The 452,956-nt window shown below is 49.1% G+C and overlaps 3 protein-coding genes across 12 annotated transcripts; 2 read left to right on the plus strand and 1 right to left on the minus strand.

Moving 5' to 3' along the window:
- Positions 1-245: 245 nt before the first annotated feature.
- Positions 246-49,006, plus strand: DMAP1 (DNA methyltransferase 1 associated protein 1). 4 transcript variants are annotated; one of them, XM_068141578.1, is made up of 11 exons: positions 246-396; positions 653-809; positions 4,053-4,144; positions 4,744-4,939; positions 10,107-10,265; positions 12,246-12,413; positions 13,330-13,515; positions 16,915-16,986; positions 33,848-33,920; positions 35,876-36,159; positions 46,760-49,006. In XM_068141578.1, the coding sequence occupies exons 2-11, from the start codon at positions 708-710 to the stop codon at positions 46,838-46,840; spliced, it is 1,413 nt and encodes a 470-aa protein (XP_067997679.1). In that variant the 5' UTR covers positions 246-396; positions 653-707; the 3' UTR covers positions 46,841-49,006. The 4 variants fall into 4 exon arrangements, with proteins under 4 accessions (XP_067997679.1, XP_067997682.1, XP_067997681.1 ...); XM_068141581.1 differs by lacking the exon at positions 46,760-49,006 and adding an exon at positions 41,195-41,665; XM_068141580.1 differs by lacking the exon at positions 46,760-49,006 and adding an exon at positions 38,642-41,179.
- ERI3 (ERI1 exoribonuclease family member 3) lies at positions 43,382-186,612 on the minus strand. 2 transcript variants are annotated; one of them, XM_068141582.1, is made up of 8 exons: positions 186,530-186,612; positions 174,424-174,698; positions 157,333-157,449; positions 148,985-149,044; positions 146,672-146,763; positions 125,588-125,660; positions 81,288-81,387; positions 43,382-44,960 (listed from the first exon to the last, which is right to left on the minus strand). In XM_068141582.1, exons 2-8 carry the CDS (start codon positions 174,673-174,675, stop codon positions 44,878-44,880), a joined length of 777 nt encoding a protein of 258 aa, XP_067997683.1. In that variant the 5' UTR covers positions 174,676-174,698; positions 186,530-186,612; the 3' UTR covers positions 43,382-44,877. The 2 variants fall into 2 exon arrangements, with proteins under 2 accessions (XP_067997683.1, XP_067997684.1); XM_068141583.1 differs by lacking the exon at positions 186,530-186,612 and adding an exon at positions 186,504-186,519.
- Positions 186,613-217,106: 30,494 nt separating this feature from the next.
- On the plus strand, positions 217,107-451,640 carry RNF220 (ring finger protein 220). 6 transcript variants are annotated; one of them, XM_068141569.1, is made up of 15 exons: positions 217,109-217,835; positions 306,222-306,296; positions 357,212-357,341; positions 373,039-373,084; positions 383,730-383,825; positions 388,003-388,045; positions 396,225-396,268; positions 397,375-397,507; positions 415,528-415,624; positions 416,622-416,708; positions 419,112-419,167; positions 420,888-420,966; positions 437,659-437,767; positions 438,895-438,969; positions 448,420-451,640. In XM_068141569.1, the coding sequence occupies exons 1-15, from the start codon at positions 217,211-217,213 to the stop codon at positions 448,489-448,491; spliced, it is 1,767 nt and encodes a 588-aa protein (XP_067997670.1). In that variant the 5' UTR covers positions 217,109-217,210; the 3' UTR covers positions 448,492-451,640. The 6 variants fall into 6 exon arrangements, with proteins under 6 accessions (XP_067997669.1, XP_067997670.1, XP_067997667.1 ...); XM_068141566.1 differs by having other exon boundaries at positions 217,110-217,835; positions 396,225-396,346; XM_068141568.1 differs by lacking the exon at positions 438,895-438,969 and having other exon boundaries at positions 217,107-217,835; positions 396,225-396,346.
- Positions 451,641-452,956: the final 1,316 nt, after the last annotated feature.

Raw genomic sequence — 452,956 nt, forward strand, 5'->3', positions numbered from 1 at the left:
CCGGGAAGGAGGCGCGTCAGCCACGAGCGGGGCCGGGCGCTGCCGCCGAGCCGCTGCCGAGGCAGCTGCAGGGGTGCCGGGCCCGCTGCGGCCGCGACCTGCCGAGACCGGGAGGCGCGAACCCGCACTTGGCGTTCCTCACCAACACCCCCACCTCGGTACGGCCCCGAAAGGGCTCCGGGCACTTCCGGGCACGGCTTGGAGGGAGCGGAAATGGCGCTGCCCGGGCCGCTGTGTTAGTTGGACTGTCCCGGTGGCGGCGGAGCCGGCGCCGCTGCCTGAGCGCGGGAGTGGTTCGGTTGGGTCTTCTGTGGCCTCGCCGTGCCGCCTCGTCCTGGCTGTCTTCCCGCGGACTTTCCACAACTCCGCCGTGGGGCTCCGGGCCGCGGGTTCGGCGTACGTAGCCCCCGGAGCGGCTGGGTACAAGGCCGCGCTGCTGGGCCTGAGGGGGGATGGGGAGGCTGCTAAGAGTGTGTGTGTGTGTCCGTAGATACACGTCTGTGTGTGTATGTATATACGCATGTGCGTGTTTGTGTGCATATGTATATATATGTGTGTGTGTGTATACACGTGTGCGTGTATGTGTGTATGGGACAGCCCCCACAGGAGGTGCACGTTAACCCCGGTCCCCCGGGTTCCCTCCCTTCTCCAGAGCTGGAGTGGACTAAGAGGAGAGCGGCGGCGAAAGCCGGCAGGCAGGCAGAGAGATGGCGACGGGCGCGGATGTGCGGGACATCCTGGAACTGGGAGGAGTGGAGTCGGAGAACACGGGCACCATCAACAAAAAGGATATCATCAACTCGGATAAGGTGAGTGCATTGCTCTGAGGGTCTGCTGCTGCGTTGCTAGGCACTGCATGACCTCGTGTGTGGTATCTAGGGTGAATATCGCAAAAAAAAGAGGTGGCATAAAGCGTGTTCCCACCATAGTTTGTTTATTTTTGATCTTTGTAGGAGTATCTGGAAATGCCTGGAGTTCCCCACTGCAGGGTTCTGCTGTTTGTTCTGTGTTACAGCATCTGGGGTGGTGTTTAAGCTGGGGCTTTTTAAGTGGCGGTCTGGTGAACTGGGCTTCTGCCCGGGATATTTTCAGCTGCCTCTAAAATTCCCGTTTGGTATAGAAAGTATGAAGTGTGCCTAGTTCCCAAGCAGGTAGAAATAGTATAAGAGTCAGCTTTTAGGCTGACTTAATTGAAGAGTAAACGTTTTCAAACCATGGGAGCAGGCCCTGTGTGGGGAAGGTGTGTGGCTGGGGTTTGGGAGAGCTGGAGTGTGTTGCCTGTGGGAATGTGGACGAGTTGGTAAGCTCTGTTAAGGACATACTGCATCATGCTGTGCTCTGTGTGGTGGTATGCCACAGTATGTTGTTGCCTTCTGTACTTCAGTTTTGGGCAAGATCTTGGCTGTCCCATGCTTTGCAAGCTGTTGGGAAGGTTAGTTCATGAGTAGTTCTGAGATGTGAAGGTGCTTGGGGGAGATGAAATAATAGAATCATTTACATTGGAAAAGACCTTTAAGATCATCAAGTCCAACTGTTAAAACTGCCAAGTCTACCACTAAGCCGTGTTCCTCAGCACTGCATCTACATGTCTCTTAAAGACCTCCAGAGATGATGACTCAACCACATCCCTGAACAGCTCCTTCCAATGTGTGATAACCATTTTGGTGAAGACTTTTTTCCTGATGTCCAGTGTAGACTTTCCCTGGCATAACTTGAGGCCGTTTTCTCTTGTCCTGGCACTCGTTACTTGGGAGAAGATAGTGACCCCTACCTTCCTACAGCCTCATTTGAGGTAATTGGAGAGAGCAATAAGGTCTCCCCCAAGCTTCCTTTTCTCAAGGCTAAAACTGCTCTCCACATGACCTGATAGAATCCATTTCCCAGGAGCTCTCTGGCACAGAGATGGTCTGAATTGAAGTAAAGCCTTCCTTTGTATTTGTTTGCAACAAAACCCAATGAAACAAAACCCAAACCAAAGCAAACCACCATATTCCTGAAAGTACCTCCTGCCTTTGCCTCCACTGGAACATCTCTGAAGAGAAGCACAGGCATTCCACAACTGGACAGAATGTACAATTGCTGTAATGGAAAACTGATAAGCTTCAGTTACTTAAAGGCTTAAATCTGATTTTAACATTTATCAGCTGCATTGGGGGATAGTGTTTGTGGTGAGCAGCTTGTTGGCTGGATTCAGCCTGTGATGTTGCAACTGAATGTTTGGAGTTGCAGGTTCTTTGAGTTAAACGTGTTTGTCTGTTAGCTATCAGAGAGTGTACTGGTGTCTGTCTCTCCTTTTTGGAGCAGGGAATAAGATGGATTTCTCCTCAGATTTACTGTAATGGAAAAGGAGAGGCAGGAGAGGTGCAGTGTGAGGTTTTGAGAGGAGTGCAGGGCACCACTTGTGGCCATAAGTGAAACACCTGAATTTCTGCAAGGTACAGGAACTAAATCAAACCAGAGATACAAGCCATTATCACACAGAGAGAGCAAAATTGCTAATAACAGTCCAGCACTTGCTCAGGAAATAGATCTGTTCTCAATTAGAAAAGAACCAGATTGATGTCTTTAAATCACAAGAGAACCATGAAGTACTTTCCAGTCCATTAGTGACTGAGAGTGTTAAAATAAAAATTACTAGGCATAAAAACATTTAAATCAGCAGGACCATGTAATTTGTTCTGGACTCCTAAAAGAAGTGGCTGAGCTGATCTCTGGCCTGCTGATATTAACTTCTAATAAATCTGTGAGGGAATTCCACAAGCCTGTGTTCAAAGCAGGGTGTATGGTACCACGTGGGCCACCTCCTCGGGTGGCCTTACATTGCATCTGGACAAAGTGATGGACAAGCTGGCAGAAAGGTGTTTGATTAGGAGTGAAAAGGTATTAATACAATGAGTGTCTGCCATGAAGTTTTATGGGAAGCACTTGTAGTCCAAGCTGATAGATTATTGTTAATGGGGTTGTGAATTTGCTTGACAAAGGTGGCTGCATGGATTTAATACCGTTGATGATACAGTATTAGTTTTACTACTATGAAGGGTTCTGGTTTAAAAGTTGGCAGTGATATGGTAAATACATGCTTAACAGTAGTGATGTGGCTAGGAGCTTTGAAAGATGGTACAGTTAGGCTGAGTGCTCTGGGCTACTTGATAAACTTGGCCCACTTACATCAAGTGTACCTTGTTCATTTGGCTGTTCCTCTATCTACCTGAAACAAAAGCTGATTACTTTACAAGTTTATGTTTGTGATATGAGGTGGTCTGTGTCTTAGAAACCAACAATCTGGTAATGCTTGAGGGGCCAGATTGAGACATCACTGAATTCCTAGTATGAAGAAACTGTTAATAAAAAGATCCTTGCTGTATAAATGGGAGAGCAGAGGCAGGAATGGGGGTTCTCATGTCTTGTATATTGCTTTAGGGGCCAGATTGAGACATCACTGAATTCCTAGTATGAAGAAACTGTTAATAAAAATATCCTTGCTGTATAAATGGGAGAGCAGAGGCAGGAATGGGGGTTCTCATATCTTGTATGTTGTACTTTTGTAGGGGATACTGGTAGTTTTGACATAGGGCTGTGGCAAGGGTTTGATTAGAACTGGTGAGAGCTGAAATTGCTGCAGAACAAAGTGACAAAAACTAAGAAAGCAAGCAAAGAGATTTTTTATTGTCTTCTCTAAGAGGTAGAGAAGAATTCCTTCATTAAATACCTTCTAAATACATTTTAATACCTTCATGTGAGGATAATGCTTGCCTAGTGGAGGAAAAAAAAGCTTAGTGTATCAGCCCCTGAGCACTACAACCAGATGTTCAACTTGGAATGCAAGTGTGTGTTATCAGCAGCAGCAAGTGTCTGAGTACTGGTGAGTGCTATCACTGAAAGTAGACACACTTTGTCTGTCAGAGTCTTCCACCAAGACAGGCAATTTCCTGGAGAAACCCAAGGTGTCTGAAACCAGATAAAGGTGAAAGCCATCACAGGGCACCAGCTTACATGGTTTGATGTTCCCTCAGGGATTGCTGCTTTTTGAATCTAAAATTCTTTTGTTTCAGAAAAAATCCAAGAAATCTTCAGAGACACTGACATTTAAGAGACCAGAGGGAATGCACCGAGAAGTTTATGCACTCCTCTACTCTGACAAAAAGTAAGAGCTTGTGGGCATCTGTGCAGGCTGTGGGCTAGCCTGGGCTCCTGGTGGCAGGGCAGCATCCTCTTGAAACCAAGCTGGCAGTCTTGCTTCCTGGATTGATTCCCCATTGTGCTTTGCCCATGCCTGTGCCCTTCTCTCTTAGATAGTCGTGAACAGTGTCTGTCTTCTGAACTTTAGGGGTTTGCTCTGTGTAGAAGATTAATTAGCTACAAGCACAATAGCCCAGTGCAGACAAGGAAGTGTTCTTACCCATCTATATCTGGCTCTTCTAGTCACAACCAGGGCTAGCATCTACTTTATTTCTGCAAAAAGAGTGGTGCTGCAGCCTGTTATGTGTTGTGTCCTTGCTTCAGAGGTCTCTTGCATAGTTTGTTTTCCACATGGTTCTATCCAAGCCCATCCATGCTCTGTGTTCTGTCCTCCGATGCAGGAAGCATTGCAGTCTGGGAAGGGCAAAACCTGCAAGAAAGCTTCAACTCAGATTTTCCCACCCTAAACATTGTGGTGACAGATCCCACTCAGTCTGAAATCTCTTTGGCTTTGTCCTTGGTTGCTTTTTGCTTCTTGTCAGCCAGTGTTTTTCTCTACCACAGGGATGCACCCCCTCTGCTGCCAAGTGATACAACTCAGGGTTATCGAACAGTCAAAGCAAAACTGGGGTCCAAGAAAGTCCGGCCCTGGAAGTGGATGCCTTTCACCAATCCAGCAAGAAAGGATGGAGCAATGTTCTACCACTGGAGGAGAGCAGCAGAGGAAGGGAAGGACTACCCTTTTGCCAGGTTCAATAAAGTAAGTGGGAGCACTTTCAAGCAAAAGCATATAAATAGCATCTGGAAAACACCCTCTGGCCAGCTTCTTGAATGCCCAGACAGGAAGTTCTTTCTTTCAACAGGAGAAGGCTGAGTTAGGTTTGGCAATTGCATTTTAAATTGCAACATTACTGCCTTGTGACCAAAGACTCTGATGCCTCCAAAGCATTCAAGCTAAGTGGGCTCAGTATGTGGTCAGAGCTTGCTGGAGACCTCTGCATTTCAGGTGTGCAGCCATTGATTTGGTAAGGAGGCACTCTGCCATCCACCCGAGTTTCTAACCAATATCCTTCCGCTGATTACAGGCTCTGGGTAGTAAAAGACACTCAGTTCTCACCGAGACATTAAAGTCACAAGCCTTGTTATTTCGCCCAGTATGAAAAAAATTGCTTGAGCTTTGTGGCCAAAGAGCTGGCTTGCAGCCTCTTGGCCACATTCCAGCCCAGATGCCGAATTACACTGCGTTCCCTCTGAAATTGCTCCTGCGGTATCGGCGTGGGGCAGTACCCTGTTCTCTGCGTCTCATGTTAAATTGTCACAATATGTTGTTGTAATCTCCTGCTGTCTTTTGTCCCAGATGTACCTGCTTTGAGTGGCTGGGGCTTTCATGTGTATGCACAAAGCAAACTACATCAAGATTTATACTTCAAAGTCAGGATCTCTTAAGTCAGGAAGGAGCAGAGTTAGGGTGCCTCCGTAATGTAATTTAACCCCCTTCATGATGCAAATCTGAATGAAGGGGGGAAAAAGAACATCAGTGCTAACATGATTCCTCAAAAGCTCTGCTTGCTTGCAGCTGTGCACAACATTTTAAGTTTGTAACCCAGAGAGCACCAGCTCTAACAAAGCCCTGGCTTCCTGCAGAGTTAAGTGGTTGGCTGACCTTATGTATTAGAAGGCTCAGGTTCTGACTGATGCTTTTCTTCTTGCGGGGACATTGGTAAGAGCCTCCTGTGGTATCTCTTCTCTGATGTCTAGGGTGGAAGTCTGAAGCATGACTCATTTTGTCAAGGTACCTACCTAGCTGTCTGAGTGAAACTTTTGGAGTGTAATTTTCTCTAAGGCTCTACTGCTCTTGCAGTTTTTGGCTGAGTTCAACCAAGTTTATCAGAGGAGGCCATGCATGGCTGTTGTAATTATATGATTCTCGTTTCCCTAACTTTATCGTGTACCATGAATTGACAGACAGAAGGGCCTTCAGCAGGGCTGCAACCTTGAGATTAGTGGTACAGATCTCTGCCATCTGCACATGCACAATTACATAATATGAGGAGCAAGCTTGTGGATGCATGGTTGAGAAGGTGGAAGGCACTGATGAGGAGTTTTACAGATCTTTGCTCTGCCAGAGGAATTTTATTTACTCTTCCAGACTCTTCTCTGGGTTCCTTCTCACGTACTTGATGCTTCTGCCTGAATCTCTTGCTTTCCTTGGCATGAATCCATTTTCTTGTGTAGCTGTGCTGTCAGTCAGTCAAACTCTATCCTGCCTCATACGTCACCGCCCGGTTGTTTTCCTTCTCTTTGTACTTCCAGTCTCCAAACCAAATCCCTTCTCTTCATTGTGAGATCCAAAAAGTAAACTTAGGTTTCACAGTGTACACCGAGCCTTGATCCGGGCTGTGAAATAGGAGTATCCAAGTAGCTTCACTGGTGTCAGAGCAAAGGTCTCTCTCAGCTGATATTCTGTTTCTGGCTACCATTAGTAAAGGCTTAGAGAAAGAGCATGAGAATGGGGCAAATACAGAGCATTTTGTCCTAGCTTTTTGTGGTCTTTGGCTTAAGGATTTCTTAACTTGAAATTTGTCTTTAATAACTCGTGCTAGGTACCTTCAGGGCAGAAAGCTGCTTTGTGAATATCCCATGGTAATGAGTTCTTCAGGTTAATTTTGTGTGCCGTGCCAAAGTGCTTTCTGCTGTTCATTTTAAGCTGCTGCCTTGGGGTTTCTTTTGGTGCCTCTGAGATCTTGTGTTACATGATGTATTAAACTGTCCTTACTGTGTACTGTGTTTTCATAGTTTCATTCAGGGTTGGAAGGGACCACAAGGATCATCTAGTTCCAACCTCCCTGCCATGGGCAGGGACACCCCACACTACATCAGGCTGGCCAGAGCCTCATCCAGCCTGCTCTTAAACACCCCCAGGGACGGGGCCTCGACCACCTCCCTGGACAATACATTCCAGGGTTTCACCACTCTCATGGTGAAGAACCTCCTCCTCACATCTAGCCTGAATCTCCCCACCTCCAGCTTCATTCCATTCCCCCTAGTCCTATCACTACCTGAGATCCTGAGAAGTCCTTCCCCAGCCTTCTTGTAGGCCCCCTTCAGATACTGGAAGGCCACAATGAGGTCACCTGGGAGCCTTCTCTTCTGCAGACTGAACAGCCCCAACTCCTTCAGTCTGTCCTCATAGGGGAGGTGCTCCAGCCCTCTGCTCATCCTCGTGGCCCTTTTTTTTCCATAATTGACAGTCATCTGCTCTTCTGTCTCACCCTTGTTCTACCATTTCTTTTCAAATGGTGGGCTAGGAGTGGTTGTTTCACTTGTGGAAGCGTGATGTGTTTGTACACTGGCTGTGTTTCTCTTTATTTCTGTGATAATTTTTACTGTTCAGTTTGCCTTCACCCCTACTGGGTGTTGTGCTGATGTGTTCACAGAATTGTCTCACAGCTCCAGGATCTTTCCTGAGCAGTTTCAGCTAATTTAATGCCCATCATTGTGTGAGTTTATAGTGTGAAATGCAGGACTGAGAGGAATTTTCTGGGCCATTGAATCTTCTTCTTGGCTCTTTCAGGTGCTGTACCATCCAGTCCCTTTCATAAACTGATCAAGTTCCTTTTGAAAAGCACTTGGATTTTCCTGCTCCCATGCTTTCTTGGAAAGTTGTTCCAGACTGTCTCTGCTGCATTTCTCATTTCCAGGTTAAATTTTCCGTGTCAAATTGGCATTTATTTGCAAGCCAATTTTTTTTGTCCTTATTTCAGTTGTTCTTTTCTTCCTGTGGGTATCCCTTTCATGCCATCCAGCATACTTGAAGCCTGCAGTCAGATTCCCTTCCAGACATCCTTTGCTAGGCTCCTTTCTCTCGCAGTCTGCTCTGGGAAGACAAGCTCCCCATCCCATTACTCACCCCTCGTTGCTCTTGTTCTCATTTCAGTTCATCTTTCCTGAGCAGGGGTCAGTACAGCTGTAGTTGGTATTCCTGCCAAGATCTTGTACAACTGAAATGCTGCCAGGTTCTGCTGGAAATCCCTCTCTGGGGATCATATTTGCATTTTCTTGGCTATGTTGTATTTGAACTTATAGCCATCCTGTGGCTGGCTCAAACTTTCTGTCTGACAAGTTTCCACCTTCTCACTTCTCAGCAGTTGTCCCCTGAGCATCCTGGGGCTAAGGAAGCGTTCTGGGGACTGCTCTTTGCTCTTGTCCTAATCTCTTCTTTGATCACTCATCTGCCACCTACCCTTCAATCTGCTGTGGAGGGTCCTGCTGGTTCTTTTCATCTGTGTATGCTACTCTGGGATTTTTTTCTTTCCATGATGTACACAGGACATCCTATGTAGAATATCTAGTAGACTGGCTTTCTCCTGGCAGAAGTGGTACTTGAAGATTGAGATGCAGTGTAGCCCCATGAGATTTGCTTAGCTTCTAAATCTAAGTGATGAAAGAAGGGCAGCAGGACCTAAAGAGGCTGTTATTTGGAGGCTCAGAAGTGCTCCTCCTAGCTGTATGGAGTTGATGAGGATGACTTTTCTGGTGTAGTACTCAGGAAGGCATAGAAGTGTGGAAGCAAGTGGACTGCTTGCATGCACACCATGTTTTGTTGTAGAGGCAGGATCTCCCCAGGCTGAGCAAAGTTCCACTGCAGGAGTGGTGGAAAAGGGTAAGAGGAAAGCACGGGGTTGTTTACCCTTTTGCTTTACCATGTGCTAGGACTTCCCCTAGTACACTGAGTGTTTTTACTGTTCCTTTAGTGCCCATGTGACACTTAGGTTCTGGATGGAACCTTTGCAGTGCAGTTCCAAGCTGGGGCCAGAGGCGAAGGTTTGGCCTTTTGGGCACCTGAGACAGTCAGAGTTGGGCTGTTGTTTGGCCCTGTAGCTCTGCTGGAGAAAGGGTGGATGAGGAAGGGAGGGACAAAGTTGTTTGCTGAGTTTGTGGCCCTCAGTTGTACAGCACCCAGCCTTTCATATCTTCATGACACTGTCTGCACCAAACATGAAAGAAGTGGCTTGTGTATCAAAGCAGAAGGTGTGCAAAGGCTAGGAGCTACCACTCCTTGTCTTTCCCGTTCTTCCTGTACAAGTCAGTGTGTCCCACCCCGAGTAAAGAGTCTACTGTCAGACCAGTTTTTGTCAAGGTATTGGTGCTGCTATTTGTGAGGAGTGCAAGGAGGCTGGCTGAACCCTGGTTTCATTGTCATGTTAGCCTGATAATTTTGATACTTGTAGTCAGGATGTGAGTTGCCAACCTCTGCCTGTGTCAGCCACCTTGAGCACAAGCCCTATGAGGAGAGGCTAAGGGAGCTGGGATTGTTTAGCCTGGAGAAGAGCAGGCTAAGCACAGATCTTATTGCTGTCTACAACTACCTGAAAGGTGGTTGTAGCCAGGAAGGGGTTGGTCTCTTCTCCCAGGCAACCAGCACCAGAACAAGGGGATACCGTCTCAAGCTGTGCCAGGGGAGGTTTAGACTCGAGGTGAGGAGAAAGTTCTTCACCGAGCGAGTTGTTCGTCATTGGAATGTGCTGCCCAGGGAGGTGGTGGAGTCACCGTCCCTGGAGGTGTTCAAGAGGAGATTGGACGTGGCACTTGGTGCCATGGTCTAGTCATGAGGTCTGTGGTGACAGGTTGGACTCGATGATCCTCGAGGTCTCTTCCAACCTTGGTGATACTGTGATACCTGAAGAAGTGCAGCAGTTCCTAGTAGACTCCCCAAAATGTCATGTTTGTGCTTCTGAGTTTATGCACTATTTATTCCTTATCGAGTCTTTTTCCTGCTCATCACATATCCTAGCAGAACCCTTTGCTCAGGGCCCTGGCAGCCCCCTGCTCCTGGTCTTAGCTGAAGTATCTTTGCCCACGCCAGCTGGCAGCGAGACGGGCGGTGCTGCAAGAGGCCTACCGCGTTTTTCTTTTCTTCTGCACAGACAGTGCAAGTCCCTGTCTACTCAGAGCAGGAGTACCAGATGTATCTCCATGATGATGCCTGGACCAAAGCTGAGACAGACCACCTCTTTGACCTGGCTCGGCGCTTCGATTTGCGCTTCGTGGTGATTCATGACCGCTACGATCACCAGCAGTTCAAGGTGAGTCCCAGGGGCCCCGGCGCTGCTAGCCACCTGCCGCTGTGGCGCGTGCAGGGCCTGCCGCACCGCAAAGACCAAATTACCCTTTGTATCAACTTCATTAGGGGAAAATAATGAATTATTGGCAGCAAGGAATATTGAATTTCCAGCACAGGGCATTGCTGCTTGCTTTGTTTGTAATTAAATCCGCTTTGACTTGTGCTCATTCCTTGTTGTGCTTCGTTAGAAGGTTTGTTTCTGCCAGGAGAGGAACTCGTTGTTCCTTGTGACTTGGATAGGGGCTGAATTAACAAGGTGGGAATTAGGAAAGTAGAGTTATCTTTATTTTCCCCCCCAAAACCCCACCCCCAAATTAGGCATAAAAACTTACTAAAGTATTTACAGGTTCTGTTTGGTTGTGAATTCTGCCAGGATGCTTATGGGCAACTTTAGCACAATTTAGGGAATTCAGAAAATGGAGAAGGCTAAGCCACGAAACAGCTTCACCCCACTTGTAATCAGAGGCAAGAGAGGAGCCTTAGGGAAAGCCGATGAGAACACCAGGTTGTACTCACCAGGCCGGAGCAGGAATTTGGTGACGGTCCCTAGGTATTGTCAGTGGCAGGCCCCAGGAGCTGCGGGCTTTGTGATCCAATGTGTGGATAATGCAGCACGATCCAAAGGAAAAGGACCCGCCAGAATCAAAGTGTCCATGGACATGGCTGCCACGAGGCAAAACTCGTGAGCAGCAGCACTGCAAGAAAGCTGCAGGTTTCACAGCAGGCAGGGAGCAGGACCTCAGGCAGGCAGGGCCTAGGGAGAAGCTGGCTCCAAGTGGAGCGAGCAAGATGAAGGTGGGAGCCGGAGCCAGAGCAGGAGTGAGATGATGGCGAGAGCTCCTGTCGCTTTCTGGTCACTCTATTTAAGGCATTTCTAGACAATGTGTCCAAGGCCAATGTATGATGGGCGTGAAGCACCCCACTTAATCATAGCTCCCAAAGCTATGGAGAAGGAACCTCAGCCCTGATGGCAATTTTGCACCTTGGAAGGCAATTTCATGCCTTTGACTTTCCCCATTCAAACTTCTGCTGATGGAGGTGAGGGAAGGGGTTTTGGAACACACCGTAACACCTTGAAGATGAGGCAACTGGGGAGTTTGTTTAGCTGAGTGGAAGAGATGTCCTGTGTTCCAGTCTAGGCCCAGGGAGAGGGATCTGCTAATGGTCCTTGGGAACTGAATTTCCCTGGTGCTGCTCCTGACTTGTCCTGACTGGTCTAACCTGGTGCAAGGTTTCTGTCATCTCAGCTGTGAAGTAGGGACCATCAGTGGTCTGAAGAAGTAGCCCTGGTGTTGTCATTGTAAATCTCCTGTAACTGCTGGTTCCATACTTCCTGGTGACAGGGAGGAATGATGTGACTCCTACATAACAGCTCTAAATGCTGGAGTGTTTTGTTGCCCTCTGCAATCTTCACCTGAAGAGCCTGTAGCAAAGTGAAATAACAAGACTCTGCCCAGCTGGGCAGCCCAAACACCTTTGGTGCTGGAGTAAGAGAACAGCTCTGGCTCCATGTAATGGTGGGTGATGAATTGTTGCAGCTGATACCTTCTTGGTTATGACTTGAATGGCCATTGTCTGGAGTAGCTCAGGAGAAGCCTCCCATGAGCTTGTCACAGTTTCCTGTTTGCAGATTGTCTTCTTTTGGGACAACTGTCCTTGCATCCTTTTATTTGGAAGTGCTTCACTGCTGTATTGTCTCTAACCCTTGACTGTATTGTTGAACCCTCTGGTGTGTGTTTTAAAACAGTAGCTATGAACCCATGACAGTTAGTTCACACTCTTCATTGCAAAACTCCTTCCCTATGATTCCACTGGGACTGGCAAGGCTCCCTGTTAGTCTTCCTCTTGGGCACTGTGGAACATCCCTCAGCCAGTGGTTCTTAGCTGACTCCTGCACAAGTGTTTACTTGGTTCTTCCCTATTCCTGTGATATCTTCTGTAGAAAAGATCAGTGGAGGACCTGAAGGAGCGATACTACCACATCTGTGCCAAACTGGCTAACATTCGTGCAGCTCCAGGAACAGACCTGAAAATCCCAGTCTTTGATGCTGGCCATGAGAGGCGAAGGAAGGAGCAGCTGGAAAGGCTGTACAATAGGACACCAGAGCAGGTAACTCGTGGAAGAGAGCATCACTGCTCCAGAAGGTTTTGCTAAGTTGGATCTGTAGGTGGATGAAGCAGACCAGAGGATGGGAAAGGGAAAGAAAGAATGGGTAAGAAAAGAGCACCACCTAAGCACTGCTTTTGTTGTGGAGTTCATGTCATTTTAAGGGATATGAAAGGACAGTAACTGAGAAGTCTCATTATACAGGAGAGAGGGCTGGATGAGCAGCAGAGTTATGGTCTCTGGTAACTGTCAATACCTTTTCTGTGGCACTTAATGTACTAGTCCTCTGAATAGAAAAAAAATCTAAGATCAATTTCCTTATGAGTTCCTGAGTTCCACGGGGAGAGAATTATTTCCTTTAGAGTAAAAATCTTGTCAGAAGACATCAAAGACTGTAAATCTGCATGCTTAATTCTCCTCCTCTTCTCTGTGTAATGGTCCCAGGGTTTAGAGGTTAAGAAACTGTGTGTTCCTTAAAGACTGGGGGAGGGCATCCTTTTCTCTTAGTAGTTCTCTCTAAGTTCCTAAGTTCTGCTTGTCTGTCCCCCATTGGCAGGGGTTCTGATAGGCATAGCTGGTCTGGGTTCCACATGTCTGGGGAGGGGAGCCAGCTTTTCACCACGCTGCATTTGCACCTACAGTGTATTTGAAGATTTTGCCCTTCTGTTTGTGCTCTTTTGTCTGGAGATGGGATTAATCATTTATGGATGCCTCTGAAGGGTGCATCTGTAGTGTTGTGATGCAGCACCTGCCAGTCTGTAGAGTGGCGTTGCCGTGGATGGGGGTAAGGCTATGGAACAAGGCAGCCGAAAGTCATTCCCCGGCTGACCCAGAGCAGAGCTGTTATCGGTAGATGGCCCTCTTGCCTTGCTAGGCCTCTTCTGCCGGTCTGATTGGCTTTACGTGCTCTGGTCTGCAGGTGGCAGAAGAAGAATACCTCATCCAGGAGCTCCGCAAAATCGAAACCAGGAAGAAAGAGAGAGAGAAGAGAACCCAAGACCTGCAGAAGCTCATCACAGCCGCTGACACCACCACTGAGCAGAGACGTGCTGAGCGCAAGGCTCCCAAGAAGAAGCTGCCACAGAAGAAGGAGACAGAAAAGCCTGTAAACATTTATCTGGTTATTTTTTTTCCTTTCCTGTCTTTTTTTTTTCTTCTCCTGCTTGTGCTGTGTCTGGGTGATGTGTTTCCTACTGGGATCAGGCTCTCAGTTCTTCTGGAGGAAGTATCTGCTGGATGCCTTATGTGGATGCTTTTCTGGAAGGCAGACTAGTCTAAGGCAGCCATTGCCAGAGTCCTCTGGTGTGCTGCCTGCTTCTCTCCCATTTGAAAACTGCTGGTGTAAGGCCTGTTTCCCTTTCCCTGCCTGAGCAATCAGATGAAGTGGTGCTGGCTGTTCATGAGTCATGGCAGGGAGAAACATCCATCTCCTTGCTTCTCCCGAGTGTATTGTGGTACTGCTCTGCAGGATTGTCCAACAAATGTCTTTCACCTGCCTTTTGAAAAAATTATTTTGTTATTATTCTAGTCCAGATTTCAGTTTCCCACTCCTGGGTCTCACCAGCATCTCCACAAGCTCAGTACATGCCCCCTCTCCTGATCCTCTACTATGATGAGAGCAACCCTGCTGAGGGACTCAAGAAGCTATTGCTTCTTATTTCTTCCTGAGCTGAGCTTAAGTCTAAGGAGCCCAGAACACAGGTTTCAATTCACATTTGATGTTACCTCAATTTACCTTTCTGGAAAGAGGACAATGTGGACTGAACTAAATTGAGCATCTTCAGTAGGAAAGGGCTGTTAAAAAATCTCAGATGGTTCCAGTGAGCCCCTCAGAACTCCCATCCCTTCATCACGTGAACAGAGAGCACTGGTGTCATTGTCCTCCAAAAGGGTCTGTGCAGGGAGAGGAGAGAAGCAGTAAATGCTGGACAGTTATTGCTTGTTGAAGTGTGTCTAATGGCCACCACTTCCTTAAAACATTGTTTTGATTGCCCCCCTGCCTCTCTATGTAATTAATAGAATATCAATGGGCACCTGGTGGATTGAACTCCCTTGAGGCTTGAGCTGATAAAGCTCAACCATGGCTAGCATATCTCCTTCTAAAGAAAGCAAGTAGTTGGTGGTGGTAACAAAAGAAAACCAAACTAAACAAAGACCCCAAGGGGGTGGTGATGAAGAATGGAGCTACAAGGATGCTGAGGATACCAAGGAGAGGGAATCCAGCCCTAAATACTGCTTGTTGGCTGGTGCCTGTCTGCAGGCATAGAGTGGATAGGCAGGCCAGGGTGGGCAGGGAAGCAGTTTCTGTTGTTGCACTAGCATCATTTCAACCATGACAGAGTCCATTAGGAGTCAATTACCAACTATGGCTGGGAAATGTTAAGAAAAAAATTGCATTTTAACTAAGAATTTGAGTCGGGAGCTGCATCAGCATCATTGCAACAAAAGAAAATCATTTACCAAAGAGTCAATTGAGGTTGAAGCGTTTACAGCATGTACAGGCGCGCCAGGCAGAAGAACCCATTTAATTGTTTGTGCTGAGAGCAGGCAGAGTTGTCTGGGCAAAGCCTGCAATGATGATTTACCCTCCCTGCTTCTGCCGGCTGTTCAGCAACAGGCTGGGGTGCGGAGTCTGAAAGGCAGCGGAGAGGACGGGTTTTTGGTTGCAGCTGCCTTTGTCTAATAATCCAAGCAGGGCTGCTTCCTCCAGTCAAGGGTAAATGTGATGCCTGCAAGTTTGTGAGCCCTATTGGTAGTTAGTACTTTCCCTACTGTGGTCATATTTTGCATCCAATTCTGGAGCCCCTATTACAAGAGGGATGTGGAGGTGCTGGAACGTGTCCAGAGAAGGGCCATGAGGATGAGCAGAGGGCTGGAGCACCTCTCCTATGAGGACAGACTGAAGGAGTTGGGGTTGTTCAATCTGGAGAAGAGAAGGCTCCAAGGTGACCTAATTGTGGCCTTCCAGTGTCTGAAGGGGGCCTACAAGAAGGCTGGGGAAGGACTTCTCAGGATCTCAGGTAGTGATAGGACTAGGGGGAATGGAATGAAGCTGGAGGTGGGGAGATTCAGACTGGACGTGAGGAAGAAGTTCTTCACTGTGAGAGTGGTGAAGCCCTGGAATGGGTTGTCCAGGGAGGTAGTTGAGGCCCCATCCCTGGAGGTGTTTAAGCCCAGGCTGGATGAGGCTCTGTCCAGCCTGATCTAGTGTGAGGTGTCCCTGCCCATGGCAGGGGGCTTGGAACTAGCTGATCCTTGTGGTCCCTTCCAACCCTGATTCTATGATTCTATATTTAGACATCTCTTCTTGAGGACTCTGTTTATTGGACTGACCACAAATTGCTGAAAAAAAAAAGTCTTAACACCTTGCCACACAGAATTGTTTGCAAGGTGCCACCTCCACACCAAAACACAGAGAAACAGCTGATGGAGATGTGAAAGTCATTGGCAGGGAACTCAAGGAATTGAGTCACTGTCCTTCAGCATCTCTTATGATCTTGGGGCAGTTGGGTTATCTCATTCCTGGCTGGAATGGAAAAGATCAAGCTGCAGAGCCTCTCTGCAGAGAAGTGTGGGAGCTGCAAGGCAAAGGCCATCTCCAAAGAAACCTGGAGATTTGAGGAGGCTCCTTTTGGAAATGTGTGATTGAGCCTGCATTCTGCAGAGATTGTGGCTGCTCTTAGATTGAACCTTGAGTATTGCTGACCCACTGGGGGGACCCCACACAATTCAGTGCCACAGGACCCTGCAGGTAGCCTGGTTTAATAATTTAGAAGTTTGCTCACCTTGTACTCTGCACAGTAGCACAGATCTTTAAAAGATCACATGTAGGGTTTCCCCCCCCCCCCATTTTCTTGAAATGCAACCAAATGTTCCACTGTCTAGCAGCAGCATTGGGAGTTTGCTGCTTTTTTATTGCTGTGCTTAAAGTGTGAAGTGGGGAAGAAAGAAAACTGTCTAACGAGTGGAAAAATGACAAAACGTGTATCAACAGCAGGCCTCCCTGGAGGGGTGCAGTCCTCACATCCTCACTAATGGGCTCGTGTCTGTACAGATCAGAGGTTTCTCAGCTCATTCCTTAGAGGACTTGTAGTCAAAAGGCAAGATTTAGGGAAGTCCTGGGCTGTTTTGATCAGTGAAATAAGGATTGGATTATGCAAATACGCATCCGTTAGTACCAGGAGAGCCATTTAGGGTTAGGGTTTAAGATGGTGAGGATGGGTGTAAGGCTCTGTATAGCCCAGTGCATGTAGGTTGACCATAAAAAATGCTTGAGCTCTCCAAAGATGCCTTGAACTTGGGTGTTTTTCTCAGTGAATTGCTTGGGATTTTCCCACTCAATCCCATTGCTTGGGGTTTTCCTCTTGCCTCAGCTCTGACATGTGGCTGTGGCAGGTGGTTCTCTGTCATAGGAAGCAGCGTTTCCCCTTCAGATAGTCTCTGTATGAAATCTTGTGTTTCCTGTGCTGCCTTCATCAACACATCCTGTTTCGATCTCTTTCAGGCTGTTCCTGAGACTGCTGGCATCAAGTTTCCTGACTTCAAGTCTGCAGGTGTCACGCTACGAAGCCAGAGGGTAGGCTGTTGTCCTGGTCCCTTGGGATCTCTGTTAATGTCTTTCAGTCTGCCTGTCTGCCTCCTCATCTGTTATCCTTTTATAGCTAAAGAAAGTCAAGTTCTTGCCTCTAAAATAAGAAAGGAATTCCACAAATGTGGAGACTCAGAAACCTGGAATGCTGGCTGTGTGAAAGCCAGCTTGTTGCCTTGCAGTGTCACCTGAACTTGCTGGTGTTCATTACCGGTGTGCCTGCTCCGCTGTTAGCCACATGTGAAAGACCCAGAATGGAGCTGCCTGGTCCAAACAGCTCACAGCCAAACACAGTAGGCCTCATACAGCACAGGCATTAGTAGCTGAGAGGGGGTTCTAAGAGCTGGACGTGCAGGTTGTGTCTTGAAAAAGAGAGACACCCACAACTTTTAGCCTTCCTCTTTCCATTATCTTCAGCAAATACTTTGGGGAAAAGCCCCTTTGTTCCTTCTGTTACCCCTGAGGAAAGGACTTTCTTGCTGCCTCAAGCCTTGCAAGACTTGATGCCTGTCTCTTAGCGACAGAGTTTGGGATACTGAGTAAGTTAAACCTGCCTGGCTGCATGAATGTTTTCAGAAGGGTTTGGGTAACAAAATCCTGTTTGCCCAGTGCAAGTGCTTGCCTTTTTCGTTTTTCTTCTTCTTCTCCTTCTCTTTTTTTTCCCTCTTCTTTTCCCCCTTTCCCCCCAAGCCTAATGAATTAATCCTTAGTTTCTCCTTTGTAGCAGAGGTGGAGAAGTAGGTTCCTTTCTGGCACCCTCACCTGGTATAGCAATTTTCTAGGTCACTTCTAAAGACTATTTTGTGAATGCTCTTCTGGTGTCAGAAGAGTTTCAGATCTTGCTGGGAACAGCCTGAAACTGTTGATAGAAATGTGTTTGGGATTGTGCTGCTTCATTGTGTGGGTGCTTGTGCACATTAGATGTGGTGTGCTTCAGCAATGTCACTGCTGGGGGACCCCTTTGGAGCCACTGCCTGCAGGCTACCTGTTTTGAGTGAGGGACTAGAGCCTTGAGGAAGTCACAGGCAAGACTGCTGTGCAGGTGCTGAGATTTATGGAGATGTGGCAGATGTGTTCTCTGGCACTGAGATAAATGGAGTAATTCATGGAGACTGATTTGGATTTTGCAAACTAGTAAGTGGTGGTTGATCTGTCTGGTTTGTTTTTTTCACCCCTTCTGGAAGAGAAGCTGAGCAATAACCTATCAGTGATGGAACCATCTGGCACAGCCAGCAGCCTTTTTGTGTGCCAAGCAGGCAATTTGAATCCTAGTCTTTGTGAAAATGGGATGCTACATGCTTCTCCCTGTTTTCTGTAATGCCCACAAAAAGCAATGATGAGCTGAGGCATGGCAGTCTGATTCAGCAGCTTTCAGCCTGCAGTATCAAAGCTGCTGGGATGACCTAGAGCAACTTTCTTTGCTCTGCTTGAAATTTTTAAGGCGATAAATGCTGTTCCTAGAAGTACCAAGGGCTAGCAAATTGAAAGAGATTGCAGATCACTGGTAGAGGTGATTTGCACTTCATTGCTTGAAAATGTGAAACCTGCCTCCAGCCCAGCAAGATGAATGAATTTGTGTCTATTAGCCAGTCACCTGGCTTCCTTGTTCAAGCCTTCTTTGTTTTTGAAACAGGAGCTAATGCTTCACATAAGGGTGTTGGGGTGCATGAGGTCAGTATGGTCCTTTTGAGCTGGTAAAAGATACTGAAGTGCTCAGTGGTGCAGTGTTGACAATCCATGCTAATTCACATTATTTTACTTGTGGGTTTCTGTAGCAAACCCCCTACACATGCCAGTGGTGTGAAATTCCTAAGGGTGGGAGCCAGCTAGGACGAAGTGAGGAATTTGCATGCTATGCTGTGAACTTGTACTTGGGTACCATTCAGTGTAAGGAATTTTGCCCTGAGCACATTGGAAAATGATTTCTAAAGGCTTGTGACATCCTGCAGTAAGTTCTTTTGCCTGAGGACCTAAAGGATTCATCACCTTAAGGCTGCTATTGTCCTCCTTTATGTTGTACTTTGCTACTGTACTTTACGCCTTCATAGTTAGATGAAGTTGGATTTTGCACTGAGATCAGGGACTCAACCTCTGTCACATGTGAAAAATGTACCATATCATCCCCAGGATAATAGCACTTACTTTTTGATTAGAGCTATTTTTTTCCCCTTGAAGATTTACAATTAGTCTGAAAATCTGAGTTAAAATTAATTCATAGAAGTGAATCCTTGAAGAAGAAGTTAGCAATCTGCGTTCAACTTAATTTGTGCCCAGTAGTTTTTATGACAGTAGTCCTGGCTTTTCAAATTCCTCCTGTTGTGAAAGCTTACAAAATCTCATGCACAGGCTGAATTTGAAGACTTCCCCTCCCTCCCACCCCCATCCCAGGATTAATGGTCACTTACAGCCATTATTCTTCATAACTGAAAGTTTCTCCTTCAGCAGACACTGAAGAGTAATCTTCTCCAGTGAGTTAGACAAGCTGCCTTCTCTCACAATGGCTTCAGTCTCCCATTGTTCTCCATGGGACTGAGGCCACAGGCAAAGAAGGCCACAGCCCCTGTGCCCTTGCTCTGTGTGGGATTTCCCCTCTGCCTCCTGACAGCACAGACTGCAAGTGTCTCTTAAGGCAGTAGGAAGCTGGGCATTATGAAAAGGGTCGTCTTAATTCAAGGCAGCGTATTGCCTTGGTGCCACTGAGAGCAGGAGGCTGTACAGATGTTTTGGAAGGGGGTAAGCCTTTCATGAGTATCTTGAAAAGGGATTTTAGGCCTTTGCCTTTGCTGTTAGTAAAACAGTGTGAGGAAAATAACACCAGAAATGTGTTAGTAATCCTAAGGGTTACTTCCGGAAAACTTCCTGTTACACTGCATCTGCTCAGCTGGCAGGGCAGACAGCCAGAGCCAGGCAAAAGGAGAGGTGTGTAGGGAATTTGTAAAGGGAAAGGAGAGGAAGAGGCTAAAGGGAAAGCAGGGAGCTATGAGGGAGGAGAGCTTTCCTGAGAGTTTACCTGAAGGAGAGGAAAAGGGGAGATGCTGAAGTTGAATCTTTACCAGGTCCCAGACAAACTCACAGTAACCAAATGTTTGTGCAGCATCGTGTTGCTTCTGTAGGGCAGAGCTCAGCTGGTTTGGAAGTCACCCCAATGTTTCTGTACCATGCTATGTTCAGCTTTCTTTGAAGTTTAACCTTTGTCTTTGTCTTGTTCAGAGCACTTGACTTTGGCTTATTAAACATCTCTCCAGTGTCTTTTAAGTTGCTTATCTTCTCTCAGCCTTATCTGTGAATTTGAGGTTATGATTTTGTTAATGCTGCTGAATTGCTGCAGTAGTGCTTTTAAGGAAGAAGATGATGGATGGGAAAGGGTGCACCTTTGTCCCCACTGCTGCAGCTTGAGGCACAAGTCTATGTCCTTGCTCTGTTGTCACGGGTTTGGAAACAAAAGGAACTGGAAGAGAATCGATTTAGTGGTGTCTCATCTGGAAACAGAACGAAACTCCAGGATGAAAAGGGGTTTGGACAGAACTCAATCTGCAGAAAGGTCTGAGGGATGCTCCAGCTTCATCATTCAAAGCTGGTCCCCTCTCCTCAGAGACAGCTTTCAGCCAGCAGATCTGCTCAGTGGGATCTTGTAGACAATTTGCCAATTAAAATAGCAGAGGAAGGAAAATCACAAGTACAGCTTTAGTATCCATTGATGCAGCCTGCAAAGCCAATCAGATCCTGGGCTGCTTCAGGAGAAGTGTGGCCAGCAGGTCGAGGGAGGTGATCCTCCCCCTCTACTCAGCTCTGGTGAGACCCCACCTGGAGTACTGCCTCCAGTTCTGGAGCCCCTATTACAAGAGGGATCTGGAGGTGCTGGAAGGTGTCCAGAGAAGGGCCACGAGGATGATCAGAGGGCTGGAGCACCTCCCCTATGAGGACAGACTGAAGGAGTTGGGGCTGTTCAGTCTGGAGAAGAGAAGGCTCCCAGGTGACCTTAGTGTGGCCTTCCAGTATCTGAAGGGGGCCTACAGGAAGGCTGGGGAAGGACTTCTCAGGATGTCAGGTAGTGATAGGACTAGGGGGAATGGAATGAAGCTGGAGGTGGGGAGATTCAGACTAGATGCGAGGAGGAAGTTCTTCACCATGAGAGTGGTGAAGCCCTGGAATGGGTTGTCCAGGGAGGTGGTCGAGGCCCTGTCCCTGGAGGTGTTTAAGCCCAGGCTGGCTGAGGCTCTGTCCAGCCTGATCTAGTGTGGGGTGTCCCTGCCCATGGAACGGGGTTGGAACTAGCTGATCCTTGTGGTCCCTTCCAACCCTAACTGATACTATGATACTATGATTCAAATATCCATGCTCCCCAGCATTTAAACACTTACTAGCCTGCTGAGCACATTTTTCGCAGCGACTGGTAAGTGAGAATTTACCTGCTTAGGTGTGTGAGTTCTCTTCGCTGAGTGCACTCTACAGCTCCAAGGTGAATGATGGATCTGGAGGAAGATGGGGTTGTATGTATGTGTTTAGACATGTTTATTCTCCATATTTGATCTGACCCACAATTACATGGCCAAGCACGCCACCTGTTTACTTTGCATCGAGCCAACAGGCTCCATTCCTGCCCTGTCATTAATGCAAAGCCAGACCTCGCTGGCTGTGAACACCTGAAACATCTGTCTGTCCTCCTGTGATCAATACTCTCCCTTCAGAGGTTCAGCTTGGGAAGCAGTTCCATAAAACAGCAGTTATTTTTATTTGGATTTGATACATTTTAATTACTGGGAGCAATTAATAATTTATTTGTTGTATATTGATTGCACTCCAAAGCATTCTGACAGCAGTCTGATGGAGATCAGCACACCCTTATTAGGGAGGAAAGTTTATGTTTCCAGATCTGAACATCCCACAGATTAGTGAGCTGAATAGAATAGAATAAACCAGGTTGGAAGAGACCTTCAAGATCGTTGCGTCCAACCTATCATCCAACACCACCTAATCAACTAAACCATGCAACCAAGCACCCTGTCAAGTCTCCTCCTGAACACCTCCAGTGATGGCAATTCCACCACCTCCCCAGGCAGTCCATTCCAATGGGCAATCACTCTCTCTGTGTAAAACTTCCTCCTGACCTCCAGCCTGAACCTCCCCTGGCGCAGCCTGAGACTGTGTCCTCTTGTTCTGGTGCTGCCTGCCTGGGAGAAGAGGCCAACCTCTGCCTGTCTACAGCCCCCCTTCAGGTAGTTGTAGAGAGCAATAAGGTCACCCCTGAGTCTCCTCTTCTCCAGGCTAAGCAACCCCAGCTCCCTCAGCCTCTCCTCATAGGGCTTGTGCTCCAAACCCCTCACCAACTTTGTTGCCTTTCTCTGGACACGCTCCAGCAAGTCAACATCCTTCCTAAACTGAGGGGCCCAGAACTGGACACAGTACTCGAGGTGTGGCCTAACCAGTGCAGTGTACTGGGGCAGAATGACCTCCCTGCTCCTGCTGGCCACACTGTTCTTAAAGCAGGCCAGGATGCCCTTGGCCCTCTTGGCTGCCTGGGCACACTGCAGGCTCATGTTCAGCCTACCATTGACCAGCACCCCCAGGTCCCTCTCTGCCTGGCTGCTCTCCAGCCACTCTGACCCCAGCCTGTAGCACTGCATGGGGTTGTTGTGGCCGATGTGCAGGACCCGGCACTTGGATGTGATGTGCTTGTTGGCTTCTGCTGGCCATTTTTCACCAGCAGAGTTGTATGTTTTGCACTCTGCAAGAGAGTGGCTGAGAGTAATTTCCATGGGGAGCCTGAGAGAGGTGTGGAGGAGAGCAGTGCTCTCATTTCTGTGAGCAAAACTTACGAACAAATGATGCAGGCCGGATCGAATTCATGTTGTGGCATTGCCATCTATTTGTTGTATTGCATGACCTTTAATTAGGGCCAAGAGAGTGCTGCTGCATTTACTAATCAAACTCCTGCCTGTGGAGAATGAAGTAAGATGAAAATATTGAAGTATTTATTTTTGAAGAGAACAGCAAAGGATATGAAATCTTCAATGAACTGGAGAAGGTGAATCCAGCACTTCCTCCAGTCTGGTTTTGAGCTCGACTGAAAGGCAGTTAATGCTGAATTGCCGAAAGAAAATGCATCCCTCACCTCTTTGGCGTGGGAGAGCATCTGGCCCAAAGCCTTAGTAGACTCTTGGGTATAGAGAGAGCTCTCTGGGTATGGTAATGGGGCCTTTTAAATAAGTTGTAGTTCTGGAAGGGACATGCTGTGTTGCTGCTTCTCTTGAATTGTCAGGTACCAAACAGTGTCTGTGCAGTATGAGGCCTTGGGGACCTTTGTCTGCCAGTCCTGGACTGATTTGAGAAGCTTTTACTACCTTTGTGTACCCATAGTGACAGAGTCTTAGGTGTCATTCATCAGGTAATCTGATTGTAGCTTGCACAGAGCACCATCTATATTACTTTTTTTCTTTCATTAGTGTAACCAATATAATGATTGGAGTGTAATTAGTCACTGTGGGGTTTTTTGTATGTGTGTAAATGTAGTTTCAGGTAAATTATTTAAGAGAAAGGCAACATCAGCTCCAGACTAGATCCACATTTTGCCACAGTTTCTTGGATTTGTGTCTGATCTGGAAGTTTACTTAATACACCATATGAAACTGCCCGTGGAGTTCTCCCTCCTGTGGCCCATTGTAAGTCTCACCCTGGGATCATAGCACACCTGTCTGTGCTCCTGTCTTGTTTCAGTTAGATGCAAATCAGAGGCTGCAGCCATTTCCATTTTCTGCAGCTGCCTCTACAGGTCTCTGCTCCCTTGCTGTGCCTGCAGTAAGGTGCAGGGGTAGTGCTACCTGGGCATCTGCAGATGTCATAGTATCATAGTTTCATAGTATCATTCAGGGTTGGAAGGGACCACAAGGATCATCTAGTTCCAACCCCCCTGCCATGGGCAGGGACACCCCACACTAGATCAGGCTGGCCAGAGCCTCATCCAGCCTGGGCTTAAACACCTCCAGGGACAGGGCCTTGACTACCTTCCTGGACAACCCATTCCAGGGCTTCACCACTCTCATGGGGAAGAACTTCCTCCTCACATCCAGCCTGAATCTCCCCACCTCCAGCTTCATTCCATTCCCCCTAGTCCTACCACTACCTGAGATCCTGAGAAGTCCTTCCCCAGCCTTCCTGTAGGCCCCCTTCAGATACTGGAAGGCCACAATTAGGTCACCTGGGAGCCTTCTCTTCTGCAGACTGAACAGCCCCAACTCCTTCAGTCTGTCCTCACAGGAGAGGTACTCCAGCCCTCTGCTCATCCTCATGGCCCTTCTCTGGACACGTTCCAGCACCTCCATATCCCTCTTGTAATAGGGGCCCCAGAAGTGGACAAAGCAAAGTGCTGCAGTGTCACACAGGTGGTGTGCTTTAACACAAGGCACCCTCCAGTAGAAATGTTCAGTGTGGTGCTTTTTTTCCTGCACCAGGTGTTTTGCTGTTTTCCTCTCTAGAAACTTCCTGTGTCTCTTTTGCATTTGCTAGGTAGGCTTGCACTGTCTTTAAGGCAAGATGTATTTGAGAGTAAGGAAATCTCAGGATTGGGAAGTGGCAGGTAATACTTTGTTTGCCAGAAGATGACCATCTTCTAAATGTCAGGCAGTCTTGGCAAGGTGTGAATTCTTCTTGTCTCCTCACTTGTCTTGTTTCCTGTCACAACCTATATGTCAAACTGGGAGAAAGCTGGCTGCTTCCAGGTTATCAGCTGTCATTTGTCTGAATTTCAAGTTGTTCTCATTTTAGGCTGCTTGTGCTGAGTCAGAAAAATCTGTTCCCCCTTCTTAGGGGTGAAAGGGTGGAGAGTATAAAAACCTTGAAGACCTTGTTACCTGCACTGGTGAAAAGCCAGCTCATCCTGCTGAGACATTGATGCTCCAGGCTTTTTGGTTCCTTTAGGAAGTATCTTTTAGCTTTACCCCTTGAATCAGTGCTATAGGTGCAGAACAAGGCATTAATGTGTTAGGATCAGCCAGCTGCTACTTTGCCATGTGCCTGAGTGTGCTGTGCTTCTCTGGGATCTGTTGGCCTCTCTCACCCTTGATAGAGCTGTCACTTTGTATATTCCTCCAACAAGTAAAACTAGTTTAATTTACTGGGAGGATTCAAGTACAGCATTTGCAATTTTGCACAGTTGATTTGGCAGTTTGTGAGATCTCTCTGACTTCACTCCAAACCAACCCTTTACATGAGTTAGTATAGAAATATTTCCTTCTTAAAAGATTGGTTTATAGAATCAGTAAGGTTGGAAAAGACCTCAAAGATCATCAAGTCCAACCTGTCACCCAACACCTCATAACTACTGAACCATGGCACCAAGTGCTACGTCCAATCCCTTTTTGAACACCTCCAGGGATGGTGACTCCACCACCTCCCTGGGCAGCACATCCCAATGGCAAACAACTCTCTCTGTGAAGAACTTTCTCCTCACCTCAAGCCTAAACTTCCCCTGGTGCAGTTTGAGACTGTCCTCTTGTTCTGGTGCTGGTTACGTGGGAGAAGAGACCAACCCCCACCTGGCAACAACCTCCCTTCCGAGAGCAATAAAGTCTCCCCTGAGCCTCCTCTTCTCCAGGCTAAACAACCCCAGCTCCCTCAGCCTCTCCTTGTAGGGCTGTGCTCAAGGCCTCTCCTCAGCCTCGTTACCCTTCTCTGGACATGTTGAAGAGTCTCAGTGTCTTAAACTGAGGGGCCCAGAACTGGACACAGTACTCAAGGTGTGGCCTAACCATTGCTGAGTACAGGGGGACAATGACCTCCCTGCTCCTGCTATTTAGCATCATTGATGGAGCACAATGATGGTCATGTCCATTTCAGAGTGATGGCTCTGTCATGTGTTACATAGCACAGTAGAGATGGCATAGTGGTGGGACTCTGTTCTTATTGATCTTCAGTCTTGGTCTGGCAGGTCAGCAGGCAGTGATGTAAGAGATGGGGTCCATGGCTGTAAGCTGGGGCAGGAGGAAGCATTTATGTTTGCTGAGGCAGAGCAAACCTGTGCAATTTCAGACTTTTCTAGCATTTGCATATTTCCATTGCATTTGCCCATCTGCCTTCCATTGCAGAACTTCCCTTCTGAGAAGTTAAGCACTTCAGATTTCCAGGGGTGTACACATTCATATCTGAAATGGAATTTCTCTGGGGTTTGGGTTTTGTTTGTTTTGTTTATGCTTTTGTTTTTGAATCCCAGAGCTCTAAGGCTAAAGTACTTAGTGCAGTTCTTTCCTTCCTTGAGTCTTGAAACTCTGCAGGAGTGGAGGCTCTCTATTTCTGCACAGCAGAGCCATGCAGTCAGGGAAAGGTTGACCTTCTTTCCCCATCTTAAGCCAGAAAATGCAAAAAACCAACATGATTCATCTGAAGCTTTAGCACTGCTTCCCAGAAACACACTAAGCAATTCAGTACTCTAAAGATGTCCATGAAGAAAATTCATAATGAGAAAGTTTTCCTGCTGGTGAATTCCACAAAGAAGGTGGTTCTCAATGTCAGTGAGCTGACTAGGACAGTGCTGAACAACACCACCAGTGCTGCTGCATAAACCCAGAGTTTACAGCTGTACAGACACAGGTCAGGTGTGTGGAGGTATTGGGAAAGATTTTCCTTAAGGAAAAGATTGTCTCAAATTGAAAATAAAATGAAATGCAGCATCAGGGAGAGGATCACAGCACCACCAAGGTTGGAAGAGAGTACAGGGGAGGTATCCAAATAACCACTGATTAATTTTAAACCCCATGTATGCATGAGCCTGCAGTGTGCCCAGGCAGCCAAGAAGGCCAATGGCATCCTGGCCTGGATCAGGAACAGTGCGGCCAGCAGGAGCAGGGAGGTCATTCTGCCCCTGTACACTGCACTGGTTAGGCCACACCTTGAGTCCTGTGTCCAGTTCTGGGCCCCTCAGTTTAGGAAGGAGGTTGACTTGCTGGAACGAGTCCAGAGAAGGGCAATGAAGTTAGTGAGGGGCTTGGAACACAGCCCTGTGAGGAGAGGCTGAGGGAGCTGGGGCTGCTTAGCCTGGAGAAGAGGAGGCTCAGAAGAGACCTTACTGCTCTCTACAACTACCTGAAGAGAGGTTGTAGACAGGTGGGGGTTGGTCTCTTCTCCCAGGAAGCCAGCACCAGAACAAGAGGACACAGTCTCAAGCTGTGCCAGGGGAGGTTTAGGCTGGATGTCAGGAAGAAATTATTCATAGAGAGAGTGATTGCCCATTGGAATGGGCTGCCTGGGGAGGTGGTGGAGTTGCCATCATTGGAGGTGTTTAGGAGGAGACTTGATGGGGTGCTTGGTTGATTAGGTGGTGTTGGATGATGGGTTGGATGTGATGATCTTGAAGGTCTGGTCTGTTCTATTCTATTCATAGGCCAAAGAAAAGATTTCAGCACAAAATTGGGATTTAAAAAAAAAATAACCTTTTTGCTTTGTAAAGAGCACCAGAAATGGAGCATTTGTGAAGAAAGCATAAAAGTGAGAGCAGGTCATTTAAGATGGCCATATATGTATCCTCACACATGGCATGTATCATCACACATGGGACCTAGCTGACTCTCTGTACATCTTGCAGACCTGTTCCCTTCCTAGTGCGGATCACTGTGACAGTCTCTACCTGCCAGGTGAAGATGCTGTAAGACAGAACAGGGGCCTGTGCTGTAGGCTCTGCTATTACTTAGACTTCATTACTCCTCCAAAATATACTCAAAAGCATTTGCAGCTGTGCTTGATATGGACATGCTGGGATGTGTCCAGAGAAGAGCCACGAGGATGATCAGAGGGCTGGAGCACCTCTCCTGTGAGGACAGACTGAAGGAGTTGGGGCTGTTCAGTCTGGAGAAGAGAAGGCTCTGAGGTGACCTAATTGTGGCCTTCCAGTATCTGAAGGGGGCCTACAGGAAGGCTGGGGAGGGACTTCTCAGGATCTCAGGTAGTGATAGGACTAGGGGGAATGGAATGAAGCTGGAGGTGGGGAGATTCAGGCTGGATGTGAGGAGGAGGTTCTTCCCCATGAGAGTGGTGAAGCCCTGGAATGGGTTGTCCAGGGAGGTGGTCGGGGCGCTGTCCCTGGAGGTGTTTAAGCCCAGGCTGGACGAGGCTCTGGCCAGCCTGATCTAGTGTGGGGTGTCCCTGCCCATGGCAGGGGGGTTGGAACTAGATGATCCTTGTGGTCCCTTCCAACCCTGGCTGATTCTGTGATTAGAAGTTCCAGCATAAACCATGAAAGCCGAATGGCACACAGAAATAAATGAACCAAGTCTGTTTGGGGAAGCTACCTCTTCAGTTATTTCTTATCATGTTTGTTCATTGAATGAATTTTGCCAATTAGCAATTAATTTGCAGTAGGTCTCCTAGTCATTAGTGTGAATTAGCAAGGTTTTGTTGGCAGAATGTTTCTCACATGAAATAAAAATCCTGCATCATTCAAAACCTCAAGGGTGCTCTGTGGTGAGACCCTCTGCAGAAATTGAACTGCTCAGGGGCAACCACAAGCTTCCTGACTGCTGTGAAAGCGTGGTGGATGCTCTGTCCAACTTTTGAAGCTGCTTAGCCCTGAGCAGCTGTCCCTCAGGGAAGAGCAGTCTGGGTTGGTACTACTGTACTCTGTGCTGCTTAGTCCAAGTGCATGCCGGCAGAGGCTGTGCATCCCAGGATCAGTTCATAGTATCATAGTATCATTCAGGGTTGGAAGGGACCACAAGGATCATCTAGTTCCAACCCCGTTCCATGGGCAGGGACACCCCACACTACATCAGGCTGGACAGAGCCTCATCCAGCCTGGGCTTATACACCTCCAGGGACGGCGCCCCAACCACCTCCCTGGACAACCCATTCCAGGGCTTCACCACTCTCATGGTGAAGAACTTCCTCCTCACATCCAGCCTGAATCTCCCCACCTCCAGCTTCATTCCATTCCCCCTAGTCCTATCACTACCTGAGATTCTGAGAAGTCCCTCCCCAGCCCTGCTGTAGGCCCCCTTCAGATGCTGGAAGGCCACACTAAGGTCACCTCAGAGCCTTCTCTTCTCCAGACTGAACAGCCCCAACTCCTTCAGTCTGTCCTCATAGGAGAGGTGCTCCAGCCCTCTGATCATCCTTGTGGCCCTTCTCTGGACACATTCCAGCACCTCCAGATCCCTCTTGTAATAGGGGCTCCAGAACTGGAGGCAGTACTCCAGGTGGGGTCTCACCAGAGCTGAGTAGAGGGGGAGGATCACCTCCCTCGACCTGCTGGCCACACTTCTCTTGATGCAGGCCAGGATCTGATTGACTTTCTGGGCTGCAAGTGCACACTGAGAGCTCCTGGTGAGCTTCTCATCCACCAGCACCCCCAAGTCTCTCTCCTCAGGGCTGCTTTCCAGCCAGTCCCTGCCCAGCCTGGATTTGTGCCTGGGATTGCCTCGACCCAGATGCAGGACCCTGCAGTTGGTCTTGTTGAACCTCATGAGGTTGGCTTGTGCCCACCTCTCCAGCCTGTCAAGGTCCCTCTGGATGGCCTCCCTTCCCTCCAGCGTGTCTGCTGCACTACACAGCTTGGTGTCATCAGCAAACTTGCTGAGGGTGCACTCAATGCCACTGTCCATGGCACCGACATGAGGCTCCTCTCTGCATAGGTAGGCTCTGGTACTGTGGCCCCATTGTGTTGATTCACACAATTTTCTGTAGCTCTTTATTTATTTTTCTCTTGGTAGATGCTGTTCCTGTGTTTAATGCAGGTTGTTTATAGGGAGGACAAAGGATTACAGTCCTTAAATCAAAAGCGGTGTCGGCGTAATTATAAACGCAGGCTGGTGTTGCAAAGAGGGCTGTGGGGAGAGGCTGTCAGAGGAGAGGAGCATCCAAAATATAGTAACCTCAAAAATCCTGTCTAATCAGCTTTCTGACGGGAGCAATCTGTTTCCCAGGTATTATTATTATGTAGGGACTCTAAAGATAATAAATAACAATAATAGTCTGGTATAAGGAAGGAAAGAAAAGGGCAAATGCCATTCACCTCGGAAGCGGTGGCTGCTGGCTGGAGTTCTCTGAGGGACATAATTTTCCTCAGCCCCTGTGGAGGACTTGATCCATGACAACACCAAGAGGGGTTTGGAACACAAGCCCTGTGAGGAGAGGCTGAGGGAGCTGGGGTTGCTTAGCCTGCAGAAGAGGAGGCTCAGGGCAGATCTTATTGCTCTCTACAACTACCTGAAGGGAGGTTGTAGACAGGCGGAGGTTGGTCTCTTCTCCCAGGCAGCCAGCACCAGAACAAGAGGACACAGTCTCAGGCTGTGCCAGGGGAGGTTTAGGCTGCAGGTTAGGAAGAAGTTCTACACAGAGAGAGTGATTGCCCATTGGAATGGGCTGCCTGGGAGGTGGTGGAGTCACCATCACTGGAGGTGTTCAGGAGGAGACTTGACAGGGTGCTTGGTTGCATGGTTTAGTTGATTAGGTGGTGTTGGATGATAGGTTGGATGCAGTGATCTCGAAGGTCTCTTCCAACCTGGTTGGTTTATTCTAAGATCCCAGGAGCTGTGGTGTAAGCAATGATACTGCCCTGAGTGGTGCTTTCATTACACACAGATATGGCCTACAGAAACCACACATCCCAGTGGAGGCATCTTGAGGCAGAGAGCTTGCTCTGTGCCGTTGGCTGGGATCTCTGCTCCTGCTGATTATCTCCTTCCTCAGGAATGAGGGCAGGTGATATGCTGCTTCCAGCACTTGGGTGCATCTCTGGACCTCTATTTCAAAGCCTCAAACAAAGAAGGGCTTGCTGAAGCAAGCTTGGGCTTATCAGAGCTGTACAGGACATGGAGGCTTGTCTCCTGCTAGCACCAGCCCAGTTAACGGACCCTGGCTAACAGATTATCAGCAGCATTTGAGTAATAGACTGCTCATTTAGTTTTAATACATTTTGCATAGAGAGCAATCAGCCTTCATCAGTCTTAGAGATGAATTGGCTTAGCCAGCTAAATTCTAAAGATATTAGTCTGACAGCAGCCACATAAATCATAACATTTTCTTAATGATGGCAAAATTAAAATATACTCTTGCTTTGAGAAGCCAATGAAGCCTTCCTGTTTGCAGACCAGATCCTCCTGCCTGAATTAAAAGGAAGCTTAATTGATGTGTTTTTAAACTAAACTCACGGCCCTGCTCCTCCTGAGCATCTCCAGCATTCCTTTCTTTGAAGTTAAATCAATTTGTCCTGCCTCTCCCTGCCTCCATCCTCTTTTTGGAGTGTCAGGGAAGACCTTGGTTTGGTATTCCTTGACCAGAATCCTGTGGGGAGTAGCATCACAGTTGAAGGCTTTGCCAGGTTATTCATTTGTGTTGCCAGTAGTTCCACGAGCTAGTGGAAACCTCCTAGGAGAAAAGCTTGTGCTCTTCCTCTGACCAACAAACCCAGACAAGGAGGTCTTGGCTAGCCTAGCCCAGCATGAGCTTTTCCTATTTCTTGTTCTTTGTTCCTGAAGCTGGCTTGAAGTACAGCATGCTTTTGCCAGCTGGTGTTTAACAGAAGGGAATCCTGCCTGTAGCCAGAAAGAGCGTGCTGCCGGTGTTAGGGGCAGGGGTGAAGACAACCTCTCAGGGCTGTGATAATCACACAAGGATTGTGTGCCCAGAGCTCCTCAGTGAGGAGGAGATGCTGGCCTCTGTTAACAATTTAAGTTCTACAAGTTAAGGCTGCCACTGTCTGATTATGTCAACCTGTAAGTCACCATTTTAAATGCCCAGTGGGGCAGGGAATCTTTCTGGACCAAGGCCTCAGAAATATCTTTCCAGTGCTCCAGGCTAACCATTCTGTGCCCTGCTGAGATGTGCTAAGTGACCTTGGCTTTCCACTGCTGGCTGCAGCATTGCATCCACCAAATAAACAGAAGCATTCCCTCTCCCAGTGGTTTGGACTTCCTTATCTTAGGGTTCTACCCTGTCCTGCTGCTGCTCAGCAAAGCCTGTGCAAAGCCTTCTGGGAAAACATGTTTTAGTGAGATTTTGCTCAAGTTAAAACTGGGGACCAAAGAGCTGACTTGAATCCAGAATACCTGATACCTTTGGCAGCCTTTCGTCTGCTAAAACAATCATTTTGTGATCAACTGTAAAGATTCAGTTTCTGAAGTATGAAATTGACTGCTGTGCACAAACCTCAGCTGTAAGCCAAAGACCCTCAGGGTACAGAACAGAGCAGAGGTGTACTGCAGTCCTTACCTGTGCTGGCTGTTTGCACAAGGATGGTTTTTCCTTGTCTCCTAGTCTCCTTTCTGATCCTCTGGATCAGGTTATTTCCTTAGAAATCCATCCCTGACAGTCTTCCTGATGGCTTTGCTGGAGTCTTGATTGTTGTGGTAATATCTAGCAAAAGGACTGGGTGCTTCTTATTGCATGCTGCATACCCTGGGGAGCTGCGTGGTGGGAAGGCAAATTTTCACAGCAGGCTCTGCATTGGGGTAGTGGAGCTGCTGTTGGGACATTCAGCCATAGCTGAGTTAAAGTTGGGTCTTTCACCATGTGGATATGTGTGCAGTGCTCCTGCCTTCAGAGGCATTAAGAAGTTCCAGATGGTCTCTTTTGGTGTGTGTTTGTTTAGTTGGGGCTTATTTTTTTGTGTTGGGGCAGTGGACCCTGGAGAAGATGGGCCTGATTTGGAAGGGTGATGTTGGGCTGTCTGTTCTGGGGAACTTCAGCCTGTGGCTTGTTAGTAAGGTAGCGATGGGACCCTCTGGTGAGCTCACCTCAGAGGCTAGTTTTGAGGTGCAGTGAAAAATGGCTTTTCCTTCAAGTCATTCCTAATCCAGTGTTAGGTTTGGTTGGTAGGTACTAGTGATCAGTAAGTGGTGTGCAGGATGGCTGCAGGGTGCTCTTGCCTCTTGGCTGTTCAGTGCCAAGTGGCCTGCCGGGCAGCTCGGATTGGTGATGCTGATCCTCAGGTGGAGGTGTGAGCTCACCTGGATGTGGAAGGACAGCCTATGCCTGTGTGCAGGAGGGTGTTTGACACTGTGATGTTGAGGGTTGTTTCTTTCCTGGTCTGTTTTCTAGCATTGCTGAGGCAAGAAAATGATTTAGTTCATTCTTGGGTATATTTGCAGGGCTCAGAAACCTCTTCTCCCTGCCATATTGTGCCAGCACCATTTGTGCTGCTTGTAATCTAATAAATGCTTGGTCTGAGCAGCTAGCACTCCTGCTAGAGCCCAAATGAATGCAGAGGAAGGACCCTGCTAAGTGTATGCATTCTTCCTCTCCTGGCCAGCTCCAATTCCCTTTCATAGCTCACATCTGATGCTTCCTCTCTCACCTAGCCCCTTAGCTCCGATGTAAATGTGTGTTCACACTTCCGCCAGTCAAGTAACTGTGCTCTCTCTGTCTCTCCCCTTTGTTATAAAGCCTGCTCTGTAAATGAATCCCACAGGTCTGGGGCTCAGCAGGTAAAAGGAGAAGTGAGTCTGTTAGCGCATGAGTCTAATCAGGCCGGCTAAAGCGAATAAAGTAGGGCAGCGTTGCACATTAGCTGCTGTGTAAATGAGCCCTTTGATGGGCTGGGCACCGCGGGAGAGGGTTTGAAGCCAAGAAGAACTTTTGTTGTTAATTCAGTGACACATGGAAGCTGTAAAACAGCGTGTCTTGCACACACACGAGAGGGGAAAATAAAAGCCATCACGACCGGGCTTTTCAATGCCTGCCCTCGGACCTAGTCAGAAAACTTTCAGCCCCTGTCTCCCTCTCTTACCACTTGATTTTCCTTTCTCTCCCTTTCTTTTTTTTGTTCCCCCTGCACTATAAAAAGAAAAGCTCTCTTGCCTTTTGAACTAGACGGCTGTGAGTGAGGGCTATCTCTGAGCTGTGTGGCTCTGTTACCTTTGTGTTCCAGATGAAACTGCCGAGCTCGGTGGGACAGAAGAAGATTAAAGCCCTGGAGCAGATGCTGATGGAACTCGGAGTAGGTGAGTAAAGGGGGCACGCGAGAGAGAAAGAGACACACAGAGCTAGCCTTTGTTCTCGAGATGGGCTATTTTTTCCCCCTAGTAATACAGCCAGTTTCTTGAATAACAGTATGTGAATGGTTTTTAAAATATTTTATGTGTTTAAAAAAAAGAGAGAGAGAGAGAGAGAGAGAGGGTAAAAGCCAGAACAAGATGCACAGGGCTCTCTTTTTTTTTTTCCTCCCAGTAGAAAAATGTTTTAAAAGAGCCTTTGTTTCTCTCTTGTTTGGGCCCTTTTTAACCATCAAGAGAAGCAGCACAGTATTAGGAAGGCAAATCTCAGCCTTGCCAGGAGAGGTACTTCTAAGCGTGTTAGTGACCACGGCATATGCATTGTTCAGGGCTGCCCTGTCTTCTTTTCAAGCTTCCTTTCCTCTTAATTTACTGCTCTCGGTGGCAAGTCCAAAATGCGCCTGGGACTGCTCATCCCCCCTTTATAGGTTGCCTGCTGTGTGAAAATCTGGAGCATCTCTGCTGAAAGGCAAGTAAACACACACCCCGCACTCTTGAACTCCAGTGTCTTAGCAGCAGAGAGAAGGGTTCACTTACCGTGTGCAGTACCCACTCGCTCCTAGCTAGAGGGGAAGTGCAGCCCACGGCTAGCTGCTGCCCTCCATGCGGTGGGTACAGTTTGCAGGTACTACAAGTCCCAGCATGCAGTGCCCCTTGATTAGACACCTGATGGTCCCCTTTTCCCCCACTGTGGCTGGGGGGATTTTTAAAAACAGAAGAAAAGAAAAAAGGAAAAAAATATCCAAAAAGGCTGATTGCTGATTTACAGGAGATTACTGAGCCTGTTTCCAGCACTGCCTCTCTTAACTCTTGCCAGGTTTTTGGGCCAGCTGGTTTATGGATCGATAACGTTGTCTCCTCAGAGACTGCACACAGTTCTGAAGGCCTTATGTGGCTGGTGGAAGTGGCCCAGCCAGGGTGGTTTCCCCTTTCGGCACTAAAAATAAGCCAGTTACCTGCTTTGCTTGCTGGGGAAGCCTTGGGGAAGGAGTGCCTCTTAGAGCTCACTTTCCACAGAGATAAGGAGGGTTCCTGACTCGCCACTCCTGCCTTACAAAACACAGGTATCTTCAGGGCTCCCTGGTGCTCCAGCTCTGCTCCGCGTTGGAGTGCGGAAACACTCCTGGGCTTTGTGGGGGTGAACACAGTACTAGCGGGAAGGGGTCGTGAGGGCAGCCCTGTGGAGGCAGGGCTACTGCTGTAATACCAGGCCAAACACAGAGAGCTTCACCCTTTTATTCTCCAGAACATGCAGCTTTTGCTGACTTTGTGTGCAGGTGATGGACTGCAGCAGAATGCCAGGTGTGGGGCAGTGATCTGCCAGACTCTGCTCAGGTCTGCATTAAAACATGTCAGTAACACAGCAGCAGAGCAATTCTCTGCCTCAGTCCTACCCTGGGAGGAGTAACAAGAGAGGCAAAGGAGCTCATCCTGTCCACCTCTTGTTAGTGAAGGTGTAGGAAACAGCAGGAACTCTTCTGTCTTCTGCAGCAGCGTATGAGGACTTGTTTCCAAGTCTGAGTTCCCTTTGTATGACTTAATGGGTAGCAGGGTTCAGTCATCTGATTTCATCTGCTTCTTACATCATCTTTCACTTTCTGATTCCTGGGCTTTCACAGAATCATTAAACTTGGAAAACACCTCTAAGATCATGAAGTCCAACTGTCAGCCCAACACTACCATGACCACTAAACCATGTCCCAAATGTTCATCCTTAGTCCTTGGTCAGAGCCAAAGCACAGCCTGGAAATAACAGGTCTCCAGCCAGCACGTGATCCATGTGGTGGGAGTGAGGCTCCATGTGTGTCTTTGTGGGAGTGAATGGCCAGCCAGGACCTTTACAGGCATCTGCTGTTGTGGGGTTGCAGGTCTGGGTGTTTAACAGAACCCATTTTTCTCCCTAGATCTCAACCCTATGCCTACAGAGGAGATTGTGCAGATGTTCAATGAGCTGCGGAGTGACCTGGTGCTGCTGTACGAGTTGAAGCAAGCCTTTGCCAACTGCGAATACGAGCTGCAGATGTTACGGCACCGCTATGAGGCCCTGGCCAAGGCTGGCAGTATTGGCTCCCTCAGTGCAGAAGGCGCCCATCCGGATGGCCAGGCAGGGCTCAGCATGGAGGAGGGCAAGGGAGATGTCAAGGACCAGATCATTGATGTAGTAGGAGCGCCACTGACCCCCAACTCGGTGAGAAGGAAGGTTGGGGGGGCAGAACAGGGAGCCCTCAGGTCTCCGACGCAGATGCCCTGACGAGCGCTGGGGATGCTGCCCTGCTCTCCCTCCAGGCGTGCGTGTCCAGGGGAGTGTGCAGCACGCCTCTTCTCCCCAGGTCCCAGTGCTTCTCTCTGGGCACGTCTCCTGTTCTGGACAGTGTTCTTGGTGCTATAAGGTGGGGTCAGCAGTGCTTTCTACATCCTGCATGCAGGCAGATGGCTTGATATGTGTGCCGCTGTGGACCAAAGTAAAGCTTTGGGTGAGGAGAGCTTGCCCTAGGACAACACAATGATGCCAGTACAGCTGCAGGCCTGAGGCATTTTCCTTCTAGACACAGCCCCATAAGGGTTCCCTAAGAGAGAAGCATGTAGGGAAAGCAGGTTTGAGATGACGAGCCCGAAGCTGCCCAAATCCCTGGCATCAAACAGTAGCCCTGCCTGGAGCAGGAAGCTTGGGAAGTACAGGTATTTGAAGAACAAAGAGATCTTTTTGTACCCTACTTCCATGGCTGAGGAAGGAGAGTCAAAGCTAGGGTTTCTTCTACTGCAAGCCCTGTAACAATGTCCTGGTCATGTACCTCTGCAGGATGTGTATCACCAACCTCTCCTCCATGCCTCCATGTGGGCAGGCTACCCAGCCCCTCACCACTGCCTCAGGCCCAAGGATGTGCCTAGGGTTGCTTTCCCCTCTGTGCAGTCCCCTGGCCCTGCTGACCTGAACTCCCTGGTGAAAGCTGCCCATCTCCACACAGTGGCATCACCAATGCCTCAGACATGCTGCTCCTGGTAGAAGCACAGACCCTCACTTTCTAAGATGTGCACTGTACTGCAGGCTGTCGAGAACACCTTATCTGTCCATGGCAGAGGCCACACGTTAATCTGGATCTGAGTGATGTCCTGTTTGATTGTGAAAAGGAAGTGTTCTGCTGAGACAGGTTCATGTTTGCAAAGGAGTCTTCTGAATTTTTTCTTCTCCCTGCATTCAATCCGAAATCTCACCCCTCCCTGTGGTCTGGAGTGTCCTGGCTTGCAGCCTCTTTGGGTTGATTCACAACATGCTTGCTCTCCCTTAAGCCCTTGCTCGCTGGGAAGGTGGCAGAGGTGATGGTGGTGGCCGTGGCCATGGCTGTGGGAGGAGGGAGCCCACGAGTGTGTTTCTGACCACTTTGTTCCTCGGTGCCACCTTCTGGGATTGGGAACAAAGAGGGGGGCTCAGGCAGCACAGAGAGGGTTAAACTGACCTGGTCTCTGACATATTTGAAAGAAATATAATCAAGTTAATTCACTGCAAGGCAAATTCAGTACCTAAAGGGCCCCCATGTTAAATACAGCACTGACCTTTACCGGCTGATTACACAAAGACGACACAATTAGATTAGTCCAAGACAAAAGGTCAAGCACATTCACACTGTGACCATTTTATGCTACCTTTTGAGGGGGGGGGGAAATTACATCCCAGCTGGAGGGATATCCTGGAGAGGAGGGGAATGGGCCTGCTATCCCACGTTCTGCCTGGCTCAGGTTTGTCTGGGGACTTAGCCAGGGCCTGGTACTGTGCTTGCCCTAAACTTTTCCTGTGCTTCTGAAGAAAGTGGCACTGGGAGAGACCGGCAGCCTGTGGCCCACAATCAGGTTTTCCAAGGATGGGCTGAGCTTGGTGGAGGCTGCATGTTGGTGATGCTACCTGCCCTGTCCAGAGCTGGCAGGAGCAGCCCCAGTGCCTCTCGCTCAGCATTGTGATCTCTGAAACATTGGTGGGCTGGGGTCAGCTCTGAGAAGTGGAGTGGCTGTGGGGTTGCTGGCTGGTTGGAGTGTGTGTATGTGTCCCTGCACAGCAGTAACCTTGAGTTGTCCAAGGCCCTGGAGTGATGGGAACAGTGCAGGAGGGCCCAGGGCGTAGTGCTGAGAAAGCAGCCTGCCCCTGCAAGCCCAGTGCTTTCCCCATGCCTTGGAGTGCCTGCAGCTGGGGTAGCAATATTGGTAGTGCACTAAGCAGCTCTCTGCAGAGCAAGTGCTGTGTCCTGTGATGGCCTTTCCTTCCTTTGCCTTCTGCAGCCCTGCCCGTGGGTGCTTGTGGATGACACCTTGCCCTTCCCCTTGCAGAGGCTGCTTCAGTGGTTTGACCCTGCCATGCCAACCTTGAACTCCCCAGTTCAAGAGTGTGCTTTACAACTGAGCTGCTGGAGGCCCCTGGGGGCATTGTTTAATCTCCCTGCTTCAAATTCCTCTGAGCTGGAGAAGCCTGCTGCTTAGCACTGCCTCCATGGCACTCCACATGTTGGATTAAGCCTGGATTTGTTCAGCCTCCAAACCAGCTGCTCCCCTGAAGCCAGAGTTGATTCCCTGGAGAAGAGTATCTTGCTCCAGATGTTGGAGGGAGCGAGTGGCAAAGCCAGGAATAGGACTAGGAGTCCTGACTCCTGAGTCCTGCTTGATGTGCCTCGGTTCCTTCACAGGTATTGGAGTGGATGGGCAAAGACACACCAGGCTCTTGAGATACTGGTTGTGGCACCAGCTGGCTGCCGCCCTCCCCGTTGGCCAGCAGTGGGGACGGAGGACTTCTCAGCAGGGCATTTTATGCCAGTTTAGGAGAGGTGTCTGCATGTCTCAGCAGCGAGACCCTGTGGGGCCACAGGAAGCTTGGCCCTGTTCTGCCCTGATGTGTCCACTGCATTCCTCCTATCAGACAGCCTGCCCAGCCTCTCCTAGGGGCTGTGGTGTCCATTTGCTGACCATTAAAGCTGAGCTGGGATCCCCCCGGTGCCGTCTGCTGCTGACCCCGGTAGGGACTTTACTCGGGGCCTTTGGGAGGTGAAAGGTGAGCCGAACTCGGAACAAATTAGTTCCAAGCAGAAGTTCAGCCAGTTACTCCAGATTGGATGCTTTGATTTCCGCAACTCAGACTCCACTCAGTGATCTGTAATGAGTGACTCTCAGAAATCCTCACATTGCAGCACTTTGTTCCTGAGCTCACAAGTCAGCCCATTAATGGGTAAAGGAAAGGACCTTGAGTCTAAGAAGTCTCGAGTTCAGAGTCAGAATTATTTGACTTTTAAGCTTCCTTTATCTGAACTCCTGCTGACTTCTTGTTTTCTGAGCCTGTTTGAAAGCCAGAAGTTACATTGTTAAGATCAAACATTCTCTCTTTCCAGATGGAGTTACAATATCTGTCTTTTATATATATATATATATATTAATACATATACAGTGTATATATACCCGGGTGTGTATATATATTCCTCTCTCCTTTTTTTTTTTTATTTCTTATTTTAAATTGCTCTTTCCATTAAAAGGACCTAGACTGGGAGGCTCTTGTAAATTATAATGTAAAACATTTTTTTTTTGTAAGCAGACAGCTCCCCATTTTGCCCAAGGCAACGGGGATGGCTGCGCCAGGGAAGGCAATGGGAAGGTGATTAATACGAACCTGTGACATGTTTGAAAGATGGCTCTTTTGCCATATAAAGATTATCAAACACATGTGCTCTTCCCCCATTAATTCCACAGCCCTCCCAGGAAAGCCTCAAAGCCCAGCTCCTTTGTTTCCAGGATGGGGGGGGTGGGGGTGGGTTTCTTGTTTTTCAGACTGTACCTTTGGGTCCCCCCTCGGTTGCCACCTATTTGGTTTTTACGGGGCCTCTGCTCGCGCCGCTGCCTGGGTTCCCCGGGCCCCTTACGCCGCTGCTAATCGGCTCCCGCGCCGGCGGCCGCGCCGGGGCCTCTGACGAGCTCCGTGTGTGTTGTGTTTAACTTTCAGCCGTGCAAATTCCATGCTCTGTTTGCCGTCCGCCCAGCGCCTGGTGGGAATGGGGGGGACGGGCAGGGGGGCGCCTTCCTGCGGAGGGAGGCGGTGCAGCCTCCCGCCGTGCCGCCGTCACCAGCAGCACAGCCTGCGGGGACCGCAGCCCTGCAGGCCTGGCTCGTTTTAGAGAGCGTGTCAGCGCTGCCTTGTCCGTCCCCTGGCTGCTTGCTGTCCCAGGCAGTGGCTCTGCAGGCCTCTGGGGACGGGGTGGCTGCGGCCTGGGCACAGCAGGGACATGACCGTGGTCAGTCGTCGTGGCTGTGTGGCCACTGTCTGTAGTGGGGTGTGCAAAGTAGATGCTATCTTGCACTATGTAGTGGGGACCCTAGGGCTCTGGGACCCTAGGGCTCTGGCACCCTGTGTCCTGACAGCACCCGGAGTGCCTTACGGCTCTGGCATGCCTGGGGCACCCCACACACAAAGCCCAGCTTTTTGTGATGACCCTGCTGTGGTCTTGGCCACAGCATCTGAGCAGTGCTAGGCAGAGTCTCACCACAGTGCAGCAGTAGGGATAGGGCAATGATCTCCTTTTGGTGCAAATGGCCCCATCTTTCCTAAGGGCAGATTCAACCCTGGGACCTCATCAGTGGAGGGTGAAGCTCACCAGAGCCCACCAGTCTCTCTCAGGCTTATTGGAGTGTGCTGTCCAGAAAAAAGGTGTTATTTTGAGGAGCTGTGGTCAGGTATCAGCCTTCTCCTGTGCTCCTAGGCCACTTGATGGCAGGTCTGAATGGTGGAGGAGCATTTCCAAGGCTGGCTGTAGTACAGAGCTGCTGTGCTTCTCTCTCAAGGCTTTACTCATTACAGCTTGTTGCATGCCAGCTTGCTTGGTCAAGACTTCTGGGACCACTGTGTTGTTGCAGAGTTCAGCTCCTTTCTCCTGCTTGCTCACAGATCCAGTGCCACAAAGATGACCCATCCCAAAACCCTGTCTGTGTCAGGGAGGTGACATCCCCCAAGAGGGTGATAACCCAGCCCTTTGTCACTGCTGGCTTAGCTCTGCTCTCCTCTCATACAAGGACCTAGCTCTGCCTTCAGCCAGGCCAGTGGCACTGAAGTCCATTGGGCGCTGCCAGGTACGATGCTGGAGTGCCGTGGCCAGCTCCAAGACAGCCTCCAGGACAGGTGGGTGTGTTTGCTGTGACCTGAGTGCTCCCACCCACTGACCCTGCTTTTTCTTTTGTTTCCCATCTCCCTCTTGGAGCAGAGAAAATGAAGAGAGTCAGCCTCCAGCTCCTCCTCCACCAAGAAGGTGAAGAAGCCGTGAGCCTTCTGCGCTGGGCGAGGAGGAGGTGCAGAGCTGGGTGCAGGGTCAGTGCCATCTTGCCCCGGAGCCCCCAGGAACAGCTGAGGCTGCTGGCAGGACTGGGGCCTTGGTGGGGTGAATGCTGCAGGAGCCATGCCCTGCCCAGCACCGTGGCCCAGCCCCAGCCCATCTCTGGAGGATGTTGACTTGCAGCAGGTGCTGAAGGTCAACTCCAGGGCTGTGCAGAGCTCGCCTGAGGCTGTGCACGGCTGCCCCATGGCTGCTGGTGCTAGCAGCCGTTTGTTCTGGTGGGGGTTTTGTTGGATTTTTGTTGGGTTTTTTTTTTTAACATGCCAGATTTTTGTGAGCATTCCTGTAAATACAGAACCCAGCACTTGTACTGGAGCAGAGTCATCATTAGCCCTGGTGAGCTAACATGGAGCAGAAGGAGATGGTGTGAGCTGTCTGGCCTCTAGCGTGGGCAGGCTGGGTGCTGCTAGCTCTATTGGGAGCCCTGGCTGCCAGTGGCTCTCCCTGAGGCAATCTGCCTCAGTTGAGGGGTGACAGCAGGGCTTGCTGCAGGCCTTGCTGTCTGGTGCTGCCAGACCCTGCTTCAGGCTGCTGCAAGCCTGCTTGCTCCAGGCTGCTGCAAGCCTGCTTGCTCCAGGCTGCTGCAAGCCTGCTTGCTCCAGGCTGCTGCAAGCCTGCTTGCTCCAGGCTGCTGCAAGCCTGCTTGCTCCAGGCTGCTGCAAGCCTGCTTGCTCCAGGCTGCTGCAAGCCTGCTTGCTCCAGGCTGCTGCAAGCCTGCTTGCTCCAGGCTGCTGCAAGCCTGCTTGCTCCAGGCTGCTGCAAGCCTGCTTGCTCCAGGCTGCTGCAAGCCTGCTTGCTCCAGGCTGCTGCAAGCCTGCTTGCTCCAGGCAGGGGAGTTCCCTCTGGCACTTATCCCATGTACCCTGCTCTTGTGTAGCTGCTGTCCTCCAGCAGCTCATGTGTGCCCTATGCCTGCAAGGCTGCCTCACTGGGGTGTGGTGATGCCCCTGCTGGGAAACATTCTATTGTCCCAACCCCTCCCTGCTGGACCCAGTTCCTCCTCCTGCTGCCCTGCCCAAGGCAGGTGGACACCTCTGACTTTGGCCTGCAGTAAGGGGGCCCCCTGCTTCCTGTGCCCCATGTTTTGCAGGACCCTGGAAGGGCTGAGGTGTTGCAGAGGCTGGGTTTGTGCAGTGCCCGCTGTGGGCACAGGTGCTCTCAACTGCTGCCCTCTGCATCCCCTCCACCTGCCTTTCAAGTGTGACTGGCAATCGATCTGCCCTGATGTCCTCCGAGTCACATTTGTGTCTGCAGAAGAAAAGGGCAAAGGCCAAGTTCTTAGTTTTCATAGAAAACTAATTAGATGACTCCATTGAAGGTAGGTCAATAAAGCTGATAGGGGGCTGCACAGAGGGAGCCATTAAAACCCCTGTGACCTTTGCTTTGAGCAAGTGGGCTGGGGCTGCCTCCAGGAGCTGCCCACTCTGTGCCAGCTGGACAGCTGTGTCCTGCAACGCAGTGGCACCATGATGATGGTCCCTTGGGCATGTGGATGTGGTGGTTCCTGCACAGCTGGGTTTGGTTCCGATGCATTCATGATGCTGTGCTTGTGCTGGCTGTGCAGCCTGGGACAGAGCCATGCTGCATGGCTTCAGCCTCTAGTGGAGATGCTTTAAGTGCAGCAGGGGAGGTGTGAGTAGAGTGTGCCAGGCTGTAGGGCTGGAAAAGGGTAACCAGATGCCAGTGGGGCATGGTGGTAACTGTTGCTCTGTGCTGTGCAGGAGGCTGGGCTGGGTCACACCTAGTGCAGCCCAGCTGGGACAGGCTGGTGGCATCCTTGGGAGCCATCCTGAAGTACAAACAAATCCAAGGTGCTGGGGGAGACTGCTGGGCTCACCATTCTGGAGAGCGTGCCAGTGCTCCCAGTGGCAGGGAGCCTGGACCTCCCTTGCAGAGGCAGGCAGCTTGCCTTTTTTGGAGGGTCACAGACATGCTGGGGCATCATACCCCAGGGAGGGCAGCCCTGCTGGTGGGATACCCTGCACTCACGTACCCAGGTGCCACCCCCCCACCTCTGCCCCCTGTACACACTCACACATGCATGGGCACAGCCTGGGCTCCTTTACCCCCAAACTTTATTCATGTGGCACATTTACAGCAAGGATTGGAATAACTAGACAATGAAAATGCTGGGTTTGCATTATCGGTTGGTTTAACTGGAACACCACACACCATGCAGTCATGTACCGCCAAGTTCAGTGCCTGTATTGCCCTTCTGGCTGCCGTCACCGGCTTCGCTCCAGGCCATGCACGCACAGGCCCAGGGCTGCAGCCTCCCTGCAGGTCAGTGCCCGGACAAGGGCTCCATTCAGCAGGGCCCCGGGGCTGGGTGACACTGGGGGCATGTGTGCCCTCAGCCTGCCCTACGGCTGCCTCCCAACCGCCCTGGCCAGCCGGGAGCCCACCCAGCCAGAGGGGATGTGCTCGGCAACTCTCTCAGGCAACAAGCCAGCTGCTGCTGAGCATCTGCAGGGACCTGTGAAGGGGCACAGCATGGCCCGCAGGGATTGTGGGCACGTGGGGGGGTGGGGCTGAGCCTCAGCTTGGGAACCAAGGGAGACTGGACTGGATCGGAGTGGGGCAGGGTCAGGGGTGCGGGGCAATTTGCAGCTCCCCTGCTCGAGTACCTGTGGGCTGGGGGCCAGCGCATGCTGGCACGTCCACTGCCGGCAACGGACGTGGTGCTGCGGCGGGACTGTCCCGGTGGAGCTAGAATCGGTTGGCAGGGCCGGGGCAGGACTGGGCATCCCACCCGGTCCCACAAGAGGCACGAGCAGATGGGACGGGACGGGGCTCTGCGTGGATGCTGTCACCTCCCTCCTGCTGCCCGTCCTCCCGCCGGGCCCCTGCCCCACTGAAGGGAGCCCTCCGGGGCCCTGCAGCCCACAGCGGGGCTGCCAGGGGCTCTGCAGCGGAGAATACAGGCACTTCACCTTGAACATAAAGAGACGGATCGCGTTTGTCACATACAGGAGTCAGAGAGGGGTTAGTGTTGACTCAAAAAGGGGAAAAGGCGCTCAGGGGAGAGGCGGGGGGGCTGGCGGGGAGGGTGAGGGCCCTCTCGACACTGCTGAGCCTCCTTGAGCGCTACCCGGGTGCGGGCACTCGCTGCAGCAGCCGATGAGGCCTGAAAACAAAACCAGAGAAAAGAAAGAAGGGAAGGCGGGGACGGCCCATGCCAGGGAGGAAGGAGATGGGGGATGCTCTGGCTACAGGGCGGGAGAGGGAGGACGGGGCGGGATATGGAGGGAGGGACGGAAATCGGGAGCCAAAGAAAAAGAACAAACTACGAGTCTAAAATGTGGTGCAAGCGCCCTACGCGGCTGTCCGCTAGCATGGCATAATGTCCGGAGCAGCCCAGAGAGGGAGTCACATCAGGTCTACACAGATTTGCCTTCCCATATATACAACCTCTACTGGAGTTAACAGCTGAAATTGAGATTTTTTGTGTCGGTTCCTCTGGCCTCGGTTGCCGTTTTTTTAATGCTGGAGCCCGTCCTCCCCGCCTCGCCGGCGCCGGGCGCATGCAGCCCTTGCCTGGCTTGCCTTGGGGATCAAAAGGGTTTGGAGGTCTGCTTGAAGATGAAGCCTCTATGGGCCAGTGTCTTCATGATGTTGGCGATGTTCTTACAGTCATCTGCGGAGAGAGCACAGATGCCAGGTTAGAGCCACGATATAAGCAGGAGCTGCCAGATCGAGTTCCAAGGCCCATGCTGGGGCTGTGCCTGGAGCACTGTGGTTTCCTGTGTCCCCCTGGAAGATGGGTGCGTACAGCTCTCAGCACAGCCCCTGTGTCCCCACCAGCCCAGACATTCTGTCCCAAGTGCTTTACAGTGCTGTGGGGCAATGCAGGTCCCCAGCTTCCTGACACTGCCCACCTGCATCCCAGTCTAGCTGCACTGGGACAGATCCATGGCCAAGATCTGGATTGCCTGAGGCAGCAGCATTGCACAGGCTCTTGGCCAGTGGCTGCTTCCCTGCAAGTTGCTGTCAGTCACTCCAGCCTCTTCTTCCAGCATGCCTGTCCCTTGATGGCACTGGCCAGCAAAGGGGCTGGCCCTGCACTGAGATGAGGATCACAGATGATGCCAGAGCTGCCCTCCACCAAAGAGCAGGGTCCTCTCCTTCTCCCCACCCTCCTCAGATAGGGGCTGCCTGACACCTAGCTTGGTCTGCTCACTGATCTGGGGTCATTTTCAGTGCTGCCGCTTGCCTGCTGACCCCAGACTGACAAGCTGGCTGGGCTGGCAAGCCACAGCTGTCCCTGATGCTGGGCTGGGGTCGAAGCAGGTGCCGGGGGCCAGCTGGCAGCACCGAAGCTGCCAGAGTGAGCAGTGGAGAGGCAGCGAGCCGGGGCGGGGGAAGGCTCCGGCTGGTGTTATTTACCTGGGACTAAACTCAGGCACCATTTGCTAAAATAGAAGCCGGGCTTAAATTGATTCCTGGTGTCTATATTTCATGTTGAAAATTGGCTTGTAAATCCATGTTTTGATCTATGAGGGCCGTCTCCTTAAGAAAAAGCAAGAGTAAATGTGTAATTTCTCCCTTGACAGCACACGGCACAGAGGCGATCCTTCTTCCCGCTCCCCTCCGTTTCGGGACAGCTCCACTCGTTCCGATTACCACTCTTTCTTCCTCGCCCCACGCCTTGATGTCTCCATTTCATTACCGCCCGCCCATTTATCAAGCTGTTACCGTAAGGGTGACTTTGCCCACTTGCATGTGGCAGCGGGGCCCGGCTGACACGGAGAGAGGGTGCCCTGGGAAGCGGGGGGGCGCAGGCAGGGCCCCTCTCTCCCCGCCACCGCTGGATGGATGTTGTGGTGGAGGGAAGGCTGCATCATTACTGATGTGTAAATGATAAAGAAGCCTCCACATCCATCTCCCAACTGTAAATCCAGGGAGTGCTTTATAATCAAGCTACAGCGATAATAATGTGAAATTAGGTCTCTCTATCAACGGGAGGAGGCCTTTTAATCACGGCTTAAAGGGTGCAAACGCTGTTTATCATAATTGAACTGTATCCGGGCTAATTGTGGCCATATTTCACTGTCTAGGAGACAGCAGGCTGCCTGCTGACAGTGCCGCGTGCCGGATTGAGGGCCCCGTGCAGGCGGGCAGCGCTGCCCTGCTGCCAGGCGCCTGCCCACGGGGATGGGGCTGCCAGGCCACCTTGCCTCTCCCTGTCAGAACAGCAGCCCTACCCAGCTCTGCAGTGCCTGGTGACCCTGTGACAAAGCCACCACTCACCCCCCAGTGTCAGATGGCGGTGCAGGGGGCTTTTCCTGCATGCAGTGACCCAGGGGACTGCTCTGAGAGGGACCCTCCTGGCTGATGGCTGGCCATGGGAGAGGTAGCATCCCTGTTGCCATGTGCCTCCTGAGTGCCTCCCCACAGCCCTTCTAATGGCACTCCTTTTTCCTGCTGGTGTACCAGGCCAGGGAAAGGAGGCATGAGGACAGCCTGATGAAGGAGAGGTGTCTCCAGCAACAGCAGCTGCCGGGAGAGCAGAAATGAGCCCATCTTCCTATGCACCTGTCCTCTCTGCTCACCAAGGTGGCACTGGTATCTCTGGAAGGGCCCAGGAGATTACAGGTGTCCTGGTTGGCGAAGCCACAGCATCAGCTCCCCACTGCCACTTGTTCCTGCTCAAGAGAGCCCCTCACCATCCTTGGGACCCCCCTGCTCCATGCATCTCACCCCATAGCCAGCTGAGCCTCAGGAAAACAGCACCAGACCTGCCCCTGGAGCCAGCTTCCAGTAGAACCTAATGGAAAGCCACTGCTCAAAAGCTGCATAAAACCAAAGCAAGGGGAGTGCAACCATCTGCAGCCAAAGTACCCCACCCCCAGGCCTGGCTTGGTCCCCCAAGAAGTATCTCCCCAGGACAGTGTGGGCCACCAGGATTTAGGTTATCACTCCACAGTTCTGAAAAAGGAACTGGGCAGAAATCTGGGGAGTGGCAAAACTGGCAGCAAAACCCCATGGCACCTCCTGGGACCCCTGAAATGATCCCCAGGGAGCCCCTACAGGACCACCAGCTGCTTCCTGACTTCCACCAGCCACGTGGATGTACTCTTGTGACAGGTGCCAGCACTGGGAGCTGCTGAGGGTTCCGGGCTGCTGCCCTGCAAAGCCAGCGGAATCTCAGCAGGTCAGTGCCACTGGGACACACCTGCATCCTCCTCACTATCCCACACGATGCCATAGCCCCGCCGGCAGCAGGGGCGCCAAGCTCCTCGTAAGTCATTGAGTGAGACTCATTCCAAATCAGCATGAAGGTAAACATGCTTATTATAATTATCCACGTGAAAAAAAAACACCCCACCACCCAACAACAGCAGAACAACTTTCTAATATGCAATTACAGCCATCTATTGATTTTACAATGTAATCCGCTCCGATTGATTTAATAACACAATTATAGGCTGGCTCTCGGGATATTAGAGTGGGAGATTTTCATAAACTCCAAAGCAAAAAACTAAGCGGCTTTTAAAACAACAGAGTCAGATGGCTGTTTGGGGAATTATTAGCAATATGAAATCCTCTAAATCTGGCCCTCGTTACCTTGTGAAGGGAATTGCTATTACGGAGATGGCAGCTGACAGCCTCGGAGCACGCACGGGGCTGCTTCGCTGCTCCTCTGGCGCCTAAGCCATCGCAAAGGTGACCACGGGGCGGGGGGTGCACGGGGTCCGAGGCACATGGTGGGGGGCATGCGCAGCCTTTGCACACCCTGTGGCCCCCCCACCCCCACCCCAAGCTCTTCTCGGCCGCCACTTGGCTGTGGCAAGGCTGCCCTGGCACCCAGGCTGGCACCTGCTGACCCTAGATCATCAGGGTGGTCCTGCCTGGGGCCACGGAGGCCGGCGAGGAGCAGAGCTCCCGCTGCAGCGCAGGCGGCGTGCCCCGGCCCCAGCCGCCTCCCGGGGCCGGTGCGGTGCCCGTGGGTGTCCCCGAGCCCAGGGTCGTGCGGCCGTGACGCCGGCAGCTCTGTGGGTGCGGCACAGGCGCGCCGGCACGGCCCTGCTCTCCTTGCGCTCGCTCCCTCAATGAATTCCTGACTTTATGGGCACATTTTTCTTGTCAAGCTGACAGGGTTGCTAAGTGGATTTCTCCCTGATATGCGGACGGATTATCACATTACTCCAATGTCCTACACAAACATATTACTTTATATTCAATAGCCCTAATGAATATAAACGGCTTTTGCTTTTTTGGGGGTGGGGGGTAATCTATAGATTTTTAATGAGAGCACTATTAACTCCCTCCTCTTTAAAACAGACTTAGGTGCAGCCTCTGAGTAGAAAATCAATGGTGTTATTGTAGGAATATTGTATATTGATATTGTAATAATAAGATGCAATTGATTTAGGGGTGTTGTGCGGTGTGTGTGAAAGGGGTCAGCTTGGGGTTAGTCTGCCTCCTGCAAACCCAGCGGCGCTGCTGCCCTGCCTCCTGCCCCTCGCCTTGTCCTGCCGTTTCCAAGCATTGCTTCACATCCCCCATGGTGGCCCCGGGATGGCCAGGATCGAGGTGAGATTGTTCTGAGCTGCTGGGTCCCAGAGACAGCTGGGACCCTCCTCAGCCAGGACAGCAGTGCAGTGGGGGTGATGTGCCATCTCAACCTCCTGAGCTTCCCTGCTGAGCTTCAGCCCTTCCACCCAGCATCTTAGATTAATCCACTGCACCACCTCTTACACTCATGGCCCAGCCCTCTCTGCACCTTTCCAAACTCTCAGCCTTGGTCACTGCCAGGGACAGTGGCAGATGCATGAGCATGGGGTGATAGGATCTGTCTTCTAGCAAGGTAGGACTGGAGTTTGCTGCTGCTCAGCTTCACTGACTGGCCCTGTCTGTGGAGGGGGGACAGATGTTCCCACTGTGCTCCCCTGCTGGGATGGAGGCAGAAAGCCCCCAGCTCACAGTGCTGAGCTCACTGCATGGTGTGCACCCTCCCTCTGGCTGCTGCAAAGCAGCAGCAGACCGAGCTCAAGGATTTTGGCAGCAAGAGTCTGGCACACAGCCTGGGCACAATGCTGCCATGTCATGGGAATGGGATGACAGGAGGAGAGATGCTCAGTTGAGGAGTGCATCACCTCCATGCCCACCTCAGCCACTAGGAGAAGGGAAGGGGCCACGTCCTCATGCATGCCATCCTGCCATGAGTTTCCCCACTTCTCACACCTTCCTGCATCCCCAAAGGACCAGATCCTCTGAGTGCTACCAACACAGGGACTCAGAGGGCTGAGCACTGCTATGACTCTGTGTGCTGTGCTGAGATGCCAGTGGTGCAAGGAGTGAGCTCTTTCCCAACCCAGTGGCTGCCCAGGCAGACTGCAAGTGTCCTGGGGAGCACGGGGCCCCCCTCAATGTGCTCATTTGATGGCAGCCCTGCCGCACCTGTGCTGTGGCCGGGAAGACGGATCACCCCCGGCCTGAGCTGAGCAGGTCCATATTTAAACTGTCCCCATGCTTTATGGGCTGTACAAGAACTGATGCTCAGGCGACGCGGGGCCATTTGTCAATGTTCTAATGGCAGATTACTGTTAATGAATAATATCACTGCTGCCTTTGTATAACAGCTCCCTGCAAAGCGGAAATGGCCGCCCGGCCGCTGCCACCCTTCGTCTCCCTGCTGCTGGCCCTGCTGGGTGACAGCAGGTTAGCCTTGTGACCAATGGGAACTGTGCAGTCCCCATGCAGCCTGACACTGCTGCCAGCATCCCTGGTGCTGTGTCCACCAAAGCACACTGTGCTACTCCCGCTGAGTGGACATGTCCCCAGCAGGGGACAGAGCCATCATGGGCAAGGAGTGACAGTGTTTGCCAGGCAGGCAGAGCCAGGTTCCCATGGCTGCTCAACCAGGGACCAGGCTAGGAGGCTATCCAGACCCACCATGACATACTGGCTGAGGTGGGGCCACCAGGATGCCCGGATGCAGTGGTGACAAGGAGACATCAGAGCCTGGAGTTCACAGCCCAAAGGTATCTTGTGGGGACACTGGGGATGGTCCTGCCAGGCTGTTCCCAAATGAATGGCCTCATAATCCTGCACGCAGGGCGAGGGGCTCCGAGCGCCCCGCACAGCCAGCAGGTAGATTAGGTGGAGCTGACAGTGACACGCAGAATATTAAGAATAACTTACCTCATTATCTGCAATTACGTTACTGCCACACACCTCATTTCTTCACCAAGAAAAGAAAATTAGTTTTATATTGACTTCATCCCAGTGCCTCCTCTGCCTGCCCCACCATGAAAAGCCTGCATGGGCTCTGAAGGGGGTCTGGACAGAATTAATACTCATCCACCTCCCACCTGTTGCCGTCCCTCTCCTGGAGGGACAGGATGCTTGTCCCACTCCTAGCACACCGGGGTCAGTGAGGCCTCCAAATCCGTCTCACCCTAGCAAGGATGCTGGAGCAGGGAGGGAATGTCTCTGGCAGAGGGGATAGCAGCTAGGGCGCATGATCCCAAGTCGCTCCTGGAGCCCACAAGCCTGAAGGACACCAGCAGCGATGGGATGAAAGGTGGCAGAGGGTGTGCTGAGCCCTTGCTTTGTCTGCCAGCCCTGTGACCATCCCTACCCACCCAGCAGCCTCGCGGGCAGCGCTGGGCAAACCCAAGTGAGCGCTGCCGTCACCCTGCTGCCGGCTGCGGCCGCTGGCTGGCCAGGCGGGAAGGGGAGCGGCATGTGCGGCAAGACGGGGAGGGGGGAAAAAAGCCAATTTCATCTTTATTAGGAGGAGATTTCTCTTTTAGTAATAAGCACACTTCAAATAATTAGCGTGTTTTACGTAATAATGAAATTATGGAAATGCAGGCCACTTATTCAAACAAGTCACCATTACCATATTTTTAAATATTAGACTTAATTAGAGTTTATCACTTCTGAGAAGTACGAGGAGTGGAGATTTTTTTTCCCCCTTTACAAAAAAAATCCTCATAAAGTGTTTATTAAGAGCGGGTAAGAAGGGGATAATGATCTGTTTGGAAATTAAGGCAATCAAACATTTAATGCTCTGCACTCCTGTAGGCAAAAGCATTCAAATGAGTCAATTATACATCCATTATCCAGGCACGATTAAACAAGGCAGGATGGGGAATTTGTCCTCCGCGTCACGCGATTGTCGCCAGGACTTATGTCCACTTAAAGGCAGCTAATAAAACACTGAACTTGGGGAAGAAGAAGAAGGGAGGACTGAGGAAAGGGAAGACAAGGGGAAGAGAGGCGGCGGGTCAGCGGGACCGCAGAGGGGCGAGGGTGGGAGGTGGGTAGGGATGGAGCCGTGTCTGCATCCCAGCCCTTCATAAATCAAAGTAATTAAGTTAACATGAAAATCAACTTCACCATCCCATTAAATTACAGCATTTGCATATTGGGACTCAAATGAAGTAGGTAGAGGGCGAGGGGGGTGGGAGGAGAGGAGGGAGTAGGGGAGGGTCAGGGGAGAAGGATGTGGGGGGGGGGACGTGCACCAAAAAGGGAACCATTTATTACGGTGAATAACTAATTTCAGAATTTATAGCGCTGGATTTTCGTTCCTGTGCCATTTATATTACAGAAGGAAATTAAGGGGCGGGCAGGAGGCTGGCTGGACATCTTTCTGCGTTATTGCTTGTCTGCCATTTGCAAATCATTATTAATTGTGGCCCGTGTCGCTGGTGCAGCAGGGCAGGGTGCCTGGACAGCCGGAGCAGACACACATATCTCTTCATCAGGACCCCAGCCGCTAGCCCTGGAGAGCCAATTACCCCTCCCTGATTGGTATCAGATAAGGAGGGAATTTTTACAAATTAGGGAATAAATAGAATTTCCACACGTGGAGCAGGGAGGGCTTGAGAGGCAGTAATGAAAAACGATACATCACCATCAACCAGACAACCCTATTCATACGCCGATGCATTACGCTCACTACTCATAATCCCGCCGGGTGACAGACAGCCGCCCAGCCGGCCCAGCCGAGCCGGAGGGGAGCGCATCCTGCCGGCCAGCCCGCTCCAGAGCACAGCCTCTGGACACCAGCACCCTCTCAGTAGCCCAGGAAGGTCTCCTCTCTACTGGTGTGTCACAGCCTCTGCCATGGCCTTGCTGATGGCACACCGCATGCTTGGCATCACCCAGCTGTGTGAGCAGTGGGGACAGACTTCCTGGCAGGGGTGACACTGCGAGGGAGCCGTCCCTGCTCTGCTGCACACAGGAGCCCAGCCCTGCAGGACGAGCCTCCAAACTTGGCCCTGAGTTTGACCCCTCTGGGCCCCTCAATTTAAGAAGGACACTGAGACACTTGAATGTGTCCAGAGAAGGGCAATGAGGCTGGGGAGAGGCCTTGAGCACAAGCCCTATGAGGAGAGGCTGAGGGAGCTGGGGTTGTTTAGCCTGGAGAAGAGGAGGCTAAGCGGAGACCTTATTGCTGTCTACAACTACCTGAAAGGAGGTTGTAGCCAGGTGGAGCGTGGTCTCTTCTCCCAGGCAACCTGCACCAGAATAAGAGGACACAGTCTCAAACTGCACCAGGAGAAGTTTAGGCTCAAGGTGAGGAGAAAGTTCTTCACAGAGAGAGTTGTTAGCCATTGGAATAGGTTGCCCAGGGAGGTAGTGGAGTCATCATCCCTGGAGGTGTTAAAGAGGGGATTGGATGTGGCACTTGGTGCCATGGTTTAGTAGTCATGAGGTGTTGGGTGACAGGTTGGACTTGATGATCTTTGAGGTCTTTTCCAACCTTATTGATTCTATGATTCTATGACATTAAAGTCAGCAGCTGGGCACTCAGCTGCACCCCAATCTCTCACCCAAATTCTCCATCTCTGCAGGTAAAGCACATCTTCCTCAGAATTATCCAGCCCAAACCATGCCCTCAAGAAACTCCCCTTGGTGGCTCGTGGCAGTATCCTACTATTACAAGATCCCTACCAAACTTCCAGTGAGGATTTGCCATTTTGTACTATTCAGCCCCCAAATCAGCCCTGTGACTCTCAGCTCCACTCAGCCAGCCCTGGGTCTCCCCAGTTAGTGGGGATTCCTGTGTCACCTTGTGAGTGGTGTTAGGACCTGAAGATGGGAAGCATGGCTCTGCTCCACTGGGAACAGGCTTGGGTTGGGGCACCTCCATCCCTCTGTGAGTCTGTCACTGAAGCAGCCTCAATGCCAGCCCTCACCCAGGACAGCTCCTGTGTCCCCTCAATTAAGGCAGCTGTCTGTGGCAGCACAGTCCTTCGCCCTGGGCTGTGATGGAGCTGGATGACCCTGAGGACAGAGGTAGCACACAGCTAACAAGGTCCTAGTGCGTGGCCAGCCTTGGAAAGAGCAAACCCTGGAAGTGCAGGGATGCCGCTGGGATTCGAGTGCCCAGTTCGCACCACAGTCCCCAGTGCTGGAGCCGCACACCCCCGTGCCCGTGACTAGCTCTCCCTGATGACAGGCATGTCACCAAACATGCTCAGCTGGAGATCAATCTTGCCTGTAAGTCAGGCAGCCTTTAATGTATTCTGTATACAATGTTGCTCCACCACAGGCTCCCTGCAATTTAAACCCTACACTGTCCTGTATCATTTAACTCCCCCCAGTGTTTTACAGCTCGTCTGAAAGTCGCCGTGCCAAACAAAGTCATGGTGGGGCACCGGCTAGGCGCAGGATGCCCCTTGCTCCAGGGCTGGTATGGGACCCCTGGCTTGGCTTAGGGACAAGGTGACAGTGACAAACTCTTGCAGAAGCAGGTGGCTCAGGACAGCCCTCTCCAGGGCTCGTGGGTGAGAAAGGGAATGGAATGAGAGCCCCAGTTAACCACAGGCTCCAGCACTGGTGCCTCCTTCAAGGAGGAAAGGATGGTGGGGGCAGCAAGGAGAGGGCAGTAGGGCTCCTGCCTGATGCAGCTGGGGTGACTGGGGAGATCCAGCTCGACTTGAGGATGGGGCAGGGCAGAGATGCTCTCAATACCCTTCCTCCTGGCTGTGGTGGATGCCAGTGGTGACCAGGCTGATGCCCCTCTCCATAACATGGATGGAGGGTCCCTGTCCACAGGTGGTGCTTGAGTAGCCAGAGATGACAGAGCAAACTCCAGTGGAGGAGGAGGCCAAGACCCTCACTGTGTACCTCAAAAGATGGAACTGCCCATATCCTGGACCAACCTGGGTAGATTGCTGGGCTGCAGGCAGCTGCCAGAAGGGGATGAGACAGGCAGGGAAGGTGAGTCGACATCATCACTGTCCAGCCCTACCAGTAACCCAGCAAGAGTGAGGTCCAGGGGATGGGTAGGAGCTGCGATGCTGCTGCAGCTATGCTGCTCAGGCCATGGTCTGTCATCACCACAGCTCTGCCTCAGTCCTGCCTGCACAGAGGGCCTCATTACTGCTACTGGAACAGGTTTCTGGGCATGCCTGAGGGTGCTGGTGGAAGCAGGCAGCCCTGCAAAGGTGGTGGGGCTTCTTCCCACAGGTGGGGTACTGGGGCTGCCCCATCAGTGCTTCTCCTATTCCACACCCTAGGGTGGGCAGGAGGCAGGCAGACAGCATGTGGTGGGATGGCTCCTCCCCAGCCCCTCCAGGAGGCTGCATGGCAGCAGCAGACAGGCCCTGAGAGGAAGGGAGAGGTCCTAGTGCAACACTGGGGCAAGGGCTAGGCTGGTAGCTGGTGTGGCTGCCCCAAGCAGTTCACCTAGAGTTTGTCTTTGGCTGTGCGGCTGGATGGAAAGAGTCAGTGATGTAGAGCTGGATATCCTCCACAGGGAAGGTTAAAACCTCTGTTCAGTGTAAAGTTGCCATATCTAAGCACTTATGATCATGATATTTATGGCTAGTTTATTCCAGGCTGTTAAAGGCAGCAGTAGTTATCCACAGATAAAGGGAACTTGGCTCCCCTGACACCTTTTTTTCCCTGTGGCAAAGGCATGCCTGGCCGGAGCCGAGCGCTCGTGGTCTGTAACTCACCCGGTGGTCCCTGACAGAGCCAGTGCTGGGGCCAGGCACGTGGATGCTCTGCAGGTCAGGGATCTGCTTCTTCTGTGTGGCAGCTGTAGGGACAAATGTGCAAGATGCCATCTCCCTGCCACTGACTGATGCTGTTGGGGGCCAGGAGGTCCCCAGGCTGCAGGGAGCAATTCACTCTACCTTCTTGCTGCTCCCCAGCACCAGCGCAGTTGTCCCTGCCTCTTGTATCCATGCATGCTGCCATGTCCTGCTCTGATGGAGCATTTATTTAGGGCAGCAGAACACCAAATGCTTTGGGGTTTTTCAGGGCCTTTCGAACCCAGGAAGCCCCGTGACACCACCCAGCCATCAGCTATGCTCCATGTCCAGCTCCTGACACCCAGTCCCACCGGTGGGACCGGGACTCTAATTAGGGAGACATTCCAAGGGAGAAATGGGAGAGTTTATAAAGCTGAGTTTCTCCTGCCTGTGAGTGACACGAGATGTCAGAGAAAGGAAATAAAGGCAAGGATGCAATTCTAGCGCTGCTGAGAGTGTGTGGCGAGTCCTAATGGAAAGTTCTCCTGCTCTTTCAAGCTTGGTCAGATGGCCTAGTTACTGCTTTAAAAGGACCCAGAATCAAACTGCAGCGCCGCACTCGAAGCCTTCAAATAAAGCGAGCTGCGTTTCTGCAGGTCCAGCGAGGCAGAGGCAGGCGATTACACAGAGAAGGGCAGGTCTCTTTATCTTGGAGGGAGACCTACCTATTTTTAAACATTAGCTCCAAATCAGCAGCTCACCTCTTTGTCTCTCACAAACCCTCTCTCGCCTTCTGGAGGAGAGATCAAACGTCAGCCCTGTTGCCATTGTTTCTCTCCCAGCGAGATGGATGCGGGACTGTAATCTTCCCACAAAGCCGCATGCTTCAAAGGCATCGAAAGTGCTTATTAAAAGTCCTAGGAAACTAATTTAATAACATCCCAATGGGCTGGAAAAATCAGCACCAGCAGCTCAAAATATGACCTGGTGAAGGAGATGGGCCCCCGCTGGACGTGACTCCATCTGCGGGCAGCCGCTTGCGGGGCTGGGGCGCTTTGGCACACAGAGCTGCCCTGCTCCCTGCAGCGTGACTGCCCTGGCACTGCCTGCTCCTCTTCCAGGGACACAGCTGTGCAAGCAGGAGCATAGGCCTCTGCCCTGATGGCACCACCAGTGCAGTTCGTGTAGGACTGTCTCCACCAAGAGCTTTGCCGGGCCAGGGACAACACTGCACAACAGGGAAGGAGTCTGTCCATCCACCTCAGTTGCATGGCTTGGCTTCCCTCTTCAGCCAAAAAGCCCTGCACTCTCCCCGAGGCAGGATTTCAAGCTTGCCTTTGAATCATGAGAAGTATCAGGGAGCCTTTGCTGGCCATCTCAGCAGCTGGAGGAGCAGCAGCTTTGTGTGATGCTCACCCTGACTGATGGGCTGATGAGAGACAAACACAATCCATACCTGGTGCAGACAGGGATGTTGGCCAGACCTGCAAAGCCACATCAGGGACCCATGCGCTATGTGTGAGGCAGACCTGTACCCTGCCCGCTGGCTGGGCTGGCACATTAAGGGCAATGAAGTTCTTAAGGGGTTTGGAACACAAGCCCTATGAGGAGAGACTGATGGAGCTGGGGTTGCTTAGCCTGGAGAAGAGGAGACTCAGGGGAGACCTTATTGCTCTCTACAGCTACCTGAAGGGAGGTTGTAGACAGGCGGATGTTGGTCTCTTCTCCCAGGCAGCCAGCACCAGAACAAGAGGACACAGTCTCAGGCTGCGCCAGGGGAGGTTTAGGTTGGCTGTTAGGAGGAAGTTCTATACAGAGAGAGTGATTGCCCATCGGAATGGGCTGCCCAAGGAGGTGGTGGAGTCACCATCATTGGAGGTGTTCAGGAGGAGACTTGATGGGGTGCTTGGTGCCATGGGTTAGTTGTTTAGGTGGGTTGGATTGGTTGATGGGCTGGACACGATGATCTTGAAGGTCTCTTCCAACCTGGTTTATTATTCTATTCTTACTCTTTCTATGTGCCTGCCCACCACCACCTATGTGCAGCAGGCACATGCTCCCAGCAGCAGCAGGAGGGCTGCGCCCCCTTGCATCCCCAAGCTGGTCCCTGCTCCCAGCCTGTGCCAAGCAATGCGTGGGACCCTGGGGCTGCGTCCTGTCCAGCGCAGGCTTCTGTGGAAAGGGGCAGGGGATGGGAATTAACACTCCAGCCTCTGTCTCATCCTGCCCATTAGTGAGGCTGTTTTACTCCGGATCATTAAATATGTATATCTTATTACACGCCTTGTTACAGTATTGAGCTCTATTGACTGATAATAAATTCCAAGCATCATCCTGGTCATAAATTTATCTGGAGATGATGAAGACTCAATAATCTAGTCATGCAGATAATATGATAGGGCCTTAAAAAAGATCATTACATTATATGCCAAAATTAAAAGTGAAATACACTTTATTAACACTGTTTCCACACTTGGGGCCATTACTTGTTATATCCCCTCCTGCCCTTCCACCCATCTGCACACTGTCCCTTGGGTGACCCAGGAAAGGCAAGATGAGGCAGAGCTGGCACAGGGGAGTGGCAGTGGGCACTGGTTGTCACACTGGGAAATTCTGGTATGACCCCAAGAGTGCAGGGCCCTGCCTGATACAGCACTGCTGCCCTGCCCACTGGGCAATGAGAGTCTCCAAATGTCTCAACACCCTCTGGTACCCAATGTTGCTGGCTGCCTGCCACTGGCCTTCAGCTGGCCCTGGCCGTAGCCATCAAGACTAAGGGCACCCTTGTCCCCAATCTCCAGAAGGAAAAAAATTACACTCCACAGCTTCAGGTCTCCTGAGAAAACTGCCCACTCATTGGGGTTAACCTAACAGCTCACACTTGACTACACCTCTCCTGCACGCTCTGGCAAGCTGCAGAGCCAGGACAGTGTCCCAGCTTGTGCCTGGATGCACTGCCAAGGAGCAGAAAAGGGGATGTGGGTGCAGCAGGTGTCCCCTCCAAGAAAGGAAGGCTCCTGGCAGGCTTCAGTGCCCAGTGCCAGTCTCAAGAAGCCACCCCTTGGTGGGATGGTGGGGACTGGGCAGCTCACAGCCGCCCTCCCCGGGGACCAGAGCTGAGCCCCCTCCTCCCACCAGCCACTCGAAGCCATTCCTCAAATTTAATCAGAAGGTCACAGACATTTAAACTCCCCTGATGAGGGCAGGCACTCGTGTCCCTGCTGCCTGGCGCGGCCAGCCTGGCCATGCTCCCGCCCGTGGATCAATGACACGTGGCAAGTGTGAAGTGTCCCCCCCCAGCCCCCGTCCCTCTGCCACCTTTCTCTCCAGACACGCAAGGTGACGAGCACCGGGGGGCCCGCGGATCGATGCCGCAACACGGATCGGCTGCCGGGAAAAACCAATCGTGGATCAGATGGAAAGCGACTGCTTCTTGTATCTGCCCGGCTCTCGCCGGGATAGATTGGCTGGAGAAATCCGATGGCGAGAGAAGACAAAGGGGGAGGTGATGGCGAGAGAAGGAAAGGGCTGATAATGCTCCTGCCGCGGCCACTCTAATCTGTGACAGCCCGAGGATTTGCTGAAAGCCATTATCACATCGCTCTCCCTTCTCTTGTCCCTGATAAAGCCCCGGCTAATCTGTTTGTTGCAGGTATTGAACGAATGCATTTAGTGAAACGAGGGGTGTGTGCGAGCCTCCCTGCCTGAGGAGCACGGACAGGTTTTTTTCCCCTTGCACCTCTGGCCTTGCTGGGAGGTGAAGGGGGAGCCGGGAGCGAAGGCATAGTGTTGGGTGAAGCCTTGGCAGCAAGCACAAGCTCTATCCTGATGGGCTATGCCGTGGGCAGAGGTGTTGTGCGTGGGGGAAACACCTCTGGCAACCATCCTTGGTGAGCTGTGGGGAGCTTTTCTCTAGGCACTGCATTTCATCTTCGTAACACAACTTGCACTAGACAACGAGCAAAGGACTGAGGCTGGTGGGTGATGCTGTGGCACATCCCAGCTGGGAGCACTGCTGCAGCCCGCTGCACATGTAGCCATGGGGCACTGCACCCGAGATGGGGGGAACATAGAGGTGTGTGCCATGGGAATGGCCCCCAAGACCCCTGCCTGCAGGAGCCTGGCCCAGCTCCTGCCTGCTTGTCCTGGTGCTGACCTCAGCCCTTCCCTCGTGAGAGGCTGCTTCTCTGGGGAGGAGAGATAATTCAGTGGCTGTGAAAGCCCAGACCCAGGGCTCCCCCAGTCGCCTGTTACAAACAATCCTAGTGGAACATTAATTACAGTAATTTAGCCGTGGAACACTAACTGCAGCCAGTGCAATAGCATTCAGTACATTAGTGGCTATAACCCACTCCTTAAAAAAGACATTTGGCTACTGACAGCTGATAAAATGAGTTGTGAAGCATAACCAAAGGGGAAAAAAAAATAGAAGCATGCTGGGAGTGAGTCAAGGGGCCACGGGTGGAGAGCAGCACCCCATGGGGTGCCAGGGGACACAGGTGGAGGGGTAGGGAGGTGGGGGGGATGTGTTGCAGCAGGCACCCTCCTGCTCTCCACCCAGCACACGTGTCAGCAGGCTCCCCATGCCATGGGCAGGGCTTGGCGAGGTGGGGGCCATGTCTCGGCAGTATGTCGAACAGAAGGACATTTCCTTCTATCTCCCAGCCACTGCCCCAGGGCACAATCCACCTCCATTCAATCTTTACTCCACTACACTTGTTTCCTTTCCAGCCTCGGATTATTTTTTATCATCAAATTACTGTGGAGATAAGATGGAGTAGATGTGATAGCGAGCGCAGCGCCCACTCTCCCCTCTCCCTCTTCCCCAGCACCTTCCTCCCTCTGCCACCCGCAGCCTCCTGACTCTGAACAGGCAGGGGTCTTGGTCAAATGTCAGGGGGTGAGAGACACCTTGGGCAGCCAGGTTCAGTGGCTGGGACCAATCCATGTCTGGCAGCAAGTGCCTAGGTGCAGGCAGACAGCAGCTACTGCACAGCTCAGGTACCCTGTGGGGTGCTCTGTCACAATGTGGGACCCCAGCAGCCACGCTAGAGCTGAGCACTTGCTCCCCACTGCTCTGCTACAGCACCCTGGCTTCCCTCCACACCCAATGCACCAGACTGACACCAGAGATGAAAGCAGCCAGGTGGCAGGGACACAGGGAGCCCTGGCACAGGGGTGGCCAGGAAAAGCATGGCTGTGCCACTGCAAGCCTGAGCAGCACCGGCAGGTCCCACCGTGATGAATCCTCCCCATTTCCTTGTTTACTCCAGCCTGCAACAAACAAGCCCCTGCCCATCCGGGGATAGCTCATCCAGAGGAATGCTCTTTCAGGCCTCTCCCTCTAATCCCTATTAATTTAAATAATGCTCGGCCACTCTTCTCAAACTATTTATTATTTATCAGGTTTGTTTATTTGTAGCTAACAGGTAGCGCTCAGCATGCGTCCCCGGCACGGGGACAGGGGCCGTTCATCACAGCGGCTCCCCCGCCATCCACCATCCGTCAATTACTCCTGCTTCCTTTAATTAGTAATGAGGACTAATATCTCTGCCTGGGATGGTGGCTGGAGCGGAACTTCCCTCCGGTGGCAACTGAGCAGCACAAGGGAAGGAATGAAAAATAAATACCGGTGCCAGGCTGCTGCTGCTGCTCCTGAATGCACAGAGGTTCTTGCCAGCCCCCATGTACCCCTTCCCAGGGCAGTCCAGTCCTGGCTGTCCCCTATATAACCAAGGGCAAGGGCAGAGATGCCAGTCAGGTCCTGACCCATGGGTGCCCTTTTTCACATGGCAAGGCCATCCCAAATCATGGGGGATCCCCCGCCAAACCCTAGCTGCTGTGCTCCACACGGGTATCAGCAAGGGGAAGCCTAAACTAAATGCCCATTAGAGCCTCTGGCCTCACCTGGCAGTCCCGGGGAGCTCTGTATCAGAACATGCCAACCAGAGGCAGCCTAATAGTGAAGGCAGCACATGATATAAATGGAGCCCCTTTGATTTATTGACTGGGAGAAGTTTTTACACGATAGCCCATTAAGACGGACGGCTCTGTTTACAGCCAGGCCATCTAGCTATAGGGACCCTGAACTGGATGGTGTGTTTTGCTATTGCTCTTCAGGCAGACATCTCATTAAGGGAAACAGCATATGGAGCTCTCTGGATCTATACTTCACGAGTCCTAAGGGAGGCTTTTACCATTTTTAATAAGCGGGCAAGGTTAGCAAACCTGCAACACAGTGACCTCCCCTCCCCGTGCGATGGATCTCCCTGAAATGCAGAGAGCTGGACTCACCGGGTGTGTGTGGGACTCCATAAATCACCTCCCCATTGCTGGCCAGGGAAACCGGCTGGGGAGGACAGCACAGGGGGTCTGGACCAAGCAACGCTGCATGCAAAACGGAGCGGCATCGTGCAGCTCAGTGGGACGCACCGCGAGCTGGCAGCTTGGCGGGGAGCAGCGTGGAGTATGCCCCTGCCCATTGTGCCGGTGGGGTGACAGGCAGCACGTGGGTGGCTCAGTTGGCAAAGGTGCTTTAAGGAGAGAGCATTAACAGGATAGCTACAGTGCAGGAAACGAAACCCCCAGCTGGCTGTCAAGGGGCATTATTCCATATTCAGTAACACGGCTGTTTAGGAGAACAAGTAATCTCTGGCAAAGACCTCCGGCTCTTCTCTGATCTGATAAAGCTGCGCAGCCTACGGGCAAGCTGGCCCCTCTGGGGGCTGCCACGCACGGATGCCGTGGGCTTGAGTTGCCGGGGCCAGAGGAGGAGTGGAGAGGCAGGCACGTGGGGTGAGCTGATGAGGAATGGGGTGGAAATGCTGCCAACAGCTTGCCTGATACAGCTAGCCACGGTGAAAGAGCTTGTGCAATGCTTGGGTGCTCCTGCTCTGCCACCACTTATGTCCCCAGGTACAGCAGCACAGACACAGGCCCCAGAGCTGCAGGTAACACCCAGGGCAGAGCACCCACCATCTTCTCCTGGCCTGGGTGCATGGCTGTGTGCCCACCCACTCCCCAACAACATCAAGCTGGCTCTTGCCCATCAACCAGCCCTTTAATCCCTCCTTTTCACTCCCGTGGTACCAGCTAAGCACTGTAACCATCAACAGTCACAGGCATTAACTTACATGTCTGAAATTCACACCATGGAAAAACGTACTACCAGAAAAGCAGAAGGCTGAGAATGTGATGGTTTTGACAAGCCTACCTGGCTCTGGCTGGGAAAGAGGGAAGGCAGAGAAGGACAAACGGACAGACATGGTGGCATATTTGGATCTCTCTCCAGCAACTCTCTCACAAACAGGTTGACATCTTTGAAATGAAATTTTGTAGGCGATTAGCTCACAATGTGAACTTAATTGCTTTTGGTATTTAAAACCCCCCATTAAACTAAATGGCCGAGATATTGAGGCCGCTTCCAGTGCACAGTAACTACCAGCCTCATTACTGGGGCGCCAGCTCCAGCAGCGGAAGGCGCAGACCCATGCGACGTGACCGGCGTGGCTCTAACGCTCCCTCCCGGCTCACCGTCCACGGGTGAGGGGATCGTCAACAGCAGTGAAGAGGATGGCTCAGAGCAAGGCTGGCATGGAGCAGCAGCCCAACAGCATGCTGAGCTCTTGGCTCCCCTAAGCACCTTTGTTAGACCAGATGAACCAGAGCTGGGCATCTGGAAGTGAAGAGAATGTCAGGCTCCTTTACCTCGATGAGAGGAGTGGCTGGAATGGGACAGTCCCACAATGCAGGACGCCTGAGTCCTGCTCTGTCAACATCAGGGTGACCTTCACCAAGCTGCTTTGGTCCCTGTTCCGTGGGGATCTCATGGTATTTGCACTGCCTGCACTTGGAAAGCGGTGGGTACACGGCTCCCACAAGTGACTATTAAGTGACATGAGCTCAGCTGGTACTATTTATCTCTGGGGACAGCCCCAAAGCTGGCACCTTACACCTCCATATGCCAGCTCTCCTCCACTGTGGAGCCAGCAGCACTGCCCTGCTTTGCATTTAGTGCTGTAACACAACAGGGCAGCCCACGGCAGTGCTTTCACCTCACTTTACTTGTTCGCTTAAATTATTCACATGCCTCAGATGCAAGATTGTTCTCCAAAAGCAGCATCCTTTTGGCTGCTGCAGCTTTAAAATGACTTGCATCCATCACTCAATCGCTCTCAGGTCAAACACACGCTCCCAACTTAATGACCACATTTCTGCAGCAACAAATTTGTCACTGCTGTTTGTTTAAAGCCAACAATCTGTAGGAGCACTGTGTGCAAGCATTGAATTAACTCAGCATCTGAATGACTGCAGTGCCTGATCATTCAAATTGCACCTTTCCTAAGATCTTCCAGTAATGTTAATTAATGTTCCTTATGCAACATGCTGCAGTGCACAGGGCTGCTGGAGAGAGCAAAGCCTGATCCCTGGGGCCACCAGGAGCTGGCTTTCTGGCTGCTCCAGCCCCAGGAGCACAGGGGCAGGTGTGTGCTGAGGAAAAAGAGGGGCTGGTGGTTCCTCTGCGCTCTGGCAGGACCTACTCAGATTCCCCCCAAAGGTTTAGTGATCTGGCTGAGGTGCTCCGTGATGGAAATGCGACTCACACTGAATTCTTTTCCCCAGGAAATTCCAGCCCAAGCTGTTAATATCTTGCCATCAACAAGAATGAAAAATATGTCACTATTTCCCTTAAATTCCAGCTACTTCTTGTTGTGAGGTTTTGTTGTGTGTGCCCAGATGTTTTGGAACAAAGCCTTACAGTCTGTTGGGAAGGTGATTTTCAGGCCAGGGAGTGTTTTGGATTTCCCATCAGAACCTCACCAACTCTGGGTAAACCCAGCCCCGTCTGTGGATCCTGGAAGCCAGCCCTGAGATGGCCCCCTGCTCCCAGCTACTCAAACTCCACTGGCACCCACTCCAGGCACCTGTGTGGGGAGCAGGAACCCATCTCTCAATTACTTCCCTGGGAAGTGCAAGGGAGGAAACTGCTTCATTGAAACACTTGAGCCAACAAGAGCTGGAGTCAGGGAGGAAACAGTGATGGGGAGTTAGTGGGGCTGGCGGCTGAGATGATACCAGAGATGGGGGAAGGGTCCAGGACAATCAAACAAGGACAAAGAGCTGCAACAGGGATAGGGATGCATACTGAGTTTGGCAAGACATGCAGAGAAGGAAGGAGAGAGAGGAATCCAATCCAACACCAGACCACCTAGGTCTGCCGTTGCCATCTGCAGCCTCTGGCTATTCCAGCTCTTGCCTACCAGAAAGTCCTTGACTCAGTGTCCCTGTCCCAGGTCCCCGGCTATTGCTCCTGTTTGTCTGGGGCATCCACAGATCAGAACCTGGGGCTCATGGGAGATCCTAATCTGGAGAGCTGGAACCTTCCCCCAGCCTCCCCTCAGCTCACTGCAGTTCACTGGGGCACAATGCTAATCTCTACCTGCCATTAATTTCAGTTCAGCTTCAGTTTCTTTCTTTGACCTCCACAAAGCCTCGAAGATCCTCTTTGCTTTTCCCTGCAATGTTCCATCATGGTTCAGTCCCACATCAGGAAAGGCAATGACCAATGGCTGAGCCTATTCACTCATGCACAGGGACAGACACCATGCTGCCTGCAGATGCACTCCCCAGGGAATGCTCACCCTAGTTCCAACATGGAGAGGGAAGCAGTGATGCTCTGATGTCATCCAAACCACAGGAAAAAAGCATAATAAAGGGAATTCCAGATGGTTTCCTCCAGGACAGTTGCCTTTTTCCTAGGAGGCTGTGGGTTCAAGGAGGCATGTGAGAGCGCTTTTAACTGTGCTTAGGTCTCAGCTGCAGAGCTGGCATCCAGCAGCCATCTCACTGGAAGGATTTTCTTCTGCACAACTGAAAACTGTTCTCTCAATGCCAAGCTCCAAGCCTGCATGGACTGGGATGCTCCAAAGGCAAATGGAAGGAGATGAGCTGGCCGTGAGCTATGGCAAGATCTCCCTTTTGCAGTGTCCGTGGGGCCATTAGCTCCCTGATGACCCTCATGCTCTGTGCCATGATCTGGAAGGGAAGCCAGCCACTCAGAAGTGGTTAAGATCAGTCTGTGGTCTGGTGCAGACAAGGAGGGGAAGACAGGGTCCTAGACAGTGCCTGGGAGATGTCCCCTGGTGAGAGACACTGCCAGCATGGAGAGGAAAAGGAGAGGAGCTGTCAGAGGAGCACAGGTGGGGAAAGGCATTATCCCTTAATGCCCACCCTTTCCTGGCACCCCAAAATGGGTGGGGGAATCTCTGCCAAAGCTCCTTCCTCAAGAAAGCCTGGATGCCAGAATTTCAGCCCTTCTGGGTGCCTTCTCTTCCTGGCAGTAATTCACCATGTAAAGAGGCTGGATATTTATAATTATGCTCAAAGTGGCCACTTTGAAAATCTATATGTCTCTAGGCTCCCTGTACATCATCATGTCAAGCCTGTGAATGGAGGCATCCATCAGAGGCCTCACATCACAGACCTCGGAGCTGTGATGAACACTCAGGAAATGCTCGCTGAACCCCACGTCCCACCACTGCCTTCTGGGCAAGACACTTGGTATTTGGGGGGTGCCCCCATGGGGACTCCTCCAGGAGGGATGCCACCAGATGCTCATGGATCGCTGATCAGAGATGAGGATAGGAGCTGGGTCTTGGTTCCTCTAGCCAGAGTCTTCTCTGCTGACCCTTGCTGTCCCCCAGGAAAGGGGGCTTTCCTCCAGGTGGGACCGCCCCAGCCTGATGTTTGCCTGCTGCGGCCATGCTGTGGGCTCACTATCTGTAGAAAGGCAGCTCCCATTCCTCTATCTCTGGGAAAGTCCTGGCACCAGGAAGGTGATGAGCTGCAGGGAGAGAAAGCACCCCTCAAACATAATTTCTGCACTCAGTCATCAAATCCCCATCCCTTGGCCTTGTCAGTCCCAGGGCCTCCTGAATATAACTGAGATTTGCATCAGAGGGACAGGCTCAGCCCCATTCTCTGTGAGAAACCAAACCAGGGAGGTGAAGTGTCTTCTCCAGGACAGCAAATGTCAAGAGCTGACCGCAGAGCGACGCTCCAGCCTGCTGCCCCACCACGCCTGCAGGAAGTTTTCCACTGCACCTCTCCCAGTGTGGGGACGCAAAGCCCTCCCTGAGAAGCGGGGCAGGCACCCTGCTGGTGAGCTGCCCAGAGGAGCCCAGGCGCGCTGCTCTCTGCCAGCGCAGCGTGGCGAGAGGACACGCAGGCTTCGCTAACGCCGTGCCCAGGCTGTTCTTAAAAATTTATTACTCTGCTGCAACATGAAAAATAAGACAGAGAAGTAATCATTAGTATAACTATAACTCCCCGTGCAATAGTCCCACTTGTAAATTGAGATTTATGAGTGCAGCTGCCGATATTTCCGCGGCCGGTGCGGGCGGCGGGGGCAGTGCAGCCCCGCCACGCGCTGCCCCGCCGCCGCCGCCACAGTTTATCACAATCTGCAGAGATTATTGCAATGAATAATACACAACAGGCTGGCAGTGAAGAACTATTCCCGATCAAATGCTTCTGTAAACAACTGAATAAATAATATTGCTCAGCCTCTCTTTAGAGCCCTCAGAGGCCCAGGGAAATCTCTCATTACTCAGCAGGAGAGGCAGCGAGGGCCTCGGAAGTACCGTGAGGGAGGGACGCGGTGACCCCGGGCAGGCACTGGACATCCCAGAGACTGGCAGCTGCCAAATACACAACTCACCCCACCATTCCTTGGCTGAAAAGGAGGCTGAGAGACTGAAAAGATCAGCTCATGGTCCCACAGCTTCATGTGCAGCCAGGAATAACTTGCTTTAAGAGACAGACAGACGCAAGCCCAGACAGACGGGTATTGCTGTCCTCTCTTCTGCTTGGCAAGGCTTTTGCCTTCTTCTGTTATTGAGTCAGCGGCAGGTAAAGAGCAGGTTCGGGAGCAGCCTGGCCCACAGGCAGCCAGCTCCCAGCTACAGCAGGGATGGGGCATTTGGGGCCAAGCAGAGTGGCAGCAGGGCTCCACGCACTCCCTGAAATGTCAGTAAGTAATGCAATGTGATCAGGGTTGTGCACCAGCAGCTGTAGAAAGGGCATTTCTCACACAGCTTGAAAGGATAAAGTTCAGCTCCACCACGACCCAGGTTCCCCACTGCAGCAAGCTCCAGCTTGGCTGCCATGCCATGCTTCCATGGGCATCAGGTCTCTAAAGACCCCTGTCCAGAGGGCAAGCAGGTAAGATTCACCCCTTTCCCAGCACCTGTCACACAGAGGTGTTTTGTTTACTTTTGAATGTCTACACCCAAACTACAATCAGTGGAGGTGAAAGGACTTGAAAGGAGCTAAGGATTATCACAGAATAACAGAATCATCTGGGTTGGAAGACACCTGAAAGATCATCTAGTTCCAACCAGCCCTGCAGCAACTCCTGAGTGTTTCAGAGTTCTCACACTGTGCTTTCTGTGGGGTGGTGTCCATGTGCCCAGACACCTGCTGGCATGGAGCATCTCCCTGCAGCCACATCCTGCCCACTCCAGTAGAATAAACTCTTATTAGAATAAACCAAACCAGGTTGGAAGAGACCCTCAAGATCATCGTGTCCAACCCATCAACCAATCCAACCCACCCAAACAGCTAACCCATGGCACCAAGCACCCCATCAAGTCTCCTCCTGAACACCTTCAATGACAGCGACTCCACCACCTCCCCGGGCAACCCATTCCATAGCGCAATCACTCTTTCTGTATAGAACTTCTTCCTAACATCCAACCTGATCCTCCCCTGGCGCAGCCTGAGACTGTGTCCTCTTGTTCTGGTATTGGTTGCCTGGGAGAAGAGACCATCATCAGCCTGTCTACAACCTCTCTTCAGGAGTACCAGCTCCCAGGGATTGCTCCCTGCTCCCCACAGGCTCTGCCCACAGCCAAGGCCTGGGGAAGGGCGAGAGAAGCAGAGCAGTAAAGTTTTGCATCCTTACGTCAATTGCTCTACAGCTCCTGCATGTGCAGGAATCAGCTCCAATTAATCCCCCCTCAGCTTGGCCCGCCCGCTTCATTACCTCCTCTTGATGAGAACCATCAGTGGGGCCTGTATGATTTTGCTAATTAGCCTCACTTCGTTTATCATTTCCATTTTCTCCCAGAGACGCTCGGCTTGCTGGGCGACAGCTTCATCTCCCGCTGAAACAATGCAGCCCCTTCTGTGCCTGTCTCACTTAGCGCTGTCACCGCAGCCATTATGAAATTGGGGTTTCATTTACACACTAATTAAACATTACAGCTTGTTCACAATTACAACATGGGGATGAGGAGGTAACTAATTACTTAAGAAATGAGCTAACATTTATCTCCAATTCCTAGCCCCCCCCCCCCCCCAGCCCGCTGCTCTCCTCTCCAATCAAGATTAGAAACTGTTGTTGGAGGCCAGCAGCCCAGCAGGCCCCTGCTCAGCGCCATGTGTGCTGCATCCCCTTTGGGAGGCCATCCTGAGACTCCAGCCTGGGGGTGATCCATCAACCCCTGGCTGCAGCTGGGATGATGGGGGGCTGGGGTGGGGACACGTGGCACTCTGGCTGAAGGAGTTGGGGCTGTACAGTCTGCAGAAGAGAAGGCTCCGAGGTGACCTAATTGTCGCCTTCCAGTATCTGAAGGGGGCCTACAGGAAGGCTGGGGAAGGACTTCTCAGGATCTCAGGTAGTGGTAGGACTAGGGGGAATGGAATGAAGCTGGAGGTGGGGAGATTCAGGCTGGATGTGAGGAGGAGGTTCTTCACCATGAGAGTGGTGAAACCCTGGAATGGGTTGTCCAGGGAGGTGGTCGAGGCCCCGTCCCTGGGGGTGTTTAAGAGCAGGCTGGATGAGGCTCTGTCCAGCCTGATCTAGTGTGGGGTGTCCCTGCCCATGGCAGGGGGGTTGGAACTAGATGATCCTTGTGGTCCCTTCCAACCCTGAATGAAACTATGAAACTATGAAATGGGCTGCAGAGGGCTGAGCTGCGATGCTAGGCATGCAGTCCTTGCCTCCATGCACTGAGGGCGGCTGGTGGGGGGTGTGGGCAGCAGCGGCAGGGTGCAGGCAGGCTGCACCTAGAGCTGCAGAAGGGTTAGGATACAGGGCAGTGGAGAAGGCCAGGACTGTCTTGGGATTGGTGAGAGAGTGCATGGCTGCCTGCTGGGAGAGGCTGGAGAGGCCAGAAATGCTGCTGGGGTGTCTGGACCAGGTGTAGTGCCTGGACACTCCTGCAGGCTCTGGGAAAAGGCAGTGTCGCTGCAGGGCCTTTGAAACACAAGAGACTCCCCCGTAAACAGCCCTAAGCACTGGAAATGCTCTCAGAAAAAATACCTAGTTCAGCACCAGACAATTAAGGTTCCTTTCCAACTCTTAACCTGCCATTTTGAGACAAAGAATTTGGCCTTGGTATAATCTGAACTACTAATTGCTTTCCTGATCCACAGTCAGACAGAGAACAGAGCCAAAACATGGGCACAGAAAACTATCACCTTCCCCATCTGAGAGCAAATTCAGAGCCACTCTCTGGGGGCAGGGGATGTTCTCCTCTTTCCTCTGAGCAGCTTAAAAAAATAATGATCAGGAAACAGTTAAGCAAAAGGGGGGGGGGGGGGGGGAGGGAGGTGAACTGATGGTTTTAAAAAAAAAAAGAAAAGAAAGAAAGAAAGAAAAAAAAACCCTCACAGCACTTTATAATAATAGTAACAACTCATTCCCATAGTTTTTATCCTTCCTGTCTTTAGCCCACCAAAAAAAAAAAGAAAAAGAAAAAGAAAAAGAAACCCTGAGCTAAACTACTGACACTGGCTGGGAGCTTAGAACTGCCGCATCAAACAGAGCCCTTGAATCTCCTGAACATAATTGTGCTGCCCTCTAACCTCAACCTTCAATCAGTGCAGTGTAACTATCTCATTTTAGCCTACAGGACACACCCCTCTGCTAACTAGCAGCCATATTCTTCTCATTAGGAGACTGCTCTGGACGGAAGCGTGGAGGCAAAGCCGTTGTCTCTCTTTTTCTCTCCCTCTCTCGCCTGTTAGATATGTACTTCTGGAGGGGGAGAGCACTAGCAGAGGGCTTTTGTGGGCACTGGGGGTGGTTCAGCTGTCAAGCTCTCGGTGCCCATGGCATGCAAAGAAAGCCAAATCACTGGTTCCTGGTTGGAAACACACAGGGCAGGAAAGGAGACCCGACCCCGGTACTCCTGGCACCAGGAGGCTGGCCCCACAGAGCTGCGGTTACTGGCTGGAGAGGGCTTCCCAGCAAGATACTGCTGCTGTGGTCTCTGCAGGACATGAGGCTGCGGGCTCTGCCTGCCACAGGCTTACCCCAGGTGAAGGGTCCAGAGGTGGCAGCATTGGGGTGTGGGCTCCCAGCCTGCTGAGAGAAGCAGTGGGCATAGAGACACGCACACCCTGGTAAGCACAGGCAACCAGCAGCACCATGCCTGATGCTGAGGGTTAGCAGGAAAGTTAAGGGGCAATGCAGAGCTGGGGTGCAGCAGGGAAGTCTGCAGAGACAGACCTTCTGGCCAGAAGCCTCTCCTTGTGTACTTTACAGGCCTAAGTGGAATTAGCAGTGAGGCTGACTGCAGCTGGAGAACTTACCTAGGACTGCCAGGTGCCCTCCATCCCTGGGCGGGGGGTTGCAGCACATCATGGGCTAGGGGCTTGTCCATGGTTAAAGATCAGCTCAGCATCATGGGGGGATGAGGCAGCACAATCTGGCAGTGACAGCAGCCCATCCCCAGTGATCTTGCTGCAACTCTGGCAGCACCTGGCCAAAAACTGACGGGAGCTCTTGAGCCCCTGCTTCATGCCATGCCCTCAGAGACCTCTGAACATGCAGGGCAAACATGTCAGACCACAGCACAGGGCATGGAGCCTTGGTCTCAGCAGCGTGGACCATTGGGCTCACCCCAAACCGTACTCATGACCCTATCCTCCTGCCCACGTCCTGCACAGTGGTGGCACTCAGTTGGAGGCCCAGGCTGAGAGGAGCTGCCTGGGCTCCCATTGGATTTGAAGAATTCAGCTTCCAAGCTGGAGCAGTACTAGTCAAAGCCTTTCGGGGACAGAGAGTAACCCTGCTGTCTCAACACGTCTGCTGCAGGGCTCTGACACAGGACTAGGAACAAGTCAGAGCTCAGGTGGTTAACGGCACAGCCGGCATCAGCCTGTGGCAGCTTTGGGAAGAACCTCAGGCTATGGAGGATAAAGAGGAGTGCAGATCCCCCCTGATCCCACTGCAGACCCACAAAGTGAGCAAGGGTGGCAGTTTGGCTGGTGCAGCTCTCCCTTCCTGCCAGAGGCCTTTGCCTTGGGATTTCAACTCGTTAGCAATTTGGGAGCAGGGTAGAATTACATTGATTTGTGTAAAGACAGGGAAAAGGACAGCACTGGACAGATTTTTGATGCCTCAGTGCCCATCTTCCCCACCCAGCAGCATCTTCCCCATCCAGGCCTCATCCCAAGATCCTCTGCTGAGTTATACCAGTTGTTAACACAGTCCAAGTTCGTTATCTTAAACAGGCCACTCAGGACATGGGGCAGCGATCCCTAAACCAATTAATGTGATCCCTTGATTTCAGGGGAGAACGAAGAGAGGATTGTCAGTGCAGCGTGAGGCAGGAGTTACGGGTCAGAGCCTAACAGCACAGAGGTGCCCGTTAGCTTTTAACAAGAGGTGGGGGTCCCATGGGCAGCTGCCAGACCTGGCTTCTGTCAGAGCCTTTCTCTGCATCTTCATCCCTGGCCTACCACTGCACAGGGGAGAGGTGAAGGAAAGCAGCACCATGGTGCTTAACAGACATCTGGATACCAAAGAAGCCTGGGCTAGGTCTGCCCGGAGGAGAGGATGATAGTATTACACTGCAGCACTCAGCACGGCAGGCACACAGCATGGAGAGGGCTCACCTCTGCTGCAGCAGAGACAACCAGAATGCTGGTGGTGCTCGGTCTGAAGGCCCTGGGCACTCCTGGGTGCCAGAAGCAGCATCACTCCATGGCCCAACATTTTCCTCCCCTTCTTTCTTTGCTTGGCTGTGTTTTAAAAGCAGAAGTTCTCTTAGCAAAGTCTTTTGGGGGAGGTGGAGAGAGTAGGAAGCCAAAGAGAACCGTCTTGCTAGTCAAAGCCTTTAACGACTATTTTTAATATCAGGCAGAGGAGCAGGATTTTGAAATGAAACAGCCAGTGCTTCTTTGATGGGTGAGCTACAGATCTTGAAACAAGGTCCATTCCCTCCTCCTTCACTAACTAACAGCCATATTTCTCTCATTAAAGACAATCTGGCTGTATTTTCAAACTTCTTAACAAGGCGATCACCGTAATTTGAGATTTCTATTATCCAGGCTCCTGTTACAGCAGTCTTTTAAGCAGCTAGCTTTTTTTTATCCCCCTTCCCTTGCTTTCTTTCACTGACTTTGTCTCTCCCCTCAAACTGCCATCAGTGGTAATGACGGGCAGGAAACGAGCAGTGAGACCCATCTTTCCCCCCCCCCCTTTCTTTTTGGTGCTAGGTTGTGTGGATACAGCAATAAGGAATAAAATAAAAAGCAAAATGAAGTTTGCCTATCTCTTATCTGGAGTTTGGGTTTTAATCCGCCCAGGAGCACAAATGAAGCCAATGCAGTATGTTATCTCCCCCATCAATCAGGCACCCACCTCCCCAAAGACCCCCAGCTCTCTCCCCTTCCCAAAGGCATGCGGCCACGGCCCCCTCCCTGCCACATTAGTCCTTCACTGGGCTCTGCCAGATGGATACAATTTACATAATATCACCGGCAGAGGCTGGCAGATCAACTGGGGTCAGGCTCTGACATCTCCAGCACAGTCTATCTCCAAGTGCTAATTTGGACTGCATTGATCTCTCTTTCTGATTTCTTTGTCATTTACGTCTGCAACGGTTTGACAGGAGATACAGAGACAGACAAGGGGGGAAAAGAAGGGGAGGGGGGAAGAAGAGGAGAGAAACAAAGATTGTAGTTACAGATGTCTTTAAGGGAAAAACCAGATTAAACCAAGGACTCCTCTGAGGGTCGCAGCTTTGTAACATCCTAATTATCCTATTCCTATGAATCCTGTACAGACTTAGAGGGGGGTCTTGCCAGGGAACGCAGGGGAATGGAAACTTGTTAAATTGTGGTGAAGTCTCTCTGGCTGGTTGCTACCCCTTCCCCTGTTGCACCTTGCAATCAACTCTCATTAGGCAAAGCAGGACAGCTTAAACCTGGTGTCCCTTGCTGACACAGCCTCACTCCGTACCTCTGCCACCACCCTCATTAGAGGCAGATCTTTGGTAAAACTTGGTCAGGAGTCTCTCCTCCTTGCAGAGAAGAACCATGATGCTTACAGACTGACACTGCCTAGGGCTGCCAGAGCTGGCACAACACGGATACCCAAACCCTGGAGGTAAGGGCTAATCCAAAGGCAATAGCAGCAGCCTTGCAATCCCCCAGGATGCACGTCTGGGAGGGTAGGTTTGGGGACACATTGCTGTTGCAGGCCAGCACGATGCTAAAAGATGCCTTCCACTGGAGCCCACTGCAGAGCAGGGCAGGCAGTCCTTGCTCCTAATTGAGATGTTCATGTTCATTAACAAGAAACTTTCCCTCCTCACAGGCCAGGGAAGACGTGTTACCATTCAGCCTTGTCTGGGACACATTGCAGGGAGACACCAAGGCACCAAAAGAAGCCAGAGGGAAATCAAAATGTCACTCGGTGTTTTACGTCACTACTTTCTACAGAAAAGGCTCTCCAGAAAGCTAATGATCTTCCAAGCCTCTCACATCACGTGCCAGAGGATGCATCGTGGTGCGCGGGAAGTGATGCTTGTTACAGGGGCAGGAGAGCAAGTGCTAGCAAACTGTTTTATCTCCCAGTACCACATGTGACAGGACTTGGTCAGTAGAAGAGGTTTTTTCCAGCAGTGTTCGTGTGGGGGATATTTTGCAAGGCTCAGCCACAGGACTGGACAGATAGCCAACGGCAGGATGGGTCCAAGGCAGCGCAAGGATCTCTCTAGTACTAACCAGTTCAAGTCTGCATGCTCCTGGGTTTGAGACTGGCTGGCTGGCAAGATAAAGCACATGTCTCACATAATACAAACCATCAGCCTCTCCCTGTGCTCCCAGTATGCCAACAACAGTTTAGAGTGATTCAAAGAACATAAATTTAGGATGTTTCTCATCTATTACTGGAGACACGAATTGAGCTGAACGTTGGGCTGAAAATCACAACTGGCCTGGGAGGGAGGGAAGATCTGGTCTTCTTGCCAGTCCCCACGGCTGGTCCTAAAGCCAGAAGCCAGAAAAAGGGTGGGGCAAGAGCAGCCTGCCAAAGGACCACTCCAGGACAATAGTATCACTACCCTGCTGGGAGTCCACCAGGTCTGAGGCTTGAGACAGATCAGCCCTGACCTGCAGCTGGGCCTCCCAAACATAACAGCGATACTCAGTGTGACACTGGAGCTGCAAACATGACCTCTTCCAGTCAGCAGAGAGGCTTGCACCTACCTTCCACACATCCCCAGAGAGTGGGCACAGCTGTGAGGAGCACACAGTGGCTCCCCCACTCTTCTTGGGCTGCCCAACCCTCAAAGTCCCTCCCAGCTTCCCCTCTAAGGGCCCAGGAGCCCTCAGGTGAGGAGTAAGGTGTAAGGAACCCATCACACACCGAGCAGGCACCGGGGTCCCCACCCCTGCGAACACAAGACCAACTTTTGGCAGGGTAGGACAGAGGGGTGAGTGCAGTCAACACAAACACTCAATCATCCTTCCTTTCTTTCTTCTGTGCCTCCTTTGTTAACTGCAGGAAACAGCTGAAAGACCTTGAGTTTCCCATTGTAGCATGTATGGGAACAGAGCCGCAGTGATCAGAACATACCCCCTGCTGCTCCTGGGGAAAAAGGGAGAGCAGAATCCTTTCTAAAAAGGGTTTACGATTAGAAGAGTGTTCTGTCACTCTGGCACGCAGTAATCCACTGTGCCACCAAGTCCCTTCAGAGAGATGTCGAAAACTTAAATGACTGAAAGCAAAAGAGCCCCGGCTCAGGTTCCCAGGCAGCCAGACATCCTAATTATCTTTAGATCCACTCCCACATGGAGGGGAGAGAGCACACAAGAGTAAAAAAAGGAAAAGAAAAGAAAAAGAAAGAGGGAAAAAAAAAAAAAAAAGAGACTGTCACATTGCTTTTTTCCTTTTTTTTAAAAGCTTGTCTCTGCTCAGTGCTTTTCCAGCTGTGACACCTCTCACGGTAGTTAATTAGAATCATGTCACCGCGTTAATGTGCTCTGACTGGACTCTGACAGACGCGCATCCTCCGTTTGGCCGCTCGGGTCGGTCCTCCCTCCCCACCCCTCCTTGGGTATGTGGGGCTTAGGGCTCACGGTGGCATTCCATGCCACCTTCCCTCTCCCCATACCCACCGTCTGGCAGGTGCCCCGGCACAGCGGGCTGGTCCCTGCGCCCTGCCTGCCTGGGTGCCAGGCCATGCTGCCTGGCTGCAGCAACCGGCACGCAGCCGCTCCACCTGTTCTGGATCTGCCTGACCTTTACAAGCACTAATTCAAAATGACACTGCTCATTTGATGACATTTCTGTTGATTTTTACTTAAGTCTCTTTTAATTATTTAACTTGGAGTCTTTCCCCTTCTGCCTCGGGCTGGGGCTGCTGTGAGCGGGGCAGTGGCCTTGAGGCAGCCCTGTGCCCAGCTCTGCAGCAGTGAGCCCTGTGCTCCGCTCTTGCTCTCAGCATGCCTTGGCATAAGGATGGTGTGGTGAAATGGCACTGCCCCTAGGCACAGAACCAGCTGTATGCCACCTCTGCTGAGAAACGAAGAGCAGAACAAGGTTTGCCTGGTCCAGGGGAGTGTGGGGCTCTCCAAGGCTTCTCCCACTTCCTGGGAAGGACAGGGAGGGTGGGACCAGCTCTGCCAGCCATGCACATGCAAGCTGGCATACAAAGTGGTCAAAAAAGGGGAGGTGTGTGTTTCCACAAAATGCTCCCTTGTGTCCCCTGCCCTGCTGCAGAGAAGGCAAGTGGGCATCAAAGGTGACTGGCAATCCTGCAGACACTGGGCAGGTTGCAAGCTGCTTTGCACCCCTGTGAGAGTCAGGAAAACTGAAGAGGGGAAGAGTGAGAGGAAGCTGAAATAAAGCCAGCAAGCTCCCAGGGCTGCAAGCTGCCAGGGCCACATGCTCCCAGCACCTCACAGGGTGAGGAAAAGCCTCATCAACCCCTGCCAAGCTCCCAGAGGGGTGAACTGGTGCTGACAGCCAAAGGCCCCCATTACAGTGGGTGGCCAGCTGCCTGCCACTGCTCTTAGTGAGCGTGGCCCTCACTGCCCTCTCCTTCAATGTCAGTTTGGAGAGCAGCCCCATGCAACAGGACATGAGCAGGCAGAGGGATGGCTTGGCCAGGCAGCAGGCACCCTGGCAGGCGCTGGCCCTGCTCCCCGCCGTGGTGGCAGCTCAAAGTAGTTAATTAGAATCGTGTCACTAAGTAAATGTGCTCTGACTGGACTCTGACAGCCGCTCACCTATGACACTGGGGGCCAGGAGACAATCCACATCAAACTACTGCAGTGTGACCCTTTTAACACAAAGAGTAAACTCACTGCACATTGAGTTGAAGCTCATTAAAACTGTCTACTCTGCGAGCATCCCATTAACCTCACTGTTAAAAACACGCAATTCCTCTTCTTCTTTCTGAGGCCTAATTAATGCTCTAGATCAGGAACAATATCACAGCCTAACCTTCCGAGATTTCCAATCAGTGAATGAAAAAAGAGAGATGGAGCCAGAAAGGCACGGTGGCTTGCTGGGTCGCTCACTGCATGGGCTATTGACCTGCCCAGGCAGGTAGGGCTTTTCCACTTGGCATGGCAGAGATCCCCAGAGGGAGGACCATGGTACAGGGAAGAAGGTGAAGCCCTGCAGAGAGGCTCACAGCTCATGGGGTTACACTGAATGGTGTAAAAGAGCCCAGCAAGGGGCAATGTGTCAAGACAGGTGCCACAACGAGTCCACATATGCTGGTCACCTGCGATGGGCACTTCGTGAGTAGGAGACACAGTGGCTTGGTTACTCTCCTTCCAGGAGAGGTTTAGGCTGGATGTTAGGAAGAAATTCTTAGAAAGAGTGATTTGCCATTGGAATGGGCTGCCCAGGGAGGTGGTGGAGTCACCAACACTGGAGGTGTTTAGGAAGAGACTGGGTGGGGTGCTTGGTGCCATGGATTAGTTGATTAGATAGTGTTGGATGATAGGTTGGACTCGATGATCTTGAAGATCTTTTCCAACCTGGTCTATTCTATTCTATTCTATTCTATTCTATTCTATTCTATTCTATTCTATTCTATTCTATTCCTATCCCTATCCCTATCCCTATCCCTATCCCTATCCCTATCCCTATCCCTATCCCATTCCATTCCATTCCAGGCAAAAGTGAAAGAATAAACCTTTAGAATAAACTTTTAGAATAAACCAAACCAGGCTGTAAGAGACCTTCAAGATCATCGTGTCCAACCCATCAACCAATCCAACCCACCCAAACAGCTAACCCATGGCACCAAGCACCCCATCAAGTCTCCTCCTGAACACCTTCAATGACAGCGACTCCACCACCTCCCCGGGCAGCCCATTCCATAGCGCAATCACTCTCTCTGTATAGAACTTCTTCCTAACATCCAACCTGAACCTCCCCTGGCACAGCCTGAGACTGTGTCCTCTTGTTCTGGTATTGGCTGCCTGGGAGAAGAGACCATCATCCACCTGTCTACAACCTCCCTTCAGGTAGTTGTAGAGAGTGATAAGGTCACCCCTGAGTCTCCTCTTCTCCAGGCTGAGCAACCCCAGCTCCCTCAGCCTCTCCTCATAGGGCTTGTGTTCCAAACCCCTCACCAACCTTGTTGCTCTTCTCTGGACTCGTTCCAGCAAGTCAACATCCTTCCTAAACTGAAGGGCCCAGAACTGGACACAGTACTCAAGGTGTGGCCTAACCAGTGCAGTGTACAGGGGCAGAATGACCTCCCTGCTCCTGCTGGCCACACTGTTCCTGATGCAGGCCAGGATGCCATTGGCCCTCTTGGCTGCCTGGGCACACTGCAGGCTCATGTTCAGCCTACCATCGACCAGTACCCCCAGGTCCCTCTCTGCCTGGCTGCTCTCCAGCCACTCGGACCCCAGCCTGTAGCACTGCATGGGGTTGTTGTGGCCAATGTGCAGAACCCGGCACTTGGATGTGTTCAATCTCATGCCGTTGGATTCTGCCCATCTGTCCAGCCTGTCAAGGTCCCTCTGCAGAAAGAAACTCCAAACCAGGTATTTAGAACTAAATCTAAAATCATAATAGTGCTAAAGCCTGAACTTTAAAGATCCAATTAAATTCAATTAGGTTAAAACAAAGACCAGTAGCAAGAGGTAACAAAGGTGGTTTAAAGCCAGTCAATGCACTGGAGGTGGAAGCAGAGCCAGCAAACGAGGAACAAACTTTCCCAGCAGAGGCTGCTTCTCCAGATTGGGAAACTTAACTTTGTATTTTCAGTTCAATAACTGGCTTGAGCAGAACTGAGAAACAACAAAGGACTGAAACAAAGGAAAAAATAATAATAATGTCTTTTATCTTTTCCACAATCAGGGAAATAAACCAAGCAACAAACTGAGATGGGAGAGGAAAAGATGCGCTAGCTCTACAATCTTGGAAGGGTGGCTTCCAGGAACACTCCTGTGACTCACTGGGCACTCCCTGATTTGGTTTCATGAACCTAGAAAGTATTCTGAAATTTACTCTTCCTTCTCTACTCAGTACCTGCAAGGGAAACAGGATTTTACTCATAAAGCCAATTCAAACTCCTGCTAGGACACTTTAGCATGGCACTCCAACTTCATCCAAAAGAGTAACCGTGAGTAATAATTGACTCACCGCCTTTTTAAGAACAAATATCAAATCACTGGTTTTCTGATGTAACAAGTATCTAAAAACTAAGACTAAAGCAAAGCATGTCTCCAGACACCAGCATTGCCCTGAGCCTTCTCCCTGGAAGGGCACTGGGCTGCTAAACTCTCAAACCAGAAGCTGTGGGCAGCAGCTGTGGTGGGGGCTCCCAATCTGGCTGGAAGGAGAAGCTGTTCTCCTCAGCTGCCACTCAATGAGCCATTCCTTCAGCTCACTCTGGGAGGCTCAGCCTGAGGAAACACACAGGGTGCCAGTAGCTGCTGGCTCTGCAGAAGGATTGCAGGTGCCCAGGGCAGAGCTGCTCTGGACCCAGCCAAAGACAGCAGGCAGCAGGCTGCAACACACAGGACATGTGTGCACTGTTGGCAGTGCTGGGGAGATGAAGACCATTGCACTGTTGGGCTGGCATCCTCCACAGCACCCATATAACCCCCCCACCAAACTGTGTGAAGGGCAGGCTTGCCACCGGCACAGAGCACTGCAGGAGGAAAGCTTGGCACCCAGATCTTACTTCTCCATGGGCAACCCACCCATGGCTCACCCTGCACTGGAGAGAGCTGGGAGTGCTCCCCCATAGAGGAATTTTGGCAGAAATGAAGAAGCTAAACTCTCCTAGAGAACTGGAGTGGAGAGGTACATGAACAGCACCTTCCTGAACTCCATCAGGCAGAGCTACCTGTGCAAGACAACAGCACTGAGAGAAACACAGGCAGAAATCAGCAGCAGACAAATGATACTCCACAGCTGGGGACAGTTTGTTCAACTAAGAGGAGAGAGCCACAGAGAGTTCTTGCCATAAAAATACAAGGAAAGACAAGGCCCAAATCAACCCTGCAGACCCTAGGAAAAGCCCAAGCCTCCACAGCAGGACATATACATGCAACTGCTGCAGTCCCTGCTCCCTTCCCATGATCCCCCCCCCCCAACAAGGCACACAAGCAAGGCAAATCTGCTCCCAGGCAAGGAAGCAAATTTTAATGCTACCTCTGTCAATAATGCAACCAGATCCATAGTTCAAAAGGAGCTTGCTAATTAAAAGCTGGTGAGCTTTAAATAATTCATCTCCTTAACTTGGATTGATTGGAGAGTTTAATGGTTAGTCTTGAAACAATATTAAACAGCCTTCTCAAGGCCCAGGTAGCTGGTGACTTTTCCAAGTAAATCTTACCTCCTTGTGAACTTTAATGCTCATGAGTCACTGTGGATGAAGGACTAGGAGGCAGAGGGAACACCTGACTGCTGGTGTCCGAGAGGCAATCAAGTGCCCCCGCAAAGAAACAAGACAGGCAAGAGCAGTGCAGCCCTGAGTTACAGCCCTGCCTACAGCCCAGTAAATCTGAGCTCCTGCCCATATTGCAACCTGCTGCTGCCCCAGCTCTGTGCCCTCAGCGTTAAGCAGCGGGCAGATTTATGGCCTCAGTGTCCTAGGCCAGGTCTCCCTCCACATATCACTTTGATCCCTGGTGCAGAGGAGCTAGGGAAACGTGGAGCTCTGCACTGTGCATAGAAGTCTCAGGTTTTTACCTTGGAGCAGGCTGCAGGACTGTGAAACTCATCACACACATGAGCAAACGAGATGCTGATTCAGTTCTCCAGCTGGGGCCACACATCTTCACTCTGTAGCATGTTTCCAGCCAGCTCCTGAGGCTGTGCTGCCTGGCAGAGCCTCCTTTTCAGGGCTGTATGCAGCATCCAGAGCAGCCGGAGGACTGGTCCAATAGAGACAACATCCCACACAGCTCTGGGACCACTGCCCTGTGCTCCAGGCACTGTGTGAGCCCTGGTGCTACTCACATCCACACTCAGCCCAGGCACTGCCAGAGCAGCCAAGGAGGAGAGCAGTTACCCAACCAGGGGGACTGGCAGGTGTATTTGGCACACGGGGATGTGCCAGCGAGAGAGAGCTCATCCTGCTCTGACATGTAGTTGTCCCACTCACCAGCCAGAGAGCCTGGAGCCACTTGGCTGGCTCTCAGCACCCCAGCCAGGACCAGCTCTCCAGAGCTGAGGCATGTTCCATGCACCAGGAGCAGCTGCAAGGGGGACAGGAAGGGCCCGGGGCGGCATCACTCACCTATCCCGCTGTGAGGCCTCCCTATGTGCTGTAGGTTCAGTCCTTTGTTCATGTCTAAGAGCCCGTTCTTTGGCCAACTCCCCATGGCAAAGCTGTACGCCTGCAAGAGAGAAGCAGAGGGTCAAAGCAGTGCCCAGCCCACCTGCAGACATATTCTGGGGTGTCCCTCGCTGCTGGCAGCCAGCTGTGCTTGCCCAGGCCTGGCTGCTCCCAGGGCCAGCAAGGGTCTGTGTTCACCACGTTCAGTGCAGAGCTGTGCATCATCCACACAGCAGCTCTCCTGGAGCCACCTGCACAAGGCACCCTCAGCTTGGTGTCCAGGACCTGTCCCTGAGCCTTCCATAGATGAAACCCTCCTGAGGTTTGGTGGCTGCTGTGCCAGATTGGCCTCACCTGGAGCCACCTTTGACACACTGGGGTGAGCTGGGGGCTGCACGTTCATTCCACATGTCTATTACTGGTGTTACTCCCACATCATGCCCCTGTTCCTGCTTCATCAAGGATGGAGTTGGCAGCAGGAGTCAGGAGGACTCAGAAAGTGTGCCCAAGCCCAGGCAGGCCTGGACAGCAGTCCCTTTCCCCTCCAGCAAGCACAGCCCTCCCAGCCTCCTCTCTCCTTTCTATCCCCAGACCTCCAGTTGCCTCAGGGCTCTGCGTCACTGGGAGAAACCCCAGTGGGAGCCAGCACTGCTCACCCCAACACACAGGGCCTGCAGTCTGGCCAGATGGAGCCTGCTCCAGCCCTGCTGAGTCCCCTTGCAGGGCTCCCAGCCAGGAGGCAAATCAGTTGGGAGTCCAAGCAGCACAAAAACTCACCCATTTCACAACACAAATGTGAAAGCAGCCAGACCCACATGTCACAGCAGTGCTGTAATTACAGCCTGACAGACAGACCTATCTTCTTCATCTTGAGGAATTAAGCTCAGCGCTGCATTGTGAGCAGTAAGAAGGGCACGTGGGCTTAGCGTCCTTCACGTCGCCACTATCTCTGCTGCCATGAGGGCCATTGTCCCCAGATGAGATCAGGTCAATCCAGCAGCCCCTATCTCCCTCCTGCAGCAGGGATCATCACTAACCATGGCCACAGCGTGGCAGGGCATTGCTGACACCCTCTGCAGACTCCAAATGCTGGGGAAGATGTTTTCAGTAGCGGGAATGGGGCTGAACTGGCTGAGCACTGACTGAGTGGTCCACCCCAACAGCCCAGCACCCACCTGCCTACCACTGGGATCTGCTGCCAGTCACTTTGCCCTACTACCTGCTGCTCTGCCGAGCACAGGCTTTCTGTCACACAGCTCCTGCTGCCAGCAGCCCCCCAGGAGTGATGGGGCTTGGGGAAGTTAATTTATTAGTGGCCTACGCAACCATTCATGCTGCTGTGTTACTCCTGCCTTAGCAAAACAGAGGGCTCCACAGATAATTAATAGACAGCATTGCTAATCCTGTTGGGAGATGATTAGCAATTAAAACTCCTAATTAAGTCTATGCATAATTCACTGAAATTACACTTCATGTACACAACAGGGAGGTTTCCTTGCCTTCAACAAACACCCTCTGCTATCTGCAGTGTCACGGCTGGCGTGCAGACTGGCCAGCCGCAAGGCAGAGGGGACCCAGGGGTTGAGGTGCAGGATAGGACCCTGCCACCCACCTGCTGGGTGGCCCCATGTGACAGCAGCAGGGGCTCTGCATGTGGCTCCCTCTCCTGGGCTCCACCCCACAGAGCAAGCCCAGGCACGGTGCAGGGAGGTCCTCACGCTCAGCACCAGCAAGTCCAGACCTGGGGTCACCAGCAGCAGTGGGCATCCCTGGGGAAGGGGTGTCCCTGTACATTTTGGGGGAGGATGTGTGGGATGGGGAGGAAGCAGGGCTGTCCCTGCACAGGGACAAAGCAGACTGTGAGCTCCAGTATTGCAGGCTGCTTTCCCAGACCAGACATAAACCTCGGAAGTCAGCCAGAAGCAACAGAGGAATCACAGCAGGAGACGGGCAGGATACTGGGAATGCCACAGGGACAGCTCTGGAAAGCCTCTGACAGCTGGGTGCTGGTGCCAGTTCCAGCCTGCCTCCCTGGCCCACCAGCAGCCTCAGCAGGGAGCCATCAGTGGGTGCCCCGGCCCCAGGATCGGCCCCAGGACCATCTCTGCATCGCGTTTTGCTTTCCTAGTCAAGGTCATTCGGTACAGTCGCAATACCTGAGCAAACTAGCTAAGCAGCCAGGGTGGAAGTTGGCCTGACCACTGAAGGTCAAGTGTGCACTTATGCATATTCAAAGCTGCCTGCAGGATCGATTGGGTTTTAATTGTTTTTCCTGGGGTTTTGGAAGGAAGTGCCAGGGGCATTGATCAGTCCCAGACGAGGCCACTCGCACTTCAGGGCTGGCAGGGACCGTCACTTTGCTGCAGGAAGAGAGAAATGCGGGCAGAGAGGCAGAGAGGGAGGCAAAGCAGGGGACAGGTCAGACGGCCCCAGCCAGCAGGAGGAGCCATTGCTGGGCTGCTCTGGAAAATAAAGTTTTTTAATTAAAATTGGCAATTCTGAGGCGCTTGCCGGCAGCAGCCACACAATCAAGAATGAGGAGCTTTGCTGTTTAATATTTAAAGACAACGTTTAATCTTTAAACAGGAAAGTTCTTCTTCTGACTGTTAAAGCGAGGTAGAAAGTGCTGGAGGCTCCCTGACACAGGGCTACCCAGTCCACGGCCACTGGCTCACCCCTGGCTCACCACGGCCAGCAGGACGCTGATGTCAACCGCAGCCACTCTCTCCTGCCAGCTCTGCTGCTGCTCCAGCCCTTCACAGCCACCAGCAGACCCTTGTTCCTTCAGTGCTCTCCCTATGGCAAGCCATGGTAAAGCCTGAGATGCCTCTGGTTCACTCACAGGCCAAAGGATTTAAGAAAACACCACAAAACTCTTCCTGTGAGTAAATCACACCAGTCTGCCCCTCCCTCTGGTTCAGCCCTGGTGGTGCAGGGACTGGGTTGCTCCCTTCTTCCTAGGCTGGACACTGAAAAAAGTGCCAGGAGCCTGTGGCATTTCATTTTCCCTTTGCATGCAACTGATTAAAAATGTGGGCATCTTTAGAAGCAGCTTTTTGGTTTTCAAAGACAACAGAGTGAAGATGGTTTGGGTAAAAATTCTGATTCAGAGGTGAGCTGAGTGCTTCTGATCTGCTTAAAACCACCCAGTGTTTGCGGAATAATTTTCAAGCAGCTTGAACACAATTATTGCCATTCACACCAGCTCCTAGGAAGGCCCTCTTTTCCCCTGATTTTGTTTGTAATTCTATGAAGGCTACATTTACCTCCCTGCCAACACTGCCCTGAAGTCAGATGATTATTAATTATATTTATTTACTTATACAATCCCATAGGCATACGCAGCAGCTCACAGACAAATACCACCCTGGGTCCCTGATGTAGGGATCTCAAATCAAAGGTAAGCAGCTACTCCTGTGATAAATGTGAGCTAACAGCCACAGGAGATTAGGAACATACTGTGTTTCCACGCATGGAGCCAGCACCACAGATAATCCAGATAAAAGTGCCAGTATGGGGAGGCAAAGTCCTTAGGTAACCTGTACCTCACATAACCCCCAGAAAATCCAAAAACCAGAGCAGAGGATTATGACATGGGGTAGAGCAAGCCCTGGCAGGGGGATGCTGTGTGCACAGAATCACAGCATTTGGGCATGGCTTTACAGTAAAGTGGGTCTGATATCATCCTCCTGTTCTACCAGGTCATGAAAGCTTCCAATGGCCAAGCTGCATCTGCCTCAATTTGCAAAGAGCCTGAAACAAGAGCAACCTGGACCACTTCTGGTAGCACTGGGGGCTAGAGATGGTCCTCTGTCCTGGGACAGGGGTGCGTGGAGGACTGGGCGGTGCCACAGTGCTGCTGGCAGGGGGAAGAACTTGTCCAGTTTGGCACTGAGTTTGCCCCAGTCCAAGCCAGTGCAAGCCAGCCCCTGACCCTGGCAATGCTGGGGCCAGCAAGATGGCAGCAGCAACACAGCTGGGTCCTGACACCGTGCTCCCTGGAGCTTGTTTGGTCTACACATCGCAGTTTATAAGCACTGCAGCTGCAAAGAAGATGTTCTGGAGGGTCAGAAAATTCCCAGAACTGGAACCTGTCAAGCTGATGTATTGATCTAAGTGGACTGAATAATGCTCCATCATTTATTTATGGGGAAGTGGCCGGCACACTTCACAAAAACTGGTGTTCGGCAGTCACATTAAGACAAGATTTAACGTCCTGCATCATGCAACAGAGCACCTGGGCAGAGGTCAGGATGCTCACTTCCACGAGGAGCCCCACAAATCCTTCCCACACGTTCAGGGAGGCCTGGGGCTGGTCCTTACGGAGCTGTCAGAGCTCTGCTAGGGCAATGCACGGCTGCCGGCAGAGCCAGCCCCGTGTGTGAATGTTGTGGGCTGCTCGCCCAGGCCCAGCCTCTTTGTCCCCCATTAAAGCTGCTGGCGTTGCATGGCCCTGAGTGCTTTAGCTGAAGGGCCGTAGGGAAGCAGGGCTCTGTGCTTTGCAACAACACAAGCATGTCCACAAACCACGGCAGCAGGAACTGCCAGGACTGGCACAGAGCCTCCCCCTGCCATGCCCAACTCAGGAACTCTGTTGTTTTTTATGTCACACGAGAGGTTTGAAACGTCTCACCCACTACTTGCAATTTTAGTATTAATATGGACACTTTCAGGCAGGGAGAAGACATTTCCTTTTGGAGAAGAAAAGCCCCCCAGGAGCAAAGGGGCTCAGCAGCTTGAGAAAATGCTGAAGGGTGGGTGCTCAGGAGCACAAAGAAGTGGTCCTTTGCCAAAAGTTTCCGTTTCAGAAAGACACCTGACAAAAACGTGGTTTTAAACAGACAGAAAGTGTCTGTGAGATCTCTCCAGCTGCTCTTGGCTTGGGCAAGCAGCAGACACCAGTTGTGCTCTCCCCAGGATCAGGCCAGGCACAGCAGAGCCACGCTGATCGGAGCTGACCTGCCTGACATTTTCACAATGGAGAAAATGACTTTGCGACAGCGAAAGCCTCTTCCCCCTCTTGTCATGTCAGCTGGGCACCACGTCCACCCAAAACAAGCATTCCCCTCTGATTCCCTTCATTTTGCTGCAGCCACAAGAAGGTGTCAAGGGTTTATATTACTTTGTATCATGGGAAGAAAAAAAGAGGCCATGTTTACGACTAAAGGGGACTTTTAAACACAGCTTTAAATGTTTTCAGTTTCCCCACAAGACCCTGTGTTTTTGGGGCTGTGGGCACCTTGGAGGGGAGGCATCCCTGAATAGCACTGAGGACTCCAACGTGGTCCCTTGACATCCCCTGTTAATTACATGCCAGTTCAGGGACAGGAGGTGAACATTTCCCGCTGGGATTTCTCGCCACAGAAACTTTACAGCATGACACAAGGCAAATTTAGCACCACTGAGGGCCCGAGCCCACTACCAAATCCTTTAGTGATGAGGCTGGTGGATGGGAGTTGAATACAATTAAAGAAGAGGAAGGTAAGGAATAAGCAGCTTGCCAAGCCCCGACTGACAACAGCAGAGCTCCTGTGTCAAAGGGTAGGTGTGGAGGAAGCTCGCATGGTGGGTCACAGGCCCAGAGCCTGGGATGGCACAGGCCCAGAGCCTGGGATGGCTCAGCCCCAGCAGCACCCGAGCCTGCTACCCCACGCTGGCTGGTGGGAGGCAGGAGCTAAGCCCAGGTGTAACCTGTCCCTTTTAAGCAGTTTAGTCAGAAGTGCTGCCACATTCACAGCTTTTCAAGTATTTTTAAATCACTTACAAAAGCAGGATTAAACGATCAGGAATTCCATTTAATAGGACAAATAAAGAAATAACAATCTACTCCATCAGCCCTGCGAGAGGCAGGCTTGATTTGAGGGGGGGGAAAAGAAAATAATAAAAAAAAGTATAAAAGAAGGAGAGAAGAAAGGAAAAGGGGAGTGGGGGAGAGAGGGGGGAGAAAAAAAAGGATAATGTGTGTTTACTCAAGCAAAGAAAAAAATATTTAAGTGATGTAGGGGAGAAGATTGCGGTAACTAGTGAAGAATAACATCGTCTGCTTTGCTGTCAAATCACACAAGAATTTCAGTAATAGATTCTCATTCTGACACTCAATTCAATTCGAAGGTGATCCTGCTTTATCCCAACACATCAAATATTAAACACTCGTATTAGCCAGGGTGCCGTCGCCTCTCCCGGCTTAGACGCGGCAGGAAGCTTTTCCCCCTACTTTCTCTCACTCGCTATAATATTCTCAATGTTATCTAAACATGCCTTCATACACTGGGGTTCCTTATCAATCCCATTTGGGGAGGGAGAGGGGGGTGTACTTAAAACGGTATTAGTTTGGGGGGCTTTTATTATTATTATTTCCAAAGCTTTTCAATTTTGTGTGGAAAAAGCTTAAAGGGGGGGGAGGGGGGGGAAAGGTGGAGGGAGGGGAGGCAGCGAGAGAGGGAGAGGGAGCGCGGGAGCGAGAGAAAGTATAAGAAAGGGAAAAGCAGCCAGCAGCTCTTGTTTGACTGATGCCTTTCAACAAGGGCAGTCTAGCTTGTCAAAGCCCAGGCTCGAGATGAATTGGCATATCTATTCAGCCTGCCTCTGGATGTCATGCAATACAGTTTCATATTCCCAGATAAGGCATGATAAGCAATTGCTGCCCTGACACCAACTCCATCCATCCATCCCTGCCTTTCTGTCCACACATATCACAGATCTCTGCTGCACCTCTAATAACAGGCATTTAATTTTTACCAACGCAGTGGCAAGAGGGGTCTCCAGACTGACCAGGCACAGCATTAAAACCACTCACCTTTAATTACTTTTATCTGTGTGCACCCAGCTCCCTGAACACTCCTGAGTGGTACTGGGTGTAGGAAAACAACTTCTGCCCAATGTCACACCTGCCAAAACCTTGGATTAAGCATCTCTGCTAATAGTTGAGGAGTGGGGGTGATGACAGCAGATTTGCCCCCTGCCAAATAAATCTGTAAGGCCAGCAAGCAGGAGGTGGTCGCGTTGTGGTTTAGTCATGGGAGAATGCAGAAGATGTGAGTGGTGTCTCTTTCCAAAGAACATCCTTCTCTGGAGCAGAAACCCTGTGAGAGTTGCAGGAAGAAAGAGAGGAGCCAACACATTGAATGTGGGGACACCATAAACGGGCCTGGCCCCACCTAGAAAGCAGGTGCTGCCCTTGGAAATGTATGCTGTTGTCAGCACCCTGCAGAGGATGAGATATGGACACAATTCTCCCAAGTTGATGAAAAGCTGCTGGGACCCTGTCTGGTGCTCTGCTGCCTTCACACAATGGCCACTCAAAGGTTTTTCAGAGAACAGCATCAGGCAGCCAGCTCCCCTCACGTCCTGGGTTAGCAGGGAGCCCTTGGCACACAAGCCACCTTGTCAGCCCTACCTGGCCTTGCTGAGCAACCTTTGGCAAGCCCAGCTGGTGCCCAACTCAGCTAACTTCCAAAGCTGCTTGTTAAAACAGCCACATCTTTATGCCTCACATTAGGCAGTAAATTGAACAAATAACAAGATGAATGATCTGTATTTTGAAAGGTGAGGTCTGGGCACACAGGAGCTGCCTGAATTTCCCTGACTTTGGAAAGTGCTTTACAGAGGCAAGGTGTCCCCAGTCCATGGAAAAATGACAGGTCAAGCTTAAGGGAAGGCAGCAAGATGTCAGATAAGATGTGGAGGGTCCAGCATACTTTCTCCATATTAAAACAAGCAGCCCATGACATCAGTGTCCATAGGAGCACTGCAAAAGGGAAACTGAGGCACACTGATCTCATGCCTGGCCCTTCTTCCCACCCAGATACACGTCTGAGCAGCCTCAGGCTGTCCATGTCCTGGCAATACCCCAACTCAGCCACAACCATTCAAATTCAGGTGAAATTCCTCATAACTTCATCCCTGCAACCATCAACAAGCCCTCTTCAGGGTTCATTTGGACGTTGTGGCCCTGTTGGGCAGTGGGGAGATGGCCCTGCCATCATGCCCATGGAACTTAGGCTACAACAGAGACATGCTGCTGTGCCTGACTCCGGAGTGTCAAAGTGCCAAGTGGTTTAGGCTTCACATTTCCTTGTGTTTGAACAAGAACAGTCTCTGCCTTGCTCCCTGGCTAGGGATTATCCTGGATAAAATGTTCTTGACTGCTGTGTGCTCTGCAGCTGGCGATACACTAGGTTAATGCCATGGAGACCTGGGTCAAATCCCTGGGTTTGGTCACAAGCAAAACAAAGCTACAGGTCTGGATCCCTAGAAGGCTGGGGTGAGCATAAGCCAGCAATGGCACAGGAAAAGGGACAACCAGAGCCATAAATCACCACATAAGCAGCTCAAGGATGGAGGCTGCTAGCAGGACTGGTCTGGGTTTGGGGTCAAGTGGATGAGCAGAGCATCACAGCAGGAACCAAGGGGCTGCTGCAGAGACAAGGGACTGGAGGACGCATGTCTAGAGCCTTTCCTGAGCCAGGACAAGTAGCCCTGCCTTCGAGCTGCAAGCCCTGTTTGAACAGGGCTGACTTCTTGCAATGTTCCAACATTCTGGCTGCAGGGTGACTGAGACTGGGTTTTGCCAATGTATGCAACCAACTCCCAAGGCTGAGATACACAAGCAGCTCCCAGTTAGCGCAGGGACACCCAATGACATGGCAAACAGCTACCAGGGAACATCTATGAGCGGCTGATTTACCCCTCCAGTGCTGGGAAGAATGGGCTCACATCCTGTGGTGCTATCTCCCAGGGACTGCCTCTCTCCTGTGGGGTCAGTTCAAGCAGGAAGGCACAGCCTTTTCTCATCACAGCACTGCAGCCAGCAGAGTGGGGAAACTGGGTATGACACCAAGGAAAACCCACAAACACACTTCATACATGATTCACCACAGCCACAGTGGCCTATCCACACAGATAAGACAGTCTGATTCTGGGTGCTCGTGAGAAACCTGGGAGTGAAGGGTGAAGGGGAAGATGCCTCCAACACTGCTGGAAAACAGGTAAATGTTGGCACTGCCCCAACATCAGACACATCATCAGCCTCTGCATTCTGAGGACAGAAAATAGTCTGACAGGACTCCACCAGATGCACCAAGCCACAGACCTGAGCTGTTGGGGCAAAGCAAGGTAGACTCATCTTGCCCTCCCTGGGCTTAGATGGAGGTTAAGAAACATCAAAGAGAGCTGCAGTTTTGCCATATTACATGAGGATGAGTAATAACATTCACTGATCACAACCTTCTTCTCTTTCCACAGCCACAAACTATGGTTGTGATGCTGAGAGGTGCCCGATGCTCCCCCAAACACACCCTTCCTTTAATCTAAACCTGTGCCTTTTCCCAAGCACCAAGCTTGCTGTCAGAACCTTTAAGCCCTTCCAAAGGGGGTCTTTTCCCCCCCTCTACTCCTCCTTTCACAGACACACACGCTCGCCTCTCCCTCGCTCGCTGTTTAATTTCCGTGTGAGAGGGAAGCAGGTGCCCGTGCTCCCGTGAGCTCTCCCTTCTCGAGGCTTTTTTTCCCTTCTTGGATCCTGCCCCATTAGTTTAGTGCCCAGCCATCTGCGACGTCTCCTGTAATGCTGTCCCCCTTGTGTACCAGGGAGCTTTTCCATTAGCGCCTTTAATATTCTGACACCTTAGCACAGGCTGCTATTACATTCAAACACTGATCGCCCTGTGAAATTACATCGCAGGGCTTGCTAAAATGGAATTGTGTATAATCAGGCTCCTCCATGCACTGTCAGTCCCATCACAAATACAACGTAAAGCAGGCTTATGGATGGGCTTAGCAGCTGCTACAAGTGTATTTTTTTTTAATAGATGAAGTATCCCTTATTTAAAGCATTTCCTGGAGAAGGAAAAAAAAAAACCAACCAACCCACAAAACAACAGTGAAAGACAAATCAACAGCTGCTGCACAACGTTAACCATACCACTGGTCTCTTAAAAACATGTTATTTACTAAGGTAGCTATCTGTTTATCTATAACTATATCAAACAGAGAAGGAGGGTGAGATAAAGATAGTTAAACAGACAGCCAAGGAGATATCTGCCACTGGGAAATAATAGCTAAATAAAAAGCACCATTATTTACTCCAGAGAGGGGAGGAGGGAGACCCAAGTACTGCACCTCTCTGGGAATGCTGTGATGCAGGGAAGGCAAGAGAGACGGCACAGGAACTCTGCTGCTGCTGGGAGCTGGCTTGGCAGGGCAGCCCCCCACAGTATCGCTACGGTTGGAAGAGACCTCGAGGATCATCGAGTCCACCCTGTCACCACAGACCTCATGACTAGACCATGGCTCCAAGTGCCACGTCCAATCTCCTCTTGAACACCTCCACTCTGGCCACAGCAAGAGGTTCTGGGTGTGCTCCTGCAGGGGAGGCTGGTTCCTGCATGGCCAGCACACAAGGGACCAACTCCCCAGCTTTCTTTTTTTAATTCCAGCTAAGGAAGTGATGGATTAGGACAAAAGTATTTCAGGAGCATGTAGGAAGCGACAGGGGCACACACAATGTGTCAGAGAAATGAGCTCCTGAGCTCCACAGCTTGGAGTTCAAAATGCTGCCTCTTACCATGCCCTAAAGGTTATTCTGTCTGTCTGCTGTGAAATGCAGCGGCACATAGCCTGGAGGGAGATTTCCAGAGGCGCTGTGACCCTTCCGCTATCTCCTCCTAGAAGCCTCTGCAGGAATGATGAGATTGTAGCTCATTTCCACACACCTTAAAAGAGCTGGGCTGGATCAAACATGCTAGAAGCAGAAGCAGCACATCCCTGGGACTCATCCTCACCTCCTGGCAGGGAGTGTGCTCCACCCCACTGAAACACCAATCTTCTGACATTGCCTTTCATCCTAAACCAGGATGGAAAAGCCAAAACATTGTCTTCTTTCACTGCGTGGGAACAGTTCTGCTTGGGAACCACAAAGTAAAACCCTGTGACAGAAGTGCTGCCCTTCAGAAAGCAGCAATCTATTCCTGTGAGAAACACTGACTTGACATTTTGACTCCAGATTTTCCAGGGCAAACAAAGCCATTTGTCCAGCGCAGACACACAGCTCCCTTGCAGCATGCACAGCGTGTCTCAGCACACGGTGCTATGGACACTTTTGGAAGGGACATGTTTGGTGACAGTTCTGCTGCTGTGCACAAACATGCCAAATGGAGAGGATGGGAACCATGGAGGGCAGAGACCCACAGACAAGTTACCAAGAGGAAAGTGTTGGGGAAGTGATATACGACTGCACGTCCATTCGCGTTGCAAGCGTGAGACGAAGTAATTCAACCCTCTGTTTTTCACTGCCTGATGTGGTCAAGTTTAGGTGTTTGCAAGCAAAAGAAGGGTGCTGGGAAACCATCAGGGTCTTATCTCAGTTTCAGTCTGTTCTTGGAAGCCATTCCTGGGGCATGGGAAAGAAATCAGAGTGTGGCTCTGCAGGACCTTCTCACCATTTCTATGGACTTGCCTGCACATCTTACCACATACATCTCTCCCTCTGCTCACATCCTACAAGTCCTTCCACAATTTCATATCCACCACACCCCCACCAGGCAGACAAGAAACCTTCTCAAAAACTCACCTCTGGCATCATGCAGAGCAACTGGCTCATAAAGGACAAATGAGATGGAGGGCATGGATACATGTGCCCTGCTCTCCCTTACCTCCCCCTCCCAGACAGCAGACACTGGGGAGCAAAACTCAGTCTTGTTTTTGACACAGCACCAACTCAACAGAGCTGTTGGGGCCTCGGACTGTTCCTGCTCTACATGATTCAAATAAAAGAGTTTCTCAGCACTCCAGGAAGATGCAAAGCTGCTCATAGGAGAGGCAGCTGGAAGAGCAAGAGAGCAAGAGAATACAATACAATACAAGGCATCAGGGAAAAGATCAATAAAGATTACGAGGGCAGCGGCCATGTCCCTTTGCCCACGTTGAAGGCTCTCGTGGCTGCAGTGAGGGAACACCAGCGAAAGTTAACAAGGCACTGCTGTGCTGGTGCCTGAGGATGATACCTGTCTAATCAAAGGGAGAGTTTACACTGGATCATCTAAGCAGCAGCTCTTCCTTATGGCTGTTGACTGAGGTCATTGTTAAGACTGAGGAGGTTAAAGCAGAGGCGCCTCTAAGTGCTCTGATGGATGCAAACACCAGCCAAGCAGGTAACGCATGCAGGCCCTGCCAGTATAGCTTAACAGAGGGCAGGTGGCAAAATTGAGGCTCCTCAATTTTGATGGAAGAGCAAACAGAAGGAGATGGTCTGAGAGGCTGGACAACACGCCATGAAACAATCTGTTTTGAGAGAGGTCAGGAAGGCAGAGAATAAAAGGACCTGAGGGGAGAATGTGGTGAGGTCCTGTGAAGAGGTTATTAAAGGGGGCGTGGGGGGATGAAGTGCAGAAGCTGTGGCCAGGCAGAAGTGCAAGACAGGACTGGTGGCTGCCTGGGCTGGGAAGGGTGGACCAGCACTGTATTAAGGTTCTGAGGTCGTGATAGAGACCACGACAAAATTGACAGAAACGAAGGGCTTTGGGTTCCCAAGGCCACACCTTGAATACTGTGTTCAATTTTGGGCCCCTCACTACAAGGAGACTGAAGTGCTGGAGCATGTCCAAAGAAGGGCAACAAGGCTGGTGGTGGGTCTAAAACAGAAGTCTTCTAAGGAGTGGTTGAGAGAACTGGGGTTGTTTAGCCTGGAGAAAAGGAGACTCATGGGAGACCTAATCACTCTCTACAGCTGCCTGAAACGTGGTTGGAGCAAGGTGGGGGTCAGACTATTCTCATAAGTAGCAAGCAATAGGACAAGAGAGAATGGCTCCAAGTTGCACCAGAGGAGGTTAAGGTTGGGCATTAGGAAAAGCTTCTTCCCTGAAAGGATTGTCAGGCAGTGGAACAGGCTTCCCAGGAAAGTGGTAGAGTCACTACCCTGGAGGCATTTAAAAGATCTGTAGATGTGGTGCTTAGAGACATGGTTTAGTGTAAGGTTAATGGTTGGGCTTGATCTTAAAGGTCTGTTCCAACCAAAAGAATTCTGTGATTCTATGATTCTATCTCATGTCTCCCAGGGGAGCCAAAGGTACTGTCATAGCAGTTTGGTGCCACTAGGCTCTCTGATCACCAGCCAGGCTCAGCTCCCACAAACACACAAGCAGTGACCACTCTCTCTTGAAGCCACCCAGGGTTCCCTTACTGGCTGTGCTGGGACACTGTGGTTATGGCTTTTAGATGTGCCTGCAGTTCTGCCTGCAGTGAGGTGCTGGGGAGGGCTCTGACACCAGTCCACACAGATCCCACTCCCTGTAGAAGGAGCCATCACTGCCTTGCCGCTGCCAAGGGCCAGATTCAGCAGCTTGGCTGTCCCTTCCCTGTCAGTGAGCCTGGGAAACACGACTAGGATTTGCTTAGTTGCTGCCTGTTGATGATATGAGACCTGAGGAGCAGGTCCCAGGAGCACGTACCCAACAGAGTTATTACTGAGTGTGGGTAGCAAAGAGATGGCCCCGACACAGCCACAGTGCGAGGAGAGAGCTGTAGAGTCATGTGATATTCATCCCACCCCTCTCAGCATCCCTCAGTTGCCCTGTGAACCTGTCCTTGACCTACATGTGCTGTCTTAGCTTTGGATATGGCTGGTGGAAACAAGAGCAAATGAGAACAAATGCCCCCCAGAGGAGAGCTGGCCTGCAGCAGTGGGCTGGAGGGCTGAGATGTTATGAGGAGGTTCATGGGCTCTCTACAGGACTTTGGCTGGGGGGTGCCTTGGCTTTCCTGGCCGCAGAGCTGTGCCAGGCAGCCCACCTGCCACAACCTGCCAATGTGTCAGCAAAGAGCAAGTGGCTGGTACGGAACAAGGTGTCCCAATTAGCTCTCCACTGATCTAATTAGATCTCTGCAAGGGAGGATGAGAGCTGGAGAAATGACACAAACGCCTCCTTGACCAGACACTCAACCTTTCCCGCCTGCAGCATTTGATTTTTGAGATTTTTAACCTGCAGTACTTTTCTTGTCCACCTCAGCAGAACCTGTCCAGCTTTGAGTCCTGCTGCAGCTCCTCACCAGCAAAGAGCAATTATACGTGTACACAAATAGGCGCTGAGTGACCACAGTCTGCATCCAAGCTTTCTGCTCCCGTGTTGGGAAACAGCTGCTGGGTTGCAAATCAGAGGTGCAAGGAGAGACAAGGGGAACCAGGAGGCAGAGCCAACAAGGAAGACACGGCAGAGCATGCCAGGTCTCTCTTACCCCCTCCTAAAGCGACAAGAAGCTGTGCAAGCGCACCTGCCCTCCCCGCTGCCGCCCTGCACCACCCCAGAGAGCTGGGAAACGAGCTTCAAACCAGCCTGCTCCTTGTAATCGGAGCGAGGCAGTGTGTGTGCTACGCTTGAGTTGATGGCTGGTGTTAAATTCAATGCCTTGAGTATCGATTTCCTCACACATCCAGGACTTTGTTAAAGGGTTAGCCGTGAACCGAGATCAAAGGGAGGTTAACTCGTTTCTCATAAGTGGTAAAGCAGACCTCTAGCAGAATCGGGCGCCCGGCCTCCTCCAGAGAGGATGCTCCGTGCATGTGAGCTACCCTGGTCGCCACAGAAGCCAGATAAAGCCACAAAGCTTCCTCAAAGCTGGGAGAAAAAATGATCCTGACAACTTCCCACAGATCCACAAGCTATTAGAGTGCACACCAGGGACAGGCCAGCACGTTCCTCTTTCCTGACCTGTCCTCGCACCAGAGGGAGCTGCTCTCTTCATTCAGCCACGGGAAAGGGTAAGGAAGTCTTTGCCAGGCCACACCCAAAGATGCTGCCCCTGAGGGGCTCCAGAGAGGGGAAAAGCTTTCCCCAGGAAACCTAAGGTGTCCTAGAGCTGCAGGTGGGAGAGAGGGAAGGCAGTGGGCTGCTCCCCAAAGGATGACCCAGCAGGTAGAGGGCACCCTCCCTGCCATGGCCAGGTGGAAAATACACCTTCACTTGAGCCAACACTGCCATCAGCACCATCTCAACCTGCGCAGCATCTACTTGCTTCATTTTACTTTGCTCCGTTCTTTGCCTTCCCTGCCCCACACAAAGTAATTTTGGCACTGATGGTGCCAAGATCAGCAGGTTTTGCCAAGGCAGTAAGAATAACATTTCTCTAACAGGGTCTTGGCTTTAGCTTTGTAATTTTGTGAGGGATGGAGGCAGGCAAAGAGGTGTAGGAGACAATCTGGAATTGTTATCACTCGTATTAATGAATGCCCAGAGGCACTGAGCAAGAAGCATCCAGTTCAGATAAACATCTGTAAACAGTAAGAGGTAAAATTTCAAAAGGAGCTAAGGTACTTCAAAGCCTAAACTGTGCCAGCTTCCCAGGAGGCTTAAGCACCCAAGTAATTTCTAACAACAGGAACCTTGGTGCCTAAGTCACGTGGGCACCAAAGCTATTTCTGATCTCCTCTACCCTAACAACTATTTAGAGCACAGTCCAGTTTTCCAGCAGACACCTTTGTCCTGGTTTTCTTCAACCAGATTCATTTGGTTTCAATGACACTGTTATCTTTCAAGCCAAGGGGACACCATGACCAGTTCACCCACACCTCTCCCAGGCAGGTACTTTCAATTGCAGAAAGTAAAGCACTCTTTGCCCCTGCACCCCTAAACCCAACTCAAAGCAACTAAAAAGTACTGGTGGTCTGATTCCCCTGTCCTGCAGCACTGGGAGGAAAGAGGGCCCCACCACAACCCATATTGGGAGAGAAAACCTCTCTGGGGGCTTTATTCCTGAGCACTTACAGTCAAGGTTGACTATGAGGTCCTCCCTAGGATGCTAAATAGTTATTCCCCTACCCCTTCTCATCTCTCCCAAACTCCTGCTACCCAGCACTCTCCCAGCAGCCAATCTGTCTTAAAGTGAAAGGTTTATACCAAAGTGCTTAGGGAATATATGCTCAGTGCCCAGCATACCAAGTGCTGAAGATTTCACTTAAAACTCTCAGCATCTGTGTATCTCAACTAAATTAAGCTATTTGCTATAAAAGAGCACAATGACAGTAATGGAATAATAACAGCATTAATAAAACACAACAATCCTCGAATGAGAAGTGGATGCATCAGCTAGCTTCAACCAAGAGAAGAAGGCTATTTTAAAATCACACACAAAAACCATCTGGGGGTGGAGAAAACCAACAAATGCTCTGAAACTCAGAGGTCAGACTGAAATTATATTTTTAACCTCTAAAGAAAGAGGCTTGCCAGAGCATTGCCAGCCTGAGTGCTCCCACACCAGCCAGAAATGAATTTCTACAGCTTCCAGGAAAGCAGGGGCTTGCAGTGGGCAAGTCTATCATTCTATGATAAGAGATGGGTGCAAGAACTCCTAGAGGGAAGAACACAGAATCAGAAGCCCAAAATAGAAATAAATGATCCCTCAAAAATCAGCAAGGCTTGCAACCCTGCAACCCAGCTTGTGGGACAGAGACACTGGAGCAGGGGTGATGCTGCACCAAACGTGAACTCCAGGCTAGCGATGCAGGGTCAGATGCTGATGCATCATTATACAAACATCCAGATGTCTCAAGCTCACCACACTGCCCTTCTCCTCTTGGCTGGAAAAGCTGCCTTCACTCCATCCACAAATTCTTCCTCCTTCCTTTGTTTTGTATGAGGATGAGATTAAACACAGCACCTTCAGTTTCAAAGTCACCTACACACCGTCTCACAGGAATAAAATAAACCTGGGGACCCGCAGTAGAGCTGGGGACAGGCATACCTGAATCCTAGTTACAGCTCTAGGAGACCACATCCCCATGCTGGCCTCCTTTACAGGAGAGGGAGGCTCAGCACTTGGTGAGGAACAAAGCAATTAACATGCATTAAGTATGTCATGCTCTCTCTCTGAGATCTTGCCACAGCCCCATCCTGCCCAGGGCAACACCCCAAACTATCACTTGCCTTGTGGGGGACTGGGAAGGTGGGTAACAGTTGTTTCTCTGGAAGGGAGGAGATGGGGGAAAAGGAGACCTTCATGTTCACCACCAGCTTCTCGCTCACCACCATGTCAAGAACCAGTAGCAGGTTTGTGCCAGTAGCAAGTAGGGTCTTTGTGCTTCCCCTGCAGAAATGTTTTGCCACCCCAAGCCTGGCTACACCCCCGTGAGCAGAGAAAGCAGAATTCTCTTCCCAGCTCATGCTCCAGTTCAGCTGACTGCCTCTTCATAGGGTACCCAATAGCTGCTCCTCTCCTCACCCCAGCTGCCCAGAAACTATATGCAGATCCTCCTGAGGATAACATGGCAGAGACAGATGTCCCCTCTTCTCACTGACATGGAAGGAAACATGACCTGGGTCACAGTCCTGCAGCTAAGCTCACTGCTATCTACCTGTCCTCTGCAGCACAGTCCATGTCAAGCACAGGCAACTGAGCAGAGTCCAAAAATGGCAGAATTAGGCAGAAGGTGGGGAGCAGCTGGCTGGTTTTACCATAGCACAGTGTGTATCATCTTCAAGTCCACTTGCCTTTTGAAAAGGAACCAAGAGGGGCTGACAGGCCAGTGGTTCAGTGTTCATAACGCCCAGGCTCACATGCTGCAAGATGACAGGAAGCCTTTGGGTATAGGTCCATAACACAACTCCTCCTGCTTGTCCCCTGAGCAGACAGCTGCAATGTGGCCAAACTATCTCTGCCAGCTGATCATCAGTAAACAGAACAGAATACAGAATTAACCAGGTTGGAAAAGACCTTTGAGATCATCAAGTCCAACCTATCACCCAACACCATCTAACCAACCAAACCATGGTACTAAGTGCCTCATCCAGTCTCTTTTTAAACACTTCCAGTGTTGTGACTTCACCACCTCCCTGGGCAGCCCATTCCAATGGCCAGTCACTCTTTCTGTGAAGAATTTTTTCCTAACATTCAGCCTAAACCTCCCCTGGCACAGCTTGAGACTGTGTCCTCTTGTTCTGTCACAGATTGCCTGGTAGAAGAGAGCAACCCCCTCCTGGCTACAACCACCCTTCAGGTAGCTGTAGATGGCAATAAGGTCTCCCCTGAGCCTCCTCTTCTCCAGGCTAAGCAACCCCAGCTCACTTAGCCTCTCCTCATAGGGCTTGTGTTCCAAACCCCTCCCCAGCTTTGTTGCCCTTCCCTGGACACCTTCCAACAACTCAACATCTTTCCTAAACTGTGGGGCCCAGAACTGGACACAGGACTCAAGGTGTGGCCTGACCAGTGCTGAGTACAGAGGCAGAATGACCTCCCTGCTCCTGCGGGCCACACTATTCCTGATACAGGCCAGGATGCCACTGGCCTTCTTGGCCACCTGGGCACACTGCTGGCTCATGTTCAGCTTACTATCAACCAGTACCCTCAGGTCCCTTCCTGCCTGGCCACTCTGTCTCTGCCTGATCCACTTGACAGCACTCTCAACTAGCACCTTTCTAGATTCCTATGGAGGAAATGCCAAAGCAGCAGCTGCTCCAGACTGAAACAGGCTACAAGTTTCTTTGTTTTCATTACAATTTCCAAACATGATGACTTTTTACTTCTTTATTTTTTTAGCCATTTGTGCTCTGGCCCTGGAGGTGCTGCTGTGATTGAATGAAACGCGACCCCAGGCTCCAATAAGTGTATTTCAATTACATCTGTCACCGTGTAACAGTGTAATGATATATCATGTGATATTAAATCCATGGTAATCATATCAGCCATTTTTTTAATAGTGCACTAATCACATTATTACATCTCAATAATTAACAACAGAAAACCTAAAGAAACCCCAGATACAAAGCAGAAAGCTCGGATGGCACCCAGCTCTGCCTGGGGGGGGGCTTCGAGGAGAGCAAGATGGGGAGGTGCTGCCAGGTGGGCATGGCACTACAAGGAGCAACAGCACCATGAGTTTGGCACCAGCAGCGTTGTGCAGAGCAGCCAGGTAAGGTCAGCTTCTCTGCCAGTCCCAGATTAAAGAAGTGAGCGTTTTGGAGCTGGGATGAGAGACTTGGTACATTCCCTCTTGCCCAGCATTGCTCCCTTTCTGCTGCTCCTGCTCTGCCACTTTTCCTCTAGCAAGCACAGACACAGAATCACCAAGGTTGGAAGAGACCTCAAAGATCATCAAGTCCAACCTGTCACCACAGACCCCATGACTAAACTATGGCATCAAGTGCCACGTCCAATCCCCTCTTGAACACCTCCAGGGATGGTGACTCCACCACCTCCCTGAGCAGCACATTCCAAAGGCTACCAACTCTCTCTGTGAAGAACTTTCTCCTCACCTCGAGCCTGAACTTCCCCTGGTGCAGCTTGAGACTGTGTCCTCTTGTTCTGGTGCTGGTTGCTTGAGAGAAGATACCAACTCTCTCCTGGCTACAACCACCCTTCAGGTATTAGTAGACAGTAATAAGGTCTTCCCTGAGTCTCCTCTTCTCCAGGCTAAACAATCCCAGCAACCAAAACCCAAACCAACCCCTCTGCTCTGGAAGGTGCCTTGCAAAAGCACTGTCCTGTTGCAGACAAGCACTGTCAGTATCCCAACACAGCAGGAAGGATGGTGTCTTGAAAAAGAAGGACCAGTCCTACCAACACATCCTTACCATGCTGCTGGAAGAATGACATTGTTTTCCTTCTCCCCCTGCACCAGCTAGAGACGAAGCAAGAGCCCTCTGCCTCACAGAGCCACTGCAAGGACTGAAGGCACTCTGACTTTTGCAGCAAATCAAATTTGTCAGCTTAAAACTGAAAGCTGGCAAGAATCCCTTGGGAGGCACAGGGGTCTGCTGGGACACTGCCTCCACCACAAGCTCTTGGATGCATGCCTGGAGCAAACTGGAGCTGGGTTCCAACACACCAACTGGCACACACATCCTCCTGTGTGGAAGGGAGTTACCCAGTTTTGTGCAAAGAGGCTGCCTCCCCTGGTTGCAGCTGTATTTTACTCCTCACAGGATGAGGATGATGATCCCTGGCGCAGGCAGCAGGGATCTGTGGGTGGCAGCAGGCTGGGGCAGAGTGCTGGGGCGTGGGGAGTCCTGCGCTGCACTGTCCCTGGCTGTGACAGAGCTTTCTTCCAGTTGCAGCCTGGTCAATCTAGCAGTTTCCACATCACAAGCTGATCTGAAGAGAGCCTCATTACCTGCCTTAAAGTTCCAGCCAAGCACTTAGCTCTTAAAGACAGGATTTAAGAAATATTTGACTGATCATTTCTCTCCTCATTTAGTTTGGCTGCTCTGTACCAATGTAGCCTCTGAAGTTGAAACAGTGAGAACGTGGGGCACTGTGTGTGCAGGCAGTCATGCCAACGTCCCAATTCCCTCACCAGCTCTCCCCAAAGGGCCAGATCCTGGCTCAGCATGACTCACACAGCCTCTCTTGTGACAGGAGTGCCCATGGGCCATTTTCCAACAGCAGCAGGGAGCCCCTGCAGGACAGGCATTTGGGGGAATCATTAACTCCCTGGCATCCAGACAGTATTTTTATGTGTGCCTGGAACTCTCAAGTGCAGCATCCCAGACCTGGGAGCAAGAGATGAAGAGAGGGATAAGCCAGCCAGGACTGGCAGCACCATCACTCCCACATCTTCAACCAGCCCAGGACAAGACATTTCTCTCTTTCACCTCCTTGCACACCTTCCTCTTATTCCACCTTCCAGTTCTGCTATCCCCACAGCTGTGCCTTACAGCATCTGGGCTGTCTGCTCTCCTGTTACCTGCCCAGCAAAGTTGCTGACCACAATGCTCCTGCATGGCCAGCACTGCCCTGCTCCCTCATCCCAGAGACCAGAACCTGCAGAGAGGCTGTGTGGGGGGTCTCAGGGAGCGAAAAAGGCTCCCAGGGACAAACAGGAGTTGCAGCAACAAGTCAAGCTGGTCAGTTAGGAGTGATCCTGCCACGAGGCAGACAGGACAGATGGACACCTTGCTGGCCAAGGCAGTGCAGTTGGACTTTGTCTCCTTCCCCCATCCCTTCTTTTCTTTTTTTTCCCTTTTAATTTTGCCTCAGAAGCCACAATCCTTTAAAGATGTGCACGTCTCATTAGCTCTACCTTGACAATCATTACTGTTCCTGCAAAGGCAGGAGAGCTCAGCCCAAGCATGGGGGAGTCCATTACCTTGTAGTTAAAGGGACACTGGTAACTCTGGGCTCCCTGTGCTCTGAATCCCCCTTCGAAGAAGGTTTCCTCCCATATACTGCTGTTTCCCCCCACCTACTGAACAATAATCTGCTCAACTCAGGCAAGATGCAAACCTTGTGGTGATGGGCGGTCCTCCAGCCACCATTAGACGTTGAGTGTTCCCCTGGATGGGTTGTAGGGCTAAATCAATGCCCACAGCCTCTGGGGTGAGTGACACTGAAGCACCAGAACCTTCCCAACATATTGTGCCCGGCTTTCATACAATGACATCTCACTTCAGCAAATGCCCACTCCCAGGCTGGACTGCAAGGTCCAAATCTAGCCGTGACAGCAAGCAGATTGCTCCCAATGTCCCCAGCGAAAGCCATAGCACAGGCTGGAGTAAAGATCATCAAGAAAGGCCTAAGGACAAGGGCACAGTCCCCATGTATGAATGCCTGGTGGCACAACAAAACAGGGCAGTCAGCTCTGTAGGGTGTGACGTGACCACCACACATCCAGTGGTGGAGATGAGGAAGGATTCAGGTGGATAAGTGTGCAGTGGGATGATCCCAGAAAAAGACCCTACTCACTAAAGATGCTGTCCTGCTTTGCCTCATAGCTGGAGGCTGCTGCTGTCTCCAGAGCCCGCTTTGTTCCCCTGCAAGCCTGACAACAGGGGTCCTGACTCATGCTATGCAAGGGCAGCATACCTCATTCAAGAGCTTTCATGGCAGAGACCCCAAACCAACTTTGATGAAACAGTCTCTGCCTTCTTCCAAGCCCTACAGGGCTTTGAAGCCCAGCACAATCCTCAGGAGGCAAACATGGCAAGGTACAGCCCCACGGAGACGACTCTGCTTCTTTGTGCATTGCAGGACAGGAGCTCTGCTGCAGCCCCACTAACTGCTCGCCGCTCCCCGCAAAGCCGCGGCAGGAGACAATAACGCAGGGCTGCGGCTCCGAGCCGTACGCCAAGGAAGGATCCTACCTCCACACAAGGCTGTCCAAGAACTTGACAGGACTCTGTTTGAAAAAGATGTTGAAAGAAATGATCTCTTTAAGTGCAATGGGAGATATTTGTCTCTGATTTACCCTTGGCTTTTTGCTCTGGTTCAGGTAGGAGCGGTGTGGGATGGCTGGCAGATCTGAGAGCATGGCACGCCCCAGCGGGCAAAGCGAGCAGTGCGGAGGAAGGCGCGAGTCAGTTTGGAGTGCTCCCCATTTATCAAACTCACGCAGCCCGCCAGCAGAGCGAGTCTTTCTATCATTACAGCTCTCAAAATCCGATTCATACCACTAATCCTGCCTTCATTCTCCCAGATTAATAACATCTCTTTCAACCTTCACAGTGTGATAAATAGACAAAGAGAGAACAAAAGGAGAAACAGAAGTGAGAGAAAGAGCCAGAGCAACTCCACATAATAAAGAGAACCAAGAAAGGGGAAAAGGGAAAAAAAAAAGGGGGGGGGGGGGGGGAGAAAAGGGAAAGAAAGGAGCTGGCACACTTGACTCTGCCATTTACTTTAGCAGATTCTCCCCGAGAGCTCCCTGCGATCTTTAAAGAATGTAAAACATTGCTCAAAGAACAGGCTTGTTAGCAACCCTGACCAGCCCAGGTTTGCTGGAAAGCTTTTCACTTCCAGCCTCCACTCAGGTCAGTGCTAAAAATGAGTTTGTTGGTTTCTCGTCCTGCTCCTCCCCCGATCCCTGCAGAGGCAAAGCCTCCAGCTCACACTTGCCCTCTCTTTACTTGCACCAGCTTCTCAGAGGTGAATGGGGCATCTAGGCTGGTGTCTGCTCCAGGGGTGCCCCAGCAGCTCAGTAAGTTCAAGACAAGCTGACAGAGCAGCAGTGGGCTGGCACTGCAAGGGCTGTCTCAGATGCCAGGACCATGGATCAAGCTTGGGATAGGGATGCAGACCAAAACCATGATGGCAGCAGAGCAGCTGTAGGGCCCCATGCCATCAGCTGGAGGACACCTACAGGGCCAAAAGAAATTGGAAGACTGCATGGATACAGTAGTACTGCAAGGAGGTGTCACAAACCCTGGCTCCCTGGGCTGCCAACTCTCTGTTCCCTGCCTTGTCCCCTGGCAGGGAGCTCCCAGCCCTGCCTATGTCACACAGCCCAGACCTACATTTGGGCTGCCCAAGTCCTGTTGGCAATCACAGAGGCTGAAGGCCCCCTGTATGCTCATAGAGCTCAGTTGTGCCTGCCTCAAGCAAAGGGGTGGCAGCCAAAGGCACCCACTCCCTGGCAGTCCTCTTGAGCCCCAGGAAAAGCTGATCCTACAGTCTTAGAACCCCAGAAAACCAATCCCACTGGCTCTGGGGCATAAGGATGGAGACATTCAGCTGTTTTCCCACCCACAGCCTTTGCCAGAGCTGTGCTGCTCAGCTTTTTCGCTCTGCCACGCTGTATTGAACACTTCATGCAACCTCCAAGTTATTTTAATAATTAAATGTTTATTGGCACATTTTCCCCACACTGCTTCCAAACCTGCTCCATTTTTTTTCCCAGCGAGTGACTTCCCTTGGTTCAGTCCTTCCATAGGATGCACAGCTGCAAAACATTTCCTCTGCTCCCCTCACAATGAGCATTCCCCCCTCACAGCCCAGCCCCACGGAGTCCTGGCAGGTGCTGTGCACACCAACCACCACCAACGCCAAGCCCGGATGAACAGCTCGGGCAGAGAGCTGCGTTTCTGGCCAGGATGGTGCTCTGCTATGGCTCTGCATCCACAGCCTCTGTACAGAGCCTGAGCTAGATTGTTGGCTTTTTTTTTTCCCCCTCTCTTCTTTTACACTGTTCCATATTACTCTGGGCTTTGAAGTACAGAGAAAAGCAACACTCAATGTGCCTTTTTTTTTTAAAGCTACCTTTATCATAGCAAATCTTTTCCTTCTCTGCTGTGTCGCTGGAGATAGATATCAAGCAAAAAGAAAGTCTCCTCTTCTAACAATGGATTTCCCTTCCCTTCTGAACTTCAAATAGAAAACTCTTATCTGCAGCCACAGTTGACCAGAAGAAGAAAAGAAAAGAAAACAGACATATGAACTGAACCTGGGCTCTCTTTCTATTCACTCAAAAAGGCTGTGCTGGGCTCTTCACACAGAGATGCTCTGAACATGTTTATAGCAAGCATTTACTCACTTCACTAGCTACCCCCGCACCATGGAAACCCACCATTCCTCCAGAACAACTCTCCTCTGCTCCATGTACCCTCTGCAATCTTTGCTTTGCTTAGAAAGCTCCAGGCACCCTGAGCCATCCAGCACAACAAAGCCTACAGCTACAGCTGGGGACAGCAAGAGCTCATCAAACTCAGCTAAGAGTAACAGCCATAATACCACAGGCTCACATAAAGCATCACTTTTGCATAGTGCAAGTTCTTTAAAGGACAGGATGGATTACAGGTCAGACATTACTGGCTGCACCTGCATAAGATGCCTTGCACAGCCCTGGATGAGACCAGGCTGCTTCAGCCACCCATGACCTACCCACATGCACACTGTGCAACACCCATTGGCACTGCTGGTGCCAGCCAGCTCCTCTCTGTGTTTTAAGATCTCCCTTTGAACCACCTTCTTGCCTTTGATGGAGCTGCTCCAAGAAGAAATGTACAGAACCATGACAAAACTTCTTTTACCCACTTTGGTCCCCAGGTGCAGCCCTCTCCTGTCCTGATTTTCCTCACCTCCAGCTGCCTGATCTTTGGAGAGGCTCCACTGGGTCCTTAGATGGGTTGAGCAACCACCTCCTAGGACTCACTGAGATGCAGCTGCTGCCAAACTATCCCCACTCCCTGCACAGCTAACAGAAATTAAAACGTGAGCACCGTGCCTAATAGGCAGCGTTTCACCCAAAGTCACAGTGCCAGGATGAACACACATACAGCAAGGAGCCCCAGGAGGCAGGCACTACTGCCTTCCCCACCTCCTACTCTGTCCTGCTGGGCGGTGTGTGCTTCTTGAACCGCTCTCCATTTCAGCCTTGACACACATGCTCACACAAGCCTTAGGAAACCTTGCCTTACAGCCCTGGAACACCTCTGAACCACAGCCATGGAGCTCCTGTTCCTCTTGATCCTCTCAAACCCATCTTGAATTCAAGCACAAATTTAGTCACAGGAGGCTGCTACACAGATGCACACATGGCACCATAGGCTCTGCCACCAGAGATGGTCACAGCTACTGCCAGATGTTGTCCCCCAGCCTGTGAGGGGAAGCCAAGTCAAAGAGACTTGTTGCCAGAACTGGAGCCAGAGTCCAAAATCAATCAGGGCAGAGGGCTCGAAACCTTCCAGACCATTTTCCATTAGAAATAAGAAGCTTCCTCCATCAAAAGCCAAATCTCATTCTCATTAGAAGAATTTGGAGCTCCTGGCCAAAGCAAGGATGAACTCCCACCAAAGACATGGCCAGGAATCGCCTGCAGTCACTCGTGGGGACAGGCCAAGCTCTGCCTCATTCAGACTGGAGACAGTTTCAGCAACCCTTTCTGTGTCCAAAGCAGCCCTCAGCCAGGAGAGCCCAGCTCACAGTCCCAGCTATCCATCAGGCTCTCCTGGTGTCCCCCAGAGCTTTCCAGGCAGCAGTATAATTCCCTTCATGTTAAAGTCCACAAGATCCCCCAGTGTTCTTCCCTTGGGGTAGTCCTGGTGCTGCAGAAGGCTCCTCCCTGCGGAGCTACAATGGGAAGATCCATCAGACAAAGCACCTTCTCTTCAAGCTGTCTGATGACAGATGTTCAGCCAGTGGAGCGGTGGGATTGGCAGAGCACTGCAGAAGTGCTTTATAATTCCTGCTCCTCTCCTCCTTCCTCAGCGTCTCCTGGGAGAGACACAATGATGGACGGTGACATAACTGACTGTTCCCAATCAAGGTAATGTAAGTAATGACAGCTGACGTGATTCCTGGAACGTGCAGGCGCGGCTGGCTCCTGGGCCTTGCCTACTGTGGGCAGCACTGCCAGAGCTCAGCCAGGGAGAAGAGACTGGAAGCCTGGCTAGGGTACAGGGAGAATGATTCCCAAGACACAGAGGCTGTCTCCAAACCAGCTGTAATTCATTACATCAGCCTACAAAGTAAGCAGGGGCCAAGGGGAGGTGGGGAGGACCTACCTTGTGGAACGAACCACTCCTGAGCCATGCACAGCACCCGCCCCAGACCTGGACATCACTGTATCTCCCTCTAGTGTCACCTGGGACTGCACAACCCTTAGTCCTTAAGAAATGGTTTGCTGGGGTGACTTGGCTCCTCAAAATTGGGCAAGGCTTTTACTGCTCTGGCCTTGTCCCTGGCTCCCTCCTCACCATCAGGGTATATCTAGAATGGGAATGTTAAGTCAATAATCTGGAGCTCACCTCCCCAGGCACACAAGCAGCACCACATCATCTAAACCCAAGGAAAGGGGCTGCAGCAACCCCAGACTGCACACACAGGTGTACAGAACCTCATGGAGGGAAAATACTGTGCAGACTCACAGCTGCAGTCCTCTCCCAAGCCTCCAAATGAGGAGACAAATTTAACATGCAGAGAAGCAACCAATTAATAACCTAGCATTGACTTAAGAAGACCTTGAATAATACATAGTGCTTGTACACAGAAGGGGAAAAAGTCAAGTCCTTCTGCCTGTCAAGTGTAAACGTCTCCCAAGCACTGACACTCCAAGAGAAACCTCCATGCCAGCCAGCCATAGCTTTAAGCAGCTCTTCAGAAATGCCTTTTGCTAAGATGAATGGCAAAACTTCGTGCCAAGTCAGACTGGCATTTGGACAGGTCCAAGTATGATGTTGTTTTAAATGTAATTAGCACAGCCTGTTAATAAAAGTCCCCTTAAACCTGCCAAGCAGAAGATGATGCTAAGCAGATCCCAAGTGATGAGCCATGCAGACCATAGAATCATAGAATGGTGAGGGTTGGAAGGGACCTCTGGAGACCATTGAGTCCAATCTCCTTGCCAAAGCAGGATCACCTAGGGCAGGCCACACAGGAACACAGCCAAGCAGGTCTGGATGGTATGTCCATATGCCTCATGTTGGCTGCACTGATAAATGACAGGAGAGGACCTTACCCCGGGGCCACGCCTTTGCCCTGTCTTCACTGCAATCCTCCCAGCAGCAAATCCATGCCAAAGTCAGAAGCTGGGCTCCAAAACATGCCACTGGCAGCAGATGAAGCCATGAACAAACTATTTCCTTCCACAACTGGATTTCAGATTCTGTTGTTTAATGCTGGTTTTGGTGTGAGACACTGAGCAGTGGTATCAGCACCTCTGTGTTGTTCTGGCTACTTTCCTGATGACAGCTGAGCATAAATTGGATCCCTTTGGGGAACATTCTGCACCAGAACTAGCAGACAAATGGTGCTTACCTTGACAATGGCCACTCTTTTTGTATAGGTGCTACATGTACAATAGCCACTGTGAGAGGGCAGGGCACCAGGGATTTGCACACCAGCAGTGAAATACCGTGGATCTCAAAATGCTGAAATTTTTGAGATGGGGAGAAAAACTGAACGGCACCTCAGGAACAGGCTTTCAAAAGCCAGCTGTCCCGACTCCTGTGCCTGAGTGACCCTCCAGTGCAGCCAGCCTACCAGGATGAGGTGTGGATTTAACACCTGCAAAGCAATTTGAAAGTGAAAAGCCTCACAAAGCAGCTTTGTGGCTAAAGTCCAGGAGCAGGGGACATGAGCCCTGATTTGTGTTCCAATCTCTGATACGGATTCATAGGAAAATCTTCCAAACCCCTGTGCCTCAGTATCCCCACAACAGCATCTGTTGAGCATTATGAGCCTAAATTCATTCACATCTTTGAAGAGCATTAGCATCTACAGCCTGAAGACCGAAGGACTACCACTACAAAAAAGATGTGAGCTGTGCATGACACAAGGTTAGAAGACAATTGAAAAAGCAGCCACTCGCTACAAAACACAAGGGGAAAAAAACTGAGCAGGAAACAAATTTGTCTTCTTCAGATGTAAATGAGAGCCAGCCAGAAGCAGAGCTCCAAAGATGTACCTTTGAGCACCAAAAAGTGTTTCCACAAAGAGAACCAAGAAAAAAAATATGCAACAAACAGGCTCAATTCTTAGATTTCCAGAGCAATAAGCACAGAAACTGAGCCTAAAGAAAGGATTCCTATTAGTAACCAAATTCAATCACACCGATAATAAAGAGGAGACACTGGGACTGGTGGAGAACTATTTCCAGAGAGAAGTTTGTCTCCCCATCCCTTTCACACTCTGCAGTGGCTCAATGGAAGAATACTTAAGAAGTTGCAAGTTTGGTCATAATGTGTAAAAAGCCCCTGAAATGCGACATCATTTACTCTTCTGTGGTATTGCTCAGCAGAGCTAATAAATCTTGCATGAGCAGAGCTGATTCTAATTTTCTAATATGAAAAGGCATTTGGATTGAGAGAGAGGGGAAGATAAAAGTGATTGAATCTCCAATAGCCCAGCGTCAGTGACAAGAAACATCCTGCTGTGGACCCCAAGGAAGAATAGCTCCCCCTCCTCCCTGAGCCACAGGCACACTCACCCGCTCGCACATCCCATTCTCCCTGCTTTCTGCTTGCCACGTCTCAGTCTCCCCTATTGACAGGACGTGGTTTTAAACACAGTTACACAAGTTATCATTTCTGCCTTTTGATCAATCTGAATTTTCAGGACAATTACCCTCTTAATCAATGATTGCTATCAGCAGCCCCTTGGATTCTTCACCAAGGCAATCGTGCCGCCGGGGCAGACGGTGTGTGCATATGCAATGAAGCTGTGGGGAGGTGCAAGTCCATCTTCCCTGACGTAGTCGTCGCCTAAAAGGGTGGAGAGCTGTGAAGGCCACTTCAAGGAACACCTGATGTAAAAAATAAGTGCAGGGAATGAAAAGGGACGTTGTGCAAGGTATCTGTGGCACAGCCAGACTGAGGGGCCCAGGGACCTGCTGAAAATGTTGAGTTGAAAAATAAGCCAACTAAACCAATGGATTTACCACCCACCCAAACCACATACTTAAGATTTATCTATAGCCAGCACTAACTGCTTCTAATGAGGCTAATAAAGTCCATTTCCAACGAGACACCGAAACTATTAGGAGGAGGAAACACAGAGGCAGCTTTTAACAACCTCTAAAGATGTGTGGTTCGGATCTGGGGTTTTCTGTACTGTTTTTTCCCCATCAGAGGTTATTTAGTATCACCAAAATGCCCCCAGCATTTACAGACACAAAGCAAGCCTCCCGCTGCTCCTCCCTATGTGTTTCCATAATTGATGTTTGCACAGCACCTCAGCTCTTGGAGGACGTGGCTCCTCTGAGGCATTTTTCACCACCACAGAAATACAACCCCAGATACTTAGATACCACAAGAAAGCCCAAAGCAGCCCAAGTTCAATTGCTTGGGCCATGGGTTGGCTTGGGGACAAGGCTTAGCATCCCGACTCTCACAAGAGCAACACCTGGCTGTTGGCAGGTTCATGCCCCTTTGCTTGCATGTGTGGCACCCCACATGAGACAGGGCAAAGGAGCAAATGGCTCCCACTCACACATCAGTCTGCACTGCTCTCTAGACTACCTTAGGGGCTTCCCCTGGGCACAGGACTCCTTGAGACATTGTTCTGTCCAAAAAAACAGCTTGGCCAGATGCCGGCACCATCGTGTCTTTCTGAACAGCTCCAGCAAGTAGAGAGGCTGCCTCTCCTGCCAGGTTTGGAAAGCACTCCACACCTCTCAGGTGCTGTGTCACTAGGAGGGAGCTCTAGGACCGGGCTATCTGCAGGAAAATGCCGCGGGAAAGCAGCCAAGCTCCTGCAGGAGAAGGCAGCGTGGTGGCTTCACCATCTTGACCACCAGATCGGGCTGGCAGTTAGCAGCAGAGGCAGCGCCAGGTGAGGCTGGTGGGCCAGCTGCCTTCCCAGGCTGCTGGCTGGAGGAGCTCTGTGAAAGGCACAGTATTTCACCAGCTATTTTACATGGAGAATTGCTGCTCAAAGCTATCCCCACTGTGTACTCCAGAGCAATAAAAATAAAAAAACCCCACAAGAAGAATTCTTTAGGCGGGTAATGGGCATTTTATTCCTCTTTATGACACTAAACATAGGCAGCTGGCATAATTACACCACAATAAAGGCATAATGTGCACCTAGCAGAACAAACTCATACTTTTGATAATTAGGCAGAGCAAACACAGTCTGGGATTCAGTCAGGCGGCTTCACTGTCTCCTGGATCTGCCAGAGCCCCCATCCTTGCAGCACGTCGGCCCCATTGCCACAGCTGGATTTAGCTGGTCCCCACGGGGGAGGCTGAGCAAGCAGAGCATCACCTGAACAATCCTGCACCAAGAGGACTGCCCACAGGGAGATCACTGTTTGGAGCAGACAGAGGGTGTAGTGCAAGGCAGGGAGGTGCAGGATGGGTCTGTGTGTGGCTCGTGAGAGGCAGCTGGAGACGCTGACCGCAGAGAACTGGCACAGGAAGGATATCAGTCACCTCCCAGCTGGCACCAGGGATGGATTTAGGAGCCACAAGGGCCATGCATGAATCATTCAGGGTTGGAAGGGACCACAAGGATCATCTAGTTCCAACCCCCCTGCCATGGGCAGGGACACCCCACACTAGATCAGGCTGGCCAGAGCCTCATCCAGCCTGGGCTTAAACACCTCCAGTGATGGGGCCTCAACCACCTCCCTGGACAACCCATTCCAGGGCTTCACCACTCTCATGGTGAAGAACTTCCTCCTCACGTCCAGCCTGAATCTCCCCACCTCCAGCTTCATTCCATTTGGAATGATAGATAAGGCTGAAGCAGAACCACCTCCCATGTAGTCAAATCATATATAGCACAATGGCAAAGGGAGACACAAAACACAGGAGAGATGTAAAGCTCTTTTGAGTTTGGAAGCCCCACTAAGGCCAGCTCCAGGAACTCCACAGGCTGAGCAGAGGCATAAGGACCTCCTGTCACAGCATCCCTTGTCCAAATGCAGTCAGTGAGACAATGACCAGAGGGAAGCTGGTCCCTTTGTCAAAAGAAAAGGACAGAAATGAATGTCCCAGCAAGGCTGAAAGACCTTCATCTACAGAAAAAGGCCAGCTGGGACCTGCTGGAGGTTAGCAATTAGGTCTTTGAAGGCTCTCGGCTCCCATTCATCTTGGTGGCCCTTCAAACCTGCAGACCTACTTCCTCCAAAACATACTGGCAGGCAGCAAGCACGCTGCTCTGGCAGCTGCAGACATCCATGCAGGACAGCTCCTTCCCTCAGCAAGGAGCACAGCCAAGGCAGAGATCCTAAATGATCTCTAAAATATTAATAGCATCAATCAGAGCCAGGCTGACAGAGGTTACAACACTGGGAGAGTGCAGAGAGCAGGCTTTCCTGAGGTTGGCACACGACCACACACTAAATATCCAGAGTTTGCTTTAAAAATGCATCTGCAGGATGCATGCAGGAACAGGGCAGAATGGAGCCCTGAGGTTTAATCTCCATGTCACTGAAACCTAATGAGGATGCCAACCAGTGCACACAGGAGAGATACCAGCTCAGCAGCTACAGTCTGTCCTATGTGACTTAATGGAAGTTGGTGGCTTTAAGGTATATTGAGTGCAGTGCAGAAATGATGGAGTGTCTTTGCTCAGAGAAAGGTGAGGGAGGTGGAGCTGATCCATCAGCCATGAATTAGACCTGCATATTCATCTGTGGATAGGATGCCCAAGAAAACATTAAACAACATCATTTTGGGCTTTTTCAGCATCAGATTGAAGGCAGAGAAGATGCATGTTGTCAGCAAATATAAGCATCTTGCCTCCATGCCTACTGACACCCAGAAGGGCACTGCTGAGAAGTAGATGGGTACTGTGCAAGCTTGGGAAGGCTGCAGCGAAGCGATCCAGAGTATAACTTCAGGACACTCATTTGCTCAGGATCTTTGATGCCCCACGGAGCCACCAGCCACATTCATATCAGAACATCCAAGGAGAAAATGGTCCCAGTCTGTAGCAGACAGTGCCCAGGCAGCTGGGAAAACCAGCCACTGTGAGATAGCCCCTGGCTGGGCTCACACTTCAGAGTGATCAGAGCTGCCCTCTCTAATGGACCACAAAATAGGAGGAGAAGTTTATGCCTAGACAAGAGCAAAAGATGGACTATTTCCTAAACAAAAGCAGACTGTATCTGCAGGCTTTCCAGCCAGCTCTTAACAAGCCACTGTGATAGATCCATGGGCTGCAGGCAGAGAGCTCAAGCAAAGAAACTTACAAGTGGAACGAGCAAAAGCCAGGATGGAGCCAGAACTGCTGTGCCGGCATGGGGGAAGGGCATCAGGAGACTTTTAATCCAAATCCTGAAATCAACCTGCTCAGTAGCCTTGGGGTTCTGAGGGATTTAATTAATTAATTTAATGAGTGTGAAGCACTGTAAGTTATTCATACACAAATTCCACTACTGTATCTCCCATCTTCCAGTTCAGCATTTCTTGCCATTTCAAATGGAGCCCACGAGAGGTGCAAGCCAAGCCACAGTGTGCTGTGCAATGGGCCAGAGGCTGCACACCCACACTTTCCTGGCCAAGACAGCAGTAGCAAAGTCCCATCCATTTCAGCAGGATAGTGAATCACACTCAGAACAGGGCACCAGGAACAACTGATAAAAAAAAACCCAACCCAACATCTTTCCATTTACTGGCAAGCCACATGCTACCACAAACCAGCCTGCTGCTGCTGGTGGAGGTGGCAGGCACCCTCCCTCTTTGTAGGCTCTGTAGGACAAAAAGGACCAAACCAGTTAATGTTTTTATCTCTAGGTCTAGAAGATATGATCAACTCCTCAACCCTCCCCCGAACAGGTCTGTTTTCATGCTCCTACATGGAGCTCCTGTCTTTTAAATGCAAAGAGAAGAGGACACAGCTTCTTTCCCAGGCACTAGGCAGTGGTGCTGGTACCTCTCTAAAGCTCCAGCTGAGGGCAGGGATGCAGTGATACTCTGCCCCTCTGCTGGCCCATGGGACTTTAGGAAAGGGCACCTATTGCACATTGTTCTTGACATGTTCTTGCCTTGCTCTGCTTTTGACTGCAGGGAGCTATGTCAGGCCCAGGGTCAGGCTTGCCTCTCAATACCAGGGCATGGAGAAGGCTCCAGCCTCCCCAGCTGACCCCAGTATGCACGAGACACAGGAAAACACAGGCTGCTTCACACAAGCAGGCACATGAGAATGGAGGCCCCCAGCTTCTGCCAACAGTGCCAGTGCCAAGCAGGCACAGCTGTGTTCCTGCATGCAGGTGAAACACCAGACTTGTGCCAGACAGACACCTGCATGCTAGGAGACTGAGGGCATAATTCTGACCATCCTTATGGTTTTCCTGGTTTGCTCCTAGGCTGCTATGCCAAGGACATGTTACAAGGCAAGTCTAGATGCGTGTGGCACATCAGCCCTGCTGCAGTCACACTGTACACACCATTACCTTCAGCTGACAGGTCCCAGCCACACCATGACCGACCCCACAGCAACTCCCTGACTGTCCAGATCCCATCACAGGGATCCATCAAGCCACTTCACCTGCATGACCTTGACACTGCAGAAAGCTTTCCTATGGAAAGCACAAGTTGCTTAGATTTCATTGTGGGTTATTTTGCTTGCTTTCAAATGCTCTAAAACTTTGGCACCTACAGCACACTGCCCCATAAAACGGCAATACCAGGAAAGCCAGTGCAGCTACTTCCTCAACCTTCAGGCAGTGATCAGACTCATGGTGTAAAGGTCTGAGCAGCTTGTTTAACATCAGCAGTGCACACACAGCCAGATGGGAACGAGGAGGCCACTTGGTTCAGGGGACAGATGTTCAAATTCCCCAGCAAGGGGAATGTGGGCACCACGAGGTGAAACCAAACAAGCTCTCAGCAGGAAGAGCACTACAGGAGATATGAGCAGCTGCTTCTCTGCCTTTCACCTGTAGGCTACAGCCATGGGCATGCACAAGAACCACAAATGCCAACCTGCCTCCAATCACTTGCACAAACAAGGATGTTTTTGGTAAAGCAAGCACTGAAGTGCCCTCAGCAAAACAGTGCTTAGAATTTTATCTCCAAGGCAAAGCTTTTGCACTGGGTACAAAATTAAAACAAAAAATAAAGGCATGGGAGCAACAAATTCTACCCTCTGCTCGTCTAATACCTCCCAGCTGCACAGAACCAAGTAAGATGATCACATTCCTTGGTTTCTCTTGGATCATCACCTTTCTGCCTTATCTAACAGCCCTCTGTACGACATGTGGCACCACTAGTCCTAGCTGGAGCTCGAATGAACTGCCAAGTAACAAAGGCTGCCTTGGGATTTTCCCAGTGCAAACATCCTGATAAGGGCACACGTCATCAGGAGAGGAGACAATATGAGGCACCCAAGGCAACCAGTCCTTCCCTCCCCACTCAGGCAGTCTGTGTTTCAGTGACGTGTCCCAATGAAAGCCCAAGTCCTGTGTCCTAGTGCAAGGCAGCACAAAGTGTCACAGCAAACTGAACAGCAAGAGGGAAGTGATGACCCATAGTGTGTGCTTAAAGGCAGGACCATCTCCATCCAAATCATCCCTGCTATACTCTTCCAAACTCTGAAAATCTGGAAGAGTTAAAGCTCCCACATCCCTGTCCTCACTCACACAGACTGTTTACTGACCTCCTCAGAGCAAGGAAGAACATGGCCAAGAGCTGTAGACCACAGCCACCCAGAACACATTTTTTCCTTTCTCTGAGCACTTTCATTCATTCCTACAAAAATGATTTCTGCTTAGTCTTTTCTAAGCCAAACATCCTATATCCCTCAAACTTCCCCTGGGGGTCATGTCTTCCAGTTTTCTCATTCTTCTGCTCTCTTCTGGGCTTCCTCCACCTGTGCCAGGTCCTCCCCAAATGCTGTATGCAAAACTGGTTTGTTCCAAAGACAAAAACACTTGCCAGGAAAAGAGGTGAGATTCTGACATGTGCTTAGCACAACTTTAACCTGTATGAGCGAAAGAGAGTGCAGGAGAAGCCCTGATGCTGAGATGAGCACATGCTAGAAGCACAGGCAAAGTAGCTAAGGGAGGGAGGGAAAGGCTTATTCATAGGACCTACATACTGACATGTCCCCTTTGGACTGGAGTAGCTCTAAATGGTGTCCATTTAAGAGGACCTAGTTGGAGATTGTCTTTATCCACTTGTCAGACTCTAAACAGCACTGAGAGAGGAAGTGGCTGCCTGTGCCCTGCCCACAACCTTCTGCTTGGCATGAGTGTGGCAGCAAGGAGGGTTCTCTTTCCACACACCTGTGCATTTTATAGCCAGAAGGAATTATTAAACTAATTCACTATTTTACAAGCCTGGAACCTTGCTACTTTCTGGTGAACCAAGACCAAGAAGTTACATTAACCCTCTGAGGATGAGATCTTTCCTGCCTGCTGCCAGAACAGTTTGTACAGACACATATTCCCACAAAAATTGCTCTTGCACTTTTAAGGATGCAATAAAGTAAGAGAACACCAACAAAAGCCAAAGGAGAGGGAATACACTAAACTATCTGATTTGGGCAAAGACAGACACTCCTGAGATGGCCATGTATGTTAACACTCAAGTCATCCAAAACCAGTGAAGCCTCCAGGCTGCATCTAGAGCCCCTCCCAATGGTAGGAAGACCAGCTAGACAAGGATATGATATGTGAGCCTGGGATCATTACTTTGAAACTACAGACTTGTGCCACTGAGCCAAAGCCTGTTATACTGACTTGGGTTCACATCACCCCAGCAGCAGAGATAATTCTCCATTTCTGCTTCCAGAACAGCTGCTGGCATGGTATCCCACACTGCTCTGTGGAATCTTAGCTACAGAGTATCTCCCAACACCTTACCCAGCAGGTCAAAGTTACACAGTTGAGCTACTGCAGAGCAAAAAGTACCCTTCCGACTCCTCCACCACGTTTGGAGATGCAGAAGAGCAAATTACAACCCATCCAAGTTTCCTTTCCTTCCACCCCTAGAGAGGGGTGCTGCTTCTTAAAGCCTCAACATTTAACAGACACTGAACTTGTACCTCACCAACACGTAAGATATTCCTACTGTGTGTCTCCAGGCATTAGTGTGGGCAGCAGCTCTGAGGGGAGGGAGACAACCCTGCCTGCCAGGAACTCCTGGGGATAGGGAGGTGGTAGGCAGGGACCTGAGCAACTACTGTCTATGCAGCCCCCATGCTAGGCCTCCACTTCCTTCATTTTATGTGAAATTTGATACAAAACCTGATGGGTACTCAGTGCCACATGAGCATCCTATCTTAGCATATATCGCAAACTCACCACACCAGTAACCCTAAGATCCATCTGGTTATAGCCAGGGAATCTACAGAGGAGTCTGAAATGTCCACCCATCATGTACCTCCTTCTGCTGAGTCACAGAATCACCAGGGTTGGAAGAGACCTCAAAGATCATCAAGTCCAACCCGTCACCACAGACCTCATGATGAAACCAAGTCCAAGGAGGAGGGAAGGGAAAAGATTGCCAAGAACTTACAGATTCTCACTATCTCTTCCCAGCACTACCTCCTGCTTGTTGCCTTTTCCTTGGAAATGTGTTTTCACTCAGCACTCCTTGTTAAATAAGAAAGGGAGGACAGCCCTCTGCAGCAGGACAGAGAGGGCTGCTCCTTTAAGGCCTCTCCTGGACGCCCTTTCCCTTGGAGATGACTACCCTCGTCTCCTTCCCTTTGATTTAAGAGTTCCTCTCCCGGCCCTGACAGTAAGGTATTTCTGTCCCACAGATTATAACTCACTCTGGGCTATTATTCAACTCCCAAGCCCTGGCCCTGCTGCATTTAGTCCAAACATAATATCCTTCATGCATATATTATCTGTCTCCCTATTATCTGGAATCATTTTGGAATTAAATTTCAGTCCTGCAATATTGGCTTGAAGAGCGGCTGGCTTTATGGGCTAGTCAAAGGTTAGAATACCAATCAAAATAACACTGCCGATGCAGAGAGACATTTTAATATTCCAAAACCCGGTAATTGTAAAAGGACATAATATTTTTTCCCTGATTACCCCAAAGGCAACACATGTTAACAAGGCAAGGGAGAGAGTGAAAGAAATTTCAGAGTTCAGACAGCTGCACAACAGATTTTTAAAGGAGAAGGCGTGGGCGGCCGCGGCGCTCCAGCCCTCCGGAGCAGGAGGGCTGCCCCTGCCCGCACCGGCAACGCCACGCTCCCCAGGATGCCGTCCCCTCCCATCCTCAGGCTCGCAGCATCTGTGCCACCTGCACCTCCCCACGGCAGAAGCCTTCAAAGGCGCTCTCACCGCAAGGGAACGGAGCAGCCAGAGCTGTGCCAAGACGCACAGTTGAAGACTATAATGGCAGGAGAAAGCGCTGCGATCGGCTGGCCCGACCTGCCCGGGCCATGAAGCTGTCCCAGATTTAACTCCTGTTTGAACCAGAACTGACCTGTTCAGGAAAAAACCTTCCCTTCTGAGCTGGAGAACCCACCACAGCCCTCGGTAAGTTGTTCCAACAGTTAATTACCCTCATTGTAGCAATCTGTACCCCAATTACCCTCATTGTAGCAATCTGTACCCCAATTACCTCGCCTTGTCTTCCAGGCACTGGAGCTTCTTACGCTTTAGTCTGCTAGACTGGAGGAGCCTCTCACCACACTTCACCTCTCCCTGTAGACCCTTCAGGACTACAGCCACGTCTCCCCTTACCCTTCTCTCCGGTACCCTAAATGGCTCCAAGATTCTTTATGGCAAGTGTTCCTGCGGGTCTTGCAGTCCTTATCCAGTCTTCAAGTTTTCAGACTCCTTTCTGATGCAGAGATGGGATCCAGAATCCCATACCCGTCAAATCAGCCTCAAAAAGAAACGATCCAGCCTCCCTGCTCCTACTCACCAGTGCCTGTTTATAAATCCAACAGCAGCCACCTCCTGGATGCAGTATCTGCACACTTTATCAAAAATGATTTTTATGTTTTCTTTCAGGGCATTGATAAAAGTGTTAAATACAAGAGGTCTGAGAAATAGATCCCTGTGGGACCCCACCAGGAAGACATGCACTCCATGATGATTACCCACTTACAATTAAATGCTAGGAGCTGTCAGTTTGCTCGTTCTTAATCAATGTAATGTGTGCCATGTTGATTTTGTATCACTCTTGTTTCTTAATCAAAATGTCATAAGGTACCAAGTCAAATGCCTTCCAGAAGTATATTACATTGACATGGTTACCTTTATCAACCAAACATGCAGACTCATAAAAAAAATATCAAGTTAGTTTGAAAAAGACCTAGTTTCCATAAATCCACATTGATTGGCATTATATTACCCTCTTTTCATTCTTTATTAATCAACTATGATATCTGGCTTTTCATTACTTTGCCCAGAATTAATGTCAAGCTGATAGGGCTATAATTACTTCATCGGTCATCCCATTTGCCCTTCTAAATTACTGGTACAACATTAGCTTTCTTCCAGTCCTCTACAACTTCTCCCATGTTTCAAAGACTTATTAATGGTCTGGGGCTTCTCAGCCACCTCTTCAAAACTCCTGTGAGCCATCTATGCAAAAAGTCAATTGAAAACTACCACTGATCTATCAGAAAATTGTCTTGTACCAGTAAACCTCTTGCTCAGCAGCATGGCATCCTCTGCCTTTCTGTAAACACAGACCAAACTATTTATTAAACATGGTCATTTTGCTGTGGGAAGCAATTCTTCCATTTCCTTCCAACTATGAACCAATACCATTGCACAGGCACTTTTCTTTCCTAATCTCCATGGAAAACCCCCCACATTTTTACTCCCCTCAACCCTAGAGCTGCACTTCCTTTGTTTCCTTTCACAACCTCTCCTATTCCTGTCTTCTGAGAGAGTCTTTCCAAAGTTAAGCGCTCTGCAGTCAGGCATGAGGAGCCCAGGAACATACAGCTCCCTCTGAAGGAAGGTGTGACAGGGTCTCAGAGCACTAATCCGTGCTGCAAACGTGAAGCATGAAGCACTGTGGGCATATGAGCAGCTCTTTGCAGTTAAGTGTTAACATCTACTCAGGCGCTTGACACTTTGGCTGTGAAGCACTCTGCCCAAGGAGTCCTCCTCCACAGTTTCTAACCTTACAGGGCATTTTATATTCCCTATAGGCAGTCACCCAATAAATAGGCAATTTATAACAATCACAGTAAGTCCTCAAGAAATTAGACCTCCTGAAAGCAACTTCCAGACATATGGGTCAAAAAAGAAACCACTTCTCAGCTGCACTCAAAGTTCTTTGTCCAAAGCACTCAAGACACTTCAGCAGGCACTCAGAGCTCCTCCTCCCACCCTGAAAGCAGAAGGAATTGTTAATTCAGAGGAGAGACAAAAAGCTGTTAGCAAATCTTTGTTTGTTTAGGATGTGTTTATTTCTAGTTGCCAAATATTAACAAAAACATCCTATTACATGCTTCCTCTGACAGATTTCACAATGTGAGTGGGTGACCTTAAAACATTTGTGCACGTGTATTAACAGTTTGCTCTCAACTACAAGTATCTACAGATCAATAACGGCTGGGCCTAGAAAAGGCCAGCTCTGCACACAGACATGGCACCATGACAACTGTCCTGAGAAAGGGGCACCTCTGAGAAAGGGGCACCTCTGAGAAAGGGGCACCTCTGAGATGGGTATGAAGATTGTCTTTAAAAAGGAAAAAAGACATTGGGAAAACAAGGAATAAGCCAAGTTCTTAATTGTCACACAAAACATTCCTATCTTTTAACTGCCTAGCATCCAGAGAATAATCTGGAACAGCAGGACACTGGACAATGTGTTAAAAGTAGCTTCCACAGCCCAGCTCTAGAGTTACAGAGCCCACAACTGCCTTTGTGCCAGCCCTCTGACAAGCTATGCTGCACTGGAAGAGAGATAATGAAGAGTATGGCAGAGGTCTCAAGTCAAGGATTACACAAGAGAGAAGAACTGGAATTTGCTCTTTCAGACAATGCAAGACCTAGGCCCCAAAAAAAAAAAGATCTGACAGTAGGTTGGGGGAAGAAGCCCCCAAACAAACAAAAAATCCAAACCAACCAACCAAAAAACAACCAAGAAAACACCACACCACCCAAAAAAACCCTGCAAAAGGACCTGCAAGTTCATACAACATAGGAATAAAGAGAATATAATTAATGCATAACCAAAAAGCAAAACTCAGTGCTGCAGGATGAAGCCTGAGTGGATTCAGAAAAGGGCATACAAGTTTGTGGTAGACAGGCATGGTAAAAACAGTAGGTGCTAGACAAAGTGGTCCACAGGCAGCTGCAGCTCATAGTCCCTGAAGACACAATCACTGGGAACCAGGGAAAGCAGATTCAAACCATGCTCTCCTTGTTACACCTGCAAGCAAATGCTGATGGCCTCTGGGATGGAGGACTTCTAGGTTTGATCTCTGGGGTGGCCATTTAGACACCACCATCTTGTAACCGTTTCTTGCACAAGCTAACTGTAAGAAAGCCTGGCTTCACTGCCCTGCTTGCACCTCCTCCCTCCAACAATCACTCTCTTCTCTGTGACGTAGTCTCAAACCCAGCAGTGCTGGCACGTCTGCAGCTCACTGGGTTCCCCATTTGCAGGCTCCCAGCCACCTCATGATTGCAGGCACTGTGTCCTCAGCCTAACACAGTGCTGGCTCCATCCCTGCAGGGTGAGAATCCATCACGGGACCAAGCATGCCGCTAACTCAAGTGAGACCTGGAACGATAAACCACAGAGGCTCTCAAAAGAGCAAAAGGAGCACGAATGAGAGCTGATCCTTGTGCTACAACAAGCACTAATGAATTTATTCAAGCTACCTGAGGATACTCTTGGGGCAGCAGCTGGGTTGTGGCTTGTTAGCTGCAGCAGCTTTCCTTTGTGCGTAAATCTTGACCAACAGCCTTCTGCTTCTGCATGTATTTCTCCACTGGTGCCCCTTGCTCCTGACATGGAGCACTCTCTGCTGTTGACATCCTGAGCATCCAGCTCCAACGATGTAGCTCAGGTTCTTCATCTCAGTCCTAACCTACAGGGCCTCTGTGGATCGACACAACAGGCACACATGGAGAACTGGCAGACAGGACGCTGGCTCTCTGTTGAGATCATTTAAGGGACATCTGAAACGTTGCAACATTCAAAGAAAGCCTCCTCTGCTTTCTGCTGCCCTCCCACAAGGCTGAGCTAATCGAAGAGAAGAATATGATCAACTCTCTGCCCCGAGTCAGCTCTACACTGACAGTTCACCAGAGATACAAGATCGCTCAGTGACATTAAAAATGTCAGCAAACACCGATCAGGCTTGATGGAAGCGATGCATTAGCAGGCCGGGGGGGCACAGGGCAAGGTAAAACTTCAGCAAATGCAGTCAAGTGCACAGGCAGCTTTTCTCCTTTTGTCCTCCACAGAAGGCTTTTTCACAGATCCCAACACGACGTGGCCACAGTTGCAGCAGCGGAGCTCACCACCACCTGCATGGCCAGATCAATCCCAAAAGATTTCCTGAGGCAACACAAGCATGGCAGCTAGCAGGGCCTGCTTCTCATCTTCAGCTTGCCTGAGAGTCAAGTCCTGGATACTTGAAAGAGACCTGGAGGCACAGGGTGCTCACCTGAACTGCTCCTGCAGCACAGAAGTATCAAGGGAAGGAGTTTATTGGAGAATAAACCCTGGGAAAGCCTGTGTCACCATCTCAGGTAGGGAGAGTGCTGAACTCTGGAGCATCCCATTCTTTGGCAAAGGCAGCACAGACAAGGACTCTTTCTCCAGATGATCTAAAACAGCTACAAAGAGGAGCTGAAGCCATGTGTGCACAGGCAGAGCAAATCTGAAACATTTTGTGGCCACTTCATTGCACACAGGTACACAAACACATCTGCCTTCCCCAACCCCCAAGCTTTCCATAGGTAATCCCACTCTCTTGCATTGCCTTGTATTTGCAGCAGAAGTTCCCCAGCTCAGTAGGGTCTGCTTGTATCACTGCACAGACCTGAAGGACACACAACAGATGCAGGTGGGGCCAAGAAACTCCTCTCAGTCATGCTTGCCATTTAAACTCACATGAACTGTTTCCTCAACACCTGAAACATCCAAGTCTCTGCATTATCCATGACCTAGAAACTGGCAATTTCACACCATCCCCTCCCCAGCACCTTCACTTCATGGATCAGGTCAGAGGCAGACTCAGCCTAGGGGGCATTGCTAAGTCTGGAACATGCCAAAGGGAAGAGAAAAGGTGGGCATCTGAGCTATGCAGGGAAGAGCAGGGGGGCTACAGACCTGCCAACTTTATTTTTCTTACACTGGGAGCTCACTCAAAATACACAGGAGTCCTACTGGGTCCTGCTTCGTGGCCAGAATTATTTATCTAGGCTGGAAATCCTCTCTCATGAAAACACAGAGGTGGTTTACCCACAAGCACCACCAGAGTGTGGGTCAGTGAGTGTCACGGACAGATCCTCACCCTGAGATAAAAGCAAGCCCTAGGGGAAGCAGCTCTTTAGCCACAGGACAGAAGAGGTTCCTGCTCTCCTCTTCAACCTGGATCACTCCCCAGAGGGGCACAGGGACCCTGGAACCACCCTGTCCAACCCACATGCCCCAGCCTACACACTCAGCCTGCGACCACCTCCAGAGAGCTTGCAGAGGAGTACTTTCCTCCTCCTTGCCTTTAGCCCTGTGCTTGGTACTTCATGGATGCTCATCAACTCTCAACTTAATATTCACAATATTTGCTAAAGCCAAATACATGAATGTCCATCTTGAAGAAGGGTCACTTGCCTGGATATCCACACTGGGACGAATCCCAGCTCCTAACATTCTAAATTCGGGAGCCTCAAACTATGGGAAAGAGTCGTAAGTCAGTCATCCTGAGGCCCAGAGAAGGAGCACAGCTGGATCAACCTACTTTTAAGTGAACATCATGGAACACAGAGATAGATATATTTTTTTTTACTTCTTAAATATTATTAGTCTGCAGCCATCAAGCTGCTGGTTATGTAGCTGCTATCCATTCACCGGAAGTTTAGTGAACTTCAAATGGCGATCATTAATGGTCACTGAACTGCAGAATGCCCCAATGTGCTTTCAGATTTCATTTACCAAGGACCAGCAATCAGCCAAAAGATTTGCTCTGACAGCAGGGAAATACAAGACCCTTTGACAAGTTCAGCCAGGAATGTGCTGCCAGCATCCCTTGTTAAGTTCATGTTCTACCCTATTTGACGGAACAGATCATGCAAATTGTCCTTCTGCGGCTCCTCAGCCTGTCACTCACGCTTCCATTTGAAACAGTAAACAAACAGAAGAACAAAAGAGAAGCCCACCAGTACAAGGAGCTGTTTACAAGCAAGTTCCACTTACCCAGACCCCTACTTATCAGGAAAATGGGCAGGAACTCAAATAAGGGAATCTCACTCAGCCAGAGGTTTAGCAAGGAGAGCCACCCCCGTTTCTCTTGGGCACAGATCTCACCCTCCCCGCTCACCCTGCTGCTGCTTGCAATTGCACTTCTCTTTTCTTCCCACTTTGATTTGTGGCTTACAGCATCACCACATTTTTCTGTGCAGAAGGAGCAGCTGTGCCAGGAGACCCTGTGGATGCACAGCAGGCTGCTCTTTAACCACCCAGAGAAGCAGTGGAGCAACACAAGGCACCAGACAGTAAAGTCCAAGGCATTTTGCTTTGCAAAGTGACCACTGGTTTCTTAGGTGGATGTGCTGTGGAGACAGCTCCCCTTCCCTACAGCACAAAGAGAAATACTGATTTTCATTTGGGAATATTTCCACACATTTATCAACCAGAATGTGATCTGAAGGGAATTGAGATCCTGGAAGCCTTACAAAGCTGCAAAACAAAACAGAGTCAGCAACAGTGGGGCCAAGACAACCTCCGCTGAAGAGAGGCCTCCCAATGTCCCACTATTATGAGGAGACACCGCACTGTGCCTGCCACAATGGGACTCTCCCCAGCTGCAGAATACATCCCATCAAGTACAGTAAGACTCTATTAGAGGAGATACAATAGGGAGCTGGAGGACTCGCTCAGCTTCTGAGAAAATAACTCATTTCAATGCAAAACAGCAGTAGTTATTAGACACCTTCTTAAAGAGGAAAGGAGAAGGACAAGGGGAGGGGGGAGAATGGAAGGTGAAGACTATGGCAGTTTGCACAAAAGTACCTTTTTCAGATTAATCCACTGTTTGAAGTAATCAGCAACCGGCAGCCCTAAGTACTGGCATTGTCCTGGTAACCTGTAAGAGAGAAGAGAGAGCAGGTTTGATTCAATCAGTGTCCTGACAACACAAACTCTGTTTTCTTAAGGGCATTTGGTTCTGAGAAGGAAGAGACCCTCAAGTCTACTGTAACACGCTGCTGCACATCAGAAGGACCGGCGCTCTCAGCAAAACAAAACATCTCAGGAGAGCACTGCTTGGCTGAAGACTTGCACACATTCAGCCACATCCAGGCTGCTGACAGCTTTCAGACCAAACATTTTGAGCAGGAGCTGTGTGCAAGCACATCATGCAGCTCTTCTCCACGGTGGCTAACACACAAACATGACTGCAGCATGCAGGCTGTCCCTAGCTAAGTTAACTCATTGCAAATTCCTGTGAAAACATCCTGCTCAGCCCAGCCAGTGGCTTGCAGGGCAGACAGAAGGACTGACAATTCACTTGTCATGCCCTGCTGCTTTTTCATTTGGCCTTTATGGTTAAAACACCAAAAGAGACACAAACCAGGGAGAGAGGCACCAATGCATTTATTTTGAGGGCTAAGAAAGCAGAGGATGTTTTCAAGCAGGTGCTTGGAAGAAGAGAGAAGTTACAACTCGGCAGACATAAGGTGCTGCACTGTCTCACAGCATCACAGTATCACCAGGATTGGAAGAGACCTCAAAGATCATCAAGTCCAACCTGCCACCACAGACCCCATGACTAGACCATGGCACCAAGTGCCACATCCAGTCCCCTCTTGAACACCTCCAGGGATGGTGACTCCGCCACCTCCCTGGGCAGCACATTCCAATGGCAAATGACTCTCTCGGTGAAGAACTTTCTCCTTACCTCGAGCCTAAACTTCCCCTGGCGCAGCTCGAGACTGTGTCCCCTTGTTCTGGTGCTGGTTGCCTGGGAGAAGAGACCAACCCCTTCCTGGCTACAACCACCTTTCAGGTAGTTGTAGAGGGCAATGAGGTCTCCCCTGAGCCTCCTCTTCTCCAGGCTAAACAATCCCAGTTCCCTCAGCCTCTCCTCATAGGGCTGTGCTCAAGGCCTCTCACCTGCCTCGTTGCCCTTCTCTAGACACGTTCAAGTGTCTCGATGTCCTTCTTGAACAGAGGGGCCCAGAACTCGACACAGTACTCAAGGTACTCATGGGTTTGAGCACTAGCAGCCAGAGCTGTGAGCACACATATTTGAACTCTCCCTTCCTATTCTAAGCTGCTGGAAGAGGGTTCACAAAACAAATTGGCACCAATAAAGCAGGTGGATTGCCCTAAGGGAGAGAAGGATTTGGAAAGCTGTTTCTCCCACTCTGTGCCAATCCTGGTGTGCTTGCAGGGGTGCTGCAACATGCCCCTTGGATGGGGAAGGCCAAGTTGCAAAGCTGTGCAGGCTCCAGCCGAGCCAGTGCAGGGAGATGAGTTATGTGAGTTTTCCCTGGCCAGTTTGATCTGATCAAGAGTAATTGATGGATCTTGTTCATTCACATACTGCTGAGCATGCCTGGGGCACTGGTCACAGGATCTTTAACTGAAGCAAAAGAACATCCCAAATAAATATGTCAACTAAATAAATGACTAAATTAGAGCTGTTTGTGTATGTTAAAAGCCACAACCCCCGAAATCAGCTTTTGCAAACAGGGGCATGGAGAATCTCACAACTTTCTGGGGTGCTTGGGGGAGGTTGTAGAGAAGGAGGGAAGAGCTGCAAGTGACAGTATCAGCTGCTCAAATATCCCAAAACAGATCATGGTCTTAGGGCAAAGTGTTCTCTCACTCTTGATGGAGGAAAAAATGGAATAATCCAGACTAGGCTTCAGGCTCAAGACTGAAATTCAGGAACAAGCTTTGGTCAGATGTGGGCATGCACCATCAGCACCCCCTGCAGTACCTGAGTGCTCAGCCCGGCTCTAAACCCTTTGGTGAACAGGGCAGCATCTCTTCAGATCTACAAGCAATTTCCCACATAAGGAGCTGAAGGAGAGACAGGACAGACACTTGTAGATAATGTGAGACATAGGGTGTGCAGTACCAGAGTGGACTGATCTCAGTGCTGCCTCCCTTTCTATGGGGAAAAAACCCAAGGAAGCTGACAAACATATGCAGGGGCATCTCCCAGGAACAGAAGGCCAACAGAGACAGCACACACTGGGACTCACTAGTGGACTGACTTTGTGAGCCCAGCTTGGACTAGGACAGGAATAGTACTCCCTGTGTCAAAACCAAACATCTGGTCCTGCAAAGACATCATCATGTAGGAGCAACAATTTATGTCATGAAAGCACATCTGAATAAGGAGGTCCAGAGGAGTCTCTTGGAAAGCAGGAAGCCTGTCAAAAGAACAAGCTTGCGAGCACGAGGGCTAGGGCGACGCGCAGGGTAAGCAATGTGACTTGACAGCACAGTCTCATCTCTGGGCACAACTCATCTGCTGCTAGCACCATCGTGCTGAAATAAACCACCTGGAGTCACTCCCTGCAATTGCACAGCTATCACATACACAGCAGCCTGCTCCATGCCTTTTACAGCCATTGCACATATGCCCATGACACCCTGTGGCTGAACAGCCCCAACCAGCACACTAAGCTCTTTTTCCAGGAAAGGTTTTTCCTACTGGAAAGGAACCATCTGAATTAAATGACCAAATTTAGACCATCTGAGTCTAAATACAGACTCATGATCAGCTGAACCCTTCGTAGACTGCTCATATTGAGCTAGAGGGGATGGCAACAGCAGCTAGCAAAAGGTATGTTACTAAAGGCAGAAGTTCTCCTCCCAGTCCAAGAGGTTTTCATTAACACAGGTCTCGGCCTCGCTCCAGTTAGGGGAATAATTATCAACTCACCTAACATTTGGATAGGGCCTGGAAGAAGCAAGTACAGCATTGTTCTTGTTAGCCACAGGAATTGACAGCTGAGCACGCGGCGCAATGAATGACATCTAGAGCATTTCCATCCCTGTGGGACCAAAGGGCCCAGCAAACTGGACAGTCTGGTTCTACTTCCACCCTGAGACTGATGGCAGTGTGCCCTGGGCGTCGGACAGTGGGTCTTTAATTGGAGAAAATAAATGCTCCAAATAAATATGTCAACTAAATAAATGAGGCATCTTTGCAAACTAGTAACAACCCCAGAAACTGCCTGTGAAGCTGTGTGACCTAAGGGACATTTCCCCTCCCCCTTCACACTTCTCCTGCTCTCATTTCACATTAGCACCAGAGAGACTTCACCAAGTTTTTCAAGCATTAGAAGACCTATGGCTCCTGCTATAACTTGGGCAGGCTGTCAGCAGTATGCTGACCAAAGCATCAGTCTGCTCCTCAAGGTGAAAGATGCAGGCCTGGTGGCTCTAGTCCAGCAGGGATACAGCCACTCAATGCGCTTGCCTTTAGCAAAGGATTGCCATATGGGTCTGGTCTAGTTTGGGTACACAGTGTTCCCAGTACAGGGCACGAGGAGTTCTCACTGCACAGAAACCAGGTTCCCAGGTAGCTACAGGAAGGAAAACACCTCTGCAATGTCTCTTCCCCAGCTTTAAGCTCACTACCTATACTGGCGTCCCCCCAGCCTGGTGACCAGGCAGGAGCTTCTCCAGCATCATAGAATAGAATAGAATAGAATAGGAATAGAATAAGAATAGGAATAGAATAAGAATAGGAATAGAATAAGAATAGGAATAGAATAAGAATAGGAATAGAAATAGAATAAGAATAGGAATAGGAATAGAATAAGAATAGGAATAGAATAAGAATAGGAATAGAATAAGAATAGGAATAGAAATAGAAATAGAAATAGAAATAGAAATAGAAATAGAAATAGAAATAGAAATAGAAATAGAAATAGAAATAGAAATAGAAATAGAAATAGAAATAGAAAAGAATAGAATAGAATAGAATAGAACAGAACCGAACCGAACCAGGTTGGAAGAGACCTTCAAGATCATCGCGTCCAACCCATCAACCAATCCAACCCACCTAAACAACTAAACCATGGCAATCTTCTCCAAGTTGAAGTAAAATAGGGCACATGCATGGGTCTCCTGGGCCTTGTAAGGAAGTATTTCCATTGAGGAGGGCCATCATTTACTTGACCAGCTCATTTAGTAAATATGCTTTTATGCTCAGTACAGCTTCTTGCTCTCACAAGAAGCAACTCTGCTCACTGGAGGCAGCTTTGATTGTACAAAGAGTTTAGGATTTGGTCCTCCCTCAGAGAAGGGAGAAAAGAAATGATGGCACATTTCATTGCATTCAATACAACATGATCCTTCCAGCTTTTGAACAAGGTTTCATGGCCTCCCCAAACACTGAAGCTTTCACTCCTCGGGAAAGAAGCTGGCTCTCAAACCCACGCTGCAGCTCCGGGTATGACTGCACTTGATACACAGAAACTTGAAACCAGCTGTGAGGTTTTCCAGCCTCTGGTAAAGGCTGTCCTCCCAGCAGCTGAGATGGGAGCACACAACCTCCACCTGCATCCCACAATGTAGGTCCCTTTTAGCCAGAGGAGCAAGTGACATCAGGTAGCATGCACTTCTCCACCAGCCAAGCAAGTCCAAATCCTCCTTTGGACTGCGGTCAGCAGCGGCAGCTCTGCACCATTTTCAGAGAGGTTTTCATCACCCCAGGCTCCAATTTCCATCCAGCCCCGCTCCTCCACTCTGCAGGGTAAATGGGTCCTGGAGATGAACAGGATGCAAATAGGAGGTGAGATGAGATGGCTGGATTTCTCCTGTCGAAGCCGACTCTCTCCAAGGCACTAAGAAGCGCACAGCTCGGCGGTGATAAACGGCCTTGCTTTAGTTATCACTTTCCCTAAGTTAAGGAGAGCAGGCTAGTGATGGATGGGCTGGAATTCGGTTATCAGGGAAGGCTGTCAGCCAGAGTTGCCTATCTCCACACACATTTAGCAGGGTGTCATTATGCGATGGCATGGAGTTAAAATATGACCATGGGTATTGAAAGAAAAATAACAGGATTAAAGAAAAAAAAAAAAAAGGAGGGGAAAAAAAAAAAGGCAAATTGAGCAACAATAAAGGGAGCATGAGGAAAGAACGTTATCATACTAGTGACACCTTTTATCTCAGTCTGGTTAGCTAGAGCAGGGCACAAATTGGTCCTTCCTCCACTATTGTGTCCTCTTGTACAAACAGAGGCAGATAAAATGTGTCACCGGTGCGATAGCATATCAATTTAACCCTAATTATCTAGGGGGTCAAACCAAGAAATAGGGGTTTCTCATTTCAACAGGTTCCCCCATCTCAGCTCAGAGCCACCACATTAATGGGGAGGGGGAGGGGCAGCCGTAATTGATTTCCGTCACTCAGGTGGTCACGGCGTATAAAAAATTAATGCCTGATTCTCCCAACTAATCAGAGCTGGTTAACGTCCATCTGCTTCTGGGTTCAGGATGTCAGGAGACAAAGAAATTGGGCCACTTTCTACACACTGGGTGCACTGATGTCGAGCCAGTTAAAAGAACAAGCTCCTCTATGGGAAAGATAAAGGGACGAAGTAAATCTTGGTATTATAGACCTGGTCTTAGTCTTCCGAAAAAACTCCATGCCCTGGGGACCTTGTGTTGTAAGAGATGCAGAACGTTTTCATTGTGTCCCAGCCAACCCCACTGCAAAGAGGGCAGGCTGGCTACTGCCCTTGAAATCCTTTGCTGAAGGAGGGTTGGAAAGCCTGCTTGGGTGCTTCAGCACACAGCAGCAACAACATGACGACCAAAGAGAGGAGCTGTCAAACCATCTCAGCTTTGTGCTCTACTTCAAAGCAAGGCTGGTCAAGGTATTGCTCTGGACCATGTGGCACAGAGGTGCTGCTCTGGTTTGGATGTAAGGTGAGTGCTCTCTCCTAACAGAAAGACGGAGAGGGACTTACATCCTGTGCTAAGGCACCTGAGATGTTTTAGTAGAGCAACACCACCACGACAGGCAAAGCCATATCTGTTGGCACTGAACCTTGCGTGAGCTGGAGGCAACCTAGGAATTTCAAGCAATTTAGGTAAATTCACATCCTCCAAAAGAAGCAGACTTAGGCTGATCCTGTTAAGCCTCAGCCAGCTGGGTTCAATGGCCTGGAGATGCAAAAGGGCGAGACTCTGCTCCAAAGCACTGAGGCTGCAGGAGCATCCCAGAGGGGCAGAGAGCCTGGCTGAGATTTACCATCGTGCTAGGCCAAGAGAACTCAAAGCACTCACTCACAGGTGGAGTGCCCTGGGCACACAGCACAGCCAAGCTATGCTGCAGCTGAGGAAACTGAAGTATTATGACCTCCAGGAAAAACCCCAAACCCCAACTCCCCCATCCAAATAATTCAAATTGTACTGGAGCAGCTCTCCTGTGTAATCCAAGGCTTTGGGAGGAGGAGACATCTCCCCAATGCTGGAGCAACTATGCCACTCAGTGCAAGGAGGCAAGAGCTGACCCAGTCTCCCTTCATGCTTCTGTCCAAAGTGAAGGACGGAGGGATGAATCCCCTGCGAGACCTCTGGCACCCCCCTCACATGCTCCTCAGTCCTACAGAGCTGCCAAGGGGCTGGAGGAGCCCTCCTGCCAGATGAGCCCTCTTCAGGTAACTGCACCTCACTCTCACAAAGCACACACCAAGAGGGGTCCCTCTCTGCCCCCACCAGTGCAGGATGGGTCACCTCAGTACAGCTGTACTTAAAATTCTCAAGCAGTAGCTGTGGAAAGACAATAGATCTGGAGAGGGTCTGAAAAGCCCTACACTTTCACAGAAACTGTAAGAAAAGTCCCATCTCCCTCCCTCTTCTCTTTCCTTCCACCCTCTCAGTTCTCTCAACCACCCCCAAACTTGTCACAATGCAACAAGCCTATGAGCCACACATCAGCTTTAAATATCAGCATGCATGAAGCAGGGAAGTAGGAACAGACAGAGCAAGCCTCCAGTGCCTGTCAGGAAACACTAATGAATTTCAACACCAGCAGCCATTGCCTCAGACGGGCTGGCAACAGGAGATGGAGTTACAGCAAGGAGCCTTTGCAGGAGCAGCCTGCCTGTTTTCAAAGCCCCCTCTGTTAATAAATGTCACTGCCAAGAGGGCTGCAGCAGTCCTCAAGCCAGGACGGGGTGGGCTGGGGGAGAGACAGGCAACTGACAAAGCTCAGGATGCCTGGGCAGTGCAACCTTTTCTTCTGATGCATTCCCAGACAGGAGCTAGAAAAAGGAAGTAGATGGGACATTGCTGTTGGCATAAAGCTGTCTTCCATTAAGGTCTCAGTACCCAAATAACAACCTCCACAAAGAGCCACGACTACAACACTAACATCCCCCATTCTGCTCACTGGGAATGGATGGAGGCTCTGCTGGAACTGCTCCTTGGGATGCAGAGACACCCAGACACACTGCTTGTGCTCCCAGTAGCAGCAAAGGGTTACAGAGCAGCCTGTCCCTTTGCTAACACAAATGCATTCCTGAGGCAGCTGAGGAAGAAGCATCCAGCACCGGGCACCGCATGGCAACCGCACCGATGCACAACATGAAGGTCAATGCAAGTCTTCTTTACAAATGTCAACCTGTCATCTCTGGATATTAATGAGGGCTGACCAGCAGCTAAAATGCATCCATGCTCCATTAGTAATAAGAGAGGCACGATGCAGGAGAAGAGCACACACCACAGTATGTGGAGGCACCAATGGGTCTGCAGGGCCCGGGGAGGTGTGGTGATGCACAAGATAACTAGGGCCACTCCAGCTGCCCAGGAAGGAAAGCAGTCATCACACAAACCCCTTCACTGGAGTATGTGTTATCTTCTTCCATCAATCTTTAATTGGATTAGTGTAATGAGGCCAAAAAACCCATGCTAAGCTGTGAGGCTAATACCTGGCACTTTCAGATCCTCCTGTCTTTTTCTGTGACGCCCATTCTGGACAGCATGGCTTTCTCTCTCCACCAGGCATAATCCTGCCTAGGAAGTTTAAAAGGCAAACTGCAAGCCTTGATTCTTGGGACTCACAGCAGCCCAAGACCCACACCACATGCTCTTCTCTGAATTTACTGCTAACTGCTACGAAAACTGGGAGAACCTGAACACCCAATGCTTTCCCAGCAGCTCACCTGGGAATGGAAAAGGAGCAATGCAGACCCTAGGAAAATAATTCTGCCAGAAAACCCACACAGGGCAAGTGGCTCGTTGTGACTCGCTCTTCCTGCAAAGCCTTTCACTGCCATCAACCTTAATGAAACATGAAGGCATTTAACACCACGAGAGATCTGGCCCTTTTATGGGTATCTGTCTGTGCATCAGCTAGGTGCTGGCAGAGATGCTATCTCAACATAAAAAGCAAGGCTGTAACACAGCAGGTATTCAGCCTCCAACAGAAGATGTTCATCAACAATTGCACACACATGATGCTATAATAAATCTAGGTGCTACTGCTTAACAGCTTCTCTTAAAAAGACTCATAGCTCTATTTACCAGGCCTGATTCAGCTGCTATGCATGTGGGAGTAAATCTGGAGTAACTACCTGGAGTAAGTAGCCAGCAAGAATAGGATCAGAAATGAGCCTTTTGATTTTTCCATAACTACTTAATTACCATGCAGGAAACCAGAGCTTGCTGGCTCCATGGTTCAGCTGAGGTTAGCAGTGCGGAAGGCAGAAGCTTTGAACTCCTCCATACCAAGTTCTCCAGAGGGGTATTGGTGTAGAGCAAATGCTCTCACAGGCCTTCTAGACAGCATGGACAACTGGGTGGACTTCCCTTTGACATCAGAACTGCACCACACTGTTCCAAAAGAAGAATAAACTGAACAAGACCGAGATCGTCCCTCTCAGCCTTGGGAACCTGAGACTATGAAAAATGCTTAAACCCAGATTTCTGCACACAAGCTTGCTGTGCTGTGACAGTCCATCTGCTTACTAAAGATGACATTAGACAGCATCTTATGAGCAGGGGTGTACAAGATTGGATACTGTGCACATATACCACACAGGCAAGTTCTCAGTTAAAGTCGCCTGTCATGACCACAGGCTGCAGCAGGTGAACTTCCAATTTGTCATCAGGAAAAACACTTCACTGTGCAGGTAATAAAGCACTGTAACAGATTGGTGGTGAAATCTCCTCCCCTGGAGACACTCAAAAACTCATCTGGAGAAGACCTTGAGCAACCTGATCTAAGTTTGACGTTAGTTCTACTTTGAGCAGGGGACTGGATTAGAGATCGCTGTTTAAGTTATTCTGTGATTCACGGTGCAGCAGAGCCTGATGACACAAAGCATGTCCCTTCTCCATCTATGTGGTCTCTTGTGAAGTCTTTCATACAGACATGGATTTAGTCATCACCTGGCCCTCTGTATATAAGCTGTTTTAAGAAGCATTCAGACTCCCACTACAGAATACTGTAATCACACACTGAGTAAAGGAATACATCTGATGCAACGGATGCACCCACAATGCCTCGTGTCTAAGCCCCCTCAAAAACAAAACACACACAAAAACTTAGCTAAAATTAACCGTGCTTCTCATCCCACTGCACAATTCCCACTGCAGAAGTACTTCTCCCCAGGAAACCCATGCATGCAAGACCTCTAACAGTGCACTGCTCTGGAACTGAGAAGACACATCCTGCCCCAGTCCTTCCTTAGACCTTCTGTGCAACAGGCAGGAGGAAATCTTGCCTTCTCCATGCTTTGCCTGTCCAGGCCATTTAGAGTATAAACTCTTCAGGACAAGGGCTTCTCTGCTATGAGTCATAAACTCTTTAGTGCCTAATGGTAAAGCCTATAGACGCTTAACATAATACAATCATGTCACTTAAAGGCCATTAGTCTCCAGTCTAAACAGCACTTTCCCAGTCACAAAGGGGACCTGCCAATTCAGGAAGGCAGGATAAAGGACGTGGGTGGCCAGTAAGGTCACTGGACTTGCAGACACTCGGTGTGAAGCCCCAGGCAGGACGGACCCCAGCCAAACGGTATGGGGGAAAGACATGGCAGCTCTAGCAATGTAAGAACTTTATCTTTTGGGCTTTCTTGAATCAGCTGAATGTCCCTGTCTGCCAGATGAAAAAACTCCACCTCCAGCCACAGTTGTACTGCTGGCAAGGAGGGCAGGAACCCCTTGCCCACATAGAGGGTCTCCAGCTTTCTGCATCATCTCTCTTCCCACTCACTGAAGCAGATCATTTATCCATAAGAAAATATACCATTATGTCCTGTGACACTGTTTGAACTCCTCTTCTTTGCAGGCACCGTTTCTGCCTTCCTCTAGCACCACCATATCCAGGTATACTCTCTCAACTGACTTCTGTACTTGTCTCTTCTTCCCTCTCCCCACTAAAAGAAAAATTCTGTTAAGGAGCCAGGGGAACAGGGTAACCCCCCTCCTCACTCTCTCTGATGATACACAACCCAAATTTACACATACAGGAGCTCCATGAGCTCCTGGCACAACCTCCAGGGTGGCAGCGGCGATAAGCTTGGCACGTCAGGGGTCTGAGCACAGGTTTCTGTGCAGCTGCAAATAACACCTGCACAAGGGGAAACAAGTTTGTCTTTTCCTTGTGGGGAAGAGAACTCTCCCCACCTCTAAGCAAAAGCTGCCATTAGTATTTGCTTGGTTGGAGAGAAGGAGCAGCGAATCCTCAAGAGCAAAGGACAAGTGCAGCAATTAGGATGCAGGGGCTGCGGGAGCTGTTTAACAGCACGACCCAGAGGTCAGTGCCGCCGACTCCCAGCCCTGCATAAATATTGTATGAGTCGGGGAGAGGGGCTGTTAGAGCCACCCTCAGCTCCAGCCCTCCCCCCTCCATCGCCACTCTGCATCTAGCTAGATATGCCAGAAACATTATTTACAGATGTGACAGTCAGGGAAATCACTTGAGCAACTAGCAGAATGGGAAAGAGGACTGCTCAGTGGAGCAGGTGCCGGCAACGGGCTCCCACCGGCACCTTCTGCTTCCCTGCGCAGGGTGCTCCTCTGTACAAGTAACTGACAGACAGCACAGCTCCTTGTCAAACTGGAGGATGAAATACCCTCAAGAACAAGGAGAGGAGGCTGTGAGCTCCCCTCTCAAAGGCTGCCCAGAGGGTTGATTATCAATGCTGCTGAAGGACACTTCAGCCAGTAGCTGCTTTCCAGTTTTGTATCAGTACCTCTGCTAGACTCTCCCTTTGGAGGGAACTTTATAGATGTATAATGAAAGATTTTATAGAGAGCTTCTGCTCTGACTCTGTCCGTGTAGCTATGGATTCCTACTCCAACACAGCCACAACGGCCTCATCCCTACAGACACTCCTCCAGCTGCTGTTTGGTACCAATCACCTTCTTCACCCATGGCACGTCCATTGTTTATTCTCTGACACCAAGTGACACCAGTGACATCCCTGCTGAATCCTGGAAGGATATCTTGCTCCCCTGCCCATGTTTCTTTCTGCAAATGCCAGTCAACTGCCGGTTTTCCATGATGCCCTATACAAACACAAACTTCCTTTTGGGTTCACTGTGACTGGAGGCTCCAAGGACAAGAGCACAGGGTCATTCTTCAACTGTACCAGCAGCACATAAATTCCTAGGGGTACACTGCTAATAAAGCTGTGCCAGGGGAGGTTTAGGCTGGATGTTAGGGAGAAGCTCTTCACAGAAAGAGTGATTGGCCATTGGAATGGGCTGCCCAGGGAGGTGGTGGAGTCACCATCACTGGAGGTGTTTAAGAAAAGACCGGATGGGGCACTTGGTGGGTTAGTTGATTAGATTGTGTTGGGTGATAGGTTGGACTTGATCTCAAAGGTCTTTTCCAACCTGGCTAATTCTATTCTCTTCTAAACAATAATGCTCTGGGCAGCACTCAAGGGCTGCAGGATAGGAAACACAGCTTGCATGTGCCCTTGATATCCCTCCAGAAATTCCTCCACTGCTCTGTCGCTGGTTGCTGAATCCAGGGAAGGCAGAAGCCCCGTCTCACCATTCTCAGCTTTCCTGAAGTCACTGTGCAATTAATGGGCTTAATTATTGATGGCGAAGGCAGGGAAGGGAGGAAAGAAAGAAAAAGCCAACGAGAAGTGAATGATGTGGAGGTGGCAGGCGCCAAAGGTCTCCGAAGATCTTCCCTCAGCCTAGAGCAGAGAAAGAGCCCCTAGCCGCTCTGCCGCTCCCACGGCCCTGCTCTAATGCTCCCTGACATGCCTCTGAAGACAGCGAGCTGTTTGCAGTCACCACCGTGATTTGTTAGTAATTATTTTCACGGTGTCACATTGCTGTCACTCTCTTAACAAAGAGACAGGCAGCCCGAGGCTGCCTGCGAGAAAGAACCAACAGAGAAAAGGGACTGTCAGGCACCCAGGGATCCTCTTTACTTCCTGGGTTTCACAACCAGAGTCCTTACCAGCTTCTGAAGAAACTTCTGAGGAGAAGTGGCAAGTCAGAATCATCTCCCATCCTGGTCACAGCAAGAGGAATTAATTACTTAGCCCGCACCTTACCTGCAAATCCAGTGCAAGACCCAGGTGCTTAGGGCCCCTTACGCCAGCGATTTGCTTCAGGTCTGCAGCAAACACAAAAACTTCGGCAATTCACAACTTTTAACACTCTCCTTGTAACCTCCAATTTCTTTTTGTGTGGTCTTGCCATTAGACTACACTTCCTGAGCATGGCAACCCTGATGACAAACCCCTGCTAAAGCCTATCACCCTCAAACACATTAACCCTCCACAAGAGCCACATGTGCTCTCCCTACACCAGCCTCATTAATTCCAACACGCTGCTGTACTTCACATGGCAGTAACATTTCACTTGGCATTTCACAATGCCAGGAGACCTTGGCAGCTTCCTCACACCTGAAATACACAGTCTAATGGCTTTTTCTCTCTGTTTTCTCATATGCAGTGCAGCAACTTGACAAAAACCTCCCCTTGAACCACCATCCATCCATCCCTCCCTCCCACACAGGCTGTGCAACCACAGTCATCCATTCTTTGGCTGACTTGTCATTCCAAGGTAATCACTCCTTCACTAGTAAGTGTGAAGCTTTCTTAGCCCTCCAGAGAATGCAAGCTATTTTGGCACCGAAAGTGTCACACAAAGTAAGGATGTAGAGATGAAAGATTGAGACACCTGGCTGGCCAGACAGCCCTTAAAGCACCCTTGATAGAGAAAGCAAGTGGACTTCCTCCAGAGTAATTCCAAGTTTGAATTACTCCTGGCAGAAGTGTTCTTCCCCACCTTCTTTCTGACGGCACACAAAGGTCAGTCCCTGCAGCCACAAGGAGACCTGGGTATTAATTCACCCTATTAGCACAGGGAGAGTTTGGAAACATTAAGCCTCACAGCTTAAGCAAAACCCTCCTGCAATTAGCTGCATGGAAGAGCAGTGACTCAGAGGGTAGATCCTTTTCAGGGGTCCTTTTAATAACCAAGAAATAGCACATACATACTGTGAAGAACTAGGATGACCATTGGGAAGCCAAATGGTCCATAAGATGCAACAATTTTCTTCAGAGCTGGAAGCACAGCAAGCAGGAGGAGAGGTCTCAGCAACCTCTCACCAGCTTCTTCCCCTCCATCCAGTATGCAGGGGACACATGTGACTCAAGGCAGGAAAAAGGAGCTGAAGTCAGTCAGGGCCCAAGCACCTTCAGCACAGTGGCTGATGGTCAGCACTGAGACCTAGCTCAACATCCAGATAGAAAAAGGCAGGGATGACCAAGAGGCACCTACAGAGAGAAGATGAAGGGTGTCCTAGAATGTGAATGCTGGGCGAAGAGGAGAAAGCTCTGCTCAAAGACAGGCAGAAAAAGCTGGTGGTAGGACAAAGGTAGGACAAAGTCCCAGGCAGCATGAGCTTCCCACACACAGCCCTGCCAGCACATTGCACTGCTTCCTCAGTCTTCTTCCCCCAGACTCCTCTCTCTATTCTGCTCTTTCTCGTAGTGCCACCTCCACATGTCTGATGTCATTGCTGGCACCTGGTCCAGAGCAATCTCGGAGCTCAAGTCACACCATCTTCAAGGTGCCAGGTTGAGGGCAGCACCCTGACCAAACACACAGAAAAACGCAAGTCCAGTACGGAATGGACTCCACTCCTAGAAGTTAGTCGGCAGCTCCAGCACCCTCCTGAGCGCCTTACACACCGCCAGACATCCACTCCTCAGGAGGCAGAGAGCTGCTGGACAAGGCACATGAGAATACGCTGGAGGGAAAATACCAAGGATGACCTCAAGATGGCCCAGTAGGTCTTTGCCAGCCAGGAGCTTCAGAAGAAAAGGGATTGGACCCATCCAGGAAGATGGCTCCCAACAGGAAACAAACATGCAAACAAAGTAACATGTTTTTCAAGGAAGACACTGACTCACACAAGGCTTGAACAGAGGAAGTGAAAAGGGAAGGATTCTGCTCCCAAGCTGGCAGTATTTTTCAAGCTGAACTCTCTAAGCAGAGAAGCCATGAGAGCACTGCTCTCAGCCAAACCACTGGGAGGGCAGCACTGGTGCCAACACACAACTGCTCTGCTCTGTCTGGGAAGTAACAACAACTGGGATCCAAAGGGAGACAGTTGACATTTTAGCCCCAGCATGAAACACTACAGCTGTGCAATGCTAGGAAAATTACACTTTTTGAGGTAATAAAGAAAATTCACACTTTGTGCAGCTAATCCTATTTTTCACACACACCACAGACAACAAAACTCAGATGGCAAACAGCCCTCCAGTGACTTATCCTCTGTAGTTCCCAAGCCAACCAGTTTTGAGCTCCCCAGGGCACAGGACAATCACAATGTATAGCTCCTATTAGAGGGAGGTGTGTTTTTTTGCCAAACAACCATTGCAGACCCATTGATTTTGTTTTGCCCCAATAAATTACAGCACTGGACACAGAATTAACCCTAGCAATTCCTGCTGCAGAGGGAGTTAGGGTTCCTTACTGCATGAACAGATGACATTGAGAGCAACAGCTTGCATTCAGTTCAGCGTGACAGCTTTCAAATGCAACTCGAGTTAACACACCCGGGGATGGAAAATCCTCTTCCCTTCATTACCCCATCTCAGTAGTCCAGTCTTGGAAATGCAGTACCTGATGCAATTCCTGTCTCACTCCCACCTACACTATAAGCTTATTCCACGTTTCTCCACCATCTCTCACACTTCTTCTAACTTCTTTGGTCCTAATTCCTAGGCAGCAGATTCCATGCCCCCCAGAATGCATTGGGGGATACATCTGTGGCCGGTATGGCCCTGCCTATGACACATGTCTTTGCTATGACATGCCAGATGAACAGCAGACCTGAAGGTGACAGTCCACTGCATGATCCCTGTGCAAAGATTTCACATCCAAACCTTAACACAAAGGCATTCCCACAGTCACACATCTCAGACAACCTAACCTGCAGAAGCTCATGCAACCAGTGGATTTCAAACAAAGGCAAGAAGAGGAGATGGCCAAGAGAACCTCTGCAGAAGGGTAACATAAGTGTGCTATGTTACTTTTAAATAAGTGTTCAGGAAGGGGATCTTAAAACCCAAAATTTATTCTTGCATCAGTGATATCATTTCCTTTAAAAGCAAAAGGCTGGACTGTAGGGTCGCAGAAGTGAACTGGGTCAGTGCTACTCCCTGTAAGTGCTGGAGAAGAGCATGCTCACAAGGCTGCAGTGCTTAGCTCTGGCAAAGCACTTTAGGATGTAATTACATGAACGACTCCATCAGCAAAGCTGACTCGAAAGGTTCCTGACCCTGGATACTCAGTTCCATCCCTGCACTGTAGTTCACACCACCCTCTTCCTTCATGTAAAGAAAGACACCATAGGCTTGGTCAGCAAATTGATCCCCACTAAAAACAACAACAAGCTAATTGAAAGACCTTAGTTGTAAAGGAATTATTACTTTTAAACACAAATTACCATGTTATCTTTCTGCTACCAGGTCTTTCTTGTTACTCTCAAAGCCACCCTCTGAACACAGCCTCCTGCCCTGCTGCCATTCTACCTGCCCACCTTATGCTTTTTCCTGCCTCTACTCACAGCTACCCTAGCACCCCCACTGACTCCACTCAGTGGCCATCTGCAATTTCTCCCCCAGGCAGGGACTATCAACCCTCTCCCAGTATTGTGACAAAGAACAGCATGCACAAGGGACACTAACACCATCCATCCTTCTTCATTCGTGACCCAAGACTGATTTCAAACCAAGCCTCCAGGACAAAGGCTGTAAAGATCAGCCCATTGCCACACTCAGAGCTGGTCTGAGATGGCAATCACCCTCCTAGCCTGGGTAACTTGCAGAGAAAGAATTAAAAAGAGTAAGATAAAATTAAGCAATGGTATAATTCACTGCTCAGAATTTACTAATATGCAACCTAGGAAGAGCACCAAGGGCTATAAACATCTCAAGACACTTCACTGTGTTTTATCACTATATTAGAGAGTACTTGCCTCTTAACACTTCTTTAAAGAAATAAAAACCTTCTGAGCAGTAGCTTCCTGTAAAGACATAAATTAGCACATTCTCATCAGCCACAGCAAGTACACTACAGGCATCTTCATGTCCAAGGTACCCAGTCCAAAGCCTGCATGCATGGTTACCCAGGCATTTGCAGAATGATCCAAAATTGAAAGAATTAACTCTTGAAGTTAAGGTTCAGGTCTGAAAATTCAGCACATGTGGCTTCAGCTCCTTTCTCTGCCTCTGCCTGCCTGCACAACCACAGGCACACCACCTAACCTGTATCTCAGCTCTGTAGCTAGGAACACACAGTAAGAATACTTCTTTAGTTGCCAAAATTAGTTCACACTGTGCTTAAGAGCAGGCAAATGGGTTCCATACACAGATGGAGGCAATGTAACATTTCAGAGGAGATACATCACACTAAAGAGCTTAGATTAGAAGGGCTCAACCTTGGCAGACACCAAGTACCCTCTTTTCCACTAAAACCATCTCTTGCAGTTGGTGGCTGCCTCAGCCCTTTAGAGGCACGTTACCCTGACCACCCAATGCCACATTAATGCAATTTGCTTAAAGACTAGTGGCAGTTCCAGAAGGTGCAGCATGAGTTCCAAGCACTAAGACTATGCCAGGTATCAGAATTCATACTTGGAGATGCTAAACTTGGAGGATAGCTCCTTCCAACAGGCTAAAAGAATCTTCCCTCTGAGCACTCAGAGGCCCGAGGACCGTGTGCCTAACGAGGCTGTATCCCCACTCATATTTTAGCTTGGCAGATCTGGTGCTCCTTTCATCTTTTGCTTCAGGTAGCTCTCTTTTAATTAATAACATTTCTGTGTTGACACAGGGAACTTTCCACCCAGAATGAATGGCCCTTTCTCATTAGAACCACGACTTGTCATGATGTATTCAAGAGCAGGAGTGTGATTCATTCCCTTGTCTGGGAACGAGGGGTGTTGCTGGGGGGTGGTGGTGGGGAGAAGAGTCTCTGTAATGAGTGACTGATATTTGCTGAAGTTGATATGTGACTCTGTCGGCTTGAACTGCCTTGTCAGGACAAGCCTTCAGAAAGGTGATGTTCCTACTCAAGAGGTTTTCCTCATTAAAGAAATTGCATCCTAACAAGAGGGAAGAGGAGGGGTGGCAGGAAAGCTGCTGTCTCCCCTACTGGTTCACACACACCAGGCATTGAAAGCCAGTTGATCCAAGTACAGTCAGTAGAGGATCAGCACTCAGTCGTATCATGCAATGGGCTCTCTCCATCAGCAACCAAATCCCTCCCATGGGGACTCTCCTTTTGATGGTGCATGACACCTATGTCAAAGCCTTTGCTGGCATGGTCAAGGACCTCAATTCATGCTGAACCTCCACGAGTGCTTCCCAGATGCCTGGGGTCCTCTCCTGGGCACCCAGCTCCTTGTGACTTGTGCTCCCTCTCGTCAGATGGATGCCAGACAAACAGTTCTGTGATCTTCCAAGAAAGCTCTAACACTCAAGGAAAAGCAAGTCTGTAGCCACACAATGCTTTGTTCTCTGAAGATCCTCCAGCCAAGCAGAGGCTTCACAGGTTCTTTGGCAGCTGAGTTTCCATGTTGGATCCTGCAGACTCAGATACTGCCAGGCACCATCAGCAGAGAGCAGTACTTTGGCAATCAGTATTCCTCTGGTGCTTTCCCTTGAGCTAGGTGTGCTATACATATTGTAACTCCTGGTTTTGACAAGGCTATTTCCACACCTTGTGCCCACATGCACCAGTGACAGCCTTCTAGATTTACTGTGCCAGCCACTCTTTCCCATCCAGCTTGCTCAGCCTGCTGTGCCTCCTAGCGTCTTTGTATCTACCACTGGTACCTCCTGGAAGCACTCACAGTAGACAGGCCTGTCCAGAAGATACCATGCCTCAGCTCTTCAACAGAACATGCAGACAGAAGCCAAACTAAACACACAAGTCATTGCTGGAGAAGCCAGGAACAAGGCTGCATGGATTCCAACCAACAGCCAAGCTATGGACAATGGATGACTCCCAACAACATGAGACACTGGGCAAGAGTACTGCAGCTTGCTTTGCAGGCAGCTGTGCAAGCAGCTGTCATTACTACAGGAAGCTGAGAAAAGGAGTAGCAGGGTTAGGAACAGATCTGCCCCAAGTTCCCAGTCCCTAAGTCAGGAAGCACTGCACTCACCTCATTGTCCTGAATTCCTCTGAAACCCAGTGGGGTTTCTACCACGCAATGCTTCCACCAACACACTCCTCCAAATGCAGACAGGCAGCACTGCACCCCTTCCCACTGCCCCAGTGCCTTCTGTGCCCACCGTGTCTCAAGACAGTAGAAAAAGGCACCAGGTCTTGTAGGGAAGCACAAGGTGATACCCTGGAATACCTCCTAGATGTTCCACATCTCTGAGGCTCTATCTCCCTGTCTGAGCAGCCTTGTTTCAGCTCCCTGCCTTCCCTCTTTAAAAAGAGATGCTCAGTTCTGCTTTGCTAAACCCTATTTGGCAATGTGTCTAAACACACGCAAACTTAATTAGTTCAGGAGGGAGGCTCGGCATTCGTGGTGACGGATAAAAGTAATGGGAAATGAGACAAGTCAGAGCTGGCAGGGCCTCCTCACTCAAGCCTCATTCACTGGCATGTCGCTAATCAGATGTGACGCTGCACGCCGCAGCACCCAATCGGCGCCAGAGCGGCAGGATGCGCTCCTCACCGCGTGGCTGCAGCCAGGCTCCTGCTAACCGTGAGGCTGGAAACACAAAATGTATTTTCTGCTTTGCCCTGGAGACGCCTCAGGATTGAATTCCCAAGTTAATGGTTTAAAAACAAATTTTTAAAAGGAAGGAGGAGAACTGAACCACTTGCTGCAACCTCATGGCCAGAAGCGGAGTCTTCTTTTCCGTCTGACTAGTGAGGCACAATCCATGCAAGGGACCACTGCAAATGGTGAACTGAGTACCTCTGCTCCAGAACGGCATGCCCTGCTGAGCCAGCTCACCCCACAGCCCCAAGGGCTCACCAGAAACTGGCCTCATCTCTCTTTCTGTCCACTGTAGAAGAAAAAACCAAAACCATCCAGAAACTTGATAGGATGCTTGGTGCCATGGTTTAGTTGATTAGGTGGTGTTGGATGATAGGTTGGATGTGATGATCTTGAAAGTCTCTTCCAACCTGGTCTGGTCTGGTCTGGTCTATTCTATTCTATTCTCTCCTCTCCATACAGACACCAAGTTAAGATGTCATTACCCAAGAACCTTGTTATCCCACTGTGCAAGTGATGGAAAGATGGTCATCAAACAAAGATAACTCTCTTCCTCACAACTATCACCAATAGCAGTACACTGGACTCCCAGAACAGCAAAACAGGTATAAAGAATTGAGGAAAAAGAATAGATGAGAAACAGAAGTTTAGCACGTCCCTGTAGCTGTCTTTTTGCTGGTCTTTATTAAAGGTTTACACATGATACATAAGGAAAAATAAGCCTTATTTGTCATTTAAACCAGAAACACAGGAATTGGCAAGATAAACCAGCTCTGGACATGGTGCCAGAAGAGACACAGATTTTGACTCAAAAGCTTCCATACCACACTTTTGTCTGGAGCATGGCAAATTTCTGATCCCCACTTGTGCTTGTGCTGCTGCTTTGGTCCTCATGTCTCACTAATCACACCAAGAGGAACCAAAGAGCTGTCTGCCAGACCGCTCTCAGGGAAGAACTGGTGCTTATTGCTCCCAGGCTGTATGCAGTTCATTTACGCTTCCAACTTGGAGAAAACCAATGTCACACCGAAAACCAAGTAACACTGCTAATGACTTGTGGATGTCAGTTTAGCACTGGATGTGTCAAGCCCATGTTTTACTGGTGTGATAACAACAGGAGTCTTTATCCAGGACTCAGAGGAAATGAAAAGCTGCAGCGAGATTACAGGCATCCAAGGGAATTCAGCACAATATGACACTGATCTGCAAACGCTTTACAGATTAGACTAATTCTTAGACAGTTAACTTTTAGGTGTTAAATACATTTTTAGGTCAGTAGTCTAGCTATTTTCATAACAAAGCATGCACATAAACTGACACTTCCAAGTCCCCACCTGGTCCTCTCTATATATGGCTGTCTAGATGCTGAAGATGACCTTAACAATAAGAACACAAATGAAGTGTGCCAGACTTTGCTCATATCCTCTTTCCAAAGACTACTCTGTGATTCACATCCACTTACTGTGCCAAGATGACACAGAGCAAAAGCCTTGCACGCAGAAGTCAAAGAAGGACCACTGCTTGATTTGGGTGTATAGAATTCAATGTATGTGTTCAGAAATGTCCAGCCCTCTGGAAAGCATATTGGATAAAAGGGAAAACATCACAAAGCTCCAGTTTAAACCTTTCTTGGGTTTAGGGTTTCTAAAAGGATCACATACCCTAGGCAGTGATCTTGCACTGTGCCCAGCACCCATACATCATCTCAAATAACCCTCCATCTTACGCATAACAAACAACAATTTCCCTAAGAAACAAAGACTAGGGACAGTCAGAGGCTTGTAAGGACAAAGACATATGTACTATAGAAAAAAAGACATATGTACTATAGAAAAACATGGAGCAAAAAAGCCCAGAAAAAGATAGCTCCCCTTCCATACTCACATCACTTTCAAATCCCAGTCTCCACAGGTCACAAAAATCGACTTGACGCTGGGATCTAAGAGGCCTTCCTTTGCCATCCACTCGTCAACCCTCTGAAAAGAAGGCAAGAATAGGGGATGAGTTTTGCAGAGACAGGCCGAGCCACAACAGTTAAACTCAGATAAGCTGCTTGCAATCAAGAGAGAAGAAAATTGTGATCTTATCCACCCTCTCCCTCTCTCTCTTCTCTCTTTGCTTGCCATCTCAACAACAGCACGTTTGGACCTTTGAAGATTTCCGATAGGAGACATCAGGCAACCAGAGCAGAGATGATCTTATCAGGCACCACAGCAGCTCTGTGCGTGGAGGGCTGGAAGTTGTGCAGCATTAACAGGACGATACAACTGTGCTGTTACCTGACATTCCTCCTCTTTTCCTCTCCCTGTACCAAATGGGCTCACAGTGAGCATAACTTGTGTCCCTTCCAGTGAGGGAAAAACACAGGCATCCTGGGATCCCTACCTTGCAGCGATTCTCACATGCTCCAACTCAATACAGCTCCAAAGGGCTGTGAGAGAGAAATGGAAGGGCTGGGTACACACAGGCACTGTGTTGTGTTGCACTGACAGGCAAAGCCATGCACCACCCTCCTATCCAGGCTGGGAGTCTCTTTCCTCCTTACAGTTCTGCAGAAGTGTTTGTTCAGGGTATAGTGTGAATTTAAAGCGCATCCACTACTCCTGATCCCATAGAGATCAGATGCTCTGGATCCACTTCAGAAATGGACCACATCTATCTGGAGGATGTACATCCACCTTCAGGATTTACCAGGAGGAACTAACTTAGACTAGAACCTCTACACAGGCACTTGTTCCAGCAAATACTAGCAAATTATGTGCCCAAATCTTCCAGTGGCAGGTAAGATGCAGTCTTACTAACAGCATTTCCAGTGCTTCATCAAGTGAACATCCTCTTCCCTCACTAAACACCTTCAGCTCCTGCATAAATGAGCATGCCCTGGGAGCTGCCTGGCCCAAACTGCATTTTAAGCCAGAAACACGCTGCTGTGTGAACACCTTCTCAGTTAAAAAAACAAACAAACAAACCAACCAACCTACAGAGTTATTTCCCCACTCTAAGAAGCCCCTACAGAAACAGAAAGAACCATTTTCTACAAGACTTCAGCAGCAGTGCACATTCACCCAACCGGACAAAGAGGGCTCCTCCTCCTGGGGAAGCAGGCAGAGGCATCCGTATGCTTACGGACACGCACCACTGCTACGTGCTCTCTGGAGAGCACCAGGGAGAGTTGGGGGTTTGCATGGATACAAGATGTCACCTTTGTAGAGCACCATCTTCAGCTTCATGTCACTGCTGCAGCCTTTCGGACAGAGGACGGTGCTTCTTTCTGCAACCAATTATACAATAACCCTCTGGAGTAAAGCTCCCCCCCTAGAGCAGCCTCTCTGCCACACTTCTGTTCCCCTTGAGCTGCTGGGATTTTCCAGCCAGCCCTGCATGAGGTTCCCCGGAGGAAGGGACAGTCAGTAGTAACCTTCCTAAATTCCCTGATGCGAGTGTCCACGAAGTGCTGTCTCCATGGAGGATTTTAAAGCCTTTAATTTGATTTTCTCAAATAAGCAATTGTTGCAATTATTCTGATTAGGAACAATTAGGTAACACAGCAGTGGAAATCCTGACAGAGACGATGCATTGAACACCAACCTGCAGCTCGAGCAGACTCTGCTTGAGGAGGTTTCCTTCACTATTTGACTACCAACAAAAGCTATTGATGGAGAAACACTTCCCAGCTAATTAAGCCCTAAATGCTGTAGGAATTCAGCATGAAGCAGATGGCATTATTAGGACACTATCTGCATTCATACATCCTCCAGATTAGATTTTAAAGGCATTTTCTTTCCATACTACATGTATTATTAAGCATTTAAACAGGTAGAAAAAACCTAATTTAATAAAGTGCTAAGGGAGGCGAAAGAAAACTAAGGCAGAAGCTCCCGGAGCGGTGGTCTCAAGCAATGCCTTGGTGCTTTAAAACTGGCTCAAGCAAGAATTGCCTCTTCTCCTATCCACTGGCAGGAGTTTAGATATCTTGTCAGCACCCTTGACATGAACAGCTGGAGATGACAGATCAATGGTTCGATACTCTCAGCAGTGTGTCACCAACGTGACAGCAAATGTTATTCTAATGAAGCTGTAATCATAGTCAAATTACGCGGTTCGATTCTCAGCAAGGGGAGGGTGCAGGGAAAGAGATGAAGAGAGGACAACAGGATCAGAGGTCAGAGTTCAGGAACCAAAGGTTACTCTGCTTACCTCAAGCACTTGCTGGAGGCTTGGCTGCCCATCCACCATGCCTTGAATAATCCCAGTCAGCTGAAACGAGAAACAAACAGAAAGCAGGCATCAGAGCAGCACTCAAAAGACCATTAGAGAGGTCTCCTCTCCTGTCCATCTTGCTGCAACCAAAACATGCTCCTGTGACCCACATGGATGTTGCTGAGGAGCCAGCCACAGCACAACACCAGTTTCACAACCACAGGCAAGGGTACAGCATCATCCCAAACAGAAATGTGGGGAGGGCTCCTACCCACACCAGAAAACAGTAAGCTCTCAGTAGGGCAAGATCCACATGAGGATCAGTGGTTCTCCCTGCCCCTCTGATACCCAAAAGGTCCCTTTTCAACATGCACTTCAGTTTTGAGAGAGGCAGCAGTAACTACCAGGAACTCTGGCTGTTCCCCTGCTATGGTGATGACACCTAAATCGCAGTGTTAGGCGAGCAGAATAGACCGCAACTGGTGAGATCCAGAGCGGACCCAGTCGCGCTCCCCTGTGCTTTCCCGTCCCAGCATCCCTCTGCATTTTGAAACTGCATTTAAAACAACTGAATGAAATCTGAAGAAAACCACTTTCTTTCAGGACCCTGGTCTACTCTGGTTTTCAGGACGTTCCTCAGGAAGAGGTTCTGCCAACAGACAGTCCAACTGACTGCACCCAAACTGCTCGGCTGTTTAAAGCCAGACACGCAAACAAAAAGGGGCAGTCTCCTGGGCCTCTGCCTGTGTCTGCCCAAGATAGCTTGAGGCACATGGAAAATAGATAATTTTTCTGTCTGCCTTCTAACTGACAAAACTGTCTTTTAACATATTGAATATTGGAGGTCAGTAGCTTGCCATCAATGCACCTAAGTAATTAAAAAAATCATTATTAAAACAAGTGCACACAACAGGATCCCACTCCATCCGGTGCCTTCCTGACGCTACACATCTCACACATTTTCATAAACGAAAGGTCAGACAGAACCTAGGAGCATGCCCTGCTGCCTGCACACGCATCCAACCCTCCAGAAGCCAAGTGTCCAGTTGAGAGGTGAGACCCCACCTGGAGTACTGTGTCCAGTTCTGGAGCCCCTATTACAAGAGGGATGTGGAGGTGCTGGAACGTGTCCAGAGAAGGGCCACAAGGATGATCAGAGGGCTGGAGCACCTCTCCTGTGAGGACAGACTGAGGGAGTTGGGGCTGTTCAGTCTGGAGAAGAGAAGGCTCCGAGGTGACCTAATTGTGGCCTTCCAGTATCTGAAGGGGGCCTACAGGAAGGCTGGGGAAGGACTTCTCAGGATCTCAGGTAGTGATAGGACTAGGGGGAATGGAATGAAGCTAGAGGTGGGGAGATTCAGGCTAGATGTGAGGAGGAGGTTCTTCACCATGAGAGTGGTGAAGCCCTGGAATGGGTTGTCCAGGGAGGTGGTCGAGGCCCCGTCCCTGGAGGTGTTTAAGACCAGGCTGGATGAGGCTCTGGCCAGCCTGATCTAGTGTGGGGTGTCCCTGCCCATGGCAGGGGGGTTGGAACTAGCTGATCCTTGTGGTCCCTTCCAACCCTGAATGAAACTAGAAACAAGCCCCACCGCTACTCAGAGTAACTCTTCCATGCAGACCACCTTAACCTACTTGTAAAACAAACCCTCCCAAACAAATCACAGGGCTCTGCTTTATGAAAGGTGTGACAACTGAAAGAAGCTCAATGGTTTCCACCTCTCCATTTCTTTGGTTGCTTGGCTTGCAGCACTGAACTCAGAGGAAGGAAAAAAGAACAAAAAAAAAAGAGATTAAACTCCAATTAAATTGTAATTACATTTAATGAATACCAAATACCTGACTCACTGAATAAGCTGGAAGTGGAAAGATTATTTTCTCATAGTGACTTCCATGGAATGGTAATATATACCTTTTAGGGGAAGTATTTTAATTTTAAGAATGCAGAGTTCCTCTAGCTGGGTTTCTCAAGTTCATCAAGCCATTATGAGGTGGAATTTTAAGGAAGTGGAGGGACACAGGCACTCTTTTATATTCCAGAAACTGGTTTTGTATTAATCTGTATTGTAATTGGGGAACAGCTGCTGCCTACAGACTTCCCATACTCTGAGAGGCAAATAGATTTGAGAGATCACACACATAGCTCTTTAGAGCAGGTTTTAAAGGTGGGTTGTTGGTTTTTTTGTGTGTGGGGGGGGGGGGGTCCTTTTAATTGTATTATTGACATCTTTCTCCCCATGCCTTCACCTAGCAGGTGGACAGCTCACCTACCGCAAAATGCTGTCTCAGAGGACAGCACAAATCAAACCCCTGGCAGTGGCTGAAAGATGAGCTTTTAGGAAAGAATCATAGAACTGGTTAGAAAGGACCTTTAAAGGTCATCCTGTCCAACCTCCCCTGCACTGAACAGGGACACCTTCAACTAGACTGGGTTGCTCAGAGCACCATCCCACCTGACCTTGAAAGTTCACAGGGATGGGGCATCTATCACTTCTCTGGGCAATCTGTTCCAGTGTTTCACCACCCTCATCACAAAAATATTCTTCCTCTATTTAATCTGAATCTACCCCCTTTTGGTTTAAAACCATCACTCTCCTTGTCCTTTCATGAGAGACCAGGCTAAAAAGTTTTGTCTCCATCTTTCTTATAATGACCCTTTAAGTATTGAAAGGCTGCAATAAGGCCTCCCTGGAGCCTTCTCTTCTCAGGCTGAATGACCATAAATCTCTCAGCCTTTCTTCACAGGAAAGCTGTTCCAGCCCTCTGCTCCTTTTTGAATAGAATAGAATAGAATAGAATAGACCAGACCAGACCAGACCGGAAGAGACCTTCAAGATCACCGTGTCCAACCCATCAACCAATCCAACCCACTTAAACAACTAACCCATGGCACCAAGCACCCCATCAAGTCTCCTCCTGAACACCTCCAATGATGGCAACTCCACCACCTCCCCAGGCAGCCCATTCCAATGGGCAATCACTCTTTCTGTATAGAACTTCTTCCTAACATCCAACCTAAACCTCCCCTGGCGCAGCCTGAGACTGTGTCCTCTTGTTCTGGTACTGGCTGCCTGGGAGAAGAGACCAACATCCACCTGTCTACAACCTCCCTTCAGGTAATTGTAGAGAGTAATAAGGTCACCCCTGAGTCTCCTCTTCTCCAGCCTAAGCAACCCCAGCTCCCTCAGCCTCTCATAGGGCTTGTGTTCCAAACGCCTCACCAACTTTGTTGCCCTTCTCTGGACTCGTTCCAGCACGTCAACATCCTTCCTAAACTGAGGGGCCCAGAACTGGACACAGTGGCCCTCCTTTTGTGGCCCTTCTCTGGACTCACTCCTACAGGTCTGTGTCTTTACTAAGGATGACAAGCAACTTGTCAGTATTGTGGTCAGCACCAACTGAAACAGCTTCTACTGCTTCAAGTGCCTTCACAACTGCACCTGTTCAAAGCTGTAGCCCTGATGGCCATCAAAGTACAGGGTGAAGTGGTCTCATCCAGATATTTCCCATCAGGAGAGAGGGAGGGATGGGAAGGTGAACAGAGAGGTCCCACTGAAGAGTCACTGCTTGATCTTGCCCAAGACTCCTTCCCTGCCTGGCCAAGCAAAGAACCAACTTACCCACACAAGAACACATCACCAAGCACACACACACATACAAGATTCATGCTGCAGAAATCACACACAAATACAAAGGGATACACCTGCTCCATGGGTACATTTCAATACAGGTAGCGGAGTGCTCAAAAGGGACCAACTTCTACTCTCTCATCTTTCTGATTCTTTCTCTGTTACATCCTAATGTAGTGCAGGATTATTGGTTCATTGCAGCTTTGATAAAGTATAAAAACATAAAATGGCACCATTGTAAAGTTTCAGTGGTGATCTCAAGGAGCACATGGTACTTGGAAACATAAACAAGCTGTAAGGCATTCATCTTCTTTTACTTTTATTGCCTGTTCCTTCAGGGAAAAAAAAATCAATAAAAAATAATCATAAAAAGAGAGTAAAGTACCATGAAAAAGCCTGTACTAGCACACTCTGTATAGAGGGAACCTTTCACATAAGCTCCTAGCATGAACCTTCTTGGGCGTCAGACAAACCACCTGCATCTTCCAAAAGGTCATGGTGAGCTTTATATACCTAACAACAGCTCTTAACTACTTGCAAGCACTTTCCACTGTCTCTGCCTAAACATTCAACACACCCCACATCATAACCAAGCCTCATCACCTGCTGCTTTACAGAAACAGGTCATAGTATCATAGTATCAGTCAGGGTTGGAAGGGACCACAAGGATCATCTAGCTCCAACCCCCCTGCCATGGGCAGGGACACCCCACACTAGATCAGGCTGGCCAGAGCCTCAGCCAGCCTGCTCTTAAACACTTCCAGGCACAGGGCCTCGACCACCTCCCCGGACAACACATTCCAGGGCTTCACCACTCTCATGGGGAAGAACTTCCTCCTCACCTCCAGCCTGAATCTCCCCACCTCCAGCTTCATTCCATTCCCCCTAGTCCTATCACTACCTGAGATCCTGAGAAGTCCCTCCCCAGCCTTCCTGTAGTCCCCCTTCAGATACTGGAAGGCCACAATTAGGTCACCTCAGAGCCTTCTCTTCTCCAGACTGAACAGCCCCAACTCCTTCAGTCTGTCCTCGTAGGAGAGGTGCTCCAGCCCTCTGATCATCCTCATGGCTCTTCTCTGTACCCATTCCAGCACCTCCACATTCCTCTTGCAATAGGGGCTCCAGAACTGGATGCAGTACTCCAGGTGAGGTCTCACCAGGTCAAGAGAAAGGGGACCAGATAAGGGCTACAGAGTGAGCCAGCAATGGAATGGCAATTGGTACAGGAGGTTGAAATAATCTCCTGTAGTCAACCAAGAGCAAAGGCACACCAAAAGTTAAGGAAAAGGGTAGCTGGTAGTGGCACCATGAGCTCTCCACTCTTGCAATCACCCTTCCCATGTTGTGCTGTCTTCTTCAAGAAGTAAGATGGATGTGAGAGGTATTCCAGACCCAAGGAGTAAGTTGAGGAACCAAAATGATCCTCCCAGACACAATCTATACCTACTGCTTCCCAGCAAAGGCACCAAGCAGAGGGGAGAGAGGTGAGCAGAGCAGAGCAGACAGGTTCTCATGCAACACCAACACCACTGCTTTTCCTACAGAGTTTATCTGGGAAACCATCGTATTTCTACTCCAAAGCAGTTTGCTGATCACCTAAGCACTCGTCTCTAGTGTACAATCTGATAATCAGGCCTGGTCTTTCTTTGTAGACAAAGAGACCAATAAATCTCACCCTTTGTAAGCAGAGGTGCCTAGACAAAGCCCTTTACTGGCATTTAGTGAAATGGGTATTTTCTCAGAAAACATAAACCAGCTGCAAGTCAATGGCAAGGGCTGGAGCTGTGTGGGCAGCAGCTCTTCAGGAGCTGGACACACAGCATGTCCCAGCTGTGTCCTCAGGGTCTCATCAGAATACACATTAGGAGCGCAGTGCTGAACCCCTGCACCTGCTCAGCAAGTGCCACTGACCCACAGGTTTCCTATGTGGGAGGCTATAGTGGCTGCAAAGAAGTGGCTGCAAATACCAAAGGGTATTTTTGTACTGCTTAGTAAGGTGCTTTGTGTGACCAGCTTACCCGTGGCTCTTAGGGAAGGGTCTCAAAGTCACCCCTGAACACAGGGTCCAGGCACAAGTTACCCTTCCAGAATGATCCCACTCTGCACCTCAACAGGCACAGGGACCATAAAGACAGGTTTAGATGTTGTGCTTAGCGATATGGTTTAGTGGTGAACCTGTTAGAGTAGGGTTAATGGTTGGACCTGATGATCTCAAGGGTCTTTTCTAACCTGAATGATCCTGTGATTCTATGAGACAGAGCATGCTGTCACCAACCAGCATGGGAATAGAATAGAACAGAACAGAATAGAATTAACCAGGTTGGAAAAGACCTTCAAGATCATCGAGTCCAACCTATCACCCAACACTATCTAATCAACTAAACCATGGCACCGAGTGCCCCATCCGGTCTCTTCTTAAACACTTCCAGTGATGGTGACTCCACCACCTCCCTGGGCAGCCCATTCCAATGGCAAATCACTCTGTGGGCACCAATCACTCTTCCTGTGGGCACCAATCACTCTTTCTGTGGGCACCAATCACTCTTTCTGTGATTAGCCATTGGAATGTGCTGCCCAGGGAGGTGGTGGAGTCACCATCACTGGAAGTGTTTAAGAAGAGACCGGATGGGGCACTCGGTGCCATGGTTTAGTTGATTAGATAGCTGCAGGCTTGTTCAGGAGCTGGTGGTTTCCAGACTCAGATTAAAACCAGCTCCCTAACACACACTGCTAGCAACAAAGAACTTGTAGAACCTGGCAAGTTGGACCATTTTGTGCCACCAATAGACACAGGTGGGGGTTCTGAGATCATTTTGCCAGCTGGCCTCAGCACTGCCGATTTTTGTTCAACTCTGGACACAAGACACCTGACCAAAGTCAGCAGCAGAGTAAGCAACTGAGATACATCACGTCCATCCTGGGGACTCCTGCAAGCTGCACAGCTGGTGCAGACACACATATGGCTTTACTTGCTTGAAGGCTCCAAGCAGAAGTTACAAACCTGCAAAGATGCAAACAGCTGCTCCAGGCTCCCATGAGCAAGAAACTAGCACCACAGAGTAGGAGCATTAGATAGGTTGAATGTCTGCCAGAAGCTCAGCATCCAGAGAACCTTTCAATGTCCTCAGGCTGTGGCAGGCCAGGGGCTCCATTCAGCTCCAACAGCCACACCAAGTAAATCTCATGCAAGAACAGAGCTGCAACTTTTAGCAGCAGGAGAAAGGGCACAACACAGGAATTTCCAGAAAAAGGAACTCTGGGACAAGCTAATGAGAACAGGACAACTTCTCTCTAGAATTTACAGGACATGTAAAATGGACACTCTCAGCTGTTCTCTAAAAGATAACATTGCTTTTAGCAAAAATCAGATGCCAGCTGTGATATTTAATCACATTTGTACAATGAGATGTCCAGCAAATCTCATGGGGATTAAGACAGCCAAAGTAGTTGTCCAGCCTTCTAGCATTAATGTTGCAAAACTGTTTCTATTATAACCCTCTGTTTTCACACATTTATAGCTTTTTGAAAGCTCCTCTCCTGGGAGTAATGTTCTCTGTGCTTAGTTGTTGGGAGGGTTTTTTTTAAGTTTAAATAAAATACCTTCAGATGGTTTTTAGTTACAAGAAAATAGAAAAAAAAAAGTATTTGTTTTTACAACATGGAAATATGGAAGGGGCTGGTTGGTCCTGGAGGGGGCTCCACACAACACAGAGGAGTCATTTTTCATCAAGTTAGTACACATGGGAGAAGCACTTCAAGGGCTTAAACCTACAGTCATGGAGGTCAGGGAAAACATACCACGGTGTCAACGATCCCAGATGAGACAGGGACAGAACAAAGACCTTGGATACCCTGATTCCTGGTCAGTATTTTAGTTGCTGAGCTGGCTAACATCAAACCAGCACAGTGACAGGAAAAAAAGCCCACAGCAAAAAGGACTCAAAACTTTGTTTTGATGGCTATAGCAGAGAGGCAAAAACACACTTGCACAAACAGCTGGCTTTTCTGTTGAACAAAACAAAACCCAAACCAACCAACAAAAAACCAACCCCTGCTCCCCTATTCCTTTGAACCTTCCTTCATTTACTACCTTCATCCTCTCCCCTGTATCTGCAGAAAGGTATGGATGCAGCTCAAGAGCAGCTGTCCTTGACAATGAGGGCAACGAAGTAACAAGAGGCCACCACCCCAGCAAACATTTCTCAAGTGCCCAAGCACAGACATCAAAATGTCTTAAAAACACAGACATAAGTTATCCTACTGCTCTGAAGGACTCATCAAATGCCAATAGGCAGGCCCACAGGAGAGTCATTTAAAGCCACTGAACTGGGCAGCCATATAATACTTTCTTGCCTTACAAAATGGTTTTTTTAACCCTCCCCACCAGAGTAGCATGGCAAAGCCACAACATGCTCACCGAGGCCACAGCACTTGGAGCATGAGCTAACATGAGTGCTTTCATTTTGTCCTCGTGGTGAGACATTTGTTAGGTAGAGAGCTACCTTAGTTAGCAGCTCATAGCTAGAGCATGAACCCAAACTTGAGGTCTTTACATGCTACTGCAGGGCCAGAAAATTACTTCCCTTGCCCTCAACACAAGGCTGGCATGATACACTGCCTTGCAGCCACACCATGAAGAGGCAGCCCCCAACCCCTGGCGCAACAGAAACCTGCTTCCCAGGGAGACTCTTGGAGCACCAGGGAACCTTCGCACTTTACCTCTGTACAGAAGGGCGTAAGCTGGGGATGCACCACAGGCTGAACATACATGTGAAAGGTGGACTCAATCTCCATCGTCCTGCCATTCAGCTTCAGGATTGGGAATTCGATGATTTCCTGCACAGGACAAAAAGGAAAGCAGCTGTTCATTCAAAACAAACAACAAACGAAGCAGGAAATGATCTTGCCTCGAAAGCCGCCCGGAAAAGGGGCCCGACGGTCTGAAAGAAAAAAGCCCAACATACAAGTGGGAAAATGGTGCCAGAGCACACAGCACATCCAACACCCTGAGCACAGAAGAGAATGATGCTGATGCCCATCACAGCCAGGACGGGCAGCCAGGAGGTCTCTGTGCTCATCACTGCAACTGCACACAGCGTTGTCTAAGATGAACCTAAGGAAGATGGTCTAGCATCACTTGCATATGCTACCCAGCAATACAGACATGGACTTGCATTTGCTTAGCAAGGACATCCCTGAAGCTGTGCCCTCCCCAAGAGTGGTCCCACCCTAACCATCTTGCCATCTGTTTGGAGGACAGCACCAGCCAGACAACATAGAATCAGAGAATTGTTAGGGTTGGAAGGAACCTCAAGCAGCATCTAGTTCCAACCTCCCTGCCACGGGCAGGGGCACCTCACACTAGAGCAGGCTGCTCAGAGCCACATCCAGCCTGGCCTGAAAAACCTCCAGGGATGAGGCCTCCACCACCTCCCTGGGCAACCTGTTCCAGTGTCTCACCACCCTCATGGTGAAGAATTTCTTCCTGACATCCAATCTGAATCTACCCATTTCTAGTTTTGTTCCATTCCCCCTAGTCCCTGACACCCTAAAAAGTCCCTCCCCAGCTTTCTTGTAGGCCCCCTTAAGATACCAGAAGGCCACAATAAGGTCTCTTTGGAGCCTTCTACTACTTCATGAAGCTACTTCAGGAAACTCCTCCTTCCCAGGAGATGCTGAGGAGCACCGCTCTCCTTCAGCAGTGAGGAGCTGGAGGCCACTCCCAAACCCACCCCTATGGAATAGGGCACAGTAGCAAGCCTTGCTTCCTTTTCATCTTTGTAGCCAATTCACGCTGATAGAGAAATAAAAATGTTCCTTCATCAGAAGGATGTTCAATTATTTGTACAATCAGCAATCAAAAATTTACATGGACCTGTTAGCAAGAAGTTTAAACAAATGCAGCTGCGATGGATTCCTCAATTATCGAAAAATATACATGAAAGTAAAGAGGAAGAGCACTGAATAAAAGCGATAAAATCCTTTGTGTTCACCCCCCCCGCTCCTTCCCCACTCCCTTTCCTCCCTCCAGTGTAATGCAAGAGGAGAAGTGACAATTTGTTTGGTGTCTTTAAAGAATAATTTGTCTATGTTATTTAATAGAGATGCATGGCACCAAGGTTCTGGAGTGCAAATGAGCCCGCTGAGCGATAGCCGTGCAACAAGCCTCTCAAATCACTTCTGGAGAGAAACAGAGAGAGGGAGAGAGAGAGAGAATACACACACACACACACACAAAAAAATATTGCTTTTTAATATTCAAAAACAGTTTGCAAAATTTAATCAAAGCAGGGCAAAAAAGCCAACATTTTTACCACTTTGACATTTTTATTAGGGCTTTCATACATTTTTAAAACATGAATGGAATTAGTTTAAACAACAACAACAAACAAAAAAAAAAACAACCCCACCACAACCCACCCTGCCTGAAAACATCTGGAAGAGACAAGTAAGAAATAATAATAATAATTAATAAATAAATAAATGTCCAAATTCCTGTGTGTAAAATTAGCATGTGGAAAACGCAGGCGTTGCAGAGGAACTAACACAGGCTTTAGACCCCGGCTGCAACCTTCGTGACCCACAGATGGAAATTATCATGTGGTCATACACACAAGCTGATGACATCAGCACCTCAGCAAGGCAGAAGGCAGGCAAGAAGCTGGGTGGATAAATGGAAACAACAAATAATTCCAACAGCCAAGGGGGAACACCCTTTTTCCACAGCGGGCAGAGCCTGTGGGCACAGCGCAGCAGCTCCCCGGAGCATTAGGCGTACAGCCCAGACTGGGGCACGTGGGGAGCATGTGCTGCTGAGATGGAAAGTTAGGAAAAAAAAACAACTAAAGTGTTAACTGTGCTGAACTGCTCACGTGTAGACACTGAGCAGGCAAGCTACAGAGGACACAGGGCTTTCCCCATGGTCTGCTGTGACACACTCTGCATGTGCTTTGCAGGCTAAAGCAGAGCGGAGGGCTGGGCATCTCCCTCCCCACAGCCATACCACCCCAGCAGCTGCCACCAAGTTTCCCCAGGAAAGAGATGAAACTTGACCCATAAGCTGGAAGGAGAGGAGGGCATAGAGACAAAACACCTGATAGCCCAGATTGCCTGTTGTGGTGCAGCCAAACTCAGCTGCAGCCACCCTGGGTGATTTGTGGAAATGAGAAAATCTGAGTAAGAAATGCTGGACAGAGCTGATCCTTCCCTCAAAAGAGCTACCACAGATAGGCTCTGAAAGCAGCAAATTTCTGTTCAGAGGGAAAATGGCCTACAAAGTTTGAAGTCAATGGACAGGACATCAAAACAGAGCCAGGCTTAACCTCAGGATAACACCACCATCCCTCAAACAAGGCTGGGGTGGATCATTGCCCCTTAGACCTGCGTCCCACCCAAAGGGTGACCATGGAATCAAGCCCACGGCAGGGCAAGACAAGCATTCCCCCTTCCAGAGAGGGATACACATTGGCTGGATTGCACAGCGGGGCTGTGCTGCAACACCAAGACTTGTCCTGAGGGACCAGAAACATCCTTAGGGGCCATCAAGTGGCTGGATGCAGAGCAAGACTGAAAGACAGCCCCGCTGCTGATCTGATACACAGAGGCACCGCTCGCCTTCCAGAACCAAAGGCAAGAGGCACTTCCAGGAGGGGCAGATGAAGACAGATGAAGGAACTAAAAAGGCATACTAAGAAAAAATAAATTAAAAAATAAAAAAGTGGAAATTTTAACACTATGCAGAATTGCTACAGGTATGTGGGAAGCACACAGCCAGAAGTGGGGGTGGAACCCCAAGAGCAACTTGGGTGTCTCAGGAGCAAGCACAGCCACTCTTCTGGGCTTATTTGGTCAGTTTTGGAAGCAAGTGGCAAGGGATCTTTCCCCAAAGGCCATTTATCTGCACGCTTCCTATAGCAGAGATTTTTCCAGTCTCTGGCAGTGTTTGCTCCACTGGTATCTAAGGCAACAGATACCAGCCCCATGAAATCAGCCCCACTCCTCACTAACGACGTTAGCCAGTCCTGCAATGAAATTTAACCTGTGACACTGCTGTACTTTTCATTTAAACTTTCATTTGGAGAGAAGCAGTGTTTGGAGACCCTGCAGTTTGTCCTGCTAATAAAGACAAGTGTTGGGACCTTTAAAGGTGCCATTCATCTTTTGCCGTTATTAAATTCAATTTTCTTAAGCCCATGATACATCATGAAATTAAGAGTTGACATTCCTGCAGAAACAAAAATATCTATCAAACATAAACAGAAGGAGGAGGGGGTGGGAAGAGGCCTCTATTACCAAGAATTTATGGCTTAAAGTTGATCTGTTTCCACTTCTTTCTTTTTTTTTCTCTTTTACAAGCATATGGTTTGTTTTAGATATCCAAAATGTTATTACAGATCTAGAATTTCATTAGTAATTATTATGAAATGGTGAGCACTTAGGCACACACACACACAACCCCCCCAACAGACCCTGATGCAGGAAGGCAGCCGGGCACTCTCTCACATTTCACTGCAGCCCCGTGAGCTCAACCAGCTCAGCACAATCTCCACCACGAAAGGGCCTTCGCCGCTTCTCCCCAGATGGGAAAGGTGGAGCAGAGCAGCGCAAGGAGAGGAACACAAAGGAGAGATTCACCGCCACTTCCTCTCTTTTATCAGAGCCTGATCACCCATAAGCGTTATCTTGATATCCTCACCCATTTCCACTTCCAACACCGCGGACACACTGCAACTTCAGCAGTGATTTGCGCCAGCAGCGTTTGGAGCTTCTAAGTATTTCCCTTCCCCACCCGCCCCGCCCCAGCTTTTCCTTACAGCACAACCAGAAGTTATGGATGTGCTGAAATAACGCTGAGGGTGTCTAGAGGCTGCAAATAGCCGCAAGCTACCAGAAGAACAAATGTACCCATTTGAATTTTGCGAGCACTGCAATTAGGTATTTTATTTAGCACTGCAAAGGAACTTGAAAGGAAATCCAGGATTTAAGCCACCAGCAATAAATAAGCTGGGTTGTTGGGGGTTTTTTTTATTTTCCTTTCATTGTCGTGAAAAGTTGAGCATGTTTTTCTGTGGAGAAATTCTGCACGCGGCTCCCAATTACAAGGCATTTGCATTTATATTGTTGGAACACAGAGCTTCTAAAATCAATATTAACACGCTTAAAGAAAAAGGCATCGGCAGCACCCTGGCCCTCCCCTCAGCTGCTCCCCCAAACGCTGCAACAATAGGAACCTACAGAGCCGGAGGCTTAGGCAGAGCCATCACCACCGGGGCCACTTTTTACACCAATCCTGCATTTCTGCTCTCGTGCTGCTTCAAGCAGATCTATGTGACAGCTTGCTCAGAACTTTTGCCTTAACACAAAAAAGAAAAGGTATTCCCCAAAAATATGAGGTCCCTGGCTGTCCCAGGCCAGCGGTGCAAAGGGTGCAGGGTAACTAAGGACCTCCCTCTTAAAAGGGGTTTGAAAAATTCAGATGGTGTGTGAAAGCCCTGCTATGAACCCAGTCCCTCCTTGATGTGATAGTCCTAAACGAAACTCCCTTCTCTTTAGCACTGCAGCAGGCATGCACAAATTCAGCTGTCTTGATCTTCTTGCTGATAAATGAACAAGCATAATTGTGGCCTTCCAGTATCTGAAGGGGGCCTACAGGAAGGCTGGGGAAGGACTTCTCAGGATCTCAGGCTCTGGCCAGCCTGATCTAGTGTGGGGTGTCCCTGCCCATGGCAGGGGGGTTGTAACTAGATGATCCTTGTGGTCCCTTCCAACCCTGAATGATACTATGATACTTGCTAAATAATTTGCTGCGATGGTCAGATCTCTGAAGTTTATCATCCAACACCACCTAATCAACTAAACCATGCAATCAAGCACCCTATCTAGTCTCCTCCTGAACACCTCCAGTGATGGTGACTCCACCACCTCCTCGTTTAGTTGTTTAGATGGGTTGGACTGGTTGGTGGGTTGGACGTGATGATCTTGAAGGTCTCTTCCAACCTGGTGGTTTATTATTATTAAGTTCAGAGAAGTGGAAGGTGACCCTGCCCATGGAGGGAGGTTGGAACTATATGATCTTTTAAGATCCCTTCCAATCTAAACCATTCTATGAATCTATATCCTTTTGCATCTGGGGAGCAGTAACATCCTTAGACAAAAAAGGAACACAATACAGTGTACAGCAAGAACTTCCTGGCTCTCAAAACCTTTCCATCCAGAAGCCCACATATGAAGTGGACACCTTGGGACACCAAGTTATATATTTGATGAAGACTGCGTGGCCCTATTCAATTAAAAAACTACCAGAGAATAATTTATCCAGGACATAGCCTCAAGCTGCACCAGGGGGGGTTTAGGCTGGAGGTCAGGAGGAAGTTCTACACAGAGAGGGTGATTGCCCATTGGAATGGGCTGCCCGAGGAGGTGGTGGAGTCACTGTCACTGGAGGTGTTCAGGAGGAGACTTGACAGGGTGCTTGGTTGCATGGGTTAGTTGATTAGGTGGTGTTGGATGATAGGTCAGACACAATAATCTTCCAAGCTGGTCTATTCTACTCTACTCGATTCTACTCTACTCTACTCCACTCTATTCTACTCTACTCCACTCTATTCTACTCTACTCCACTCTATTCTACTCTACTCCACTCTATTCTACTCTACTCCACTCTACTCTACTCCACTCTATTCTACTCTACTCCACTCTATTCTATTCTACTCCACTCTATTCTACTCTACTCCACTCTATTCTATTCTACTCCACTCTATTCTATTCTACTCCACTCTATTCTATTCTACTCCACTCTATTCTATTCTACTCCACTCTATTCTATTCTACTCCACTCTATTCTATTCTACTCCACTCTATTCTATTCTACTCCACTCTATTCTATTCTACTCCACTCTATTCTATTCTATCCTTACTCCCACCCCCATGCAAAAAAGTTTAATAAACACAAGAATAAAAGGGGCCCATAAAAACCAGAGCTGACTGTTCAAAACGCAATAGAAACAAGGAGAGGCTGTTGAGAGAAAGGTTAGGGCTTTTTTTTTTCTTTCTGATAAGGAAAAGCATAAAGCTTCCTACCAAAAGACCTCTTTACACTTTCAAAAAAGGTAAGGGCAGAAGAGGCAAGGGAGTCTCTGGGTGAGGGGGGGAGGACACGCAGCCTCAGCACCAGCTCGTTTTGTTCGGGGACGGTTTTTTCCCCCCTCCCACCTCTTTAAAGAAAGAAAAGGGGGGGGGGGGGGGGGGGTGTGGAGGAAAAAAAAGAAGTCATTTTATGCACAAGGAGCTTATTTCTTAAACAAACACTCGTGGTTTTGATTTACACCACGGGCTGCTCCTAAATAATTTATGGCGGGTTAAATTTATTGCACAGCCCTGGCTGGCTGCAAATTCGAATTGCCAAATAATTAGATTTTAGGGCAATGCTTATAAATTATCCGCCGATTTGTCCGGACTTGTTTGTCAGTTGCTTTGTGCTTCGGGTCATCTTTGGCATTTCACTGTTTGTGTTTTAATTGCTGATTTACACTTTGACAGATGAGAGTTGATGCCTCCGAGATCGGGGAGGGGGTGGGGGGTTGAAGAGCAGGAAGAATCAGAGCTTTTAAAGCCTTGTGATTTTTTTTCCTCCCCCCCCCCCCCCCCCAACTTGTTTTTTTCCCAGGCAATTAAAATCGAAAAGGGACATGGTAAGGACAGCACTAGCCTAACAGATCTGCCTCCCCAGTTTCCATCCCCTGCCTTAATTATTATTTTAACTGAAGCAGTTTCCAAGTGAGCAGCCTTGCGCTGGCTGGCCCTCAGGGGCAGTAACCTCGATGACCTCATAGGTCTTTGCCCCTCTTCTAAATTTTTATTAAACTAACCAAAACAAGCACCATACAGGCAACACCTCTGCAGTGGGGGACAGCAGGGCTTCTGCTGAACCAGGACTACGCTGACTTTCCTAAGAATACCTACCTGAAGACACAGTGAGGAGTCTCTCAGCACTTCTGTACCAGAGAGGCTACTCTGTGTGTTGATTAACCCTGTCAAAAGCTCAAACCCCTCTGGGGGAAGCAGCTGACCCCTAAATGTCTTTTTCCATCCCTACCTAAGCTTCAAGTACACATGTGCACACACACAACGATTTCATACATTTAAACAACTGTTAGATCCCAAAAAAGCCTGAAATACACATCAAAAATCAAACCACAAGAGAACTGGCAGGCACATGGAAACATCATAAAACTGGGAGAAGGCGATGTGAAGACAAATTCTGCTGCTCAGATTTGAATAGCCAAGATTTCTTCCTTCCCCTGCTCTTAGGAGAACCTCACTACCTACCACCAACAGTCAGGCACTGGAGCCCTGTGTCAAATGTTGGATTTAACCATAGAATGGTTTGGGTTGTAAGGGATGTTAAAAATAATCTAGTTCCAAATGCCCTGCCATAGGCAGGGACACCTTCCACTAGACCAGGTCACTCAAGGCCTCATCCAACCTGGCCTGGAACATCTCCAGGGAAGGGGCATCCACAACCTCCTTGGGAAATCTGCTCCAGTGTCTCACCACCCTCACTGTAAAGAACTTCTTCCTAATATTTGGTCTAAATCTACCCTCCATAAGCTTTAAGCCATTTCCTCTTGTCCTATGACTACAAACCCTTGTAAAAAGTCTCTTTCTGTCCCTTTCCTCAAAGACAAATTTTGAGGTCCATTTTGGGTTCTGCACTGGCATCAAGCCTGTCTCTTATTTCCAGGTGCTTCCTTACAACTGTGAGGGTGAGAGACCATTTCTCTTTCTTTAATAGAAGCTGAAATTCCTATCTAATCACATGCCTCCAGGAGCTTGAGCTTTAAGAGAGACATCTAGTCCATGCACCTGCCTGAGGGCAGCATCACCTCCCCCTAAATAATTTCTGACTTTGTCTAGGCTGTTTTTACAGACTCCAATAAGAGAGACTCACACGCTCCCCAGGCACTCTATCCTCCTGTTTCATTAGTCTTATCATTGGAAAGTTTTTCCTAATGTCTAATCAAAATTTCCCTGGCATTCCCTTGTTTAAATTCATGACTGCTCTTCCTACCCACAGCAGACACGGGCCAGAACACTGCCTTTCTCGTTTTTGCAACAGAAGACCCCCATTGTACACCCCCCCATCATCAGGGCACTAAACCCAATACCAACACCATCCAGCCTGCACTCCCAGTTCCTGGTCACACTCATTTTCATCTTTTCTTTTCCTTTCTTTTTTTCAAGTAAGCACAGACTCCAAAGTGAAGCACTTCCTCAGCTAAGATCCTTTCTTATAAGCCAAGCAAAGGAGGATTCACATGCCTTGCAAATGACATCTTGTCCCTGACATTTCCCCTCTAAACTTAGCACTGTAGTCTTTGGGATTTCCTTCATACCTGCCATTGATACCCAAAATGTTGAAAGTTGGTTTACAACCCTCGTCCTGCCACCCTGACCAAAACTTTTGGTAGTCATTTGCTCTCAGGCTGGTTCCTGCTTTTCACCATCAGCATCATCTCACCTGCTGAAACCCACAAAGCTATTCTGATCTTCCTAACATCACCCAGACCGCCAGAATAAGGCAGAACCTCTCTCCTCTTTCCTCACCTGGGATGAGAAATATAAACCAACAGACATCAACACTTCAGATCGTTTCTTCCAGCACTACTGACATAGATTTAACCACCCAGAAAATCTCCACTGACATAGTCAACCACAATTTAAGCTTCACAGTTTAGGGGAAGTTTACTACTTAAACTAGGTTAAAAGCAGCAGGATGACAACTACACTATGTCCTTTTTCACGTCCGCTCCTTTCCAGTGCAGGCAACCAGCCTGTGCAGTCCCTGTTGCAGAATTATCAAATCATTTCAAGATCCAACCTCTTCACCTGGTATTGAGTAGCACAAGCGATCAATGTTCCCAGCAACACTAAAACATCTGGGATGGGTAGAAAGGGCACGCTAATGCATGTAAATGAACACCCAGGGTTTCACAGACATCGCAAGGAGCTGCCGGTGACAGCGCATTTCTGCCCGGCAGAGAGGCACTAAGTCATGTCACAAAGAGCTATTTTGCCAACTAACAAGCGCCCAAACCAACAAAGACAACAGAGGGATGGCTGCAAAGCCTCCTTGGCATAAAAGAGGAAGAAAAGCACAAGACCTGGGCACGTCGTGTGCCATCCTCACCCAAAGAGCTAAGCTGCACTTCATCAAGGAGGTTTTGCTCAAAACGAAGAAAAGATCACCTGAATTCAGCAAAAGACCATCCCCCAGGAGCCACAGCAGCCTGAAAAAACAATGTCCTCATGCAGCACTGAAGAGATGCCATACCATAGAAGAACGCTGCCCCTTTTTCAAAACACCATGCTGGGAGGGATGCCAAATAGCCCCCCCGGCCTCAGAGGCTGCACAAGAGGCCCAGGCACATGCCAATCACCACTGACCACACAGGGCCATACGCAGGGCAGGACAAGCATAGGGCAAGCCTGTCCACCCACTGCCTTGACGTTAGAAATCCCCATGGTGTGAACGCTCCCGGCGGCACACGTTACCCTCAGCAGCGCCTCGATGGAGAGGCGAACAAACCTTTAAACACGATACAGCAGACTTGCACATTCCTGAGATAGCCTGGATCTTTGCTTTTCAGGGTGACTGCGGCTCAACTACTTTCTGCTGTAACAACAAGTCTACTTAACTTTGCAACTTGTCACCTAAACGATGTATAATGTTTGCACAGCTAAGGATACAGTGTTCAAACAGCACAGGTGGGGAATTGCATGCCGGGATGCATAACTGATGTGGGGTCTCGGCACACTGCGAGGGAAAGGGCAACATGACTGATTGCTTTAAAGTAGTCATCTCATCGGCCTGTCAATAACCAGCCAAAAGCTAAGCAGGTTGGGTCAGGTTAGGACTGCAGCAATTGGCCACCTGAGTGCCTTGGTATTTTAGGCTTGTTGCTATAATAATGCTGGGTTTATATCTTTAAATAAGAAATTGCTTTGAAATGTTTTTTTCCCCCCCATACATCAGATGTCTTGCCTGGTGGTCCTGTGGTTGTGCTCTCCAGGAGACTTGGGTTCAGTAACTGCTCATGTTCTTTAGCTCATCAGGTTTTAAATAAATACAGCTAATTCTGTTGCCTGAAGCCATAACCCACCCTGTCAGATTCATATGGGTCACAGCAAGGTTGTCCCCACTTACTGGGAGAAAGGAGGAGGCCTCCAAGGCAAAATGACTGCCACAAAGAGCGCAGCTTTTGAGGGTTACACCACACCTAACGTCTCAGACCTTGCAGAATCCTCCCTGAAACACTAGTCTCCTCTCTCTGCTTTTGAAAACAGAGACATTATTCTCCATACTGGTCAAACAGTCCAACAGAACTGCAGCATAGCACATGGAAATGGAAAAACGTTCCTAAAATAGAATGGCATCTCTTTAATTTCAGATGCACCTTGTTGAGCCTTGAGCTATGAATATTCATGCCCTCTCTGCAAAATTTTTCACTGTTGAGAGGAACTGGCTACAAGGCCTCACAGAGTGTTTTTTTTCAGGAGTCTGTTTCAAAAGTGAATGAAGACAGAAAAACCCCTATGAAATGGCTTTTATAAAGAACTATTTCCTGCCACTCTGGGAAACTCAAATCACTCCAACATAAGAAGAATGGCATAACAGCTGCCACAATGGGCAAAGAGATATTTTTTTATAGATAGATAGATATAGATAAATAATATATATATATATACTTTTCAGTAAAAAAAGGGAAGAGTCACTGTGTTAACATGCATTTTCAACAGCATTCCCCTGGAAACAACACTCAGGAGCTGTACTGAGAACCAGGTATTTAAAACCACACCCAAGCCTAAGCTGCATGAAGACAGGTAATTGCAGATTAATATTCCACTGTAATACTCATGCACAGGAGTGCTGAGTTAAAGTTGCCATGGGAAACAAGCCTGAATTTCTTCACTTTTCAGCAATTCACAATTGTCCTTAATAAAGCCTTTGGCAGGTGATTTTTAATGCACTGAGCTCAACAGCCACACAGGAAAAAAAAAAAAACATGCAAGAAGAAAGATGCTGCACAGGGATCAAAAAATCATAGAATAGCTTAAGTTGGAAGGGACCTTAGAGATTATCTACTCCAACCTCCCTGCCATGGGCAGGGATGCTTCTCAGCTAGACTGATGCTCAAGGCCTTGCCCAACCTGGCATCCACAAGCTCCCTGAGCAACTTATTCCAAAGTCTCATCATTCTCATACTGAAGAGCTTCTTCCTAAGATCCAGTCTAAACCTACTCCCCCTCAGCTTAAAACCACTCCCCCTTGCCCTACTGCTAAACATCCTCATGAAAAGTCTCTCTCCAGCCTTCCTGTAGGATCCCTTCAGGTATTGGAAGGAAGCTATAAGGCTCCCCCAGAGTCTTCCCTTCTGTAGGCTGAACAACCCCAGCTCCCTCAGCCCATCCCTCCTCACAGCAGAGGTGTTTCAGCCCTTGGAGTATCCTTGTGGCCCTCCTCTGGACTCACTCCAACAGCTCTGTGTCCTTACCATGGAGACACCAGAACTAGATGCAGTATTTGAGGTGGGGTCTCACAAGAGCAGATGACCAGACAGAACAGGCAGACAAAGGCATATGCCCATTACTCACTGCTGGGTTAGGACTATGACAATATCTCTTACTGTGTGAGCCACCTCCTGTATTCCCATCCTGGCCTTCAGGTAGGATTGCCTGGATACAGGCTCCACAGAGCACCACTTGAAGAGTATGTAGAATATACTTAGCAGAGGACCAGCAGTCCCTCCATAATCTAAGTCCTCTGAGCCCAGGCTATGGCTCCCATGGCAGCTTGCTAACCCTCTATTTACTCATCCTACACAGGAAGCCTGCATGTCTGTTGCTATGGCCTTAAATGTGGTAGAAATCAACATCCATTCCCATTACAAGGCCAGTCTGTCTATAAATCACAGCATCTCAAGAACAGGGTTACATCATTCAGTTGTCCCTGTCATGGGCAGTGAAGAGGCAGCAACCACTGAAGCCACTCCAGCTGCACCTCCCTGCAGAGGGTTCAAGGCAAAACACCTTCAGGAATGCTCTTTCACAGCAGCACTAAAGGAAACACAGCCTAAACCCAACATAACCTTGTTGTGCATCTGCATATAACATTATCTTACAGAAAGCCTGGCTCTCATATCTTAATATGCTCTTGCAATCAGGAAATGTCCTATGAGCATTCAAATTTGTTTGTATACATGAAAAAATACATCAGTAAGTGACATGCTTATTCATTAGCCTTAGTGTTTGTGGGTTTATGTTGAAATGGTGAGTGATATCCTGTATTTATTAGTTTGTCCAGTTTCATTTGACAGCAATCAGAATTCAAAATTCCCCCAGAATAACAATCAAAATGTGTGCTAAACAAACTTGAAATACAGAGGATACACTGCAGGGAAACAGAAATCTTTTTTATTCAAAGTGTGCTGTTTCAGAAAGCAAGGGAAGTATTGTCTGTAAACAATTTGTTCTTCTGCCTCTGGTCACAACCTCCTTCAGCAGTTAGAAGATCAGAGCACTTCATACCTTTTGTCTTACAGAGAGTTTGGAAGAGGCAAATTTCTAATTCCCAACTGATTATCAAATTTGAGCGAATCTGAGAGACTGAAGTCAAGCACCTGAAAAAAAATTACATGAAGAAAAAGCAACTTCATCATTATCAAAAGATAGCTTAGCAACTCCTAAGTCTAGCTCCAGGTCACAGATATACAAAGCCTGCATTTTATTTGGTTTTCATTTAAGTGGCTTTAATAGATGACTACAGAGATTACCATCTTAGGTAGAAGCCTAATTTCAAATTCGGCTTTGAACAGATCCAATTCCTACCTTGGCACTTTTAATACTTAAAAATATCATTGTTTTTCATCCTCTCCACTGAAGTTGTCTGTCTACAGATAACTTGGCTTGCTGACCAAAAGAGGTACACCCACTCACTGCAATAATAAAATAAGGTTACAGGCAGCCACAGACCTGAGCCTAGGGAGCTCCTTAACACAGCGGCTGAAAGCACTGACCACCATAAACACTGGTGCATGCAAGGACAAAAGGACACAAGAGTGAGACTCCCACTACTAATGCATCTTCTCTTGTGTAGCTGAAGAACTACATGCAGCCAGCCCTACAGGCTGACAGCACATGAAAGCAGCAGGTACTTATAAGCTCTTAGTAGATAGTAAAGCATGGAAAAAAAAGGAAGTCAGAATTAGAGCTGAAAAATAAAGCCTACTACCAGCGCCATGGTCCGAGGTCCAGCGACCTCCACACAATGACAGCTCCCATATGACCCTACTGGGCTTTGGATCAAATTCCAAATGCACAAGGTAAGCTTTAAAAAGATGCAAGAGCACAGCCATAAACATCCCTTACTGCCAACCCCTACTGACCTTTGGCTGGCTAAAACACTACATGACACAGACCGCGACTCTATTCTTTCAGGTTATCCCATCTATCCATTTGGGGCAATGCAGTTAAACCCTCCACCCTTTTCTCTCTAGGATGGTCTCACTACTCATAAAAATAGATTCCCCCCAGCCCAGAAAAAAAACCAACCAAACCAAACAACAAAAAACACCCACCAAAAGCTAAAGCTAAGCTGCTGCTTTGTGCATATAAATGTGCTCTTTGATTTAGGGGAATATCTGTTGAAAACTACCAGAAGTCAGGACTGAAAGGATGCTATCATTTCTCTGTGGGTACAGAGAAAGGAATATGAATAACTCTCCATGCCTGACCCCAAAGTGGTAAAGCAAAGGGCAGCAGCCACAAGGCACTCAGACAGCAGTCCCAGCCACTGAAGCCACAATGCAGACAGCTTTTCAGGAGAATACCACTGTCCTTGACCCTCCTTGATCCCCATTACTGAGGCCGTACCATAAGACCTTGGAGAGAGACCAGGCACCATTAAAGAGAATGGCAATGAAGGAATCTTCAGGGCTCCCAAAAGAGCATGAAGGACTTCCCCAGGGATAAAGCCAGTGAGGCTGCTAGCTGCAGAAAAGCACAGGTAAATACAGAGGGAGGGGGAGCAGATGTGGCAATCACACACCTGAGTGTAAATACAAAGATAATTCTTTCACTAGATTCTGGTTTGAAGCCAGAATGTTTTTTGAAGAGCAGTTAGTGAGAAATGTGAAGTGTGCTGCACAGTGGCAAATGCACTTTGCAAGACCTTTAGGCTAGGCTAGCTAAATCTACAGCCATGCCTACCCACTGAGAGTAACCTGGACCACAGCTTAGCTCTGTATGTGCAGTCTCCTCATCAAACCCCAATGTATTTTGATTTCATTGTATCTAGACTTCTCTTTTGCAGGTATTAAGAGCAGAAAAAGGATCAGGACCACAGCAAAGATCAGCGCTTGACTATTCCTAGATCCCAGGTCTGTACTCAGACCAAACATCTAAAATTTGTCTGCTAGTGCTACAGCTAAAGATCTTGCCACTAAAACCTGCACAAAACATCACTGAAATACACAGCACAGACTTCTCACCATGACATATAGCCCAGCAGTGGAGAAAAGCCACACTGGTCAGCAAAAAACATAAGATGTAGGTACAGGGGGCATTGACTCAGGTCTCATTTTATAAAGTTGCCCAATTTTGGCAGGCACCTTTGGTCCTTCCAGCTACACCGATCACCACCGAGCAAGGGCCAACCCTTTGTCAATCTAATTTGTTGGGGAGGATGTGATGGGCTGACAGTCCTTTCCACACACAATATGATGCAGACAAGCACTGAACACAGCAGACTGGAAAAACAACACTGAAGAACATCTCCACCTTAAAGCTGCTGTTTCACCAACAAAATATATAGCGGATCTGCATTGGCCCAGACCATTACTTTCCCTGGCAAGGACTTGGGGACAAAGCTCCTTAAAACAGTAGTAATCATATTCCACTCATGCTCCGTTTTACTGCCAGCTGTAAACTAGCTCCACATGCATCATGGTTTTGCATCAAAATGTGCACAGACCAAACTGCTATCCAAAGGGACAAGGTAGATCCAATTTACAGCTTTGACAGGTCTGTGCACCCGAGGCAGAGTGAGAGAGAAATAGCCCCACATCTCACATGGAGAATGGTTAAGATCCTGCTAGCAGAAGTAGATGCAAAGCCTTCCACAAATACCCAGAAAAAGAGTTGGGAATTTGGAGTCCATTTCTCAAGAAAAACAAGAGGCAGGCAGCACTCACCAAGGCACTACTGGGGAACAGAGAAGTCAAATTTGATCCCAACTCACAGCTCCCTTTGAAAGGACAAGCCCAGGGGAAACCACAGCTGCCCTGGAAAATGAACACTGAAAACAGCTCTGCCTTTAGTGTATTTGAAACAAAGCAAGCTGAAGTTGTTCTGACCCAGTGCAAATATTACTGGCTATAGCCATAAGAGGTCAATTGCTTTGGCAGAGTGTGAGAAGTCCATGTTCAATTTAGAGACTTAGAAATTCTGCCTGCTACCAACCCATCATTATTTTATTTTCCTTCCTTTTAGCAGTTTCCTAATTTAAATTAAAAACTCAAGCCCATACTGCTGGCAACTGAAAATATCTTTATTAATGTGCTCTACACCACTATGGAAAAACTGCAGAGAAACCTCTGTACTTCATCTGGATCTCTACATCTCAGGTGGTAGGGCCACTGGAAAAATCTCTGAATCTTAACACCTCCTGTCTCATTACACTCCAGAGGTCACACCCAGACAAAATAACTTCAGTGAGATCAGAACTCCAAACTGTTGTTCTTCTCCACTTAGAAACACCATTGTGTTTGCACATACCCACATCATTCAAACTTGTCCTGGTTTCAGCTGGGATAGAGCTAATTTTCCTTCTTAGCAGCTAGCATAATGCTGGTTTGGATTCAGTATGGCATTTGGTATGAGAGGAATGTTGGTAATATACTGATGTTTTCAGTTGTTGCTAAGAAATTGAGGGCTTCAACTTCCCATGTCTTGCTAGTGTGTAGGTGCACAAGAAACTGGAAGGGAGTATAGCCAATAGAATACTCCATACCAAACAGCTTTCTGTCCAGTATATAGATGAGGGCTGACTGGGAAGCTCAGGCTCTTCTGGGCTTGCAGTTACAAGATTTTCTCTCCTCTGGGATTGCTAGCCAGGAATAAGCTAGGCATTGGTCAGAGAGTAGCAAGCAACTGCCCTGTGCACTACTCCTTTGTATATTTTATTATTGCTATTATTATTACCATATTTTGTCTTATTTCAATTATTAAATTGCTTTTGTCTCAACTTACAAGTCTCCTTACCTTTACCCCACTTCTCTCCCTCATCCCCCGAGGCAGAAGAAGGCAAGCAAGCAGATGCTGACCAGTTTAAAACACAACAGAATGACTCTTTCCCTAAAACTGTTGGCTACCAATAGCCTTTTCCCTTGCAGAATCAAACACAGATCCTACATATACTCTACTAATGCAGGTTCCCAGCCAAAAATGTTCAGACCCTCCCCAGTTCAGGCAGATGACAAGCATACATGAGTTAAAGATGCTTTTGATAACACATGAATTGTCACTTCCTTGATGGAATCAGGCTCCTTTATTTCATTCCCATTGAATGGTCATGGCATTGCTCCTGAGAGAGCAGGCAGCTGGCAGGAGCCCTGCAGGACCAGCAAGAGGAAGGCAGTGGGGAAAACCAGAGGAAACAAGCGAGCCAGCACTTGAAAGTGTGCCTGTTCCTTCCACCTCTCAGAACAGCAGCAGCAACTTGCAAGGGGATAATTAACAGGATTGACTATTTACCTGAGGATGAATCTGTGGTTTATCACATGTAGCTTCAAAATCCAGCACTAAGAAGTAGTGATATCTCTGTGGAGGGAAGGATGACATTGCTGCCATGCAAGCTCCAAAGCCGTGGCACGCCAGTTTCCTGCTTACAATGGAGTTGTACACTTTGAGAACAGCAGCAGGGACGAGGGAGCGCACAGTTTGTCTTGCCCTTGGAAGTAAGCTTTGGGGAAACTTTGCTGCTCCAGTATGGAGGAGTGCTATCATTGAACATCCAGAGGCATCTGAAACTGAAGAGAGACTCGTGTTACTCATGCACACATACATCTCATCTCTGCTAGTATCTCTTCACTGTCCTTCTCTTGACAGGGATTTCCTCTGTGCTTCCCATTGGAGGGTCCAGCATCACAAACCTGAAACAACACAGTAACCTGCTTATCTAAGCACAACAGATGACATTTAGACTGCGCTCACAGTGGCCAGAATCACAGGCACCTGGAAATTAACTTCTGCCAACGGCTCTAAATTTAGAGCTATGAGACATGCAACGGTCATGGCTCCAGGTGACATCCCCCTGATGAGCCTCATCGTAGCAGAACACAATACAAACCACTTACACAGAAAATCTGATCTAAACCTTTCTGAAATTTCTGAGGAGGCCTTTCAATTCTTCATATACAACAGCTGATACATGGTAGGAATTGAATACAGCAATGCACATATCAACACTACAACCCATCCAAGCAGCTTAGCCCTGAGACACCTGCTAGTTGCACCAAAACCTCCCACTTCAATTGCAAATCCATGCAGTTGGTGTCTGGAAGGTTCCTCCCAAAGTAAATTCTCAGTTGCTCTGTGTACAAGGTTTCTCAGAGATGTGGTTCTAATCCTACACTCAATTTCAGAAATATTTATCAGAGGAGGGTATCAGTTCAACAAGACCACGTGAACTACAGGCACTGCAGGAACTGTAAAACGCAAGCAGGAATCCATAGCTTACAATCTCCCTCTCAAAAAAAACCCCTCACCCAGTCATCACCTGCTGATGCTTCTGTTTAATGAATGCTACTTAATACATCACATGTGAGTCTACCTGGATTTTCCTCCAACCTTTTGCTTTTAAAACATTACACAAAAAACTTTACAGGGCTGTCTCTGCCCAAGGTGAGTCAACCTGGGGGCTGTTAGTAGCTTTATTTGGATGAGAATGCAGATCCAACTCATGGAGGTGTTACAGCTGGGTACAGCTATGTATGGAAAAACAGGTGAACTGCCACAACCCAGCCCTCTTGAACAACAATATGAGTACCCCTTCTAACTGTAAATACAAACACACACACCCCTTGCTACACAGATACTGAAATCCATCCCCCTGGTTGGTCCCACTGTTCATAGTATCATTCAGGGTTGGAAGGGACCACAAGGATCAGCTAGTTCCAACCCCCCTGCCATGGGCAGGGACACCCCACACTACATCAGGCTGGCCAGAGCCTCATCCAGCCTGCTCTTAAACACCTCCAGGGACGGGGCCTCGACCACCTCCCTGGACAACACATTCCAGGGCTTCACCACTCTCATGGTGAAAAACCTCCTCACATCCAGCCTGAATCTCCCCACCTCCAGCTTCATTCCATTCCCCCTAGTCCTATCACTACTTGAGATCCTGAGAAGTCCTTCCCCAGCCTTCCTGCAGGCCCCCTTCAGATACTGGAAGGCCACAATTAGGTCACCTCGGAGCCTTCTCTTCTCCAGACTGAACAGCCCCAACTCCTTCAGTCTGTCCTCATAGGAGAGGTGCTCCAGCCCTCTGATCATCCTTGTGGCCCTTCTCTGGACACCTTCCAGCACCTCCACATCCCTCTTGTAATAGGGGCTCCAGAACTGGATGTAGTACTCCAGGTGGGGTCTCACCAGGGCTGAGTAGAGGGGGAGGATCACCTCCCTCGACCTGCTGGCCACACTTCTCCTGATGCAGCCCAGGATCTGATTGGCTTTGCGGGCTGCAAGTGCACATTGAGAGCTCATGTTGAGCTTTTTGTCCACCAGCACCCCCAAGTCTCTCTCCCCAGGGCTGCTTTCCAGCCAGTCACTGCCCAACCTGGATTTGTGCCTGGGATTGCCTCAACCCAGATGCAGGACCCTGCAGTTGGTCTTGTTGAACCTCATGAGGTTGGCCTGTGCCCACCTCTCCAGCCTGTCAAGGTCCCTCTGGATGGCCTCCCTTCCCTCCAGCCTGTCTGCTGCACCACACAGCTTGGTGTCATCAGCAAACTTGCTGAGGGTGCACTCTGGGCAAAAGCTCCACGGCATCATAAGCTCCCCACCTGCCTGGCTTCAAAGCCTGGTCTCTCTGCATCTGCACTCACTTTTCACTCCGCTGCCTCGAGACACGGAGCCAAAACAGGCAACGCGGAAGAGAGGACTCCTCCGCCTGCGAACAAAGTCGCTGTTTGCACAAAAGACAGCATTTGCTCTCTCCCATCCGTTAGGCCGTCAGGTAAATAATGCACGTGCCAAAACACACACTTAATGAGGTAAATAATATGCCTTGAATAACAGCTAAATCTGTATTTACCTGCGAGACCAGAGAAACTCGGCAGGACCAGATTAGGAGATAATTGCGACTGAGCAGGTTGTGTGCTTCGAGTAAACACGCGTTTGGTAACCTTCCCTTTCCAAGGTTTTGAGTGAAAGGCAAAAATCAAAGGGGCTGAGATGTTCAAGACAGACTGAGTCAATGCCCATGCTGCCAATTCCATGGCATAAATGCATCCTCACCTTGTGCCTTTCACGTTTTGGGGGGCTGCCTGCATTATTAAAGCAGTGTGCTAGGCAGCAGGTACCCAGAAAACTCCAGTCACAACAACGTAATGAGGAGTCCAACATTGCATTCATCCTAAAGGGGCTCAGTTCTTTCATCCTAAAGGGGCTCAGTTCTACCTAGTGCTTTTCCATCTACAGCTTTTACTGTCATTAATAAATGCATTACAGCCAAATAGAAGTTAGTTATATTCACTTCTAACCTGCCCCAGATAAGAGGTATTTAAGATATACATGCTTTAAATCTTCAGGCTACCAGCTATGAATCGAAAGGCCCATCACAGCAAATATAATAGCTTAGAATAAAGCAGCTTGTAAGTTAGTTGCAGTAAAACCTGGCCTTTAGCCTACTGCAAAAAGTAAAATATACAGTTGGAGTGGGGGAGGCAGACAGGCTCCAACCCCTGTATCAAACATAGGCAGTAAACATACATTATCCACCCACATATAGCAAGATCAGTACTTCCTTAATGTACCTTAACTAGCAAGACTAGGGCATCAGACATGAACCTCACAAAGCTTCAGGCTGGCCTGCACCACACACAGCATTGCAGCAGTTCTTGAGCTACTAAGTCCACATGGCAAAGGCCAACTGGCCATCTTGGCAAGAGACAAACATGGCACCATGTGGACATGGCAGCACTACTCTGGAGCCCGGGAGGTCCATGGGACAGCAGCATAGAGGAAACAACAGCCAACATCTAGTGCCTGTTTACATTAACACCTTCTGCAAGTGGACCATTTCTAAGGACAGGACCAGGCTCCCCATCCTCAAAGCAGCCTCCCTTTCCACTCTTGTAGGTAGCAGAGGGAACAAAGGTGCACTAGAGGGTATCGCCTGCCGATTCCTCTACACCGACAGCATACAAATAAGAGCAACCCCACTGCAAACTCTGCACCTTCAGCCAAATGAAGTTTTAACTGCATGTTTACCCAGCCACTGCTCTAGGTGCCCTGGGAAGACCTCACATCATCTTCTTTGGCAAGGTCAGAGTGCCTTAGAGCAGAAGATAGCTGGTGAGCAAACACACTTTATTAGAAGCCATGTAAAGCATTTATAACTGCTATGACAATGTGAAGCACTAGTAATTATCCTGCTTTTTTTTTTCTCCAACAGACCACAACACAAGCCACACAGCTTCAAAAATGAGAAACCTGGCTCTACCCACATAAAACCACATATTCAGTGATTCCATTTCCAAACCTAGATAAAACACCACATATATATTCCTTATGCACACAGGGGTCAGATTATAATCTCAGACAGTGCAAGCTGTCACATATGGCATTCAACCCTACTAGGTTAATATTTCCTATCACACAGCTCCAGTTCCTTACAGAGATATGTATGAGACTTAATGGGACCATGAACTGAGGCTGGACCTCGGGAATTATTTTGACAGACTGTACACAAACCCAGGAAAATGTGACAGGACTTTACATTTGCAACACCCAGTAACATGGGAAACAGCCATGTGTGGTGGGCTTCCACAAAATGCTATATCACAGCATGTGCCACTCCTGACCTCACTGGCTGCAATCAGCAAATGTCTTTTAAAAATAACTAAACCAAAAAATTCATCTCCAGACACTGGCTGCAGGCAAGAGTTCCAAGCTCAGGCTGACCATAACTCTTGCTTGTTAGTGGCCCAAGCACACGATTCTAAAGCACAACAGTTTGATCACCAGGAAATAAGGAATGCCAGGAGAAAGACAAGTGCCAGCTGTAGCCAACAGCCTGCCAGGAGCCCCACTGAGTGCAAAGTGGAGAATCTGCACCAGCGGCTGTTGCACTCCAGGCTTCCAACGGGAAAGCCACTCAGGGACAACCACAAGCAGCAAGGAACAAGTTGGGGAACTCCTGCCACGTGAAGGACACTGGTGACAGTGCCAACAGGGCATTAAAAGTGCTCCTCATCAGTGGACAGCCCTGTATAGCCACGCACAGATCTGTCCACAACTCAAGTTGCAGGGGATTCAAATTCATCAATGGCAAAATTAGCCCATGGACTTGAGCTCACAAGGGCAATATTTCATTTTTACAACCACATCTAATTAAAACAACTTGGCAGCAAGCGAAGACCCAACTTTAGGAGCTTGCCTTTAACCCCAAAATATTTCCCTTCGCTGTCTAGTTTGATAAGCTGATGCAGGGAGGGGGCGAGAAGACAAACATCCAAGTTACAGTCAGAAAGGTTACTCAAGAAATGCTATGTTATACCACAGCCTCCATTTACATGTGAAATTACTTTGTTATGGCAATATGGCCCACCAGCATATTCAAAAAGCCAAGCTGACCAAAAAAATCCCACACTAATCTAAAGGACAAGACAAACCCAAAATTAAAACTCCTAGGAGAATCATTAAGGTTGGAGAAAACCTCCGAGATCATCAAGTCCAACCATCAAGCCAACGCTACTGTGATCACTAGCCACGTCCTGAAGTGCCACATCTACACACTTTTAAATACCTATAGGGATAGTGACTCCACTTCCCTGGACCTGTTCCAATGACTGACCACTCTTTCAGTAAAGACATTTCCCTTAATAGCCAATCTAAACCTCCCCTGACACAACTTTAGGCCATTTCCTCTTGTCCCATCACTAGTTACTTGAGAGAAAAGACACACCCTCACCTCACTAACAACTCCTTTCAGGTAGTTGTAAAGAGCAATAAGGTCTCCCCTCGCCCTTCTCCAGACTAAACAAGCCCACCTCACTCAGGCACACTTCTTAAGACTTGTTCTCCAGACCCTTCACCAGCTTCATTGCCCTTCTCCATGCACACTCCAGCAACTCAATGTCCCTTTTATATTGTGGTGCCCAAAACTGAACATGGTGCTTGAACTGCAGCCTCACTGCAGCTGAGAATAGGGGCACGATCACTTCCTTGCTCCTGCTGGCCACACTATTCCTGACCAGGATGCTGTTTGCATTCTTGGCCACCTGAGCACACCACTGGCTCACATTCAGCTGGCTGTCAACCAGCATCTCCAGGTCCCTTTCTATCAGGCAACTTTCCAGCCACTCTTCCCCCAGCCTATAGTGTTGCCTGGGCTTCTTGTGACTCAAGTGCAGGACCCAGCACTTGGCCTCATCATACCTCATACAACTGACCTCAGCCCATCAATCCTGCCTGTCCAGATCCCTCTGCAGAGCCTTCCTACCCTTGAGCAAATCAACACTCCTGCCCAATTTGGTGTCATCTGCAAGCTTACTGAGGGTGCACTGGATCCCCTAATCCTCATCAGCAATAAAAATACTAAACAAGACTGGCCCCAAAACTGAACCCCAGGGAACACAGCTGCCAATTGGATTTAACTCCATTTGCCACCACCCTCTGGGCTCAGCCATCCAGTTCTTAACCCAGCAGAGTACATCTCAGTCATGAGCTGCCACCTTCTCCAGCACAATGCTGTGGAAGACAGCATAAAAGGCTTTAATAAAGTCCAGGTTGACAGCATCCACAGCCCTTCCCTCATCTACTAGGCAGGTCACCTGGTCATAGGAAATCAGGTTGGTCAAGTAGGACCTGCCTTTCATGCAAGCAAGCTTTGGGATTAATTTGCTTCAATTTATGCCAGTGCAAAGCCTGGGTAGGGGCAGCTGTGACTCCTAGCTTCCAAAAGACAACTGAACTCAAGTCTTCAGCAATGGAAAAACAATTCAAAATTTAAGTCAGGTTTCTCTTCTTTTATTATACTGTCTTATCAAATTATAAGGAATAAAAAGAGTAATAAAGATGCTTTCTGTGGAGCAAAATTGCATGTGTGTAGCAACACCTGGAACGGAGTGGAACACAAAAAAAATGCAGGACTTCCATTTTGGTAGCTGTTCAAATGCATATTCAGAGGTCAAATGTGAGTCTGTACTGCAGTTTTGTGAAGATATTACTGAAGAACAATAGAGAGAACACTTCCCCCCCCCCCTTCTTTTAAAAAAAAAATCAACCTTCACGTAAAGCCAAATATTTCATCAGACAAACTACAGCCCAAAAAAAAAGACAACACCTGGCTAGCCTGCAAGACAGGAAACAAGAGACTATGAACAAAACCAGCTTATCCACTGCCACTGTCCAAACCTGGGAGGGGGAGTGGGATAAAAAAAAAAAAGTAAAGTAAAACAAACAATAAACCAGAAAGCTTTTAGAAGCATTTTAATAAGGTAACAACTTTAAGACAGGTAGGTTTGCTTCGTTCATTTGTCGAGCTCACAGTACCACCCCTTGAACGTGAATCCAGCACGCTCCCACAGTTGCACTCCCTGCAATTCTGGCAGGGTTAGTCTCCAGCACTGCTAGACAACCAAGCCCATCTTTTGGAAAGTTAATAACATAAAAAAATCTCCCCCAGCATTGTCCCAGGATGCCTACACACTGTCCCATCATGATCCAGCTCAGATACAACTTGGCTTCAATCACTTCGGTTTCACAGCACTCCGCAATCACATCCAGCATCTTCCCACTACAGATGAGGAGGTCCCTGTTCTCAAGAACTTACAGGCTAAAAGTAGGTGCAATACAACCAGTGAGGGTAACAGCAGAGAAGAATGAGGGTTACAGGAGCAGAGTCAGGCAGTTGCTCATCCAGGATACACCTGTGCCTTGATAGATCAATTCAAAAATAATTTACTCACAGTATCACCAGGGTTGGAAGAGACCTCAAAGAGCATCAAGTCCAACCCATCACCACAGACCTCAGGACTAGACCATGGCACTGAATGCCACGTCTAATCCCCTCTTGAACACATCCAGGGATGGTGACTCCACAGGCTCCCCTCTACATGGCCATTATGAAAGCGACAATTGAACATGGAAGGGGTTGACTAAAGGACGGAGGGCACCCTCAGGGTAAGGAACGTCTCTCTCATTTCTTGAGCTCATTCTTCCCGCTGCATTCCTTGGCTGATACGTCAAAGGCACCACCAGGTACGTCAGCGCACCAGAATCTCCTCCATTGTGACATCACAGACGTGACAGCTTGTGAGATCACAATGAGCGAGGCCGAAGGCACTGATTACTTAGGCAAGCACTTGCTGGGGCTATCGCACCCTATGAAACTGGGAAAGAAACACATCTGAGTTCACTTGGCAACACAGTGAAACCCACAGGAGACTCCACACCAGCAGGACACAAACTCGTCCCAACAGATCACCCAGAAGTCATCCCAAAGATGCACTGTACAATTCCACTCCAATTTTATTAGGCCACCTCCGCTAGGCAACCCACTTTCGTCAGCTCCTTGCCTGGTCTCCTAAGACAAGCTTTGCTGTGTATTTTTAAACCTTTTTCAAGAGTAACTGTGGATAGGCAAAAGGGTCTAAGCTGGAGCCTGAAAAAAGGTCCACCCAGTAGAGGACTGGGCAACTTAGAGGAAATGTTGAGGAAGGAAACAACAAACATAAACCCAAAGAGGTAACAGTGGAGATGCATACAGCAAAAGACTGGGAAGCTGCAGTGTAAGAGCAGATTTTGCATTAAGGAAAATAATAGTCACAGAGAATCAGACCAAAAACCCTCCCTCTGGTCTCCTGCCTCTGTGTGGGAGCCAAAAGAAAATGTACGAGCGTGAAGCTACACAAAATGGGGTTAACCAAGCCAATAGTTCTGGGAGGCCAAAAGAAGGCAGGCCTGATGTCCTCCTCTCTCTTAATCTCCTGTTGATTATCTTACACCACCAGTTCCTGAGCTTGTCAGGCCCCTCTGTGAGCCAATTCAACCACAGGAACCCATAAAAGGACTAATGCAGCTGAATAAAACACAATTAAAACAAGATAGTTTCCTGCTGGTTTAGTGAGACTAATCAACTTGGGGCCAGGCTGGATGAGTGCCAAAACTCAAAGGAAAGGATGGGCCCACACTGGCAGAAGTGGGAGGGAGATGAGCCACTGGGGCTCAGCCACTCACCAAGCCAACCATGTACTCCAACCAGGACACACCAGAGCTGGCATGGTGTGCACAGCACCTTGCAGGAAACAGACAAGGTATCTTGGCTCTAACAGCACCAACACAGAAGACCTGAAGTCAGAAAGCCCATTGGAACATCCTGTCTGAACCTCATCTAACGCTGGCCATGAAGTTTCCACTTAATTACTCCTGAACTGAGCCCAAAGGCTTGAACATCTTTCTGAAAAGTTTCTGGGCTTGAATTGCAGCATCAAGTACAGAAGCTCCCCACTGCCTTCAAACAGCTTGTTCCAATGGTCAGTCCATTCGCTGGGTCAAAAAATAACACATTGTCGTCTCCACTCGAATTTTCCCAGCTCTGGTCTTCAGAGCAAGTTCTGACATTTATGGCTCTCAATCCACAGTAGAACTCCCAGAGCCAGGAGCAAGAGGTTTGTATCTACCATGCTTCTAGTCAGTAAAACCTACTACTGTATATTGGCCTAATTTAGTGGAAGGGAGACATAGCAGGCCACCCTTTGTTTAATGGAATCTAGCACGCATAATTACTTCATTTTCATACACATGAATGCCATAGTTGTTCAAACCACTTATACAGCTGCACACCTTCATTATTTGAGAAATGAACTTGAAGGCTAATGCCTGAGAGTGCCAAACGACTCTCAGTCTGGATTCTAGGAGACAACACTTGCATTGCTCAACGTGCTGATCACTTTTGATCTTCACAAATTAACTCCAGAAGTGTTACAAGAAAGCCTGTATTCTGCCAAAGCTCTATCCTGCCAGACAGGCAAATGCTTCAAGAAGGGCAGCAGCTACAATGGGGCCATGGTGTCCACACAACCCAGTCTCAGGGTGCCTGGAAAACCCACCAGGGAAGATGCTGACCTTAACATCCAGCCACAGAAAAAATAGCAACTGTTACAGATACAGCTGAAATAAAAAACCAACCCAACCCTCACACTTTTTTGTTTGTTGGTACGTCTGTACAATGTAATCGTAGAGAATACAACTTCTGAGATGGGACTTGGCCAGCACAGTTAACTTCTTTTAGGGGCAAGAATAAGTGGTCAAATGAGTATATAGCAGAAACAGGTAGCACCTCTAAGTTACACTCTGAAAGCCACAGCTTGTCCTCCTCTCTCCTCATTCCCCTGCTTGCCATTGCACCATGCTAGTTTAATAGTGCAGTAAAACACCTGGCTTCTCTGTGATGACCATTTCCACCAATAACTCATGCTTCAGTTCCAAGGGCAGGCTTACAACAATGGCATGGTTGCTCAATGGCCTTCAGTGTTCTCTTGCAAGTACAGCCACAGTGGCTGGTCCTACATTTACCTGAACATCACCAGCCTTGCACTCTACAGTCTTGTGGCCCTTTACTGGAGGTCACTACTGGCTCGATGCAGGGATAAAGTCAAGTACAAAAACTTTGCACATTTAAGTTTCTTCCAGAACTTCATCTCCAAAATTTAAGAGGGGAAAAAATAATATTAAAAATAAAATAAAATAAATTAACATTAAGATCTATCAAAGTCAACACAGATGAGCACCAAACCAGCAGTAATTTGCTCTCCTACAGGAATTAAACTTAAGTCTCTCTCAATTGCAGCGCAGAAACTTTAGGTCATATCACGCCATACTCAACCCAAGGACTTCTTTATTAGTTCCTTCTCTTGGATTTTGGTAACATTCCAATCTGTCTGGGCATATACACTAACTTTTTGGAAAAAAAAAGCAAAACAAACCAAACAAAAGAACCCAACAGTAGCAAAAAACCAACCCCACAACCCAACACACCACTCATGCAGAGCAATCCAAAGTTTGAGATGAGCAAGCACCGCAAAAAGGCCACTCTGTGTAACCAGACAAGTATTGAGTCCACACTATAAATTAACACAAAAATTTGGTTACAAAGGCCAGGAGTCAGTACCTGAAAAAGGAAACAAAAATACCTGAAAGCAAACTCCCCAAGCCCACACACTGAACAGCTTCTAACCAGACTTCTAACACATTGAACTACTCTTAAATTTGCTTGGAAATAAAAATTCAAATGCCAACTTTAACATCAAGTGATAGGAGATGCCACAATGATGCAAAGAGCAACTAAATGGTAAAATAAATTCAAGTCACGTTAAAAATGTATAGAAAACTTCAAACAACTGCCTTAGCCTCTGATGAGGCAAGCACGTCTGAGATGTACCCGTGCAGCTCATCTTTCCCAAGGCACAGTGCAAGCCTTAACCTATTAGAAAACTTGCTGGTCCCTTACATCACAGCTGAAAGAATAATAAAGAGTTCAGGCAAAGCAGCAGCTGCCAAAGCACTCATTTCTGAAACCAAAAGCTCCGTAAAAGATAAGGGAAGAAGCAGTAAAACAAATGTCAGACTTATTAGCAAACAGACCAACAATGACCAGGTAAATTCAGCAGACACGGGACTCATAAAAGACAGAACAAAAGAAGTAAATGACAACACCTTTTCATACATCTCAGTTTAAAAGAAACACCTGTAACCGTACAGCAGCAAGAAAGGAACACAAGAAATTCCTACTGCCAGTTAGGAAACAAGTAAACAGATACTGCTCTTCTAACCCTTCGCAAGTTTACTTCAGTCTCAAGACCAGGCAGGCAACAAGTTCAGTCTCACAAGATTAAATAAATAGGGGGAAAAAAAATAATCAAGCCTCCTGCTCCCCCATCACCTCCATCTATGAACCTCCACATCCCAAAAATGATCATGAAAAGTCCTCGCCCATGTTGCCTCTCGGTCCCCCCATTCACCCCTCTGCTCCCTGGGCCTTTTTTCTCTTTCTCAAGCCCTAACAACTGATCCCGCTCCAGCTGGGACCTGGAGGACCGCAGCCACCTCCACCCTCTAGACTTCCACGCGAGACAGAGCCCGGGGAGCGGAGGGCCCGGCAATCCCGAGCTCCTGCGGACCCGTCGAGTGTCGGCGTCGAGAGGGAGAGACGCCGCCACGCCTGCCCACCGTCGCCCCGCGCCCTCCTTTCGGGCCGAGGCCGACCCCGGCCCCAACGGCCTCCCCACACCCCCGCCGCCGCCCCGGCCCGCAGCCCGCCTCGCCACCCCACGCCCCCGGGCCGCCGCCCCGTCGCAGGCATCGCCGCCGCAGGGGACAAGGCCGCGCCCCCCCTTTCCCCCCACCGGGCCAGGCCTCCACCCCCCCGCCCCGGGCCACGGCGGCCCCACGCCTCCGCCAGGCCTGCCGGGCCCCCGCGCCGGCCGGGCCCCGCCGCGGCCGTGCCTCCGCCCGCTGCCCGGCGGCGCCGTATCTCCCCCCACCCCCGGCGGCGGGGGCCGCCCCGTCCCGTCCCTCCCCCCCCCCCCCGCCCCGCACACACTCCGCACCACGAGTCCCCAACACCGCCACTCACCTCCGCGCACTCTGACCCCCGACCCTGCTCTGAGCGGCAGCGCCGCCGGCCAACCGCAGCGCCGCCTGCCGCCGCCGGGGGCGGGGCTTCCTCCCCTCCTCACCCCCTGGCGCAGACGCACGCCACAGGCCGCGGCGCGGGGCACGCTGGGACTTGTGGTTTGGTGGGGCCGTGCCACCCACCCACCCCCCCCACACCTCCCTGTCTCGCCCTGCTGCGCCGCGTGGCCGCGCCTCGACGCTGCCGCAGCCGCGCCCGCCCCGCCTGGGCTGCTGCTGTCCTCCCGCTGTGGCCGCCCGCTTGCCTGCCCATTGCCCGCCCTTTCCCCTCCCCACCGGCCCGCATCCCCGTGTCCCTGGGCCTACCCCTTGTCCCTGTGTGTGTCCCCAGGGCCCATCCTGTCTTCTCCCCCAGTGCCACCTCCCTCTGTCCTCTGAGGCCTCTCTATGCTGAGCCCGGGCCCCTGCAACACGAGCCTTCAGCAAACTCAGCATCAGCTGCAAATGTAATAAAGAATCAGAGAATCATGGGATCGTTTGGGTTGGAAAAGACCTTTTAAGAACATCAAGTCCAACTGTTAACCCAACACTGCCATGTCACCACTAAACCATGCCCTTCCAGCAACCACATCTAAAGGTCTTTCAAATACATCCATGGATGGAGAGTCCACCCCTTCCCTGGGCAGCCTATTCAGTGCTTCACAACCCTTTTGGTGCAGAAATTTTTCTTAACATCCAAATCAATCCTCTGCTGGCTCAACTTTAGAACCACATCCTCTTGTCACAGAATGATAGAATTGCTTCCATTGGAAAAGACCTCTTAAGATCATTGAGTCCAAACACCACTGCCGTTAAACCATGTGACAAAGTGCCATGTCCACATGTTTCTTGCCAGGTATGGTGACTCCACCATGTCCCTGGGCAATATATTCCAATGCCTGACCACTCTTTCTGTACAGAAAGCTCTGTTGCATGTTCTTGTACCTGGGAGAAGAGACCAACCGCCACTTCACTACAACCTTCTTTCAGGCAGTCATAAAGCATGAAATCTCCCCTGAGCCTCCTTTTCTCCAGGCTAAACAACTCAGGTTTTCTCAGCTACTCTTCACAAGACTTGTTCTCAATACCCATCACCAGCTTTGCTGCTTTTCTTTGGTCATACTCCTGCACCTCCGTGTCCTTGTAGTGAGGGACCGACCCAAAACTGAATCCAGTGTTCAACATGAAGCCTCACCAGTTCCAAGTACAGGGGCACAATCACTTCCCTAATTGTACTGACCACACTATTTATCTCTGATGATAAATGTGTACAGCTCACATTAGCTCCAATGGGGAGACACCATATCTCTGCATGGGTCTCCCCTCATTCCCACTGCTGGGCTCATGGCCCCATGTTGTACTGGATTAGGTTAATGCTGCCAGCACTGATAACTTTCTCTTGTTCTTAACAGTGCTTAGGTAGGCCACACCAGTAACTGCAGCTGATGCTGGCTAGTATGTAGTTGCCCTACATTTTATTTGGATTAAGCCAGAATCAGGTCCCTCAACAAGCTTAGAGCTGTCTTTCCTCCCTTGATGTCCATAGTTCTCTGTGTGCATGCAGATCTCTGATCCTTAACCTGCAACTGGACCTTTCCCAGTCTCTAATAGCCACCTCTAGCCTGTGGCATCTTCTCCCCATGCACATCACTGGCACCCTCAGCCAGGACAATCGCATTTTGCCTGCAATGATACCTAATCTGTAGCCTGCTGCCACATCCATAACCTTTGGAAAGCACTGCTGCCGGGACCAGTATACTAGCTAGGGCCATTCCACACTTTGCTTCCTCCTTTGCCCTCCACAACAATTCACACCTCCACATTTCAAGACAGCAGCTCCTTTGCACCTTCCCTGATACTCCACACGTGTGAAGATCCAACTCAAAGTCACTGACTCACATGAACAGGACTGTGAGAGATCCTAGAGATCACCTCACCCAGTCCTACCTCTCTACCATCTTCTTGTCCTCTGGCTCCGTGTCTTAAACAGACAAAGGAAAGGAAGAGAGTGCAGAAGATCAGTGACTGCTGTTCCACACAAGGTGAGCTGCTCACACTTCCCTGGCTGCCTGGCCAGATCTGCCTGGTTCCCCTGCCTTTAGCTGTGTTGACAAGTCTTCAGGCTGGATTTATCTTTTTGCTTTCTTTGTATGAAGCCTTGAACTTGGGAGGCTTGAACCATGAAAGTAGCATGTTAGAGCTATAAAAATACCAACAGTAAACCATTTAATAATAGAAAGAGTTCCTTTAAGCTCTCTTAGATTTGGCATCTCTCAGTCTCCCACCCACATAAGCAAGGATAATGTGAAGTTTTACTTCTAAGCTTAGCTGTATCACTGTGATTTGTCAAGCCTTTGGTGGCTGATGTATGGTTTGCCAGGAGCCCAAGAAAGAGAATTGAGGGTCTTTGTGCTGTGTGTTCTTTGAGTGATCTGTCTCTGCCCCTCCTTATCAGGAATGGAAACTGGCTGAGATGTGCTTGAAATTACACTGCATCCCCAAAGCTTGAAATTTAGGGCTCACAGCCTGCCTGTGTTCCTAGGAGGATGAGAGAGATGAGGCCTTTTCACTGCTGACCTCTGCATCTAGCAGTAAAAAATATTTTTTCTCAGTCTAGACAAACAATGACTGTCTCACTGATGTGTGCCTGTCCTTTCTTCACCAGCCAAGCCCCGTGCTGTTTCCCAGGTTGGAGAGGCAGCACAGCAGGCAGGAGATTTCCTCCTTTTTTGTGGGGGCAGGAAAACCCTTTTCCCAGCTGAGTGTCTGCAATAACCAGGGGCCACCAGGGGCCACCAGGGGCCAGCCTCACTGGCCGTTGTGAGAGCCATACAAGTTGTCCTCTAAAGACTGCAGGACAGCAATGTGATTCCCTTCAGCAAATGCACTTTTGAAAGAGATCTTATTTTCTGGCACAGCTATCAGCTGCCAAAGAAAGCATCCAAACCGGTTTGAGGAGAGCCATATTTTATTAAATATTGTCACTATTTCTGTAGTGTTCATATGTGAGCCTGTCTTATGTGAGTGTGCATGTCTCGAATGAACACTGCCAGCCACTGAAAATGTCACCTACAAATTAATCTGGCTCGTTCCAGGCTTCTGGAAAAATGAGTAAGCGTGATCAGTAGAAATCCTGTGGCCTCTCCATCAATGCACATGGCTCCTCTAGCACCCTCACTGGGAGCAGTTCCTCTCCCAAGGGACACAGTCAGTGGCAGAGTTAAGAAATGCATAGGTGAGCAACTGTCATGGGGCCCTGGGCAAGCAATGCTGAGAAACTGGGTCATGCAAGTGGGGAAAAGTGGGTGAGAAGGCTGATGACTGCTGATCAGGGTCACTTTATTCATTCCTGGTAGCAGAGCCCATGCCAGTCCCTCTACCCATTTGCCTCAGGATTGACAGAATCATCTCTCTGTCAATTCGAGAGCAAGGGAGTGTGTTTCAGGAACAGCTCTATTGTCTTAATTGCTTGTCCTACTTCAGAGATTTTGGGATGGCTAGAAGCAGCTCAGAGGAAACAGGGTCCATGCTGGGGTGGTGTCTGGGATGTCCTGATTTACACTAAGGACTGTCTTCAAACCCTGGGTGGAACAGGCAGCTCGGAGCTTCCAGCTGTTCCTGCCTCCTATGGCTGGATCCCCTGTGCCGCTGCTAGCAAATGCAGCAGCTTAGTCTAGAGTTACTTGTAAGTTTTATTTGTTTTAAAAACGAAACCGTTTCTTAACAAAGCATTATTTTATTCAGCACAGATGTGCAGCCACGTCTGGGCTGGCAAATGGACAGGGCTTTGTAAGAAGGCAGCAAACCAATGGGGCAGGGTCGGGCAGAAAATACAGAATCAATTGCCTCGACTGCATGGCAGCTCCAGGGGATCGTCCCTGTGAATAAAGGGCTGTGCCCACCCTAGCCCAGGGTGAAGTATCGGGGCACTGCCTGCTGTTGGGTCAGCAGAGAGCAGGAGGGAGGGTGCCATTGACTGCCTGCCCAATCCTGCTCCTGGTGCCTCAATCACAAGGACTGCCAGACCGTGGCTCCTTTTAAAGCAGTGGGATTTTACGTCATGATGGCATACAGAAACACCCCTTCCTTTTAAAGGCAGCTCCTTTAGTTCTGTTCAGCTACTTAGACCAAATGCAACTTTTAAATGTCTTACAACACACATGACAAGTAGTCTTGTATCACTGCTTTCTCCTTAACAAGTTAATAACGTGCCAACCCAAATCCTGCAGTTACTAACACCGCCGGTGGGACTCATTAACCGACGTGAACACATATTTAAGGGAACACTAATATTCACAATGTACATTTTAAAATTCATGTTGTCATTCTTGAAACCACAGCTCGGTTCATGTATTCTGTGGAAAGGTTTGTTTGCGAAGGATTTCTCTCACGCTTTTTGTCTAAACACACGCACTGTCACTGGGTGGGGTATCGTTCTGGTGAATGATACTAATGACAGCTTGTCATCACAGAAAGCTCTTCCTAGCTGTCAATTAAAGGGTCTTTTGAAAGAAAGCAGCTCATTTAACCCCAGTGGGAGCAAATGTGTCTCATTGTTTGACAGTGATCCCCTTGATGAATTTGGGAGCAGCAGCAACGGCAGCTCTGTGGGGCCGGGTTTGCAGATGAGCACAGGGCTGGGTATGACTGGGCTACAGGCTGCTGGGTGATAAGGACAGGAGATTTACACGGTGCTGATGTCCTTAGCAAAGGCAAGGCAAAAGAGGATTACAGATTCACAACAGTAATCCACATGTTGTAGGAGTATGGGCCAACAAAGGCGTCCCAGGGATACCAAGCCATTTTCCTCCTTCTTGTAATATTATTCCCCATCCAACTTCCCAATAAATCTATCGACCTCCATCTTCAAATATGTTTGGGTTTTTTGTCCATGCTAACTCCAGTAGAAAGTTTCTTCAGGTCTTCTCTGGCTGACGTATGGGACCTATCTAATTCCCAGATAAAATGTCTTCACAGCTAGTTTACACTAATTTACTCTGGAAAAATGATCCTTTGATTAACTTGTGGATTAACATCCCGCCCTTTCCACTCTCTTCCCCCATCCTCTCTTTCTCCCCCCACCCCAGTGTATTTACAGGCATCTCTCACATCCTGGTCATCTTTGTCATCTCTGTTTTCTGAGCTAAGCAAATCATTTTGTTCTTGTGTCTCCTCACCACCTTAGTTTTCCATTTCTCACATCATCTTAGTAGACCTCTTCTGCACCTGCTCCTGTTTCAATTAAATTTTCTTGAGCATGAGTGCCCACACCAGTACATGGTATTCCTGAGCTGGGCTCTAAGGCCTCATACAATATTTGTCACTTGACCCTATAAATATCACTCACATAAACATGCTTGATTTCTATATTTCCCCCCTCAACAGGGTGGTCCAGTCTCAGGGCTTTCTTGTTCCTTTTATTTTCCTAAGCACTCCTTGCACAGTAATAAAAATGTACAGACTCAGTGGGGATCTGTTTTAACTTCAAATGTGCTGATTCAGTTCAAAAACCATTAATTCAGCGGGAATCAGGGCCATGGGGTGGAAATCCTTTCCCAGTTAAAACAGAGGTGAGAGGGACAGCCTTTGGCAGTCTAGGAAATAAAGTGCATTAGAAAAACGTAGCAGAACATCAGAAAGTGGCTATTGACTTGGATATGTTAACAGAGAACCAGGGAGTCTTGGACATTTCAAATCAGGACAGGGCATCTTTGTAGAATATCTCCTGTGGCTTGGATTTGGTCTGTGGGGTTTGATGCATGCGAGCATTACATTTCTCTAACCTGCTTTTAACTGGGTTGGACATGATGGTCTCTGCTGGACATCACATTGGCTGAACATGCAAAGTGCTGTACAAACCTGGCCAGACAGGCTGGTCCTGTCTCCCAAAACCCCTCATTATTCAAGAGGGTAAGAGGATGCAGTGAAATGCAAAGCAAACACAAGCAACTCTGTAACTTCAGCTGCACGCCACTGCGGTTCCCCTCTCGCATGGATCTGGTATGAATGCCCCAGGCAGGTGGGGCTTGGCACTGGACACAAGACTGCCACCAATGTGTGTGCTTCAGAAAGCAGGAGCACACCTGGGTAAGTGGCTTGGGTATGTAGGGAGGGTGGAAAGTGCCCAGTGAATCCAGTTTTTGCTTCTTACCCCCGCTTTGTACTTAGGATGAGCAGAAAAACTACCTGTGCACGTCAGGAAGCTGTCAGCACCGAAGCACAAAATAAAATGACCATTCATCAGAGCATTTCCACAAGATGTTTGGTTGATGAAAAACATAGGCCAACATCAGGAGAAATTTCCTGAGGCTACAATGCATTAAACTGTGGGATCACCTCCCGAGAGGAGCAGTGGGAACCGTGAAACCAGCCTCTTACAGCACCATAAAACATTCCGTTGGTGCCAACCCGATTCTGGTTCAAGGGAGCTGCACTGAATCATCTACCATGCCTTTTCCAACTCGCCCCTAAAAATCCAGCCCAAGAAGTACAAAGGAAGAAGGACAAACAGTGATGTGAATTTGCTAAAGAAATAGAACCTTTTTTACATTACTGTGTGTCATAAACCCCTTGTGCTCGCCCTGTATACTTAATCTTGATATTCCAATGCCATCCACAAAAAAATTCAGGCTTAACCCTCACAGTTTATATTGTCACTATAAATGCTGGTTAAAAAAATATACATATATATATATATATATTGTGCAGTTGGGTGCAGTTTATTCTTTTATATTTTAATGGCTATAGCAAAACTCCACTGCTAACTAGTAAAAAAAAAATAATATATATATATATATATATATAATTAAAACCCCAAAAAGTTGAATGTGTTTTACAGCAATGTCGTCATGGGAAAGCTGTATTTCAAAGTGAGAGCACCAACAGCAGTGATATGGACATTTTAAAACATTTTAAACGTTTTTATTGGGACACTGAAAAAAAAAAACCAACCACCCAACAACAACCAAAACCAAACCCACTTCACCCAAATCTCTTTCCCAGTATTTTAGCTGGTCGGGCTGCAGTGCATAAAGGAAGGGTTCTGACGCCTGCACAGGCCACCCCAATGCTGAGCCACTGCTCAGGTGTCTTGAACTCTAAGTGTAAATGGAAAAAACATCTCAAATTAAGCAGTTCTCCTGGAGCAACAAGTTGCTGATAAAGCAAACCTTCCCCCAGGACAAGCACACCTGCTGGAAGGTAGAGAGAGATTTTTATGTGTGGGGTTTTAAACTCAAGATAAAATACTTCTCGTGAGTAGTCATATGGAAGACAGCTGGCCAAAAATAATAACAAAGGAATTTGTGTCCCTTGGGAAATTCTGAGGTTTAAAAAAAAAAAGAAAAGAAAAGAAAAGAAAAGGTGATTTTTGACTTAAGCTGGGACAAAAAGTTTTGCTTTCTGGTTATTGTTTTCTCATTTAATTACATGTTCCCAAATAAAAATAGTATGTTTCTTTTCACTTTGCTACTTTGACATTTCTTGTATTTTATTATTACATAATTCTGGAAGTCCCAACCATCCACTACACCATGCTATTATGCTTCCTTATGCTGTACATTACATTGACAGGCATAATCTGTACCCTTTTTTTTAAGACCCCCTATTAAACCAGCTGAGTTTCTTCATGAAACTGGATATCAAACCCAACAAAGGTCCTCAGACTGGGGGGATGATGGGTTTTGACAGGAATAGAATAGAATAGAATAGAATAGAATAGAATAGAATAGAATAGAATAGAATAGAATAGAAAGAATAGAATAGACCAGACCAGACCAGTTTGGAAGAGACCTTCAAGATCATCGCGTCCAACCCATCAACCAATCCAACCCACCTAAACAACTAAACCATGGCACCAAGCACCCCATCAAGTCTCCTCCTGAAAACCTCCAATGACAGCGACTCCACCACCTCCCCAGGCAGCCCATTCCAGTGGGCAATCACTCTCTCTGTATAGAACTTCTTCCTAACATCCAACCTAAACCTCCCCTGGTGCAGCCTGAGACTGTGTCCTCTTGTTCTGGTACTGGCTGCCTGGGAGAAGAGACCATCATCCGCCTGTCTACAACCTCCCTTCAGGTAGTTGTAGAGAGTGATAAGGTCACCCCTGAGTCTCCTCTTCTCCAGGCTAAGCAACCCTAGCTCCCTCAGCCTCTCCTCATAGGGCTTGTGTTCCAAACCCCTCACCAACTTCGTTGCCCTTCTCTGGACTTGTTCCAGCAAGTCAACATCCTTCCTAAACTGAGGATCCCAGAACTGGACACAGTACTTGAGGTGTGGCCTAACCAGTGCAGTGTACAGGGGCAGAATGACCTCCCTGCTCCTGCTGGCCACACTGTTCCTGATGCAGGTCAGGATGCCCTTGGCCCTCTTGGCTGCCTGGGCACACTGCAGGCTCGTGTTCAGCCTACCATCGACCAGTACCCCCAGGTCCCTCTCTGCCTGGCTGCTCTCCAGCCATTCTGACCCCAGCCTGTAGCTCTGCATGGGGTTGTTGTGGCCAATGTGCAGAACCTGGCACATGGATGTGTTCAGTCTCATGCCGTTGGACTCTACCCATCTGTCCAGCCTGTCGAGGTCCCTCTGCAGAGCCTCTCTACCCTCCAGCAGATCAACTCTTGCCCCCAGCTTGGTGTCGTCAGCAAATTTACTAATGATGGACTCAATGCCCTCATCCAGATCATCAATAAAGATGTTAAAGAGCACAGGGCCCAGCACTGATCCTTGGGGCTATTGACTGGCCGCCAGCTGGATGTGGCACCATTCACCACCACTCTCTGGGCTCAGCCTTCCAGCCAGTTCCTAACCCAATGCAGTGTGCTCCTGTCCAAGCCATAGGCTGACAGCTTGGCCAGGAGTTTGCTATGGGGGACGGTGTCAAAGGCCTTGCTGAGGTCCAGGTAGACCACATCCACAGGCCTCCACCATTGATTTGCAAAAGTGCTTTTAAAAGATGTAAATAAGAGGCTAGAGCAGCTGGGGACAAGAGGGGCACCCAACACGATCTGAACAAGCTGAGGCAACATGATTGTTGAAAAAAACCTGAGCTAGTTCTTGGGCTGATGGATGGCAGGCAAATGGCCTGGCACGAGCCCATCATCTCTGGTGGTTTGATTCTTGCCGTGGGCAGGGAAGCAAAACTTCACAAGGGAAAAATATTGCACCCAGAGAGCACCTGGCTCCTCCCTTAGCTCAGGAAACCCTATGTTTTTGGCCAAGCAGTTGGACCAAAAGGCACATAAATGTGCAACACAGGAATAAACCAATGCTGTCAGAAGGACGTGAGGAAAAAAACCCAACATATGAACGTGTCGGTTAATTTCTCAGCAAAAACTTGGATAATGTTGATACATCCTAGGAAATGTCTTCAGTTACTCCAATCAGCATTTTCTGAGAGAAAAGTAGTCTCCTGGAAAAAAAAAGAAGAATTGATCTGCTCTACCATGAAATTTCTTATGCTCATTATTTATTTGGACTCAGCTGCAATGCTCAGGGCTATACAAAACTTCCTGGATCCAAAAATCCTCTAAACTGCCCCATAGAAACTAAATAATTACCTGGCTAGCACTAGCCACTTCTGCTCCAAGTGTCCAGAGGCCAGATCTTTAAAGTATTTCCTAAATTTCAAGCCAAAGTGACTCCTTTCACCAAACTTAAATTCTTGCCTCTCTTTGCAGAGCCACACACTTCCAAAGGACAGCTACATTCACCAGAAGGGAGGTGCATAAGGGGTTACTCCCTAGTGTGAGGGGCTGAGAATCAGACCCTTGCTCTCACATACCTTCTGTCTACACTGCTTTAATTTCCCCATCGTCTCCCTCTCTGTTTGTTCTATTTTCTGCCTCTTTGTCTTTCCTCTCCAGTGTTTGGAGACCCTCTTTCCTTTTCCAGCCTCTCTCTTCCTCCCATCGTTTGCCCCCAGCTCATTCCTTCCTTCCTTTCTTTCTTCTTTCCTTGCTTCTCAGCTCTCTTCCTGGAGTTTCTATTCTCTCATCCCTCCTCCCTCTCTTTCACCAGGACTTCCTCTTCTGCTGCTGCAGGCACCTAGTCTGCCAGGGAAAAGGAGGAGAAGGATGTGCCATGTCTAGACAAGGCTGAAACACAGACATCCCACTTGCCTGGGGACCATTTGTAGGTCCTGCTGCTTTCAATCTGCAGGTATCAGCGATGTGGATTTCAGTACAGGGGTGGGAACACCAAAGGAGTTGTTGCAGACAGTGCAGAGGGGTCAAAATGCTGGAGTCTTGGCCTCTGTGCTTACAAGTGTCCTTTGAAACCCAGGAGAAAGAGCCTGAGGTGAGTGGTGCATCCTCACCTGGACCTCCCCCATTGTTACAGATCTGAAGTAGCTGAGTTTTGAAATACTATCATTCCTTCCTCCCCCCTCCCCAGATATTCTCACTTATTTTTGACTGCCATCAAAAAGCCCAGCTGAGCCCACCAAAATTCACCACACCTGTGACCCGCACTGGAGGTAGAGACAGCTCCTCCAGCTGAAGAGGCCAGCGTAGTAATGTGCTCCGTTATCTCTAGTGCCACTGACTTCGGTCTATTTAATTTTCCCTTTGATTTTAATATAGATTTATTGAAAACAACAGTTATCAAAACAAACTGCACTGGCAAATTGGTGTTCGTCTGTAGCTGTACAAGCACCTATAAAGCTGCCAGCGTATGAAATAAATGGTGCTATATGGGAGGTCAGTTATTGCAATAGAAGTTCCCCAAGGATTTGCACTGGGCAGTTTAATATTTTTCTTATTACCTCCTTTTCTTTTCTACTATTTATGCCTCTCTGTTTAAATTTAAAACACACAGCCATCTGCCAAGGCAAGCCTCTCTGATAAAATCATCTCTGGTAAACCTTTTAATGAGTGGGCTTCCCTCAGAGTACCAGCAAACAGTGACATTTCCCATTCAAAAGGCAGGCAAATGGGGACAGGGAGCCCAAGTTTTCTACCCAAAAGGTTTCAATGCCCAGACTAGCTCTTTTTTACCCCCCTTCTTCTTCTTTTTAATGCCCTGCTTTTGAAAGGCTTTGTCCTTACCTCATGCTCTTTGGAAAAAAAAAAACAACCACCACCCACTGTTTAAAAACCTGCTTCTGGCCACGTTGTTTAACCTCCATTCATATTCTGTGGCAGTACCCCACCTTACACAAATCGTACCTGATATCTGCGGGCTCATCCCTACACATGGTGCTACAAAGAAAACCAAACGCAATCATAGTCTGAACCCGTTTGTCAGAGGAGATAAAAGAGTTTCTGTACCGATCTCCACATCAGGAGAACACAAATCAAACAACATAACTGTCAAATGAGGAGACGAGGTGTTTAAATGCCTGTAGAAGTAGGAACTCTAATTACAGAAACATCTATAATGTAACTAATATTATTTACATTAGAGCGATGCTAATCCAGACGAGGGTTAATGTCCCTGCTCCTAAAACATTACAGTTTAAATAGACAAGAGAGAGTGAGAGGATGGAGGGGAGCATCAGCATGCTTCGTGCCCGCTGGAGGATGAAGGATGGAGGCAAACTCCACACAACAGAAGAGGAAGAAAGCAGGCAAAAATGTGCAGTAATGAAGGGGAGTCTAGGTGCAGGCAGAAAGAGCAAGGCATTTGCTCAGGCTCACACGAGCTAGCTGGGAGGGTGGTGGAAATGTAATGGAAACCGTGAATGGCTTGTGTGAGTCTCTTAGTCACAGAAGCATTCCTTGGCAGTGGGCAGTGCTTGGATCGCACTGAGTCATGGGCAGTCTTGAACTGTGCTCTGCAAACCTCCAGTTAACCAGGAATGAGCTCCTACTCCCACTTCTTAAAGCCTGGCTGGTAGAGGTGGACCTTTTTCTCTGTGTGAGAGGTAAGAGCTCCACAGAACAAGGCATATTGGTTTTTTTGACAGAGAAAGGGTAAAGCTGATGGAGAACAAGCAAAGTCCTCCATCCTCTGCACCTCTGGACTGAGTCACTGCTCAGGACATCAATATGCAGACAACCTACCCCATGCTCAGGGCTGAACCTTCTGGTCTGCCCTGGTTTTAGCTGAGATATAGTTAATTTTCTTCCTAGTAGCTGGTGCAGTGATGCATTTTGGATTCAGGGTAAGAATAAGGTTGATAACACAGTGATCTTTTAGTAGTGCTTATCCTAAGTCAAGAACTTTTCAGTTTCCCATGCTCTGCCAGCAAGGAGGTGCACAGGAAGATGGGAAGAGGCATGGCCAGAACAGCTGATCCAAACTAGCCAAAGGGGTATTCCATACCACAGGATGCCATGCTCAGTATATAAACTGGGGGAGTTGGCTGGTAGGGGCCTGATTGCTGCTTGGGCACTGGCTGGGCATCGGTCAGTGGATGGTGAGCAATTGCACTTGCCTTTCTTGGGTTTTGTTTCTCTCTTTGCTATCTTCCTTTTTCATTACTATTATTACAATAATATTTTATTTCAGTTATTAAAGTGTTCTTAACCCATGAGTTGAATATTTCCATCTGATTCAGTTCCTCATCCCACCTGGAGGAGAAAGACTCAGTGAGCAGCTGAGAAGTGCTTAGTTTCCAGCTGGGGTCAAACTATGACATGTCCTTAAAGTCTACACTCTGGAGGACCTCAACCAGCTTCCACTGGACTCAGATTTCTAAGTCTAAATTTGGGCTAAAATATTAAGTGCCTTGTGCTTTTTCCACTGTGGTCTCCAGCTCTGGCAGCTGCTTCCCAGCTGCATAGAGTACTGATAAGAGGACATCTTCTCCTTCTCCTACATTCTGCTCCTTCCCATTCTCTTCTTATTGCAAAATCTCAATGCTTGCAACTCAACACCTTCAGTCATTTAGAGACCACCTGAGGTCCTTCCTATCTGGTCAAGAAGCCCCAATACAATCTGGTGGTGGATAGAACCTGTTTAGACCATATGCTTTTTGACATGAATTTCTGCAGTAGAAATAGAAAGAGCAAATATGACCTTCTGTAGATAACGCTACTGCAATATCAAATATAGGTCTGATCTCTTCTTAAGGGATCTCAAAACATTTCTCATCCCCTTCAGAAACTCAGTGTAAAGTGTAACAGTCCTACACACCTGAAATGAGATTAAGATCTTTTACATTGGGAGAGAAAGAATCCTCTCAATCTGGCACTGAACTCAGCAGATTTTCCAAGGCTGTAGTAACAGTTCAGCACAAAAGGGAAAGCCAGCAGCGGAGAAGCAGAACACTAACAAGTCTGAATGACACGTGCAGCCAGATTGTCTGCTTCACTGACAATTGATGCCATCCCCATTACTGGAAAAGTATTGTAAGCGTGCTTCCATAGCACTGTGCAGCTTATTGCAGCAGATAGCCAGCACTCCTTCTCATGGATTATGGCTTTTGTGAGCTGGTGTAAATGGCTTGCTCTTCCCATGCCCAAATTTACTGGCAGAGCCAACCAATGCACAGCCAGAGAGTGCTTCACCAAGCATCTTGTATGCTTTGGTATTCCACAGAGGAGCAACTATATTATAAATACTCCTGTGGCACAACTAAAGAGACAGCCTACACTAGAGAAATGCACTGTTTAGTCTCACTGTTGAGGACAAAATGCTTAACAAGGGAGAAGGAGTGCCACAAACAGGATCTGAACTTGGGCAAAGAGACCTCAAGGATCTCTACAGATGCTCCTCTATTAGGGAGCCAAAGGCTGAGGTATTTAAGTTATACAACTTATTCTTACCATCTTGGCAGCACCAAAAAAAGAACAAAAGGGAATGCCAGGGGTCAGCAGCCCTTGGCCGGTAGGAAGGGCCAGATGAGCACCCAGCTGTAGCCTTGGGGCAGGCAGTGGAGCACTGAAGGAGTAGGTCAGGGCAGGCAGGGACCATGGGTGATTCTTTCAAGTAAAACTCTGCTACAAAAATGATTGAGAAAGAGCCCTAGAGTATTCCCCTTGTTTCTGTTAATATTGCCTCTATACTATCACTCTCCTTTTCTTTTTCTTTCTCTTCCAAATTGTTTCATAAGGAAAGACAAGCAATTTGCCTCTCCTGGAAGTGGAGATGTGACACAAGCATGTGGTTTCACACCTTCACATCCCTCTTACATCCTACACATACAGTCAAAAGTGTCCTGTAAGGAAAACTGCTGTGGTGGGTAGGCAGAGCAGAGGACGGGGGAAGAGGAAGAAACGAGAAGAATTGGAGGCTGAGGCAGAGCATCACTGTGAATCATAGCAATTTCCTCTGATCCTGTTTTATCATTGCGGGTGGGAATGTAAAAGATGCAGAACCTGTGTGAACAAGGTCAAATTAAATCACATTTCCAGGCTGGGGAAATTACTTTTGCCTGCAGCAAGAGAGGTGCACAACACAAATGAAGGAGGGGAGGTTCATGCCACCAGGCATGCTGCATCCAGCTAATGCAAGACAGAGGGAATTTATAATTAGCCCACTGAAATATATCCCTGCAGGATTTCAGTGGAGGGAGGGGGTCACACCAATTGAACGTATAAGAGAAAGACCAACTGAGATCTGATTTCAAACCTATTGCTCCTCATGGAAGATAGCTCATCCTTATCTCAATGGACAAGCACTTCTGTCTAATGGGATGACATTACTCAACAGAGTCAACTACCCATACACTCTGACAACATAAGAGAGAGAGACCCTGAACATTTCTAGGGCAATTAAAACTTGATTCAGCTTCCAGAACATCAGTGGAAGAAAGACCCAGATGCTACTGAAGCTCAAGATTTCCTACAAGAGCACACAAATTGTCAGGTCTGTTTAACATCTCTTGGTCAAACTGTTTCTTGCTGGCACAACATTACATGAGGGAGAACAATTCCATGCATAGGTGGCTTCATGGACTAATGGAAGGATAGATGGAAAGGAATCTCCTTGAAACCAGCCTACAGGAAGGCTGGGGAGGGACTTCTCAGGATCTCAGGTAGTGATAGGACTAGGGGGAATGGAATGAAGCTGCAGGTGGGGAGATTCAGGCTGGATGTGAGGAAGAAGTTCTTCACCATGAGAGTGATGAAGCACTGGAATGGGTTCTCCAGGGAGGTGGTTGAGGCCCCGACCCTGGAGGTGTTTAAGAGCAGGCTGGATGAGGCTCTGGCCAGCCTGATCTAGTGTGGGGTGTCCCTGCCCATGGCAGGGGGGCTGGAACTAGATGATCCTTGTGGTCCTTTCCAACCCTGACTGATACTATGATCCTATGAAGAACACAGGACTAGAAGAAGTGATCTTTTGCATACAACAGGGAGAAATTAATACAGACTCCCATGCAGCCTCACCACCTACCCATTATGTATGCAAGCACATGGATGGAAATTGCTGTGTCTGCCTTAGCTAAGCCACCATCTCAGTGCTAACAAAGGAAAGTGGGTGAGATGCAGTGTGGAGCTGGTGGGTCTCAACTCTGAATTTTGGGGTGCTGTAACTTGATTTTTGGATTCTGAGTATCCCTCATTCCTTCATTTTTGACTAGAGTCAAAAACACACCAGTCTGGAGATGGACCAGACCTAGAGCTCGTTTAATTCATGTCTTGCCTCTGCTGGTAGAGGCACTGCCAGAAGGAACAGCAGGCATCCAAGAAACCTTGCAAAGGGAAAGTCCCCTGGCAAGACAAGCCATTCCCTGGGCCAGTTTCATCTACAAGCCTGTTACTAGCCTAACTTGCAAGATTTTAGGTCCCTTCCTTTTTGTTTGTTTGTTTTGTTGTTGTTGGGGTTTGTGATTTATTTGTGTGTGTGGTTTTTTGTTTGGTTGGATGGTTTGGGTTTTTTTTTGTTTTGGTTTTGGTTTTAATTTGCTGTTAATATTCAAACTATTCTTGTCAGCTGAAACATTTAGTGAATTCTAGTAAATTCTCCCTTATTGATCCCTTGGGTAGATTGAGGTCCACAGGAAAACTCCAGTTGCAAATTAGATGTTCTTCCAGCAATCAAGGCAGGCGTCTGAAGGGTTGTGAGATGTGGGACACTGGGACTGGATGGCAAAAAAAAGCTAGAGAGAGATAAAGCTGGGCCAAGAGAAAGGAATTTAGAGTGTATCACTTTCTGAACAGGCTCGTGTCTGACAGAAGGCTAGCTTGTCACACATATTTGCCTGCTTTAAATAATTTACTGCTAGAGTAATGTGAACTGGATTAAAGGACAAGAGAGGGGCAAGACAAAGGAATGGGAAATGTAGGTGAGAAGTGACTCGTGAAAAAGACTGGCAGAAAGAAGACTTGTGTTTCTTGGGGGAAGATAAGTCATTTCTATGGAGGGAAAGAGTAAGAACCAGGCACAAAGTCCTGGAAATCAGCAGCAGGAATCTATCTCAGTGTAAAACCAAACATTTTCTGAAGTTCTAAGGAGGGATTGTGAAAATGGTCTTTGAAGCCAGGTTTGGTGACTGAGCTAAGGAACAGATGGAGCTCTGGAGCACATCATCCTATCCGAAAGGAAAAGGAACATCTCAAGGAGGAGCAAGGCTTGGCTGTGCCTGTGTCAGTGCCCTCCCTCCTGCAAATACCTCCACACGTATATCAGAGACCAAAATCTCTGCCAAGGCACCAGATACACTGGAGCAGAGGAGAAGGCAGGCAAGGCAGGCTGCTGGATGCTCATGGGCAACGTGGCAGCAATAGGGACAGACTTTGTGCTGTTACCCTGCTGAGGCCGTGCTGCTGTGGGAGTAAGGTAGAGGGGTTCAGCGTGGAAGTCCCTGGCCTGACCTGAATCCATAGGGAGGGACCAATTAGACAGAAATTCCCATTCCCCTGCCCCTGATGGGTTTGCTTCACTGGAGATCAGGTTTTGCAGTATGTCCTGAAAAGGGCAGAGGGAATAGAGGGAATGAAAGATGTTTCACTCTGTTCTCATTTGAACACAGGCTGGTTTGTTATTTCAGTCTGGATTATACCCCCTTCATATTTAACCTCCGACTCTTATTAAACAGGCTGATCAGTCTAGGGAAAGAAAGTATTTACTTATTTGGTTATTATTATTATTTTTCTGGGGAGGAATACCATCTGGTTGGCATGACAACAGTGCTGTGGGCCACCATAAACACTGGATCATTAGCACCAATGCATTGGACTATTATGTAGGCTTGGCCATCAGCGCGGCTAAGGTGTGTGGGTTTATGGTGCAATCCCATTTGTGTCACAGCTTGGGAATTATCACAGCAGTCACAGTAGTGAGCACTACAGCTGATGCTGAGGTCCAGCCTTACACAGGACTAGCTGCATTGGCATAAGGTATTTTCCTTTGAAAGAAGACAGGCACAAAGCATAGACTCATCTTAAGTCATCTACAGTGCGTGAGCTGGCTAACATCTAAAGCAGTTCCTGGGCTGGACCGCAAGCATCATAGTACTCAGCACTTTGAACTCCTAAGCAACATTCCTCTGTGTTATGTGGTATCACAAGAAAATGCTCGTGAATATAAGGCACCAGCATATTTTCTCCCAGAAACAGCCATTTTCCATTAGTACAGATGTGTGAGGTAGTCAGTGTGGTTCTGAATTAGATCCACAGTCTGTATGCTCCTGGGCAAGAGCAACTTCTCTTTCTTTTTACTGCAAAGCCCCATTTCAGCCTATACATCTATAGCAGATATTAATAACAATCATGCTGCACTTGGCTGCTGCAAACTCTGACTGATGAGAGCAGCCCTAACTCACACAAGTTTCCAATTGATTTTATCTCATGTTAGGCTCTAACTAATCACACTAGAGAGCTGCCTTAAAAGCTCACTAGATCTGTTCTGTTCAGGTTTGCTTCCCTTGCTAAAAGGGAACATGGGTGTTATTGTCAGTCTCCCACTGACTTGAGGAGCCTCATGCCTCAGTTAGGTGCAGTTCCATGTTTCTCTAGGCTCTGGAGGAGGTGCTGCTCTGCACTGGGCTGTGCAGCCTGTTGGGGCCCTGAAAGCAAACTAATCATGTTCCCTGAAATGCATTGCAGCAAACACACCAGAAAAATAAATAAGAAGAGCAAAGCATTGCTCACGCCATGCACTTTCCATGGGCCAAAGCAGGAGCCAGTGCTCTGAGCTGCTCTCAGCCATGGCTCCAGCTTCCCCCAGGTTCCAAGGCACAGTTCAATAGCTTTGCCTTAGTTTTCCTTGATCCCATTAATGACAAAAATGACAAACACATATGCTTTGCCTTTATAGCTATTTCACGCTTTGACATGATCCTGGGCAAGTTACCTATGCTGTCAGTGTGATGGATGGTGCACAGAAGGGGGGTTGGACAGGTGTAGCTCTTGTCACAGCGAAATACTTTTCCACACCATTAGCCTGTGGAACTCATAGCAACAGGATATTGCTCAGAGAGGGGTTCAAAAAAGCCCTGAAAAAAAGAGTGGATGCTTGTACAGAAAACAAGTGTCCAGTCCTGTGAGAGCAAACACCAGAAATAATCAACAGGAAAGGCTATCACCTGTTGCATGTGCTTAAATCACACACCATGAGTTTTGGAGAGAACTTTCCCCAGGAGCAGAGTGTCCCAGAAATGCCTCATTTAGAGCTCTGGATGCCTTATCCTAAGCACTGGGGTTGGGTCTCAGCTTTGGAAATGATACCATGGCTGATGTTCACTTGGGAGAAGTCTTGCTGAAATGGTTGATACAATTTCTTGTCAGATGTCTCTCACCCAGCCTGCACCTCCTGACTGGAGAAGGAATATTCCAAGAGCAAGGTCTTGTAGGAAATAGTACCACAGGACAATGGTTTATAAAGAACACCTGTCACTGTCTTGAAAATCCTGGCCACAGCCTCCACCCTCCAGTCTGTTCCAGTGCTCCACCACCCTCAGCATAAAGAAGTTTTTCCTTATGTTTAGATGGAATTTCCCATGTTCAAGTTTGTGCCCATTGACTCTTATCCCTGTCTGCTGGGCACCACTGGAAAAAAACTGGTCCCATCATCCCAACACCCATCCTTTAAGTATTTATAAGCATTGAGAAGATCCCCAGTCTTCTCCTCTCCAGGCTAAAAAGCCCCAAGTCCCTCAGCCTGTCTTCATAAGACAGATGTTCTAATCCCCTAATCATCTTTGTAGCCCTTTGCTGTACCTTCTCAATCAGTTCTCAGTCCTTCTTGAAATGAAAAGCCCAGAGCTGGACACAGTTCTCTAGATGAGGCCTCACCAGTGCAGAGTAGAGGGGCAGGAGAACCTCCCTCAATCTATTTGCCATACTTTTCTTTATGCCTCCCAGGATACCATTGGCCTACCTGACCACAAGGGCACATTGCTGGCTCGTGGTCATCCTGCTGTCCACCAGGGCTTCTGGTCTTTTTCCACGGAGCTACCTCCCAGCAGGTCAGCCCCCAGCTTGTACTGATGATGACAAAAGGACATGTGTACATGTGTCAGCCATAGACATTTTTTCTAGGCTAAAGGCAATCTTCTCACTACCAGTCCTATGAGTCAACAAGTCATTTAAAGGGCTGTTTTCTCATTCTGGGAGGACTAGTCACTGAGAGTATGCCAGCTTTAAATTTCAAACTTCTGGCAGATAGTACAATTTCAACCCTGCCTGTGCCAGATTCTTCCTCTGCAAGAGAGAGACGACTGGCAGAGGGCAGTCACAGATGGCTCAGAAGATGAAGAAAGCTCCTGAGCTATGGGACAATTCTTATACCAATCACTAGAGATCAGATGCTAAGACTAGAATAATTCTGCCAAACTCATAGGTCAATCTTAATCTCAGATGTCCTTGTTAACAGCATCAGAGAGTGAGACATGGCTGACTGCAGAGGCTTCAAGCTCCTGTCCTCCTGGAGTGTAGCCACCGGTTTATTGATGCTTAAACTAGGGCCACAGCACTGAGAGAATCAGGAGGTAAAAACATTTGGATGGCAGGGACTACCTCCACTGCAACACTTCCCAGCATCTTCTCCCGTGAGGGGACAAGCAATCCTTCCAGCTGTAAGGGCCGGGTAGTGGTGGCACACTGCTGAGACACGCTGGCTGTAGCCAGCAGAGGGCATGGAGATTACACCCACCAGCCAGCCACCCACACCTTGCAGGGAGTGAAAGCTGTTTTGGAGCCTAATTGCAATAAAAAGTTTAATTTTCATTAGTTAATTAATTAACTTGCCACTCTCCCCTCATCCACTCATACTTCAGGTGAAAGGATGCAAGGGATCTCCTGGGTCTAGTGGAAGTGCCAGTGCCAGTGACTTCAGGACATGGTCCCATACCTGCAGAATTTTGCTGCATTCTCAGGGTGCCCCTTTTCAGGGCACCCACAGCATCCCAGTGGGTTAGCTCCTAACAAATGCATTGCACTGTCGTGGGATCCCAGCGTGCTGCCAGTACAAGTGTGGCACAATTTTGTCCCTGTAGTTGCTCCTGTAATGTAATGCACTTTTCAGCCTGCCTTTATAAAAGAGCAGCTGGAAGATGCAAGGCTGAGTGAGGGGGCCACTGGTGTTAAGAATTGTGTGTTGGTACTGGCAGGGTCTATCAGGCTTCCAGCTGGGGCACTGCTCGTGATAGAATTTACATCTACACTTGACTTTATGTATTATTGGTAATCCCATCGAAATCCGTATGCAGAAAGTTAAGTGCATATAATCAACTCTGTAGGTTCAGGATTGTATATATTAAGTTAATTTAGACTTCAGCATTTAGAGCAGCACTTGCAGTGAGAAGGTACAGCACTGTGATAGACCCTAACAAATTGTGCTTTAAAATTAAGTGCAAAAGATCCTCACCAAACTGAAGGCCCCCCTTATTACTCTTAGAGCTGAGCAACATGCATGAAGTTAAATCAGATGTTCAAAGTTATTTTAGGGTCCAGATTATCAGTGTAGAATATATTTCAGTGGAAATTTTTCCTGTGGGCCTCTGTGTATATCACAGCTCCGTAGTGGTGCAGGAGTCCATGTTTATGGATCCATTTTCAGGATCAAAACCCTCATTAGTAATACAGATTAATGGTAATTACAAATATAAATAACTTGAGTGTATCTTCTCAATTTCCTCTGAAGACATTGCTCACAGAAGCTAGCTAAATGCCAGACTTGTTCCCTGAATCCAAACTGTATTAAGTTCTTGTGTAACGGTGCAGCAACATAAAGTTAAATAAAGCTGCATAATTTTTTTTCCAATCCCCAAAACACAGAGCTTGATTCTCAGCTAGCATAAATTGGACACTGGAGCAGGATTCAGATCTTTCTCTCTCCTTTTTTTTTTTCTTTCCATATTAACAAACTGAAAAAGTGGAGGGGAAAAAAACAAAACAAAACAAAACAAAAAACCCCAAACCATAAATAAATTGCTTTTTGGATAAGAACAAAAGACAGAAGTTTAAATCTGGGGATCATTTTTCATGATGTTGTAAGTACTGAAACACAGCTCTATAATAAGAGCACTTTTTGAACCTGAATTCTATAATTGCAAGCGTAGCACAAGCCGGGTTGTGGCTGACTGTTTTCCCCAAGATGCCTGGGAGATAAGGGTTGGGTTTTAATGTGGCTTCCTGAAGTGTGTCAAAACTGATGTTATTTCAAATGTGTCTCATCTGTACTACCCTATGGAATATTTACCAAAGACCTCAGCTGGTTGGTCCTGTGGGCGCGGAGCATGCTGCAGGACGAGGGCCTGAGAAATGTGCGTGGTGCCAATTAATTCTGTGTCCTCACACAGAGCAGCAGGACTCATGTTGCTGGTGGCATGTCTGCCTGCACAGCCAGCGGGGCAGCTATTTCCAAAGAGGGGCTAGAAATGACCAAACCCCAAAAAAGCATCATAACTTTGGTTAAGCAAGGGGGCAACTGCAAGATGTAATTTGTGAGCACAATATATGCAGAGCAATGTTTGTTCAAAATGATGAGAGATTTTTATCTGTAATACCTAAATGCCAGTTTGCACCTGAAGCATCATGTCACAGCTGATCCATGGAGGAAGGCGTTGTTTGCTGCCTGCCATGCCAACCTCCTCACTCCTGCACACAGGGTGCAGGAAAGCAGCAGCAGAGGAGATGTCTGGAAGAGAAGCACACTTTTTTGGTGGGGTGTCATCAGGTTCTGTGTGGCTGAGCTGCAGGTCAGAGCAGGAAGCAGAGCTATGGGTGGTCACATCAAGAGAGTACGTGAAGCTTCTTCACCCAGGTGCAGTCCTGAACTGAGGAGCTTGAAATGCATTTGACTTATAAGTGTGAAAATAAGAAAGCTTTTTTCCCCCCTCTCTCTCTATTTTATTTATTTATTTTTTATTATTATTTACTTCCTTTTGGCTACACTTACTACCATTTTCAAAGACATCACCATTCATGAGGCAAGTACTTTGACTGCCTAAGACCCATCTCTGAAGTGTTGTAGAAAGGGTGGGCGAGTTTCAGCCCACTGCAGAAGCAAAGTGTTATGGTCTGTATAAAACACCCAGTTAAGGCCTGGGGCTATGTTTTCTTACTGTGCCCGTGGGCAGTTTGATGAGTTGGCCCATTCAGTGATCCTGTGGAGTCACAGGCAGAACCAGCCCATATACTTCAGTGATGAGTCACTGCTCACACAAAAGTTATTGGATGACATGAGCATATAATACAGACATATAGGGTATAGCCCAAGTGGTTTCTGATACTGATGGAGAGGACTTCTTTTTTCAGTGTATGTCATATAGCACTGTCATATTTTGAGGATGCCAATGCAGAGTTAAGTAAGAATCAAAAAATGCTGCCCATACATTTATTATACAGAACAACCAGAAATTATTTTAGCAGGTGAAGAAAAAAACCCAAACAGTTCCCTTCTGGGCTGAAAAAGTAAATCTCTCGGATCAATCCCTCATGAATTCACATGAAACAATGAGATAAGTGTTTCAGCTGAGCCCCCATCTAAAGCTGCCTCTTCCATTCCCTGTGACTGGTGGGTTTTGCCCAGGACAATCCTCAAGCTGGTCAGGACAGCTGCCCATAGCCAGGGTAGAGAGTGTGTGTGGGAACACTGATGCAGACCTGTGATGTGCATCCAGGAAACATTTAAATAGTAATGTGCATGCTGTGTGTGCTGCAGCTGGAGAAACAATGGGCATGTGAAGTCCCTAATTTTCTCTCTGGATCTGATGCGGCTGTCCAAGGCGAATTTGGGGACCTTGTCAGACCTGCCCATCCCTGGGTACCCTGAGCACCAGGAGATGCAGCAGGGTGTGTGGGGAAAGCAGGTGCCCGTGAACATCCCAAGGGGTGCTGATTACGACAGGGCTGGAAGGGTACAGAGGCGATGCTGCCACCCAGGGGGGTACTCTACGGTGTCCCGCTGCCCTTTGGGAGGAAGCTGCACGGTGTGTTAGTAAGACCGGTCCCGGGCAGTAATGGCGAGTGGGTGACGTGGAAACGGAGGGGCTAGGGGAGAAGCGGCACCCCTGGAAGGGGAGCAACCCCCGCGAAGCCCCATTCGGGCAACTCCGGGGGCTGTGCCTTGCGGGTGGGCGCCGGGTCCTGGACTGCATTTCCCATACTGCCCGAGTGCCCTAATGTATGCAGTGCTCAGCCCGGCTCCGAGTGCGAGTGTGTGTGTGTGTGTGTGCGTGTGTGCAGCCGGAGTCCCTGGGAGAGTGGAGGCTCATTCACTGATGAGAGCCGGCACTGAGAGGCAGCACTGCTCCTTCCCTCGCACCCCCGGCGCCTCCCGCTCTGCTACATGCGAGCCGCGGGCGCGCACCGGGGCCAGCACGCCCGGGACTCCCCCGCTCCCCGCACGCCGCCAGCTCCGCCGGCACCCGCACCGTGAGTACTGGCCACCGGGGCCGCCCCGCCACACGCAAACTTTGCAGGGCAAGTTTCTTCCCTCCCCCCCCCCCAACCTCCCCCCCCGACCCCAATCCCATACCCTCCTACCTCCACCCCGGCCCCCCACACACTCTCCCCGTTCTCCCTCTCCAGCTCCGGGGAAGCCGGGCGGCTCGGCAGCGGTGGCTGCAGGGAGGGCCGGGTGGGTGGGGATCGGCATGGTAATGCCGAGGGGAAAGGCAGATAAAAGCCCCCCCCCACCCCTCGCACCCTCGGCGAGCCCCGAGCTGCCCGGATCCTCCCCCCGCGGTGGCTTCCCCGGGGGGACCGGTACCACCGAAGGATCAGGTGCCGGGGACAGCCGCGGCAGCCCGGCTGGGGACGGGCTCGGTGTTGCGGGAGTGAACGTCCCGACCCAGGCGTCGACACAGATCCCTCGCTCCTAAATAGATAGGTTTTTTTTTTTAACTTTTCTTCCCCTTCCCCTTTCCCCCCGCCCTGTTTTTTTTTTCTCCCTGGTGGGGCAAGGCAGGGAGTTATTTCCTCGCTTCCCTCCGCTGCGCAAAGGACCTCGCTCTCTCCACGGTGGCTCTGGGCAGCGACAATTCCATTTCCCAGCGGCTGCAAAACAAAAACTTTTTTTTTTTTTTTCCCGAGGAAATAAGCAGATCCACGCACCCATCCACCCGGGGGGGGGTGTTGGTTATTGTGGGGTTTATTTTCCTTTTCTTTTCTTTCTTTTTATTGTTTTCTTCCTCCAAATACATAAACGAAGGCTTTTATTTTGCAATAAAAGTATCTGGGGGGGGAGGGGGGAAGAAAAATAATAAATCAACCCCAAACAAACCAAACCCTCCCGCGTTTCTGTGCGCTAAAGAAACACTGAACAGCCACTGATTCTATTTACTCCGAAGCTTTCATTTTTACCACCGTGCAATCCCCGTGCGAACTTTAGTTTTAATCCGTGCCAAAAATGCCCGATTCCCTCTCGAAAAACGATTTTTGATTTCCCTCCTCCCCCCTCTCCCCCCCACACCCCCCCCCTACCCCCCCCAGTTTTTAAACGCAAGTTGTTAAATCGCCACTTAGCTTAATTTTGGACGAGGCTGAAGTTTGTCCAACATCCTCGCCCCTCTTCGGGTCCTCCAGCCCTGAAAGATTGCCGCCCTTGCCCCCCGACTACTCTCAGGTAGGAACCAAACGCCTGGATCTCACACGCCGCGTTGTAGTGGTTTTATTATTGCAGATAAAACAAAGGTAGAGACGCGGTTTAAATTGTCAGCGTTAGACAACGAATGAGCTAAAATTACTCCACTTGTGAAGTGCGTAGCTTAGAAAGCGAGCAGAGGTGAAAGGAATTATCCCTGTTTTCGCTTTAGGTCCTTTAGAAAACTTTCTGGATCATCCAGCGATGCGATCGAGAAACCGTAGGATTTTCTTTCTTTTAGCCAACCACCCAGCTCTAGCCCAGGGAAGTCTGTAAATAGGTTGGAAGCATGGAAAATAATTCTTCACCTTCAGATCTAAATACATAAAAACCATCTGGTTGACCACAATGAAATCATTAGGAACTGTCTACTTAAAGAGTTGTATTGAATGCTTGTCCTTCCACACAGGAAATGTGTATGGTAAGTGATTGTTGCAATAAATCCAAACAACTCTAGTCATCTTCGCGTTTGATGATCTTTGTGACTTGGGCTTTAAGGAGGAAGAACTTGGGGGGTGGGGGGGGGGAGGGGGGGGGGGAGAGAAGGCGGCTTAACGGGCAGTACCGACCGGGCTGGGGGGGGGGGGGGCTCTCCCGCTGCCCTTCCCGAGAGCAAATAATTCCCGAGGAGGCAGGAGAGGAGCAGCCGAGGCTGCGCTCCGACCGCCGCGTCCCGGCGGGGTCGGGCGGAACCGAGCCTTACCGGGCCGGGCCGTACCGTACCGAGCTGTACTGTGCCGTAGCGGGCCGTGCCCGCAGCCCCGGCCCTGCCAAACACCTGTTTAAATTTGGCGGCGGGGAAGCGGAGCGGTAGGGCTTGGTGGCGTCGGTAGGCTCCAACCCGGGGCTCGCCCCTTTTGATTTTATTTTATTTGGGTTTGTTTAACACCCCCCGGGCGGGAGGGGAAAAACTGGGAGCGGGAGGTGAAGGAGGCGGCCGGCTGGTGTCAAGCTGCTTGGCTCCTCTCGCCAGAGGGGCCGGTGCCAGCGCCTGGTGCCGGGGCACGCCTGCCGCAGCGGGGCTGCCCGGGGCCACGCCGCTCGCCGTTTTCGTTCGGATTTCGCCAACTTAGGAACGGGTCCAGGGGCCCGAGGGCCGGGGGAGAGGCGGTCAGCAAAGCCCTCGGTAGGTTGTGGGTGGTTGTGGGTTTTTTTTTGTTGTTGTTGTTTCTTTTTTTCCCTTTTTTTTTTCTTTTTTCCTTTTTCAATCTATTTTTTTTTCTCTCTTGCCAAACCCCCGGAGCTTCCTGCCCCTGCAGCCGCCGGCGCGGGCAGCACCCGTCCGCCCCGGGGGCTTTTTCCCTCCCCTCCCCCTACCCCCCCCCCCCCCTTATTTTTTTTCCCCTTGTAATTTTTTTTTCCTTTTCCTTTTTCTTTTTTTTTTTTTTTGGAAGAAGAAGTTTGCAGGAAAACAAAAGCTGCGGCTCAGTGCGGGGCGAGGGGGCAGCGGCCGGGGCCGGGGCCGGGGCTGGGCCGCCCCCGCCGGCAGCTCCTGCGCTCCTTGCTCTCCTGTTTATTTATTTTATTTTATTTTATTTTATTTCTATTGTTATGTTTTTCTTTTTTTTTTTTTCTTCCCCCCCCACCCCACTTAAACCGATTTTCACAGCAGCTGCCCGGTTTTGCGGCCGCAATTGGCATATTTCACGCGGTGGCCAAAAAAAAAAATAAATTAACTGTTTTTCCTTTGTATCTTAATCCAGCGATGAGAGCTCTCCTTTGTTGGCTTTCGAGCTTTCATTTGTTTTATTTATTATAAGGAAATCCAGTTTGGTTCAAATATATAATCCATTTGAGCACTTAAATCCCCAAACAGCTGGCATTATTTTGTTTTATAATCTTTGGCTTTTCTGCATAGAGCATATTTCTAAATTCCTACTTGACATTTATGGGGGAAAAAACTTTTTAATGTAAATGGCTATTGTTATTTCCCCCCCCCCCCCCCCCTTTTTTTTTTCCCTGGGTGTCTCCTAATTTTTATGCATAATCAATTTTCCTGGATTTCCTATTTTTTTTAATCTGGTTTTTTTTTTTCCCCCATAGCTTGTTAATTATTTTTTTTTTCCCCCCCCCAAGAAAACTTTGTTTCTGGAAGCAGAAAAATGTTAATTTGCCCCATTATTTTAATCTCTGCCATTTGGAAATGGTTGAGAGACCACAAAAATGCAACCTGTTGTAGAAAACCAGAGCGGTGTGTTATATTTATTTTAATCGATAGCAGAGAGGTGATTTAGTAATAGGAACTCCGAGTAACGCTTTAGTACAAGATCTGCCGATTTGGGGGCTGCATATGGGGTGTGCAAGTGCTGGCATATGTGTCTGTTTCCTTGCAGGCTGATTAGCAAGTGGGTTTTATGCTGATAACCAGCAGTCACTGCTGTTTTCTCCACTTGCTGGGTGTTTTGTGGTGCCTGCTAAACCCAGCTCTGTCATGGCTTCTCCTACTTTTACCAGACTTTCCTCTCAACTAATTCAGCACAGGGCTATAACCTTTGCAAGCAGAGGAACCAAAACTGAGCCAGAGATAACTGATTACAACTTGTTCCTCGTTGAGACATTTATATATACATATATATATATTTTTGTGGTTCAGAGCTAGAGGCTGTTGATTCGATTTGTCCTGCTTGTGGCGTGTATAGCCTTGTTAGTCGTGACATACACAGGTGGTTTGTGTGCACCTTGAACAGGGGAGCTTTAAAACCCAATAACTATGCACAGAGGTAGCCATGGGGAAAGAAAAATATTTAAAGAAACAGAGTTTGTTTTCAGTTTGTCTGTCTAACCTTCGTACTTGGTAGATAGTTTATGTAGCTTCCTAGATTGATCTCCACCCCCACCCCCCCCCCCTCCCCTCTGCGCCTTGTTTAGTTAATTCAACAAAGACTTTTTGCAATCTGTTTGGAGTTTGTCTGATGCCGTGGAAAAGTAGCTGCTGATTTATTTGGTTGCTTTTCGATTTCTGTCTCGAGCCCGTCTTTTCTCCTCCTTTCAGCGGGGATGTCAGCTGTTATTACTTCCTATTGATCCCTTTGCAAAGTGAGAAGTGAACTAAAATTAATGTCAATTCCACTGCTCGGATCAATAGCTGGAGTTATTTTAATCTGGATTTGCGCGAGGTGCTAAATTAAAAAAAATCAGCATAGAGGCAGAAAAGTAGCAGTTCCTCACTCCACCTGTGCCCACAGCCTGCCCGGCACCCGAATGTTCCCTCCAGCTGATTACCCTGCAATCCATATTTTTTTAATTAAGAAGGGTCAGTTAGTTTTCTTATTTTGGATTCTCTGTTTAGACCTATGACATTTTGACATTGGGAGTGTATTAACGATAGATTTTCATAATGACTGGTCCGCTGCAGTCTAATCTTGCTCGCGTTGCTGGGGAGGGGGGGGGTGGGGGGGCGGTGGGGATGGGGATGTGCTGGGTGAGAAGGGAGCAAGAGAGAACGAAAAAGGAAGTGAGAGCTGGGGGGGGGGGGGGAAATAAAAAATCAAATCAAATTTGGCCGGCTGAGATATTGTAATGTGTTGATTTATTCCTGGTGTAATGAAGTTTGCAAACGAATAAGCGGCCGCGGTGATTCACAGTATCCTACAGGAGTGTCAAATGTTGTGGCCAGATTACTAATTTATGAAATACATTTAACGTAATGGGCTGAAAGCACAAGTAAAAATAGAAAAGGAGGCAGAGGTGGTTGCCTTTATTTTTTTATTTATCCTTTTTTTTTTTTTCCCCCCACCCCCTCCTGGAAATCCATGTTTTCCTGTGATTGCTCAGGTTCACTTCCATGTTAATGACTGTTTATTTCTGAGAATGGTGGCTTAGTTGCATGCATCTCTTTGGATACACAGTTGTGTGTGTGTGTGTACATATATATATATATATATATTTACATGGTTGCACCAGCAGCTCCAGATTTGCTGGTGGCTCCAGGTTCCTGATGTCCAGATCATCCTTCTGTGAAGCAGCAGAACGAGTGTACCTAGGACTGCAGCACTGCCCAGGATGCCCTTGGTTGTCTCTTGCTCTCCCTCTCCCCCTCACTCTCTGTGTCGAGAACTCAATGGGAAAGTTATTTAGAATTTGGAAGAGAGCAAATCCGTTAATGTGAGATACATAAACTGGTAATTTAGCAGTGATGTCTGTGAGGATGGGTGCCAAATGAGGAAGCGGAGAGATGATGTCCACTCATCTTCACCATTAATAACAGTCGGTGGAGCGGCTGGATACAGGATGGGAGAGAGGAAATGTTATCAGTGAACTGCATTAAAGCCCCAGACTGGATTTCATACACTTTGTTAACCTAGGCTTCCTCATTCATGGAGTACAAAAGGCACTCCATTAGGGAGACACTCTTTCACTAAGTTTTATTTGAGATGTTTGACCCTCTGGATTTAAGAGGCACAATTTGTAACAGCTTTTTATTATTATATGATTTTTCTGGCCCTTTGAGCTCCAGCGGCTGGTATATTGTTTCAAAGTTATAGTCCTTGTATTTTAAGCTGGGTTGTGAGGCCTGAATGGCAGGCAGCGGAAGCTTAAAAGAAAAGACACGAGATTGATTGGGGGAGAAAATAACAACACAAAAAGCCAGAACGAACTGGGGGAGATACCAAAAGGAGCATTTTCCCTTCCTTTCACCCTGGGAGGGGGTTGTGGCTGGCTGGCTGGATGCAGCCAAGCGAGGAGGCTCGGCAAGATGCGAGGCAGAAATTTTGTTAACATTTTCCTCTAAATGTTAATGGCACATCCAGGGCAGTTTACAAATCTACTTAAGAGTGAGTGCATTAGGAACTAAAATTACTGATCCATTCTCTCTTGTCCCCGACCCGAAAGGCAGACTCTTGCGGAGATCAGATGGCAGAAGCACCCATTATGATTTTAAATATTGTCAGAGACGCCAGGCGTTTCACTGGGGAAGTCTCTTCTCCTTTGGCTGACAGAGACTGTATGTGTGTGCACATGTGGGTGTTTGTGTATTTCACACATGCACCCCTACACCATCACACTCCTACATTCCACTGGTGTGTGTATACATATGAAGGTGTCAAGTGCTATGTGTGCAAGTCTTTGCCTACCCGTATACACTGTGAGAGTGCAAGAAAACATGTGTCTGCTGTGTATGTCTTAGGCACCATGTACAGTATCACCATGTACGATGGCTGATTTGGGTAACTGTTTGTGATGGGTGTTTTGGTTTTGGTTTCACTTGCACACACCCCCAGGCAAACTGTGGTGCACCTGTGTGTGGGCTTCCTTGAGTTTATTGCAATTGTATGTACGTGCCTCTTTTGCCATATAAAATTCCAATTATAATTTGGAGTCACTATGTTAATTTCAGACAGAACCTTGTTTATTAGTGGGTTATTAAATCTGCATGTTATTATATTTGGTTTGCCTTTCATTCAGCTGCACTAGATGATACCCTTTAACCTGGAGGGCCAGAGCCGATTCCGTTAGTGTGTGAAGTTGTCTATTGATTTTCTTGAATGAGAACAGTGATGCATCTCTAGCCGGTCGGTGGTAGCACATGTGGCCACCCTGCTGCTGGAGCATCCCAGAGACTTGAGCGCAGAAACCTAATTGGTGGTTTTCTCTCTTCTGTTTCTTTGCAGCTTTTGGAGGGTGAGGATGCTCCAGTAATTTTCCCGGCTCCATTCCCAGGCATCGCTTTGCTTTCCTTCCAGGAAAGATAGTTCTGCTTGTGATCCTGCTGAGGGAAGAGACTCCGATGGACTTACACCGGGCAGCATTCAAGATGGAGAATTCACCCTACCTCCCCAACCCGCTGGCCTCCCCGGCGCTGATGGTTCTCGCCTCCACCGCTGAAGCCAGCCGTGATGCTTCCATTCCCTGCCAGCAGCCGAGGCCTTTTGGAGTCCCTGTATCGGCAGACAAGGACGTGCATATCCCCTTTACCAATGGCTCATATACTTTTGCCTCCATGTATCACCGTCAAGGTGGGGTGCCAGGAGCATTTGCAAACCGTGACTTTCCTCCATCCTTGCTTCACCTCCACCCCCAGTTTGCACCCCCCAACCTGGACTGCACCCCGATCAGTATGTTGAACCACAGTGGTGTTGGGGCTTTCCGCCCCTTTGCATCTACTGAAGACCGGGAGAGCTACCAGTCAGCCTTTACACCGGCCAAGCGCCTGAAAAACTGCCATGACACTGACTCACCCCATCTGCGCTTCTCGGATGCTGATGGGAAGGAGTATGAGTTTGGCACGCAGCTCCCCTCCAGCTCCCCCGGCTCCCTCAAAGTCGATGATACAGGAAAGAAGATCTTTGCTGTTTCTGGCCTCATTTCTGACCGGGAGACCTCATCCAGTCCTGAAGACCGAAGTGACAGATGTAAGTACCTCTGTTGACTTGTCGGCTCTTCTTGAGTTGCACCCTGTTGAGATACTCAACAGGTGATTGTCCCGCAGTGCTGTGGCTCTTGCTGAGGGCAGAGGGGAAACCAGCCTTTCCTGCCTGCCAAGATCAGCGGCACAGTACTGCCGTGTCTCCTCTAAGTGGACATTGACAGATTTTTAAGGTGAGGTGCTCTTGAAGGTAACTCATCTTCCAGCACACAGGTGGAGAGACAAGGTTGGTCATGCAGAAAGCTGCCCTGGTGTGAGGAGATATATATATATATATATATATATATATATATGTATATGTATGTATGTAAACAGGGATGCAGCTGAAGCATGTAGCTAGAAACTTTCCCAGAGCTTGTAGCAAATATGTACCCACTGCTCCTTCAGGTATTTCTTTCTGATCTTTTCTTCATGCACACTGTTCTTAGAGCAAATGCATCATGTTCAGGATTTGTGCCTCAGGTCAGGACAAAAGTGCCTTTTCCTCCGGCGAGTTTAAGAATATTGAGCTCTCACTTTGAGACATAAACCCAAACTCTTTCTTGCAATTCAATAAGCTGTTGCACCATGTACGTTCTCTGAGTGTTTTTCCTCTTTGATTACTGTTGAAAATGATGTACCCTTTAGCAGATCATGGTTGGACTGAAGGAAACCAGCCTGCATGCTCAGGACTCTAACCCCGTGCTCACCATCACCTTGTCCCTGTGTGATTTCCCACATGGAGGGGCAGAGCAGTCCTCCAGGAAGGGCAGGCTTCCAGCTTTGGTGAGCCAGGAGGTGACCCATGATGGGGAGTGGTCTGGAGACATCAGAGCGTGGTACCCTGAAGAAGAGCACTAACTTATGCTTAGAGTTTTCCTGTAAGCCTGATGTGTAGACCAAGGAATGAGTGGTTTGCTTTTCACACGGGTTCCTTTGTTCTGTTGAATTTTCTTCCTAGAAAGACAATTTTGTTGTTGTTGCTGCTGCTGTTATGACTATATCTTTTTGCAACAAAAACCTGCTGCACCGCTCCTTCCTCTTCCTTTCAGGCATGATTTTTCTTCTCCCCTTTATGATGCCGAGGAGAGTAATAGAGACATTGTGGCTCTCTCTCCCCTGTCGGCACTGCTTCCTCAGGCTGTCTCCTTGAATTAGGCACTGTGCTAACTTACCGGTGCTAAAAGGCATCTGCCTAAACCCGGCGTACCTTTTCAATAAAAGTCATCGTAAAATCAACCTGCCTTGTAAATCCATCGCTCTTTGGTTTTGAAATATGCTGCAAGTGTGTCTTTTATGTCGGTGTTTGTGAGGGTAGGACAATTCCCACTGAAGGCAGAAGCCGTATATTCCTTTCACTATGAATGTGATCTCTTATCTGTATCCCCCCCCCCCCCCCCCACTTCTGATCCATCCCTGACCGCGCCACTTTTTGCGCCGCAAGCTCCTTTCGTTGTCCAGCGTATCCTCTCCCCTCTTTTGGGTCTGTAGGGGAAGCGGCTGAAGGCAGGAGGCTGTTTGGATGTATATATTTATGAGCCAGTAATATAATTATCTTGGTTGGGGAGGCAGGTGAGATGGCAAGGCTTAGAGACATCTTTGTTGATGCTCTTTCCCTTATCGATATCCACCGACTGTGGAAATGAAGCTTGCTCAAAAGAATACTCCGGGAGATAGCAGCAGAGGAACGAGTCCGCTGGCTAAATGAATTTAAAGCGCATCAACTGCTGTGGATCTTGCTAGCAAAATCCTGTCAGATACCTCATTTAAAGAGGTAGATCTGTTAAATGAATTACACCACATGTAGCACAGCTGCGGACAGATGGATGCACCCACATCCAGCACCATGCCTCGCCTTTGCCACCGGCGTGTGCCGAACGTGGGTCATCTCCTTCCTGGGAGCAGAGGGGGCTTTGCCCAGGCAGGCATGGTGGCACCTGGCCCCCCCAGACCACTGTCGCTGAGGCTGGGCAGGGACCTGCCAGGGAAAGGAGCCAGAATAAAAACTTTGAAGAACTTGGGCAGAAGTGGAAAGGATTTGGTTTTGTTGTTTTGCTTACCCATGTTGTTCAATTTCTTTAAGATGCTTTGCTGCACAGTGAAGCCAAGCAAAGGCAAGATCCTTGACATTTTGTCAACACTGGAATTTTTCTGTAACTACCAGGACAGTGTATGTCTGTTGGCTCTCTATCGTGTCCCCATCACATATAGATCCTGCACCATGGCAACTTTGCTCCCATTAGCACAGCGAGTTTATTTGGTGTGTGCCTGAGCACGTATGGGTGTGTTTGCTGGAGGCCAAGGGGGCAAGCAGCGGAGCTTTCTAGAGGGTCCTAATGATCTTCGATGTTGACCAGCAGAAAAGAAAAACTTCCTCAGTGAGGAATTTGAAAGATCACAGTTTGCAGATGGAATTGTGATCCTGCTTTACACTGACTTTTTGCATGCACATTTCTGGATTCTCTATCTACATGTACACTTTGTAGGAGGTTTGCTGCCTCTTATTCTTGGCCCCTGAGAAGTTCTGTGGAGTCCTTGTGTAATCGTTACGTATAACCCTTTGTAAAAGCAGCCTGCTGGTGCTGCTGCTGGAGAATCTTTTGCAGGTAGGTGGCTGTAGATTCTAGGCAAAAATGTAATCAGGCTTTCCTACAAGAGCAAGCGAAAAACGGTCAGATTTCCTTAGAGCAGCGACACCTTCATGTGTCTGATGAGTGCTTTTCAGATTTACATGGCTCAATCCTTTAGCTGTATTTTTCAGGTTCCTGAAAGGGTTTGCCTTCCATGGAAAGTGACTTACTGTGGCTGCACTGCCTATGCCTCTGTACAAGGATCTTTTTAGAACAGCACATTGAAATGTCTGGTTTATCCCACACTTTAAGTGGTGATTTTTCTAAGAATCTTGCCTTTTTAATGTTAATTTCTATTTTGTATCTTTAAATAAAAAGCAATTCAATGCACTAAGTTTTAGTTCTCCGAGAAAAAACCAAACAGCTTTACACTTGAGATACCTTGCAGCAAAATGAGAATCCAAACTCAGGCATTTTCGTCTCAGGAATGTTTGAAAGTTGCTCTGTTGAGTCATGGGAGCAAAGTCTCATCCTCTTTTCACCAGGGGAGGAAATCTGCAGAATTCAGTAGAATTATTTGGAATATGTGCTGATGTAATCCAGATTAGCACCTGGCCCTGTGAGACAGTGTTTGTGCAATGGTGATTGCTCAGCCTTTTGGATGAGCCTCTCTTTACTTTTAAAGGAGGGGGGTGTTTGCTGGTGCTACACATGCCTGTGCGTCTCATGAAAGGAGAGAATCTCCTTTGGGTGCATCTGGGTGGGATTTTGCTTCTTGTTACACAGCACATTGGGCTGAGATGCCACCGCTCGGTCAAGTTGTCTCTTGCTGTGAAATGCAGGTCCTCAGGATATCCAGAACCATGGAGCACACAGAAAAGTGGAGCCTGTGCTTTCCAGGCAGAAGCAGATAGAACGTATACTGGATGGACCTGTTCTCTTAGGTGCTTACTAAGAAAAACAATGCCATTTGTTAGAGTTTAGTGGCTTCTTGTAAAACATGTGTTAAAGACACTGGGAGACATATTTTATGGGTTTCCTTTAATAAGCATACAATAGTTGAGATTCCTAGAAGGTGTGGAAATAAATGGCATGTTCCTTTCTGCAAAAGAGATCTATAGCCCTGTTGTAAAATTGCAAAGGGGAAAAAAAAAGAAGAGAGAGAGTGATATCTCTGGTTTTATTCTTTGCTTCTAATAAAATCTGTCCCAGTGGCCTTCTGTATCCAGTCACCATGGCATTGCTTTCCCACAAAGGGACAGACAGAGGTCCATGCTGAAGCTGGGATCTCATGGTAAAGAGCTGGACCTTGTCAGAGCAGACAGCTCTTTTGTCCCTGCAAGTCTGCCCATGCCTCTGGCCTCCTGAGGACTGCAGACAACAGTTTCCTGGTGCTGCTTGGTCTTCATCATGTGCTGCCTGTGACTTCTTGTGGAGTGCACCCTGTTGTGTCAAGGTGATGTTCTGCATACTGGCCACCGGCTCTCCGAGCCTCAGTTTCCCTGTTGCTGCTAGTGACTCTCGTCCAGCTCTTGGTGCACCCTGGGGATGAGCAGTTGAGCTGGTGAGCACACTGCAATCCTCACGTGTCTCTCAGGACGGGTGGCAAAGTGGGGGTGGTTTTATTAACATTCTTACTTTTTATAATCAAATTTCATCTTGGACACAGTCAGTTTGTGCTGTAACCAGTTCCTCTCCTGCAGGAGAGTTAGTGAGTCATGTTAGTGAGCTCTTCATTCCACTTCAGAGTTTTAAAGTACATCTCTTGCATGGAGTTAGTTTTCCTCTTGAAACAATTGGTTCATCATTGATCAAACACAGGTTGCACTTCAGGCAATGAGCATTAGAGCTCTGATGACTACAGCTTGAATTCCTGAATTATGTAGTGCTTTGGAAAGAAGACTGAGGATGTCTCTACAGTTAGCCTCTCAGTCAGGTGTGTGTGTTGGGCTTTGTGCTGATGGGCTGGGACTTGCATAGAGAGCTGTATGTGTGCTTATGGACATGTGCTGGGGGAAAGAAGGTTTATCATCTTATATTCTGTGCTAGAACAATGGGTTGGAGAGGGAATGCACACATGCACACATCCATTGCTCATGCTCATGACTCTTGCTGCTGGGATGCAGCACTTCCAAGGCTGGTAGAATTTGGGGTGTAGTGGCATTTTGTTGTTAATAATAATCGGCTGTGACCATGGGAAATTGCAGGCTTAACATTGCTTATGAAATAATGAAATAAATCAAGTGGAACGTTTGCTTTCCATCATGCAGTGCCCTGCGTGATGTAGGAGGAGTGAAGAGCAACAGTGGATTTTTTTGAAGGGGTGGGCAGGCAGATGGACAGCAGCAGAGATGAGGGCCGCACATCCATCCCTGCCACACCACGCACTGTCCTCATGGAGCTAGATGTGCTGCGCGGAGGGAGGTCTCGGAGCATGCAGCAATTGCCGCCTTCTTCTGCTTTTCTGGCAACAGCCTTCCCGCTCCCTCTGCAAACTGTTGCCGAGACTTCTTTCCATGCTGTTTGGCTTAATTGTCTTGTCGGGATAAAGAAATGTTTGAACAGTTAAAGTGGGGAAGGGCTTGATGGGAGCAGCCCCTGCCGGCTGCAGGGCCATCTGGCCTGCCTTGGATCTGCTGGTCTCCAGTTTATATTTCTCTTTCTGTTATTTGGGGCTATCTGGCGCACTCGGAATACCAAATCACCATGGTGAGAGGAGGGACAGGGCTGTCTCCCCCTCCGGCCTCCCCTTCCCAGCAATTGTTATGCAGAGCCCGGCCGGGTGGCTGCTCTGCTAGCAGCCCTCATTTGCTGTTCTCGCTGGGCGCTCGGCAGAAGGATGGCTTTTAATTGATCGTTTGAGGGGGAGGGCTGGGGCTGTTTTCTCCTCCAAAATGTTTCCCCGCGCAGCCGCTGCCATCCGGACAGCTTTCATATCGTCTCAACCATGCCAGTGATGCCTCGTCCCCTTTCCCTTGCTTTTTGGATCCTCCGGGAGTTGGTGTCAGGGCTTGTAACTGCCGTCCTCGGAGCGCCGAGCAACAACTAAATGTCATATTTATCCATCTCCTGCTGGGGAGATGGGCACAGACAGAATAGATATTTATCGCTCCTCTTTTGCCCAGCGTGTCTGAATGCTGGCGTGAGGGTATTTAATGTACAATTGCAGCGTGAATTCCCCATCTTGCTCGGTATTTCCCATCAAAACCACAGCCCCAAAACCCCTGGCCAAACCCTGCTTTTCGAGAAGGATTTAATCACATTAAATCTTCAGCCCCATCGATCAGACTCGGCTACCGTCACAAAACGGTGGCAGAAGAAGTGAAGGCAGACTCTGTGGCTGCTGTGCTGGGTTGGGGATCAGGAATCCCGACCTCGGGCACTGCTTGGAGCCACAGTTTCTTGATCCCTAGCAGAATAGCGATACCTCCCTCACGGCGGCGTGTGCCGCTTTGATATCTTCTGATAGAAGACACCAGGCAAGGGCAAAGTATTAGTATTATTAATATAGTACAGTTAGTAGAATATTATGAACTATTATAAATCATTACCGCTAAACTACAGTTATTAAAGGAAATGACCAAAGTGCACTCTGCGAGCCAGGCTCTCTGACAGTAAAAACACACTTTTATTATTTCACTTGCTAACTTGCAAAATTCAAGAGTTAGCAACAGTTTCCTGGTTGATCAGTGGTGATTGCATAAGGAATTGGCCAAAGTGTGTGTGGGGGGGAACTGGCATACATTTGAGGGGGGACAGAATAAGCATCAGAATTGCTGTGATCTTTCCTTCCTTCCTTCCTTCCTTCCTTCCTTCCTTCCTTCCTTCCTTCCTTCCTTCCTTCCTTCCTTCCTTCCTTCCTTCCTTCCTTCCTTCCTTCCTTCCTTCCTTCCTTCCTTCCTTCCTTCCTTCCTTCCTTCCTTCCTTCCTTCCTTCCTTCCTTCCTTCCTTCCTTCCTTCCTTCCTTCCTTCCTTCCTTCCTTCCTTCCTTCCTTCCTTCCTTCCTTCCTCCCTCCCTCCCTCCCTTCCTCCTTTCCTCCCTTCCTCCCTCCCTTCCTCCCTCCCTTCCTCCCTCCCTTCCTCCCTCCCTTCCTCCCTTCCTCCCTCCCTTCCTCCCTCCTTTCCTCCCTCCCTTCCTCCCTCCTTTCCTCCCTCCCTTCCTCCCTCCCTCCCTCCCTCCCTCCCTCCTTTCCTTCCTCCCTCCCTTCCTCCTTTCCTTCCTCCTTTCCTTCCTCCCTTCCTTCCTCCTTTCCTTCCTCCTTTCCTTCCTCCTTTCCTTCCTCCTTTCCTTCCTCCTTTCCTTCCTCCTTTCCTTCCTCCTTTCCTTCCTTCCTCCTTTCCTTGCTCCTTTCCTTCCTCCCTTCCTTCCTCCCTTCCTTCCTCCCTTCCTTTCCTTCTTTCCTTTCTTTCCTTTCTTTCTTTCTTTCTTCTTTCCTTTCTTTCCTTTCTTCCTTTCTTCTCTCTTTATTAGATAATTCCAAGGATTTTAAGGAAAGACACATACTCAGGCATGGGCCTTATCCTGCTCTGCAGGAGCAAAAGTGTTCAAGGCAACAAAGTCTCGAGAGTTTCTGAGAAAACAAACAAGCAAACAAACAACAAACAAACCAAAAGTGAAGGTGTTTGTGAATTGTTGCTGGTTGCTATTTGTTTGACATCATTTAGACAAGTCCCATTAAATGCTAGCAGCAGATTCATTTTCCCCTCTTTGTTTGCCTTCCAAGAAGCAGAAAACAGACATAATTATATTTTACGTGAGACTGTAAGATTTCCTCTCATCTCTCTCTCTCTCTCTCTCTCTTTTTTTTTCCTTTCTGGCTAATATCTGCAGCTATAAAATAAATTCCATTTGTACATAGATGGTGTTAGACTGAGGTAAATAACTGTCATCTAAAATCTGTCTAACCTTAATCTGCATCAGGAGCATTACAGAGAACTGTACCCATTTGTATAATATTAAGCTTTATTTTTATTATGGATTTCTAATGCAAATTCCTAGTGGGGCAAAGTTGTTTTCTTTCAGTGCCATATTCCAAGCAAAGCAGCCACTGAAAGCTAATTGTCACCATTTTTATCCTGTGGTTCATGTCACTGGTGCTCCGTGATCACATCAGTTTTCCTGATAGCCTATGAATTTTTCACCTCTCTTCTTCAGGATGGAATAGCAAAAATTGGGGACTTCTGAGGACAATTTTCAGTTATGCAAAGCAATTGAAATTGTTTGGGAACGATGGATTTCTATTTGGGAAATGTTAAGATGGGATCAGATTCCTATACAGCATCTCTCTGGAAAAGGGCAAGTGGCTTTTTTGGTTCTGGTTTGGTTTGGTTTGTGTAGCTCTGCACACCTAATCTGTACATGAGGCTTTCTCCCCTTTAATGCAACCTCACTGTTTGTGTGCTTGGCTCTGCTGGTCTGAGTAATCTCTGTCTGGATAAACTCGCAGGTTACAGACATTTGGGGCAAATTTATCACCCTGAATTCTGTTTTCTTTACATCACATCTTAGTGCTGAAGGATCTTCCTGTTGTTTCTAGTGTCTTGGCCAGAGTGGCAGTCCTTCTCTGGACCCTAACCCTCAAGTCAACAAAAGCTCTGGCTGAAGACATGTTGTGGGTTTTGGTAGTATCTTTGTCTATCCTCCTCGTTGTCTTGCCTTATCAGAACATGGATGGTGGTTGTGCTAAGCCAGGCATTCCTCTTTAGCCATCACTTTCTCCTCTCCTTCAACCATTTGCCGATGTATTGAATTGCAGCAGTACCCTGAGCAACAGAAGAGGGGGAAAAGCAATGTGGGGAAGGAATGAGGCAAAGAGAAATTTATTGTCTTAAATGCAGATAAAATGGGGAGGGAATACTGGTGCTAGTGAAACTACTCACTGAGTTCAGGTGTGGGACACTTCCATGGTATTTTTCTGCACTTGGGATGTTGTTGTTAATCAGTATTGTTGAAAAACCTTCCCTTTTTTTGGTAACTTAAGGCTGAGATCTGCTTCCTCACTGAACTGCAGAGCAAGAAAGTGGTTTCTTTTACTTTTTTTTTCTTGTGAAGACCAGGCTGTTCTGCAGTGAGAAAAGGAAGGCACTAATTGTATCTATCTGGATACTCCTGAAAGGAAGAGCTGGAAACTGTGTCCTTGCATCCCTCTAGGAGCACCAGTTCTTAGTAACTAGCTCTTGCCAGAGTAACAATGTCAAGTTTTTAATTTGCAAAGACCCAAGAGCTTTCACACAGGAGCTTTTCACTGGTACAGTCCCACAGCTTTGCTCCTGCATTGCCAACATGTGATGCTGCAGCCCTGAGCAGGGGGAGAGGAACAGGACGTGTCCGGCTGCAGATGCTGGGCTGGCTGGCATGGCTGGCTTCCTGAGCACAGGCTTGTTCTGTGGAAGGAAGGTGGAGCATTTTGCAGCTCTTGGATGAAAACTAAACCAGAAAATGCTGGGGCGTCAGACAGGAGGCAGGCTGTGTGCTGCCAGGGCAAAGGCTCTTTCTGGAAAGCCTCACTAAATGCAATAGGTTTTGTAAACAGACAAGAAAGCGCCTGCCCAAGCACTGCCCTGGTGGACCCATCTCTTTCTGCTGGGACTTTTGGTACTTTGATTCAAATTAAGAACTTTTTAATTAAAAAGGACTCAACCTTTTAATCTGATTTTGATACTGTTTCTCTGCACTTTAGGATATAACTTGCAAAGCCATTTAGAATGTGAAATGTCTGTCCTGGAACATCCCTCGCTATGAGGAGGCATAGGATAGCAATCCCTCATTGCAGAGAGCCTGCTTTGGCAGCTCTGCTGGGGTAGGAAATGACTTGGTACCAGATTACAGCTCTTCCTTCTACTCTAACCTTGCTTCAGATATTGAAGCCCTGTTCTAGGGAGAGGCTCCACAAAATTCTCTACCAGAGGCCCCCACTCAAGCCCCCATGCTGTGCTGGAAGCAATGCAAGAGCGTGTGTGAGTGAGAAAGGAAGAGTGTTGTGGGGACAAATGGCATCCTGGGTGCTGCAGCTCAGGCTCAGTGAGCGAAAACCTTATCAGAGTGGCCTGGCTGTGCCACAGCAGATCCACCCCACACCCACACCAACCTTTGGCCCTTGCAGGCTGGAGTGAACCTCATCTCCTCATGGCTGTTTGCAGTATGGAAGGTCCTAATGGCCGTGGATAGGTGGAAAGTTCCATCTCAAGTGCTGGCTATCAACACAGGTGAGAGGGATCCAAGCCAAACACTGCAGCACCATTGAGGGGGCTGCAGGAGCTCACTTCCTTCTTGTTGTTTATTCTCCTCCTTGCAAACCAGTCTCACTTCTCATTACCAGCACTATAAGCTGGAGGTGAGCCTCCAGCAAAGTTCTCAGCCCGAGTGATAGCTTTTCCCTTCTGAGCACTTTTCCTTATCCTCTCTGAGGTGGCACTTTGACCACTGGCCTTGGTTGTTGTTTTTTTTCCACTGTGGAGATGAAGGAGCAATCAATGACCTTGGTAACCCTACGCAGAGCAGAGCTGAGGAACTTAACGGTCACAATAAAAAGTTGCCAGCCTGAATGGATTCATACATCAGGAGGTGCCCCTTAGGAGAAGGGGAGAATGAGCAGCTAAATTCTTACAACCCTGCTTCTTCACCCTGTATTTTGCCTTTTGCTCACTGTACAGACCTGAACAGGGCTGCTGGTGTTGCTTCTGTGTCCTCGGCTCACAGGATTGATTGCCACCATCTGTGTTGCTCCTTCCTTTCTGCACATTTGGGCTCACATGCGGAAGTGTGGCTCTCCAAGAGTTGTTCTGGTTACAGAAGAGAGGTGGTGATCAGCAGCCTGCCTTCACTCAAGATTTGGGGCTAACATGTTCAGGGAAGCTGAGTTGAAGATGCCTGGAGATTCATTAGTAAGGGAAGCAGGAGTCTGCAGACCAGAAATAAAATAGTAAGATCCAAAGAGGTCTTTGAGAAAGAGTGAAGTATAAAAAAGTGCTCTAAGTTATTTCTATCTTAATTTGACCAATGTGTTGGGTCCAACCTCATGTTGGGTCCAGGACCGGAATAAGTATGATGATGTTTGGATCAGGGCTGGCATACACTGGAAAAAGTAAGGCATGAAAGTTTGCAGATCTCTGTCTCCATTAGCCAGAGGTGATGTTCCCACCATCTCATTATTTTCCCCTCTTAAAATGAAAACTACACATTAACTGTGGAAACAGGGGAGGATTGTTGGAGCAAGACAGAGCTGAGCAGAGAGAGCTTGAATTGGCCTCGCCTGCATGTGATTGAGATGTTGAGGGTGGTGTAGCCTGGGGAAGCTGTGTATGGCATGGTCCAGATCAGGCCCTGAGTTTTTCAGCACATTTCAGGGAAGAAGGGGCCTTAAACTGAAGACAAATTCTTCATCTTTGGTCATCTCTTCAGGAACACTGTGAGGACACTTGCCTGAAGCATATGCGTATCTCCCCCTGAGTGCCCAGCCCAGGGAGTGGGCACACCCTGGTGAAAGCTGTGGGGAGGTTATGATGTCAATGAGAAACATCTGGGCTTGTGTTCTCCCAGGTGTTGCCAGTTGTGTCTGGGTTGTTAGCTGCACCTGGGCAAAGAAGGAAAGGAAATCCCCGGGTGGTGTGATGGATTTCGCAGACCCTGGGAGGAGCAGGCAGTTAGACACCACTTGCTGATAGTCTCCCTGTTATGTACTCAGGTGACTCCCAGTACTTGGGTGATCCAGGACCCACTTTTTTTATGGCTAAGGAAACGTGTCATCAACTTGTCACATACTGATCACTTCTGTTGCACATTTCTAGCTTGACTGGTGTGAGGCTATTGAAGATGAAGGGCACTTTTATTGGCAGAGCTGAGCATGCCTTCTCCTGGCAGCCACGAAGAGCAGGAAAAGGGAAGGGCTGCCTGGGCAAAGCCTTGAGCGTAGGTTGTGCTTGTGCCGTGGACTCTATTGACCTTGGACAAGCAGAGTCGTTTCTCATTGCCTGTCTTTAAAGCAGGGGTTGCAGTATTCTTGTAGTACAGCCATGTGCTGAGTGTGGTTGTGTTCGCTCTGCAGAGGCGCTCAGGTCCTGGGACAGTGGTTATTACCACAGCGTCCGGATGGTTCCACCAGGGTTGAAAAAGCTGTGTGTGGGAAGAGAAGAAGGAGGCTTAATAACCATTATCATTTGGGGTTTATTCTGAAGGAAACATTTGCCAGATTATTTCTTAATGAAACTTGGATGAACAGCTGAGAGCAGTGACTAGGAACAGTCGAAAAAGAACCATGCGGAGTGGGGGGGAAGAATTTGGAGTAAGGTAGATAAAAGTGAGAGATAAAAGAAATAATGCAGGGAAGGATGAGTAATCGACATTCTTGGAGTCAGAGCGCAGGCTCTGGCTTCCTTCCTGAGCAGTAAAATAAAATAATAAAAAAAAAAAAAGCAAAGGTCTTTACAACAACAAAACTCTGGACGCACTGGTTTCCTTCCTGACAGGCCCAGCCTCGTGGTGTTTCGATGAGTCCTCACTGGCAACCAGGGCTGATCTAAAGGCCAAAGGCAGAAAGATCGGGGCGGGGGGGAAGGGAGAGGGATTTAACTCTTTGAGCTCTTCGGGAAAACCAGAGATGTTCTGCTTTGTGTGGCTTCCTTCTGCCCTCAGTGCAGCACGAACAGTGTCTGTCGTGGCTCAGAGGTCTGAGAGGCGGTCGGTACGTCTGCCCGAGCGCTTGGTCACAGTCAGGTGTTCCAAAACAGAAGTATGTGTTTTCAAGCCACGTGGATAAAATTCCTTGGGCTGTCCGTGGTATGACATGAAACAATAGCACCAAGGAGCAAGGTGAGAGTGGGATGGCAACTCTTAAGTAGGAAGCCCTGACACACTACTGTTGCTGTCTCAGACTGGTTAGGCCAGTGCTTGAGTCCGGTGTCCAGTTCTGGGCCACTCAGTTTAGGCAAGATGTTGAGATGCTGGAACATGTCCAGAGAAGGGCAACAAAGCACAAGCCCTATGAGGAGAGACTGGGGGAGCTGGGGTTGCTTAGCTTGGAGAAGAGGAGGCTCAGGGGAGACCTTATTGCCATCTACAACTACCTGAAGGGAGGTTGTAGCCAGGTGGGGGTTGGTCTCTTCTCCCAGGCAACCAGCACCAGAACAAGAGGACACAGTCTCAAGCTGTGCCAGGGGAGGTTTAGGCTGGATGTTAGGGAGAAGTTCTTCACAGAAAGAGTGATTTGCCATTGGAATGTGCTGCCCAGGGAAGTGGTGGAGTCATCATCCCTGGGGGTGTTCAAGAAGAGACTGGATGGGGCACTTGGAGCCATGGTTTAGTTGATTAGAAGGTGTTGGGTGATAGCTTGGACTCGGTGACCTCGAAGGTCTTTTCCAACCTGGTCTGGTCTATTCTATTCTATTCTATTCTATTCTATTCTATTCTATTCTATTCTATTCTATTCTATTCTTAATATCCAGTTTATAGTGAAGTGCTGCTCCAGTAGCTTTTGTTAGCCCTCTTACCAGCTGGGAAGGAGCTGCTGGGTGCACAAGAGCCTGTCATGCCCCAGGAAGTTCTGGGCAGCTCGCAAAGAACCAGGAGCATGGGAGGGGAGACTCAGTGTGTGTTAGACAGGTTGAATGGCTTGGGCAAAGCCTGTTTTGCAACTAACTCTCTGAGGCTCGCCGCTCTCCACAGGGTTCCCCTCTCTGAAAGGTCGAAGCTACTTCTTAATTCTCAGCAGCTGACAAAATATTTATTTTCAGGTACTTAAAATATTATAATTCGAAGTGGAGTCCAGGGCCCTGGCTGGAGCTGAGCTTTTGTACTAACAGCTTCAGTGAAATGCCTTTTTCCTCCTACAACTTGCCAGCAAATGCTTGGAAAATAATTGTGGGACAGTCATCCCTTCAGTGAGCAGATCAAGAAGATTTGAGACTTGCCAGAGATTTTCAAAGGACAGGCCAAAGGTTCAAGTTGTTGCCAATTCTATTTGTCTTAGCCTTTATACCGACTTTTGTGTCATTAATTTCATCAAATGTCTGTGGGTAAAAGGCACCCAGCAGGCTGCTGCTTTTGCTGAGCTCTCTGGGTATGCTTGGACACCTCTTGGGAAATAAGCCCACCTTTTTGTCTAGTAAGAGAGTTTAATTCCACCAGAGCCGCAGCAGCAAGAGGCTTACCCACCAGCATGCTGATCATAACCTGACGTGGAGATAGCTGCCCCGGGGGAGCAGTACCCATGAGCTACTGGTGTACTTTCTGCAGCCCTTTTAAAATGGGGTTTGCAGGAAGATGTGCATGTGAATGATGCTTCCTTAGTGGTACCTACAGAGACCTACAGAAATAAGGTGCCTTGCTTGGATTTTGTGAAAGTTACTGAAATGAGGGTTCAAGAAGGAGAGGTGAGCAGAGACCAAGCAGAAGGGAGTCCAGTGCCCTGGATCCTGTTCCTGGCCCTGCTGTTGGGTTTTCAGGGTATTTTCAGGGATGCTGGCAGGTCATTCTGTTGATTTTGGTAGGCAAGGCATCTCGGTTGAATTCTTAGCGAGTGTTGCCCTTGCTAGAGTAACAGCTCCTTGGCACTGTCCTCTCCTGGGGGCTGTTCAGCAAAACCAGCAGGGAGGAGGCTGTTTTTCTCAAGCAGGATCCCTGCAGGAAGAGCTCCTTGCCCTTCTCTTGTGCTCTTGTACCGCAGACCTCTTTTCTTGGTTCTCCCATCACTGCCTGCATCCTGACAGCTGCTTTCCTACCCTTTCTGCCCCAGTGCAGCCAGCCAAGCACATTAATTTTTCGGCAGAAGTGTTGTAATAATTAGGCAGCTCGTCGGAGGGTTTAGCAGTACTTAACCAGATGTGAAAAGACTGGTCCCATGGTCCCTGCTCTGTCGCTGGGCTCCAGCCAGCTGCCTTTTCCCGCCTGCTCAGGTTGCCTAGAAAGGGCTGTAGGAGATCTCCCTGCTGCCCTGGCTCCTCTTGCCTCTCTTCTTATGCTAAACACTCATTTGTAAAGGAGAAGGAGGGAGGGTGGAAATCCTTGGGCTATTTGGGAGAAGAGCAGCAAAGAATTAAAAGCAGACACCTGCAGCGCTCAGGCTTGAGACCTCCACCGTTAACTCTTCCCAGGGCAGCGTCCTCCAGGCTTGTGGCCTCTCTTTTGGTGCCTGGCAGGTCCGTGAGGCAGGGGGCAAGGGCTGGAGTAGGCGGTGGTGCTATCCGTGGCTCTGGATGGCTTCTCATTACATATGAGCTCCATCAAATTGTATGTAATATTTATATGTATATATATGTATGTGTGTATATATATATATGTATATGCGCACACACATACATACATACATACGTACATATATATAATCTCCATCTCCCCTACCTCAGTTTCTAATGGGGACAACATTGCTTCCCTGCCCACTGTGCTCTATAACACAGGCCAGTGTTATTATCACTAACATGGTCATAAAATGAGGTTGTAATAAACTCTGTTGTCTGCCTAATCCATGTTAGTGGGAAAAACCGTTAGGGGAGGATATTGGCCTGGATGGCCCTCGGACTGAGTCATTCTGACAACTCTTACATTTGTATAGTAAAGTTTTATAAATACCCACTGGCACTGTGTATTATGCTTGAAAAAAAATAAATAAGTCTATATACAGCCTATAGGTTTATGGTTATAGAGGGCAAAAAAAAAAAGAGGCATTAAATCAGCAAGACCAAGGGAGCAGACAAGATATAAAAATGATGCTGTATTATGCTGGGACTTATTGAAAATCCCAATGCATCCTTTTTGTGTAAATAGTAAATTCTTTTCCATGTTCTGAATTTCTTTCTTAATGTGTGTGTCACGTACCAGAACAGTAGCATGGACACAGTTGCAAATAGAGTATGTGTTTTATCGTGAGTATTATACTGCATCGCAGAGTGAGGGTGTTGAATATTGCAGTCGGTTACACAGAGCTGTAAATGGGAGCTACCTGCTGTTCTGTATACAGCAAGCTGCATATTTATTAGTAAATACCAGCCTAGGTAAAATAAAAATAAACCAGGAAGTTGTATTAAAGACTTCAAGGTTTAAAACGAGTTTGCATAAAGCTCCTGGGATCCCGCTGCAGGGAATGGCCCTGCATTTTCTGGCATTAAGTCTTTTCCATCTGATTTTTCTAGTCCTGTGAATTTGAAAGCCCCTGCTGAACTCCCCCGCTCATCAGTTTGTGGAATAATTCATAAGTGTTTCAAAGCAGGGTAAAGATTGAGCTTGGGGCTGGAGTAATTGCAGGTCGGCTCCTTCCCTGGTGCAGCTCCAGCTGAAGGTATCCGAGTAGCTCTGATGGGTGAAGCGCTGAGGGGCCGTGGTTGCCCGCAGGCGTGAGGGCGCACAAGCACACACGCATGTGGACCTAGCAGGCAGGAGGGCTGGCTTGCGAGTGGAAAGCAAACCCCACGTTTCCTGGGGGACCTGCAGGCTTTCCCACTGACAGACACTACTCCGGAGATAAAGGCATCGGGGCAGAGCGTGGACTCCAAACGGAGCAATGGCTTCTGAAATACCCGAGTGTCTAACCTAGAGGGAGCTCTCCTACATGAAGAATGAGAGTATTGATGCAGCCTGCCCGAACGGCTTCTAGCAGGTGTATCTTCAGCAAACTTCGGCCTTCTGCATCCTTGGCTTCTGCCTCCGGGTACCACATTTCCCTGGGCTGATGTACAAAGGGTTAGAGAAGTCCTTTGCAATCTCAGCTACACAGGGACCAGAGCCTTGCTCAGTCTCCAGAGGTCACTTCGTGGGGAAGTTGATGGAGAGTTCCTCTAGTGAGAGCATTTCTTCTATCTTTCCTGCTCCCAGTAGTACCGTCACACCTCACAGATGAGTCACGGCCAGTGAGATGCCAGGCACCTGCTCTTTACTCTGTGGGGAGGAGGAAAGGTACCTCAATGAAGAACACTCGTCTGGTGACTGCTGAGGGTGCTGTTAACAGGCTGATTCACAAAGAGTATTTATGTGCTGGTCTGGGATGGCTCAGTTGCTCCCTTTGGGTCTCTCCTTTTAAATGGCTTCATTTCCCTTTGTCCTTCTCAGGGCAGGTCCAGCTGCCTGAATACAAAGCCATGATGGTTTGGGGTTAGATGAACTGGTATTTCCTTTTATGGAAGCCAGGAGATGCTGGAGGTGACACAGATCAAAGATGAAAGGGTACTTCCCTAGTGCACAGACAGAAGCAACTCTGTCCTGGTGTGACTCCTTCACATCCCATGGGTCCTGCTCCCAGGAGCTCACAGCAGGGGTCCGAGGGCAGCCTGTCTCTGGATGCTGCAACACATCAGAGAGAGGTGTGAATGAGCTGACAGAGAGCTTGTAGGTTTGTGTACCCACCACAGCAGGGCAGAGGGGATGTGGCTCTCCCAAGGCAGTAAGTGTAGCTCTGCACCTCCAGGCCACCCACTGATTTAACAGAGTGAAAGAGAAACTTGCTGAAGTAGTGGGGCAGATGTCTTTGAGAGCTGGCAGTGCCTGAGATGTCATTTAAAAGGAGGACTGAATAAAAGCAGGTCCAGAAAGCTCCTATCTGGGAATGGTGGGCTGAAAGAGACAGCCTGATGGTGCTGGGGTCAAGCTGAAGGGGTGGAGAGTGATCCCCTCTTCCTCCATCCCATTTGCTGAGAGTCCAGGCTCCTGTGGCAGCTGCATTTGCCCCAGCAAGTGGCAGGAGGGTGACAGTTTCACTGCTGAGGGGCTGGAGGAGGAGCCAGGGGTCCTCCTCCCTTCAGCATGCTGCTTGCCTAGAGCCATGGTGTTGTCAGGGGCTTGGATCTTCACACTGGGAGCACAGGAGATGTTGTGCAGTGGTGTCCCTGACACTGGTGTCCTGCCATCCACTGTTCCTTGGATGCTTCCCCACTCTTGTCAAGGGCTGGCTGTTGCTTAATTAGCTTTTTGCCTCACTCGTGCCCCCCACTGACCTATCTTGCCCCTTTCCAATTCTGTGGACCCACCAACTAACAGCCTGAAAGGAGGAGGAGGAAGCCTAGGTGTAGAAAACAGAAGGGCCAGAAGAAGCAGAGATGTTGGCAGAGTCTCTGCAGAGTTCTTGTATCATAGTTCAAGAAAAGCTAAATTCTGCCTTTCAGGTACCTTGACCCTGATGTACAGGGTTGGGATGGTGCTTCTGCAGTCCCACTGCCTGGCAGCTGGGCTGCTTTAAAAGAGGGATGTAGACGGGCAAAGATGGGAAGGAAATTAAGGACAGATGAGGGAGCAGGATAGCGCATGGGTTCCTGTGGGTGCTTTTCCTTTTGTCGTGTTTTTGTTTTTCAGGGAAGGAGTCAGGGGAAGGAAAGGATTTGTGACAGAAGGACCTGAATGGGGAAGGTGGTTGGAGGGGAGAAACAGAGAACTAAAGCACATTTTTAAAGGAAGGTTTTGTGCTGACTTTTTGTGTGCCTTCCACAGTATGTGTGTTTTCCAAAGCAGGCAAGGAGAAGTGTGAGCGGTAGAGCAGGAGAAAGTACTTAGATTCTGGCCCAAAACTTGTCTTCAAAAACGCCCAAAGAAAGTACATGGGATTGGAATTGGCATTTATCATGGGAACAACTTCTTCTTCCTGTGTCTCAGTTGATGGTCATTCCATCCCTCATCTCATTGTCCTTCCTTTGCTGGCTGGCAAATTGCATCTGAGCCCCCATCGCTTCCTTCTCTAAGTTGGCACTCTAAGAGATTCTGGAAAACAGCTAATTGAAAGGATCTCTGCTCTGGACTTCTCATGAGGTTAGGGGAATACTGCAGAAGAGAGAGCAGCATGAGTAGGCACATCTGGCTTTGGGATCTCAGCAAATGTCTCAGTAAGTTCACAGAGCCTGGGTCTCACCCCATCCTGTTTCTGTCTTTGGCAGGAGGGAGCCACACAGTTGAGTACAACTCATGAAATTCAGGTCTATTGGGGCCTGTCCAAGTACAGTTAGAAAAAAACAACCCATTGCTCTAATTGCCAGCTTTAAAGAAGTCTGTTAACTCTAGGAAGCAATGACAGAGCTCAAAGTGCTGTCCTTCAGGGCTGTTTCCCAAGCACTAGAGTGGCAGACCAGCCCTTGCTAATCCTGTAGTAGCAGCTATTAGATGTAACCTCTTACAGTGAGATGTCTAGAGGCCTCTGCCAGTGTTGGTTTGATGCCTGTCCCAAGTCAGTGGGTGCAGACTAAATTGTCATTACTGAAGTGCATTATCTTGGGCTCAGTTGTCCTGCAGGCTGGAGGATGATGCATTGCATGGGAGTGGTTGGTGCAAGGAGAGTCCTGCTTCCCATGCTGCGATACAGCTGAGGGTGCTGCTCAGTGGGGAGGGTCCCAGCCTTGCCCTCCTCATGGGGCTCAAGCAACCTGGGCCCTAGCAGCAAGAAGTGCAACCACAGTCCAGATGGTCACTTCTGACCAGGAAGTAGTAGCATTAATAGTAGTGGTAGTGTTGTGGCTTTGCTCAAGCAGGCACCATGCTGAAATGGCCAAGGTACAAACTATGAATGTCCCCATGCAGGAGAAATGCCCCATCTCCTCTTCCTTTCGCCCTTGTGGTCCCAAGACCATGGCCCAGCAGACACCTGCTGTTTGAGGGCTTGGCTTGCAGCGGTCCTTTTTTGGCCCCTGTATCTAAGTTTCTTGAGTGCAAGTTCCCTGTGTGTCTCTGCTCTTTGTTTCACCCTCTGTATGTGTTTGACCTTGTATAGAATGTTAGTTTTATTTTTATGGGCCCCCAAGGAAGGTAGGTGGCTGCCCAGAGCAGCTCCTGTGTCCTGTTCGTTGTGGTGTGGAGGCAGCTTTAGGAAGGGTGCTGGTTTCTCATCAGTAGTTCCCACCAGTCATCAGCTGTTTGGAGTGAAATGATTTGGCCTCTGCGGAATTTCTGAGAATCTCAGAGGGTTAAAAAATCCTGGTGCTTCTCCTCATGTGATCTTTCCCTTCTCTTTACCCTGTTTCCCTCATTCAGCAGTCAGGAGAGAGCGTGAGCCCAAGATGCTGCAGGTGTACAAAACCAGGCTGATTTATGTTAAACGAATTCTCAGTGCTCCATGTTCTCACCAGTGACTGTCTCACTGTTCATGACATGGAGATGAGAAACAAACTGCTCTTCTGTCCCATGAGACACTGCCTTTATACCTAAAGATATTAACAGTGCAGAGAAAACCAGGAGCAGCAGCCTGCAGGGGAAATGAAAAGGACTTAATACCCACAGCTTGTAAAATGAGAGCAGCTCAGGACATTGAGGTTGGGTGCTGGAGCCTCTGAGGTGGTGGGAGTGTCTGTAGGAAATGGGAGCAGGGATGAGAGGACTGGGATTGAGAGGGGATTACTGTCACAGCCTGAGATGGTTTTCAGAAACCATTCTGGACCTTGAGTGGCTCAGAGGAAGTATCAAGAGTCCTATATATATCTGTTGCGTGTTCCTAATGTAACCATTCCCCTAAATGAGTAGGCAGGTCCTGAACACACTGAGGAAGGCAAGCAGGAAGGCTGTCTTGTTTCTCCATGGTTAGTCTGACTTAGAGCAGCCCTCTGAGTTAATATCAACTATCTTCTCCAGGGCAGAAGGATGATAATTAGCTGCACAGCCCTGCTCTGCCCCAGGTGGAAGCATCTGACCTGGTGGTGATGGTTGATGGAAGTTTGCAGGTCCCTGCCCGAATGTAGGTGTCAGTGAATATGTCATTGTCTTCCTGTGCTCTGCCCAGGGGCTGCAGGAAGCTGCAAGTAAGGATGCTGTTGGCCACACCCCACTACCTGCCCTTTGGGCCCTTTTGCGACCCCCAGTAGGTCATGACCCACACTTGGGGAAGCACTGCTTTAGATCAAGGCTGACCAGCGAGTACAGGGGTGGTGAGCTCAGCCCAGCAGGGTCTGGCAGGGAGAGGAGGACCAGGGCTCAAGCATTCCCAGCAAATGGATATTGAAGAGGCTTCCCTTTATCTAGGTGTTCTTTCAGATCTCATCTAGACTTTACACTGAAAAGGTCCTTGCTTGGTTAAGTCAGGAGAGGTGTAACTTCGCCTTGTGAACTTTAGGCTCGATTTAAACAGGGGCAGCACTGAAAGAAATAAATCCTCCTTCTCCTGCTTGCCTAAGATCCATCCAGGTGGCAAGTCCTCAACGCTGGCTTAGTGCTCTGGTTTTAGACAGAGGATTTTGTCCAAAGCCTCCCACAATTAGCAATTAAAGCGTAAAAAATATTTCCACCGAGTGACTCCTAAATAAATGCTTGTCACTGCTGATCAGAGTTGGTTTATTTCCATGTGTGTTTTCCTTCCTCCTTTTTTTTTTGTATAACTTACGGCCCTGTAAATGCTCAGCAGCTGTTAATATGATTCTGTCGATACGTTTACCATGGTGATTTGGCTATATTTGGCGAGCGTGTGAAGAAATCACTCACTGGTTAGAAGGAGGAAAGACAAGCTGTCGATATCAAGGGAGAAATGCTAATAACCCTGGTGACAAATCATTCCTGGGAATCTCAAAGGGTTAAAAAAAAAAAAGAAAGGAAAAGAAAAGAAAAGGCAGCAGTACTTCCCAGAGAGAGGGGCCTTGGCAAGTGAAGGTGACTCATCCGGAGCTGCAGACACCAGCTGTCATCTTCAGCTCCTCCTGTGCTTAATCACTTCACTTTCCTACAGAAATATTTTGCTCTAATTCAAACAGACCTGGACTTGTTTGTTTTTTATGAATTATTTACTGGGGAGGAGAACCTCTTGAGTTATCCATCTTCAGTCAGAAATAAGTGGACTCTCAAAGCCTGCTGCAGCACTGACAGACCCCCTGTGATGAGTCTCTGTTTTTCCTTGTTTGTTTGTTTTTAACAGCCACTTAAAATGCAGTATGAACCCCAGAAAGATGCAGTATGAACCCCAGAAAGATGCAGTATGAACCCCAGAAAGTCAGCTCCAGAACTTGGATTCAGATTGGAAGGAATGCTTGCAGAATCTGGCCTCATTCCGTTGCTCTTTGAAAGATATCTTTGCTCGCAGGTGCGGGGTGGTGATGCTCTAGGTGATCCCTGTGCCCTATGACTGCCAATAGGTTCCCAGTGTGGAGATGGAGATGTGTCCCCATACCTGACTTCTAGATGTGTTCCCAAAGGAAACAGGCACTCACTGTGCACAAAGCAAGTGCATGAAGCCGTCTGTGTGTGCCACTGACCCCTGCTCTGGCCACTGACACCCTCCAGCCCTGGGTAATGTTTCTGTTAATAAAACCACAACCAAATTCCACCTGGCTATTTCTGACTTCAAATCTTTGCACATTTATAGCTCTTCCAGTGGCAAGAGGAGCTTGTGTGATATTTTGCAGTCCCAGAAGGTCTGATCCAGCAGCTGTGGAAGTAAATAAAGGGAAAAATTTGCACTGACCGGACTGGGCATCAGATTAGTCCCTAAATGTTAGTTGATCTGCTTTGGGGTTATGACAGGCAAATATTGCCCCAAGGTTACTGCTACAGGAATAATCGATCTATCTGTCTTAGCTGTGTCTAGGCTGCCTGTCATCACTGTGATATCTAAGTGAGTGTTACCTCCCAGGAAGACTGTGCCTGACCAAATAAGTTGCCTTTTCTTTGTGTGATCTGAGGCCAGAAAGTGCGTTTTTCAGCATACTCAAGGATCATTTCTCTTTGGTGCTTATCTGCTCCGCAGGATATTGCTACTTGACTGCAGTGCCCTTCTTACATACTTCTTATATTTCAGTTAGAATTCTTTTCTATATATAATGTAGTTTTGACTAAATAAACAACATGATCTGAAAATAAGTGCCTGGGTCTTCAAAACAATTTAGACAGACAAAGTGCTTTGAGTGTGATTTAGCTAGAGTGGTGTAAGTCACACGTTTATACAAGCTTCAAAATGACAGGAAAGATAATCCTATCAGGCAGTCTGTAAAAGAGAGCAAGCCTGGAGAGGGGGTTTCTTGTATACAGTTGCACTTAGAAGCACAGGATGGGAAGGAAGGGGAGTCAGGACCTGGGGAGGATGAAAGAGGCAGCTTGTTGTGTCCTAAACCCTTATTTGCACTGAAGCTCTTTCATGCAAGCCTCTGGCAGCCTCTGGAAGCTGGAAAGGGTATGTGGAAAGTAGCTTTGGTGCCCCACTAGCACAGGTTTGGCCAAAAGCTGTTAAAAACTGTGTCCAGTTCTGGGCCCCTCAGTTTAGGAAGGATGTTGACTTGCTGGAGTGTGTCCAGAGAAGGGCAACAAAGTTGGTGAGGGGTTTGGAACACAAGCCCTATGAGGAGAGACTGAGGGAGCTGGGGTTGCTTAGCCCGGAGAAGAGGAGACTCAGGGGTGACCTTATTGCTGTCTACAACTACCTGAAGGGAGGTTGTAGACAGGCAGATGTTGGTCTCTTCTCCCAGGCAGCCAGTACCAGAACAAGAGGACACAGTCTCAGGCTGCGCCAGGGGAGGTTTAGGCTGGATGTTAGGAAGAAGTTCTATACAGAGAGAGTGATTGCCCATTGGAATGGGCTGCCTGGGGAGGTGGTGGAGTCACCATCATTGGAGGTGTTCAGGAGGAGACATGATAGGGTGCTCGGTTGCATGGTTTAGTTGGTTGGGTGGTGTTGGATGATATGTTGGACATGATGATCTTGAAGGTCTCTTCCAACCTGGTCTATTCTTATTCTTATTCTTATTCTTATTCTTATTCTATTCTATTCTATTCTATTCTATTCTATTCTATTCTATTCTATTCTATTCTATTCTATTCTATTCTATTCTATTCTATTCTATTTGGCTTTGTGTGGAGCCCAGTGTATTGCAACCCTTCTTGGGGTGCAACAGGAAAGCGCTGTGTCATGCAGCCTTTTCTCCACCCCATGTGCAATGGGCCATATTTTAGCCTCATTTCAGGGCTGCTCTTGAGTGAACCAGAAGCCTGCAACCTGCCAGCTGCCCCTGAGGACAAAAGTGCCTGAAAGTTGCCTTAGTGGCCCATCTCTGTTCGGAGAACAGGAACATCCCCTGGAAAACAGGACACGTGAAAGCGGTGCTTTGACCAAAGTCAACATTATATTTGCTTTTGATTCCTCACTTTTATTCTTTTTCCTTGCAGAAGATCCTTTAAGCAGCACCTTTTTTATGTGGTACTTTTGACAGCCAAGGCTCTTCTTCCTGCCTCCTTCCACTCCCTCCTTGCTCCAGCCCACACTATCTGCCAAGTTCTCCCTCTGCTCCCCCCTTGATGCAAAGATGAGATACTTGGGTTAAGAGCCTTGTGCTGTGTTCATTAGTGATGTGTAAGACTGCAGAACTGAGGACTTCCTTGGGATTTTTGCCACATACTGTGAACTCTGTGATCCTGCTTTTTACTGGTGGAAGGCACAACTGGGGTTCACTTCTGAGCTAGTTTTTTGCCTTCTTTCTTGTGTGAAAAGTTCCTGACTCCACGTTGCTTTTCTTGAGATCATGTTTATTTAAATCAGGATAATAATCTTCCAAATATACCCTAAAAATTATATAGCCATATAAATCCTGTCATAATATATTCAGTAAAACTGTCAGGTGATCATTCTTAAAGTAAAATGAGACCTTTTCATTTTCATCCTGTCAGTTAGCACTAAATTAACTCCTTGGAACAGGCTCAGAGTCATTCATTTGAGTAAATACTCCTGTTATTTATTGAATATACAGCACTGCTGTCTGTCCACAGGCTGGGAGCAAGGTGCTGTGCTCTTATCTTATCTTATCTTATCTTATCATATCTTATCTTACTCTTCTTATCTCATGCTTGAAAACTTCAGTAACACACACACAAACATTCATTTTACTTTTAATCTTGGGGCAGCCATGAACTGATGCCCAATGATGGATTCAAGCAGAGGGCTAGGCTGCAAGCAGGACTCCTGATCTGCTGTCCCAGAAGCTGGAATTGTCCCACAGTAGTTTGAGCACTCAGGGATGTGGGCAGAAACTGTCTTGGCATGTAGCTGTGGGTGCTCTGCCAGTGGTCTCCGCTGATCAGTTGGACTGGTCCTCCTCAAACACCTCACCTTCAGAGCACCTGTTCTAAATGATACTTTTTTTTTCCCCAACCTTTTTGATTCCTAAAGAGGACAGGTCTTATAAACCTCCAGCCAGGAACTGGTCTGGGCACATCAGGACCTCTGTCTTGTCCTCCTGGAATGGAAAGTTTCCAGCAGGTGTGAGTGAGGTCTGCTGTGGAGTTCACTGTGCATGGCTGTTTGGAAGAAGCATTCAGACTAAGGTTATTTTGGACTGTCTGATGTGCTGCAGCCTTCTCTCTGTCCCCAGAGAGGGGACTCCTCTTCATCCCTTGTCTGGCTGCCAGGTCAGCAAAAAGCATGAATGGTCATCAGATGTCTGGCCCAGAGCCTGCCAAAAAAACAAGACAGAAATTAAAGCCCTGCCTGCAGGGGATTCCCTGGAGGACTCAGATACCTGATCAGCACACACTGTTTAGATGTCAAGTCCCATGATGGAGCAGGAGTGAGGGGTGAGCTTCCTTCCCTGCATCCCTGAGAAGGTGGTGGAAGTGACTCCAGAGATTCTCTGTCATCCAGCCCACAGCCTGGAAAGCCCAGGCTTAGCCAGGCTGAGGGAAACACCTTCCTTGTCCTGGACCTAAAGAAAGAGCTCTGCTCGCAGCCCTGTGCTCAGCTTGCCAAACACAAAAGCCAAATAAAAAATAAACAAATCAATGAATCAAATCCTGGCTGTCCGGAACCAGGCTGCAAGGAGACACACTCATCCTGCTCTTCTGGGAGATCAAATTCACTACACAGATCAAAGAAAGCAGAGGAAAAGCGCTTCAAAAGCCAGGAAACAAAATCGCCTTGGCCTTCCTTTAAAGAATGAAAGTTGCTGGACCACAGCCTAAACGAACCAGAGGAGAAAGCATCAAAGGTCACACGTGGCTCTGTGAAAGGTGAGGTCTGCCAGGTACTGGATGTCCAGTTTGAACTGAGAAAATTTCTCTCCCAAAGAGTGTTCTCTTACCCTACCTGCAGGAGCTCTGCATGCCTCTCCCCTAGGAAACAAAAAATAACTAAATTAGAAGGCTTCTCAGTTTTATTCATAAATTCCTTACAGTCTTGTGGGGCTGTTCCCTTTCTTCTTGTTGATGCCCACTGCAGCTACAGCCTAGCTAAGACAAAGGTGGTGAGGGTGGGTGGATTGTTCTCTCTTTAGAAGGGTGGAGAAGAAAATCCACCCTCCCTTGAGGATGGCATGTTGGGTGGGCAATGCAAATTGAGTAGGATGAAGCCATGCCAACTACAGGTAAGGCAAAAAGTCCAGAGCTTAAACTAAAACCTTTCTGTCAGCTGTTATTTTCTAGCCTGGGGATGACAAAGCAATGCAATAGGCTGTCTAGAGAGTGGGGAACGCTGCTAGGTTTCAGGAGCAAATTAAGCAGAATTATTTCAGGAATGACTTAAATTTAGCTGTTTCTGCTTTTGGACAGGAAAATGCAGACCACCTCTCATTCCCCCTTCCACTTCTACATCATTTTGTGATTCTTTCACTGTTGTGCAGAGACAAGATGTGGAGCATTGGGTTCTCACCAAGAAATGCAGCCTAGGTTCTGGGGGAGACCAGTACTGAGATAACCTGTTGGGTGGGAAGATGCATTAGTGAACAAGAGGCACAGCAGACTGAAGTGCAGGATCAGCAAGCAGCTGGCAGCAAAAATGGTTCCATGTAAGTTTATCAGCACATGAAGAATGGAGAAAACAGCTCCTGCCCTCCACACAGAAGAACAAAAATAAAAAAGAAGATCCAAAGGAGAGAGATGTGAGCAAATTTTGCAGGGCTTGGAAGCAGGGACTGCAGCTGGAGAGATGGCCTCTGAATTTTTCAAGTCTAAAAGCTGCAGGAGTATGGTGGCCCCAGCCACTTAGTGGGGTCACATGTCCAGGGGACTCATAAACCCAAAGCTGTGGTGCATGGCAGCCCAAGGAGGACCATTTGGATGTTCATAAGTAGCCAGGCCCCAGCAGAAAGGACCCCAGGGCTCGGTGTGGCAGTGTGCTGAAGCCTTTTGTCTCTTGTTTGCTTAATCTAGCTGACACAGTGCAATTTTGATGCCTAACCGGGATCTTTTGTAGTTTGTTTTAGTTTAGTGTGACATTGTTTAGTGTTTAGAGGTTTTCTGGGTGATAAATGTTAGTGTTGTGTTGCTTGACTAGCCTTTGCATTGTTGGCTGTAGATGAGAAGGAACTGGGGAGAATATTCCCAATATCCCACTGCCTTGGGGTACTCTTCCCCACAGATGGCTGGCAACGTCCTACCAGCTTTTTCTTCTGCTAACAACTTCCAATGTCCACACATGCACACAAGGCTCAGGCTTCTTCCAGTACTGCATGAGATGCTTGAATCTCACATTTGCACACTGCTTTATATTTCTGCCATTCAACACTGGCTTCTGGGTGTGTGCAGCAAGGTTTCAGAAAAGCCAGTAGTAACCAGTGTGATCTTCTGAGCAAGGTGTTTGTGTGGGGAAAGCAGGTCAGAGGCCACGGGACAATGCTCTGTTTTCCTGTAGCCTAAGTATGGCTGTGCCAGCACTACTTCTGCTGCAGAGAGCAAACATGTCAGTAGACAACCTATGTGACCACTGGAAGGTGTCATACTTTGGGGGACTGCTGTACACTGAACCTTTGCCAGCAGCAGTTGCAGATGTGGTCCTTTTCTACTCTTTGAATGAATGAAGGATTCTTTGCTGCCACAGGCACTTACCATAAGCAGTGGGTGTATGTGATCTTGCCAAGGAGGACGCCTTGGCCCCACAAAACATTTTGGAGATGCTGCTGTCATATTTCCACTGGCCTAAAACTAGCACAGCTGTCTTTATTTATATCCATCTTCCTCCATTTTAGTGTCTTAGCACTTACAGTGATAAACAGCACCATAACAGTGCCCCATGGCCACCTCTGTCGCTGTACTATAAGGTGCAGAGCACCTCCAGATGGCAGCTGGTTGGAGGGCTAGCAATTGCACCTCAGCATATGGTACCTCCAGAGGTCATTGTCCAAGGAGGCAGGTGGGCAGAAGGTATGAAATTCTGCCTCTCATCTTTCACTCTACCCACAGAGTGCTGGAAAGCACAAATTCTGTTGAGATTAAGTTATAATTTAAGGCAATGAACATGTGCTCTGCTGGCAGCTATAAAGATTCAAATCATAAAGTTTTACAGTGGAACAGTTTCTGTAAAAGCATCGTTAGAAAGGGGGAATCATGTCTTTAATTCTTACGACTTATGGGGCTGCCTGGTTTGGTTTTGGCTTTAGTGGTGTGCAGTGTGACATGGGGTGGGGTCCCAAGCCTATCTTTCCATTTAAAGTCAGGCCTTTCTTCCCCAGGGCCCTGCTGTTCCAGTGCTTTGAGAAGGACTGGAGATGCTGCCGAGTTTTCTGTGTTCACCTCATCTACAGGCAAGTTTTGTGACCCCTGATGTGTGCAGAGCTTTTGGCCTGTTGGACTAGCAGGAGGAAAGATGATCTGGTGTGTGCTGCACAGTTGTGGTGTGGGCTCTGGGGAAATCCAGGCTGAGATACAAGTCTATTGAGCATGCTGTAAATGCCTGGCCAAATTGTCCATGTAGGGTTAGGGTTGGGTTGCTCAGCTCAGAGCCTGTGAGACTGTTGAAAATCTTTCCAAAGGATCAGTTAGCTTCCTTGTTCTTTCAGACTTTGAAGCCAAGTTAGCCTTAGTCATGTCCCATAGCAATGTGCAGCGTCCAAAAGGAAGCACTACCACACATTGCTTCAAATTGAAGTATTCTCCATATACAATGTCTTTGCTCTGGTAGTGTTGGAGTGCAGACCCAACTGCCTTCTGCAAGAGAAGGCTCCCAGGCCTGAGCTTTTGAAGTGATCTGACGCAGATGGTGAAAGTCTGCAGCTGCTGTGTGGAAGGCAAATGAATTAAAACATACTATGAATAATACAGTCAATACAGCAGCCATGAGTTGTTTATTTTTATGTTAAATTCAATGCATTTTTGTCACCCTCATATTCTGAGTGATCAATAGGCCAAAGATTTTCATATTAACAATACTCAGCTGCATTGTAGAAGCGAGGGGGAAGTGTGGGGTTTTGGCAGCCGGATGGATGCGTAAGGGTTTTGTCACCTCTGTGGGACATGCAGAGGGCAGTTTGAGATTATGAATAAGCATCATAGGTACATATTTTTTGCTGAAAGATCAGCATTGAAATTGTTAACAGCATTCCCATTTGAATAGTTATCTCCAGCTCCCAGAATTAGCACCCCGCTGGGGTGAGTTGACTACGGCAGACCTCGCTGTGCAGCGGTAGCACAATCTTTACAGGGGGAGGAACCCACCACTGCTGTGGTTGCACTTGGTTCATCTTTCAGGGTTTATTTATAAATGAAAGCACAGGAACTTATTCTTAATTAAAATTAAAACTGGTGGTGCAGGTGGCACGTGTGTAATATCTAGGGCTTTGACCCTAGCTGGAGGGCTGCGTTCTGCTGAGCTTTGCAGCTGAAATGCTGTTGCAGGGCTTGCCTGGGTGAAACCGAGAGGGGAATTTAGCTCAGCTGTGATACGGCTGGGTTTGAAATGGAGGATTTTTATGGGCATGGGCTTTGGGGTTTTATATGATTCTGGCAAAGAGAGCGAACAGGACATAGAATATAGGCACTTCCCAGCCTTCATCTGTAAAATGGAGGAGCAGACGGTCAGCTGAGGTGCTGCTGGTATCTTAAGGATGGAAAGAAGGCGTTTAACCTGTTCCGCTGGCCAGTGGAAGTGACTTGCCCCCCACAGCCGGCAGCTGGCGGCTGGCAATATTGCCTTCAAAGCTGAGCCTCATGGGATTAGATTGAGTCCTCTGGCATTATGGCCAAGCCTTGTTGTGCTTGTGAATCCTCCCTTTGCCGAGCCCATGGATCTGCTCTGCTCAGGCTGTGCGACGGCAGTAACCTGCCATTATTGAGCCTGTCCTCCTCGCTCTCCCGGGCAGTCACACGTGCGTCTGGCCAGATTTGCAGGACTCAGCAACGGACAGCCCGGGCCCCACTTACTCGGAGGAGCAGATCGATAGCAGAGGCGGGTGATAGATGAGGAGAGTTAGGGATGGATAATCTGCTGAATTTACATGACCCAGGGTGGTCCAGGGAAGACTGCGGCTTTGCTGGGAGACTTTCAATAGGAGACAGAAGTTGCCTTAGTTTCCAGCTGCTGACTGCATTTTAAAAAACATTGCAGGGTCTGTTTGGGTGGGTGGAGAAAACTGCCAATTGTGAGCAGAAAATAAAAAGCAGCATGCTTGCTGCCTGCCTTCAGGGCTGCATCCCCCTGGCCCTGCTCGGTGACAGCCAAGCCAGTGCTGTGGGGAGCAGAGAGTGTGGTGCCATCTACCCATCTATCTGTGCCAGCAGGCTCCAACCCATGATGGAGCTCCAGAGAAGAAGGAAATACTGACAGGATGAGCAGGATATGCTTTGAGATACGTGTTCACTTGGCTGTGGTGGCTCACTTGGATAAGAAGCAGAGGGTTTTAGTTACAAAGCTCTGTATATCCAGGACCTGGTTAGCAAACATGTTGTAAAGACAAAGCACCAGCAGGCAGAATAAAAGAAGCAAAAAGCTGTGCTTTTAAATAATAATACATTTTAAAACTCCAACTGATACTGGAGAGTGGAGTTTTAGGGCTTAGTCCTGTAAGATGTTGCTAAATGCCTTCTGCCATGAGAACAGAGCATATGCCAATGGCCAGCTTTTGGGGAGGAAACTTCCCTTGAATTGTGACTGCCCTGTAACTGTTTACAGTGGTGTCTTCCTTTTGTCTTCCTTCGTTTGATCTTTCACAGAAGCATCTGGTCTGGCTTTTGCTAGAGACACCACACTGGGCTGGAAGGACCCAGGTCACTTCTTCTGCCCACAAGTGACAGCTCGTGTGCCCATAAAACTATAACCTTCCTACAGGCTGGATGGAGTGCACTGCTGACAGACCAGCAGTCTGTGATTTAAGTGTTTTAGCTTTCTCTGTAACAGGTCTGTGTCATCTGGTGGCAGATTTGGAGGGGGTTTTTGGGTAAGAAACAATGTCTACAAAACCTCCAGAGGAGAACAAACAGTAATTTGAAGTAAATATGTACACCAATCCTTTAAAAACCAACCTTCCTCCTTCCATTTCCTCTGGTCATCTTGGAGCTCAGGCCTTGCAGTTTGCATCTTGTGCACAAAACTCTGAAAGATAAGGCGCTGCAGAGCAGCTGGAAGCAAAAGTGAGGGCAGGAAAGCTGTTTTAAATATGCAGACAGATAAAAGTGCCCAAATTCCTGATAGTAGAAAATAAAATAGATTTTCCTCTTTCTTCCCAGTGCACCAACAGCATAAGTTTAAAAAATGCATATGATTTTAATCAAAGTATGTTTCTTTATTACTTTATTGGATTAGACCCTGATCCTACAGTTAGATCTATTTTAGATTCTGCTGATTGACAATCATCTTACTCCTTCTGATTCCAGGAGGCCTTTGCTCTCTGTAGAGTCTTTTCTTTTGTACACCTAGCTGAAGAGTTGATGTCTTGGGATGAGATGGTCTCCCTCTGCTTGAAGATAGGTAGAGAAAGCATTGCGGTGCCTGGGACCTGCTGGGGAGAGCAGTGTTGGGAAAAAAGCAGGATACTGTGAGCTGCCTTGTGCTGGAGTGTGTGGGGCTGATGTGGGCATAAAGTTGTTCACCATCTTTCTTTCTGATTGCTGGATATTGTAAGCAATCAGTGATACCCACAGTTATGGAGGGGTGGTTTTCATGCCAAAGAGTGTCTGCTGCCAGCGAGTGCATGGAAGAGTCTTCACTGAGCAAAAATTGCTGTTCTACAGCAAAAAGACCTTAAAGGGACTAATTTTAAAGGCTCTTCCCCTTCCTTCTTCCCTCACCTCTCTGTATGTTAGTAAACATGTGTAACTGACTTGAGGTTTGGCCCTAAGGCAGGATGTCCTCCTGGGAAGGGACATGCCAGAGCAGCAATGGCCTCATGTAGAACAGAGTGCAGCACACTGCAGTGTTGCTTGTGTGCTGATGGGCTGCAGGAGGCTCTTGTGTGGAGGTGCCCTGCAGCTCTGTATATACCATCTGTTTGGGTAGTTATGCTGGGCACTGCAGCATCCCTGACGAGGCCATGGCTCAGTGGTTGAAAGGAACATCCTAGAGGGGGGAAAGGAAGCTGTGCACATGTAAAGGATTTCATGGGACAGTAGTGGTACGCAGGTCTTGGTAAAACATGTACCCTCCAAACAAAGCAGTTATATGGCTGCCAAAGCTTTCTGTAGGCAAGGTCTATATTAGAATTCTTTTCAGCTCCTCTGCCTTCCAAGAAAAGAAGCAGCAGCCATGCTAGGAGCCCAGTGTGGATATGTGAGCATGGGTTCAAGGAGACTGTATTGCATTGGTGCTGGGCATAGCTTCAAGAAGGAGGAATGAGCTGTTCTGCTGGACAAGTTGTATTTAAAGCAGAGAAGTTCTAAAAATGCCAAACTTCATGTTTCAAGCAATTCTGTGTAGCAGTGAGAAGAGACCCTCTTGCACATCTACCTGTTCTCTCTGCGTGTAATGTACGTACACATCAACATGTAGGTGTACAAGCGCAGCACATGTGTTTGCCTTAACATCCCAGAGGTGCACATATCTGGACACATGTGAAATCACCCAGGCCAGGGCCTTTGTACATTTGTGTTTATTGAATAGGTTTAAAACAGGGCAAAGTTCCCTTTGGTTTCTACTTCCTGATGTTTCTGGGGGAAAAAAATGTCCTGTCGTGGTCTCAGTAAAATAACCAAGAGAATAACTTAAAGGGGGGAAGTAATACCCAGGATTGCTCCAGTTAAGGAATTAGCCTGCCTTGCCTCGGCAGTAAAGCTCCTCTCCCTCTCTCCCTGTCAGTCCTGTGGCACCCTCCCTGCTCCACGTTTTAATTCCAGTCTCTAATCTCAGCCGCTCCTGTGATAAATTAATTGTAATGATAGAGGCTCCAGTTACGAGGTCTGCACCGTTTGCTTGTAATCTGAGCGACAGGTTTAGGGCCTGCTTTATTTAAGATGCGAGGGTAATTACATGGGAGTTAGCATATGCAGGCAGGGAGATATGATTCATTCTCCCAGCGACGGCCATGACACAGCTGTTTGTCGGATAAAATAGAGGAACCGTGTTGTTACAAAATGTTCCCCTTATTATACCTCATTAAAAACAAGGCTGCGATAAGTCAGACCTGGCAATGAATAAAATGTATTGCCCCCTGTAAAAGCAGATAGGAGAGAAAGAGGGTCTTCCAGGCAGCCTCGGGTCATTTATTTGTTTTTGTGTTCTCTTTCACGTTCCCTCTCCTTTCTTTCCGTCTGCTTTTGCCACCTTGCACTGGCTGCTGGCGAAAAGAAAACGAATGTTTCCTCTCACTTTCTCTTGCTTTCTTTTTTTTTTTTCTCCCCCTTTCTTCTTTTCTTTGAACCTGCCTATGCCCTCCCCTTCTGGGAGCAATCGCAGATAAGGCAGAGTCGGGCCAACGGCAATTAGCAAAACCTTTCGCAGGGAACAAAAGCAGAGGAGATTTGTTCCCGTCGGCCAAACACGAGCTGCGCCTCTTCATCTTGCCCGAGAGCAACAGGCTGAGAGAGATGGGGAGCTCCTTCTCCAGCGCAGGGAGCTGGGGGTCTTCCAGGCAGGTTGTTTAAACAAAAAATTAAAATAAATCCAAATAATATGAAAACATTCCTTTCAAGAGGGAAACAAATATTTGCCTTTTTCTTTCCTTTGTGAATAGCCTGAGAAGCGTAAGGTGAGTCTCTCCCCTCTTTCATCTGCGGGAAACCAGCGAAAGTTAAACAACAAAAGCCAAAAGTGGGGGATAAGGCCACGACTGACTTCTGAGAGCCCCATCAGGGTGAGATGTATAGAAAGGGTCTCTCTGAACTGGCTTGCTGGAGCAGATGCATAAATCCATCACCTCTGAGAGTGCTTGGGCACGGGAGTTCAAAGGATGGCTTTCACTCTTTCACCGACATTTTTTCCTTTGCACACGCTTTAAGCTGTCAGACTTTGTGTGCTGCCAGCATTCCTGCTTATTTATTTATGATTGGTGCCTGGAGGATACAATGTTGGCTTCTGGTTTAATTTTTTTTATTATTATTATTATTATTCTGGAGAAGACAGAGCAGTTTCAAAGTAGGAGGAGCAGTGAGAGGTCTTGCAAGGTCTGTAGGGCTGTCATTTTGGGGGGAGAGGCACCAAAACCAACGCGAGCAAAGCTCGAGATGGGCAGCTGTGGCCTTTTGGAGCTGTTTGTGTGGGCTGCATTAAACCAAATGATGTGTGTCTTGCTTTTTTTTCCAACAATTTCTTTTATTTTTTTTATACTCTGATCAATATGTTCAGCTGCCTCTTCTCAGACCATTTGCTTCTTTCTTGCTTATGTTCCTCTTTTCTCCCCACAATAGCTGAGATGAGTGAATGAGGCTGATTGATAGATTGGCTAGTTTATTTTTAACTTAAGCTTGTAAGGGAAATATAAACAAGACCCCACCATAATTTCTCTCTGTGTGGATATTTAAGTGATAATCACTGTGACTTTTGACTAACAAGACACTGAGCTGAGTTTGATTTGAAAAGTAGATGCAACATCTGAGGGCTGACTTTGAAATCCCAGACACAGCAATTGGTCACTTTTTAGGTTAGTTCCCTTGGGAATAGGTCCTGTTTGTGCACATGAGTATCTGGTTTGCATCCAAACCACCAGATTTTTGGGATGATAAGCTGTTGCTTGCCTGGGTTGTTTGCCTCCGTGCTGTACCCGGGTCCTGTGCTGCCATGTGGTTGATGGTAGGCCTTAGCATTGGGCTCAGGAGGGACAGTGACAGTAGAAGGCATTGTGGTACCAGGAAGTATCACCATGCTATTAAATTAATTAGGGACTTACAATCATAGAGCCAGGATCCTGGGCAAAGAAGATCAGATCTCAGGGTGTAACCTGTGTTAATGACCCACTGCTGCTCATGACTTTTCCTATCCCAGCCAGAAGAGGCAGAAGTGCTGTCAGGTCTTGCCTCTGGTGATAGTATTCTAGTGGAAAAGTTGATTTCTGGGATAGGGGCAGCATTAGCTCATGGCAGCAATGGCAGTGCTGGTGTTGTGGACCTGCTAGGCATTACAAGGCTGCTTTAAGCTGTGGGGAGATGAGCACTGTGTGCTTGTGAAGAGCCTGTCCTATTCACACCACTCTGCTTCAAGGACACGGGGTGTACAAAGGCCTCTCAAGACAAAACATCCCAGGGAGGTGCGCTCTCATGCAAAAGTCCACAGCACTGCCATGGGTGGCAATGGTGCTGTCTCAGGATGAGGCTAGTATATTTTGAAGGTTGATATTGGAAGGTTGAGGAGAAGACAAGTGCAGCACATGCAGCTCTTGGACACTTTTTCCTGTATCTCTGGGTTAACCACACTTTTCCAGGCTGGTTTGCCTGTCCTCTCACCTCCTCTTCCCACTTCTGTATTGATCCTCTGCACCAGTTCTCCTTTCTGAGTAGATCTTGTTTACAGAGATGTAATGAAGTGTCTTATTTCCAAATAAAATCCAAAACAAGCAGGAGTAATGGTTCACAGATTCAACCACTCCCACACTGGTAATTTAGGAAAATTAAAACTTAATTAAACCAGGCTCACTCAAAGGTTTTGCATAATTTAGTAGTCTGTCTTGGATAGCCCAGGAGCTGTACAGGCAGGCAGCTGAGTCAGGAGCTGGGTCTGTCATCCAGCTCTGGAGTCAGAGCTATTGCTTGGCACTTTGTACACTTACTTCTTTTCACTTCCAGGACCTCAGAGCTTAAAGGAGTGAGCTGGAATCATTGCCTCTGTTTTACTGATGGGAACAGTGCAGTCCAGAGAAAAACATCAACTATCCAGGCTGGTGCTGTGACTAGTAGTAGAGGAGAACCTGATGTCTGCAGACACTCATCCCTGTTTACATATCACATCAGTCACTCTCAAGATTTTTTACAATTAATTATTACACAGCAGCAGCAGCACCTGAACTAGGACATGTCTCTGCTGAGGAATGCAACTGCCATTTTAAGGTCATGTCTTGGGGGCAGTATGTCCTCTTAGGGCATAGGAGCAGTTAGTGTCACATAGGGATGACATCTTGGGACTGTGTTCAGCCAGGTCTTGTTGATGGTACCCATATGACTTGCTGCTACAAATTAGAGCTCCTTTGCTGAAAAGCATGAAGCAGGGAGGAGAGCTTCTTCCAAAGATCATACGGTCTAGGGAGCAAAGACAGGCAGCAATACCTGTAATTGAAGGGAAATGGAAAGGTTTGAAGTTTCATAACAGAGCGCAGCAGAGGCACTGGAGACCATGTAGGAGCAAAGACTGAATCAGTGGGCTGCTGTCAGTGTGTGTTAGGCTATACTGTCTCCTCTCTCCAACAGATGCCCTGTGAGAGGCTGCTCTTGAACTGGGAAGAAACATTTGTACCCACAGTTACTTGGTCTCTTTTCTTTATTCTATAAAGGAAAGGGACAAGTTTTATCACTACATCTTCTGCTGCCTCTGAGAAAGCTTTGGAGAGACTTGGCAGTAGAAATGCCAAGCCCTCTTTCAGCCCTTGTGAAATGGCATTGGTAGAAGCACCACTATGAGAGGGTATCCCAGAAAAGCTGATGGCTAGTGACTGAAAACCATTGCTTAATCCATACAGTTTTGCTCTTCTACTAGGTGCAGGTACCCAACTGCATCAGACACAGCTGAGCACCACTGCAAAGTAATTTGGCCATTAAAGCCTATCTGTCTCACTTGTCCCACTGGCCACATGGACAGCTGAGAGGGACCGCCTGGGTGGGTCAGCACCATGAGGCTTGGAAGCCCAGCAGAGCTGTAGGAATGCTGTTGCCTTTCTAAAGCCTTTGAGAGATGCTGCCTCAGCTGCAAGGATTGGGTGAACTAGTGGAGGTGGCTTCCTACACAGGCTGGCATGAGGGGGGCTTACACAGAAGACATCACTTCTCTGCAAGGGGAATATACAAGGGAGGACTCTTGGGAGGGAAACAGAGAGCAACTGTTTAGCTGAAGATGTGTAGAGGGGAGCTCGTCTCAAAGGGAGGACCCTAAAATGCCTCCCTCAGAGAGAAGGGAGCAGCAGGACTTAATGTCTGGATCATCAGCACTGAACAGGACACCCAGCAGTGGTGTAGAGGGGAGGGACATCAGCTAGTGGCGAGGTTAAGGATCATCCAGAAGATGTCGGCTCAAGAGAAGGGGGATCAGCAACAAAAGCCGGGGGAGGGTGGGTGTAAAACCAAAGGGCAGCCCTCCCCTCCCCCTCATGCCATAGAAATCCATGGGGGGCTGGAGAGGCAGGTGAGTAAATCACGCTGCCCGGCTCCATCACCGCCGGGCTCTCTTTGTGGGCCTCACAAAGCCCAAGAGTGTTTTATTTTCGGTGCGTGCGGGTGTGTTTTGGCGCGCGGGGCCCCCCCGGCCTCGGCCAAGCAGTGGCCGGGAGTGGGGAGCAGGGCCCCCGTGGGGCTGGGTGCCCCTTGTCGCTGGCCCAAACCCGCCCCGGCCAGACAATGCGGAGGGTGGGCTGGGGGAGGCTTTTGTCTCCCTGTTTTATACACTCTCTTTTCAAGGTGGGGAGGAGGGAAAGGGGCTGAAAAAGTTTTTGAATTTCAATCAGGTTTGGCTTTGAAAGCCTTTGGCTTTTGTTGAGGGGAGAGGAGGAGAGGTTTACATTTCAGCTGAGCCTGGTGGATGGGCACTGGGGAGGCGAGGGGGAGGCGAGGGGCAGTCACTTTAATGACATCGGTTTGGCTTTGGGGCTAGGCATCCATAAAAAAGTGTCATCCCAGGGCCTGCTTATTTGGCAGGCACATGGAGAGAGTGTTGTGGGGGGGCGACAATGGGGCAGTGCTGAGGCTGTTTTCTTAGAAGCTCTGCGATGGGCATGTCCGTCTGAAGTGCTGGCTGTGAAACAAGCCTGTCTGAATGGCTTGTCCCTGCGAAGCATCAGCCACCCCCCACCTAGCTTGTCCCCCCCACTTCGGTGGCAGCTTTGACTTGTGTAAGCTGGTGAAGAATGGACCCACCCATGCCTAGAAATCTGCCTCCTCCCTCCCTTCCCACCCCTTCTCCCCTTTTCTGAGAGGTGTAATGGAGCAGATCTTACAGGGAGCAGCTGCCTCTGCCCCCGTGCCTGCCTGACCCATGCTCCCCTCTATAACCTTGGATGAAAGGGGAGCCTGGAGTGCTCCCAAAGATGCTGGGCTCGGGTCTGCTCTTCCTGTGCAGTGCCATGGCTGCCACCACAGCACAGCTTTGGAAAGGCTCATTCAGCTGGATGCTGCAGCACCCTTCAGTTGAGTGCCATGCAATTTCCAGTCTTGCAGCAATGTGATGGGGCGAGGGCAGCACACCACAGCCTCCATGAGCTTGTCCATCTCCCTCTGTACCTTGCTCACATCCTTCTCAATGCAGAGGCAACAGGGGATTATTCTCTCTGCTTAACCAGCCTTGGCTGAGGAAAGGCCTCAGAGAGAGGAGCATCACTCATTCCAGCTTGTCATTATCTCCAGTAATGTGTCCTTGCACATGTTAATGCTGCATGGCTCATGTCCCCTCTCTGCCTGGTGGTAGGGAAGACCTGTACCAGTTTCCATGGTTGTACCCATTAATGGTACATGGCCCTTTCCCTTTTGTGTGTGGCCATGTTTGACTCTCCCATTCAGCTGCAGAAGAGATTATTTTCCATTGTTTTGAGCGGACTTAAGAAAAACACAAACCCACACTTCCAAGAGCAGAACTCAGCTCTCCTAACACGAGCTGTTCAGATGCATACCTCCAATATTAAATCAAATACCGCCCTCTTCTCTTGGTTGCTGTAGTTCCTTTTGGGACAAACTCAGAGATAAAAATGCAGCAGAGTTCATGGAAAGGGAAGGAACATGGTTTCTTTCCCAGTTTTGAGGCAAATCCTGAACTCTGTATCGTAGGTCCCAGTTCTCGGGTCATAGAAAGAGTGTGACATTCCTGGTGCAAAGCAAAGAAAACAAACAACCTTTGGGTTTTGGTCAGAAACATTTTACGCCCCTGAGGTGTGTATGCTGCCAGATCAGTGCTCCCCTGGCAGTGAAATAATTTTTCCCTCTCGTGCAGCCTTCAGAAACAGCAGAGGAGGGGGGTGAGATGGTGTCAGGAGCAGGTCTTAAGTCTTACAGATGGAGATGTCACCTCTTCTACAAATATAAAGAACTTATCTCTATTCCTCAAGAGTCAGAAGAGCCAGAACTTCAGTCCTGCCCCACAGGTAATACCTTTTTTTGCCAAACTTTATTTCAATATGATTTGGGAGGAATTTCCACAACACAAAGAGTGGTTGGAAATGAGTCCATTAAAAAATACGGGCCACCAAATGACACACCATGAGAGAAGAGCCCAGGAGAGCTCGCTAGCAGCATGCCAGTAGCTGTGCAAGGAAACAGTCTGCATGGGGTGAGATGTGCTTCTATCTTTCCTTGTTGTGCTTGTACATTGCTAAGAATGCTTTAGCTCTGACCTTGAACAATCCTTGCTAGGTGTACAGATGCACTCTGCAAATCATAGTTCTTAGAGTAGTTTTCTCATGTGCCATTTCTCCCTGGTGTGGAGTTTTCTTCATCATTAAAACAGTATCAGAATTCCTGCTGATTGCCTTGGGAGATATAAAGTGGCTTCTCAGAGTCACTGTGTGATGCTTGGTGCAGAAAGCCATGATCAAGTTTTTCCTGCTTTCAATCTCTTGACACAAATTTAGCACCTTCAGCTGGTATCTTGTGTGGAGATGTCCATGCTCAGTGTGTCCATACTGAGTTGTAAGGGAAATCGGTCAGAAGAAAGTATAGGTAGACAAAGAAGATTTGCCACCACTTTCAGGAGTTTCACCATAAGCCACAGACATGCCTACAGAGAAAACAGCCTACTCCTGTGCTGCTCAGGCATTGCAGGTGCTTTGTATCTGTCATTGTGAGAAACTTCAGAAATGACCCAGAGTTCTGGAGGAAATAGTGTAGTGTCCTGCTTTCCATCTGTGTGTCTGTCACCAGCTATAGAACCACAAGGTGGAGGGTAGGAGCTGCCATACCACTGCGAATCAAGTCCCTTGTGGTGTTGACACAAGGCTGGTATGAACCTGAGGGTGAAAGAGTTGCCTGTACCAGCAGCCAGTTGTCAGGCTGCATGACCAAACCCACTTGCACCCAGAGTGTGACCCAGCATTGCTCAGCAAAGAGAAATTATCAAGAGAGGGCCTCAAAAGAGCAGCAGGTTTGGGGGAAAGCAGTTAGACCATGAAAACAGAGAGGTTGAGACCTTCATGTACAAAACTAGACAACAGACTTTTGAGGGCAGATGTTTGCTCCTGGTAGGGCTGTGTGGACATGGTGGCAAGAGATGGAGTTTGAGGAGGATATATTCCCTTCATTTGTACACTGACCTGAACCATGGCCATGGGAACTCCTGCCCTGCCCAATATTTATGTTCACATTTTATTGTTATCTATTTACCTCTCAATGTAAGAGAGATGGCAGTGGATGTCTCCTTGTAGGGCATTCATTTCCATCCTCTATTATGTCCTGCAAGACTGCAGGAGCTCCTGGCTCCAGCAGCGTTATACTAGGATGTACGCCAGCAAGGCAGAGATCAGAATCTGGCCCTACCAACCTTTCCTTCTTCTTGTAGGAACCTATTAGGTTTGTGGCTCGCCCATGAGTTCCACGCAACTCTGTTGTGCTTTTCTCTTCTTTGGAAAAAAAAAAAATCTAAACAAAAAATAAAACCTAATTTTTAGTCTCTGAATGATGCCAGAGCCTGGGGTGCCACCCCGAAATAAAAACGCACCCTGCCTTCCTCGGGTCCAGTGGAGCTGTTTTCCTCTGCCTCCTGCAGCGCAGGTTAAGCCAGTGCCAGCTCTGGTCTCGGGAGATTCCCTGCAGCCCCCGCTTGCCTCGCTCTGTCGCCGGCAGCTTTTTCATTATTTATTTAATGTCTTGTACCGTAAATAATGGTGACTTTATGGTTATTAGGAACGGGTTAAGGTACATGCGGGCAGCACCAGGCTGCCTTCAAAAGGAACAGGCCCGGCATAAAATGTTGCGATAATTGCTTTACTGCTGAGTGCTTGGTCTTTATTTTGTGTCCGATTTGTCTCTTAAGCCAGCGTAACATTCTCCCCGCTGCAGGAGAATGCAGAGAGCAAATTGAAGGTCTGAGCGTGAACAATGCAACATGGTGCACTGCTGGGTTTTTCTTTTCTTTCCTCTTTCTTCGTTCCTCTCTCGACCTCCCTCCAGTCATCTCTGCTCCCCCTCCCCCTTCAGCCTCCTCTCCCTCTCGGCCGCTCTGACTCCTCCACCTCTTGGCACCCTGTAACAGCAGGTGAGATGGGAGGTGGGAAGCTGGCAGGTCCTCTTCAAAAGCAAAGAAAAAAAATATAATGGTGGAAAGAACCTTCTTATATGAAGCCAGGCATGTCCTTCAGCCTGAAATCCCAAGCACGTGTTCCAGCCCAAGAATAATGATGTCTTTTCCATAGCGCTAATGATGACCATGCCCGCAGCAGCTAAGGATGCTCCTGGATGCCAACGCCTGCTGGCTCTGGCATAGCAGCTGCCCACACACCACCCATGCTGAGGAGGAGGAGCAGAGAGCAGGTCATAGAGGCAGGTGTGCTTTTAAAACACAGCTCCCAAGGTGCTGGGGCCTGCGGAGTGTTTGTGTCATCCTGCCATACATGATAATTACCTTGTTAGGAGTAATTAAACGTGGATTTGCGGTCCTTCCATGGTGAGCTTTCTTTTTCCTCCTCTTAATTATGAAAGGTGGTTGTGGTTGCACTGCAAACAATGGGAGCATCCCAGAGCAGGGCAGCTGTGGTGGCTGCATCAGTTATCCCAGGGCCCTGGTAGTTGACCTGTCTCTTTTCCCACCCGTACGCTCCTCCCCAGCATGAAGCCATCTGAATTGCTTTCTTCTGAGATTTATTTTCAGCAGTGGGGGGGGAGGATGAGTGCCAACTCAACTCCTGTGTGGCATTCCAGATCTGCACTGGGCTGCTCCTGTGACCTTCACAAAGACTCTCGTGTTTTTTCCTGGACCTCAGTAATCTGGGCTGTGAAATGGCATCATTACCCCCAATCTGTCTGATTATGAGTCTCTGTTTAATAACTATCCAGAAAGTGCTGTACCAGAGGGTCAGAGATCTGCTATGGAGCCTCCTGTCTCTCCTGCACAGAAGCAGTAGCAGTGAAGGTTGCACTTTCTCATCTAATCTCTGATTGTAGAAAAATCATTTGTTACTGGCATGGGCTTGTGGATTCCTTTGGAGTGCCTGGGTCCCCAAGCTGGAGAAACCTTCCTCTTGATAGAAAGTTAGAAGTTTCCTGGTCATGCAATGTGTGCTGGTATGATGGAACGGGCTGATGGAGAGCTGGCCTAGTGTAGAGCAGCCCTTTCCTCATGCCTTGCAGTGCTGGGGCCAAACCAGTATTTGTTTTACTAGGAGGAAACAGAGAAAGGAGATTTGATTGTAAAGGAGTTCACAGCCTTTTCCTGGAAGCTCAGCCAGGAGTCGTCTTAGATGTTCAAAAGATGTTCACATTTGAGATCAGACCTTTCTGCTTTGGCCTCTCTATATATTACTTATCTAGTATGGAAAATGCAACTGAAATATCCCACAGGCACATCATCTTTGAAAAAGCTTTGGTTTGAATTTTGCTTAGGGGTTGAGAAGATTTGGCTGTTACCCCAAGTTCAACAGCTACCTGGCTGAGAAATTGGTACGCTTGAAAAGTAAATTTTTAACTTTCCTCCCTCTTCCCACCTTAGCTAGAGGCATGATGCTTACCAGGAATTAAAAATAAGGAGTTTTATCTTCCCTGGGCCTCTGAAAAATAGCTTGAGTAGCAGACTAAATAATTACACAAACGAAGGGTTTTTTTTTATTCTTTGCAAAGATCCAGGAGTTATTTCAATCAGAAAGTGCTAATCATCAATTTAAGCTTAAGAATCAATGAGTTGTATCTGTGGCAAAAGCCCAATCAATGCTGAAAATCTGACCCATGGATAGGTTTGGTCCCCTTTCTCACACTCCCCACCTGCCTGCCTCCCCCCTCCTCTTGGCCTTCAGAGCAGTGACCGAGTAATTAATAAGGCAGAAGGGGAAATATGAATGAGTTGGGTTGAGTGAGAGGAGGAAGAGCAGGAGGAAGGATTTACCCTGTGCATCTGAACAGCTTTAATTAGTTGTTTCTTAGTCTCTTTGGTTTGGTTGCTTGTTAGGGTAATCCAGTTAAAGAGGCTGCCTTTCATCTCCGTTAGACTTTTCCCAGCAGAGAGGGATGGGTGAGCTGCACTGGAGCACGGGGTGGTGCAGGCGGGTGGGAGCCGAGGCCACCCCAAACCCCAAATGCGATTGTTCCTACAGGGCTGCCTCCTTTAAGAACAACTAAACCAACCCAGCTCTGGTGCAGCCCTCCAGCTCGCCACGAAAGTCAGCAGTAAAATGGCCAATGTGCTTCTCTGGGCTTAACGTGTCCTGTTTTCTGACCCCGAAACGTTTTCTTTATGAAAGGATCAAGTTGGGAGCATTGTCCCAGTGGCTTGAAAAGAGCTGCACAGAATGCTCTTTTGTGTTAAGTTGCCTTTTTTTTTCCCCTTTTTTTCCTCTTTTTTTTTTTTTTTTTTTGAGCCACTGCCTGCTGTGTTTTTTTCCTCCCCCTCCCTTCTGCACTATGGGGGGAGAGGCTGGGACGGACAGTGATACAGACAGAGACTGTCTTGATGAACCATCTGTGCCACAGTGTAATCCAGTGGAGCTGAAAAATTAAACAGCATTTTCAATTAACTTTCTCTCTCTGGCTCTTTTTTCTTCTTCTTCTTGGGGGTAGAAGTTTTATTTTAACCCCTTGGAAGCCATTGGGCTGGGGAACATATCAGATGTGGGGGCAGCAAGGGCAAGGCACGTGTAAAAACACACACCTGGAATCAGGACAATGTCCATGAAGCCCTGTGTCCTGTCTGGGGCAGGACATGTTGGCTGGGTTAGGGAATGGTTCAAGAAAACATGTGATTTTGGAATGAATGGGCCACAAGGGAACTTTGTCATAGTCAGTTGAAGGAGTATGTACTCCTTTAAAAATGACAATGGCAGGTTTTGTTTACTCTTGTTGATATACCCTAAGATGTTTTCATTATCCTGTCAAAGTGGGTTTTTTTACCCCCCTCTCTTTGTAGTCTCAGCGCTATCTTGTGACAAGGACTCCCAGGGGTTAACTCTGCAGTGTCTATATCCATTTCCATTGCCTTTTTATCAATTGTAAGGGGGGTTTGCCATTCATCTTCACTTCTTCACTTAATTTCCTTCTTCCTTTACCCAAGGAAAGGCATAATAGGTGTTATTTTATTAAAACTACTCCTATTCCACCCTCTGTTTTGTATATGTCCTTTGTGACCACTTTTATTTGTCCTCTACAAAACCCAGTACTTTGATTCTCTTTGGGATGAAGGTTGCTCAGGACCTCAGATAGTGGTTTTGATTCAAGTAAAGACTCCTGTTTGCAGCAGAGGTGTGGGGACTGGCATGGGATGCAGCATCCCTGCTGCTGGCTGCCGATGCCCACACATGTCTCCCAGGTTGTGGTTGCTGTAGCTTTAGAATGGAGAACCCTGCCATTTTCCTGTCCTAGGTGCTCACTTGTGAGGCCCTCTGTCAAGGGCCTTTAAAAAACAAAAAATATTTGCCAGCCAGTCACTGAGCTGAGGCACTCAGACAACTTCATGGAGAACAGAATATTTGCCTTCACAGGAGGCTCCCTGCATTGGGTGTCTTAAATCCTGGCCATCTGAACAGAGTGTTTAATTTTGGAACAGTTTCCAGCAATTTAGCTGATACTGAACCAGGACTTGGCTCATCTGTAATCCTCCTGGCCATCCTACAGCCTCTTTGAGAAACACTACCAATGTTTTGTTCTCCAGTTCTTTGGCTTGGCAGTTGCAATAATCCTCATACTATTTTGCTTTTAGAAGCTCCTTTTACAGCTGTAGGACTCCCAGTGTTTCACAAGGAAGACAAACCTCATTAGTGCTTTATTTTGAAGGAGAAATGAAGCATGAGGAAGCAAATGGTCTCACCAGAGCTATCACCAGGTGACCACCATCATGGCTGAGTCTGGTCCTTCAGCTGGAAACCCAGGCTAGTGCATGTTTCTAGTGGAGTTAAGCTGCTGGTGTTGAGGAGGATATCCAGTCCTGTCATTCCCGCACTTCACTTGTGTCTTCCCTGGACCTGATAACTCTCTCTTAACCCATGTGTGCTGTGCACACATAGAGGCAGAAGCACCAGGCTCTCACACCTCCAGCTAATCTCCTCCCTGCTCACGCAATTCAGCAACCTTCCTGAGCCCTCCCAGCTCCACACTGTCCTCCTCCTCAGCCTTTCTCCCCAGTAAGTTCCCTTCTCTCAAACTTACAGCACAGCAGTTGCAATTTCAGGGAGTGATCTACAAGGATGTTCCTGTGCCTGCTTCCCCTCATAGTGCTTGTAGAGGGGTTATGGAGCTGGCCAAGGGGTGGGTGCTAAGCCAGTCTTTGTCTTGGGGTGTTGAACACTCAAGATCTCCATCCATAGCCATATTGGTTGGAGGCCAGAAAGGGAGGATCTTTGCTTCCTATGGAAGCAAATCCCTGGGTCCTGGGTAAAAGCTAGGACAAGGGGGCCAGGAGCAACAACAAAGCCACAGCTTCACTGCAGCCTTTGCATCTCTGCTTCAGCCCTGTTTTCCTGCAGCTAAGACCAAGCAAAGCAAAGTAAATGGCCCCCTGCGCTAGGGTCTCTTTCTGTAGCCAGGGTGTTCCCTCCAAGCTGTCCACTGCACCTCAAGGTTTTCACTTCTCAGGCGAGCAGAGAAGCAGGGAGCGATGCTATGTGCATCAGTGTTCGGCTGCCCATTTTTGCCCCGTGTTTGCCATGCCCCCTCCCCAGCCCACAGCTCCCCAGGGAGAGCGGCCTGCGGGTCTCCCCCTCCACACCGGCAGCCTCCCAGTTACCAGGGAATGCTGCTGGCATGACAGGGGAGAAAAATACTCAGCAAATTGCTTTGCTGCACATCTTAAAGCAACCCTTGATTTGATTTAAACAAAAACAAAAGGGGGCTTGGTGGAAAGCAGGGCGATTGGCGGGCGCAGGCCCTCTTCTCTGTCTTGCACACACAGGCTCACATAAGTGACAGTTCAGTGGGCTGCTGTTGAGCGCTTTCATTGCACTGGCTCAGCCTTTCGCTGGGGAAAGCCAAAGTGTCTGTCACTGTGTGTGTGTCCCCCAGCCTCCCCATGCCTTTTCTTTTGCTGCTCCCTTTCTTTCCCTCCCTCTCTCTGCAGAGGAATGGGTGAGACCTTTGCATTCAAAGGGAGGATGGCTCTGTGAGGTCTCACTGAGGGTGGAAATCGCTTTAGCAGAGATGATGTTTCTTTGTTTAGGGGCAAATTGTGCCCCTTCTCTGCAGCTCCAGAGCTGCCAGATGCTGTCATCTGCAGGGGGTCCCCAGAGAGGGGTGAGAGAGTCATGAGGAGAGATGAAGGAAGGACTGGGAGGAGAACTGCTGGTGTTAGTACTTTCAATGGGAGACAGAGATACAAGTGGCAACAGAAAAAGGTTTGGAAGATGTATAGTTCATGGCTGGGGAGCTGCATGTGAGCAAGGGCACAGGGAGGAAGTGCAGCTGGGTGGAAAGGACATCCTCACATTTTGAGGCTGTGAGCTCCATGCTGTTGCTGAGCAGTGGCTCTCCCTAGATATGCTTTGGTTATTTGTTACTCGATATCTCAGCAAATTGCCATGCTGCTTTCACCTCCAGTCTTGACTGACATGGAGCCCTAGGACTGAATTAACTGGCACCAAGGAAGATGGACGCGGTATTTTACTTCAATATATCTGTTTATCCATTTTATTAGAGTGGTTCTGACAACATCCAGTTCCCATAGAAAGCTGGGGTAGATCCATCCCTTAGCTTTTACATGAGCCTTGGAAAAAAGGCAGGTAGTGGGATCAAGAAAAAAGTTTTAACAGCATCAGTGAAGAAAGAAGGTTCTTGGACATGGAGGGCAAAGTCTCTTGCTGTTCTCCCTGGAATAGGCACTCACTCAGGCACTTTTTGCCTGAGCACTGAGCATCCTTTAGACAGCTACAGATACTGCACTCCTTCTTCCAGCATCCCAGGGAGAAGCAGGACTTGAGAGCACCAGCAGAACTTTTGAGGACATGACTGGTAGCCCTCTTCTGATACCAAACCTCATGGTCTTGGCCAGCTGTGGGCAAGTGTGAATATGTTTGGGATGATATATTCTTCCAAGCCTCTGGATCAGGGCTACTCTTAGTCTGACAAGCAAGCAGTCCCCTCAAGCACCTGTGGTCCTTTTGTCTGACACTTTTGGTGAGCTCTGCTCCCAGATGTATTCATTAGCAGGTCTTGTGAGCTCTTGTTTCTGAGGTCACAGAATATGGTCATCTCAGCCTTCCACAGCTAGTTGCTCTTCCTGGGCATGATCCTGTAGTCTCTGCCTTGATGGCAGCAGATGTCATGTCCAAGTGTGTCTAGGGATGCTCTCAGATCACTTCTAGGCTCAGTGCCAGTACTTTGGGTGAAGAGGCTGGTCAGTATTTGGAAGCAGACAGGGTGGTCGCTTTAGCATGAGGCATGTGATGTGGAACATGAATTTTGGCATGTGTGCTGCTCCCAGCAGTCATTCTCTGTTTCTCTGTTCCCAGTGGCAGTCAGGCTTACCACAGGTCTGCTTTGGCAGAGGGGAAGGGAAGCAAATATCTTCCCACTGGGGGACAGGGAGACCAACTCATTTGGGTGACCCTGCAGAGTTCTCCTGCCAACCCCGGTTTCACACGCCTCAGCTGTGCTGAACACTTTCTCTCAGTCCTTTTGGCAACCTCACAGTTAAAAACTTTACCAGTTTCTTTCTCTCTCTTTTTCCCTTCCTTCCTTTTCAGAGTTGACAGGGGCAAAATAAAGGCTTTATTTTTTTTAAACAATTTTGTTCCTTCTGGGAGTGATGGAGCGAGAGTGAGTGAAGATTATAGCTCTGTGTGCTGAAGACCTTCATAATGGGGGGAGAAGCAGTGACATAATGGGAACCTAATGGCAGTAATTGGCCCTGGTTTTGACAGGGCCTATATCAGGCTCAGGAAAAAAAGAGATGTTTAAAGTAAAAATTTACACAAAATTATACGGTTTAGGGGGTGAAAACGGCTGTTTGGTTTTTATCTCTCTTTTTTTCCCCATTCCTCTGGGGACATTGCCTCGCACTGTGTTTGTGTCTGTGTGTGTTTTCATGTCCATCACTTAATCAAAGTCAGAATGCGGGTCCCTGAACAAGAGAGCCCTCCGCACGGCACCCAGGTTTTTAAAGCTCTGGGTCAGATGCTGAAAGCAGGCACTGCTGAAGTCTCCTTCAGGAGAAGTGGGACACGGGGACCCCACTGAGATTTCTCTGAGGCTCAGCTGTGCCAAGGCTGGTAGCACAGGAAAGTAAGGAACGTGGCAAGACTCAGAAGCTGGAGCAGCAGAGATGGGCTGTGGGCAGGGGTATGTTTCTCCTTGCTGTCCACACCACTGAGTGAGATCACTTCTACCTTTCTCCATTTCCCTTTGCAGAGGCTGTAAGAGCCCATGCATGCAGAGAGTGAAAGGGACATCCAGTGAGCTCAGGAAAGAGCAGCACTGTGTTTGCAGGCTGAACTGCCATCCCCTTAGCCCTCTGCACACTCTTTCCTTTCACATTGGGTGTTCAGAGAGCACAGCTCCCCAGTATCTTACCCGCCATCAGACCCTATGAACTTCCTTCCTTGAAAGTAACCATGGCTCCCCCAGCCTTAGTCAGCTTCTTGGTCATCTCCCAGCACATCTTGCTGCTGTGCTTCAGTTCATCTCTGCTTCTCTTCAGCATTGCTGTCCAAGGGGACAATGTTCTCTCTTGAACATGGTGGTATCAGCACCAGCCAGAGTGAAAGGCTGGTCCAAGCCCTGATTCCCTTACAGGCCTGGACCACACTGCATGTTTTTTGTTTCCATATCACAGTGCAAGCTGAGATCCAGATTGGTGTCCTCTACCATCACCTAGGTCTTCCCTGCTGCTGAAGATTCCCTTGCACATTTTCTTGTTTAATTCATATCAGTCAGCTTCTTTCCCCTTGGAATAGCAGTGTGTGCTAATGAAAGCCTGTATACTGTAGGACTGTACTCTGAAGGCCTTATCCAGAAAGAAGGCTCAGGCTTGGAGGTATGACTGCAAATAGGAGCTTGGAAGTGCAGCACCATGAGCATTTGTGTGTGTGTATGATTTTATCTATGCTGCCTGGGACAAGGACTCAAACTTGTACAAGACCCTGCAGAAGCCCTCTGAAAGTGTGTGCATATTGTGGTGTAAGTATGCTTATCACAGGCATGGTTGTGACAGCTCAGTGACAGTTATGTCACTGCAATCTGGATGACAAAGCTATTCTAGAAGATAGTTGGATGTTTCTAGAGTGCAGTGAGTTAAAAATTCTTCTGTCTTCAAGTTGTATTTAACACAAAGGGCTGCTGGTCTTACGGACAATATGGTATTGAGTTGGGATGTGTCTGAATTTTGGTTTGTTGGTGGGAAAGGTCCCAATTCCTGTCTCCTGACAGTAGGACCTTTCACTGTGTCTACTAAGTGAGCTCAAGGCTTGCCATGTCCATCACTGGTCCAAGCTGGTGAAGGGCCTGGAAAACAAGTCTGTGAGGAACTGGGATTGTTCAGTCTGGAGAAGAGAAGGCTGAGAGGAGTCCTTATTGCACAACTACCTGAAAGGAGGTTGTAGTGAGGTAGGTGTTGGTCTTGTCTCCCTAGTAGGAGATAGGACAAGAGAAAATGGGCTCAAGTTGCAGCAGAGGAAGTTTAGACTGGATATTAGGAAAAATTATTTACTGAAAGAGTGGTCAGGCATTGGAACAGGCTGGCCAGGGAAGTGGTGGAGTCACTCTTCCTGGGGGTGTTCCAAAACTATGTAGATGTGGCACTATGGGACATGGCTTAATGGCCATGGTGATGTTAGGGTCACAGTTGGACTCAATGATCTTAGAGGTCTTTTCCAACTTACACAATTCTATGATTCCAGGATCACCCAGTAAAAGTTGGGCAATGTTGCTCAAGGACTGACCCTAAGAGGTGATGGGAATAGCCAAAGGGGGCTTGTACAGATGTCCTGCTCCCATTCTGTCCAAAACGAAGCCAGTAGATTTGCAGTAGTACAGGTTGAAAGAGACAAAGAGCTTAAAGCAGGATCTCTCAGTGAAGAAGCCTGAGGGCTGTTGTTACACCTCTGTGTTAAGGGATCAATAGTCATTTGGGCCAGATTGAGCAGAGAAATGACTTATCTCAGCCATTCCCTGTAGCTGGGTTGGAAGTGGTGTGCCATGGTCCAGAAGGGTAATACGAGCTCACTGGGCACTTGGTGAATCTGCAGACCCCAGGTTTCCCACTCCAATGTGATGGTTTAGGAATAAATAAGGGCATCTCTCCTCTGAGCTATAAGCAGTTGTGTTCTACAACCTATAAAGTGAGAGCTGTGACACAGAAGTTCAGTGCTTGTCCACCAAGACCATGTGGATCACACACTGCTGTCATCTGCCTGGAGAGGGCCTTTCCTTGGCCAGGCTTCCACAGCCATCTCAGCCCCCCACATCTCCCAGAGGGAATATGCTTAACTCTTAGTCCCAGCAGCTGTGCTGCTGGCTGGCTGTGGGGAAGAAAAGTCCTTTAAACACTGAAAGCTGAGCATGGCCATAATTCTTCCCTGCACTTGCTTTGCTTTCCTCTGGGTTCCCTCTCTGCCCACCCCACTCTTGAGCTTGTGTGTGTGCACACGTGTGAATGTGTGTGCTTGTGTGCAGGCACCTGACTGACCTTAAACAAGTGTGCAAAACTCGTTTGCCTTCTCCAGCTCAAAGGCAGCAGAGCTGCTGGGGACCTTGGGGGCAGGGAGGAAGGCAACATCTGTTCAAAACCAAACAGTGCCTCCTGCTAAATGGCCTAGAAAGCTCCTGTGAGTGGGGTCCTGGGTGGAGACTCCAACGCTGGGAATGTTTTGTCTGGAGGAGCTGGGATCGGAGGTGGGTGTCCGCGGGGGCTTCCACATCCTGAGAATGAGCCACATCTGGGGAAGTCGTTTGGCTGGTGTTGATGATTCCCCAAGCACTCTTGGCTTTAATGACTCGTGATGCCGCAAGAAGTGGCCCTGTAATGGCCATTCCATGCTTGGCCAAGGGGCACGTGCTCTGCCCCCACACTGGTGTGTTTTCTTGTTCCCACTGGGGACCAGCACCTTCCGCTCTTCAACTGCCCCAGGCAGGGCCACCTGGAGACCCCAGCACCTTTGAGAAGGGTCTGGGGGATTTGCAGGTTGCAGTAAGGTGTGCTTCTGATGTCCATGCAGGTGTTTGTTCTGGCTTTGTTGTATCCAACCCTGGTACCAGACCAGTGTGAATTCTTCCTGCCCAAGGTGGGTTCAGAGATGCTGGGCTGTGAATGCAGACCTAAGAGCATTAAGTCAGAGCACTCACTGCTTGCAAGGAGACAGAAAAGGGGAGCACCCTGGAGCAACAGTCCTGTCTGTTTCACTGCTTGGGAGCTGGGTTTTCAGGAAGGATGCTGTGTTGCATTGCCTATAGGAGGGATGGCCAAGCCCCAGGACACTAGCACTAGACTTGTCTGCTGGAACTCGTGGGGTCAAGCACCCTCAAGCCTGAGAAAGTTGCCTCTTCCTGACTTGGTGGTTCCCAGTAACCATGGTTCTCATGTGGCTTTTCTATTGTCCAAGTATTGTTATTAATTCTCCTTGGAAGGGTTTGATGGGCCTCAACTCAGTTTCTTGTGGCATGTGCTCATAGTGTCAAGGACTCTGCTCTTCTCCTGTCCTCAGTCTTGGCACAGAAGCTGAAGCCCAAGAGAGGCTAAGGACAATTAACCTGGTGCCATGCAAAGTGTGTATCCTGGCTCTCTTGCAGCCTGAGGCAGCTGCTGGCCCTGCTTTGGTGTCTCTTAAATCTAGATAGCAGAGTACCACTGCGGAGCATCCACAAGTAATTTTATGTGCAGGCACAATGTTTTCCAGGCTCCACCTGTGATGAAGAAGGATTGAGAGACAGGGTCCCTGCCTGGTGGCTCTTCTAGTGCCTCTGTGGACTTTCCCTCTGGTTCTGCTGGTTTGAGGGCCTCGGCAGTCTGTTCCCACCCCTTGCAGTCTTGACAGTGCTCATATCTGACTGTTTCTGGAAGACAAATCTGACACTGTTGACTGCTTCCCCTCTTCCTCCCCTCCTGCTCCTGACTTGAGTCACCTCCCTTTGGTGGGTTCTCTTGGTACTTTCCTGCTCCTCATCCAGACCCTGGAAGAGGATTAGCTTTGACACCAAATCAAACACAAAGCCCATGACAGGAACAGCAACGAGATTCACGTATGGATTCAGGCCACTCGCGGGGCCTGGTTCCTGCTCTGCTCTGGGTCGCAGCATCCGGTACCCCATCCTGGCAGGAGCCTGTCCACCATGCCGGTGGGGAGCAGGGAATTCCCTCCCCCTGCTTTGCACAGCAAGCGCTCATAAAGCCGCAGGTGTGGGATGTTTGTTATTTAGTCTACAGCCTGGTATGTGACAGTTTCTTTTCTACTCAGAGTGGTTTCAGATAATTAGTGCATTATGATTCCCCCACCTTGAGTGGGGGAGAGAGGAGGGGGCAGCCCACCCTCAGACTACTTGTAATTTCACATCCTGTGTTTTATGGACCCGAACTGTTCGGGGCGGGGAGTTGGATGCTAGCGGAGGGGGGGGGGGGATCAGAGAGCAAACAGCAAGTCCTTCCCCTGCCTTTGCCATCGGCCAAACCCGAGGGTTGTTAGGGTGGCCAAATGTTATTCTGCAGAGTTGTCACCAACTTAATTCAGAGATGTTTGTTTGTGGCTTTTTTTTTCCTCCCTCTCTATTTTTTTTTTCCTTGTAAGGCTCGAATGACTGAAAAAGGGAAGAATGAAAAACAAGATGCTCTTTCTCCCAGCCTGTCCATGCTCCCCTCTCTCCCTTTTTATTACACGCTTATCGCTTCTTTCCCTCCTGCTTTTGAAATTGATTTCCTTTCCTTTCTCCCCTATTCAGGGCCTAAACGCTGAATGTTCGATATTTCATTTGAGGCCGCTAATCGCATTACCACCCTTGACGTTTTACAGATATCATATTATGGGCGCAAATTTGGCAAATTATTAGCGTTGTAATGTATAGCTTGTCAAAGGTATTTAAGACACTAAGAGCCCTGGGCTTATCGGGGTTAGCAGAGAGCTCTCGTTGAGCTTTTGAAATGCAGAGAGCCGGTTATAAAACACACTGTGACTCTCTTTTCAGCTTGTAAAAAAAAAAAAAAAAGAGAGAGTGTGTGAGAGAGAGAAAGGAGGGGGGAAAAAAATATCATCCGTCTATCAGGGGCTTCCAGGGCTGATAACAAGCAAAATTCTTCTCTGTGGGTTTCACTGGAAATGTGAGAAGCTTTTAAAACATTTCACAAGCTGTCTGGGAAAGAGCAAAAAAAAAAAATCTTTATTGAAAGGATGTAGCAATCTTTTTACTGAGGTCTATTTATCTCCTGGGAACAAGCTGTAAGTAGGAGTTCCCCTCCCGGTCACCGGAGGGGTTTGAGGAGGGAGGGGAGGATCCTTCAGTGCTCCTGCGTTGTCCCCTGTGAGGTGTCTTCCTGACCCAGCTTGGGACACTGGCGGTTGGAAATGGGTCCCAGCAGCCTTCCTTCACCCTGCTCTGCTGGGATGTTCCTTGCTGTGTCCCGTTAGGCAGCAGACGCAGGAGGCAGATGATGCCGCGCCAAGCCACAGCAAAGAGAGTCCAGGGAAGCCCCTTCCCCGGTACCCCAGCACAACCTCAGGACAGACAGGGAAGGACAGAGCCAGTGCTGGCATTTGCTCAGCTACCCTCTCCCAAAGGGAGGAGTTTCCACTCCGATCAGTTTATTAAAATGGTTTTAAGTCCTTTTAAAGCCCTGTGGGGGATTTGTGCCTTCCGTCGGTATCGAGATGTGAGCATGTGTGTTTCCCCCTCTCTTTTCAGACGGAGGGAGAAGGGGGCACGGTAGCACTGGGTCACATTTTGCTCCCAATATTGTGATGCTAACAAGCTGCGGAGTTCGTCAAGGCAAAGCAGGGCTCGGATGGACCGGGGAGGGGGTGACGGGGTTGGCGTGATTCACTCCCCGCTGGCAGCAGAATGGATATCATGCGTCTTATTACGGAGTTAGACAGACAGAGCCCCACCACTGAGAGCTGTCAGTCCTGCCTCCGCTTGACAAAAACAAGCCATAAATAAGCAAATGCTTCACAGCAAGGGGGCTTGTGTGTGTGAGAGAGTGTGAAAGAGAGGGAGAATGGCTGCGTTTGAGATACTCGTGGGGGGACTGCATTTGTAACCCCTCTTTGTAACAAGGAAAATGGGTGGGATTTATGCTACTGGGTGGAAGAGGACGTGTGACTTCGTGTCGCCTTGTTTCAGTGTTTGGAAACTTAAATTTGTGTGCACCAGGCAGTGCTTGTCTGGGTAAAAGTGTGCCAGCACGGAGCGAGTGTAAACATGTTCACTGCAGTTTGTGAGGCTGTGTTGACAGGAGTAGTTGGGAGCTTGCTCTTGCAAAGAGGGCACAGTGAGGTGCTGCGTTGGTAGGAGCTGTAAAAGTACCTGTTGCATACATATTTGGGCCTTGCTCTGATGCAGACATGCTGGGAAGGTGCAAAGGGATGCAAGATTCAGGGAAGTATTGCACTTTCTGAGCACAGAGCATCTCTGAAAAGAGCTGAGCATGGAGATGGGTTGTGTGCAGATGTGGGTAAAGCACCCATCAGACCCAGCAAACTGCCAGGACATGCAGCCCTAAATGGCAGGGAGCCTGTCTTGGTTGGACCAGGAAAGGTCCACGGTCTTGTCTTAGTTTTTCTAAGAGAATGTCAGTGAAGGACCCTGAGCCCATGCTCTTGCATGAGCTTTGGGAAGGCTGCAGTACCAGTGTGTCATCCACCCCTCCTAGACAGAAGTAGAGGTTGGCTTATGATGCCCTGTCTCTGCTGACGGATGCAGCAGGTTTTCCTGGCAGCCGCATCCAGCCCCTTTCCATTGTGGGTGCTCTGCAGTCCACATCCTCTCAGCAGCTTTCATCCTCTTCTCATTTTGTGGTGCCCCAGGGTCTTTCCATCGGAGGTGTAGAGCCTAAATGCAAAGCACTATTTGATCCTCAGTTTGCTTTTCTTGTTCAGCATTCCTGGGTAGCTGAAAAAGTAATCCATGGACCCTCAGGGGCCACAGACTCTGGGCTGCAAATCACTGCAGTCTGCTTATGTCTGTCAAAGAGTTTTGTCACTGACCCCCCTGCTTGCTGGAGAACAGGGGATGGTGTCCCCTGACAAGTCACTAAAGCAAGGAACCACATGATTTTCATGTTTTCCACTGCAGTACAGAACTGCCCAGCACCTCTGTGCCATGCACCAAGTTTTGGAGCAGTCCTAAAAACTAGAAGGGCAGAAATATAAGCCACAGGGTGGACAGCAGTGCACAGACCTGAGAAGTGCTGGGCGCTGTGGTTTGTCGGTTCTTTGTGGTTCATGGAACAGTGGTGTTCCAGGAAGGAGAAGATGCATCAGGATTAGGGAAAGGTTTCTGGTTTGTATTTGGCTCCCCTGAGGAATTTGCCTCATTGCAGGCAAAACCTTTCCACATCAAGTGGAGCTACTTTCCTATCTCGTTTGACTAGTCATGGTCCTTCTACCTCAGGAGAAAGCAGCAGGAAAAAGACACTGTCCTGTCCTTGGCTGGTTTCTGCTCAAGTCCCTTCTTACGGCTTTGGTCCTGTTTCATTAATGGACAGAAGTTTGTTTGATTTGAGCGTGGAGCCCTGAGCTCACTTCCCCTCTCAGCCTCCTAAGGATGCAGCATTCACCCTCTCTCTCATATGAAATGGGCATCAGTAAGTGCTACTTAAGAAAACACATGTTCTCCCCCTTGAAGGCAGCCCCCCCACTCCCCCCTCACACCAACACCTTTCTTTATTCGACCCAAACCTCACCAAGGGGAATTTGCAACAACTGTGGTGATAAATCCGCCCGCAGATAATTGGCAAGAAAACAACACTTGTGCAGTATATAACGTTTTATGGTTGTTTCATGTACTTTATTATAATACTAATGAGCAGTTATATATCAGGAGCTAACTGCACGCCGGATTAGCTTGTTAGCATGATATGAAACGGCAGAGCAAATAGCCCAGTCCCCCTCACCCGCGCACCCTCCCCCTACCTCTCATTCCCATTTGCACTGAGTAATTAGTATGCAAATTAGACCCCGGGACCACACAAGTTCTAGTATATTACAAGGGCTTTATTATGCTCTTGTGAGTAGATGATGGAAGCGGCCCATGACAGTGTTTATCTCACTACCTCTCTCTCTTTTTCTCTCTCACATACATTGGCAGAGAGTAAACACACACTGAGCTGGGCCCCATACCATTATGACTCCCTGAAGATGCCACCAGCTTGCCTTTATCCCGATGACCGGAGTTAAGAGCCTCCTCTGGAAACACCATAACAATGATGTTAATAATAATAATAACCCCGATGATGATGGTGATGCTAAGAGCAGCCTTGGCTCTGGAAGTCATGGTGATGATTGCAGGAGCAAGGAGAAGGATCAGAGTGAGCCAGAGCTAGCTCTTTGTCACCTGGGTCATGCTGCAGAGGAGCAAGGGTCGGCTGCAGTTTCCAGCCTTGCAGGGATATTACTGCTTTCTTGGTAGAACAGGATTATGGTGTGCTACTGCTCTTGGTATGTGATGCTTGGAGCAAAGTGTCTTCATAGTCTTTGGTGATTTTCAAGCTATTGAGAGACAGCTCTCAGATGAAGTTTGCTTCTGGGTTCCTTTCTTCTTCTGTTTCCCACATACTACACTTTGTGTCCCACGTTCTCTTTTTCCTCTAATTTCTCACAAGGTGGTCTCTGTCTTCCAGCCATGTATCTGATGATGGTCAAACCTCCCTGAATGTAGACATTTTCCATTTAAATTAGACTGTAAAACACTGGCAGCATGACTCAGATGTGCATGGAGGCACAGATTGAAGTTGATCTCCATGGTCCATTGATACTCTGCTGGGACACTGATCGTGGTGCCATGGGGCTGTACTTCTGGCTGTAACAGCTGAATCCACTAGCCCAGCACTCCATTGAGCTATTTGTCATAATTTCTTGTTGTCATAACCAGTGCTGATGCCAGCCTGGTCACCTGGGTGCCAATGCATGCAGTCCCGTTCCCCCCCATGACCCAGCCTGCTTTCCAGGTTTGAGATACAATGTTTTACTCAGTTAGTGTTGTTCTTTGGATTGAAGCAATGAATACTGAAGAGCTGGTAGGGGCAAAGGAATGGAAGGAATCTCAATGAAACCTCACCCCAACTTCTTGGGAGCTTGTGGCATGCAGTCACCTCTGCAAGCATGTTGAGATCCTTCTCAGAAACATGCAGGTTTTTTGCCCAGAGTCTTTCCATTAGACAATCCTGGTTATGAAGATTTTGGGCTTTGACCAAAAGATGTTGCATGGGGAGCCTATGTCCTCTGTGGAAATGCAACCTCATTTGGTCACTGTAGTGCCCCTGGAGAATTCATGAAAGTACAGGGAAGTCAGCTGATGGACCTGGGGTAGAAGCACAGGGACATGGATTGGTGCTCGGCTCAATTCTGGTCTGCTCGTGGGGCAGGGAAAATACGGCAAGCATCAGGCATAAAACAATCTGTGAGGATTTGTCTTTTGCCAGTCCTGCTTGTGGGGTTCACTGCCAGGGTTTGCTACCAGTGTTTGCTTTGATTTGTTACCATTTACATCTGGCTTTTTGTTACCCTGAGAGATGACTGCATACTCACTGTTCTGGAAGACAAAGAGAAAGGCAAAACCAGAGGAATGGTTTGGGTTGTTTTTTTTTTTTTCAGGAGGAGGTGTCTTCAGAAGGATTAAGCTGAAGAACTTGGAGCAAAAGGAAAGAGATTCTGAAATCCCAGAGCAAATAAAAATTGGCCACATTCATTCTGAGCATAAGCGAGGGGTGGCGGGGAGGGGGAAATCTGTAGAGGTGGCAGTTTTTGTAAAGCGCTGAAGTGCCCCACACATCATGCCCTGACAGGCCCTGATGTTAGCTCCCGAAATGGATCACAGGAGACTCATTAGAAAAAACAAATATTATCACACGCTGAAATGATTTATGGAGAAAAATGAAAAATTTCGTGTTGTTGCGTCCTCGCTCTGCCGCTCTCCTCTGCTTTCACTCAGGGAAGTTATTTATGGCAGCGGGCCCTTAACAAGAGAAAGGCAAAGCACCCAGCCACTCGCTCCTGCAAACTGCCTGCATTTGATTTTTATTAGCAAGTTAAAACTTCCTTCTTTTCACCTCCCCCCTTCCCCTCGCACGCCTTTATTATCCTGGACTAACTGAAATGCATTTTAATGCCTACTACTTGTGCTTTTAATAGTGATCCTATCGCCACCCCAGCAGCAAATAAAGTGACATTGACAGGGGGAGGAAGGCCTGACAGACAGCCGGGCAGACAGGAAGGAGTTACAGGCCCGCGTGTGCTCCCTCCTCGTCTGCTCGGCGCCGATACCTTCCCAGTAACTCGAGAGGCATTTTATTGTCACGGAGCAGCAAATGCACACCAAACCCAGCAGCCACGTATTTGCAGCCCCGGCAGCGTGCCGCCGGCAAGGACGGGAGCGTGGGGTGTCCTGGGTGCGTGGCCATGGGTCCCTGTGGAGAGACCCTGGCCAGGATGGGGAGCTGCCCCCAGGCTTTCCGAGTGTCTCTGGGCAGGGCACTCTGAACCCTCAGCTCTGCCGCCTGCTAGGGAAACAGCCCTACAGCTTCACAAGCGGGCTCCTCAGCTCTGGTTTGGCCCAGGAGCCTTTTGCTGTCCTGGGTGGGAGAGTGAAGTAAGAGCTGGTGCCTTTCCCCTCCAGGACACAGCCTGGCCTCTGGAGCAATGGTCCTGGCTCCAGCCCAGCCAGCTCACCACCTCTGGCTGTGCCCAGTGGAACAGCCCTGGTGGGGAGCAAAGCCCCTGAGCAGCACCCAGCCTGGGTGCTGGCAGAGGTGGGCCACGCCTAAGCTGCCATCCCCTCCGCTCGGTTGCTAAGTGTCCGCAGGGCCACAATGGCTATGGCAGGCCTTGAGGCCGCTCAGAAACTCTCTGGGTGGCTGGACGGCCTCATTCTCCCCCTGGCAAAGCATCCCTGAAGCAGCACTATAAGCTTTCCGGAGTGATGATTATCGTCTGGCCTTTCCCTCCGCTCCCTCTTTGTGCGGGGCTTTCCACATGAGCCCAGCCCAGGGGACCTCCCCGCCCCAGCTGCAGCCCTCGCTGGCTGCCGCCCCAGCAGCAAATGAGCCTTTCATGGGGGCCACAAGCCCCGCATGGGTTAATGCCCGCTGACACCTGCAGCTCCTCGGCTGCCGCTGGTGGCTGAGGGGAAAGCACTGGGTGGGGGGATCGTTGGTGGCGTTATTATGAAGAGCTCAGCAGGCCTGGGGCCTTCCATTGTCCGAGTGGCAAATAAATAAATAGAAGAAAGCAAGTCTCCCCTACGGCTCGGCAACGGGAGGTTAACAGCTGGACATGACATGACAAATTGGGCGGGCTTTTTTTCTGCGGCCGATCCCAGCAGCTCAGTGCGAGGGGGGAGGGATGGGGGAGAGCAGCTGAAGGAGGGCAGGGAGGGAGAAATCAGCCTGGCGAGGGTCCCATTAGCTTGTGGAGGGGCTTTGTCCGGGGCCAGCCACCTCCCTCCCCTGCAAGTCGGGTCCCCGAGATGAGCTAGCCTGCACAAAACATGTTGTGGGTGGGATTATCCTCCAGAAGGGAATCCCCACCACCAAAGCACTTGCGTTAACCCTGAGCACCTGATTTCCACACCAGCAGGTCCCCACAGCCAGCCCCCGAGGTCCGTCCCCTCCTGGCACAGCTCCATGCCAAAATCAGGCAGTGCGGTGCCTTTTAACGTCCAATAAAACTGGGAATTCTCCAACAGGAAAAGCCGGGAAATTAATCAGATTGTGGATCTGCTGTGAATTACTTGCTCACCTCCCATCTGCCCATTCAGCTGGCTCACCTTCTCCTCCCTGCCTGCAGCCCCTTTGGCTTGCTGCGGGAGGGAGCCTTTATGGCTACGCCTGGAGCCGCTGCCATTTGTCGTGGGCTTAATAGAAAATGTGTTAAACATACAGGAAATGGCCCAAATGTTACCAATGGGTCTAGTTTTCTTGATTTGTTTCTCCTTTTTGGGGGTGGCAGGGGGTGGTTGGTTTCATTGGGAAATAGGGGGTTGTAATGGCAGCCAGCCTTGTCCCCAAGGCAGTCCTTCACACGAGCCTCGGTTCGGACAGTACCCCTGGCAGAGCGTGATCCTGGTGGCAGTGATGCTGGTCACAGTGAATGCCTGGCACTTTTGTGAGCTGGGGGGCTTTGAGGTTTCTCCTCAGACCTTTTCACCAAACTCTGCCTCCCTACACTCCAACTGGCTACCCTACATCATGTCCCGTGTTGGGTCCATGGACTTGTCTCTGTGCTTTGCTGTTTGCTGTGAGGTACCTTGAGCCTGGCTTGCCTCCATGGCTTTTATTCTGAGCCTCATGCCTCCCAGGACTTGCTAAGGCCTTGGTGCTCCCAGGAGGGACTGGTGCAGCTTTTTGGAGGGCCTACATGTGCAAGCACTGTGCCATCTAGGACTGCTGTGCAGCCCTTTCTACAGAGTCACTCTTTGCAGCACGTTGACTTGCTGAGGGTTTCGTGAGGGCTGGAGTCTGTTCTGTGCGGCCTGTGACAGCCTGGCGCAGTAAAGGGACCCAATGTCACTGAGATTCAGTTTGCACTGAGCTCCCATCACCACGCAGATGTAGCTGGGGAGGAACTGCTTGCTCTCTCCCATCTCAAGATGATGTGCCCAGGACTAAAGGAAGGTCCTCTAAAGCAGCAAGCACAACTCAGGCTAGCCAGCAGATGTAGCCAGGCTGTTTTGTTCTGTGTGGTGGACACCAGTGGAGTCATCACCATGACTGCGATGTGGACAGGCCCAAGGGAGCTGGAGCCATGGTGGGTGGTCAAGAGGGAGACTCTATAAACCCCATCAATCTCCTCCTCTGGCTCCCATACATCTGCTTGCAAAGGGAGGGGGAGGCAATAACCTGGCTATCCGCTCACCATTGGCGCTTTGGGAGGTGGAAGGGGGAGGAGGGGGGGAAACGCCAGCCCTGATCCCTTGGCAACTGTGGGCTGAAATATTAACTGGAAGAATGTGCCCAAGACTTGTGCCCCCACACTGGCCTGCTCCAGCACTGCCTTTTGGGGGGGCACAGGGAGGGGGCAGCCTGTTTGCTCAGCCCAGTGTCAACTAATTAATAGGAGTTTATAGGAACATTTCCAGGGCAGCTGGCTTAGGAGCTTTGGGGAAACACCTCACATTTCCTCAATCCCAGCCATGATCTTCTCCACATATTGGAGGGACAGCAGCTGCTTTGATTTAATATGGGGTCTGTGTAGCCAAAGCAGTCTCAGCTGGTCACTCTATCACTCCTTCCTGTGCTGCCACCATGTAAAGGGCTGTCTATGGCTTGTTCTGGTGGCCTCTTCATTACATGGACTTACTTCAGGGCTTCAGAATGCCTGTTAAATGACTCGGATGGGTGAACTTGACAATGTGTGTCCTACAGCAGTTCCCTAAGAGCCCATACTAGAATGAAAGGCAGTGAGTTTCACTGACCTTCAAGGTGCAGGTGTGGATGAGTCTATTCCAGCCCATAATTTCATGTTTTCTCAAATAACAGGGGAGGTTCTTCCTGGGAAGTGAATACAGTCCCAGCAGTGTGTCTGCTGGATGGTCCCCTTGGAGAGCATGTGCTGCTTCCTCTTGCATTGATACCAGACTGTGTAGACATCAGTGAGACATCTTGCTTGTACATCTCTCCTGCTGCATAGCACGTTCCTGGGGGGCAGGTCTCCTCCTGTGCTTCATCTGGTCATAGTGGAGGGATCTCGCAGAGGCAGCCAGGATGGAGCTGTCCTGGGATAGAGAAGGGCACAACCCCTGGGGAGCACTGTGAGGTGCAGGGCAGCCCCATGGACACCACCACAGAGAGTAAGGCTGGAAACCCCTGCTCTGAGCACTCCTGAATTTAGGGCCTGCCTGGCTGTGATCTTTGAGCAAACCAATAAATGAAGTGTAATAACCAAAACAGTGATTGTTTTCCTTGCGGTAGCAGTGGAAATCTCTCCCAGGGGAGGGCAGAGCTGCCAGCCTCAGGTTTTAGATCACAATCCCACTAACCTTCCTGTCCCCTGGGCAATAGTTTACCGCTGCTGCCCTCAGAGCTAGGCTCTATTTATTATATATACTTGCCTCTGTGTGTGGTGGTGTGTTTGTAAGGCCTGATTGAGCTGTAAGGAAAAGTGCACTCGAGGGGAAGGAGAAGACAAATGCCTGATTTGGCCTGCCCTAACTATGGGCTTGTAACCTCTGTGGGTGCTGCTAGAGGGTTCAAGGTGGTTATCCAGATGCAGCTCCAGCCACAAAAAGCTGTTCCCTGATAGCCATCTTCCTCAGGGGACCACAGTCATCCTGCCCTTGTAACCATCCCTGAGAGGCCTAAAAGGCTGCAGGAGCACAGTAGGACCTGAGCAGCTTTCTTTGAGATGGTGGCTTACCCTTTGCATGGATCTTCAAAGTCCAGCTTGGAGAAATCAAGACCCTTGACCATGCAGGTGAAGCTTGGAGCAGCCAGCACATGGGACTTCAGCAAGGATGTCGAGTCCAGAGCATGCAAGGTATTGTATCCATCAGATGCTAACAAAGCTGTTTGAGTTTCTTTGAAATGATATTTACATGAAGCTCACAGCAAAATAATCTGTAGATGTTCACTTTCAGCTGACAGGCGGACAGCCAGGTCAGTGTGGGGAGGACAGTGCTCTGATCTTTTACCAGTGCAAGTCTTTGGCACTGAGCTTGAGAAAACCCTGTCAGGGGAGCAGAGATGAGCAGGCACCCTTGTCCCATGCTGTTCAACAGCTGGAGACATTTACAGTTGCTGTGCTGTCAGGAGCAGGTACACATAGGGTTGTATCTGGACAAAGGTTTGGTTAAAACAGGTAGAGAGGTTTCTGCTGGCATGCTGTACTGGCTTGTGTGTGTGTGTGTGTCTGTGCACAAGTGTACACAAACCTGACCAGTAGTGCTCAGCTGTGTGTCACAAGTCCTGAATTGATCAAGTCTGAGAGCAAATCTCCTGTACCAGTGTCAGCAACCATCTTGCATGGATGATTGTGGGTCAGAGCACTGCTGCTGCTCAGTGTGGTAAGTGGCCATCGGGCCCAGCAGAGCATTGGCTGGACATTGCATTTCACTTTGCCCAGGTTAGCTGCTCTGAACAAGAGGACACAGTCTCAAGCTGCACCAGGAGAAGTTTAGGCTCGAGGTGAGGAGAAAGTTCTTCACAGAAAGAGTAATAGGTCAGTGGAATGTGCTGCCCAAGGAGGTGGTGGAGTCCCCATCCCTTGAGGTGTTCAAAAAAAAGATTGGATGTGGCACTTGGAGCCATGGTTTAGTTGTCAGGAGGTGTTAGGTATTAGGTGATAGATTGGACTTGATGATCTCTGAGGTCTTTTCCAGCCTGGTTGATTCTGTGATTACCAGTGTGAACTGAGGATGTGATAGAGGATAAGGGAAAAGATAAATGGGACCTTGTCATGTGCTGGGGGATGGCATGGCCCAGGAAAGCCCCAAAGGACAAGCAAAACACTGTTCTCTACTCCCAAACCCCACTGAGAGTTGAGGATTGTCTGTAAGTATCTCTAGGCCTTAGAAGCATTTGCTTCTGGATCAGGACCTGGTGTTTCAGACCCGTCTTCAGACCTACATGCTGAAAGTCACCCTCCTGATATGGCTGGCAGCAGGGATGTGCTTCAGCAACAATCATTACCCTGCTTGTCTTGCAATGGTTTTTACTGCAATGCCTGTGCTAGGTGAGAGCCCAATACAGATTGATGCAGGAGCTGGCATACTGGGAATGGCAAGGCTGCCCTAGCCACTCAAGAAGGGGCATGGTGGTACAGCACATAGTTATTCATCACTGGGGTAACAGAGAGCTATAAGACCTTTCATTTTCCAGGAATCTGCCCCCTCCTCCTACTTTTTAGCTTTCCTATATAATATTCCATGCTGTAGCCTATAAATGCTGCTCTGAGCCCACAGCCTGATTGAATTTGGAAGCCTTTGTTTACAGATGTCTGGCTGTACAGGGGTATTTATTGAATTTTCCATGAAATGTTGCTCCTCTAATGCTGTAAAGCACAAGCTGCCCACATCAGAGGAGCTGCGTGTTAACGGATCGGGTTACGCAAAGATGCATTGCTCTCCCTCAACACCCCTTCCCCTGCCTGGGGAGGAAGGTGGGCTCTGGAGTCCACTCACAGAGGGGCTTTTCAGGAGACTCTCATCCTTAAGGAAGACTGACTGTCCTGCACCCTGGGGCTGGAAGGTGTGTTTGGTGCTGTAACGCAGCAGCTCCAACCATACGCGATGAAGCACAGCCAGTGCTGTGTGCAGAGCAACTCATTGTAGGTGAGCATCAGTCAGGGCTGCTGGTGGGACTAGAGGTGGGTCTGACTTTGGGCTGTCGGTGGCTCTGCAGAGACCTTGATGGCAGAGAGATGTCCTTAGGGCTTTTTTGCACCTTCCTTTGAGGTTTGTAACATTGGGGTACAGTCAAAATAGTGGATAATTTGTTAAGATGCCCCTTTAGCCACTAGTGTAAATAGGGTCCATCTTTTCTTGCTCACCTGATCTACTGGTGCCCTACAAGTAGAAGACTTACCAACAAAGGAAACAGGATTTTCTTCCTGGAAGACCTTTATGGAGCCTGTTGGAGCATCCTCTGACCGCAGTGTGTCATTTTTAACCTCTGTCTTGAGAGGGAAATGAGGTTAAGCCTGGTCTGTGAAGGACACATCCGGGACCTGCCATTCTTGCAGTGGTAGCTGGAGGAATGCGTCTTCTTTCTTCATGGGGAAAGTACAAAACCATCTTACAAAACTCTGGGTCAAGAGCCCCAGGATCTCTGATGTAAAATAAATGATTCTCAGGAGAGAGCATGTGTTCACCATGTTAGAAAAACAAGCCCCCTGCAAACAGCACATACCAAACTCTGCCCGGAGGAAGGGACTTCAAGGGTGGACGGAGGGAGCAGTCCGAGCATCAGAGCACAGCCTGCCCCCCCTCTCCCAGGCTGGATCCTCACACTGGTCCGAGAAGGAGGTAGGAGGGTTGGGGGCTTGTTTTCTCAGATTTGATTGGTTTATTTATCCTTGGTCCAGTCTCCCATCTGGTCCAACTTCAAACACAGGCTGCCATGAAGTGTGGAAGCCACCAAGAGAGATTCTGCAAACAACGGTTGTGCAAAGTATATAAATATTTCTGGACATAAAAATGACTGTGTCTGAGGAGGGATCAACTTGGACTGGGAAGGAGGCTTCCCCGTCCTGCTTGAGATAAGTCCTGGAGGGTGGCTGAAACAAGGAGAAATATGTGCTTATCTACAGTTTATGTGTGCATGTGCAAGGGCAGAACTAGGCCTGCTGAGTGCTGCTACCACCAAGGGCTTTAAGGCAAGGAGAGGACAATGGGAAAGTCTGTCTGTCTACTCTTGATTTAATAGCATCCAAAAATGTCCACTGATTTGGGGTTTGTAACTCACTGGGAAATCCAGTATGGCCTGTTTCAACCTCCAGAACACAGCAGCTGCATTTGAAAAATTTGGTGCAGCTGCAGGACATGAAATTTTAACTGAAGATATGAGGAAAATGCAGCTCTGTTGGAGATGGCCTTTTGCACTGTTTGAGCAGCAATGGGCTGCTCAAATGGGCCAGGATCCTTGTGTGTCCCAGAGTGATGCAGGTGGTGGCTTCAGAATTGGCTGATGGATTGCAAACCAGATCAGCTCACAGATTATGGTTTGGATGGCATCCCTTCAAGTAAAACAGCAGTGGCTGGTGTTACGCCTGGCCTGAGCCAATGCCTGCGTTGGTGATGCTGAAGAGGATGTGAGGGCCACATGGAGGTATTCATAGATGATGCTACAATGGAGGGATCTGCAAACACCACTGAAGGCAAAGAAAGAGTGTCAGGGTAGAGAGAACAGTGCAAGGTAGGTGAGGGATGCTCAGGTGTAGGAACAGCATGTGGCATTCCCAGATGTGCTCCTCAGTATTCATGTGACAGTCCTTCCTTGTGCAAGCAATGTGTATTTGTGGCTTGGATGAGGAGGGGGCCAAGGAGGACACAGCCACCTCTATGGGCTCACTGCTGCCTTTGGAAACATTTGAGGGTGCTGGGTCTTGTGCGGTTCACCAGGAGTGCACAAGCCCTAGACAAGGCATGCTCCACACTGCAGATCCCCCAGGGCTCAGCTGCCTGGTGCCCTCCGGTCACAGGTGCTGGAGACAAATCACATGGGAGAAATCCTATCAGGCTAGTTCTCAGATTAGACACGGAAGAACCCAAAATAAGATGTTTCTTGAGTTGGGCCCTGGTCAGGGGGGAACAAGGCAGTTCCAGATCTGTGGATTTAAATCTGTATGCTTTACATTTCCAGGATTCAGAGGTTTTAACTGTGAGGTACCTCAGACGCTGTACTCAGCAGCATGTACTTAACCCTCCTTCAGAGAGAGAGAGTCTCAGCAGTGTGTGGTAGGACCTGACTAGTGACCACGGACACAAATGACCTTGTGCCTGAGTGGCAGGGGGGGTTGACTGCTGTTCCTTCCTCTGCTGTAAAGCTGCTGAGTTGGCCTTACATCAAGAGGAACATGGCAGTTGGAGTCTGGTGGCATAGAGTCAGCCAAGAGAAGAAAAGCAGCTCTACCCAGGCTTGTTTTTTATCACAAACGGCATCAGACAAAAGACTAAGCAGCAAGGTAAAGCTGCTTAGGTGCTGAGATTCCCTCTTTGCCTCTTTTGCTCTTAGCAGGATCCAGGATCAGCCCATGTGAGCATCAAAACCTGCTCACCTGTGGTACACAGTTGCCTGTCTGGCAGCCACAGCTCTCCCTGCCTGAAACGCACTGCCAGCTCCCCAAACCTGGGTGCTGGCCTGGAGGGCAGGGGTGAAGACCTAGGGAAACTTTCTGGGGAGATGTCAGGGCTGAACTTGGCTGCCTGGGATGGAAAGCGTCTGCAAAACGTCCCAGCCTGAGCCCTGGCCCGGCCTCCAGCAGCCGCTCTCTGCAGCGGCCCTCAGTTAAACCTGATCCCTCGCTTTAAGGGCCTGCCTGGCACTTAGTGGAGACTGTAAATAGCAATTTATAAACGATCTTCACGCCGATTCCTCTGCCGCTGCTCAGACATCAAAGTCTATAATTCACGCCCTCCCGCGTCCTGAGCCTTGCAAAAGCAGAGCCTTTGAAGTGAGCCTCCCCCTTCGCTACCTGCGCGGGGGCCGAGCCCGGCTGGGCTGCGAGCATGTGCGCTGCTTGCAGCAAGGCGCCAGGCCCGCTCTGCAAGGCATTTTATAAGGTGTCTGCTGTCACTCACCCTGTTCCTGAGCCTGTTATCCCCTTTGGCAGGGCCACGTGGGACGTCTGCGAAACAATGGGAATGGACCTGGGGGAGACTGCTGGGGGCAGTGTCCAGAAAGCACCTGGCCTCTCCTTCCCCCCTTCCCCCCAGCACCTGCAAATTAATGGAAACTTCTCTTTCCAATAGTGCTGCCTGTGCTGTTTAACAAGTACTGCTACGTGCTCTAAGGGGTAGAAACAAGCCTTGCTTCTCAGGGTGGAGATGGCTCTCACAATCCTTGCACCAGCCCTAACTCCTCTTAGGGCAGAGGCAAATGCTGATAGAAGAGCTCTGTGTTCTAAGATGGGGCTACAAAGGAGCTTCCTGGCTCTGCAAGCAGGGACTCTCTGGAACAGGCCCTAAGGAGGGACTAAAGAGAATGAAAACATCTGGCTAGTTGTAAGATGAAGGTGGTGCTGGTGACAGCCCCTTGGGGCTCTGCATGCCTGTACTCACCATGATTTGATCCTTGTTTGCAGCCATGCTCAAGGTTGACTTGACAGCCTCACCACTCTAGACACTGAGGGCCAGAGTTTAGCTTTGTCCTTTTTATAAGCTAGCTTGAGATGCTCTCCCCATTTTCTCTGACCTCTGTCTCACCTCCTCTGAGCCAGCATTACCTCTGCAGGTGAAGGAACCCTTCTCCAGTGCTTCAGCCAGCCTTCCAGTTCCTATGCTTCTGAAACACTGAGCTGGATATCTCACTTTTTTTTTCCCTGTAAGATTTTTCTCCTCTTACGTGTGAAACTGCAAAATGAGGGCTCTGTGCTGGGATCAAGCTGAGGTCTGGGCAAGCTTTGTGGGACAAGTGTCCCTAGACACATCTCACCATCTTGGCAATCTCTTCCTCTTTCGTTTGCTTCCTTCTGCCTCTGTTTTTTATCCCCTGAGGCTATGGAGAATACTTTCACGATGTGAAACCAGTGCAGGTTCTGTGGAAGGCACACACCCTGGTAACAACCCCACTTAAACCAAACGAGCATTTAAACATAACTGTGTTGTGTTTAAATGGCATCCTGGCCTGCATCAGGAACAGTATGGCCAGCAGGAGCAGGGAGGTCATTCTGCCCCTGTACACTGCACTGGTTAGGCCGCACCTCGAGTACTGTGTCCAGTTCTGGGCCCGTCAGTTTAGGAAGGATGTTGACTTGCTGGAACGAGTCCAGAGAAGGGCAACAAAGTTGGTGAGGGGCTTGGAACACAAGCCCCATGAGGAGAGGCTGAGGGAGCTGGGGTTGCTTAGCCTGGAGAAGAGGAGGCTCAGGGGTGACCTTATTGCTCTCTACAACTACCTGAAGGGAGGTTGTAGACAGGCGGATGTTGGTCTCTTCTCCCAGGCACCCAGTACCAGAACAAGAGGACACAGTCTCAGGCTGTGCCAGGGGAGGTTTAGGTTGGATGTTAGGAAGAAGTTCTATACAGAGAGAGTGTATGGAATGGGCTGCCCGGGGAGGTGGTGGAGTCACCGTCACTGGAGATGTTCAGGAGGAGACTTGACAGGGTGCTTGGTGCCATGGTTTAGTTGTTTAGGTGGGTTGGCTTGGTTGATGGGTTGGACACGATGATCTTGAAGGTCTTTTCCAACCTGGTTTATTCTATGTATTCTATTCTATGTGTTTGACATGGTACTAAAGCACTGTGAGAAGGAAGAGAGAAAGAGAGGGGTTAGGTCTGTGTCTCTGCTCACCTTCATCTCTGTCAGTTCAGCCCCTGATTCTCCACAAAAGTGCCTGTAGGGTCAGGCACCAGAGCTGGATATAAGTCATATGTAAAGCACAAATTAAACTCTGTCCATTAAAAAAAAAACAACAAAAGAAAAACAGCTTCCTGGTGTCATGCAATATACTATGTCATATAAGCCAGAGACTGCAAAACTGATTGAGGTGTGTGGGGTGTTAGGGAGATTTCAATGTATTTTGCAGGTGGAATGCTTGCAATTAAAAAAATATTTCCTTTTCCTGTATTTAATTTAATGTTATTATTTTATCTTATTTTATTTTACTAAATGTCTGTAGAAATGTATTGAGAGAGCTTTGCATGTGCCACAGGCTGGCAAGTGGATGAAGAAAGGGAATGAATCATGTCACTCGACTCTGTATTTAATCATATCAAACTGGTTTGGTTCTCCAGCGAGTCAACATATATTATCTGTGTAAAAAAGGCATTTTACAGGACTGGGAGTCTAAATATCATTTATAAATATTTAATTCTACAAGTGATCTTTGCAAAAGAAGGATAGCTCTTCATTATCATACCTGTGTCTATTGAAATATCACCATTATTTATCATCCACTGTTGGTGCAGTGTCCTGCCTGGGACTGGAAGAGTTATTTTGTACTGTGAGCCACTACAAGGCTACTCACTTTCCTTCTCCCCATGCAAGGTGCTGTATGAAATGGGACACATAGCCGTGACATGGACCCTCTCTGCTCTGGCACCTGACCACACCAGTCTGGCAGGGGACTAGCATACTGCTCGGGGACCCGGTGCCTAGGTTTGAGGGAACCTCATGCCACCAGACTTCTTCTTAGCCTAAGCAACCAGAGCTGCTGAAATCCTCTCTGTCAGATAGCTTTTTGGAGCGCTCGTTGTCCATCTTGCTGTGAAAGTGTCCTGCTCTGCCACAATCCAGCTCCTTTTACAGTTGCCAAAGTGAACCATAAAGAACAGTGGCTGCCCTGCTCATCCCATCCCCATCCCTGTGGCTTTCTGCCTGTTTAATCTCTCTGACATTCAGCCCAGCTTTGCCCTGCTCTGTTTTGACTCCTGACAAGCCTTTCAATTTGCTCTCCTCTCTGAAGAGCTGAGAAGCCATTGATAGCTCTCCCCCTGAATTATTGAACCTCGGCATCGGGTTTCGAGCCCCAGGGAGCAGCCCCACACGCGTAGGACTCTAAGGCAGCCATTGATCTGCAGGGCTCAGGTTCAGCTTGCTGCTGGCACATGCCTGCCCCTGGGTCCCCAGGCAGCCGTGTCTCCCTGTGTGCATGGCTTCTTGCTCTGCTGTGGGAGGAGACTCCCACCTTTCCGTGCTGGAGCTCTACAAGATGCCACCTCTGGGATGTGCATCCCGCACTATTGTCTTCCCCATACTTGACAGGGATGGGAGGAGCTGGGCTTGTTCCTGGCCCGCTTCACATTCGTGACCAACCCAACCGCTCAGGAGCCTTGAGCCCTGTGTATCTCTGTGTCCTCTCTTCTGAAACAGAAGTGTGCCATTGAGCTAGCAGAAGTGTTTGGAGCACCAAGATCTTCTGCTGGAGCAGAGAGCCAGGAAGGACTGGTCACTCTTCTTAGAGAAACAAACCTCCCTGTAGTAGACACAGCGGCAGAGAGTATCTCATTTAAACCCCGCTGGCATCTTGCCCCAGCTACCTGGAACTTTCCTCTTGTCATTGCTCCATGGACTGATCAGAAAACAGATTCCCATTCACACAACAAATACCCTTGGTGGTTTTATATGCTGTTGTGAATTATTTTCCAAGGCCTATGGGAATGTGTCTTGACAACTGCAGAAAACTAATGGCACTTTTCACCACGTTTTTAAGAGGGACAATTTTTGTCCCCTTTTGTCACTGCCACCCTTACAGCCATCACACTATGACAGGGAGCAAGGAGTAGGTACCCCAAACACACCAGTTGATGTCACCATGCATGATGTCCCCTGGCACCTCTGGGCAGTGCTGGTTATGCAGGAGATAGCAGATATCTTCCCTTACACACTTAGGGCATTTCTAGTCCTTAGACACTCCCTGGTCCTTCTGCCAGAGGCTGGCACAACATGGGCATTGCAGGAGATGGTCTAGGAGGCAAAGTGCAAATGTGATTCAGTAAGAGGAGAAGAGAAAGGGCAAGTGTGGATTTTATTAAGTGGTAACACATCTTCAAATCAGATTATGGGAAATTTTCGGGGGCACCACAACATTGATTGGCTGGGCTGGAGTTGGTGAGGCTGTGTGGGAGCACGTCAGAGCATGTGCAATCGGATCCCTTCCATTAGCCTGATCAATAGCCACTGCATGGGGGGAGTGGACAGGAGTGTGGACAAAACTGCATAAATATATACGTGAAAGCCAAGAAATCACATTACAGCCAAAGAATCCGAGCACAACACGGGTAACCCTTTCACCCCAGCAGCCAGGCCAGGGGGAGCATTAACCCTTTCAGGCCAGCCCTCTGACTCCAGTGCTGCATTGAAGAATGACCACGCTATGGCTCGGTGTAGGGTAGGAAGAAATGAGGCACCTCTCTCCTATGCCCAGCTTGCTGGAGGTCAGGTGTGTTGCTTTGGCTGCAAAGGTTCTGAGGACACTTGGCCTCATGTGCATGAAATGTGGTCAGGCACTGGGAGCGTGAGCAGTGGTGTATGCTAAGTGCCCCCTCCAGCAATGTCCCCACCACTCTGCAGTGGGATGCTTGTGGCACAAGATGTGAGTGGGTTAGTGTCAGACACCACACCTGCATGATGCACAAGGAGATGGAACTGGCAAAGAGTCAGAGAGTCACTGCAGAGCTGAGCTAAGCCCAGCCTGCAGGCCAGGTCTTTCTCCATCCCTTCTCCACCAGTAATTTGCTGTGCAACCTCAGAAGACTAGGAACTATGGACCTTGCTTCTGCATGCAGCATCCCCAGGTGCTCACAGGCACGCAGAGCAGAGTGCAACCAAGTCAGGGCAACCTCTTGGCATTGTGGGAGATGCAGAAAGGGAGAACAAACACTTTGTGTGGGACAGAGAGCACAGCTAGGGGAGGTGTTGTTCAAGAGGGACAAAGACAGCTCTCATCAAAGAGAGAAATAACACATTCATAAAACCTGCTTCTTACAGTCTTAGGAATTTGTAGAGAAATGGGACAGATCTTGTTGTCCTCTGAGCCCATCTTTCATATCTCATATTCAGAATTTCTTGACAAAAAAAATCAGAGAGGATGAAATGCATCTTCAGGGACCTTCCCACTCTCACCTGCAGTGTGGTCCAGAGCCCCAGGATTTCATGCCCCTCTCCAGCAAATCCTTCTTATCACATTTCCAGGCCAAGCTTGTCTTTTCAGTCCTGTTTTGACACTTCTAATTAGCAGACATTTAACACCTTGTTTTGCTTGGACTCTGCCTTCAGCCAGACAACACATCAATGGCCTTTGACTTCTCCCCTGACCCTGGCTAACCTGGCAGTGCAGCGCTCTTGGCATCGCTCTGAACACATCCTGTCCAATTTCCTCCTGCTGCTCTCTGCCCCCCTGGTCCCCATGGCCCTCCCAGGCTGCGCTGGGGCGAAGGCATGGTGAGATGGGTGAGATGCAGTGTGAGCCTTTCCCTTCGTAAGCGCTTTCCTGAGCATGATTTAAAGCTCCAAAGCAAGAAGAGAGGGGGTGGGGGTGGAGAAAGACAACCTGTAATAAAGTCAGCACTCTGCTTATTAAGGGGAAAAGGCTGTGCTTTACTTATACTAACATTAATTAGATAGATATATAGGGAGCAAAGAGGCCTCCAGGAGATTTATACAGAGGCCCTGAAGATGGATGTGAGGACTGACAGACAGCAGCTCCAGCAGAGTGCCAGAAACAAGATACCAGGGAAGCAGTGATGGGGAGCCAAAGAGACAGTGGTCTCAGGGATGCTTCAGTGCCAATGAATTCGGGCCAATGGGGATGGTGAGACCTGCCAAAAACACCTGGGGATGCCATAAAGCCGAAATGAGGTGCAGATAGGGAGTGCCAGGGAGATTTCTGAGAGCATCCTCAGAGGGGAGCATATCTTTCTCTCCTGTTCCCACCTCTGGTACAATCAGGCAGAGATAGTGGCAACTAAAGCCTTTCAAGCAATAGTTTGTCTTTCATGCTCTGGAAACCTGTAATCACCTGGATGCTGTTACCAAATTGAGGAGACGCCGTTTGTTTTCACGTTTCTCTTTCTCTTCTCTCCTTCACTGCATCAATCAAATATTTTCCTACCATTCCCATCACCAGACAGACAGCTGAGCAGAAAACCTATTGTGCCTTTTTCCTCATCCCCCTGCAGAAGACTACTTTGTTAGCATCTGATCAGAGCAGGTCCCCTCCTGCTCAGTGAATCATGCTGAGGTGGGAGAGAGGTCCCTGTCCCAGCTACCCCAGCCCACAGCCACACACAGTGGGGTATGACCTGCTGTATGCCACTAACACAACAGAACAGGTGACCAAAGTCTTGTTTCTTCTGGGCCTGCCCTTGTGGCCATCTGGACCATCATTTTCTTGTGTTCCTGTATGGGGAGGTGGCCACAACCTGTGGTCTGGCAGGGAGAGCTGAACCCATGCCTTGTACATGCTCAGTGTCCTCCTTCTGTCAACCTAGGGAGAAGAGAACTCCTCACTAAGCCTTTCCCACTGATGCTTCAGCAAGGACAAGTTTGGAAGTGCCCTGTGATACCTTTGCAACTACTGAACTTTCCTCTTCATTTGGTGTCCTTGGGCTTTCTTCTCTCTCCTCTTATCTTACCTGCAAGGACAGGATCTGATTTAAGCAAGAACGGAAGCTTCACTATGTGTCCTCAAAGCCCCACTGGAGGGGCCTTGCTCATCCTAGGATTGCCAGGTGCTAGCAGACTGGTGAGACAGTCCTCCAGCATGGAAGGCTGGAAAGCTGGCTGTCTTGTTAAATCTCCATTCTTCTCTACTTTGCACAGGAGGAACTTCCAAGCAGGGAAGAGCCCAGAGCTGCTTGGGGAGGCTGTGACAGAAGTGGGAGTTCAGCTGAGGTCTCTTTGATCCATAGCCTCATGCTCCATCACAGACCTGCCCTGCTCTTGAGTTAGGGCTTGTAATAGGGTTGTGGCTGCTGCTGACATGTGGAGGGTGAAGGCTCTGGGGTTTATATTTACAACTGCTCCAGCAGGCCTCTGCCTGTGCCTACGAGCTGCACCAGAGCCACTCATCACCCTGTCCTCCCTTTGCTTTCTGATCTTGATTTCTCCATCCTGCCTAGGCAGTGTCCCCTCCCCTCTTTCCCCCTGCCTGGGTTAAATATAGCAGCCAGCTTTGGTGGTGATTAGTAATAAAATTTTACCAAGCATCCATATGAACATCTTTCTGTCACTTTTATGAGGCCATTTACAACAGGGAGATATAAGAGCACCTTAAATCTCCCCCTGACAGGAGGGGTCATGTCAAAAGGGTGAGAAGCAGAAGGCCCAGTGTCCCATGTCACTTGCCTGGTGGTGCTGCAGGGGCTGCCTGTCCCCGTGACGGGACGAGTGGCTCCCCTTTGTGAGGATGCTTGGCCAGTCACTTGCTGGACCAGCAGGTGGAAAAGTGGAAGGGGTGCTCTGGGCTGCCAGTGCTTGCAGTCACTGCCCATCTGCAGAGGAACACATTACAGGAATGGCTCTGGATCTGGGGGTGGGAGCAGCAGTGTAAGGTTAGCTCAGGTCCTGTGGCAGGGCAGCTGCCTCAGTGCTAAGGCGTTGCACTTAGACAAATAAACTCCATTAGGAAAAAGCATTCACAGCAGCCATTTTCCATTCGCCCCCAAAGCTGCTAACTGCAAACCAGGAAATGGTTACTGTTGCTCTGCCCAAGCTTGAATTTTGGGCCTGACTCTACCCTGACACTAGTTACCTTTTTTAGGAAAGGCTCATAAAAGTCATACACCCTTCCTTGTTTCTGACCCATTTGGCTGCACACCAAGAGCAAGGTCTGCTCCTGCTTCCAACATGGCATCTCTCCCCTGCCTTCAGCCACATCACACCCAGCAGAAGCAGGAACATGATTGAGTCCCTGCTCGGCAATGTATGTGTGAGCAGCCAAAAGGATCCTTTCCAGGAGTGCAGTAGAAGCCTTTTAGAATAAGCCTTTTTGTCTCCTGTGTAATTGCACGTCCCAGCTCTGCTCCTGTCTGTAGGCTTCATTTGTGAGCAGCGATACTTGAAAACATTCTGGGCCTGATTTGGCTCAGCATGGGTGTTTCATCAGGCTGGGACAAGTTCCAGATCTGGTCAGGTTCTGGGCTGACTGCTGTGGACAAACACATTTTCTGGAGCACTTATGTCCATCCAGCCAATTCGGTATGTGAGACTGCCCCGGATTCAGCCAGGTGGTGTTTTATGTGGTAAAGGTGAGAGTTCCTTCCATCCCAGGTAAGAGGCAGCTGCAAACTATACCCTGCCAATGCCCCCCCGCACACAGAGGAGGGCATCAGGAACAGGAAGAGGTTCAGTCTCTTCCCCAGGGTCACAGGATCCTTTGGGTTGATGGCAAAAAGTCCAAAACAGAGCCCCTATGTCTTGACTGCCAGCAAACCACACAGCTCTACAATTGCCCTGTGACACCCCTTTCGTGTGGGCACTCTGTTTCCTGTGCCAGGAGCCCAGATCCAACACAGCTTCACCAAGTCTTTCAGTATTAAGAAAAAAAAGGCCAAGGCTTGTGGTCTGAGTTTTGGGCAGAAGTTTAAGTTTGTTCCTTTTTCTAGTTTTGTTTCTTCAAGAAAAAGGAAACACACCTTTGAGCAGTGAAATCAGAAAATAAGGAAGCAGAATGAGTCCAAAATGAGGGCTTGCTGGTTGTGAGCGACACCAGGTCTCTAGAGGAGCAACGTGCAGCCTCTTTGTAGGCAGCACAAGCTTTGCAGAAGTTACTTTTACATAACTAATAGATGTTGCAACTAATACACATTAGTGAAGTAACCATACAGAACTAGTTTTCCAAAATCATATCCTCTGCCCAAATGCAAAGCAAATATAAATATCATGCATGCAAAGACAATGGAGCAGAGGCAGTCCTGAGCTGGAATTGTAATTCACTGTTGCAAACCTGCTCCTTTCTGAGGAGGCCAGACGGAGCTATCAGCATCCAATAACCTGGCAGAGTGGGCAGCAGGGGTGCTCAAACTCATAGAATCATAGTATCATAGTATCAGTCAGGGTTGGAAGGGATCACAAGGATCATGTAGTTCCAACCCCCCTGCCATGAGCAGGGACACCTCACACTAGATCAGGCTGGCCAGAGCCTCATCCAGCCTGGCCTTAAACACCTCCAGGGATGGGGCCTCAACCACCTCCCTGGACAACCCATTCCAGGGCTTCACCACTCTCATGGTGAAGAACTTCCTCCTCACGTCCAGTCTGAATATCCAGTGTGGCCAACAATAAAAATAAGAAGGAAAGATGGGTACAAAATATTTTGGTTTTGTGGTGAGGAGAGCAGAAGTGAATAGGTTGGCTAAGTCAGACTGTTACTTTTTTGCTCAGGAAATGTGACTTAAAAAAATGTCATTCTGGAGCCCAGTAGGATACACCAGCTCTCTGTTTTTGATGAAGTGGGAAAGTGGTTCTTCAGTGTTGCTGTTTCCTATGAAAAGCCAGGCTGTGTGAATCAGCAGCTTGAGCAGTCAGCATCTCAAGGACTGCTCCCTGCATCGCTCATGAGATGAAGCAGGCACAGAGCACAGGACTGCTGCTGGCAGCTTGTGGTTGAGAGGAGTCAGTGGCTGCTATCAGGTCAAGATGATGTTGGCACTGCTAGTGCTTGGCAGCAGCAGAGGCATGACCTGATTTCTTGCTCCCACACTGCTCTGTTGAGTTTCCCTTGGAGCCCAGGCTCCTCCTAAGCTGGTATTTGGGTGTTTTTTCTGGTTGCTTCCCTGGATCAAATGAGACATTTGTATCTCTGGGAGCGGGAGTGACCCGACGCTTCCTCTGTGCATCACTTCATGTTGCTGCTGAGTGACAGGGCCTTTGTACCCCAGATGTCCTGTGCGTCCTGGGCACTGTAAATAACGTTCTGTGCCCTTGGCACCCACACATGCTCCCATCCCATGGACACATGTTCATTGTGCATGTCACTGCAGGCACTGATAATGACTGGGATCACCTGGGATCACCAGAGTGACCTCTTTGCAGAGGTGAGTCACCTCAGCTTGTCAGGCGAAGGCACCTTGAGGCCTCTTAAAGGACAGGATGCAGGGAGTGGTGCTGAGGGCACTGGCTGGCAGCCCCCATGAGCAGTGGGATGCAGGGGTAGCCCTGCTCCATGGGGTTAGAGCTTGCTTTGGTAGGAGGTCAAAAAGGCAAAGTTTCTTGGGAGGTGAATTATCAGTGGGAGCAATATCAGCAGGTCAAGCACATCGGTGCTGGGGTAATACAGTTAAGGTGCAGAGCCTTGGAGGGAGCCCGGCCGAGGAGTGCAGCATTAAAGCAATGAGCCCAGCTTAATCTGCCCCAAGTGAGGGCAGTGGGGTCTTTAATATTGTGTCAGGCTCGCAGGCCCTTGTTGGCGGGTTATTCTTCACGGCAGCTAATGCCACTGGGCTAACTGAATTAGCCCCTCCTTCCACGGGGTGAGCGTGGGGTTGCCGGGAGGGCGATCGTGCCTCGCAGCTGCAGGAAGAGCGAGTGATGGCCTGGAAATTCAATCAGGTGAGGAGCTGCCACCATCCCCAAAGGACAGGGAGCAGGCAAATTGGGGAGGAGAGCCCGGGACGGGGATGCCGGTGCCTGGCTCCACGCCGTCCCTAGGCAGTGTGCCTGCTGGGGTTTACTCCCTGCTCTGCATCTCATGAAGTGCTGCCCTGCAGCCTGTGGCCATGCATCCATCAGCCCTCTAGGAGTGCCTCGGTGGAGAGCCCATCCATACCTTCGTGCTTGCTTCCAGCTTGCTCATCACTGGTTGCAGTATTCCCTCACACATCTGTAGGGAACCACAACATGCTGGGACATCCAGGCTCCAGCTCACGTGCAGTATTTCTGTTTGATGGGAGATGAAGGCTTGCTAGTGAGTAACAACTTGGGCTAAGGAATTGGAAAGTGGGTCTTTTTCCAGGCTTTGCTCTTGGGACAAAGTGCTCCTCTAACAAGCTGATGAATGATTCTGTTTGTAAAGCCCTGTGGGATGTGCAGGCAAGGAGGACAGCTGAGTGGCTGAGTACAGCAATGGTCCATCACACCCAGGAGTCATTTTCTGTGCTCTAGGTTAAGGAAAAATGAAAATCTGATTTGGTGTGGTTGTTGTCCTCCAAACCCGCTTTCTCCTTCACATCTAATCACTGGAGGTATTTAAGGAGAGACTGGATGGGGCACTTGGTGCCATGGTTTAGTTGATTAGATGGTGTTGGGTGATAGGTTGAACTCAATGATCTCGAAGGTTTTTTCCAACCTGATTAATTCTATTCTGTTCTAGTTCAGTGCACACCCCTGGCATATACTGCTGCACATCCTGAATGGGCACAATGTCCATGCCTACCAGTGCCTAGATGGTGCTGAATCCAGAAGGCCTCACCTGCGTGCTAGGAGCCCATCCCGCCTGCACCCAGGCAGTGATACTTCCTTAGCCAAAAGAGCAGGAGCAGCTACAGGGGCCATGATCTCAGGGGCCCAAATGGCACAGCCCCTCTTGCCTCACTACACTAGCCTTTTCCCTAGCCAAAGCCACTGTTGCTTTGCGCCCACTGCTGGGGCTGATGCAGTCCCCCTTCCTTTCCCAGGTGCCCCCTTGATTTTCAAACCTGCCCCATCATATTCCACCCCCACTTCCCTCACATTGTTACAAATGGAGGCTCTGGCTGCCTTTAAATAGTCATATCTATCAGACAAGCTCATGTCAGCCATAAATTCTGTGGTAATGATGATTTTCTAAGTGGGTCGACTGAAGCTATTTCCGTTTCAGCCTCAAGTTACTGCACATGTCCCCCTCTGGAGCTGGCAGCCTCATTTGTTGGCCTCTTAATTGTCATTTCTCCCATATGAACTTGGGCAGAAGCTGGAAGGAAAAGTGACCACGCTGCCTTCTGCTGCACATGCAGAAGGAATGTCCGCAGAATCCCTCCATATGGATGTCCTTACCTCTGAGTGCTTTCCCCTCCTTCCCCACCGTGTGAAACCAGCCCCAATGTGTGAAAATTGTAATTGCAGGTAATCCCCTGGTGCTGTGCATGGTTTGAATTTGGTAGAACAGGAATGTGGAGGGCAGAAAGGGAATTACTGCCCAGACGTGCTGCAGGGCCAACATCTGCATGAGCCATCAATGCACATCTGGCTGCAGCAGCCTGCACTTGGTAGCCCAGCTGGTCACTTTTTAGTCAATTGGGTCTGTCTGAAGACCCCACTAAGGGTAGGGAATGGACAGCCCAGGACTGGGAACCTTAGGCTGATTGAGAAATTACTCTGTTCACCTGATATTGTTGCTGATATTGGGGTGGTCACACAGACATTCTCTGCCTTAGTTTTTTGAAGTTAAAACTGTCAGAAGCATACCTCAGGATACCCACCTGGCTCTTCTGGAAGGGAGAGTGGCCATGGTACCCTATCCAGGTTTTTCTGAGGCTAGTTCTACTTTGCAGCATTCCCCAGTGAGATGCCAGAGCAAAGGGGCTGGTTTCTGCCTCCATGTGTAGTTGGGGTCAGTGCAGTGGGTCCCTATCTGCTTTCTGTTTCACCTGAGCATGGTCCCAGAGCCAACAATCTTTCAGCAGATATCCTGCCTTAAGGCTCAGTCCTGCAAGGCTGAGCACTTCTCAGTACAAAGCTCATAGTGCAAAGTACAGGAATTCTGTCCTGCCATGAAGGATCAGGCCTTTGCAGAGAGAAGTGAGGCAGGATCACAGGATGTTAGGGGTTGGATGGGCAGAGCAGGACTCATGTACCATCAGTCCTGAAGGGTCTCTTTTGCTCCAGGTGCCATGAACTTCAGTTGATCTGTTTACACTGGATAAGAATGGAAAGCTTCTATCACACACAAGAGATGTGCTCTGGGTGATTTCTTGCATTTCCTGGCAAATGAAGAAAGCTGCTGGGACCCAGCAGAAAGGGCTGGGGAGACAGGAGGACTCAGGGCATGGACAGTGGTCTTGGTGGAGGGAAGCCATTATGTCCAATGCCTGGTTTCTGTGTCTGGGCTCAATCTGCCAGTGAGAGGGTGGGATAAGAGTCAGAGAGCTTAGAGAGACATGCAGGCAAGTGACTGAAGATCCATCCATTGCTGTGCTCTAGGACAAGGGCTGTCCCTGAGGGGCACTCTGACAGTGCCTCATCCGTGAGGTAGCTGACCCTGCTCAGTCTCTTTGATGGAAAAGACCTGCTGGACCTTCTCATCCTGACCCTTTGCCTCTGAGGTTTCTTTGGGAATGAGGATGGTCAGGATGTAAATCCTTGCTGTCTGTGAGCTGCCCTGTGCTGGGGAGGGGATGCTGGAAGGGCTTTAAGCAGCAGGCGTGGGTGTTATGTCTCCTCCCAAGAGTGGCAAAGCAGCCCTAGTGAGGAGCCTGCTTGGATGTGGCCCTGGAGTAAAAGCATCTTCTGTTCAGTCGCTTACAGCCCTCTGTGCTCTCCCACCCTCGAGAAGAGCAGCCTGAGCTAGCTCAAGGAGAAGGCAGAAGCAACATCCTCCGCAGGCAGGCAGCTTCCCAGATAACCTCCTGGCTTTCCAAGGGCAGTGCGGGTGTCAGAGGCATTGTCTCTTTGGAAATTAATTTTCCTGTCGATTTCCTTATTTCTCTTAATTGATGAGGGGCAAGTCTTAGGCGCGTTGCCAGCGGCACAGCCACAGCCTCCCGTAGGTATCGGCGGAGCCAAAAGCACTAGCGCCGAGGGCTGGGGAGTGTAATGAACTCTCAAAGGACTCGTTGCAGCTCAGTCCGTGCTCTAGATTAGCTGAGGAATCATCTGGCCCAGCTATTAACTGTCCCATTTAACATCATAAATTATTAACCTAATTTTGAGGAGGGTTGGTGACAGATCACACTGATTTTGTCAGCTTTTCTGCAGCCTCTTGCACAGCCTGCAGAGCTGGGTAAGCCGCGGGCAAAGCCTGAGGGTCAGTGCCTCCAGAGGACAGAGACAGGACAGCACAGCCTGGTTACTGGCAGAAAGACCAGCCCTGCCTCCTCCTCCAGCCCAGTGGGGAGCTCAGGGAGAGCCTGGGCAGATGGGATCCCCCGGTGGAAATGGGAGATGTAAGAGCTGCCCACAGGGAGGAGCAAAGCCCCCCACTTACCAACACCCACACCCACGTGTGGCACATCTGCACCCCTACACGTGGGTGTTCAAGATCTCTGCCCCTTGCTCAGTGCCAGTATGTGCTGCCCACCCTCACTGCAAGCCATTACCAGCGGTGCCTTTTCGTTTATTTAAGCAGCTATCAGGATGCTTTTTAGTTTGTATGTCAAAGGCCTGGGGTCAGGGGATTGTAATTATTACACTTGTTGTAGACTGGAGCTTGTTCAGTAGCTTTCCTTCCTGGGAAAAGTTCTAAATAAAATAGGGGTAAAAGGGGTTCTTTGCTATAAAATGTTAAACCATTTGGAGTGGTGTCTGTTTTTTCCCAGCAGATTGAAGCATAATGAGAATTTGCGGGGTACCATCTTTTCTTTACCCTTTATCTTTCCTTGAGAAGAGAGATGGGTGCAGGAAGAAGTGGATGAGAATTGAACTCAGACCAGCATTTTTTTAATTGAGCGGAAAAATTTTGAAGTCATTTGGTCTGTTGAAGAAAACATACAGACCTGAAGGAGAGCAAGCACTGAAATCCTTGTAAATTGCCTCTTTCACTCTGGCATCATAAAAAGGACTTTTTGTTTCCCCAAGAGCAGCTGTGCTGTTTGGTGCTGCCTGCCTGTGGTGTGTGAGTGTGTGGCCCTGAGCTGGCCATGTACGTTTCTCCATGCTGTGTCCCACAGAGGGGCAGCATTTGGGGGTCAGCACAGCCCACAGACTCAATCCCCTTCCCTTTGAGGCTGTGCGAGGTTCAGTGGCTGTAGGTAAACCTCGCTTTCTGCCACGGGTTTCTCTGGTGGGAGGTGCTGGAAGTCAGGATCAGAAGGCTCCACTGCTGTAAAACAATCCCCCCAAAGCCTCAACACAAGCACAAAGAACTGCTTTAGATTGTGGTGGGGGCATGGAAAGGTGTCAGAGTCCGCATTAAGCTGGCAAGAGTCTGTACCACTAACCTGCTCATCCTTGAGTACCTGCCTGCTGACCGTAGCTCATAGCATGGTACTGCCACTCTTTCCCTTAGGCAGTGAAAGGGGAGGCCTGAATTAGCCTCTCCCTATGAGGAAAGACTGAGGGAGCTGGGGTTGCTTAGCCTGGAGAAGAGGAGACTCAGAGGTGACCTTATTGCTCTCTACAACTACCTTAAGGGGGGTTGTAGACAGGCAGAGGTTGGTCTCTTCTCCCAGGCAACCAGCACCAGAACAAGAGGACACAGAATCAAGCTGCGCCAGGGGAGGCTTAGGCTGGATATTAGGAAGAAGTTCTTCACAGAAAGAGGGATTGGTCATTGGAATGTGCAGCCCAGGGAGGTGGTAGAGTCACCATCACTGGAGGTGTTCAGGAGGAGACTTGATAGGGTGCTTGGTGCCATGGTTTAGTTGGTTGGGTGGCGTTGGATGATAGGTTGGACTCGATGAACTTGAAGGTCTCTTCTACCCTGGTCTATTCTATTCTATTCTATTCTATTCCATTCCATTCCATTCCATTCCATTCCATTCCATTCTACTCTATTCCATTCCATTCCATTCCATTCCATTCCATTCCATTCCATTCCATTCCATTCCATCCTAGCAGACCCACAGCACTGGTGCTCTTCTCTTCCCCTTGCTTGATGCAAGGCTTCACTCACCTGCAGAGTGGAGAAGAAGGTGCAAGGAAACCGCCTTCACCAGAGGGCAGACCCTGGCAGCGCAGACGCAGCGCAGCCCCGCACGGGCCGGCTGCCCGGCGCCCGGGTATGAAACACAGCGCCCTGCAATAAAACCTGTGCTGCCAGTCGAGAGATTTTGCAATCCCTTTAAAGACTTGTGGGGTTTTTTTTCCCCCTTTTTTTTTTTTCCTTCTCCTTCTTTAAACCCCTCACCCCAGCTCCCTCCCCATTCTCCACCCACCCCACCCCCCTGCCTCCAAAAAATTATTATAAAGAATTATTGCCATTAGTACGTCTTTCCCAGTGAAAGGAGAAAATCGCCTCATTCATAATTTATACCCTCAATTACTATTAATAAAGAAATATTTCAGCAGAAAATCGCCTGGGAAAATTACACGTAACATTGCATTAACATTCTATTTGAACATTTTCATCACATTTGTTATAGAGTTAATAAGAGGGATATGCTCCCCTGACTTCTTCATGAAATTATGGGCTGCCTATGATAGTTTAATCTTTTAGACTTTATATAATATATTCACTTTACTAATTGAGCTATCCAAGGAGCAGTTAGGGATGTTCTTAAACGTGGAAGACAAAGTAATCAGGGCCGTGACTTCCTGACGAGAAGATCTTCTTCCGGAGATGAGGAGCGTGAGGGGCGCACGCGGATGTGTTTGAGCGCAGGTGTGCCGCTCCATTACCCCTTCCCTTTGATGTCCTGCCTGTGCTTGGAAGCAAACGTGAGTGAAGGCTGATGTTGGCTTGATGGAACGAGTCCAGAGAAGGGCAACAACATTGGTGAGGGGGTTGGAGCACAAGCCCTATGAGGAGAGGCTGAGGGAGCTGGGGTTGGAGAAGAGGAGGCTCAGGGGAGACCTTATTGCTCTCTACAACTGCCTGAAGGGAGGTTGTGGACAGGCGGAGGTTGGTCTCTTCTCCCAGGCAACCAGCACCAGAACGAGAGGACACAGTCTCAAGCTGTGCCAAGGGAGGTTTAGGCAGGAGGTTAGGAAGAAATTCTACACAGAGAGAGTGATTGTCCATTGGAATGGGCTGCCCAGGGAGGTGGTGGAGTCACCATCATTGGAGGCATTTAGGAGGAATCTTGATAGGGTGCTTGGTTGCATGGATTATTTGATTAGGTGGTGTTGGATAATAGGTTGGACTCGATGATCTTGAAGGTCTCTTCCAACCTGGTTTATTCTATTCTAAAAGACAAGACAAATGGAGGTGGTGTTCAGATTGCTGAAGTAGTCCCCCAAAGGTCTTTGTATTTCAGAGAGAAAGGGGGTCTGAGTGAGCTCGAGTAAGCTTTTATGTTTGGAATAAGAAATGCTCAGCATTCTGAGTTTTTTTCAGGGGTAGTGCTTCACATAGAGAAACCTTTATGCTCAAATGCACCCCCACCCACAGTTATACACAGACTATCTCAAAAACTCTGGGCAATGTGCTATGCTGGGGTAGACAACACCTCTTCTCTCCTTGGACATTCTGCTTCACCAGGTAGTGTGATCTGGGGCATCTGCTGCTGAAAGGCTTCTCACAGCCCAAGGTACAAAGAAACCCAAACAGGATAGAAGCAAGAAGTGAGGTAGTTGTGAGCAATGAGAGAAGATGGACACTGCTTTAGTGCACCATGACAGTTCCACCACAGCATTGCTCTGCACAATCTAGTTCTCTCCAAAAACACTTGAGCAACAGAAAAGCCTTGGTAACTCTTCTGCTCATGCAGCCAGGGACCTATCACAGTAACTGGAGCCTTGGTCCAAACTTAGCTGCTCTTGGACCCTTCTTTGCACAGAGGCAGCATTGCACAGAGCACATGCAGAGACATGCAGCTTTCATGATGGAACATAGTTGTCCCCAGCCAGTTTCTCAGGGGATGCACCCTCACTGCTGAGCTTGCAACCATTTTCCTGGGTAATGGTGTGCTACCAGCCAGCACTGATGGAGGCTGTGGACACCTGGGCTGCTACTGAGCCACGCTGGGCAAGAAGCAGCCTATGCAAGCCCACATCGCCCCACCACCTTCCACATGGGCCTTAAGCTGCCCCGTGTGCAAACACATGAGAGTGTGGGGTCTTGGGCATCTTTCCAGAGACCACACAGGCAGCCTGGGTGTGGCAGAGGCTGAGAAAGGTGAGACACAGACTGTCCACTCCGGGGACGGCCACTGGCTAGTCCGGGGCAAGATGGACAATACCGTAAACAGGACAAGGCTTGTAAACAGGGCTCCAGCTGGGATAAATTTAGCCCATTGGGGTTGCAGCCCTGGTGCGGCAGGACACGGTGTCAGAGCATTGTCGAGAGGAGAGAGGGAGAAAGAAGCTGAATAAACAAACACAGCTTGTCCCTTGGGGGGGGTTGTCCCAGCCTTGTTATTTCAGCCGGACAATTGCCCTGCAGATTGAGGGAACAGGCTGGAGTTCAAGTGAATTTGGCTTCCAGCTCCCCCCATCTTACATTGTGTTTTCATGTGGGAATGTGTCCTGGCATGTGTAGGGGGTGTCTGTATCCCTGTGTGTGGGTAACTCCATGGATGCTCCATGCACTTCACAGGACTGGCACACAGAGACATGGGATGTCTTAAAGCCCAGGTGAGGCTGAGACACCTGATGTTGGCTGTCATGTAGGGCTTTGCTTTCTCCATGTGCACAGCCCAGACTAATACCTATGGATGTCCAGGAGCACAAGGTGATCTGTGCTCTGCATACATCTGTACCTGCCTCTGTGGGCAGGCACAGCTCTGGAGGTGCCCCTCCACAGCAGAAAGGACACTGTAGAGGTGAAAGCCTTTGCAGGACTTTAGAAATGGACATCAGGACTCCTGAGGATTTTTTCCCTAGTTCTGTCATGGGGTTTGGACAAGTCATCTTCTCTTGACAAAATCATCCATGATCTCAGGAGCAAAGGGCATGAAGCTTCTCTGTCAGTCCTGCTCTGTGAGGACCTAAGTCTTTTCTAAAGGCCATGTTTAGAGGCAGCCTAATTTTCATGTCTTAATTTTATTTTTCTCACATCTCTCCCTGACACACACATACACATGCACACTTCTATTGGAAAAACGATTTTAATACCCATGGCACATTGTCCTGGTGTGATATAAAATCCAATGACATGTGGCATTTGGAAAAGGTCACTTCTCCCATCAGGATTCATTATCCTACCTCAGCCTGGGAAGCCATGGGGTTGCCCCCACCTTCATGGACCCCTTGCCCCCTCCCTGGCCATGGCAGGGGAGCAAGGAAAGGGAACGAGGTGGCCACACTGGGGACTTTGGCAGCGTCATGGCAGTCCCTGCAGTGAAGGCTCTCATTTCTCATGCTGATGTCCCTGCCCTTCCTTGTGCATTCATTTTCCCACATGCCACAGGGCAAGAGGAGTTACAGGGACACGCTGCTGGGAAGGCTGGTGCTGCAAAGCCATCTCTTCTGGGTGCACTGGGCTTGAGTTGGCTTTTGTCTACCTCCCCCTGCTCACCGCTGCCTCTCTGTTCCCTTTCGAGCAGGAGCTGGCTGTTGCAGTGCCCTCACTCTGCACAGTTGCAGAAGGGAAATGCTCCCCTTCCCTGTTTCACTTGTTCAATTTTTTGGTTGGGTTGGTTGGGAAGTGCCCTTCCATGATGGCCCTTGCCACCACCTAGGCAGAACTGAGAGGAGAAAGTGGAGGGGATATGGAAAGCCCTGATCCTTGCAGCTTCTCCAACAAGCACAGGGTCGCTAGCTGACCTGCTCTGGGTGTAGCATTACTTGGGGAGCTCTGCCCTGTCTCTTGGTGCCCATGAAGCAGATTAGAAAGGGGTCTCTTGGTGCACACTGCCAGTGCCAGTGAGGGATAGCATGTCAAGAATGGGGGATGCTCTCAACAGGATAAGAGTGACTGTCCTGGAGTGCCTGCATGTTTTCATCTTTCCCTGGCCTCATTTCTGCTCAGGCTTCCCCATCTTTGTCCAAGCTATTCCCTGGAAAGACAGAAGGGAGCAGGAGGACCAAATCTGATGTGGAGGCTGCCTGGGGGTGCTCAGAGGATGCAGTCCCATGTAAGACAAAGCTCCCCAGAAAGCCATCCCATGGGCAGGGAGACTGGGAGTGAGGACTTTTCTCCCCTTGATCACAAATTACCTTAGGGGGCATCTCGGGCAAGTCATTCACCTCTGTAGCCTCATTTCCCACCCACAGGGGAGGGAAGAGGCAAGGGTGGATGTACTGTGAGTGCAGTGGGCACAGGGCTGTGGGAAGGGCAGGAAGTGGGGAGCAGGAGCAGTTGTTCCCGAGGAGAGGAGGAATGTTTTTCGCAACAGAGAGTGGGGTTTGATGCCTGCTGAAGATGACTTCTCAGAGTGCTGAGGGTAATGGTGAGTGTAGCCCCTTCCTACTGTATAAACACCAATGAGTTATGGGTACCCCAGCCTCTAATTATGCAGTCAGCCCCAAATAGGCTGTGTCTAACGAGGCTGACAGACTAATATCTCAAGAGCCCTTAATGCGTTATCATCTCTTGCTGTATGACCTCATATTTATAACTGCTCTGGTGGGAGGTTGAGAAATGTCCTTCTCTTCCCCCAGCCCCCTCCCCAACTTTCCCCAGCCTGGAGCAGCAGCTCTTCAGCCTCATCTGTTAGGTTCAGGAGGAGAGAGGTGACTTCTCTCCATCCATCACGAGCAGAGTTCACGCAATTAGATGATTAAAGACATTTTTTATAATATTTGGAAGAGGCACTGAAATGTCTCTCAGGCAGTGTGATTGATGCCTGCTTAACCCTCGCCTGCCCACCACCGGCTGGTGGTGGGGGGTGTCCCGGGGCGGGGGTGTCCCGGGGCAGGGGTCCCCAGGCACCTTGGTTGTTGCCTGGCGGTTGGGCGCCCCGAGCCCTGACAAGGTGTGATTCATGAGCACAGGACACCTGCAGGAAGCTCCGGCCTCCAGGCAGTTCCTAACGCACAGGGGGCTCGGTGGTTTCTGAGGCTGCAACGGCCGGGGCAGGAGGAAACGGTGCCTGCCCCCTCCCCAGTGCTTACACAAGAGGCCCCAGAGCTGTGCCAGGCCAGGTCCAAAAGCCAGACCACCTCACACCAATGCTGTGGGTTTCAAGGGCGGGCAGGGAGCGGGGGTGAGTAGCCCCTGCCTGTTCCCAGTTGTCAAGAGCCGGTGGGGTGTTTGCTTTTCTCATTTCCCCTTTTTATTTTCCCTCTGCCTCTCCAGATGACTCTCTCTCAGAGGCAAGTCTCTCAAAAAGGATTCATGGGCATCTAGATGCTCCAGTAGGATCCACCTCTAGGATGTTGTATCCAAGATCAGAGCTGGCCATAAAGACCCGTGGGGCTGACGGACATGCTCACGCTAAAATCTGTGTGGGCATCGTCTGATACCTGCCAAAGGCTAAATCACTGACATGTACTGGTGTTGATTCCTGTGGGGGAGAGGAGACTTGGCCTCAGATGGGGGAAGGATGCCCATCTCCTTTGATCACAGGCACAACGTTTCATAATCTCAATTTCTTGTCAATTGATTGCCAGATAGAAGCGACAACCAAAGAGGGCCCCAGGCGTCTGCAACTGCCACTCATCGTATGATTTTAACTCTCCCCCTCTGTAAGTTTGCATTATTTTCTTCTTGTTGTTGTTGTTATATAAAGAAACCTCCCCTCCCCCCCTCTCCAAAAAGCCCCCTAGAAGTCCCAAGTCCCTTGTCAATTTGGTATGCAATGTACAAAGAGCTGAGAAGGGTTAATGCATGATTAATAGGTGTTTTATTAAAATGGTTAATCTGTCATTATAGAGTCCAAAAGATCAATAGATTTCATATAATCATGGCTTAAAATTATCTTTAGCACCACTGCTTATGGGCTTAAGACCCAGGGCAGGATGCTTAGGGGACCTGGGAGTCTCATGTTAACTCCTTCTAACCCCTTCTGCCTTTCTGAAGTGTGGCCCAAGGTCTCCCACAGACAGAGAAAAGCTGACACGGGGCTGCAGGTGTCATTGTGGTAACCATCCACCTTATTATTTGTGGGTATTAAAATTGTCACACCTGAGTGACAGACAAGGGAAATGCAAAAGGAAAAACTGGAAATGTGCCTGGGTAAATGCTGTTTGTCACGACCATTAGCAGCAGCTGAGTGGAGCAAGGCTGGGGCATGGCTGGGCTGTCTCCAATCCATTGCATTGCTGCTGCAAAGTAGCAAGGGCTGGCCAAGCACCAGCCCACCACAGCCCTGCCCCTTCACTCACAAGAGCTACCTTGCACACCAGGGTGAGGCAGGGGGCTTCCAGCCTTGCACAGAGGGGAAGCTGTATGCCTGGTGTGAGGCAGGGACTCAGGTGACCAGGGATGACCAGCCCATGTCACACAAGTCTCATCCCTGTTATCAGCCCAAAGGCTTCTTTCCTGGCAGCTGGATGATGCTGAGTCTGGTTGAGCCAACTCTTTGGGATGCCTGGTCCAAGTTGCTTTTTGCTAACTCTGGTGATACTGTGACAAATCCCAGAGATGTTGAGCTGCCGACCCCCAGTGCAAGGTCTCTGAGGGAGGAGGTGCTGTTTAGACAGGCTGACACGGGAGTGACTGAGCCAGCACAGGCAGGGAGAGTGCAGACCCCTCTCTGCCCCCTAACCACCCTGCAGCATCCTTGCCTTCACGGCAGAGAAGGGATCCTGAGGTCATGCAGAGGATCTGTGAGGGAGCCTGGATGGCAATGTGGAACACTGCAGGAGCACTGCACTCTTGAGTGTGAGGCAGGGCAGCTGGCATGGATGAGTGGTGTCTCAGCAATTTTGGGGAGCCTTGGCTATGGATGTTGCTGTGGCACTCATGCGATGGAGACCCAAACCTGCTGCCTAGTGAGCAGAGCAGATGTTGGTGTGCTGGGACCAGTCTTGGTGGCCTGAAACCCCTTCCTGTGTCTTAGTTTCTCACTCTGAGATGCACATGTGCAGGATAGGCAGACTTGTTCAGCCCCTGAAACCACAAGACCACTCAACAGGGAGTGAACAGAGAGCCCTGTCAGCAAGTTTGCTGATGACACCCAACTGGGTGGAGTGGCTGCCACACTGGAGGGTTGTGTTGCCATTGAGCAGGACTTGGAGAGGCTGGAGAGCTGGGCAGGGAGAAATTTAATGAAGTTCAATAAGGACAAGTGTAGTCTTGCACCTGGGAAAGAGCAACCCAATGTACCAGTATAGGTTGGGAACTGACCTGTTGGAGAGCAGTGACGGGGAAAAGGACCTAGGTGTCCTAGTGGATGGGAGGTTGACCATGAGCCAGCAATGTGCTCTTATGGCCAAGAAGGCCAATGATATCCTGGGTTGTATTAGAAGGGGTGTGGTCATTAGGTCAAGAGAGGTTCTCCTCTACTCTGCCCTGGTGAGGCCACAACTGCAGTATTGTGTCCAGTTCTGGGCCCCTCAGTTCAAGAAGGACAGGGAACTGCTTGTGAGAGTCCAGCACAGAGCCCTGAAAATGATTAAGGGAGTGGAACATCTTCCTTATGAGGAGAGACTGAGGCAGCTGGGGCTCTTCATCTTGGAGAACAGGAGACTAAGGGGTGAGCTCATTAATGTTTATAAAGATGTAAAGGGTGAGTGCCAAGAGGATGGAGCCAGGCTCTTCTCGGCAATGCCCAGTGATAGGACAAGGGGCAATGGATGCAAGTTGAGGCATAGGAAGTTTCGTGGAAACAGGAGGAAGATTTCCCTGTGAGGGTGGTGGAACACTGGAACAGGCTGCCCAGGGGGGCTGTGGAGTCTTCCTCTCTCTGAGTTCCTGTGTGGCCTGCTCTAGGTGACCCTGCTCTGGCAGGGGGATTGGACTGGATGATCTCTCAAGGTCCCTTCCAGCCCCTGATATTCTGTCATTCTGTGAAGGTTGGAGACCCTTACACAGAGGCTGATGGGAGCTGGTGCTCTCAGATAATGTGACCATACAGAGTGCCTCTGCCACAACTCCCCTTCCTCACCTCACTCTGCATGGGGTCTCAGCTCTGATACCCACCAGGCTCTGCTCACTGCTCAACCTCAAAGTCCATGCTGGCCAGCTGACCTCAACCCATAGTGCAGGTAAAATGAAGACAAGCTTGTGCTGCTACCATCCCCATATCTTCCCTGCCTGTCTTACACTCATCCTGCCTTGGGCTGCCTGGCAAGATATCCCAGGTTTGCCCCATCTAGAAGTTGGATGTGTGCCTGGTGCAGAGGTCCCAGCCTGCTGGGAGGGTATCACTGCCTCCACCTCCAACCCCCACCAGTGCTCACATGGAGCTGGGTGGAGATTTTCCAGACCCCCTGGGTCCAGTCCTCTCCATCCCTGGCTCATTGCTTATTTCTGGCCCATTATGTTCGACAGACAGAAATTTGTTTCTGTCCAGAGCAGATCCCCAGACAGTCTCAGACCCCCGAGGATTCATCATCTTGAGCTTTTGTTTGTGGGTCACCAGGACCCTCTTGCACCACAGCCAAGCCCAGATGCTGCTGTCTCTTCCATAAAGCCTGCTGCCCCCCAGGAGAATTGACCCTTCTCCTCCCCCGTGGCTTCCTGCAGCCTGGTCACACACATGCCTGAAAAAGCCTCTGCTGTGGGCAGGACACTGCCATCACAGTGGCAAGGGACATGTCCTGCCTGCTGAGAAAGTGGTTGCTGTGGCTTCTTCTGTCTTTGCTCTCCAGGGCTGCTGAAGGAGGTGGGCCAGAGCAGGTCACACTGGGCATTCTGAGCTCAGAAATCCCTTGGGATCATTAGGTCACATTCAGCAGTCCCTGGGACTGGTGGCAGGGGTGACTCCATTTGTCCTCTTGCAGCCCCCAAATTGCATCCCTGCTTGCAGCCCAGCTCCACAGCAGCTGAATGGCTGCGAGGGCTGAGCACAAGTGAGATGCTTGTCTCAACGGCCAGTACTGATGTCCCCTCGTGTCTAACAGCGCTGAAGCAGCAGCAGCCACCCGTGCTGAGTGACATTGGGGTGACAGCAGAGGTGGTGCAGGTGGCAGTACTTTCCATTTCAGTAGTTGTTTGGATGCCCTGTGGTCATGGTGGTGAAAATTTGAGGTCACTCTCAACAGGCTCATGTCTATCAGGACAGAGTTATCAGATGCAAGGGAAGCAACTGGGCTTGCTTTTCCAAATTGCCACCACTGCTGTGTTACATGGGGACCTGCCACGAGCCCCATGCTCACTCTCTGTTCCAGAGCCTGTCGTGTCAGTGACAGAAAGCTGGTCTGGAGCCTGGTGGAGTGTGACAGTGCTGGGCCCCGTCCTCTTTAACATCTTCATTGATGATCTGGATGAGGGGTTCGAGTCAGTCATCAGCAAGTTTGCAGATGACACCAAGTTAGGAGCAGATGTTAGTCAGTTAGAGCGCAGAAAGGCTCTGCAGAGGGACCTTGACAGTCTGGACAGATGGGCAGAATCCAATGGGATGGCATTTAACAAGTCCAAGTGCCGAGTGCTGCACTTTGGCCACAGCAACCCCATGCAGAGCTATAGGCTGGGGTCGGAGTGGCTGGAGAGCTCCCAAACAGAGAGGGACCTGGGTGTGCTGATCGACAGCCGCCTGAATATGAGTCAGCAGTGTGCCCAGGCAGCCAAGAGGGCCAATGGCATCCTGGCCTGCGTTAGGAATAGTGTGGCCAGCAGGAGCAGGGAAGTCATTGTGCCCCTGGACTCTGCATTGGTTAGGCTGCACCTTGAGTCCTGTGTCCAGTTCTGGGCCCCTCAGTTTAAGAAGGACATCGAAACACTTGAACGTGTCCAGAGAAGGGCAACAAGGCTGGGGAGAGGCCTTGAGCACAGCCCTGTGAGGAGAGGCTGAGGGAGCTGGGATTGTTTAGCCTGGAGAAGAGGAGGCTCAGGGGAGACCTCATTGCCCTCTACAACTACCTGAAAGGTGGTTGTAGCCGGGAAGGGGTTGGTCTCTTCTCCCAGGCAACCAGCACCAGAACAAGGGGACACAGTCTCAAGCTGTGCCAGGGGAAGTTTAGACTCGAGGTGAGGAGAAAGTTCTTCACCGAGCGAGTCGTTCGTCATTGGAACGGGTTGCCCAGGGAGGTGGTGGAGTCACCATCCCTGGAGGCGTTCAAGAGGGGATTGGATGTGGCACTTGGTGCCATGGTCTAGTCATGGGGTCTGTGTTTATAGGTTGGACTCGATGATCCTCGAGGTCTCTTCCAACCTGAGTTATACTGTGATACTGTGAAAAGGGTGCAGGGCTCGTCCACCGAAGTGCCTCCTGCAGCCCTGTCCCCTCCCAATCTGCCCGCATTCCTCTGCAGCAGCACCAGAAAGCGGGAGGGGGGACCAACCTTTGGCATGTTTATTGACACTCCCTGAGTTCATACTGTGACTCTACAATCTTTCCCTGAGATTATTAAGAATTAATTGATCACTTTTATATTCCCCCCGATACCCAGTGCTGCTTCCCGACAGGCGGCAGGAGGAGGGAAGGGAGACGGAAGGAGGGCGGGGTGTGTGTAAAAAACACACTGATAAATGTTAATTACTCTTTTACAGCCCTTGTCAAATTCCAAGGCAAGTCATAAATTCATTAAACTCTAACGGATTAAGCACATGCAGCTTATTTAGTTGCCATAAACAAGATCATTTGGATGTTGATTTTCCCCTTTTTATTGCTTCAGCAAAAAAAAAGGGGGGAAAAAATCAGATGAGGGAAGCATTTGGTGGTTACCAGGGAGTCAGAAAAGTTTTGATTTATTTCATATTTTGTTTTCTTGCTCCATGGCAGCTCTCTGTGGCACTCTGGTCCTTGAGTTGTGCCTGGGCAGCACAGGGAGCATGGCTTTCCCAGGAGCCATGTCCATGCCCCAAGTGGCTGAGGCTGCAAGGACAGCTCTGAGGTGGAGGGGCCATACTACACAAAATGTCTACACATCCTCTCCATACCCCAGGGCTCTTAAAGACCCAGGCAAGGTCTGGATGAGCAGAAATGGGATGCCCAAAGACCTTTCAGTGGTGATTTGGGGCTGGATTGGCTGCTCTGCACTGCCATCATGCTGGGAGTTCTCCAAGGGTAGGTTGCCTCCAGCGAGGCTCAGCCTGACACCCAGCATGCAGACATCTGTTCTCAGCCACTCCACAAGAGATTGTGCAGGCAGAGATAGCATAAAAGCAGCTCTGCTCATTCTAGAATGGTTCAACTCATTTAAGTGCCTGTGCCCAAGTGAGTGAGATGTGTCCTCAGTTCAGCCCAGCCATGAGACAGAGGAGGGAGGGAAGGGATGCCAGGCTGGCAGGGAAGGATAAAGCACCTTTGGCTGCCCTGAACATGGGGACATAGCCTAGGAACTGCCAACCTTCACAGTGAGCTTGCTGTCCTGTACTTGCATGTGTTAATAATCCAGGCTAACCTCCTGAGCTGTGGAAGCAGAGGAAGGCGAATGAGAGGAGGGTCATGGAGATTAATTAATACTCAGGGCTCTAATTATGAGTTTCTTCAACCCTGGGCTTCTAATGAGGAACAGGCACTGAGGCAGCCCTAAGTCCTGCTGCCCCCAAGGTGGCCCTGCTAAGACATCTCCTGCCACCTTGCAGGGAGGGCTTTACTGAGAGTGGGATAGGAGTAAGCCCCCAGCCTTCAGTACCTCCCACTGCACCTCTGGGGCTCCAGCCTGTCTGATCAAGAAGTTGCCACCCCGCTGTGTAACCTTGGTCTGAGCACCAAAGATCTGCTGCCATCCCCAGCACAACCAACATGCCCAACTGCTTGCCTTGGTCCAATACCCACACGTGAGACAAGGGCAGGAGGTGGTCCTGGGGTACCAGAGGACATTGATGGGTGTCACAGTTTGTCCCTGCACAGTGGAACATGTTCCCCAGGGCTGGTGCTGCCAGGAGCCCTGGCTGCTGCCTTTGCTGCTACTGGTTAGCTATTTCCAGCTCACAGCCAGTGATGCTGGCTCTGGGACACAGCTGTGCTTCTCCAGAACCTCCTCGCCTCGGGTGAGTCTGTGCTCCGTAGGAGCTGCAAGCACTGCAGGCAGCAGAGGGAACTCTAAACACCTCACCAGAGCTCACTACCTGGATGCTGCCAGAAAAAGTTAGGGCTTTTGGTTCAGAGTCCTCAGCAGCACTTCATCTACAGGAAGTGGCTTGGGTGCTGAAGGGATGACTGCTTTCCTCCAGACCCATCTGAACCCATGTCTGAAATGGGTTAGACGGGCCTGAGCCATGGGTATGTACGTAACCACCCTGCCCCTGCATCTGCATCTCGAGGACAGCGGGGGGGTGCCAGCCTTCAGAGCCCCATTCCCTGCAAACATTTCCCTTCCACAGTTCTTGCAGTAGGTCCAACCTGCACAGATAAGTGCCAGCACAAGCGTCCCTGCCCACTAGATCACTCTGCACTGTCCTGTAGCACAGAGGTGCCCTCAGGATCTCCTTGGGCTTCGGAGCATAGACAAGACATCCAGGGGTTAACAGCAGGAGAGTGTCCCATGCTAAGCAGTAGCTAACAGCCACTAGCTAATAACTTTATGGCTTCAAAGCAAGGCATTTATCATGCTGAAGTTTGTTTATGCACTAGTTATATGGTGCATTATACCAGCACAGTGTTTGGCTGATAAATTCTCCTTGACAAGCAAGGCTACCAATGGGGACTCACTGAGTCCAAAAGACCAGTAGCTTTTACCTGAACTCTGATTTCCAAGATAAGAATGTTATTTTCCTCTTTTCTTTTGTAAGGAAGAAAAAAAATAATTGACAACCTGTAAACAAAAAAAAAAAAAAAAAAAAAAGGAAAAAAAAAAGAAGAGGGAAAAAAAGGGAGATTTTTGTTCCAGGGAAGTTGCCCAATGCTGTAGTTCCCTGAGGAGGGCAAAGGAGATCCTGGTCCTGGCAAGAACCAGGCAAGCTGTGTGTGAGGACCTCGGTGTTGGCAAGTGGCCCATTCAGACATCTGCCAGGAGATTGGTGGATGGATGTGCTGAGTGGTCACTGAAAGTTGGTAAAGGCTCTGGCTGTCTCCAGGGGCAGACTAGCTGAGTTCCGTCTGCCTTCAGGGAGGGTGTTTATTGGGTAGAAGTGTTAGAGGGCACTCTGGGAACCGTCTAGTTCTGTCCAGTGCTTCTAAAATGAGCCATAATCACAGCATTCCTCACCATTTTACAGTTGAGCATGTGTGTGTTTTGTTGCTGAGAGCAGTGCAGCTACTGCATTCATCTGTACCCCTCACTCTGGGTTAAATTGCTTTAATCCTGCTAATAATAATGACCTTCACATTTCTGGCTTACTCTGTCACAGGAGCCAAACCCACTTCGCAAACATTGACAAGCTTGGCCTCCCCACTCCGTGCAAACATGATGGGTCAGGATTATTTTTCCTGCTGCAGCAGTAGGGAAACTGAGGCATAAAGCAAGAAGCTGGCTAATTTAAGCCTACTCAGAGAAGCAGCATTTGCTTTAAGCAGTAAGCCTCACCCTGTTCCGGTCTGCACCAGCGTAGGCTTTCATGGGTCGCATCAGCAGAGCAAGACTTGGAGCTGACTGGCCAGTGGCATTCAGCAGGACTGACCTTGATGCCAGGACCTGACATCAAGGAAGTTCTCGTGTCAGCAGTAGCCACGCTGCAGGATGCTGGGGAAGGCTGGGGTGTGCCAGCTCAGCCTGGCCTCTTCCACAGCCATGCCCACAGCCACAGCGCTTGTCCTCCTGCAGCAAATGGGAAGCCTGCTGCCATGGTCCAGTGTTTGTGGCAAATGCCACACAGAGGGAACAGGGATGAACACCTCTCTGCATGCAAATGTGCTTGTTGTGTGCATCTGCCAGCTGCTACCCAACGAGCACTTTCACCTGCAGCCTCCTCTGTGTGCCCCTGTGGGTGCACCTAACCATGGATTCCTTAGTGCACTACATGCGTCTCTGTGTGCTGTGCTGGCCTCTGCCCATGGCTGCCCACCCTCCCCAGCTTCCCCAGCCACATGGCTATCCCATCCTGCCTGTCTCTGGCTGCCTACCTGTTGCGTCCCTGGCCGCGTACCTGTGCCGGCGCGCACGGCCTGGCCGCAGATCCGCCTCAGTGGCTGCACGCATGGCCCCTGCAGGCTGTAAATACTGCCGGTGTGGCAGGGAGGTTGAGCGGTTTATGGCTCAAGGTCAGGCCCATGAATCATAAAAAGGTGTCGGAAGGAGCATTAACTCCTAGCCTTCACTTGGTCCCTGTGTGGTTTCAGGCGGGGCCCCGGAGGCAGTGATTAAAGGGTGCACCTTCCCCTTTCAGTTTTACGGTAAAAGGAAAGCAGTAAATTAAAAGCCCACAGGCTGGTGCAGGCCAGGTCCCACCAGCACAACAGCTAAGCGAGTACCTGATGGGCACCCCAAGACCCTACAGTCAGCTCTGCAGCCCCCACTGGCACGGTCCCTGTGCAGCTCCTGCCCAAGGGGCAGGGTCCAGCCATGTGCCAGGCAGGCAGCCACACTCATGGTGGGTATGTTTCCCTCATCACCTGGACGATAGCTGAGGATAGCCATAGGTGCTCAGTCCCACTCACCCCACAGAGCAGCAGCACCTCTTGCCCTGCATCTTTTTATGACTCCACCTATAATTAACTGAAGCAATATTTATTCTTTAATTCAAGCAGATATCCTTGCTGTTTAATACCCCTGTTTTCTTGTGAATTGTCAGGACTATTAAGAGTTGAGTAGTGGTTGAAGAATTGAGGCAGATGTTTCTGTTACCAAGGTGGGATTGCCAGGGCAGAGACAGAAAGTGCTGATTCTGTCTGGGTCCCTGCCCCACATCTGGACCTTAGAACAGGTTGGGCTGGGGAGAGCTGAGGCAACATCTGGCACTGTAGGGATGACCCTGGCCCAGGGAAGCAGGAAGGATGAGATGAAGGCTGCTCACACGATCCTGCTTTTTCCTACTGCTGACTCAAGGCAAGCACTTGGGCAGGAGACATTGCTGGAAGTTTCACCCCACCAGCATGTACACCACCATCTCCTGAAGGAGGGCTTTCAGGGATGGAGGTGTGAATGCACCCTGCCCTATCTTTATTCTGGTAGCAATACTGTCCTCCTGAGCCTGACACAGTTGGCAGCTGTCCTGGCATCCCTGCCTTGTTCCCACTGCTACCTCTGAGGCTGGCAAATGGGACATGGGACATATGAAGTAACACTGCTGCTGCTCCTACAGCAACCCCAGTAAGGTATTGTGCAGAGGACTAGGTGTGTTTGGCCACTGCCAGGCTGACTTGCCCCAGGTCCTGCCAGCCTGGCATGGCTGCTCACCCTCCAGACCTGCCTGCAGGACCTGCAGGCTGCAGGTCAGGCTGCCACCGCCTGCCTGGTATCTGCAATAGCAGGGGTCCAGGGGTAGGTAGGGTGCTGGAGCACATCTGCCCTGGGGACATTACACATCTACCTGGGAACACTGCACATCTTCCCGGGGACATTGCAGGCACTGCAGGTCTTCTGGCCCCAGCAGCTGGCAGTGAGGCTGGGGTGAATGAAAAGCCCAGACACATGTAGTGCCCTGGTCCCTGGGCTCTATTGAGCATTAGGTACCTCTGGAGAGGGGAGGAAGGAAGCCTAGCAGCTTGTCAGGAGGGAAAATACTTCTCCTTTCCCTAAAAAAAAAACAAGAAAGAAAGAAAGAAAGAAAAGTGCTTTTTCCCCTGGGGGATGGCATTGTGGAGCCCTGGAATTGACAGGGCTGCCAGAGCTGATGGATGGCGCCAGTGGAGGGAGCAGAGCGGGTCAGCAGAGCAGAAACCAGCGGGCACAAAGAGAGAACATCCACGCTAACCAAGGCAGGCGGTGACACTCTGTGCCGGGGCTGGGCTCACAACAACCCAGGCTCTGTTGGACTGGAGACTTGGCACAGCTGGGGTACCTGGGGTGCCATCCTGCGATGCCTGCGAGCTCCCCCGACCACAAGAAGGGCCTTTCTTCATCTCTGCACAAGCCTCCATTGTTCCCATGCTTCCACTGCCTCATGCTTCTGCTCTTCCCAGAGATGGAGCTGGCAGGAAAGAGAAGACTTGCAACATCTGCACAGCTTGAACTAATGGGCCTTCAAGTTTTCTAAAGGGGTCAAAGCTTCTTGGGCAGCTCTGTAACAGCAGGTCCTGGGCCTCTCAGCAGCTCTTCTGTGTGAGCCCACAAGCCACCCATGTCTCAGTTTGTCCACTAGTGGCTGAAGTCCTGCTCTGCCTCTCTGGGTGTACTTTAAAGAGTGGCTGTGTGCATCTGAGCCAAAGAACCCCCAAGAACTGGGGAGTTGCAGTGCCATCTGCCCAAGGATGCTTCAGCGGAGGCAGCTGTGCTGCCAGGTCCTCTGCCTTCCTTCACAGGTGCACAACATCCTGTTGCCCATCCTGAAGCTGAGAAGGCAGAAATCAAAAAGGTGGAAGCCTGGGCTGGTGTGAAACCCTGAGGACTGCTCCAAGCAGGGCCTTGGACATGTTTTGAGGCTGGTAGGAGGAACAGAGTTTTGTAAATGGTGCAGGTGGTGCAGGGGCTAGTGAGAGACTGAGAAGCTGTGCTAAATAACCCTAACCTCACTGAAAGTGCAGTCTCTGCTTCCTCATGAAAGACACCCAGAGCAACCACCTGGCAGGAGAGAACACAGCAGCTCACAGTGACACCAGGGAAAAGCTGACTGATGTGTTGTGCCTAGGGCCCTCAACTCTGCCAATAGGAATATCACCTTCCCAAGTATTGGTAGGGCAGGATCAGTCCCTATCAAGGATGAGTGGGTGAGCAGTATGGGTAAGGGAAGGAGGTTGAAGTGGAGGAAGGCTACAATGAGCTGTTAGAAAGTAAAGCAAGAGGGCCGTGAACTGTGGTCTTGGAATCCAGGACTGCAGGCTGCTCTCCATCTCTCTTGCGGGCTGTCGGAACTTTGGCTTTCATCCCCTGATCGCAAGTAGGAGAACAAGCTCCTGTCTCAGCTGGGAGGCCATAGCCCTTTGCCCAGGTCCCCCTCTGCATGGACCCTCACAGTGCACTCCAGGGATGAAGAGCTGCATTTCCCCTCCTGCAGCCGGCAGACACCGGCCGGGTGTCCAAGTAGATGCAGGTGAGTGGCGGAAAGGAGCCCAGGCATCCTGGTTCCCATCCCAGGATGCATTTGCAGCAAGAGGATATGCCTGAAGCTGCTAAGATGCTAAGCTGCTAAGCTGGAGAGGCAATCTCCAGAGGGATCTGAACCCCAAACTGTCATCTTTGCTTTCCAACAAACTGTGCTGTGAATCTGTCTGCAGTGTCAACTGCTGCTACAGCAGCCACGAGGAGGAGTGCTGCAAAGGGGCTCAGCTTCAAATCGATGCTGAGTACTGTGATAAGAATCTCTTATCACCCTTGTCATTGTAATGGCTGGGTCTGAAATGCTGGCCTGAGTAAGGGCCAGACTTCTGCACATCAGGGAGGCAGTGGTGGCTCTGGGATGAGGTCCCAGATCCTTGATCCCTACTTGCTTTTTCCAGTGATGAACCATGTCTCCCTTCCCAGTCTTCTGGGTCCTCCAGCTTCTTCCCCAGAGCTCAAAGAGCTGAACATTGCCAAGAAAAAACAGGATTGGAAGGAAGAACTGCAAAGCTCCTGCATCAACATCTCCACACCTCCCCCACGGCTGGGGTCAGCCTCAGCCCTTCAAAGGGGTGCAGCATAGGAATGAGACAGGCACACAGGAACCAGTGGAACAGACAGCAATCGGGGGGGGGGGGGGTGGGGGGGGGGTGTCCAGGCCTTTGGGAATTCCTTCTGTTTCCATTACTGTGCAAAAGCAGCTTTTCTAATGGCTAAGAAAAGGGGAGCCAGTAATCTTTCATGCTCTAGGCAGTATTAGACCAGACAGTGGCAGCACAGCATGCCCTCAGCTGTAACTGGCTCCTCCAGAGCCCTGTGGCACACTGCCTTCAGCGCCTTGTCCTTCTCCCCTGTGTCTTATTAACAGCTGTTGATCAGGATTCCAAGGTCATCTGGTTGTGCAGAGGCACTGATAAAATCTAAGGCTGCTGCAGTTTGCTGCTTCTCTGGACCCACCAATTTCTCTCTGTCTACAACATCTCTCCTCACACTAAGTTTTTCTCCAGTGGATGAGCCCAAGAAGGCTAAACAGGGTCCTGCAGCAAGGCCATGGGGATGGGGGTTGTGTTGGGTTTCCGCCCTCTCACTAAGTACCCCTTTGCCACAGCTGTGCAGGATGTCCTGCTGTCAGGTGGGGATGGCCAGGCCATGGACTGTGGTACCAAGGAGGGCAGCACTGCTCTGAAAGGCTTGCTGAGGGTCTGCAGCTGCCTGGGAGTGTTTGCTGCTGGATCCACACTGTTGGTGGCCAAAAAATAGCAAGACTGAAAGACTCTTTGAGACCCTGCCCGTGGGTGCCCTGCCACTGGGGGAGGTCCCCTGCTACACTGCAGAGCTGGAGTCATGCAGAGCTGGGGCTTTAATGGGCCCAAGAGTTGTTCTGATAGAGAGAACAACTCTAAAGCTGAGAAGCTTCCTATCACAAACCAGACCCAAGCTTCACAGCCGCTCCCGGCTTGGTGGCCAGGGAGCGGGTGGATAGGGGTGCTGGTGTGATGCTGAGCTGCACCAGGGAGGCACCTCAGGATTTGCCCATTTAATTCCAGGAGGAGCAGTGTCAGGTTGAGAGAAATTGGCCCCACCAGAGGATTTATTAATTTCTCCTTCCCTCTGCCTCCTTCCAGGGGCTGCACTAAGATCCTGCGCTGCAGTCATCTCGCTAAAGCCAAGGGGAGCTTAGCGTTTAAATGGCTTTCTTGCCACCGTGCAGTTTAGTGCTTGTCAACAAGGCCGAGGTCTTGCCAAAGAGCCTTGACAAACAGAGCAACAGGGAGACAGGGAGGGCAGGTACCAGTGCTGGGAAAGGGAGAGTACATGAACCAGGTCTCCAAATCACCCTTATATAGGTGCAAACATTGCATACCCAGCTCAACATATCCCTCTGGGCAGAGAGACAGTTCTGTCTGTCCCACGCTCCAGTGAGAGGTGTATTTGGTCCAGCTCTAAGTTTAAACCTCATGCAAGCAGCTTCATTAAACCTCACCAACGTGCAAAAGCAAGAGCTCACCCACGGGTTTTAAGCCCTTGCTTTTGTAGGGTCTTGCAGAAATAGATGTATGTGTGCAAACATATTTTGTGCTCTGTATTCATCGGGCTGCGGGGGTGAGCCCGAAGCCGGCAGGCTGAGCGCCGTTGCAGTAACGTGCTGGCTCTGCAGATGGGGATAGCAGAGCTCGGAAACAAAACCCAGCTCCAGATGCCACTTAAAATATTTGCCTCGCCTGGTGAGGCAGAGGAAGGCACCCTCCCCACTTGCAGCACCCACTGAGAGAACAGCTTAAACTCATCTTCTTCTTCAAGGGGTGGATTTGACAGGGACAAATTTGCTTAAACGTGAAATAGTTGAGTTCAAGCTCTGGGACACAGCTCTGGAACCATGCAGAGCTGAAAGGCACATGGCATGGGTGAGCCAGCAGCGCTGAGGTCTGGAGGCCACTTGTCATGCGGTCTCCTGGGAGCTACTCCACACCCTAGTGGCAGCATGGGGAGCAAGGAGGCAGGCATGGTGGGGCAGGTTGCCCCCATCCTGGGCATGCTGCAGTACTAGCAGCCCGCTCCTACGGGATATACTGCTGCTGGAGGTCACCCAAGTCAAGCGTTTGAGCAGGACTTAGAGGAGAGCTGGGTAGTTTTATGGGCAGTAATTGTATTTACAGCCCTTTTTGCTGAGGCACAGATCCAGGGGAAAGGGAGCTCCCTCCTCAGTGAAACAGTGATTGTAATGCTATCCCACCTCCAGATTTCTCAAGGGCAGGACAGTCCCCATCCTTTGTGGGAATCATCTCTGACTGATCAATGCCCTGTGAATCTGTGGGTTGGTCCCACCTGGCACAACCAGCATTCCTATGCTGATGAGGTGCAAAGGCACACTTCTCTGTGTATTAATCCCTTCCTTTTCACAGGAAATGACACAGATTTTCTTTCTTCATCCCTATCCTTGGCTTTGTCCTGCCGTCCACAGCAACTGCCTTCCTCAGGCAGCTCCGCTGCCCAGCAGGCAGGGATGGCAGACAGCCCTGCCCACACCCCACGTTGTTTTCCCATCACCTGCCACAGGCCCCGTATGTTTTCGTTTAGTCAACATAGGGGAAAGCTGTAAAACACGTCTCCTTTCCAAGGAGAGAGAAAAAACTGACTCCAACAGCTTGGTCCAGTTAACAGCTTGGGCTTTTGACTCCACGACTGACTTTGCAGGGACATTGCTTCATGCTTTGCATTAGCTGGCCCGCTTTGGCTGGACCAAGGTGTGTTGACTAGGGGGAAGGATATTTGGAGGCAAGGATGCCCCCAGCAGCTCTAGGAGCATAATGGGGCTGTGCTGCCCCCCGAGAGCAGGCAGGCAGGAGCACTTTCCACTCCACCCTCTGCGGGCTCCTCCCAGCACAGCTCCCCATCCGTCCCATACATTTACCTAACGCTAATGAGACGTATTGATTGGAATGATGGGATTTGTAAAGGTCGCAGGGTTAAAGTACATAAAACCAGCCTTTCTGGAGCTGCAATATCAGGGCCGATGGGTCTGGTGGGAGAGATTAAAGGCCTCGTGCTGCAAGAATGGAGAAAGCTGACAGCAATTACATTTCAGATGTGTGAATAGTTATAACCCCCCCTCCACAATACAGGCAACCATGTCCCCACCACTGCAGAGCAGGTCTCCAATCCCCCACATCTCCCTTCCAAAAGCAGGATTTCAACAGAGCAAATCAGGGAATGAAAGGATGAGAAAAAGAAGGAAAGGGAGAAACAAAGCCTGGAGATACTTTGGAGAGGTGGGGCCCAGCCCCATCCCTGAGGCAGAGCTCATGCCCCTGTTTCGGGATTCCCACATTTATGGCATCACTGAGCTAAAATCACATTGGTGGAATGTGAACTCTGAAAACTTTGCAGTCCCTTTTGTTAGGGCAGGACTCCCACTACTGGTAATGAACTGGCAGGTCATTAGAGCTCTATCTGTCCCCTGGAATGGTTCACACTTGGGGGTTGGAGTAGTCCACATTCCCAGAACCACAAATACAGTTCCAGGTCAGGGTTAACAGGTCTTCCCTTAGGAGGCAAATGGATCTGGACACCACTTTTTCTAGAGGTGTTTCTAAGACACATTTGGGGGTGTTTGGGGCTGCCTGGGAGCTCAGTCCCTCATGCTGAGCTCTGGGTTTTGCCCACCAAATGTTTCTCCTGGAACTGCAGGACCAATCCAGCTCTGGTGGAGCCAATTCACTCCATCATGCTTGCAGCCTCCTCTCTGCACCGTTTGTTTCTCAGTCCAAAACCGAGAAGAAATGACACAGCCAGGACAGCTGTACCATCTGAAGGTTATGTGCTTTTAACACTGAGGACTCCCTGCATTTGTTCTGAGGTACAGGGGAATCAATATGTGCCTGGGTGGCTTTCCAGAGGGAACAAATAGTCAGAGACACAAGCTGAGCTGAGGGATATGCTTGCGTTAAAGATTTGTCAGTAGTATCACTATGCACAGAAACAGCTAATTTAGCTCCATGACCAAGCCTTGTTAGCCCAGACTTAAAGCTCAGCTCCAGACAGGAGGAAGGCCAGCTGAAAGCTCATCTTGATGTCACATCACCCACTGTACTTCTCATGTCATGATTATCATCAAAGGCACCTGAGTCTCAGTAACCTTAGCTCCATCTAGCATCACACCAAGCCAAGAACGTGAGCAGGGGCTGTACTTCCCCAGGGGTGAATCCTGAGATTAAACCCAGCAGGGAAAAACAGTCATTTACCATGCAAGGAGAGAGGCATGTTGCTCTCTTTTTAATTGTAGCTGTCTTAGGCTTAGAGACTTTCCCTGATGACATAGCAGGGCTTAGCACATGGCATGAAGTACCAGCAATCTTAAGAACCTCTGCAGTGCAGTTGTGCCCAGTGGCTTTCCCCTGCTGCCCATCCACACATGCTGGAGCCTTGAATCCTCCCCCAGAGCCCTGACAAAAGGGCTGCACCAGAAATCAGAATCATCCCCAGCACTCCACCACCAGCCCCAGACACTCTCTGCCCGTGGAGCTTGGTCTTTATTTATCCCTCCTGCGCACTCTCTTTCCTTCTCTCAGATGGTAATGAGAGGTTTGCACTGGGAACTAAATGAAGTTGATTGCCCACTGGTGTCTGCCATTAGTGGTAATTAGTTAAAACATCAGAGTATAAACAGTAAATTGGCTCTAATAATTAATACTAGCACTCAAGCATATGAGAGACACAGAGACTGGGAGAGAAGCAGCGGCAAGCTTGTAAAATCAGCTGGGGCTGCTTTAATTAAAAAAGAAGGAATGTAAGTAACACAGTATTGGAAAAAGGACAAAAGCCATCAGGATCTTGCTCATTAGGATCGTGGCTGTGTCTCCTCTGGAGCACAGCAGGGCTGAGGTCTTGCCTCGAGCCTTGGGCACCTGTCACTGCACGATGCAGAGCCCCACAACGCAGAGGCTGCCGCATCCCTGAGGTGCTGGGAGGCCACTTGTGTAATGAGTTTTAGCCTTTTAGCCAGGCTCCTGGGACAATAAGGAGGACTGTAACATGTGGATCTGCTCCTGCATGTGTGAGGCAAGCTGAGCAGACAGATGGAATAATCCCATGTGATTTTTCAGGGAGGATCTGCTTGGATAGGATGGTTCTATCTCCTTCAACTGTTCTCTGCTTAATAAAGGCACCATCCTCTTCTCCAGTGACAGATTGGCTCTAAGGTGTCTTTTGGGAAGAAGGAGTCAGCAAGGAATGGATGAGTCCTGCCAGGGAAGGTTGGGCTTACTCTTAGAACAACATTTTTTCTCCTCAGGTTTTGTCAACCTGCACCCTTCCCCTTCTTCCAGCATATTTTTTCCTTGTATGCACCTTCCCTTTCTCCCTGTCAGTTTCTACAGGGGGTTCACATCACCCTGCCTTGGCAGAAAGCCCTCTGCCCCTTCCATGCTTTCAACATTTCATCTTAATAACAGTAGTGGTAGAATACAGTGTAAAGCAGTAATTCTGCTGGTGCTGGAGTGATGCTGAGCACCTGGGTTTCACAGGGAGGGGCTGCTGCATGGCCATCCCCGTGAAGGGAGAGGTGGCAGGGACATGGGCTGGGGAGGAGGGGGAAGCTGCATGTATATGACTATTAATCATCCTCGTGTACGTTAACCATGCTAATGTCGTAAGTGACAATAGCCCATCTCAGCTTGTGATTTAGGGTCTGTGAACGGAAGCTGGGCTCCTGGGAGTAAATGCGTGAATCCTCCGCTGGTACTAAACCTTCTAATAAATCTAACGCACACCAAAAAGCCCTGGGCACTAAATCCCAGAATCCGGTAATTGAAACCCTTACAGCTCTCAGGAAGAAAAAAAGGTAAGCGGTGAGTGGAAGCCAGTGTGTGTTTTTACAGAACATACACCCTGGCTGCACCTGATTATCTCAGCAGAGACAAAGAACCCCGCTGCCTCCTCAGCAAGCACCTTGCTCTTAAAATAATGTCGTTGAAAATGAGAACCAAGCGGCCTCCTGCTGCGGAGGCTGGTGTTGTGCTCTGTAGACCCCGTGGGGCAGGAGCAAGGAGCCATGGCTCCTGGCTGTGTCCCACCGCTGTCCCAAACATTGGCAAATGCCACCAGGACTGTGGTGGTCCATTTGTGTGCTGCCCCAGGCTGTAGCACCTTGGTGTCATGGGGGTCGGTGGGCTGGCACACTTGGGGACAGTCACCAACCTAGCCTGTCTCATGCATGCCTTTGAAGAGGGCTGTTGGTACCAACAGGAGAACAGCCCTGACCTGTTTCTGCTTTACAGGTCATAGGGGCAGAGGAAGGGTAGGACGTTCCTGTGGGGCTCAGCATCCTGGCCAAGGTGGGGTGGTGCAGGGCTGCTGCCCAGGACAGAGTGGGTGAAGATGTTCAGCACAGGGATCCCCACCTCTGAGAGCAGAGTGTTTGCAGGCACAAGTTATGTTTGTGTTGTGGCAGCAATGAATTTGGCACCCTTCCCACTGCTTGTGTTTCTAGAAACCAATGCTGAGGCTGTTTATTGGGGGTTTTTCCCTTGAAAAAAAGATCATGTTGGTGTCTTATTCTGCTTTTAATCTCTGTTACAGACCACTCTGTAATGCCTTGGCAGGGGACTTAATAAATATAGTCATTTGGATAATGAATGGTGATGATACAAGCAAGCTCAGTGGAGGTTGCAGAGGAGAGATGCTGCACAGTGCACCTGGCTGCTCTGGGAGGCATGAGGACTGTGCTCTTCCTAGGATCAATCCTTCAGAGCCCCAGCTGGTGGCCAGGACATAGGGGTTGCCCAGCGCTTTCCCAGTTCATCATCCTTCATTGTGTCAAAAGGACAGAGACAGCCAGGGATCAGTGCAGACACACAGTGTCCTTCCTGGTGGTAACCACCAGCCTTTCACTCACCAGGACTAGAGGGTGCCTTGCATCCCTGCACCCTGGGGACCTAGGAGGCATCCTGTGCACACTGCAGCACCTTTTCATGCAGTACTTTTTTACAATGGCTTTCTGCAGTGGATTTCTCTGAAACAAGAAAGAATTGGGGGTTTATCCCCCCTCTCCCTACCTTTTCTTTTCTTGGTGCTTCCTGTCTTTCTACATCACTGTGGATCATCCTCACTGCTCTTCTTGCTATCTCTCACCTGCTACAACCCTGCATCTCTCCTGCTGTGCTAGCTCCATGCCAGCACAACGGCTTAGCCTTTTTGGGGGGAATCAGCACTGGGCTTCAGGCAAGCTACGATGGACACCCAGCATGGCTGCTCACACACATCTCCCCTCTCATCCCAGGGTGCTGGGACCATCCCCTTGAGGATGACCACTGGATTTCCGTTGCCTCTCCCCTTCCTCCCTGCCAAACCTGGGGAGAGCCTGAGCACCCTCATTTCTCAGGTCACCGCTTGGCTAATGGTCTATTAATTTGTTCAGTTGTCCCCTGTGAGGCAAACTCAATTTCTGCCCGAGATCCCTCCCTGGCTGTCGACATGGTGATGGATAGGATGAGCAGCTGTCACCGCCGGCCCCGGCTCAGCACGCTGGGCACCCGCGCCAGCCCTCTGCCTGCGCCCCAGCACGGCTCCGGCGGGGCCAACGCGCACCGCCTTGCGCCCAAGGATCTGTCTCTGGCAATGAAAAATGACAGAAATATTTAAGGACAAATAAGGTTTACAAACCCAATTTAAAATTATTATGGGAGGCCCCGGCTGCAGATGGGCCCAAGCTGATTCGTGGTGGCAATCAAATCGAATTTCCTTATCGTTGTATTATTTTAGGGCGTTATCTGGCCCCGTAATGCAGTTATAAATTCAATTTCATCTGCGAGTGTTCATTGTTTACTGTCGCCTGTTTGCCGGGGAAAATGTAAACACTTGGCAGCCCTCGACTGCAAAATTAATTTCTGGCAGAAAACAGGAAAGGGGAGAAAAAAGTGGAAGGTGCCAAAAAAAAACAACAACCCAACTAAGAAAAAAAAATAAAGAAAAGGAAAACAAGAAAGGTGGTGGCAGAAGTGCTGCTGGGCATGGCACAAGGGCTGGCCAGGGCACCTGAAGCAGATGTGCTGCTCGTGCCCATCAGCTGCTGGGGATGGCTGCCAGTGTGGCGCCATGCTTGGGATGGCAGTGGATGGGGATGGATGGGAATGGGTGAGAATGGATGGCGACGCGTACGCAGGCGACATCTGCAGCTCTTCCCTCTCTGCCCCACTCCCAGGTTTCTCCCCCCCTGCAAAAAGGGGGAAAAAAATATTCAGTGACCTGCTGGGACTGCCAAGGGAAAGTTGAAGGTCTCCCATTAATTCCAGACTAAAAATGACAAATTCATCTTCTACGACAATTAAATGAAGTCAGTAATTGATGCTAATTGATCTTCAGCCGAGAGGGCTCTTACTGCTTTGCTGTGCTCTCTCCCGTGCTCCAGCACTCTCCTCCCTTCCCCGCTCACCTTCCCCACAGCCTCCTGGCCACAAGGATGTCCCAGAGGCCCCAGCGGCTTCTCCCCAGCCTGCCCAGCCCCATCAGCCCTGTTGCATCCCTTTTGGCTTCTTGGAGTTTGCATTTCTTTTCTTTCTCTCTTCTTTTTTTTGGAGGCAGGTACCAGGCCTGGCTGCGTTAGCGACAAAGGATTTATAGCCTACAGCTGTGTAGGTTTCCACTTAATTTTTATAAGCCCAGCATAAGAGCCAGCGGGGGGTAAAGCACACTTGGATTTTCTCTACTTAAAATATTACAATGTTAGCACTTTTGCTTCAGCCCTGAAAAAGGGGCAGTGGGGGGGCTGGATGCATGTGTGTGTTTGAGAATTTTTTTGGTCTTTTATTTTTTTTCCCCCCCTTCTTTTCTTTCCTTTTTTGTTTCTTTTCTTTTTTTTTTTCTTTTTCTCTCTTTTTTTTTGTCTCTTTTTTTTTTTTTTTTTTTTTTTATGAGAGCCCTTTAATCTCCAGCCAATATGTCAAAATCAAATTAAGCCTTGGAAGGGGAGCAGGCTCAGCGTGCCAAGATCGCTCGCTGGGTTGTAAATGTACAATTGTTTCTGGGAGCTGTTATTAAAGCGAGGTGACTGCTGCCCATTAAGGGACCCTGACGTCACGTCCTCCAGCCGTGAAGCAGCAATGGGAGGAGGGGGACCAGGCTCAGCCACACTGTGGCCACGGGGAGGGGACAGACCTGCAGCATCTCCAGGACCAATGCAGGAGGCGGGTGGCACCGGCCCTGGCATGAATGGGTCGCACGGTGGCCCCAGCAAAGGAAGCCCTGGGGACATTTGAGTTTAGTGGTGACCTATCAGTGCTGGGTTAAGCGGTGGACTTGATGATTTTAAAGGTCTCTTCTAAATAAAATGATTCTATGATTCTATAACACCTAGGGAATCTCTGGAGATTCCTTGGGGGCATGGCCTGGGGACCTCTGGGAACTCCTGGAGACCCCTGGGGGTGTGGCTTGTGTTTGCAAGAAAAAGAGCAGGTTGAGAATCCCCTAAGGAAATGTCATAAGGGATGAAGGTCAAGGCTTCCAGCAGGGTCTGAGATTTGGAGGAAAGAGAGATTGCTCAGACAGGATATCCCTGAGCCCTATTAGAGAAGCAAAAGGGGCAAATCATGGAGTACTTTCAGTTTTCTAATGGAAAAGTCTCTACTTGCTTTGGTTGACAACTCTCTTTCTTGCCTTAGCAAGAACCCTTTCAGCAGATTGGTGGAGCTGGACAAGAGGTGTCCTTCAGAGCCTCCTGCAAGGGGGTAGACTTGTGGCTCTTCACTGGGCCATGGTTAGGGGCTGAGTGGTCAAATCTGTTCCCTGATGCAGAGGCAGGATTTAGTGGGGCATCATGAGCCATTTGCAGAGGGTCTCACCCCAGCAAGGTGCTGCCATCAGCACTGTGAGAGGAGTTTAAATTCCATTTTCTGCTGAGCTTCGCTGCTAGCAAAGTATTAGCAATGAGAACACTGTAAAGTATTGCTGTTCTTCACTCAAGACAGTTTATATTTAACTATAATGCTGATATTTGACATTATATTTAGATTGTGCAGGTCTTTAAGGTGGTCCTTTACCACCTTTCAGTTTCTGCAGTGGAACTGAAATGGGCTGGAGGATCTCAAAGGGACAGTGGGGAAATGTATGGGCACACTGTGATCTGCTCACCACTCTCTCCTGTCTGACCCATCTTCAGCTCCTACCAGTGCTGAGGTGAATGGTTCCTGCTCCATATCCCCAAATTCCTGATTTCAGTGCATCAAGATGAATAGCTTTTTGGCTCACAAGGAGCTATCCAGGACTGGATGCTGTGGTCCCAGTAGAGTTGCCATCAGCACTGAGGCAAGGACCCGGCACAAGGACAGCAAGATATCACACTTCCTCTTGGCCATGCCATGCTGGGCAAGAGAGATGAACTAACAGCCAGGATAATTAGTCCTGGTGAGAGGCAATGCTAATGAGACGGAGCGTAGCATTGCACTAACTGGGCTGTCTTGCTTTCAGGACACGAGACAGGAGCTCTGCATGGTGCTGGGCTGTCCTGGGTGGATGTATGAGCTCATTAAGAGTGAGCTAAGAGACATCTAACATGATGCTGTGGGCAGGATATGAGATGCTGGGGTGGGTAGCTCCCATGGGTAGTGGTTCTCTGTGTCAGCTGAGTGATGTGACAGGGAAGGCTGAGTGTTGTAGGCTGCTTTTGCTGGTCTTGCTGGGTCACTGCTGGGAAGCAACAGCATGGGTAATTCTGTGCTCTGCTCTTTGTGGTTCCCACTAAATCCTGTGGAATATTCTGTAAATAAAGTTTATAGCTGAAATCGATGTTTTACAGGAGCAAACCAAAGTCCAGCTGCAGAGCTACAAGCAAATGCCTATATGAAAAGTGGGGATGCCACCGGTGCCTCCTGCTGAGCCCTGACCCATTTCACTGGGTTTCTCTGGGTCTCAAGGACAGCATAGCTTGCAAAGGCTGTCTGGATGTGCACATCACCTGCACATGGCTCCTGCTTCCCCTTGCCTCTTCCCCATAAACAGCTGAGGCCAAAAGACACTTGCAAAGTGAAAATAAGTTACTTTCTGCAAGCCAGGCAGGGAATCAGTGATGAGGGCAACAGTAGAATAGAATAGAATAGAATAGAATAGAATAGAATAGAATAGAATAGAATAGAATAGAATAGAATAGAATAGAATAGAATAGAATAGAATAGAATAGACCAGGTTGGAAGAGACCTTCAAGATCATCACGTCCAACCTATCACCCAACACCACCTAATCAACTAACCCATGCAACCAAGCACCCTGTCAAGTCTCCTCCTGAACACCTCCAGTGACGGCGACTCCACCACCTCCCCGGGCAGTCCATTCCAATGGGCAATCACTCTCTCTGTGTAAAACTTCCTCCTGACCTCCAGCCTGAACTTCCCCTGGCGCAGCCTGAGACTGTGTCCTCTTGTTCTGGTGCTGGCTGCCTGGGAGAAGAGACCAACCTCTGCCTGTTTACAACCCCCCTTCAGGTAGTTGTAGAGAGCAATAAGGTCACCCCTGAGTAGATGTCATGCACTAGGAAACTGAGGCAAGGAATTGTGCTTCAGGGTCATGTAACAAGGAGGAAGACTGGGAGCCCTGTGACACCTTCCTTGTGTCTTCACTGCTGGTACCTGGTAGAGCACGCACAGGATTGTGGAAACCCTAGGTGTGTCCAAGGCACTCCAAACAGCCCCCTCGCCCCTTTCCTCCAGGCACCACAACTGGAGCTGATGGCGGTCAGAGCCGGAGCCGCCGGAGCGCTCAGGGTTGCTCAGCAATTCCCAGCCGTGCCGTGCTGGCTGTTTTCCGGGAACCCAGCGGCCTGAGCAGAGATAAATAAGTGATACAGACATCTCTGCGCTAAACACACATGACGCGCCGCCTCCCGCCACCCCCCCCCGCCCCGCCTGCCGTTCTATTAATCCTGACAAATTATGACGTACAGACGTGTAATGCAAACTGATTCATCATACATTCAAATCTGCTGTGCGGGAGCAGCGGGAGGGCAGAGGCAGACAAGTGTATTACACGGATAATGTATTTGACGTATTAATAAAACCAGCCGCATTGCTCAATCTGGAGGCGGGGGGGGCGAGGGGGGATGCCGATACATCATGACAGATCACATATTGATGGAATCCAGATGTTGGGAATCATAGTCTCGGGGCCTTTCTTGTATTGACTAAAGGTAAAAAATGCAGGCTGTCATCACATTAAATCTCTGCTCCGCTTGCAGAGGCTGGGGGAGTGATTATTTATTTCAGGAGGATGAGGACGCTGCTCCCCGCGCTCCCTGTCCGGTTAGCCCAGCCCTCTGTGAGGGAGGGTTGGGGAAAGAGTTCTTAGGCTGGATGTTAGGAAGAAATTCTTCATAGGGAGAGTGATTGCCCATTGGAATGGGCTGCCCGGGGAGGTGGTGGAGTCACCATCACTGGAGGTGCTTAGGAGGAGACTTGATGGGGTGCTTGGTGCCATGGTTTAGTTGATTAGATGGTGTTGGGTGATAGGTTGGACACAATGATCTCAAAGGTCTTTTCCAACCTGTTCTATTCTATTCTATTCTATTCTATTCTATTCTATTCTATTCTATTCTATTCTATTCTATTCTATTCTATTCTATTCTATTCCATTCCATTCCATTCCATTCCATTCCATTCCATTCTGAACTCTCTTGCTATTTGGTTGCCTGTCAGCTGCAATGGCCAGCCCGAGCACATGTTAATAGGGTCCCATCAGCTTGAAATGCTTGTCTCAAGCCGTTAGCTATAAATCAGCACCAAAGTGATCCCCATTTTGCACCTGGCCTTAGATTTTTAGCCAAGGAAACAGGCAAATCCACAACCCTTGGCTTCACCAGTGATGCTGCTGCTGCCTGTGTTTTACTCCTCTTGGACAGCGATGATGCTCAGCTCCATCTCTCTTTTTATCCTTGCTCTGAGCATGCTGTGCATGGTTAGAGTGTTCCCTGTACACTTCAGTGCATATCCACACTCACGTGTGTGTCCCTAAGACATATTTTTGTGTTTCTCAGGGAAAAAATATTCTGTTACTCACACTTGCATGGGTAAAGATCATTGTGCCAATAACACCTCCAACTTTTATTTTACCTTACCGAGTGCTTTTTAAATGAAATCATCTCATTGCAGACCTGTTTGGCTTGGATACTTTTTAAAGGCTGCTTGCATTCTTGAAGCCTGATAGACTTTGGCTTGGGTGCAACAAGGCATTGCACACACAGTAACATCATCTGTTTGGGTACACAAATATATGAAGGTACTGGCTTGGCTTTCTGCTCCTTGATCTGATTAGTGCCTTCCTCTTGAGCGCCTTCGTGGTGCTGTAGGTTAAATCTGCTGCCTAGTGCACGGCCAGCATGGCAGGATGAAACAACCCTGAGAAGAAGACAGAGCTTTATGCTAATGCTCTTTCCACATTATTGCCACCCTGGAGAAGGTGCTGTGCTCTGTAATTTTGGGCCCTGCCCCTTGCAAACTTGCATTACCTGCAGAGGGGAGTGACTGAGAGCTGATGGGACGCAAATGGTCATTGCCTGGGAGGTCAGGGCAGCTCAGAGGAGTGTGGGTTTCAGGAATAATGAACATGCAGCAAAGAGGGAAGAAGGTTTGAGTTCTGAGAAGAGTTTAAATGATCAGGGCACAGCTTCTTTACATTCAGACCACTGGGACTTATACATAGGAGCCTACAGAACTATTACATAGGCCCAGAGAGAGAGAGAGAACTGTGGAACTGTATGCATGTATGTAACTGTCTCTACATAATATAGAACTATCTACTATATGGAAGTATTTGTATGGCTTTTTGTTGATTTGGTGGTGTGGGGGGTTTTGTTGTTTGTTTTAGTTGCTGTTTATTTGTTTGGTTTGCATGGTTGGTTTTGGGGGTTGTTTTGTTTTGTTTTTTCCCCCTGTCAAAAACCAATCAGAAAGCAGGAATGGAGGAACTTAGGGAAATACAACAGCAGAGATTGACAGTATGGTGTTTTCCCCACCCACAGCAGGTACACGTTGTGGGTGCATGCATGCACAGCCAGGAGGTCTCTGGTAAACAGAGATGCAGATGCTCAGGGCTGCCCTGGCATGCTGGGTCCCCTGCAGAGCACTCCTGAGATCCTTTGCTCCCAAGGAGGGTAGCCAAAGCTGGAACTACCCTGAGTGATTAGCTTCAGTGAACCTTCCAAAATATGTTCTCAGCATCCCCAGAAGGTTGGCAATGGGGCAGAGACTAATACACAGTGGTTTGCCAGGTGGGAGTCAGCCTCCCCTAGACTCTGGTCAGGACTCCCCCACTGTCTCTGCAGGTCTGCATTTAGAGGAGTAAGCCTGGCTGACCTGATGAGGAACCAGTGCTGCGCACTGACAGCAGTGGCCCCACTTGCCATCCAGAGAGTGAGTGAGACCTGTCCAGCCCTGGCTTTCAGCACACACAGCAATGCTGCTGCCCTTGGGCATGACCGGGGCACAGCGCTGGCATCAGGGTGAACCTCTCTCCCCAGCTCAGCCACCAATTTCCTCTTGAGCCACGGGTGACCTGCACCACACAGGGCTTTCAAATGCAAGGACTCAAGTACCTCAGAGTCCCAAAGTGCTTTTAAAACTCCTTCTTTAACCTCTGGAAGCCGTTTCCTTGCATGTGAAATGGAGACAATAAACACCTGAGATGAAAGGGCAGCTTTTCTCTGCTAAGATAAAGGGGGTTGCTCTTTCCCCGGGCTCGTTTGGTACAAGTGGACAGGTCTGGAGGCTGAACCACTGTCAGCAAGAGTACACCAGCCCCAGAAAGTAGCTAGGTCATTTTTCAAGCTGGAGAAAAGCAGCTTAGAGGAAATATAAATTGCACTGAGTGAGCAGGACTTGAAAGTGGGGAGGTCTCCTCAGATGGGGAGCTCGGGAAAATGATGGAGGGAATGTAAGAATGACAAAGCATGTCGTTCCAGTGGAGTGCAAGGCGATTTGCTTTAGCTCATTAAATACTGCAATAAAATATTAATAGTTATTGTCCCTCTATTTTTTGTAATTATCCTTGCAAAGAAGGATCTGCTGCAAGTCACTAATGTATTCCCAGCAGCGGGTTGCTTTTTAATACGGCAGTGGCAGTCAGGGGTGAGGGAGGGGGAGGAATGAAAGCATTTATGTGTGGCCAGAAAATAGTTGTATGATCAGGGTCATTAAGGAACTGGAGCTGTCTACAGAGGGAGAAACACAGGGAGGGGAAGAGGAGGCTTCAGGGAGATGAAAGGGTGCAGGTCAACCCAGGAGCCCTCAAGAAGGGATGAGATTGGAGGAGAGTCTGGTGTCCGTGTCCCACCCAACCCCAAGAAACAAATTTGTGCTGCAGCTGCCCATCCTGGTGCACCCAAGTGTTTGCTGGTGAATGTGATGGTGTCCCTCTTTTATCACTCTGATGTGGCTATAAAGGACCCTGGAAGTGCCAAGGTCCTCCTGCAGGTGCTTTGGTGCACTGATGACAACCCAGGCACGGGGGAGGCACATGGGAGGTACATAGGAGGTAGAGATGGATCTTGTGCCAGGAGCCTTCCCTCCATCACAGCCCTCTGCAAGGCAGTCGTGGTGCATTTTAGCTGTGCCACTGCCTTTCCTTGCCTATCCCACATGCCTTTGCTGGGGCTGTGCTCTGGCTGGGTGAGACCTCACTCTGCTCCCCTTAGCTCTGGGTTTCCTGCTGCTTGAGCAAAGTGGGATGCGGAAAGGCACTTTGCTGCACTGAGCAAAGCTATTGGATTCCACGTGGCAGCAGGAGGGGAGCTGGGGCTTTTCCAGACAGGGGCAATTTACGATGCCAAAGGTGATGAGCAAAGGCTGAGCCCCAGAGCGGCACACCTGGTGTGTGAGACCAACCTTGTGATCACTGCGGCGTGGTTTGGAAAGGCTTGGCTGGAGGAGACAGGAAACACTCGACCACCAGAGGAGACAGCAGCGATCCCGCTGTGGTGCTGCTCGCAGGCATGGAAAATGCAGGAACAGAGGTGCCAGTAGGGGCAGCAGCAGCGGGGCTGTGCTGTGAGCCTGCCCTGGAGAGCACAGCCTGTCCTGGTGATCTGCCTGTCTGTCCAAGTGAGCCAAGGGCATGGCAGCCCTGACCGTGACGCTGCCTGCCGCAGCAGGGATACTCCTGCTTCCCATGCTAGAGGAGGGATGGAGGCTCCAGCCCTGCTCAGATCCCATCAGCTGGTCCTCAGAAGAGAAACGGTGCTGACAGGTATCTAAGCGAGGCAGAATTAAGGGAAATGATAATAAATGTAGATGGTCAGGCAGGGGAATGAAATGATCCATCTTTTGCATGTTAGTCAAGAGGTGCTTGCAGGCTCCCCCCTCCTCACTCCCATTCAATCAGGGCCTGTCAGACCTCCAGCAGGCTGGCATTTTTGTGAAGAATCTCTCGGCTAAAAATTGTTGTCATTCCTATTTCCTTGTTATCAGTCGGCGGCACCTCGGCGGAGCCCAGAGATTAACGCAGAATCACCGGGCGAGCATCCATTCCCGAGGAGCCCTATCCATTACGCCGAGCTCGGCGGGTCCCTCCCGCCTCACCTCCCACATTCATCATCTTTAACGCTGACAGCCCGGCGCAGGCCTTTCAAATTTATCTCGCTGCGTCCCGGGCAGGCTCTATCCGTCAAACTGCACGAGAGGGAGCGAGCGGTGCGCCGTCCCCTCTCCTCTGTTTGTCGGGGAGGGGGGGGGTGGGGGAACAACCTGCCCGTGTGAGGGACTCGGTAAAAGATTGGTCCGAGATACACAATTAATCATGGCTCGCATCAATTTGCTTGATTTACTCCCCAGAGGGAGAAGGGGCGTAAACACGGCGTGTGCAGAGGCAGTGTGGAAACATAATGTGTCTGTCTATAGGAAAAACATTAACACATCATCCCCGTTGTGGGTGATTGATGGGGGATCGGGAGAGGGACAGCCCGGAGCTGGCAGGGTGACAGAGAGCCAGGAGCTTGCCAGAGAGATGGACCCAATGGAGATGAACCTCAGGGGCCACCAGTCAGGGCAGACGGCACTTGGCACATCTGATTTGCTGTGCACCTCCTTCCCAGTGCTCTCCCTGAGGTGACAGCCCAGCCTGGGTATCTTCCCCTGCACCAAGACCCTTTGGTGGGGACGAGAGGTGGGAAGGGCAATGCTAGCCACGCTTCCTGTACGAGGCAGGCACTTCGGTGTGTGGATGAAGGAAATGTTGCCATCTTCAGGGTGAGGCAGAATCCAAAGCAAACTCACTTCTGCATATAACAATTTCCAAGACCTTATTGCATGTTCAGCACCTAAACGGGTGGCAGTGCAGCTCACTCTGCCTTGCACCGAATTCCTCCTCTAAATAACTTTTCCTGCCCATCCCCGGAAGCGTGTGCAGTTTAGGATGAGATCCAAATGTGCGGAGAGTGCCCCTTGGGTAGCCTTCAGGGCAGGAGAAGCCATAGCAATGAAAGATGCTGTTATTATTAGATCCCAAGCACTGGGTTGTGCCATCCCTTGATGGCTCCAGCGGAGAGAAGAGGCTGACTTTTATGGAGAAAGTTACTGCTGTATTTACAATCCAAACCTCCTCGTAACCAGCTGCAGGGTGGAGGAGGAAATGCGGAGAGAGTGTGTGATGATTTAATGTGTCCTTCTAGCGTGCCTTTCAGCTAAGGAGCCTCCTCTCTCCTTCAGCAACCCACACTCGGCAGGGGCTCCAGCTCAGTGATCACACCCACATGGATAAGGAGCGCAGGAGAAGAGGCTTAACCAAGGTCAGCATGGGAGACCAGGAACCTGGAGACTTGTGTCCCAGACCTGCATCTTCCTTGGTAAAGTCTTCATGGAAATGAATGGTATGAAGACCTTGCTGAGCCAGTCACAGGGTTTCTCACTAGCTTTCAGGGAGTTTATGGTGTTTGGGGGGGAGATGTGGGCTCCTGAGAGCTCGCTGATGACAAGAAGTCAGTCTGCACCTCATATTTGTAAAGAATAACCTAGCTGACAGGAATAGTTTGGCGTGAGAGTTGTGAGGGATGAGCCGATGCAGCTCACCAGCTCTTACCACCCAGAGACACAAGTTTACCCATGTTGGCTGCATCCCTCAGACCATTTCCAAACTCAGCACCATTCCTGCTGGAAGCTGCAAATCCCACCTCAGCTGCACTGTCAGCTTTGCTTTGCTCCCTGGCTATCTAGCAATGGTGCTGAATGGGCTCCCTCCTGCCTGGCCACACGTGGCCCTTGACTCGAACTTTCCCACAGGTGCTCCTGTAATTTCCTGTAGGAAACAGCCTTGAGTTGTGCCAGGGGAGGTTTAGGTTAGATATTGGGAAAAATTTGTTCACTGAAAGGGTTGTCAAGCACTGGAACAGGCTGCTCAGGGAAATGGTGGAGCTACCATCCCTTGAGAGACTTAAAAGACCCGTGGATGTGCTAAGGGACATGGTTTAGTGGTGACCTGGTAGTGCTGGGTTAACGGTTGGACTGGATGATCTCAGAGGTCTGTTCCACCCAGAATGATTGTATGATTTTATGATTTGAGCTCTGAACAACCAGCAGTTTTCCCATATATGTTTCTTACCATGCTCAAAGGCAGAGCTTAGAATCGGGCGTTCCAGCTCTTCTACTGCCTCCCTGAGTGTGGTTTCCTTGAGCTGTGCCTCCTTCCTAGGAGGAAGGGATACTAACACGGAGAGATGTGTCATCTGCAGAGCACCAAACAGTGCTTTGTAAATTAGGGATGCATGAGACAAATGTCATTTGCCTTAAATGAAACTCAGAGTATTTGAGTATTTAAATAGACTGTTCATTAGTTGCCCTCCTGTTGGCAGGACCTTGGAAGAAAAGCCTGCCATACCACATCTTACCCATCCATCTGGCCAGCTATCAGTACACTGATTCACAGCATACCTATTTTTAATTCACAGAGTATGAATTAAACCCTGAGAATTAAAACTTCAGCCATGAGCAGCTCCCAGCAGCAGAAAAATTCCCATCCCCTCTCCATGGAGTGGGTCATCAGCCTGTGCCCACAAGCCTGGCACTTCTAGCCCTTCACCCTCCTCAGAGCAGGTGCTGTTCCTAAGGCAAAGAGGCTGAACTCAGGCAGGATCAGTTTCATGACCTACAGTCCTGGGAGTGCTTGTGATTTCAGTTTATCAGTTTAAGTTACTTTTGTTCTCCACTGATTTAGTTGCATCTGAAGAGGAATTTTGTTTCATCTTATCTCATGGAAACTACTCGTGATTTTGTAGTGGCTGTTTAATATATATGTATGTATATGCTGGGTTTTACAGCCCATTTTTATCACCTTTTTATTATCTCAGGTCAAAAGCTTTACTGGGTTGCATTCAGAGAATTATGCAAACTAAGAGAAAATACCATAGCAAAACTATAGATTTTCTCATTAAACTCTGCTTGGACATGTAGTTATTGTAGTAAAACTCTAGTAACTATTACAGGCTCTAATATAAAATTATAGTTTGACACCTCAGCGTGATTGGCCTTGCACTGTGGTTAAATTAACCCTTTCTGTCCCTTGCCTGCTCAGGCTAAAGGCTTTTGCTGGAAGCAGGCAAGCCAGGCTTAGAGGGCAAGTTGGGGTGCTTGCGTCGGGGCTTAGCCTGGAGCTCTGGGGCAGCACTCACAACCCCTCCGTGGTGTGCAGCTTCAGAGCAGCTTTGTCTGAACTGTCAAAAAAACTCCACTCCAGCAATCATTTAGATCCCATTTAGAGACAACGATGCTCAAACAGGGGAGGGTCACACAGCCCCAAGGGGATCAAGTCCAGGAAGCAGTTTGCTGGAGTTTGCAGCCTCCCCCATCATCCCAGAAACTGCTTTGTTCCCACCACCCAACGGCTGTGCAATTCTCCCTGCTGCATGCACAGTGGATTTAAGGAGCAATAAGCATATTCAGTGACTTAATTAGCTCAGACCAGATTTTCTTCTCAATTACACTCAAGTAAATCTGACGTGATTCCATTCAAGTGGATGGCGTTAGTCCACCCTCGTTGAAAGCACAATCAGGTAAAAGATGATGCGTGAGTTTAGCAGATCTCCACGCCCCTGCTGGTAACACCGCAGCAATCATGGGAGGTTTGGGGGACCATCTGATGCAGTGACGTGGAGCTGCCTTTAAAGCAACTTGGATGGTCTGGTGGGGGTGGGGACTCTTTTCTTCTGATTGTCTGATTACCATTTTAAAGCCATGCTGATAATAAGCTGGGGTAGCGTGACAGTTCAGCAACTTCATTTGAGGGAAACACTTAATCATATTTATTATGTAAACACAGCTTGCCATGCCCCCATTAAATTATTAATAGTACCATTAACATATTTACATATAAATCTTATAGCAATTGATGGAAATGGCTTCAAGAACCTTGCATTAGCTCCTTTTCCTTTTTTTTTTTGTTGCCTTCCCTTTTTATAATGGATTCTCTCTTGCAAATACCCATTTATTAAAGAGACAAAATATTAATTTTTTGTTAAATGTTCATGTCAAAAATGTCACCTTTGCAGTTTGGCAAATTGCTGCTTGTGCAAAACCTACTGACTGGGAGTTTTCCCACTAAAAAAAAAAGAGGGAAAAAAATGGTCTGGTTAAAAGAAATATATATTTGCCTCAACGGGAGCAATTAAGGAGAATAAGAATAAAGACATTTCAGGGATCTGGTTTTTTGCATTTCCATTAACAATCCAGCTGAAAGAGACAAACACTGGAGGGGTTGTTCCATCGCTTCACCCCTGGAGGTACCTTAAAATGGCCCCAGTCCTGCTGCCTGGGCCTTAACCTCTAATCAAAGCATACACGGTTGCTATATAATTGCAAAAGCTATTTGCTATTACTGAGAGTTAATTTACTCTGAGATGGAGTCATGCCCAGATGTCCCAGTCAGAGCTGATCACTCTAATGGGATGCCATTCCTCAGTTACATACAGAGGATGGTGGACCAGACTCCTCGGGAAGAAGCTGCTGTCCTGGGGAGCTCCCAGGGCAGAGGATAAGGCAGAAAGGATGTAGGTTGCACACAGAATGATTGGAGGTGCTGGGCACCAAGGGCACAGCAACCCCACTCTTGTTTCTGTGTTTTCCATAAAAGCAGGTTTCCTTTTAAAACTGGAGTGGGATACTTAGGGAAATAGAATGGAATGGAATGGAATGGAATGGAATGGAATGGAATGGAATGGAATGGAATGGAATAGAATAGAATAGAATAGAATAGAATAGAATAGAATAGAATAGACCAGGTTGGAAGAGACCTTCAAGATCATCGTGTCCAACCTATCATGCAACACCATCTAATCAACTAAACCATGCAGCCAAGCACCCTATCAAGTCTCCTCCTGAACACCTCCAGTGATGGTGACTCCATTGTGCCCAGCCAAGAGCTTGTTGATCCCTGCCCCTCTGGCACACCCAGCTGTGATAGCAGACGTCCCGCTCTAAGGTGAGCAGTAGGGAGGAAAACCAGTTTGCAGGGAAGGAGCCATAACTGCCTGAAATGGGACCAGAACAGAGCTCCCATTGCAGCCTTGTTAAGGGATACCTCTCTCCCTTCCCCACCTCCCTTCTCCTCCCTGGATATGGGGATGAGTAATGCACTTAGCTTCCAGGAAAAGTATTTAAGAATCAGATCTTATTGTGGCAATGCAGAAGGCCTTGAAAGACAGAGGAGGCATTACAAGGGATTTTTTTCCCTTTGTCAATTAAATGAATGTTCTCCAAACCCGTTGTGCCCAGGCCTCATGTGTGCTGTTACCATTGTCTCTAAAAACTCTGTCTGATTTTTCAAGCAATTTCTCATGAAACAGGCACTTTCAGAAAAATCATAAGAAAGCAATCGTTTCAAATTGGTCATTTGAGACTCAAATTACTAATCTAATACATTTTTTATTGAGGGTTCCTGAAAGGTTCCATAAAACACAGTCTGTGAAGCTGCCCAAACTTGCCAGCCTCCCAGTTTGACAAATCGAACCCAGCAATCCACTTTGCAGCTCAGGTTTAGGGCTCGTGAAGCCTCCGCCGGAATAGCAGCATTTATATTTCTTCATCAATAGTGCCTATCTGGTCAGATTTTTAAATTCCCTGGGGTGTTTTGTTGGGTTTTTTTATTCCCCCCCCCCCCCCCCATGCTAGATTTTTGTGTCCATGTCCAAGCTGCAACACCGATATTGGGGTTATCGGGGGATGGTTGACCTAAAATCTGCTGCTGAGCATCAGTGGAGCAAGCAGGAAATCACAGTATCACAGTATCACTAAGGTTGGAAGAGACCTGGAGGATCATCGAGTCCAACCTATAAACACAGACCCCATGACTAGACCATGGCACCAAGTGCCACGTCCAATCTCCTCTTGAACACCTCCAGGGATGGTGACTCCACCACCTCCCTGGGCAGCACATTCCAATGACAAATGACTCTTTCAGTGAAGAACTTTCTTCTCACCTCAAGCCTAAACTTCCCCTGGTGCAGCTTGAGACTGTGTCCCCTTGTTCTGGTGCTGGTTGCCTGGGAGAAGAGGCCAACCCCTTCCTGGCTACAACCACGCTTCAGGTAGTTGTAGAGGGCAATGAGGTCACCCCTGAGCCTCCTCTTCTCCAGGCTAAACAATCCCAGCTCTCTCAGCCTCTCCTCATAGGGCTTGTGTTCAAGGCCTCTCCCCAGCCTTGTTGCCCTTCTCTGGACACGTTCAAGTGTTTTGATGTCCTTCTTAAATTGAGGGGCCCAGAACTGGACACAGGACTCAAGGTGTGGCCTAACCAATGCAGAGTACAGGGGCACAATGACTTCCCTGCTCCTGCTGGTCACACTAATCCTAATGCAGGCCAGGATGTCATTGGCCTTCTTGGCTGCCTGGGCACACTGCTGGCTCATGTTGGGTCAGGCAAAGAGAGGTCTGGGAGCCAGAGACTGACGGACTTTTCATTACCGATATTATTTATATTGTTTATATTATTTGTATTCTTTTACTATTTTGTTGCAATATTTATAATGTTGTTTATGTTTTTCTTAATGTTGTCTTAGACAGGGCCCTTTGTAGCAGCAGAACTCTTTGCATAGTCCCTGTCCTGTTGGGCTCAAAGGCTGAAAAGAGAAGGGAACTAAAACATTGGACAGACAAAGGGGGTTGACCTTTCTAGAAGTGAGGGCTCAAAGCATGGGAAAATGAGGTCAAACTGACAGTTTCTGGTCCCATGTCCCTGTGTCATATCATGGCCACAAGACCACAATCTCCTCTTTGCAGTAGTTTTTTGGGAAACAGAAACAGGTCTGACCCATTTCTCAGAAGCCATCATGGTTACAAAGCATTGGCATCCCCTCTTACAAGGCACTAATCAAATACATGTTAATTATTGTTTTGGCAGATGATGAGGGCCGGCTGAGTGCTGCCTTCAGGTAGAACCAAAACCACAATGCCTCTCTCATCAGGTTTAATAAACTCAAAACAAGAACTCTGGGGGCTGACAGCTCCTTTCTGATGCTGGAGAGGCAGTACCCAGCAAGGAAAACCAAGTCGACAAGGCCAGCTCAGCTTGCCAAGAGCCCAACCAAATTTGCTTTCTCCCTTTAATGCCTGGTAGCAGTTTAGCAAAATCTGCTGGCCCAGAGCAAGGCAGAAATGTAGTTTGGGGGAACATTTTCCAGCAATGCCTGGCTTCTTGGGCTGGCCAGCACAAGCGGGTGGAGGGGAGAGGGAACGAACAGGGCAGTTCAAGAGATACACAGAAAGCTGACAGACATTGGGCAGAGATGGGGATGAAGAGCTTAGGAAGAGAAGGGTACCTCAGCCTGCAGCTCAGTGCCCTCACTGTGGTTTACAAAGCAGGGACAGGGCTGGTGTGGCAGTGACACTCAGCTCAGCCCTGGCATCTCTGTGCAAATTTCACACTCTGAGAAGAGCCATACAAACTGGTCCAAACATGTGACAGGCACCATACAGGCAAGGAGAGGGGGCTTCCCTGCAAACCCCACTGCACTCACTCTGCTCCTCAATTGCAGTCCCAGGGTTCTCTGGCTGTGCAACTCCCTCAGTGATGGGACATCTGACCATGTGTTGACACACTTCCCCCTAAGGCCATGGTCTAGTCATGGGGTCTGTGTTGATAGGTTGGACTCGATGATCCTCGAGGTCCTTTCCAACCTAAGTGATACTGTGATACTGTGATACTGTGAATCAGTGTATAGTTTGCTGCTGCCATTATGGTTTTACTATGGGCATGATGCACAACACATAGTCAGAAAGTAGAGCTGGAGTTCCTTCCAACCTAAATGTGGCCATTTTGGATCTAAACTGGAGCTGCATTGCAGGAAGGAGCCATTCCTAACCAATTCTGGCCCTGATGATCACTCACAGGTGATGAGGATGGGCTAGCAGCTTGTCCAGCAGACCCTCTGGTCCGGGGCATGATACTGGGCTTCTGCCCTCACACAGGCAGGGAGGGTTGCAGAGCTTCTTCACATTCACAGCCCTACAAACAGCCTGGAGCTTATTGTGCAATTTCTTTAAAAAATTAAATAAATCAATTTATTACAATTAATAAGCAATGTGACATTTCAGATAAAAACTCTCTCCCCCTTTCAAAGAAAACTTCCAAGCCAGACTTCAGACCGAAGCAGATTCAAAGAGGATGGTTTTATCAATTGAGCAAAAAAGAAGGTGAAGCAAGAGCCACCCTTTAATCTTGGCTGTGGCCACCCCTTCAGCATCTCCTGCCTGTGCTGTCCAAACTGAGAGTGATGGTGCCAGTTCATTCCAGATCTGCCAGCAGCATGTTCCACGCAGCTGCTCCTCTTACAAAGGATACAGGCATTTTATTTCCAGATGGGGAAACCTACATGCAGTTGTGTGCATTTCCTGTCGCACTTCTCAACCATCTTTTAAGCACGTGTGAGCAGCAAGGTGCCCACATTTCCATCAGAGGGTCTGCATGACCCATGCTGATGCACGAAACTCAGCCCTACCTTTTTCCTGAGCGTCTGCACATCAGGGCTGTGCTGAGCAGGTTCAGCCCCTCAAAAGTTGCATGCACCAACCTGCTCTGCCCCTGTCCCACTACCAGGTAGAAAATCCATCAGTGCCAGTCCCTTGCAGAGGGATGGAGAGGTGTCAGGCCTCCAGCTCAGCGCAGTCTCTGCACAGATACCCATGGGGCCTACAGCAGATCAGGAACATCATTCCTCATTCCTCTGAGCTGCAGGTGTAGCTCTACTCACACCAGATCCTTCCCACCACCCCTCCTTGAACTCCCTCCAGCTGCTCGATGGCTTCACAGGGTGCTTGTGCTCCATCCCCTCTTTGCTCTCGTGACTCACGCTTCTCCCCTGTGGGGCCATTCCTGCTCTGCTGTGTGCCATGGCTGCCTGCCACGCTGCAGCCTCCCTGGGGCAGTGTCTGATGAGCTGTTTGCTTTAGCCAGAGGGAAGAGCCAGCCACAGGGCAGGAGCAGCGGGCAGCCATGACGGCACGTCTCCCGGCCGGCCGCTCTGCAGGCTTGGATGCCGAGAGGTGCAGAGGTGCCAAGTGCTGATCTGGCTTTCACGCCATCGAAGTCCATGAAATTAGCTTTGGATTTACACTCGTGGCAGTAGGATAGGAACTTGGCCCAAGGTCTCAGGGCTGTTTTAAAGACGAAGGAGCCTTTGGATGTATCACTGTGTCTTTAACTGGGGTGGGGAATGCAGTGAAGAAGAGGGGTGAGTTTCAGGGCAAGGGAAGGGTAACCCTGGTATTCTTGGCCTCCTGGGGAAAAAGTGATGGCTGCAGCAACTGTAGCCCTTGTGATAGGGAAGGAGGTTCTGGGCAGGTCAGGAACTAAAAAGAGGGAGAAATCAGGACTTTTAATCCCTTCCCCATCCTCCTCCACATCTCTTCTACCCAACAAAGGCACATTTCCTGTGTTGGCATCAACAGAGGCACCGTGGGGCACAGGGACAATGGTATCCCTGTCCCCAGAAGCTATGCCAGTGCAGGTCAGGGCTGTGTGTGAAACACTAGATCCTGGCAACAGACTAAGAGGCTGAAGCATCAGAATGTGTCCCCACCTCTTGCTAAGCATCTCTCTCCAGGGAAGGGAGACTCTCAGGGCAGATTTCACCTTGTGCAAAGGGGTCAGCAAAAGACTTCTGTGCCACTTAAATCCCACTTGAGCACTCTGCACTGGGGTGAAATTAACTCTCTTCACCGAATAAGCCATCAAGAAAAACTGATCTCAAAGTCTGTGCTGGGCCACAGCCGAGGCCCACTTCTATTTGCAAGTGAAAAAACCATTTCCCATCCTTAGAGTTAAATGAGCCAATAGTTCAATCACAGAGCGAGAAGCAGCAATAGAGACTGAGTGCCACAGGTATTGGCAATCTATGCAAGGAATCACAATAAGCAGGACTTGCCTGTTTTCTCTGTGTTGAGCAGCAGTGTTATTCAACAACCTATTTGCAAATTGCATCTTCCAGGTCCTCTTTTTCCCCCCTCGTTAAAGTTGCAGCGATAATAGGGCGATTACAGTGCAAGAAGCTAAACACAATCCATTAGTGGCATCGTGGCTGGTTTCAGATCTTCAGGAAAAAAAAGATAATCAAAGCTGTTGAAGTTTTCTTATTATGCACATTAAAGGCAGGCAGCAGGGCCTGATCAAAGCCAACACCACCCCGGTGCTCCCCCCACCCACCTCCCTACCCTGCATCTTGTCCCCCCTCTATTCATTAGTGGTCACAGCTGTGCAGTTGGCCAATTACTTGGGAATAATAAGTACATTTTGCAGTAAATTAAATATTAATTAGTCTGTGGCAGGTTGTTTTGGGTTTCCCTCCCTCCCCTTATTTCCTCCCATCCACCTGAAAAAGGTGAAAGGGATGTGACATTGTCATTGCCTGTGTTGGCATGTGGGTGACAGTTGGGGAGGCTGTCCTCCAGCCCTGTGCTTTGTCTCCTCCATGGGTGGCTTGCAGTGAGGTCTTTCCTGATCTTCCTAGAAGGTGCACTGCTGCTGTGTCAGTATTTGTAATCCCATTCCCAGCTTTGATGTTACCTTCTTCTCCTAACCTAGGTACATCCTGTCTCTGCTTGCATTCCCCTCCTGCGTGCTCCACATGGGCACTTAGCTCTCCAGGGCTGTGATGTGGTCCACAGGCAGCAAATAAATCTATGTGGGGGTGCCTGGCCACGAGATGTGAGGGCAGTTTGGCTCATTCAGCAGTATTAGGAGGAGTGATGCTCTCTAGTTCATGGATATGTCTGTGAGGCCTCATCCTGCCCCACTCCTGCACAGCAGGATGTCAGTCCAAACAGTGCATGTCATGCCAGGGAGTGAGAAATAGGAGTAGGGTTGGACAGAAGAGGAGGCTGAAGAGCAGCTGTCATACAGCCCAGCATCACCCCTCACCGAAATGAGTTGTCCCATTTTGGTGGAAGACCCCAGGCATGGTGACCCTTTAATCTCCTAGCTAGGGACTCTGGGGACAGAGTGACCTGGTCTGGCTTTGCCTGGTCCTACGGAATCCATCTTGAGTGAGTGCAGACAACAGGGGAAAGCCCTGCAGAGCCCAGATCAGATGCCAAGCATGGATCTGCTGGGAAGAGCTGTTCCATCAACTAAGCCACGTGGGCTAGTTTGATGTTTTCAACATAACCGTGTCTGTTAAGGTTTAAAGGGCAAATACAGTGGAGATGAGAAGTAGATGAAAAGAGCACCTAAGCCCTACATAGTGGGTCATGAGACCCTGATGTGGAGGGAAGACCTATCCTCACTCTAGAGCTCCTCAGGAAAAGACAGTCAGGACAGGAAGGGACGATGCTCTGATCACTCAATGATTCCATGCTGGCTAATTCTGGTTAGAGCAAATGTCCCTGTCACCCCAGCCATGCCACCCTGAAGTGCAGCATCACCTTTGCCCCCTGCAGCCAGGCAAGAGCCTGGAAACAGGATGATAGGGTCTCAGCATCCCACCCACCATCCGTCCTTCCTTCCTGGCACTGTGTGAACAGAGGAAGGAGATTTCTGTGCTCTCTGTTCTTACTAAACCCTTACCAGGAGTTTCTGAGGCAGGACTGAGCTGCATTAGTGAAGCCAGAGTAATCTGTGCCTGTCAGCAGATCCCAAGGCAAAAGGCTCCACTTGCTCAGCTCTTGGATTTACACTTTACTAACAGCCCTGCAGGCTGTCTTGTGATGCATCGTGAACCAGTTCACCCCTCGGTGCCCCTGAGTGCAATTAAGTTGTGAGGGTTTTTAAATGTAGTTTGACAGTATGCAGGTTGGGTTTGTACTTTATTTACAGCTTTTACTTGGGGACCAATAAAACCCCAGCTGTCTAATGTGAGATCTAAAACTTGCATCTCACTCTTTGCCTTGGATATCTTTTCTGTAGTAAACTATTTATTTGCGTTTCATCTTGTACAAGCTCTTCTTTCCATGCTGAGAAGCTGAGAGCTCCAGGGGCTCTTTGAAGACTATTTGCTATAGGATAGCAACTGGAATTCTCTTTAAACATCCGTGCCTGCCTTGCCCTACAGCTGGCCTCTTGGTGTCAACATGCAGTTTTGTGCAAGTTTCCTGTGCAAAGCTAACATTTGCACACTCCCCTGGCAATTGTAGTCTCAGATCCCTCCCGTGCAAGCATATACCATGCATGAGCAGCAGTTAGTCCACGTGCCAAATTAGAAGTGGCATCAAGGCCTCTTTAAAAAGGAAGATTTAACTGGGTTATGAATGACTGCCTGCCATGCTGCTTGGGGAGGAAGAATGTGCTGCTTGACCTAAGTGACCAGTCAAAATGGTCCGCATTTGGACTGCAAGTATGCAGTTCCTGCTACCGCTGAGCCTTCAGATTCTCATCACACCATTGCAACAAAAATCTTCTTGGAAAGGGTTATCTGATAGCAGCATGAGATATGTACAAGCAAAATCCCAGTGCATTTCAATGTCGGGCAGTCAGACTTCTCCACCTATGAGCATCCCCTGGACGCTGACCCTGGCATGCCAGAGGAGTACATGTGAAGGGTGAGGTGGCATCAGGCTAGCAACACAAATCACGCTAAAAATGCCAAATAGCTGCTTTTTCATGCATTCACAACCCAAGGGTCGTGCTCTTGCCATAAAAAGGAAGATGAACCCGGCGAGATGGGAGCAATGTTCCCAAGGATGCCTCTGGGAGGGAAAGATCAAGAACCAATGCTCATAATGGCCTCAGCTGCTAAAACAGTCAAAAATAATAATGGGGTAGGGAGGATGCTGGAGGAGCTGGATGCAGCTGTGATGAGTGTCCATCGTGTGCTGGTGCATCTGCCCAGTGACACCCTGACGTTCTCTGGTCTCCAGCACCCATATCCTATCATCTAAGTCTCCTTTAAAATCACAGTGGAGATTTCTGTTATGTGGGTGGAAATGGCCAACACAAGCTCTTGGAAGACACAGAAGGGAAAATATTTTCCTTCTCTGGGGTGTTATTTTTTCACTATGCCTGTTTTTCTTTCTGCCCTGCGTTCGCCACCTCACAGCTCTCTAAATTCACAGGAGCTCTTCCTCAAGGTGAAATGAAGGCTTCGGGCTGCATTTGGTGGTGCTGGCAAGGGGAGGGATGAGGGTCAGGGAGGGTTAAGCAGGGAGGGGGCATTGCAACAAGGCGGCCTGATCTAGTGATTAAACAAAGGGATTCAGCCAACATGTGTAAAATTAAGTGATCAAGAGTTGATTACAGAGTGCATTGATTGTGTACTGATGGATTAAACAGAGTCGTGCTCGGGATGCGATTTTACGAGCCGGGCACGGAGAGCACAGGCAATCGACATGTTGGCCAGAAGGACCCGCTTCTCCCAATCCCTGGCTTTTATACATTCTCTGGATAAATCTGCAGAGAGGCCCGTGGAATTATAATCGATTATCCATTTCTCAAAGTCACTTAAGGGCCCTGAGCTACAAGCTAAAGTGCCGGTGCTGCGAAGAGGCATTGGGTATGCGCCGGCATGTGCAGGTGCTGGCGCGAGGGGAAAATGTGGCAATGACCCTGCGTGCTGCAAGCTGATGAATCTATTTTCTTGTAGGAAATAGTTTTGACAGTTCAATATCTGTGTTTTCGATATGTGCCCCACACATCCCCAAGGGAGGAGAGCAAAGGAGTTGGGAAGTGGGAGGGAGGGAGTGCATGGGAGGCAAAGAAAGACTCTACCCCATCACCCCTTTAAATATAGACGGATCAGTATATCACCAACTTAACAAGCTGCCCTCCAAGTCAAGGGCATGGGAGCAGCATCACTACCTGCAAGCACATGCTGCAGGGATAGGATGGGGCTAGTGCCCCTCTCAGGGTGCATTGCTGAGCTGCAGGGGAACCTACAGCAAGCCCTTGGCCTGCTGGCAACGGGGTGGTCCCCAGGCCTTTCACAGTCAATGGTGAAGGCAGAGTCCCGTTTCCAGGCTGATCCTCTCTCTCAGGTAGTGGACAGGCCCTTTGATGAGGACTCAGAGGAACAGAAGGACAGGGAGTGCAAGAGCTGAGCAGCTGCAGTGTGGTTCAGGATCATCCTGTGAGTTCTGCAGGAAGTTGCGATGTGTGGCAGTGAAGTGAGGCCAGGAGGGAAAAGCCTCTCAGCAGCTCCTCCAGCCCCCATGCAGGGCTGCCACTCCCTCTCACAACTGCGTCCTGGTTTCTGGTGTGGATGGAGCAATCAGTCTAGAACATCAGACTTCAGCTCTCTTATGGGATCACAGCCAGACACGGGGACATTCCTGTGAAACTCCCACCTTCTCTAGCTCCCACTGATGTTATTTTTTGGCAGCTAGAGAAGGTATTTTGCTCCAGGTCTTTCCATCCCAAGAGTTGATGCAGAGCATGAATAATCAAGGCACACTTTGGCAATGCAGCTATACAGCTTCTCCTCAGCACCCTCTTCCACTGGGCCAGCAGGAACCCCAGTTCAGGGGACTGGCTTAACAAAGGACCAGAAGTGAGCCTTGCTACAGAAACAGGTCCAGAGGCCAGGCCCACTGGTGAATGTCACTCAGCTGTGAGCCCTTCAGGCACATCCTCAGGCATGCCAGGTGGCTGAGGAGGAGGGATGATGAGGAAACAGAGCCATTCCCCACACTTGATTTAGCTGTGACTGCATCCACAGCACAGGTAGCGAGAGAGCCCTAAGGTCTCCTGCATGACTGCCTGATTGCTGGGCAGTGTGCTGGGTACCAGTGCCTCATTTTCCCAAGCCCCTCAGAGGAAGAACTGGCTGTGGGCCACAGAGTTTGCAGAACTGTAGGCATGGTCCCTGGGTCCCACTGGCTGCAGATGGTTTGTCTACAGCCTGACCATTCTTGGCTGCATGGCATGAAAAACCCATGAGCGGAAGGGCAGCTCCAGAATGTGGGAAAAAGATGCATCATGCTCCAGGCTGGAGGGAGAGAGTTGTAGGATTCCCCCAGAGCATTGGTGCCATGCTGTGTTCACTGAAGCCAGGGACACCACTGATGCTGGGGAGACTCAGCTGCTCCCCAGGACTTGGTTTTGGAGACCAGGCAGTGGGTTGGAGGAAGCTCCAGGGCAGAGGATGGATGTCAACAGGAAGATGCCCTCTGTGGTCCCAAGCTTGCCCATACTCATGTGAGCACCCATCAGAGAAGGGGTCTGTCCCCAGTCCCCACTGTCCTGGTTTGGTCCATCTCCAGACCAGCACAGGTCAATGGCCAGGCAGCCATGTGCTTCCTCCCTTCCAGAGAAAGCCAGCACAGGCAGCTTGCCCACCGGGGAGCTGTGAGGGAGCAGGGCAGGGACGGAGCAGCGCAGCCCCTTGGCTTAGCACTGCGTTCCTCTTATTATTCAATTGTGAAGACCAAGAAAGTGTTTCTGCTCTGCCCTGTGGAGCTGTGTGGAGCCCAGGAGCAGTGCAGTGGGGAGCCAAGACTGCAGCCCATCCCAGCCTTCCTGTTCCCCTCTCTCTTCCAGGTCTCTGTCATGCTCTCCCTTTCCAGCTCTCCCGGCGGCCCGCGGCCCTCTCATCGAGGATTCATTGTCTTGTCAGCCTCTAGTTAGCCGGCATGCGTGCGAATCATAAATTACCCCACCCGGGCCTCTGCTATGCTTCAGCACAGACAAAAAAATTGCACTCCATCACCGTGTCTCCCAGCTTTTAGTGGTATTGATCAATGCTGCTCCCTTCCCGCCCCCCCCTCCCCACCCCCCCTTTTCATTTTAACCGAGCCGGTTAAGTGCAGTATCTTATTTTGTGCTGGGACAAATGAAAAGAATATTAGCAAGGGCTGAAATATATCTCTTTTTTATCTCTCTGCTACTTTTTTATTGAATCTTTCTGAGTAGGTGGCTTTCCGCAGGATGACAGCCTCATGACAGGCTCCTCATTAGAGCCGAGACAGTAATTGTGATGCATTTCCCTGCGCGGCCTTTTCACTTCTCCCCCCCCCCCCCTTCCTCTGCCTTTCCTCCTCTCTCCTTTTCCCCTGATTTGTAAAGTGATTGGATGTACAGACTCACTCAGTTTCTTAAATTATTGTCCAGCTCGATCCATATTCCTCTGCCCCACGCTGAGCAGCCATGATCTCTGCAGACGGAGAGCTAGGACCGGGATCACAGGTGGTGGGGTCGGATGCTCAGAGGGGCTCCTCACCTCTCCTCGCTGTTGGGCTGACACCTGCCATGAGAAATGTGGTGCCAGACCCTAGCAGAGTACACAACAGCCTCTGAAGAGCCCAGGGTGCTGTTTGCACACACATTTTCACTGAGTGACCCATAGGGTCGCCTCAGCTGGTCCTAGCTACATGTCAGCATCACTGTACCAGTTTACACCAGTTTTCTCCAGTATTCAGCTTGCCTGGAGAGGCAGCTACAAGAGAACTCTTTTCTTTGGAAGGAAATCAATATTTTAGCAAGCTTTTCTGCCTTGGATCCCTCTATAGTTTTTAGCCTCAGGAGAAGGAGGTGTATTTTCTAAGCTGCTTGGCAGCCTGGGCACCGTAGCAGGGAGCAGTGCGGGATATCAGGCCCTCGGTAAGGAGGCAGGGAACTGAGTTCAGCTCTTCATTGTGCCCCAGTTTGTTCATGAGGTTGTAGAGGTCCCTCAATTCATCACTGTCTCTATGTGTTATATACACCCCAGCTGTATAAAACCGGCTGTCACCCATCCCCATGCCTCTCTCTGCTAGATTCAAGGCAGGATTGGCCCTGTGCTGTGCCCAGGACAATTTGAATCCAGCTTCTGCTGCTGCCCTGGGGCAGCCTTGCACTGTAGGAGTGGAGAAATGACTCCTCGAAGGCCATTTCTTTTCTGGACTTCTGGTCTCTTCCGGCCTGCACAGACCTCCAAAATGCACATGGTCCAAGGGAAGGTAGGTCTGCTCGTCACAGGGTGATTCCCTGGTGATTTGGATGTACTCACTGCACTATGGAGGATTTTCAGAGTTAGGTTGTGCTGTGGATGCAGTTACTATCAGATGCTGAACCCAGCCACAGCACACAAGCATGAAGTCACCTCACAGCCCATGGCTGTCCCCAGCGCACAGGCACAGAGCAAGCACAGGAGAGATTGGATCAAGACCTGGGCAGCATACTGAGATCTGCATCCCGCAGCCAGCCAGGAGCCTGAGGGAAAGGAAGAGCCTGCTGCAAGGAACAGGATGTGTCCTGACCTCAAAACACCCCCTTGTAGAGGCTTTTGGGGGCCACATACCTTTTGGCCCCAGCAGAACCCAAGACAGCACCCAGCAGACAGGATGCAGCCCCATGGGGATAGCAGTGGAAGGTCACTAATAAACAACAGGCAGCTGGAAGGGCGATGGGGAACATTATTTCTGCTCTCCCCACTTTATTACCAAATACTTTTTGCCTCTCATGCCATTCAGGGGTGCTCTGCACTGACACATGAACCATTTCCATCTTCCTCACCCCACCATTGTCATCCTCCTCCAGCCACAGCACAGCCCCTTGGCTGCCACTTACTGTCAGTGCTCTGCAAGCTTCATCAGCTGCAGCACGGGCTCGTCAGGAGGAGAGCAAGTGTTTGGCTATTTCCAAGCTAATATGGGGCTTTCTGTGAATTATTGTTTTTTGAGCTGGAAGGAAAGGATGCTTGTCACACGAGATATCTGCTATCAGTACACAAATAACAGCAAACCCATCATCGAATGGAAAATAATCGCAGCGGAAACCGAGTTGCGGGGGAGCCGGGAGGGATTATTACAGGCACTGGCAGCGGCGATGCTGTCAAGGAGCCTGTGTCAGCACTTCCATTACCACCCACCTGGCTTCAGCAAGAACCCCGAAGCGGTGCAGAGGGCCACAGGGCCCCAGCATGGGGTCATTTCTATTCAGAAGAGTTTCAGATCAACTGGCTTTGATTGGGTTTAAATGATGGAGTGTTTAAGAGGGAGAGAGAGGAAATAGGAGGGTGAGATGAAGGGAGGCGTCTCAGAGGAGGGGGAGTTTGGTACTCAGACAAGTGGAAAACAGTTTGAAATGGAGAAATCAGAAGCCTGGGAGAGAAGGACTGGTCCTCCTAGGGGTGAGCAAGGAAGGACAGTGTGGGGAGAAGAGCTGAAACCTGGGCAGATGCCATGGGGTCTGCCCAGTGGGACCTGTTAGGAAAGATTGAGTGCATCTCCAGGAGGGAACGTGTCCCTATCACTGCTCCCTTCTTGCTGCCACCCCAGATGCCACCCACAGTGGCAGTCCCTGGAGAGGCACCTGGCTGTGCAGTCAGCCATCAGTGGAGCTGAGCAATTGAATTATAAACAATTTATTTCGTTCATTTGGCAATTTGCTGAGCTGCTGGGCAGAGTGAGCCTCACATCCTGTAAACTTTGCTTATTCAGAGTGACTTGGAAGCATCATTTAAGCCATGCTGTATAGTGACAAGGGGCTGTATGCATCACGTGCTGACATGGCTGTTGGAGGGCTGGGTCTTTTTTTTTTCCTCACTTAAATGTTCTCCAAAATAGTGTTTCACGTTCTTCTGGTGGGGGTAAAGCTCTCCCTTCCAAGTGACCCATTCCTGCCCTGCAAACACTGCTGTCAGCCCTCCATTCGGGAACACAGACACAGGGAGGGAGCAGGGATGGCTTCAGGCTTTCACACCTATTCAGCGCCACACTGGCACCTCCAGCGCCTGCGCCCAACTCCCAGCCTGGAGCCCAGCTCCCATTAGCAGTTACTTGGTGGTGAATCAGAGGACTCAGGGGAATTACGTGGGATTCATATCGATGCATGCGAGGACGGGTTCTGGCCCTCAATCCCCACTGGGATCAGGAGGGTTCGGTTCGGTCCTCATCTGGGCTGGGATTCGTTTGCAGACATCCTCCGACGGAGCCTGCGGACAAATTCCTCCACACAGGGGTGCGTCTGTGCATCGAGCCCTCTGCTTTCAGAGCAGGAAATATTTGGTTTCAACACTTGGAGTTAAACATTTCCGTGGAGCCCAGGAGACCGTGCAAACAGCGGGAGCACTAAGGCTTTGCCTTTTCATCTCTCTGGCACTGGCGAGCAGGGGGTCGGCAGCAGGGGAAGCACGGCAGAGCTGAGGAGGGTAAACACTGGAGCTGAGCCTACCGAGTAACCAGAGAGCAAAGGGGAGAGACAGGGGCAAAGAAAACAAAAACACAGCTGCCAAAAAACAAAAGCCTGAAAAGAGCCATTCAGGGTCTCCCAGGAGCGGGTTTGGCACAGGGCAGGGAAGGAAGAGCAGCGAGCACTTGCTGCTGGGGCAGGCACAGGTCCAATCCACTTGGAAGTGTGGACCTTTCGTTCCGCCCTGGGAAAACCAGTGCCCTCTGCCTTCTCAAGCAGGGTAAGCACCTACACCTCAGAGCAGTCCAGCCACACACAGTGCAGCATCTTTGCTTTTTCCTGGGTACCAAGACATGCCTGCTCTGAAGATGAGAAGCATGATGTATCCATCTCCCTCTACCTTTGCGTTCACAAACAAAACCAGAGGACCTGTGCCCATCTTCTCCCTCCCCACAAGCCACCAAGCTGGGTACAACTGCCCAGTATGAGACACTACAGAGTAGGCGTGTGTCAGGCTGTGGGGCACACTGAGGATGAGGATGGCACTGATTTGGGGAGACACATCCCACTGTCAGCCTCTGTGGCACTGCAGACATGCAGTGGGTTTTGCAGACCTGAGGAGGCTTGTGTAGGTGTCCTGTTGGCACAGGAGCTGCACCCTCCTTTCTGCCTGTCACTTGCACTTATCCACACTCCGGAAAAATGTGTGGTTGTCAGCCCCTTGGGCCAGGAGCTGGGGCTCCTTCTGTCTGTTGCTTTGTAATCTGAATATCAGGGACTTGGCTACATGTCCAGGTCCCCGTTTTCCTGCCCCTATGGAAGCCTTTCCTTCAGTGCAAGCATCAGCCTCCCACACTCACTGGAGCAAAATCTTCCCCAGATGTTACAGGAATCTGGAGTGACAGCTGTCATGTCCTTGTTTGGCACAAATTTATCACCATAACATTGGCATAGCTGGTGGGTAAGGCCATTGCTACTCATTTCTCCTGTTGACCTAGGCTGGACTGGGGAGTGGCCATGGAAGGCTCCTTCCCATGGCCTAAGATTCCTCCTGTTTGCTCTGGCCATTGAAATCCAGTCACCTGTGCTTAGGAATGTGCATCCCATAGGAAAACAAGCAGCCAACAAGGATCCGGCCTGGCAGCCACCAGTCTAGTGCAACAGAGCTCATCCCCAAGAGGGACTTGACCTGCACCTCCTGATCTGAGTCTGTCCATCACAGTGCTGTGGTCCAAGACTTTGCATCAGCTTCTCCAGCAAACCCCTGGGCTCCCCAGACAGCAGAGACCCAGGGATGCTCAATCTCTGCCCCACCAGGCCAAGCTGTGGGTGGCAGGCCAAGGGGGTTGGTGGGCCCCACAGTGGTGGCCTGGGCTGGGAGTGGGGATGCATTGTGGTAGGGCGGAGGGCAGCCTGTTTACCCGTCCATCTGCACACCCCACAGCAGGGATCCAGCAGGATTTCCCGTCCACTCAAAGGCTGCCTGTTTATTTTGGGAGGGAGACTCAGACAGCTCCATTGTTTTGCTGTGAAGTTGGGGTTATAAATAGCAGGTGGTCGGGGACGCTCCTGGGCTATTTTGGGCCCCCACTACACAAAAGTGGAAAAGCTCCAAGAGGAAGGTGGAATTACTGAAATGCCGACCTTTCCCGCAAGGGTCAGCAGGAGCTGGTTGTTTGGGTTTGGGTTGGGTTCTGGGCATTATTTAAACATGAGGGAAGGAGGAGAGAGGAAGACGGTCCCAGCTGCACGGGCTGTGTGCTTCCCAGCAGAAAGGTGGTAGGCATGAGGAGCTAAGGTGCCTGGACTCTGCTGGGGATCTGCTCAGGATCCATCAGGAGCAGTTCATATCCAGCTGGGATTTACTCCTGCCTCTGCAAATGAGAGGCTTCCCAGTGCATGGAGAAGCTGGGGAAGTAGGGGATGAGCTGTAGGACTGGCCTGCCTCAACTTGCCCTTTGTACCTCAGTTTCCCTCATCTCCTATGGGGAGGCTGAAGAAACAGGCAGGTAATGTTCTGGCAACAGCCCTGCTGCTGTCAGGCACGTACGCAGTGTCCTGCTGGAAGGCAAGGATGAGCCAAGGTGACTCCCAAACTTATTCCAGACTCTTCCTCTCGTTAAACACGTGCACCAGGCAGTTATACAGTGAGCAGCAGGGACCCAGTAAAGCAGCTCACACCAATGTTTTATACTTTGAGAAGGTCTATTCCTTTAATGGGGATTCATTTAACTGGGCTCTGCCATCGTTAGGAGTCATAAAATGGCACCTTTTGGCTCCTGATTGGAAGGCCACGGTGTATGCAACCCCCTCATATCCAGAGCTGGCTGCTTTATTGTGCATTACTGCCTCTCACTTGGATTTAACCAATTTGATCCATGTCTAATACATAAATAAATAATCCAGCAGGAGGGTTCACATTAGATGACAACAGGCAGCTATAAAGCATGTTTCTCCCCGCTGGAGCCATCTGAGCTGGGCTCCGCACGCCCTCTCATGAGCAGAGCTGCTAATACAGCCGGGAGAGGGGGGTCTGGAGACCCGTGGGCTTCTCTGGTTTATTGAAACTTCATTGTTTGCTTTAGAGTTTTATTTTATGTTAAATAGACGCTGTATATTCCTTACAGAGGGGGCAATAAATTTTCTGAGCTGCAGGAAATTGGCTTCAGAGCAGAGACTGAGCCAGGGAGATGTGGCTGGGCAGGGGAGTGATGGGGAGGATTTGGGGCGAGGAGGATATGAGGAAGTTCCCCGATTCCAGGGTGCCCAGGGGCTCAGCCCTGCACAGGCTTGGGGTCCATAGGCACCTCCAGATGTCACCCAGCGATGATACAGCCCCAGCAGGCTCAGGGCTCAGGCAGCTGCAGGGTCCAGTGCTGATGGGGCTGTGGGGAGGACAAGGGGCCCCATCCCATCTTTACGATAGGGTGAGCAATCCTCTGTGATAGTCAGGGTAGGTATGCCAAGCATATGGACCTGCTCCCTGCCATCCACAGTCCAGCACCACATGGTGTCCTCTGCCTCCCAACCATTGTGTGCCCACAGAGAATCACTCTGCCCATCATAGGAGTCATCCTGACCCATCCAAATGCAGGGCTGGCAAGGAGGATGAAGATAGTTCTTAATTTACAGCTATTAATTAATGGGAACAGTGGCTAGTGCTGTGTCATCTGTTTGCCACAAGTCATACCACCTGCACCACAGACTAGGGAAGGTGGGGTTGCACAGGGTCACTCCTGAAATGTAGCTGTTGCTGCTCTCCCTGTAAAGCTGGAGGGCCCACAGCTGAGGCCAGTTGTCCTGCTGTAGAACAGAGCCAGCCCCTGTCACAGGGATTGTAGGAGGGGGAGAGAAATAGGGCTGTATCCGGAGAAAATCCCCTGGTTTCAGACCTCAGATAGGATGGGGACCAGGGCAGAGTGCAGGCAGTGCTGATGGCAGCCTATCAGAGCTAAAGCTTTCTCTTCTTGTTTTTTTTGTCCTCCCTGCAGGCAAAAAGAAAGCAACTTTATTCGACAGCCAGGCTCCGATCTGTCCCATCTGCCAAGTCCTCCTTCGCCCTGGGGAGTTGCAAGAGCACATGGAACAGGAGCTGGAGAAGCTCACCCAGCTGAACATCAGGTAAGCCGCTCCCTGGGGTCCACCAGCATCCCCAGTTAGCCAGCCAGGGCATCTGCCCATGGCAGAGGAGATGGTGGTGCCCACAGCTACCAGGTATGGGAGACAGAGTGCTAGCCAGTGGGACAAAAGCATTTCCCTGGGGCTCACTGCAACTTCCCTTTCTCCAGGGATGCGTTTGGATGAGCAGTTTTGATGCTGTTCGCAGCCACGACGGAGCAGGGACTGCCATTTAGCTGCCTTCAGCCCCCTTCTGCTTCCCCCAGCACAGCAAAGCCCCTAGATAAAAAAAAAGAAAAAGAAGAATAAATAATAATTGCATTTTAACTGCTGGCAGTTATTTAGGAAATGGCTGCAGCCAAGGGTTGGCAGATCCCTGCCCCTGTCTTAATAAAACTCAGTGGCCTTGGAAAAGAGCATGTTTATTTCAATTATTAATGAATTCTCCGGTCATTAAAAGGTGAGGAAAGGAATCAAACTGCCGACTAGAAGCAGAGTTACGTCACCAGGTGGTCGGAGAGGAGGGCGAGCGCAGCATGTGTGTGCCAGGGCAAAGGGGTGCAGCGTGGAGCGTGCAGAATCCATCCCTCCCCAGCTTGGGTCTTTGCAACTGAGCAATAGCCGTTGCAGAGGGAGGGAGAAGGAGGGAGCATTCGCTAGAGAAGAAGAGACCTCTCCAAATGGGTTCTGGCTGAGATGTCCTAAATTAGGCACCCACAGCTTCAGGCTGAGACCTGTATCCCCCCATGCATTGCACAGGAAGAGGAAAAGGCTGGGGGGGGCAGGGAACAGGCAGCCCATTTATTCCCCTCGACACCCAGTCCCCTTGCGAGCGTAATTTATGGTGTAATTTGGGCTGCATCCAACTTAATAAAGGGCCACTGCAAATTAGTGAACAGGTTTAAATGAACAGAAGCAATTAGTGCTCGGAGGAGCCCATCAAAGAAGTTGGGCCAATATCAGAGTGAAACTGAAACCGCAAGCCAGGAGCGGAGGCTGGCTGGCGCGAGGCGGTGATGGGAAGGTGGCGTTTAATGGGAAAGGAAAGGAAACCCTAAATCATAAAGCATGACAAGGGCCATTGTGGGCCAGCTGACAAATGAAAAAGAATGGCATTATTCCTTTAAATAACAGCAGCAGTTAGAGGGGAGACAGCTCTCCCCAGCTTGCCCTCGCTTCCCTGGCCCGCTCTTCTCGGCCACGCAGGCAGCGAAGAAGAATCAGAGGTCTTTATTAATTATTAAATAACGACTCCCTCCGCAGCGTGATAGATAACGTTCAATCTAGTCGATGGATTCAGGCGATGGAGGCTAATCTGTAACACCACAGCTCTGAACAGGGACAGTCTCTCCCAGTCCCAGAGGGGAGCGGTGGCCAGCTGGCAGCAGCAGGCAGCGAGTGCAGGCGGCAATAGCGGGCAGCAGGACGCCAGCAGGTTAAGCTCTGTGCGTTGCCTAGCCCTGCTTGGGCAGCTCAGCCCTAGCGAGTGGCCCCACCACCCATTCTCCCACCTTTCCTGCCTGGAGGAGCCAGGAGCGAGAACACATCAACAAGAGGAGAGAGAAACTAATAATGATCTCAAATAACCCAATAAACATAAAACTAAAATGTAGGCCCATAAACGTGATGGGCACTGGCAGCCCTGCCCGCTCCCTGCCAGTACCGACTTGTTACCGAAATGGCTGAGCAGCTGTTACTTATCAGTCTGATGGGGAGAAGCAAACCAAGGGGCTGCTTTCCAAGGGCCTTTTATTTATTTATTTATTTATTTTTAATTTAAAGAGGATGCAGCCAATCATGGCTTGTGTTGTTAAGTTTTAATAAACCTGAATGACTTGCCACAAAATCATGAATTTCCAGTGCTTGGGGTTAGGAAGGTGGATCTCCTCTTGCATGCTGAGCCTGCAGCACCAGAGGCTTGATGGGTGCCACATCAGCTCCTGCCGTAGCACTGGGGCTCCCCGTGTGGCAGGGTCCCCCTGGTGTGGTAGGGTAAGCCAGCCGAGGTGTCACTATAGGGCCAGATCAAGAGGAAGGGAGAGGCTGGTGGAGAAGCAAGGTGGAGGGGCTGTCCTGTGCTATCACCTCCATTGAGAGTTAAGCGCTCACCAGGGATTTTGGGCATCACTGGAGTAGGGAGCTCGGCATCTCTCAGAGGGTAGAGGAAGGGAAGGAGGAAAAGGGCTTGCTCTAGGTCATCACAGGAGCTTCTTGGGGCTGAGATACAATGGACTTGTAGGAGCCAATGGACTTGTAGGAGCCACTTGGTGTTCCAGCCCACCAGAAGCCTGAGGTTGAGTCCCACCTATAGCGATGCACCCTTTGCTCAGGTGGCTATGAGGTTTGATGTCTCCCAGGGACAGCCCTTCTTCCCCATGCACAGTGCTGCTGTGAACCTCCTGATCTCAGGGCAGAGACATCTCAAGGTCTACCCAGCTGAAGCATCATGCAGTGAGGCACAAAGAGCCTCGGGGCAGCAGCCACTCACACTGAGGGGCTGTACACACCCAGGGGATGGACATTAGCCATTGGAGTGGTCATGAATACCACTCAGGAGAATGCAACCCTGGTGCAAGGCCAAGCTTTCCCTTGGGACAATGGACTTGAGAGCGAATGAGGCACCTAAGTTTCTAGCTCTGCTGGTTTCATGGTGTGTCCAGAAGAGACCTGCTCACGCTCACCCCACATCTCTTCCGCCCCATGCAGGCCCAGCCAAGCCCCGTGCACAGCTCTGCGTGGCGAGGCATGGCTCTCTGAATGCAAATTTCATTTCTGAGCCACTGGCGCTGTTTCAAGAGCCGGCAGCCTCCGAGCCCTTCTCGGTGTTACATATGTAACAGCCTCATTGAACTTGACATGTCAAATTCAGGCCATTTGTGCAAAATCTCCCTTTAATAATACCGTTTCATTTCGCTCAAATGAGACTTGAATGCATGTAAAATGGAAAAGGATATTTAAGCGCTAACATTAGGCAGATGTCTTGCCAGAGGCCGATTGAATATATGAGATTTTGAAGTGCTTAACACGTTTTCGGTGCTCCCTCTTAGAATATGTCACCTGGCTTTCTCTCTTCTCCCCCTCCTTTCTCCTCCCCCCCTTTAAGTGAAGGGTATAAATTGAAAGAAAACAAAACTACAAGCCTTGGTTTTATGGGGTTTAACTCTTGCCGGGCAAGACTGTTGGTATTCCTCCTCCAAAGAGAAATCACCTAGTAGATCACCTTCACAGAGATCAAGCACAAGGCAGCAGAGAACAGGAGGCAGGTGAGCAGTGGCCCCATGGCACTGTGCAGAAGGGATGCTCTCCTTGCTCTGCATACACAGCTCACACAGCAAAAAGTGGCAATCCTCAGCTGAGCAGCCAAATGCCACCAAGGTACAAATAAGAAATAATAGCTGCAGCCCTCTGTGTGCACTGATGCCCTGTGCCCACCCAGTCTGGTCACTGCAGAATACATGGATCATCCTGGCTGGTGTGCATGGAACTTGTCCATGTGCTAGATGCAGGTTTCTTATCCTCACTGGATTTGTACTCACCTGTTTTACACTTCACCCATACCAGAGGCTTGCAATAAAGCACACTGAAATGAGATACTCTTTCTGGAACTGTCAATAGCCACAACACAGATCTTCAGCTGGTGCTTCTGGTGCAGACACACTCCCCAGCCTAGGGCCACCTGGGAGAGCAGCCAGGCATAGCATTCGAAAGCAGCATCCATGGGCCTCCCTCAGGACAGGCACACACTTATCTCCATGTGCAAGCCGAGTGCATGGCTGCCTGTGTCACTGCAGGTAAATACTCTGAGGAGAGGTGGTGGTGTGCATGGGGACTCTTAAACCCTGATAGCTGCTTTCCAGGAAGCGAATGGAGATGACAACCCACTGATGGTGGAGGAGATGAGGGAAATGGGACAGGTTTTAGGCTATGTGTTAAGTTTGAGGTGGGAGGGAAGATGGGTAGAGGAGTAAGGAAACATTAGGAGCTGTGGAGCCTGCCTCAGCCAGTGGTCCCTGATGGGTCTGTAGTGCTTTCTACAGTTTGGGAAAGAGGCATTTAGTGGCCATTTAAAAAACCTTAGGAAGTCACATTACAAATATTACAGTTGTTGAGTGAAGAACTTGGATGCCATGGGATTAATACCATGATGCTCTGTTCTTGCATATACAGTGCTTTGGGGGGTAAATGTCAGGATGCATTTTAATTTCCCTGTGTGACAGCTAGCAGATTCTTCCTTGCATTGCCAGCAGCAAACCTGGCCTTCAGAGCCCGAAAAAGATGAGGTGTATCATTATAGCTGGAGAACGGTCCAGAGGGTGGAGCAGTGAGGTGGGCTATGCCAGCTCTGTTCCTGCTTTTGCAGCTGAAGGATAGTGCAAGCTCAGGCAGGCCAATCTCAGCTCTTTCCCTTCATTTAAAGAGGTTTCTTAGCTTAGCAGATGTACTCAGCAATATCATCACACCACGTTGTAAGGTTACCTGTGCCTGTACCTCCCAGAGCCTGGCCACAGCAGTGCAACAGCCACCAGGGGTGTCCAGGGACGGATGTGCTCAGGTGGGTGATGCTGCTCTCACAGTGCACCTTGCCTGTGAAAACTCTCCCCTTCTACACTTTTCTTCCTTTCTTTCCTACACAATGAGTACTTAATCTGAGCATATTTGCACTTTAAAGCTCATGTGCACCTTCAGCTGTTCTCAGCCTGGGCTAGCAGCTCTCACTGCTCCTTGCCACTGTGTTGGGAGTGTGGAGACACAGCCCTGTGTCCCCACCCAGCATCTCAGGAGCTAATGATTCCCCCTAATGACCCTCATGGCGTGTCCAGGAATAATTTCTCTTCTGATTTTCTGATTACAAAGCATTCCCTGGAACACAGAGGGCACTGGGCTCTCTCACCTTGGTGCAAATGGAAAGTGCTGTGAGCTGTTTTCTGGTGACCTCAAAGATGCTGTCGCAGAGGGAACCAAATAGCGTCAGGCAAAAGAGAGCAGAGCAACATCATCATAGAACTATATAATGGTTTAAGTTGGAAGGAGCAAGTAGGAAGGCCTGTTTCAAAAGAGGTGAAGTGCTCAGATGGGGGATTTAGCTTGACTATTGGAGCAAATTTTGCTTCACATCAGAGGAAAAGAGCCAGCCATGGTACTCAGCTCCTGTGGCAGCTCTCAGTGCTCCACTTCCCAGGCTTAAGTCTTCCTTTGGTGTACCTCTGAAGCTTCCTCTCCCTCATCTGCACATGTGCTCTTTTCCTCTCACTGTTTTTAATCCTCCTTCCCTTGGCAGCTGGGGTGGAAACAGAAAGTGCTGGCTCAGTTCCTGGCACTGCACTGAGCATCCTCACCCTTCTGGTTGGGGGCTTTGAGCTCCAGGTTTCTTTATGCAGCGAGGCAGAGCAGTAGCTCTCCTTGGGAGATAGAGGCACCTTTGGGCCTAGTGGGATAAGGAATAAGAAGGAAGTTGGCAATACAGCTACATGAAGGCTGTAGGACCCTGGGAGATGACCTTGTCTCTCCAGGTAGGGTCACTGTCCTTGAGAGAGATCTCCAAGCATCGAGACATATCCTGGATTTCACATTCTTTCACAGGTTGCTTTCATAGTGTTTCATGGTCTTTCTCATTAAAGTCATCTCCTGCTAAGCCCCAGGCTGCTGCTGTTGAATGAGGAAAGAAGTACACTATCCCTGTGCCCCCTGCTTGCCCAAATGACAGGGGCTTTCTGTGCTGCTCCTGGTCAGGATAAGGGTCCAAAGCAAATTATGAGACATGGCTCATATCCCTCTTCTGCTCAGGGACCCCTGTGTTTGAATACAGCTGACCCTCACACTGCTCCAGGCAAGGGTTTTCTGCATTTCAGTGGGATCTGCTGAGAACTTTGTCCCAAAGGCCCCTTGGAGGAGACTTTCCAGGGCTAGTGTGGGCAGCTGCTCTGGGAAGGGTGAGCGGCTGTGCTTCCAGGCCTGGCAGGATAAATAGAGTGTGTAAAACCCAAATTAGCTCTGTTGTCATGTGTCACACCAGGGTCATGGCTCTTGCCTCAGGTCTCTTCAATTTATGCCTGAGGACTTCAGCTTGATGGCTAGGTGCTTCCCCAGACTTCTCTTTCAGTGAATACTCCAGCTTCCTCAGCCTCTGAATGGGTGAGCTGAGAGCCATTTCTGAGTGAGAAAGGTTTCTACCCCAAAGCCCCATTTCAACACACACCGACTCCTTCCCTCGCACGCAGCAGACACCCGCGAGCGCTCCAGAGAGGCCAAGCAGCTCTGGACAGCGAGTGAGATTACAGCTGGGGGAAAAGCAGGCATCGCAACCCCCTCCTCAACTTCTGTCTTCTTTCTCCCTTCTTTTTCCACCTTCTTTTCCTTTCTTCCCTTTATCCCCCTCCCTTCCTCTCTCCCCACCCTACCCCCCCAACTCCCCACCCCACCACCCCCCCCGCCCGGTATCAAGGCGACATCTCCAAGCCAAGTACTTTTAATTTCGCCCGTGGCCCTTGCTGACACGGTGGATATGCACAGCAAGTTAAATTCCCGCCTGATCAATAAAGCAGAAGCAGTGTGTCCGACTGGTCGATATTTTTTTATCTGTCTTCAGCCCAGTCCTGCTGATGACAGCCCCCTGCGCTTCAGCAAAGGCACTCAAGGGCATCAGGCTTTGGCAACACAGCTCTTCTCCTTCTTCTTCTTCTTCTTCTTTTCTTTCCTTTTCTTTTTATTATTTAAATTAAAAGAAAAAAAAAAAACCTAAAACCTCACCCAGATGCCTGCAGAAAAAAAAAAGAGAAAGAAGTTCATGGAGTTTGGCCTTTGCTTAATAACGTTTTATGATTTATCTTAATTTTTAATTGAAAAAAATTTGCGAATTAATTGATTTCTGGGACTTGCCAATTAACATTGTAATTGGGTGCATGATAAATTTCGAGGGAGCATCATTTTTCTCCCTCCTCCCCCCTGTCACCCAGAAAGGGAATTGCGAGGGCAGATGCTTCCTACCCGTACACCCCACCCCCACGCCTTCCCAAGGTGCCACTGCCCTTCTCCCCCCTTGCTACTGTATCTTAAAGAAGGAACAAGAAAGCTAATAAAGTCGTGTTATTAGAGTCTTGCCAGAGGTGACCCCTCAAGGCATAAATCCAGGCTGAGGAGATGGTGGGGACAGGTACTATTAAGTGCCTGGCAGTGCTTTGCGAGGTGGGACTGGGTGCCTCCCGTGCAGCGCTCTTCCCAGGCTGTGGCACAGGCAGACAGTCAGCCCAAGGGGCTCCCAGGGGCTCTCCCAAAGCACCCCCAAAGTTGTTCGACCAAGCAGTTCATTACCTCTGGTGTCTACCCAGTGTTGTCCTCTTGTGTGAGTCCTGGCATGTGTGAGCCTCCAGCTGCTCCACGGAGAGACTTGAACGTGGCACTGAGCACCTGGTACCCAAATGGCTGCTTCCCATAGCACTGGCAGCATCCAGGGTTTGTCCCATAGCCAATGCCCCTCAGTAAAACCAGGCTGGTTCTAAGGAGCTGCTGTTTTCCTCTGGAGACACAGAAGGGGTAATTTGCATCCTGCTCTGCCCTGAGCCTACAGGGAGTAGATGTGCCCCATGGCAGCAGGAGGGCCTTCCATGCTACTCCACAGCAGAGGTAGGATCTCAGAGGTGGGGTTATGGGTGTCCAGATTCAGGCACGGATGCATCTTCAGGTGCATGGGAAGTGGCATGTCCTGAAGCTTTCTCCAGCAGTGCCATCCCTCTATGATTTACATTAATCACAGTCTGTCACCAGAGAAACCTGCCTGGAAGTGTCAGCTTCTCTGTGGTAGCCAAGCAGGGCACAGGGTCACTTGCCGCCACAAGACAGCTAACGAGGTCACATGCCCATGCGGGACAGGGAGCTGGCTGCTGCCAAAATGAGGAGTGAGGACAGTGTGATGATGGGGCAAGGAGAGAGAAACAGCCACACCTCAGGATGACTGAGATGGAGAGCAGAAATACCAAGCAACTTAAAGAGTGCCTGGTGTCTCCAGTGCTTCTTCCACCAACTTCATGTGCTGGTGTGGTTCACCTACCACAGCCAGCTCAGGTTTCCCATGCACCATCTAAAGCCCGAGCTTGAATGTGACTTTACTGTGTTGTCCTGCAGCCTCCACTATACCCTGGTGTGTGCCAGGGTGAAGGATGCCAGCCCAGTGGAGGGTCCTAGGCTTCCCCAGCAGAGCCACAGCTCTCCCCACCAGCTGGGACCCCAGAAAGGCCAGGATCAGTCCAGCTCCATGTCTGCCAGTGTCAGCAGTGGGAAACTATGGCAGAATGGAGGAAAATTTATGAGGAGAGGAGTCTGTTTATTATCTAGAAAATGCGATGCTGCTGATACCATGGATTTATCCTCTTTCATCCCCCCCTCTGATTTGTGTCCCTGCCCCTTACTGTGGCAGATTAATCATGAACAGAAAGGGAAGAGAGACCCTCCAGTTTCCTTTTATGTTCTCTTAGGCTGGCAGTGACAGCAGCCTGGACCCATCCTCCACACCTTTTCCAGCAGAGATAGCACAAGCCATGAAGCTGTCTGTCCTGCTTAGGGATGACCCATTCCTCTCCTGCCACGCTAAACTCCAGGGGAGTCAGAGACTGCTGCCCATAATCTGTGGGTGAGAGTACTTCTTTCAGGTCAGGGCTTCCACAATAACACAGCAGGTGAGAACATTTGTGGGTCTTAGATCTCCTCACTCATGCAGTGCCCTGAAAGTGCTATGAACAGTCCCTGAGGTGTGGTCAGATAGGTGGTACCCACAGCCCATGCCCTGACTCCGGGGCACGGGTTTGCAAGCTGGGGTTCAGAGCCTCAAAAGGCAAAGCCTTCCTCTGCTGCAGACTCCCAGAGCAGTGGGAGGCCTGGGAAGAGATGCATGGAAACCCAAGGGTGAGAAATAAATCTTCGGTCAGCTCTTTGCCCTGAAGCGATGCATGCCTTCTGCAGAGCCTCTTCTGAACTGCCATGTGAGCTGGGAATAATTAAACAGTCATTACAGCCACGGTAGCAAAGAGCCCCCCAGATCAATCTAATGCATGACCTTTCCCTCTGACTTTTCTCTTTATTTTTCCAGCCATCTCCTTTTCAAATAGTGGAGGAGAAATGAAACAATCCTCCTACCCCAGCCTCCTGCTTTGCACCGCTCACATCATACCCTCACCCAGAAACCTGTTGCCCACTCTGAACAGGGGTTCCTGTCAGGGGCATGGGATACCAGGGGATTATAAACAAAAACCCAGTAGGGAATAAAGAGCCAGATGGGTGTGAACAGGACAGAGCAAACAGGGGATTTTAGCATCACCAGGTCAATGCCACTGTGTTTTATGATCCTGGCTGCATCTCTGCTGCAGCTTCCTCTCTGGGCACTGAGGTCTCACAACACTCTCTGAGGGACCATTTGGGAAGCATGTCTGTAAGGACCGTAAAGGCAGAGCATTTCTGGTCCTGACTCCAACATCTTTGGCATTTTTTACCATCACTTAGCCCCTTTCCCCATCATGGGATGCAGAAGATCTAAGCAACCCTTGGATCAGGTACAGCTAGAACAGCCTCAGCAGGTTACAAAACCTATTACGTTTCCCTTTGACTGCACAGATCACGCCCAGCTGTGCTGTGGGATGTCACCTGTGGCTAGGTGAGGATTTGGCCTCGTGTACTTTTAAAAAGGGGGAGAAAAAAAGCAACCAAGCTCATGTTTCCTTATTTAGGCTTCAAGTGGTGCTTCCACTTATTTAAACTGGCACTCACAAAAATCCAATTCCCTCTCTACCCAGCGACTGCTTATTTACAGCTGGTGTTGCCGTCTGCCTGCTCTGCAGGAGGCTTGCTCTGCTGCTGGGGCTCCTGTCCCCAGGCTGCATGTTCAAGCTGTGAGTCCTGCAGCTAGAAATAAATTGTTTCCACTGGATTTTTTTTTTTCTTCTTCTTCTTTAAGTAGCACATCAGTTGGCTGCAGCTTGTAGAAACGTTTTGGCTTTGCAGGATCTCATGTGGGAGCTGTATGTGCTCTGGCTGGTGCCTGTCAAATCCAGAGAGCTGCTGAGAGTTGTTCTGTAGAAGAATCACAGAGCTGGCAGACACCAGCTGCATGATAGCAGCCCTCTTACCACCTCTTTAAGCCTCTTCTGGCTGCAATATCATTAAGGGATGAGCACAAACAACTGTAGCTGCCCAAGCTCAAGGAACTTCTTCACTTGCAGTTGTTACTGCGCTGCCAGGGGGCGGCTGCCATGCCAGGTCCTGAGCTCAGCCCTTCCGTGATGGATGCTCATCATAAGCCCTGCCTTGCCCTCTGTGGGGGCTTTGGGGAAATCTCATTTAAATGTGCCTGGGGAGACCAAGCACAGCTACACAGCTGTTTCTGGCCTTATTGCTGATGGAAGTGTGCTGCACACTTGCAGTAATAGTAGGGGCAAGTCCCATCACTGCTCTGTGCTTAGATGTTCCTTCTGAGAACATCTCCCTTGGTCTCCTCACTCAAGCTGTAGCTACAATTGCAACGGAGCTCTCCCACCCTTGCTCTTGGGATGCTGTAGTGATGACCTGATGCTGGCACAGTGCTCATGCTGTGACGAGTTCAGAAGAGGAAGGCTCCTGCCCTTGCCTCCTTGAAGCAGCTGCCTGCCACCAGGTTTCTGTCAGCAAGGGCCCTGCCTGCCAGAGTGTGCTCTGGGCACCAAGAGCATTCCCTGAGTCTTGGTCCCCTGCCTGGCAGCTGATGAGCCATGTCCCCATGGGAGCAGGGCTTCTGCTTGACTCCTGACTTGGGCGCCCAGAAAACTTCTCTTTTGCTTTGGAGGAAAAGCTGAGGTTCCTACAACAGCTTGCCAAGAGCAAAGGCTTAAAGGAAAAGGACAAGTACCACTTTGCTCATGGTAAAATGCAATCAGATCACTTAACCTTCAGCCCTGGCTTTCCCATGTGGGAAGCAGGAGCTTCTGTTCATGGGAGTGAAAGGGACCACTCCTTGCATATTGCCTTTTTTTCCGCCCCCTGCAGCAAGCACACCCCAAAAGGCAAGAGCATAATAACAACAATTAATAACAAAACCCACAAACTTGAAGGTCATTGTATGTAATGGCAGCCACCACAGGGGTAGAGAAACTCCAAGCCTGTAGGTAAGGAGGGCACATATTCAGCATGCTGAGCTGTCCTGTGCCATTTGGGATGTCTCACCTGAAGCACTGTGTATGAACAGCCCTTGGGTCTCGCTTAGAGAGATGCCAGGGAATTCCTGGCTGCACCTGGGGATGCTCCTAACCAAATACGTCTGTATGTCTGTGGGGTAGCCTGAGTCTTGCTTTCACTATGGAGGGCCTCAGTAAGAGTAAATGTTCCTCTGAAAGCTGATGTGTCCTATTATAGAGAAGTGATGATCTCCCAGTGAGAGCCCCAGGGCATGTGGGGACCTGGCAGTACAGCTCCTGTTAATGTTAAGCAATACCAGAGCTCTCCAGCAGCACCAAAGCAGGGACATTATTGCATACAGCACAAGAACATGTAGGGATGTATCAATGCACAGCCAAAACTGCTCTCTTAGCTCCCCCAAATTATTTTTTTTTTCACTGTAAGTGCAACAGAGCACTGGAACAGGCTGCCTAGGGAGGTCATGGAGTCTCCCTCTCTGGAGATATTCAAAACTCACCTGTATCATAGTATCATAGTATCAGTCAGGGTTGGAAGGGACCACAAGGATCAGCTAGTTCCAACCCCCCTGCCATGGGCAGGGATACCCCACACTAGATCAGGCTGGACAAAGCCTCATCCAACCTGGTCTTAAACACCTCCAGGGACGGTGCCCCAACCACCTCCCTGGACAACCCATTCCAGGGTTTCACCACTCTCATGGTGAAGAACTTCCTCCTCACCTCCAGCCTGAATCTCCCCACCTCCAGCTTCATTCCATTCCCTCTAGTCCTATCACTACCTGATATTCTGAGAAGTCCCTCCCCAGCCTTCCTGTAGGCCCCCTTCAGACACTGGAAGGCCACAATTAGGTCACCTCGGAGCCTTCTCTTCTCCAGACTGAACAGCCCCAACACCTGGATGCGTTCCTGGATAATCTGGTGTAGGTGGTCCTGCTCTGGCAGGGAATTTGGACTAGATGATCTTTTGAAGGTCCCTTCCAGCCCCTGAAATTCTGTGATTCTGTGATTCAGCGAGGAAACAGCCCCATATTGCCTGGAACTGTGTCCAGTTCTGGGCCCCTCAGTTTAAGAAGGACATCGAAACACTTGAACGTGTCCAGAGAAGGGCAACAACGCTGGGGAGAGGCCTTGAGCACAAGCCCTATGAGGAGAGGCTGAGGGAGCTGGGATTGTTTAGCCTGGGGAAGAGGAGGCTCAGGGGTGACCTCATTGCCCTCTACAACTACCTGAAAGGTGGTTGTAGCCAGGAAGGGGTTGGCCTCTTCTCCCAGGCAACCAGCACCAGAACAAGGGGACACAGTCTCAAGCTGCACCAGGGGAGGTTTAGACTCGAGGTGAGGAGGAAGTTCTTCACTGAGCGAGTCATTCGTCATTGGAACAGGTGGCCAGGGAGGTGGTTGAGTCATCGACCCTGGAGGCGTTCAAGGGGAGATTGGACGTGGCACTTGGTGCCATGGTCTAGTCATGGGGTCTGTGTTGATAGGTTGGACTCGATGATCCTCGAGGTCCTTTCCAACCTAAGTGATACTGTGATACTGTGATACTGTGAAATGAAAAGGCCTTAAGACAGAGAGAATGAGGCTGCCCAAACTGCTAGGTCTTTCCAGGGCATTTCTTGACTTCCTTGGTACTTCGGAGGGGTTACCTAAAAAGAGACAGAAGTTGGGTTTTTTCCCGTAACCAACTAGATAAACAATTCCCCAAATAGATTAAAACTAACTGTAACTTATAAAAGTGGGTAGTAATTATATTTTATTAGGTAGCAAAACACCATTTTTTTATTTCCTAGGATAATTCTGTGTAAATCACCTTAATTAGAAGTGTCAGACGAGCCCACGAACATCGTACTTAGTAACTAATTTCCTATGTACAGGTTATAATTTAAAACACATGGATCACTCGCCGAGTGGAAATATGCTGGCCATGAAATAATGTGGAGAGTGTTGGGGTTATTACTATGTAAATGTGTAATCATTTCAGACCACTGCAGCCTGGCTGGGTGATTAAAGAGAATCCCAAGGTCTCCAAAGATTGTGCTCTCTGCAAGGGCCTAGAGCGAAAAAACTTTAAAAGGCACCGAAAAGTGTTTGAACTTTAAAGGTCTTGATTTCGCTTTTACCGTTTTTAATTTGTCGGCAGTGTTTATGGAGGGGAAGGTTTCTCTTTGCTGACGGCCTTTCGATGCTCAGCCCGCTGCCAGCATCCTTAAGAGGCTCGGGGGGCTGCAGCTGCTGTAGTTCAGGGGGCTGGTTAGTGGGGTGGAGGAAAGCATCCTTAAATTGCAGGGTCTCGGGACTCGGGCGCTCGAGGGTTGTGCCTGTTCTTGACCCACCTCTGGAAATAGAGAACAACAAATTGCAAACTCCTATTAGCAGCAGAGTGGGGCTAGATTTTGAGGAGGGGAGTGGTTCTTAAAAATTCTCAAAACGAAGAATAAAATAAACTCTGTCAAGCTGTCTAAATCAGTCCCCTTCTTCATCATCCCCAGGGGCAGAGGCTTGGGCTTTGGGCTGACTGGAGAGACGCCTGTCCCGAAAACTGGGACAGTTTCCTGGCACTGAAACCCTTTCTGGGAGGGACTTATGAGATTCTTCCTCTTTCCCTCCAGAATGATTTCAAACATCTTTAACAAGAAAAGGGAGGAAGTGAGTTGGTTGTAAAAGGGGAAAAAAAAGTTGTTCCACACTTTGGGTGATTGAGAACTTCAAGGTAGCACTGAAGATGGCAAGGGGGTGGAAATCTGTCCCATTGCATGCACTTGGGCACAGGCTGGAGGTGGCACCAGGCCTGAATCTCAGTTGTCAGCAGGGACTGCTTCTGATCTGTGCCACCTCCCAAGATCAGGAAGGGCAGAGCTGGGGGACAAGGCATAGAGGGCATCGTGCAACTCCCAGCAAGCAGCCAGCAGTGCATCTCACTGGGGAAGGGGGGCTGCAAGGGAGGCCATGCCCAGCCCATTGATCACTGGTCCCCACCAATTGCAGCAGCTTGCTCTGGGAGCAGAGCTATGGTATTTGGGGTGACCCGAAGGCAGCGGATAACTGTGTGTTTCCCCTCATTTCAGGGTGGGGGGCAAGGGCAGTGGCACTGGGAGAGGAGAGGAGCCATAGCCCCAGGAGAAAACACCTTCCTCCATCCCTGCTCATTTCGTAACACCCAGCCATCTGCCAAATCAAGGCAGATTAAAGCCAGCCAAATTCAATTTCTCCCCGCTGCCACTGCAGCTAGGCATCTGGGGCTAAAGTGTCCCCGACAAAGCGAACATGACAGGCACATTGCTTTTTTGTCACATCTAGTACCGTGTTGATCTTCTAAAAGTCTCATAAAAATTTATTGATGCCTCCCATATTGCTGTGATTGAGAAGAAAGGGGCGCGGGGGTGCGGAGCCGGGCGCGCGCGCGCGCGGGCAGGCGTGTGTGCGTGTGTATATTAATGCTTCTGAAGTAGATCTGATTTGATATGTCTTGTTCTATTGTCAGCATCTGTTTAGCGAGGCTTTTTAATACTTTCTGGCTGCCGATCACTCATCCTTAGCCTGGGATGCAGGCTTGCATACAAATTTTGTTATTAAACACAATTCCATTCCCCCCCATTCCCCAACCTCCGCCTCCTCCCGCTAACCTCCCCCCCTCCACGCACCCATCCATCATCTCCCCGGGGCTATGGGGAGCCGGGAGCCAGCCACCCCACCAGCCTGCACTTACGAGCACAGGCACCGGGCTCGGCAACATATTTCAAGAGCCTTTTGCCTGCTGCAGGTGCTTTGCATTGACAAATCGAATCATGGGGAAATAATTTATTTCCTAATGCTGTTTGCAGCATGTTAGCAGGAGAATTTACATGAGAGAGATTACTTTAATAACCAAAAAATTACAGTGCAGGCCTCCCCACTATGTCGGCTTTGATATGTAATTGTTTCAAGTTTAACCTGTCTGGAGGGGGGAAGGTGTTATTAAATCTATAGCATCTCCCGCTGGCGAGGGCAGGCGAGGAGGAGCACCGTGCCGAGGACCTCCTTCCCTGCTAAATGGCGAACAAGCTGTATTAACAAATCACTCCAGCCTCCAGCAGAGCTGCTGCCTTCACAGCGCGGCTGCAGCTCAGAGGATCTTCTTTCCCTTGCTCCTACGTCATTTTAATCTCCTTCTTTTTCCTTACCTCCTTTTTCTTATTGTGCCTGCCCCCACGCAGGGCTCTCCACCTCTGCTCCTCTCTCCTGTGCCCCTGAAGGTTTGCTCCCCACTTTTCCCCAAGGCTGAGAGAGGAGCTGTGCAAGTGCCCAAGGAGAGTCGGGATTTGATTCTGCAATGTATGACTGAGCTTGGGGGGCTTGCACTCACAAGAACATTTTATTCCAGATGGACAAATAGTTCATGCTGCACTCCTTTCCATGCACCTCCAGTCAGGATGAGGAGACTCTTGTTGGTACAGGGAAGGAGAGACATATGTTTTGTTATTTGACTTCCTGAGATCGCTTGAAGTACTATCCCTCTTGCCCACAGCTGCAGTGTCATGACTCTGACCCCATTCTCTTCTCTCTTGGCAGCAAGAGCTCCATCCTGAAGGATGCCATGGCTGCAGGTACCCCCAAGGTAAGTGAGCACAACTCAGCACACTTCCCCTCCTGCCCCAGTAGATGTGCTTTATATGCCCCCACCTTCCCAGCCCTCCCCCTGTCCTGCTACTCAGTGTCCCCAAGGAAGATGGCAATGCTTTGGTGTCCAGACAACACTGGGGGAAGCTGCTGCCCTCATCACCCACTTGGCTGGAGCAGCCAAGTCCATGCACTGGCTCCCCATGCAGCCAAGGGAGAGTGGAGTTGAAGGACCCAGTGGGCTCTGGAATTCCAGATTGTGTCTAATGACAGCTAATGAGAACTGATCACATGCAGGCTGAGCTCAGCCTGTTCAGGAGTTCCTGGAGCCAGAGCCATATGCCAGCTTTGGAAGAGAGGAGGGGGAATGCCTCAGGGGAGCAAAGCACAGCAAAGGAGGAGCCCAAATCACTAAAACAGCCCCCATCCTAGCCACATTCCCCCTCCCCAGGACCCACCTCCCACCCCCTTGTCTCAGAATTCATTATGAATCACTGCAAAAGGCACTGCTTACTAATCAGTATTGCTGTTAGCATTGTATGATAATGGTGTTGGGAAGGACCAGAGCTTGGGCAGGCAAGTGGGTGTCAGGGAGCACTGCAGGGCTGCTGGGCATTGCCTGGCCTCTGAAAAGCACACTGTCCTCTCCAGGATGGGCAAACACAAGTAGTCCAGACTCTTCTACACTTCCAGTGACACCACCTCAGCCAAGGAGACTCCCAGCGCTCAGAGGAGTGCAGGGCATCTCTCACAGGAGGTGTCTTCATGCTTGTTTCAAGAGAATTGACTTCAGGTCTCGCTCTCCTTTTTTTCTTCTGAAGCCTTTGGGTCATTTTTGGCATGTGATGTCAGAAACAGAAACTGGAATTTCAGCTTTAGGCTCTCCCCTTGAGGCAGAGTGTCTTGTCAAGCACATCACGCACCCTGTCTGCCCCACCAAGTGAGGGCTGAGGAAGCCATCATGCTGGCCTGAGTTCCTGACAGGCAAGGACATCTCCCATGTCAGCCTAGCAATTTCCCAAATCCTCCAACAGAGAATAAACATCACAGCAATACTCTGTAGTGCTCCACACCTTTGCCATTCCCATGTCCTGCATGACTCTATCTGTCTCCCCTGCCCTGTCCCAAGGGAGACTGGGAAGAGAGTGGAGATGTAACTGTTTCTTCCATGAGAAAAAAAAAAGCAGAGGAGAAAAAATAATCCCCAAACCCCATAGATAACCCACAGAGCATGAGCAGCCAAAGGAGTTGGAAGGGGCACCCACAAAAATGAAAGCAGCTGGACCCTGCAAGCTTCCCTTTCTCTCCTTGTCAGGTCTGGGTGTAGATAACTCAATGATCCCAAACACATCGCCTGCAAGGGAGAAGGATGGCTGGGAAGACAGATTAGCTGTTTGGAGGGAAATGCAGCAAGTGACTGACAGAGACCAGATAAAGAAGAAGGTCCATCTCACGGCAGGGACGGGCTTTTGAAGTTTCCATTGACAAAAAATCCCATTTGCCTTGAGCAAGGGGATTAAACTGGGACTGGAGCTTCGTTCTATGTAAAAGAGATCAATCGTCCCCTGTCACCACATGGATCTTTTCCCTTTGCCCGTCACGTCTGGGGCTAAGAACATTAACTTCAAGAAGCCAGGAGAGCAGGGAGGGAGAGGGTGAAATCAGGAAATCTTTCATTCCCTTCTCAGAGAGCTTGAAAGCCTCTCAGCCCAGGAGGATTCATTATTTCTAGGTGGCTTTTGCTGGGAGACAAGTCCTGTGTGTCACGGGAAGGCACAGTGCTGTCGCCTTCACCTGAGCTTGGTATTAAAGGCCCCTTTGTAACCAGGTGGTATTGAGGAGGAGGGCGGTGGGGAGATGAAGATGAAGGCTGCTCTTTGTGCCCACTGAGTATTTGCATCTTGGGGAGGAAACAGCCCGTTGGGATGTGAAGTCTTTCTGAAGAAGTCCTGCTGGGGACAAAGCTGGAATTCTGGGCCACCCTTAACAGGGGTCCCAGACAAAGGAATGGGGGACAGATTCCTAAGGGAAGCTTGCAGATCTGGAGATCTCCAGGCACCATCTCCTGGGAAGAGCTGGGACCTGTGCCATGTCCCACTTTCCTCCCTGGGCACTGGTGGAAGGGGTCACAAGAACCGTGGGACTGCTGCAATGCTTCCTGCCTGGTCCTTCTGCTGGTGCCAACAAAAGGGCCAGCAGCTCAGCATTGCAAGAAAGGAGCTGCCCCTCCTCATCCATTAGGATCACCCACTGGCAGCATGGGCAGGCTGGGTCCACTCAGGGGCATGAGAACTGGGGTAGGATGCAGGCTGGCTATATTACTTTTGTGGTCACTGGTGGCTTTAAGACCACTTTAGGACTCATTTAGGACCTTTGCATATAGTATTACTATTATTGATGTTTCTATGTTGGCCTGAGGCTCTCCTCAGGGTGCATCTGGGGCAGAGGATTTAACCCCCCATGTGCTCCGTCTCCTGACTCTGCCCCCATCCCTTCCCCACAGCTGCCCCAGCAAACATCTCCCGTGGCAATAAAAGGCCAGATGTAAACATGTGTTCCTTGCTTACCACTCTCCTGCCCCTGAAGAGCTGTCACTCACTGCACTGGGCCATTTTTCATGACAATATGTCAAAGAAAATCCAATCATTTGACATGGGTTGTGATGAATGCAGGATTATTATATCAGGTTCTTCTATTATTGAAGCTGACTAAGGCAGTGATGGCCAGGCAAGGGCTGTGAGCTGGGAAGGCTCTGGCCAACATGTTTGCTTGGTGCCTGGGCTGGCTCCCTCTCTGTGAAGGCAGCTTAGTGGACAGCACTGAATGCCACACAGCTCCACAGCATTCAGGATCCTCCTTTCTATGAGAGACCAAGCCCAATCGATCATGCCATGCCAGTGTGGACAAGCCACTTGGACAAGCAGCTGCCAAAGCTGCATGGAGAGCCTCAGGATGAGAATTCTATCCAACCCTGACTGCCAATTACTTAGAAAAGCTGGTGACAGCAAGCTGGACTCTGCCAGCATCTGGCTAGGGAAAAGGACCTGAAACAGCTGCCTAGTCCTGTGACCCACAGATATCAAAGGGGATATCACTGTCTCCTCCCAGCCTGGGTTTCTGTTGCTGATTGCAAACTTGAACACACCAAGGCTTGTGATAGCCTTTGGTGCCTGGATCTTCATTTTGCCAAGAGCCAGGTAGCCCATTGACCACACACAGGTCAAGGCAACATCTTGCTCTTGCTGGGCTGCTTCACACCTATGCAAAACGTTCTGAAAACCCATTTCCTTATCAGAAATCATACCCAGTGTTCCCAGCCTGGGAAAGGATTTCCTCAGGCATTGGAATTCAAGGAAAGTCCTGGACATCTATAGCATCCTTCTCTGATGCCACGTCTGAGACTCCAAGAGAACACAGGCAAGAAAATAAGTTCTTCACAAAGAAGAAGTTTCAGTGGCAGTGGGAACAGATACTTCACATTCATGAGAAGGGATAGAGGATATCCTTGCTCTTGTGCAGCTAGAGACCATGGCTCCATCATCCCATTCACCAGTGTGGCTGTTCACTAACCTTTCACTGTCATCCTGGGTCACCATGGGGAAGCCCAACACCAGAGTCACTCAGGAAGACACGTTCTGAAAATGTGTCCAATCCAGTCCATGCCCCAGATCTCTGTGAGCCCAGGGCTTCCCTGCAGCACTCCCAGAGCGGTCAGAGTCTATGCCTCAGGCAGCCAGGCAGCAGGGATGCCTTGCAGAAATGTAGGGACAAGACCACAATCTCGATCCAGGCTGGTGGCAGCTCAGGAGCCTTGAACAGATGTCAGCAGTGTGAAGTTTCCCTGGGCTTCATGCTTTCCCCTTGCCTTAGCTGCTTCTTGTAGGGGGTTATGCAGGAGCAGAGCATCTGTTGGATTGAAGCCATGTTGGTGAGGTGAATGAGCAATGTAAGTCAAACTCTTCCCACTCTTCCTTGAGTGGGCAGCAGTAACTCAGGGAGTCAGAACCTCCAGATCCTCCTAGCTACCTATCATCTAGCTGGGATATTATCTCTGCCCAGAGAGATTTCAGCCCCTAAATTTCAGGGTATTAGTTGTGGATTGTCATCTCTCATATAACAAGTGAACTTAAATCCCTTGTGAGAGTGCTGGTCCTTACAATTGAAGGGGAAGAGGCTGGACTCCATGAAACATCCTAGCTCTGATATCAGGTTCATTTCACTGCTGCTTCCTGATACATGACTGCAAATTGCCTTTCCCACTAACAGTCCGGTCTGTGTACTGGCTCTTGCTGCAAACACCAACATGACTGGCCAGGAACAAAATCCACCTCATGAACCCAGAAGATGCCTGTGGCTGGTTTGTTTAGGTGTGCACCCAGCTCCTCAGAGGGTGCCCACAGGCAGGTGGCCAGCAGGCTGCTCCAGGACCTCCAGTGGAGCTGGGAGTAAAGCCACAGTGTCAGGGCCCTTTGACTCCCCCACCCACCCCTGGTGATTTTACAGCTTCACCAAGCTGTGTGAGAGAGAATTACAGCATCCAGAGGGAAATTTGACCACTAAAGCCCTCCAAGGAAAAAGAGCTTTGAAGCAAGCTAGATTTGGAGCCTTAAACCTTGACAGAATGTCTGTATTAAGCCCTTCCCAGCTGTCTCACTCAAGATGAAATTTCGAGCACAATCATTTAACTTCTCTGTATCATGTCTGGTGATAGGAACAGGGGATGGGTGTCAGGGCCTTGGGCTTTTAGCTCCTTCTCTTGTGTCGCTGACTCTCCAGGGTGGGGGGAAGGGGGAGGGCATCACTGTAACTGTGATTTACAAGGAAAGATGAAAAAGATAAATCTGAGTGTTGCAGCAAAGATATGGCCAAGACAGGGATGCAAGAGCAGCCTACAGATATGCCAAGGAATGAAAATTACATAGAATGAGTGCTGGCTGGCCGTGCTTCCTGCCAGTTTGGGGTAATGAATACCAGAGCTACTTAAAAAAAAAATCTCTGCCAGGTTTTATTCCATAAAACAAATTAGCCCACAAGCAACCAAAGCCCCTCACTCCCCTTGGGCCAAACTGTTGTTCTCCTGTGAGAGTGGGGGAAACTGCTGCATCTGGGAGCAGAGAGGGATCTGGCCCTGGAGATGAGCTGAGCAGGCTGGCAGACAGAGGCAGACCCTGGCCAGATCCCTTTCCCCTCTGTCCCCAGTGTGCCAATAAGTGGTTCTGCTGGAAGAGGCTCCTTTCCCCACCATGTAGCTGATGTCTTGCACAAGAGGACCCAGAGCTCAATTACTACCTCAGGCGTGACTGTAACATGAACAGAAATAAATTAGTAGCTCACGTTCCTGTAAGCTCATTCTGCTTGCAGACCACTGGAGTCTTTCAGTGAAGGCCAGAAGCTGCTGATACCATTATTTCAGTTCACTATTCACACTCTTCTCACATTTAAGCCTTTCATCCCCAGCTCCATCTCACCTTCATCTCCGCCAGCTAAAAGCCACTAGATAATTTTACCTCTAACTTTCCTGGGAGCAAAAGTGGACCCTCCAAAAGCTTCTAGGAAACTCAGCTCTAATAGTAGCATCTTTGTGTCAGAGATCCTCCAGCAATAACATAAAAAATGGCTAGCAGAGTTAAGGGGGGAAATCGCAGCAAGGCCTGGTATCACTCATTGCTTTCAGGTTACAGTTCCCAAGTGATAACAGCTATTAGCAACACTTTGACGGCTTCCCTACCGTGGAGGGGAGGGCAGGAGACAGAAAACATGTCAAGCCATCACCTCCATGTTAAGTGATAAGTACCTATTTAGACAGCAGAGTTAAAGCTGAATGCATCAAGCAGGGAACACTTTGTGCCAAAATGAAAAAGGAAAAAAAAAAAAACCTAAAAAGGCCATATAGATTCATAAAAAGCAGGGTTAGGGTATTTGTTCTGCTGACAGCAGCTGTGATGGATTGTTTAAGAAAAATAGACTCCCTGTGTTTTTCCAGGGCTATCAGAAAGCAGGAGTCCAGCACTTTAATACTCTCAAATGCCTGGCCTTGAGAGGCAGCAGAATGTCCGCGGCGCTGGCTGGGCTCTCCCAGCACTGACACCTGCCCCGGCTGCCAGCGAGAGGCAGCGCTTAGGGCTGGGGCTGGCAATTTCCATCCATTTCCTCGGGCCGGCGGCTGCACCCTGACACCCGACCCCTCCTCTTGTGCTGCCCCAGGCCCGCATCTTGAGTGCCTGTGGGTCAGAAGCCAGTAGCATGTTGGCATGCATGCTCTTGCCAGCATCACCTTGGAGCTGCCCACAGCTCCTCTGCCCAAGCAGGGAGGAGCAGGTTTGGAGAGCCAGGGATTGGGATAACAGCAGCTGACACGCCGCCGGTGTGATACACATGTGATACACGTCAAACCTGCCCGTGTGTTTTTACACATAAACGATATGGTCCTGGTTGCAATAAGACTGCAGAAACATTTGCAGACGCTGCAGCCCAGCGCTGCAGAACTGCAGGATCCACAGAGGGTGTTGGGAGCTGCTAAGGTGTGAGCCTCATAGCATGAGCAAGGCTTATGTGGCTTCTGCTTCTCGCAGTGCTGCATCCCCGGGGAGAGCCCAGATCCACAGACACAGGCGGGCAAAGCCGTACACCCAGACACGGCTCTTCCCCTTGGCAGAGCACAGCTGGGCGCCAAGGGATGGGAAGGAAACGCTGAGTGGGGCCATGGTTACCCAGCACGACAGGAGAGGCAGGAGGAAGGAGGGAGTACATGGCTTGGACAAGATTGATGACCTCGTTGCCATTAAGAAAAAAATTAGCCGGTGGCGGCTATCATATTAAAGGGTGAAGAAGCCGTGAATTATTTTCTTAAAGATCTTATCACTTACAATGATAATTTTACCTTCCAAAAGGCCACTTTTAATGAGGCAAGCCAGGCAAAAAGTCATGATTTAATGCCAGATTTTTTTTTTCCAAACACATTTTACTGCTTTTTTGTCCATGTTTAAAAAGCGCCGGTGACCTTTTTTTATTTAGCTTGCCCCAGGTGTAATGCTCAGGCTGATCCTCTCAGGGTTTATAACCTCCACAGAGAGTGCCTTTACCCAATGGAGAGATGATTTAAAGGAGAGGGAGAAATATGAGGCTTCACAGCCGCTCACACAAGGCCCTTGCTCCATCCTGGATGCTGCGAGCTGTGGTTAGCCAGGGGAGAGGGGACTGGGGAGGTAGGAGGGTGCTCCCACCCCTACAGCCCTGCTCAGACACACCCTGAAGGGGAGCTGGGTTGAACTGACAACCAGACAGAGATGAGCTGGCTGGTGGCCTGTCGCCAGGGGGAAAAGGCACATTTCAGCATCAAGGCTTGTTCCCACCATGCTGAAGCAGCTGGTCCCCAAGGTAGGAAGCATCTCCACACAAATGAGTGGCACGCCTGTCTGCATGCAGAGAACCCGGTGCTGTTTCTGGTGTGGGATGACAGACCTTGGGTCTGCCCTGCAGCGTGGGTATACACAAGGGATGGGAGGACACATGTAAAGCTGCCTTTCCCTCCACAGCCATCTTCCCAGATGCTGGCTGAGTGAGGACTGAGGATCATATTGTTGCCCCCTCCCCTCTTGCCAGGACCGGGGTGGGAATGAGCGGTGTGGGTACAAAGAGCAGCAAACCCTCAGCTTGGCGCGCTGTGGCCAGGCATCCTCGCTGCTCGGCCACCAGAAAACAACCCCAACGTGACAATCTGAAATAAAAGAGGCCAAATTTGGGATGGCAGAGAGGCTGGGCTAAAGCAGAAATCAAAGTCACCCTGATGGTGAGTGCCTTTCCTAATCCCTTAGCCCCTGAGCCCGCAGCCCTGCCTGCCTCCACAGCTGCCCGAAGGGGAAAGCGTGGCACGGCGCACAGAAATGAGAAAAACAAATGAAGTCAGGTTCCTTAAGAGTGAAGGGGAAGTGTGACTTGGCATCCCCAGCGCTGTGTTTAACATGCCGGTGAGGTATTTAGAATTGAAGTGCTTGCACACAATTTAAAAATAGACAGTTTATTAATCTAAACTGCAAGTGTATGTAGAAGAGGCCTCGAGATTGACATCTTTGGGATTAGTTTAGCCCTGCGTTTTTCCAGAGGTCATCGCCATGGTGCTCAGGAGGTTTGCGGAATAAATGGGGCCAGCGTTCTTCCTGGGACCACACGCTAAAAACTAATACATAACGTTTAATTTACTGTCTCCATAGCTAGCCCAACCATTTTTCACATAATAATATTGGATTAGAGCTACCAGAAGCTGAGGGGGATGCTGGAGGTGGGCAGGGTTTGTCTGTCTGTCGCCGAGGACTGGGGAGATGGGTATTTTTTTCCCCTGCTCCAGAATACATTGGAAGACAAGACGGATTTAACCCTCCCGGTCCCAGGGTGCTTTGCTTATTAGAGAAGGGAAAGGGCATTAGCACCACTGCAGTCAGGGCCTCCATCCCTCTGTTGTGTAGGGCATGTGCAATCCTGCACCTTCAGAAATGGTCTTTGTTGCCTATTTAGAAAATAAGGAAACTAAACAACAACAGAAGCTCATGGTCTGCATTCTGCTTCTCATGGTTATCAGAGGGCTTCTTCAGAAATACATGAGCCAAAACTGATCACCAGTTGGGTTTAGCCCACATGTAAGGCAGGAAAAACCTCTGCTCTGTCTCTCTCTGTCCTGGGAGGCAGAAGCCAGCCTCTCAGGACAGCCCTCACTGGGTGCCCACCAGTGCCATTGGCTCCTGCTAGCCCTCCCAGCACCTGATATCCCTGTCAGGCTGAGCTGAAGAGTGTGCCAGCCCTGAGGTGTGGCCAACACAGCCCTTAGTGTTGGCATGGGAGATAGCCCAGCAAGCAGTTTCTGTGTGAACCCTTTCAGGATGTCACATCTCTGCACAGTTGGTAGAGCCACACTTTATGGCAGAGACCTGCAGTGCAGAAAAGAATGTGACTCTTGCTCTTGTGGCAGTGCTGGCAGCTCACACCCGTGGGGTTGATCCCAGCATCCCAAATCCTCCTCTGTTCAAGCCTGGCCTCCCTCCATGCCCATGCCAACCACACTGCCATGCCTTTCGCACCAGGATTGCTGTCTGGGCCCGGGGGGATGACATCCTGCTGACTGAAGCAATTTGTATGCTGAGTCATTTTTCTACTTGCTCATCTCTTCCCCCCAAAAATGCACATTTTTTCACGTTTCATTTCAGCCCAGAGGCAAATGCTTCTGGAATACTTGCCTTTCTCCAAGGTACTGTGCTTTTTAATAATGTTGTCACCACACTTGACCTGTCCAATTCAGATGATATCTGTGCTTCCATTCACAACATACACATCTCTGAGCAGTCACTTATTGTCAGATCTCGCCAGCTGATTCTCAGAAACAAACATCTGGAGAGCTGCATTTCCAGTGTGCTCTTATTTTGTACCATGCACAGGGCTGTATTTAGCCTAGTGCAGCTGCCTTTTATTTTAAATCAGAACTTTAAACAGTATTTTCCCCTCCAACTCTTCTAATAATAAAGTTTGCTTGCAACTCAGTGTGCTTTTTTTATCTCAGATGCTGTCAAACTCCTGCAGTAATTTTCCCGCTAGAGTTCACTGTGTGTGGAATTTAGACTTACCTCCTATTGACTTGAAGTTTATCAGCGATGACTTGGGTCTCAAATATCACTGATCTTTTTAACCTTCTAAAAGGCCCCTTTTTCTGTGCTACTTATTAAAATAAATAGCATCATTACAGAAGGAAGAGGTAGTCACGCTGTAAATGTGCTGAGAGCTTTAGTGCAGTTTACAAAGCTATTGAGAGATTCAGTGGCACTTAGAGGGGCAGATGAGGGCACGTAAGCACTGCTCCACGTCAGCACGCCTTTGCTTTACCATGTGAGTTTCTGGTGTGGTCCAGCAGGGTCTGATTCTGCCCCCTGCCACCAGACCTGGTGGACAAAATGACCATCCCTTTGTTGCCTGATGCATCTGCACTTTGCTAGACCCCTGCAGCCCAGTCCCCTTAGAATAGAATAGAATAGAATAGAATAGAATAGAATAGAATAGAATAGAATAGAATAGAATAGAATAGAATAGAATAAACCAGGTTGGAAGAGACCTTCAAGATCATCACGTCCAACCTATCACCCAACACCACCTAATCAACTAACCCATGCAACCAAGCACCCTGTCAAGTCTCCTCCTGAACACCTCCAGTGACGGCGACTCCACCACCTCCCCAGGCAGCCCATTCCAATGGGCAATCACTCTCTCTGTGTAAAACTTCCTCCTGACCTCCAGCCTGAACTTCCCCTGGCGCAGCCTGAGACTGTGTCCTCTTGTTCTGGTGCTGGCTGCCTGGGAGAAGAGACCAACCTCTGCCTGTTTACAACCCCCCTTCAGGTAGTTGTAGAGAGCAATAAGGTCACCCCTGAGTCTCCTCCTCTCCAGGCTAAGCAGCCCCAGCTCCCTCAGTCTCTCCTCATAGGGCTTGTGCCCTTGTGGGGCAGCGTCTCATGGGAAGAGCAGAGAAAAACCCCACAGTCCATCAGTCCATTCCAGTGCAGCTCCAGAGCCCAGCAGGCACTATCCGTGGCTCTGAAGACAGCTTAGAGAGGGGCAGAGAGCTTGGTGGTGCTCACAGCATGAATTTCTCCTTTCTCTTGCAGTCAATTTTGTTGTCGGCCTCAATCAAGCGGGAAGGAGATTCTCCGACAGCATCGCCCCATTCCTCAGATGACATCCATCACTCGGACAGATACCAGGTAAGCAGGCGAATACTGCCGCTGGTCTCAGCCTGAAGCAGAAAGCCAGCTCGTCTCAGTGCCTGCAGCTCTGTGTGTGACAGCTCTCAGCTGTGTACCACTGCCCCAGCTCACCTGCCTGCAGCATGGGGACGTGAGTGCTTCGTCCCTCACATGGCTATGAAGACATGCCTGCAGACTCCTCCCAGGTCCAACTTCAAACCAGAGCCATGCAGAAATGCTTCAAATCTTTGTAGAGGTTTCCATTGCATCATATTCATCATTTCAGTTGCTGCAATGGTTATGTTTGTTATTGGTTACCCCATGCCACCAGGAAACTTTAAGAGAAGTAATTTATGGGGTTTTTTGAAACAGTAAATGACGTCAGCCTGCAGCAGGCCAAAATCTCACTGGTGTGCTGCTGCCCAGAAAACTGACTTGTGACTTCCACCCACAGCAGAAATGGTTTGTGACCATCCACAGCCATGCCAGCATGTTTTATAAAACACCCTCTGCCCAGTGGAACAGCAGGTCTTGACTTGTGATGCAATGATTAAAAGCTGAGGGAGGTGGAGCAAGAAAAGGAGAGAAAGGCAGCAGCACAAACGCAGTTTGTCTTATTGTAAGTCTGTCTGTACTTTCGGGACAGACTGGCATGCTTGCCTTCAACTCAACACACATCCAAACTGTTTGGCTGCAAGCCTGCACTCAGCCACTGGCTTCAAGTAAGTTCTAAAAGCAACAAATTAATGGTGGTCATCAGTAGAGACCTAAGCATGCCTCTACCCACCATGTGGTCAGGCACGGTGGGCCATGGCTGTCCCAGCTTAGAACATGCTCGTGACCTTGTATCCTGCAGTGCTCTCTGGTGATACCGTGCCCAGGGTCAGGCAGATGCTCAGGTCATCAGCAGTTTCCTTTGTGCAAGATCTCTGTATGGATCTGCAGATGGAAATGCTGTGCTGGAGACCAGTGCTGGAGGTGTTAATTAAGCAGCCCCAGTTAAAGCCTGTGTTCCTGAAGACAGGCCCTATTAGTAGCAGATTTATACATTTTTTGGTCTATTATTCTGTTTTCTGTCCTATTTGTTAGTCACATTCTCAAATATGGACCAGATCCTCTATTGTTTGCCACATAGTCCCATGTAGCCTTGTAGTTATAACTTGGTGTCACATCACAGTCACTATACCTTCCTATGAACGATCAGACCTGGTGCAAAGTAAGAGAAGCCAAACCTTGCAGAAGATACAGAAATGCCTGGCTCAGGTAATCCCCTGCTCCTTCTTGCCTGTCTATTAAGGCTAATAAATAAATCAAGTTCTTTCTGCAAGGGTATGGAAGAGACTTTTGCTATGGCTCCCTTTGATGGAGGAGATCTCTCCCACTCAAGATTCCAGTCCCTCTGAAACCGGTGGTCCCTTGCAGTATTCCATTCCTATAAATTTTTATTGTGCCATACTTGAGGACAAATATTCTCAGCAGAAGCCCCCTCTGTGTGCTGAGCCTAGCTAGTCTCTAATGTGTTTTAAGTTTGTGAGTGTATTTTATGGAAGGTTGCAGCCCTTAATGCAAATGTGTAATGGGAGTTGTAAGTCTGCGCTGCAGGAAGAAAAGACCTCTGGGGCCTGATTTTCATTTACGCTCGTGCTGGCTGAGTTACGCTGCTCTAGCAGTGTAAAGGGACCTCTGAGTGGGTGCCAGCGTTGTGTAAAGCCTCAGCGTATCCTTAATAAAGCCACAGCATGAATGAGAATTCAGTCTTCCTGGCTTACCAAGGGAAATGCTCAGGAAGCAGAGCAGAAGACTTTCATGGTGGTGACTTTAAGGGCTGCAAAATTCAGCTTTCCATGTGCAGAGGTGTGCTGGAATGATGAATGTCCCTTGTGTTATCTACGATCTAATTGTGAATATACACTGTATTAGTAACACTCTGGAACAGGAGTTATTGGCTTGTAGGCTTTCAGAATTCCTGTGGCTTGGTTTTCTTAGTCCTCATGCTTATTTACCATAGGGATCTGTAGGGAAGCAGGAGATTTATGAATAGGAGTGCTACAGGGATAAGGGCATGCACAGTGCTTGAACTGCTTGCACTGCTCTCTCTGCTGAGACAGAGCTGCAAGTAGAGGTGGTGGGGTGGCTCCAGGATGTGGGGAGGTGGAGACCCATTGCCTCCTCTCTGCTAAGCCTTGGCTGCTGGTATATTGACACTGATAGGACTCGGGTGATGACAAGCTGGTGTAGTCCAGGAGCTTGTGGAATGGGTCGGTGGTGGGTCCTCCTGTGAGATACACTATGTTCAGTCAGGGCTTTTCCTGCACTCCAAGTAAAACTCAGATTTAGATACAACCCTGCTTGAATCCTCAAAGGGGAAATCAACAGCAAATTGTAAGTAATTCACTGTACTGCAAAGACAACATTTCAGGCTCTGAGGGAGACCACCTTGCCTGGGTCAGCTGAGTCCACAGAATATTTGTGGCTGAATAACACGTGCAGTAAATGTAACTGGAAGCCTAAAACCCTTGACCAGGAAAGGCTCAACTCCCTCTGCCTGAGCTCAGTGGTAAGCACACACCCTGACAGGCAGGTCTATTAATTAAAAGGGTAAAACTAACAATCAGTTTCTGTTTTGTCAGCAAGCACTTGTATGAAAATACAGCTGCATTTCAGCTTGCAGACAGCTCTGGGATATATGGTGCAGGTCAGCATCCCACAAAGCTTAGCAGCCAGCACCTGAACTTGCTGACTGCTCATCATCTCCTGTTGTAGCAAAACATATCAGGGTGGGGTTTTGTTTTCCCTCTGAAGGAGTAGCAGCAGATTATCAGGTGACAGAGTGAAGACCCAAAATGTAGGTTTGAGAAAGAAAGTCTGGGGACTCAGCAGTGGAAACAAATGAGATTTCTGTGAGTAGGAGCCTCTGCTGCCCAGTGTTTAGCCCCTGACTCTGTCCTACCCTCAGGCTGGTCCACTGGGGCCATACCCCACCACAGCTGTGGGGAGATGTGGGAAAGAAGTCTGCGAGCCAAGTTTGATTGCCCAGGTTTGCTAGAACACAGGAAGGAAAGCAGAGGGAAGAGGCTGGAAAGCACAGGGAAGGGACTGTGTTCCAGGCTGCAGCCTAGGTGCCCCTGCTACATTTCTTCTCAAGGGAATTTCCAAGTCCTGGAACGCTTGGTGCTGGTGTTGGCAGTCAGGCTGCACTCTGCCCATGGGACAGGCAGGAAGGTCACAGCCCAAAGGGCAAGGGGCAGGGTCCAGGAGGCAGTGCCCTGGGTTCCAAGGCAGGACTGGGGCTGAGCAGGGATCACAGAAGGGCCTCTGGGCCCCCATCTGGTGTTACCCCCTGTGCTCCTAGGGCCCCACATCCCTAATCAGACAGGGGAAGTTGGAGAGTGCTTATCCCTTGTGCCTGACTGGCCAGCACCTTGGGGTGATGCTTGGGACCAGGGCCCTGACCGGACAGCTCCTTTGAGTTTCGGCTCAGCCACTGGCCAGGGCTCGTGGGCCTAGAGAGCACTGGGTCTCTACTGGCCAAGGAAAGCTGCTTCCAGTTTCTCCTAGGCTCTGATTTGCCGTCAGCCCCTGGGTTCCAGTCGCCCCTAGGCTCCGATTGGTCACACACTCTTGGGTTCCAGTGGCTCCCGATTCCTGATTGACCAAGTACTCTTGGCTTTCAGTTACTCCTGTTCCCTGATTGGCCAGGCACCACTGGGCTCCAGTCGCCCCTGGGCCCTGATTGGCCGGCGCTCGCTGGGCCCTGCTGCCGCCTGTCGGTTGCTGCAGGAACTTCCTGTTCGCGCGCCTCTCCGCGCCGGTTTCCTGGTGAACTTTCACCCTCTCGGCGCGGGTCACATGACCGGGGCCAACATGGCGGCGGCCGCTGGGGGCTGATCGGCGGCGCCTGCCGGGCCGCGCCGTATCCACCCGCATCCCGGGCCGCGCGGGGGGGTTCGCCCCGGGGCCCGCCGCCCCGCTGCCCCGTCGGCCGCCCGCGGCACCCGCGGCTATGCAGAGCGGCAGGAGGGGGCCCGGCGGCGGGGGCCGGGAAGAGGTAGGTTTGTTGGGGGGGGTGCCGTTGTCCCGGTGATGTGCCGGGCGGGGGGCGGGCCAGGCCTTGTTTACCGGCGCGGGGGGCGAGTTGTTTACATTGAACTCCCTCGGGCCCTGACACTTCTCCGCTCTTGTTTTCCCTCTGCAGACCTTCCTGCGGGTACGAGCGAACCGGCAGACACGGCTGAACGGTGAGTGCGGCCCCGGGCTGCCCCCAGCCCGCCGAGCCTCCCCCTGCCCGGAAAACTTCCCAGAGTTGGGCCGAGTTATGGACACACCCCCTCCCCCTGAGGCCGAGAGCTGCAGCCTACCTCTATGGGGCCTCGACGTGGAGCCGTAGGGCCGCGGGATGTGTGGGGTGAAACCCTCCCCGTTCATCCCCAAATCCCTGCGGGAAGCAGCTCTCACTGCTGGGATCTCCCGTGCGAGCTTTGAAGTAGGCCCTGGATCCTGCACTTGCCATTCTGGGGGCAGGCAGCCCTGCTTTCCCAGCTCACATGGCTGAATCTCGCAGTAAACTTTTAAACCAGCAGTCTGAGTGTCTGTATCTGACGTCATGTTTTGCTTTGGTGGTTTGTTTGGGTTTTGTTTTTTTTTTCCTCTCAAGCTCGCAGAAGCCTGTGGGTTACTTTTATTCTTGTACTTCTAGATGTTTCTGTCAACAAGTAAGCAAATTTTTCTAGCAAATAGCAACTTGGTATTTGAAAACCAAATCAGAGATCGCTATTGGAGAGAAAGTACCATCTCTGTGTTTGTAAATCAGAAAAGAAAAGGAAAGGGGGAAAAAAAGAAAGCTTAAAGTATACCTTCTGTTTTTTGCTTGAACTGAGGAGGTTGAAACTCTTCCCAAAGTTTAGAGGAGTCAGAACTTACCATGTAAATAGTGACAGTATTCTGCCATAGGATGTTGTGTTCCTTATAGCTGCCCTGATATATACCAGTTAGACAACATTTGCTTGGTTGGGCTATCAGGAGGCAAGTTAATTTTGAACTTGCAGCTGGGACAGTTGGAGGTGACACCAATGACACCATGCTGATACAGAAGAAGGTACAAATACTCTAACAAAATAACAAAAGCCTTTCAAGTGAACCAATGGAAAAATAGTTTACTTGAATTTGAAGTGCTGCATGTTGAACACAGGCTTCAGCAAACAGAAGTGTTATTAAGTTCCAGGATTACACAGAGCTGAATTCAGAGCTAGCCTGGAGATTTTTAACTATAAATCCTCAGGGCCCAAAACCTGCAAACTCTTGGGAGTCTGTTAAGTCATACATCAAAGAGATGAGTTGGCTTGCATCACTCACAGGTAACTGCTGGCAGGTGTGCTTACATCTGCACTCTGAGATGAGTGCAGTGAGCTGCCAGTGTTGCAGGTATCATAGTATCAGTCAGGGTTGGAAGGGACCACAAGGATCATCTAGTTCCAACCCCCCTGCCATGGGCAGGGACACCTCACACTGGATCAGCCTGGCCAGAGCCTCATCCAGCCTGGTCTTAAACACCTCCTTTTCCTGACACAGAAACTTCAGATGGCTGAAATGCACTGAGGTATTGCTCTGCAGTGACTTGTTTTGTGTGACAGAGGTCTCTGGAGTCAGTGATGTCAAGCTGTTTCTTTGTCATTTTTGGATAGCTGGGGCTGAGCTCCCACCTTTGGCCTTTTTTCAGCCCAACAATGTGCAGTTACCTTATTTTAATTTAAAAAAAAATCAATCTGTGCCAGGCTTGTGAGGTTCTTGGTGTTGTGGAGGCCTTCAGTATGAAAGCAAGCTCCTGATGACAGCATGCTCTGCTGAACTCATTGAGTAGTGCTTTATGCTTTTGACTGTAGCCTAGAGTAGGGCTGCAGCACAGTCCACGTAGACTGGATTCTCTTGGGCCCTGTTCTTAGATGTTTTGTGAATCCATGTAGACTGTGAACTCTGGATCCTCTTGGCCCCTGTTCTTGGATGTTTTGTGCACCTGGGCTCATCATCTAAAGGGAAGCTGCTAGTTTGTGCAGCATTTGCCTTGTTTTTGCTGAACCTTATTTTGTATAAACGTTTTGGGGTACAGTGAGCAGCAGAGCCATGTTCCAGGTGAGGGCATTTGGTTAATGTATGTAATGCCCTTGTAACACTGGGATGCTACCTCCTATGCTGCTAAACTAGTACCCAGCTGAAGAGCTGGGTCAATGGTACTGCTTCTTTCTATGCATGTCACTTTATGTTTGTGACCACTGAACTCAGCCTGCTTTCTTGTTTCCTCCTCTACATTTGTGTGCATGAAAATAACTTTGTGAAACAGTTATTTAAGCAGTGTTGCTCCATATAGGAAACACTTGAGTGCTTTTTTTTTGGAGGGGGGGAAAGTGCATATTTGCCTATATTATGTGTTTCAATGAACTTCTAATTGATCACACTTTATAGCTTGCTCCATGAGAATGGTTCCCTTATCCCTGTTAGTTTACACTGACAGAGTTATGCAGGGCTTGCATAAAGATACCTGGCTTTTGGTGTCATATTCTTACTGACACACTGAAGAAACTTGGGGCATAGAAAATGTGATTAATCTGCCCAAGAAAAATCTGTTTCTTTTGGGTTTTCATTTGTTTTAAGTGTACTTTCCAATAGTGTTGTAACCAGCTTATCTTGGTACCTCTGTCAAGCTTGTTACCAGCTGAGTTCCAGATTCACTTCTGGAAACTCTTCCTCCCATAACAAGAGGCCCATGGTGCTGGCTCTTTGCCCATGCAGTCCTTGAGTCTAATCTCAGCTGCCCTGTTCTTTTGGCCAGGTCCTATCAGATCTCCTTGATGTGTTTCATTCTGTTGTGGTCACTTGGAAAAGCACAACAAAACTGATGAAAGAGAAGGTAGAGGTAGAGAGAGATCTCCTGTGAGCTGCTGTTGGCCTGGTTGCAACATAATTAGATCCTAATAGTTACATGTTTCACAGGTACCTGGTAGTCCAGAATTTTAATTCTGTAAGTTAAACCTTTGACTTAAATTGAGCTGTGAGTAAACTGAATGCATTTGCAAGCTCTGGAGCAGGAGATTAATGCTCTGTCTGTTAGATTCTCCGCTGGGTGTATCTGAACTTCCCTGTCAGCCTCAGTGAGTTAATCCTGCACCTCTCACCTGTGCTAAACTCACTTTGCAGAGGTGGTATCCTTGTGAACCCAGGAGCATGAGGTGCTGATTCCTGACAAAGCCATGTGATAAAGAAGGCATTTCTTTCATTTGCTTTATTTCCAGTGTTGCCAAACTGGAAAGTTTAAGCCACCCTATAAATTGATGCTTATGGAGTTCAGCAGTGCGGAGCAGGTTAGGTAGTCAGTCAAAATTAGAGGCACAGGGTTAGGGGTCAGTGTATCAGAACGTGGATTCAGCAGGTTAAGTATGTGGTATCCTCAAGAGATTAGTTTCAGATTGAGGGTTGCTGGAAATTATCTGTATGGAAGCTTGGCCATGCAAATGTGAAAGCCCCACTGAGACCCTCCTGTGAATTTGGCCCTTAATGTTCCCTCTCAGGCAGTTGAGCGGCAGATTGTACATAAGGTCTGAAACACATTAGTTCTTACTATCTGTTTTTCTTGAGATGGCTTTTTGTGCTCTGCCACTGCTACCTTTGTTCCCTTGGATTGGATGCTTTTGGATAAGCTATTCATCCAGAGAAGCTTTTAGAATAGAATCATAGAATCAATAAGGTTGGAAAAGACCTCAGAGATCATCAAGTCCAACCTATCACCCAGCACCTCATGACTAACTAAACCATGGCTTCAAGTGCCACATCCAATCCCCTCTTGAGCACCTCCAGGGATGGTGACTCCACCACCTCCCTGGGCAGCACATTCCAGTGGCTAACAACTCTCTCTCTGAAGAACTTTCTCCTCACCTTGAGCTTAAACTTCTCCTGGTGCAGCTTGAGACACTGTCCTCTTGTTCTGGTGCTGAGTGCCTGGGAGAAGAGACCAACCCCCACGTGTCTACAACCTCCCTTCAGGTAGTTGTAAAGAGCAACAGGGTCTCCCCTGAGCCTCCTCTTCTCTAGGCTAAGCAACCCCAGCTCCCTTAGCCTCCCCTCACAGGGCTTGTGCTCAAGGCCTCTCACCAGCCTCGTTGCCCTATGATAGGTCTCACAAAGACAGGTGTAATTGTTCCTCAAAACTCCTCTAGTAGATTGGCAGAGAGCAGGTGCTCATTTTTGTGCTTGAACACCTTTGAAATGTAAGGATATAAGCAAAGTTGGCATTTTCAGTACCTTTGTAAAATAGGTCCTTACCCAGCTCCTTCTGCACCTGTCTGGGAGGTTGACTCCCATTTTGGTGGCAATGCTGAGCTTTCCTCTCTGGGCCGACCTCTGTGGAGTTGGTCACTGTGCAGTTTGCTGCTGAACCATCACTAGCATGTTTTGTGCCTGTGTAGCTGATGAGTGGGGGAGGAACAAAGCTAGAGGTTTTCACTGTGACTGGAAAGGAGACAAAAATGTTTCCACTTTATTTGATTGGCCTGCCACTGCAGGAGCTGCTAATGATGTCTGCATGGGACTCAGGGGACCTCTCAAACTGGTGGAGGGAATCATAAGAGATATTGCTGGTAACTTAATCATCTCCTTTGATGCTGTGGTAGAGGTTTGTATAGTGATCACTGCTAGATGCTATGTGAGAGTAATTAGTGCCCTGTCCTGAAGGTGAATATTTGCTGTGGGAGGGGAGTACCAGTGAAACCTAAAATCCATTAGCTTTTCTCTCAGGAAGTTTCACTGGGCTGGAGAATAACATGATCTTTAGGCATTAGTAAAGTTTAGCTTTCATGGGGAAGAACCTGTTGTGAGAAGAGATCCTTAGTCTCTTCTTGTCTCTAAGGCAGCAGTGGTGGTCTGGCTTCTCTCTGGACCCTTGGGAAGGCAGGGGCCATTTTACCCTCAGCAGGCAGAGGCTGTTTCAAGTATAATTTGGCCCCTCCTATAGTGCAAGCAGCTTCTTGTCTTGCATGTCCCAAAAGACCCTCTAATAGGAAAGAGAGGAGCAGTTCCTTCACCCAGCACAGCTCCTAAGTTAAGTCAGGACTATAACTGATGCCTCAGCCCTTGCAGAGGGTCCCAGTTCTTGCTCCACCTCCATGTGCAACTTTCTCTTTCATATTCTTTGGAGACTTGAGCTCCTGGCGTGCCCAGTGGTTCAGTAACCTAAGGGAGACCACGCATGTGCAGCAGGGCCAGTGTGTAGGGTAATGTACATCTGTTAAAAGTGAGGCCTTAAAGGTGCTGGAAGCTCTCTGATGGCCTAATAATAGTTATTAATGCTAATAAAAAATAGTGAACCTCCTCACCTGCTGGCAGAAGGCTGGAATAATAACTAGAGAGTCTGTGTTCAGTTTGAGATAAGAATGGGTCAGCCTTATGCAAAAAAATCTGCTTCCTTGAGCTTGTCCTCTTCTTGCATCCAGTCCTCTGCTGGCTGTGTTTCTGTCTTCCTGAATTACAAGGGGGAAAGGCTTCTTTTTTCCCCTCTCCCATGCTCCTGCGACTGGAGCGAGGGGGAGAGGGATTAGTGAGCTAATTAGAAATGATCGCATCTATCAACACTAATTAGCAATCTTGTGGTCTCACTTGCGTGTTCTTTTGAGCTGCTCCCCTTCGGGACAGCACCACAATCGCCCCCTGCCTTTGGGGCCGCTCTGTCCCTTCTGCGCTGATTGGAAGTGATAGCCGCGCTGCGCGTCGTGTCGGGTAGGGACGGCGCTGCTCAGGATGTGCTTTCCAGGCTGCAACATTCCCTTTCGGTTTCTGCTGTCACCAGGGGCACCCTGAGCCTCTGTGGGCACAACAATGCCACCGCTGATGACCACAGAATGAAAATGGCAGGGGCATTTGTTTTCAACACCTCTTTCTTCCAGTGGCTTTTTCACTTGTGGCATTGGAACGTAAAAGGCTGCTTCTTGGCAGAGCTAAATGCGGCAAGAGTTCTGCCGAGGTTCTGTTCTTTGCACTAACACTTCAACAGCAGATTAGGTACTTGCTCTGGCAGAATGGTTGCAAAAATTTATCAGCACAAGACCTAAAACAAGTTTCCTTCCTTTTATCACTGTTACGGTGTATGAACTGCAGTTAAAAAGAAGAGAAAGTTACAAATCCACCCAAACTTGCCAGGCAGATTGACTGAGCTGAATTGATCGGCCACAGGGAGTTCTACTGAAACAATTAAACTGCTCCTTCCCTGCATTTCCCTTCTGAAAAACAGGATGAGGTGAGAGAAAGATGTGCCTGCAATCAGGGTAGCAAAAGCTTTGTTCCTGTGTTTTTCTGTAGTTAGTTAGATGTTTCCTGGTGAATGCTCAGGTCGTGTCTGATTCCAGCCTCCTCCCCTGTTCTGCCCTGGTTCTGTTGGAGCTATTGAGGCAAGGAGAGAGCAGTCTTAACTTATGCGAAAGAGCCCTGCTGGAGGATATCGGTATTCACTAAACCAGAACTCCAGAAGTCTCTCATGCACTGAAGTACAAACCAGCATGGCTTAATTCTGACTGCTGCTGAAACAGAGCCGGGTGGTGCTGCGGGGGGAGGAGGGATAGCGTTTGGGGGTTTAGGGAGGGGAGAGAAGGCACAGAAGACACGTTGGGGCTTGTTGTTTTATTTGAAAGTGGAACAGAATTCATCAGGGCACAATGAACTTAGCAGTAACACTTTGTATTAGAAGGGAAACTATTAAAAATATCCCACTAGGAATACTGAAGTACTTGAAGTGTGTGGAGAGGCAGGTGGGCTATGGAGATGTCAGTGTGGTGCGCTCAGCACGAGAGGGTTGTGAGAGTGGTGTGCATTTCCTTGAGTCTCTGTTGTTCTAAATGCCAGGCATCAAAACCACTCATGTTTTGGTCTCAGCTTGCTGCCTCTTATTCTAGGAACATCACTCTTGCAGAGTTGTTTTCACGATGCCAGGAGTGCATCTGTATTTGTCCAGTGAGGAAAAGAAATGTGCAGGGAATAATTTGAAGCTTTCTTAACCCTTGAGCATCGGAGAGTGTAGGGGATGACAAATGCTTTTAATGCTGGATTGTGGAGAAGTATATCCTAACCCAGAGAGTCTTGACTCCAGGAAAGCCAACAAGAAAGCCTTGAAAGAGGCTGTCCCATTCTTTGTTGGTGTGTTCAGCTGTAACTTCATAATTCATTTTGTGATGTGCGTGCACTAGACTGATGCACTTTAGAATCCGATTGACAGAAACTTTCCTGTACCCTGGTCCTTCTCTTCCTGGTGCTCCAGCAGCTTTCTCTGACTCGTTGGCTGCAGGGAGCTGTTAATCCCACAGTATTTGGGCAGGAAGGCTTTCAGAGCATGCTTGCAGTGCTCACAATGTCAGTAGCAATTTCTGGCTAACGCAGCTTTTTGGTGGTGTCATCTCTCATTATCACATGGGCTTTCCTTGGGCTTTTCCTTGTCTCTCATTCAGAATTTTGACCTTCCTTATTAATTAAACAGTGGGTTTTCCGCAGCCAGTGATTGAGTTGTTCAGTAATACTTGCCTAAAGCCATCATAATAAAGGACAGAAGTTCTTTTTAATGCAAATGATTTGGTTCCAGATGTTTTGATCACATTAAATGATGGCTCAAATTAACCAGAGATTGGATTAAGCAACAGGCTACCTTGGCTGCTTTTTCTAATCATTGTGGTTCTTAAGATGTTTGTTTCTCAGAGTGTGCCCTCAAGAAGGCAGTGTAGCCCCCAGTTTTCCTCTACATTAAAATAGCTTCTGTCTCTCTTACTTCTATTTCACTATCTAGCATAGGTGCTGTTTTTCACAGAACAGATCTTCCCTCTCCATAAATGTTAGCTGCTGCTAAAACACTGCTCTCTCTTCTTTTGTGATGACCTGTGGTTGAATTATTCAGGGTGTGCAGGGGACTTTCTGGTCCATCCAAGGCTTTTCAGGTGCTACATCATCCTTCTATGACCTGAGCAGGTTCTTGTGTGGGGAATAGATGCGTTGGTGGATGGGTCTCCAGCTTAGAAGGCAAAATCCAGAACAGGATTCGGTGGTTTGTTTGATCACTCAACTTTGAAAACAGTTTTAAGCTTACAGGAGAAAACTATTTAACCATTTGAATGACTTAACCTGAGGATGTGCAGCAGATATTCACTCTCCTAGATACTAAATTGTGAGTAGCTGTACAGGCAGCAGGTTTAATCTTGGAAGGTGCTGGGTAACATTCTCTGTACTGTTTACGGCGGTCAGAATGGGGAGTTGAAATGGGGCTTTCTGGCGTGACATTTTAAACCCTTGGCAGAAATGGTATTATTTGGAGCTGAGCTAATAAAAGAGAAGAGTGAATCTACAAACTTGACATGTCTTCCCTTTTTTTTGTCTCCCTTCTCTGGTTTCTCCATGCAGCTCGGATTGGGAAAATGAAACGGAGGAAGCAAGACGAAGGGCAGGTATGTCCCCTCTGCAGCCGACCTCTGTCAGGATCCGAGGAGGAGATGAGTAGGCATGTGGAACAATGCCTTGCAAAGGTAGAGGCGCAGCAGGATTGCCAGCTGCCATTCCCTTCTCCCTACTCCCAGCTTTGTCTGCAGTTGACCTAACACATGAGGCAAAAACTAACACTGCTGAGCTTGCAGGCAATGCTAACCATCTCCCTAAGATCTGTAGTCACTTCTCTTTGTCTTGGAAAATGGATTCTTCTGGATTTTTCTCCTGTGTTGCACTAGTAACTTTTTTACTTCATGTACCTTTTCACTGTTACTGAAGTCCTAAGTTGTAGACTGTGAAGGTAGAGCTGTTGAAGTTTATGAAGCCTGTTGTAGGGCTTCATGCTTCCTGCATGGCAAAGCAGGAAGAATTCCTTCTCTACCTTTGACAGCATTAGAATTATTTTCGTTGTATTCTTTCATAGCAGACTGGCATTTGTAAATGTTCCTTGACCATCTTGCTCCAGGAAGTGCATTTGGGCAGAGCCATTCTCTTGATTTTCATCCCAGTGACAGCAAGAAAGAAGGAGAAACAAGACCTAGAGGAGGGAGAGAGTTGCCTCATAGGGCTTTCTATGTTTGCTTCTGAGGAAAAGCCCACAATAGAAATGATCACAAATGCATTCTTGTTCCCTCAAGAGGTGCATGGTGTAAAGAGAGGTGTCTTTTGATTAGTGTGTCCAAGAAAAATACACTCTAGGAGAAGATTCCTGCCAGGAGTCAAAGGAATGTGTGGTTTACGTGCTAGAGGAATTGTGCATGCAAGGCTGGGGACTGCATGTTGAAATGCACACCAGCATTGTGTTAGGAGCCAGATCTTACATTTCCATGTGTAAAAATTATGAACCTTGCAAGTTGTTTTCATCTTAAGCTTGTCAAGTCTCCCAGCACCCATGTACTCCTATATTTAGCTCCCTGGGAATGGAAGTGGGAGTAGATGCCACTGTCCCTTCTGTGCTTAGCTGCCCTGGGAACAGTCTAGCTTTTGTTACCCATTCCACCATGAGTTACTAACTCCAGAGAGCTATTTCATGCATCTCAATGCTCTGCCCCTGCTTTACCCTGTGCAGAGAGAAGGTTCATGCATGACTGAGGATGACTCTGTGGACATCGAGAATGAGAATGGGAACCGCTTTGAAGAGTACGAGTGGTGCGGGCAGAAGAGGATACGAGCTACCACCCTCCTGGAGGGAGGCTTTCGAGGTGCGCCACTGGCTTGGGGGCCCTTGTGCATCATTCTCCTGTGGAACTCAATCATTGCCTATCTTTCAAGGGAGGGACCTGGAGATTTGCCTTTCACAAAGGGTGGGGCCTTCAGCCTTTGCCTGAACGTGAAGTAATTTCAGCTTTCTGCCTCTCTTGAATGATGAGAGTCAGAATGGGTGCAAATCTTGGAACAAAATGCGTGTCCTTATTGAGAAAGGTGACTGAAGAGGGAATGAGTAGGAACGGGTAGAGTGGGCAGATCATTTGGGGGGAAATAGCTTCTTGGGTGTTAGATGTAGTAAGAAATACATGGAAATATATGAAGAGAGGGGAAATAGAAATGAAATTGTAAAAATTCCCAGCCTGGAGTGACGAAAGCTGTGCATCAGCCCCCGGTGATGTATTGGAGGTGACAGCTAAGTCGCTTTAGCACCTGCATAAAATATTAAAAGGCCAGTTGTGCATTTATCACTCCATCCCTTTTAAGGTTGATAAATGAGAATCCAGGAACCTGCTCCGTGCCTCCAGCACTGCAAGCCCTTAGGGCTCTCAGACAAACACATTTTATTTTTCCTCCTCCTTCTGCTCCTTCCCCAGCGAGGGGGAAATCAGTCACTGAGGAGAGAGTGAATTATGGCAAAATTTGACCTCACGTGAGCTTTATTGGTGAATGTAATTTTAGCTAGAAACCTGTCCCCTTTCTTACATTCAGCCCTTTGGCCTCAAAGAGGAGGATTTACTAAACTGTTCGTTGGCATGAACTTGTGGCACTAAGCAGAGTTTCTCCCAAGCCATCCACGCAGCGCATGCCTAATGAGAGCGAGGGAATGCTGGCTCCCTCCATCCAGTAAAGAGGATGGGATGTGATCTCTTCCTGCATCAGCTTGGATTTTCATTTAAAATATCTCAAGGAGAAAAGCTGCTCTGTAAAGGAGTTGTGCTTAAAAGCCAGCAGTGTACTTAGGGAGATACTAGCACTCCTGATCTGCTCATACCTACCTCAGAAATTAAATTGTAGCTGCGTTGTAGCAGAGCAGATGATCTGGAGCACGGAGGTGAAAGAACAGCTTCTCTGGGTTTTAAAGATTACCCAGTGCAGCTCACAGTAGTGCTTCCTGTGTCTGTAGCCTTACCTACAGTAGACTCTTTTGTGGCTGCCCAGAGAGTTCTGTCTCCAAACAATTCCAGGAAGAGGTCTGAAGAGCCCATCCAGGGCCTTAGACTATGTTTATGTAGTATAATCACTGCAATCTGTAGTGGGGAAGCATGCTTGAGAGCCTCTATTGTTGTCACTGTTAGTCCTGATTAGAAAAAGCTGCTCAGTTCATTTCTGTGTTTTATTGTGAATGTCTAATTTCTTCCTGCATCCCCACTGAACACCTTCACCACTGCTGGACACCTGAGTTTGGATCTTCTGCTTCCTTTGGTGTGGGCGTTGTGCTTTCTTCACATGATTAACATTCCCTGTTGGGTTTGAGTTAACTCAATGAATTGTGATGTGAACTTTTCATATTGCTTCAGTCATACAGAGAGCCTCTGAAGTGTGGCTTCAGGTGGACAAAATGTGTGAAATTGATGCGACTGAGCTGTGTAAATATGAAGTACCTGCTCTTTGTTGCATTTCTTTTCCTATTTTAAGGAGTTCTCAAATGCATTAGTTTGCATTATATGGATCAGCTGCTTTTCCCCACCACAAAGTTAGATCCTAGTATCAGTCAGGGCTGTAACCTCTGCTAGATGGCTGCACAGGTATGGACAGGTACTTCTGTATTTCATACCCAGAAATAACCTTGCTTCCATCAGGAGATATGGGTTCTGTCTCTTCTTTCCTTTTTGAGACCTTTATGACACAGTCAAAAGCACTCAGTTACATGATCAGATTCAGCAAAGGACTGGAAGTCTGGAAGTGTAGGGCACAGTTAGGTGCAGTTCTGAAACTCCATAATTATCCTTATGAGAAGGCTTTTGGATTAGACTCCTTCCCTTTGTGGTACTGGATGAAAGGTTTCTGTAGATCAGCTTGCAAGCACAGGTAAGGAACCTCTCTGTAGTATTTGTAGTGAGGAACATCCTCTCTGCACAGCTTTATGGTGACGGAGCCACTGAAGAAATTGCTTCACTGGAGCAGCTGGCAGGTCCCTCATGAATGCATTTCTCCCTGCCCTTCCTCCTGTGAAGCACACCTGTGCTGGTAGTTGGGTTCAACAGCCACCATGCTTCTGTAGGGTGGTGTCCTCATCCCTAAACAGGGCAACTTCTTGTGCCCAGCTTTCTACCTAGTACTTTGAGATGATCAGGTGATATCTGCAGGATACCTCCCTACTCTGCACAAGAAGCTTCTGTAAAATTTGAGAAGTCAGAGCAGAGCTGGAATGATCTCCCATAGTTGGCTGATTGTATTTCTTTCTAGGCAAGTTATACTTTTTCATGCTCCCATCCACAGATCTTGTGTTGTCTCTGACTGCTGGCATTCAGAGGTCTCCATCAGTCGGGGCTTATTTGTGTGCTCTCAGGTAGCCTTAAGGTGACTTGTCTTTTTCCCTTCCTCTGCCAGTGTTGATTCTTGCTTTACTTTAGGGACAGAATTATTAATTTATAGCCCTGAAGCACAGCATAACGTTTTGGGGATGCTTTCCAATGCTTAGAACTGCTTTGTCTGGAGTTGGCAAGGCCCTCGTTAACCCCTGTCACCCGAGGCTTTTTGTTTGGCTCTGTTCCCTTTGCTGAGAAGCAGCAGCGAAGTGGAAATCGAAGGCCTTTTATAATGCCAGACAGCCTTTGCCAGGCTACAGGGATGTCACCAGTGTCTAAAGAGATCACATGGGGAAATACATAAAACCAGAGGGGAAAACAGATGTCTGTGTGTCTCATTAATTTCAGTTTTATTGGTGTGTTGCTTTGAGGAGACGTCACAGCTGGGTGAAGTGGGAGCAGGACACGGTGACCATCCTGCGTTGCATGAATTGGTCAGACCATTGGGCAGCATTACAGAAGTGACTTAACACAGGTCATTGGCTGCTGCTTTTGATTATTTTTGGTTTACAGACAAAGTTCATGTCACCCTCATTGTGAGGAAAACTATTTGCTAATTATATGAAAGATCCTCCCAAGTTCTCAGCTGGGGTAAAATTGGGAGATCTTAGAGTTTTTCTTCTTGAAAACAGAAAGGTCAGGGAAACTAACAGCCCTGCTCATGTTTCCTGGAAGGTGGTCTAATACTTAGGAGCAATCACAGGCTGGAACTGTCACCTGTGTGGTTCCTAGGATGGTGTTTTACTGCTTCCAGAGCACTCATGGGGAGGACTTGCCCCTTTCAGCTGAAAGGCTGTCTTAGGAGGTAGAAATTCATTGTCTTCTGTGTTGGCATTAGAGCTGCAAATCTCTAGTCAGGTCTAGTGAAGCAGAGCCATAGCACCTCTTTGCTCACCATGGCTTTGCATACTTGAGGCAGCAGGTGGAGAGAACAGAAGATGTCATCAGGTAGAAATATGTAACTGGGGAGTAGAGAGATCATTATGTTGTCTCTTAAGCAGTTGGGTTTGGTGAACGCGTTCAGTCAGGAATTACTTCTAGCTGTCCTCCTGGCTTCACTTGCTATCGCTTAATTTGCTTACCCAAAATGGATAATGGAGAACATAAATGAAGATTGTTGGCAATTATATGGGACCTGGAGCTGCTTTGTTTGGTCCTGCCTGAGGTAACCAGTTGTAGGAGAGTTCTTGCTTCTCCTTGGGATAGGTGCAGAAGCCTACCAGCATGAAATACTGAGTGCTGTTTAAGTCAAGCTTGTACTTCAAAGTGAAAAGCCATACAGATATAATAATCAAGTATTTCCCTATCTCAGTACAGTGTCACAAGACTAAAATTTCTTTTGAACTGCTTGAACATTTGGTAACCATCTATCCCCATGTCTCTGAATCATCCCTCTCTGACACCCTTTGTTGCAGGCGATTATTTCGTGCCATCTTTGTCTAATGAGTTTCTGTGTTTAGGAAGCCAGCAAGGCTTTGCCAGTGAAAGCATCAAGTGGCTCCCTCTCTGATGTGTGGCTGTTGGTTTTTTTTAATGCTCAGCATATTTGTAGCGATTCTTCTTTTCCTCTTCAGAATGGATGCACGCTACCCTCAGTGTTTACACTGTAAGGTTATCCCTTTAAAGAATTCCTGAGGGTAGTTCAAAAGGGTTTTTTTTCCCTTTGAAAGATTCAGTGTCTCTTTTTGTGTGTATGTCTCTTACTTGAAAGGAGGGAAGAGGAAGGGGGGGCAGTGGAAAAAAAAGTGCTTTATCTGAAAAGAATCACATCAGCTTCGCACTGATAGAAGCTGCTGTCATCTCTTAAACGGCTTAGCACAGTCAAAAGGCAGGAGGACTTAAAACAGTGTCTTACACAAGGATCGATGAGTGGAACACATAACTCGTAACTGCAGAAAAAAAGCGGCGCGGGGGGAGAGATAACGGTAATGATTGCATTGAGGGAAGCTGGAGGGAGGCTTGTTCTTTGTAACACAGCTTCAAAGGTGTCTGGACCGGTGCCTAAGCAAACTATCCTGTGAAGTCGCTGCCTCTGTAGGCCTAGGGAAAGTGGGGGTGATGCGTGCACCCTTCTGTTCTTTAGCAGACGGGACAGAGATTAGCAAAAGGCCAGGGGAGCGTCTCCCTTCTGCTGCCTTGGATTTGAGGAGAGGGTTTTGTCACTTGGTTCTGTCCCCATCCATTCCGGGTAGGTGGTTTGTCCGGGAGAGGGGATGGCGGCAAGCGGCGGATGGGGAGCCGGGGCGGGGGGCCGGGATGTCAGTTTATCGATCGCACCTCAGTCAGGAGAGCTGCAGGCGCAGTGCTCTGAGCACGAGCGGCAGCGTGCTTAATGTGATTGAAAGGCAGTTAAAATGGCGGTGACCTTTTCAGGGGGAATTAGATTGCCTGCCAAGAGTGGTTAGAGGGAGTGATAACGCCAGCTTGAGGAAGCTGTCCAGTCTGCTTCAAAGGGAGAGAGACAGAGACAGGGAAAGCAAGCTAGCAGCAAGTACCATTTAAAGCACGAGCCGTGCGGCCTGATAGAACAGAGATTGCTGTCCTCTCTAGATATGAAAGAATTGAAGAAATGGAGGGAAGTTCTCTCCACCCAGCCTGTTCACTTCTCCCCTCCAGGTCCACCACCAAAAAGCCTTCCTCTGGGCACAGTAGCAAGCTAGTCACTACTGCTCTTTTGGGTTTCTTTTTGTTCAGCAGATCAGTTACATCCAAAGTAATACAGGAGAGAGAGAAACTCTGAAGATGTTAAAATGGTAAGCAGGGCATTTTTAGGGAAGGGTACTTTCTGAGGAAGATCAATATGGCAAGGGTCTGTCTGGTACATTGCAATACTCTTAAAGGAGGAGGAACACACAGGCATTACTCAGTTGTTAAGTTTCTCTTTATTTCTCTACGCTGCCCTCCTCCCAAGATAGCAAAAGGCTTGTGTCTGTTCATTAATGTCTTATTAAGGGAAAAGAACTGCCCAACTTAGCATGTGCATAGAGAAACTTGGGAAAGACTACATTAAAATGTTTAAAAGTTTACTGCAGATGGCTGCAGTCCCTACTGTCACCTTTCCATCATTGCAGAATCAAAATGTGCATGAGTTTAAGCAGCAAATGCAAACCAGCCTTCATCCTTCATAGGTTAATTGCTCAAGAAGGAGCACTGGGGAAACAGCTGTATGCTCCTCCAATTTGTTCTTCTAAGTACATGCCATGTTAGAAGCATGCTCTCAGGTGTAAGAGCCTGTCCTTAAAATTGAAGTAGGTGATTTTCAGTTCTGTCTTAGCAGCAGGTGTTTGTGAATGCAGTAGCATTGCTTGTGTCTGCCCAGCAGAAAGCTCCAAATACAGGAGGAAAACTCATTTGTACTTCTCAGTGCAGTTTCATGAACATCAAATTGCAACAGACTGCAAAATCTGTGTTTGACACACCTGTGGAACCTGAAGAATGAAGAAGCATTGTCTGCTAGTGTTATAAGGACATTAGCAAACCTGCAACAGACCTGGAAAGTCTTGCTCTAGAGCCTCACCTATTAGCTCCCTTTTTTCACGTAAATATGAGGCATGTGGGAAAGCTTCAGGAGGCAAGGAGACTTTCCATTTTTCCATGCCAGGAGGTTCAGGCTGCATTTGAGATTGTATTAGTAAGAGGACATAAACTGAGCTCCTCAAATTCAGCAAAAGAATTTGAGTTGATTGGTGTAAGTGTGACTTCTCCTAAGAGACTGTGTGGGAAATAGAAGATGTCGCTGGCATATTTAGGCCTGGTGGAAGAATGGGCTAGTAAATAGAATCATCTTCCCCGTCCCTGTGTAGATGAGTCAGAATTCATTTGTTTTACCCTGGCAGGCTAAAGCAAACTTCAGCTTGGATGCAGGAGCAGTCACTGGTAAGAGTATAGGGAATCTGCCATAATGAAATTCTTAATCTTCCTCCCACTTAGCAAGAGCTCAGTTCAGTGCCTTTCTCTGTCACGTTTCCAGTGTCAGCATCCCTCATTGCTTAGTCTCTAAAGCGAATGCATCTATAACCAGAGCATCCTTTCCCAGCCTCTCTGGTATTTCAGTCTTCCTGTAATTGGGTTGCTACTTTCTGCTGGTCACTTCTACCTGCTGTAAGCTTCCAAGTGGGCAGGATGTATAAATTTTGTTTAAGTGCTTTTTCTATTCCTTATCCCCCGCTTTAGAGGGCTGCTGAGTCCCAGAGCACTCATGTGCCTTACCTCAGCCCTTGTGTAAAATGGTGGTAATCCTGGTAATCCCTCTGTTGCAGAAAGACAGTTTGTGCTGGCCTGGTGGAGTAGCCCAACCACTGCTTAATGTTTGCACCTCTCTCCTTGGAGTGCAGGTACTTACTTGTCCACGTGGTAACACTTGACCTGAAAATGCTAACAGATCTGTTTGCATAATGTTATAGTTAGGTCCTGTCCATCTGGTTATTGTATATTTCTCCATAGTTTGCATCCTCTGGCTGGGGAGGGACTTCTCAGGATCTCAGGTGGTGATAGGACTAGGGGGTATGGAATGAAGCTGGAGGTGGGGAGATTCAGGCTGGATGTGAGGAGGAGGTTCTTCACCATGAGAGTGGTGAAGCCCTGGAATGGGTTGTCCAGGGAGGTGGTTGGGGCCCCATCCCTGGAGGTGTTTAAGACCAGGCTGGATGAGGCTCTGGCCAGCCTGATGTAGTGTGGGGTGTCCCTGCCCATGGCAGGGGAATTGGAATTAGATGATCCTTGTGGTCCCTTCCAACCCTGACTGATACTATGATACTACTATGCTACTATGATCCACATATAGAATTTGAGGGATACTATGGCTAATAAATGTCCTTTGCATATTGTGCTGTATGTTAATATCATAAGTTGATTATAGTGAGCAGGAAAAACAGATGGGAACAGTACCTGTATTAAAAAGGAAAACAACTCAGAATTCCTGCCTTAACATGCAAAAGCCAGCATGACTCGACATCATAGGTTTATAAAGTTCATCTAATACTTCAAGGAACAGCATCATCTTCATTTTGGAGCCCAAAAGTAATCAATGTGACTGGGCTAAGTAAAAATCACTTTTTAGTGGGGAAAAAATGCAGCTTACTGTAGCTGTTTGAAGTTCCAGTTGTTGGTAATACATTTTCATTAATTCAAATGCATGTAAAAAATGTAAGAACCTAATTTTTAATGCTCAAACTGCCAGAACACGTTAGCTGAAAGGGGCACAATCAACAAAACCTTGCTGCTTGATTTATGTAACACTGACAGCCACTCACCAGGAAAAGGTGCTCTGTGGGAAGAAGGGGAATTCTCTCCATTTGATAGCATTATGTATCGTACCTGGGGGAGGAAAAGGATTGTCTGTCACCCAGCAACAGAGGGAGGAAAAACATAACTAAAAAGAAAACAGAAAATGCAGCTGTAACACCATGAAAATTGGCAGGGGGGGTGAGGGAGCAGGTAGAGCACCTGAAACTGCTACATTTATTTTAAAATGAGTGGGGTTTGGGTTGACAACATCCCTTTGAGCTTCAGTTTTCACAGATCTCAGACATGCAGCATAAGAAAGAGTGATTTGCCATGGGAATGAGCTGCCCAGGGAGGTGGTGGAGTTGCCATCACTGGAGGTGTTTAGGAAGAGACTGGTTGGGGTGCTTGGTGCCATGGTTTAGTTGATTAGATGGTGTTGGGTGATAGGTTGGATTCAATGATCTCAAAGGTCTTTTCCAACCTGGTCTGGTCAATCTATCCTATTCTATCCTATTCTATCCTATTCTATCCTATTCTATCCTATTCTATCCTATTCTATCCTATTCTATCCTATTCTATCCTATTCTATCCTATTCTATCCTATTCTATCCTATTCTATCCTATTCTATCCTATTCTATCCTATTCTATCCTATTCTATCCTATTCTATCCTATTCTATCCTATTCTATCCTATTCTATCCTATCATCTTCCTGTCCCATCCACTGCACTTGCTTAGCTGCTCTCTGCAACCCATTTTTCTAGTGGTCTGTCTGCTCTGGTTTTGACAGTCTCAGGCTTTAGGACAGTCACTTGATCATTTATGTTTTCCCCTAAGTGTCTGCAGCTTCGCTAGGCCTGCAACCTGCTTCTCGGACACTCAGGTCAGACTTCAGCCTTAAGCACACAGCAGTTGATTGACGTGATTTTAATAGCATTTTAGAATACAGTTGTTAAGTCAGGGCCAGTGAGGTATCCTTTTTTTTTTCCTAAAGGAAAAAGGGAGCGTGGGTCTCAATGGCTCTAAACAGCTCCTGTCGCCGCGTGTCGTCTCTTGCGCTGGGCGGTGAAACGCATTATCGAGTAGTGCCCGGAAAGTGGCTAACTGCGTTTGACACACGCCAACTCCCTGCCTCCACACTGGATAATTGCATTGTCAACTGTTCAGCAAAGTGGCAGGTGACACTGCAGCCGGATTGATTGTCCTAGTATGGAGGCTCCCAAGACTGTCAGCCACCCAATCGATAGAGTTTACATAAGACACCCTGACTGCATCTGTAACTAATTTCAGTTTGAACCTCACAAGGTGCGGTTGTCCCTGTTTCCTGGTCTCGCCTCTTCTTTGCTTGCATCTCCTCCCTGGATGAGGAAGTTGCTTTTCCTCTGAAAGCTCAGCTTTATTTCTTGTTTTGGAGCTGGAAGTGAAGAAATCAATGGTGTGTTTTGTGGTTTCAGAGTGGAGGGCATTACAGCACATGGCTAACTAGCAGCTCCAGTTTTGCAATCAATAGGCTGATCAATTGATTAAATTAGCACTGATTTTTCTTTCTTCTTTCCAGCCTAGAAAAGAATTAGTTTGAGGGGAAGGGCGCATGGGTTTGGCCTGTGAAATTTTGCACTTGCTTTTTTCCAGTCCTTGGCTGCCTTTGCCCCACAAATACAATCTCTGTGCTCATCATTATTTAAAGCAAACTGCATTGAGCCCTGCCACTGGCAGCGGCCTGCTGTAAGCCAGGGTGTCACTTTCAGCTGTTCACCAGCCTTGCTGCTTCATGCTCTGCTGCTTTAGAAAAGTCATCCTCCAAGCTCTGCTGTGCTGCTTTATTATTGGCAAAGTTGCGACATTCCTGTGATCCCTGTCAGTGGTGCTTATTGATCCAGTGATGTGAATCTGCTTAGTGATTCAAGATTACTTTAATTCTCCCTCTTCCTTTTTTGTTTGTTTCCACCCTCTCCCCAGGGGAACAAAAGCTTTCAGATCCACCTTTCCCTGACTGTGGAAAACGAGCTGTAGCTGCAAAGACTGTGGCTGTTGCTGCTGCTTTTGTAGTTCAGCTCTGGGTTTTGAAGAGCAGCCTTTGAGATAGACATGAGGCCGTTCTCACCCTAGTGCATCGCTCTGGCATGAGGTTCAAGGAGGCAGCCATGTGTGTATGGCCACACCAGATCAGACCTGTGGTCCAAGTGCATTTTCCCTTCTGCAGCCACAATCCCTACCTGATGGGTTATGGAGAGGCATAAAAGAAATCTCTGGAATACTCCTCAGTGTTGTGATGGGAGGGGAAGCTTCCTCCCTGAGCCTTGCAGCAGCAAGCTCTCACCCTGTACAGCGGAGCTTTGTCTGCCCTTTGTTCAGCACGCTGCTGTGAAATGATGTTAATGGTCGTAAAATTATATGGCCCCTTTCTTTAAAGGCAGCTGTTCCTCTGATCTGTTAGCAAAGATCATTGTAAGCATCCAAGATGCTGGTAAGCAGCCAGGTCTCTGGCAGCCCATTTGTGCCTCTGTGGGAGCTAATAGATGGCATCAGACGGATGCGTCTGCTATTTCAGGTGTACATTGTAATGACACAGTCGGGTGTCGCTTTTCCAGGTAAATCACTTTTGCTTGAAAAGGATCTGTCTCCAGAGAAATGAAACCCTTGTCCTGTAAGCAGCTTTTCACAGCCTCTGAATGTGATTTTTTTTTTTCCTGCAACAGGCTAGAAAAGTCACCAGAACTATTCTGTCCCTGTTTGTGCTAGGAAAAAACGAGGGAACGATTTCACTGTCCAGAAATGAGGATGAGGTGATCAGGTGATAGAACAACTGCTGTAGTTTAGCCCCAGACAGGGGTTGCAGAGACAATAATGGAACTTGTTTAGGTGGAAACCATGGACAGTTAAGCCCAGAAATGCATTAAAACACATAGAAGCAGATTGACTCTTGGGTGTATATGTAGTAGCTTATGCACAAAAACATAGCTAAAAAGTGCAGGGAAGTCATTGTGCCCCTGTACTCAGCACTGGTTAGGCCACACCTTGAGTCCTGTGTCCAGTTCTGGGTCTCTCAGTTTAAGAAGGACATTGAGACTCTTGAATGTGTCCAGAGAAGGGCAACAAGGCTGGGGAGAAGTCTGGAGCACAGCCCTGTGAGGAGAGGCTGAGGGAGCTGGGATTGTTTAGCCTGGAGAAGAGGAGGCCCAGAGGAGACCTTACTGCTTTCTACAGCAACCTGAAGGGAGCTTGTAGCCAGGAGGGGGTTGGTCTCTTCTCCCAGGCAACCAGCACCAGAACAAGAAGACGCAGTCTCAAGCTGTGCCAGGGGAGGTTTAGGCTGGAGGTGAGGAGAAAGTTCTTCACAGAGAGAGTTGCTGGCCATTGGAATGTGCTGCCCAGGGAGGTGGTGGAGTCACCATCCCTAGAGGTGTTCAAAAAGGGATTGGAAGTGGCACCTGGTGCCATGGTTTAGTAGTCATGAGTTGTTGGGTGACAGGTTGGACTTGATCTTTGAGGTCTTTTCCAACCTTATTGATTCTGTGATTCTGGATCTACAGAAAGACTGGTGCTCAGCAGAGCCTCATCTCTGCCACAGGCTTTGCCAGTCTTCCCCCAACACCTTTTAAAATAAAACAGCTTCCATGCTGCCTTGTGTTCTTAGTACTAGTTTGGGATAATTTAGCAGGTGATGAAATCAACCTAGTATAGAGCCGTTCCCGGGAAGTGTGTGTGAGGCCTGGCCGTGTGTCTGCATAAACTGCTTTTATTGCCTTCATTGTTTTTACTCTCCAAGAAGCCAACGAGTGACATTTCGTTAAGAAAATAGAGTGAACGTGCTGGAAAGGGAGGTTGTGCAAAAAGGGGGTCACTGCAAGGAGTGTAATTAGCAAAGGCTGCAATTCTGGAGATTTACGGGAGGCTTTTTTTCTTCTTTCCTGAACACGTGTAAATTACCTGCAAGCAGAATTAATGCCTCGCCCCAGCAGAGCTGCGTGCCCCTGAGATGCATTTGGACTCACATACACTTACAGAACTTACATCAAATTCTGGATTTCTAGGATATTTCCAATGTAGATTTGACCCTCCCCATTCCTTGGGGGGAGTCAAACAGGAGAAGCGCCAGTTTATTTAGAATAAACCAAACCAGGTTGGAAGAGACCTTCAAGATCATCGTGTCCAACCCATCAACCAATCCAACCCACCCAAACAGCTAACCCATGGCACCAAGCACCCCATCAAGTCTCCTCCTGAACACCTCCAATGATGGTGACTCCACCACCTCCCCGGGCAGCCCATTCCAATGGGCAATCACTCTCTCTGTATAGAACTTCTTCCTAACATCCAACCTGAACCTCCCCTGGCACAGCCTGAGACTCTGTCCTCTTGTTCTGGTACTGGCTGCCTGGGAGAAGAGACCAACATCTGCCTGTCTACAACCTCCTTTCAGGTAGTTGTAGAGAGTGATAAGGTCACCCCTGAGTCTCCTCTTCTCCAGGCTGAGCAATCCCAGTTCCCTCAGTCTTTCCTCATAGGGCTTGTGTTCCAAACCCCTCACCAACTTTGTTGCCCTTCTCTGGACTCGTTCCAGCAAGTCAACCTCCTTCCTAAACTGAGGGGCCCAGAACTGGACACAGTTGTAGCAATGAGTTTGATTCTCTAGGTAAGCAGCATCTAGTAGCTACATTCATAATGGTGGTGCAAATAATAACAACATCTAAATTTTGCTCCTCGGTCTCATTTGGAGTGATAATTAAATGCATACAGAACAGCTGGCTCTCAGACTGACTTATCTGCCCAAATGGAAGTTGAGGAGCAGAGGTGGGGTAGAGGTAGGTCTATGCTTCCCTACCTGTGCTGATGAAATTTGGCAGTGGCTGTTAGGGTCTGCACTGATCTGTTTGTTAGTCTTAGCTTTCTGCTCCCAAGACTTGTCATCCCCTGTGTGAGTTCCTGCCTGCAGTGGAGCCAGCAGTGCTGCCAGCACCTGAAGCAGCATATGTTGTCACTTTGACCATCTGCTGCTGAACGTGATGGAGAAAAGGAGGGACATGAATGTGAGGCCCTTTTATCTGTTCTGTGAATCTCCTTATGTGTCATGGTAATGACTCTCGATCTTCGCTTGAACCACCCTTCCCTTGAGAGATGTTGAGATCTTCGGTCATCGAGGGAATTGCACAAAGGAAGTCAGATTTGAGAAGCAGTGCAGAGATCAGAGAGGATGCTTAGGCATAGGGGATGGCTTAGGAGAAGGAAAAGTGTTATGGCAACTTATGGAAAGTGGAATAAAATTGTTTCTGATGGGATTCATCTGCAGTCAGAATTAATAGACACCTGAAAGGCAGTGGGAAGTGTTTTCTGTTTTCCTTCAGCTGATTCCTGTGGCCTGCCAGTGTCTGCAGCCTGGCCATGGCAAAGAGGCACGTGAATTCTTTTCTGCTCTTCAGACCTCTGTATTTTGGAAACACTTTGATTGTGTAGAGTGCCTAAATTTTTCAGAAACTAGCTTGAGTTGGTGCTCAGGCAGACTGCTCTGAGGCCAGTCCAAGCAAAGCTGTGTACATAGGGCTGGAAGGTGGTGAGCACTCTAGGTAAGTGATCTTGATAGGTACATTCTGATTGATGGGGGAGTTTGTCTCCCAAACTGTCACAGGGTTTATAGAGGTGCCACTCAATACCAGTGCTGGAATTGCTTGTCAGAGCACCTGGCTACAAGAGCAATGGGGATTGGAGACAGAGGTGTAACTTTGTTTTTTCTCTGCTTAATGGCCTCAGTGTCTGACCTGCCTGCTCACTCCTGTTTTTCTGGACCTTAAGGAGGCAGCTGGGATTAAGGCTGTCAGAGGATTGTTCTGCTTTAACATCAGGAGGCTAATTGTATTTGGGTTAGCAGCATATGACAAGTGGTTGTGTCCTACCAAATGCACAGCAGGAACAAAAAATTCTTCAACAAGGGAAGGGAAGGATACAGGAGATTTCTGCATTTTGGTTTCTTCTTCTTTCATCTGAAAGCAGTGCTTTCAAATTCACATGTGAAGTTATGTTTCTCAGGCCTTGGGTGACTCTCCTTGTAAGAGTGCAGCTGCTTCTGTGAACAACAGATTGTGTCTCTTGAGAGTTCCTAGGTTAGACTAGCAACTTAACATTCAGTTATCAGATTTCACTTTGTAGCATGTTGGGATAAAGTCCTACTCCCCAGCGTTCATCTGGGGGAAGCAGCACTGTCTTTAGAGGTCTGCTCTAGGAAACATTGCTGATGGCCTTGAATTACAGCGTGACCTTCAGAAGCTGAGCCTTCTGGAGGAACCTGATTCCCACTGTACACTATTGAATAGTAGATTACCTGAATCTGCACTCAGGTAGGGGGGTCTTCTGGAAACTCTCATCCTCCTCTAGCAGGTCCAAACCAATGTTGTTGCAAAGACAGTTTTACCCTGCTCAAGACCCTCTGTGCTCCATTTCATGTTTTCCTTGCTTCTGGATGGCAGCGTATGCTGCCAGCAGAAGCTGGAAGTTGTGAGCCCTCTTTACACTTGGGCTGAATTAGTGAGAAGCAGGTGTGATCCTATCAGGCCTTCCTTGCATTTAGTGGTCCTCTTAATCCATTTATAACAGCACTTGTCCAGAAATCTGGTTTGAATGAGCCTGAGATGAATGAATAATGTCAAGCAGTTCAGACGTCAAATATTTGAACAGCTGCGTGGGTGTTTTTGCTGGCTTTGTGCATGGAAGCAACCCCAGGAAGTTAGACAAGGAGGGTCACGTTGAAATTGTGGCACCAAACCCCAGCCCACCAGAACTGGCCTCCAAATTCACAGAATTTCAGGGGCTGGAAGGGACCTTGAAAGATCATCTAGTCCAACCCCCCTGCCAGAGCAGCATCACCTACACCAGATTACACAGGAACACATCCAGGCAAGTTTTGAGTATCTCTAGAGGGGGAAACTCCACAACCCACCTGGGCAGTCTGTTCCAGTGTTCTGTCACCCTCACAGTGAAAAAAGTTTTCCTCATATTTATGTGAAGCTTCCACCCATTGCCCTTTGTCCTGTCCCTGGGCTCCACCGAGAAGAGCCTGGCTCCATCCTCTTGGGACTCTCCCTTTACATATTTATAAACATAAATTCATCCCTGCTGCAGATGTAAGGGCATTAGGCTGGCAGTGGCAGCTGCTTGCTCCACAGGTGATGCTGGACCAAGCTTTGCATCCTCTTCTTTGGTATTCTCTTCCATGCAGTGGCAGTACTGCAGTTTATGGACACTTTGATTCACGTTGGAAACCTACTTTGTTTTTCCCTGTGCTTTTTTCCTTTTTTAAAAGCAGCCTCTGAAGCCTTCTGCTTGACAGCACAACTTAGATTCAGTCTTTTCTGGGTTCACAGAGGTTACTTTGTTTAGCATACAGTTTTTGAGTCAAGTTCTTTTACTGGGTTGCAATGGGTTGCATTTGGTCAGGTTTGGTGAATATGTGAGAGCTGGATCACCATGCTGCAGCTTCCTTTAGGCTTTGTCTTCCTCTCTAACTGAAACACTGTTTCAGATCATCCCAGTGTGTATGTGCCATCATCACACGTACTGTCTTAACCCTTCCTTTGTCACCCTTATGGTGTAGGGCGGATGTTACTCTGTTAGCAGAGCAGTAGTTCCTATTACAGAGCTAGATTCACTAAAAGCTTTGGAATATTTTCCTTTCAGACTTAGAAGGGATTTTCTTAAGTAGAAAGGTTTTGAGAGCAAGGACACCAGGATTCTGAAGTCAAGGTGCCTTAATATTTGTAAATTGTATCACAGTAAGCAAATCTTCTTTTCTTAAGCTCTAACCATAAACCACTAGTTGGCTTGAGTCACCTGCAAACAAAATTAATGGGAAGGTGCACGTTTGCAGTGTGCCTGGCATCCTTGCAGGGGGAGGGACATGGGGAGCAGTCCCACGTATTTTCACTCTTCTGGACATCGTGCTCCAAGTATTCATTGTCTGGCTAACATTCAGATTACCTCTGGGACTGGCCAAGCCACAGCTCCAGCTTTGCATGATTTATGTTTCCCACAGCTACAAGAAAAATGAAGACCTGTGTGTCCAAAGTTTATGGCCTCTGAGAAGTGATGGGCTAAAGTAATGCCAGGTGCAGGGAATGGTGTTACTGAGGTTAAATGCCATGCCTGTAAATTACCACCCTATTGCCCACTGTGACTTCTAAGGCAGCTTTGAAAGACTATCCAGCTCCTTTGACAGCTCTCTCTTACTCCTCTAAATCTTCACCCAAACATTGTGATGAACTGAAGGAGTCAAGATTTACTAGATGAGCCATTGCAGCAAGAGAGGGCAGCTTGTGACATGTGTTGGCTGGCAGCATGCAGCCAGTGTGTGAAACTTTGTGAAGGGTCTGCTGGAAGAGGACTGCACCAGTGACGCCGCAGAGCTGACCTTCAAGCATGGCTTCTGGTGCAGGCTGTGGATGCTGCAGTGTCAGTGCCGGTTTTGTTCCCTCAGCTAAGAATTAAAGGTAGCAATTACTTTGAAGTAAAAGGTAGTTTATGCTTCTAGGGAAAGGTTAGTCTTAAAATCATTGTCATGCTACGGTTATCACTCGTTAAGGACCTTCTTTATATTCAGGGAAGAGAAATATCAAATCCATATAAACAAATTTTATTGGGGGCTTAATGAATCAGGGAGAGCATCCCTTCTTAGAGAGTGACAGTAAAGAGCGGTGTCTGCAGCGTGTCCTTGGAAATGAGGCCTTCACCTTGCCCTGCTCTCTGCACAAATGCAGACTATTAGACATCCAGCTCACTTTTCTGGGCTGGGAAAGTGCACGTTTGCAGCTGCCTGCGCAAGCTTGTGTGGAGTGCTCTGGTGAGAGGCCAGTGGGATGAACAGACAGACTTCTGTAGCACTGAAAGGGTTACCCTAACCCTGGGGAATGTGCCCTTTCATCAGACATGCTCCTGATATTCAGCACTTCTACGTTAATTTTAGCCTGTCTTCTGCATTTAGGACCACACTCACAGTGTAGAAATGTACCCTCTTTGGGGCATTTCTCCAAAGCCAAGGCTATGTCTGCTTTACTCTTTCAGTGTCTGCAGGTGGAATGTTCTGCCTGGTCTAGCTATGGACTTAAGTCAGCAGCTATCTGAATGTGTCAGGTCCTTCAGGCTCCAGCAGGGTACCCTCTCTCTGTGAGCCAGACTTCCAGGACTGCTGTCTGGGTGGTGGAGTGCTAAGAGAAGGAGCATACTGGAGGCATCCAGCATTAAGCAGATTTCCTTCTGCATAGCTTGTGTCCCCAAACAGCTTAGATGTGCTGCAGAATTGAATGTGAACAAGAACCTTGCACCACTCTGGGATTCAGAAGGTCTTTGCCTAATTTCCCATTTCATGGAAGAGAGCATATCCAGAGTTAAATCTGACTTCCTTAATTTTCCTTCTGTTAACAAACCTTGGGCAGCAAATACCATCTGAATTTTCATCTTTGTAGGCATTTATGTACAGACTCAGTTAAAAGAAGCCTGGTTCCATTCAGCAGTAGCACAGTCAACAAAAAGCTTCAGAACCAAGATAAATCTATATATAAGTAGAAAGTGGCAATCAGACAGTTTAATCTGGGGAGGAACTGTTTTGTTTCCTTCCTGCTAGAGCTGGGACTGGGCTTACATCTGATGCACCTCCATTGGAAGTGCAGGACTCTGACTTGCACTGGAATTTGCTCACATAAGGAGTGCTTATAAGTAGCTGTTAATGACTGTGGAGTCTGATTTATTACTTTTCTTTCTTAGTAACAGATTTGCTATTTCTATGTGGTTTATATGGTAAAATTCTAAGCCATGACTAAATGCTTTTATCAGTCTTCCCTATTTTGCTTCATTATTTGTTTTCTGTCTTTAAGAGAGAGACTGGATGAGGCACCTGGTGCCATGGTTTAGTTGATTAGATGGTGTTGGGTGATAGGTTGGACTTGATGATCTCGAAGGTCTTTTCCAACCTGGTGTTTTCTGTAATTTATGACCTTCTGGTGCCTTCAACTTTGAGATAACCTGTGCAGAGAGCAAAAGGTTCAAGAATGTTAGATTTTCAGTATTGAAGGGGCACTTCAGAGCATAAAATCCAGGAAGTTGGAGCATTTCTATGTCTTCCGAGCACTCTTCAGAAAATTGGTTTGGGGCAGTGGAGCCTCCCCTGTTTGTGAGGCTGTTAAGAGTAAAGGAGGACCTGCAGACCGGCAGTTTCCTTAGGAAACCTCCTGCACACCACCTCCAATTCAAACCCCCTTGTGTTTTGTTTCTTTCCAGGGTCTGGGTTCATCATGTGCAGTGGCAAGGAGAATCCAGACAGCGACGCTGACCTGGACGTGGATGGCGACGACACACTTGAATACGGGAAACCACAGTATCGTTTTTGAAAGGCTCTTGTGGAGGGGGAACCTAGAGGGGCATCTTTAGCTAGCTTTCATACAGCACTGCCCTGGGTAGTGGTGGATAATCTGTGTCCAGCCCTGCTGGAGATGACACTGCCTTCTCCAGCTACCACACTGTTTGAACTAGGAAAGGATTCCCAATTCCTCCCTTTGAGATCTTTGCGTTGATGCAGCACTACTTCAGATGTGGCTGGTGAATTCTTTAGGAGACATTGCAGGAGACCAAAGTTAGTGTTTCTCCATTCTGTTTCATAAGCCATCTGTTGTCTCCACCCAGGTTTCTTCCATATATATATATATAGCTTTTCCTGCTTCATGGGTAGGAAATGGGTTTACTTTCCACAAGATACCCCTTTGTTGTCAGTGGGTTTATGCAGTAAACATTTCAAGCAGTGTTCATCTGCCCCTCAGAGGGACTGGTGTTTGGTTTTGTTTTTTTTCCTTTCATTAGGTCATGGGCAGAATTATCCTTAAGGGCAGCTTTTGGGAACTTCTTTGCCTGGGAGCCAGGCTTTTTGTACTGAGAGAGCTGTGGGCAGACTACTGTGCTGCAGCACCTGTAACAGCCATCAGGGAGAAATTCCTGCAAGGGTATTAGGCAGACCTTGGCTTAGCAGTGATGAAATCTGTACTAGTCTCAAAGACTGTAGCCCCCTCAACCCTTAGCTGGTAAAAGATCTCTGTGCCTCAAACAGAAATAGTGGAATTGTGCAAGTTAGGCTTGCAGAGGTTGAAGAAGTGGCTGTGGAATCATGTTGCTATCAAAAGACTCTCCTGTTTCTTCCCACCTAAAAAAATGCCTTTAATCCAGAATTTAAAAGCAGTCCCCTCCATGGATACCAGCCCCTCTTTTGAGGTCTTCCCAGTTGGAATTAATTTGTTCTGTATCCCAGACAGTGTCCTAACCATCTCAAAAACCTTTCCACTGTCTGCAGCAAGGCTGTATGCTCCTTAACTCCTTGTGCCCAGGTACACAGAGGCAGACGTTATCCCTTGCACTGGGGAAGAGCCAGGGGAAGCCAAAGAGAGGGAGGCGCTTCGAGGTGCTGTGTTAAAGTAAGTCCTGTGCCTTTCTAATTTGTTTTCATTACTCTGGGGGACTCTGAATTTGTGGAAGTTACTTGTTCACTTGAGTGCAATGGTCACAACAAGAGAGACTTGCAAAGAAGCACAGTGTGACAGATGGGTCTCGATTTCTACCTGTGTAGCCTCATAAAGCCTCCCTGCATGCTGTCCCTTAACTATCCTACTGCCTGGACAGTGCTGGACAGAAGGTGAATGCTGATGATGGGGAAACTGCTGTACCAAGGCCTGGTGCATTGTCTTGCTTCACAATGAAATGTGTCCTCTTAGTATAATCTGATGCTATCCAAATCTTGTTTGGCACATTAGGAGTCTGGCACCCAGGGTATGATTTCATTGCATCCCATTATGTGTGGTGGGACATGCAAACTAATCCTTCTGCCTTCAGCTCTGGGGTCGTGGCAGGATCTGTGCTCTGCCCACATACATATGTGGAGAATGTAGGCAGTCAGTGTTCAGGGCACTTGGGGAAGCATTTCAGGCAAATAAAATGAGCCTTAACAGGGAGCTAGGATTGCTTTCTAAGCCCTCTGCCCTGCATAAAACAGGGCTTAAATTACCCCTCTGTCTCTTTCACCAAGTGATCCTGTGGGGTCAAGGTTGAAGTGATTGATAGAGCAGTGAAATGAAGTTTTCTTACTGCTTAGCCTGTCACAAACAGTAGTTCAAAATTAGATTCCACTCCATAGAAAAGTGGTATTTGCCACGCTGGATCCAGACCATTGGTCCATTCAGTACTTTGCTAACCATGCTAGTCCATAGGCAGGGCCTCAAAGATGCTGAAGCTCCTTCACAGCCAGGACAGCGGTATTATAGCAGGATATTGGGGTATCCCTTCTCAGTGACTGTGGATACTTGGTGCTTGGTCAGATGACTGAGAACTTGGGGCCAGGAGACTCAGTTTCTTCACATGACTTGCACTTACAGTATCACAGTATCGCCAAGGTTGGAAGAGACCTCAAGGATCATCGAGTCCAACCTGTCACCACAGACCTCATGACTAGACCATGGCACCAAGTGCCACGTCCAATCCCCTCTTGAACACCTCCAGGGACGGTGACTCCACCACCTCCCCGGGCAGCCCATTCCAATGATCAGTGACTCTGTCAGTGAAGAACTTTCTCCTCACCTCGAGCCTAAACTTTCCCTGGTGCAGCTTGAGACTATGTCCTCTTGTTCTGGTGCTGGTTGCCTGGGAGAAGAGACCAACCCCTTCCTGGCTACAACCACCTTTCAGGTAGTTGTAGAGGGCAATGAGGTCACCCCTGAGCCTCCTCTTCTCCAGGCTAAACAATCCCAGCTCCCTCAGCCTCTCCTCACAGGCCTTGTGCTCAAGGCCTCTCCCCAGCCTTGTTACCCTTCTCTGGACACGTTCAAGTGTCTTGATGTCCTTCTTAAACTTAGAGGCCCAGAACTGGCCACAGTACTCAAGGTGTGGCCTAACCAATGCAGAGTACAGGGGCACAATGACTTCCCTGTTCCTGCTGGCCACACTATTCCTAATACAGGCCAGGATGCCATTGGCCTTCTTGGCCACCTGGGCACACTGCTGACTCATGTTTAGGTGGCTGTCTATCAGCACCCCCAGGTCCCTCTCCATTTGGCAGCTCTCCAGCCACTCTGACCCCAGCACATTGTTTTGCAGTTTGGACAAGGCCCTTATGTGCCTCCTGGACTTACTTGCCCATCTCTGGAATGGGGCAGGCGACGTTGCTTGTTAAAGCACTTTGAAATTCTGACAAGTTTCTGTGGACGTGCAGGAGCACAGCTAATGTTCTGAAGCAACAAGCCTACCTTACCTTTTGAGTGCAACTGTCATAGCTCATAGAGATAACATGTTACAAGGTCACAAGTGTGCAGCCTACTCAGAAAAGATTCCTTTTGCTTATGGTCTGTTACTGAGAGAGAGAGAGAATGGACAGGGTTAGGAGTTGTCTGTACTTCAATGCTGCTGTTCTTCAAATAGGAAGATGGAAAAGATGGGGCTTATGAAGGTGTAAAGTTATTCTTAAAGGGAGATGCTGTTGCAACACAGAGGATTTCTGTTCACAAGTAAGGTTTTCAGCTTTGAAATTGTGTATTCAAAAAATGAGCCTTAGGTCACAGGTGCAGTTTGAATCCCAAGCCTCCAGTCAGCGTCACAACCCCTGTGCGATTCAGCAGAGATCATAGCTAGAAGTACAGGTTGGGAGAACACCGGTGGAAATGCGGAGTAGCACAAAAGCACCTCCTGCAGCAGGGCAAGTGCTCACATTTGAAGCCTAGACTGATGGATAGAAGTATTGAGAGAGAAGTAGTGGGTGGAAGGGGCAGCTTTTCCTGAGCAGCAACATTTTCCATATCCACCCTTGAGCGTTCTGCCCTTTTCTCTTTCAGCGGCGGCACACCCAGCACTCGAATAACACCGGAGTTTTCTAAATGGGCCAGTGACGGTGAGTGTCGGACTTGTAAACAATGTGTCTGTTTGTATGCTGCCAGGAGGGCAGGTGGATAGTCTGTATCTTCCAGCTGACAGTAATGAGGCAAATGGTAGTTACAGATGCTCTCATACAGCACCAGCAGATACATATTCACATAGAGTCACACTGTCTTCACAGCACAGTAGTCAGTGGCAGCTGGGGTTGCCCCCAAAAATGCAGCTCTACCTGGTATGGTGATAAGAGACAAGAGTTGGACTGACTTGTAGTTGTGTCACTAAAAGACAAACTGCTGTAGAAGGAGCTAGCAGAGCTTGACTATGTGATGGTGGTGTTCAGCTGCTGGGGGTTTAAACTACACAGACACTTGTTGCTTGGGCTTTTTTCAGCTGTTTTCTTATCATCTCCCCTTCTTTGAAAGGGCATGCTAGAGACTTGTATCATGATCTGTTGAGTAGGTCATGTCATTGCTGGCCTCTGTATGGCAAGAAAAGCCTGCAGCTCTGAAGCCTGCACCTTTAGAGTGGGAACTCTAGGATCTGTCCTACTTCATGAGCTGTAGCTGAGACACCAGAGCAAATGAGTGAATGTGAAAGTCTACCTTTGCATGCATTATTTGAAAGCTCATAGCATTAAGGGAGGGGGGAATGTTAAACCCATTTGACTGCTGGGTTTTTTTATTTAATGCCAGCAGCACTGGAAGTGTAAGCAGCAGCCTAGTGGAAATATGAGAATAACAAAGCCTGGCGCTTTCCAGCTGTAGATGCCAAATCCATTTCCAGAGCTGGGCAGTGCTGCTCTGGTTCCCTTAGGAAGAGAACTGAAGCTCAGCGACCTGAAGAGACTTGTCCCAATGATTTTGTTCCCTGTTCTGTTACTGTAATGCTTTGGGCATTTGATTCCCAACCTTGAAAGCACCTACAAGACATTACTGCTTGCAGGGGGAGAAAGGGGTGGATAGAACCAGTTTTGCCAAGGGCATGATAGAGAACATAGGATATCTATCACAGACATTTTCTTCTCTGGGATAGGCAATCACATTTATTTTCTGTGATGTAGGAGCACTAGCTTGTAGATGTGTTCAGCTTCAGTAACTACAGCCACATAGGTGATAAGGAAGCAGCCCTGATGGCACTTACTGTTTTCTTCATACCTTTTACTTGAAGCCACAGTGCTGAACTTACAGCCCAGGGGCTGGCCCCAAGACAGTTCATCTGAGACTTCTACTGGTATCTCACACCCTTTCCACTGTTAATAATACTGGGAGAGCTATGAGCAGACCATTCTGTTATACTAGTTACCTGGCATATGTTTTCTTCCCTCTCTGTATCTGAGGGGTCTCAGAAAAGGGAGGAGCTGTCAGCAGGGTCTGGTCTGGGTGGAGCTGCTCTGAACCCACCCTTCAAGAAGTACCCTTGGGTGTGGCAGCTACATTAAACCTTTCTGAATTAAATCCTGGCTTAAACAACTGATACATCTGTGAGGGTCACTCAGTATGAAGTGGGGGGAAGGTAGAGGTTGTATTTTCAGCCTCAAATCCTGGAAGCACGCTGTCCAGAGAGCGCCTCTCTGTCAGACAGGGACACGTAGCATCGGTCCCTTCTCTGCCTTTCCGAGAATCAGCATGAAAATGACTCATCAAGGTCCTCTGCTGCTGAAACCATAACTTGCTTAGACTATTTCATTGGAGTGATCGAATCTTCTCTTCCTAATTTGTCTGTTCTTCTCCCAACAGAAATGCCCTCAACGAGTAATGGTGAAAGCAGTAAACAGGAGACTATGCAGAAGACCTGTAAGAACAGTGACATTGAAAAGTGAGTGTAAAGTGGAGAGCTTTAATTTCAAATGTTTTAAGGGACCACAGTGTCCCATCTGGTGTTCCCAGAAGCAGTACTAGACTTAGGGTAGGCATATTTGAAGCTTTTGCCACTGCAAAGGGAAACTGTGCTCCGTCATAAACCCTGGACTTGGAGCTCTTGGTGTCCTGACTTCCACAGAAGGCCTTTGGGGAGCTCTCGCACAGATATCCACGTGGGCAAGAACCCAGTGACAGGCAGTTGAGCAGAGCTTGCAAAGGGCTTCTCCTCTGCAAATTGCCTTCTCTTAAAATATGTGAATAGGTATATGCATGCCTTCCACCATATTCTACTCATGGTGGGGGGTTAAAATATGTTGTGTGGTCCATAGCAGCCTAGACTAGAGCTGGGACTTCAGACAGGAGATGAAGATTCAAACCCACTTTAACCTGACAAAAACAATTGGCTTGTCAAGCTGTACTTTGATTTATTTGTTATTCCCCCAGGGAGATTTCTGCTATAAGTGTATCCTGGGATTCTGCTTTTAATGGAGAAGTTACATTATTGTTACATCTTAGGTTTTGAGGGCAGTCCTTCACATGGTTTCCATTCTGTTTTCTCCATGGTTACCTGCATATTCTACCCTTCATCTCTCCAGCAAAAGGGATTCCCAGCAACCTTGTAACTTTGCAGAAGCCTCACTGAGAGAATGTCTTTTCACTAAAAATCAAGACTTCACCTTTGCATGGTTGCTAATGGAAATAATGCCTCAGCTTATGAGTTTTTTACCTTCCACTCTCAAGTAAATTCAGAGGTCGAGGGTCCTCCCCCTCTACTCAGCCCTGGTGAGACCCCACCTGGAGTACTGTGTCCAGTTCTGGAGCCCCTATTACAAGAGGGATGTGGAGGTGCTGGAACGTGTGCAGAGAAGGGCCACAAGGATGAGCAGAGGGCTGGAGCACCTCTCCTATGAGGACAGACTGAAGGAGTTGGGGCTGTTCAGTCTGCAGAAGAGAAGGCTCCGAGGTGACCTAATTGTGGCCTTCCAGTATCTGAAGGGGGCCTACAGGAAGGCTGGGGAAGGACTTCTCAGGATCTCAGGTAGTGATAGGACTAGGGGGAATGGAATGAAGCTAGAGGTGGGGAGATTCAGGCTAGATGTGAGGAGGAGGTTCTTCACCATGAGAGTGGTGAGACCCTGGAATGGGTTGTCCAGGGAGGTGGTCAAGGCCCCGTCCCTGGAGGTGTTTAAGACCAGGCTGGATGAGGCTCTGGCCAGCCTGATCTAGTGTAGGGTGTCCCTGCCCATGGCAGGGGGGTTGGAACTAGATGATCCTTGTGGTCCCTTCCAACCCTGAATGAAACTATGAAACTATGAAGTTTTAAGCCCCAGTGTTTGAATATACAGCATGGTAGGGACTTCTGGCCATCTCTTTTTGTGATGCCTTTCTGCTTGCTGGAGCCTAGTCCAGGATAGAAACAAATGGTTTTATCTGCACTCTGCATTTGAATAATAATCTAAATCCTCCTTCAGTACACCACTAGGGTGACCTACTGCTTAGGCAGGTTTGATAATCCAAGCCTAAAACTACAGACTCTGCACTACTGCTGTGGAATGCATTAAGTGGGAAGGGGCGGTGTTTTAAAGTTGATTATTGCCTGATATGAAATGTTGCCCCAAGATCAAGTGAGAGACAAACCAGCTTGAATGAGGTGGAAGCAATGAGGTAATTGTGGATTTTAAACAGTATTTACATTTCCTGGCTGAGATGCCATTGATAATTTGAGATGGGGGGAAAAAATCTGGTGGTAGTGTTAAAATGACTTTACAGAAAGGGTTTTGTTGTCTGTCTCTCTTTTAAGCTAGTGGGTTCTCCTCCTGCCCCTAGTCCTGACTTGAGAGGTTGTGTCCCTGGCACAGTTCAGGATCTCTGACAGTTCAGGCAGCCTGGCATAGCATATGTTCACAGTCAGGGGTTAACTGTGGAAACTCCCTGCTGCAGAGGAAACTTTAACCCTGCTTTGCTGTCTCAGCGCTTTCCATTTTACAAGGCTTTTTATTAGCATGTCCCAAACGTGGGCTGTCGGCTGTTCGATGCTGCTCAGTGAGCAGACTTTGGCAAAGGACCACTGAGTCTAGGAGCTTCCAAGTCAGTGCAGAAGCAGTTCTGTCCTCTGAGCCAACCATTCATTGCATGCTGTCTCAATGGCAAGGACTCATCCATTCTGCCCTAATCTGTCAGCCTCTGTCTTGGCCGCTGCTTGGCTTCCCTTTGGGTCTCCTGCCTGTCAGCCCAGCAGTCCTCCATCCTCCCAGATCCACTCCTATTGAAAATCTTTAAACTGCAGGAGCTGAAAGGATTTGACATTTTCCAGAACACTTGAGCTCAAGTGATAAAATTGACATAGCTTTAATAATCTGATCAAAGAGGCTTTAGCTAGCACCTTTTGAAGGATCCTGGAATCCTTTCCAAACAACTCTCCTGCTAACGCCACTGTGAAGCGGGGGGAGTGTGTATGTGTGTGTGTGCTCACACCTTGCTCCTCAGTAACCTCGCCCCAGGTCCTCAAAAGGTGTGAAAAGTCAGGAAAACCCAACAGAAATCACAGGGAAAGCCTTAAGTGTCTTGCTGAGTCTTTCAAAAGATGTTGAATTTTTTTTTTGTCTTTTAAGTAGCAGGGAGAGCTTTTTTTTATTGAAGACATTTTATTTCACTGAGATTCAGAAGAGAAGGTGGTGCTTCAGGTGGAGAATTCCTAGATGCCTTCCACCCCCCTGCCTTCCTTTGAGATTCATGTGTGATAAATAGTTTCTGTCCTGCCATTTAAGGAATCTTGAATGCTCTGTGTGGTTGTCTGTGTAAGAGGGGTTCTGTTAAATTAATTGATAACAGGATCAGAGCTAGAAGCCTACAGAAAAGGAGGGGGAAGGGTTTCACACTGTCTGGCTGCTTCCCACTCCACTGCTGAGCCATGATATATGGTGACCCAGCCCAACAGGCTAAATTGATTCATCTCTAGTTCCTGTTTCTTAATCTGAAGCTAAATTGGTTTCATTTTTCTTATTTTGGGTGGTGCTTACAGGAAGTTTTTGGCAGCATCACTTGACTCCATTGTTTGTAACCTTAATTTTTGCCTTTAAATCTGAGCATTATTGATTGCCATGTTAAACCCTGTGTAGCTTCTGATTAGCATTTTTAAACTTGTCCAGAAGCACATGGCTTACCACCTGTGTCAGCCCTGCTCTCCCTTTAGAGCACTGGCTAATAGAATTAGCAGTGATCCACATATTGATCCTTCTCTCATAAGAGTGACATTCCTGCTTCATCCCCCTCTTCCAAAAATAAGCCTAGGCAAGGAGAGCAGTGTGGGTTTGTTTCTTTGGGTTTGGGGTTTTTTTTATCCACTAATACAGCATAGCAAACAGTCCTCTTAATGTGCAACTGAAGCTCTTTGCTTGAGCAAGTTGATTTAATCTAAACTTCAGGTTTCATGGAAGAGCCTCTTGCATGTAGAACTAGGTGGGATTAGGGGTAGGTCTGTGTTTGTTGTCTCGTTCCTTGGCCTGTGTCGGGTCATCAGTAGCTCGATCAGGCTGACCTCAACTGCTTTGTGTTGGAACTTCAGGCAGCCACCGGTAATAAGGCACATGATGCTGCTCCCAGCTCTTCCTGGCATGGATGCAAAGTTCTTGGTAGCTCAGGTAGGTTTCTCACTGCTGACCTGAACTCTGTTGCGTTGGACTTCAGATAGCAGCTACAGGTAATAAGGGAGGTGGTACCGGTCTCACCTCTCCTTCCCAGTGCTGCAGGGTGTCTCATCCCTGCGGAGCTTTTCTAATCTTGCTGACATGAGGCATCTGAGAGATGCCCTGGGGTACTGAAGGCTCATGGGGGAGCATTTTATCAACTCTGCCCATCTGCTGAAGGCCACAGTCACAACCTTTGCAGTGGCTGGCATCTTCAGCAGACAAGCTCAGCCAGTGCAACACTCCTTTACCTTGACTTAAGATGCAGCTTTGCTCAGAGAGAGCAGCCAGTCCCTAATTGCCTGGGCATCCTCCCTGACTCTTCTGCCAGTGTTGTGCTCTCAGCCTGCACAGAGCTGCAAAAAGCACTTTCCTCACAGAAAGTCTTCCTCCCTCTCCTCTCCTGCGCACGAGGGTCCGTTGCCGTCTGGAAACCGAGGTTCCCCGGGGTTAAAAGCCAGCATCTTAATTCAGAGTGCCAATGTTCAATTTTGCTTTCTGCCACCAGACTAGATTGCAGGCCAGCAAGAGAGTCTGGGTTAGTGGCCCACTGGGTCACCTCCCATTTGTTTTCCTCAATTTTGTGTTGTCATAAATTCATTCCAGCCCGTTGTGGTTGATCAGTTTATCTCCGCCGGGGCAGGGAGCGCTGCGAGCATGATATATGGCACAGAGCATTGTAGCCAGCCTCTCCATGAATCACTCCAGCTGGTTGGTGTCAGCCCCAAAGCAAACAGGGCCCGGCCGCTGAGCGTTGACTACGATGAGCTCAGTATGAGAAGAGACATGACGTATGAATGTTTATTTAATAATTCTCTAATATTTCCAGCAGAGTGTGGCTGTGCCTTCTGGAGGGGGTGAAGCAGGGGGTGAGGTTGAAGAGGGAAACTCTAATCTGTTGGGGTGGGTCATAAATCAGGCAGACAACATCATTAATCAGGGATGGGACAGAAGTGGAAGGAGGTGGGACTGGAGTTGCCATCCTCAGTGGGAAGGGGGTTGTACTCTCTTCCCCCCCCCCCCCCGTAAAACAAATCCTGTTTCTGATTCTGCTTCGCCCCAGCCACGCTGCCCGCATTAATAGCAAACCTGGACACAAAGCTGTTTAAGTGAGTATGCTACCTCTGCTATAAACCTTGCAATCTGAGCCTGCCAAGCATTAAATCCCTTTATAATTATCTTCTTTATATAACACTTCATGCTTATCATGCTTCATTGGATGAGATGCTCGTTGGGTTAAAACGAGGGATTTAGAGACAAAAAACAATTGTGTTTGTTTTATGTTTCCTCTCTTCTCTTTCCTCCCCTTTTCCCCCCTGCTTTGCCTCTTTCCAGTATAACTCTTCCAAAAGCACCAGCTCCAGGGGGGTTCTGGTGTGCAGCAGCATGGGAAGGAGCATCAGTGAAACAAATTTTAGACTGGGATTCTTGTGCAAGAGTCAAGTGTGTGAGAACAGTTGGAGAAGTAGCAGTGTCTGTCATGGGGACGCTACGACCATGCAGAAGGGTTGAGATGGGAGCAGGATGAGTGTGAAGCCAGAGGATTAACAGAGGCCTGAAAGGGAAGGAGCCACACTTAAGCTGGTGTGTCAGAGGGAGACAGAAGCTGTTGGGAATTCACACCAGAGGATAAGCAGTCCCAACCCTTTTTACATAGCGTCACGCCGTTAATAAGCTTTGATGGGAGACAAAATTCAGTCATACAGCAAAGACTGAATTAAAAAGTTCACTTGAGCCATAGATTAACCAATCCTTTGTGCTTTGCTAAGAGGGAACATGATGCTGCTGATGGGTCCAGACCCAGATCAGCTTGTGTAAACTCGAGACAGAATCCAGGCAGCTGAACTGAAGCGTGGGATTGTCAAAGCCATGCTGAGGGAGCGCTGCTGGGCTGTACTGCGCTGCTTGGGTCCAGTTTTTTCTTTATTAGGTTTTAGGCCCTTCTTTTGGTAATTCAGTAGTGTGTACCATGTGCTTGTAATGTATAGTGGTGTTCAGTGTTGCAAGGGTTCCATTTCTTTATGAAGGGAGGCTGTGGCTTCGCTTCGTCCCCGAGGTTGTGGCAGCGGCGAGCAGAGTGCCACCGTGCTTCTCTACTCTGCTCCGTCCTTTAACTGTCCAGTCGAAGCTGCAATGTGGCAACGATGGTCTCAAACATTATTACCACTGCACCAACTGGAATTGTGTCAGAGTCATGGCTCATCACAGGCTGGTGGTTAATGAAGCTCAGTGAAGCAGGCTTGACTGTATGAGCTCAGAGCTGGGAGAAGGGGGTATCCCCGTTTAACGCAGCTGTGCCAAAAGGTTTGGTATAACGCTCGTGTTGTGGGGCAATTGTTGGTAGCTTTTGACATCTTTATGTGGAGAGGTACTCTTATGTCTGTTGACCCCATGACGTTTTGGTGCTGAAGCATTTGCAGGCCCAATGATGTGCTGCCAGCTTCGGGGGGCAGTAGCATCCCTGTCCAATAACTGGTGTGAAAATCCCCGGCAAGGAATTTTATCCCTATGCTGGGGATAGGGTTTAGGCATCTTGCCATTTGTGCCTCTTTGCTTGTCCCTTCTTTTCTTTTTTTTTTTCCTTTCCTTTTTTTTTTTCCTTTCCCTTCCTTAGTTTCAGAAATGCTGTTAACTTTAATTTGTGGAGTTGCTTCCTGGCAATGAAAAATCGATGGGGGGCTATCGCAGTGTGAAATTCGACTGTCACCGTTGAGCTATAGAGTTAGCAAGATGTCTTAGAAGGTAAAAAATAAATCGTGGCCCAGCAAGTGCTCAGCTGTGCTATTTCAAAGGGGATATGAGGCTGATGGTCCGTTAGAGGGTACTTCAGTTAGATGGATGATGATTCCCTGTGAAATATTGGAGTTATTCCATAGGTAAGAGAAACTTTAGCTTATAAAACACAAACAGCTGCCTTCCAGCAGACAAATTCTGCCCTTAGATGTGTGAGCAGCTTGTCAGATAGAGGACTCATGGCTAAAATTAGCCTGGTGTGTTTAACAACGTCTCTGATGGAGCATTGTAGATCCTGCAGTGTTCCTTCTGAAAATACTTTGAGGATGTGACTGTTTATTCATGTCGCTGGAAGAATTAAGGGGCAGAGACTTGGGGGTTTTAGGAAATGTTGTTGTGGTACCCAGATGCTCTCAAGAGAAAAGTAACAATTATTTTTACATAGGCTGCATTCCCTGTTTGGGTGGAAATGTTCTTTTGAAGAGCAGAAAAGGGATCATGGTGTGCCCCATCCACTGCTGGTTTGCTGTTGCTCTCGTGCATCTGTTGAAGGGCAGCCCTGGCTGCACAGGCTGTCTGTGTGCTGGCATTAATGGGGCTACTGCTTTCTTTGGCACTTACTGACTATTGTGGCAGGACTCAGTAAGTGTTTGTGCTGTGCCAGCTGCTGTATGACAACAGGATAATTGTTATTACAGCTCTTGGTATGCATTTCTTAGATTATAGTTAGTAGGTATAAATACCTAATAGTATTAAAAAAAGAACCCAACACTTTGCATTACTTCTCACTAAACCATGTCTGTGACAACTTGTAGTCAGTAATTTTCTCTTACACTTGCATGCACAGTTGTAGTACCACTGAGGGGAGCTTACCCCTGCAAGAAGGAGTGTTAAGCTGCATTTAGTTGGAGATTGGTGAAGATTTCCCAGAGAGTTTAAAGACAGAAGAATTTATTGTGCTTTCATACCTCCTTTGCCTCTATAACACAGAGCCCAGCACTGCCTTTACAGCAGCAGTGTAATAGCAAGTAGTGTAATTAGCATAGTTAATAGCCATGTTACTTTCTTGGTTTTGCTCTCACTTCAGCATCCATGCTTGTCCTAACTGTACTCACTCCCCACCACTGTGGGCACTTCATCCTATTTCTACATTCACTTCTTTCTTCCTTCTTGGCAGTTCCTGTCTGCAAAAAGCTGCTGTTTCCCTCTCAGTTGCATAAGCATTCCTGCTTTGCCCTCAGGTAGCCAGCTCCTGACCTGTCCTTCCTCTGCATTGCGGGTTTCCTCTTCCAGCACTTGGACCACAATTGGTTATGTGATCCTAATGTGCCGTGGCCTCCTTTAATAGCTTCATGTTTCTTTTTGAAGGCATGATTACCTTAAATGATGCTAATTCTGGTCCTTTCTTTCCCTGTAAAGGAAACAGCAACAGTGTAAAAGTTCTGGGGCAGCAGCAGCAGTGGTAGGAAGCTGTCTGAAGGATGTGTTATCGCACTGCCTGTGTGTACCTCCAATCAGCAGTCATGAATGAAAGTTCTGGAAAGCATATCACCTCCACAATAAAGGCCTTAAAAGGCTACAGATGAATCCAGGTTCTGTTGTAGTAGCATAGATATTTCCTGTTTATTTCAGCCCTTTGGATGCAGGCCATTGGACTAGAAGGCATTTCATTGTGCACAGAGGCAGGCTGCAAGATTCGACTGCATGTGCAACCTCCTGAACACCTTTCAGCCCTAGGATTTGCTATTCCTTTTTCACTTCAGGGATGTTTTGCAATTTTGTGTCCTGATCATCCAGCCAAATCTACCAATAATCCCAAACCACCTCCAGGCCACAGTAAGATGACAGGTTACAGGTGCCATAAGTCTTTCAGTAGAAAAATATGCCTGACTGGCTGTACATAGAGCTTGGTCATAACCCAAACATGTTTGCATTTGGATAGATGGAGGCAAGTTTCAGTAAGGTGGAACCTCTAACCCATGTGCCTCACCAGGGGAGGAGCTACGTTTTCCATTTCCACTTCCTGTCTTTTGTGGCCCTGACTTATATATTGAGGTCTTTTCCAACCTTGTTGATTCTATGATTATCCGCAGTCAGGACCACGTAAGAGATACTGTAGGGAAGGCAAACTTCTGATGGGCTCCATGAGCATGAGGGGGTTGTCCTCAAACTCCTACTTAGAAACTCTGGGAACAAAGGGAAATTTGTGACAGTATGGGAAGAAACCTTGGAGGACTGCAGTTGAGTGTCAAAGAAGCACTAGTGGGATATAGATGTGAGGAGGAGGTTCTCCACCATGAGAGTGGTGAAACCCTGGAATGGGTTGTCCAGGGAGGTGGTCGAGGCCCCGTCCCTGGAGGTGTTTAAGACCAGGCTGGATGAGGCTCTGGACAGCCTGATCTAGTGTGGGGTGTCCCTGCCCATGACAGGGGGGTTGGAACTAGAAGATCCTTGTGGTCCCTTCCAACCCTGAATGATACTATGATACTATAGGAGATCTGAGAAGGGGTCACAAAATATAAGAGATGCCCCTCACTACAAGGAACACATTGAGTTGCTGGAGCACATCCAGGTATCAAAGCTGATGATGGGTCTAGAGAACAGATCTTATGAGGGATGGCTGAGGGAATTGGGATTGTGTGACAGGTTGGGCTTAATGATCTTTTGAGGTCTTTTCCAACCTTATTGAGTCTATGATTCTATATTAAGATAGTGACCATGATGCACCTTCACAGATACCTTAGGAATGCATTTAGGGTCAGCAGGATAAAAGATACCTTTGAATAGTGAACTGAGATGTTAGCCCAGTAGTAGTAGATGTGCAATTATTTCTATTTAGGAACTTTGTTTAGAGAATCATTTTCTAACCCTGCCTGTGGGGCCTCCACAAAAACCTTACTGCAGAAAAACACCGGTCCGTAGCCTTTATAGCCAGAGCTGCTCCAGTAAAGCAGTGGGATTGCATTTATTTTCTCTTTGGAACAGGGGACATAGTCTCTAAATCGAAATCAGAATGACCCATGCATTCTTTCTCCCAGCTTTCATGTCGAACCATAATTGCTCAAATGGCACATTTAAAATTTTGGCGCAAGCTCAGGCTTTCGCTCGCTGCCTTTTTAAATCAGTCCCAGTGGCCAGCAGATACTGCATAGCCCTACAAATGCAGCTAAACATGCTGACTCCCGGGCTCCTTCCATTCTGAATGATCAGCGATGCCATCTGTCTCTGTTTTGATTGGGGCTGGGCACATGTGTCCCAGCGAAACGCAAGCCAAAAAACAGAGGGAGAGAAAGGAGCCAGCGCCTGAATTTACTTCCCGCTTCTGTAAAGGCATTGTTGGGTTCTGTGTTACAGAGGCGGAGGAGATAGGAAAGCATAATGAATTCTTCTGTCATTAAATTCTTCAGGGAATCTTTACCCAGGTCCCCTCTAAATGCGGCTTAAAACGCCTTCTCGCAGCTCCCCTCAGTGGTATTGCGACGGTGCATGCAAGTGTAAGAGAAATAATTCCTCTGTGGGGGGAAAAGAAGAAAAGCAGCAGCATTTTTTTTTGGTTTGCATCAAGATGAAATTAGAAGCAAACTCTGAATTTGGCAAGCAGCTGCTGGTATTAACAAGTTGTGCAAGCAAGTATAAAATAGAGGCGCTTGTGACTTGAGAGAGCCTCGGCGTTGTGTGTGTGTGCCCTTGCATGCACCCTGCTCCAAATTCACAACTTAGAACACGGAAATTAGAATGGGGAACATTGCATTATTCATAACTTGGCAACCAGAAGCCAGGGCACTTTGCCAAAATAAACTATTCTCTATAATTACAGGTGAAGCAACATTCTTTAATATCTCACAACACAAAAACATACATTAATCAAGGAAAGAGGGGTTGGGGTTTTTTTTTTTCCTAGAGGACAATAAATCGGCATCCTTGCCAATTTCCTCAATACCTGTGACAATGTTTTACAGGATTGTAAGTCAGCCTTTTTAAAGAAGGTTAGTCTGAAAAACAAATAAAATAAATGAGGTTTTTAGCTGAATAAAGGAGAAGCCAGCTCCTGAAGGCCTGATGCCTTGACAGCTTTCCTTTTAGCACTGACACCCTCCCAAGCCGAGGGTCTATACTTCACTCGGCGTGGTTTGACACAACCCTACCGCAAAGAGCTTTGCTGGGCAGTTTGCTGCTGCTAGGGCTCTGGTCCCTTCTGCTGTAGCCAGCTCATCTAGTGAAATAAAATTGCAGTGCACTGTGCCAGTCTGGTAGCCTGCATGTTCGGGGGTGATTCACCGTCAATCTGCCACCAGTGCCTAAAGCTAGGTTTCTTTCAGAGACTTAACATACGGAAAATGCTGGAGCTGAGTCTGTTTCCTTTAAAGCCACCTGTGACTTTCCTTTTTAAAAACTTACTTATCAGTTTAAGTGTTTTACTTGTTAGCAACAAACTATGCTATCTTCTGGCACTCAGTGAGTGCAGAAGGCTTTTGTGTCTGTGTATCTCCTACTGACTTCAGTCCTGCTCACCCACATCTACCAAAATAAACTCCCTGTGTCGTTAGCAGCGTTTGCTGCAGGCAATGCTTGCGAAATTGAAAGAGGAGGCAGATTCTTTCACCCGGCTGAAAACAGATGCGCTTCTTATCCCGGGAAGCTTAGGGTTGTTTTCAGTAAGCGTTTGAAACTCTGATAGCAAGGGAGTTGTGTTGAAGACAACATAGGAGTGAGAGCCTGGGCAGCATCGTTGTGCTCTGTTGTTCCGCACTGCTACCAGCGTCACAGCAGCGATGTGCAGCACCTTACAGGATAATAAAACACGGTCCCTTCTCTGAAAAAGTTGCCCTCTCACCCAAACATAAATTGGCTATGAAAGAAGGCTTGCAATCGAATGATTGTGCAAAGATGTTGGGGTCATTTTTTGGATTACTTCATCAAGTCTTACGGATTTGTGCCCCACAAAGCAAGGACTGCAGCAGGCTCGCTCTTCTGCAGCGTGGCACTGCTTATGAGAATTGCCATCCGTGGCCGTTTAGGCTATGGCCAGGAGCAATTTCTCTGCTCCTGGGATCTTTCTGTAGCTTGTCTCTGCCTTCAAAGCATCGACTACTCTGCTTCTAATATTTATGATATGTAAGCTGCTGGTGACCTGACCTCTGCCCTCAGCGCAGGAGAACGGCATGTATGTTCTGCCGGGATCAGGTTCTCCACCTCTGACGTGGGAAGATAAAGGCTTTGTTTAAAAATAAAGACATCACTCTCAGGCTTGTCAGTGGTACTGTACATTTTCCCCTCCACCACTCTGTGTTTACAGGCATATGAAAACAAAAATGAATGTATGTGGGAGAGAGAAGAAGGTCAGAATATCAAGTGTCAAAAGCAGCCCATGAAATTTTATTGGTGTTGCATTTAATCAGTGCTAAGCGTTCTTTACAAGGTACATACAAACAGTGAAATTGTAAAAATTTATGGAATGCTGTGTACAGTGTGGCTATTGGTGAAGGAAGGAAAATTTATATCCAGTTGAAATAAACCAAATGGGAATGTTTTATGGAGACTGCTCAGCAGCAGGGTACATCAGGTGAGATCTGGGTACGGCAGGATGGAATATTCGCTGGGGCTGACTGATCTTTGGGGTGTTTTCCTGCTTCTTCAGCAGCTAACAGTTTGCATCTCTCTGTTGCTCTCCAATAAGCAGGGTACTGGAAGCAGTGGTAGTATGATGTTTGGGTTGCTTTTCCTGTACAGTGGAAAGGAAACAAGTGAACAGCTGCTGCTGCTATCTCTCGTATGTCTCTCACTCTCTCATTCCAGTCCAACAGTTCCTTGAACAACTCTTAATATCCAGCTGGGAAGGGTTAACTGAAGCCAATTGCTTTGACATAATATTTTTTTGTTTCCTTTTTTGGTCCAGCATTTTGTTGATGATAAAGCACAGACTTAGTCAATTGAGAGATTCCAGAGCTGCAGAATCAGAGATAATTTAATTAACGGAATTGCTTGTGATTGCCCACTGGGACAGTGGGTAGGAATTGCTTGATTTAATTTGGAGAAACAAAGATCACATGCATGCTAATGTTTGACAAATAACCAGTGTTTGGGTTAAAGTTTTTTTGCAAAGAGGGGGGCAGCCATTTCCCTGGGGAGATTCCCCAGGAGGTGATTGCTGAGTAACAACTGAAAACAAAGCTACAGAGAGGTCCTTTTTCCTATTCCACAGTACTTTCGTGCCCTTTTTCTGGTCTTTTACTTGGTCAGAGGAAGGTTTTGCTCAGAGGAGGAAAGTTTGTTCTTATTTTCAGTGCACAGGGAAAAATGCTATGGATGGTAGAAAGACATGCAGTAGGCATAAAGGCTAAAAGCAATTCCCCACTGCCTGCCCAGTCTCATAGATTTGCTTCCTGATACCCAGCATCCTCAATTGTGACTGCTAAGTTGTTGTAGAGCTAACCACAAAGTCTGGAGAGAAGTGCAAGACTGAGCTTCCTCCACAGGGAGCTCTCCCTTCATGTTTTTGCTCTCACTCCGAGTTCCCTGTTTGTGGTGATTTAGGTCCACAGTGAGCAAAGCATGGATGTGCCTTCTTGATATATCTGGTTCAGGTATCAGTGAAGCCACTTGTGCCTACGTGGCTGGAGAAGCAGCAGCACTGGGGCTCAAGACATTGCTTTGGGCAGCAGTTGTGCTCAGCAGATCTCTCTAGAGGCTTATAAATGACATTATCCAAACACGTCAAATCAGAGCGCTGGGGCACAAAATTGTTGAAAGAGTCCTCCTACATCCAGCATGAGGTCCAGGCAAAGCAGGGCTGTGGAAGCCACTTCCTTCTTCCCTGTAATTCCCTCTGCCTCCCTTGGCAAGGTGACTTGTACACAGCCTTGCCCTGCTTTCTGACCCTTGCTCCACCTCAGCGTTACCCTGAACTGCCTACTGCCTAAGCGGCTCCCAGTGTGTCTGGGCAAGCACACGAAGAGTGTGCACGCAAGAGGGAAGCCTGAGGGAGTTCCCAAGATTGCTGCTGCAGGAAGAGTTGCTCCTAAGCGATGCTTATCTTTAGGATACAAGCAGCAGGTTGACGGTAAAATGTCACTAAATGGAATGGCATGTGTCCCAAGTGTGCTGGCCACCACGGGAGTCAGACACATGGGAAGTGACTCTTGTCTTTATTCCATCCCTGGAGGTAGTTCCAGCTTCCTTTATTTACTAATGTTCTCCCTATTTCCCTTGACCTCATTTCCTCTGGCTTTTTGGAAGCAACCTTGCAATTATCTCTCACTTTGAGTTGACCCTTGGCCACCACGTCCCTGGTTGCTGCTGCTCCGCAGGCTTTCCTGAAATCTCAAGTGCAAAATGCTTGATCGTGGCCAAAACCTCTCTATTGTGAGACAGGAGCTGCCCCTTCGGCGCTGGGCCGTGCGTCAGGAGCCGTCCTGAGAGCACACTTGGCAGAGCGAACGTGGAGTTTAAAGTCTGTCACAGCTGAGCTTTGATCAGCACTGGGAGATATTGCTGTGGCTAAAGCTCCCTCTCGTACCAATGCACCCCAGTCTTGTTAATAAATGTATATTTAACAATGTCTGGAGCGTATGAAGTGATAATAACTAAATCAATACCTCCCACATTGATTGTCCAGGATCCCTACAGCGTGACGCACGCAGCGATGCGGTAATTTTCCAGCTAACTAGCACCCTGATCTACAGCCCTCCTATTGATTGCCCATTGTATCAGGCAGCCTCTGAGCATTATTGCTTATACCTCCATTCAGCCTCCTTTTCTGATTCATTCGTTTATTACTGGACAGGGGCGATTATCTCAGAGACTTTCCGAAATTGGCCGATGGGGGTCAGCCATTTGGACTTCTATAAACAAACCATTTTCTATCTCCTCTAGTTCTTGCAGTGGCAAATTTTCCCTTTTCATGCCTTGACTGTTATTGGGCTGGGACTGGGGATGAATTGACCTCTGCTTTGATCTGCTCAAGGAATCAACTTTTCCCTTTCCTTGCTGAGTAGCCTGCCCTCCTCTGAATGGGGATGCGGGAGCTGAGCTTCTGCTTGCCGCCTACTTTAGCTAGGAGCCACACTCACTGCCTTTACACTTCCAGTGCCTTTATGCATGCAGGAAGGAGAAAGGAATAGAATAGGATAGGATAGGATAGGATAGGATAGGATAGGATAGGATAGGATAGGATAGGATAGGATAGGATAGGATAGGATAGGATAGGATAGGATAGGATAGAATAGAATAGAATAGAATAGAATGGAATAGACCAAACCAGACCAGAAGAGACCTTCAAGATCATCATGTCCAACCTACCATCCAGCACCACCTAATCAACTAAACCATGCAACCAAGCCACCCTATCAAGTCTCCTCCTGAACACCTCCAGTGATTCCAGAAAGTCAAACTGGAACTGCAGCTTTCATCCAACATCAGCTTGTTGATGGGCCAGGCTGGAAGGGAAACAATTTTTTCATCCAACAATTCTCTTTGAGCTATAAATAAATAATTCTCTTCCTTCCTTGGGCAAAACTAACACCTTTCTAGACTTTCTTTGAGAACATCAACATCTCTTCCTTGAAGGTGAGATCCCAAGCTGGGATACAATAATAATTTCTACCACTGAGTAAGGACAAGCTAGGTATTTCACAGTGGGGAGCACTGTCTCTTATTGAAGTTCTTTTCATTTTGCTCCAGAGACTATTTATTGATATTAAGTCTTGAATCTGCAGTGTCCCTGTCCCCAGGCAGTCCTCACCCACTAGGCTGATGTGGGACATGTGTATTTCTTTGCCTTTTTTGCAGTCTTAAAATTGTTCCCATTTTGTGGCAACTGTAATTTGCAATGAATCTCTTTCTGATGAAGGTCTCTCCTGGGTTAGCTCTTGCAAAGGGTGTCTGATCTGTACAAAGGTAGGAGTGAAGCTGGGGAAGCTTTAGAACACTGGTACTTAGCCATATGGACTCCTGCAGCTCCAGTTCCTTCTGAACTGTTATGATTAGAAAAATCACTCAGGATCTTTTTGACTAGCTCTGTTTCCAGAGCCCTGAGAAAAGCCATCAGAATCACCTCATGGGAGGTACCTCAGGTCCCTCCCTGTGTGCCAGTGACAAGTGACTAATGAACAAAGGAGCAAGCTTGTGCATGCAGTGGGAGTGCTGAGATTGCAGCTCACTTTATTGGTTGTGGTAATTCCACTAAATCCATCTTTTAGCCACCTGTTGATGAATTATCCTCTGAAAAGGTAGAACATGTAGGTACAACTGTGGGTTATGTTGTTTGTGATTGATACGGCTTCTGGTGGCGAGGTGCTCTTATGGTTCTTCTGAGCTGGAGTCTGCTCAGACAGGTCTGAAATTCACTGACATGTAAAAATTACTGCCTTGCTTTGTTTTTTTCACAGAAGTGAAAGCCTTAATCTGAATGCAATACTCTGAACCTTTTCCAGGCAATGCTTGAGGGCCCCTCCAAATGCCTGCAGTGTGCAAAAAAACCCAGATTTTGTAGCATGCTGGAGTGACACAGCCTTGTCTGTAATGCTCCTGCATCTCATTTTCTAAGCATTGCTGTCTGCCCCTGCTTTTAGGCTGGCAAGTTGCTCTTTTCACCAGCCTTGCAGAACCATGAAACCTTGCAGAACCACTTACCTACCCTCAGCACAGCGCCTCTGTGACAAGAGAGATAATGCTGCCCATCAAAAATGACCCTAGGAAATGGGAAAGCAGAGATTGTAAAGCCACTTTTATAGCCACCCTCTTGGCACAGCATCCCTTGCTTTTGGTTTCTCCTTTTTTCAGTATGAGAATTCCAAAAGCTAGGTATTTCCTTAATACAGAAGCACTGTGTTGATCTGGTGTTGTGTTTCACAAGGTTGATGGCAAGCAAAGAGCCCTATTCTGTAAGGGAAAGAGCAGCTTCTATCGCCCACAGAAAGTTTTCTCACCAGCTTTAAAGCAATATACAGAACCTTGTCCAAAGTGCAAGTTGCAAGTAAACTTGCTCTGTATGAATCTGGCAACCCAAGCCCTGTTGTGTTGTGTCAGGATACGTTTGGAAGCGTTTAGTAGGACACATCAATGAATTCACACTGGCCTTTTCAGGAATTCTCCTTCACCCCAAGCTGGATGTATTAGTTCAAATGTTGCTATCTCATGTGCAGTACCTGTTGTGGGATGCATTTTTTTTCCCCCAGACTCTTAATAATCTTGTGTGCTCAGTGGTGCTCACTCTCCATCATCTTTTGCAGAATTACAGAAGACTCTGCAGTGACAACATTTGAAGCGTTAAAGGCTCGTGTCCGTGAGTTAGAAAGGCAGCTTTCCCGTGGGGACCGCTATAAATGTCTCATTTGCATGGTGAGTATCACTCCACTTGTGGTAATGAATCAGAAATGTCTTGGTTATCTTTGCTGAGGAGAGGAGAAGCTTTTCTCCTTTATCAGGTGAAGTGGGGGAATTCATCTTTGTCCCTACACACCAATTAGCCTTCTAAATGAAGACGCCCTTAGCGTCTTTTTTCTGTGCGCACTGTGGTTCCACAGGTTTTTGTAGCTGTCCACCTGTATCATGGGCAAAAAAGCCCAAACTTTGGAAGGCTTTTACTCTTCCTCTAGAAGACTCCCAGCTACCAGCATCCTGTGCAGATTCACATACATAGGAGAGAGCAGAATCTGTGATCTGAGACCCACTGTACAATTTGTGAACAGGAATGTTGCCTGAGCATTAAAAGTTGTCCACGTCCTCCTTGCTCTGTCGTGATGCTGTGGCCTTCTTAAAGAAGGGCAGCAGCTCCCTCTGATGGTCTGAGCCTGCAAAGCTCTGCCTCTCCTCTTAAGTTTTCATTCTGCTGATAGCAGGAGAAAATTCTGCTTACTTGAGGGCTCCCTCTCCAACTTCAGCTTAGTGCATGACGCTCTCTCTCTCTCCTAGCTCACAGCTGGTAGGTATGGGAGGGCAGTCCCCATCTCTCATCCTACAGAAGGGATAACAACTTGCTGCTGATTTCCAGAGGTTTATTAGCAGTGATAGAAAATGCTCAGGAGGAGGTATGTCTGCTGGAATAGCAGCAGCATTCTTGAGATGTAGTTAAGCTGTTCCTGCAGAGCTAAGAGTTGTGATAAGGGTTAATCTTACCCCGACTCTGGGTTTTGTATGATCTGGTGACCTTTCTGATGAGAATAATAGCAGGTGGCCACAGCAACTTCAGATGCTCTTGCGATAACTGTGCTGAGCCAGGTCACCACTTGAGTGGATTATGGGCTTCCAACAGGAGTTCTGGAAAGCCAGGAAAATGGACTATGGGAGACTTTCTGCCTCTGCTACACAAACATTACAAACATACGAACTTAGATGGTACAGAAGAGACTTTTTAACACAAAATGCAAGGTGATGTTACCCACAAAGAAAGGTTTTGTTACGGGGTTGGAAGCGAAGAATCAATAAATCCCTGCTGTGGAAATAACCTGTTTGCTGCTTCTCCTCAGGACTCCTACACAATGCCCCTGACTTCCATTCAGTGCTGGCATGTGCACTGTGAAGAATGCTGGCTGCGGACTCTGGTGAGGCTCTTGGCTAGTTTCTTGTTGACTTGTAGGCTTTTTCTTCTCTTAGGGGATACTTTATTTTAAATAACTACAAGGAAAGCTGCTTTTTGCTTTATTTCAAACAATCTGAGTGCTGTGCATGCAGACTTCCCAAGCCTTGCTGCTTAACACTCCACTGTAGCTTTGACCCGAGTGAGTTTCACATGAGTCACCAAGACTAAAGCGCAGTCCTGCCCCTCGCTTTCTTCCCTGCTGCCTTGGGGATGGTAAGGGACAACCTTGCCTTACAGTAATTTCTTGTGGGGCATCCATGCAGAGAGGTAAAGCTGTGAGAATGGAGGTCAAACCCACTGAGATTTTGTGGAATTAGTAGCTTCTGAGAAACCTGATATTCCCCTGAAGCAAAGGGAATCATCTTCAGGATAGAGGATATGGAAAGGAGCATTTATGAATATGAATCTGTAATTTTCTGGTTATTTGAAATAGCACTGTGCAGTTTTTCAGGCATATGCCATTCTGTTTGGAAGATTGGGGACTACCTCAGACACTGAACTGGTCACCCAGTGCAGGAGTCATTTATACAGGTGTTGAATGACATCAGGTTAAGATTTAGGGTGTTATTAAATAAAGTGTTTTCTTTTGCTGTGTTGAAGCTGTGGAGTTTGTAATTAGCTTTTGATGTCCCCCACGCAGCTGATTTTCAAGCTTTCCTTTTGCTCAGGTTGGGGAGTGGAAACTCTTGGGTTGTGCTTTCTAGTTCTGCCGTTAGCAAGATGATACCGTGCTGGGTTGCAAAAAATGTTAAGGGAATACCACTCCTAAAAACTGTTCCTGTGAGACATTACAGAATCTGCTTTATAGAACATGTTGTGTGTTTGGAATTATGATAGAGCTGATCATGCTCCTTTAAATCCTGCCTTTTAAAAGTCTTGTCCAAGAAAAGTTACCAGGACGGTGAAGTGCCTGTGGGCTTGAGTACTAATAGCAACTCAATAACTTGGCTCTCCCTTGGGCTGTGTTTTATAGGTCTTTAGCTACACTCTGTCACTATTTAGATTATACAAGCTTTGGTAAACATTTCAGCAGCATGTTATAAAAGACACATATGTGGGTGCGTAGCTGTGAGGTGTTTGGATGGATGTGTGCTCTGCCACCTTTGCTAAGCAAAGAGTATTCTTGTTCTTCAGAGGTGCTGCAAGCAGAGGATGGAACACTAATTTCTTTTTAACTTTCTTGACTCTGAAGTCTTTGTCCTTTCCTCTCCTCAGCAGCCTCAAGTCATCTTCTAAATCTGTGGCACCGATTTCAGGCTGTTCTAGGCTCAGTGGCAACTTAGTTCAACTTCAGTCAGGCCTCTTGGTTTTGTGTACAGCAGTCAGTGCTACTCATGAGAATGGGGAAGCCTCCACCTTCAGTGCTCAGGGGTTAGCATCTACCCTTGCAGAGGCGGAGCCATCTCCCCTCCTCCTTATCATCCGTGAGGAAGGTGGGGATGGAGCTGGCTGTGTGCTATCTGGACATGGCTCTTCTGCCGGCTGTGCAGGCAAGATGGGAATAGTCCAGCAAAGCATCGTATTAGGACTTGGCACTTGCATAGGGGAAGCAATTAATAAGTGACTACTCATGTGTTCCCCAGTCCTAGCCTCTCCCTTCAGCCCCCAATTTATTAAAGCAGGCCTTTTCTCAAGGCATGCTTGCACTCCCTCTCCCTCTCAAAAAAATCTCCCAGCCTGCGCTCGCATGTTTCTAATGTAACCATTAAAATGTAGCCCGAAGACAGCAATAAAAACCCTGGAACGCCTTGGTGCTTTTGTGTCTTGATCAAAGTCAATGTGTGTAATCTCGTTAAGACTGCCCTCCTTCCCCCCTCCTTTTTTATGAATTTAATGGCATACAGCAGCTGGGCTCAGTGTTTAATGCTCACCAACCTGCATTGTTCTAATTAAGGTATCTCCTTTTATTTCGGGCACAAAAGAGACTCTTGTTTTTTTTAACAAGCAAGGAGCTGTGGGATAGTGTGTGTAATAATGGCTGCTGTTACCTTTCCCTGGATATAAAGCTGGCTTCCCAGCGGGGCCAGGAGGAGGGAGCCTGCGCGTGCAGCACACATGGAACGACTTGGCTGGGGGAAAGGGGCAGCATTTTTCTTCTGTTGTGCAATAAACAATTTGTTGGAGTTAATAGGAGCCGGGGCAAGGGGGTTGTGTCAGGCTTCCGGCCCCTTTTGAACATGCTGGAGATCTGCCATCCCTGCTGGTGAAAAGTCCCCTTTCTCCTGTGTGCCTGTGGTTCGTGTGCCCAGCCAAGATCTAAGATTAAATTAGAGCGTGAGTGCGTCTGACAGAGAGGGAGGGAGGACCACGTATTGAACAAGACCCTGGAATGAAGGCTCAGAGTGCCTGGGAGCGCTTCTAAACCTCTGCAGGGTATTGGAGACAGGGTGAAATTTGATGCTCACATCTGTCTACAGGCCAGAGGAGGTGAAGTGGTTTTTAATAGGTTTAAGGTTTCTGCATTTGCTGGGATATGATGCTGCGATGATCTGAGCATCTCTAGTATCCTGTGAGTGTGGTGGTGTCTTGGGCACTGATGAGGGTTGGCTCTTTCAAGCACTTAGCCTTTCTGAAAACAAAACATTTGGACTTCTGGATCTTGATGTCGAATTCCAAATTATCAAGAGACTGGAGATCATGGTGCTTGCTGAGTTAGCCAGTGCCTCAGTGCCAATAGAAGCTGCTTGCTGAGATGATCCTCCTCAGGGTGACTGTGAAGAAAGAGAGAAACTGTCCCTTCACCCACCATCAGGATGTGATGAGTTGAGCAGGATTCTTTCTTTCCATTTGCTCTGTGAACAGAATCAGTCTGCCTGAGGGCTGTGGTTCAGAGGCCACAGGCTAAATGTGTACTGTATGTAGTGAGCAGCTCTGTGGTTGTGTAGGCACAATAGGAATGGACATGGGAGAGAGGTACGAGAATGTGTTGCGTGGTGCCATGTGATTGTGCCTGGGTTCCCAGGAAATCATACTAGCTGTTTGGTCTTCTGGCTTTGTCTACTAGTTTTGTATTGCTGTGTTAGACCACACCAATTTTGGATATTAGGAAGAAGTTCTTCCCTGTGAGGGTGGAGAGACACTGGCACAGGTTGCCCAGGGAGGTGGTGGAAGCCTCATCCCTGGAGGTTTTGAAGGCCAGGCTGGATGTGGCTCTGAGCAACCTGATCTAGTGTGAGGTGTCCCTGCCCATGGCTGGGCAGTTGGAACTAGATGATCCTTGAGGTCCCTAACTATCCTATGATTCTATGATTTGCTTGCTGCTCCCCACTTGCTGGTTGTCTGAGGCACCCAACACAGTGACATTTTTCAGCCATCCATCCTGCATGCAGAGAGCTAGGTGATACCTGCACTTCACACAGAAACAGGGACATGAGCCTCGAGTGACTTCCTTGCAGTCCCTTTGAAAATCCCTGAAAACACAGGGATGCAGGTTCTTCAGGCAGGGGTGGAAATGGTGTTGCATTGCAGGAGGGAAGCTTAGTCTGAGCAGCAGGAGGTAGGTGGGGTTCATTCCCCTCAGTGTCCATCATCCTCATGGTGGGTGTCTGTTGTCAGCTGGTTGTGGGACTTGCATCCTTGAGTCTCACCAGGTGATGAGGGATGAGGTTTGTCTGCCCCTTTTCTATCCTTCCCCATTGATTGAAGGGGACCCTACAGCTGCTAGTGGGTGAGATTCATATTTTTCTTCTCCTGAGAAGAGTGCTCTGATAATCGATACTGGCAACCGGCTGCAGTGTTTTGCTGGGGAGGTTTGGAGCCTCCATCCTTGGAGGTTTGGAGGAACAGGCTTGATGCATGTCCATCAGTAGTAATTAAGGTGATCTTGCTGGGGGAATGCAGTGGTGAGTTCTTGACGTGCCTCTGAGCTGTAGTTCTTTGCTCTTCCAAACCCTCATATCCTTCCTTATGAAGTAAATGGAGTTAAAACCCAAGGCAGGCTGCTGTGTGCCAGTGATGGAGCTGTTGGTGGATGCAGGGGCTGAAAGATCAGGTTTACTCAAGTAGGTGTGGTTTGCTGAGCTTTGCCCATCACCTGTACAGCCAGATCCAGCATTTCCTGCATGCATTTGCTGACCTTAGGCTTGTGCTTGCCTCTCTTGGGCTTATTTGCAAACAACTGCAGGAGGAAAACATCGCTTCCAAAAAGCTTTCTTCATCACAGAGCATGCTTCCAGGGGGATCCATCAATAGATAGGTATGCTCTGCAGCTGACACATTTATCTCTTTGGTAGATTACACTACTACATTCTTATCCTTGTTGCTTTCTCTGAGCTATAATACCAGGTGTCCCATGGGGGCTGAAGTATTTTTGTAAAGAAACAGGGAAGATACAGCAGGATCCTTCCAGGCAATTCCTTAGTGCTTCCAGCAGCGTGGGGACCTCCTGAGCCAACAGCTGCATGGAGGATGCTGCAGTTGATCCTTCATGGTGTCCCTACCTGCCATGAGGTTGTGCAGTTATTTATTAACATAGTGAAGTTATGGCTTCCAACAACCCATGGGGATGAGCTCCAGCCTTTGGGGAGGCTCTCCTGATGGCTGTAGCTCCACTACCGCACAGCAGCAGTGAGGAAATGGCTGCTCCTCTAGGAATTAGCATTTACAGAGAAGCTGCCACTTTGTGTAGAGGCATGGGTGGGAGAAGGTGCTGTCACCTTCATTGAGAATTGGATCTTGGGGTTCAATTCCTCTCCTGTCAGAAGCTGGCTCTCTATTTGGGTCCCTCCTGTAGTCTCTTGACTTTGGTTTTCCTTCCCATAAAACAGGCAAGCTTTGAGCCCAGGTTTGACAGAGACACTGTGTAGGCAAAGTTGCTCTGTGTGTGTGTGTGTCTGTCTCTATTCTCTGTGCCTGCTAGCATGTTCTGCTTGGAAATTGCCCATTTTTAGACCCACAGGACAGCAGGAAGTGCCTAAATCCTTCCTTTTGAGTTCTCTTGCTTTAGCCAATTTATAGCAGGCGTCATGCCATTTTCTTTTTTTTTAAGAGGCAACTTTAAGACAAAAACTCCAATCCTTCCTGGCACCATGTGAGCCCTAATGACTTCTCAACATCTCAGCTCTCGTTAATGTATTTTTCAAACTCCTACCCCAAGTGATTAGCCTGTATTGTGGATCAATCACTTGCCAAATTTTAATTAAGAAAGGAGGAGAAAAAATAAACTCCATCCCGGTTCCAGCCCCTTTTCTTCTGCTTTGTAACAGCCCTGGAGCAAACTTCGTGCAGCAGAGTTTTATAAACCCCTCAAAACTGGGGTTTATAATGGAAAAGCTGAGGTGGCCTTTACTCTAGCACACACAGCTATAACAGATCAAGGCTTTTCCATGAAGCTATGATGAAAGGAGCAGAAGGACCTGGAAAAAAAACAGCAAGAAAGAAATGGCCGACAGGTGGGACTTATTATTCCACAGCGTTTTTATTTCAAGGGAAAAGTTTAGTAACCCCAGCTGGCAGGTGAGCAGTGGGAGAGCAAAAGCTTTCTCATTGTGCCTGTGCCAGCATGTGTGTGTGTACAAGCTCATGTGCCTCCCTACAAGAGAGGAGAGCGTGCATGCTAGCGCCAGTAAGTGTTGCACTCCTACTCCGAAAAGTGAGATGCTAGAAACAAGGTTCTGAGCAATTCCCATCTAAAAAGAAGGGGGGAAAAACAATCAGGAATTAGTTGTAAATTTAACACACATGCTGATGTGTGCAGAGGATGACAGTTTTATTCAATAAAAAAAAAGAAAGAGGCTGCCCCAAGGGTCCAAAGCCATTATTTTTGCTTGAACTGTTTTAGTGCTGAGCACAAGTGCTAGGGAGACCCAGAGACCTGGGCCTGGCATGTGACATGCAGTCAGCCTGTGCAGCACTCAGGCCAACCTGATGAAGGTGTCTAGGATGCTGCTGTTCCCTCCAGTGCACCCAAGCTTCAGATCAGCTGCCCTTCCCACATGAAGGTGAGGCAATGTCCACCACTGCATTCAATCAGTCCGTGGTCATGCAGCTGTTACAGGAAATGGGTCAGGCTACATGAGAACTGGGCCCTGGCTGTTGCAGCTCTTAGCCTGAAGTGGGGAGAGCAGATGCTTCTAAAGCTGTCAGCAGGTGGTACAAAAAGCAGATCTCTGGGACAGAGATCCCATGGTGGGGCAGGGTAAATCCACACATCTTCCATTTCCTTGTGGTTTGAAGGAATTCCATGCATGGCCTTGCTTTGCCACAGAAGAGAGGAGCAAAGCTGCAGGCAGTTTAATCAGGCTTGTTCTGCCATCCTGTGGGCTGAGTGCAGAGGAGTTATGCTTAATAGTGTGCACCTGACAGCCTTTGGAGAGACCTGGGCTGGGTGGCTTTCCATGGAATCTGTCCTTCCCACCTTGAGCTATCAAGTCTGTCAGGGAGGTTGCCCTTGCTAAGGGTCACACCAATCTGCCTGCAGCTGTCTCAGTCTACTTCCAAACCCCAGAACAGGGCACAGGATGTGAGACAGTGGATGGCAGCAGCTGAGGTTTGCCTTAGTAAAAATGAACTCAAGAGGGTTCAATGTGCCTCCACACCCATGTACAGCCAGGCATCTCCAACATCAGCAGTGCCAGAGGAAAATGACTGCTGGAGTGCTTTTCAGCATTGCACAGGAACACTGAGGAATAGGAGGGGCATGTGTTTAGGTGGCAGTAAGTATCTTTGTGTTTCACCCCAAACTGAAGGCAGGCTGAGGCATTTGATGGGTCAGAGGACTGGTTCTGCAGAAGGTGCCTCTCTTGGTGCATTGTAAAGAGGTAGGAACTTCAAGCACTCAGCTGGGTGCTGTTTTGTCATTTGCCTGTAAGCTGTGCTCATCCTGAGAAAGAGAACACAGATGTGTGCAGTAGTCACATCTAGAATGCCTTAGAGTCCCCATGCGTGTTTACTTCTTGTCAGGGCACACAGGAAAGCTTGAACAGGCAGCTGCCAACTGCTACCCCTTTGACAACACTGTGAATTAATTTCTCAGACAATCAGATGCAACAGGCACCTCTGAGGTCCAGATAACTGCATGGCAATGCAGGCCTGAGCAGGGACTCAACTGAAATAGCTTGTTCTGTCACAGTAGCACCCAGATTAGTAAGCCCCTCCTTGAAGTGCTGCTATGTAGCCTGGCCCACAATGGCTTTAAAAGGTGTCAGAAGGGGTAGATGGTTAGATTTTTCTCTCCCACCTGTTGTAGCAGCTGCAGAAAGTTTTTACTGGGACATAGAGGATTACAGTTTGCCCTTTTCTGAGGCTGGAGAACCAGAGCTCTGTTCTTAAGGACAAGTGAAGGGACCTGTTCTGTCAACAGGCTCCATTAAAGTCCAGTGCAGTTGGTCTCTGTTTTCATCAGGATTTTAAATCTTTCCTTCCAGGTGTGGTGTGTGCTTGCTCTTCCCAGAATCCAGCATGCCAAGTCCACTCCATGAAGATCAGTGTGTTATGCTGCCCAATGTGTTACACAGGCACAGTGAGATGGTCCCAGCCCCAGAATGCTGACAATCTAAACAGGCACAGTAGTTAGAGAGGGGATAAAGTCTCAGACAGGCATCAGCACCAGAGCTAGGTGCACCATCCAGCCCACCAGTGGCCTGTCCCCCTGTTAGTCTGTCACTCATCCTAAGAGAGATTCCCAAGATGTCTTGGGTGTCTGAGTTTCATTCAACTCTGGTTTAACAGGACTTTGTGTGTGGCTGTTTTAAATCTCAGACACAAGTGCCCATGGTTCCCATGTGTCAGTGCAGCAGCTCAGCTGCCAGCAGCAAAGGGCATCAAGTGAAAGCCTAACTGCTGAGAAGTCCAATGCTCAGCAAGCATGCAAAGTCCATTCTGCCAGGAAGAACGTGCACTGGGAGCAGGGAGGGAGCTAGTTCAAGGCGGCTGGGCTGGAGTGGCTTTTTGGTACTGCAGAGCAGCACACTTCTTTGGAGCTGTGTCCTTCCTTGTGAATTACTTGCACCCATGTAAGTTTTCTGTGCCCAGGGCTCTTTCCTCCAAATTCTTCTTAGTGTAAAGAGCTTCCAGGCGAGAAAGCCCCTGTCATGTCCCTGCACGTGTTGTCAGAGAGCAGAGAGGACCTTTGATGAGGACACTTGCCTTTTGTGAGCAGCAGTGCCAGCTCCTCTGCTGTAATGTACCCAAATGCAGGCAGCACTACTGCAGCAGTGTGACAGGTCACAGTCCTGGCCTGCAAGCTACCACACCCCTGCAGGTACCAAAATGAGCTCTGCTGGGGGAGAGCAGCAGCACTGCTGAACCAAAGGGCTTCAGTTCTGCCAAGAAGCCCCATGCAAGCCATCAGGCTCTCACATGGCACGCTGCATCCCTGTCAGCTTGCTTGTCAGGCTGGGCACTGGGTGAGCTGGGGGAAAGGCCTCTCTGACAGCAGTGTGTGAGACTCAGGGTACTGGGACAGAGCCTGGCTTAGTCCTGTGCAGCGGGAGGCTGTGCTGGGGTTGTGCTCAGTGTTGCAAGCCAGGGCATCCTGATTCCCTGCGCTGCTGGGGCTGTAGCAGGAGGCTGCCTCGCAGCAGAGCCATCTCTCTGTCATTTTTCCCATCAGCTGTCTGTCACATGTGCCAATCTAATGATGACCGGCTTAGGCTGACCCCGATTCTGGGGCTTATTAACACCCTCTTGCTGTCAGGCTCGCTGACAGATGGTACATCAGCCCTTGTTTTATTTCATGTAGTGTTCCTGTCGGCCACCCATTACCTCGCCCCGGCTCACATCATAGTTTGCTGGTTGCAGCTCACCTCGGCAGAACAGACTCATCTCTGCAGTGTCCACGTGAGCTAGGAAGGGACAGGACAGAGGTTTTCTTCATGCCAGCAGCTGTGGGACTTTTTCAGGATGGCCAAGGCAGTCCCTGGCATGTTTCCCTGAAAGGAGTGGTCCAACGCCACTGTGCATCAGTTCAATCGCCCCAGCTGAAAGCTGCACTTAATTCTAGCGGTGTTGGTTTTCTGCTTCCTCAGTGACCTGAACTGGTTCACTGAGCACTGCAGGTGAGCCAGGAAGGCAGAAGGGAACAGATCTGCCTGCAGCCAGTGGTCATAACACAACTGGACAGGGAACTCAGGCCAGTCCATCTGCAGAGATTCCTCTCCCTGGAGCTGCTGAGTTTGGTGACACATCTTCGCTCGGGGTTTCAATATCTTGCACAGCTCCTGCCTGCCCAGCTGCCTCATGCTGAGGAGTGGAGTGGGACAAGAGGCTTGCAGGGGAGGCAGAAAAGGCATTGGGGCTCCTCCTTACAGCTTGTGCCTGCTGTGAGGAGGGCATTGCTCTGCCTGATGGGGAAGGGAGGTGGCTTGCTGTCCCAGCTCCTGTGTTTCTCTCCGAGATCCTAGGCCAGGGGCAGGATCATGTAGGTCGTCCTCCTTCCCTGTCTCACACTGTTTGTCTCCTCTGCTGATTGCAGGGTGCCAAGAAGCTCTGTCCCCAGTGTAACACCATCACATCTCCCGGAGACCTTCGGCGCATCTACTTATGAAGGACCCAGGGGGAGGGCAGGATGCAGCTACTGGGCTCAGCTCATCACAACAAGGGGGAGAAGAACGACAGCAACAACAACAACAACGACGACAAACAGACGTTTTAAACTGTAAAGAGAAAACAAACCAGAGACTCCAGACGTGGACTTGAGGATCCAGGAGCAGTGGGGGAGCCTCGGCTCCCGGGCCCCGCGTGTTGAGACCTCCTTCAGCATCTGCAGCGGGCACAAACCGAACCCTTTGTCGTGAAGCCCCCTTTTTTAAAACCAGTGTTCCCCCTCCACCCATTCCCTGGAGCTGGCTTTGAATCGTGGATGGCTCACAGAGCCCTCCTCTGGACTGTGTTGTTGACCACTCTGCCTCCCCCCCCAGGAGACGGGGGTGGGGGGGAAAGGGACCCTTGGCAGCGAGATGTTAAATAACCTGTAACTCGTGTTCTTTGTTCAGCTGGGGGGGGGTTTGGTTTGGTTTGGTTTGGTTTCCTTCTTATTCAGTTTTGGGGTTGGTTTGTTTTTTTTTTTGGGTTGGGTTTGGTTTTTTTTTTTTTGTGGTGTTCTAGTGATAAAAAAAAAAAAGGTTAAAAGAGAGAAAAAAAAAAAAGGAAAGGACAAAAAAAAGAAAGAAGAAAAAACCCACACCCAGGCAGAAATGAAGCACATGTAATATAGATGATATATGTTTACAATGTTGTGTATAAATGGGATAGACTCAAACATTGCATACTAATAAGTTTCCCTTTTTTTTTTTGGTGTGTGTTGGGGGTTTTTTTTTGGGGGGGTTGGTTTGGGGTTTTTTTGGGGGGCTTTTTTTTTTTGTTTGTTTGTTTTTTTGGGTTGTGGTTTGTTGTTTTTTTTTAAAGAAGAAAGAAAAAACCAAACAAAAAAAAAAGAAGAAGAAGAAGAAGAAGAAAATGAGCAGAGAACATTAAACCCATATTTTTCTTGGTTCAGCAAAGTTTTGGCATTAAAGTCATTAGTTTAAAAAAGAAAGAAAGAAAGAAAGAAAGGGGGGGGAGGGGGGGGGAAAAAAAGTATATATATACATATATATAATATAAATGGTTTAATGTTCTGTGGTGTATATTTCCTCATTCAGATATGAAGTTAACAGCTTTTAGTAATGGCTGTAGCGTTGCCCATAACTTACAGGACTTATGGGGAGTAGAGGAGGTGGATTTTTGTCATTAGTTGTAGCTAATGGGGCTATTTATAATAGAATCATTATCCCCGGGAAGACACGGCTTTTAACTCCCTGCCGGGGGATCTGGCTCAGCCCCCTTCGCCTCTCCCAGCTGAGGAAGGGCCAAAACGAGCAGAGCTGGAGGGAGGGAGGCAGCCTGCCCGAGTGCTGCCCTCTCCACAGCCAGCAGTGCCTGCTCAAGGGGCTGGCTGATCCCCTCTTGCCTCCACCAGGGCTCTAGCCCCTGCCTGGCCCTTCTGTCCCCCCCTGTGGGCAGCGTTTGCTGGCTGAGGATGCCTGAGCTGCTCCCAGTGCCTGCTGCCGGTGCCCACAGGGAAGCAGGGGGCAAAGGGAGAGATGCCAGGGGATGGATTGCCTTGTTGGTGGCTTTGCCCAAACCGGCTCAGCCAGCTCCCTCGCAGTGCTGGCCGCGGCATGCCCTAATGCTGCCCAGACAAGGTGCCCAAGCCCTGCCTTACACCATCTTTCCCCAGCTCTCACTGTTCTGGAGCCTGTGTTTTGCAAAAGAGGTTTTGGTACTGGGACAGAGAGCCAAGCCAGCCCTGTCTCATCCCCACAGCCACTCCTAGGGCTTGCCCAATGGCTGCAGTGAGCAGAGATGCTTCCAGCTAGAGCCAGAGGTTCCCCACACTCCCAGCTTCTTTCATGCAGTCCCTCGTGCTTGTCCCTGTCTCCTGTGTCCTCAGCCTTAACCAAAGCTGCTATCTGGCCTGGTTATTTGTTGATCTTTCTTTTATTTTCAGGACCCAAGAACAGATACTGATCCATTTCCCAAGGTGAATATATGCCCCATGTGCTGACATCTCCCAGCCCGGCCCCAAGCAGTCACAGGATGCCATCTCCCAGATGCCAGAATAGAGGGAGATGGAGAAGCTCATCTTCCCCACTCCTGTGGGGAGATGAGGGTCTTGCCAAGCAGATCCTCCCTGGCAGCATGAGGTGGCTGGGGCATTTTAAGACAGTCTGGAAAGGGCAGTGGACGAGGGGTTTGGAGGTGGGACCGTAGTGCTGATGAGGCATTCCCAGAGAGTGAAGGACCGGAGAGACAGGAGGGATGCCTTGGAGGATGACAGTCCCATCACCACTTCTCTGCCCAGAGCCTTGGTGCTGTTTTGCAGAGCACAGCTGCTCTCCTCAGCATCTCCCAAGTGATTTCAGAAGGACCCCACTGCTCCCCAAAAAAAAGGCCACCAAACCAGATTGAGTGAGCTGTATTTTATAAGCATCTTGGCAAAAATATCCCAGTTCCTGAGAGTTTTCCAGTTCTCTAAGCTCCTAGCAGTGTGGTGGCCCCTGAGACCAGAGAGCTGCAACCTTCTCTGCTCTGGAGCTCATCCCTGCAGAGCTCTTGGGGTCCAGAGGGAGTCAAACCACCCTGTGAGGGTCCTGCCTCCCAGGCGAGGCTGCAAGCAGGGGAAGGGGCTGCAGCAATGGATGTCACTGCTGGGTAGCCCTCCAGCCAGCAGCACTCAGCCAGGGGAAGAGCAAGGACACAGAACTTGGGTCTGGGTATGTCAAGGGGGGAAAATTGAGGATGGAGAGATTGGCTGGGCTGTGAGTGCCACCCAGCTGGGGCTCAGAGATGGGTTTAAAGAGGGTGCAGTGCATAGGTTTGAGAGGCAGCTAGGAAGGGGGAGAGGGCAGGTCACCCCACCCCAGCCCTTCCTTGGAAATAGGTCCCAGGTGGGAGCCAGGCTTTCTGGCAGGTGTTGTGGACCAGCTGTGAGTTCTGTGTACCTCTGTGTAAAACCATATGTAACTAGTCATTGGTTCTTTGTTTTGGGGGTTATCTTCTGTTTGGTTTATGGGGGGTTTTGTTTTGTAAACCCATCCCCTGTTTTCAAGGGTGGGGGACTGCAGAGGGAAGGCTGGGGAGAGAGAGAGAGAGAGAGGCATCCTGGTTTGTCACAGGTATCCGCCGCTTCCCCTCTACTGTAATGAGTTTAAAGGATTGAAAAAGAAGCAAGAAAAAAAAAAAAGAAGAAAAAGAAAAGAAAAAGTTAAAAAAAAAATATTAAATAAAAATGGAACTATTGGAGTTACCTAACTTTGCCCAAAGAATCCCAGTTGCACAAAGCGATATTCCGGTGTGTCGATGATTGTGTGTCGGTGTATATTATACAAAGAGGTACTTGTCACTCCCGTTTGTAAACTACATTTGACATTAATTAAACAACATAAATCTTCTCGGGCGCCTCCCGCCTCTCTGTGCTTCCCTTCGCAGGCGAGAGGCAGCGGAGAGGACAACACTTCCCCGTGCAGCCCGCAGCCCCTGGATGTGGGTCACGTCCCAGAGGGGAGCCCTGGTCCTGTTCGGGGTGCAGGGACAGATGCAGGGACAGATGCAGAGAGATGCTGGGGTGAGAGCCCCCGCTAGCCCCCACAGGAGGTCTGGCAGGCGTCCGCCCTCCTGCAGTGATGCATCTCTGCTTCGCTACAAATGGGGTCCCCCAACTGTGGAGCTAGGAGGGCAGGGCAAAGGGCGCGCCTCAAGGGACAGCCCCGTAATGAAGTCGCATCGGCTGCATTAGTTGGGGGCAGGAGGCGCCCAGCCCCAACAGATCTATACGTCCTGCATTAGGGGCCAGCAGTCGGGTGTAGGGTTACCCCTGACAACAGGGACCAGGAAGCTGCCGGGGAGGGGAGGGTACAGGCTGGGTTCCCCCGGCCCAGCCTGGGGCTGGCGCCGACGCTTTTGGTTTACAAACACTTCGCAGACGGGTCGATGGGGTGTTTTCAAACCTCTCCCCGTAGCTGTGCCCTCTGCGGATGGGGTGCTGGGGTGGACCACGGCAGGGACCGGTTTCCATGGGCGGTGGGCAGGCTGGGCAGAAGGGGCGGGCTTCGCCCCGGGGGCGGCTGGCGGGCAGCAGCGCAGGACCTCCGCAGGGGGTCTCAGCATCTCTCCCGTCCGCTTTCAGCCCAGGGGAGGCCTGAGGCCAGGGCGAGGGGCAGGGACCCTCTCTCTCTCCCTCCCTCCCTCCCTCCCCCGCCACCCACCCCGCAGCAGGCTGCTAATATTTTATTTAAAATCTCTTTAGGAGGCGGAGGGCCGTGATGTATCGGAGGTATTGAGAAAATGCTAATGTGTAATAGCGGGTGTCAGGGGCCTCGTTCATCACCCCCTGCCGCCTTCTGGGGGATCCATATCTAATTAACAGTAATGAATGAGGGAGCCCACCTAATGACAGCCCGCCAGTTTGTTATGGAAATTAGGCAATCCCATTAGGCAAAACACTTAATTAAACAAACTGCTCGGAGTGG

The sequence above is a fragment of the Melanerpes formicivorus genome, unplaced genomic scaffold (genome assembly GCF_026170545.1).
Source record: "Melanerpes formicivorus ecotype bairdi unplaced genomic scaffold, bMelFor1.0.p_v2 SCAF_7, whole genome shotgun sequence".
NCBI lineage: Eukaryota > Metazoa > Chordata > Aves > Piciformes > Picidae > Melanerpes > Melanerpes formicivorus.

Excerpts from the sequence above, each read along its gene's own strand:
- RNF220 (XM_068141566.1), top strand. The coding sequence starts at position 217,211 with ATGGACTTACACCGGGCAGCATTCAAGATGGAGAATTCACCCTACCTC. Across the intron at positions 357,342-373,038 it reads CTCACCCAGCTGAACATCAG|CAAGAGCTCCATCCTGAAGG; the intron begins GTAAGCCGCTCC and ends CTCTCTTGGCAG. Across the intron at positions 415,625-416,621 it reads CTTGAATACGGGAAACCACA|GTACACAGAGGCAGACGTTA; the intron begins GTATCGTTTTTG and ends CCTTGTGCCCAG.
- ERI3 (XM_068141582.1), bottom strand. The coding sequence starts at position 174,675 with ATGATAGCACTCCTCCATACTGGAGCAGCAAAGTTTCCCCAAAGCTTA. Across the intron at positions 149,045-157,332 it reads TTACGCCCTTCTGTACAGAG|CTGACTGGGATTATTCAAGG; the intron begins GTAAAGTGCGAA and ends TTCTCGTTTCAG. Across the intron at positions 146,764-148,984 it reads GCCTCCAGCAAGTGCTTGAG|AGGGTTGACGAGTGGATGGC; the intron begins GTAAGCAGAGTA and ends CCTTCTTTTCAG.
- DMAP1 (XM_068141578.1), top strand. The coding sequence starts at position 708 with ATGGCGACGGGCGCGGATGTGCGGGACATCCTGGAACTGGGAGGAGTG. Across the intron at positions 4,145-4,743 it reads CTCCTCTACTCTGACAAAAA|GGATGCACCCCCTCTGCTGC; the intron begins GTAAGAGCTTGT and ends TCTCTACCACAG. Across the intron at positions 16,987-33,847 it reads TCACGCTACGAAGCCAGAGG|ATGAAACTGCCGAGCTCGGT; the intron begins GTAGGCTGTTGT and ends TTTGTGTTCCAG.